Source organism: Motacilla alba, chromosome 2 (genome assembly GCF_015832195.1).
Source record: "Motacilla alba alba isolate MOTALB_02 chromosome 2, Motacilla_alba_V1.0_pri, whole genome shotgun sequence".
Lineage (NCBI taxonomy): Eukaryota > Metazoa > Chordata > Aves > Passeriformes > Motacillidae > Motacilla > Motacilla alba.
The window spans coordinates 138,691,841-139,258,881 of record NC_052017.1 but is presented as its reverse complement, the minus strand read 5'-3'; the positions used below and the strand labels follow the sequence as shown (position 1 = coordinate 139,258,881).

Sequence of the window (567,041 nt, the reverse complement as noted above, 5' to 3'; positions counted from 1 at the left end):
AGGTTTTGTGTTAACTCAGTGAATGCTCAAGGCCATGCTCACTTGCATAAATAGCTTTTTCAGCACAGTCTTTCCTTTTAGGCCAGACTGTAGATATTGAGTAGGAGTCAACAGAAGGCACATGAGGCTGGACTACCTCCAGTCCTATCAACTGTGCCCTCTGCTCCTTGCCCTGAGGTAGTTCCCAAACTATAGTCCAGGGTCACCACCAATATTCAGGCAAACACAAGCACCACAACCATGTTAAAAAATATGGAGGCGAATAATGAGTTTGAGGCTTTCTCCATCTGTTCTCTTAAACCCCAACCAAACTTAATCTTCTCTTCCACATTTATTGTGGCAATCAAATCTTTAATTTCACTTCTTCTCCCTGACAAGTCTATCTTACTTCACTTGCTTGAGCTACCAGAACAAGCAGGTGGTTGCTAAAACATGTTTGGGAGTGGTTCAGAGCACTTTACATACATCCTCTATCTAAATGTACTGTGCAATGATGACAATTTGAGTCTGTGCTGTTCTTAAACCTTTAATCAGTTCTATCTGTAAGCTAGAAGAGGATTCCCTTCATTTTCTTTCCTAGACCAACACAGCACTTAATGAATTCAAGATGTGTATATTCTAAGTCAGTAGGGACACTAGGATAATGGGAATTACCTAATTGACACATACCACCACCCACACACTTCATAAAATCCAGTCTCAAATTTACTAGTATTCAATTCAGAAGCAGGCTTTTCCCAGTGCAGCTCCATGTAAAACTGCTACACATTTCTGGTCCAGTGTTGCATAGCTACGGGTCTAGTCTTGTGAGGTACAAAGACCATACATATAGTGCAGGAGGCAGTGATCTCTGCTTGCATCTACAGGTCTAAATTCAATGTGCATTTTGCCTGAGGAAAGACTATTATATTTTATTTTACTTGTTTTAATAAAAATTCTTTGAAGTGCTAATTATCCTTCTGCTGCCACTTGTTGGTATATGCAGCATATACTGCTCTATGATATTTCTATCTTATCTGTTTACTATTTTCTAGCGAATGGCTTACTATAAGCAATTCATTCTTTCATTTGCTCTTTTACCTCCTTGTAACAACATTGGAGTTCAGGGTGGAAACTTCCACTTCTCTGCTGGAAGAGATCAGACAGTTGACAGAATTTTTGCCAAGGTATACAGAATTTCTACACAGGCTTTTTCTACCTACTTGGCTATTTGTAGCCCATTTGGTCCTCTCATACTTTTGTCAAGGTATGATTGGTGCCTTCAGAAATGTTGGGGTTTTTTTAGATTTGGTGTTGAGACCAGGTTTCAAACCCCCCTACACAAATTCTGTTAGCTGAGCTACATGCCAGAGTGCAGCATATTTTAGCAACTGTCTTTTATGAACTTCATTAAGCGTAAATGTAACAAGCATCTCAGTGTTCTCCATAATGAAAGGATTCTTTGAGTGTTAAATACTCCTTTGGTTGTTTTTAATCAAGCTTAATATGTGTGAAATTTGTGGGAAGGACAGTCCCATAGACTAACAACAACAACAGGTACAGCCAGAAATCCCAACATGCATAACATATGCATAACATACCACCACTTCCCTCACCCCCTGGCCTACTCAGAAAACCTTGTTGATCAATTTTGCTCTCATGGACATTCAGTTGGAGTTCCCTGTTGTCTTTCAGCAATGATATCCACAGGTGGCTTTTTGATATCAGAACTTAAGGAGAAGGTGTAAATACCACTTGGTTCCTTAAGCAATTTAATTCACTGTGGAACTTTATGCATTTTAATCCACTGTGCTTTCACAGTTGCAAAAATGGGCAAGACCTTTTCACAGTCGGACAGTGCCATGTTAGCCATCTGCAAGTATTGTGGGGGGCTAACTGGTCACTTAGATAATCAGATTTTAGCAAAAATCTCCCAGCTGGGGTTATCTTGAAGCAAAGACCCAGAGCAAGTGGGATAGGTTTATAGGTTTGTTTCAACTTCACTTAAAACAATAGGCTTGAGGTGTTATTTGCCTGTTCATTTCAAAGGGTTGTTAACTAGATGGCCAGTGCTGATAAATGTCATCACACTATGTCCTTTTTACAGTATGTTCCAGATCAAAAACCTGGACTGAGCACATGTACCCTTCTTGTGTTGCCTGCTTACAGAGCAATTATGTCCTGGGCACATTTTAGCCACTGCAGAGCCAGGCAAACCCATCTTAAGTTGCCTGTCCCAGAAGAATTTTTTTCAGGTTGACTTGGGAGCACTCAAAAAGCATGGCAAAGGTGAAGAAAAGGAGAGATGGGGAATCCTAGGGAACTCCGGCAGAGAGGATTACAGGCAGGAACATCCAGCAGTGGATGTCACAGTTTTCCTATGATGTAACCCAGGCTGAGTGTTCACCTCCCCAAGGGCTGCACTCAGCTGTGCAGGAGAAAGAGTATTAAGCAAGTTATATTTACAGCCTATTCAATGGCATAGCTGGTCTTATAAAACTGCCTACAGATATAATGGGCTGATAGATATATTCCAAAGATTATACTACAACATAGCTTAAAATGAATCATGACTGCCATGTAAATCAAATGCAAAATCCATTTTAATGCCCTGAACTGTATTTCCCCCTTCTTCTTTTTTAAATTCTTTCCCATTTCTTCTTCACTTTTTACTCTTTTCACATCTTGCCAGAGCAGTCTCCTAGACACAGGGACATCTTTGGTTGTTTACTCACTCAGTAGCAGTGAAACATTTTCTTTTATCTCCTTCCCTGGTGATATAGATAGATAGATAGATAGATAGATAGATAGATAGATAGATAGATAGATAGAAATATATTTAAATATAGATATATATGTTTGTCTTTTTTTTGTATAGAGTTTGTATATACATTTGAATTGAAGGGGAAGAAAAGGTATCACTTTTCTAGACATAATTCAATCATGAACTGAACATCAATAGCTTTCACAACTTGAAATGAACTAAAATCTGCAATTTTTTTTTTTTCTGGTCATGCCCTATCTCATCCATCCCAGCGGTTTCCAGTCTTTCCCATCTGTGCTGTCTCTCCCCTGACAGCTCCAGGTCTGTCCATTCCCTCTCTCACCACACAGATGCTTTAGTAAAACTCGAGGTTTTGCCACACACCTGACAAACTTTTGCTTAGGTTTTAGAAAGAAAAGGGAAAAAAAAAAGCTCAGGAAGTTGTTTTCATTCCCAAATTCTCTGAATTCAAGGAGTGGGAAGGAGATATGGTCGTAGAACAAAACACACGTCCTGAGGGACAAGGCCTGGACCCCTGAAATAGCTTTTTTTTTTCACTGCAAAGATGGATCTACTCTTCCTTGTCTGCTGCACTGTGAAAGGGAGGTTGAAGTGAATTTGCACTGTGCCAGTGCAAAAGCAAAGCGAAGCAGCCATGCCCCACATATTCTTATTTCTAACCCATTTGAGCAAAATCTACATCGAGCTTCACTAAGTCAGAGTCCTTCTCTTTTGTTCCTCAGCTCCAGCTTGAACGATCTCAGATTTTCTCCAGATCTTGAAAGGCATCCCCGGCACTCCCCGGCCTTCCCAGAGACGGGAAAGCCGCGACTCCAAGAGCAGCGGCCGCTGCTCCGCGCCCGGAGCCCGCGGCCCGTCCCGGCTTTGATGTGGCCGAGCTGGCGGAGCCGGAGCGGGCTGCTGCCCTCGGGCCGCCTTCCCCGGGGCCATCGGTGATCCCGACACCCGACTCTGACAGCGACACCTCCCCGAGGGCTCGGTCCCGCTGTGGGAACCGGCCCGGCGGGCAGCCCCCAATGGAAGTGAGGCGCTTGTGCTGAATGAATGTTTCCATTCTGTGAGGGACAACCTCGGGCCCGAGGGTCCGAGCGGGAGCCGGGAAGATTGAAAGTGTTTCGATGTGGGGACTCAGCTGGTCCTGGGACAAAACAGAAGCCAATTGTGAAATCTGGAGACATTTCCAAATTTCCCCAGTTTCTAAATGGGCATTAAGATCCGTTCAGTGTATAATTTCAACAGGAAGCCGCCATGGGTCATTGGTTTGTGACTCCCTTTTCTTCCTCTTTTGTGCCATCCTTCCCCTGCATGTATCCTCCTCCTTCCACTTTAAAGAAATAAGAATTTATGAAATTATTTTTATTCTTTACCAAACTCTGTCCACAAAAGAATTGCAGGAATGAAAAGTCTAAACAAGCAGTGGCCATAGTTATTTATAAAATAAATAAATTTTTAGTACCTATATTTTTGTCCTGGGGAATAAAAAAATCAAACTGCATAACGAAAATTGGAATTTTAAAATTTTTTTTAATTGACATGCTAAATTCACTCACTTTCTGTCCCAGCTGCAAGCTTACACATGGACAACACTGTAACACATTCAAAAGATCATGCATAATATGTGATTTAGGGCTGGGCCATTCTATGAATTAGGGTTTTAGGTAAAGAGCCCTTTATTTTTTTGTTCTGGTGTTTTATACTAGGAAACTTGCAGCTGAAGAAACCCACTCGGATAATTAATCATAGCCCATAATCACAAGTCTATATAGTACATGTAACTTGACAGACCAGTCAACCAACCCCAGCCTTAAATAGTTCCTCTAGAAAGAAAAGGAGACTAAAAAGACATCACCAGTGTCCTGTATTAGTTTGGTTAACACACAAGGTGTTCTTGAAGATTTGAGCACCAATACATAAAACCAATATACCTCCTTATTTGCCAGTGTGGCCTTGGACATGCTCCTTCTAGCCTGGATTCAGTAGCAAGTTTTATTTTGAGCAGGTGAAGTAGAGCAAAAGACCTGAGAGTAGAAATATTTTGGAGAGCCTTTGGGAACAGCCTGTCTATCAGGTGTACTAGGACTAATTCACCGATTTCAGACATTTTTTCATGAAGAAGTATAAAGAAACATTAAATACAACATATGAAAATCTACTTTCTCAATTGGAATAAATCAGTCTTAATTGGCAGATTTATGCTGACTTACACCAGTTAAACTCGTAATGAGTTTTGGATTGCATTCTACACAGTACTCACATAAATTAGGATATTTTACTACATTTTTACCAACACTTTTTCCAGCAAACCAAAATGGGCTTAAGCTGTCCTTTTAAAACAATATAAATACTTCTGCATGTCTCAGCTTTGAGAATGTCCTCTTCTTCTTGGCTGCTGCTGGGTAGCAAGTGATTTCTGCTGATAGTTATCTGCTTGCCAGAGGATATGAATGTGCTAATCTTACTTCCAATATAAACAACAGTTGGGGCAACTTTTTGCAATGTAAATGGTTTGTTGGGTGCATTTTATGACACAGCTTGTGTCATCACAAGCACTGGTCATTGTTTGCTTTTCTTTAAAATTAAGTCAAAGTATTTCACAGCATTGTTTGGCACCAAAATAAATTAGGTCCATTTTTGTATGGTCGAGGTGCAGTTGTGCACGTAGGCATTTGTACTCCATATTTAAAAGGGATGCAGTTATCAAGAATTCAGAAGACCTGAACTGCATGTAAGGACTTAGAGGGTTTTGTCAACAATGAAGAGGATTAAATACACAGAAAAAAAATATGTAGGGCTTATGTTTTTCCTTCCTGGTTACTGAGATGTGCACTAACATTGTATTTTCGGGCAGTTGTTCATGTCAAGAAAAGATAGACATTTACCCTGGCTGGTTACTGTTTGCTTAAAAATTGCACTTCATTTTTTTCATATGAATTTGAGACCTTTGAAGCTGCCCAAAACCTACAAGTCAGAAAAACTGAATTTGAGTCTTTCTGTTTGTTTATCCAGAGTAATTTTAAAAGACATTTAAAAAACTGCTATTAACTGAAGTGAACTTCACATTTCCAGTCACTGAGCTCACTGGGAGATGAAAGGATCCTCCTGGCCATTGCTCAGCACTTTCCTTTCACACTGTTCTGTCCCACCATGGAGGTTATTAACTTTTTACAAGCGCTGCTCACATCCTCTCTTTGATGGATGGTGCTAAGGTTGTACTTAGATTACAGGATTTCCTAGCAAGGCCATTTCGCTATTGAGAGGGAGGAAATTTTAACACAAGGTGGTTTTTCATATCAACTGCTCCACTCCCCCCATAAAAATTTGCATGGGGGAATTGTTTCAAGGAGTTTCACACCACACCAGCCTGAGGCTTTAATGGATGGTCATGGGTGTCCCAAGCACAGGGTGCAGTGACAGGTTTTGGGCGAGTCCTCCCTTGCTTTTCATGTCCAACTGCAAGTTACAAGGGGGCTTTGCCCTGGCACTTCAGTGCTGCTCTCTTGCAGTTCCCACTGGGACACAGGAAATCTGGGGTGACCCCTGGGAAGACTGAATGAGAATAGAGAGGAAAGATGGCAGAAAGAGGGGAGAGAAAGCACCCTTTTTCCTTTCTGAAATTGTTGTCCCATTTCAAAGTGGAAAAAAAAAAAAAAAAGAGAGAAGGTGGAGAGGGAGGCCATAGGGAAAGAAATTTTCCTGCTACCTCATTACTCTCTGTAAACTCCCAGCTGTGGCCAGCCTAGCTCCTGCCCTTCTTGCCCCTCTGGCCTCTGCACCTAAATTTATCACAATCTTCTTCCCAGCTGGAAATGTAAATCAAGACACATTCAGAATTTTAAAACAAACAAACCAAAAAACAAAAAACCAAAAATGAAACAAACATGAGTAAGAAAGCCCCCTTCTCCTTTATGGATTATGTAAAAGCAAATATAGATGGTTTTCACCATCTCTAACTTTCTGTGATTTCTAACTGAAGTCTCATGACTCATGAACTTACTTTTCTATCTAAAAAACTTACTGGCTTTGTTTTTTTTCCTTAGTGGAAAAAAAAGCTGACACCAGATGTTTCTTTAGACCCTTCCCTGTCCTGGGTGAGTAAACACCAGAGACAAACAGGCTGTTCTGTCATCTTGCTCCTCTCTAGAACAGCAACAGTTTTAACACTTATTTAAGAAAAAGAAATTTAAACTGCTACCTACTACATTTCCAGCTAAAGATATGTAAGTCTTCACTCTAAAAGTTAAATAAAAGTTTTTGCTCATGAATAATCTGGCTGTTTATAAGCAGTGTGGTATGATACACAGATACAATAAAGCTCTTGTGCTGTCCGAGCCCTTGGCTCAAATGAGTGTGTCTCCTGGCCCAGGAAAGCAACAGCCTTTTCTAACAGCCGCCTGTCAGTATTTTTAAACCTTCTCTCCTAAAATAACATGTCGATGTTTGCCTACCTGAACTTACAGGAAGACTGAATGAAAATTTGTGGGCACACCACTGTAAATGGATTTTGTCACGGTTTTTATGATGTCATCAGATTATTTATCCTGCTGTGCTGAGAAACTGAGAATTGCATTTCCCATTTCAGCCCCCTCATCTCTGAAGGCATTTTTGAACCTTTTTTTTTTTTTTTTAACACCTCTGAAAGTAAGGGGTTGAAATTGTGGAGAGCAGACTGCCCCTCCTGGGGTGAAGGTGAACGCATTGGATCCGTTCTGACAACTGGCATTCAAGCTTGCCATGTTGCTTACAAATATATCCCAAAGCAAACCTCAAAAAACCCCACCACACAGACAATTTTAATTCCTTCCCTGTCAGTAACACCACTACATTTGTTTAGCAACTAAGCATGGGATTATGGTGCTAGCTAGTATTTTATCTTCTACTTATTTTATACCAAGACATTTGAGAGAGATGAAAGAGTAAAGAAGCTCTCAGGTCCCAAGATATTTTTGTACTGAGACCATCTGCAAATTACAGGTATTTTAAACTTTTTTTCAATTACACACACATAAAATATTAGATCACTGCATGGTTAGCTAATATTATTTTAACATCACCTTTCATGTAGAAAAATGTTACTTCTACCTCAGTCTTTGCTTAACAAGTAATTCAAAGAACAAATCTTGGGTGTAGGTGTTTTCTCAGCTTACCAAAATTAGCTAAAATTAAGTTTCACTCTATCCTTGTTAAGTAGTCAGAAGATAGAGTTATGTATCTTCTGGGATCGACTCATCCATTCAAAAATAGATGCCTACTTTCACATGGACACAGGTGGGGCTTTTTCCACTAGGATCCTGGTGTGCCCCAGGGCAAGACCTAATCTGTGTAAGTCATTGTTTTCACTATAGGTAGTAAAACAGATTTATGCATATGTGCATTTTGCAGCACGAATTGTACCCGGTGATTTGCATCATAATTCCCGGAGCAGCTCTTCTGCACAACCCCAGGGGTTTGGGTTTCGGCACTGGGATGGGTGGAATGTGTTTGTGGATGGTGAGGAGGGATTTCAGACTGCAAAAGCTGTCTGATACAGGTCTGGGGGACATCTGGCAGTGAGGAAAGTACTGACTCCTACTGTCAGTGGAAAGCAGAGCCTGGAGCAAACCCTCTGTAGCTGGGAAGCCAGTTGCTTCATGCTGGGAAAGGGCCTGAGTGAGAGCTAAAGCACAAAAACTGTGGGTTATGTGTGGAGGGGAAGCTGGGACAAGGGAGGGAGCAGGGTCACTAAAATAGTCAGGAAGTCTGTCTGGAAACTGCTGTTTCAGTAGTGCCAATGTCTTCAACTTAATCTAAAATCTGATTTCTCCTTTGGTTCCCAGCAGTGTGCAATGCAGCCTTTCCTGTGGAAGCCATGTGCCTGAGTTTGTACTTAAATAACTTGTAGAACTGAGGGGCAGCCATGGGGAGGACTCCTTAGAAAATGATATTTATGAAACATTAAGATAGAACATGGTAATTTTTGGGGCTGCATCAGAGATGGGGATTTGTGGCAGGGTGTCAAAAGCTTTTCCTCGTATTGTTTTGGTTTCTTCTGAATTTGCAGAGTAGTCCCACTTCCTTCAGTATTACAGCCATCCAGATGGAGCAGGGTGATAAATGGTGAGAAATTGCTCTGCAATTTAGCTACATATGGAAAACATGCTTTGAAAAATGTGTTGTTGTCTTTTTAGAGGTGAATGTGGAGTTTTACTAATTTTAGACGTATTGTATTTTTGTGTCTTTAGTTCAGTTTCCGAGTATACATTTATGTCTTGATTCCACCAGAGTCAAATTTAAGATTATATTCGTTTTGCAGTCTGGAAGAAAATTATTTATCCTTGCTTGTTTCACATTTCTGCACCATTAATTCATGGTAAGATGAATTTTTAAGATATAAGGTGCTTTTTTGCTGTCCTTTCCCAGGTAGGACTTTATGACAATGGCAGATTGAGAAATGAAGACTAATTTCTGTCCACTTAGACAGAATTAGATTCATCTGTGCTTCAATTTACACATCCAGACCACATTACTGCAGCTGGCACTGAATCACCTGTTGCTTCTTCTTTACTTCTGAAGGAACCAAGGTCAGACACACTGGAAAACTTCACAGTCTGAAATGGTCTTTTAACTTTTGAAGGATGACAGCATTTTTGTGGATGATCTGGATGTGGCCTACATCTCTGATAATAGAATTACTCTCTAAACAGAGAGCCATTAAACACTAGTTTTACTTTGGATAGATATGCAAGTTCTTTGAATATTAGTTCCTTGAGTGTTTAGAAAAAGCATATTAGCACTTAAGAGCATAATTTGATGTCATAAAAACGTGTGGCAGCCAAGTTCATAGGCAACATGAATAAGGATAAATGAATGGAATGGAGAGACTTTTGTACTATGCAGCAAAACACTTAGTCAGATGCAAGCCATTCACTTTCTCCAGTATCCAACAAAATGCCCATGCACTGAGTAATGTCACACAGTATGAGGAACCTGCTGCTGTTTTCTTGTATCACTGCATGCTAGCAAAAAAAAAAAAAAAAAGAAAAAAAGAATTGTGACAAAATGTTGATTTCCTTATTGACCCAAATTCTGGAATGAGTTTCAGAGTGCCAGAGAAATGGCAATATTCTCTCATGAAGTGTTAACAAGGTTGAAGTGTTGTCCGGGCATAGTTGCTGTGGAAACTCATGCTGTTGCTTCATTCTTTGCTCAAAAAGACCACACAGCCTTCAACAAGAATGAAACTCCCTCTCCCCACACAGTAAGAACCAGCATCCCCTGAAAGGGCAATCTTGGATGTCCACCCTAGCATTCAGTGCAATGTCACATGCAATTAATGCATCCATGCAAAACATGGCCACAGGCCATAAAGAACTGGGGGGAATACCCAGCCATGGGCTGTAGGAACCCTATTTTGCATGTGCAAACCTTACAATCTGAGGATCATCTAAGGCACTTTGTGGGGCGTTCTATATGGAAACGGGGTGTCTCAGGAAGTGAATACACTGAAGAGCATTCTGGATAAATTTACTTGTCTCTGGCATTATCAGTCTAATGTTAGTAGTTTCTAGAGAAGATTTAGTTTACATATACAAAATAAGAGACTATAAATCAGCTTTATGATGTTTATATGTTTTCCTTGTGAGATTGATAACTTCTGTTTGTTTCTTGCTTCATCTTCTCTTAGTTACTCTTTAATTTTTGAGATGTAGTTGACACCCATTTAATCCAAACACTTCAGATTCCTGTTATGAAGACATTACCCTACAGAATTTCTAACTGCAGAGCTGACTGTATTTAACTAATTTCAAGGTTTCAGATTTTGGGGGTTATGAGAAGTATGGTCCACACATGCAATATCTTCCTTCAGGATGTCTGAGGTTACATTAATTATCAAGCTTCCAGGAGAGGAAACATTAATCATTTGTCTCTGTACATTGCTGGGATTATTCCAAAACCTCCTTTCTTTTCTCTGTCAATATAAATCCAATTAGGAGAGTAGAGGAAAGTTTAACATATGGTCAGAGATGGAGAGCATGTCCTTTTCTCCAGAAGCATACATCAAAGATTTGCAGAGATGGGACTGATTCATCAGCAATGCTCTTAGGCCAGTATAGGGCCAAGAATGTGAGTTAGTCACAAGCAATGTGACTTTTGACTTCCATAAGCAATTTTTACAAATGATACAATAAATTTATATTTTCCTTGCTCTGCTCCCCCATTCAATAGTCTGCTGTACTCCCTTTATGGCATTTCCTTTTGCCCTTATCTCCAAGACAGTAGAAAGAGCCATGGATGTAAGACCTGAAAATCTCCATTCTTGAGCAGAGTCCAGGAATCAAACTCAAAAAGTCATATCATGAACCAGGATGCAAGCAAATGTTTTGTCAAATCAGCTTTGTCCTTAGGGTTTTCAGTGTTTGTGGTATTGATAACATGAGGGAACTGGTAACATTACGATGTTCTTGAGGCACATTGTCTGTTCATGTCAGACACAGATGAAGTTTTCCAGAACAAACACAGCTAGCTAAGAATAAGATTGGCAGTTCATAGAAAGATCAAGCTGAATGCCATCTGCATGGAGAATTTTTCATCTAAAACTAACAGTCATACTCTGTTCTCAGCTACATGAGAGAAGCCCAGGTTACTACAGCTAAACCAGTGGAGCTGCTCAAAATTGTTAATGCTGCAGATGTACTTGATTTTCAGAAATGTGCTGGGAGCCTTCATCTTGATATGCTTTTATTCTCTTGATATGCTCAATTTCCAACTAATTCTTTTTAGTTCACCTTTTCAAACTATAGATAGTAATCCAGGCTTTCCATGCTTTAGAGAATTTACAATACCACAAGAATCTAAGCCATCTGATCTCCTTTTCTTAAATCTGAGTAACACCATCCATGTGAGTTTGTTTTCTACTACTGTTTCAAGAGCTAAGGTATCCTGAAATTATCTCGGTGTCTAGAATTGCAGGATCTAAGTTAGACATAGGCCAAAAAGATCAAAGTCACACTGGAGACATTCAATGTGTATCACAGTTCTATAGCTTTCTTACATTAGGCTTCTTTCCCAGAAATGCAAAGAAAGGCGGGTAACAGAAACTTAGGGACAAAAGATTTTCTCCTGCTCTCTGTGGAACTACAATGAATTAGAATAATAAATATTATATAATTAAAAGGAACAACAGGCTTTGAAGGAACAATGTCCTTATGATCAAAAGGCTGCATCATACACTAAGCTAAAGAGTTTTTATATTTACACTGTTTAACCATTTGGATTTGCTTTTGTAAAAAAACAAACTCTATGACCCTGAAGGATAAAACCATGTGGGAAAAGAGCAGCTGCCTGAGATTTTTGTCCTGCTCTGGAACTGTTGCACTCTTGTGCAAGAGAATGAACCTTTCCTCAAGCGTGTTCCATAATCACTGGGCCACTCTCTTGGTTTCAGTGTTCCCTGAGGCATCCAGTCCACATCAGCAGTCAGTGTGCTTTTGCAAATGAAAAAAAGGTGATTCCATTAGTCAAGACCTCAAATCCACACTGAAGCAGCAGCATGCCAAAGTGCACAGATGCTAGTAAATATATGCATAGTTTGAGTATTGCTTCAGAAAAATGTAGTGTATCTCATTACCTTTCCTTCCCACAAAAGAAGCTGCTTTGAAAAATAGGAAACAAACACATGGCTTCAAATGGAACTGCTGATTTTGATGTTACTTATAAGGGAAAAGTCAGATCACACTGGAAACAACATGGATTTTTTCTTAATTTGATCTACAGGAGAAAGGAAGAGTTTATCACCTCCCATTAAAAAAAAATTTGGAGCTTTTTAAAAAAAATACAAATCTCCATTTAATTTTTTTTTGTGTTAGTGAATTCTTTTCAGTATGACATACAGATAGAGAGGACTTTTTAGTTCACTTTGGAACAAAAAAATAGCCATTTTTTAAATAAGTAATTTTGGAAATAGCTCCACTTTTGCATAAATCTCTGTCCTGCCTCATCCTGTTTTACAGAGTTCCCTTTCTGTGCAGATTCTGGCAGAAGTCAGCTTGTTAATTCCCAAAGACTTGAATTAGGCACATGATGGTTTTCATAGAGCTGCTAAAACATTTGACTCCATTAATTGGCCAATAATATGTTTACATTTACAAATGGCTTGCTTAGGAAATTCCCAAGGAATAACTAATGCATTGAAATAATTTTTCCAATAGATCCAGGCTCTTTTGCTTCAGTTTTGGTAAGCTTCATGTAAAGGCAGTGCCTGCATGCGTGTGTCTGCATGCTTAGATGTAGGGGACCACACCAACAGATGCTTTCAGGGAGAAGGAGGCAGAATTGCAATGTCTAAGTCTAAAACTACAATCCACAAAAACTTGCCTAGCCTTGCAGGAGATAAAAAGAGCCAGAAGTGATCATTTTCCCTGTGAAGTTCACTAGGTACTTCCAGTGTTTGACAGCCTGGTTTGCTGCTATCCCTCCAGAGCTGAACATTTTGGTACCTTTCTCATGATTGCGGTCCTTTGAGACTTGCAAACTGGCTAATCCCACACTCATATCCCCAGAGGTCTGGTCCAGCCAATGTTTCCTGGAAAAGTTGGATGTGTACTGGCAGCACTCACTTCTGCACAAAGCACAGCCAGCCTTGGATGAATCCTGCATCTGGAAGGGAAGTAGAACTGTTGCTTTTATCTGACAATTTAGAGGTTTAAAGCATTTACCCAGGAAGCTGAAGCTCAAGGCTTTACTCCCCCTCAGCCAAAGGCAGTTCCAGCTCAAATCTGCAAGGTCCCTCAGGAGCACTGGGAGGGAACATCCTCCTCTAAGTTTGTCAGAACTGGTGTGGCTGAAAAACACTGAGTCAAAGGGGCAGGAAGAGACTAAGCCACAAATGGGTGAAGTTGTCCTTGTGTCTAGGAAGCAGAGACTTCAGGCTGCACAGCACAGTAAAGATCTCAAAGAATGTTAATATTTTTAGGCTAAAACCCCAGGGAGGGAAGTTACCCCCAACACATAACTACTGTCCTGCTGCTGTCTCAGCTGCTGATCAACACCCTTCATCTTAGCAGTCTTCAAGTAAACACTTCTCAGTTTGTAGAATACTTGCTACAATTTCAGTTAAAAAATTAGAAACAAATTCTTGGAAATAAATTTTCTCATGAGCTCTAAGAACAAAAGTGAAATAACAGAGCCATGTAACCCAACATTTTCTCATCTTTAAAGCAGAACTATATAACCTGCATTTTCTTTTTGTTAAACTCAGATATGTATTAATTCTTTCCTTATTTATTAAAAATGTATTAAAAATGGTTACACTGGAATATCTTAAGGAGTGCAGTGACTTAATTCCATTCTTCCATATGAGGGACAGAAATTAATTGTTTTTATATACAAGAGAAAGCAAAAATGTTTTTCATCATAAGGACTTCACTGATGGCTTCTAAATCACTAATTGTACTTGCAAATGAATTTCCTTCCACTACAATGGAAAGAGATTAGTTATTAAAATTTGGCATATTAATATAAATTATGTCTGTGGTGCTTTCTAAAGTAAATTGAATATACTTTTGATGTTGTATGTAGAGTGGGAAGAGTGTTTCAACCTGCCCATTTCTCTAATAGACTGAGAAAGACATTAAAATACCTGTATACTCGTGAAGCTAAGGGAACAGTGATAGGCACTAGGGAAGATTGTATAAAAAATGATGTTTCTGGTGTACATCTCTTTTTAACCAATGGAAGAATTATGTAAAAGCCAATTAGACTTCTAAAATTAACCAAACTACATTTGTATGAAGGCTTTCAAGCATTTTTGTCACTTCAGCTCTAAGTTAATTTTGTAAAATCATAGAATTGTTTAAATTGGAAAAGTCCCTTACTATCATCTACTCCAGCCCTTAACCCAGCACTGACTAATCCAAACAGTAAACCATGTCCCTAAGTGCCACAAATACACATCTTTTAAATACCTTCAAGGATAGTGACTCCACCACTGCCCTGGACAGCCTGTTCCAGAGTTTGATAACCCTTTCCATGAACAATCTTTTCCTAAGATCCAATCTAAACCTCCTGTGGTGCAACTTGAGGCTGTTCCTTCCTGTCTTATCACTGTGACTTGGCAGAAGAGCCAGACCCCTGCTCAGCTACAACCTCCTTTCAGGGAGTGCTTGAGAGTGATAAGATGCTCCTGTAGCCTCCTTTTCTCCAGGCTGAGCTCCCCCAGCTCCCTCAGCTGCTCTTCACAGGGCTTGTGCTCCAGACCCATCACCAGCTCTGTTGCTCTCCTTTGTGGATACATTTGCAATTTCAGAAATATTTCCCTTTTTTTACCCATCTGTTTCAGTTGAATAGTTCATTTCCCTAGAAGAAGTACCTTTTCTATGTATCCAGAAGCAGTTAGAGCAGTGTTTTTCCTCACAAAAAATATATTTTTTTACTTCCCAGGGAAATAGGTTTGTGCTAATGAGCTTTATGAGGTAAAAAATTACTCCAAAATACCTGAGGACCTTACTGCAGGTTGGAATTCTTTGAAGGAGGAAGTTCATAAATCATGCTGCCACATTATATGTCTATAATACATCTAATACATGTGGATTTAATTAGCAAGTATTAAAACTTACATTCAGTACTGTAGTACTTAGTCCTACAACAATCAGCCTGAAAAGCTGTTTTTAAATTCAATACTTAAAAAGTGTATAATCTGGATTTTCATCTCTACAATATAATTTCTACATGGACATCACAGGTAATCTGTGGAAAAAATAGCAATATTCAGAAACTGAGTAATGTTGTAGCAGATCCAATTTAGAATTAAACTTTTCCTAGAAACTAGAAGATGTTAACTATGCATTTGATAAAAACTTAAATCATATTTTCCAGAGAGGGAAACAGAGGGAAAAGAAGCATATGGAAGTCACTCTGGGTGTGACGTCCATTACCACATAGGTCTAAGTCCCATTAGTCATTTCAGTGTATATATTTTTTTTTTTTTACTTCTAACATGTTGACACTTTGAGGGCTTGTGTACATTGTGGGAAAAGAAAGAGAAGATAAAAAGGAAGATTAAAAGGATGAGAGAAGCAAAGAGGGAAGGGAAGAGGAAATGGAAGGAAAGGGTAGAGGAGGGACTGCAGGAATACACACTGTGTCTGGGAAGATGGCAAGATGGATGAACATGATACAACATGCAAATGAACTTACAGTTCATGGGCCCTCAGAGGCACAGTTCGTAACTGGGCAGGTCTTCTGACTCCTTGTTAGTTGCTCTCAGCTTATACAGCATTGTTGGCTACTTTTGAAATGTGATCTTTGTAGTGCTAATGTGATAACTAAGGGATGGCCATCTCTTATTCCCAGTTTCCCCCATTTTCCTAGTAGACAGGTGGAGCCCATTCCCAATCTAGGAAGAGAAACAATGCCTTCACTGAAAGATTTTGGAAGTATCCATGAAGAGAGGGTATCTGCTTTGCAGGACAGCTAGCAGAAGTCGCTCAAGGAACAAGAAAAATGACAGAAAGCACAGTGATGTGGCAGTGATGCTGTCACTGAAATGGGTGATGATATGGGAAAGAGCAGACTCACCAGAATCATCTGCAGGGGTGCACAATCTGTGATAAAAAGAACTGTGGGAGGATTTGAATAACCTTGTCAAGGTGCATGTGTGCACCCCTGCCTTCACGTCTAGATCTGTCAAGAAAAAATAAAAATATCTTTAAATTACATTCCACAAAAACAGCATGAGTCTATAGGGTGCTGTAGACAGACTGAACTTTGTCACCCCAGTGTGAGAGTCCTGGGCCTGGTCAGCACATCCAGAGATGAGCTGGGAGAGGCCTGGAAAGAAAGTCCTGCAGTTCCTCCTGCTTTGTTCCAATTCACGGGGAGGAGGACACAACCATGGGACTTAGTACTGGCACAAGCCACCCCAGGAACCTCCTTGTTCCTTACTTCAGTTTTAAATGAGGGAGTGCATTTGACACATGGAGGCTGATCACAACACTGACCTGAAATAATGCTTTTGACTTTGACCTTCCCTCTCCTGAATTTACTTTACCCATTTGTTGTGCTTTATCATTGATCTACAGCAAGAGCCTTTTGTAGCAGAACACCATCCTCTTCTTGCACCTTTGTGCACCACTAAGCAACTGTAATATTTATAATATCAGATTTTGGGTAGCCTGGGCACTCTTTTGGTTTTCATAAAAGGGGTAATTAAGCAACTTTTGTAGAGTCAAAACTTGGACACAACTAAAGTCACTGCCCAAGGCAAATGGGCCAGTCGTCATGAACAGTGTATTAACTGTGCTTCCCTACAGGAAAGCAGCAGAGTGTGAGTGTGGGTTTTCAGGGATCACAGAGCCATGAGAAGCAGCTGCAGGAGGTAGTCTGGCCAACAGGATAGGCAGAGATTTGCATCTGCCTGCTCACTGGAAGTAAACTAGATGACAGAAAAGATGATGCCTTGTTCGTGATACCAAAGTTTCCTCCTAAAGAGAAAAAAAACACAAAATAGCCCTGAAAGTTCCTGAAAGTTCTTGTAACACATTCTTGGCACAAGGGGTGGAAAGGCTCTCTGAGAGGGTCTGTAAGAGTTAATGGATTAATTTGTAAATGTTTTGAGACTTTGCCCTAATGTACAGAGGGAAGCTCAGAACACTTGCTCTGCATGTATTTGCAACTCCATAAATAAAGACCACAGTGCCAGGTCTTGAATTTCACACATTAATCCACAGGGACCTGCAACCCAGACAGATGGCTCTGAGGCAGCAAGGAAAATAGTTCTTGCTGTTTTTCAACTCTATTTGATTAGGTGGATTTCCACACTATGAGCAACCTTACAGCAAAAGAACAGGCACTTATTTAGACAATAGCTACAAGCAAAACATAGATATCCTCTCTGAGGAGAAAGGTAGTGTTTGTCTGTGACCACTAGGAGGAATAAATCTGGGCTGATTTGGGTTCTGTTTCCCACAGTGAAAGGGGAAAATGATCTTCCCTTGCTCTTGGGATAGAAATGGTATTGGATGAATCAGCCTGTTACAAGAAATTTTTGGACAGAATACAGGAAAATCTTCATATGATTTGAATTTGGTTAACTCACAAGCATTATTGTTTTAAATTGTTGGCAAAATTAGTATCATTAATAATAAGATCTGCCAAATGCTACTACTTTATGGGACCTATGACAGTTGAAACGATGCCTCAGTAGCTTAGAGAATCACAAACCTGAGTTAATAGGACTCATCCTGCCCAACAGCAGGGACCTTGCCCATGGGTACAGAGCCTCTTCAACTTCCACTACAGCCAGGCCAGCCAGGGCTCTCAGTATTTTGCAGGACTGATTTTTATATTTCTGTCCTTTCCAGCAGACCCCTGGGGTATTGAAAAGACCCAATAAAGAAAACAAAACAATACAAAAGCCAACAAGCAAAAAAGACCAGCATTTGCTGAAAATGCTGACCAACATTTGCACTGATTCTGTTAGTGTGCCCCCCTGAAATTTCCTGCATGTCCTGCTGTGTAAATGCAAAAAAAAAAAAAAAAAAAAAAAAAAAAAAAAAAAAAGCTTTATTTCTCCAAATATTTGCTTTGGCTTTACTCTATACACATCATCATTCCTCACATCCTACATTTCAGAGCAGGGTTTGAAAAGGACTTGCCTGGGGAATATTTCACTTACTTTGAGATTTCAGTTTTTATCAGACAGAATTATTTAGGTTGGAAAAATTCTCAAAGATTGTTGAGTCCAACCATCAACATAATACTGCCTAGATCCTAAGGATCAGGTGAATTTAGCAGGGTGTTTCCATTCTCTCTGTGAGCATGGTGTGCAACGTTGCTTACTGATCATTACCTGCTGCCAGCATCCTTCTTTTCTACTGACTCTGACAAAGAATCATGCGAAATTGTTTTTTCCAGTCTGTGGCAGGCTTTGAGGTTATGACAGAGTAGCTTGAATTTCAAACTATGGATTGAAATCGCTGCATCAGGCAGGGCTGAGAGCTTCTGGCCTCAGTAAGCTGTGATCCACCCCAACTGCAGGCCCTCTCCACCACCAAGGGATTGGATGTTCAGATCCCATTTGTAGGAGTAACTAAAGTCATTCCAGTGCTTAAATTGGAAAAGCAACTCATTACCATGCAGCCTGTGCCATGCATGCTGCTGCTGTTATAAGCCTTATTTTAAATTTGTCATTCTTGGCTATCAGCAAAAGAGCAGAAGTGCTGCACGCAGAGCAGAGTAAACTCTGTACTCCAAGTTCTGGGCAAAGCTGCTCCAGTATGTTAAAAGAATGTAAGAAGTACCATAGCCAGTCTAATCAAAAGCTTGTCTAGCCAAGTATCCTGTCTCTGACAGTGATTATTAGCAGATACTGAAACAAAAGTATGAGAATTAGGGTATATAGAGTCCTTTTACTGCCATCCAGCCTCTAAAATCAACTGTGTAGAGATTTCCTGAGACTGAAATTACATCCAGAGCGTAGTATCTAATAGTCAACAAAGCAGTCATCCTCCATCAATGTGTCAATCCCTTCTGGCATTTACTTATTTAATGTATTTTGCCACAATGTAACTGCAGGCCACACAAAAAGTTTTCCTTTTTTTGCCTATTTTCAGTTGTGCCTGACAATTTTATTGGGTGCCCCCAAAGATTTTATATTCTAAAAGACTGTGAACGATCAGTCCCTGTTTGTTTTCACTGCACCAGCCAGGGTTCATGGAACTGTGCTCCCTTCTGCCTCCATTATAATTTTTCCAAACTGAAAACCCCTATGATTTAGAAGAACAGAGACATGCCAAAAAGAAAAAGAGACTTGTGGTAGGAGCAGTTGTGGAGGAGTTTCTGGAGGCAGGACTTGCTCCAGACATCTTCTCACCCACACTGTAGACCTGTGAAGCTGAAGAACAGATACTGTGTCCTGACAGCAAGGAAGCATCAGGCTCAAGTGTCAGAGTAAGAAAAGCCAAGGACTGTCCCTGCTCTGCAACTCTGACACTTCTCCCCAGGGCCACTAAGATATGAAGGTGGATGGCAATTTTCACCTAAGGGTGGCATGAGAACCCATGCCACAAGGCAATAAGAAAAGAAAGATGTCACCATCTTCTCTGATGTATGTTACTGCCTCTGTTGGAGGTCTTAAGGAAGCTGGGCAGCTGAGTGGCTGGGGATGGGAGGAAATTTTCTGTGTGATTTCACAGGGAAGTCTTAAAACCCGTCTGAGCAGAAATATCAGGTTGATGATACTTTCTATGAGCAAAAAGGATGTTGATACTAATCACAGTATTTAGAGTTAGGGTGAGGTGAAGATTTTAATTGCTGGGCAGGAAAGGAAGTAGATCTTAGGTTGTGTGCAAATTTGAGAAGGAGCTGCAATGGGAGTGAAACGCAATGGGAGTACACAAAGGGAGTAAAAATTCACCTTGGTCTAATAGTAAGGCAAGAGAAAATAGAGGATGAGTCTCTGAAAAGAGAGAGTTCACAACTCTTAAAGAAATGAGGACAAAAATAGAAAATACCAAGTTTCAAAAAGAAGGTCCAGGAAACTCTGAGTCCATGACTGAAATTTCATGGTGCTACAGCCAGAGCAAAAGACAACGGGGAAAGGAGGGTTGTAGAAAGCTCCTGCATGCAAGCTGGGAGTTGTTCCCAGGAACAATAGTAATAATATGAGCACAGCCTGTCCCAAAGCAGAGAAAGGATAAGAAAGCAAGTATGAGATCAGCTTTCCTGACCCTTACCTTTACTGTCCTTAAGAGATTGCATTACTGCTACAGATAAAATTAGGTTTTTATAGGAAAACCTCTTTTCCCCTCTCAGTTCAAGTCTGGTTCTGAGTCATAAACTCATAAACTTACAACTTCAGCTTCAGTCCCTTTCACAAAGATCCATGTTATAATATAAACCTGTAAGGTTATTAAACCCAAGGGTACGTGGAAGAGATAAACAGCAACAAGCACATTGCCTGAAATAAAAGCCTGTACAGATATGTATAATCATGTTCTAACTTTGCAGAAAAGTAAGGTGCAAAAGGAAAAGATGTCCAAATGTAATTATTTAACACTTTGTATAGAAGATGAGAGATGGGTCTTTTTCACCTCATGGATAGGACAGGCTTTGGGAGGGGTGATGCCAGAGTTACATGTGCACATGAAAAATCCAAGGAAACAAGTCAGCCAGAGTGTGAGGCAGCCACCCTGGTGCCCCTTCCCGCTGTTGTCAGAGCTGCCTCCAGAATGAGCAGAGCCAGGGCATAACGCCCCAGGTCTGCTGGCTGGGAACAGCCTGTTCTGCAGTGTCACACTAAAAACCCTGCCTGCACAACAATCCATCACTGAGGATTTTCTGCCTGTTCGTGGAAATGTCTCCCTCACTCACAGATTTCAAACAAAAACCATCATCAATGTGGACTAGAGGCCAGAGCACATTTTCATTAATCAAGATGTTAATCATGGAATCACCAAGAGCTCTGCCAGACAAATAAACATACTCAAGACATCCAGGACTAGTAAACTTTGCCCTTTTTATGACTGCTTTTTCCATGATTCTTTGTCTAATTGCGTTCAACAGCAAGCTTCCCTATGATAACTTGCATCACTGGGTTGGTTTTTTTTACATAGAAAATAGTGCCTTGAGAGATGCTTGCCTTAACTTTAGGATAATGCCTGCTAAGAAATGAGTGCTTAATTTGACAAAAAATAATAGATGATACCCTAATCTGGAAATAGCATTACAGAAGGAGCTGCAGCATTGTGACCTTTAGCCCTAAATCCTGTAAGTTTGGCTAGGATGTTGTGTTAACAGAAGGAGAGTGAAAGCTACTTTCTCACTCACAAGTTTTCTCACTGCTCCTCTGCCCTACTCCTAGCCTGTGAACTCATCCCTATGAAAAAAAAAAAAGCTATCTCTTTTATTCAGTGACCCTCCTTGATCTGTGATTGGAAATGGCTTAAATAAAATTGCCAGTCTGGGTATTTCTCTTCTCAATACCATTTCAGGTTGCCCTGCCCACCTCTGCATGAGCAATGAAGATCTGTACAGCAATGTTAGCAGCTTTGAGATACGCTCTGTAAATCAATAAGTTTTGTAGAACATCGATTCTCCTGGTACGAGTAACTTGTGATCTGTATTCTTGATTTTTTGGAATAAGTTTTTTAGCATTTACCTCAAGGTCATGGTGCCTGAGACTGCTGGATGCTGCAATGTAGTTAGCCATTGTATTTACAAAGGTTATGGTTTCTTTGCTTTAGCCATTTTCTCTTCTAAAACCACCCTCTCTACAATTTTTATACCAGAATATTTGACTCCACTTTGCTATAGCAAGAAGAAGACAGAAGACCTGATCTCTTCTCCTATTGTTGCCCTCTGTTCAATACAGCTACTCAGCAAACATCTCTTGGCGTAGAGTTGCAGCTCTGATTTGCTTTCCTCTCCCTGACAAGCACCAGGGAGAGGAGAGCAAGACTTGGTCAGGGGCTGCCTGAGCCAGCCATAGATACTGTGCTAGCTCCTGATCCCTGCCTTTATTAGAGTGGTGTGTCCAGTGAAGGTACAGAAAGTATTTATAGATGGTGGAAGGACGTGATGAAAACAGTAATGCTTATTTGATTAAAAAGTATAAAGGCTTGGTTTCATTTCATCTTGTAAAGGAATTGAGATGTGGAAAGCACAAGAATTCAAACAGGCCCCCAGAATAGGTCCCAGCTCTGTCAGAAGAGTTCTCATGTGGATATTGTGATCTAACTCCTACCTAGAGCAGCAGTGTCCCAAAGACATTTAAAAAAATATTGAAAAAAATCTTCCTGTATCCCATCTGCTGTTTCCCACCTCAAAAGAGAGACCCTGAAGCTTAGGCCTCTTTTAGAGTTATCCTCTCTTTGTCCCCAGAGTTGCTTGTGAGCTGACTGCTTGTTCTCCCTTTCTCATCCATTTTTTGTCCACTATCTCACCCACAAATGTCAGCATTTCCTGCAGGTTCCAGAAGTTCTTATTTCTCGGATAAGAATTATTCCGTAGACAAATCCTGGCCAGCATTGCCCAGCATCAGGTTTTCATGTATTTGACCTGCTTCAGGGCTATATGAATGAACACTGAGCAAGTATTTGACTTACAGAAGAAATACACAAACCTGCTCAGATAAAGCAAGACTCACTCAGTGATGTCTGTGCTATTTTAAGTTCAAGATCTAAATTAATGGCCAGCTGAATATGACTGGTGTCAGCAGAACTGTCCCTGATGAACCAGCCTCATTTTTTGCCTGGGATGTAGCCAGTCCTCCCATCCAGGCATTTTCTCTCCAATGAGCAGTGTTTTGTATCATTCCTTTAAGGTTCTTCACAGATCTTCAAAGCAAAATACTGTCTTAGGAAGTTACCTAAGCTGTTGGGTCCTAAACCTCCAATAGTGGAGGGACACAAAAGTAGAATGTCCAAAGCTAATGTTATAGATTTGAAGAGCAGGTGTCCAACTCAGTTTTGTGGCCATGTGTTTGTGGGTTGCATGATTCAGATCTGGTTGGCTCTGGTGTCTTTAGGCCACTGAAATGGGTTGGGCAGGTCAATATTCCCCAAGCAGGGCACAGGGCACAAATAACAATGCATCACTGACTTGTCCAAATACCTGCAGACCCAAGAGACAAAACCTGATCATGCCAATACAGTGCTCATCAGCTTCCAGCTTCCAACTTTGCTGGCTCTCGTACTTGGAAACCAGTTAAGCATGAAGTTATGACAAAGTCCTGATTTAAGCTGTTGAAAATTAAGAAATGACAGAGTGGTTTTTTGGACTAACCACATTTGCCTGCTTTTGGTTTTTTCCCTTACAGTAAAATAAGAAAAAATGGTAGGCAATTTTTAATTTGACATGTTCCTCCTATCTTTGCAGCTACAAAACAAGAAATTAACTAAGCAGGAGATGGTACTTTGCAGCTGGAAATGATCTGATCACATTGATTAGGACAAGCAAGTCTAGTATCTAGCAAAGCATGCACATGTTTTTCCTCTGCCTAATTTCTCATGCCTGTTCACAAAGCAATTTGCTCCTAACTGTAGGCAATGCCCCCCACAAAATGTAGAATCAAACAAAAAAAGTAAACATCACCTCAAGCTGTTTCCAGAACAATTTACAATTTACTCATGTTCCTTTCTCAAATATTCTCCTTGTTTATTCCAGAGCTTTCTGGATTAAAAAAAAAAAAATCTGTAGAGAGAAACATTTTTCAAAGCTTAGTTTAAACAGGTCAACAAATGAACAGGAAGGAAATGTATGGTCTGTTTGTGCTCTCTGTTGCTGCATGTAAAACCATTCTGAAATGTTCAATTAACTGTCAAAACCACATTTAGCCAATTTCACTCTCCATCACTGCCCATATTCTTCACCTCTGCTGTACTGATTTAAGGCAGCACAAAAATTCCCCTGCCAAAGAGCCAAGACCTGTGGTCTCAATCCAGGGGAGTCTTTGTTTTAAATTGTGGTTTTAGAGGTGACCTTCAGCTGAGACTGTCTCTATAGAGTTTCCCTCTGGTACCCTGACAAGCCTATCCTCTAAGTTTGCTCACCTCATTTTTCTGCCAGTAATATGATAAGAACAATAAATAATAAGGCCATTATTATAGTTTGCTGAATTAGCTTTTTATCATTGAAATTAAAAGCTTAACTTATAGTCACAAATGGCTTAAATATTTAGCCAAAGTAATACTTCCAAATTGCTCCTTCCTTAAACCTATGAGGTAATTCATAAGATATTGTCTTTTGGGAGCTAGAGTAAATATTATGGAAGTCAAAAGATGTCAAATCTTCTAGGCAATGGAATAGCCTAAAATTAATTCAAGTGATGAATTTTGATACAATGATTTCTAACATGTCTCTTTGGAGTGATAAACAATCTGACTTTCAAAATCCAATATTCAATATATTTATGAGTAACCACATGGTAAAATGACAGCCAGTTTGTTTCAGTCCTGGAGTCTGCCTCAGCATAGCTGCTTGTGGTAAACTTTTCAGTTCTTTCTTAGCAGGCTTGCTGGAAAATTGCCAGTTACAGAAATCTCTGGCAGTTGTGAAGTGTAGCTGTGGTGATCTGCTTAATTTTCCATAAAATTAATTTGCATCAGGCAATATCCAGCATATTCTGAATAAAACACACACAGGTCCATATTTCAAAAGCACTATGGTGATCTCACCTGCACCATATGAATCATTTTCATACATTTTTATTGCCATGACAGATAACGTAAGGCCAGTGATTATGGTTTTTAACTGCTTCAGAGTTCACATGAACTTTTTGACCATGTAGCCAAAAAGAGAAAGAAAGAAAATTATTCTTATGTAATTTTTGTGCAGAGTCAAAGCCTGTAAGTCAAAATGGGTAACTGGCATGTATCAGCTTTTAGTGATATCAATCCACCTCACTCGGAACACACAAATAAAATATAAAAATATTTTTAAATTACTAATTCAGTGAAGTCTTTGAAGTTTACAAATATTCAGGAGAAAGGAAGAAATAGAAAAAAAATGCCTTTTTTGTAAACTCCCATATCTTCTGCCAATCTTGAGCTCATAGTATGAGTGTTAAATTAGCTACAGAAGAAATTGGCCACTTCCACCTGTACATTTATTTTAACTGATTTCAACATTTCATATGTTTCTCTCTTTATTTGATCATATATATATATATATATATATATATATATATGTACTTTGACCAGCATAGAGATTTAGCTAAAATTGCAATTTCTTATGTGACATACATATACCAGCAAAAACCCTAACACAAGCACAAACTGTATCAGCATTGAAGTGTCTTTGCCAATACTGTCAGCTCTCTGTTATCCAGTCTAATGGGAGGCTGAAAATAGCTCCCCATACAAGGGATCTCTGTCCCTGCACCTTCCTCTGGCTGGACATACATTACATGGCCCCACAGTTGTGCTTCTGGCAAGCTTCTACCTACTGGGAGTCAAACTGCACCTATCCTGCAACCAGGGCCAGCTGCTGCCCGCTCTGCACAGCCCTGTCCTTGTGGTGCAAAAGTTGCACCAAGTCCCACTGAACTCAAGCTCAAGCTGGCCCTGAGCGTGGCTGCTCACGTGCTTTTGCATCCATGATGTGGATGAGACCATTAATTAAAAATTTTGTTTACAAGAAGTTGGTTTATTTAGCCGGGGAGCTGTTACAACTTGCATCTACGCAAGGAAGGTGTGCTGATGCAGTAGAGCAGTGTGAAGACTGCAGTAAATAATTTGAAGTCCTGAATACTGGCTTTGTTTATTCTGTCTGGATGTGTTTTGTTGATCTGATTCACCTGTGAGTGTTTGATTCATCCTGTCTTCATCAGTTAAGGCTTTGATCTAGTCTATACTGCTTGTCCATGTATAAAAGAGTTTTAAAACGTTTACCCTGAACAAAAGGTTGCTCAGCTATGGCTTCTGAGAAAAGGGAATTCTAAATACTTGGTAGTTCACTTTGGCTTCCCCTTTACTGCTACTCAGCTGATCTTTCTATCCATCTCACTATCTCTACCTACAAATACAAAACAGTTGTTTTATAGTGTATGACTTTTTCAGACTTGGTAGATCTGGATTCACAACATCTGGTGTACATGTGATGGTGCTCATAGGAAGAGAAGCAAGATAGTTTGATGGGGTTGTGTTTCTGTCAATATGTTCTTTGCAAAAAGGATGAGTATTTCTTGTTCTAAAGAAATATTTTGATGACCTATGGTATCACAGAGGGAGTTCAAGGAAACTGTTAATACATATTTTTAATAGACAGCAGCTTTCCAGGACCTGCATCTGTTCAAACATTTAGTCTGTGGAGATGGGCTAACACAGACCACTGTGCACCAGCAGGGGCTGGGAGTCCTCAGTGAGATGTGTCTACTGTATTTGTTATCCATTGTTAAGGATAACAGGTGAGCTATGATATCAGAAGTTCAAGAGCTGGACTCACAAAGATTTAAGGTAACTAACTCCATCACTTTCTTACATATTTATATTCACTTTATATTAACAGGGGATTCATTCAGTTGCAAAAAGAAAAATGCTACAGGGTATTTTTCATGGGCCTCTGCTGCTGCTCCAGAAAGACACATCTTGCACTGGGTCTGTCATCTTTGTCTTGTACAACGTCTCACATAGCACTAGATGTTTAGGCATAGGAAATTGCACTTAGATATTAGCCCAGGTTCTACAGAAACTCAGAAATTCAGCATTGAAATAACAAGTTCCTGAAGGAAAAAAAAAGTTTTAGGAATTGCAATACTGAGCATAGCAACACTTCAAATTTAGGCACCCCTTTGAGGATTTATTCTATCCAGCTTTGGGAATGTAACTGAACCATGTAGATTTCAAGGCCATTTGCTGCAAATTCTCTCTGCAATTTATGAAAGAGGCCAGACACCTTCAGAGGTGGCAAAGACCTTACATGTAGATGACCCATGTCACCCCTCTGAGCTAAGCAACTAAGTTACAGTCCTTAGTTGCTTATTGTAAATGCCACTGTCAAAGGAGTAAAATTAGGTGGGATGGGCCTAGAGCCAGGTCATGCACTGTGACTCTCAACCACGAGAGAGGGACCTTGACTTCCTCTCATGGGGAAGGATGGTCTGTAGAAGCCAGCAAGCTGAGGGGAAACCTCTTTGAGCAAGGCAGGAGAAATTCAAGAAATGCAGAGGCAGTTTGCATGGTGCCATGGGAGCAGCACTCAGCCTCATACTCTTCTCTGAAGTCAGACATTTGCCTAAAGTTCTCAGGAGGTTTCACCTGTAGTTACCATCCCCTGCTGGGGTGGTAGAAACAGCTGGTTATTTGCCCAGGTTTATCATGGCCTAGAGAAGTTAAATACATTAAATATCTGATGAAAGTTAGTACCCAGAGTCAAGTGGGTTGAATAACAATGAGAGGAGAGACCTGGAGTGATCTCCCAGACCTTGTTTGGAGTGTTGTTATTGCTGTGGTTTGTTTTGTTATGATGGGAAAAAAATAAGACAAAGAGTACAAGGAGAGGTAATAAATTAATTCAGATATATAAAAATGGCCCATCCTTTTAAAAATAACATCGTCTACATTTCAAGTGCATGTCAATTATTTTCTATATAATGAAAAGAAATATATAGAAAAAATATTTTCTGTATAATGAAAAGCTCACCATCACTGAAATTTTAACTGATAATGTAGACAGTGAGAAAACAATACATTATCAGTGACATTAGCCACCAAGGTATCAGTATATCCATGGTGTCCCAAAAGGCCTTCTTTAACCCCTCTTCTGTAAGTACAGTACTGGTAGAGGTGAAATCTAGCATATTTCCTGGTTTTAGGTCAGGATTTGTGAATACAGTAGCTCTGACCAAACTCAGGCACCAGCTGTATCTCCTTTCTGAAAATCTGTGTGAAAACCAGGGTCTAAGCAGACCAAAATATTGTTTAACTTAACCACAGGATTAAATTATGTAGAGGAAAAAAAGCATGTTAAAACCCCAGCATGCATTCTACATCCCTTTGTGGCTGTCCCAGCCCTCTCAGACACCCAGTTATATGACCAAAAGGAGCGTTCTTCCCACAAACAACTTTACAGCTGCTCTTGTAGGAGTTCCCTTTTTAAGCTGCTGCACTTCTTTTGATCTCTGTTAGGCGTAGGCTTTTTTCTGTCTTGCCAATGTCTTTTAAAGTTCCCAGACACTTTGCAAAGAAGCAGTCTGGTGTCAGCTATTCAGTTTTCTCCTCCATATGTCTTCTGTCCCTTTTATAGCTTCTAGGACACTGTGACAAGAAATTTGTTGTGAACGTGCTACAGTAACCAGGTAGGCCCTCAGTACTCATATATCATCATAAAAGAACATCTTCCTTGCCTTCTCAGGGCTGATACATGAGAATTTTTCCCACAAAATGCATCTGTTCCAGATATCATATTCTCATGTGCATTTCTCTTTCAAATCTGGGCACATGAGGGCATAAGCTCATCCTTCATAGGCTCTGTCCAGGTGTCTCCTGAGTGAGAGGGTCACCAGCAGAAGCAAAGATGGGATCTGTGTCTGTGTCCAGCAGACACAGTAGCACTGCAGACAACTACACATCAGTCAGCAGATGATGAAGTGTTATTATGCAAATTTCTTCATTAAACTAACATTTCCTTTCTGCTCTGGCTCAAGTCTGTGTGTGTTCTACTCAATTATGTCTCAGCTTCCCAACCCATTTCACACATAATTAAGATAAATATTGTTGCACTTAATTAGTAAAGCATGGCATTTAATTTAAACAATCTCAAATTCAACTACCATACAAAACTGGCTAAAAGAACTGCTGTAAAGATGGTGACATTCAGACCTGAATTTCTTAATAATGCACGAGTTAGACATTTAGATGCTTCTTATTTTAAAATGGAGAACTTTGATGTGACAGACCTTTCCAAAATACACTCTTATTTTGCAAACTTACTATAATTTTTCTTATCAACAAATGCTAGTGGGGAAATTTATACTGCCATCAGCCACATGTAGTATACAAATTGTTGTTTAACCCCATTCATTTAACCATCAATGTTGCTCACTTTCTACTAAAGCATGCAAACTGGTTTTTTTAATAACAACACTCTGGATGGTGTGTAAAAGGTTAATATAATATGGTTAATATACTTATACTGATTAGAAACCGGTGGCAGGTTGGTGTTATGACCAGCAACTCCTAATCAAATGGAATATATATGCACGCAGTGTCCTCTGCACACGAATCCTGGTTTTCTTCCTTCAGTGCTAGTTATACTGTACTGTATTGCTGTCTCAGACAGCAATCCTTCATTTAACATTTTTGTTATACCATAATTACTTTTAGGAATTTAAATTTAAAGATGGAATTATTTTTTCAGGGGCATCTTTACCTCCGTTTCCAGATTGTAATTGGCAAATCCTTATCATAGTTTCTACAGCCTTGATCAGTTTGGGAGTCACATTAATGGTCTGTAGTTGGAGCTATTTGTAGCAGGATTTCATAAAGGAACACAATCTGGATAATTATACAGTGTGTTTATGGCTTGGGGAGAGTGATGATTATCTGGGTGATCTTCCAAATATGTGTTCCACTTGTAAACCAATTCAGTCTTATCTGCAACAGGAGAGAGGATTAAAGTTCTCTGAGCTCTTGTGGACTGAAAAACCCTGATATCTGCATAGGGGAGAGAGACTTATCAATATTGCAGTGGGAGCCTCCTGTTTGGTATCAGAGAATTTACATTATGAATTTTTATGAATACTCCAGACCTTAAGGCATTATAAAACAGGTAAAAACTGTAGTCATAAGACACAAATTCAGTGGATGTGAAGCTTCATTGGTTTCACTGATCATGGAACAAGTTCTTGCATTGCCAATAAAACACTTGGTTCAAGTCTGTGAATTAATGCCAGGTACCTCTTTACAGGATGGAATATCCTGATTTACGAAGTTTTTCCATTTCTCTGATTTCTCTTATTTTAAGCACTCCTGTCAATACAATTACTTGTGAATCAGTCAGTTACCACTGAAAAAAGTGCCTCTGGTTGGTCAATCTAGATGTACTTAATAATGTCATTTTGGATTATTGCACCATACCAAAAAAAATAGATAGAGGCAAAACTACAAACCATTTTGCATACTAAGGTAACATCAAAGCAAATTTGTCTGCAAATGTCAGACTTCAAAAAGGCTACACCTACAATAGTGAAGGTTTTCCATTTACACAGAATACCCTGTTAGAGATCAATTCCAATCTACAGAAATCTGATTAAGGCTTCTTGTTTTACAGTTTACTCAGCCCCAATTCTCATCCAAAGAATACACTTGAATGAGAGCTGCAAGACTGAGCTGGACATTCAGATGTTTAGTTTGACTGTATTTGACTTCATTCCAAGTGTTTCCCCATTCCTGGCTCCTACACACAACTTTTATATTATGTCATAAATACTGTCAGCAAACTAAATATGCTGTGCTGTAGATAGGTCAGCTGGAAAAAGATTATCACCAAATGGCAGAATTTTGCATGAGGAACTGGAGCACGGAAAAATCAGTAGCAAATATGGCTGATCATCTACTTAGTAGAATATTTTTCAGTTTTTTGTGTAGAGTCTCATCAGAGGCCACTTCAACCCCGAAGGAAAATAAAGCAATTTCAGCAAGAATTAGGCAACAAATGATTTAGCATAGCTGAAGGCACTCATTCTTTTTCGATAACAGAGAAGGCATGACAAAGAGATGCGAGCATCCCTTGAACAGATTTATCTCTTTGTGTCTATATATTTTCCCCAAGATAACCTCAATTAGCTTGAGTCCAAATTCATTCCTTTTTTTGATGAGTGCCCGAGATTGGGTGAAGCTCTCAATAGAAGCAGTTCTGCTCAGCAAAACAAAGGAGTCTGAATTGCTGTAATCTGCCTGCCAGTGAGGACAATGGCCAGGAAAATGCAGCGCCTGAATGTTATCATCTGCTAGTAAGAGGGTTCACATGTTTTAGAAACACTGGCAATACACTTTACTTAAATGCCTCTTCTAAAGCTTGTATAGTGTCATTTTTACTGCTCTTGCCACCTTGGCTTGCCAGTGCAGGGATGCCAGACCTTGATAAAATCATAGAGTGATTCTGCTGTGCAGACAAAGCCTTTATAATGCATCATCTGAGAAGAGCTGAGGGGTGATGCTAACCTTCAAAAAAACCCGTGATTGTAATGTACCATTTCAGTCCCATCGAAACCCAAAAGAGTAGTCTCTTGTCCCAGAAGAAATTTAATACCCTGTGCTGTTTAACCTTGTTCTTCTTCCCATGGAGGGTTGTAAATGGACTCTTTATTCCACCTACAAGCCTTAGAAAACTTTTTCACAAGGCTATCTCTGCCCAAGACATAGTGATCTCATTGTTGTGGCTAACTGAACAGATCATTCTTGCAAGGCACTTCCACTTCAGAGCCCTACAGTAACCATAGAACCAGCTTTAGCAGAAGACACTTCAGTTTGTATATCCTTATTTAATTTGTTTATTTTACCAATAGGCAGCAAAGACATTTTCCGTATGAAGCGGTGATGATTTGTCGGCAGCAGCTTGGTCCACATGGTTTTTTACAATGACAGTCATTGTGTTCATATATTTTAAAGAGAAACTGTGGAACCATCACTGAGATTTGTGTACTATGGGAAAAGAAGTTCCCTGAGCTTGCAAGTTCCTAACCCAGATCAGGAAGCCTGAAAGCCACAATGTCCCCAAGCTGAAGGCTGAAATCCCATATCATAGTACTAGCCCAAGCCTGTATTTTGAGGAAGCCCAGTCTGTGCATAAAGTTGCACTCCAGTCATGCACCCTGACCATGAGCCAAGTGAGTTGTCAAGAAACCAAGTAATTTTCTGATGGCAGCTGATTTCCTGGCAGGAAGGGTTTCCTCAGAACCCTGCATGCGTCCTGTCTGTTTGCCAAGACCCACCCATGTCACAAAACATTTTGATTTCAACAAATCAGTGGTTTCCAAAAAGCCAGGAAAAAAAAAAAAAAAGAAAAACATCAAGAATAAGGAGTTGTTTAAAGACAAAGTTCTTAACCAATTCAAATTATTTCACTTAGTTTTCCCAAAGCTATAAATCATTGCAATTGCTGTGTTTCAAAACAGGACCCTCCGGTTGTGTTAGCTAGTTTGGAAGAGTCTTACACACTGAGTCCTGAGGTGGCTGAGAGCACTGCATTGTACAAATGTCCTGATTAAACCATAGCAGTGTACCTCCATATAACCTCCTGCTCCCCTGTGAAGATCCTCCCACAGACCCCAGCATAAAGTCCATGTGCCTGTTCCCCAGGAGGATGAATGGCTACAAAATTGTGCTTACCTCAGGGCCCTTCATTCAGAATAGAAATTTCAGTCTCTGGTATGTGGAACATGTTCACTGCCTTGTTGTTCCCTGCCACTTTAGAGTGTAATTTAAACAGGACAGGTAACAACCAGGAAAGGCTTCCTGGTATGTCTGGCAGTCACTAACCAGCAGAAGACAAACTGTCCAGCCAGGGTCACTGGGTAGCTCATCTGGCTCCTTGCCTGAGCTAGATTACTGTCATAACAACTTAATTGGGTAAAAATAATCCCAGTTTAAAGCACTGGTAGAGCTAGCCTAGAGGATTATTTACCAGCTTTTGGCCTATTGCCTTTCCCAGTGATTCCTCACATTTATTCTCAAAATGAGCCTCTTGGGATTGATACTCCTGCTGAGTGATTGACACTCCTGCTGAGTGATTGACCAAAAGGTCTTATGCAGAGTAAAGGAGAGACCCTGGCACCTGACAAGATACATGCCACAAATGATCATGCAAACTTCAATCTCCAAAAGCATTTGTGTGTCTGTGAGTCAGAGACAGCAGGGTTGCTGTGCAAGATTTGTACCAAAATGACCTTCTGCGGTGTGATTGCTTTACACTGGCATGCTTTGCCTGTGTCCAGAAGCATAGTTGGCTGTTCCTTCAGAGCAAGTCCCTGCTTCCATGTGGTATGGATTTCCACCAGCTTCAGGCCCAAGGGCAGGTGATTCCCTCCTCTGCACCATGCATGTTATCCTCCCTGTGCTCTGCCAAAAGATATGTAGCAGAAAACAGGTGGAAGTCCCAGAGTTTCACTTTGAATAGTTAAATCAGATTGTCCGTGACAAAATACCAGGAACATACAGTTCCTTTACTCAGGCAAGACAAGTCCTACAGCCAGTCCTTTCTCATCTGCACTGCCCCACCCTGGAGCCCATGCCAGGGTATCCCCCTGATGCTCCTTGTATGCCGGTATGCTGGCACCTCAGGAGCAATGAGGAGGGTGAAATTAGGGGAGCTTTGGAGATCAAAGAAGGGCAGCAGTATTTCAGGAGGGAACAAGAAATTGATAATTAAAGCAACTGGCTGGGGCAGGGTATAAAGTAAGAGAAAGGCAGGAAGTGGACCACCAAAATACATGGGAATGGAGATGTGACAACATATGTATTACTGTACTATACTGTATTATAAGTCTCCAACAGTTCACCAGTCATATTTTTATAGCAAAACAACAGTTTGTAGACTTATAAACTGCCCATGCAGACAGGTCTTTAATGTTTCAATGAGAAAAGCAGGAACTGGAGTTGCTCAAACAAAGGCAGAGCTTTGTGTATCAGTATTTTGCTGCTTCTGGAAGTCTCAGCAGCATTAAACTGCTCAATTTAAATAGGTTTCCTCCATATAATAGAACTAGACCTGCAGTTTCTGCAAAATTCCTGAGTGCTCAGATTTGGGCTGGGAGAAGTATCTCTTCATTCAGTATAATTCAACAGAATGCTCTAAGAATACCAGGGAAGCCTGGCAGCACTACCTTACCACTAACAAGTACAGTTATCCTGAGTAACCACCCTGAAACAAGAAAAGACGCTTTTTATGATGACTGTTTGTAATAATGTCCAAGCCCCTTTGTTCAGATCTTTTCCATCTTTCACAATCAGTGGGACACTTAGACTGTGCGAGACACTGGAATTGCAAGCAGTCAGGCACTGCACAAACACCAGGTAGCAAAGCCCTGGAACAGCAGAGGTAATCCACGAGCTGGTTTGAAGACAAGCTCCCTGCTGTATCTCTAGCCTACTTTCAACCTCAAAAGAATGTGGGGATGTTTACAGACTCAGCGTGCCGAAAGCCAGCGCAGCTGGAATTTCAGTTCAGCTGGCAGAGCGCTCCCACCAAGAGCCAAAGTGGCCAACGTGCTGCTCCCATCAGCCAGCCTGTCCCTTACCGTGGTTTATTAGCTTCTTGTGTGCAGCAGTTACGTGGGCACAGCAGAACAAGCATGTCTCAGGGGGAAGCCAAAGATGGAAGGAGAAGCTGGGACAACCAAAGTCTGGACGTGCAGCTGGAGAGAAATGCCTGGTTGTGCCTGGATGGATCTTTTGGGAGTTTCCTGAGGAGATGAGGTCAGCCCAAGCCCTGAGCTTCTGTGCCCTCTGGTGGCAAACAAAGGAGTGGAGACAGAAGAGGTCACTCCTGTCCCACCTGCATCATCAGCACAGGACTGGCACAGCCGTGCACAGTCCTCTGCAGAAGAGGCCCCATGGGACTCACAGTGGGTAGCAAAGTTGGCCTCGCAGGGGAAATGCCTTCACTCCCTCCTCTGGCAGAGAGTGTGTGACAGCGTTCTCTCCAAACAACATATGTCCCCAGTGGAACTGATGAGGGAGGGAAAAAATCCACTTGGGAGACTTGGAGGCCCCTTCTCCACAGTCCATTCTCCCGCCAAAAGCATAACACTGAGGTAATGCCCTGTAACTTTGTTTTGATTTCCCAAGCAGTCTTAAGTTACCTAATATCTGGCTGGCTTCCCTTAATGGCTTTCCAGCAAAGTAATTCTTAAACAGTTTTCATCAGATACCAACTATCATGAAGTTAGTTATCATGAAACTCCATATTATCAAATGCCTTGATGACAACCTTGCCTTTCTTTCTGTTTTTTTCTTTTCCCTCCCTGCCTGCATTGATTACACTCTTTAATTTATATAGACAGGACACACACACACACAAGTTTTTGTTTACAAATACACATGTACATGTATACAGAATCATAGAGTGGTTTAGGTTGGAATAGACCTTTAAGACATCAAGTCCAACCATTGTGTAGATGTAGATGTAGATGTAGATATATAGATGTCTTGGAGGAATCAAGTACCACAAACCTCTGAGCCAGCCCCTCTTTCCTAGACTGCTTCTCAGCCACCTCTAAAGGTGACAGATAAGCTCAAGAATCTCAGAAACCATCCACTTTACTCCTTTCAGAGAGAGCATAAGACTGTCTTAATGCTTATTCAGCAGTAGTCTTGTAGTAATGATGTTGTGGCTAAGTCACAGCTGCTCCCAGAACTCTTTGGCAAGCAGAAAAAATGTGAGGAACCTGTCCTTAAGCTGGTGTCATGCCCACTGCTGCATGCATCCAGCCAACACAAACCTGAGAGGACTGGGACAGGCAGTTCATCTATTGTTTCACCATCCTCCTTGTCCTCTTAATTATTTGAATCTCTATGGGAACTAGGAAGAATGATGTTTATGCTTAAGCTATGAAAGAACAAGGGACTTCTTAAAATCTAATATTCCTGTATTTCCTTGTGCTGACTATATAAGTTGTGATGACAACTCATAATAAAGATTTCAGTGCATTTCCCCAAGCTACCTTTTCAGGTGCCAGAATTAAATCAGTGCCCCACTCTCTGAATTTATTTCAGAAGGCATCAGTAGTTTCAGTGATTGCTTTTTATCAGAGGATTTTAGAGCAACAGTGCTACAGGGCAGCTCTGGATCAGCATGGCTCACCAAAGTTCCTTGTTCTCCACTCAAATCTGAAACACACATTTAGAGCTCAGATTGGAATGAGATGCTTCCAGCCTACCCAACTGCACCTGAGCAGAGACCATGTCAGTCAAAGCTTGTCCTCTCCGGGCAGTCTCTTTTCTGTTTCATTAGGAACTACAGTGATAGGACAAGGAGTAAGGGGTACAAACTGAAAGAGAGAAAACATAGGTTAGATATTAGGAAGAAATTTTTTACTGTGAGGCTGGTGAGGCACTGGAACAGGTTGCCCAGAGATGCTGTGGATGCCCCAGCCCTGTCAGTGTTCAAAACCAGGTTGGATGGGGCTCAGAGCCACCTGGCCTAGTGGGAGCTGTCCCTGCCCATGGTAGGGGCTTGGGTCTGGATGACCTATTAGTTCCATTCCAACCCTGAAAATTCTATCATTCTAAGACAAAACGGTTGTCTGACAAGCATTCTGGCATCAATCTCATAAAACTCTGCAATAGATTAGGTGGAGGAAAAAATCTGTCTCAAGGATGCTTCGCTACCTCATTTACAGGTATACATACCCTTTTATTTCAGTGGGGCATAAAAAGTAGAAAGAAAACTGTATTTTTATAAGACAATACCAGTTTTCCTGTGACTGTGTGAAGAGAAATGAGCCATTAATAAAATTTTGGTCAACACATCTAAAGAATTTTATCTCAGCAAACTTTGAAAAAAACTGATCACTTGCTATTGTTTTTTGTAACAAGGATGTCTCAAGCAGAGATATGCCTCTTTCAAGGAACTGCTTATATTGTAAATATGATTAAATCAGGGGATTATATTTCAAGCAGTGATGTCCAGATTATGGTGCAAATTCTTTTGATCTTGTTGTTGTAGTATATTTATGCATTAAAGCCACATTAGATATGTCAGGAGCTCCTATCCAAATAGGGAAACCAGTCCCTCTGCAGACATGCAAATTATTGTCAGATTGTCATACAATGAGAAAAACATACTAGCTGTTTTGATATGGTATAAACAAGGCATTAGATTTACCTGCAAGCATGACATCCCCCAAGCATGCGTAAGACAAGTTTATGAATCAGATGAATTTTCGTAAGTTTTAACATGAGTAAGAACTTGCTCAAACGTTAATATCACTGAGTATTTTGGCATCTGTTAACTTTCTTTTGCTGTTTTAAAAACCCTGCAAGAAGTGGAAGCCGAGCTTGCTGTCTGGAGAAGCAATTAGCCTGTCCTGTGAGCAGTATAGCAGAATGAAACCGTAAATGAGATGGCTCCAGGGCCTGAGGAAAAACAAAGGCCATGGACAGCCAGTGATCAGCTGCCTATGGAAAAAGAATTGGATTTAATACCACCTTAATCACGGCATTTATCTGTCAGGCAGATAATACTGGATAAGCATCTTGTAGTAGGATTCATCCAATCTGTCATACATTGGGAGCTGGCAGACTATAAAGTTCTAAATAATCACATAAAGAAATGTACTGTTTTACTGATGGAATTCTGTCAGCAGAAGGACCAGACCTTTTTTTAGCTGAAAGACTTCATCCCCTGCTTCTAAAGCAGTTGTGACTCAGGCTGTCCTCAGGCTGTGTTCAGAGCAGCATGGTCTCCCCACTCTGCCAACTGCTTACTCAAGCAGGATCCCCTTGAGCTGGGCCTGCCACCAGGGTTCAAGGACATTTAGTTGACTGAAAATGCAGTTGACTGCTGTCTGGGGCACAACCAGCTAAAAGCTCCCAGAAATCTCTTGGCTTTTGGATCTAGTTTGTTTTGCTATATAGAAAGAATATGGCCAGCAGGAGCAAGGCAGTGATTGTACTTGGCACTGGTGAGGTCGCACCTCAAACCTTGGGTTCAGTTCAGGGCCCCTACAAAAAGGACATTGAGGTGCTGGAGCAGGTCCAGAGAAGGGCAGTGCAGCTGGTGAAGAGTCTGGAGCACAAGTCAGATGAGGAGCAGCTGAGGGAGCTGGGAGTGTTTAGCCTGGAGAAAAGGAGGCTCCCTTATTGGTCTCTATGACTCCCTGAAAGGAGGCTGTAGCCAGGTGGAGGTCAGCTCTTCTTCCAGGGAAAAAGAAGAAACAGTCTCATGTTGTGTCAGGAGAGGTTTAGGTTGGATACTAGGAAAAGTTTCATCATGTAAAGGGTTGTCAATCTTTGGGACATGTTGCATGGGGAAGTGGTGAAGCCACTGTTCCAGGAGGTGTTTGAAAGACATGTAGATGTGGCACTTGGGGACCTGGTTTAGTGGTGGACTTGGCAGTGGTGGGTAATGGTGAGATCTGCTGGTCTTAAAGTGTTTTCCAAAAACGTAAATGATTTTGTGATCCTATGATTCCAAATGTCTTCTAGATGTGTATTTGAATCTTCTCTGGCTTATCTGCCTACTTTTTTCTGCTCCTGGATCAGCAGTAGAACCGGTCTGTTTTAGTGGAAAAGTGAGAAAAAGGCAATAGTCACTGGTGAAAGTGTTCATGTGTACTTTCATTGTTGAACGAATGGGTGAAATGAACAATTAATGCAGATAGCCACTCCCTGTCCTTTGCAGACCTGTAATCACAGCCTTTTCTCACTGTCAACTTCAAAAGGATGGAAACGCTCCTGATAATACTCCCCATTACTCCTGATGGACCTTTGTGGGATCTCAGTGAAGCTCATAATCCACAATTAAAAAAACATACTATATCACATATAAATGATGTATACAGAGTGATTTAACTATAGAAATGGAGAAGTAGCACAGCAGTCACCCTACACTCCAACATCATCCAGAAAATATCAGACTTTTGCATCTTGGGCTTAGTAGTGAATTCAAATATCAAGGTCTAATTCTTCTTTCATGTGTCTGTAATTCAGAAGTAACATGAGAGGAGAATTTTACCACTGAAGCTAAGATGAAAGTTGGATATTAATTGCTACTACTTTCAGTTTTAAAAGAAAATATTTTAATTATGATGCAATGTAGTGGGTATTAAAGAAGCTAACATTACTGTTTATTTGACATCATGCTCAGTCTTTTTCAATTCCAAGGCAAAGCCCCCATTGACTTCATCATGAGCACAGTGTGATGATATGCCTCAGATAACATGGGAAAGTGACACGGATCTCTGAGTGGTGGATATCAAGATATACACAAAGATAAAACCTAACTCTGGGATCACATAGAGGTAAAGGAGGGCAGCTTCCAGTTCAATCCAGGATACTTCACTGGGAGACTATCAGTGCAACTCCATGTATTCCTTTAAAAAGGGAGTTCATCACCATTATTTTACACTCACTAATCTGTAGCTTATCATAACTTTAAGACATTTAGCAGAATAATTTCCTGTAAAACACACACCCCCATGCCTAATGGCACAGCACAAACCCACTGGGGTCCAAAAGCCATTTGCATCAACACCTACACCAACACTGCACTACACCTACACTAAATCCTGACTCTAGGTGGCCTTGCTGCCAGAGGCCAAGTCCTGGAATAGCAATAGTTTCAGTGCTCCAAAACCATCCATTATGGTTAGCCTGGAACTTTCCCGGGTCTCACAGTATTCTGATAAGAACGAAGCCCATATTAACCTTCTTGACTATGCAAAGGACGTGATGTATTTCTTCATTCTGCATTACAATTTTTATTGTATTTTATATATTTTTTTTTATTCAGCAAGGAAAGTATTATAAATATGAGAAACGTGGTTAATTTGAACATCTGTAAACCGAGACTTCATGAGTCAGATTCTCCAGAAAATGGGATATAATTTTCAGCAGGGGTGAAATTATTTAAAAGTCAAAGATCTGTTTTCAAAGAGACAGGTGCTTAAATATCATTGAAAGTCAAATGAAAATAAATTCGCGAGTCCAATTCAAAAACAGCATTTCAGTCTGTGTGAAAGCATTACATACTCATCCTTGAGAACATATTTTATTGTCAATTTAATGAATCCAGCCTCTGGATTTTGGTCTGAACATGTTCACATATTAAAAAACCAGAGGAGAGCAAATTCTCCCTCTCATGGGAATTAGTGGTGACATGGTATGTTTCAGACTGTGCAGGTATTCAGAGCAGATAACACAGTGTTTCATCCTGGGCTGAAGCTATTGCACAGGTCTTTCACTCACATGAATAGGGAGAGTTCCTCTGCACTATGGAGTGGGTGAGGCCTGGCACTATTGCTGTGCAAGGTCCATACCTCTGCCATCAGTTCAGGGTTTGTGGGAGGAGGAGGAGGAGGTCTGATGACACTCCCCCTGAAGATCAAAGCACCCACAGCACAAAAGCAATCAAACCACAAAAACGTTCTCAAGGAGAGCTGTGCTGAAGGGTTCTGCCTTCTGGTGTCTGTGGTTTCCCCTGAATCAGCACAGCCCTCAGATGGGGCACTTTGGAAGAGACCATCACACAGAATCACTGGAGATCTCTGGAATAGATCTTTAAGATCATCGAGTCCAACCCATGCCCCAACACCTCAACTGCATATCCTGCATGAGAAGGGACATGTAGTAACCTCCTGCCACCACCCCACTGGGTGGAATTAAATCCCCAATGACTACAGGATTGTTCACTCCTCTGCCAGCTGCTACCCATACCCATGAAGAGGCACCCACCTCTCAGCCAGTGCTGGCTGTGCTGCTCTGGGAGGAGCTGGAGGGAGCTGATTACCAGGGCGGCATCGGAGCAGGTGTGCTGGGAAATGAGCCGGGAGGGATTAAACCCAAGCTTAGATCACTGTGACTGCATTTGTTTTAATTTCCTGGAAAGACATTGTTCAGCCTTAGGGAGGCACTGGGAAGGATGGACAACTACTGTGCTTGTCAAAGGAACACAAAGACCAAAAAAAGCAGGAACTTTTTGAGACATAGAACAAATAATGCTTCATTTGATAAAGATTTCTGTCTTGTTGGTGATCTTTCTCACTGTATGACAAAGGGTGACCCATTTTGGGTTATTCTTCTATTTACACCTAAGCCTCTGAAGGACTCAGAAGTCCTGAAGGTGCCAATTTCCCTAATTTGGGACTTTCCCTTCCTCTACTAGAAGAGATCAAAGGAGACCATGTGGCTGTTTACTGGTGTCCTGCTTTCACTATTTGACCTGAAGCTGGGTACAGCCTTTATCCCTCTCAAACTGGAGTTTGTTCTGATTAGATGTCACTACATTTATTTCTTTAACTTGGCAACATCAGTATGTGACCGTGGGGAGCTTACTTCCAATGTGTTAACAGCTCTGTAATGCTTAGATTAAAGGCTATAAAACACACAAATTACTTTCCCTTTGTTTGCATTCATGTGAGCAAGTTTTGAAACAATTGCATGAATTTTTGCATTTTTCCCTTCCCTCACGGTGGCACCAGCCCTTGAATTCTCATCATCCCTTCTCAGCTTCAAGGAAGAGATTTCAATGCTGAAGAACCCCAAAAATCCTGCAGTCAGTGCTGCCTCCCCCAGCGCCACCATGGAGCCTTTTCAGGGGCGCCGGTGCCGCAGGTCTGGCACAGCCAGTGCCACAGGTCTGGCACAGCCGGCTGCCTGTGCAGTGTGACCGACACTGCACGGACACTGTGGGGACACTGTGGGGACACTGCGGGGACACTGCGGGGACGCTGTGTGGACACTGTGTGGACGCTGCGGGGACACTGCGGGGACGCTGTGTGGACACTGTGTGGACACTGCGGGGACACTGCGGGGATGCTGTGTGGACACTGCGGAGACACTGTGTGGACACTGCGGGGACACTGTGGGGACACTGCCGGGACACTGCGGGGTCGCTGTGCCCGCTGCGCCGCCCGCGCCGGGGCTGGCGGTGCCCAGACACGCACGGGAGGGGCACGGGCCCTCGGAGGGTGGCAGGTGGCCGCCTGCCAGGCGAGGCACAATCTGGTGGCTACTGCCAAGCCAGCTGGGTTCTCGCTCTTCCAGCTGGTACAAAAGTTGCCAGGCAGCCTCCACTCCAAGAATTTAAAAGCATTTGGGGCTGTAATCTATGCCATGTGTTTCTCTGTTTTTACTACATAGTAGAAAATAATTTATTCAGATATGCTAAATTATACTTTTAATGTTCCACAAACACTTCATTGTGAAACTCAGTTTTGGCATTAACTAGAAAATGCGGTACTTTGCTCATTGTGTATATTATTATAATGGTTCTCCTTTGTTTAATCTAAATATTGTAGCTCATTTATCTTCTGGGATGTCACAATTGGCTCTAGACTGCATAGTTCTGCTGCTGTCTATCACCTAAATGATTAATACTTAAACATTTTATAAATAATTAGTTGATAGCTAATTTTTTGATGTGTGACATCTACACTATTTTGTCCAAAAGTATCCCTAATATTCTTTCCTTTTTAGTGCCTATTGAGAATCTATAGAATGCTGATCATTGCCTTTCTAAAAAAGAAATGCCGAAGAAAGATTCTTCTGAGTAATTCAGTATCACTCAGTTCTTGAAAGAATTTAAAATGGCTCCTTTTTCATAAATGAGACATTGTCAGCAAATTAAAAGTGGGAATAGAGCCCAGGATATTCAGTTAGAGATTCAGAGATCTCTACTACTTGAGCTCAATGAGAATTTTCTACTGTTAGAACTGCTATCGAGCTTCTAAGCTTTTTTTAGTTCATATTCAGACATGACATGGTAACTGGATATGTCAATACATGCCTTTATATCTAAGCCTCTGCTTGAAGAAAAGAAACTGCTTCAGTTTGCACGATTCAAAAGGTATCATTTTCATTTCCCTCTGCATCTTTAAGCTGCACTTTGCTCTCTATGAGTTTTTGGTGCAAGTTCAGAAAACAAAAGTGAGTGAGCAAATGCAGTTTTCTTTTCTGTTGTGCATTATTTTCTAGGAATGCCTTTCCTCCATTAGATCTACCACACGGCCACCTAAGTATCTTTCTTCTTTCTGGGAGAAAAAAACAACCAACCAGCCAATAAAAAGAAAAAAAACACAGCCAAAAACAACAACAACAACAACAAAAACCCAACCCAAAAAGCCCCAAACACATAACCAAAAAAGCCAACAACAACAAAAAAACTAAAGCACTTAATTTTCTTGTCCTTTTCTGTCTTATGTCACATTCTGCAACCAGTCCACAACAGAAATAATTCTTACGAAAGTCCACACAGTCACAAATAAATAATCTCAGAAAATCTTTTTACACTCCAGTGGAATATGATTTCCAAAAATCTGGTTTTATCTTTCCTGTCATTTTATTTTAATAGAAGTTTATCACGTTCTTTATATTGGCTTCCAAATGCCTCACCCTTTTTCCATCAGGGGGGCAGTTCCTAGAAATGTGTGAAATTTTTCATTTGAACTACAAAAGCCTGGAAGCAGACTTGCTGTGAATTCATCCTACATTTTTGCAAATTGTCAGGAATTGTTAAACTCGTGTCTGCTGGGCTGTCTGCAAGGCTGTGTCTGCTGTCACTGTGCAGGTGTTGCTGGCTCTTGTCCTCGGGGACTTCCACGACTGTTGTTCTGGGACCTTTCCAGGGAAATTTGGTGCACCTCTTAAGAGGCCATTCACAGGCTTGTGGTTTTCAGGCACCTGTGCATTGTGCTGGAAGAGAAACCTCATGCAAACCTTCGTGATTCCCCGTGAAACTGTAATGTGTTTCCTTTCCTGGCAGCTTAAGCAGTACCCAGATGTGGGTTATGTCCCAGCCTCCTGGGGTCTGTGTACACAAGTGTCTGACATTGCAAAGCTACTTCAAAGCAAAAGCAATTTTGGAACCGTGTTAAAGCTGACTTGACATACCAAAGTGTGACCCGAAGGAGTGAGGTCCAAGCATAGATTCTCCTCTGCAGGTACAGGGATATCCACCCAGCAGACATCCCAGACTGGAGACGATAACGTCTGAAACCACCGCAGCAGGGTTTGGCCACCAACGCTGCAGGAGCCACCTTGCCCCTGCAGTGAAGCTGTGAAGTGGTGTGGAAGTGGAAGGCAACAGGGAAAACTAATTGGGTTTGTGGATAATGTGGGAAATACTCTATGTAGAAAAAAACTTGACATATCTTATAAAGGCTTGTGAGCCTTCAGACATGATCATGGCAGTGGTCACCATCCCATAGCAATGAGCTGAGGCAGCAGCAGCTACTCCACTGTCTGCATTATTCATGTGACCTGTCAGCAATCCTTGGAATTTCATACTTATTAAATAGTTGAAATAATAAAAATTCTCTAATATTAATAAAGAATAGAATAATATTATTCCTGTAATTCTTACCATAGTCTGTGTTTACAACTTCCAATCATCTGTTGAGACATCTAAGAGATTTGACACATGAATTCCAGCAGATCTTGCTGAGGCAGTAGGAAGCAATACCTCTGTCAGGGTAGGATTCAGCCAGGGATCAGAACATCTAGATATCTAAATCAAAGCATCTACACTCCCATTGTCATCAACAGACATGGAGGGCTTCATTCAGTTGCTTGGGCACAAGCACCAGATGCCATTTGAGAAGTCCCAAGAGCACCCACCTCACCTCTGGCTGCTGCCCTGAAGAGCGTGAGGCTTGTAGGCCCTGGTTCCATCTGCTGGTCTCTGAGTTGTGTCTGTGACCCTGTGGCTTTTTCTGGCATCTCAGATGCCTGATACTTGCATGTGGGTGGCTGAATGAACACCAGCCAATACACCAGAGAGCCTGGAGAGCAGATGGGAAGTATTAAGTGGATTTATTGACAAAGCTATGACACAAGGAGGAGATGGGACACACGTCACTGACAGCAGCTCCTCTGACCAGAGCAAGCATCATCCCAGGAAGCCTCATCTCCTCTGTCCACCTCTACCCCTAGTAATCCTAGAGTGTTATTTTTGAGTTTAATGTTTCTTGAGTTAGTTTAGCTGGAGCAAAAGAAGCCATGGCTGTGAAGAGACACCATAAATTGTGAATGGATTAACAGCATCCCTGCTTGAGCTGTAGCCTACACCTCCTGATGGGCCAGTTAACTTGTGTGCAAGAATATTACCACATTGAATGGGAGGGCTTGGAGATGGAATTCAAATCAAGAGCAATACATTTGTTATTTTGCAGCAAAGACAAGTTCTTAATATATAAAGGATGATTTAATTTTAAACTAGATTTGAAAATGCTTCAATGAAAGGAGTTAATTCTCTCTTTAGGTAAAATTCACATAAGCTTTTAATTCCATTCTCTAAACAGCAATAGTTTTGTTATTATTCACTATTCACTTACTCTTCTCAATAGCAGCTTTATAGCTGGTAAATTCAAGCAGATGTTTCTGTTTCAGTCTCATGCCACTGAAAATGGCTACAGATCAGAGAGCTTCTTTAGAACATGCATTTGCTTTAAAATGATTTTGCTCTTACACTGACTTACATTTGTGTTCTTGTTCTGAAAATGCTTTATTTCAGATTTTGTGCCAATCTACCCCAGATAATCAAGTAACTTTTAAACACGCAGATCACAATTCAGTTGTCCCTCACAGCTCTGCAGATTTTCTGTCTTTGGAAGTAAGCAATGTCCACAGGTATAAGGCAAAACAGTCCCTGAACACAGGAACTCATGTGTTTTACGGTGAAATCACAGTCCTGATCTAACATACATTCCGGAAACTGCATCCTAACAGTCCAGTCATTTTGATTAAGACCTGATCTTGCAAAACTCATGGACAGGATTTTTTTCCTAAGTCCATTTCCCATAACTGCTTCAAAGCTTTGTTTCAGAAATACCTGTGAGTTCCTGCTACATCAAGGCTGCAGTGATAAAGTGGCCACGCTGTGGTTTTTATTAAATGCTAAGATGTGACATTTTATTTACAGCTCTCTGACCCAGTGAAAGGTCCATGCAAACACTGGGCTGCTTGATATAGAGAGAACTTGCAGTACATTTGAGCTGTAGCATTATTAAAAGCATTTCTCTAGACATTCCCTTTCCTTCTTGAATTGTTCTTGGCATTTCTGGAATATTTATGAATATTTATGAAGGCAGTTACTTGTGTACTAAATGCAGTCTATGAGTAAGTCACCGATTTCTCTGGAAATATTTGCCTTTTGTGAAAACTTTGCTAGCTTTTCCACACAAGTGCCCCTGAGGGACTGGGAAGTTTGAGCACAGCATTGTAAAGACATCCCATAGAATGTATGTAAGCCTTTAATCGGCCCAGCTGCAGTGCAGCAGATTGAGTAAGCACCTGAAGAAACTCAGGGAGCACTGTGCTTATGTCAAGGGAGCACTGTGCTGTAGCCAAGGAAAGCTAGTCAGGAGGCTTTGTAAGACCTTTGCAGATGTGTTCTCAGCCACCAAACCTGTGCTAAATCAGCTGCTGAACAGACTTATACCACTTAATAGATGACTCTTTTTTTGATTAAGTAAACGATCTTAATAAATTCAAGGCTACATGGAGAAAATACACTGATTTATTGGTCCAATACAGCTTACTCTGAAAGCAAAAGGAGTTTCATATTTGACTTCAAAGGAAGAAAATCTGTACTCTAAAACTTTAAACAGTGTAATAAACGCTAGTAAAACATAAAACTTACTAAAGCAGTGTGAATTGTGCTCCCAAAAGGTGCACATTTACTTTCTTTTATACTATTTGTTCAACTTAATACTGATGAAAATGAAGTGTGATTGGTCACCAAGGTCACACCTGAGTACTGAGAATTAAACAATCTACCAGAAATAATACCATGAAATAGATTTGCAATAAATACTAATAGAATTAACCTGATTACTCAGTTGCAAATTGGTGAAAATCAAATCCACCAACATGCTTCCCAATAAAATAAAAGGTTGCATACTGAGTTCTAAGTTTTAATATTTGTGTACACTACAGAGCCATACATGCATTTACAGATTCTGTGAAATTGACATTAATATCAGTTGAAGTGGAAATAGGTCAAGATTGCTTTGTTGGACTGAATGCTTCACAAATCGCCTATTTACAATAGCTCACTTAGCTCTGCTAAGTGGTTTCACAACAGAAGACCATTTTTTCTTTCTCTTGCCTTTGTGTTCTTAGTTATTCATGGTTGGTGTGGCATAGAACAATGGAAGTCTATCACAGCAAAGACTAAATGAAGCCTAAGTTGAAGGTGTCCTGATTTATCTCTGTAGGAGTCAAATCACATTCCTCTTTTTAAGACCAACTGGAGACAGATCTTGCATGTTCACAATGCACTTTCCCAGTGAAGTCTGGCACATCAACACCATTCTTTTGCTGTTTGCGAGGAAATTGAGCAAAGGAAAATGATTTTCATTTCAGTCTCCAGCCAGCTGTGCTGCCAGACAATGAAGCATGATGCTGAGTGCAGAACAGCAGCTTGTCTGATAGACGGTAAGTAATTAAGTGTTTTCGGTCTGGAAAAGGTTTTATGTTGTCCTTGGGCTTTAGACAATTATATTTCTTTTCCTAAGCTGCATTCCTGTGAGAAAAAAACTAAACCAGACCAAAACCCAATATTCACCCTATTCATATTTGCTGTGAAAAGATGATGCTCTCCCAGATCTGTAGAGCAGTGACCCTCCAGGTGTAGACCAGATAATGGATGTTTCATTTCATTTCTTTCTCTCGTGCTTTTGTGAAAGAAAATCCAGACATCGCCTTTAGCAATGCTGCAGGATGTTGACCTTGAAAGCATATCCCAAATTACAGGAGTGGATTATTCCTGTGTAATTCTTGAATACAAACAGGAAGAATGGACTTTGCCTTTCATTTCTTATTAATAAGTCAGAAATATCACACCTTTACAGAGCCTCAGCAAAGACCTTAAAATATATAAAGATACAACTACAACAAATTGTTGAAGAGGTATTATTTCCTTTTATTTCCACAGTTTTAGCTAACAATGAGAATAAAGCAAATAATACAATTAGAATACTGAGCACAGCACTTGCAGAAGGCTATATATAAAAGATACTTCATTTACATAAAGCAATTTTTAATGTATAAATATAATAAAAATTCCTTGGGAAAGAGAAATTTCTGATACTGAAATCTAAGTACACTAACTTGAAACTACTTTATGACCTCCTAATACACTGTCATTTGAGATACTTGCACAGTCCTATCACCAAGGAATCCCTGTGTCTCACTGATTCTGGTTTTACTACCCCTTCTAAATGGGACATCACTCATTTCCTCATTTTGCAGATTCAGAAATGAAGGTCAGATGTGACCCTTGCAGGTCATTGAAAATCTGGGACAGTGGAGAACTCAGAACTCATGTTTGGACTGAAGTCAAAATATCCATCCTTTACGAAGTCTTCCTTTTTTTTGAAAAAAAAAAAAAAAAAACCAAAAAAAACCAAGCAGCACTATGAAGAAAATGTTTAGAAATTATCACTCATGAGACTATACTGACACGGAACCAAAAGAAACCTTGAGACTTCTCTTGAGGCTGGAGTCCTTGTTGAAAGAATATGGGAAGTACTAGTGAAGGAAAGAAATGGATGGAATGCTAAATTACCATGGAGGCTTTCATGTGGTATGACTGTGCCTCTGCACATGTGTGGATGAAAACAAATTCAAGTTATAGTTATAGAAAAAAGGATCAAATGTTTATTCTATTGCAATTTGACCAAGAGGTGTAATTAAAACAGCTGTATCATTGGATTTATTGCAAAAAAAATGTAGGAAAAACTCAAATTATAAATTGTCTTGGTTTGTGTCTTACATTGCTTTTATATTATGCACATCCTGTTCTCTGCTTAATCCTACAATCCTGCTTACCAGAAATGCCATTATTTGAGTCAGGGTCATGTTCAACTCCAAGTGATGTTTGTATAACAGAACCATCTGGCTTCCCCAAGGCCACACAGCTCAGCAGGACTAAGGTGGTTGGGACATATTCACTAGGAGTGATTTGTTCTGTTTTGTCCAACTGAACCCTGTGGCCTTGCACAATCTCCAGGAATTTGGGTCCTGTACAACTCAGTGGCCATATCACACTTTTAGTAATTTGTGTTTCAGAACAAATGTACTATTATTCTTCATATTAATATATGTGACAAATATTTGTTTCCATGGCACCTTATCCAGAATTAAATCTTCAGTGTATGTAGCACTGCATATGTATAGACTGCACTTTATAATCTGAGTGCTCCTAAGATTACTTGCTTTGGCCATATTGTCTTGAGCAATATCAAAGCTGAAAGAAATTGTGAGCAAATTGGATGAAGGCAGAAAGAAAGAAGACAAAGATGCCATGACAGATTTTTTTTTTCTTTTTTTTTGGAGGAAACTGAAAGAGAAAACAGGAAACCCGCAGAAACTTTTCTCAGGTGAGGTAGACTGGATGGAAAAGCCCAACTGAGGCCAAAGGAAAGAAGTGCTAAAACAGATTTAAAGGCCTGATAGCAGGGCAACAGGAAAAGGTGTTACTAAATAATGGTGATAAAGAAAGAAGATAGAACTGAAGACTCAATGAAGAGTAATCTACAGGATGAAAAACAGGGGGAACATGAGCATTTTAATCCTCAAAATAATAGTATTTTCAGCCAGTTTTTATCCAAAGGTCATACACCCTTAGCCCTGGGAAAAAACTAAGACATCTTAGAGATAATCAAGGAGGAAACTGATAGGAAGAAAGTGTTGAAGGTAGAGGAAAATAATGTATTCATGAGTGGCAACAGTAATAAAAATGACAGTCTGGTTTGAAACAGCTGATGGGATACCTGAACAGCAAGAAGTGAGAAAAGAGGGTCCCATGAGAAACATAAAAGATATAGCTGAGACAGATCAATATTGCTACCAGATCCCAGATGTAATGCTGAGAAAAAGAAGTTAAAGAATAAGGAAAAGTTGAAGTCAAGGACATGGAGTTGAATTATATTTTCCTTTTGTCAGCATTCCCTTATTCATTAGGGGAATAAACCAGCTGAAGGAGAGCTACACACAACCTAATATCTGTGAGTTTTACTGTCCAAGCATTTAAATCCAGGGGACAAATACCAGTGAAAAATACAGATGAATCAAAAAAAAAATGCAAATCTGCCGATATCAGAGAGGTAGTCATAGCTGTGTGGGGGTTTCAGAGATGAATCGGAGAGAAGAGGGATGATGTATGGGTGGGTGGGAAACAGCCAGAAGAAAGTCCAGAGGGTAGTGAGGGAAGCAGTGGGCACAGACAGGCAAGGGAAAGAAGCATTGCTGAGATGGGGCCAGCTTCAGAGCCATAAAGGAACACTGTTCGGTAAAGACAGGGGCAAGAGCAAGAACTGGAGCATCATGGAACAGTGGATTGGAAAGGACATCAAAGGAGGTAAGTGATCAGTAGAGAACTGGATTATGCAGTGAGTGTACGGGATGAGATGAGGGGAATAAAGGGAAATGAGCATCCAGAATTAACACTGGTACAGTGGAAAGGAAGAAGTGAGGCCAGAAGAATGGTAGAAAGACAGATGGACACCTCTCCATGGTAAATGAAGGAAAGAAAGTGATTCAGACAGCAGATAAGGGAAGTTAAATGTTTCTACTGCAGAGTTTGATCTTGGACATGTCTATGAGAGCAGAAACAGTTACTAGCTGGACTTTGAAGACTGGAAGCTGTTACACACATGAAGGAGGGGAAGCAAATGAGAAGTTCATAATCAGGGTAAACTAAATTCCTCAGAGAAGGATTAAAAAAGTTGTGGAGAGCTGTAGTTGAGAAAAAAGGGAATATATGAGCCAAAGCAAACCACAGGTCAGGAATAAAACTCATCCATCTGAAGACTATAAGAGCAGTCAGAAGAAACGACCATAGACTTTCAAATCTGCAAAACCATTCTTCCATTTTTTTTGTTTTCTGAATTGCCAGTGTCTGGAATGATCAAGATCGTTATTTATTGTTGCAGTGAATCTTGTAAAATGAAACTTGAATGTATAAATTATTGAAACACTGCTTGCTCAGAATGACTCATTAACATCACAAAACAAATAAGTAGATAACATTGCTAATTTGATTCAAAGCCTTTGAATATACATCATCCATAAACTCTGACTTCAGTGAGTATAAACAACTCTGTGAGTGTCCCCATAGGACTGATATTAATTCACAACAAAAAAGCTTTTATGACTCCTACACTTGGGAACTACACATTTTTACTTCTTCATCATGACTGTTCATGAGCTGAAATTCAAATGTTAACCCATGAATTATTTATTGAAAAATATTCTGAAGTACTCATTAAAATCTTAGATGGCATTAAAGCTAACTCCACACTTCTTTCTGTTTGCTTCATAACGCCAACCAAACGGATTTACTGAAGAGAAGCTGTATCAGGAAATACACTGAGTGTTACATGAATAACAAAAGAAATCACAAAAAGCAAATTCTGAAACTGGAATTTCAAACCTCAACCAATATCCTTCCAGGTAACCTCCAAGTCCATCCCAAATGACTTAGAGCTTGAAAAGACATCCATAGTATCAGGTGATAGGTTTTAAAACTTTGTTGAATCAGGATCTTAAATCATTCCTGATGATGAACTCGTGATTTTTTTTTCTCCAAGAAAAAAAACAAAGCATGCTTTTGGTCCTCATTTCTTTATTCTGTTCATATCTTTTGAATTTGGGTGGAGGGTACAATCTGTTTATTGGGAGGAAAGGTGTGAAAGCAATAGCATGATAGCAGGGAATTTCTTGGAAGACATGGGAATGAATAAAACATAAGGACAGAGAAGGGGAATTTATTTTTTTTTTTTTTCACAACAAAGTCAACAGCTGTTATGTCATGAGTCTGTACTTGTCCACACTTTGTGTGCTGTCTTTTTGCACCACCTCACATTTGTCTTTCTCTGTGTATGCTGTACATTTTCTGGGCAAATCACTGCCTTTCCCTTTGTCTGGAGAGAAACACATCCTTTTTTGGCACCAGAGCAACCTCAATAATGAAGAACGTGATTATAAGTGAAGAAAGTGATGAAGGATATGCATTCATCTTTCAACGTCACAAATTATTTACTATGATTCAGAGTCACGAATTCCTTTCATCCAAGGCTTTCTCTCTGAAGCTGCTGCAACAGTTACCATATACTGTTGATATGACTGAAATTTAGGGTTGGGAGGAAACTGGGGCCAAGATTTTGAAGGACTAGGCAACTTCCCTAAAGCCAAATCCTTTAAAATATCACATGTTGGACATCTAAAACTGGGTATTTGTCAATTTTTAATATTATTTAAGTTTTTAATGATAATAATGATAAATGTTGCAAGAGTATCTAATACTTATACATTATCTATAAACCTAAAGTTTTTCCCAAATGATGTTTCCCAAATGGGTCATCAGAGTCGGAGCTGGTTAGATTCTGATATTCTGTAGTCAGTTCTGATGTTGTTGAATAAGAAGCTTTTCATAAACAGTTACAGTTTTTGTAACACTTGAAATGTTTGAATGTTCAAGTAGCTATAGCTGTCTGATGTTTGTTAGCCACAAATGCAGAAGGCAATGTTGCTTCAATATTTAACTCAAAAAGCTACACTGAGTTTGAGATGATTGTTGTGATGGTGTGTTCAAACCCACTGCAGCAGGAACCCATGACAGCCAGCAAGTATCTGGTCCACGGCTTCCTGAGGAGTGCCAGCTCCAAGCCCAAAGACAACAGTCATGTCTTAGAAATGTGCAGTACAATGATGCCCACGAAGGAGGGGCAGTTCTACCAGCTTCCCCTCAATATTGCATGCTGTACTGCAAGTTTCCTGAAAATATTACTTATCCAGAGCACTTGATGCCTTAAACCTTTTTCATGTGCTTGACTGAAGACAGGGTTAAATCATTTCCTGGGGAAATTTGTTCCACACCCAAAACTATTCTTCAATCAGGAGTTCTTTCTATGTGCTCAAATCAGCATAGAAGTACTGGTCGGATCAGGGCCACCATGTAGAGTGAAAGGAAATACCTGAATAACCTTTAAAACACACCCTCCCTCAGGATGTGCAGAACTGAAAGCAACTTACTTCATTAAGTAAAAGAAGGAGATTATCAAGGGCTCCATAGCACAGAATGCATTTATTTTTGGGGTCTTTCTTGTAGTCTTTGGAGAAATGTTGAAAGGTGACATTTAAAATGTATCTGACAATTGTCATCAGGAAAATTATTTTCTTTCCATATTCTTACATTGCTGAAAAGACTTGAACCTCAATAAAATTGGAAGATATTTTTCTTTATGCTGTCACATTTCCAAATGTCTGGAATCTAGACTGACTTCTTCTGCCTGAGTGTTGCAGTCAAGGGTTTACACAACACCAAGTAAACTGCTGTTCTGATCCTAAGCTTGCAGGATGCACAATAATGGAAGCAATGGATTTTTTCTGGGATAGCTTTGCCAGCATACGCAAAATTCTTTCTTAGTCTCCCTCACTCTTTCGGTGTTTAGTTGTAGCAGGCTCCCAGTCAGTGCCTTTTTGCAGTTTTCTGTCAGAAGCTCTAAGAGCTATAATAACTTATATCCAAAAGAGTATTCAACATTACCAGATCTTCGGTCCCGGCTGGAAACTGAAGTTTTCACTATGAGCTGCATATGTCAGTGGCATCTATCTTAAAGATTTTCACACCAATAGGACATGCATGCTGAGGTTTAAATGCCAGATCTATGAAGAATCAAAAGAAAAATCTCAAAACCTAAATAATTTGTTGCTATTTATCAATCAAAATGGCAGACGAGTTACATTGAGGGGACCAAGATCAATCACACAAATAGCAAAAAAATAGTTATTCTACCCTCATACCAGCTACACTACACTTCTCTGGTAAAAAAAAATGTGTTGTTATATAGTATTGCCTCCCTCACTTAAACATTTACAAAATGTTTATAATATAAACTGTTATTTTCAAACAAGCTGGAGGGGCAGAGGCCCTCTTTTCTTGTGCTAAAAGTGTTTCATTCATATTTTCCTTCAGAAGGAAGCCGTCATGGAATTTGTTCATCAAGCATCGGTTTTTCTTCAGTATTGTCCCCACAGTAGGTTTAAATCAAGTGTTGATTGATTTATCTGCTCTTCACCTTGCAAGCTAGGAGATATCAACACCAGTGGAAAGTATCATACCATGGTGGTGTTTGTATATCATTTGTCTGTGTCATGACATTTATTTCTCCTGGTGACTTCAACTGAATTTCAAACATTACAAATTAATTTAAGTAAAACCATGTATATCTCCCCTGTGTATTCCAGAACTTATTAGGTACAAGACTGAAACATTAGCATTCTCTGCTAGTGAAATATTAGGAGCCTTAAAGAACCAGCTGGAAAACAAACTGGGGGGACTTTCAGTTTCATGGCAATGGCAGACGCTGATACAGGGGAACAAAATCTCCGTGCAGCGGTGAGATGAAACAGAAACAAGACTGTTCTTCCTTCTCTCAGACCCCATCCCAATTTCTGACCAAACTGTAATTCCAGAGACAGGCAGACCTGTCTATACCTGGACAATTGTGCTTCAGCTCTCCATCTCTCCTCTGTTCCAAGCCTAAGTGAGTCAATGGAAAAAGTTCCGGGAGAGTTGTGTCAGCCTCACAGAGGGGAGCACCAAACTGAGGACAAGGGAGATTTTCCTACAGCGCTCCCACAGTCTGAAAAGGACAGAGATGCCCAGTCCTGGAGCACTATTCAGAAAGGAGGGCTCATTTCTTCTTCTGCAGATGACTCTACCAACAAAAGAACATTTGTGAAGCTTTCCCAATAGTCAGGTAAATAATGTACCAAAAACAAGACAAAAGAAACAAAAAATTTCTTTGTTTTATGCAATGGCAGCAAGGCTGCTTTTTTAAAATCCATGAGCTAGAGTGATTCAAAGTCCATCTGTGACTGAGTGTACCATGCAGTGTGATGTGGGGGCTTTTCCACAGAGACTGTAAATCTAGGAGCTGGAAGGGGTGTGCAGGAGTGGGTGTGAGTGAGCCTTGGCAGGGCAGGTCAGCCCCACAGCAGCCCCAGTGAACGCCCACCCCCGGCCTTCCCAGAGCTTTTATTGCTCACCAAGGGCCAAACCTCACCTTCCTTACAGTCAGTGGGAGCTTTGCTGTCACCTTCCTTGAAATAAGCCTTGACATGAGCAGAGCAAACAATGGGAAAACAGAAGCCAAGCCCCAGGCTGCAGAGCCCATGGCAAGTTTCCATATCTTTAACTGGCACCCAGTGCTGGTCTCCTGAAAGAAAGTCACTGTACCTGCTCTTTGTATGCAAAGCACAGCTTTTACACTTGTAAGCATATATAGAAAGAAATATATTTATGCATATTATGGTTTCTCTTTGTAGTGAGGATAAAAATCTGTGCATGATAACAGTGTCTACACATTTTCTGAAATCTAATGCCTATCCTAAATGTCAAATCTTTATTATCATTGCCTGTTTTAAGTGGGGCATAAAATTTCTTGACTGGTCTGTCACCTTCAAAGAGCCTATGTTAAAAATACAAAAAAAAAAAGAAAGAAAGAACATTTAAAAAAACCCAAAATACAAAAAAAAAACCCAAAAAACCAAAAAAACAAAATCCACAAACAAACGAACAAAAAAAAAACCCAAAACAAAACAAAACAAAACAAAAACCAAAAAAACAACAACAACCAAAAAAACCAAACGACAAAACCCAGGAAGGAAGAAAGCTAAAAGAAAAAAAATTACAGAAATACTGATTTATGCCACATGTTACCCAAACCTCAGACATTAGGACTTTTTAAGGTGTCAGGATAGCTTTGAACACCAAGATTTATATAAAATTAACTAAACATATTACCTAAAATATTAAGAGCAAGAAAACTGTTCCACAAGTTCCATTCCAACCACTAATCTTCTATTTTCTAAAATGTTTAATGTACTCAGTGCATACAGTTTATAAATATAGTATACAAATATATGTCAATGCTTTATCAAAGACTAAAGCTAAATTCTGTGTATTTAGGACCTCATGATTCAATTCTAGATGAACATGAGAAACGGAGTCAGTCAGATCAACATGAAAAATGAGCTCAGTACTATCACACTTAATCAAGTGGTAGATGATATAACTTTGTGGAGAAGGAAAAATTGCTGGAGAGTTATCCTTTATAATGGCTTTCTTATATTTTAATAGAAACTAATTGAGAAATCTACAGGAAACTAATTTACACTTTGATTAAGAATTCAAATTGAGGTAGGGAGAAGTGCACATCTAGCGGTTTGTCGTCATCTTTTGGGCAGCATTCAAGTCCAACCTGCCTGCAGCATCAGGTCTTTGGCTATGGCTGCACTACAAACCAATGTTACCCTCTGGGGTGTGCACAACTCCATGTGCTGGGCATATGTGGGGGCTCCACTGAGTGCCAGGTGCTGCTGGGTGAGGGCTGCCCCATCCAAGGGCAGCTCTGAGGACATGCGGTGGATGCCATTCATTTCTAGCTGGCTGCTCCCAGCTGCTGAGGCTGGGCTAACTCAGGCCACTCACGGAGGACAGGATTACTCACTGCCTTAGGCAAATCTGCCTTGTAAACTCTTTCCACCTCGGCTGTTTCTGCAAGCATGACTTCGTGGTTATAAATGTTATGATGGCCTCCATCCACATACTCACTTTACATGATTCTTACAACATGTTGGCATTACTTCACAGCTTACCTTTTTTGGCTGCAGTATTTTAAGAAAGCCAGAGCACCTCTTTGTTTAGAGGTGCATTTATTATGCATTTATTATAATGTGGTCAGGACAGAAAGCCTGCCATTCCTCTCTGCAGCAGAGCTGTATGCTTTAGACCTGAGGTCATGGAGCTATTTGCACTTCCAACAATTGGTTGCATCAAGCTGTGTTGCAATACATGAAACATGCCACATCAGGGATTTTTCTTTTTTCATTCTGCCCTCAATCTCTCTCTTCAGTCCTTCCCTACTTCTCCCAGAGAGCAGCAAGTCATTTGGCAAGATATGAAGATAGTTTTCAATCTTTGGCTTTCATGGTTTATGAAGAAATTCTCTGCCTAGAGTCATTCACAGAAAGGGTGTATTCACTGTGAATTTGAGATTTCTCTCATCAGTGAATAATCAGCCTTGATAAGTCTTCTGACCTTGCACATGCAACCTTACCTCAGGTAATAAAACACTTGACCCATTTTTCTGGACAGCACAATAGTAGATGTAACCCATGTGCCTTCGGGTACTGTATTCCATCTGTAACTTAGGTCTTGTTATGGCTCCCTAGTCATTTAGTTATTCTATACTCTAGGAACACAGCTAATTAAAGGAAGGGAAGGTGATAATGAAATTCCCCATGCTGACAATACCACTTTGAACTGTGAGTGCCTGTTTGCTTTGCTTCATGGTTTCCAGCAGTAGTGTTTAAGCAGACTACTTATAGGGCATGGCATTTCAAATTATGGAAAAGAGAAAGCAAATTCTCTAGAGCTGAATCATCGTATCTGGAAATGCAGCAATGTCCAATTTACACATACTGCATTCATAAATCTGAATTACACACTGTGTAAAGAGACACTCATCCAGTATGTACTGGTAGAAGCAGATGAATGGAGCAAGGCGGGGTTCCAAATGGAAAGCTGGAACCTAGAGGAAAAGAAGCGGTGCATTTGTTGTTTCTATTTCATTTCTTTTCTTTTTGTAGCAGAAATGAACACAAGACCTTTATGTGCAATGATTATTTTAGAGAGTGAATTGCCAGAGGGACAGATCACACAGACTTTGCCCACACAAGAATTCCCACTAAAGAGAAATGTTGAATCAGACAAAAATCATGCCTTGGTTGCACAAGGCACTGTACCTGTCAGGTGACTTAAAATACATAGTAACCACAGGGGGTTTGTTTGTGGAGCACTGAATGCTAACCAGAAGTCAGCTGCTGGGAATGATAGGTGTCCTCTGCTGCTCCTTTCCTCTTACAGGAAAATGTAGTCACTAAGCCTGGCTTCTTCCAAGAAAATGTAATTATGAATCCAGCCTTTTTTCTTTTTGTTTGCATAAAGACTTAAATCCCATGTATTCCATTTTTCTGTACTTCAGAGTACCATGTTGGATGACACAATGGAGCACGTGTACAGATTGCCTAACGCTCCCACAGAATCCATTCTTCTGGTAACATCTCTGTGCCCAGGAAAGTGACAATTTAAACAATTTACAACAGAAAGAGAAAAGCCATCCTGAATGAACATCCATGTGTACCATCTAGGATAAAAGTGTTTCCCACAGTCCCTGATAGTCACAGTTTACCAAGGCCATCTCTTTTATAACTCCTCTGAAAAGCTGATGCCCTGATCCAACAAGCTCAAAGCCCATCAGCACACACTGAAGATTTAGTTCTGTTGAGGTTTGTATGGTAACCAAGAATTTAGCTTTCCATTAAATCAGGTGCTAGAAGCCCAAACAGGAGTTGGAAACCTGAATGCTTGTCTGGATCTGAGCCAAGAACCTTCCAGTATTACGTTAAATAACACGATTAACATCTGTCCTCCACGGAAGGCAACAGCACACAGCACTTTTCTGAATGTTGGCCTAAAATAGCAGTAATTGTCAGAGATTTCTCTTCATCAGGTTTCCATTGGTGGTAGCCAGTTTATTTTTAAGGTGAAAGGCTATAAGCCCATTTCTTCTATGCAACCATATAGAAGAATCAGAATGATAGAGAGAGCAGCAAAACCTATTGCATTTTATGATTTTTAGGGTATTTTCAGATCTAAATGATATTGTTCTAAAAAGAAGGATCAAAGACACCAAACATTTTTGATAGGATGAGCAGCTGTAGATTTAAGGAATCCTCAATCTTGGAAAACTTACTAAAAAGTGTCGTGACAGAAGACTGAAAAATCAATTAGAAGTAGAATGGAAAAGGTGAATAGGAAATAAGGAATTACATATCACTGTTCCTCCCAATAGAAGATTGAGAAGGAGGGGATTCGCTGCTTATAATAGGTCAAAAATTCAAAGCAAACATGAGCAGGTACTATGTTGTTTTGTTTTTTTGGTTTTTTTTTCCACAGCTATCTGTTAAACTGTGAAACCTCCTGCCACAAGAGAGAGACTGTGGTAGATACAAGGTCAAAACACAGCTGGATATATGCCTGGAAGAACTGAAAAGATGTTGCTGGCCCAGGCAGTGCTGCTGTTGCCAGCCACTGGAAATGTGAGCCCATGCCAGGGAGGTATCACTGCATTCCTACTCTATTCAGACACTCTTCCAAAAATGACCACTACTAGCAGTGTTGGAGGCAGAATATTTAGGTACATGGACAATTTTGCTGTTTGATGTAGTACAGCTGGTCTTCTTTCTCATAATATGTATGTATGAAAATCACCAGAAATGTTGATGGAAACTTCCTAATCTCATCACAAGATTATATCTGGCATATTTGTACCTCTCGTTTCTCTTTCCCTAAGTGTCTGCTCAAAGCCATCATTTATTTCTCCAACAGACTTTACAAGTGTCTCAGTTTTAATGTCTCTTTGTGCAAAACTTTTGCCCTTTTCTTTATGAATAGGTCATTAATGTTTACAAAAAGCTGGAAAAGGCTTCTTTTCAAGGGCCAGATCTGCCCACTTTTTCATTTCTGAGGTGCAAAGCTGTGACTGGTGTATTGTGGAAAACAGCTTGCAAAGGCTTTGAAAATGCAAATGAAATAAAGTAAATCTGTCCCTTTTTTTGTTGATGGGGTAGAGGAACAATATGAATCTGCAATTTTAAAAATTAAAAGGGTTATTTGATAATTTTTATGGCCAGGGCAGCTTCCAGAGGGAAATAGAGCCAAAGGAGAAATTTTAAAACATAATATAACTAAATCAAGGAAACAAAAAAGTTCCTTTTCAGTTACACAGAAGCCTTGTTGAAAGAGAAATACTTATGGGACATGAGGAATGAAAAAAGTCAGCATGCAACTGCCCAGGCTTGCCCAATTTGTAGCTCCCACCTCATGGCAATTGCTAAGAGTGTTGTAAAAGAGCTTCTTTGTCTCTGGAGAAAGTATTGCTTTCAAAGACAAGAAAAATCCACAAGCAACCTCTCACTTTGACACACAGGTCATGACATTAAAAGAATAATGTGAAGAATCACAAACCACCGGTTTCAGTTAGGAAAGCAAATGGCTTGGTAGGAGGGAGGGAGAGATATTTATGTTATGATCTGCTAACTTTCTGTTTATATGTACCTAGTTCCTTCCTAAAAAAAAAAAAAAATCCCCCAAAACAGGCACCTAGAAAAGTCCTTCAGAATGACCCAAATGAGGTAAAATTCTTTAACTTTGTGAACAGTGTCACCAGTTTGCAAAGGGAGAGGCTGGGACATATAACTTCTAAAAAGATGTGGGGTTATTTTGCCATCTCTTTGCAACATTTTGGTGCAGAAGGGAATGCCAGCAGGACGAGTCAGTGCCGCGGCAGCCCAGACACTGGAATGAGAACATTTCCTGGCGGGCACTGGGGAAGCTGGAGATGTGCAAAGAGCCTGCCAGGGGAAGGGGCAGAGGCAGGAGGACACCGTGCCAGCAGGGCTGGCACACGGTCCCACCTCTGACACGGGGAGAGCTGACAGCTTTATGGATTTCATCATTTTGCCAGAATCAACTTTAGCAACCGGTTTTGCTTGAAACACTGAGAAAATTGTGGTTCTGGCAAGACAAAAGATTGCAGTATTTCCTTGTAGCAGAGCAAAGAGGTGGCAAACTTACCATGATGGGCACATCCTTTAAGAGAACTTTCTGAGCTACATCCCTTCCCTCTGCTGACCCTGGAGATGGCAGCAATAATACCAGGCTTGTTTCCCCTATTCCCAGTTTACTACACTGCAATTAGAAAACACTGAGTGTGATGATCAGCAGCAACTTCACTCCAAAAGAAACTAAGGAAGCAGAAGTGAAGCCCTTAACCCAGTAATGCCCTCTATGCAAACCAGAAGTGATTTTCTTTCTTTTTTTTAAGGAAAGGGGGAACCTGGCTTTTTCAAAGTCCTTGAACATATGAATTTCTCAGTTTAGCTTGTGAACTGTGTCTGAGACTCACACTCATAAGTAAATGCACAGGTGTGGATCTACAGTTATGGCTAAAATACACCCTTGGAGGCACTTCTCTCTGGAACTCCCCTATTACATGGGAACCCTGGCTCCCATGGTTCTGGGACATGGTTCCCAAGTGACTGTAGCATTAAAAAGACAGGAAGGTATCTTAGGAGTGATGAGCAACTGGGTATTTCCAGAGCAGAAACCCCAAATGCAGCCAAACTTGCAAAAGTTTGGTAAACTCTCAAGTTCTGTCAGGAAAAGCAGAAGGGGTGACACTGACCAAAGAGGACTAGAGGAAACAGTTGAAAAGCAGCTGTTCTGAGATATTTTGGGAGCAGCAGTAGCATATGACATTGACATAATGCAAAGATTTTCTTATTGTTGTTGTTGCTGTCATTATGATTTGTAGGAATTAAATTCACCTCCTGACAGGTAGCCTGTAAGAAAAGGCTACGAAACCACTTTGTCTGAGTCCTGGCCCCTTTTAAAGACACAATCCAAGAGCTCCATCCTGCAGACCAAACTCACCATATGCAGCTAGAGCTCCAATAGCTGGCTTCAGCCAACAGATATTTCTCAGTCAGTGCTGATTTTTCCACTGTGGATCTGAAGCATGAGAAGAAAAAGAAGTGCTGTTGTTCTTGGTGCCCACTGTAAAATTAATGAAAAATGTCAGCAAGGACTGTCAGAATCTCCAGGCAATCAGCAGAAGACCTCTGGACGTGTCAAATTTAATGTAAGGGGAAATTATTTGATTGATCACCTATTAAATGGGTACCTAATTTGTATGGCTGCCTGGAATGGAAATTAGGTTCTCTGTTTCAGAAAATGATACAATAAAAGTTTGATAAGTAGATATATTTGAAGATTATGGAATCTTCAGATCAATCTGAAATCCAGATTTGATGCCAAACCAGATATCTGTGCATTCCTGGAAGTATTGTAGGAAAGGAAGTGAGGTGGAATCAGGAAGCCATAGATTAGTGAATCTGATCTTTGCAGCAGGAAAGAACTTTCTGAAGTTTATAAGGAGTGATATCACAAAAGATCTGGAGAATTTTTTGAGTATTTTTTTGGTTGGTTAGGGGGATTTTGTCTTTATTTTAAAAAAGAAAAAGAGTAAGTGGCAAAGAAAAAAAGGAACTTGGTTACCATGGCTTCAGAAAAGGGAATGGCTGAAAAAATTGGTGTGAATTTTTGAGTGACAAGAAAGGACTCAAAAGGGAAAATTTAAAATATTCTACTCATCTTTCTACAAATAACTCAAACCTCCCAGTAGAGCTGCCTGGGAGTTCCAGCAGAAAAGCAAGTATGCAGTAAACACAACGTTATCTAAGTATACTATAAAACCCAGAACATTTTTGAGAGCAAAGAGAGATTTCCAGCCTTCAATCAAGGAGACCAAACCTTACTCACTGAAGCTGGAGTCTGTGAAGTATCTTAGCCAGTACACAGGGTCTCTCATGGTGCGACAAGGAGGCAAAAGTAAAATATAAAATATTGCTATAAATTTCCATTGAATAAAAAAAGAAGCAGTCCCAGATTTCTTGCTAACCCATAGTAAAGGCCATCTCCCTTTCATAGTGACATACTTCTCAGGAAAGCCAGATGGTATCATTCAGCTGTTTCCCACTTCTTCCTCATAGTAAACTAATAAATAGAAATGCAATAATGATTTTAGAGAACTAAAGAGACTTCCAGCTGGAAACTCTAAACACATCCAGCTAAAACCTGATTTGTTTGTTAGTTTTATGAGTACAGCAGTATGGCCTGGCCATAGCATCAAGACCTGGTTGCTCTCCATGCTCATCTTTATGTTTGCTAATCACTGCCATTTTTCAGCATTTCTGTTTTCCCATATGTATTGCAGTGTTGGATGCTTACTCCCCAAATCAATCTGAAAACTACAGGTGACAAACAGCACTCAGCTCCCCCAGGGATGTAGTGAAGTGCTCAGCCCTTGAGTTTTTGAAGTTATGGGTGTGCAGGCTGCTACATAATCTCCTCTAGGCTCCCTTTCTCACAACAGCTTGGACCAGATTGTCCTTCCAAGTCCCTTCCAGCCTGAGCTGCTGTATGATTCTATGACAGCCGCTGGAAACTGAAAGTAGAATCTTGCAGAAAAGGTCTGAAAGGAGAATTTAAAAAAAAAAAAAAAAAAAGTTTATACCTTCTGTCGTGTAAGGAAAAATATCCAGTTTTGTTATGTTATCTCTGGTAGCTCATGTATTTCATCCATTTGTCTTCAATGTTGCTGCATATTATTTATTGTTACCTGCTGGGAGTGTGTCTCCATCACAGTTGTAGTCAGGGTTATAGGTGCCCTCAAAGCAAATTACCCAATAGTTCCCATTTTCTGTGCTTTGGTTCACAGTGGAGCAGTCTGGATGACCTGAACCCCTTTTGGATGAAACTGAATCCTATTCATCCTGTAAATGGGGTGCAACTGAATCATATAAATCAGTGAAAAAGAAGGAAATCAAAGGGAGGTTGACACACCAGGCTGTGAAGCACAGCAGTTCAGCTGAAGCACAGAGTTAACTGCTGCTGCTTAGCCAAAGGGGCCGGCAACATCTGGCAAAGTGATGGGGCAGTAACCCTGACTCATAACATCCAAAATCACTTCAGCACAATTCCCACAGTTTTCTTGTCAGCACCCATAATTCCCTTGTTCTTTGTAAATCAAAATAAATGATCGATGTCAAACATAAACAGAGTATTGGAGTCTTTCAGCTGGCTAAAGAAGTGATGTTTGCTGGGGGGAGAGAGTCAGCATGATTTATCCTGCTCTTCGTATGCTCTCTTTAAAGTTGCACCACTGTATTAAATCCTGTTTTCTGAAAATGGAAAACAATGAGAAGAGACTTGCAAGAACACCACCAGCTTCCATCTGTGAACAATTTGATACTTGCTTTCGGCAAATTTCTAAGCATTCCAGTTTTAAATAGACTTTGCACCAGTATTCCCTTTTGCCTGCTTGTCACTGCAATGCTGCAGTGTTGAAATATTCACAGAACTGAGTACAAAATATCACAAATACACTTGGACTGAGAAGTGGGGTTTTATGTGTGATTTTTATATGTGGTTATGCCCACTGTTCTCCTGCTTACAAGAAGGTTGCTGGAAATACAAAACTCTTAACAAAAAATTCTGGCAAAGCCAGGTGGTTTATTGCTTTGACAACTCAAAGTCAGTAGTCAGAAAAGCTTTTCTTAATCTAAGTTACTCAAGGAAACATCAGTTGCTCTCAGCTGCAGTGGGGGCTGACTCCAATAGGTCTGGATTCAGTCTACCATGATAGAAATAACATTAAAAATACTGTCTTCACTTGCTTCTTACTTTCTCATATATAAAGTTTATTATAATTTTATATATGATATAAAGGTCCTTCTAATAGGCCAGCGAGTCCAGTATGAATTTTGATAGCAAAGCTTTGGATATCTTTCTTTGCAACAATAAAAGAAGACACAAATTTCTCTACAGTTTTAAACAAAAATCAAAGGTGAGCAGTAACTCAGAGCAGGAGCTAGGAGTTATTGAATATTCTTAGATAAAGCACGTCCTTCAATCCTCTGCAACACATTTTTCTGGCTTGGACACGTCAAGCTCTTTCTGTCTTGTTTCATAAAAGATAAAAATAAGTTAAATGTATTAAAACAGCCAAATAATCAACTATTTCCAGTGCAGATATGGATTTTATCCAAAGGGAATACATTTCAGAAGCAAGGCTACACCAGCTGATGATATTCAAACAACAATGAAGCAGCTAAGTCTGCCTCCAACTTGCTAACAAGGCTGCTCTGAGTTATGCTCTGTGCCTAAGCAACTGTCAGATAAATAATCTTGCTCCTTTGTAAGAAAATGAACAGGCTGGTTAACTTTAATCCCCTGCCATCCAAATATATTTAAACAATAAAATGATTAGGATAAGAATACACTGCAATATGAGTAGGAAAAGTGCTAAGGCTCCGGAAGCATGCACTATAAATCAAGCATTTAATGATTTAAATCAAAGACTTCAAGCAGCTGTCCCTGGGAAACATCGGGAGAACAGACTGTGCAATGAAGCCTGATGAAAATTAATTTAGTAGGCAGACATTTTTATATCATGGACTTTATGGGAATTATAAAAATAAGGTGCTAAATTGTGTAATGTATTTTTATGTTATTATGCTAAGAATGATTTTTACTAGCCCTACTTTCATTTAATATGTGGAATACAAATCTTATTATCGTAGGCAAAACTTAATTTGGGATTTTTTTTCTAAGTTGGGTGATTAAGTTATGCCTTTCTGTCATTGCCATAGATCTGTGGAAAAGGTCCTGACACCTGCTGGAGCCACGAGCCTATGCATCACCCAAGGCTGCTCTGCAGAAAAATCAGCCTGTTTTAGGAAAGGAAGCAGCACTCCACTCCAGCTGAGGAGCTGTCCCCTTAAAATTCTTCTTGAGCGCCACAGAAGCACAAGCAGTGTAAACCCATGGAGGCAGACACTGCCAGCCAGATTCTCTCTCCTGCCATCCTGCAGCTCCCTGTGCCACTCCCTTCATGTCCCAGCACAAAAACGGAGTTAGCAGCATGGGGAGGATCAGAGGAATAATCCCTGTTATAAACTCACCATTTATTTGCCAGTTTAATGTTAACCTGGGTCAGCTTCCTATAGAGTTGGGGCAGGAACAGGACAAGGCAATTGGGGCTGGTAGAGCAGCATGGCTGAGTTATAGTGAATTAAAATGCTCATGACACTACAGCCTTAGTCTGGAAAGTTGAATGACTCAACAAAACGTTTTAAACTGATTTCTAGTTCTCTGCATGTATAGTGGTATAATGCACACATTACCCCAAAAACCCCAGTAAAAAGCAGCAAACAGGGATTAAACATATACTTTCCCACCAGATCTTGGAATCTGGTGGTAAGAGGAATCTCTTGACAACCTGAGTTCATATAGGGCAGTGATTTGCCCTATATGAAATGGATCTCAGATTGTATTATGGCCTGGGGAGGGCAAGGAGGTGCACCACCAAAATCCATCCTGAGACTAAAATTAGCTTCTCTGGGCCTCTCCACTGGGATTGATAAACCAGCTAAAACTCCTTAAAACTCTCTTAAAACATACCATATTGAGGAAAACAAAACCCCAAAAACCAAAACCCACAGATTAGAAAGCAGGTACATTACGTGTTTCTGTGTTTACTGCGCATCAGACATTATCAAACCACAACAGTTTCACCAGACAAGAATTATCTGATAATACACTTTATTTTACTTGTAGAATTAGGATTTAGAAGTGGGTTAATTTGATCACTGAAAGATATATGGTGATTACTTTCTGGTTTAACAGTAAATAAGTCTACTTTCCTGTAAGTTTTCTTATAATGGCAGATATTCTGCAGCTTACATTTGTATTTGTAGTCAGGATAAGTGCTGTCTTGCATCCATTAAAAAGAGAGGAAAGAAAATTAAAAAGGAGTGATTGTGGTTATGCAGATCTGTAACGGAAGGGAGGGAGGGAGGGAGGGAGGGAGGGAGGAAGGAAGGAAGGAAGGAAGGAAGGAAGGAAGGAAGGAAGGAAGGAAGGAAGGAAGGAAGGAAGGAAGGAAGGAAGGAAGGGGGGTGGGTCTTTAAAGAAGAGGTAAATAGCCCAGTCTGCACATGGGTAGGATATTAGTATAGCTATTTTTACTCTGCCTTTACAAAGAGCTTCCTATATAACAAAATGTTGTTGTGTTTCAAGCACCTAGAGGTGTTATTCTATTATACTTGTGTGCATACTCAGAAGGGGGAAGTAGAACCTGGGTTCATCCACCTGCAACCTTCACTGACTCCTGGAGCTCAGAGATGTCGGTAGATGCTGACTTCCACACTGAGAATATAAGTGCTGTAGGCAGTGATTGAGACTGTAGTTAGAAAGTTCCTGTCTTAAGTGAAAATAGTCCTGCATCACTTTAAACAAATTTCTTAAGCACTTGTATGTAAATTAATCCTTGGGTGATTGCATCCTCTTACAGACTTATATTTATATAAATCAAGTAATTTCCTTTTTGTTACTACATTTTAAGTGTTCCACTCAAATTTTTTTGCTGTGAATGCTGAAAGCTTTGTAGTTGTGCAAACAAGAATCATCAAGAATGAGAGGAAAGTGATAAAAGATCCAAAACCTAAAGCTTAGGAACCTTTGTTCTAATTGAGCCTTTTTGTTTTTCCTCCAAAGCTATGGAGAAGCATAAAGATTATAGCTTTCATAATTTACGTAATACAACTGTTATATCCTAAATGTTATAGAACAATAGCAGAATCTAATTTATGTTAAAAGAATTTAGAGGTTAAATTACAGCCAGTAAAGCTCCCTAAGATGTCTGTAACACCAACAGAAAATATTTTACTGACTCATTTTTCACAAAAACATGTATTCTACATTTGTGTGACTCACAGTCATGCTATCAGAGATTCAAGGCCAAAGTTCTAAACAAAAGTGCATTTTGCTGTTTTTTTGTTTATCTGATATGAACATTTCAAGAATATTTAAAGAAAAAGCAGAAGGTGAAGGGAATTACTGAACTGCAGAGACTAGTATCCCTGCATTTGCCTGGATACACATTGTCAAAGAGCAGCATAAATCAAGCAGAAGTAATGGCAGCTTTGTTAACATTGCCTTACAAGATTCTACATTTTGATTATGACAATGTCAAGCTTAAACCCTTAATTAATTTAAATTTTCTATGACACTAATCCAGTGAAGATCAGGTTGAGCAGTTTTAGGAAAATTTCGGCCAAGAAAAGCGGACTTTTTTCCTGAGCTGGAAGCTGAGGATACAGATACACAATCTGCTGTCTTTAGATGAGTTTCTGTGCATCAGCTGCAGCTTCATGGCTGGGTGAAGCCAAAGCATTTTACTTCTCTTTTTGAGGGGTTAAGCAATCCAGCATGCTTAACACCACTGCTCTGTAAACACATGATATTGCTGAACACAGTAAATTGTGGCAACTCAGGCAGGACCTCTTCCATTAATGAGACATTTGTGGTAACTGTGATGTTTTGCAATATAGAAGACATTTGTGAAAAGGGAGGAATTTTCCTCCATGCCTGCTAGGGACAGATTCAAAGTTGTGGACTGAAATAATGCAACGGAAGTTTAGGTTAGATGCTAGAAAAATATTTTCAATAGTAGTGATGTTAGAGCCTGGAGCAGGTTCTTCTGAAAGCCTCATTTACTGGAGGATTGTAGGAAGGGATTACACAAACATTTCCCATGAGTGATTCAAGACTGGCTGCATCTGCCTGGAGGAGGGTTATGAACTACAAGATCAACCAAAGTCTGTTCCAATCCTGCTCTCCAATTCCATATCAATCTTGATAGAAGTTTCTGCTGAATTTGGTAAAAGTACTTCTATCTCTCTCCTGAGACTGAAATTGACTTTTTGATAGAACTTAGTGCTTCTTGACACCATTGAAATAGCTACTGGGCACCTTTCTCCCCTCTTAGTAATATTTCAATTACACAGGTTTTGTAAACCTTTAACAGTGAACTCCTGACAGAGCTTAAGGTGATAAAAAAAGAGCAAAAATCACAAAAATCTCATTAGGAAAGTCATATAGGCCAAGGACATATTTAGCCAACAGCCTCATAAGTGGTTCACCTGAAAGAATACTGGGTTCTTCAGATATTTAATAGTTTTGATTTTTTCATGATGATATAATTTTAATTGCTCAGATTCTCAATGTGTTAGTTGGGATAATTTGGTTGGATATACCAGGTAGATGGACACCTTCTAAAGCACTCTGCCTTACACAGTGGCATGATGCAGACTGATCCAAAGATACAATTTCAAAACAATTTTTCTCAATTAAATTGGAAGCGCAAAGATACTGAAACACCTGCTCTGCCTTGGAACTTGTTTGGTAAGAATTTGTGCTTCAGAGCATGGAACAAGGTGTTCTCCCCAGATATTCTGCTGCAAATATTGAGGGGATTGCTGCCAACAGGAGCAAGTGAGGTCTCAAAAGGGTGACAGGAGTGCCAGAGTTGCCAGCCAGTCTAAAAGAAGAATCCACTGGACAAGGAAACTCACTCAGGAAGAACATAATCTCTAAGGGAAACTAATATTTCAGATATTAAGGACCAAGTATTGTTCACATTATAGCCAGCTCACATCAAACCCTTTAAAAATAGAGTAATTCTGAGAAATGCACAGACATTTAGGGCAAATGCTCAGAATTTAGAACATTTATAGAATTGCACAAAGTTTCATACAAGTGAAGTTATTATCTGGCTCTTTAGTCTCCACTTCCTGAGCAGATGAGGAACTGGCTTCCTTTCCTCTCCCAGGATCTACAAGAGCACTCTTAGTCCCCCTCTAAGTATCAATAATCCTATTTTAATGATGGAAGGCTAGAGGACAGGAAGAGGAAGAGATCATAGCCACATTTCATGTGGCAAATCTGTGGCACACCAAGAGACAGGTGTAAGGTAGGGTTAAAGTGACAAGATTTTTCAAGAATGAAATCACTTTCTAAATTATTTTCTGTGGGGTTTTTTTTTCTTCAAATGCTCAGTTCTTTCTCAACTGCAATGCTTCATTTCCAGTTACAGTTATTGACTAAAACTATCAGCAATTAGCAACAGCACTCATTGCCTGGATTTTATTTCACCTGAAGGGACAGTCAGGTGAGATGCAGTACATACACCCACAGGGAGAGCTAATTCCTGAGAGTTCTCCCGTGAGAACTTGAATATCTAATTACACAGAAATGATGAAAGATTAATCATCTTGAGCAGGGTCCCACAGGTAATCTCCAGCAGAGTGAGGAATCCATTAAAGACCCACTGGATCCCCACCCAGTGCTCTCATCACCAGCCCATTTCTCCCTCCATGTTTACCTTCTGCTAAGCAAAGCTAAGGATCACATGGACTGACAATGAATTTTTGGCTGCTTGAGATGTTGCAACACAATTCAAATATATGCTGTGCAATCTTACCTTGAGAAGTAAGTCTTGAGAGAAGTCAAGAAGTCTTGAGAGTCAGTCTTCATTTTTCAGCAATCTCCACAGAAGACTTGAAGAAGGAGCAAAGTCTCTGTGTGATCTGTGGAGGTACAAAACAGCCTGGCACAATTTGGACTTCAAAAAACCTTTGCCTTTAGGAAAAAAAAGAAGAAAAGAAAAAAGAGAGAGAGGACAATAAGTTTTACTGAACAGTTATTTACCTACTTTTAGAAGGTATGTTCAATGACACTGGAGGGAAGAATTGCATTGCACCCACTTTTGAAGCTCCTCTCAGAGCAAGGTGGTGTGAGGGATAAAGCTAAACTGTCACATGAAGACAAGCAAAGTGAATTTAGGTGGAGTGGTGATGATTCACGTTGCTACAAAAACTGTCAGTAGGAGACAGATTTTTCTTATTCTGCAGATTATCTGTAAGATTTTTGTATAGAGGCTGTTAAAAATGTAACAGCTTCCAGCTCTTAATACCTGCGGTGTAAGGCTTATTTATTAAGAAATCTGAAATAGAGGGAAATTTGTGAAACTGCCTTTCTGCAATCAGTGACAGTTAAGGTAAGACTGGGCCTGTTTCTGTTTTTAGAGTTCTCATGAAATCTCATTGAAGGGGGAAAGGAAAAAGTACCTCAAGATTGAGTTCCAAAATTCTGGCCAGTTCTGATTCAGTCCTTTCCTTTCATTTTTTGGCCTGGATACATCCCCAAGCACAAATGTTATGATATGAGCAGAAATGCTCCAGTTCTTGTACATAGCATTTTCAATAGATTTAAAAACAAAACAAAACAAAACAAAAAGCCAAACCAAATAATTTTCCATTTAACTGAAGAGTCAAGTTATCCTTAATAGTCTACATAGAAAATAAAACAGAAATTTAGCTCTTTGAAACTGATAATACTGACTTTTGCTCCATCACAGTCAGGAATGCCATGCTCAGCAATTAAATTCTGCCTCTCCCAGCCCAGAGCTCAGAGAAGGGAGAACAGATGTGCTCCACTTGCCCTGTGGTGGCAACAGGGTGCTGCTGCTGAGAGGAGCAGGAAGGGCAGGACTTCTCACCTGGGCTACTCTTCCCAGTGCTTTCTGTGCAGCCATTAAAATAACACTGGGATGCATGCAGCTCTGTGCACTCTTTATTGACATTGTATCATCCACGCAGAAAGAGTCAGTTCCTGACTCACGCCAGCTCTCCACAATATTTTTGGCCTCACATGAATTTCTTTCAGTGACAAAAATGGCTTAGTCAGCTCTGTTTCCTCCTGCTCCTTCGTCCCATTGCCAAAGCCTGACTGCTCGTCCTTCTTCCCATGGCTCCCTTAGCAGAGCCCATTCAATCATTTATTTGGCCACTCATGGAACAAGATCAGGGAGCTGATCACCAAAAAATACAAAACCTGCTGGCTTCTTTTTTGCCCAGATCAATTGCCCAGTGACTTCACAGTGCAGCACCAAATACCAGAATGTCTGTGCTGGATCAGAGCACCGGTCCATTTGGTTTGGTGTCCTGCCCCAGCAGCAGAGCAGACACAGCAGATGTTATCAGGGCTAGCATCCAGGAGTGCTCTCCCAGCCTCGTGTGACTAGTGACTCAGGGATGTCTTGAGTGAAAGTTAATGTTTCTGTATTTAATGTTCATTGATGGATTTTTCTTTCATGTATGTTTCTGATTGTTTAAGATTTTTTCCTTTAATCAAAGGAAATTTTTGCAACCCATATTGACTGTGGAGCATAGTAGAACTGTATTCCATGTAGTCAATGAAGTGCTTCTTGTTGTTTGCCCTGAGAGCAGTACCCAGTAGTTTAATTTTGTGTTCTTTGATTTTTATACTGGAAGAAGCAAAGAACAGCTGTATACCCTGTTGGCCTTTTTTGTTCCACTACTTATTTTTTAGATGAATTTGTGTAGCTATCTCATTCAGCTCTTTCCCAGCCTGCAGAGGTTTTAAAATACCCTTAAGGGTGTTGCTTCATATCAATAGATAGCAGAGACAGTAATGTAATACAGGTATAGATGTGCACAGCCAGGGATTCTGGTAGCTTAAACTGGGGACAGAAATGGTCATGTAATAAGCCTTTAGTTAATGAGAAATGTGCATCTGGATAGACAGTCTTGTCTGGTGAACATAATTTCTGCTTCCTCTACCACTGCTTGCCAACGTCAACTAATGCCTTCAGCAGCTTTCCAGTTTTGTAAGTAAATAAAGAATTCAAATGAATGATTTAATACATTTCCTTTCATTCTCCCATTGCTCAGTCCTCAATTGCCTTCTCTTTAATCTTCCCTCATTTGCAAAATGCAAATATTTTTGAAGACTCTATTGTGGCTGGTTGAAATGTTTACTAAAATTCAATGTTCAGTGTTGTTTTTTGTTGCTCTGAATATAAAATCTCCTCCACCTTCCTTTGTCTTGTTTTCTGTAGATCTCCCAGTACTTCTCGCTTCCCAGTTGTTTATATTTCTTAAAAGCCTCAAAGCTGCTCTTTATGATCTAACATGCCCTTTGTCATTCTTTGCCTCTGCTTACAATAGGATTTAGCCTGCAGGCTCTTGCCAAATGTGTTTCTTGGACATATTTTCCCATGTTAGGGAGTCAAAGTCAAAATTATGCTACTCATTACCTGCTGTCTTAAATACATGTCCTGCAATACCGAGATACCTGTATTTTCTTGAGTGCTTCACCTGACAAACTCCAAAATCCATGGGAAAGCCAACATTTCTTGCTGCCCTGCCTGCGCCATGCTCACCTGTGTGTGGGCTGAGCTGAGCCCTGCTTGGTTTCAGCTCCAGCGGCTGCTCAGGCCAGGGCCCAGCACTGCCCAGAGGAGCAGGAACAGCTCTTGGTGCTCGGCTGTTCAGCAGTCCCTTCACAGACCATCCTCACGGTGTGCTGTGCTTTTAGGCTGAGTCATTTCCAGAGATCCAGGCAGAATTCAGGCTTTCAAGGATTGTCTCATTTCATGTCTCACCAGGCTGGAATTTACCTGAGCATCAGTCTGGGAAACACCAAACACAGGGTTGTGTGTTAGGAGCAAGCACAATCATACAAGATTCTGCAGCTTCTCAGAGCGCTTTTGAGGCAGGGAAAGCAATGCTGTCTCCCAGGGAAAATGCTCCCAGTGGGGCTTTTCTGCTGCACAACATCACAAAGGGTCAGGACTGACATGGATTGACTTGAAATACATCTTCTCTTCCCTGAGTGAAGAAGAAACATAGAAGATGTTTCTTAAAATGGCCTTTCCTGCTCTCTTTAGGAGATCCTTGCCTTATTCAAACTGTTAGTGGGAGAAAGAAGGATAAGAATCTTTCTAAACAATTCTCTGAACAAGCTGATTTCTATTTAGTGCCATTGTGTCAGATGCAAGCACTATGCAAGCATGGATCACTTATGGAGTATGGCACAGAAATAGTTTCCAGCTTCATGCAGCTGTCCCTGTACTTAACACCAGATGGTAGAGGAATACACAGAGAGAAATTTTCAATGTGGAAAAAAAGGAAAAGGGGTTTTTTATTAGTATTTTTGATAACAATTACTCTCCTTTTTTTTTTTTTTTTTTGTTTTTTTTCAAGCTCCATTTTGGAATGGTTTGTAGAAACAATCACAAGTTTGTGTGCAAATTAGGGTTTTATCACAGTGCATTGGGATAGGGAGCATGCAGGCAGAGCATGCAGCCTAGGCTCTCTCCGCTTTGGAAGGGTTGTGAATGCAGCTTGCCTTTGAGATGTTTTTCTTTTGCAGGATTGCTTTTTTCATCTTCCTTGGATTATGTACTGTGATCACATCACATCATCAGTTTAAATTATGATACATTGTGACACCAAATGAAGGCCAGAAGAGCCCTGAACCAGGCCTCACTGGAAGGGAAGCTTCAGTGGCATCTCACTCCATCCCCTTCCCCCCACCACCTAGAGCCCATCTTCTTTCTTTCTTTATTGTGAAAAGGGGGAAGAGTGCTCTTTTCCTGCATGAAAATAGGGGATCTAAATGCATTTTCCCACACATGCATGGCAACTTCCAATAGGTGGGACAAATACATCCTGTCTTCATTTCTCCAAGAGTCTGTGTAAACATCTCACAGTCACCTGAGCCACCCACATTCCTTTTGTTGCCCTTAGCTTCTATTAAATGGCCTTTACTGTAGCAGGCAAAATATTTACACTATTTCTTTCTGCCGACTCAATTGGTGCCTTTCTCCTGGTCTGTCCCCAGGACCCGGAGCCCTGCATGACAGCGCTGCCTCCTGCTTCCCTTACTTTGAGCACTACCAGCTGAGCTTTAAAAGTGGGCAATTCAAATTATCAGTCAGACAAAACAGGCTCCTTTTAGTTCTTTTAAAAGCTTTTTAGCTCTTGTCTCAGAGCTTTTCTTGCTTTTCCCTCACATTGCCTTTAAAAGCAAGACTGACAGAAAAGATTAAGTTGCTTCTGGCTGCACAGGATAGAAGCAGATTAACGCAGCTGGATCCAGCCCTGGGAAGCCCAGCCTGGGTATGTATGTTAGCACAACCCCAGCAATGTATAAGCAAGAGTCGTTCGTGTTGATCTTTTGCAGGATGATGAGTTTGTGATTAACTCTTTTGTGTGGAGCTTGCCTGTGTAGGAAGCTGGAACGCAGCAGGATGCTGATGGAAAAATCTCCCGAGGTGTCAGCCCTCCCTCTCACCATGCAGATCTTTGCAGCCACTCCACTGGCTACAGCAGGGATTTTGTTTGCCCTCTATCACCTTTGAGGATTTTTGTTTTGTTTTTTCCTGGGAGCAGACAAGGAAATCTTCCATCTGAGCAAAGTTCAGTACAGCCTGCTCAGCTGATGCTAAGGAGCAGGTCCAATCCTGCATGGTGGATGTGCTCATCCAAGCTGCAGGAAAGTAATTAAACTCTACAACAAATGCAAAAGACATGTTTTACTGGGCAAATGGTAGGCTGTTTTCTTGTTCATTTATTTGTCTTTAGGGCTGAAGATTTGGGTTTTCAGCATGAGTTTATTAATCTAAAGTGACTGAATAAATAGATAAATATCAAATAAAAATGCATTCTTTCTGGGGGGCAGCAATAAATTCCAATGTTCAAGAGGAATCCGGGAGACTCCAAATGCAGCAAAATATCTTAGTCAAGCTGGTAGCATCTTTCATGCTTTAATAAAGAAAAGCCCAGCGCATCCTGCACTATGCCCATTCTCCCTCACAAGGGGCTGGCTGCAGGAACTGCAGCAAAGGGCAGGAGAGGGCAGCAGATGCATCAGTTCCACGTGTGCTACGTGTGGTCCCTGCTTGTGTTCCTGTTCAAGATTCCCGAGGGTGGAAGGACTGACCCTCCAACCCTTCCATGCCCCCAGTCCGCTGTTAGCTGACTTGAGATAACATTATTTGCCAGCCTCAAAGCAGTGTGGTGAGGATAAAAGCCCTTGAAGAGGCTCTACACAGCACTGCTGAGAGCAGTGAAAAGTTTCCTTCCTGCTTAGAATGGGGCATTCAGAGCAAATCTTTGCCAACGAGGTGTATCTGCTGGATGAGCTCCAAGGCAGAGAGAAATAACATCAATGTAGCTATTCCAGGGTCACATCTGAATCCTAAACAATATATTAGGATGCCCTTTTAAAATTTTTTCCTTTTACATGGCATTAATCCAGGACATATTTACACATAACACTTTTGAAATCACACACACCCCTAGGCTGCATGAAATATTTCTATACAGCATAATTTTTCAGAAACAGTAAATCAGACCATCTCAGATATATACCTATAAATTTTAATGAATGCACAATATCCCTGTCACTTCTGCCTCCCTTGTCTAATGACACATTTTCACTATTTCCATCACATCTCCGTCCATATCAAGGTGAAGGAATGAAACTAAACAGTGCTGACTTAACAGTAAATTGAGCAGGAAAGAGTCTACCCTGGACTGGGGAAAACAATCATTCATCTTGCAGGCTTAGTGCCAACAGCACTACCTTGCAGCTCCAATTATCTGATATTTTAGTGATTACACTCAGTTAAGCAGGGATAATTGAAGCAATTTTCAGCATCTTCACCAGACAAGCCAGAGGCATGACCTTATCTTAGATAACAGAAATTGAGATTCAAATGAGCTTTTTTTTCTTTCCCCCCAACAGTGAGCAGGCTTAATTACAGGAGAAAAATTAGCAAAGGCAGTGGTGTCTCTTCCAACCTTCAGATGGTGTCTGGTGACTGACTGGGGGACATAGCTTAGCTAAGCACAAATTTAGGGACTTCATACAATTGTCTTGGACCTCTGTGGTTGTATAATGGATTTTGAATGAGGGAATTCTGGAACTTAAGGAAAACTGTAAATATCTGATTATAATTGTTATTTTTTTAACTTTTGCTGACTATAGAATGTTCCACTTAGTATCATCACCATGAACTAAATGTCCATACAAATGCTGAGGCTGATTTCATCAGATCACCTGCAGGGGAATGGGGGAACCCATGGCGTTTATCTACCTGAACCCGAGAAGCCCCAGGGTGAACTGCTGGCACCATCAGCTGTTCCAGGGCAACTGAATGTGCTGTAGCTGCTGCTCTGCAGCTCTGAAAAACAGAGTGTTTCATATGACCCCAGAGATCTACAGTCTGTCATCCAAATCAGGGGTCTGAATGGTGCTCAGAGAAACTTATGCATTCCTGGCTCAAAAGACAGGCAGGAAAACATCAGTGGTGTTCCTCCTTTGCAATAGACACTGTCTTATTTCTGCTCAGCACAGGAGCTGTGAAGAGATCACTCCAGGACTGCTCAAGATTTTGGCTGTTGCCACAATAATCACACTTAGGAGATAAGCTACACTGTGAGTTTACCCCCTACCTCTGGAAAACCAGCAACTTGCACTGTTGGTTATATTTTCTATTGCTTTGACCATTTGGCTCACACACAGCAGTTACTAGGTCTGGGCTTTTTTCCTGAAGTCCATAATACCACAAAGAAAGCCACTAGGATACAAAAGATTTTTTTGGTTTTGTTTTGGGGTGGTTTTTTTGGTTTTTTGGGGGGGTTCTTTTGTTGTTCCATGAGAACAAGCCCTAGGAAAATGAGCAATTCACAGAAACACTATTTTTACTTGTGTTACACGTACCTGCACATGCAGAAAAAGAGGTCTGTTAGTTGATTCCTTTTAGACTAATGCATCACTTTTTTATTTTCAGTCTGAAGCACAGAACAGCAGTTCATAAAATATAGCAAAGAATATACATGTATTAATTTAGAAATAGTTTTGGCCTTGAGAGGTTTCGTTTTCTGGGACCAGAGGAAAAATAATTAGTTTTTTGCATCTATTTTCTCACTTTAAATGAAACCTTCAGCATTTTACTGTCAGCATTTGAAAACACTATTGTTTTGGTAGAATGTCACATATCTAATCGTTCTATGGGGAGAAGCAATAGACTGCTTTAGTTAAAAATATGCATGAAATAAAATTACAAAGGCATAAATGAGGACTTCCAGCCCAAAGGAATGCAATGTTGGGCATATAGTGTCAGACTGGTCTGTGTGGGTAGGATAGCTTGGCTGTGTATTTCCTGACAGTTCACAAATCTTTTCCCATGCACGGAGGCTGCACAGGCAGCTCAGCCCACGAGAGGCAGTGGGTGCACAGCCCAGCCTAATGCCAGTGGGAAACGGGGCAAGGGAAGAGGATTTCCTCAACAGACAAGGAAACAAACCCAGATGAAGCCGTAGTTATCCCTGGCAGAAGTCAGGAGATTGGTGCCACTGTTCATAAATCCCAGAGGAAATGTTCCCAGAGCTACAATTCAAGAATTCCTGTGCCAGATCCTTGTGGGTTCATCTTCCCTTTATATAGACTCAAGGTGTTCAAACCACTGAGTGGGAGTTGGATGACAGAGGTCTTGTAGGCATCCCTCTCTTTAACCACCAAACATGAAACCTCCATGGCCATGTGTCCCCACAGAAGCAAAGCAATTTTTTTGAGGAAAAAGCTGAAGGGACTAAATGTAAAACATCTTAGGTCATGAAGAGAAATCAGGAGAGCCCAATCACGTGCAGGGTGTCCATGTGAGAGCAGAGAGCCTCCAGTTCTTGCTGTAATGCCTGTGGCTTGATTTTTGCCTTGAGCTCTGATATATTGCCTTGAGCTCTGATATATTGCATCACTCCCCAGTATGATGGCCTGTCTGGTTTCCTCTTTGATCCAGATTCACACGTGTCTCCTTCTGTAAACAAGGGGTGATCCCCATATTGTTTGGTATGAGCAACATGAGAATCTGGTCCTTAAGACTCCTCATCATGCAGAGTTAATGAAAAAAACATGTGTCTCATAGGTTTTAAATGCCAGCTATTTTAAATGTGGCAACCTTTTAATCTCTGCTGATTTCTGCTTATCAACACCTTTCCCACCTCTTCTCGCTGCACTGAACTGGAGGAGACAAAACATCCTTTTGGACCCATCCCAGCTACAGACCTCATTTAAAGTTCAAGTCTAGCCACAGCTGAAGGTGTTTCAGGAAAATAGCACAGGCCGCTAATCTTAGTCTGGAAGCCTCTCCAGATTTACTTTCTCTGAAACCCCAAGAGGATTCCCAATTTACTTATATTAACCTCCCCTCTAAATTTCCCAAAACAGAATCTCAAATACTCTTTGTCGCTTGTCTCCACATAGAGATCAAACTGTAAACCAGCAAAGACTGGGACAAAGATATTTTTCATGGTCAGCATACAGTAAGACTCTCACAGCAAAAGATATTTGCTCATTTCCAAGACTGTCTTTTTAATGGCATTTATTTAGAAGCCCTTATTTACTGAGAAGCTTTGAGGCCTTATTTAATTTATAGATATTGCATAGGACAATAGCAGTGGCTCAGGCTGTGAAATGCCACTTTGTTGCTTTTTCCCACTTCTGCCCAGAGCACGAATGCTCCTGATGGTGCCTGTTTGGCTTGAGCATGTCAGACGCGGAGCAGACAGGATGCTGAAGAAAGAAACTGGTGTCCTTCATTTTCAAGGCCTGGCTCATTACACAGGGTGATGAATTGGCCCTGTTTATAAATTCTGCAGTTACCACTTACAGCCATACCTGACATGAGCTTGAGGGGATGTGAGCAGAGCTAAAGTGATCTTCCAGGGAGTTGATGATTCAGGAAAAATATTGTACGGATATCTTAGAAGCCCAGATTATGCATACAGAGTAAATGGCACAAGTGCAAACAGCATCCTGCTTGTTAAGCTCTTTTACACCCTGGAGCCACTTGGACCAGCTAAAATATCAGGCAAAGACTGTGCCAAGGAAAGAGCAGGTCAGATGTGAGTATTGATCTGTGTCTGAGGCAGCACATTCCCCAGCGTGGCGCTGTGCAGCCTCTGTGATGGGTTCCAGTGCACAGCATGGACTGATTTCTGCCAGAGCAGCTTCTCTGAAAGCCTCGTCTGCAGCTGGTGGGAGACAGAGATGTGGTACAAGCAGCAGCCCAGATATTCACAGGTAAAACTGGAAACACTTCTGACACCAATTAGGCACTTCATTACTTGCACATCTGTAAGTACCTCTGTTGGAAATGCGTCACTGACTCACCTGTTTTCATAATTGACCACCTAGAGGTCATTAAAGCAAGAACACCTTCAGAAAGGCAGTTCTCTTTCCAGGGCTCAAGTCAATGCCTGAAATGGCTGAAAGCTGGCTAGGACCAAGCCACACAGCAGAATGTTGACACTAGTGATCACTGTGATGGCTGGCCCTCTGCAGAGAGCAATGAGGCTCTTCAGAGCTAGCAGAGATAAGGCACAACTCACCGGTATTCACAGTAACTGGATTAAGAATCAAGCATGACTGAACTTTTGTATCAGAGAGCTAGCCTGGTGAAAGCCAAGAAAAGCCAGGTTGCTCATTAGCAGGGTTTACTACCTCATGGGAAAGCATTTACATGCAGCAAGGGCAGCTTTGCCCTCCTAGGTTTTGCCAAATGCCAGAGACAGCTGCCTGTGCTGGCCCCACAGCACCCCACGGTGCTGCATCTGGAGCCACTCAGGGCTTCCAGGCAAACACCACCCTCGGGTTCAGCTCCAGTGCAGCACATGATCCCACTTCTCCAGGAGGGTGTCTGGGCAGAGGGGCCTCCCTGCTCCCTCCTCCCCTCACAGCCACAGGAAGCACGTGTGCTTTGCAGACCCTGAGGGAACATAACAAGAATTGCTTAGGAAATGTTGGCCACTGCGCTTTCTGTCCTCATACCTTCATCAACTGGATGCCATGGTTAAACCTTTGGGTCTGGACAAGCTGAACCCCTCACCTTTGAACTCCTCTGATATTCAGATTGTGGGCCCAGATTCACTCCCACCGAGAATTACAAAAATCTTATTTCCCTTATCTAATGGCAGGCTTCTGCTGTAGGGTTGCAAGGAGAAACAAGCTCCACCTACACCTTCCCAGACACTGGACGGTGTGTGCTACTGAGGAGTGGTACACAGACTTTCAGATTCTGCAGAATGTAAAGGCTGGATGTCCCATATGAACTATCCTGTTTTCCATTTCTTCTGCCTTTCTGCACTGACGCCCTTTGCAGCTGTCCTGCAGAGCTTGACTAGACTAACCTTCAAAAGAATTACTACTGCTACTAAAGAAAGAGCATCTCAGAAAATACAGGTCAAGGTTTAAACCACAGACAGACATTGCCTGTGGATTTCCCCAGTACTCAGGTGGAGGCCCCAAACCGGAATAGATTATACATGTATCCAGACAGCAGCAGCTCTTAGTTGGTCTCTGGCTTCTGGCACTACAGACCTCAGCTGAGTTCAGCAGTGCTTTTCTCCCTCTGATATGTACTGCCTGTTTTAAACACAACTCTGTAGATGTTTTATTTCCTTCCCTTGCACCTCACAAATGAAGTGTTTTCTTTCAGTTGGTGGAGAGAAAATTCTGCTGTGTGAAGCCACGTGGGACCCTCGAGTCTGCTTTGGACATGGCGGCCAAATGCCATTTACATTATTTCACATAACTTTTTAAAGAGTTTTCCAGATATATTCTTTCAGTAAGGTAAATAAAACAGGATATTTTGTGTTGCTAGCTATTGTCCTGTAATATTAGGGGTTTTTCTCTGTGCTCCTGATCTGCTGTCTGCATTGGTCTACTATCATACACCAAAATTAGGATTTGAGTCTACAGCTTATCTTTTCCATACAAAAGTCTATTCCTTACATTGGGTTGTGTATCTCTAATGGGTTGCCTCTCTCCCAGCCTGGAATATCATACAGGTAATGCCATTTCTGCTGCCTTTAGTGGTTCATCTTTCTGCTCCTCTTGGCCATCAAAGTGACCCAGCCTTCTGAAGCTAGGAGGCAGATTCCAGTCTCAGGGCATATATTCCCTTGTGATAGAGACACCTACAAATGTAATCAACTCTATAAGGGATCATTGCAATCTCCTCTCAGAAGAGACAACTTCTCACTGACAGGAATGGGCTCCACTGCAGCCAGCCAGCATCATCATCACCATCAGGGGCTGGGTCCCTGCCTGTGCCTGCCAGAGTCAGCACAAACACTGAACACCACTTGACAATAAATCACAGGGCTGGTTAAGCACATAGACTGCGCATGCACCCACTTCATCTTCCCCTGGCTGATGATGTTCACTCACATGAGGAGCTGCTGGAGGTTCCATGGGAGTCTGAGACCATGTCCTCTATGCTGATGGTCTAACATCCAACAGCAGACTTCACCAAACCAAATTTTCCTGCAACTTTTGCAGCTAGATTTTCCTAGATTGTAGATGAAGAAGCCCCTCAGATATCATAGTTTGGAGATAAGGAAAGAAGAGTGGGAAGCTGAGCTGCCATCACAGGAAATACTCCCAACTGGGCTCAAAGAATTCATCTAGCCCACTCTTCTGTGCGAATGTAACTTCAAAGATGCACTTTCTCACATATATTCCTCCTCTTTTCCCCCAAGCATTCTCTTCCAATTCTTCATTATTCTCACTGCTAGAAAACCACTGCTGCTGTCAAGTTGAATGTTTGGTTTCATTGCTTCCTGTCAGCTGACATGTTTCTGGAAAAAAGATCATTTCTTTAGTTCATATCTTTAGTAGGTACACTGCCATTATGTCTGTACCAAGAACTTCACTCAACATGGTTATTCATACTTCACATGAACAGTGCAAGTTGCTGCATATTATTATGTAGCAAAATAACTAGATAAGCACATTATATTGACTGTCTATGACATTTTTAATCATTCTGATAAAAATTAATTTGTTTTGCAATTCAGGCTTTCTCTGTGATTATTATTTGTTATTGAATAGAGGTTTTTATTATTATTAAATCATCACCTGTACCCACTTTACTAGTTCTTCACCTGGAAACTAATAGTTTAATGGAAAAACCCTGAAAAAATTTCAGGGACTGTCTGGAAGAACCCTAACTCTCGGGGAAGCGTTCCTTTGATTCTACCTTCATTTCTCATAAGCGCTGAAAAGTCATAACAGGAAATAAATGTAAAGGCATCTCAGGAAGCCCTTTAATCCATCCTTCTGCTCCAGGGCTGAATTTGAACTGAGAATTTATAAGAAATAATGGAAGGCAGCCTAGGGAATTACTTTCTTCCTGAGTCACCTAAATTTCCATTTTCTAAAGGATTTCAGTGCTTTGGTCTAGTTTACCTTACAAAAGCCATTTTTCTGTGTAGAAACACTAAAATTATGCTCTTCCTTCTATTGAAGGAGTTCTTTGTTACTGTAAACCTCATTGTACAACTAATATTCTGTCAAGACTATGAAAACATGCAGATCTTGCACAGCAACATTCTAAATTGTGAGCGACACCACCATGTTGTTAGGAGACCAGAGATCTTCAGAAAATTTCATGTAAGGGGTCTTCAGCTCATGTTGATGAATTTACACATTTAACAATTCCATCCAATACAACTGATAGGAATTATTATACACTTTCCCTGCATTGATGTATTGACCTAAAAAAAGAAGAAGGGAGCTAGGCAGACATAAGAATGTCATCTGAAGTAAGATAATAATAAGAGTCACTGAAACCCAGTATCCAGGAATAATCTGGAAAAAAATGGAAAAGATACAGTGAGGTCAAGAAACATGATCAAGGATGTGATTTGACTCTCTGTGAGGAAAGGTGATGTACAGTAAAAAGCTTGACCAGTGAAAGAGATGATTTAGGGTGTCAGCCTTCATAGCCACAGTGAAGCATCTTCTTTAGGATGTGTCAAGTAACTCTCTACATCTCCTGACTATACTGACTGGATGTGCTGGGGCTGAGTGTGATCCTGTGAGGTACAGGTGTTCAAACTGTAGTCACAGGAAACTCAGTCATGTTCACAAACAGAACTGTACCTAGAAACAATAGGTTTCCTTAGGTTTCATTTCTGTGAAATGGCCATGTGAAATAGTGAGAGTAACAAATCCCCCTGGAGAAAACCAAACTTATGCCTACAACAGATTTTGCAACCTAGGAGAGATTGGCTGATCGCCAGGAGGCTCAAAGCACTCATTGTAGACAGGGAAAAAGTTCCTTCTGTTTTCAGTCCTTGACCACAGATTGTCATGGCTGATTTCCTTAGGGCCCTCTGTGGCTCTCAGGGTCCCTGTCCCCAGCCACTTTCCACCAAACCTCTCACACACAGAGCAGAGGGAACATACCCAATTCTGGGATGCACACAGGATCCTACAAGGACTTCAGTCTTTTTCCTGATCATTTCATGTCCCTGTTTGAGATTTTAGAGAGAACAAAGAAAAGGTTCTGTGCTTCCAGCAGAAGGGAAAGGGACAAGATATGGTACAAAGGTGTGAGACAGAAAACTTCTCTGTTGTTTGCAAGTGTACCATTTAATCTGGTAAAAAATTGTTTCTCCTTACTAACCTTATCTCTCATCACAAACAATTGACCTGTCATTATTACTCTACTGTAATTTATAACACCCTTTAAATTTTTTTAATCCATCTGTTCCTGTAGGGATTATAAGGCAGGCAAACTGATTATCACCTTGCCAACACTTATCATCAGGTGGCTGTGACTGTTTACATTGCTGTCCAAAGACAACAAGAAGTACATTAACAGAGAACAAAAGGTACTGTTTTAAAAAACAACAGTTACCATTAAGCCCTCATGATATAGATCAGATAAACCCAGTGATAATGTAGAGATCATGACCTCTGGGTTTCCCACCAGGCTCATTGCAATTTTATCTTATCATCACTGTATAACCTAATAAATCAGTGTGTGCACAGAAACACACCAGTTAGCACTGCCTTTGCAAAGGCTGCTTTACAGTGTTGATTGCTTTAACTGCACATTCTCTAATTGTTTTTGATTGGTTTAATTGGACATTCAGAGGCTGGGATTTTAAAGAACCCTGGGATGAAGTGGGCTCCTGCATATGGGTTTCACCAGCTGTGTTAACAAACAGGAGGCAAAACAGATGGGTGGCAAAAACATAGAGGGCTCGAAGCACTGCAGGCTATCAATTAACACCTCAAAACTTACGAATGCTTAAATAAAGTGAACTTTAACATCTCCCTAAGAGCAGAAGGAGATCATGACCATCACGACACATCAAGCTGTACAAGAGAAAATCTGTATTGCAGGGCATAGATTTGTGTGTCCACTCTCTCTGGGTTTTGCAGGATATTTTGCCTGCATGGCTATTGGCCCCAAACTCAGGCATTTGATGCTGATTTGCCAGACACTGATCTTTGTTGGTTGGTCTCAGCATCCACTGAGGAGGCAAGTAAAGAGACACAGGGGAAGCTTTCTAACTGGAGCTAAACAAAGCTAAGATCAGACAGATTTGCAGGGCTTTTTGGGAAGAAGATAAATGTTTTTAAGTCCTCTCCTAGCATTTCAAGTAATTTAGAGATGGTGCTTATCTTGTTTTCTGCGTTAGTGGAAAATTTTGGTGATGACATATCAGGGAGTACATTTGGGGTTATCTGATCTTGCTGTAAGCAGTAGCAAAGTAGAAACTACAATATTAAATTTAGGCACAAGGCTGTCAGAGACTAAACTTGAAGAGACCTTGGAAGAGGTAAGGAACAGGTTAACAAATCTGTCTACTGCAATTTGAGTCCTCCGCTCTACTCCATTCCTGGAATTAACAACCCATTCCTGTGACAGAAAGGTATATTCAAATAAATAAAACAGTTCTCACTGAAATGGCGGAGGCCTGAGAAGACATTTTTTTTCCAGCTTTGCTTTGATCATTAAACAGTGCCTTAGAGGAGGAGCAGTAGTGACAGAGACCCATAACACCTTAAACCATTTCCCTTGAACACATCTTCAGTGGCCTCCAGTAGAGAGACACTTCAGCAGAGTGAGGTTCAACCAGCATCTCTATGCATCAAGTCTGAAACACGATGCAAAAAGCAGAATTGAGTTCTCAACCCTTTCTAGAAATCAAGGATGTCCTCTGAACCGGCTCAAGGTGGTTCTCTCACCAAGTCTCAAGAGTTGTGGCAAGGAAATTTCCAACCTTGGCCTTACATCACTTTTGTATCTCAGTTGTGTCAACGGGCCACTGACACATTAAGTAGCTTAGGTTGAAGGGACTCATATTCATGGCTTTGCCTATAAGAAAGTACCCAAAACATCTGGCTAGGTCAGGTCCCCTATGCTTTTCAGTGGGATCTGTGCCCTGATGCAAACAAAATCACAGAACCTGGGGGCCTACAAAGAGAGGAAGCTCTTTCGCAGAGTGTTTGGAATGGAATATTCCAAATTCAAACTGAACATTCCAAGTTCTTGGCGAGTCTTAAGCGTTGCCATGCATTAAGTGACCACTGAAATGTACATTCTCACACTTGGCTTCTTAAGAACTTTCTCAGATCTAATCCTTCTGACCTTTTTGCTTTCCCAAAAATTATCAAGAACCCCGGGGGTTTCTTACTCTAATTAAATTATCAACAAATATTTATTTTATTTGCTTAAATCAAGTTCCTGAAATATACAGTGTGGGCAGAATATCAGCAAGAAAGCTTAGACTAAATAAATGTGAAGGCAATGAATAACAGGGTTATTAAAAGAAGCAGATGGTTAGGAATTGAATTTATTTGAATGACTTATCTAAAAATAGTAATAAAATAAATAAATAGAAGTCTCTACAGGACTGGATTTTTTTGTGAGTTTTGACATCCCATATTCCCAGTCAGGCAGCTGGCAGACCAGTGGGTGCTTTTCTCACAATGTTCTGGATTGTCTTCTTCCATCTGAGTGGGAAAAACATTACTTGTGGATCCTACAGAAAGGATGTCAATGCCTTTGCAGATCCTTTGGCTGCAGTGTTTCAAGGTTTTAGACTAATTTGGTTCAATCAGATTATATGAGGGGATGGTTAGCTGATGTTTATCAGTGCATTTGGTCCCCCAGTAATTCTGTTAACACATCCACCCAGTGCTCACTCTCACCAGTAAGATCAGAAAACAGCTGTGTGCTGTGACTGAAGATCCATAATCTGAATACTCCTATGTCAGACATTTTTATTACCCACTTCTTTCTAGGCTTGATGAAAAGTCTCACCTACTTCCGCATGTTCCTGTGCCCAATAGTGTGTCATCTTTGCTGTTTTCTTGAATTTAACACAACAGAAGACCTGACTTCTGGATAAATGAGGGCAAATTAGTGCTGTGAACAGGGAAAAAGGAAGGGAAATAATGGGAGAATGTTGGAATTGGATCGAGAGAAGAGCTGCAGTCCTAGACTTAAAATAGTCAGCTTATTTTTGCTTCCTCCTTAGCACAGTGATTTTCTTTGGATTTCTTCTGAATTCAAGGTCTAGATAAATTCATTTAGTGAACAGATCATGTAGCTCAAGATATTATTCCACTCTCCCCAGAGCTCATTCAACCCTTAGAGCTCAGTTTGAACTCCTGCAGGAGGTGGTTTGGAGCTAAGCCATCAGATCCTCTGCTGAAGTAGCTGAGGACTCTCCTCAAGGCAGCAGCATCTGACAGGAGAGCAGAGCTGAACAAAAAGGAGCTACAATGGCCTGACCTAATGGAAGCTAATGGAAAATTTGTGTCCAAGTATTTTCTCTTACAATTCTTTTCTACTTGATTGTTTGGAGGAAAGGAGACCTCTATTATTAGTGAAAACTGCCTGCAGAAATACACCTGGCCCTAATTTAGTGCATTCGCCTATGTCAAGAGGCACTAAGAGCCCCGTGTGGACAAGCTGAGCTATAAATATCCAGTCACACATCCAGTTTAAATTTAGATATCTACTTGTACAACATCCCAGAATCCAACCAAATTCAGCTCAGTTGCACCCAAGCTGGAAGCATTCTGAAGGCAGGGCAGAACTCAGGAGTATTCCCAGACACTAGTGCATCAACAGGAATGTGAGGACTGTATTTTAAAAGAGTAACACAAAGAGAAGTATTTGCAGATATTATTCATGTACTTAACAGCTGTAAGCAAAAAGCTCCCATAAAACCTACTAATATTGCTAAGTTTGGGAATTTCCCTTTAGAGATGATGGATACAGCCTTAGCTGATGGATTAAGCCTCAGAGTCCTGAACCAGAAATGCTGAGGCTGGAGGTATTGCTTCCAGGCATTGTGGAAGGGGCTGGCCCTGCTGTTTGCAAAGGTTAGACACACGTGCCTCCTCTTGCAGAGATGTGAGCACAGGGCAGGTTGGATTCCCTCACCTGGGTGCGGGGACAGCAGCAGTCTGAAGGTGCTGCAGTCAGAGGCACTGAAGGACTGTTCAGAGCCAGGTGATGCATTGAGAGATTCTGGCATCAGTTTCTTTACAGCTCCTCCTTTACACATCAAAACAAACTTGCCAGATACAGTTCTGCATATCTGAGTGACTAAAAATGCAGATGTATGATTTACAGTGCTTTCAATACAGTCTTGTAAGTAAATTCATGCTCATGATTAGCTTTCCTACAGATGGCTAAAGACTGGCTACTAGTCAGGAGACAAAAGTGAGATCAGCATCACTGAGACCAGTTTCCCTTGTACAATCAGTGTGTTTTATCTCTGCACAGGAGGAACCAGTTCATCACCAGCCCATCTGTGGGGGCTGCCGACAAAGAGGCTAATCAGTCCCAAATCCTGTGGCTTCCTGGAGCAGACACATGACACTGAGGCTCAGACCACCAGCTCTCTTCTCACAAGCCACAAAATGTGCATCAGAGGGGTATGATGTTCAGTTCATAAGACAGAGGTGAAAGGCTCTATATCCTATTACACATCCCCTGGGCCAGACAGTCTCCTTGTTTACATTTTTGTCAGAAAAAATCAAGGATGTTTTTACATTTGTGAATGGAAAGGCAGCAACAGGAGTGCATGTGAAGTGGTATTTCTTAGTCCCCCATCTGACTCAGTGTTGGATAGCAGCCAAGGAAAGAAGGCAATTGCCAACTCTCCAGCTGTGAGAACGGGGACATGCTAAACCAGGGATTTCTCTGGCACCCGATAGAAACGACGAGGAATCTCTGTGTTCCTGAAGCCACCTTCTAAGATGATTGCTGATCCTGGTGACTGTGCAGGTCTAGGCTACCACACACAGATCTAGAAGCATGTGCCTCCTGGTGGCTTCAATAAAGAACATGTCTGTGAGCTCTACAACCTTGGGTCCTGCAAAGTGGTCCAGGTTTGGAGAACTGGACTCATCAAATTCCCTCCATGGCATTTGGAAATACTCTTGTTTTTCACACTGTGGTGTGGCATCACTACATCCTGAGGTGCAAAAAGATGCCCAGACTCCCATTGCTACTGAAGTGACAAATACTTAAAATAACTTGTGAACGATCATTGTCAGAGTAATCAATATGAGTAACTCGCAGAAAAACATCATTATTCTATAATGCTGAGTTAAATACACCAAACAGTATTCTCAGTCGTAGTGATTCACCCATCTGTGCTGTTCAGCCAGTAGACTAGTTTCTGGCAAGATTTTGACCTAATTAGCTTTTTCCAAGATGAGAAACAATCAGAGGAGCTAGCACATGTCTGGGAGCACTGCTGACCAAGTCTGGGTGCAGGTTTGTCTTTGCTTTGGGAGTCAGGAGAATCTCTTTGTCCCCCTTTCGCAAGCTCGTCTGTAGTTTTGGAAGATAGAAAAGTACATGTGCAAGTCACTGCACACCAGCTGGCCTCAAAGCCCAAGGAGAGTCCCAAGTGTGTGTCGCTCAATGGGACAGTCACAACCTAAATGTCTGACTTCAAAGACCAGTGCAGTGCTGTGGTGTTCGTTGCTGCTGCAGGAAGCTTCACAGCAGCATGCAGAGAACCACGTCTTCTCTCATATGGTGAGAGATCATCTATTCCACACACTGCATGCATGTGTTCTTTCTTACAGACATTTGGGCCCTCAGTTCCACTCTTCTCTCACCTCTTTATATGTGAAGCCAACATTTTGGTACAGGACATGATGGACCATGTGTCTAGGCTGTGGTGTCTGAAGGAAAGAGGCCCTCAGACACTGTCCTATGGATTGTACTTTTCTGTTCAATTGCCTCATGGTACAACCCCAGTCCATCTGTAAGAGTTATGAAGGAAAAAGTTCCTTGGAAACAAGCCAGAGGTGGGATGGACTGTTCTGGCAGGGCTGATTTGGACCTAAAGGCAATGTAAGGTCTTTTATGCCTGTTGTCTGTCTGCAGACAAGGCTTTTAACCCTCTGAGTTCACCCATCACACCACAGTCATCTGAAAAGCAGCTCCACTTATTTCAGTTCTATTCTCAATTTTCCACAACTTTGCCTCTTCTCACAACTGTCCTGTTGCCTCTGCTCCATGTTCTGCCTCTTCCCTTTCTTTAGCTCTTTTGCCTCCTCATCTTCTTTGCTGTCATTGTCTTCCACCACCCTACAGAAATCTTCTCCAGCTCCTTCCTCTCCATGTCTCAATAACCAAAGCATTTTTCTGTTTCGTTGTAACTGTCTGTGAGCAGCATCACAGCACAAAGACTTCACTCTGCTGAAGCATGCAGGAGTTTTGCCACTGACTGCTGACTTTCCAAGTAGAGCCAGACTTCTCCTGAAGTTTTAATGATTTCTTTACTTTTCTGCAAGCAAGAAAGGCATGCATGTGAACCAGCTCCTCCATAGGATTCATCAAAAGCCAGCAGGAGCTGATAAGTGAAATGTAATTTAGATGTGATTATAGAATGAAAGTTACAATTTAGTCCATTTCCTCTAAATCTTTCTGAGTTCTCAAGTTAACTTTGTTAATGTGTAAATATTTTGATGTGGATCCCAGTCCACCTCAGCTGTTTCAGTTAGCTCATGTGAATTTTTGGGAAAGGTACTAGAAAGGAGGGCTGCAATCTGCTCCTTTGACACAAACATAATCTGCACCAGATTGCCCAAGTTTCTGAACTTCACAGCATCATAAATCTGTGCAATTATAAATGTAGAGGCAAAAAGTATGTAGGTTCAATGAAAACATTTGAATTAACATCATGTAATGATAAATAGATTCCCATAAAACTACAAGAGGTCTCTAGAGAATAGCTCTTAAACAATGTCCAGAAAAAAATATACCCCATACCGCTAAAAGCTTTCTATGCTGTATCAGGATGATTTTCCCTTTTAAATTAAATACATTGGATTATGACTGTGATGTCTTGAGGTCTTAGGAAAATTGTGAGTGGAACTGTTTAATGCAAAGTGTTCAAAGTCCACCTGAGAACAAATGAAGCCCTGAGGCTCCTTAAAATGAGGACTGTAAGGTCTCTTTCTCAATATTGGCACTGGAAGACATAGTTAAATCAACTAGAAAAAAAGCTGAGCTATTAAAATATCTTTTTGCTTATAGAAAACATTCATCTCCCTGGCTCTTTAGCCACTGCTAGGTTAAGAACTTCATCTGCTCCAGTTTAAGTGGATGGCTAGGTTCTGATTGACTTAAATGGGGAAATGGCTGGGCCACAAATGCAGAACAGGAGGAAGCTGATTGAAAATGGCTTCATATTTCTGTCAAAGCAAAGGAAAATATCTGTAAACAATTTCCTTCTAAGGCCTTTCAGAACTAAAGTCATTAATGGAAAGCAACTGGCAGAAAAGCAGCAACCAAACCCACTGACTGGAGAAAAATAAACAGAATATTTACACAACCATCTTCCAGGGCAGCCAGTATCTTTCTCATACCTATATTTACTTTTTATTACTATCTAAATCTGAATACATTGAACAAATGTAATTTTTTGCTTATTTATATACCATCACCTTTTCTACCTTCTTTTCCAGCATTACTAAGGTTGCACAACATATAATAAGGCACTTAGTAAGCCTTGACTGTTTTGACAGTTTTTAAATCCTGTATCGATCTGTTGTTTCTGTTAAAGAATTGAGGCACCATGAGTGTGTAAACATAAATATTAATTGCAAACACATTCTGTTTTTTCCTGCAATGTGTAAATGAATGAAGAAAAGATAGTGTTTAAAAGCAAAGAAATCCTTTCTTCTGCAAAAAAAAAATCCTAATGTTCTTATCTTTCCTGTTCTTATCTGGTACAGAGCACTTTCAATCCATCAAGACAGTACTCTTCTTGTCTAATCGAACTGCTGAGAGATAAGAGGTTTTAGGGCTTCCTGACCATTGTTTGAACCTTTTTCTTCCTTGCTCAAAGAGGAAAGTCTTGAAAGTCTCTAAAGCTCCAACTGTAACTAATTAGGGAATCTGAGGAATATTCAGTTCAATGCAGAGGTTAACTGAAAAAGAAAACTTCAAACCATACAGAGATGACCTTAATGGGAGATTCAGATTTGAATTAAAGCTATAGTAGCTAGTCACTAGAGATTCAAGCTTCTTTTCTTCTTACTTCGAAAAGTTCAAAAGCCCACTCTTAAGCATGTAAAGAAAAAACCTCCAAACCTTAAAAGGGTTGCCCATTTGTTATCTATTTTTATCTAAGTATTGAGCCATTTTAATGGAGATGAGCAAATGGCTGGGCAATTAGCTGAGTTAGTTGTGTAGACTTATAGCTTCGACCAAAATGGGGAAAGACTCTAGTGCAAAGGAAAAATTAATTCTGTTTTTAAATAACTGTAACTAGCTCTTAAAATTTAAATTAAATGTCTCTTACAGCATAATATGACATTCCAAAAAGAGAACATTACATTTGCTGACTTTATTCCTTTCTGTTATAATATTATTTGGTTATGTGAGAAGTAATTTTAAGCAAAAGCATGCTTGGCAAAGACCAAAAGACAGTGAACAACAGATTCCAGAGAGTTGCATGGTTTTATTTTATCCCTGACTGACTCTCAGTTCCTTGTAGTATTGACTCAATAGACTAACATTTAATTAGGGAACCTTTTAAAATTATCACTTCTCCCTGGATTTAATGACAAATTAAAGAGGAAATGCCTCTCAGAATTTAGTTTCCTACTTTTAAAATTAAATTTTTTCTTGTCCTGTAGAATTTAAAAATGTCATCAGGCTTTTACTGTCTGCAGTTTGTTATGAATCACATAAAACTCATTAAATAGGGCATTTTTCATCATGTCGTGTATATTAGTGAAATCATTACAAATGTGTTTCAATAAATCACCAGATCAACTGCCATAGAAAAGCCAAGAGGAAAGTTAAAAATAACCCTTCTTTCATGGTTTCCCACAGTAATGCGACTGTCTCAAACTCTAGGCAATTTATTTATAGTCCTTTTTTAATAGTAGCTACTTAGTTGAATTTCCGCCTTCATATTTGGGTTGTTTCATCTAGACATGAGTATCAGTCCCAGCCTGATTGTTTGGACTCAACTCTAATTTCTCCCAGATTCTCCAAGGAGAGTGTACATTACAGAACTTTGTAGCTAAAAAGAAACACTCACCAAGAACTGCAGCCCAATAACCTGCACTGAGGCAGGATCAAGCACACTAAATCCTCCTCAGTAGAGGGTCATCTGTCTGTTCTTGAAAACATTCAGTGAAAAGTTTTTCACACATAACTTGCCAGCCAGTGTTTCAGAGCCCTTATATAGGTAAAGGGTTTTTCTTTTCCAATATAAAGCCTTTGATCATGAACAGATTTATTCTCTCCCCTAGTGAACATGGGACACAGTGGTTTCCTGTCCTCCCTGTGGCAATATCAACATAAAAGAAGCATGCCATATTCTCCTCAATCTTCTTTTTTTAGGTACCCAGTTCCTTCAGACTTTCCATATATGTGCTTTTCATCCCTTATCACTGAGGCACCAGGCTTGACCTTCACCAGCTTAGCTACATTATCTGAATATTGCTTCGACACTCCTAACTCTCCTGAAATACCTCGCTGATGAAGAAATGCTGAGGGATGTGGGTTGCTCAGCCTGGAGAAGAGAGGGCTCTGGGGAGACCTCATTGCAAACTTTCAATATATAAAGGGGAAGATTTAAATGTAGAGAGAACATTTTCCAAGGCCTGTTGTGACATCACAAAGAGTAATGGTTTTAAACTGAAAGGGGGTAGGTTTAGGTTGGACATGAAGAAATTCTTTGCTGTGAGGTTAGTGAGGCACTGAAAGAGGTTGTTTGGGGAAGGTGTGGATACCCTGTCCTTGGAAGTGTTCTAGATTAGGCTGCATGGGCCTCTGAGCAACCTGGGCTAGTGTGAGAGGTCCCTGCCCATGGCAGGGTAGAGGTACACCTTTGAAGGTCTCTTCCAACTCAAAACATCCTGTGATTCTAATGAAAACTAGGCATCAAACAGAAAGAAATATCTAGAAAAGAATGGTGTTGGTTCACAAGCAAATGACATTTTATATTTTTATTTTATTTTAGACCTGTCATAATCTCCAAATTCACTTTGCTGTTCTGCTTTCACTGCCAGTTACTCCATCCCTGCATTTGTGGGTTTGATCTTCAACTCAAATTGTTCCTATCACACTTGTTCTTGGAGAATTTCCACCCATCTCTTTTGAGTCACCTACCCAATCTGACAGACTTTGTATTCCCACAAAGGGGTCCACTCATGCTGACCAACCATGGTTCAAAGTCACTGGTGCATCCCACTGTGACTGCAGGAGTTCAGCTTGTTGCAGTATTGGTCACTTATTTATGTGCTGTTCCCTTTTACCTGTATCAGGAGGAGTATGCAGGAGCTTCTTTCTTCTACAGCAGGGGAAACACTGCATAGCCTCAATTTTGCTCATCCAGTATAACACATACAAGCTGATGCTAAATATTTTAAGGGTCAGGAAATTAGGACCTTACTGCATTAAGTGTACAAGGCTTCTAGACCTTTAGAAAATATTTAGAGAAGCATTTTGACTGCAGAAGCTGATCATAGGCACTAAAGGACTTCTTTAGTTGGAAAAAGATTGAGACATAAAAGGAAAAAGACTTAGTTTTACTAAGTGCATTTAAACTGTCCTTTTAATAATAAAAAACAGTTGTCTTCAAGATGGGATAACTTTTAAATATAAAAAAATAACACACCACAGGGAGCTGAAAGGAAAAACAAATTGAATTATGTATTCAAGACCATCCAAACCACCCACCCACATAATAAGTGTTTGCTGGCTACACAGACACTCTCGTTGCCATGGCTTAGCCAATGGTCTTTGTTTGAAAAGTAAACACCTTTGTTAAAAAATAAAAATATTACTTGAAATGAATAATCAAACTACTTTGGCAACATCCTGCTCCCTCTGAAATCAGTGGGCTACTTTCAGCAGGATGGGTGTTAAGTTTTTGCTTCTCTGATTAACAAAAGCTGGGGTAGCTGCAGGGAGGATGTGGGGATCTGGGCTGAGCCGACAGCTGGGCGCTGATGAAGAGCAGCCACGGCTGAGGAAGGGGCTGAGGGAGGAACAGGCAGGACCCTCTGACAGGGGTGGGCTGTCAGAGCCACTGTATTCCTCTTGGTGACTTAAATGTTGAATTTAGTTTTAGAGACTGTCAGCCTCAGTGCCTGGGAGTTTTCACTGGCATTACTTGGTTTTATTTTAATATAGATGTAGCTCTTAAGAGCCAATTGTCATTGTCATTGTCATAAGCCATTTTATCAATGGGCTTAAAAGCAAACTGCCTCCAGTGCAGTGTGGCAGATGCACATGGCAAAACAGCCATAAATCACTGTGGCCTGAGCAAAATGCTGATTAATATTCAGTCTGTGTGTCATCATACATGGCTGAGCCTGCTGGTACTTCAAAATTACAGAACTGAGAGGCTTAAGATTTCAATGAGCAGAAGAATGAATCTAACAGGGCTGTCCATAAAAAGCCTTTCCAAATACCCTAAAGTGAGGGTTCTCACCCTTCTGCAGTGAGCAAAGTTTGCGAATGATAAGGGAGAGGTCTGCTAAATGGGAAAAGACGGGTCAATGCTGCAAGAGAGAGGAAATATTGCCTTTTTATCTATATATGATTTAACTGTTAAGGCATATATTTTTGGTAGCATGTTTTTAATAACTGAAAACTAGAGCTGATGGCAACTGATAAGAGTTTGGTTGTCAAAAAGTTGGGTGTTTTGTTATGGAACATGCAGACTAAAGCTTTTTGGAGCAGGCAGTCGAAGGGACCAACGCCAAGGGCCAATATCTGCAACAATTTCTGAGAGAATGCTGATTTCAATTTGTCATAGACATGCCTTGGTCGTTGATATATTCCTGTAGACAAGAAAATATCAAAGGTGACAAAAGCCATCTTGGAAACTGCCATTTATAGAACCTTGATTTGCAAAAGCAAGAAACACAAGAGTGTTGGGATTTGGGGAGTGCGAGATTTTGGAGGCTTGTGAGGATGCTGCACAAGATGAAAGGCAAAAGTAGCAACAACAACAACAACAACAACAACAAAAATCTTGCAATGGCAGGCATTCAAAAGCCCTCATGCTGAGAGAAAGAGACATCAAGTCCATCTGAAAACTAGTGAAGGGAGATGGATGCCAGCAAAAATAATTACTTTGTAGAGATAGAGACAAATTTCTAGAAACAAACTGACAGGCTACTGGAGGAATCATCCATTTTAACTTGCCATGGCAACAGAGTCCAAAATAAATGTCAATGCAAACAAAATGAATAAATTAAAAATGAAAAGCTCTTTACAAATCTAATTGCTTGGGAGGAGCCAGGGAAAAGGAAAGCATGTACTAGGAACAGCACCCTTGAAGCCCTGCATTCCTAAAGATGCAGGGGGCAAACTCCAGATCAACACAGCAGTGCCATTCTGAAAATGCATGGTAATTCATCAGGATGCATTGATTTCAGTGAGAAAGAAACATTGAGAAATATGGAATGGAGTAGAACTAGGGTGAACTGGGAGCTCCATATGCCTGTCTTGAGAAATCATTCAAATGGCTGCTTCAGAAGAGCCTAGAAGAATTAAGGGTGTTGAAAAATATCTTGAAATAAGTGAAAGCCATTAGGCACTGCAGCACAGCTTTGCAAACTACACAATACCATGCTGGTATAGCAATGACTGAACTAAGAGAAATACTGCACAATCAACGTGTCCACGACAGTCAAATGTGTTCCAGAAGCCTAAGCCAAGTCAAATGGAAGGATTTGCCTTCTTTTCTTTTTATTTTCCATTCAGGCACATGCGCTCTGTTTTCAGCAGATTTAAGTTTCCATGTTGCCACAGCTCCATGATAAAAGTAAGGAACTGAAGAGTGAGGAGCACTTTCAAGGAAAGACCTTTTTGCCTTGGCCTGAATGAATTTGCAGAGGTCTTGGGAGCACTGCTCAAGCCCTCTCCTACAGGAAGCCCCAGTTCTACTGACCTCCAGAGAGCTCAGTTTACATTACCAAGGGATTTTGCTCAATTCAGTTGCTTGTTTGAAAGATTTCAATTACTTGCCAAAATCCTTCTGAGGTTTACGCATGGTTTGTTTTACCAGGAAGCCAGGGTTTAATCTACAGACATATATTTTTTATGCCCTAAAATCAGAGATTTACTTGTTTGAGAGAAAGAGGGACATTTCATATGGGAGATCTAAACAAATACCTTAAGAGCCTGCTGTCATGGTCCATACACAATTAGACAAAGACTCCCTGAGGGATCAGGAAACATCAGTCTGACCCTGTTAAACTCAACTTTTGCATTCATTCAGTATATGCAATGAAGATGTGAGTATCTTGGTGAAAAGTGAATTAAAGTGCTTTGAAACAGCTGGGCTCATCTGGTATTTTACCAGGCATTCAACCTTGTATAGAACCAGGAGAGCAATGCTAATTTTTAATTTTTTTTTTTTTTAATTCTTGTAAATACTGTTCTACAATTTTCTGGGAAAATAAACCCAACACAAACAAAAGCTCATACAACAGACTATCATAAAAATTTCTGGTTCTATACTGAGGTATTAAAATCAACTGTTATTAATATTAATTGTAAACATAGTTCCTGGATATTCTCCTAAAATATTTGTGAACATGGAGAGAAATTTTTATGCCTTGATAACATAAAAATTTGCTCAGGATTATCCTTTTATTTTTTCTTGTAATTCATAAGTGAGTCTGAGTAGGAAAAAATGCCATCTCACAACCCAGCACTGGAGAACTGATCAGGTCGTTTAATCCACAGACTATTTTTGCAGTAATTTTCCATATGATTTTTCCTTCTGGGAACATCTGATAGGAACTGTATGCTTTTCATACCAGGAAACCATAAATGAAGAAGGCACTTGGCCAGACTGTCACGTATTATGATAAGTAATAGTCAGAATGTGCCTCACATTCATATGAATATGGTGTATCAGGGATGTTGACACAAAGCATGAGATTTGGTCCCTGTGTATCTAAAATGGGCCCTCGCAAATGAACGCAGAGCCATAAGGTTTTGAAGGCAAAAAGACTCCTCAAACATTCCAGTTTCTTTCCATGCTAATACAGGATTGCTTTTCTACATACACTCACATGTGGGTCATTGGTTTTTCCCTCCCTCCTTTTGTTTTACTTCACATGTATGTTAAATATTTAATTAGCAGCAAGAAGCCTGTGTAACACAGCACTGTGGTGCTGGAATGCAGCAGAAGCGACTCTGAATTTCCTGACTGCACTGAAAGGAGCCCAGCTGGTCAGTCCCTCCTGTCCTCTTCCTCCCCCTTCTCAAATCCAACCAGAAGATTCAGCCTTCAGATGCCAAGATTTCTGTCTGTGAGCACACACAGGTTTCCAAGTAAAGCGGTGCCAAGCAGAGACTGCTGCAATTAGTACAATTAACAGAAATCCAGCAGAATGCTGACTCCCAGCCTGACTCAAAGCCAATCTGTCCTTTCAGGAAAGGTCACCCCAGCTCCAGATGCAGCCGAGCAGTCCACGTGCTCCTGGGGTTTGCCCTGTCACAGACAGCGTGGCTCACATTTCTGGATGCTGAGTGTGTCATGAGCAGGCTCACGCTGGGAAATTGCACTGAGCAATCAATATCTTCCAAGCGCCTGAGCAGAGCTCTTCTAGCAACTCCAGTGGCAACGCCAGCAATGATCCTGTGTGTGAATGGGGAGTTTGGTCTTGCCGGGAAGCAGGAACCACCATGGGAATTACAAGGAGGGGCAGCATATCTCAACAGGAAAGTCATCCAGGAAGTCTCATTTCCAAGAACCAGCTGGTAAACAGTTTAGAGCACCCTGTTCACATCTGTAACACTCAGCAATTAATGAGGCACTCATGTACCTATAAAATAACCAATTCAGTCCTGCTTATTTATATCACTGATTGAGCACTTTGTCACTGGTTTTGAAGAGGGAAAACTAGACTGAGCCCCAGATACAAAACTGGGGAGTGCTGGCACCGTAAAGTGGCCTATCTCTCCTGTTTAACAAGCTGTGGTTATGGTTTTAATTTAATGTCAAAGGTGTTGGAAGTGGCCATTAACAGGTAATTAATAGCCTGAAGTACCCTAATCTTTAAGACTGCTCAGGATTATGCTGCAAAGCTAGTTTAGAGCTGCCAAAATATTTGTCAGACAAGCAATACAGAACCTCAGAAACCTTCCCCACCAGCTCTCCCGAGCCACGAGCCACGTGCACAGAGGTGAGCGCAGCTCCCCCTCAAAGCACAGCCCTGCACTGGGAAATCCTGCTCAGACTTGGCTTCATTTCGACTGAAATGCCGTTTGCTTTTCCGCGCTGACTCGAAACTCTTGCAGTGTAGAGACAGGCAACTTTCGGAGGGGTCCACGTAAGAAGAATACAGCTGCTCTTTTCTAACGGGAGGAAGAAGGAGGCTTTTATGGCTGTCCCTGAAGAGAGCCCTCTTACAATGCTTCGCAGTGTCTAAACAGACCTACGTGCTCTGATCCCACTTGGCAATAATGAAGGACTTGTATTCCTCCGGCTTCGGGAACCCGCTCGCCCGCCGGGCTGCAGATGCCGGCTCCGGTTACAGCGGCAGCGCGCTAAAAACCTGTGACATTTAAGCGAGGATGAAAATTAAAATTGTCTTTAGCCATTGTCCGTATATTTACCCTTTGCTTTGCTCTGTTTCTATAGCGATGAACAAAAAAGGATCACATGCGTTCCTCTCGGAGGGGGCGGGCGGGAGAGGGACGAGCCGCCGTTCTGCGGGCAACCGCGCCCCGCCGTGGCTCCGCACAGAGCGCGGCCCCGCGCCCCGCACGCCGCTCCCCCATCCCGCACACGGTTCCCCCGTTCCCCCATCCCCGCACACGGCTCCCTCTGTTCCCCCATCCCCGCACGCCGCTCTCTCTCTCCTCTCCTCTCCTCTCCTCTCCTCTCCTCTCCTCTCCTCTCCTCTCCTCTCCTCTCCTCTCCTCTCCTCTCCTCTCCTCTCCTCTCCTCTCCTCTCCTCTCCTCTCCTCTCCTCTCCTCTCCTCTCCTCTCCTCTCCTCTCCTCTCCTCTCCTCTCCTCTCCTCTCCTCTCCTCTCCTCTCCTCTCCTCTCCTCTCCTCTCCCTCCGCACCCCCGCACTCCCCAGCCGGGCCCCGAGAGCGGCCCCGCGCCGTGCCGGGCACAGACGATACACCCTGAGCAAAGGGGTCAAAGGAATTTGTTCCTAGTACTGCCAGACAGCGAGGGGGTTTGTGTTGCACCATCAAGTCACAGAATCATGGAATGGTTTGGGTTGGAAGGCACCTTCAAAGGTCATCCAGTTCCAATCTCCCCTGCCACAGGCAAAGACATCTCCCACTAGACCAGGCTGCTCATATCTCTGTCACACCTGACTGTGAACACTTCAGGGATGGGACATCCACAACTTCTCTGGCAACCTGTTGCACTGTATCATCACCCTCTGAGTCAAGAATTTCTTCATATTATCTAATCTAAACTTATCCTCTTTCTGTTTAAAGTCATTACCTTTTGTCCTATTACCACATGCCCTTGGTACTTGGTACCTGTGCTACATAATCTCCCTGGAGCCATGTTCCAGCCCTCTGAACATCTTTGTAGTCCTCCTCTGCCCTCGCTCCAACAGGTCCTTGCATTCCTTATGCTGGGAGCCCCAGAGCTGGGTGTGGTACCCCAGTAGGGTCTCACAAGAGAGAGCAGAGGGGTAGAAATCCCCTCTCTCATCCTGCTGGCCACAAGGTTTTTGATGCAGCCCAAGACACAGTTGGCTTTCTGGGCTTTCAAGAGCACATTGCCAGGTCATGTTGAGCTTCATCCACCAGCACCCCCAAGTCCTTCTCAGGGCTGCTCTCACTCTGTTCTCTGCCCAGCCTGTATTTGTTCTTGGGATTGCCCAGACCCAGGTGCAGCACCTTGCACTTGGCCATTTTAACTTCATGGGGTTCCCACAGGCCCACCTCTCAAGGGTTTCTCTTTTCCCTGGGGGGTTTCCGTGAGATTTAGCAATTTTGTACCTAGTGATTATTTACTGTTATTTTTCATCTGTGGCTCTTTTGCTTGTTAGTAAACAGGTTGTTTTGTTTTGTTTTGTTTTGTTTTGTTTATTTTTTACTTACATCTACCCGTATTTAATTTCTCCTTCTTGGTGGAAAGGAATTGGTTAAAACTGTAAGAGGAGGCAACTCATTTCATAGTGTCTACCTCTTGAATTGTTTTAAACAAAGACAGTCCAGTGGGCCAAATTAAAGAAAAACTCTTTCCTGACTATTAGATCTGTCATCAGCCTTTGCCCTGAATATTTGATGATCTCCAGGGAATTTCCACCTGTCTGAGGACAAACACAGCAGCTAGTCAAGACCAACAGAGCATGGCAGCTGCTCCCCCATTACCTGTCTACATCACATCAAGTATTTTATTGTAGCATCATCAAGGATAATATGTGGTTCCTATGACTTAGAAGTTAAACTTAATAGGGGTGTTAGAGAAAGGACTGTGAAACAAAGAGAAAACCTCCCCTCAAAATAGGAATTGCAATTTTCAGAACATTTTAGCATTAGTACTTTTTAAATTACTAATTAAGCTAATTTTACAACTTTGTTATTAGAGATTCTTAGCAAAATTTGGCTGGAAGAGATCTCAGGAGATCATTGAGGCCAGTACCCTCTCCAAAGCAGAACTAACTTCCAGGCTCTGTCACATTGTCCAGGACATGATATCCAGGCCACGTCTACAAACTCCAAGGGTGGGACTCCCAGGGCACCTGCTCCAGTGATGAACCAAGCCCTGTTGAGGGCCTTGCTGGGTAGAGAGTAATCTAGGTTTGGAGCATGTTTAAGAAATTTTCTGGTTTAGGAGATGTTCTTTGATACAAATATAAAAGTACTCTTCAAGAGCATTGTTCCCTGGTTTCAGGTGCATTTCAAATGAACATCTTGTCAGCATGTATTTTAGTGGAGGGATATAGTGTAAGGGTATGAGGAACAGGGTATTTTTCACTATTATTTTTCAAGTGGGGATCTAATAGAGGTATATTTGATTGTTGTGAATAGATCCAGAGCCCTCTATTAGCCAGAAGTCTTGCACAACATAGAAGTGCCAGCAGTCATTTATTATGTCTACATTTAAACCATAAGAGATTCAAGTTGCGTATAAAGCCTTTGACCTTCCTTTGAATAAACCCATTTTCTTTTTTTCTCAAACAGCAAGAAATTTTGCTGCAGGACATGGTAAAGGAGGGAGTAAAGTTTATTGCATCTAAAAATAAGTTTTATTACTTGATCCAGTATGTTTTTCTAAGGATTGAGGAAGAAAAAGCACATGGCATTCATAGCTCTGTGATTTATATGGTCACACATGAATGTAGACATCCTGAGGACCACACAGACTTTTGCCAAATCAGGATCCCATTTTGCTTCTGTAGTTATATCTGATGCATGTGCTGGTATCTCACATCAAGCTTATTTACTTGCTGTGCATGTCCTTTCAGGGAAATTGTTCTGGTGACAGTATTAGAGATCTATATTTAGGTCTTCTAGACCTAAAGAAAGGGATGAGGGAAAACCCTTGAATTTCATAAAACATCAACCCGACATCCAGAGCTCAAAGAGAGATTGATGAAAAAAGCAATACAGCTTCAGAAAAAAACCAATGCAGGACCAAGGTATGATTGTCCCCCTGTACTGAGCACTGTGAAGCCATGCCTTGAATCCCATTGCCCAGTTCTGGGTCCCTCACTAGAAGAAGGACATTGAGGGGCTGGGGCAAGTCCAGAGAATGGCAACAAAACTGGTGAAGGGTCTGGAGCACAAGTCCTACAAGGAGTGGCTGATGGAGCTGGGAGTGTTTGTCCTGGAGAAAGGGAGGCTCGAGGGAGACCTTATCACTCTCTACAACTCCCTGAAAGGAGGCTGTTGCCAGGTGGGGGTCAGTGTCTTCTGACAGGTAACAAAGGGCAGGACAAGAGAAAATGGTTTCAAGTTGTGCCAGGGGAGGTTTAGATTAGATATTGGGAATAATGTCTTCACTGTTATGATGGCCAGGCACTGGGACAGGCTGCCCAGGGCAGTGGCAGAATCAACATCCTGGGAGCTGTGTGAAAGACACGTAGATGTGGCACTAGTGGACGTGGTTTTGTGGTGGACTTGGCAGTGCTGCATTAGGAGTTGGAATGATCTTGAAGGTCTTTTGAACCCTAAGAATGCTATGATTCTATATTTTGAAGATGGTCTGTAAATATTAGTTTTGGGACAGGATAACCCCCACAACTGTCATGCGTACACTGTGAAAATTTATTTTGGGAAGAAAAGACAGATAGACACACCAGGATAGTCCAAAAAGTCTTTTGGCTCTCATGTTCAGAAGAAGGGAGAAGAACCTCAGCATTTTCTGCCACTTTTCCAGTCAGGAAATATCTAGCCAAGCTATTTCTGATCCATGCCAGACTGCACTGCCCATGACTGTAAACATACCTCTGTTCAGACGCTGCTGGCAATCACAGGCCAGGGCACTGTGAGAACAGGTTGCCAGGAGTATTTAAGGGTAGAATTCCCTAGAGAAAAGGTGATTCCTCACTGAACAAAGCAGAAAGAGACCAAGACAACTAAGCCAGCACATCCAGCCTTGTGGCCCATAGGAGCACCCTGCAGACATGCAGCCAAATGCACTTTGATAATGTGACCTGTCTGTGTTCCTCCAGACCAAAGCACCCGCTTCTGAAGAGGGTCTCAAATTTTTTTCTTCTTTTGACATTTTTGTTCCTTAGGCCTCCTGCCATTTGTCTGAGGCTGAAAGACTCCTGTGCCTTGTCTGTATATGAGATGGAAACAGATGAGTCCCAAGGGAGAGCAGAGTGACCTTTGCACTTTGGCAACTTGGCAGAAGTGCAGCAGAGCCCTTCAGATCCTCATCCAGAGTCTGGAGGACCCCTAGGATGTTGACAAGGTTCACAGGGGTTTCCTTTCCAGTTCTGCTTTCTGCAAAAAGGAAGTGCTGGTGATCAAATTAAAAAAAAATAAATTATACTTTCCATTCACCAGCAACATGCAATAGACAGATTAATAACTCACTGGCACATTTTTCTTTATTTATTTTCTTCCTTTCTTGTTCCTCAAACTTTGACACAATAGTAGAATGGAAGAAAGATGAAAAAATTGTCTGACTGTATTTCTTTACAAATGACTTGTTAAAAAGCAAGATGTTTCTTGAAAAATCCCAAAGATGATGCAAAAGTCCACAGCTGGTTAGGAAATTGGAGGGAAGTTGCAGTAAATTCATTATAATTTTATTCCACATGGAGTTCTTTTCTCCTTGGGTTTCAAATATATATATACACACTTCTGAAAAACTCCTGTTTCTTTAAGCTTGTGGTCATTCCCGCAAATTCAGGGCCATGTCTTTAAAACTGAAGACCAAAATATCAGAAATATATCAGTAGTGTTAACAAAAGTAACCCCAAAAGCTCACTGTTCACACCCTATTTATTCTGTCATGGAGCATAATAAGTGCACTAACTTATACATGGAATAATTTTGGAAGAGTTGTTGAGAGACTTGATTCAATGGACATAGTCATGACTTTCATGGAGAGTTGATCACATCTCTTCCTCAAATGTTCAATGAAAAAAACTAAAGCAGAGGGTTTAGGAGAGTTCTGGGCTATCAGGAGGTGGCCTATGTAACAAAAAGTGTTGAGGGGAAGATAGAACAGAGCTCAGATTATTCCTTAATTGGAAGAAGTCATGGCTGAACCCAAGACACTCCTGTATAGCTCCTCAAATATTTGTGGAGACTGGAAGAAGTCAGTCATACAAATAGGAGAATGTGTTTAAACATCTTTGAATCTCTTGGAGTTAAGTTCTCCTAAAACAGATCCTCCAATCTTGATCCTCACATTAGAGACCCCTATGACAAGAAGCCTTGAAATAACATATAAAGCTGAACTTTATGGACATTCATTGATGAATTACCAGCAGGGTGATGAATGGTGATGGAGAAAGTGCTCACATTAGTGATAATGCAGGTCAGGATTATCTTCTGTATTTGCAGCTTCTCTTTAATTCCTTTGTGAACCAACAGGATATTTATTCAATGCATTGAAGTCTGGCTACTGTATCATGCACTAGACAAACATTTATCCACATAGTCCAGTTTTTCCTCCTCTTGATCTTCTGCACTAGAGGAGGAGGGGAAGGGGACAGGCTCTGAGTGAATATGAGCAAAGGAGCAAAGTCTTTGGCAGGTAAGAATCCAAGAGCACAGCAGGAAACAACACAGAAGTAGCAACTGCAATGAAGAATTACCATGTGAAGCCTCAAACTGTACTGATTCTAGCTGGCATCCAGGCCACACAGACACAGACAGCTCAGAGAAGCCCTTCAGCTCCCCCAGAAATTACAGTGGGCAGATCTTGTCAACAGCTTCATAGGAAATCCTGCCTGGAGTGGAAATTCACTTTGCATTTGTTGGGAAGTCTGACAGAGCAGAGATAAGATGTTTTTACCATGAGGCAGCAGCTGGGACAAGGCTGGACAAAAGAAATGTTCCTGTTTCTACAACAAAGAGATCTTCGGGACACTTTGGAGGACACTTCCTATGATATCAATGAAAGTCAATACAACTTTTCTCATTTAAAAACCAGACATCTCCATTGAGCTCTAGGAAGCCCAAAGCAGCTGTTACAACCAGGGTCACAAAGAGAAGGTCCTTTTTTTTCCTGTTGCTAAGCAGTTATGGGCTTTGTCTCAGCATCACCCATCTCTTTGTCCTGCTCCACCTGAATTCATGCCAAAAAAAGAACCAAAAATAACTATCTGGTGAGAACTTACTGTACCGAAAAGAGGTCAAAGGGACTTGGATTTCTGCATTTCTAATCCAATTTCTGCTAAGCCACACAATGGAGTTGCCCTTCAGTTGCAGCTGTGGGCCAAGTGATGACAGATGCTGTACAAATGGTTTGAAAAGGACAATCCCTAACCAGTGCCACCACTACCCTTCCCAAAGTAAAACTGAATAAAGGGCAAGAGGGACACCTGGGTATAGGCAAATTGCAATGACAGCAAGACTTTCACGCCACTCTGCTGAGTGTGACACAGCCACCTTCTCCTATCTGTGCAGCTACATTCAGGATTTAGGGAGTTTGCTGGTTTGGGTTTACAGAAAGGCTGCCTGATTTGCAAGGATGAGATTGAGACCAAGCTGTCTGCAATTTATAAATACCAAGCTAATCAAATATAGTATGGGGATTTTTTGGAAACAGGAGGAATATTAAGTAATTTTAGAAACTTAGACTTCAACAGCTTTGCTGGCAATTCTTTTCACCTTATTTTGGACAAAAAGCACAACATTATGAGAGAGAGAAAATTATAACCTTACAGGTGGGCAGTGAAAGATGTTTGTTTTCACTTATGCAATGAATAAAGAGAAGTAAAAATGTCCTGTGAGAGGAGAGATGAAGTGATGTGCTAGAAAGCTCAGTCTCTCTTTTGTCTAGTCCTGGGTGGTAGAAAAGTGATTTGCAAAGGTACAAACCATTGGTTTATTCTAGAAAATTGGTTTATTCTGTGTTTATTTTAGCTGTCTAGATAGGCAGCTGGTTTACTCTTGAGGAACAGCTGTTCCCTATAAAATGTTATGAATTATGTCCTCTGGAAAAGGTCGGCAACCTTTGGAAAAGGCAGACAAGTGGCATCGAGAGACCTCTGAGGTTGTGGCAGAGAGCTACTGGGGTACCACATGGAACAAAAGAGGGTAGATAGTGAAGGGAAGGGAAATGAGAAAGTGTGGGGAACACAGAGACGTGAACTGTAATTTTGATAAACCGAACACAGTAATAAATTATCCCACTGACAGGAGCTGGGACCTTTAGTCTGTGCTTCTGGGAGGGTTTGGAAATTTCTCACAGTGTCTCAGAACACAACAGATATCAGATCACAAAACTGTATATAACAGATCCAGTTGAAGCTTGAGGGAAAAGAAACAGACTCTTCAGAAAAAAAAAAATCTAAACCATTACAGTAGTTTGAAAGTATTTGGAACAAATGAACCACTGGACCAGAGCTGAGGTATTAAAATGTGCATGGTAAATACATTCAAAAGACACTATGCTGGTGCTGCCTTGTATCAAACATATCTAATATCTGGCATATCTTTAAGACACTACACAGCTATGACAGAGAATTGCTCTGATGAGCAGCTGAAAAACTGAGAACTCCAACATGGGGTGCTGTTACAGCAACATAGCAGAAAGATCTGGTGAAACTTAACACTGGCCTTTTTTTACACTTTCTTACACTGAAGAATCCAACATAAAATACCACAAAATGTTAAAAGATTGTTTGGCAAGTTGGCTTCAAGATGAATATAACAGCTTGGTTTGACTGAAGCTTGTCAAATATTTCAGCAGTCCTTTTCAGAGAAGGTGGAGATTGTGTTTTCTGTGCAGTTTGTCACTCGTCAGTGCATAGCAACATACGGAGTGTTAAGGCAAGATCAGTTTTGACACACTAATTCCTGCTTTTAAGATGATGTTATTGGCCTACCTCTGGTGGTGGTTTGGAGAGAGGCAATGATGCAGCACCAAGGCAATACCATAAACCCCCTGATTTTCCTACAAGGAGAGAAAGGACTACACCACATGAAAAAACGTGCTCAGTTTCTATCTCTTTTAAACCCCCTCACAAACAGAAAGGAATTTTTCATGGCCATAAGATGGTCCCTACTGGCCATGTATCTGCATTACACAATCAGCAAGGAGTTCAACATGTGGACTTTGTTGCCTGAGGACAGCTCTTCACCTCCAGAGGCTGTGAGCGATTCCCAGTGAAGCCAAGAGGTGCAGATTTCCTCTCAACACATACCTGCCCATCTCCAGCCATCGGAGAGACACAGATGAGTCTGACTGGTCTGAAAATGTACCACTGCCTGCTCTTCACACTACTTCTTTCTCTCAGAATAAGTGACTCTCCTGGAAGTATTTATTTACTGACTGTAGAATGAACAATGGTTACGTTTGATTAGAAGCCTAACTTTTAAACAGAATTGAAAAAGGTGATGTAATTTCTAAGACTCATTTAATCTTCAGGGTGTGAAATGGCCTGGAGACTTCTCGTGACAAGTTTGAGTGAGAATTGCCTAGCTTTTGACCACAGAGACTTGAAACTGGTAGAATGGATCTATTGCACAGACAAACAGCAACAAGACCAAACATTATTGGGAAATTCCACATTGTATTGCATAAAATGTTCGTTCCCTCCGTGTGGCTTTGTTGCTAACGGCTGTGTGCACGTATCTTGAATGGTCCTGGCTCAGGATAGCTGATCCCATGCAGGAAGAAGGATGAGTGCGTAGCATAGTGAGATGTCATTTTAGTCCAGTCTTCCAAGGCAACAAGTCTTGTTTGATCATACTCTGTGTGTGTCTGTCCCCACAGCTAATTTTTGAATGACCGGCCAATTTTAAGAAAACATGGCAGAGGAGTACTAGTTCCAAGAAAATAGACAGGTTGGTAGGGTAATTCCAGATGAAGAAAGGCTTCAGCAGCACTTCAGCCCTCATTAGTGATCAGCAGATCCAGAGGAGAAAGCACACATTTTGTAGCACACATGAACAGCTCAGCTGTGAGAAAAAAATCTGTAAAATATTTCCACTTCACCGGAGGAACGGAATAAACCAGGCATGAAACCTGTGTCTTGTATGTGGACTAAGTGGACAGGAATATAGGGCTCACTATGAAAATATTCATGCCTTGAAGCTTGAAGGCATAGATAGCTCTTTAATACATTGACAGTTGTGGTGGGAGTACAAAAGAAGAGGCTTTCATTGGACTTGTGAAGAGGAAGATGTTAAGGCTGATAGCTGCCAAGTGCTTGCTGATCATGCAGAGCCTGCAACACACATCCTACATGATGCACACACGTGCTTGCCTGCACATAGTGGCTTCTCACAACTCTACTGCAAAATCAACAAGGGAATTAAATGAGTGGTTATTTGAGATAAAGCACTTCCACCACCAGGCCTGAAAATTGCACTGGGTTTGGAAGTCAGAGTGTATACTTGTATTATCCCAGGTTCCCGCTGATGTACCACTTCCAGCAGTGAAAAATAAAAGATGGTTGGAGACAAATTCTAACTTCTGCAAGTCTTGCTTTGCTTGTGTTTTGATCTGATCCCAAGAAAATTTCTGTCCTTGCAGGGGGCCAAGTCAGAAAAGTATTTGGCCTTGCATCTACAACTCGCTTAACAGTTATTTGAACAACAAATGAGCCAAACCCACAATTTTGGTTTCTATAGTGTTATAAAGAGAGCTCTGAGGAGTTCACTCATGAGTACTGATTTCATAAGCAGAGCTGAGGAAAAGCACATGCAGAGGAATACACATTTTACATGGAAGGGTAACATTTCAAGCCACATTTTCCTTTAAACTCCATTGTGTCCACAAAGAACTTCAAGAATCTGCAGAAAGCAAGGCTGAACAGTAAAACTACAGTTTTCCCTACTTTACAGTAACAAAGGGAAAAGTCATTATTACCTTTGTCTTATTTCTTATTTTACTCCTAAGTCTAATTGTTCATCTTGGCCAACACTCAGAAAATTACAAATTATCCAGGAGTCATATTCTTAACCAGAATATGACATATTTTCATTCAAGCATTCTCTCAGATTGTTTTCTGTAACTTCATCACTGTTAAACATTTTTACAAGGGACCAAGACAGTATTTTGCAGAAATACTATTGCAATTTTTTGGACAGGTTTTCTGAGCTGCTCTGAGATTTTTTTATTACATCGGATGAATTGTCTCTAGATTCAGCTCTTTGATATTTAAATATTTCAATTCTAATGAGTTTGTCAGCCATGAAGGTCATAAAATAAAAGCAAAATCAGGAAAACCACAGACATTTCTACCAATATAGTCAGAAAATTGTTTCTGATACTGTGGTTCTAGCTATCTACTTCAAGATAACTGTCCTCTCCTCAGTCCTTTTTCTTCTGTGGAAAATTATTTTAAAATTAAATTCACTGTTTTTGCTGCTATTTACATACTGACATTTAACAGGTGACACAGATTACCAGAACCTTTTACCTTTGGTGGAATGTTATCTGGTATACACACAAGTTTTCCTTTGGAGGCAAGTTTTACAACATGTTCCCAGCATTTCTAAGTATTTAGTGAGCCCAACAACAAAGGGTGTGATTCTCTCCTAAAACATCACCTTCCCAAAACAGGAGATTAAACTGGAATTCCAGTATTCATTTACAAAAGAAATAAAAATCCATTTACATATAGATATACAGTCACAGAAGAAAGCTGAAAATCTTGGCTCAAGGCAAGAAGTCAAGCACAAGCACAACTGCTTGCTAATTAGTTCTTTTGTGTTGGCAATGCATTGGAGAACAAACTCATAATTTTTAAGTAGCTGGGGCTGACAATACCCGTTTTGGGATACAGTATAAATACAGCAAGTGTAAGGGCTGCCTGCACCATCATGTTCTGGTTATGTTCATAGCAGCATAGGCAAAGGAAGGGGAAAGTATTTCAGTGTTGAGAGTTTTTGTGTCGTAGACTGAAACACAGTTTGGGTGTGAATAATTGCAGTTGGAGGCACGAGCAGGCAGGGTAATAACCCAGAGCCCTGCTGGGTTAAACCAGGGACATGCACAAGCCATCTGCTGTGCAGATGGGAACAAGGATGGGCCCATGCCCCGATCTTCCACAAATTTAAGACTATCTCTGGTCATTGAAAAGCAGATGAAAGGATGTGCCTGTAGGCCTGAAACCCTCTGCTTTCATAACCCACAATAAATCTTATACATAAAGCACAGGTAAGTTATGCTTCCCAAAGACACCTGTCTCCAAAAAGTGTAGAAGGGGGAGAGAGCAATCCAGCACAAGGTCATATGCCCATTAGCCCAAAGATCTGCACTTCTAGCTCTAGTTTACACCAGCAGAGAATCCAAGATGCCATTCCTAAGCCTTCTGTACCCACTCTGAAGCAAGCAGCAGATTTCTCCAACCCAGCAGACCTGAGTTTCCTGGTCTAAAATGAAGACTGTGATAGTGATATAACTTTTTGAACCTCTTCTTTGGAACAAAGGTGCTAAACACATGCATAAGGAAATCTAAGTAACAGGGAAAACACTGATGAGGGAGCATGGCTGAAAGCAAGGCAGAAGTTACAAATGAGGATAATGCAGTAGGGAAGTCTACAGCTGTGAGGGGGAGGGGTGGGTGAAGAGAAGATAGCTTTTATTTGAAACATATGTGTGCTGCTTAATCTGGCTGGAACCTGGGATGGGGTGTGACTCTGTAGTGGAGAGAGGGTGGCAGACACAGGGAAATTATTTTTTATTTCAAACAGATGTATTAACAATGGCCTTATGCTGATGAAACTCAATAAAGAAGAGATTTAAAATGGGGTATACCGTGATGGGAATTTGTAGCTGGGAGGCAGAAGGGAAGATGATCATTTGCAATAGATGTGTGTCATCACTGTGTGCTCTCGGGCCGGGAGGAGAGTGGGACTGCAGCTGCCAGAGCAAGTGAAAGGAAAAGCCTGACTGCTGTAACAGCAGAAAATGGCAAGCAGGGATAGGCTGGTCCAGCAGGAAGGGAGGAGGAAACATGTAGTAGAGGATGTACATATGCATTTACAAATGATTCCTCACAAAGCTAAAATTTTTACTTTAATTTGCCATGTTAAAGAAATGTTCTGCTCACTCCTGTAACTGTTTTCTCTCTAATTATGGGATGTCTTATGCCTTAGCATTTATAGATTGATGCCTGAAGATGATGCTTTTGTTTTCATAAATTCAGGATCTTTGTCACTCAACATGAAGTTAGAATTTCACTTCCTCTTCACATTCTTTTTATTTGCTTCCTTTTTTTTTCCTTTTTTTTTTTAACACTGTGTTAGAAACTTATGCTCCTAATTTGGTTTCAGATGAAAGCTGTTATCAATTTTACCTCCCTGGGGAATCTCCAATCACAAGCAGCAAGAGATTTTACTTAAAAACATAAACACATATTACCATGAGCAAATGAAAACCAAGTTTAGTACAGGTAAGACCTGAATAATATGCCTATGACTGCAGAAGAGAATTGGTAAAAACCACAGTTATATAGGTATCACATTGGAAACTAAATAAATACCTACATCTAATTTAAATTTTAACTTTGAGAACGCCAGCAGAGAAAATGAAGGTGAAAAAATCTTCCCCAAGTTCAGAGAATACCCAGAAGTAAATGTCCAGATAAGTGCAAGGAGTCTCAGCCTTCATGACCATCAGTGAAGATCTCCTCAGCAATGTCACTGCAGACTAGGCTGGGATGCCATGCCTTCAGTAGGTGTTTAGATTAGGATGAAATGAATCCCACTACATCCCCTTGGCCGCATCAGCTTTAGCTTTCTCACAAAGCTGTATTTTATAGGGTAGGAAGACACACAACACTAGGCACCCAAGGTCTCAGTACACAGTCAAGTTTCAATAACAAAGATCACATGCTCAGCTACTGTGGCTTGATGCATATGATGACTTTTTAGACCTAAAAAAGTCATTGCATCCCCAACTCTGTCATAAAAATAGTTGAATTTTCAAAAACCTTTGGATAGGCCTCAGCCATAGAGCTGCACAAGAATAAACTCATGATCCAATTAATGCTGTTTTATTCTCATCTGGGGGTGAAAAGTGCATTTTTTTCCTAAGACTCACCACTGACACTGTTTATTAACAGAAGGAACTAGAGGTGCATGATGCTGGGCTGCCCTGGTACAGGAAATAGCTGCTCTGGCCCTCCAGGGTGCAGACTCCTACTTTGGGAGCCCTCTGTTTTGCTCCATGCTCTAAAGAAAGCTCTCTGAAGACTTTTTTAAAGAATATTTTTTCCCCGTGCTTTTGGATATCAGAGAGAAAGTACAGCTTACAAAAAGAAATTAGTATTTAAAGGAGATTTCTGAGTTTGATTGTTTTCCTGTCTTAAATAGTGCTGCCAGCTCACAGCAGAAGGCAAAGTAGAGATCCATGGGAAAGCAAACCAAAATTATATTTGAGAAAAACTGTTTGCTATCAGCTTCTGCTGGTTTGAATCCACTGCACGACCAGAACAAGGCCATTTTATGCTCTAGGTTTTCCTTTCAAAATCCAGACACAAGGGAAGTGCTTGTCAAAAATTATTAACATCTTAAACAGGGTTTACTATAGACAAAGACATTAAGATAGATTTGAAAATGCCCATATATGTTACAAAAGCTGGTGAAATGTGCTTTTCCCAGTGTTCTTTTAGGACAGAAATGAGAAGTGTGTATTGCATGTTTCTCTTGGGACAGATTCACCAGCAGTGATTTGAACCAAAAGAAATCTCCTTCACTTCTGCAATCTATAATGAAGGAAAACTGAGCTGTTAGTTAAAGATGAAGGTGAAAACCTGACCCCAGTGAAATTAATGGGAATTCTGCCATTGATTTCAAAGTGGCCAGTGTTTCAACCAAGATATAAACTTTGGTTTTGTTCTGCCTCGTTCTGGGAATTACTCAGGAGCAGTGCTATGTAGGAAATTAATGATTTTTTTTTTGATGCTCTGCCCAAACTGAAAAAAATAAAAAGAAAATAATCTTCAGTCAACCAAAACCCATTGTTTATTTTGCTAAACCAACAGAAACTCAGAATACATTTTTTGTCAGCAGAGGTATTTCTTCAAACACAAAATGTATTGTTTGTGCAACTCAAATCTCTCAATCTTCTGTCTTCATTTATTATCAAAAACAGTTTTTCAAGCAAAACCAAATAAATGTCTTTGTTTAAAGATGTCAAAACAAATTGTTCAGGATTTTCTCAATCTTTTATCACCCAATGCTTTTCTCCAAAACCACTCACTAATATCAAAAGAGACTCCTTTGAGTTCTTCAGGAACGTCACATTTTTTGAATAAACCCCTTTTCTGGAAAAAAACCAAAATAAAACAAAAAAAAAATCTCTTCAGGATTACAACATAGTCAGGTCTGCAAAGAGAATTAAAATCAACTTTGAAAGAATGATCATATTAAAACTACTTACTAGATAATTAATTGCAAATAATATTTTCAATGTTAAAAGTTAGCATTTATTTTTCATATGAGTCCCAAATAAAATAGGAGTGTGATGCAAACAACAGAATCAAGTACATTTGAGATCCTGGTGCTTCTGGTTCTGAAAATATACTTATTTCTAATTGCATCAAAAACTTCCACAAAAAATCTCCCATTTCATTCAGCTATGGACTTGAAGGAGCAATGTCACAGTAGAAGATGGACAGGCACAGTGTCACAGCATCACTACATAACCCAGCTGCAGATATGTGAACTGGCATGGGTTCAGAGTTTGGGACTGACAGGGATTTTTGACCTTTTTTCTTTTTTTTTTTTCTTTTTTTTTTTTTTTTTTGGTTTGTGTCAGTATAATGTAAGTTTGAGCAGTTCAGACTTTACACAGCTCTAGTAGAAATGGAAAGTCCTAGCCACAGATTAAATCATCTGTATTGTATTATGAACAGTCAGCTCTGTTGAGAAAGGACATTTGACTTTGCAATGTGGTAGATATTAGCAAACACTTAAGAGAAACCACAAAACTTCATGTATTTGCCTGGAGTAAGCCTGCAACATCTGCTTGAACCCTTCTGAGTCTACACTGCTAAGAACATAAGTCAGCTTGTTGGTCATTCCTCTGAACTTGAAGCCAGATGAGCAAATCCAAGCCATTTCATGGTACAATCACTCTAATCATTTCAGCATGGTAACTAAGGTTTTCTGCAGAGGACATGAGCTTCAGAAAAATATTAGGCAGCATTTGCAACACTTCCCTCCCTTACAAAGATTAAGTTGTGTGATTTGCAGAGCTCTGAGAAAAAAAGCCCTTCTTATCTGTCTGTCTGGTTTATGATTCGTTTATTAGGTCACATTCCCAGGCCTCACAGCTCAGTTTAGCACCACTGACTTTCTCCTTCATGACCTGAAATTGCCCATTTTGCATTTTCACTCTAAGGACTCGCTATTATACATACATATGAATTACAACTTATAAGGATGCTTTTTTATTGTATAATATTTTCATAGCTGCTCTGGGTCTACAAACATCTCTGCCGGGTGGAACTGGATTTGTCCAGCAGGCAAGGTCACTCCTGACAGGTGAATGAGAAATGTTTTCCTCGACTGTTGGTGTTTGTTGGATGTTGTTTCTAAAGTCACAAGGTAGACACAGAAACCAGAGACCTCCACCCATCACAACTGTGAATGCAGAGGCAGCCAAAACCACATGGCCATATTTGTACAGAATTACTGATATCCATGTCAGCCTGCAGTTCTACACACCTCACAATCCAAAGGGGACACAGGGTGGTAAGGGATGATCATAGCCAATGATGTATGGCATGAATGAGAGAGATTTACAGGAGATAAAAACTGGATTTGTTTTATATGGTTTCAGCTGTCTTTTTAGCTATTGTTCAAAGCCCCGCTTTTATTCTGCTTTGTTTTGGAACATTTATGTTTCTTCCTCACACAGGAACAAATTAATGGTAATGGGAACAAAATTTGTTGTCCACTAAAGACAAAAAAATAAATTCTCTGAGTAAATAATGATAAGTTTTTCCACTTCTACATCATTTTGGAAATAATATTTTCCCTGTGTCTGCACACAACTTTCTGGTTTGAAATAAGGTAGGCAAAGTGATGTTATGTTTCTTGAAACCTGAGTATTGATGAATTAAAGATATATTCTTGGAGGAAATTTTAAAATCTGATCCAGACACTATATCGGAATTTGGTCAAGGTTTTTACAGATGCTGAAGTCAAATTAAAATTTGATTTGTCAAAAAAAATCTTTCTGTATGAATAAAAATTCCTAACCCTCCCTAAGTTTTCTTCTAGTATAGAAAAATTGAGAAAATTGAAACAATTAAAAATGCCTTTATTTCTTCCAAAAAGGAAAAACTGAGAGAGGAAAAAGGAAGGAAAAAACCCTGGAAACTCTGATATGTTTTAAATATTCTCTTATAACTAAAAGAATTAAGTTATGTTTCAAAAATTCCTCACAATGACCTCTTTTGGAGTTCAGCAAGCAAGTGTCTCATGCAAACAAGAGCAATGACTGGATATGAATGAAGCTGAATAAAAATTGTCTCTTCAATGTTCATCAAAACCAAAAGGAGTTCCTAAAAAGAGTTGGATACCTTTCAGTAAGTAAGAAATCTTATATCTTCCAATTATCCTTTGTCAGAAGGAGGCAGCGAGGACCATTCCTTTCAACGCTTTTCAGAAAAAAATAGTTTGGGCCCAAGTCTAAATAAAGGGATTTTGCTAAAAAGAAATTCAGAGAAGCTGTGGTTAAATGAATATAAATTTGAGTTAAAACAAAAGAGATCTGGCAAACAATTATATCATTATACCACTTCAATTAGTGATGAAAGTTGAAAATCTCAACAAGTACAAACTGATGATCAGTGTGATCAAAAGGGAAGGTACAGAAAGACAGCAAAGCTCCAAATGCTGGCAGCGTTCGCTTGTGCTGTAAAGAAAGAGCAGCAGAACCATGTGCTGAAACCAAGGTGCTGAGTGACATTCTGCAAAGCACAAACCTCCAAGAGAATTGTGGAGATTGAAATGAAGTGCACTGGTGCCTTCTGTGCTGCAGCTGCCCTGGGGATGCTTGAGGGCACCTCGGGAGAGAAGCCCTGAGGAGCTGAGGGGTACAGGCTGTCCTTCAGTGCCATTGATGGAGAGCTCCCGCCAGGCAGTGCCCAGCTGTGCCAGAGACACCCAGGATGGATCACCTCCTCCCTTGGGCATTCATGAAATGGCAGGAATGAAGAGAACTTGGACCTAATCTGTCAATCCTGTTGGTTTTGCAAGAGTCTTGCATGATTTTTCTAGAGGAACATCTGAAGAACTGAACACAAACACAAACACACAGTTTTGAGTTTGGTTGGATGTCCCCTTTTTTCACATCTTGTGCCCCATTTCTGCCAACTGAGGGAGCATATTCCAGCTATTTTACAATTGCTCCTTGACTTTTCACAACTACTGGAGGAGAAGGCCATTTGATCCCCACATCATTCCCTGAAGAAGGTAATTCACCTGGAACATGCAGAAAAGTCTATTCCAGATCCTTTTGACAGTTTCAGGAGACCTACACTGTTAACTTGTTTTTCTTCTGCACAGGAAAAAGATACAAAAATATAAGTGCAGTGAATCTAGTGAGCAGCTGTTTACCCTCCAGTTCTGAAGGCACCTCCCTGTTTATTGCTCATTGTTTCTGGACCACTTTTATCTGTTCTTATCACCCCTTCAACACCCCAAGGGAATCATTGCAGACAGCATCCACAACCCATACTCTCCATATTCCTCTCACAGCTTCAAATAAAGCCAATTCCTCATAGCTTATAAAGAAACCTTACAAAGAAACATCTTCCTCTGGTGAAATGATCCTAAATGAAAATATTAGAGCTGAAGGTCTAAAACAGAAAGAAATGAAAATTTCCCCCAGGAGAAAATGCAGAACCAATGCTTGGTGATAAAACAGGGTGGATGAGTAGTCTCAAAATGAGTGATTGGATCTGCTCATTGATTTCGGATAGCTACAATATGATGTGATGTTGTGCTTGAGTGAGCAGCCCACAGCACAGCAGGTTATGAGGGAACATTGTGCACGTGTGTTTCATGCTGCAGGAGTGAGTTACAGGCCATCTAAGCATCACACAATTGCTCTAAAATTAATGGCCCTCCTGGTCTCCTAAGGGCTCCTCCGCTTTGGTTGCCAGCCATCACCTCAATCAAGAGCAGCTCCTTTAGCTGCAGGAGGGGTTTTAAGGGTACAGTCCCCTTGCAGTTCAGTGTGATTATCTCAGCAGGTCTCAGTTTAATTTGGCAGATCTGCTCTTTTTCAAAGAAAATAAGAAAGTTAACCACCAATGAACCGATTTTCACAAAGCAGCCTATTCACTCACAAAAAGACTGGCAATAGAGCTTACATGCATGAGGATCAGGCACCACCCTCTGCACAGGTCTCTCTCAAATATAGGACAAAATTTTGTAAGCACTCAGAGTCAATATAAGACATTACAGAAGTCTTTAATGCATGTTCAGTTTTTCTTTTTGTTATTTTTCATTAAAAAAAGAGCCGATCAAAATCAATCATTCAAACAACCAAACAAAAACCTAAACAAAAACAAAACCACAATTTTGTTCTTCTTCTACTCCTTCAGAATGAAGTTTTCAATGCCTGGTTACTAATCACATGAGGCTGCCGACCTATGAGGCCAGGAATACAAATCCCCAGTTAAGGTTTTTACCATTGACACATTAACTTACAAATGCTCTCTTTTAGAGTTGGAATTGTCTGTTACAGGAAATGTGCCTTTAGACAGAACATGCTTTCTTCCATGGATATTTCTATATACTTTTCTTTGTTTGTATAACAAAACATAATTGGGAAGTCATAAAGATGTTAAGCTAAAGAAAGGTTTCAAGGCCTATTGCTGTAAATTAGCCAGAAATCTGCTTCTCTTGGATATTTGAGAGTCTGAAGTTAGTGCCTGTGTGCCCTTCATAGCCAGCAGAGGAGGAATGGCCTGCCAGTCCCCAGAGGGAGGACAATTGCCAAACTTTGGGCAGTTGCCAACTTATAGATTAAGGCCAGATCCCACCCTAAATTTGGAGTTTCATACAGAGAGTTCATACATTTTTAGGATACAAATAAAGTCAGAATTTATCCCTTTTTTGGCTTCATGACCCATGTATTTTACCTTGCTGTAAAAGACCATTAACAAACGCATCAGCTTCCATTTATACAGCATTAAAAGCCACCAGATTCTCAAAAAACATAATGAACTTAAGCTTTAAAAGAAAAGGAAAAAACTTGTCTGGGGGACACCGAGAAATTGTAAGCACTGAAAGTCTCTGTAACTTCATCCCTAAAGTTACATGTCTTAGAGAAAAGAATCAGAATCTCCTTAATAGTCCACTTCCATGAATAATTCATGATAAGAAACTTGTCTGAACCCAAACTACTGTTTTCAACACACCCAAACTTTGGCTGATTTTGCAGCCCAGCTGATCTCAATATCTTCTGTCCTAATTCCAGTGGAATAAATCCAAACTTCCTTTTCCAAAAGGTTCTAGGTTACATTCTGAGGTTTAGGCTGCCTTTTACTTCTAATGCCTATGGCAGACTGAAAAACACCAGAGTACAAATCAGATTTCTTTAGGGGCAGACACGATGTAACCAAACACTTAAAGAAATTGTTACCTGAGCCAGCAACGTGGGTTTCACTTAGGCACTGCATTTTGCTTCCAAACATAAAAGAAATGTAGGAGAAGGTCTGAAGTGAGATTAGGGTGTCTAAAGCAGAAGCCAGGTAGATTTTTTTAGGTGCAAAAGGCCAAACTGTTTAAAATGCCCTTCCCAGTTGGTTCTGTGTTAGCTACTGCCTTTGGCTGACCTGAGAGCATCAGCTCTGTGCTGCTCTGCTCCTCCTCATTCTCTGAGTCCTCTCTGAGGGCTGTCCCCAGACTGGGGGAGGCAGAGGGATGAGCATCTAAAAACCAGGTTCCTCCAAGCCAGCCATCACACAGGTTTAGTCCCTCTCCAACTGAAGACTGCAGAGAGGCAGAAAAAGCAGTAAGTAGGAATTTTTGCAATCAAGGCAGTCCTCTTCATTTGGCCAGGAAAATTGGGGATTCTCTCATCTGCAATGTAGTGCAGTGAGCAGGCAAAGCATTTCAATCCTTTACACGTGTCCTGATCATAAGCACTGTCTGTGAGTGCTGGTGCTCCTCAGGGCTGAGACTCAGCTTTTGAGATACTATTCATCTCCCAAGTACAAAAGTCTCCAACCATTATTAGTAAGTCCTGTGCCAGCTATTGAATTGGAGACACCTCTGTGCACTGGGAACTGCAGCCAAAGGGGCAGCCAAGCCAGGCCTTTGTACCTGAAAAGATTTTCATTAGGAATTGAATTACACTTGGACCCATTTAGTTGCTTTGACTAAACAGTCATGTTGTGCAATTTCCCCTTTCCAAATGCAGTTTCCACGCACAGCCTGTTATCAGAGAAGGGCTGACACAATTTCTGTTATCACAGAGTCGGAGGAGGATTCAGTGTTGCCTATGCATAAAAGCAGTAAGCAAATTTCCAGCTGGATTGGTTGGACTTTCATACGGTTTGTAACAGTTAATATTTAAAAAGTGGTTCTCTTTACCCAGGCACTTGTAAATATCATAAGGGTCCTCTTGATGAGTTTCATTGTTTTAGATAGCCCTTTTCAGAAAGTAATTGGGTTACATATATAAGCCCTGGGAGAATGGCAAGTACTTGGCATGTGCTTGCTTCAGAAGAACCAAGAGAATATCCACACATAAACTTCCTTGAGAAGGTTACATTTCCACCCCCGCCAGGCTAATGAAAATCTACAAGTGTTCAGACATGTTTTTTGTGTGAGAGATTATTTGTTGAGATCCAGGCAAAGATAAAACATTTATTTACTGGGTCCAGTACCTGCAGTTTTGATAACCATAATGATCATTACAAGGCTTAAAAAACCTTCTGCTTTCGGGCTTAAATTAATTGGCTCAGTGAAACCATATTTTAATTAATTGAAAATATTTCCAGTAGCTTCAGGTGGAGTTGTTTAAGCTCCAAGACTGGCAAAGACTTTTCTCCCAAACTGAATGATTGCTGAGAGAGCAGCTTTACCACAAGATAATGTTTCTTCATTTACAATTACCACTACTGATTACTTGGTAAGTCTCACAGGATGAGACAATGGCCTTATCCAATAAAATATGTTTCCTAAATCAGAATAAAAAGATTTTGTCTAAGTTAAGCTATGAAAATGTGTCATGAAATAAAGCCATGTTCTATTTAATGGCTTAATTTTTTTGGTAAAATATTTGTTTCCCATATATTAAGAAGAAATAATGAGTAAACAAGAAAATTGCAACAAATTTTGAATAATTTCTAGGGAAATCCAAAATTATAACCTTGTAAAAAAATCAACTACATTTTTTCACAGTATTTGGATAGTATCATTGAAATAACAAATAACAGTATTTGCTAGTCAAATGAGATCAAATAATTTCATTAGTGGTCTGTATTTTTTCCAGCTACACTCTGAGCTCTGTTAATGGCAATGGACCATACAAAGATGCCAAAAGTGTTGTTCATGGGAATCCAGGAGTTGCTGTGGATAAACTGTGAGGTTACAGAAGAAATAAGAGCTCTTCAACACAGAGTTGGGTTCTGGCAGTGTCAGTGTCTGCTTATCTCTGTTTCAATCTGATTTAAAATTTCTGTGATTGTAGCACATGTTAATAATCCAAGCAGAGCCGATGTGTTTCCTGCCAAAATAGGAAAATGCTGCCTCTGCCAGGTGTCAGAAGACCAGATCTTACCAGAACACAGGAGGCAGGACCCAGGCCACCAGCCCCAGGCAGCTCATGCTTCTTATCAACTTCTACATAGCCCTGGAATACTAAAACTAAGCTTTGGAAGACATTAAAAATGGCTTTTTCCCTGGTTTTTCTTCTACATTCAATACAGCAATTTTTTTGTCTTTGCCAGATTAGAATCTGAATTCTTGATCAGCTTCAACAGACATTCAATTTCCTTACAGGCCACAGCATGTTAAAAAAAAGCAAAACCGAAGGAAATAGAAAATGAAAGCTGCAGATAAAACTTTTCACATTAATTAAGATTCATGTTCAATTGCCCTTAAATATAAGTTAATCATCATGGAATCGTAGATTTGTCAAAGTTGGAAGAGACCTATAAGACCATCCAATCCAACCATTCACTCAGCACTACCTCTGTAACCCCTGAACCACTAAACCATCATCCAGCACCAGATCCAGACACCTTTTAAACACCTCCAGGCATGGCACCTCAACCACCTCCCTGGGCAACCTATTCTAATGCTTGATCATGTTATATTATCTATAGGATGACAGAGTATGCTGCAGGGGCTGTAAAGTCCTCCTGATAGAGTAGGGTTTGTCATTGATGCTTGACCATCTTTTTTTTTCTGGATTCTTTCAAGCAGAATGTAAGATGAAATGAGTAGCATAAACTATAGGAAGCAATTTATATTGTAAAGTTTTTCTCCATAACTTGAGACAGAGTAGCAAAAGAAATTCAGGATTTCCTATGATAGTGTTTCCAGGAGCATCAGAAGCCAAAATAATCCAGGTGAATCTGTGCACGTATACAACTGATAAACCAGGATGACTTCTAAAATTACAATTTTTACAATCCCACAGTTTCTACCACAATGGTATGTTAGCACCTCTTAAAGTAGTTTTATATCCAGAGAGGTGGAAAAAGGCAATCTTCTTTCCCTGTGGGGGAAACTGCAGAACAAACAGCTACTTTCTGAAAGATTCGCCAAGCTGATATGCCCTTTTAAAATGTATGTCATTTTAGGGCAATCACCTGAATATTTCCAAGAATACAGTGTGGGTAACATGGACCAGGAATCATATTTTTAAATTCTTGACCCTTTCCCTAGAAATTATCATATGATGTGAGTGTAAGCCATGCTATATTAATATTTCCTAACTCTCTGTTACGCAAAGTTACTGATTCAACATGATATTTTAAAATTATAAAATTATTCATTACATTTATGATCCCAGATGATGGTATTTCCAGCCCAAACAAGTAAGATTTCTATCAGCATTTGTACCTTAAGAAGCTCATGCCTGAACAAGATGAGCAGGACCCAGGCATGTTCTCAGGAAGTGCTGTTCCAAACAACCTTCACCAACACAGACCCTGCTGCCTCCAGAATGGCTTCTTCTCCCTTCAGCCAGAAGGACACTTACAAGAATTCTGAGATCCTAAATATAAAGAATATAACATTATTAAGAATTTCAGTGCTATTGAAATTACTGACATCTTAAATATTAAATATTAAGAATAATTCATAGGAAATCTTTAGTATTAAAATTGAAATTTAAGTCAATGATGCTGATGCACTGGGGACATTGGTCTCTGCATTTGAGTGCCCTGGACAGTTTGAGAAGAAACATCTCCAAATAGGTACATGACTATATTTCAGGGCCTGACAGAGGTTTGTGGTGCTGCTGCCCAGTCAAGGGTCAGACTCAGAGCAAAGCATTCACTTACACAGAATCTGAATTTGGTCCCAAGGCTCTCTCAAGCACACTTAAAAAAAATTGTACAGCAGTTTACTAAAACAGAATAAAAAACCAAACAAACAAAAACCAAACAAAAACCAAACAAACCCAGAAAACCACAACTCTCAACCCTGTAACAAATAGAAATTCAAGAAGATTAATTACTTTCAGATTTAAAGAAAACGCAGGCAGACCAAAATCCAGACTCTATAGCCTGAAGGCAGGGGGTTATTCATCCTCTGCATAGTAATGATAATTTCAATGAAAAGCTAAGGAAATTATTGGTTTTTTCATTGGTACTTTTGTAGTACTTTGCAAAATTAGTATAGGTTTTAGAAATCTTTCAATAAAAAACCTGCCTGCCACAGGCGCAGTAAGAGCCACTTTAACAGACTCACAGTTAGCCTGGTTCCTGTCAATTTAACCACTTGGAAAAACAGTCATCTAGTATTAACTATGAATCACCCTCAAATCTTTGTGGTGTGAAAACAGAAACACACTTATAGTCTGTACTTGCTAATATCTGATTTTATGTTCAGAGAAAAAAGAGTCAAGGGACTTCCCCTTGTCCCTACTCTCAAAAAGGCAATAAACTGCACCACAGCAGAACAATTAAGCAATTGTTTTTCACTCTTAATTGAACTGTGACATTTACCTGGATAGCGTCCGTGAAGATATTTTTGCAAAGGAAGTATCTCACCTGGTAAGAGTTTTCAAAAGGGAAATCTTCTGTGCTGTTCTGCTTCTGTTGCACTTGTCTGTGTTAAAATTCTAATTTTGTTTCAATTTTATACCATGGTGTAAACCCTCATCAGTTTCCTGCTGGAGTAGAAAACCCAGTGATTTGGGGTTTTACAGAAATTATTATTAATTATCCACAGAGAGGATTGCTCAGACATTCTAAGAGTCACACCCTGAAAAATTTTGGAGAAAACCTTTCCTTTTACATCTTTGCTATTACAGTTTCCAAGCAGTGGTGTTGCAACCTGTGGATACCATGGGGAAAGAAAATTTTGTCAGACCAGATGGAAGTGATATTTATCTGATTTAATATAACGTGGACTCTCTCCATCACCTTAAAATGATTAGATAATAATTTCTTACTACAGACAATGTCTCTCAGTTGAGCTTTTCCCTTCTCCTTCCAAGCTGCCTATTATAACTCCATTATTTGGAGTAATTAAAATGTGTTTTCATCCCCCTTAGCCCCTAGGATTCATTCCTACTCATTTTAGGTGCTAAGGAGATCTTGGAACACCACTGCAAAGAGGTGGAGATGATGGAGATGACAAAATGGAAGCAGTAGGGAGCTCCTCAGATCACTGAAGAGGAAATCTTGACAAACCAAAGTGTGTAGAGAAAGTGCAGCACAGGGAACTTTCAGAGATACCAAATGCAAGTATTAAAACCTTGGATTTAACTACTTTAACTGCTTAAGAACCACAATTTCCTCTAGCAGGAATGGCCAAGTTAGATCAACTTGAGCTCAGGTGTTTCTGCATTACAGTTTTCATTGTGCCACGTAGATTCAGCCAAAAAAAAAGGCTCAGAGATGGATTTTGAAACAGGGCCAAAGCAAAGGTAAGTCTTAATTTCATGATTCACAGTAAAACTTCAGCATGAATTTGTCCAAGATTGGTGCTGGACTTGAGGAAATAAGCACTGCCTAACTTTTAGCACTAGTAAGCTGCTCTGTAGGCACTGGCTATTGCTCCTTCTGGTTGTAGCTGTAACTTAGGGAGCCTTTACAAGGCCCAAGACATTCCCATATTTGATAGCACTCAGAAGAGAAGTGCCTTTACCCAGCTACACTGTGGGAACTGTCCTGAAGTTCAGGGAAACCATTTTCACTGCTTTTTGAAGGTTTTGAGCACTCTGATAACATATATTTTCTTTTTCAAGTGAGATGTAACTTCTCTGCTCCAGTATTTTGTTTTTTATTTTTCAGCTTTGATCATCCCTCCCACTATTCAGTCCTTTTTTCCACAGGTTCAGCTAGTGAACTACATTAGACATAAAACTTTTTATTCTTCTTTCAGTAGATCAGTTCAGGTTTTTGTCCTTTCCTGGGTCCTCAGTCATAGAAGCAGTAAGTCTTATTTTTGAGCCATGTTAACATAAAAAAAAACAAAACAACAAAACCAGGTGCCTTTAAACCATCATGGTTCTGAGAATTGCAGAAAAAGTAGCTGCTTTCCATAGAAAGTAGGCAATTGACATAAAAATAATAATAAAACAGAACATGTTAAATCTTGCTTGTTTTACACAAGTATTGGTATTGAACAGCCAAGAGTATCTGTAAGAAACCTTTCCAAACATGCTGAGGCAGCTGAATACTGAGAACATTGCACAATGCTCTTTACTTGTCAGTGAACCCAACAAATGTGTAACATTCAATATGGAAAGGCAGGTCTCATCTTAACCAGCTGGCAAGCCAAAGCAGCAAAAAAGTCTGTTATTGCCCCAGGACATAAGCTCAGCTTTCCCCCAAAACCATGTTGAAGTCAGGGAAACATTTGAGAAAACCCCTACACCCACCCACAGTCAGTGTACTGCAATCTCTTCAACCCATGACATATCTGAGATCTCTTTTAATACCCTGTTATGTAGAAGCCATGGACTTTCTTTCCAACAGAGAGAAAATACAGTCATCAAAACATTAAGCTCACATGAAATTTCCATTTCCTTACAGGAAAGACTGTATGGGATCTGTCCAAACCATGCAGCCATTCTGGAGTCACACTTGAACATTTGAGCTCAGACCTTTCTGTCCTTGTTGAATATTTTATGTTGACACAAACCACATATGTTATGTATCTGCCTCCTTTTTCCCTTTCAAACTGGTTTCTCTGATCAGTGGAACAAAGATACAAAAGGAAATTAATCTGCTGTACATGAATGTCCTTCATGGTATTTAAAGTCTTTTCCAGATCTTACTCTGAAAGGGCATGAAGATAAGCCCAACATGAATTGCAGCATACAGATTTGGGAGGATAAATTTTGAGAAAAGGAAAACATTAATTTTTTTACCTTATTTGCTGAAAATGAAGGTTTTCACCTCAGTTTGTGAATATTAGGACATATTCTTCACAATATCATTTATAGTCACAAATTTCAAATTAGAGGTAACATTTCTTTTGATTGGGAAATAAAAAATTCTGAACAGTCTTTTATTTACAATGTTAGTTTGGTTAATATTGCTTTATTCATTTCATATTTGTTAGACTTTGAAACTTTTTTGCTTGAGGTCTATTTTCACAATAATTTTCAATTCCAAATCCAGAATGAAAAAGAAATTCTGCTTTTCCCCAGGTTTTTGTGAAACTATGGGTCAAAATAATTATTAAAAAATGGAATTATTAGACAGAAATTACTAAAAATACCAGATATTTATTATAATCAATTTTTAAAGCATAGATTAGGAATGACAGATGAAGAGTTTCAAGAACAGTTTTGATGATTCTTTGCTTAGAGGAAACATGGAGTTAAACCCAGGAATGTGTGTACATGATATAGTCACTGGTTTGAGCAATTATTGAAGGACTTGTTAAAATGTCTGCAGGTAACACCTAAAATGCTTAGATGGAAGTTGTTGCAGAGATCTTATAAATATGTGGAGTCATTAAAAAAGCCAAAACAACGTTCCATAATTACAGATACACATCAGTGACTGGAAAGAAGTGCTTTTCCTGGAGTTTCTGAAGCAATAATTTATTTGGAGACATTTCTCTTGGGGCAGTCTGCAACTGCTTTGCTGCTAATTCGTCTTTCCCGTTTGTGAAAAGTGAAGGATAAAATCAGATAATAAAGGTACAAAAGCATCACGTGTGTGATGAAATACCTGTTCTGTAATTTTCCACTGTTGTGGGAAAAAGCAAAGCCCTAATCTTTGGGAGGTACAAATCACAGCACATAACTTTTATTCTAATGTATTAATTGTAGAATCATAGAATCATTATATTTGAAAAAGATCATCAGGATCATCAAGTCCAGGATCATCAAGTCCAACCTTTGAACACCACCATGCCAACTAAACTTAAGTGCCATGCCCCGTCATTTCTAGAACACTTCCAGGGATGGTGGCTCTGCTGCCTCCCTGGGCAGCTGTTTGAATGCTTCATAACCGTTTCAGTGAAGAAATTGTTCCTGATGTCCAACCTGATCATCCGCTGTCACAGTTTTGAGGCCATTTCCTCTTGACCTGTTGCTAGTTGCCTGGAAGAGGCTATTTGCCTGGGAGAAGACTTGGAGAATGCAGGGTGTGCTTTTATTTATTTATTTGTTTATTATACACGTGCTGATGCTCATTGCACCCTGTATTTGCCAATTTCCCCATGTAGACAATAATTCAGTATCTGTACACAAGTCTCTAGCTCCTGACTATCATGAGTGGATTTATGGAGATCCTGACACTTTGGTCAGGTTACAGAAACAGGTTTTCAGGTAAACCACAAACCTGGAAAATGTCTTCCAGCTTCTGATTTGTGACTACTAGATAATGAAGGCTGTAGCCCTTGCTGAAACATCGTGGTTCTTTTTGACCAAGGTGGGGAAGTATCCTTGAGGCAAACCACGCATCTTGTCCAGAAAATGGACGTGATGGCATTTGCTAACACATTATCTGAAACGTCTTCAGAAAATGATATAGAATATTCTAAAGAAAGCATAAAGGTTGTTCCAAAGCTGACTTCATGGGCCATGCAATAATGAGCAAAGGGTGTTAGAAGAACATAAATAGGCAGATAAAGACCCATCTGAGGTGAGAATGACAAGTATAGAGGCCTCAAAAATGTGGACTGATAGACCTGTAAATGTAACTGCTCTCTGTGGTTGGTTTTCTTGGCACATCTTCTAGAATCTGGGTTTTTCACATTTATTACTTAACACATTGCAGATAATTCATCAGCATCAGCTATTTCTCCCCTTCAGAGGCCCTACTAAATGAGCATGTTTGAAGTCAATAAAAAGCTGTGTTCCGTGTTCTCTAGAACACAGAAAAATCAGTTTCTTGCTTATAAGGAACGAAACTATTTTCTTCATTCCAAGTAGTCTGTTTTCCATTTTCAAATTGGCATGCATGAAGTTGAAATCATATCTACATAGGTTATGTTCAACTGCAGGAGTTTGGAGGTATTTTCTCAGGGAAAAGAAGACCAAAACCAATTAAAAATTTATCAAATAGACATTGTCCTTGTCTACAACAGTTAAATTTGAGACAAGTGTGAAATAAATATCTGATTTGTAAATAAGCTCATGGTAATACAGTGGGTTAAAAGAACACATGATAGCTCAGGCTATGAGCTTTGTTATATTCAGCTTTTCTTATTCTTGCCTTACAAGTAGGTACAAGCTCTACTCACCTTTGTACTGAAAAAAAAAAGTATCTGTATTAAAACTAAAGGAAGGAGTAGCCCTGCAAAAAATAACTTTGCATCACTTCTTAAAGGAAGGGTTTTTACAGTTTTATACACTAAGAATGGTGAACTCAATCACTGTGGCTAGAACACAGGGTACACAGAATTATTTATATTGGAAAATACCAGCAAGATCTTCCAGTCTGATCCTTAGCCCATCACTGCCAAATCCAGCACTAAACGATGTCCCTAAGTGCACATCTACATGTCTTGTGGACATTTGAAGGAAGAGTGACCCTTCTGCTTCCTAGGGTGGCCTGTTCCAGTGCCTGACCACCCTAACATTATTTTTCCTAATACTGAAACTAAACCATCCTGGCACAACTGGAGGCCATTTCCTCTTGCCCCATCAGTTGTTACGGGAGAAGAGACCAACCCCAACTTGGCTTCAGCCTCCTTTTGGGGAGTCATAGAGTGCAAGAGGGTCCCTCTGAGCCTCCTTTTCTCCAGGCTAAACACCCCAGCTCCCTCAGCTGCTCCTCATCTGCACCAGCCTCACTGCCTTTCTCTGGATTCACTCCAGCACCTTTCCTTTAGTGAGGGGCCCAGAAAAGAGCACAGGATTTGAGGTGTGACCTCACCAGTGCAGAGTACAGGGGGTGGTCCCTGTCCTGATCTGCTGGTCACACTATTGCTGGTACAGACCAGGATGCCACTGGCCTTCTTGGCCACCTGGGCACGCAGCCAGCTTATTCCCAGGTCCTTTTCTGCCAGGAAGCTTTCCTGCCACTGGGAAACTGCGTTTGTAGATGCTGCATAGTTGAGTACATTTGCATGTTATATAGGCAAATAGTGACAGGACAAGGGTTAATGGTTTTAAACTGAAAGAGAGCAGGTTTATATTAACTGTTAGAAAGAAATTCTTTACTCCATGAGTGATGAAGCTCTGGACCAAGTTCCCCAGGGAGGTTGTGAATGCTTCCAGCCTTGGAAGTGTTCAAGGCCAGGTTGGATGGGACTCTGAATAACCTGATACCATGGAAGGTGCCCCTGCCCATGGGGTTGAAAACAGATGATCTTCAAGGTCCCTTTCAACCCAAACCATTCTATGACTCTATGTGGTTATTGTAACCCAGTTGCAGGACCTGGAATTAGCCCCATAAAACTGACCTCAGCCCATCAATCCAGACTGTCCAGATTCCTCCATGGAGCCTTTCTACCCTCCAGCTGATCAGCTTGGTGCTGGCTGCAAATTCACTGAGGGTGCCCTTCATATCCTCATGCAGACTGTCCCCAATACTGAGCCCTGGGGGACACCACTTGTGACCAGTTGCCAACTGGATTTAACTCCACTCACCACCATTCTCTGGGCTGGGCCATCCAGACAGGTTTTTGCCCGGAAAACAGTGCACCCATGCAAGCTGTGAGCAGCCAGTTTCTCCAGGAAAATACTATGGGAAACAATGAAACACTACCAAGCAACATAAGCAGCTAAAACAGCCTCTGCAGATCTTGGGTTAGATGAATATCATGTCCTTTATCTGATTATTTGTATACAGCAATTAATTTTCTTATTATTCCTCCAACATATTCATGTTCTCTTTGACATTTACAATCTTTTGTGTGTACAGGAAATGCCCATAAAGTATGCATTTATAGATGCTGGATAGATGAGTATATTTCTGTGCTATGCAGCTTCCCTGCAATGTGAACAATTGCCATCAAGTAGAAGAACAATTGTTAAACATTAACAGTAGGATTTGTCTGATCAAAAATTGATGGTTTACATTTGCATTACTCTTCCAGATTGATATTATTTAATACCAATATTATCCAATCTTAAGTAAGTGATAGTGGTTTTAAACTTAAAGACAGTTGATTGAGGCTAGATATAAGGATGAATTTTTTACTGTGAGAATGGTGAAACATTGCAACAGGTTTCCCAGAGAGGTGGTAAATGCCTCACCCCTGGAAACATTCATGGTCAGGCAGGACAGGGCTCTGAGCAATCTAATCTTGTTGAAGATTTCCCTGCCCTTGCAAGATTTCCCTTGCAGGGTGTTGGACTAGATGAATTTTAAAGGTCCTTTTCAAACCAAATTCTTATTTGAGTCTGTAGTTCTAAAGCAGACACTACAGTAGGTCAGAAGAAGTGTTCCCTAGGAGAGTGTTGTCCCTATATGGACAGCACAGATCCAACCAGTGACAAGCCAAATGCAGAAAGGTGCTTTGTGGGTATAACCAAAATAAAGTGAGATTAATTCTGTACTGATGAAAGTAGTGCATCTCAAGCCAAGATTTGCATTAACAGAACTATAAAATTAAAATTTTGGACAAATATAGCTTCTAGAAGATCCAGTCTGTGTGTTCCTGAGAAATCCAGCCAGTATTACTAGACACTCTTTAACTTATCAAGGGTTTAATACAGCCAGTTCCTCCTATAAACAGTACAATGGGTTCTAAATCTCTTGTGCACCAAAAAAAAAAAAAAAAAAAAAAAAAAAAAAAAAAAAAAAAAAAAAAAAGGGACAAAAACCTCTGTTAAACCTGGACATGTTTTTTGCTCAAGGTTTTTCAGGAAGTGATCCAGAGGACAACTCAAAATGTGGCAATATGACAATTACCTGTTCCCTACCAGTGTCCATGTGCAGAAATTCACAGTGGCACCAGACTGATGTGCTGGTAAAGATCAGCATGCAGGACTGAGACAGAATTAAAAACTGTGTGAATATGGTTGAGACTGCAAAATAAGATAAATGCTTATATGCTTACTTAGAAGTAGATCTTTTGCAGTTTACAGTTCTGACTGAAGAGCAAAATCAGCAATTATGGCAGTGATACAATTTTCCAGGAGCAGAGAGGCCAAAGACCAGAGACCATTTGTCTTAGCAGGGAAAAGGACTTCCCACAACTACATTCTCCATTATCCATTTTTTACGCATGTCAGTGGACAGAAGTTGGCCCTTGGGTACTGAAAAACTGTCATGAGGCAAAATTTATTCATGTTCTCTCAAGGAAGAAACCCCAGAGGTGGCTGGTCCTGCCCCAGGAAAGGGACCATACGTAGGAGAGTCCTAGGGGGAACAGCTTGCCCTTCTGGGGAGGGTGAAGACAACAACTGGTACTTCATGGACATGTCCCCTTCCACTGCAAAATTCAGATATAAGACAAAATGAGCTAAAGAGCACAGAGGACTGACATAACTTTACTGATGCATTTTAGTGCTGCATGGTTTTGTTCTGCCCCACTGAACTTGCCAGCTCATGTTCCTCCAGTTTAAAACAGTTCACGGTTATTTTGTACAGTACTTTTCATCAAAGTATCATGAGTTACTCTGCAAACACTAATTACTCCTTTCAGCCTTAATGAAGAATAATCCTAGTCCAAAGTCACAAATTAGTCAATAAGAGAGAGAGAAATGTTGCCTTGGTTCCCAGCTTAATGCATTAGACACTAATTAAGATCATAATTTTGCATATTCATCATTTAGACCTGAAGGAGGTGATAAGAAAAAGCACTCTTGAATACAGCAAAGACTAATCAATGCTGACACTGGATAAGAGGAAAATGTTTTTTAAAAATAACAAAAGCTGACTTATTTGAAGTCAAAATAATACCCTATTGCAACACATAAAATAAAGACAAATGAAACAAAGAAATGCATCTTAATGCTTTTGTTATGGTAGCCATAGACTCATTACATATCAGAAGCTGAAAGGAACAAGTATGATTTGGAAAAGTAGCTTAAAGATTAGGGGTTTTGCCAATATGCCACAGGAATAATTGGTACTATCAATATAGCTGAAACAATTTAGATCTCAATGCATACCAACAATCTTCCAATATACCCTGTTTTTGAAATGAAAGTTATGTATAAATTAATGTATTTGAAACATGTTTGTGTACTATTTAAGATTTTTATTCTAAAAAGAATTATGAGCAGGCCTATTTGGTGTGAATTGTATTCTACTTTTCTAGAAGAAAAGATCTGTTACATATTGCCTTGAGCGTGTGTCATTTTTCCCATTAAAAAATTAGAGGAAAATAGGCCATCGTTAGAAAATGTAAAGATTTCCATCTGAACCCCAGTAGACTTTTCATTCCTTGACTTCTGCTCCATAAATGAATCAAGTGTAATATGTACCATGTCTCTAATCCCTCAATTTTAGCTTCTTACATTCACAGGGCAGTCGTTCTCCTTCAACTTACAACAAAACAACTTCTCATCACCATCAGGACTGCCTCTTGCAAGAAGTGGAATGGAGTTATTCATAAAACTAAAACTGAATTTTGCCCATCTTTCTATCAAAAATGTCACTTCCTTATCACATGACACACAATGAGCCCAATCTTTTGGGTGAGCAGTTCCCACACTGCCCAAACTCTGTCAAAATTTGCAATCATGATGCCAGTAGGGCAGATTCCAGCTGTATGTGCCTCATGGCCAGATGTGGACTTTTGCATGTCCCCTTTTGCATGTCCATGGTTATCTGAGAAGATGTCCTCTGAATGCCCTTGGAACACAGTTGAGGTGGGACAACTGATGAAGCAGCATGTTTGTGTTTTCACACTGTGTTGCTAAGGAATGTCAGAACTAGGACTGTTATCTAAGCAGCCACTATGTTTACAAGGAGAAGAACAAAATGATTGAGGTCTTTCTCCCAGGTACCCTAAAAAGACACGATAAGAAATAACAATGTCGTTGTTTGCTTTCGGTACATTAATCTCTCTAATGTTATGTAGACATTAAAAAGTTTATCTTTGCTGAAATTTACCATTTCAGTTCCAACATTATGGACTTGGTGAAAATTTGGTCATGAAATTGCCATTTTCTTTCAGTTACAGTTACTAATTTAAAGCAAATTAAATTTGTAACACATCTTTTTCAAATGCAGATCACTTCAAAAAGATATATTGATTTGCAACCTGAAACATGATGGTCTGACGTCAGTATTCAGGCACTTTGCATTCCATAGCACTCCCTTTTGTGTTTAGAGACCTCATGATGTTATCCCAAGCCACAGACTAAACACCCAATTTGAGATTTAAAAAAAAAAAAAATAGCACATCAATTAATTTGGCAATTTTAACATATAAATCTACACATACAATCTGTAGTCCATAATGGAACAATAATCTTGTGATCTTTTGGCCTAATTCCTAGAGGCAAAGGTTTTAGTTACGGATGAGAACAATAGAGGACACAGTTCAGAGGGATTAATGAAGTTATTGTTTTGTACAGATGTGAAATCTATGAAAATCTTCGTTACATGCCAAAATATCAATTAGAGACTTTCCTTTTCACTGGCTCCTCTTTTCCTTCCCTTCATTGTACATAATGCTTTCCCATGTTCTCACCAAGTTTTTGTCCTGGCAGAGGTAGAGAGAGGGTGGAGCACCCTCTGCAATGAAACATCCAAACTGTAATATTGTGTGTACAACTCACTAACCAGCTGGTAGCACAGAAACATTTGAGGTCACGTCCAGTCCACGCATACATGACCTCAGAGCATTATCCAAAGCCTTCTCACTGGCCCCAGGGCACTGGCTGGTGAACTAAAGCATAATATGAGTACATAAACTTCTGCCACCCACCCTTTGGCCAGATTTGACTCCTCAAGGCATATTCTCTCACCCAAAAGTCTGTAAACCAAATGAAGAAATAATGTAATTAAATTCACATCATGAAAAGCTGGTTTAGGTAATTTTCACTTGGATTTTCAGGAGGGAAAAATCAAGAGTTGTATTTGCTATCTAACTTGTTCTGTGTACTTTACAAACAAAACCTCAATCAAAGTGGTCGTTTCATAGAACAATAGATAACACTGGCCAGCAGGGCTCCCCTCCTGAGAAAAGAAGCACTGACTAGATGAATCTTTTCTTACACAGTGGAGACACAGGGTAGAGAGGGAACACGTGAGATCTTTAACCTTCCCTCCTGGACAACCACCGAAAAAAGGCACCAGGGACCTCAATTTATAATAAACAACTCCTCCATCTTACGCTGCATCTAACAATACCCCACACACACACTGCTGCTGCTGCTGCTGCTCTGAAATGTCATTATTGGTTACAAGCCCAAATCCCTCTGTGGGACCTGACCATCTGTTATGGAGAGCAGGACACAGTTTGATGCACAGTGTTACCTACAGACAGGAAACCAAAACCAGTAACAGCAGGATGAGGTGGTGCATAAACCATGCAGTGCCTACAAAGCAGGGATCTGGCATCTTGTTTGTTCATTTAATCACCTTTTAACTGCAAAGGGGAGATTCTTGCCCATATCCTCAAAAGGAGCCTGTGACATTGTTCAACATTTGCACCCAAGTAATGTCAGATATTCATATGTCCAAGTTTTCCACTTTCCCAGGCTGTTTTCCAAATCTTCTGATGTGCAACTTTGAGAGGGCTTATCCTCTTCCAGAGTTATCATAAACTTATGAAGCCGAGCGAGGCAGAAAAACATCTACTCAAGTTTCAGGCAAAATTCATAACTACTTTCTTCGGATCTTTGGAGAGGATGGAAAGGAGGCAATGGGTGCAGCTAAGCTTGTTGAGTTACTGAGTTACTTTCTATAGCTTAAATTGTGAATTTTAGAAGTGACTTTTGAACAGGTATCTGTAACAGACTGGCAGCTTTTGAAGACAAATAGGTAACATTAGAATGATGTTAGGATAATTGCCAATAAAATTGCTCTCTTGGAAGAAGAAATGTTGACTTAACACAGTTTCTTCATGGAAGAAACGAGAAATCAAATTTCCTTGATCACATTTTCAAGGATATCTCTATACAATTTTTCCAGTTCATCTAAAGCCAAAATTACAAAACCAGAAAAGTGTTATCCAGTGCAAAGCCAAGATAATGGAATTGCACCCAAATTTTGTGATGATTATGACACAGTAAATGTCAAATATCATGAAGTTTTACCATCCCTAATTTGCATCACACAACATGAAAATAAAATTTACAGCTGACTCATATGGAATAAAGAAACACCATTTACCCCTCATTTTTATTTCATCAGGTTTGAAATAATTCAGCTTTGTTCTTGGTCCATAACCGGCTGAACTCTGTTTTCAGCTGATTTGGGTTTTTTAATTCATTCTTTTAATTGGACATTAACATGTTACAGTTCATTTCTCAGCTATATATGTATGTAAAAGCCATCACAGACTCTCTGATGGTGTATTTCTGAATGGATCTTCCCTAGGCAGGCTGAAAATGTTTATCAACCCTCCAAAGGCTATCTACTAGAAAACAAAATTCATTGGCCTGCTTTAGACATGCTGTACATGGGTTTTGAAATATCTTTATTTCCTCTGTTTCAAATTTGCCCTTTATAATCTTGCCCTTTCCTATAGTAAATGGCAAGAAGTGTTCAGAGTCCCGCCGGCCAAGGAACCTGCCCTGGCTTCCACTACTGCTGCAGGACTCCAGCCTGTCACCCACCCCAGGAAATGCTTGTGGCGCTTAAAAACACAATCCACGTCCCTCTGGCCATGTCACAGGATTCATTCACAGTCTGTCAGGGAAAAGGGGGGTGGGGTTGAGCTGATAGAAACAGCAAAGTATTGCTCACACCCAGTGTGCACTTTATTCATACAGCTGTCACAGAAGGGAAAGAGTCTTTGCTTGATCGCAGTTCTGCTTACCTTACATTTTTTTCTTTATTCTGTTTCTTTCTTCACATCCACTCAATCAAATTATTGAAATATAAAATTGCAGAAAAATGAGGCAACAGTGCTGGGTGAATGCTTTTCTTCCTACATGATGTATGCAACTCAAATAGCAGACATCAGAGGGGAATGACAAGTTTACTATCATGGCATTACCTTGCTGAACACTTCAGAGTCTCCAAATTTATTTAGAGTCATCTGATGTCTGTCACCTGTGTGATACCCACCTTCTATTCAAGTAGGTCAGCTCTTATCAATCTTCATTTTTAATTCATAGAATCACAGAATCATAGAATCATTTATATTGGAAAAGGCTTCTAAGATCACCAAGTCGAAACATAAACCTAGCACTGCTCCACTAAACCATGTCACTAAGTGCCACATCTATATAAGTTTTAAATGCTTTCAGGGCTGGAGACTCCATCACTTTCCTGGGCAGCCTATTCTAATGCCTGACCACCCATTCAGCAAAGAATTTTTTCCTAATATCCAACTTAAACTTCCCCTGGAGCAACTTGAGGCAATTTCCTCTGGTCCTGTTGCATACTACTTGGAGGAAGTGTTTTAAAAGCAGCTCAAGATCAAAATAAACTATTGATATATTAATGGCAGAACTCAGCAATCCTTTGAGAGAAATATAGATTAAGACTCAAGAGAGAAATCACAGCCCTGGTTCACCCCAGCTGTTAACAACCTGTACACTGCTAAGCACGAGCAGCAGTCAGTAGCACAGACACACACCCACCTCTGCACACACCCCCTCTGGCCATGGGGCAGCAGGAGGAGTGAGTGCTCCTGCTCTGTGTGCCCACACTGACCCCACAACCTGGCAGGAGAGCCCCAAGAGGTCATGCACATGGGTCCCCATGTGCAGCCCCATGCCACCATCCCATCAGCCAGGCACACATAGACCTGGCAGTGTCTCACAGGAGGGTGCTGTGTCTGGGCAGGGCAGCACTGTGACACTGGTACCCCATGGCAGCATCAAACCCAGTGCTGCTGCTGTTTCCTTTATGAGGACAATCTCCATACAAAAAAAAAAAAAAAAAAATCATCTTTCTTTCTTTTTGCACTGACTTATCCTTTGTTTAAAAAATCCCCAAACCTAAAAAACCTTTCTGTATTTTCCTGGTTAATATTTTGTAGACCAGACAATCAGCTTCCTCTTGAACACTCTTGGGTTTGCAAGTTAAGGTTTTGGTAACAGGAGGCTACAGGGGAGACTTACATGAGGAGCTGCTAGAAGCTTCACACAAGTCCCATAGAGCACATGCCAGCTGGCTCCAACATGGATCTGCCACTGGCCAAGGCCAAGTCCATCAGCAGCAGTGGTAGCACCTCTGGGATGAGTTATTTAAGAAGGGGGGGAAAATCCCTGCACAATTGCAGCCAAAGAGTGGAGAACATGTGAGAGGAACAATTCTGCAGACACCAAGGTCAGGGAGAAAGGAGCAGGAGGAGGTGCTCTAGATGCCAGAGCAGAGATTCCCCTGCAGCCCATGGTGCAGCCCATGGCAAGGCAGCTGTGCCCCTGCAGCCCGTAAAGGTCCACAGGGGAGCAGAGATCCACCTGCACCCCATGGAGAACCCACACTGCAGGCGGATGCCCAAAGGAGGCTCTGATCCACTGGAAACCTGTGCTGAATCAGGCTCCTGGCAGGAGCTGTGGTGCTGTGGAGAGAGGAGTCATGTTGGAGCAGGTTTGCTGGCAGGACTTGTGACCCTGTGGAGGTACCCATGCTGGAACAGTTTGTGGAGACCTGCTGCCCAAGGGAAGGACTCACATTGGAGAAGTTTGTGGAGAGCTGTCTCCTGTGGGGGAGACTCCAAACTGGAACAAGGAAAGAAATGACAAGTCCTTCCACTGAGGAGGAAGGAGCTGCACTGCAGAGACAACATGTGATAAATTGACCATTGTTCCCATTGCCCATCCCTCTATACCACTGGTGAGAAGATAGAGAAAATCATAAGCAAAGTGGAGCCCAGGAAGAAGGGAGGTGGGGAGAAGGGGTTTTTAAGATCTGATTTTATTTTCTCAATACCCTACTCTTTTTTGCGTTGCAAAAATTCAGTCAAATTCCCCAAGTCAAGTCTGTTTTGCCCATGATAGTTGCTGAGTGATCTGTCCCTGCCCTTATGTCAACTCATGAGCCCTTTGTTGTATTTCCTGTCCCCTGTGCAGGGGAGGAGAGGGGAGATAGAGGAGCTTCAGTGGCACTGAGCATCCAGCCAGGGTCAATCCACCACGTCAGCTTGGACAGTTGTGGGTGTCCCATTCACCTGTCACATCTGCAAGCCCTTCCGCCTTGACGGCCACTGTTTTCCAGGCTGTTTTGCCAATGGCAGACCATAAGGCCATCCCTACAAGACCTAAATTCAGGAGGAGCATATTGTATTACTCACACTCTTCCCAGGGCACTGCTCAGGCTAAGAACATTGCTGTCATCCTCTAAAACAGTCAGAAAGCATTTTCTGTCACTTGGTCTCCAACATAAGCTCTGCTAGCAGGAACAAAAGACAATTACCATGAGATTTAATGCAACAGATGCAGGTTTTGAAGTATAGGAATATTTTTAACAAGAATAACCATTGAAACAACTTACAAACTGGTTGCTCATTTTCCATCTGTTCATATCAAGACAAGCTGCTATTCTTAGAAGACACACTGTAGGTCAAACCGAAATTATAATGTAGGAAACTGAATTTTTTTGATCTTTGCTGCAGAAGCCAAATTAAAGGAGACTAAATACAATTGTCATATGTTTACATTTTTCAAATATGTGCTATTTTCCACCTGTAATTGAAGTTAAATAATATTTGTAATGAAAGGATCTGTGCCTTTTTTTCTACCCTGCTGCACATGTAGAGGACTGATAACTTGAGTATGTAACATAAACCCAAAAGACCCCATTGAAGTCTGACTACACAGCCCCAGGTCAGCAATACTTTTTTAATACAGCCCTTCCCAGATGTGTCATGTTCACATGTGTGTAGGATGCATATTTCTGCCTAGGAAATTCCAGCTGAAATTTTGGGAATGCTTATCATAACAGCTACTTCCACCCTTGGATAACTGAAATTTTTTAATTCAGTCCTAGCCTTTTAAGAGAAACTTCCCCAAGACTTCAGAAAGTGCTGTCAGCCATAGATGAGGGACTCAAAAGAAGTTCTCTGTGAACTAATTAGAAATTTTGAGGACAGTATGATGTCATTTATATAAGCATAAACCTGAGAAGTAAGATAGCATTCAACAGTTTAAAAAAAAAAAAAGGGAGCCACCTTCCTTTCCAACCCCTTGCTCAGCAGACTACATTTCTCTTAATCTGCATATTGATGAATCTTTAACCTGTTTCCATCTCCTCCTGGCTGTCCTGGTCAGGAGAGTGCAGAGCTCAGAAGAATAGGTGAGGGTACTCAGACAACTCTGTTTCTCCAGAATAAGTAGACATAGCTGCCTGAGTGGGACTTCTTGTTTGCTTTTTGTGGGTTTTATTTATACTTTCAAGTTCTTCATTCCAGATGTGCCTGAAAGTGGAGGGGACAGTTTAGTCACATTTAAGCCAAGTTCATGTGTGGTATCCGCTCCTACTTTCTCTTCTCAAAATGGGAAGACAGCCAAGGGACATCCAATCAGTAGGAAAACGATCTTCAGGGATGCTTGAGTGAGGACCCATCAAAGCAGAGAGCCAACACAGCTGGAAAAAATAGGAGACAGCAAGACCTCACTGAAAGCCAGATGTTCAGTGCACATTTTCCTCTCTAATTTTTTTAATCAGAAGTTTTAAACAACAGAAACACATCCTACTTTTTCTTAAAATACAATCAGGAAAGGAGACTGCTTGTGAGTTTAAGTTCATATGTTTTATTGCTCTAATTCCTTTGAAAAAAAATTTAGACATAAAATTAATTGGAGAAGAAACATATGCTTCTTGGCTCGGCAATGCTCAGTGCAGTCAGTGTTGGATTTTTTTCTTTCTGTGTACTTTCACAAGATGTCTGTTGGTTTTGAATTAGTTGCATTGTAGAGTTAAATTTATATGATGGGATTTAGCAGACAAAACAAAGACTCTTTACAAAAAATGTTTTCAGGGAGATTTTGATGGAAGAAGAGATATAAAATAATGGGAGTGTAGCTGAAGAATAAGAAGTCTATAGGGAATGTTTCCCTGCACAGCTTAAAAGCTTGGTAAATCCAGCACTGAACTAATTTACAAGGGACTGTGACTGAAGCAATGCCAAGAGAAAGAAGAAGGGAGGATCAAATGTCAAAAATCCCCAAGTCCTATTGAAGAAGTCAGTTTAGGGGTAGAGTGGTAAAAGAACTTGGAATCAGAGATGCCTCGTTTGGGCCAGATGTCTCAGTGTCTCATACAGGTGTGACTAATAACTCCCCTGATGCACAACAAACTTGAGAAGAAAGACCACTCAGCAGGGATTTGAGAGTTCAACTCTTGGCTTTGTTATTAACCTTTTCTGTGTGTACATCAAGTTCTGATCCTCCCTCTTTGTATGAGCTCTCCTGGAAAGAGTCTATGTCCTGTCATGTTTTCAGCTACTCGACCATTGTGTTAATAAGAAATGTTTTCAGGAACACGGCTAAACAGTTCTATTCAGAAAAAAAAAAGAGAAATTTCACAGTTTTTCAGTCAAGATGCAGATACATATTGGCACAACACTGGACATTTCTCATCTACTTGCATGCCAGTAACCGGCTTTTAATGAAAAATTACTAGTGGCCATAGTAACTGGGATTGTAGAAGAAAGAGGTGAGGAAGAGTAAGAGACAGTTTTGAAAGCTGGGAAATATAATCTGAGATGAGCATATTTTGAATTCAGCTACAAATTTGCTTAATCACAGAATGATTTTTAAAAAAATTTTTAAAATGCCAATTTGGAATTTTTAATAAAATCTGCTGATGCGGCCTCAAAATTTTGTATAAACACAGTCATAACAAACATCACACAAAAAAGCTGGTTGAGAGTAAGAATCACAGGTAAGGACTGAAATCAAATTAGGCAGCACAAACTGCATCATTTAGAAAGAATTGAAGACGAGGAAATATGTACAATTTTTTATCAGTGGATGACAGTGAGATGGAGGGCCACTGCTGTGGGAAAGCAAATGCAGCCCTAGAATGAATGGAGGAACTATTTCATTCACACATAAGGGGATATTAATAAAACTAAACTGCTGAAGATGTCACCATTAGGAGACTAGAGGTATGGAATCATCAAGGTTGGAAGAGACTTTTGAAATCATCCAGTCCAACCATCAGCCCAGCAGCACCACTAAAACCCCTAACTACTAAACCACATCACCCAGAACCAGATCCAGATTCCTCTTAAACACCTGCAGGGATGGTCACTCCACCATGCGCCTGGGCAATATTCCAGTGCCTGACCACCCTAACAATGAACCTTTCTTTTATAATATCTAATCTGAACCTCCCCCGTCCCCTCTCTTGGTCCTCTCACTGCAGGCACAGCAGAAGTGACCAGCTCCCATCTCACTGCAATCTCCTTCCAGGTTGTAGAGAGCAATGAGGTTCCCCCTGAGCCTCCTCAAGACTTCTCAAGCCCAGCTCCCTCAGCCCTAAGACACATTTTCTGAATCTTTCACAAACCTCATTCCCCTTTGTTGGACATGTTCCTACACTATCACCCACCTATTTAGAGAGAGATTTAGTGAAAAACAAAAGGAAGCAGGAAATTTAGGTGTGTAAGGAATATACAACTTGGACACCAAATGGCAGCTAAAGAGTTCAAGAAGTTTGCTCTTGTAAATGAAAAGCCCAATTAACCAAATAACCCAATTAACACACACCACACACACATAATGGCTGAAAAGACCTACTGTATTAAAAGCAGTGTCATTTTAAGAACAATGGCGTAAAGACTAGTGGAGAACTGGCAGCCAGAACAGAAGAAATAAAAGTTAGAAAGTTCCCAACTGTTAAAAGGAATTTCTAACAAGCAATTAGGTCATGGTAAAAATGAAAATTAAAAGTTCTGATAAATACATAATCTGATTTTAAGATAGAATTCATTGCATTTATCAAATGGAATTAAGATGACGGGGCCCAGAGAAGAGGACTGAGGAGATCCCGCCCCAGACTATCTTTCAGCTTCCTGCCACAGCTTCTTTTGTCTTTGAGGAAATGTTCCACTATCTTTTTATCTTCAAATCATATCCAGCTCTTAAATTATCATTGGCTTCCTTTCAGCATTTTTATAGCCCTTTCCTCAAGCTATACCATTTACCAATTACCATTCCAGTTTGTCCACTTTTAGATCCTCATAGTCCTCCTACTCTGGCTGAACATTTCCAACTTTAAACCCACCACCCTTTAACCCCTTTGCCAATGAGAAGGAGCCTCTCAGCCCTTGCCCTGAGATCTGTGTCCTGGCTGAGGTTTTTTCCCCCTCAGCAATACTCAGACTAAGCTCAGATTTCCCTGAAGAATCACTCACCCATTCAACACTTCCAATCTGTCTTAGGTGATTTAGATCCTCCAAAAGTCTTTTAGTCTTTTTTTTTCTGTGAGGAGGGAGAACTTTTTAAAAGCTTTAAGTCCTGAAGCCTTGAAGGTTTCTTCTACTTCTAAAACCTATCTTTTCTTTAGGAATAAATTCTTCTTTCCCAAGACTGCAATTTTTTTCTCTCCAAAGACACTCTCAAAATAAGCAATTTTGTATTTTCATTCATCCTTCCATAACACAGGGAATGGGAATCACTGGTGTGGGACACCTCCACTAACTTCAGAGAATCAGTATCTTTTTATGGTACATTAACTAGTTCATTTTATCTGAATGTTTGATTTCATGTTTACTGAACAATATTTTTCTTGTTTCAGCCTCTGAAAATGAAAATTTGAGGTATATTTGATACAGAATGACAAAAAATATTTTATCCCTCATCTCTTGATAAACACTTCTGGCAGATTATAAGTGGTAATCCTGCTAGAAAGAGCGATATGGTTATACTTAGAGTTTGGATTGTAATTATTTTGATTAAGTTATTTGTAGTAACTGGAGTTATGTTTTCTAGGGTAACACAAGTTTAGAGAGCTTCTTTTAGACATGCACTAAGCTGTGTGCAGTGTTACAAGAGTTCTGAGATTATTCTGAACCAAATAGTCCATTTTATCCCCCAAAAAGCATTGTGCATGGTGGGTACAGGCAAAAAAAAAAAAAAAAAAGCATGAAAAAATTAAAATTATGGTGGAAAAAATCCGGGGAAGAGCAATGGTTCTGCTGTGTCCTGCCTTGAGAAATAACCAGACTGTCCAAGGACTGACTGCAGATCCAACAGCAATGGAGAGTTTGCACAGATCATGGTTTTACACACTCTGTACCACACATGCAGTTTTGTAGATATTTGTCAGAAGTCGTCAGCATCTCCTTGCATAGCTCAGCCCTCTAGACAGACATTTTATGATATGAAAAGAATTGCCATCTTTACAAAGACTGATTTTGGTCTCAGAACCAACATTTCCAGCCAATTTCTCCAAACCTTGTTTCTTGAAAACCTCGTAATCTTTTTAGTGCTACTGTCTTTTCATTACACTTGGGTCACCAGAGCTGTGATTTCATTTAGTGCTGTTATTTCTCTGTGCTGTTTTTAAAATTTGTGTTTTAGTGAATAGCATGTGCCTCACTCAGTGAAAAGCTAAGTATTCCCTGGAGTAAGAGAAAGGATAGAAAAGAAAGAGCAAGATAAAAGCATCAGGTCCACACCAAAAGGTAGGGCACGGCACGGGGACCCTTTGTGTCATCCCAGGTACGTTGGAACTTTGGGAAAGCCACCTCATCTGTCTGGAGTTCAGTGTTTCTAGGCCAGAAAACAAACATAATATTACTCATAATGAAACTACATTTTCATGACCCATTAGAGGAAAAGAAGTGTTGGATAAGAGATTATGTTGTACAGGTGTAAAAACTGAAAAAAATGTTAATATTCTATTGGTATAACCAATGTAAAACCAACCATCCTTACACTACTCTGAAAAATATGGGACACAAAGGACTTTATCAGGGACTTTATCTCTTCCTTATGTAGCAGGTATAAGGCCTAGACTTGCTGCTTTAAGGAGAAAATAAATCTTGCCCTCAAGGGGATAGGATGAAAAGGGGAATGAGGAGGGAAGAGAATCAGTGGAGCCTTTAGCAAATATGACAGCTTTTCTAGAGATAAGTAGATTATGCAGGTGAAAGAGAGATAAACAAACCATCTGCCCAACCTAGCATAAGTGTTCTCTAGAGTGCCTGCCATTTTCCTTCACTGTAAGAGATGCAAAATGATAAATCTCTGCTGATAAATCCCTCTTGTGCAGAGTGGGCTCCAACCCTTGCAGGATTTGAAATTTCAGGATTGTGTAATTCAAGCACTTTACCAGACAGAGTCTAAACTATATAGCTCATGTAAATTATTGTCAAATGTAAGGCCCCATGGAGGATATCAATATTTCTGTGCAATAAATGCACACACCTGACTTACTTGTGTAATATCATTTTTCATGACTAGGGCAGTCCTAGCACCTCCAACTATCCTGTGTAACTCTGAAAGCTCAGACTGGCTTTTCCTACACCTCAGTTAGCTTCTAAACCTGTTTCACTTTTTTTCTTTTTTTCTTAATTAAAAAACAAGCAAACAAGCAAACAAACAAACCAAAACAAAACAAACAAAAAAATAAAAAACAACCAACCAAAAAAAACCCACCAAAACCAAAAAACAGCAACCAACAAAAAAACCCCCCATAAACCCAAACAAAAAAAAAACCAACAACCAAAACTCACACACAAACAGATTTTTAATATGTTTTTACAAATCTCAATGCTCTGTGTGATTTCTGAGATGACTGATGGTTTCCCACATGAACAGGTTTCTTCAATAATCCAGTATATTCATACATTAGCATTCTAATAATCAGGCCAGCTGGGCACTAAAGGATCACAAGATAGCTCCAAATAGATTTCAAATGGTATAGAGATTTTTTACTGTGGAAAATATGTTGGTGGTGTCCTTTCAATGACAAAATATTTAAGTGTAGACAGGATAAATATTTTCATCCTTCTAAAGCTACATGTAGTGCAATGCAGCATATGTGGGTAGTGCAATATTTCCAAAGTGCAAAATCCTGAGTCACTGCACGGAGCACATCCCCATATTTTGGCTTACTCATCCTGCTATAAAAGTCTCCCTTCCAGCACTGAAAGTTGTCACTTACCATACAGATTTGGCTCTCTTCAGTGTGATCACACAAATGTCATATGAATCATCACTTGATTGCCTGGAATCTCTGGCAAGAACTGCTGGTGATTCCCTTAGAAACCTCTCAGAGATGGGTAAGTGACCACAAATGGTGAAAGAGAGGGCAAATACGAATTTTCCTTTAAACAGCAGTGCTTCCTGGCCCATGTCTGAGGACATGATAACAGTGTAAGCAGAGGCTGCACTGCTCTGCTGAAGCTGGGACTTAAAGGAATGGGAAAAAATTGCCCAGGCAAACAGCATGCTTAGCACTTGAATATCAGTTTCTTCCATAACCTGAGTTCAGCAAACGTCTACAAGACCCAAGGTGCTTTGCTGCCCATGATGGAGCTGAGACAAAACTTAACTGCAAGGACCATTTCACAGAATTCCTGCCCAACAGCCAGGATCTTAAACCTTCCCTGGAAAGCTTTATTGTGCTGAAAGTTATACTGTGGCACATTCCCAGAAATGCCATTATCTTGGTGAAGAGGTCACACAAACGCACCAGACTCCCAAATCCCTGTATTTTTCAGACTGTGCATCCTGCCCACCAGGATATTCATCTTTGCACACAAGAGGTGTCAGGAAATCCTACACAATGTTTTACCACATTGCCACATGGATCTGTGTTCCTATTCTTGTGAGACAGCAGCAGTTCTTTCACCATAAGGGTGTAAAAATCAACAATTATTGTCTGCAAATTCTCATGCTGCCAAGAAGTGACTAATTAGCTTTAACTGCCAGCAGCAGCTCAGCTGAGGCTGGGGGTGTCACCAAAATTTATATTAAGAGCTAATCATTGTAGCTGAGTTTTGCCCTCTGCTACCCTGGAGGAGCCAAGGCCTTCCAGTAATTATACTTGACCTGAGCCATTTTTTAATTCAAACATGCAGATGTGGGGAAAATTGTATGAAGATACATGAACCAAAAGAGGGTAACACTTTCAAAATCTGGAAAGAAAACTTATGCCTTTGGCGCAGGACTGTAAAGTCCATTGCCAAAGCAACAGTGATGAAGCAGTGCTGAGGCTGTCATATGAAAATCACTTTAGGAATCTGGATTTTTGTGCCTAAGAATTGTCCATAAGCTACAAAACAGGATATTCCTCTGTAAAAGGTAGAGAAGTCTGAGATTTCACCTTACTCTATGCAAATTATGCTCTAGTCCTCGCAAAGAGGGCAGTTCTTTCAAGCAATCTGGTGTCAATGACCAAAATGTTTCATCATCCAAAGAAGAAAACCATATGTGGATCATAATTAGGTAAAAATAGTCATTTACTGCATTAGATCAATTCAGAGCTTACCACTTATAATTTTAAACTACAATTATCAATTTATAATGGACAGTGAAGTATGTCTAAGTTACCACATGGGAGTATCTCTTTCACAAAGGACCCATTTTTATAATTATTTTAATGTGCAATAATGAAACATGACTATAGTAAAAGATTCACATAATAGAATATATATGCACAGAACTTTACAAATGGCATTTTAACTCCATAACTTTCCTTGTTCTTCTTCATGTTCATTGTATCATTTGCAGGGAACAATTTTGAATAAAATTAATAATGAGGAAATAAAGATGTACTGGAAGTTATTTTTGGCTAATATTTGAACAGAGCCATAAGGATATGTTTGCCTTTATTTCCTAAGGAAAGTGTTAGTGGGTCATAATAATGAGGTTGATTACTACAGGATTCATTTGGGCACAGGGGGTCTCACACGCCCCAAATCTAGCTGAGATCCTAATTGGACTACGTGCACATATCAAGTTTCAGAAATCTCCACAAAAAAGGGAATTTTCTTTACCCTTGAATCTTCTTTCCTCTATAACCTGCTCAGACTTCCAATCCTCCAGGCTACTTGACTTTTGGCCTGGACTCACTTAACTCCCTGTCTGCCTCTGTTTCCAAATTTAAAAGCTGTAGGTATGATTTTCAGTTACTGCCTGTGTTTAATATCACTATCCTTTTCCCCACCCCTTGTCTGTAAAAGATTCTATACTTTCTGGGTTTGATCTCTACATTTTCTCTCAGGAGAGTTTCTATCCCATCAGGAGTCCTGGTGCAGAAATAACCTAATATTGCTAACACCGGTGTTTAGCTCTGTGTTTGACCAAACAGCTCAGTGATGATTATTTCCATCAGCATGAAATCACTTTGGAAAAGCCCATTAATACCAATAAAGACTTCCTGTAGATTCAGCAGCCCATGATATAATTACTGCAATTAAAGGGCATGAAATCTCTTATTCAGACTTAAAGCTAAACTAGAAACCAGGAAATGTTCTAAATGATCACTTTTTCTCCCTCAAATCTTGCCCCCCTCAAATCTGATGGGGGCAAGGGGGATTTATCAAGTATTCATTGATATCATTGATAGATATTTTTCCTGTATTTGGAGTCTAACTGCAGGTTCTCTTGAATTTTTTTTCTGGAATACTGTGCAATTAACTAGTCTTGACATAGAATGAAGCATTGAATTCCACTGTGCTATGAAACATGCCAGTGATAATTGCACTCCATGTTGTGTTTTCAATGAAATTCACCCTTTCAAATGCTTTCCTGAAAAAACACCCAAAAAACCAAAAACACAATAAAGACTCATTTGAAAAAGGGATGCAAATAAATGTGGTCATTTAAGTTTCTTTATTATCCCAAGCTAATTCCCCAGAGGCATTTTCACAAAAGAGCCAACAGACACAATTCTCAAATGCTCAACCACAGGACCACAACTGTATCAGAACTTTGAGAGCATCAATCTCTGTGAGTCGGGACCAAGCAGGCCTGGAGAAGCACCAAGAATACAACCTTTAATCATGACTACAGATCACTTTTCTCCTCTTTCCTTGATTTTTCTTCTTTCAATGAAAAAAGCTGTAAAAACTCCACACTTTAGCAGAATTTGGGGAAAAGCTGCTTTTACCTGCTTTCTTATTGTTGTTCCTGGTGCTTATTCTTCCACTATTAAAGGTAAAACAAATAAATAAATCAGTTAAAAAATAAAGTAATTTTAAACCAGTCTTACAAATTTGGAAATCTTTTGTCCTTCAGAATATAGCTCTCTCCATCAAGCAAGAATACTGATTAGCTATTTATACCTATCTAGGCCGAAGAAAATATAACAGTAGGTACTTTTACCATTATTTTGCAACATATACAGAAACTATGTCATATTTGCCACTTCTCAAACAATTATGTTTTCTGCTTTTTGTCAATAATTCTATTATTATTTCTGGTTTTCTAAGGCTTTATGCTTAGCCAATGCTCTCAGAAACAGGCAGCTAAACATAACTTGCCATATTGTTTCTTCCCATGAAGCAGCTGACCTTGAGGGGCATCAGTAATTCCCTATTGCAGAACACATAATATTATGATGCATCTTTAGGAAGCATCTGGTATTTAAACTTGAGTAACTTTTTTTTAAATATTATGTCTTTAAAAAAATCAACTTTTGTCACACATCATGATAGGGTAAGTTTGTGTCATGGTTACAGGGCTAATAAATAACAGTAGCACATGACATGGATATAGATACAATAAATACATGACGTGGATATATGTGCTTAAAAGTCTGTAGTTTCCAGTTTAGGGACTCTCTTCCTGCTTGTTACTGCTTTCCTTTCCGAAGGTTTGTAGGGATCATTATTAACCCTGCAAATGCCTGATGGTTCAACTGCTGCACTGAACTTCCCCACTTGATATTGTGTAGCCCCCCTGAGCGCCTTTGGTGGGTTTGGAGACATATTAATAAGATTAATTTGGCTCAGATAATTTGGCTCACTTCCGTGCTGTTGTGTTAAAGAGCTATCTCAAAAGCATGTCATGTGTGTTGTTAAACTCATATATATAATATGCAAGGAAATGTTAAAATTTGTGCACTTTCTGAGGAATCTACTTTTGTCAACCAGCCAACACCCAAATAATCGAAGAATAAAGTTTAATAGAAATGAATGTGTATATACAGCAGCTTAAACACATTGTTAGGTTTTTTCCTTCTGAAATGATTAATCAAGGGCCAGTTCATTAAATGCAATTTAGTGCTAGTCATAATTTTGGTTAGCCATAACAGCTGAAATATTTTCCTCTCAAAACTTTGAAACAAACATATCAAAATCCCTGCTCTTGCCTTATTAAAACAATTTTTGTCTGGAAAACTGAGGAGGCAAGTAAAAATGAACACACAGACCAAATGGTTGCATCATGCTGAGTTATGATGGGGCACCTTGGGTTATTAACACAGCCAAAGGAAAATCTACCTCCTGAAGAGCATGAAGTGTGTTATAAAGAGGATCTGGGCACCAACACCTACAAGCATAATGCACAAAGGCCTCACTTATAGGTAATTCAAAAAGGAAGATGCATCTGAAATTTTGCCTCAAAATTTGCTTTTAGTAATTCAGCATGTTGTAAGAAAACTCTGTGCCTAACTATGGATGCAGCAGCTTGAAATTTGTATTGGAAGCTTAACAGTGATGGCTTGAGCAAGGAGTGTCTGCTGATCAGTGATAAGATAGAGCAAACAGTGTCTGCTCTTCTTAGTGTTGAAGAATGCTGTGACCAACTTGACCAAACTGCCAGACCCTGCTATGAGGAATGCAAGACACTCTCCCTGACTGGGGCTGGGAGCAGCAAGGGTGTGCTGGCCCTGACACAGTACTGAGAGCCAGGAGTGTTGAGCAAAATAAGCTAAAGAGCTCCTTTAGCACAAAAAAGAACACCTTTTTCAGCACAAAGCATGATTTTCTTATTAAGTCTGATATCACATAATCTAAAAAAAACAATTGACTGACTGTCAATTACTTTATACCCCAAAAGGCCTGTCCCACTTTTGCACAGGGAGGATTTCTAAAATATCACCCCTAGTAGTGGTGAGTCACCTGAGTGGGAACACCCCTCAAGGTTACTCCTCAAGGCTGAGCAAAAAGTGTTTGCCCATTGTGTTGGCATGAGGGTGAGTTACATCAAGATCTCCTTAACAATTTTCTTGCTAGCTTTAATACAATTTCTTCAATATAGTTCAAAAATAGTGCATTATACTAGTAGTTATAGCTATGCATACTGTGTAACAAATAATTCTGATTAAGCTCTTTTTTTTCTCCAGTCTTTATAATTATTGCTATCAATTAAAATAAATAATATATTTATATAAATAGATAAAGTTTGATGTCCTTAATCCTGTGGACAACATTGTATAAAGGTTCAATTACACCTGTATAATCCTTTAGACATAAACCATTGACAAAGTCTGGGGCTAAGACTGGGTCCAGCTGCACCCAGACTCCTCTCTGAGAAGGAGTTTAGAAAGCAAGGGGGTCCTTTCTGCCTCCTGACTCAAGAGGAGAGTTTCTCTAATAACTTTTGTATGAAGCTCCCACTCTGCCCTCAGCACTTGTTCAGCACAGCCACAGACAACTCTGTGCCATGAAGACAGATTTTGCTGGCCTCTCTAGGTAGCAATCTCACTCAGGCACCATTCCAGCTCAGCAATATATTATTTTGGGTTTCAGAATTCACTGCTTCTGTCTCCTAAAAAAGGTGCAGTAACCCCTGGGCTGAATGCAAGCCTGGAGAAAGGTGAATCCCATCCCCTCCCTTGAAGCTGTGCCTGTCCAAAAAAGAGATTGGGTCCTTTGCCCAGGAATAGAATTTTTTAAAAATTAATTGTTTGAAATATTGCACTTCACTGACAGATGGAAAATTTAAGTTATATCTTCCTGATAAAGCCTGAAAAAGCCACAGACATTAAACATTATTCAACAAACTTTGAAGTAATGACAGTGGGTGTTGGGTGAATTATGGAGATTACAGTTGGTTTCCTGTATCTTCTCTGTGCTCACGATGCTCAGTGCAAATACTTTGGAAAAATTCCCCATGATGTTTGTGGATCTTGTCAGAAGGGATTTTACCTAGATAGCTCCATTTCTATTAATTAATCTTTGATATGTTTTCCCGTCTGTGACCCTGCAGGCAGCCTGTACAGCCATGCCAGGCACAGAGGAAACCGTCTGTCTCAGGGCCACAGGCACTTATTTGTGGAACAGTGTAGACAAAAGGGAGGGGGAAGGAATTCTTTGAGGACATTCTGCCATTGAAAGTAGTAGTTGAAGAAACAGGACAGAAAACAAACCTGTCCCAGACAGGGCTAAAGAACAATTATACCTAAATTATCATTGACTCAAATTGGTCTTCTTGACATGAAAGCTGGTCTGAAACAAGAGGCAATAAAATTCTGCATTCTGCCATCACAATTATATCATTTCACAAAGCATGATTCGCGAATTCTGCTTTTATATGCAATCTACACTTTGCTCTGCCCTGAAAGAAATCTACCTTGGGATTTTTAAATTGCCCCACCTAAGAGAGGTTGACCTCACAACTAATAGACGAGCAGTTTAGATTGTAGCCAAAGAAGCAAAGCTTAGCCAAAAGGACATTGCATTTCCAATACTGAAGGTGGGATACACAGTGTTTCAGGCCATTGTTAATATGAGCTGGTAATAAATAGAGGCTGAATAAGGAGGAGGAAATAAATTCTGATTCTGAAGAGGTGTGCAAACACGATACTTAAAGGAAAGCATGATTCCAAGGTGATATCGTCTTCTAAGAAAGCAAAGATGAAGGAGCTAGCTGAAAGGTAACTCCATGTACAGAAAGCTAAATAATATCTTAATGCTTTTCAGCTGCAAAGAGACTTCTAAGGTACTCAAGGTGTTAGGGTGTGTAGGATACATAGTTTTCTCTTCATTCACTTTCACTCCTCCCAAGACATTCACAACAATGTAATTTCTATTTCAATTTGTAAATACTTTCCTTATTTTATTTTACTCCAAGTTGCTTTGGGTTAAGGGTGCTTTTATAGTAATAGAGAAGTTGGAATAATGGAAATTCCTCACAGCTAGTCAGAAAAAAAAATCCCCTTAGGCAGCATGTTAAAAAGAAAGGGGCAAAACATGAAACAGAAATGGCAAGGTGGGTCTGATAAAATCTAAGGAAGAATTAGGATTTCTGGAATTAAATAGACAAATTCAATGAATCTCATTCTAGCAGTCAATTAGTTAAAATGAAATAAGAACATTAGGAATGTTAATGCAATTAGAGAATTAATTAAAAATTAATGACAATAAGAATTATCAGCAATTATCAGGATACAGTCAGCTAGATATTCACCTATCTCTACTCTGGTTCTTTTACTTGTGAGCAACTCTTTTTTTCTTGCACATATTCTTTTCCCATTTGTGGATTTCTGTCATTTTGACTGAAAAGCCTTTGGGACAGAAGCCATCTTCCTTCACATTTTGACTGAAAACCCTGGGCTATGTTAGAGTAATGTACTGAATAATCCCACAAAATTAAATCCCCCTGTTCCTTCTGTAAAAACAGTATTTAAAAGGGCAGTACAATTATAAAAGAGCAGAAATTATTTTATTCTGATTCCTTAGCTGTCAAGACTAAAAGTGCTTTGTCTTTCAGTAAAACCAGAAATTCACTTCATTTACCTGAGAAGTAACTAGCTCTGGATTCTCACCTTTTAATAAAATAATACAACTGGGAAGTCTAGAAATAAGATCACAAATCTCCTGTGTTTGTTTTCTGCAGGCAGAAGGGCTGGACAAGGTTGCAGAGACCCTGCACTGTATCCTTGCAGAAATGTGGAAGGTGTTGGGGCAAGGGGCTGGGATCACTGAGCAGAGCACTATTGGAGTCTTGCATCTGCCACGTTTCCAGGCTCCCAAATGAGAGTGAACTGGCCAGGAAGTTTCACAAGGGAGGCAATAGAAGTAGGATAATTTGGCCAATATAACTGTGATCTTTCTGTATTCATGTTCTAAATTACATTTTTAAGTGCATGAAAAGACATAAAAGAATTACTCCTCCAGCTGTAAAAGTAACCTAGCTGGGTAACTTTTGCAACCCAATCTTTTCCATTAAAGATTTTACAAAAGTTGCTCAAAATTTTTGAAAAAAAAAAAAGTCAAAGTCCTAAAGAATTGGAGAACAATAAAGACTAAAATATTAAAAGTAACAAACCCTAGCATTATCTCCTCCACCAGTTCATGTCTGCTTTGCTGGCAGTCACCAATGCAGCAGGCACTGGTTGCAGAATGGTGATTTTCCAGCTATCTGAACAAGTTCCATTTGACACAACAGTCAATTGTGAGCCATGAACACATTCAAAAAAATCAGGAAAATTTTTCTTCATTACTAAATTGGTCATGATTTTTTCCTTGTTCTCAATGCTCAGCCAGTTTCCAGATCTATAAAACAAAAGGACATCATCAGTGAATTTCCAAATTTACCTGTAGCTTGACTGTGGAAGGTATCCCAACAGGCCATTTTGCTCATTCCTCACTGGAATAAATGCATCAGTCGTCTCTTTGACTTTCCTGACACATCTGTCTAAGAATACTTAAAATCCTTGCATGATGGAAACTCCACTATCTGTTTTGGCAAGTAATCTCAGTGTGTATCTCAGAAGTTGGAACTTTCCTTTCCTTGCTCCTCCTTAATCCTTTTTTCTTCATGCTTAATAGTGGTTTTTTCCAATTTCTCTCGTAAATTATAATTTTTAGAACATTAATATCTCTGAACTTACTAAAGTGAGGAGCTTCAAACTGAGCACAACATTCCAGCTGAGGTCTTACCAGTGCTGAGTACAGCTGAAGGATTACTTCATGAGTCAACAGGCTCATGCTCTTTGTACAGCCCAAGGTAGTGTTCAACGTGCTTTGCAACAGCACGCAAATTTTTGATTGTAGAAGGTATGTGACCTTCTATAGCTTCAGATCCTTTTCCTAAGAGCTACCAGCTAATGGGTTATTCCCATCAGCTTTTTATAGGCAGTAGACAATTTCAACAGAAATATACCATGTGGAAATTGCCCTTCAGTTTTTCATTATTTGGAGTCTTTTTGATCATTGAAGCATCATATCCTCTGCAGATTTATTAAGTTTAATTTTTGTTTTGTCACCTCTGTCATTAATGAAAATATCAAATTGAAATAGACACAGAACAGACTCCTACAGGTACCATTTCATAGCAGCCTTGCATCCTAAAAGTGAACAATTTGCAACATTTTCTATGGTGCCATTTCATAACCAGTTTGCCATCCACTCTATAGCTGTTTCACAAAGAACACATTTTTACGTGGCTTTTGAAATAGTCAAAACTTTACTGAAGCCAACTAGGCCTGTCTGTTGAGGAAACAAAAGTGAAATACTGTGTTTAAAATCTCCAGTTCCCATTGAATTGGTGTAGTTGCCAATCATTCTTATTTAATATTTTTAAGTTTTTACAAATTATTGGATCATTTTTTCCCAGAATTTTTCGAGGGCATCAACTTCAGTTAAATGGTCCACAATTTCTTGGTCTATTTTCTTTTCTGTTTTAAAGATAAGTTCTGTATTTGGCTACATGGTTTGGGATTTTTTGTGTGTTTTCCCTACCACTGTGATACAATTTCCAATCATCTCCAGGCCTAGAATTTTCTCTTCTCCTCCTGCTTTTCTACAGGCTACGACATTTGCTATTATTTGCTGTTCTATTTCAGCTCTCCTCTCAGTGGTGACCATGTTTGTACCTCCCATTGTAGGGTAGTGGAATTACTGTTGCTTTTCTTTCCTCTGCTCCCAATGGGCATGTAGAATGATTCTTTATGCCCCTTGCCAGTTAAGTTTGTGCCTTTCTGGTTTTGACCCGCCTTTCCCTTTTTTTTTTTTAATTTTGTATCTTTTGCCTGATAAAGTTTTTAGGTTTTATATGCTTCTATTTTGTAACTGAGGTCAACAAAGCACTCAAGAGTTAGCAAAACTGGTCACATAAGATGATTTTGGTCCTCCCTTAAATTTGGGAGGATTTCTGTTAATATCCTTCACTTGGGGGATTACTGCCAATAATGGGAAAAGATTAACAGTCTATTGCTTCTATTTAACTTTCATGTTTGATCCAGTTTCTCTTACAAATGCAGCCTCTCCTCCTAAACCCTCATTATGGCAGATCCAGTTAGTTTTATTCTTATAATGTGTCCCTTTCCATACATGTATTTCTGCAAGGGTTGGTTAACTAGGGAACTGTCAGCCTGTTGATTTCCCCTTTCCCATTTCTCCTTTAATTTCTTGAGGAAACATTTCAATTGTATCTTTTTTAATCAAGCAGTTAAATACCCAGTGTCCCTCCTCCCTCTGAAAAGTTGGTTTCAAGATACAGAAATGCATCCTGCTGGTATCTGGTGGTGTCTTTGAACACTCAGCAAGGCAGGCACAAACCACAGTAATATTTTTAGATGTTTATAGGCTGTGACTCTGGTTCACTGTGACAGACTTGCTAATAATTTGGTTTCCCATGATCCAAGGGCACCAGCAAGGTGCAGTCACCCACAGCCTGCCAAGCTGCACACAACTCCAAAGGCTTTGGGTGGCACACGCAGTGGAACAACCTCACCATAGCTATTAGGTGGCTGAAACCACCCAAAATTCAGTATCAGCCTTTTCCACACTGGTCTTCTGAACTTCTCAGGAATAGAATGTCATCCTGCTTTGCTAAGGGAGAGACATGGAGCCTCCTTCCTGTGACAAGCTGAGTACTTGAAATGGGCACAGATCTGGGTACAAGATCAAGAACCTAGAAAGTATGGAGGAAAACCATCTAGAAGACATGGGGATATAAAATTAGCAAATTCTGTGAGACACAAACACACTATTTATAAAAGAGAAAACTTACAGGGCTCAGGAATTTGTAGGTGTATTTCTAGCTGTAGATTAAAAAACAGGTTTTACTAAAACAGTAAGTATAGAAATAAATACAACAATCTGGACATTTTTGTAATTAGGATAAAACCAGTGGAATTGACAATACATTTCATTTGGATTCAAGAACAATATTGGACCCTTATGTCCCAAGAAAGGGCACCAAGCACATAAAAAGTCCAGCCATCTTCTCCTTTCTTTGCTTTTACAGTTTTTAAAGAGTGATCAATTCCCACAGTCTTGAACTGTCTGTTTCAGGACTCTCCCACAAAAATTCTTATTGGTATAGTCATAACAAATGAGATCATTGATGGCAGTTATACACTGGTCAGCAAAGACTTTAGGGGGAGTTTTCAGTATTTCAATATCTTCTCACAGACAATTTCTGTAAGACGAATTACCATAGGAATATGCTTTTAAAACTGTTGAGGGAGCTCTGCTAATCCTATCTAAACATCTAGTCCTTAAAACCCCTACCTTTGTGCTGCTATCAGCTTTATCAGCTTTATTACCATCAATGCCGTAGAACTGTCTTTCCTGTATGAGATAGTCTTTTCTGGTCAGGCATTTTTAGAGTGCCTCTTACTTTATTTAGGTGTTACTTACATGGCAAGCTGTGAAACCACAGAATTTGTGAGTTAGGTTTTCATTGCCATCTTCTGCATTTGTGTCTTAATCAATGCACAGCCTGCTCATATTTGCCCATTAATACTCTGTCTATTGAACATATAAAAAACTCCTGCCATGTCCATATTGAGTTCAATATGAAATTTGACATTCTTCCTTGTATTTTCATGAGTTAAACTACTCCCATACTGCCTTTTAAAAACAATAGCTAAAATGGAGAATTTTCACTTTTTTTTTCCCCAAGCAGTTAACCAAAAAACATTTCCCAGCTAGTGAGAGTGCAGTATTTGCAAAGTTAAAATGCAGCTGTTTCTCATATGGGTGAGCTCCAGAGATGTTATGAGGGATTCAAACCCTGGGAGGAGTCAGGCACAGAAGGAGAAAGCTCTATCTCAAGTAATTTCCTGCCTTCCTAATTATTATAAAATCATATGAAAATTATAAAAAAAATTCAAGATTTCTTTGAGGTTTTTATCTGTGCTGTCATATTTTTAATTGAAGAATTTTAAATACATGCTATTTTTTGGATTTTAAAATAGAGGACAGAAATTGTCAGAGAAATACGTTACCACATAATTTTGTTTACCACATAAATGATATGTACTTTGTAAAATAAGAGACTTTTCAAACAATATGCAGCAATTGCCATTGGTTTGCAACATAACAAGTACTAGGGAAAAAAAAATTAGATTACTTCTTTCTTGTTCCACTGATTATGTTTTTCTAAGTGCAGATTCCCGAGAGAAAAAGGCTGATATTGTAATACTCCTTACCTCTCTCCTCAATTTTGAACTCATTGCCAACTTCAAATAAATTTAATAGAAATGTGATACGTTTCAAAGGTATCTAAGCTCCTCCAGGTTGAACTGAAGACTACAGTGAAAGAAACAATGAAATGTGTATAAAAAATATTAAGAACTTTACCACTAACATAGATTCCACTTTTCCTTCAATTGCACACAGTGAGGAAATTTGCAAATCTGAGCTCAGAGGAGTGAAAAACAGTGAGAAGCTGGAGTGTCAAGGGCAGCCCTTATTCCTTGGGTTATAGGGAGGAAGGAAAAAGTATCCAGGCAGGGAGATGGGGTGAGAGTTGTCCCTCTTGGCTTATGCCTTATTTCCCAGCATGGAAAGGAAATATCCCTGGGTGACACATCCAGCTTTCATTCTATAGCAACGAAACATTGGTTGAACTCTTAACACAAAGCAATCAAGAACAGGACCGAGAGATCACCCCTTTGAGAGTGCATCACTTAGAATAATTTGCTTTGTGAATTTTTGCTGTAAAATATTTGTCATCATAGAAAGCAATGATGGAAAAAAGGTCTTTTCCACCTTCTCCCTCTCCCATGACAGAACGTAGAATTTTTTAATGAACACTTTACACACTTTGTAACAGGAACAAAAAGCTGATCTTGCTGAAGTATGCTAATGGCCAGTGACACCACTCACCCCTACTGAAGCACATGTTGCACTGCTTTCAGCTTTCTTTCCTTATTTATCCCCATGTATGTATGACAAATGTCTCTTTTCCCATAACTTCAATGTACCAAGGAATTAGGAATTAATTTGAGGACAATAGTGGGGAATAAGTGTTAATGAACTCAGAATCAGATTTTTAAAAAAAAATTATTTAATATAGAACATAATTTATGCATGGAAGACTCATAGGTGACTGTCAGAACCTGGAGATTACTGATATGTGAGACATCCCAGCAGAGCCCTGTTGAGGTCTATATTCTCTCAGTACTTGCTGACCTATGAGGTTATGCTTTGTTGTTGCTAAAACCGACTTGATGCTTATCTCATATGTAAGCCCAAAGAACATCAGAAGAATAATAATTCTTTTACTAGGCTTAGAGTGGAGACAAATCAGATCCATGACCCATGGATTCAGCAGTTCATGCCCTCATCCAGAATATAGGAATCAGAAAAGCAAAAATATTTGCTCTGATGAAAAAAATAAATTTGATGTAAATGGCTGCAGGAAGTTCACGTAGCACTTTCCTCTGCCCAGGCTATTCCACTTGAACGTTCATTTGCTGGGGACTAAATATGCATCTAGGAGTAAGTTCATGTACTGTTGCATTTGGCTCATTTACCAGGTGCTGTGGAAATAGTTTAGTTCCTGCTCCAGTGACTGGTATAATATCACAAGATTTGAGCATGAACGGTCACCTTCCGGATGACTAGTCAGAAAAAATAAGCAGATTTTAAAAGAAAAATACAAAATCACAAAACCTCACCTTCTGGTTTCCAAAATAGCTAAATAAGCCATACAAGGCTGGAACAACTGTACCAGTATTATATGAGTGTCTGTAATCTCATATTTATGGAGTATTTCAGAAAGACAGGAGAAAGTTGGTTGGACAAAAGAAGGGGGTGGGAGACATTTCTGCATCCAATAATTATTTAAGAAACCTGATCCTCTTCCTAGTTGTCTGCATGCTTACAGAAGCAGAGATTACCTTAATAAATCAGGTGGTCTACTTCCAGACATGAAGGGATATCAGTGTTTTCCTTCCTGGAAGAAAGGATTGTTTGAGCTGATGGTGTATGGCAGGACTTGGCTGCTCATTTTGTACTCCCTGTACATAAGAGGCCCCAGGGCTGGACTGAGAAGGCAGTGGAGAGCAAGCAAGGTTGAATTATGTCAATCAGCTCAATGTGTTACATGCTAGTCATTCTAACATTTTTCCAAAATCAATTAGGCTTCTACACTCTCAGTTTTGGTCTTGGAATTTTTCCCATGCATATGTGGAAATCCCTGAAATTGCTTTTACTGTGTGTTGCTCACGTTAAGTACATTGGGGTACCTAAAATGAAATGCTATTGAGTTGCAATGCTTAAATCCTCTTTAGAGTCCAGGCCTATCTCTTTGAAACTTCTGCTCCCAAATAATGAAGACACAAAACTGCACCTCCTAAGGCAGACTGGTGCTCCGTTGATTTTTCAGCCTTTTGCCAGCATGAAAAACCCACAGGGAGAAGGTTTTTTGTCAACTATTTCAGAAGCCTGAACAAAAAGCAACACAAATTAGCAAAAAGTTTTTAAAAAGGAAAAAAAAAAAAAAGAGAAACCAAGCCAAAATACCTATGTAATTTAGATATTATTTAGGACAAGAGTGACAAAGTCGAAGAAAACAGATATTATGAGGGAAGAGAATAATACATGATGGGACCAGAGAGACAAAGGAGGGTGTCTTTGGGAGGGCAGAATTTTCCAGGATGCAAAGTTGAATGGCACTGGATTACTGGACAACCACTGTCATTCCTGCCAACCGTATAAAGTATCCTTGGAAGAGAAAAATAAAATAGGAGCAGTAACAGAGTGCAGGATTGAGAAGGTTCCATCATCAATGAATTTGTAACCCATTTTCTTAAAGTTTGTTACTGCCACACTCTCCTGGAGAGAGTTTGTACCTCTGAGTTCATGGCAGCACATGGAGGGACACAGCAGAATCCCCCACAGCAGAATTGCCTCCCAGCCAGCAGTGCAGCTGTTTGCTGGTTAACAGCTGTCTGTGCAACAATATGGTTGTTATTATTAATTAACTACAAATTCAGTAGATGGCTTCCAAACAGATTACAATAGTCTATGAAAATGCTGAATAATCCCCGATCCACAACAGACAAAAGTCTGGAGCCTCACTGATGCACATTGACAGCAAGCTGTTGCCAATAGTTTTCTGAGCACAGATTTTTATCTAAAGCATAGTATGGTTTTGCCCAGACTAAATTTCTGCAGCTTGCTTGGCAGTATAAAATACAGGGGAGCTGTCTTTAAAAAACAAAATGCTTAATATTAATTTCTTGGTTTTTCCCATCAAGCCTGATATCAAACCAATCTTAATTCATGTAGAACAGTTTGACAAATCCGTATGGAAAGAAAGTATCTCTTCCCTTCTTCTTTCAGATAAGCACTGTGTTTCAGACAGCTTGGAATAGACAGCTTGGAACAGATGTGTACATGGTACTCAGAATTATTTGTGCTATCAACCATTGCTGAAAATGCTGTATTTTAGGCCGTGGTGGGGCTGTTTTGAGATAAGTGCCTTACACTCACCTTCACCTTGACAATGGCTCAGCTCTTTGAACTAAGGAAGGTTTTTGGAAACAAAAATCACTTTTGCACTTGAGATAACTTTTTAACCTAGACAATGAAAAAAACAGATGACAAATTTCCCAGTAAATTAGAGCCCATAGAGCTTCAGTGCAGAAGTGCAGGAAGATTTGAGTTGGGTACAACTAACAAAATAATTATTCCTTCATCTTTGGAGTACTTGCTTTGTGACAGATCAAAAGAAGAAGTAATCTCATAAGGTTGCCACATTTGAAAGGGCTCTGCCAGGGACACTTTAGGCATCTTCACTCTGAGAACTCTTCACATAGAAGAACCCTTGGGAGTTATTCAGCCCCTTAGATAGGAACAAATATAAATAAGTAGCTGGAGACATCAGTCAGTTTATTCCCCCAACTGTCCTGTGCAGGCATATGTGTCTTACAGGGAGTAGAAGTTCCCAGTGAAAAATTAAACCAGTACCACTTCCATTGAACCAGGTGGACAAAGAAAGAGAAAAGAGCCCAATTGGCTGATTTCTTACATGCTTTGGGACCATTTGGTCAATTTGCAGTTTCAGAAGTGTTTAAATTCAACTTGGCATTTTTCTCAAGTATCCCTTTATGGCTATGTGCATACACCTACAGGTCAAAAATAATTGCAAGTGGTTTAGAGGACACTTCAAAATTTAAAGATCCATCTAGCAAACCCATCTATTTCTTCCATTAGGTGATACTGCCCCTGTGATTCTGATCTTTGAAAGTTGCATTTCTTGGCTGGCTAGGATGAAACCCCCATGCCATAAGCCCTGCACATACAATAGAGAGCATTGTACGGCCTAAATTATCTTAGAAATTTTGCTCCTGAGACCTGCAGGGAATATAGAAGATGTGATATTTATCTGTGCCTGGGCAGAGAGAAAGAATCAATAAGATTTTGCCATGCCTCATCATTTTTCCATGTCACAATTTTGTACATCCTTGTAGCTGCAATTTGGAGCAGCCCCCTCTTCCTTGTGTAGTGTCAGCTTCTGCTGCATCCTCTGGAAGAAAAAGTGTTATTCATAGAGAAATACAGTCCAAATCAGGGGAGGCAGAGACACCATAACTTCTGTTCTGATTTGATTCATGATGAGTTACTACTTCATGTTACAAAACAGATTTTTTGGCAGGAGCTTTGTAAGGGAGCAGGTGGGAGGATGTAAAGGGTCAAATGTGATCATTATAATTCTCTGTCCTAAAAGGGGAAAAAAAGGAAAGAAAAAGGGCAGAAGAAAATTAACAGGAAATAGAAAAGTTCCTCTTCTTGAGGTAGTTTAATTTACTTCTTCTAAAAGAAGAGGGGGAACAAAAAGAAAAGAGCCCAAAGCAAATAGCCTACCATAGACTTGAAATGACAGCAAATAACCTCCATATGGATATAATATCACGTAATTGCTGGGGCAACAATTAATGATTCTTTGTGCAATACTTCAAAACCTAATTTTAATTAAAAACTTTTTTTTTTGCAAGTTATTTTGCTATTTTGCTTTCCCCTTTCGAATGATTTGGCTTCTATGTGGCTCTTAGTGAGAGACATGAATCCAGTTTGTTTTTAACTGGCAACAAAGAAGAGCTAAAAAAAAGAAATCCTTTCTTCTGTGAGGAGATAGGAAGGTTGCTCCTGGATAAGTGTTGACACAGAGGAGTGAACCAAATGCTTTAAAAACCTCAAATTACAGCAAAGACTACCATTTATTCCAATGGGGTTTAGTTCAGCATCCTAATGCTGTTGAAGTCTGCTAACCTGGGGTTTGGAGCTCCTACCCAAACCCCAACAAGGTCTCCATTCACATGTTCTGTGAATGCTCTGAATGTGAATTCCTATCACTGCTTTCTCCTATCTGCGACGTGTTCCTGCCTCCTGGGGCCACACCAGCCTGCCTTCAGGAGCTGTAGCAGGTCAGTTGGCAATCAGAGATATTCCCCAGCACCAGTTACAAAGCCTTCCAAGATCTAAACTCCTACTGATACAGGGAGATCTGCAAGCTGGGAAAAGTGTGTTAGAGAGGTCCAGAAGGATATGTTTTCCCATACAGTCTGGATTGTGCTTTGACCTGCTCAAGAGCAGCATTATATTCACAGCTGGAATGGGCATGAAGTGAAACTGCTCTCAGCTGGTCAGGACAGTGTCCGTATGGGAATATGGGGGTTTCAGCATCAGAGAGCAGTGTCCTGGTCATGATCAGCACTGTGCAGTCCTCCCATTCGGGTAAGGATGAATCCACAGTTTGTGATTCCAAAAGTGCCAGTTACAGAAGAAAGAGAAAAGACAGTACATCCAGTTGACCCAAACACTGCAGCACTGGGACACATTACTAAGAGACCTGCAGATGGCTGCTTACCTGGGTACCTGTGGTCTCAAATCTGAGTACCCAAAATCTTCCTGCTTTTGAAGATCTCCTGCCCTTTCCAAGGTGTAGAGAAAGACAATTATTATATTCCTCATTGTGAAAAGACTTCAATAAATAAAAAATTGTCTTAGCTCATCCTTACATTGCTTTTCCTTGATTATCCTATGTTTATTTCAGTGGTAAAGAGCATGGCAAGGTGAGGTGTTGGAGCCTTGCAAACACCAGCAAACCACCCATGGACTATATGAGAACATTTGGAACAGCCTGCCAGCTGCTCTGAATTGTATTTAGGCACAAATATCACTAGAAAAAAAAAGAGTAATCTCCTTTGCTGACCTTAGAGAGGTGTTAAAGATGGGAAAGAATATGGCTTTTAATTCTTAGCATAACTTAATAGTATGTAGGATATGAACAAGCATGTAGCTACAAGGTGTAGCGTATTTCACTACCCTGAAATACAGTGCTAAGACATGTCAGCTGTTTTCCTGGTGTATGGTCAACAGGCCAAGACAGTTTTCATTTAAACTGTGTCGGAATGCAGCTTTGTGGAAAAGGACCCCGGGATCCTGGTGGACAGTAAGATGTCCATGAGCTAGCATTGTGCTCAGGAAGGCCAACGGTATCCTGGGGTGAATCAGGAAAAATATTACCAGCAGATTGAGGCTGCCCCTCTACTCTGCCCTGGCAAGGCCACATCTAGAGTGCAGCATCCACTTGTGGGCTCTTCAGTACAAGAGAGACATGGAGCTCCTGGAGCAGAGGTTATGGAGATTATTAAGGGAAAGGAGCATCTCTTTTACAGGGGTAGGCTGAGGGAGGTGGGCCTGTTCAGCCTCAAGAAGAGACAGCCAAAAGAGGACCTTATCAATGTCTGTCAGTATCTGAAGGGAGGGTATGAAGTGGACAGAGCCAGGCTCTGCTTGGTGGTGTCAAGCAATAGGACAAGAGGAACAGACAGAAACTGATGCACAGAAAGTTCCACCTGAACATGTGGAAGAATTCTCCATTGTGCAGGTCACCACACACTGGAACAGATTGCCCACAGAGGTTGCAGTCTCTCTCTCACCAGAGATATTCAAGAGTTATGACCATAGCTGAAGTGTGGCTCTCAATAGCTGCAGGCTGCTCAGGAAAGACAGAAGAAGAAGTGGGGGGAGGGAACACCTACATCAAGAGGTGGATTGAGTGTGAAGAGTTGTCTCTGAAGAACAGCCAAAAGTCAAAATCCTGTGGGTAAGAATCAGAAACCAAAGCAGCAAAGGGAATCTAGTGGTTGGTGTCTGCTGCAGGCCACCTGATCAAGGGGAGCCAACTGACTAATCCTTCTTGCTCCATCTACAGGGTTGCAGTGATCCTGCATTTGTGGGGTTTGCATCCTGAGGGATGTGGGTCAGGTAAGGAGTAAGGGAAGCCACTTAACTTTAGGAAAGGAAACTTCCAGCTCTTCAAGGACATAGTCAATGGGATCCCCTGGGAGACTGCCCTCAGGGACAAGGGGGTGGAACAGAGCTGGAAGATCTGTTGCTTTCCATCACAAGAACCGGCAATCCCCTGGAGCAAGAAATCAGGCAAGAAAGGCAAGAGATGGAATGTCTGAATAGGGAACTGCTGGTCAGACTAAAGGGAAAGAAGCAAATGCACAGGCAGTAACAACATGGACAGGTAACCTGGGAAGCATACAGGGATGAAATTCCATTGTGTAGGGATACAGCCATGAAGGTGAAGGAAAAGCTGGAACTGAACTTGGCAAGGGATGCTGAAGAAGGCCTTACACAGGCATGTAAACCAGAAAAGGAAGGTCAAAGAAGGTGCATCCCCTCTGACAAAAAAATGCTGGAAAACTTGTAGCAACCCAAGAGGAGAAGGCTTAACAACCTTTTTGCCTCAGTCTTCAATGGCAACCTCTCTTCGAGGATGGACAACAGGATAGACATTAGGGGAGAAAAGTGCTTCCCACTGTAAGAAAAGATCAGTTTTGTGACCACTCGAGGAACCTGAACATACAGAAGTCTATGGGACCCAACTAGATGCATGCCAGAGTCCTGAGGGAATTAGCTGATATAGTTTCCAAGCCACTCTCCGTGATATCCAAAAAGTCATGGCAGTCAGGTGAAGTCGCATATGGCTGGAAAAGGGGAAAAATTGTAACCATCTTAAAAAATGGTGGAAAGGAGGACCCTGGGAGCCACCAACCTGTCAGTCTCACCTCTGCTCCTGGGAATATCATGGAGCAGATCTTTCTAGAAACTGTGCTAAAGCACATGGAGAACAGGGAGGTGATTCAGGACAGCCAGAATGGCTTCACCAAGGGCAAGTCCTGCCTGACCAACCCAGTGGCCAGAAGGTAGAGGGAGGTCATTCTGCCCCTCTACTTCATCCTGGTGGGACCACATCTGAAGTCCTGCGTCCAACTCCGGGGTCCCCAGCACAGAAGGACGTGGCTCTGTTAGAGTGAATCCAGAGGAGCCCACCAAGTTGGTCAGAGGGACAGAGCAGCTCTCCTATGAGTAAAGGTTGAGAGAATTGGGATTGTTCCATCTGGAAAAAAGAAGGCACTGGGATGACCTAATTGTGGCTTTCCAGTACCTGAAAGGAGCTTGCAAGAAAGATGGAAAGAGGCTTTTTACAAGAGTTTGTGGTGACTGGACAATAGGGGATGAGTTTAAACTGAAAAAGAGTGAGTTTAATTAGATATTAGGGAGAAAATCTTTCCTGGAGGTGTTCAAGGTCAGGTTGGATGGGGGTCTGAGCAACCTAATCTAGTGGAAGGTGTCCTTGCCTATGGCCTAGGGGCTGGAACTAGGTGGTCTTTAAGGTCCCTTCCAACCCAAACCATTCCATGATTACCCACCGTGGTCCCTTCCAACTTTACCCAATTTGTGGTTGTGTATTTTAATCCCTTTGGATTCTGTATCATTGTGTACCAAAGACATTTTTCTCTAACTTGGGAAAAGCACAGCATTTTCTGACAGAGGTAAGAGGATTTCTGGTACTATTGCACGGTAGCTAGTGTCTTTGAAAGTATAAAAAAGACAGACATAATTTTAAAAAATGAGTGGAAAGATACCACATTGAATATCCACAAGGTTACGGTAATTAAAGCAAGACTTTTAAATCATGCCAGGTGTTCAGTCACACCTGTGTATTCAGAGCTTTGAGAGAGAGCAATAGGGAGTTAAGCACAACACATATAAATGGAATCCCTTATGTGGATATACTCCAGGTTTAGATATTTTGGAAGCACAAAGAAGAGAATTGAGATTAAAGAGTATATGCAGAAGAGTCACATTGAAACTCAGCAGCCTCCTTATAAATTTTAGATCAGAAATACAAACTTGTGTCGAGAGAAATGTTTGTCTGAGGTGTTGTTTGGACAGGATCTGAAGAATCACAGGCTGTGATGTATGAACAAAGAAACAGATTACAGAGTCGCAACACTAATTGCCAAGGCCTCCGGTTACCATTCCCCATGTTTTGATGTATTCTGTAGATTTATAATGGCCAAGGGCCTGATTCCCATTTGCATCACCCAACAGTATAAAGTGAAATAACAACGGAATAAAAGGATGTGAACACAAGTGAGAATCTGGCCAAATACCTATATCTTTTGAAGTTTTGGCTGGCACCCAGAAATAATCTGGAGACTGAATCTTCCTGGTTATTCTCCAGTTGTTGTAACCCAGATGTGCTCAAAGAAGGGCACAAGTCTCCAGCTGAGGGAAGGACAGTCTTCAAAGGGGTGACAAACCTGTCAGGAATATATTGATTATGCTGGTGTTCAGCTGGTGAGATGGGGGTGATCAGAAACAGCTTGGTGCTCTGCACTTTGGGTGGGTCTGCATCTCCCTTGCAAGAAATCAGAGGTGATTTGAAAAACTGATCACCACATTTTCCCCGAGGATGACTGGCCATCTGAAAGCACTGGAATGAAGCTGTATCACATAACAAATTTATCAAAATCACAAAATCCAGTCTACAAAGTACAGTGAAGCTTTCTCCACATTTGTGCAATGCTTCCAAGCCAAATTGCTGCATACTATCCTATGCAACAGTCTTTACAATAATTGTCTGTTCAAAAGTTGCTTTTTTTCCCCGACTCTCCTGATTAATTCAAAAATTGAATCTTCCAATCTCCAATAGTAGCTGCTATATTAGCTGTAGCTAATACATAGTCCTGACTACTTATCTCAGGAAAGCAGAATATTTTCTTCAAGGAAAAGTTTAATGAGTTGAAACCAAGTCCGAGCTCATAGCTCTAATTGATAAGATTCTTATTACTCTTCTGCATGACCAGACAAATGCAGAAGATGTATATGCTCTACCTGGCTTGTATTTTATATCTGAAGAAGGGCACACATATAGAAAAAAATATTTTTGAGTTATACCCAATGTGGTGATAAAAGATCCTAGCTCTTTGTATGAACTTTAATTTGAATTCTTAGATCACCACAGCCAAGTGGGGATTGAGGGCACCCTCAGTAAACTCTGGCTGATGAAGCATTTGTTTGCTCTTCTTGCATCCACTCCTGCAAGTGTTTACTTCTGTATCATTTGCCATGGTGACACGTGCTGTAATGTGAAGCACTTCTTGTTGAGAACTGTGTTTCCAATTTGTCTATTTACTCATTTCCCAACTTTGGGCCTGGATGACCCTACGAATGATGAATCAATCTCAGTAGTCCCTGTAGGGAAGCAAGTATATAAATGTCTATGGACTGTCTCAATCCTATTTGAATAAAAAAAAGTGTCAGAACCTTCATGCAGTGCCAGTGATGATAAAATTCTTTAATCTCATGTGGTAGGAGAGCATATGGTGGCCACAATGCTTAGCTTTGTTTAAACTAAGGGAAAAAATTAATATGTGTTTCTGGGAGATAATAAGAAATTGATAGGATTTCCCAGCACTAGTGGTAGTGACTCCTAATGCTCAGAAAAACTAAGTCATAGCTTTTGATCAGCAAAAGGCAGCTGTTATCCCTTAAAGTGGTAAGTTTCTGACACACTTTCCATAGGCTGCACTGAAAGAACACTCTTGAAGGAAATGCTGCCATATTTTTAGGAAACTAGCCTGACACACAGTAGACCTAACATAATGGAAGACCAGGAAAGAAATCCTCTTGTAGTTCAGCAGGAGAAGGTATCTTGGTAGTATCTCGTGATTGCTGTTAGAGCATGGCACGTAATGCCAAATGTTTCCGAATACCCTACAGCAGGATGGCTGTGATTTCAAGTGTGCTACCCTGCAGAGGGGGAACTGCGTGGGATCCTACAGACCATACTACACCTGCTCCAGAGGAGAAGAAACATATTTGGTTATTGCTGCACTCGTCCTAGTAAAAATCCATAAAGAGAAAGCAGATGACAATTGTATTGACAGTTCAACAGTTTCTTGTACAACTAAACGAAGATTAATAAGGTAAATATGCATAGATGTTATTTTCAAAAACTATTTATTCATTTACATTAAAAATTATTCTTTGTATGGAAACAGATGAAATTATGGAACATGGAATATATGAAACAGGACTTCCTTTTTGAAAATCCTGAGGATCTGAATGAAAGCCTTCTTAATCTGTGACAATCTCCTGACTGCCGTGTTTACTCAAACAGATTTTATTTTGGAGATTGTTTTTGCATGGATTTCTGGTTTGAGCAACTATACCTTATAAAAGATGATGAATTGATTGAATATCATTGGAGTAGTAGACAAGTTAGTGTATACTCATATTTTTATGAGTCAGGAACCTTTTGCAAAATTCAAACATTCATAAATAAAAGAGAAGTTCAGATCTTGGGTTTTGACCACAGCCCAAGTGTTATTTTACACGGAGCTATCACATGCAGAGATCTGCACTCTGATCTCATGATCAGAGGGGAAAAAAAGCAGGAGTCATTTTTGCTCTAAGGTAAGATCCATATTCCCAACAAGAATTGCAGCTTAGCCTTGACAGGAAGTGGGGCACCTTGAGAACTGTTCCCAGTTCTGGGTCCCTCCATTCAGGAAGGATGTTGAGATCTGGAGCACGTCCAGAGAAGGGCAAAAAGACTGGTGAAGGGTCTGGAACATAAGTCCTATGAGAAGTGGCAGAGGGAACTGGAGTTGTTTAGCCTGGAGAAAAGGAGGCTCAGGGGAGACCTCATCACTCTCCACAACTCCCTGAAAGGAGACTGTAGCCAGTTGAGGACTGGTCTCTTTTCCCAGGCAACAGTCACAGGACAAGAAGACAGAGTCTTAAGCTGCACCAGGGGAGGTTTAGGTTTGACATTAGGAAGTTCTTCACAGAAAGGATGATTGGGTGTTGGATTGGGCTGCCCACGGAGGTGGTGGAGTTATTGTCTCTGGAGGTGTTTAAGAAAGGCTGGATGTGGCACTCAGTGCCATGGTCTGGTTGACAAGGTGGTGTTGGGTTGGGCTCGATGACCTCACAGGTCATTTCCAACCTGGCTGATTCTGTGATTCTGTGAACAGCAGTCAGCGCGCTGTCACTGAAGAAAGATCTCCCTTGTCACAGCTGAATATCCCAATGTCAGAACACTATCACCACATATTTTTTTTGTCCTTTATTAAAAGTGAGGTCTCCCCATCTATCCATAAGTAGTTTTGAACAAAAAAATGTGGGCTAGGATGTACAGATAGGGAGAAGCATGAGCTATTCAGGGGGCTCCAAATCCAGCAAAAAGGAGGAATTAGGTCCTTATCCTTGCCCTTTGTCTTCCTGTAACCAGCAGGTCTTAGTACAGGCTGCACCATGTTTTGTGGGTCACACTCAGAGGCCCCCCATGCACAATATCCAGACATAGGTCCAGATTTTCCCATTACAAATAGATGGTTAAAATTTGGTGTAATCAGACTCAGAGAAGAAGCATGTTCATAACACAACACCAAAAAAATGCTTTCAGCCTGGAGGTCAGCATTTCACTTTTCATTTTGACTTCTCTGGTTCCCTCTGTTTCTGTCTTGAAATAAACTTTTACTTATGGTTAACCTGGCTCTCAGTTCTGCTGCAGCATCCATCTCATTTTTTTTCTCCATAACAAAAAGTAAAATCATGTTCAGTGTTCTGTGTTTATTAGCAGACCTCCCAGTGCTGTCTTTGACTCACATCCCTGACAGAAAAGCTTTTCCTAGCAGCCTTGCCCTGCACACATAGCACTATTTTATTATTCCTGATGGGTTTGCTCTTTTCTTTCTCCTTATAAATGTCATAACATCCCTGTGCTCATTTCTTTCATGTGTGGACTGGGGCCAAGGCTGGCTCAGGTGCAGCTCTCTCACAGGGCTTGCCCTTCCTCCTCCTCCAGCCTGATTCATTCAGATGTCACAATCCAATGTTTGTGAAACATTGCCATGGCAGTGAGTCAAACGTCACTGACACTGCATCATGGAGTGAATCAGGCAGAAGGATATAAAAAGGGAGAGCTGCTATTTATATACAGGCATTATAGGAATCAGCAAAGATGAGAACGCACATGGAAAGTGCTCACTAGATGTCTTATACATCACCTTTGGGTATTCTCCAGTGGGTACTGAGAGCAGCAGGAGAGCTGCCCTCCTGCTCACCAGATTCCCCCCACAGCCTTTTTTTAGGGAATTTGTGAAAAAGTGAAAAAACAACTGACTCAAATAAACACAAAAGCCACCAAGCGTGACTGAGCCCAGGGAGCAGCTCAGATGGAGGCAGGCTGTGGGAGCAGGAGGGAAGTGTCCTGCTGGACTCATGGCTACCTTCTCTCGTGGTATCTGGCTCTGAGAGGTTTGTTTCAATTTGGAGTGCTCACTGATTGTGACAGAGGGACTTTCCTCTCTTTTGTCATCAACATTGATGGTTAAAACACATAAGTCTGTGGGGGAAGAGGGAAACAGACACCCCTTTCAGAATTTGCTTTTCTCACTTTAACAGGTATCATACTGGAGAAATGCCACCTGAGTCCATGAAATCATTACTGAATTATACCAGGACAAGCCAGAACCAGGCCAGCTGCCAGTAAAAAGAGTTGTTTCAAATTTCATCCTTCATCTGTGATGCAAAATATGTTTCTCTCACAGTGTTTGTATGGATGGGATGTGACAACCCAGAGGTCCACTCTAGTTCCAGGTTCCCACACTTGTTACCAGGATTATTGATAAAGGAAAGGAGAAAAGTAAAGAGAAGAATCAACAGTCAGCATCACATGTAGCCAGTCTGATGTGCTCCTTTTGGGAACATCTTTAAGCTCAGAACAGTCTCTCCTCCAAAGCAACTTTGAAAGGGGTGATGAGTCATGCTTATCAAACAAGAGTTGCCACTAGTAAAAATATCAGTTAAACAGATAAAAGTTAACATTTGTAAAAAATTTAAATAGAAGGAGATTAAGACAGCCTTTTTTTTTATGATTTTCCTGATACAGACACCAAAGGAACCAGATTAAAATTAACTTTTGACCTGATAATATCCTAGATCAGAAAAGAATATACTATGAAATTGTTCTTTGATTTAAAAAAATAAACCACACGTGACCACAAACAAACAAGAATAGTTTAGAGCTTGAAAGGAAATAATATTTTGACTCTTACATGTGCCAGTGAGCATAGGAGTGGTCTGTTCCAAATTCAAATCTTGTCTTTATTTAAACAAAATCATTTTTGGATAAGTAATGCAACATTCATGTGTTCAGGCAAACAACCTTTGTACTGAATTCCAGGCAGAAGACCTCATTGAGATACAGCACAAGCTGGGATTTTCTTGAATGGAGTTTTCTTTGTTCAGAATAGGACTATAAGGTCTGTTCACTCAGAATTTCTCAGAATTATATTAAATTATTTTAGGAAAAATAAGTCAGTAGGAATAAAAAGTCCTTCCTCATCAAAGATGATAGAATTTGGCCTGCTGTCTTTAATGTCATTGGTTTCCTCCTTGCCCAGTCCCAACTGTAATAAACTTATGTTGTTCATCCCAAAGTGGTACAGCAGGATGGATGCCAAATAGAAAGAAATCTGCCAGCAGGCAATTAAGTGCAAATGAAAGCACCATAGATAGCTCCAAATACCCAGCTACACCTCCTGCTGTGAGCAGAGCAGGAACAAAGCCATGCTGGTTACCTTTGAAAGTGCAGCACTAAGAAAGCCACAAGGCACAGGCCAAACCAGCTCTGGCCCCTCTGCAGAGGATGTGGGACATTCCCACCTGCACTGCCCACGCACCCCAGACTGCATCAGCCAGCGGCACTCTGCAGGGAGGGATCCTGAGGAGCCAAACAGGTTCCTGCCCATGGGCAGGGTCTGAACTTTCAACTTCACAGCTACCCAGTGGAGCTGCAGAGGTTCCTGCCAAGGTGTGCTCTGCCAGAGGGCAGTAACTGCATGAAAGCAGATCTCATGCTGCTTTTCATTCCGTTGCCTGACTCATGGGAGGCAGAGTGATGCTTCTATGAGCAGGTTCAGAATATGTCCAATGTCAATTTGCTCTGTAGGTGAGTGTGAGCTCTGACACGGAAGCCATGGGGCACAGCACTAAGCCAGGCCAGCCCTACACACACATGAGCTGAGGACGATCACTGCTCTGCTGCTGTTGGTAAAGCTGCCACAGCATGGCAGGGCATGGGAACTCTACCTGTGCTGTTGGTGGGACTGCTTTTTGTCTCAGTTATTTAGGTTTTTTAGCCCTAACCCAGGACAGCCTTGCAAGGACAAGTGGATAGGCTGCCAGAGAGAGTGAACCTGAGTCCATCCAGATATGGTTGAACACCCCCCTACAGTGAGTCCTTTTACCATCAGTATGCATCAGCCAGGTCTCCAAGCCAAAAAGGAACATCGGTGGAATTCATGTCCCCCCCTTCCGCCACTGCAGCCGGGGGGTGTTTCATGTACACACGAGAGCTTTCCTGTTTGCTGGGCAGCACAAGGAATGCGTCTGGGAGAGACATCCTTCCTGGGACACTTCAGTGAAGGACATCCTACTTGACAACAGAGGGTTGCAAACACTGGCAGAGATCTTGATGTTGAAGGAGGACTTGCAAGGTCAGCTCTGGAGAAGGAAATGAACTAACTAACTCTCAAGCACTCAGGAGATAAGGGACTTCAGAGTACTCAAAAAAAAAAAGTGAAAAGTGCACTCCAAAATAAGTAGATATGGATATTTAGATGTGTTCAGTTCTTGTTCAATGTTTGCCCAAATAAGGAAATTCCTACTGATATCAAACAACCAGAGACCAGAAATTTGATCAGTAAAAATAAATCTATATTTAAAATATTTGCATGGGGGTTTCAGCTTTCTACAATAAAACATCAAATGTTTCAGTAGGAAATGAATACCATTAATACCTCTCAGAAGCTGACTACAAAGTGTGAAAGTTTTTTACAACTTCTGAGACTTGGTCACAGCTGCAGAGTATCTTCTGCAGCACCTCTGTCTTTCCACAAATTAGCTTGCTCCACAAATAGAAACCCAATCTGTCATTTAGATCTCTGAAAGAAGATAACAATGAAGATTTTACTCAGAGTTGTATTATTATTTTACCTGGGTGCTTTCTACAGTGTTGATCTCAATTTTCCAGGCTTTTTTCTCCACCACATTCTGGGATTTTATACATTGTTCAGTTCCACCAGTTCAGAGACTGTTCAGGTATATCAGCTGAATCACCAGCACTTCCTCTGGTACTGGCTTTCTACTTTTCAGCATCCAGACAGATGGAGTCCCCTGGAAACTACTGTTTTTCACTATGTGTTTGCATTTCAAGAGATCAGTTTCAAGACTCACTTGATTTTCTCTAGCTTTCCTACCCCTGATTCTAGAGTGAATCCTCCAAGTTACCAGAAAGTCTTACTTCTTCTACATCTGTTTCAAACCTAAGCTTTTTGGGTTTGGTACTTTATATATCATTTTAGTGTTATATTTATTTATAATTTAGTGTCATCTAATACAATGCTTTATATATAATTTTAGTGTCATCTTCCTTTTATTTAACCTGGAGTAGTTTTTCTCAGATATTGAAGAGAGATGCAACTCTAAACCATTTAAGCTAATTGTATAGGTTTTCCCCTTTTTTTCTCATGTAATAAATACTGTGATGGTTTCAATGAGAAACCATTAAAGTCTTCATCACCAAGTTAGTGACTAAGTTATTATAATACAAAGACAGTGAATATTTTGCCTTACTTAATTTCTCACTAAAATTCAGAATTTTTAAAGATTTTAATGAGAACCAGAGCCATTATCACTTTTCTAAGCTGAAGATTCCAACTGCTTCCTATTTTAATTCTAGCAGTGTAGAAAACAATCTGCACATCTGAATGTCTGTTGCTACTTTTCTTAGTACCTTTTCAACATCTATGTCTTTCCTGGGGACAGAATAATTACAACCATTCTCTGAATCCCAAATTCTGATCTATTTTAGACTTGCAAACAATTTCAGGGGTTTTTGCCATCCAATCTTTAATGCTTTTGAAGCCTATTTGTCTTTATAATTGCTTATGCTTACATAAAATGATCAACAATCCCTTTTTAAGTTCTTTGCCAAGCAGTATTTGATGATCGCATGTTTGAATATCACTGATGTCTTTCTAAATATGGCTTACTTTGTTTTGACATTTCCTCTGCTTGCAGACACTTATAATTGTAAGATTATTCTGCATCTTTTGACACTTTGCTTGGACTGTCCAAACCCCCTTCCCAAAGTGTTTGTGTAATCATAAAACTGAAAATTAGTGGAACGACCTGCCATACTGCTTGAGACAAGAAGGTCTTAGAATTCACAGAGACTGAGCACAAGTGAGACATAAAAGTCACCTAAAAGGTAAACCATCAGCTTAAATTGCTACATAATAGCTATTATTTAGATCTATTTTGCTGCATCTCATGTTTCCTAATTTGTTTATTTTATATAGTTGCTCTTCCTTTCTCTTTCACATTTTACTTTTGAATGCTTTTTGTTATTAAATGCTTAACAGGTGTTATGTTATTATGAATATTATTTTCTGTTAAAGATTTAATTGTAACTGTTCCTCTGAAATAGTAGTGCATACAAGGAATGGAAAGGAAGTTTACATTTAAGGAAACCAAACAAAAGTATTATATTCTCCTCATATGTAGCAGATCATAGCTGTACCCATGCAGCCTAATGTTTCAGGCAGAAGATGTTTATGCACATGGAGCATTATATTCTCCTGAGAGTATTTTCACATAAACACAGTTCAGTGGATATCCACTGCCAAATTGCACACAGATAAGCACAGTATGTAAAATATTGTCACCATAATTTGGTGATCAGATAGACTCAGAATTTCTCCCACAGAGAAGCTCAGAAAAACAACAGCTGTAACAGCACAAAGCATCTCTGTCTGTCCTAAAGCATCAGAGATTCTCCTGAAATTTGTTCATTTACACGTTTTTCTCATTCTAAGGAACAGATGTAAAAAGCAAACTATGGGAATCTTCTGTCCATGATCAAGGGAGGTGATCTTTGGCTCCCTGCATTGCAACTTCAGTTTAGTCCAGTGACAAAAATTTTCTGAGAACTGCAGGTTCAGAGTCAATTGGTGAAGCTGGTATAATCTGTGGTGCTTAATTCTTGCAAGATTGGAGACATTTTCCAGACTACCAACCTTTTCTTTACTTGTTCACTGAGCAATCACTCCTTTCAGTGCTGAAGGATCCAGAATAGGCTGAATTTTTCTCAGTGCAGATCTGCACACAAATTGTATCCCTACAGGATCGGGGTGGGGATATCCAGCACACAGAGTATGCTTCACAATGAACATGGACTGGCATGCACTTTTCTTGAACCCCACTTGGAGAAAGGAAGAATTTCAAAGCTCAGTTAACAACTCAGAGGAGGTGATGTAATTTGTTTTGGTGATATTTCTCAGTTACCACCTATTTAAGGCTGGCAGTTTTAGATGATTTGTGGTGAACAAATGGGCTTTAATCAAACTTCCTTTTTAAAAAATAACAGAATCAGGTACAGCAACTTGACAGGGAAAATATATAAGTTTAATTCTCTGTGTATAATGCTGGCTGGAACACTAATTCACTTCTAAGCAAAAGACTATCATTTGTGCACAATGGTTCAGCACATAGAAAAGCTGCCAGAAAAAGCACATTTGAAAACATTCATTTTGGGGAAAAAAGACATACATGTCCAAGTCATTCAGCATTTACAAAACATAACTGATTTTTTTTTAAAGTTCAGAACCCGCAAGGAACACCAGCTGGTGGACTCAGAGCCTCCGCTGTGCCATCTCCATATTTTAGTCAACTGTGAGGAAGACAAGCTTATGAAAAACTGGTTGGTGAAGTCAACATCATTCCTGAACCAGCTGTTGAAAATCAGGGGGATGGTCTGGAACTCTCTGCCATCTCTCCAAGGAGCTGCACTGCTGGGTTCAGCTCAAAGGAAAGCCCCTTGCACACTTCCTCACCTGCCCCCACCTTGCACTCTGTTGGCCATTGCTCTCCATGCTTGCCTGGGGTCAGGTCATTGTGGGACGTCACTATTGCCTTGTCCCCACACTGTCACTAGCCACCCTCCACTCCTGGCCCCTCCTTGGGACAGCTTCTTGGTCTTTTGACAGAACACATCTGATCACAGAAGAGGAATGTTTTCAAATTGAAGAACTCATGACCTCCTCACGACTTTTCAAGTCTCTGAAGAGGTGTATTCACCTCACAAAAGGACCTCTGTGTTCTATTATTTAAGACACAGTTGTGCAACGTTTAGGTCTTCAGCCTCCCACTTTCCTTCCTCAACAGCTCCTCAATTCTGGAATTGCCTAAAATTTCAGAAGATTCCCCCAGTAAAATTCCCCAGATACTAAACTGTCTCTTGCCAGTCACACCCAGAATTGCTTAATTCTTGACAGTGCTGAGAAGCCAGGCACTGAATTCAAGCCTGAATTTTCTCAGGATTTATAATCTAAGCTTATCCCCCATGTGTAGCAGCAGAGCACTGCATTTTCTGGGTGCACACTGCCAGACAGGGCCTAACACAACACAGCCAGGTAGGAAGGTTCTCCATCTCTTCCTCTGCTTGACCCCAGCAGTAAGGTCACTCAGCTAAGACAGGGGAAGATTTCCCAGCTGTGGTTTCTCCTACTCTGCACAAAAATCCCCAGTGTTGCAGCACCACCCAGCACAGCACAACAGCTTCTGTAATAGGTGACGCTGCCAGGGCCAGCCACGCAGGCAGCCTCTGACTCAGGGGTGCAATGGGAATCCTTAACCCCAGCGAAGTCACAAACTTTCCAAGTAACTGCACAGGGAATTCTCCCACTGGCTGGCCTCAGCCTTTCTTGCCAAGACACTAGTACAGCTCCCTGTCCTTATGCCTGATGGCCACAAGTTCTGGACCACTTGTCACACTTGTGCTCTTCTTCTGTCCCAATACATATTTCATGGTTTTCCCTAAAATTAAAACTGTGCAGTTATACTCTGACTTTAACAGGGCAAGAGGTGCCTGGGAGCTAGGTTCTCCAAAGAATGTCCCCTTTCATGGATCTAGGCCTCCATTGCAGTGTATTAGTGCATTTTGAAAAGGATGTTCCTGTCTACACAGCTGCAGTTTAGAATTGGAAAATGGGGATTCATCTCCTTAGCTCTTTTTGGAAACCTGACTAGGCAGTCATTTGGACTTCTTGCTTTTCGTTTTCACTCAGATTCTTTCAGGATCTGGCTAAGGGGCATTTTTGAACATATTATCCATGCAATTTTTCATCCTGTAGACCAATTCCCAAGCATAGTGTGCCAGTAAAAAGGTACTTTTGTCTACCTAAGTGATTTAAAGTGCATAGAGATTGCACTGGCTGGCTTTAGCAAGAAACCTCTGCTTTCTGACACCATTATCTTACCAAGAAAGATACCCCACAGACAGTTTCCTGTCTATTTCAGACAGATGTGAGGTTTAGACTTTAAGCCTCAAAAGCAGTAAGTCTTCCACTCTGTTATGCAGATTTATGAGAAGACAAATGCATTAAATGCCAAATTAACACACGGAGTTTTAGACGCAAAGGGATGAAAATGGAGGTGTTCAACTTTCACTTCCAGGGCTGCTGTGCAAGCTAACATGCGGACCTTCACAAGAGAAACATTTCCTGCAATGATACCGATGTTCTTAATTAACTGATTTATTGGAATGTAAATTCTTCCTCTGCCCTGTGTTTTATATTTTTTTATCTGGGTTTCTCAAGATTTCTCTTCAGCAGCCAGAGGGTATATTTGTTTGCAGTATGAATGAAATTCCAGTGTTAGATTTATCTGTCTCTACTGCTGTGTGTTTGGTCTGATTGTTTCTGGGTTTTAATATGTTTTTAGTTTGGTCTTACTATCCAGTGTTTTATTATCCAGTGCTATGATATCTGTAGTCACCACATAATCATAGGAATGTTGTTTAGAAGAAATGTCTGAAGTTCATAGTCCGACTTTCCACTTGCAGCAGGAGTATCACCAATCTGATGAGATTGTAGCTTTGCCTAACACAGCATCGAAGCACTCCTAGCACAGACTTCACAACCTCCCTGGGTATCCTGTTCCACCTGTGCTTTACCCACACAGCAGAAGAGGACAGTAACTCTCCTTGATCTGCCAACCTAGGTCCTCATCTTGTGTCTCAATATGAAGTTTGCTCTGTCTGCAATGACAGTGCAGCCATGGCTCATGTTCAACCTGGCACCTGCCTCCTCAACCTGTCACTGAGCCAGAACCGCAGCTGAGCCAGAGCTACAGCTGAGCAGGGGTTGCTCCTCTGTGCTGAGCCTCACAGGGGCTTTGCTGGTGCAGCCAGCTCTACTGAGGGGGCCGTGTTCATCAGCCCCTCAGCTGCGTGCCAGTGCAGGTGTGCTGTGGGTGTGCTGCTGCCCCGGCTGCTGGGGACACTGAACACCCACGTGCCTCGGTAGCACCCCTGGCATGCTCTCCCCTTTCTGACACAAGATATGCTGTGAGACTTCACCACGGTAACCCAATGAATGATCCAAAGCCCAGCAAAGCAAGAGGGAATATTTTCAATGGTTCTGACAACTTTCCAGCATTTGGGATCCCCAGATATAATTAGGCTTTGTCTTGTAGTTCCAAGCTTCCTGAGCACTAGCAGAAGCAGTTTCAAGCAATTATTCTCATGACTGAGCCACAGACAACAGTGTATAACATGTTGGGCCAGAAATTTTACTTCTCTGGGCTAAGGGCCAGGTATTTAGTGACTAGAGGCACCTTGTGCCAAAACACATCTCCACCTATTATTGAAGGTGATAGAATGAATGTTACACTAGAGCTTTGCTATTCCTGACTGAAGTGTGGAATACTGAAAGATTACATTTTGTTCATTACCAGATAAAGTTACAATCACCAGCATCCGTAACAGTTTTTTCTACTCAATTAAGAGAGAGCAAGATCACATCATAAATTAATAAAGCAACAGTTAATGCATCATATTCTAAACTGTCCTACTTTATTTTCTATAACAAGTTCATTTTGATTCTTCATATGTATACATAAATCTAAACTAGTGTATTTTGCTTGAAGTGATAAAATTTTGCTATGAGGACATCATTTAGACATTCCTTTACTTTCTCCTGAAAATAAAATGTTTTTGTGTTGTGCAAAACTTCATGCAGTAGGGACAGCTCTGTGCTGTGCTAGGGATTGTGAGTTAGTTGCTCCACTTCAATATTCTCTACACTTAAGCTCATATGCTTTGACAAGATGTCTAAGTGTAAAAGACCAGGGACCTGCCATTCTGTACATTAAATAAATACTCACCTGTTACTCATTTGCCATTAAACAGAGCACAAGGCAGAGTGCAACAACTCAGCACAAAACTGTACCTGCCTGCTTGCATTGTGAAGCCCATTTCTGTGGCAATTGCTTGATCTCAGTAATAACTTTTCCTGTTCCCCTACAGGAGAAAAGAGGGGCACAGATAATAGCGGATTCACAACATGAGCCCTATCAGGGCCACCATGAAACCAGGCCAGTTCTGAGGACAGTGATTTGTTGGGATGGGTCCATCTGGTGGCTGAAATTCAGCTGTTTGAAAGTTCTGGAAAAAGATCAGCAAAACAGAGTTAAATTCAACAAGGGAATCTGCCTGATAAAGGAGAGCAACCAGGCCACATGCCAGAGGACCAACCTGGAGGAAGAAAAAAGAGAAGCAAACCTGCCAAGCCTAGGATGGTCTCCAAGGAAAGACTCACAGGAAGAATGAGGTCAGAATTGGAGCAGGGTGTGCAGAGTCTAGGAAAGGGGGTCTGCAACTTTTCTAGCCCTTTTTGAAAAAGATATTAATGAAAGTAAATGTGTTTCAGTAACTATTCTGGTAGTATTGTCTGCCTCATATATCTGGCACACAACCACTGCTGATCAAGAACCAGGAGATAAAGAACAAATCCCTGGCCTCAGGGTTTTAGAGCTACATTCCAAAAACACCTTAGAAACCTGGACTAAGCAAAACTGACCTGGCTTTTCCCAGGCCCGCTTGGCTTACAAGTACGTGGGATTCAGCAATGATTCAGAGCACTAATATTCATCCAGAGCCAAGCTGCAACTTCTGCACATCATGTTCCTTGGATGGATACGCAATCTACTCCAGTCAGTTAACAAACTGAAAGCATCATTCAGCTCATTGTAACACTACAGCAAAGCTGGGTGAGGCTGCATGGACCCATGCCAGCTCACAGCCAAGGCATTCTGGCCCCTCTACATTCACAAGGGTGGAAAATTTTATTCTATTGCTTCAAATCAGCTAGATTTTGATTATTTTCCTTTTAGAAATACTAATTACTGTGAACACGGGACTGAAGTTAAAAAATCTTAAAAATATAACTAAATATTTCAAATATGACTATATACATATAAACATATAAAAACATATATATATATATATATATAACCAGAATATTTCAAACTGCTACATCAGCATCACAGACAAGACTGTATGCAAAGGGGAAGAAGAATATTTTCTTCAAGTTAAATATAATTTTCTTTTTTTTCAGGTACTTAATTTCTCTTTGCTTTTATCAGAAAAAGAACTGTTAATGTCTTTGCAAGATCCTATACAGTCCATTTAGAGCTTACCAGAGATAGGCAGTGGTGAAACCAAGCAGAGCAACACCAACTTTAATGCGTAGTTGCTCAGGGTCTGACACCTCTCTGGCCCATTGTTGCAACCTGGCAGGAGGTCCAGGAATCCCTGAAAGCCCCAAGCCCCAGATGATGGAGATGATGGAGACAGGGCCAGAAATTCAGGCACTGATGAGACCTGAGAAGCAGCTGGCAGAAATCAGACCCCTAGGGGAACCCTGATCTGGAAACAGTTCTTCACATGCCATATTTTGGGTTTGACAAATGCAAAAACCTCCAGGGAGAAAAAATGGGTTTGTTTCCCTGGACCTATTACAACTGAACAGCACTTTAAAAAGTGTTTTTTTGCTATGGCAAAGACACTTCTGCCACAAGCAGAGAAGCAAAGACAAGTCTGCTGCCTCTCTTCTGCTGCATTTTTGTGCTATGGTTTTCAATGTTCACGGCTTTTATTACTAGGAGGTTGCCCCTGCCCTGATGAGAATGTATAATATTTATTTAAATACTGAATGCAAATAAAACAGAAGATGACACTCATCAGTGATGTTCAAAACAAATTGAAAATTCATATCTGGTACTTATGGATGAACAATATTTTCTGTGAATCCTCAGAATAATTTAAAAAGAGAAGACTCCTGACAAGGTTTTATTGCTGAAAGGATTCAGCAGCAATGCCAGCTGAAGGAATTTCATTTTGCCTCTTACGAAGTTTCTCCCAAATCTTCTGATTTCAAAATAATTTTGGAAGACATGGAAAAGTCAGAAATAGATTTCTTTGCTAATTGCACCCCAAATATCTGTTAAAAGGGATGAACTTAATGTGGAATTGCCTGCCATATGCAGTGCTGGATACTTTTCCATTATATATTCATGCATGGACCCAATTTCATTTTGGAAAACAATTTTTCTCACAGTACTAACTGGTCAGTCAGCCACAGGGCTTGGGTAAGGAGCTCTTTAACGTCTTTAAAAATTTAAACAAAATTAAATATAGACTAACTCAGTTCAAAAAAGAAAAGAGAAGAAAGAAGAATAGAAATTTGCCACCAATGCCAGAAAGCTTTTGTTTTGTGCAACCTTGTTATAGTTATTGTTACTCTATTTTTATCACATTGCCTGACAGGGCTCTCTCTGCAGTGTGGAGCTGGCTTTTAAACAGGCCACGTGATGCAGTTTGCCAAAATTCTAAATGCCATGGCTATCATGAGTGCCATTGTGAGTGGGTGAGGTGGTGGTTATGACCTCACAGCCCTTTCACCCTCTAAATACAATTCAGATTTTTTTTTTATCAAGGGGATTCATTTCACCCTCTTGCAACTTTATACCTATCTGAGCAGACAGAAGTAAGGTCCTCTTTTTTTTAGCTTTTTAATGCTATTATACTGGCCAAAACATAAGGTATCTTTTTGTTTTTAAAAGAGAATAAAAAAATGGACAAAATATAAATAAAATAAACTTTGCATGACAGTACTCAGACTGTTTCCATCCCCTCATAATTTCTGGGCCACAGAACCACACTGATTTCTTCCAGTCCAAATGTTCACACGCAGAAATCTGCAGAGCTCAGTGAGGCTTGAGGTAGGAGTGATTGTGACACCTCCAACTGCTCCAGGAGAGCCCAAGGTGACTCTGACCACTGAAGATCAAAACAAAGTTAACCTATGCCTTGGAATTAAAAGGAAATTTGTAGTTTCCCCGTTGTTTTGTTTGGGGGGGGGTGGGGGGGTGGTTTGGGTTTTTTTGTGGGGTTTTTTTTGGGGGGGGGGTTGGTTTTTTTGGGTTTTTTCTAGGATTTAGGGTCTACAGAAAAAAAAAAAAAAAGCCTGCATTTAGGAATGTATGGGAGGTAATTCAATGGCTGTTTCCTACTGAGAACTTAATCTGATTGAAAAAGTGAAGCAATAAAAAATAACATGCATCTATGGAAAAATGACAGAATCATGGAATTCATGACTTTTCTGCTCGTCTGGTTGCGGCCATTGAAAGGCAATGGTACAAAAAATGTCTTACTAGAAAAACATGACTGTGACCTCAGTGTTCTAACAGAACATGAAATCATTTAATTTGGAAAAGACCCTGAATCTCATCAAGTATAACTGTTAACCCAGCATTGCCAAATCCACCACTAAACCACGTCCACAAGTGTCACATCTGCATCCTTTTTAAACTCCCCCAGGGATGTGATTCCACTACTTGCCTGAGCAGCCTGTTCCACTGCTTGACAATGCCTTCATTGAAGAAATTTTCCCTAATATCCCATCTAAACCTCGCCTGGTGCAACTTGAAGATATTTCCTCTGATCCTGTCACTTGTTATTTGGGAGAAGAGACCAACCCCCACCTGGCTGCAGCCTCCTTTCAGGGAGCTGCAGAGAGTGACCAGGTCTCCCCTGAGCCTCCTGTTCTCCGGGATGAAAAATCCCAGCTCCCTCAGGCACTCCTCATCAGACTTGTGCTCCAGACCCTTCCCCAGCTCTGCTGCCCTTCTCTGGACACACTCCAACCTCTCAAAATAGCTGAGGCAGCCAAGTCAGCTGGGCAGTTCCCCTCAGGCACAACAGTGCTCTTTCCTCCCAAGGAGCCTTTGCACCTATGCTTGTAGAGGTTCAAATATATTTCAAATTTCAATATGAGATGCTAAAATTTGATGTGTTGTGACTTAGGAGCACAAAAAAAAAAAAAAAGCAAAAAAATTTACATTGTAAGGGCATTTAAAAAAAAATGTAACAGGAAGAAAGAACTACCAGAAAATCTGCACCAAGGAAGCTTGTGTTCTCTAGTCCTGAGAGCTCTGGGGGGATGCCAGAAATTGTGAGCACATTTATGAGTTCTATTCTTGCATAATTTGGTTACATCTCACCTCTGCTTGCAAAGTCTTGACTCACTCTATCCCCCACACTGTGCTCTTACCCCTCCTGCAGCATCTGTGTGCTGAGGAGCCCTTTCTACCCTGGGGTCATGCACTGAGGCAGAGCTGTGCTGTCTCACACTGCCATGCACAGTCACCCTCAGAGCAGTCTGCTCCCTGCTCCTGAGTCAGCTACATGGACACAAAATGGATGAGGCAGGTAGACAAAACGGTGCTCACAGCTGCTCCAGGGTCACCATCTGTGCAGGTGGTGGTTGACTGCCATAAAACAGTGTGTTCCACAAGCACAGGAGAAAATATTGGTGAAACTCTCTAGCATGATATTGCTTATACACACATGAGGAGACAGGGTCACAAGCATCTTCTGACTTTTCAATGGCATCTGAGAGCCTTTTGGGTTAAATTTGCAGTAATTTCATGTGCTTAATGGACTTCCTGTAGCTGTAGAAATGTTTAGATTATCTAAGGTAGTAAAAAAAAACTTCCATCTGCATGAACTTGATGCTCACTATCTTTCTTTCACTGGTGGGATACACTTTGGAATTTCAAGGTGTGATTTATGCTCTGCAAAAGTTGTAGGGGTATTCACTAGTCAACAACAATTTATTGTACTCCCATATGGAAAAACAAAATTTGGAAAGAGAAAAGAGAAGGATGATCTCAGAATGGAGCTTATTAGAAGATAAGGATCATGATTCTCCATCGTCCTCCTGAGAGATTTCATTTAGACCTGCATTTTGTGCATAACTCACAGAATAAGTGTGAAATTAGGGCCAATCTCATTGAGGAGAGGAAGAGGGAATTGGACTTATATCCCTGGAGTAAAATTCAGTCACTCTGGGCTTATATAGCTGCATTGTACATAGCAGTCCCAGCCATCATTGATCCCAGCAGGAAGGGGAGGATGAGTATTTCAGAGCAAAAGGGAAAAGAAATCAAATCCAGATAGAACAAGATCACACATTTCAATTTGCATCTGTATCATCTTTGAAGTTGTGGTTGCAATTATTGAACGGAGATGACTGGAAATGTCTTTCATACCAAAATGTCTTGGTTGCACTGGTTTTCTCTTTTAGCATGTCAAATCAATTAGCTGGTGTTTGGACAACGCTTTGAAAAGAGGAAGTGAGATATTACATACACACACACATGCACATGTGTAGCCCCACAACCTTCTGTGCAATTAGTATTTGTAAGAAATGGAAATTGATGTTTTAACTAGAAGAAGAAAGATAAAAACCAGATATTTAAATCTTAAGTTACTTTGCAGGTCTTATTAAAGTTAACATGACAAAGAAATCATGTCACTTGGGAAAAAAAAGAAAAAACAACAAAAGGAATGAGAGCAATATTCTGAAAAGTAAAGGATTTTAGAAGTTTTCATTTTAAGCCAAGTTTAAGACTGTATAGATACCAAACTAAATCTGCAGCTCACTACAGCATTACAGGCATTGGAAAGTAATGTTTCTGTACATTATTTCATCACTCCATTGTGTTCTACCAATTTACTAGTCTGGTAGTACTAAGGTAAATGTAGTATTTTCCTTCAATTACTGTATCATAATTAAAAAGTTATTGGCAATGTGAATAGCTATTAATCCATATGCCAGCACCAGTCAAATAACAAAATAAGGAATATGTAACAGTTCTTGATGATACCTATATAGGTACCTCTTTTTTTCCCTTTCTGTTCTCCCCAGTTTCATTACCATTCATGACTGGCTATGTAAGTATCAGAAGTTAGCTAGGTGAAAACTACGGTGAAATTTGAGAGAATTAGCTGTTGTAGTTCCAGATTGCTACAAAATACCCTGTGACTCAAGAAGACTAGGCAAATCTTTGAAATCTGTTGCATTCAAGGTGTTCTTGGTTGGTACATTTTAATGCCTTCTACTGTAGGTTTAAACTAAACCTCTGACCCGAGTGTTATTCTATCAGTTTTCCATAATGCTCCATTCACTGGACTTTACAAAGCTACCCCCTGTCAGTGGGGTGTACAAAAGGAAATAATTTGTCTCTTCCGACAAATCTCTCTAGACTGATAAACATAAATTTATAATTCACATCTCAATCAGAAAAAAATGTTACCTTGGAGTAATATTTCTGGATTTTGATAATTTGATGTCATAATGACAAAAATCATGCTAAAGCTACTCTGACAATGAAGGTGTGCCTACAGAAGCACTTTGGTTTAGCTCAGGGGCACATGTCTGGTGTTAACATACCAATGCCCCCCCAGCATCACTTGTGTTTCACCTCACAGAGCAGTCTCGGAGCACACACTGTGTTCCCCAAATGAAACAAGACCAGACTGTGAGCTCCAGCTGCTAATGAGCTTCCAGACAGTGGGAGACCAGAGCTATCTGGAACTGCCCCCCCAGCTGGTACACACCTCATGCAGCAGATCCACAGCACCAGTTCTCTGCTTATCAGCTCCTGCTAGGCATCACTAACAGTTAATTTGGAAAGTCCCAGGGTATTGCCTTGATTCCTCTCACTTCCTCATCCTTCTGCATAAGACTTTATTTCCTAATTCATATTTTATTAATTTATATTTTCAAAGAGCCTGGGATCCAGTACATAACTGCATTGACTGCCAACAGAGAAACAAGAGCTTCTCCCTGGAGAGCTTCTAATAAGCTAAATAAATACAGGACATGGGATTAGATGGAGATGGATAGACCAGTGACTGTGAAGTGACATTGCAAGAACATGAGTCAAACTGGGCTGATCAGAGAAAGAAGACACCTTCTCAGCACTGAAAATCAGATGAGTGATGAGGATTAGGCCAAGAAAAATTCTGAGAACAAAGAAAAAATTGCATTTGATGTGACAGACAAGTTGCAGCAGAGAGAACAGAAAGAGGGGTCAAAGCTATGCTTTAGAAAAATCTGTTACACAGCACTAGTCCACATGGATATAAATGGTCCAAAGCTAAAAAAATTCCAGCACTGTACCCAAAATGCTATCCAAGTTCTGCATGACCTGAACTAAAGCACCAACCTTCAGCACATGATAACAATTCTTTCTTCTATCCAGAATCACTTCAGAGATGGAAACATCCCCTTTAACACTTCCATTACCACATATATTCCATGTCAACAGCGGAAACATAATCTTGAAATAAAAATAGAAATTTCCCTTTTCACTTGAAATACTTGGACAGTGATGCTTTCAGCTGGAGAAATCTTGTGACAAAAAGGGACCTGTGAGTACTAAAACAAAAAAGACTATGTAGCAGACAAGTGAAAGAGGATATTGATAGTGCCGTTATCACCACAGTGAAGTGATTTAGAAGGCATGAATTTAAAGTACCAGCTGTTCCATTTACTCTTCCTGCTTTCAACACAGCACACATTAGTAAGGACACTGGGGAGCTGTCTTCTCCTGCCCAGAACAGGAACATGTCCTGATCTATGGGCAAAGGAAAACAAGAACTCTGAAGACACTGAGCTAGCTTGGGGTTCTTCTGGTGACTGAGCCTCCTTTAAACTCACAGCTATTCAGCTAAGGAGATCTTCAGCAGAATGAGCACTTGCTTCAAGTGCTCAGTATACTTCGAGGTTCACACAAAAGAGCTTTAGTAAAAACAAGAATCAGGACTGTAAGTGTAAAGCACTTCACTTTGTAGAGTATTCCTTATTTTCAGTGCACATCAATGAAGAACCATATTATACTATCCACATTCAGCACAGGAAACATTTTTCAGCTGGCCAGACAGCTGCCAAAAGGAAGTCACATCATTTCCCATTTTGAATCCAGACAATATATATGGTCTATCTTTTACATCTGCAGAAAAAGTTCAGCAGGTTTATCAAATTGGATTTATTGCTTTGGTTTTTTGATTAGCACTTTGTGGCAAGAACTATTGAATTTAATTCATGAGTTCAGGATGAAATTCAAGTTTGTCCTGTAGTGACAGTTGTGCTGCAGCTGTTTTCAGGATGCACACTTGGGCATTAGTTCCCTGCATGGTCCCAAAACTAGTTTCTGCAGAGGTGGCATAAGGGACTGAACTGAAACACAATGATTGATCTCTCTGCTAGCCTCAAAGCAAAGCCTTTGCCTGGTTTCTGCAGGAGGTGTCCAGGTGGAAATTTTGTACACTCACAGAGATTCCACCAGACAGTCCCTTCTGGTTTTAGACCATTTGACATGTACTATTCATGTGCTGCAATGTGTTAGCATCCAGGATGGAGAACCTCACCAGGCTGAGGGACTTCTCCAGGCAAATCCTACTGCAGAATTAAGAAAAGCGTACACAGATATTTGTAAATAGTCAATAGAAACCATTTCTGTAGGTGCAGAAAAACTCCACAGGGAAGTGGTCACAGCATCAAGCCTGACAGAGTTCAAGAAAAGTTTGGGCAGTGCTCTCAGACATGTGTGGTAGGATCCTTGGGGCTGTCCTCTACGGGGCTGGGATTTGGGCTTCAATTATCCTTGTCAGGATATCCAACTGAGGATGTTCTATGTTCCTCTGTAGCCCAGCATGGTCACATGAGTGGAGCAAAAGAGGATCAGAGAATCTCACTGTCTAGCTGAAGATACCCTTCCAAGGACCCTCCCAGCAGAGACTTTCATCATCATCTTGGCAGGGACTGGCCTCCCTGTTCAACAGATTTGACTTTTTCGGTACATGTTACCCTGTGCAAAGATCCCAATAAACCAGTTTAGCAAATGCTTTGCTCATGGGTGTCTGTGCAGCAACTTAGTCTCACTGGCTGTGCCCCCTCTCATCCTGGCAGCTCCAGTGGTTCACAGGAATGATTGCTTTCCCTGGCCTTCGACTTTACACAGCCAGGCTCTACAAGATATCTCTGGAACATGGCAAAAATATCAGATATCTTTCTTTTGTTACCCAGGTACCCAGAGGAATTTTTAATTCTTTTATATGTACACAAAGTGTGCTACCCAATCAACTTGCTGACCCTAAATTCACATTGATAACCACAGAAAGACATACATAGCATGAAATGGAACTTTTAGCTCTAGTTCTGTGTTTTGTACAAAGATAATTATTGCTTTTACTGATATTTGATGAAGGTGTTTATCTACTTTTTGTTGTCATGCTGAATGAACATGTACAGGACTACTAAGCAAGTTTCACCCAGTTCCATCACACAAATTCAATGAAAAATCCAATAGAGAATTTCTTGGCCGAGGTCTAATCAACATTATGCTGGTTTACATCACTGTATTATTATAATTGACAAAGGATAATGGATCAAGTTTAAAAATTAATGAGTAATCCTGACTTTCTTTGGCAGCTTTAGCCGGAACATACCAAAGGTGTTTGCTGTAAACACTGGAATCACTAAGGATTGTTTCTCAGGTTAGATACAGATTAATTCATTGACTCTGTTTTACATGATATGATTGTCCAAACCAATATTTTAGCTAAACTGATGCAGTAAGAGCCAGTTTGCCTGTGGGGTTTGCTGTAAAGCAATAGAGTAAAAGGAATTCTTTTGTGAAGTTGTATGGCAGGATTATGTTCACTGCACCCATCTCTGCCACAAAGTGAAGGTTTTCTGTACAAAAATCTATCCCTTTCCAAAGCTCCTGCCAGCCTTCAGAGTCTGAAGAACATGAAGCTTTCCCAGAAATGTCTTTTTGCTGTCACCCTTGTTAATTGCAGCAGTAGCATCACAGTAGCAGTTTCTCAGTTAATAGCTGCGTGTCCATTGTCCTGGCAGCTCTCACCACTAAAAGAGGTTCTGGTTTCATGTTACACTGTCCAGCATGAGAAATCATCAATTTTAAATGCCAGTGTCATTAAAAACAAATCAAAAGAACAATTCACAAGTTTCTCTAATATGAAGTCTTAAGCACAGGTATTTGAAAACACAGTACACAAACATGATGCAAGAAGCACAGAAATTCCACTCCAATGGCTGAATTTCTTCTGAAATGAGTTTCACAGAAACTTTATTTACCATCTGATATAAAAATGACAGGCTTAATTTTTCTTTTGGAAGACATCTAATTTGCTATTGTGTTACTTTACATTTTAGAGGGTATTCACACAAAAAACCTGTCAATTAATAAGATGTAAAAACTTTTCCTCATATCTCTATACAGCATATGTATCTCATCATTCTGAGCACTGTGCATTTATTATAGGAGGTGCAAATCCATATGCCTGCAGAAGATCCATTCCTATGTCAGTGTAAAGTTGCAATCTATTCCAAAAGGAATGGAAAAAGAATGGAGATCTGGTAGAAAAGCAAGAACCCAACCAGACCTTAAGCTCTGTCCCGTGAAAAAGACAGGATTGATATCAGCACAACGGCCACCACCACCCACGTACTAAGGGAGTGTACATACTTTTGTAACAATACCACTAATCACTGAAACAGCCAGTTGATCAACAATACTGTAATTAATAACAGATGATCACACAAAACAGCTATCACAAACAAACAAAAACTCCAGGGTGCTTGATACATGTAGCTTGAAAAAAAAAAAAAAAGGTTTAGAACAACTACTAATATGTCACAGTTTGTTTACCATTGAATTTTTAACCCTTAAGAGACACCAAGCAAAATAAAATCTAGGAGTCATCTGATTTTTATTGTTACATTTCTGTAGGAAGTAATTTTAAAACTTTGGAAAACTAGTGAAATTTTTAATAAAAAATGTATGCATTCTGCAATGTGATAAACCTAGGATATTCTACAGTGATTAATGAGAACATAAATATCTGCCTAAATAGCAGTTTACAAAGGAATTCACATTGGATTTAAATTAGCAACAAATTCAAAACATGAACTTTCTTCAATTTCTCGTATTTTCCCCAAGGGTCCTATCTTCACTGGTCCATGCTCTGTCCTATTGTCCTCATGTTACAGTCATCTCTGGTTTGGACCAGAAATTTCATCCTGAAAACAAGCACCTTTTCTCCCAAAATCACATCTACATATTGGTCTATTCCCACACACAGAGGGGAAAAAAAGGAAAAGAGTATTGACTTTATTGATTTCACATTGCAAAGCAATTTCCTCAGAAAAATCTGACTAGTTCCTAGAATTAGTTCACAGCAGGTGATAAAATAGCGTCATCATCATTAACTCAGGGTCTTCCTCTGGGCTTAGCAAGCAGTCTGGCAGAAGTACACCCTTTTATAACTAAGCTATAAATCATCAAGGCAGGCAGCTTAGTAATTGTTTACAGCTGGTCATAGAAACTAGCTGTTGCTCTGAAGAAATAGTATTTTGTATTACTAGAGAAATGAGGAAAATGGACTTTTTTCTACATGTAAGACACATGATGTGATCCTCTGTGACTTTACAACAGTTTCATATTGGCCTAACTGTTTATGTCAGCTAGCTGACAGTGGTATAAAACTGATGTGCTCAGACAAGGAATGGCTTGATGGAAAAGTCAACGCTAAATATGGGAGAAATTATATTTCTGATAATATAAGTCAGCAAGATAAACAGTGGCACACAATAGGTAAGGGAGCTGATGTGGGCCCGTTACTAGTTTCCAACCAGAAATCACATGATTATATATTACAGTCAGATTTTATTATGGATACAGAGGGAGAAGGAGGGAAATGAGAACCTCTTTCACTTTGTGCACCAGGGTACAATGTGTTCTTGTCACTGATGGTCACTTCCAGGCTAGAGTGTTGGTGTTGTCATTCTGCCCATTGTAACAGAGAATGACAGCCCACTAACGAGCTTGAAGCACAGGCAACCCGGCTTATGGTGCAATTCCAAGCCTCACTCAGGCCCTAGTGGCCAGGTGCCCCTGCATGGTCCTCATCTTCCTGTTTCTCCAGGCCAGAGGTATGCATCTCCTCTTTAAAGGTGCTTTCCACACCTTCATGCTCCACCACTGTTTTTTGCAAGTGAAGGTTCTGAAGTGTCAGTCTGGGAAGTGCTCAGTCAGATGTGCCTGAGTGTGTGTCCTTGGAGTTCATTTCTCAGCTATCACATTCCTTCACTGCATGGGAAGTACAAAACGAACAGCTCTCAGGAGACAAACAATAAACTTTAAGGAGCTCATCAGCCACTCCACCAACTCTTACCTTCTTTCCAATACAGGTCAAGATGCCAAAAGGTGCCTTTGTTTTCAGTGTAATCTCATTTAAGCAAGAGGGAGCACAGGGATATCTGCACTATGAATGTATGTTGCTGAAGAAAAGGTGTTAGATTAACTCACTGAAGATTCAAACACTCCCAGTCTCCAGTATGAGGTATTGCTAGTACAAATAAAATTTAAATTGGAAAGGCTCAGAAGTTCTAGATAATTTGTTAAGTAAAGAATGTGAAAGACAATCTTTCTTGCTCATCATGTCCCTGCAGGGTAGAACCTTTACCCGTCTTTTCTCTGCACCCCATCATTTTTTGGTGTTATTTTGGCTTGGATAAGAGTCGCACAATCCTCTCCATGCCCCTAAGAAAATTTCCTCCTCACAGTCCATTTGCCTTGGAAGGCTCTTTTCCTGAAGGGCTTCCACTGCTCTAGGCAGTCTAAGCAAACAGGTAAAAGAAAACCCCACCAATGCATCTTTATTAGAGCATCCAGAACTGGGTACCTGCACAGCAGGCTGCAAAACAACACATAAAACAGTACAGCAAACCTTCTGTCCAATGGCTCATTCATGTCATTTAGACTACAGCCAAATACTTCAGCGGACCTACTTTCCTGAGTCCAGTCCAGAAACTGAGATAATCTTACATTTTACACAAAGATGAAGCTCAGGTATGTTGCCCATTTGCAGTGATTTAGAGATCACCAATGGAAACCACTTTGATGTGCATGTCCAGGCATGTCGTATATGAGATAATTTGATTAAATCTTTTATCTAAATCACGTAACTTCATAGTAATTTGTGCTACACATGCAAGAATTTTGACTCCTCAGCTGACCTGTAGTAACTTGTTTAGACCTGGTAACTTGATCATGTGTCTAGGTTCCTACACAGCATAAGAAGAATGCAGAGGCTTGATAAAAATGTGAGGAAAAACTACAGAAGTCACTAATATAAACATTCAGGAGACATACTGAAATTTCACTCACTCTCCCATTGTTCTCCAAGCAGAAGCATTGCAATGACTACATCAGGATGAAATTAGGAATTTGGAATTCATACAGTAAGTTTTCAGGGTAAAAATGAGATGACGAGAGAGATGGATAAGATCCAGTGCTATTAAACAGTAAAATAAGAACTGCAAACATATAGCTCTGTAAAATAAACATTAAGAGTGTCTGCAAATATATGTAGCCAAATTAGACCCGTTGGCTAAGCACTGGAGGAAGTTTAATACACATAAATTATTCTTTTAGAAGACAGGCTTTAGTAAACATATATTTACAATGAGTTCAAAATTCATTCATTTCTCACACAAGAGAAAAAAACAAATTAAGGCCTCCCCACACACACACTATTCACTAAGGCAGGATTTGCAGTGCTGAGATGTCCATTTTGGAGACTATCTGGATGCTGTCAGTGTAAGCAGTGTAAGCAGTGTCTGAGATCCTATTGCTCCTCAGTTCTTCCTGCTTTCCAGATGTTTTCCTGACTGCTCCTTCTTTGCTCCCCAGCAGACTCCAGGGCAACATCCACTCTCTGCACTCTGTCTTGTGTGCAGCACCCCGGGTACCCCTGCACAGCTTCCTGCCCAGCTCCCCCCCTGACCCAGCCAGGGGGCAGGGGGCTGTAAGGTCACCTTACCTAGAGGAAACTCTGTGCAGGACGCTCAGGTGAAGGAGCACTGTGTTATAATAATATTGCTCCTGGTAAATAGGCTGGTAGGTAATTCAGAGTTGTCTGGAGTATTTATGTGTGATATTGCACTCAGGGGTCACAGCAGGCCTCTGGGCACAGGTTCATCCCCATCTCTAAAGAGCACTTTTCCTGAGCAAGGCTAAATGAAACTGGTAATGTCCAAGCAGAAAAGCTGACATGGATGTAGAAGTGGCTACCTTTAGTTTACTCTTTTCTTCAGCTTTGAAACAAAAATGAAAGCATGTACTTATGGCAGGTTGGAAACCACTTACAAACAAGTTTTCAAATAGAATGGATATGTTTTAACAGCAGGGAGAACTAACACCTGCTACAACATACCAAGGCTGCTGGTGTAATGTGTAATTACGCCACATGTGTAATCGTTTTAAATCTAGCTTTTGGTGAAGGCAGACAAAAATTCAAAGGATTCATTCAGAACAGCCTAGCCCCTACTGTCCTTCCTGGTCTTTGTGGGGTGTCCTGGCCATCAAATCCAAGATGCTGATTACCATACTATGGGCAGAAGCTTGAAGACTGTGGCTTGAGTGTGGTGCCAGGGGAGAGGGAGAGCAGTTTAATAAAGGACAATGTGGAGTTTTCAAGACACGCTCTGTAGAAAGGCAGGTGGGTTCAGGATGACAGGGGGAGTGGCATGAAGAAATAGTTCTTTGACCCCCAAAACTCCACACAAAAGTTCAAGCCTTTAATCCACTCCTTCCAGCAACTCACATCACTCTGGCATTTGATACATAGCTTTTTCGTTTCTTGGGATGTTATGAAGTTAGCCTTCTCCCCTCATTTCCTTGTTTTCACTCTCTTTTTTTAAATTAAAAGTTCAATTTTAATATTTTCTTTTCTCCAGGACAACAGTCCACTCCATCTGGCTGTGCCTTTAGACTACACTTCAAAATGAAACATAGTAGCTTGAAAATTACTTCCAGGCTCTCCAAGAATCAGGTGGCCTGAGCATTCAGGGGACTCTGGCTAGGACTGAGTCAGCAGAAGCACCCACATGTCTTCCTGGGGGAAATGCAGCTGCAAAGCAGAACACAAAAACAAAAACACCAACAAATGAGAGCTTCCATGTCAGCCAGCTGAGTAATAGGAACATTTCCATAGCACACAGGACACTCTGCTCTTATTCACGGTGTCCAAGAAACACAATATTCAGCAGGTCTCCATAATTACCATGTAGTATTTCTGCTGCTTGATGCCATTTTAAAGACAAAGTATAAAGTTTCTGCTATTAGAATTAAAATAAGTTCCTTGAAAGTATGGGGGAAATGTTAAGCATCTTAAGACCCTGAAAGCCAACCTCTGAAAGTTACACGCAGCTCCTTTTTTAGTTAACTCAGATACCTTGGTAAGTCTTCAAGGAATTTCTCAGCCTCTGAGGGGAATAACGTGATGAAGAACACTAGTGAGCAGCATTTGGGCCTGATGCCTCAAGTTTGGGAAGCTGATGTAAGAGTTCTTCTTTCTTCCCCCTGAGCCCTGCCACTCTTGCCAGCAGAAGCATTGCTTCCAGACTTGCCACAGGACAGCTCCTCCCTCCAGAGACATCAGATGACACCTAGAAGTTCCTCCAAACTAAATCCATACTGATGTGTGAATAGACTGATTTTTTTTTTGACAAAGACCAACCTTGCTTCTTTGTCCTCATTTTATTTTTTGCTTGTCATCTTGCTTCCCTTTTCCTTTCTTGAGGAATTTTGGGGGAAATGTGTATGGTCAGCTATTTGTTTCTTTCCAGAAGCAGAGTAAGGCATCCCCATTTCCTTCCCCATCCCCTAAGGCATCCCCATTTCCTTCCTCTTTCTTCATCGTCACAAACCTGGCCAGACTGCCAATCTCCAAGTACACAGATTCACCTGAGACCACCACGCCGGCCAGTATACCACTCTCCAATGACAGTAGTCAGTAAATACTTATATAAATCCAATTATTTTTCTTCTAAAGCATCTGAAAGTCCCATGACTTATTCATTAAACTAAAATTTCATATCTATTTCATTATTTCTACCATGAGAAAAAAAAAAATTGCTGTCATAATTTCTTTAAATCCCAGTGAAGATCATCAGCAAGTCAGTGAAACTTTGGAAAAATTACCTAATTAATAAAATAATTTTTATAACCAAGCTGTCAGGTCTTTCTGCTTAGATAAAAAGAGATTTCTGTGTCTGTCTTCTCGCAAAAGAAGTTTGGTTCATCTGCTAACATAAAGCACAAAGTAAAGACACTACAGTGATGAGAATAAAATCCATTACATCCAAAGGACTTGTGATTGCAAACATTTTGACTGCCCTGTGTATTGCTAAAAACAAAGGAATTTCTGAAAGTGTCAGTTCTTTTACTGTGTCATTATCAAAACTAACATTCATTGACTGTCATAGGAGCATCTGCTATTCTGCACATTCTGTGCAATAGAACTGAAAATCATTAAAAATAAATTTATGTGGATTATATTCCTTGTAAAGTATTTCAACAAGAATATCAAAACATTTACTGTTTGTTCTAGATTCTTTATGTTGCTGGCAGAATAATGGCACACATTCAGGCTCCTGGGAGCTACATGCATCCCTAAACGCCACTGATATCCCTGTGTGTTCTCTGGTGACAGAATAAATTGCTCGGTTGTAGAAATGAAGCAAGATAGCCTTTAGTGTAAGTTTGAAGTGCCTGAGAAAAAACAAGACTGCAGCACAAATGTTTGTTCAGCTCCCATGGTTTTCAAAAACATTGACCTAAAAATGAGGCGTTTGCGCTGGGAACAGCAGCCAAGCCCCACAGCAGAGCACAGCATACGCAGCGGTCGGGCTGTGCGCTGCCTTTTGCATAACTCCAGCCTGGGGAAGCCAACATCTGTGATGCAAGACAGATCCCTGGAAACACAGACGGTTTCGGCATATTTTAGGAAGAGGGAGACATCTCCTGGACGAACCGTGAACTTGCTACTCAGTCTATACTTAATAATACATGAAAAAATATTAGAACTATGTGCAATATAGTTATATAGCTGGTAAGAGGAGTTCTCATGGTTCCATATTTTAAGATTTCAAATGGATTTCAGAATACTTGTATTTGATACCAAGGGGAAAATAACAGCATGTCCACAAAGAAAAGGTAACTGGGTTTTAGACTCCCACATGGATCCTGGGAAAGAAACACTAAGTCCATGCCTGAATTACCTGGTCTCGTGGCCAGCATTACTGCAGAACATGAGGCAAAGGTTCATTTTGGGTCTGGAGTCAACTAAGAAGCAAACGTGAGAAGTTATGCTGCTGCATCTGGCAATTCCTGCAGAATTTCCAGAGTTTTCCAGTGAAAAAATGAGCAGGCCAAGACCATGAACAATGAACTCAGAGTCATTGCTGATCGATTGTGGATACCAAGGACCTGCACCCACATCCCTCCCATCAGGGATTAACAGAATTAAGTTACTGCACTTTAAGGACCCTCAAAATTCAAGCTATCAAGGGAGACAGAGAGGCACATCAGCCTACCTCTGTACCAGCGTGTTTCCCTGAGGTGCACCAGCATCCTCCACTGACACCATCTCATCTTCACCATGACTGTGGCCTGGGAATCCTCCCCCGGCATTAAGATATTTAATTGTTAAGCATTTAAATAATAGTGTGAAAAATCTCAGCTTTTGCTGTCAGTCCAGAAACAAAAGCATACAAAATGGCTGCAGACAGCAAGTTATTGCACTTTCTTTGATATTTAGGTTTGTAATAATGTTTATTTACACTCCCTAAATCCAATGATTAGATAAAAATACGGCAAGACTAATGCAGTGGTATTCATACCACTCATCTGACCCAACTGAATCTGGAGTGTAGATGAAATTGTTTGCAGTAAGTTCAGAATATTAGAGTGGGAATAATTTATCAAGTAACAGCTTATTTTTCTAAGGGCTTTCAAATTCATGTGCACTCTCAAGATTGCTTTGTAATTCTCTGTCCCTTATCAAACTTCCAAACAGGTGTCACAGCCTTGCTTTATTGCAATGTTTTTCAACGAGTTTCCAAGATACATTATGGGGTCAGTGCATTGGATATCAGTTGTCTACTTGTGGCTCAAATCTCTCCAGTTTAGTCACCCACGATGCTTTGATCTTGGCACACACTGACACTTGTCAAAATACTATTAGAAAGTCACACATATATTAGCTGCAGAAGATGCCTTTCTGCTATCTCTTGCCTCAAAATGACATGACAGCATCAAGGCAACTTATGAGGGACTGATCTCAAGGTGGTGTGCTGCAGCCTCTGAAAATTATATCTGTGTGTTGTCAGGATATAACCCCATCTGTATCAGCAGCCTTGAAAATTCTGCTCCTGGATACACCTAAGTTGGTGCACTCAGGCAGGGGGCTCTGGCCAGACCCTGTTGCCTGGTTGTGACCCAGACTCATGAAAATCCCAATTCTCACAGCCTCATATGCAGAACCATGCTATGCTGGGGAACACAATTGAAACATTCTTTATAAGAATCAGTCTCAGTATGGAATACTGGAACAATTTCCCCAGGGAACAGGTCACAGCACCAAGCCTGACAAAGTTCAATAAGTATTTGGACAATATTCTTGGACACGTAGTGTGTCTCTTGGGGATGGTCCTGTACAAAGCCAGGAGTAGAACTTGATGATCCTTGTGGATCCTTTCCAACTCAGCATATTCTACAATTCTGTGACAGATAGTGAGGGACAGCTTTTTGTAGGCAGAGGCGAAAAAAAAAGAAAGGGCACTACCTACTACCAGAACTTCTTGCCTTCCACTTTAGCATACCTCCAAGCCTTCCCAAAGCCAAGATTCATAGCCCTGCAGAGCTCATTTTCCTCCTGAAATAGAGGTCCCCATTCCTAATACTGGTTGCACAAATCTTCCTGGACCTTTCTTGTTGCTGTTATTTATGAGTCAACAAAGAAAAATAAAGGTCTCACTCCTCATCCCTGTCCCTAGGACTTCAGTCCTTTTAGATCTGTTTAATAGCAAAAGTACTAACAGCAGTTTTGCTAACTGAAGTAATTTTCAGTTTGGGGTTCTTCTGCTAGAAGAATAGAAGGATATTGTAGTGATGCCTGTGGTTTGCTTTCTTGCATAACCATTTATCATTTGCATTTTATGATCTTTTTGATTAGTGATTTATTCTATTTTGCTCATAAAAAGTCACAGCAGTTTCCAGATTTCATTCTCTATGTGCTATTAAATGTCATTCTGGCTTTCCATTTCTCTGCCTGATAATGATGGATTATTGTAGCAAAGCCTCACAGTGAATTGATGCATTGGCCATATTGGCATGTAATTCTTAACAGGCCTGTAAATGGAACAATCTTGGGTTTCAAGATTTTATGAGTGACAGGATATTTTGAAACATCGTGTAGTCTATGAGATCGTACGTATGGGATTTTAATAAAGACGTTATACTGGACTGCAACATTTTCCTGATGGGTCCTTTCCAACTCAGCAAATTCTGTAATTCTATGATCCTGATTCTGACTAGTCAATTCCTTTTCTTCTCTCTGGGAACATACAATAAAAACTCATGTTTCTGAAGATTTCAGTCCTCAATAGCAAAGGAACTGTTGCTTTTGGTGATCAAGAACAATATTTGTTATTGCACAGAATGGAAAGAAGAAGCAGATCTCTTTCCTCAAAGTGCTGTCAGATCTCAGCCAGATGTGATAAAGTTCAGTTATCTGGAAGCCACCTATGAACAGTAATGGCCTCATAACATTTTTCTGCAAGGAAATACATTAATCTCGCTGTGTGGCTGTGACCCCAGTCTTTCACTCAGGTCTGCACACTGGGCTGACTGGTTTCCTGTGTGCAGCTCAGCTCACCAGGTAGAGCACCAAGCACCAGGGTCAGGCATTCTCAATGCTTTCGTGTTTTAATCCATTTCCCACGCAAACCTTTTTATCCTCGTGTCCTCTTGGAGAGCAGGTAGAGTGCTAACTGCCTTTAAACTCAGAGTTTTGGGTTCCCACTAGCTCTCTCATTGTATGTCACTTGGAGCCATCTGTCACTAGGTCTGGCAGACCAGGACAAGAGCAGGCCCACCAAGAGCAACAGGCTGCACAGGGTGGTGGCTGGGTTTGCACCTGCAGGAGGTGACACTCCAGAGGCACTGCTGTAATTCCTGTCATCCACACAGCAGCAGCAGCACCAGCAATGCTGTCGGACCCTCCTGTCTCCCTGACTGGAGAGGCTGCCCCCAGCCCCTCATCCTTGTTAAACTCAGGAGTCTGAAGCCAGCTTCATTCTCCCCATAGGCAAGCCATGACTCATTATGTATAATTTAAACCATTCTAAGAACTATAATGTTGCCATGAGAAGTAGCCTGAACTATTTTACCAGTCACAGTAAATGCACTTTTTTGAAGTGGTCCACCCAGTAATTTTGAAATGGTGTTTGCTGTAACCGAACTGATTCTTGCAGACAGGTTGTTCTCAAGGCTCGGCTCGTTAATTTAATTTCATGGGAAAAAATGGCATATCACCTTTCATACAAAGAGAAAATCGCTTTCAAATCTACTTTTGAACCTATTACTTAACTAAGGAAATATTTGTGGGAAAGTATTTCTTGAGATCTGGCACTTTCCCTCTAGGCCCAGCAAAATCCTATCAGAGCTGATGTCACTCTGAATTGATAAGTGCATGTTCAGTCATGCAACTGCATGACCCATCACTGAAGCGTTCTTGTCGCTGGGTAGAACCATCTTCTTTAATCCTGCCTCACTGGAGTGAAATCTGCTTTCCAGGGAGCACTTCATGTCTAATGGCTCTTTTTTGCTTGGTGTTAAATACAAAGGATAAAGAACAAGGGACACAGTGAAGGAATACTGCCCAAATCCTGCTCTGGCCAAGCACGAACTGAGAATTTGACAGGTTTTCTCGCAGATGTTGACTACTCCTATTCCTTGCAAACTCAGAGAAACTGAAATAACAGTCTTCTACTTTTAAAATGCTCTCATGGGACAGCGAAGAACAGTGTCCATATCTGTGGGTCAGTCAGTGGCTCTCTGTAATGCCTCCCCAATGTCACAATCAATGGGCTATTTCAGAGCTGCAGAGCCACGCTCATGCAACAGCCCAGATGTGGGCTCACATTTCACCAGCTACTGTGCCAAGGCAATCTTGAATTTCAGGCACAATGTATCAAGAGATTATTTCTGGAGTTGAAAATTCTTAGTTATTTTTTATAACTTAACATCACCTTGGAGCAGGAGTTTCTGAATACCCTTGACAAAACCTAAATAAAACCATGTGATGAAATATAGAGGAACAAATGTGATAGAAAGAAAAAGAGAAATTACTGCAACCTTGAATTTGATACACAGAAAAAATGCCAGATAATACTTACTAAATCACCAGGAGTAGAAAATAAGATATTTATTTATGTATTTGACATGTTTCCATATGTATTTATCTCTATGTTATACATAAAAGGTTCCAAGGTGACCAAGTCATGGAATAAGCAAGCATACAGCAGTTACAAAAACATACACGGAGAATTATATTGCAGAGCTGTATTTGTTTCTGTGCTGTGCTCCCCAGTGCTCCTGGCTTTTGACTGCGTTCTAGTTCAGTTGAATGCTATATCCACACACAGCCAAAGCAAATAAATCAAGCTGGACCCAAGCTGCCTGGAAGGACCATCTGGAAGTCTCCTGAAGGTGCTCCCTTGTGGTCCTTTTCTGCTCTGGCTGTGTGCCAGGATGTAAAGGATTACTGGGCAGCTCACCTGCACTTCATGACATGGCACCTGAGTACATTCCTCCTGCAGACCACACATGACCCTGCACAAAGCCAATTTATGTTTTCTCATCTGCAGAAAATTGAGCTGAAGACTGGATAAACTGTCTGTTAGTAATCATATCTGAACTGTATGACAAAATACAATTACATCTTCTCTATTGATAGCCACCAGAGGCAGAGATGGAGCTATTTGGAGGGCTTAGGTTTCAAAAATGTTGGTACTTGCTAATAACAATTTTACTGCTTGCTTTCCCATGCTTGCCTCTGTCAACACGAAAGTCAAAAAATAACCCTGAACTCCTGGTAGCCTGTCTTTTTCAAGGATATTGAATATAAAGAAGCACATACTAAATATCAGATGTAATGTAGCTCTAGCCCAGGTCCTAATCTTCTGAAGAATCAAATAGTTTTGAGATGAGAAATGCCACTTTCTAACTGAGCATGAAACTGCAGGTTTGAGTCCTTGATAAAATGTGACTATCCAGGTGTGTCAACATTTCTCCTGTGCCTGAGGCAGGACCTATCAGTTCACAGTATCACAGCTGCCTGACTCACTTGCCTAGACAATAATATGTGTCATATCTGATTTAGTTGACATTCACAGTCACGTTTCTGCTTCACTGCTTTGGACAGGAAACAGGATACCTTTGAATAGAAATTATGACTTGTAGTAATACATTTTTGCAGTTATTTGGCAATTTTAATGCACAGTGTCAACAAAATTCTGTAGTGTACGGGACAGAAAAATAATTTCTTGTTTTCTCAAAGTTTGAACTACATGAAATGAATCTTTCATGAGAGTTTCTAAGGTATCTCTCACCGTGGTGTGTCAGCATAATTTAAGAATTATGGCATAGGAATGAACTAAACTAAAATCATCTCACAGACTGACAACTAATGCCTTCACATTGGCAATACCAGCACCATCAGACATGTCAGACATTTAATATCACCAGAACAGTCTCAACCAAGTTTACCAGAAACATTGCAAACTCTCCATCCTGCCATCTGGAGTTTCTCAAATAGGAAAAAAAAAAAATAAAACCCACAAAAAAAATTAAAAAAAAAAAAAGAAAAGAAGAAAAAAAAAAAAAACAAACTCAAGAAAACCTGAGCATGCAATAATTCAATAGGGTGAATTTACATTTCATTATAAGTCAAATCTGGGTGTATTTTAGCAGTTTTCTTTACAGGGGGCACTAGTATTAATGCCCACACCATGAAAGACTTGCTCCCTCTATCTCTTATAGAAAGAATGATGTCCACAGGATATTAGGAGCTCTGACCACTACAGAAACCTGTTAAATAATCCTATTTATAAAATTATAAAGAAGACAGCAAAAACTTTCTATTTCTTTTCCAGGTGAACACAAATCTGGGAGCACAGGAATTGTCAGATAAGATTGATCTCAAGACACCTCAGAGCACTTGGTTTAGAAATTTTATTTATCATAGAATGGTTTGGATTGGAGAGGGCCTTAAGGAGCACCTAGCTCCAACTCCCCTGCCGTGAGCAGGGACACCTTCCACTAGACCAGGTTGCTCAAAGGCCCATCCAACCTGTCTTGAACAGTGACAGGGATGGGACATTCACAACTTCACTGGGTAACTTGTTCCAGGGATTTATCACCCTCAACATAAAGAATTTCTTCCTAATATCTAATGTAAACCTATTTTCTTTCAGTGTGAAGGCATTACTCCTTAACACTATCCCTTAAGAAAGTCCCTCTCCATCTTCCTTGTTGGCCTCTTTAGGTACTGGACAGTGCTTAAAGGAGTCCCTGGAGCCTTCTCTTCTCCAGGCTGAACTGTCCCAAGTTTCTCAGCCTGTCCATCTGTCCTCACAGGAGAGGTGCTCCAGCCTTCTGATCATCTTCAGGACTCCCTCTGGACTCACTCCAACAGGTCCATGTCCCTCCTGTGCTGGGGATTCCACAGCTGGACACAGCACGGCAGGTGGGGACTCACAGGGGCAGAGCAGAGGGGCAGAATCCCCTCCTTGACCTGCTGCTCATGCTGCTTTGATGCAGCCAGGACAGGTCTGGCTGCCAGGACTGCAGGAGCATGCTGCCAGCTCATGTTGTGCTTCTAATCCACCAACACTCCAAGTCCTTCTCCTCAGGGCTGCTTTCAATCCATGCTCCACCCCACCTGTATTCATACTTGGGGCTGCCCCAACCCCGGTGCAGGACCCTGCACTTGGCCTTTTAGAACTTCATGGAGTTTGCACAGCTTCTCAGGTGGTGGTGGCTTGCTGTCAAAGGCAAACTTGCTGCAGATGCACTGCGTCCCACTGTCCAAGCCACCCACAAAGATGTTGAACAGCGCCTGTCCCAATACCAACTGCTGAGAATGCACTTGCCACTACCTCTACTTGGACATCTAGCAGCTTCTATTTTGTTTTTAATGTTAAGTGGAAAAAAAAACGACCTGAGGAGAAAGGATTGTAATGAAGGTCTCCTTGGCATGAACCTGATGCTGTTGGCAGCATTTCAGCATGACTTAAGCATGACTGAATATCTAAGATGCATATTTGAATTTAGATGATATCTGCATAGTTAAACTTCTAAAGGTTGAACAAAGAATAGAAGACCAGTCTTCCTCCTCTGGGGTGTGTACCACTAGGTCAGTGTATCAGTGTCAGGCACAACCCAGCATTTTAGAAACAGTGAGTCATTCATCTAAATCCAAACCCGATTTAGACCTCAAAGTGCAGGAAATGCATTGGACTTAGCAGTGACAGTCTCATTGAGACACTTAATCCATAATCCAGGGGACAGATGGACAACCTCTTTCCTGTCTGTTGGTCAGTTAAGATATCTGCCCACCAACTGAATCTGCTGAGACTATTTTAGACAATTAATTTCCCAGCTAAGATATCAACATAGATGCTTGGCACTGGAAAATTCTGCTGTGAAAGCAGGACAGATACAATTCAGGGAGATCTTAGTGAAGCCAACAAAAAAAATGAAAGCTGAAAAAAAAATTAGCAGAAAAAAAAATGAAAGCTGCTCGGCTACTATGCAGATTTTAATGCTCAGGTTCCTTCAACCAGAAGTCACACTTAGGCCCCTGGAATACACCTCTCAAACTTACTGTCAAGACATATGTGGGCTTTTTTATTCTCCCTATACTTCTGCTCAGCATCCACACTTGGATGCAGATGTGTTTTCATTATGTTGGACTCCTTTCTATTTGCTTTTCAGCCTTTGTCTTCTTTTCTGCATTGAGTTCAGCCAAAATCCACCATAAGTTAAAGTGTTATCAGCTGGGGAAGAGTTGTATGGTGTAAATGTGTTGATGGTTCTGGTGACTGTATCACATTACAAATCAATTTGCTTCACTCATGGAGTTGAAAAATTATAGCATCAAGTCTAAAACCACTACTGTCAAACACCTCCTTGAGAGGCACATAAATTTCCTATGCACTTTTACAATGTTCTTAGCCACAAAATTATTTCAAACAATGGTAAGCACATTTTGCATCTTAAATGGCACTTCAGTAAGATGCTAATATTTGTCACAAACTCAGCCTTCAGACTTTTGTGCCATTTTTTGTTCACAACAGCAAACCTGGTCACAGTCCACCAGCAGTGGGGCTGTGGCAGAGAATGCCACTGCAGTAAATTAATTATTTTGTATTTTCCTTCAGTCTCTGTGAGGTACTTACCTATCATCTCACACTGTAATCCATACCCTGTCTACAAAAGCAAGGAACTCTGCTTCGGGATCATCCTTTTGGTTTTATTACTTTGTATTTCTTCACAGTGCCGAAATTTGCTCTGGGTTGTAGACTAGGTCCTTCTCATTTTCCCACATTCTACCCAAGTTTCAGCATCAGAAACAAATGCATACAGTGCTCTTTCTGTTTCTTTGAATTTAAGCATGTTCTGAAGAAAAATATTCATACTGTGCCTTAGAAAGTTTTGTACCTGGAATTTACAGCTGGCTTCCTCTACAAATTTCAGTGGCACCAAGGGCTGCTGGGGCTGCAGAACCAGGAAAGGGCAACATGCAATTCAGCCTGGTGTGGCTACAGTGCTAAGTAGGAGAGCTAAACAAGCTGTTTAAGATAGCTGCCACTGCACTTGACACTAATACATGAAACCTCCTGAAGGCAATTATCTTTGCTAAAACTGTGCCTCTGTTTCCCTACCACCATACTGTAAAGGAACATGAACCTTCTGAAATATCAACAATGAAAGTTTCTAGGTCTCTCCTTGCGCCCCCATGGTAAATGAGGGACATGAAACTATTATAACAGATTTCCAGTTAATTGTTCTACCAAAATCTCTTACATGCTTTAGAAATTCTCTTTCCACCATGGACAATAAGACGAATTGACTGAAGTTTACTTCTCCCTGTTCCTATTTCTCTGCCAAATGTAAGCTGTGTGATATACACTAAGGACATCTGAGAAATGCTTAGCAGTATTATCATATGTTTGCATGATCCCTTAGGAAAAAAACTGAAATGTATGTTATAATATAGTCCTTTACCATTCAGCACGTTCTTCGGGGAAAATACAAATCAGTATGTTCACTCATTTCACTTTTTTTTTGTTCCTATACCATTTAACACAGTTAAAAGCACCACTGTGTTTTGCAGCCACTCCATTAGGATATATGTACAAACTTCTCCCCAGTGTTTCCCCACAAGTGGTGAAACAGCCCTAACAAAACTTTGTTCCCTTTCCAGCTATGTCTATAAAAGTTCTCTACAGGCAGGATTACCAGAACTGACTCAAGTTCTCCCACTTAAATCTGCCCTTTGTGCTTTGGCATACACTTGCAGTTTGGGTCTGGGTTTGTCAGACAAAGGGGTTGTACATATTCTGGCCCCTTATGTGAGTCTGGTATGCCCAGACAGAAAAGGAAAACGGGAATTTTTGGGAAAATAATGTCTATATCCTTATGAAGAAATTGTGAAATTCTGGGCAAAGTTTTTCTCCCTTCCTGTCTTGTCAGTTTATCTGTAGAACCAAATGAAGAACAACTGCATAAAGAAGATTGTAAAACTTTCCAAATGAGGGGGCAAAAATCTCAAACTCCAGGATGAATTTGGAACATCTGCAACAATCCAAACAGGCTAGGCATAAACTGAAAGGAAGGCCATGGAATGATTTACACTGTCACATTGCTGCTGCAGAGGGCAAAGGAAGCATGTCCCAGCAGCTGGCATTGTGAAGATACAAGGTCACAGATTTCTGCTGGCATTTGGGTGGACTCCATGTCAAACAGCAGATCCCAGGCAGGTCACAGAGCCTGAAATGGAAGCTTAGCAGCATGCCTTCACTATCAGGAATCACAATAAAAGCACAGCTTTTTATAAAAGCTCTGCCCCAGCCTGGCAGTGAGCAGGCTGGACTCAGAGTTTGTTGCTCCTGCTGATAGCAGCCACTCTCCAAGCAGCAGTGGGTAGCCTGTGGGAGCTCACTCATGCTTCCCAGGTGGCCTCTGAGCTGTCTGTGGTGCAGTGGTGAAGCATCAGATAATCTTCAAGCTATGGCACTTCCCAGTGGTGGAAGGTCAGGTGGGGATTGTTTTGGGGGATTCAGAAAGCCATTTGCTAACTACATTTGTCAGGAATTTCTAGGGCGTAAATTTCCCCTAAGACACACTTTTTAAAAATGCCACAACTTTACCAGAAGTGGTAAAGTTATCATCAATCAGAATCCAGCTGCAACAGTATCCCCAGAGATGTAGCACAGCATGGGCTGCAGGCACCAAACACAAGCAAAATACTTGGACCTGTGTACCATTATGGCAGTTTAGTCAAGAGTATAAATTAATTTAAATTAACAGCTGCAGCCATTTGTCCTAAACAAATGGATATTCCACTGAATTATTAGCTGTTCAAGTGGAAAAGCTACAGCAGCTACAAGGACAAGATGAGAGTGATGTGAAAAAAATAGGCTGGAAGAAGAAAACTACCAGGATTTTACCCTTTTCTTTACAAACATAGGTGTGATGGAGCACGAAAAGTGAGAATGGCACCTTCACACACAGAGTCCCACTTAGTACATGTGAGATAGGAGTGATGTTTTTAATAGCAGTACTGCAAGGCAAAAATTTAATTTTGTGAAGAAATTACAGGAAATTACTAAAAGTTTTCATTCTTTATAGGTAATTATGTTTTAGTTCTAACTTCGTGATTTGGCGTAGATTTTACTTTTCACTGGAAACTCTGCGGTTCATGTTCCCACTCTGATCAAAAAAAATTACATTGGAAAGTAAATAAATAAGTGGAGGCTTGTTTAACTATACACTGAAGTATCACAGGGAGACTGTTCCCTGTGATTAATGAGTTTTGGCCTGCTGAATAATTCCATTAAACCACTTATCAGCACAATTCGCTGTCACTTTTCTCAGCACTGGTTTCAGATGCACATTTAAACTAATTGCCATGTAGAACAACAGCTTGCGGTGCAGAAACTGAGACTGTCAGAAATTTCCATCTAGTTTTTACATCTAATTTTTAAAAGAAAATCTCACTGTCATGAAAACCCTTCAGGTCCTATGGAAAATGTGTTCAGAAAACTAAAAGGAACTTCTTAACCCATTTTTTGCACAAGAAATAAAAAAAAAGTTTAAAAAGTATCCTGTACCCACTATATGGAAAACAGGAAATTAAATATTGGCCACAAGATATTTTTTACAGTTTTATTGAAGTAAGAGTTTTAACAATGTGTTTAACTATGTAACACATTCAGCAATTGTTAGCACAAAGCTCCTGCTTTTCTGCAGAGCATTTGCTACCCCCACTTTAGAAGTCTCCACATCACAGGGGGTGTAAATGTCCTTTTTAAATTTAAATTATGCTTATTAAAAGCTCCAGAATTGCCAGGAGAGCCACTGTGATGAAAACCCTCTTATATATTTTTCCAAGAAGATTTACAACCTGCATTAGACACAGCACTCAGCCATAAAATCAAGAGAAATGTGCAGACCTGACACACTTCCTCTGTGCAACAGAAATTAAAATATATATCCCATGGATGTTGTCATAGTAACATGTGGGAAACATTAAAAGAAGTTAACATGATGAACAGGTATAATTTATATTTCTCTAAAATCTTACCCCACACATCGCTCATAAATCATCCTGTTTGAGTCTGTATTACAGAGTGTTCAACTTTCCATCCTCTAGTCAGATTGTTCCAACTCACAAAATAAGTGCTGGAAAAAATGGCTCAGCATCAACTGCATATTACAATCTGCTCAGTAATAGAGATACACAAAAGCAAAACCAAAAAAGGTTGATACCAGTTTTATGGTATTCACATGTATCTGCAAGGGAGTTCCTGCAAGAGGGAAACTCAAAACCTGCAGGTCTTGAAGCCTAGGTGAGCTGATATTTCCCAAATTACTTAGCTAAATGATTGGTTCCTTTAGAAAGCCTTGGTCTAATTAGCTGTTCAAGACTTTCCTATTTTATGAAAGCCCTGTGGTTTATCCACCTGGAAAATGAAAATAAAAAATTAGTGAAATGACCTGTAACCTCACCTTATACGGAGTTCCATATGGTCCTATAAGTTCAAAATCAGTACACTGACAGGATCAAGCTGGGGTCTGTAATGGTCCCCCTTGAAAATAAAAGTCTACTTCCTATTTTTGTGCCCAAAATCATTTAGTCCAATTTAATTTCAATGTATGTTATAGTCTATATCAATAGTAAAATAACTTTATACAGGTATTTTACATTAAAACGACTTCCTAGATAATCAAGTGAATAAAATATTTAAAAACACCCAGCCATTATTTCCCAGGGTGTAACAGTTCTAAAAAACAGTCAAGCACTTCACACATATACAGAAGAATTTAAACTACTTTGTAGCGGATACTTTGCATGTTATGTGAGGTGTAATAATAGCTATGAATTTTTTTTTCAGTTTTTAAATCACTATGGGGCTAAAAAAAAGAAGAAAATAATACTACCAGAGATACACAGAAGTATTATAAAAGGTCTTCCTTAATCCAGCTGAAGTCTGGCTGTTCAAAGCTGAGCATGAGAATCAAAATTCAACTCAACCAGTTGAAGTTAAGGTCATTTTTCAGAAACAGAATGGATGTGGGCAGTGGGAAAGGCTCTGGGCCAACCTCCGTTGGAGGGAGTGGCACAGCTGTGGAATATCTGCAACAGGGAAACGTTTTGGAACTGCTGACCAGGCACCAGCCCAAGGGAAGGTGAGGACAGCCCAGGCAGATATGGGGTCAGGAGAGGTTGGTAGTGGAGTCATACCAGTTTTGGCTCAGTGGTATTTGGGGGATTTACAGCAAGCTCTGCAGGGAGCTCAGATATGATTTTGCAAGGAAAGGAGACACCCCTGAATTTTATTTTTTTTAATGGGAGAGGACAGGGCAGTCCTACAAATTCATCCAGAGCAACACAGGTCATGCTGCTTCTTGCTTGTGGTGCCTGTGGCATGCAGTGTGTCCTGAATGCACAGACACCCAAAAAGCCACCCCAGGGTTTTCTGAGGGTTCTTCTGAATTGGGGGGGAATATAAACACTGACCAGTTGTGCAGAAATCCACAGTGGTCAGATCAAGACCTGTTCTATGTAATGTCCTTTCTACAATAGTGGCCACCAGCAAATATTAAGAAATGCTTATGGATGTAGGAGTTTAGGAGTATAAGAAGGATACTCATAAAGATACTCCTTATATTGCAGTGATCAATTTTCTGAGTAAAACCTTAGTATTCTTGAAGACATTTTAGCTTAAAGTTGTAATATTTAATGTGACTGAATATCTTCAGATTACCTTAAAAGCCATTTTTTTTCATAGAATATAAGGATTGCAAGTAGAAGTCAAGGAATATTTTTGAAAAAATCCTGAGCAAGGTATCTCAAGCTTTTAAACTTAAGTTTAACATAACTTTGGTCTTTCCAAACACAGTCTATACTAAAATAATCTTAAAGTAATTTTGTCATTAAATTGCTACACTTCTCAACAGAGAGTCCTGTATTTCTCTTCCCTATATTCTTTTGAAGTTTACAATATAAATTACTTCTACTGGCCCAGTGTATTAAAAAAAAATAAAATTAAAGTAACTATGAGTCTTCCTTATGATTTCAGTAGCACCTAATTACGACTTTAATTTTGTGGAAAGCCTTTCATAAAGGATTATTTTTGCTGTGGAAGCACACAGTTCTGCTGAGTTTTTGTCTTTTCGTTTTTAATGAGCTCTTTATGCAAATACCTCTGAAGAATATAGCACTTCACACGGTGTTTCATACAAAAATATGAAGGCTTTAAATGTGCTGCTTGACCTATGTTCTCCAAAAGACCCATTTTTTCCTGGCAATACATACCGAGATAAAATTATTTCCTGTGAATTTAATTACATTGAAAGCAATTAGCCACAGCACTTTTCTACTCATAAAGACGAAAATCCTAGAAGACCACATCACATGTACATGATGCAAACCATTAAGATAATTTATATCATCTAAACTGCTTTGCTCTGTTTTGAATGCTTGTGTCCATTTTCAACAGATTTACAGTTCTCTTTTGTTTTTCCATCAGAAAGAAACAGAATTATGAAATTCTCATTTTCATTCAACTGGATATGTTAGGAAAAAATAGTGAAATGTAAGCCATCTAATCACTGGGATCATACTCCTTGTTGCAAAGAAACCACAGAGTTTGGAGAATGTCCAGCCTTAAAATTAATGACTGAGTGTGATCCACAGAGAAATAAATTTAACCACAATTTGGCTAGACCTTAAAGTCTGCATTTTTATTGGTTTTGGCATCTGGAACCTTATTTCTAATGGATTCACATCCCTTGAGATAAGCAGTGAAAGAAAGGTGGCTAGTCCTAAACTTGAATGTTTTGTGCTTTCTCTGCTTTCTTTTCTGAGATTTCAATAGCATTAATTACAGTGTAAGCAGAAAAGTCAATTGTCTTACAGTCTGACAGGACTTGGGTTTGTTCCCAAGATGTGAGTCCTTATGCTAAGAAGAAATCATATTCAAATGGGACTTGTTCCAAAACTGACAGCAGCCATGGGATCGACACTGTAATGGCTTTTGGCTCTCCTTTCCCTTGAATGTGGCTTGTGTAAGCTCAAAGGTTCTGCTGAACACAAGACAATCAGTACCTTCAGCAGCCATGGAAATTAATCAGATGCAAATTAAGAAATCAGACTAGTATAGAACAAGTAATCTGGTGAAGCCTTGACCTTCTCTTCCAGATGGACAGCAATGCTGAGGTGAAAACTGCAGGTAACCACCATGCTTTGCTTTCTACATCATTTTACATAGCAACATGACCATGAAAAGGTCAAGGAGACCTTTGAGACCAGTACCTGACCCATGAGAAATGGACTGCAACCACTGAAACAACACACAGGGAGATCAGTGGACCTCTTCAGCAAACCTGGAACTGGATGGATGAAGTTTTTTTCTTTCTCTACAGAAAACAGAGACATGCAAAACACAAGGCTTGGTGCTAAAGGGACACTTCCCCCAGACATATGTGTGTCATTCCCACTCATAAGGTGGAATTCCTAAGATTCCTAGAAGCTTTCAAATTTTTATTAATAATTATATACTTGGCATGGAAATTGGTAGGTTAGTCCCTTATCTCCTAAAATAAGGAAATAATATAATGAACTAGCAACACATGGCTTGCCTTGTACTTTCTGGTGAGAAACGGGCACTTTTAGGGCATCATTCATTGATTCAGATGCCAGTTTAGGATGGGATGCAGAAAAACCACAACTATTTACAAGTGCTGCTTACTATAAATTCCTATTTAATACATAAATACATAAAGAAAATCAGACCGTGATCTGTACTTACATTCATCTCACATACTCACATACATCTCTGTTGGGTTTGAAGAATCTCCTCCAGATTTCCCAGCAGTTGTTGTGGGTAAATTTTAGAAAATACATCTGGAAAACAGGCTCTTTTAGATCTGCTTTTCACCAGCAGGGAAGTCATGAAAGCTGTAGGCAGGGGTTAGAGTAACAGAAAGGGTTAGGGGGATCTCATGTACAAGATACATAGAATAAAATCCTTCAAGAAAAATCAGCAGAATAAATTCAGGAAGCTGGAAGTTAACATTCTATAGGAATAGCTGTAAAGGAAAGAAAAAATTAGAAGCATTGGAATAAAGTATCCTGAAGCAAAGACAAAAGCAGAAAAAGCAAAGGAAACAAAAGAGACACTCAGCTGAATCAGTTCTCAATAACTTCAAGTATAAAGAGAACCAAACAGCAAAGCATAGTTCAAACAGCTAAAGACAAGGACAAAGCACAAGCACACAAAGACATGAAAACAACAGAGATGTAATAAGGGTAAGAAGCAATATGTACCTATTAGATAGTCCGAGGAAGGTCATGGAAATCGTATTTCTACCCTCAGTAAAAAGAAAAAGCCAGAAACAGAAGGCATAAAGAAACAATATCTGTATGGCCTGACCTGCAGCTGGCTCTCAACAGACTGTGAACCCATGGTAAACCACTGCAATCCACCTGGTGACAGATTAAAGAGAGCAAATCAGAAAGAACTCAGGTAACTGAGGATTACCTAAATGAATTAGGTTCACATAAGTTATGAATGACTAGGGAGGAACACACCTGTGCCTCTGAGCTGACCCATCACAAGAACCTGCAGCCTCAGAGGCATGGGTTGATCAGCTTGAGCTGTGAGCCCAAAACTTCAGAGACCTAATCTGAGAAACACATCAACTCTCCTGATTCTTCCTACCAAATATCCAAGAGGAAAAGTAAGTTAGTTTTGGTTTTTCTGGTTAGTTTTACCTTGGTTCAAAAATTCAAAGTCAAGTAGTGCTTAGAAATACAAAACATCTCTAAATACCTTTAATTTCTAGAAAGCTAATTGTAAATTTCTAGAAAGCTAATGTATATTTATACCATCATATACATTCTAAGAAAGCTGTCTTCAAGACATTTGTGTTATCAATTTCAGTATTGTTTATTGTTCAGAAATGCTTGATCCTTGTGAATGTTGTCTTTAAACAGGAAGCACCTTGTTGCCTTAACCAGTTCCTACTAAAACAAACCCGCAAAACAAATACTTCACCCATGCTAACTTGATACAGTGGGGTTTTTAATAATCATATTATTTTCTTTTTTCTAGAATGTATTTTCTGAGTCTGCACTAGCCTTCTATCACATGCCCTTGCTAGAACAGGTCAAAAAAGTTGTGTAGAAATTCCTCTAAAAAGCTGATGTTTGCCTGAAATCCTTCAACTGAAACACCTCAAGTTTCTTACGCTCTTGGCAGGACTCAGGCACCTCTCCCACAGAAACTTACATGGCTTCAGAAAGGAATGGCAAGGACTCAAGGATTCTGCAGAAAGCTGGAGAGACTCGGGCAGGTGCATCTCCCCAGCCCTGCCCTCCAGATCCAAGGCATGGGACTGTTTGCCCTTGGAGACCTTGGGGCTCCCTTGGGTCTCCAGGGCAGGTGGGAGCCCCTTGGCCACGGCTCCTGGAGAGGTTCCCCCAGGATGAGACCGGGCAGAGCTGTGAATTTGGCTGCCTGAGAACCAGGGAGTCCTGGCTCCAGCCACAGGTCTCCATGTTCCACGTTCAGATTGCAGAACCAGGGTGTAGGAACTGGAAGTAGCTGCATAAGCTCTGCTGGTCCGTTCCAGGAAAGAAAATCAATTTCTTGATCTTTAAAGCTTCACAGTCTACTACACCAGCCCAAAAATCAGAAGCTGGTGATCCAGGAACCAAGGAGTTTTTTATCCTGCTCAGGGAATTTGGAGGATAGTCAATCTGGAGACCTCTGGAGCCTGTGCATTCAACCAACACTCCTCTCTTGGCAGTTGGAAAAGAAGCAGAAACGCCACTTTCTTTCACACCACACGACCTCTGTGAGCAATTTTTGGTTTCAAAGTTCCAGCTCATTTGATACTTTTGAGCAGTGATTATTATTTTCTGCCAACTTGAAATTCTGTAATTTGTCCAACTCTGAATAAACCCAAATACCTGATCACTGAGGATATGTAAGTGCCAAAATATATCTAGACTGGCAATGTTGGAGTCATTGTGAAGGCAATGGATGGTGTGTATGGTGACAATCATGGCTATTAATTTTCTTAAAGCAATGGATGGCTGGTAACAATAAATTGGGGTCTTCAAAGGGCACTGAAATTATTTAGATGCCTTTTTTCCACCCCTCTTTTACTTTTAACATATTTTCACAATATTAAGTGTCTAAATGGAAGCAGAAACCAAATTATGTGCCAGAGTTCATCTACAGCGCAAGCAGCAGGCAATTTAGATTACTAGTTTGGTTATTACTAACAGTGCAAAATTCCTGTAAATGAGGCAAAATAAAAAAATACTCTCCCAAAGTTTTCCATTTTATTCCATTTCCTACGTTTATTTTGGAGATGAATTCTGCTGTGTTTATAGCTGAATCTTATGGATAATTGTACACTGCCAGCATTTAGTTTCATTATTTAGGCACAAATCCTTCTAGCACTTATGCATAAGCATAACTTTATTCATTTTGAAGTTCTGTGGGATAATCCATTGTACATGAAAGCAAGCATATGAATAAATCTTCATAGATCAGAGCCTTAAGTTGTACAAGAAGAATTAGATATTAGAATAATCTGTTGCTGGTTCAGTGAATGCTAAGTTCTTCCCAAAATACCAGATGTGAGGAAGAATGCCCAAAGAACAAAGCAGACATGACATCACCTAATTGTCATTGTAGAAATAACAGCATGCATGGAACATAATCCAAAATGTGGGAGATATGGACAATTTGTTTTAATCTTTTTGCAAAACCAAAGTAAAACGAATGTAAACTGTAGCTAAACAGACAACTCATTAGCCAGTGCACCAAGTCCATTCTTAAACAATGGCAGATTATTTAAAATCAAAATCTGTTCTCTAAAAAGTGAGTTTCAATTTTCCAAGTAAAGCCAGTTTATTTCAAACTAGAATGCTGACCTTGTCCAGAGAAGGTCACACATGTTTTAGTGAACCAGCAGCCCAATTGCCCCCAGACAGCACCACTTCACCCTCCTGACTAGGAGCAAAGGAAAATGTTCTTATTTAGAAGTCATAGGGCCACCTTGATTCCCTCTACAACCAACCTCAAGTTTGTCTTTCTAATTTTTCCCCATCTAGTAATCACTGTAAGCATCAACATTTCCAGAAGACCAAGCTCAGCCCACCATAGGGGCTGAGCCCTGGATGCCTAAGAGAGTTAGCCATGCTGCAAGTCTCTCTGAACAAACAGTACTGGAAAATGCTTCATCTTTTTCTAAATCCTAATTGAAATGAAAATATTTTTATTTTACATTAGCCTTATCTGAGGATTTCAGAGGAGCCTGAGCAGGTTTCATCCTACTTGCTCTGAACAAATGGCAAAGTTGCCACTGAATTCGTGAGTGCAAGATCTGGCCTGAGGAACTTCTGTGCTGCGAATTACAAAGGAACAATGTAGCTATTACTACATATTTTTTTTCAAATGCTTCTTTTTTTCCTATTTTAGTTAGGGAGTTGACCAACCTGTCTGGTGCACTTTTCTTAAATCCATTATTTAGTCACTGGATTATATAGTAAAAAGGTGAATAGTGAAACTGGTATTTCCCAGTTGAGATTTCAGCTCAACTTTCTTCTTTTTAAATTTTGCGTAATTTGGCAATATTTCAGAGCATTTTAGAGTTGAGAAATAAAAAAGACTGTATTGTTGTGATAAGAAAAATATCTGTTGAAGACAGAGGGATCCAAAGTTGTTTGTAGCTCTTTTAAGTTTTTAATAACAGGCCACAGTTAAAGGAGAGATTTAAATTATTAATATTATTAAGGCACCAAGGGTTTAGCAATAGTCAGAATAAATTTCTCCAATAAATTGTGAGCAATGCAAAAGAGGTTTAAAGCTTTTATTTAAAAGATGTATTTAACAAGATTTATTTATAACTGAAAATTTAACCTCTATCAAATTGATGTTGTTCATTTTTTTCACTTTGGAAAAACATTTATTCACTGCAATAAAGAGTTAGGGTTCATATGTGATTACACTGAGGGCAAAGCAAAGGTGGCTGGAGCTGGAATTACAGTTCCAGCCTATAACCTGCTGGGCAGATCTGCAGTGAGTCTGTGATGGAAGCTTACTGTAATTCTGGCTGGGGGACTGGACCTGTATTAAGAGAAATATTTCTTCCCAGAGGTAGAGATAAACCACAGACACCATCCCAAAACCTGTCCCCACTCTGCACCCTTCTTGGACACCTGGCTGTCGGAATCCTCAGTCCTGATGGTCTTTCCTGCAAAACCACAACTGAGTCTCAAGGAAACTTCTTCTCAGAGAAAGTCAGATTTTGTCCATTATTTTCATTCTTTAACTTTATGTCCTCCTAGATGAATATTTTGCTGTCCCTCCTCTGAGCACACACCTGGCCATAGGCGAGAGGGTGCAGTGCACACATCTGAGAGCTCACATCCCCACAAAAAAGTGTTGCAGTAAACAGCTCTCACAGAGTTCCTGTGCTGTCTGTCCAAGTCAAGGGCTGTCTAAAATAGCAGCCTCCCATTGTGAGAATCATCTTCATTTCTTTTTGACTTGTTTTTTAATTTCCAAAAGTTTGCAGAGGTATTCTTGTTCTTTGGGGAGGAGGCCTGTGCACATGCAGCTGCTGTGAACCCATCACACCTGTAAAGGATTTGCTGCCTCTGTTTAAATGAGCAATTTGGTTCTTTTGGGGATTCTCTAAAGTTAATGGGTGATTTATCAGTTACTTCAACAGCCACAGGATCAGGCTCTTGTCTTCATCAGGTATGTCATCCATCTTCACATGAATGGGCTGACAGGAGAGGAATTGAAATTTCACAGTCTGTGATATATTTAGAGATTGTTTAGATTGCATTAGGCTATGGAAAATACCATGCTGACCAAGATAATCATCCTTCAGATATTGATCTAACCCCTGTCTGTTCAAATTTGTTCTTCCAAATCACACTGCCTGCAGCTCCCTACCACCATCTTAAAGTAATACTGCAGAGACACTGCTGGGATCCTTGGTTTTTCCCCAGTGGAAATCAAGACTGAAACACTAGCTAATTTCAACAGTGAAGGGTTGCATGTTCTAAGATGACATGCTGAAAATCAGACAGAAATATCCCACCTTAGTCCAGTAATACATAGTTTGGGGTGTAGGAAGGAGAATACATCCACAGAAATCATACCTACAAGGCTATATAACACTACCTAGACTAGCTCTGAACAAATCAGTGGGAATGATTAGGGAATGTGCCGGATTCCAAAAACATTGTAAGAAGGATAACATACATATCCTCAACAGAGCTAAGATGTCCCCAGGAAACACTGTTCTATCCTGGCCATCCTGCTTCCAGCACAGCATTCACTTGTTCCAAGACAGCTCCAGAACCTCTGGGTGGTGCTGCCTTGCCATATTTTGATTTAGACACACTTTTAGACTTTTGCTGCACTGGCTCTAAATATATACAAATATATGGAACAGCTCCATAACTTGGATCTTCATTACAACCACAGATTTGGAATGCAACTCTAAACACTTGGGATGGCTGAAAAGGGCACAAAGTGAATGACTAGCAGCAGCCTGGAAAACTGGGGATTTTGCCAGCAAGGCATAAGGTGGAAGAAGACCAACAGGACTCTAAAAGCTTTGCCTTTTAGGTGTAAAACAGGCCTAGCAAAGAACTAATTGCAGAAAGAAATAACAAAATATTTTGTCAGCTCTGTAAGTGCAATTCCTTCAGCAAAGGAGATACAGATCACAAGACATGGAACTAAAACAGGACCTCAGTGAGGTTCAAAGGATGCTTCAAAAATTGCATTCCGTTTGATTTCCACAAATGTGCTTTGACTAAAATGTTATGAATTCAAATCACCCTTTGTCCTGAATTGAGAGAACGGAATTAAGGTGAACTGAGTTTTTTTCTTCTCATACCTTACACATTGCACAAAATAGATGTAAGACTCTATGAAAACGATACAGATTTGGGATTTGCCAGGCAGCAACAGGTTTTGGTGTAATATTACGAAGTTTTTACTGAGGTCTTGTGCTAGCTCCAGATCTTGTGATCCGTATTTCTTTGTTGCTGGGGGTGATGCAGCCTTTGCTGTCTTTTGGCCTCTTATTCCAGTTTGTGAAATTCAGTGTTCACATCAGCAGCATACACAGTGCAGTTTAGTGCTCCAGGTTCAACTGGCTTCATCAATAGAACATCAGTACCTTTTGTTCCAAAAGCAGCAATATTCCCCCAAAACTCTCAGCATACTTTATATATACCCAGCATAACTTTAAACTCTAAAACCTTGCATTCACAGTTTCTGTTTTCATGGATTCCATGGCAAGGATAACATATTCTGCCAAAACACAGGGTTTTCTCCTTAAAGCCTTGTAAATCCATACAAAGCCACCAAATTTTCTTGTAATAAATAACCTCCTCTCTCAAACCATTCCTCTCCAAATTATCAATGGCTAGCCAATTTTCATCAATTCTTTTAAGAGACATCTGTTTAGCTTCTACATGGCCACAAAACAGGGGCAAGGAGGGAATATTCAGACAATCCTTTATCTAGAAAACCAGCAAACTGTCTGTGTTAGTGTGAAGTAGATTTTAGAACACATTAATAACATTTTTAATAAACCAAAAAAAAAAGATCTAACAACAACACTGGCCCACATTAATTTTTGACTATTTATGCATGAAAAATTAATCCAAATCATTCATTTTGACATCAGAAAAAAATTAAAATGGAAGCCCAGAAAGTAATCTTAGAAGGATAAAACCTCGTATCAGTGATTCTGAAATTGGGGTTTAATTATATGCTATATTTTCCAAGTACACTCATAGTATCTCATTTCTGATATTTTTTGTTCTTGGATTTTGCAGTAATGTAACTAATTCCAAGAATTTTCTTGATTGATTTATGTATTATTAAGTTACATATTTGAGATAACTGTATCATAAAGTTTTAATTGCATGTATTAAAGAAAGTGTGTTATTGGAATGTAATTTAGGAGTTTGCTGCTGCTAGATAGATGGGATGCCTGAGGTCATCAAGCTATGACAGGAGAGACAGATACAGACTGAGATGAGAAGAGAAGCTGAAAATATGCAAACTCCTACCAATTTAGCAAGAAAGATGACATAACAATGGCAATGATCTTTCTCCTAACTTGAGCTGTAGATGGGTTGGTTGTTGTTTTGCTTTGTTCTTGTACCGTTCAGCTGTCAGAGTGCTGAATAGCATACAGGTACCATCCTTCCTCAAAGACTGTTTGGTATCAGAAATGGATCTTGGTCTGTAGGAAAAGGTCCAGAGCTTCTGGATGTGACTAAGAGAGTCAGAGTATACTCAAATACTCTTGGGATGATCAGCATGAAAGTTTTTTGCTGGGGAGCTCTGCAAGGCTTGGGTCAAAGATTTTGGAATTGCTGTCACGCCTTGCCTGTCCCCACTCCACTGGTCACCTTCATGTGGTTTTGTACAAAGGATCCAACATCCAGCTCCTGCCACTGCCTGCCCAGAGTAAAACCAGACTCCTTTCACTGACTCTTCAGGCATGCTCAAGAGCTAAAATCTTTCATCTCCTGTCCCCAGATCTGACAGAAAGCAGGTGCCTGCCTAATTCTGCCTCCCCGTGCGCCCCAGCTGCAGCATCCTTCACTGCTCACAGCCAGCTCCCAGCTCCTCTAAAGACACAGATAACACTCCGGGCCATGGTGAGGCCTCCCTTCCCTTGAAGCAAGCACAAAGATGCAAAAAGCGTGTAAAGCCTCCAGGAAGTCATGCCAGTGTCTTTCTGAGCCATGACCTAAGTGGCAGAGAGGACAGGGCATTCCAAGTAGGTGAGGCACAGGGCCACACTTGTCCTTGGTGGGAGCACAGCTGGGTTGGGGGTTGAGGAACTATGAGCAGAAGCTGGAAGATGTGAGATACAAAGCTGTGTTTCGTGTCAGGTACATACAGGCAGCGTGTGTGCTTGTGATTGTGATATGTGTGGAAACTGATCATGGACAATTAAAGGATGAATTCTAAAAAATAACTGAGGGAGTAAAGCATGGAAGAAGGCCTTTGAACTTATCCTTGTTTGCAATTAACTTTTACAGCATCTGAATTAAAACTTTAAGGATGTTGCTGCTGGACAGGAACTTTCTGGACATAGCTAGGCATTAAACAGCTTTTCAATAATAACCTTTTGAAGTATAATTTTAGAATATTGCTTGTAGTAAGGAGCTTTGAAAATATAAGTTTGGAATATATGTAAAGGAAATATGCTTATCTCAACACCTTAGGAAAACAGTAAAAAGCAGCTTGAGAAAGGAAGATGAACATCAACCCAAGGATTGATAGTTTTGACCAAGGGAAGCTGGACATCACTGCTATGAGATTTATAGTCTTTGCAATTAAAAGGTGGACCCACATCTGGAGTCTGGACCGCACCAGCTGGAAGACCTCTTTCTTCTTTCGGAAGTCGGACCCCACCATCTGGGAATACTCCTTTCTGGGGTACATCCTGAGAAAAACTAACTCACAATAGTGTATAGAATTGTGACGTAAAAATTTGGAATAGAAACTGCTGAGAAACGCTTATGTGTACCCCTATAAATATCTGTACATCCCAACAATCGCTGTGCAGCTGGAGGGAAAACTTCCCCCACTGTACCCAGCGCTGTTTTGGTTTACCACATTAATTGATAAATTGATTGCTGCTTGAATATTGGCCTAGTCAAGCTTCTTATTTATAACAAAGAGAGAAGGGGATGTGGCAGGTCCCCAGATCATGGCATGACCCTGTCATAGACTCAACCCATGCACACATGGGTAAAGTGCCACCCCACAAGGCCTAGCCGAATGCAGAAAAGAGCTTGCGTTTCGGAGGTGGCATCCTTGGCTAGAGTAAAGAAAAAAGTACTCTGAAAAATCAGGGACAGAGCTGAAGAGGTCAGCAGCCGCGGGCTGAAGTTTATAAATGCAACATTATCTCTACCCAGGCTCGCAGGCAGGAGGCACATTCGAGCCCAGGCGAAGCTGGCCGTGCTGCCCCTCAAGGCGCGGCCCAGCCCCGCTCAGGGAAGGCGGCGGCGGACGGGACCGCGGGCACGGCCCAGCCGCGTCCCAAAGCAGCGCGACTGCTGCTCGCTTCCCACAAGAGGGCCCTGCAGCCTTGCTGTCCGGACTATGGACTCCGGGATGGCTGAGGCGGGTGCGTAACTGCTCCCACTCTGCCCGTGAGAGGCCACCACGGCTATGGATTGTCATATACTCAGCACGAAACCAGTCCTGCCTGCTATGAATGTGTAAGTCACCTCCGTGGCTCCTTCTAAGACATAGGAGCAGCATTTAAGCCACAGCAGGGAAGTAAGCGTCGAGTAAAGATACAGAATTGTTTTCAGGGACCCCCATTATCGTTGCAGAGTGCAATTGCACAGCACCCGTTCCCCCGGTGTGAGAGGGATCTGTCCCAGCTTGTTTTGTAGAGTTACAAACACAAGCAACCACAAGCTGGAGATAAAACACACAGTGTGAGCAGCATTAATTTCAGCAAGGTGTGTTGCAGAAATGCCTCCCCTGGTGGGATGAGAAGCAGCAATGTCAGCCGTGTGGACAGATGGTGGCAGCCAGGCTGGGGGCCAGGTTTCCTCAGCCAGCAGTGAATGAAAGCGACTGGAAGAAGCTCAGAGTCGCTGGTCCCGCAGCCTCACAGGGCTCCCTTCTCACAGGGACACCTTGGTGGTGAGGACTCCTGACAAGGTTAACAGAGAAGAGCAGCCAGGCAGGGTCACACACCCAGAAGAGACACCAGCCCCCTGGGAAAATTCTGTCCCGGGTCCTTGCATATTACAGACACAAAACCTGGCTGCTGTGCAGATCCTAGGGAGACCACATGGGAGCAATGTCTTAAGCATGCTGCTAAAAGCTTTCCATTTCCCCAAGAGTTTCTTTAAACCAAGAGCTGGGTCCAGGCCTTCCCACAGTGAGCTGTAAGTGAAAAAACAGCACAGTGTATTTTTACCCTGACACTTCTTCTAATTGGGGTGTTCTGGTCTTGGTTTATCTATAAGGAAGCAGGATCAAACTTCAAAAATAAGTTCCAAACCATGTAAACGCACTTATTTTTTTTCCTCCCCAAGTGCACTGTTTGTACTGCTTTTAATACCAACTAAGTGATTCTCCTACAACTACTTTTTTCTCTGCTGCGCAGAAACAATTTTTTTACAGAAAATGTGTCCAAAACATATTTTGTACTTTTTATGTCAGATTTTTCAGCTACATTCTTACTTTTTTTCCTCCCTTAACTTCAGTAAATCATTAAAAATCATTTAAAGGATGACTGCCACAACTGGAGTCATATGCAATCACCTGACATAAACCACCAAACACAGTCACACCACTAAGTCCCCGAGCCCTCTTGAACCTCAGTTACTCCTTTTCAGAAAACCAATGGGATGGCACAGCCTCAGTCACGCTATTAAATTTCTTTTGTTGCCTAACATTTACAAAGAAGATATAAAGGGAGCAACAACTGTGCAATGGAGAGCTTTGGGGAGTTGCAGCAACTCTTAGGAGCACAGATCAGAACAGATACTTAACAGTGTTTGCACAACAGATGAACAAGAGACTCTTGAGGAGTAAAACAAGCAAGAGAGCAGAACAGTAAGCCACGTTCAATACACATCAGTCCCTGGAAAAATAAATGTTTGTACAAAGCTGCATAACCAGCATGGTCAGTGAGAGGTTTTTTCATCAAGTGTTTCGATTATTGACTAATTCCAAACAGATTTTTCTTGAGTTCACTTCCAGGTGCAAGGATGAACATTAACTCACCTCAAAAACAACCAAGGGCTCACCTAGGCATGGTTGAAAATAGTTCAAATTATTAGCTTGTTCAAAGCTCGCAGAAGTAATATTGTTGCCAGACTATTTGTGTGGTGCATTTGCCAATCATCTTCTGCTGCATTGCTGCATATCAAGTATTTATTTTGATTCTAAATATTTTTTTGTTTATCAATCACTGAAATGTTATTGTGGACACACACTCTGGAAAGAAGTAGGCTAACGACAGCTCACAATGAAGCTATTTTAATGCAATATTTGCTTCAGACTCAGGTTCCTGTTTCTATATAGTTCCTTTTACATCAGCTACCCTCTCTTTGCCAAAGGCAAATGAAAAAAATAGTTGCAGCTTCCTCTTCGCATTGTAGTCCAAATTTAGGAAGCCATGTCTGAACTACTTCTAGCCAGCAATGAATTTAAGACAGCATTTGATTCTAAATGCTTGTTAATGTCCCAGTGAAAGAAAAAACATAACATATTCTTATGAACTGAAGTGGATTATCTCTATGGCTATGGAGGGATTTGGCCATTTAAAATATAATATTGACTTTAAATTAGAGATTTCCTCAGCCATGAGGGGAGAGACATTAAACAGCTCCCTTGACCACTCATCTGATCCACCTGCATCAGGCAGACTGAGGGAGGGCTCCCTGGGTGTCCCTGCATATCCCTGGGAGACAGACAAGCCAAGGCTGTCCCCTCTCCCAGCTGCTGTCTCCAGTGTGGGGTTATGCAGTGGCACACGTCTCTGCCCAATGCCTGCACATGTCTGCTCAAGACACTCCTCTTAAAAACCAGAGCAGCCACAGGAGAAGAACAGAAGTAGCAGCTTGTTCACTGACATTGTCAAAGTGATTGCTATGCCAAGTTGTTCCACCCTTAGTGTCCTCTAGAATTTGGGCATGGGGTCATTCCCACATAGGCAGTGCCTGACACAGCCCTTCCAGCTCTCCTCCATTAGTTTCTCATAGAAATAACACGGTGCAAATGATACTACATTTGCAAGTACCAAACTGAACATATAACAGCTCAGTTTGAGGCCACAATTTTACTTCAGAATTTTCTTCCACTTCCAATTTTGTGTTCAGCTCCCACTACTTTGACTGAGATTCACAATCCTACTGGAATAAATGTGTTGTAAAGAGAGATTTCCCTGGCCCATGGTGATAGAGTAAGAAGGTTATTAGAAGAGGTAGAATTGATTGGTATTTAGAATAAGTTTGCAAGCATTTCTGCCTACTTTGCTACCCCTAGACACTTCCTGTCTGCTTTAAGGTTCACTGTTGGTTATTTAGGTCTTTAGCTACTCTCATTTCATGCTTATCTTAAGCATCCTGTGAATTCTGTGCAGGATTCAATTTGTTAAAGATTTATAGGTCCTTCCCATTCCAGAGTCATATACATCATATGGAAATATTGTGCAATGGAGAGCTTTGAGGAAGTCTCTCCCTGGCTGTCTCCAGAAAGGTGTTCCAAACTAATAGCTTTTGAAAAGAACCAGCATAACAGTACCATAGTCTTTTTTCTTGTGACTTTTTAAAAAAATTAATTTAGGCCCATTTTGTCTTTGTATCTGAATGTTTTCTAACCCAGCCCTTGAATATTAACAGGGAAGAAGGAGAGGGAAAAAAATAGAAACTGTTCCTTGGCTTCAGCACTGGCTCCCAGTTAGAGTAAATGGACTGAAATGTCCAGAAATTGAACCTCCTCAGGTGGCAGTCAGAACACTGGGATGTGTGTATTCTAGCACATTGTGTCTTTGAACAGGCACAGCACAAACATGGCTTTTCAATTATCTAACTTCTTCTAACCAAGTTGTTGCTTGTCTGTAAAGAATATAGAGTGCAAAGAAAGCAGCAGATGAATTGTATTCGATTGGAGTTTGTCCAGCACACAGGTACAAATACACAGTAGTGGGACACCCCTGTACTCAGACAGCAGACCCACCTGGTTCAGCAGCCAGCAGTGGTCCCAAGCAGAAAGCACATTGGAAAACAGGACAATATAAACTGGTTATTGCCTGCTCTGCATTACAGCTTAAAGCATTCAAAAGGGGGATACCCGAACCATTCTTTTTAGTAACTGCAGACTAGTGTTTAATAACAGTGTTTAATCCTCCTTTAATTTGTCTTCACCCATCTTCAGCTTATATAAACATCTGACCTAAAGAAATGCATTTTCAAAACACAGTAAAATGTACATAAAATTCTGTAGTAAGTTACATTAAAAAGGCTGAAATGTTGATTTTTCACAAGACCTGAGTTATTTTGTGTATTAGAGTTCAAGTATGATTCGTGTAGGGTTTGGGGGTTTTTTTGAAGCACAACAATATCTCCTCACAATATTTTACTAGAATATTTCAGAACCTATTTTAAAAGCAGAATTAAACCTTGTGAAATCACTGCAATTTTTTATGTAGATAAAATTGTTTTTTCTCATTGCTATCTCATTCAAAGGTAAAGCAATGACTCATGCAAGAGCACAAGAGTCAGTGTCAGAGCCAGGAATAAATATAGACATCCCATCACTCAGGACCTTGCACTAGACATTAGGCTGTATTTACGTTCCCAATTTATTACACTGCAAGATTGAAAAAAAATAGAAAGTCTTTAAATGCATCCCTGTTTTACAACACAATGTCTTATGAACCCTTCCTTCTATTAATGGCTGTGATTATGCTAACTACACAAAGAAAAAACAAACCAACTACTTTGATTTCTTGTGCACAAGACAGTCTTAATGAAATAAGCCCCCATCTAGGAATTGCTTTCTTTCCTAATACCTAACACTTTTTAGTTAGGCTGACCAAAGTTTACCTCCAGTGGTATCCTGACATATGGTTAATACTTTCAGTAAAGTTGCTTTTTGACTGAGACAGGGTATGAGCTTTTTTTGTCCCAGACAAAAGAAGATATGTACCTAACTTGAAAAGTCTGGGACAAAATGGGAGACTCCCTGAGAATTAATAAAAGGACTAGCAGCTCTGATTCTAATCTTGGTGCAAGAAGAGTTCTGATTAATCTCTCTCTTAACCTGGTGAGAAATGTGTTCTTACATGTGTTCGACGTACAAAGCTTATAACAAGAATTCTGTATTTGCTGAACAAGGATATTTGGCATTCTCTTGGTAATGGTGCAGAACACGTGGAACAACAAGTAAATTAGTTTGTGCATTTCTTCTTGGATTCTTTTCAATTTGAATCACTGAACTATTTACAAAATTTCCTTTGGCTTTCTTCATTTGTAATTTACCCTGGAATTTCCAGATGCCCACTCTTTTGTGACAGAAAGCTACAGGTGCTCTGCCGAGTGCTTGGTTCTTTTTGCCAAGCAGCAGGTATTTACAACCATAGTCAAAAAGGATGTATCATGGTAACTTCATACCAGCGTTTCCAATTTAACATGCTGGCCCTTTGCCAAATGGTGCAGCAGAACAAATAAATTTCATATCAGATTTATGGTTTGCCCACTCTTTACAACTGTCAAAATATTTTTGCCAGGAATAAGAGACTGCAAGTAGCACTTGCGCAAGATTTCACATGCGATAACTTGATCCACACAGTACTCTGCATGGGTTTGGGTATTTTCTTAGTGTTCAGAGTATCAGAGGAGCTACTGCTTTCCTAATTATTGCTACAGAAAGCCTTTATCACCAAGAGAAGTGAGGCAAAGGTGGGCAAGAGCACAAAAAGTGAAATTATTATTAAAATAGCTCTGCCTGTGTACATGCTGTACCCTGCTCCTAAAGGCTCATATTTGAAGGTCAAGAGCTGGCATATCAAAACCTCTTGGCTTTTTCAATACTTGTAAACACTGCTCTGGTATCCTTGTAATATATACAAGCAAAAGTTGCCAGCTTTTGCAATTCTATATCCAGTCTCATCATATTTCTGTAATTTCCTGCCCAAAGGCCCCAGTGGTAAAACAAGAGATCTTCCCCAAAGCTTCAGTTTCTATTTCTAAGGTAGATTTCCATCCTCCATGACTTGAGAAAAAAGCTTTAAATGGAGAAAGAAGAGCCACCAAAGAATGGGGACAGATTGGCACCTAAACTAAAGAATTCTGAATATGCTATTGTAAAATAATTGTATGATTCTGCCAGGTTGGGTTTGCTCATGCCCATGTGCAGAGCTCACTTAGTATCTGATAGTCAGAGAGTGTGCCTCAAAATGTGAACAAGTCCAGAGGTGTCCATATTCTCCTCTTCACCAAAGAATATCTATCTCTACATTTATGGGGAGAGAAACGGATTATCTAAAATACCATATAAGTTCAGTCAAAATTTGAAGAGCATTCAAGTTACTGGAGATAGGTAAGGAGCTATCTTCAAATGCCCCATCTCAATTTAGGATATTGGTTCATGCCTATCATGTAGTTGTAAAGCAAACTTTTCAGTCACTCTTATTTACTGCCTGTTGGCTCAGTTGTTTTGGAGCACATGAGTTAGACTTCTTCCAGGACAGAATAAACCACACATGCACCAGAGCTCTCTAGCCCCTCATGGAGGTGGGAGGAGTGACCAGCTCTGCAGACAGACCAGCTCTGCTCTCCAGTCAGGCCAGACCACAAGACTGAGCCCAGTTCCAAACAAAAGCCCAGAACTACAGGAAGTGCAGATGAAAACCCTCAGCATCCACTGCTTTATACACTGAACGTCTCTCACTGCTCTCAATTATTCTCCACCACTAAGAATTACTGATTTAAAAATCCATCATGTTTTTCGTATGACCATTTAACTCAAGGAAGGCAAATAAGCTAACCAATAAACCCACAGAACCACACTGATCCCAGTCAAGCTTGTGTTCTTGCCCACCTTCTCCAGACCTGGGGTCAGCAGCCTAGCAAGGGCAGCACTGGGGCACTCTCAGAAAATTATCCAAGAAACACAAATTCATCACTTGGAACCTCCAACTACTTTAGACATCTGTCTTTAGATAGCTAAGTCCAGCCCTACCTGACTACTCTGACATTACAGCCATCTGGAAAGAAATACAGCTGAGTTCTTTCTTCCTCACTTGGGACTATTAAAAGAGTGATTAATATTTTACTACAAAGCTCTTACAGCATGAGGAGTCATCTGTCCCTCTGTGCTGTGTGTCCCCACAGTCCCACTCTGCTGTCCTGCTGCTTTATCCCTGCTCTGTGCAGATGCACCTGGTGCAAGGTGGGGGATATTAGAGAACCAGGCAGGAGAGCATCTGAGCCATTAACTCAGATTTTCTCTTCCAACATCAGAAGATTCAGCCAAATAATTACACCACACAGCTGGTGCCTGCTAATACACTTTAAATTTGATAATCTGTCCAGAAGCAAAAAACATTTTCATTCGGCGCAGGTTGAAAAGACAAGGCAAGAGAATTGAATGAGACAAGGTGTTTTCAACAGGATCTTTTTCATTACTGTGCTTCAGCTCTTTTCACTTTAAAACTAGAGCACCAACTAGGTGAACAAAAGACTTCTCTTTCTTCTTCAGAAGTTACATAATTTAGCAATACTTTTTTTTTTTTTTTCCCAGACTGGTAGAGTCTTAGCAACTCTTCTTTGTCAAAACAGTGTCTGCTCTCAACACCAAATTTTCTTAATTGCCCCACCTGAAGCAGAAATGTGCCAATTACATTCTTGTTCTGATTATCAGACAACTCACTGGAATATGTTGTACCAAGAGAAACTAATTTCTGAAGACAAGCCTATGTGATGAACATTTAAAAGATATATAGATATAGGTAGATATACAGATATAAGAAAAAGTGTAAAATCAACATTCATAGGAGAAGGTGGGAAAGAGGAGACAAAGCAGCTCTGTTCTGGCATGGAGCTTGGTGCTCAAGGAGGATGATATGGGCCTCCCTGCCCTTCTGGAACCTCACCAGATCCATACCCTGCCCTCACAGCCACCAAAGACTTCAGCCATTAGAGAGAACACATGAACTAGAGATCCAAAAAGCCTTTTTACAAACGTTTATCCAGTGTCCTGGCATTGCTGAGAGATACAAATGGGTGCCCCATTGCCCACTGTACTGATGGGCAAGCAGCAGTCAGAGAAACAGAACCAAGAAACAGAAAAGGCACCATTTTCCATGAAAGAAAAGACTCACACCTGCACATTGAGTCCCTTTTCCTGTGTGACACACCCCACAGGGTGGAGGTGCCCAGTGCTGAGAATCTCTGGTGGTGCTGAGAGGGATCTCCTCATCCTGAGTTTTCACACTTTCACTGTTTCAATCAAGGCTGCAAAGGGAGTTTTGAAATCAGTTGGCAAGCTTTAAAATTTTTGGTAAACTGTGTGAATAAACCTTTGGGGACGCTTTTCCCTATAAAATCAGCCATCATCTAGCTGTAATTACGTGCATAGAGAGTGAACTATGTGTAGAGGGAACAGAAAATACTATCCCATTATTAAGGCAGTGCTGTTAAACAACATAGTCCATATGAGAACACTGGTCTAAAACTATGGAGAAGAACTAATCTTTATTTGGATATCCAGATGCAAATTAAATGTATTAATATCTCCACTTTATATGAAGTGTCATGGGGTCATGTAGGGAACAGCCCAGTACAAAGTCAGTCTCATGGGAGGAACATTATCTGATAACAAACCGATACTTCCTGATGCTGATCCTCTCCAGACTGACCTGCCATGTCTTCAGCTGCTCCTGCTCAAAATGCTACAGGGTGAGATGAGGCTGGGGGTGAAGGCATCCCCAGAAGGCTGGGCAGGAAGTGCCAGAATGGCATCTGAGGCAGCCTCTGACAGTGAGGCAGAGGATCTGGTGATTCTGAGCATTGCCTGGAGCATTGCCTTGCTTGCCTGGCAAGATGTTCATTCGCTGGGAACAGTGTAAGAGCGTTGTAAAGTATTAGCCTTTGTGCTCAGGCTTAGGAAATGTTTTAAAATAGATCAACAGGATATTAAATGAAAGTAGAAAAGCCTACTAAAATACATATAATAAAATCGAATCTTTGCATGAGAAAAAGATTTGCCAAGTTGCAGCTATTTAAAAATAGGCAATTTTATAGCTGCATGAAAATGCTTAAATCTACTAAGGAAAATAAAATATTTTACTTCATTATATGATATATTTAAAGGTTGATTATTAAACAGTTATTTTAACTAGACATGCAAAAGCACAGGATGCCAGATTTCACCAGGTACAGACAATCTGTAGAGGGGTGAAAGACATCTGGAAGCTCCCTGGTTTTTGTTGTAATTGTTCAAGCCTCAGAACTGCTCCCAGCTCAAGAGAACTGCTAACCCAGTGTTTCCCATTGTTGGAAGGTGGACTCCTCCTTAGATGAGACAATTTTTTTCCAAACACTTTTTGTAATTCTTCTCTGCAGTACCTATATTCTAAAGCCCATTTGCCAGAGACAGCCCAGGTAAGGCGGCACAAACCAGCTGAGACTGTTTGTAGCACAAACCAGCTGAGATGTGAAGCAGTTCAAGCTTCTATTGCTCTGATCAGGGATAGAAAGCTCAGTGCAGCACAAACACTCCCTGTCCTTCCTATGGCATTTCTGTACTCCAGCCCAGAACCTGCCTTGCACCTTGCCATTTATCTCCCCCACCACAGGAGCCCCCAGGCACACACATAGAGTCCTCATTCCTCTTGCACTACAGAACTTTGATTAACAGCAGGAGCCTACAGAAAAACAAACAAAAAAAAAAAAAGAGAAAACTTACAATAGCAAACACATATACACAAAAAAGGGACGAGCAGATGATGGCACGGAAAAATATTTTCCACAAAGGAGTGGTGGGACCACTTGAAACCTGAGGTAATAAAGTAGTCAAAAAACGTGAAGCAAAACTGGGGAAGTCATCTTCACAAGGAAGGAGAAGTCAGGCTAACTTCTCTGATCCTACATGGCATGCAGAGACTAGCAAACCCCAGAAGGAATAAATATATTATATTTTAAAACCAACTTATTTCAGATCACTTTTTCCTTTGCTTATCTGTCATGATCAGAGAATGGACCTAAGGCTATCTATCATAGAACATAATATCTTTGTTAGTGTCTGAAGTAGCTCCACAGGCTCTGGAAGAATGTGCTGCACTGCTTTAAGTGTTAGTGGTGGGCATGACACAGATCTTGGCAACTAACAAAAATTTTCGTTTGCTTTCAAGACATGCTTAGAAGTGAAGTCAAATGCCATTTATCCAGCTAAACAGGCTGCAGCTCTCTTGATGATTTCTCTGCTCCACTTTCATTATTTATTAGTGCATATTACTGGGATATAGGAATGCTTAAAAGCTTGAACCAAGAAGGAATTCTCATTATAAGAGTTGTTGTACAAGCACACAGCAACAGACAGCTCCTGCTCAGAGAGTTCCTGATCTGACCAGAAAAAACTGGCATGTGCTGGGAAAGGCAAATTGACACAGGGGTGGAAAGAAGTTTGTTTTGCAGCAAAGCCAGGACAGGTCACTGAAGAGTAAACATTATTTTTACATTTAGGAACAGGGTTTTCAAGTATTTTCTGCCTTTCTGAGGCAATTTTCATGCAAAAGATCCCACCTTTGTTTTCCCACCTGAGACCAACCATGATTATGAAGATCATTAGTAAGTTGGCTAAATGTTTCAGCATTCCTCAGCACATTTTTCGGCCAATATCCAGCTGAATTATGTCATTAATTTGTGTTTGTTGAACAGTCAGCTCCTCCCAAATATTTTCTGAATCTTTTGGCTCACAGCAGTCAAATTTAGTAGAGGGATAAAGGTCTCAACATTGCTAAAGTTCTGATGAGTTCTGTAAAAGTACTAAGTAATCAGATAGAGGGGAGAGACCTCATTAATACCCCCACCAAGACAAAGAAAATACTGTGACCTCAGCTACTTTCAGAAACTGTGTAATTTCTTAAGAAATTCAGCCTCAGAAACCCTTAAAAATGTTTTGCCATTAGTTCTGCTGGTCTTGGGGCAATCTGGCTGTGCAAATGCTGATATTTGGATGATTCGGCTGACAAAGCATAAGAAACACAAAAAAACATGTCATGCTTGTTGCAAAGATGTCATTTTGCCTTCTCTTCTAAGGGTCCCACCCTTTCTCAAAGAAGATACCATAACAAATCCTTCTTCTGGCTACACAGGGACAATCAGAGCTGTCTAAAGGCTTTCCAGCCATGTATCAATAGTTGATTTTTTCCCTGCCATAAGAATACAGTCTATATATCCTCAAGAAAGCCCTCTAATTCCCAGGCTGTGAAGGGAAAGGGAGACTGTGGAGAAGGGTATTGCAGAGCTGGAGTGGTCGATGGATTCCATCCTTCCCTGCTCCCCAGTAAGCTCTTCCTGATCCAGCTCCTCCATCTGGAGCCAGCCCCCACTGCCCCACATGCCTCCCACCAAAGCTGGCCCTCTTTGCCTGCTCTGTAGAGGTGGTGGTGGGACAGCTGTGCCTTCCCACGTTCCTTGTCTCATGCCTGCCACCATTTCCCTCAGCAGGGCTTGCTTTGCTGAAGACTGAATTGGTCCTGGGTGCAACCCCTGTAGGAATGAATCAAAGTATTTCAAAGTATAATTCAGCCTGATGTGGAATACCTGCTCATATGGAGTTATGGCCTGAATTTTCATTATTCAATGCCATGCCTTGCTGCCTTACAGAGCACCCCGAAACACATCCTCTGGAGTGGCAGTGGATGCATCCATCCAAAGAATGATGTAAACACCACGTGCACGTGCAAACCACCTGCCTCCTCCTCCACAGCCAGAAGCACTGGATGCTGGAATCAAGGCTGATGAACATCTGTTCAGTGCTTCCACTATTTTCTCAGATGCTTCATGTGCAGTGGTGAAACAGAAGAGGAATGTTTTAAAGATGAGCCAGCTCCAGATGGGAACTCCTGAGGGTCACAGAATTTTCAGCATTTCTTCTCATGGATGATTGCAGAAAGCATTTGGTGTAGGAAAGCAACAGCTCATCTTAGCCAGAAAAAGTCATGCCTTGTGGGTGAGGTACAGAAAAACTTTTATATGGGAGACTTTGGGAGGGAAACAACGGTTGGTGTGGCTCAGCAGAGCAGCAGAGACAAACAACATGATTAAAATATGCTGATTTGTTTAAAGCTATAGCCTTAAGGATCAATGAAACTTCACAATAAAGGCACCTTCTTGTTTCATCGCTGTCCTACAATTCTCATTCCTCTCCCATCTGTGCAACTGGGAATCTGAAGTCTCTGTGACACCAGGAAGATTTTGTGCCTCTGTTTCAGGAGAGTGGGATGTATTCTGCACACTTCTGAGAGCAAAATTCAGTACACAGCATCACCTTTTCAGCTCAGTTGACCTTCCTCAGCAAAGTCTTGTCCTCAGCAAGCAAACAACCAGTTTCATTTCTGAGGAATAATGGATTACACATAGGGAAAGGATTATGAAAAAATGAAAGGTAGATGGATTTGCTTGTACAAAGGCTGCTCAGATAGGTATTATTTTTGTGGGGTTTTTTGTTTTGTTTTGTTTTGTTTTTTTGACAGTGTTTACTTTAGCTCTGGCATTTGGCCCAATCCGAGGGGCACTTGGTAACCGAGGGATTTCAAGTGAGAAGTTCCAGCACTGACCTTTCTTCCAAAGGCAGCCAACAGCAAGTGAATCAGCCACTATACCAACAAAAATGACCAAGAATAGAAAGTAGATTTCCAGCCTTCCTGCTTTGCAGCAGTTTTGTTTTTTCTTCCAGTGGCAGTGGTGATTACCTTATCTCTACATACCAGCCAGCCGCACAATACAGGAAAGCCACCATCCAAGAAATACCCATTTAATAAGCCTTGGCATCTTACATGCAGACCTGGGAAGGCAGGATGCTGCACAAGAGTATCTCCCTTCAGACAGGCTCCACAGTGACAAATACAAATCTGCAGATATGAGGTAAACCACGTTACCAGGAAGGGAACATAGTGTGGGAAATCTATCCTCTCTGGGAGAGCTCTTCAAAAGTCCTCATTTCTCTAGTGGTGGAAGTTTCTTTCCAGTCACTGTCATTTTTGTCTCCAAAACCACATCCCAAGGTTGTGGCATATTTTTGAGTACCCATGAAGGCTCAGTAGATGGGTGTGTGAGCTGTATCCTCCTTTCCAGGTCCCAGCTCATCAGGTGTTCCCATGGTAGGCTATAAGAGCGCTGAGAGATGTCTTCCCCTATAGGACCTTCAACTATTTTATGTATTTGGTAACCAAAATTTAACAGTAGCAAGGGACCTAGAAAAGCTTGCCCAAATAGAGACAGATGTTACATATTTGTGCAGTATAAATACATCAGCAAATTAATTGCCAGTGGAGGAAAAAACCTATTTAATGAAAATAATATTGGTAGGAGGGGAAAAGGTTATGAACATTAATAGATTTAGGCTGGAAATTAGATGAAGGATTCCACTGATTAAGGAAATAGAGATCTGAAACAACTCCAAAAAGGGAAGACCAAGATGAAAATCCCAAGACAGTAATCCATTGATGAGGGGATTACCTAAAATTGAAATCCTGAAAAGGACTTGACCCAGAAGCACACAAGGTCCCTCCCTTTCCTATGCTATTATGTTCTTGATTCCATTTTGGAGGGAAAAACATACTCTCCTAACTTTCTAATCTCAGTGCCATGGACATTCCCTGAAATGCACAGACTGGATTTGCATTTCAACAAGGAAAGCAGAGAAACACAGAAGAGTGCTGTCACAATCTAAGGATGTGCTGAACCTTCTCCTCTTGCTGGTTGCATCCCAAATGCACTCTGTAGTGGTCCAAGACCACTGTAAAAACTCAATAGAATGAGCACTCTGATTCCTGACTACTCTGTTGTACAAGTGACTACCTATTTATTGAGCTACAATGCCTGTATTTCACAAGGGGCTATTATCATATCATTGAAGTAACCATTTTCCTTCATTATTATTAATTTTGGTAGGACATTCCACTTCTATTACTTACCATTTATATTGCAGTAGTATCTAAATATCCCCATTATGTCAGAATCCCCCGTGCTGAGCTCTATATAAACACGAGTAACAATTTTCCCTCTCCCCACAAATGTCTAAAGCCTCTAGGATTTCCCATTCCTAACATTGTGCCATTTAAAGCTCAACCCTTGCAAACAGCTCTGCATCTGTCAAAACAGAAATATATCTACTACTATTTTACAGAACAGTAGAATGGCTTGGGTTGGCAGGGACCTTAACCTAATGCATTTCATTGTGGTATGGCCAAGCAGTCACTCCTGCTCAGACAGTACAGTGCTGAACAACTCTTGGGTTTCCCAGCTTTGGAGCTGCTGGTCCCAGCAAAGCCTTCAGCAAAGACACTTTATTCTATGGTGGCTTAGTAGTATCATGTTGTCTCTCAGCAGAGCACAGCTCTCAGGCAGGACTATCACATGTTTCCAAGCTGTTCATCTGACCTCACCACTGGAGCTGGAGCCTTCCTGAACTAAGGCACCGTGTACCTGAGAGCTCAGTGCATGCACAGGGCTCCCATCTGTGCATTTATATGTTTGCATTAATTAGAGCTGAACAAGCACAACTTTAATTTCTGGTTAGATCAGAACAGACAGAATCAACAAATGCAGAAATGCTGAGAGAACAGTGTAAAGGTACTGCTGGAAGTGAGAGTCTCTGTCACCTTGTATCTTGCTGGGTGTCTCAGGTGAAGACTGTCCGTTTCCCATTAGGCAGTGTAATGTACAGAACTCTGCCCTGAAGAAAATGTCTGCATGAGCAGAGATCTGAACCCACAATGCTATGGCCCAGTACAGTGTGCCTGGAGCCTTTAATAAAGCCACTTAATGGCACCTGCTATCTCCCAGCAGCAGGTTTCCTCCCCACTTACTGCAGAGGTGAACTTTAAATCCAAGCTGAAGCTTTACTGTATTTTTACCAATGGTGATTATACCAGGAGCCATTGTCATCAGAAATTGGCTGCCTAAAGAGAGCATCTTTGAGGAACAGTGTCTGGGACTGAAACAAAAAGCACAGATTTCTTAGTGAGAAAAAACCTTAATGCAGCTCATCAGGGAGACAGATGGCAGCTTCCCTCCCGACAGGCACCGTGGGGGCTGAGTTTGCTCAACTCCCTCTTGCTGCACTTTGATGTATTCCAGCAGCTGTATGAAATTAATTCCAATAAATTAAACCTCTTTCAGGAACAAATGATCTGGATAAAAACTATAGTGCTAGGGGCAATCAGCCATTTGAAACTTGGTGATCTCAGAGACAGGGAAGCAGCACCCTTGTCTCTATCATAGGCATTTGCTGAGGCAGCCACAAAAGGCTCTTTCAACATAAGAAACCAAATCAGGATCCAAAGCTCCTTCTCTAAAACCACAGTAGTGCCAAGCCAGTTGTTTATGGTGATAAAAAATTAGCCCAGCACATGCAGACTCTGAGAGCTGACCTTCCCTAAGCACCTTGGGAAGGCTCCATGCCATAAGCCCAGTCCTTCAAAAGCCACTACAAGACAAACCTCAGCAGAAGGAAGAGGACCTCAGCCTATTGGAAACACACATGTCTAAGGCTGATATTCAGCTTAGTTATTGCTAATTTAACTTGAAGCCCACCATTATCTTTCCGGGGCTTATCCAGCTGGTAATGTTAGCTGTTTACTTTAGTTTAAGACCACTCCAATGAACAGGACAATGTACAAAGGCTCTGGGTATTGAACAAGGAACGAAGAGCACTGGAGCAGGTCCCCATGTACTGCAATTTCTGTGCTATCAGCAGCAATCTTTCCTAAGCCATGCAGCAGGCCAGACTCTACAGGGATATTGCTGGATAGCTTTTCTCCTAAATTTCAGGAGTAGGACAATTTTAAAAGAAGCTTGTGCTCACTAATTCCAAACTTTTTTTTGTGTGAACATCACAGTAATATGCCCAAGGATACCAAATCTTCAAAACAAGCAAGAATTTCTATAGAATTTTTCCTGGTATTACTTAATATCAATCTGCATATTTAAACATCCCTTCATTTTTTCACCTGGATGACCCTTTACAACTATAGAATTTTTTATATTCTATTGCATGAAATGCCTCAAATGAAGAATATAATAATTTCTCAGAGCAAAGACACTAATATAGTGATAGAACACAAGGATTGGAAAACTTGGGTACTGGTTGTGTTTCACCCCAGCTCTGCTTCAGTTTGCCTGGCTATTAACTGGGACCAAAACCTTAAGCATCTGCTGATGGTATGTTCTGTTCCTGGTTACATGATATCCTAAGGCTCCTGGACTGGTACTGAGAACTTATCACTCTTTCCTGTTCCTTTCCAGGAAGAGTGAGTCAAATATGCAAATTACTTCTCCTTATATCGTCTTCTATACTGAGGGGATTTTAACTCTTTCCTTTCCTGTAAGAACTAAAGCACACTGTTGCTGGGAAAGCATGAGGGAGGGTGCTTGTGTATGTTAGTGTGAGACAGCATTTGAACCCACTGATGATTGATGGGATCTATCTCTGCTTATGGTACCATGGCCCACACTTTTCCAAAAGTCTAGACTGAAAATTACCAAAGTTTAAAATGGGTCATAATTTTAAGCACTGAAGTCTAGATTTTCTATATAGGTAGGAATTTTGGGGTTTTAATCATCTGTTTCTGTAACTCACTCACCTACTGATGGAAGATTTTATTTATTGGTATAAAGTGGACATAACAGTCTTGTTCTCATTCAAGTGGTCAGCGATGTCACCCTGAAATGATCATCTGAACAAGTATCAGAATAGTCTAACTGTGTGAGAAATGAGGCCCCTGGGTTTTGAAGCTTGATTATAATCTATTTGAAGCTCTCCAGGCCAATAATTCAGCCTGGCTGCTCACTGGAGTGGATTCCTCTGATACCAAAGGAAATGACCACTCTTGGTGTAGCAGAGTCACACAGTGGATGCAGCCACAGCAGAAGAAATGTGAGTCAGAGGAACAGCAAAGATGACATGTGATGGGAAATAGTCCCATCCAATGACCCTCATCAACAAATAAGTGTGCAGAGACCAGTGGGTAGAGTATACTTGTGCAAACAGCCACAAATTACACAACTAATTGCCAGACAGGAAAGCTCTTGGCAGCACCAAGTCCTGTTCTGCAACTTGTCCCCTGCCCAGCAGGGAAGTGGTATCGAGCTGCAAGGGATCACACGCCTGTGTCCCAAGAGCAATGAGCTGTGGGCAAGTCTTCCTTTCAAACCTTACCTGTCACCTCACCATTCCTCTCCAAAAAGGAGAGGAAAGATTTAACTCTCCTTTTTTTCTTTCCGTTCTGTTTCTTTATTTTATCCTAGGAGCCACTAGAAAGGCACCACCCCAGTAGTAGGAGATTTGCTTACTGTGTTTTGGTACCCAAATTTACCAAACTCTAAGCAGTGACACTGGGTGGGATTTAGGGCTAAGCAAGCCCCAGTGAGGGAGGCAGAGGCAGAGAGTGAGACAGAATAAGTACAGAAAAGTGGAGTCCAGTGATCTTTAAAAGGCAAGTGAAGTACAAACTGGAAACTTTAGTCAAATATTTGATAACAAGATATTTGATACAAGATTCCAGGATCTATCATTGAGATGCAGGGGAAAAATACAGAATTCATTAAATTCAGCACTAAAAAAAAATTAATAATAACCCTTAGGATTTTGGAACAAAAAGTGCGGTCAAGAGTTTATAAATGAACCCAAATTCAAGATTCTTTTATTTCTAACAGTTCATCATTGACCCTGTGAAAATTGAAAAATATGACTCAATTTATCAGCCTCTCAAATAATTTTTTACTTATGCCTTATTTCTATACCTATATTATTTTGCAACCCCCTCCCCCTGCTAGAAATACTACCACATTCAACTTACTGATGCAATCACAGAAAATATAGTGCAAATTCTACTGGAATAAAATCCTCAGGATTTAGCCATTTTGACAGCCTTTGACTATGGCATGCCTTTGACTATGGCATTATAAGTTTGACATAAAATCTAAAATTATGTGGATGTAATCCATATAAATGATGTAATAACAGATGCAGTGAAAATAAAGGCAGAAGAAGAAACAGAAAAATCTCTGGGCTGTTCTCCAAGAGAATTCACTGTGGATGAAGCTATTACAGGAAAATAAAATTATATGTGACAAATACATACTTTAAAACACTAGGAGAAACAGGAAGAACAGAAATGTCAAGAAAAATAACCATGAAAAGAAAACATAGAGAAGGACCTGATAAAACTGCCTTTGTTTTGCTGCAAGACCTCTTTGGTCTTCCTACACCTATTGCAACACGGAAGATAATGTTTGCTCCCTGGATGGGAGTTGCAGAAGACAGGCATGACAGGAATTCCCAGGCCATCCTCGGGGCATTGGCCTGCTTCACTGCTGCTTTTTATTTTTTATAGACAAAGTGTGGATTAGTAACTTTGCATGCTTGAAATTGCCAAATTTAATCCACAGGGCCCTAAATCCATACATATTACACAGCATCACAAAGCCCTTCTTCTTTACAAGAGTATCATGGTGTTTTCATTCCAGATGACTTACAGCAAGTAATTAAAGGGATCATTAGCAAGAAGTGTACAAAAATCCTTAAGCCTCTCATGAGCAGTCTGCTTTCTCTATAAGTGGAATTGATGCTTCAACTGCCCCCTTTAATGTAGATTGTTTTGAGCACGTGCCATATTTTCTTCCTAGACTCAAAACCAAAACATCTGATTAGATCTTAGTGTCTCCACCTTACTTGAGTAATGATTCTGTCCTTAAAAAAATTGACAGCTCCATCAAGGACTTTCTGAGTTACAACTTTGGGTAAACTACGCTTTTTGTCATTGTTGCAGTGAAGTATGATCAGCTTTTTGTCATTGTTGCAGTGAAGTATGATCAGCTTTGTCTGTTTAGAAGCTCTTCCAGGCAGGGACAGTCTCCCAGAAAGTATGTCCTGTACATAACAAATAGGAGTTTTGACACAGTTTGGGCCTCAGGATGCTTCTGCAGTGCAAACAGTAATAACTGAATGATCTGCTGATGTGATAATAACAGCATCTGCCATTTGCCTTAAAATAGAAAATTACAGCCTTGTCCTGTGTTGGTGAGAAAGGAATGGATACTCACACCATCCTTGTCCAGCAACAGTGCTGCCATGAGTCCCCATGCAACATTTCTCAGCAGCTTCCCTGGCTTCTAAGGAGCTCAAAATGAATAACCTGAGTCTACTGAAGCAATAAACACCCTACTATTTTAGTACTTTCTTCAGGCTAGTCTCTTCCAAGTGGTTGAACTGGGAAGCAGCCCTACAACATCTCTCTACCATTCTTCACCCCCTCAGCTGGTGACAATCACATTGTCACCAAAGTCACCAAGGAGAGGCCATGGTCAGGCATGATTAAGAACTAGGCTCTTGAAGGCATTCTGGGCACAGTCCTGACCATAGCAAGGTGCCTGTTCAGGATTTATCCCTATCTTTGAGCCAGAGCATCCCTAGCCTTGCTTTTGTTCCTTCCCTCTGCTCTAGGATCACCTCTAGTGTGCCTGTCTCATCCCCTCCACCCTTTAAACCTAATTTAAAACCTCTCAACCAGCCATGTCAAGCCATGGGGCTGGAATAATTTTGCCCCAATTAGGCAGGTAGGTGAACCTCATCTGTCTCCAGCATGCCTGATGCCACATAAACCACCCCATGATTGAAAACCCCAAAATTCCACAATGGCACCATTTGGGTTTTCCAGTTCCTTTTGGCATTCATCCCCGGTTACCAAAGGAATCAAGAACACCATCTATCCAAGCAGGCCTTGCAAGTGCCTGCAAGTTCCTTTTGGCTATCCTGGTATTTCTCTTATCAGCCTCATCACTGCCAACCTGGACAACACGTAGTGGGTAATAAACAGAACAGGGGAGCTGAAAGACCTTTTCCAAGCTGGACTCTCCTACACAGAGGGGATCTTCACTGAAGAGGGTGAAAAGACAGGAAGGTCTGTTGCTGACTGCACGAGAGAAGGGACATTTTACCCACGGAAATTGCCCTGTATGGTTAAAATCCAGTGCTCTTTTGCACAATTTCAATGGCCACACTGCAAAATCTCCCTGCAGCAGCAAGGCCTGACCGATGGGATTTCATACAGAGTTGAGGAGAGGTGGAAACTCTAAACCATGACAAAATGCACTTACTTCTTAACTCAGGCAAAACACCCACCTGCTTCCACTTGACCCTATCTGGCAAAGTCCATGTTGTCCTCGCTGAGGGTTTCAGCTGAGTAAAGACTCCCTGTAAGTTTTAGCTCACAAACAGAGAGGAATTAATGACAGGCACTTTTCAATTATTAACTCACACAGTTAATACAGTTGATAGTCATCTCCCATTCCTGTAATTAAAGAGATTAAGGTGATATGGTTAATGAGTGCTTTAGCATGAGCTTAATTGCAAATCCTCTCATCAATGAAGTGATTTATTGAAACACTTATGGAGCAGTGAATAACTTGTCTTCACTTTGGAGGTGAGAACTGTGAGACATAAAAGAGTTTGGAAAATTCAGAACCACTGTCAATATGCAGCTACTCCACATCGTAGATCTTGCACGGCTACCCACTGACTACTAAATATATTTCTGCAATTATCAGACTTTGCATAATGAGATGAAGGAAAAAAATAAAACTACTAATATTAAATTACTGGTGTTGTTTCATTCCTATTACTGTCTTTCTACTCTTCAGTCTGAAAAAACATGGTTCAAACAAATTCAGAACAAACCTTTGAAAAATCAGTATCTGCTGTTTATAAGCCTTTGGGAGAAAAACTAATTTTTTTCCCCAGTTTTTACAGAACACATAAGCTTCCTTAGCTGTCATATTATATCTTCAGACTATCTTCTAGAAGCCTTAAAAGGTCATTTGGATGATCTCCAGTCTGATGTACATTTGAAGTAACCAATAAAGTATACATTTTTCATAAAGAAAATCTGAAAATGAAGGAAAAGTCTCCTGGTGACCACCTCACAATAAAAAACTAAGCAGGAAAGTTTAGACACATTTCTTTTCTGCAAAAAGGCAGCAGTGTTTATATTTGTTGTCTAGCAAAGGCTATTTAAATAGCTTGTCTAAGAAAATATGTTTGAAACATTCAAGCCTGTGAGCTGCTTGCAGACTGAACATTTATTTCTGGTATTCAAGCTCTGTCTTTGGTCACCTAAGATACATGATATTGATTCCTTTCCTGACTAGAAAACGTAAAATCTATGAACTCTTACTATTTCTATTCAAAACAGATTTGATTTTTGTCAGCAGAGTGAATAAGTACCATGATTAAACAAGTCCTGTCTGTGAGCTTAGGCTGCAGGCTTTCTCATGCACCCATCCACACAAAAGCCTCTTCACAGAAATGGCCATGAAAAGTACATGGTCTGAGTGATAACAGCCACCTGGAGCCTCCCATTAATCCTGGCCAAAGACAGGCTTCCAAAGGCCTGCTGAGAAATCACAAAAATGCCAGTGATTAAACTTGTATCCCCCGTATGAGAAATCAGGATGGCACTTACACAGAGGAATTCAACTTGGTGCAGACTGGAATTTCTGAGAAAAAACTGAGAATATATTCAGCACAGACACTGGAGCAGTTTAAAGCTGTTGCAGCATAAACTGCAATACAAAACTCTGTACAAAACTCCAACTGAGCCAATATCCTTAACCCCGTGAAATCATTAGAGAAGGTATATATGCCCAATGCCTTTTTTTTTCTAAAGAGAAAGAGAATGGAATATGACTGAACTGAGCAGCAGATGCTGATCTGGATTGGAAGAAAAAAAAAGGGAAAAGTTTTAAAACAAAGCAAGGGGAAGTTTCACCAAAAAGTTTCCTCTATTGCAAACAGCAGAAGCAGAGCTTACTGCCTTCAGCATCAGGAGGTGGGGTTGGCCTTGACCAGACTTAACACTGAGCACAGTGCACCAGCTGCAAACCAAGGCTCAGAGCTGGGGAGCACATCACCAGCACCAGCCCAGCACCTCCATATTCCCTCAGGACATTTGCCTGCAGAGGACCACCAGCAAATGATGGGATCAACCTTCCCTGTCCCATCTTTGTCTGTCTCTTCTCCTCAACTTCTTGTGAAAGTTAGAGCCTCTCCTGGTTTAATGGAAGAAACAATCACTCCAAAACATTTAATTAAATGTTTTCAATCACTTAGAGGTTGCAGGATTTTCTGGCCTGTAAAAGTATGAAAAAGGGGGAAAGAAGCATGTGACTGTCCTTCGACTAACATACACAGTGGTCTGGGATAGATGTCTCAGCAAAAGGTCAAGGAATGATACTCCTTTCACTTCATTAAAAGGCATTTCACTAACCAAGGCATCCACCACTGAAAAATGTCATCAGCCACTGCCCAGGGCTGAGCTGCTAGGTACAGCACAATCTGTAAGAATAACCAGAAAATAATAAGCCAGGGGAAAAAAGCCCTCTGCATTTTTTTTCCTCTGGAGCCCATGGTTCCAGCCAGAAGCTGCTTGCTATAGAAACAGCAGCTGGCAGCTCCTACTTCTTGATCCTGCCTCCACAGATGCTTCACTGCACAGACCTTAGCAAGCTGCTCAGCCTTTCTGCACCTGCCATTTTTCTTCATCTCTTAAATTATAATTTTATTTTGTGCCCACGCTTCCCACTGCAGAAGCCCTGCACTACCCTGCTCATCCTCATCAGAATGCCCCTCCGTGGCAGATGAATATCCTGTGTTCCTGTTTCAATATGATGGAGAAATTGAAGCATGGAAATTAAATTACTACTCCACGGTCTCAGATCTCTCTGAATCAAAGCAATATCTTTTTGGTTTGTAGAGGTGTCCTCTCCCGACAAGATCATTTCTTTCCATCTAGTTCAGAGATAATAATATCTCTGTAACTAATCCTTATGGTTGTTGTGAAAATCTTCTGTTCATTGTGTTGAAAATGCAAAGCAGTATAAATACATTACTGATTAAAGATATATTACTGATTAAAGTCACAGTGAAGGTGGAAAATGAGAATTATTCCTCTTAATTTTTAGGTTTTCATCTGCAGCAACATGACCTGCATCCTGGAGTCTTGCTCTCCATTCTGTTATTGCTATAATGCTTTTCCAGAGGAATTCCACAGGTGGACACTGCTCAAGGAGAGGACATTAAAAAACAAAGTGTTATTCAGAACTGGAGTGGACCATCATAATGAGGAAAGGTTTTCAGATAGAGACAGAAGAAATGCATGTCAGCAACTGGAAGGGATGGTTGTAAGTTTTCATTGATTTGAAGTGGTTCCAGAACAGTGTTTCCATAGTCAAGAAAATCCATTTTAAACTTTTCTGTCCTTCCCTGCTGAGTCCTTCAAAGGTTAAACCACCAGAAGAACTCGGCCAACAGGACCAAATTCCAGGGAGCTTATGTAAAACTCTGGGGACCCAAAATATTAGAGGCAATGGTTTCAAACCAAGGAGGGCTGGGCTGTACCAAAATGAAGGGGTGAGAGAAGAGATTGGAGCTCTGGCTGCTAATTTTTAGATCCCAGACTAGAAATGACCCAGAGTTTCTCCAGATGTCAGCCAGCACCTGGACCTGCTTACAGCAGCATGCTCTCCCCATTGGCCAGGGAGGGGCCAATTTTTAGCACAAAATGTGCAGAAAATCAATCAGGCAGCTTGGTGTACAGACAGCAAGCAAACAAACACACAGGATCCACAGAAGTGAATTTGCTTTTCTAGCCAAATGGTGTAAAAATTGGCCTTTAAGACAGACAGGTGGTGTTAAACTTGGCTCAGAGTTCAAGACAGAGGTTTGTGCTGTTTATGGCTAAAGATTTTGCTGGCAAGAACTATGTTGTTTAAAAGAATGAAGAATTCATACCCCTAAACAGCACATATTTGTATAAAAGTCTTTTAATAACACAAGTAATAAGTTATTTCACAGGAGATTGGAATTTTTTTTTCTTTTCCTCCTCACTCCCTTCCCTTCTTTCCCAAGTAGTTCATTGTGGCCAATTACTTTCCTAGCATAAGAAAGTGTACAGGGACCTTGTATGCACCAGGGGAATTTTGCCAATCAGTTGAACCATGTAGACATGCAAATCCTCTTAGTGGAGACACAGTTTATAAAGGCAAAGGAGACGTGTATCTAAATGGCCTGCTCAAAAAGGCAAACTCCTTCTAATGTAGACAAAAATACTGTTTATTTTGTTATTCTGATAAGCACTAGTGATAAAATACTGAAGTATTAAACATCAAGGTAATAAAGTTTGGCCTCTAGTTGCTCTGCCACTTGAGAGAGCAAATCTAAGAGATGCCAATTAGGTGGAAAAAAATCAGGCACCAAAATGAGTTAGATTCCAAACAGTTCCATCATGGATGAGATATAGCCTTTCATCATTTTTGGAAACTTCTCTTCCCAATTAGAGAATACAGCTGCTCAAATAGTGTCATGTCTGTTCAGCAAGTAGCAGGCACAATGTGTAAGCACTTGTAGCATCAATAGGGACCATTGTTCAGAAAATATTGCCATTGAAATCTTGTAAATGTGAATAGAATTAACGTCCCATTCATCTCTTGCTGTCACACTCTGTTTATTTTACTGCATTGTCTGAATGAACGTGCAGCCTCTCGTGTGCTCATAGGTCCCATTTCACCTAACAAACGTCTGATTGTATTCGCTGCTCTTCGCTTCCTCCCCGCTGGGTTTCCTGCAGAGATCAGGGCATTAATGAAACCCCTCCCCAAATTGTCCTTTTCCTGCTGAGAATGTTATATAAGGCCTAATTCTTCTTTATGTTATTCTGTGCAAAGCCCTTTGTATTACTCTTCTACTCAAGGAACAAAAGGCAATTGTTCATCCACAGCAGAGGAGAATCAAAAGATCATATACTTTCAGGTAATGGCGCATTTCTGCTGATTGGTTACCTGGTTCTTGCTACAAAAGAAAGTAACATGTCAGATCCCAGAAGCAGTTAATCACACCTGACTAACTACACTCTGCTCTGAATTAGGACTATCATGAAAAAACACAGGTTAATCAAACAAATATTCTTTGCTCACTTCATATCTTTTATAGCCTCAACCTTCCAGTTTTCCTATAGTGTTCTTGAAGGTTTAAAACATTTTTATGTGTAATGAACAGTCTCATTCTCTTTTTGAGAGTAGATAGGCATCTCTCTTTTAATTAATTTTAGCGCTGTAGGATTTACAGTTCAGAACTGCAGATACCACAGAGGAGGTTGCATGTGTGTGGGAATGAGTGTGTGTGTATCTCACAGGGCACTGGGAAAGGCCAGGGGAGAGTTCTGTATGACTTCTGCCTCTAATGCTGCAGCTCTTTTAAATCCTACTGTTTTTATGGGACTTTTATCAAATCCCATTATATGGGTGGGAATCTTACAATGCACTTCAGTGGGAGGTCAATTAGATTCACGTCACTAAACAATGTTGATGGACAGTCAGTGTGGTCAGATCCCTTACTCATTTTCCAGCATTTGCTAAAAATAGGAGAGACACAGCTGATGTGCAGTGGAGTGTGCTCTGCTGCCCTGCAGTCTGCAGAGAACAAGCTGACATGGCTAGGAAAGCACAGGTCTTTCCTGGCTCTATCTTCCCTTCAGCTCACTCAGTCACAAAATGACAGAACTGCTGGAGGTTCTGTTCAGAGCAGGGTTAGGGCCAGTGCAGCTCGCTCAGGGCTCTGTCCAGTTGATACCTGCAATATCTGCTAGGATGGAGATTCAAGATCTTTCTGGGTCACTGCTTAAATATTTGACCATCCTTGCTGGGTTTCCACCCTTCCCCTTAGAGGAGTCCTTACATAAATTTCCCACATTTCAAGCTGTGCCCATCACTTCCCTGGGCACCCCAAGAAGAGCCTGTATGTGTCTGCTCCATACCCTGCTGTCATGGGGGCTGCAAATGGCAGGAAGAACCCCCTGAGCCTCCTGCAGGCTGAACAAGCCCAACTCTCTCATTCTCTCCTTTATACCATATGCTTCAGTCCCTGAATCTTAGTGACTCTCTGTGGGACTTACTCTGGTTTGTTAATGTTTTGCTTGCTCCAGGGAGCCCAAAACTGGTCACACTGCTCCAGATGCTGTCTAAAAGATGCTAATTAAAGGGGCTAGAAATCACTTCCCTCCTCCTAGCTACTGTTTTGGTAACACAGCCCATGATGACATTGTTACAAGGACACATTCCACACTCCAACTAGACTCCCTGGTCTTTTCTGCAAAGCTGCTTCCATGTCAGTCAGCCCCAGCCTGTGCTGGTGCACTGGGTTATTCTGGTCCAAGTGCAGGAAAGTGCCCTGACATTTGCTGAACTTCACAAGTACCTGTCAGCTCACCTTTCCAGCCTGTCCAGGGCCCTCTGAATAGCAGCCCTGCCTTCCAGGTTATTGATTGCTTGTCCACAAACTCACTGAGAGTGCACTTTATCACCACGTGCCATTGATAAAGACACTAAACAACATTGGCTCCAACCTCCATCCCTGAGATACACTACTAGTAACTGGCTGACAGTTATTCCAGGTCATGGATCACTAACAATCTAATTTTCCACCCCCCTTTCATCTTCTCATCCAGTCTGTATCTCAGCACTTGGGTAATTTTAGTAATAACCTGGTCATGGGCAACACAGGGAAACCTGCTGGATGCAAAGATGTATAGCGGAAAAAATTATGAGTGTTGTAGGCCAGGAAAGCACAGAAAGGGAATTTGCTTTATTTATGATTTTATACTCCCTTCTGCAACACTCATCTCTTGAACAGCAGTGTTCCCTTCAAAGCCCCTCAGAAGTCAAAAGTTGTGTTTCAAAAAAATTAATATGAACCTTGAATTTTTTTTTCTGCTGGGGAAAGCCTTCTGAGAATAATTCCAAGGATCAGAAGAGACACATAAATCCTCCATGTTTCTCAATAAGTGAGTTTCAACAAAAGCTGACACATTTCTTATCCAAATGTTTCAATGCACTGGGCCCAGATGCAATGGCAGTTCACCACAACCAAAGCTGGATTTCAAACACAATTGAAAAGTGCTACAATGACCACGACAGATACATTTATAGTCTTCCTGCTTTTCCTAACTCATTTTTAAACACACTAAATTGGTTGTCTTAAAAACAATTCCCAAGAAATTCTTGCAGCAACATGATGGAAACAGAAATTTTTGTCATGAGTTTGCCACTAAAACTGATGTAAAAGAGTGCAGAGACAGAGTCCCACTTCCAGAACCTTTGGTTCTTGTCCCAGGGTTTAATCTGGGACTTGAAAGCAGTTTAAAATGCCAAGATTTCCAGACCTCCTGCTGTTGAGCCAGAAGCCTTGTGTGCTTGTGAGCAATGGAATTTAAGTTACAGACATTCAGATGTGTACTATAGTTGCATCCAGGGTGTTCCTGGTGTCAGGGCTGCACCTGGGTGCACACCCTGCACATTTAGACATTGGTTCCCTGGGTGGTCCCAGAGCTTTCAGCTGGTCCCTGCAGGGGTGACACAAGGGACTGATCTCAGACAAGGTGATTGCCTGAGCTCACAGTAAAGTCTTCATCTAATTCCCTCAGGAGGAATTAGGCAGGAATTCATATGGGAATTTTGAACAGACCCAGAGATTCTCCCAGGCAGTTCCTGCTGTACCTAGATCATTTTTTAGACAGTATTGTATGTGTCAATGTGCTTGCATATGGGATGGTAAATCTGGCTGTGCTGGGGACATCCCCAAGCCATATCTTCTGCAGAACTGAGAAACTTACACATTGATGAGCTACTTCTAACTCTTCAGTAGAAATTGTTCCTGTAGTAGCAAAAATGATCATGCAGAACAGCCTTCTGCACAGAGTAAAGATAAATAGGGGATGTTTTGCTCACGGTTTAAAAAAAATCTACAGCAGATCATGTAGGACTGCAATACAGCTGGACTACAGGAACTCAGCAGGATGGTGGTTCAGCAAGTGTCACCTGATCCAGCAGAAGACACTGTTTCAGGGACCCTGACAACAGCCACTTCATTTGCCATGTGGGTAGTGAGCCAGACATCCCATCCAAGAGACGTGATTTCCCACGCGAGCATTACCCCAAGCCAAGACCCCAAGAAGTTAGGGATTTTCTTAAGGAAACAAACACTCTCCATAAGACAACAGATGTTTCACATTTGTTGTGCAGATGTGCAAGGCTTGAAGCCTTAGAGCTCTGCAGTTAGTCCCCATCTAGACATTCTCCATCACTGCCCCAGGGGTCGTGGGAGCCCTGCAAATGTCAGTGAGGCATGAAGGCTCAGAGCTGCTGGACTGTCTGCAGAAGGGCACACAAAATTCTGTGAGTGTCGGGTCTTTGGGGGCTGGAGGTGTCTGGTTTGTAAGAGGACATTGACAGCTGTTTACATCTAGAAATGTTCGCACTGATTTCACAACTACTGCCACAACAGTGGGACCAGAGATTTTCCTGGTAGTGAATGGAACTGGAATGCAGTATTGTGTGAACAAAATGTTAAAAAGGAAAAAAAGATTCCGCCAACAAATAATGTTGGTTTCCAGTAAGCTGCAGCTGCTACCCTCAGATAGGTCAGAAGAGAGCTGTGAAAGACCAGCAGGAGTCAGACATTTGACTGCTGACCAACAAGTGGATCTTCATTCTGTAGCGTGTGGTGCATGGCCCCATTCAAGCCCTTCTCCTGGCCTTCACACCGTATTCAGGGCTCACCCTCCCCTGCCTTGGATTGCTGATTGGTACTGATCACCACACGGGCTCTTCCATGAGGCTGGAGTTGTTTTTCTACACTGCTCCTAGCTCTGCTGGTTGCACTTCCCAACATTAATTCAAACCCAGCCTTAAAACAACATTAAAGAGTCTGGATTAAAAAAATAAATTCATTCCCATAGGCTCAAAACAGCACTATCTTCAGGAATTTTGTGTTCTCTGGCCAAGTATACACTACAATTATACAAGCTTATCACTGTTATCACGAATGCATTTTTACTTTTATAGTAAATGTACAATGATCTTTCTTTTATTGTTAGGTTTTAATAATGGATTGCCACCCAGAAAAAATCAGAGTTGCTGTAGGCAACTGGGAAGCAGTCCAGGGTTACCCTCCTGTGTGTTCTTGGTGCTGGATTTCAGAGGCTCATGCTTATTTGTCTCAGTTCAAATCTAGTGAGAAAGTTATTCTGTATTTGCATTAGCATAAAAAAGCATATTTTGCTAAAATCACCTCCTCCCCACGGTTTTTTGTCTAATTATATGTGGTAGAACCAGATTCCCAGAGGAATACTTGGGAAGAGTACACTTGGCTAAAAAACTGTGCTGACTATCTAACCAATTGTTAAATGCATTGTGCAATTTCTATTACTACCTTCAACAAGCTATTTTTAATTTATACTATATAAATACTAAATAAAACCCCAATATTTCAGAAATCACCCAATCTTTGAAATTATGTTTTCCATTAAGTGTGTTTCAGCATAGTCTAACTTAAATTACCTATCAAAAGCCCAAACTTCTTATAAAAAGATGCAAAAAATCCACTTTCACTATAATACAAATTTTAAAAAGGATTCAGTCTATTCCACTCAGCCAGAAGGTTAGTTAATATGTTTCAAACTAAACATGGTTTTTAATTCTGGAGTAGATATTAGTTCTGGGTTAAATATACAAAAATAAATCTGTTTAATGTCACATCTATTAGTCATGTACCAAAAAGCTCCAACCACCAAGAGCTTTCCATCTAGGTAGCATCTTTGGGCAGAAGCAGTGACAGTGGCCACATCGACAGGAACATAGAATGGATAGGGTAGGGTAGGGTAGGGTAGGGTAGGGTAGGGCAGGGTAGGGTAGGGCAGGGTAGGGTAGGGCAGCCTCTTCACTTATCACACAGCCAAGAGTGTGCACAGTGTGGAAGAGCTCAAGGGGATGTGGTTTGGCAGTACTGGGTGGTGAAGAAGAGATTACATCTAGAGGTTCCTGCATCCTCTGTGACTTTTTCACCTTTTAATTTCATCTTGAATACTGAGAAATGTCATTGTGCAGCTCACATGATAATTTCCATTTTAGAAGGTTAAGGTACTTAAAAAAAATGAAGTATTATTGTATCCCTGAAGGAACAGAGAAGTAGGACACAAAATAAGGGTTTGTCCATCAACAGTGGCTGTCAGAGCTTGCAGGCCAGGCCTTATGCACAGAAGAACACTGACATAAAGGCAATCCACAGCCAAACAACCAAAACTGTACTTGATGAATCTGTCAGACAGATGGGAAAAGGACTTAAATATCTGTCCTAGAATGCATTGTGCAACAGGTGGGATTAACAAAGAATGCTTAAATGTCACATAACCAGTGCCCTTTAGATGTCAGTGTCAAATACCTTCACAGTTTCTTAAAATGAAGAAATTCTTCCTTAATTAATGAATTAATTAATTTCTTCATGAATTAATGAATTTCTTAAAACTCTTAAAGAAATTTGAAGAAATTTTGTCTGTCATTTGTATATATGGTAGGTTTACCTCCAACAGGAGTATCTGATTTAACAAAAAACTGTGTCCATTTGACAGTCATAGCAGTGCATGGATCTATTGTGTGTAAAGGACCTGCTCCTGCCCTGCCTTACTTGAGTCTGCCCCTACATTTCTTTCAGATGATTACTGACAATGGAAAACTAACTCAGAGAGATTACCCTAAAATAAGAACACACTTTCAACATTTCCCTCCCAGACCTGCCTCATAATTTGGTCTGTCATTAGTCCCCCAAATGTGATGGTTCCCATCTGAATTAATTGTAGACCCTTTGTGTCTTATTCTAGACCACAAGAGAACCACCCAAGAATAAAAAATATAGTGAGGCTGATTCTCATTTCTCTGACATCAGTGTTCCCTTGCCCTCCCTCGATTTACACCTGATTTACAAAGCTGTCAAAAGACAACCAGCACAGATACCACCTGAAGCAAGAGATGCAACTCAGCCATTGCAGAGCTCAAAAGTGAAACAAAGGCAATGCCACATGCACATGCAAAATAACATAAGAGTGTTATGGAAGACCTGGAGGTGAGCGTTCCAGTGACAGCTCCATACTCTGTCATTGCTTGGTGGAGCAGGCTTTCTATGCAGCACAAGGAGTTTCTCCGGAAATCCACTTCTTCCCCTCTGAACAGATCCTGCCCTGCCATGGGAGGGAGCAAATCTCAGTTTGTGGTTTGCAGCTCACATTCACTGCCATGGTGCAGAGCTCAAAGGGGCTGCCTGAGCTCCTTGCCCTCTCTGGTGATGGCAGTGAGAAAGGAAGGTGCTTCTGAAGCACTGAGAACCTCTCCTACTTGGAGTATCAAGCTGCTACTCCAAGCAAGGACAGGCAGGTAGGGGAGCCTTGCTCAAGTCCTGGAGGGCTCCTAGAGAGCTCTTCTTTGATAACCAGGAGGGCCATGGCACTTTCCTCTCTTGGGCTTGGGGATGCTTCTAGGAGACAAACTTGTGCTTAAGTCACAGTATGAGCTCAGGATCATCTTTGCAGGACCAGTCTTGGAGAACAGCCTGTCTCCAGATTGCAGACTCCTCTCTTCATTTCCCTTCTGTCCAAACAAACAATCTCTGTTTCTCACCACTGTAATAGGTTGATTTACAGCCTTGGAAGTTGCATGGAAAGAGGGACAATGACCTTATTTCACCTGTGAGAGGGTACAGCTGGAGAAAACTAGCTTTTCTAGCTGAACTACTTTGCACAAAGGAAACAAACACTTCTGGCACCTGCACAGCAGCCAACTTCTCTCCTTCTGTGGGCAGCAGGCTGCAGGCACAGATGTCTGGTGAATACCGCAGGAGAAGTGAATACCATAGGGGATTCCAGGGCAGGAAAAGTCCAGGGACCTTCTGGACAATGTGTTTTACAGACACCAAGGCAGAACAGGAGTGGAAGGTGGGGCACCTCCAAATGAAACGTGCCAGAATGTAAAGGATTTGACAGGTAGATGAAATGGGCATGAAGCCACTGGGTTGTCGGGTCAGAGTCACATGGTTGCAACATACGACACATTTCACCTCTACAACATTAAAAAAAGGTTTAGACCAAGGTTAAGACCAAGAGGAAAGAAAAAGATGGTAAAAAATGCCTTTGTTGTTTTGACACCCAACCAGATTAACGTGTTTCTGATGAAAATGAAAACCAGAGCTGAAAAATGTTGGATGATATCTGGAGTCCCACTACCTTTTTCATTATTTATTATATGTTCAAGAATTACTGCAATGCAAACCTCTGATCTTGGCATTTAAAACATGCTGGGCTTAGCTTACAGAGTAGAGGGAGATCGGTATGCAAGAGATAAAAAAATAATTCAAGAAACTGCAGGATCAAAGTAACTTGGAATGAAAAAGTTAAGAAGCTAATGCACTGAGAGAGATCTACAAAGCAAGTGAAGGACACAAATCCAGGAAAAACTCTTCTATAGTGTAAACAGTGTAGCTATGAACTTTGTTTTCAGAGTCTTTTGAATTTGGTTCTTTCATAAAATTTCTTGAAATCAAGGCAAACATTTCTAGAGTCCTGAGCTTGATCCTGTCCATTTTAAAGTAATTTTAGTGGTAGAAAGTCTTTTAGCTAGACTCAGATCTGTGTGCACAAGAAACCAGAACACTTCTGGCACCTGCTTCTACATTAACTTGTGCCAGAGTTGTATTTGCAGCAGGGAGATGTTCATTTGCATCCCGGCCCATAACTCCATGGCTGTGGGAATATTTTCTCAGTTTGCCTAGTTAACACGTGACTCAGGTAGGTGCACATACGGATTTCACACACATACTTCTTTCATGTACACACAAGTAGGTTCCTGCTTTGAAAAACTGAATACATAAAACATCTGCTGGCAAGCAGTTATGCATTCATTTTATTTTTAAATGCCATGATGTGTGGAAAAACCTGGATAGCTTCAAACTAGGAAAAGAAAAACAAATGCTTTCGTAATTTGGAAAACAAACCATAATGCAACCTCCAGGTTATGAAGATCTTTAGCCGTTCTTGACATCTTCATAAACCCCACAGCACCAACGGGCAATGATTACTGAATGCTGACTTTAAAGCCAACAGGCTCCTTTAGCACTGAGGAGGGGAGGATTACTCCTGGGGATTTGGTGGGCTGCCTGCCCTGCACGAGCAATGCCTGTTGGAAGGCATGACACAGGACACGTGTGACATCCCCCCACAGTGCAACAGGGACATCTGCATCAGCACTGGAGCTTGCCCTGCTGCATCCCATCAGGCATAGAGATAGGAGGAGCTGCCATGGGGGAACGAGTAGTTCAGGCATGTTCCTCAGAAAGGAACTTACACTTGGCTGCAGCAGTGTTTGGGATCACTGAAGGAGTTGAACTCCCTTCCAGCTTTCTCATTACTTGTCATGCTTCCAGCACTGTCCTTCCAACACTGGACTTCCTTCCCATCCAGATCCGTCTGCTGAGCTGGTCGGTGTCAAGGTAACAAGATGGGAACGTCATTATCCAGACCTGATTTTGTCCAACCTCCGTCATCTGAAACATGTTCAAGGATCACAAGCCTGTTTTTCCCAGTTTAAAGCAGTTTTGGCTGAGCTGGCTTTGAGCTGTTGTAACACTGATAATGCAAGAAGAAAGAAAAATAAGGTACGAGAAGGCTTTGAGCATGTCCCAGAAGTCCTTCAAAAATTACACCTCTGCTATAGAAAAGCACAGACAGTCATAAAGAAGCCACAGCTATAGAAAGGCTCTCTTGTGTCCTTACCTTCTCTGCCTGTGAGGGGAATGGGAGCTATGTTCCCTGCATCACTGAGTGGTGAGCTTGCATATGTGGCCTTGCAGTGATTTTGCTATCAGAAGACAGTTTATGTACACAAGATGTGAACACTGACCTCTTTGCCTGAAAAGAGAGGGAAAAGCCCCCATTAACAGGCAGTGTCCTCATTCTGTCCCCAGCAGCCTCTATAGCAAAGCTGAGTGCCATACCCACAACCCTTTCTGCACAGTTTTCCTTGTGTTTTTGTTCTTGCACGCACGCACAGACCCCAAATCCCTTGATCTTGCTTGGACACCCAGGCAGTTCCTCAGACATCACTGCTGCGCTTTATGACCTGGACATGCTTCGGTGCTCCTTGTCCTGGGAAGCAGCTTCTGTGTTTTTCAATGCCATGACTTCTTCCAGTTCACTGAACTGCTTCTTCCATTTAGACCCTTGACTTTAGCAGAGCCCATAGGCCCCTGCAGGTCAACAGCAGCTATTAGCATTATCATCTTGCCTAAAAATTTGTTTATTCAGCAGGAGTGAAAGGGACACTAATCTAGGTCAAGCATTTAAGCACTGCTAAAATACAAAAAAAAAAAATATTATTTGGCTTCGTTGAAAGACTCCATTCTTCACAGCAGGCCCTTTCAGAAGGAAAACTGATGGAGAGTTTTGCTAAGCCTTGTCTGTGCTGAACAGCTTTCTAGTGATTAGAGATGGAAGTTTGGAAGCATCGAGTGCTTTGCCCATCCCACCACACATCCCAACTTCCTTGCAGAGAGTCACGCTGAACACTGCAATTGTGGTGTGAGTAATTACAGATGCTGCCAGAAACAACACTGTCAGGAAAAGTTTGTAGTTGAAATTAGGAATTTGCTTTCTGCTACGCCCTGGAAAACATTAGGGACCAGCAGCTGACTTCGGAATTTTATAACAACTTTATCTGTGGCAAACCTGGGCATCCAATAGCTGAACACCCAATTAAACACCTGGTTTTATCTTCTGTTTCTGCTCCTGCTGCATAAACCTGAATTTCAGAAATCACACTGCAGGTGTGACTGGCAGACCTGAGGAAGGACTGAGGTCAGTAATGTTGGCAGGGGTACCAGCAGAGAAGTCTCAAGACACCTTTTCTTTCTTACTCTCAGTTCTGCAGCCCAAAGTTGCTCTTGGGGTACACGAAGACTCAGGGTACACAAACACAATTACGAGCCTGCACTCCCAGGACAGGGAACACACACATCAGGTATCAATTGCAGTGTCTCCAGGAGGGAAGACAATCTGGGACACTGTTTGCCTTGAGCCTGTGCCTTAGCATCTCTTACACCATCTTTATTTTCAAGACTAAAACATCACCTCTGTTTTCTTTACAGATCCAAGGTGGGCAGAAAGGGGGAAGAGGAAGCAGTGAAGGTTGCTTATAAAGTCTTTTTTGTGCCGGGGATCCATATCTCAGATGATGGCTTTGGGAAACTTTATTATTTACCTCTGTTGGAATGGGGAAGGGAAGTAACTGGAATAAGCACAGCTCAGATACATGCAGTGCAATTGTCTACAAGAGTGAGTTCCATGGGAATCCCACTGGAGCACCAGACATACTCAGCAGACACAGCCCAAACATGCAGTGTGCCGAAGAAGTGTGAGGCATTAAACATTTACTTTCCTTTCTCTATTACCTTTGCACAATAGGACAGAAACCCCCTAAATATCTCTTCATTGTAAAATTTCTGAAACTACTTTAAAAATACACTTTTCCATTGGCAGCAGCACTGATCTTTTATTGATTAATGAAGAAGAAACATAAAATAAGTGGTAAGAGCTGATCACTTGGAAGCAGATGTCTGATTTTATAACTTGGCCTGGACACTTGGGCTTGAAGCTACACAGGAATGTGAGTGCTACGACAACTGGCACTGTAACACCTGATTTTTGCAAGCCTGTCCTTTCCCTCCCTCATTTACCTACCTAAAGCTGCTGGAACCAAAGGAGCACATTCATTAACTATGCTTTGCACCTGGGAATGGGATCTATGAAAACCCACCAACCCAAACATTCAGGGTATTGTACATGAGCTACCTAACTGAGCAAGGGAGGACTCAGCTGGAGAAAAGGGTGTGTTGCAGCCTCCTCCTGCACAGGGATTAGGTGCCTTGTTCAGGTTTAGCGGGACATGCTTCTTTTCACTCTGGATTCACAGCCCTGAAAACTTAATTACAGCTTTTCACCTTGCATTGATTAACATGAGAAATGAAGAGACCTCTCTTCCATCGGCTTTTTCTCCACCCACTCATTATCCTTGAACAACACATCCCTGTGGATTCTCACTCTCCATGGGTGCAGGGTTGCATTCCTGCTGGGGAGAAGGGACCTGAGTGTAACCTGGATGAGGCTGTAGATGAACTAGGGTAGAGGCCTCCTTTTGGAGGGAAGGGAATGTGTAGCTTAGTGTGAGCAGCATGGTCTGAGAGACCCTACTAAACCAAGACAAGCTTGTCTGAGGATGATCCCATCTATAAATCCCACCACACATTGAGGAGTGAGTCCCAAGTTGCCCAGCCACATTACCCTAGGGCACGTGTGTGTACCTGGAAGCAAACCCCCAGTGTCAGAAATTAATGGCATCACTTCAAAAAAGGGCAAGATGCAGCACTTAGGGAGCCACACGACTCCCATGGCTGAAATGATTTGGACTAATAACTTCTCTGGCTATCCCAACCTCCTCAAAGTGTTGTCCACACATACACCAAACAGTTCAGAACCACTGGAGTTTTCATTCCAGCTTAGGAAGAAGGCAGAGCTGCTCTGCAAGGAGCAGAAACAAAGGCAGTCCTGGAGGTGCTTCCTGTCTGTAGCTGCTGCGGGGAGCACCTCCAGGCCTGCTGGGGACATTTCCGAAAAGCAACGTGAAAGCGTTGCTTTCTCTGATGCCTGAGCCGGAGCTTCAAGCCCCTTGTCAGGGACCTATTGTTTCCTAGGAGGGAAGGGAGTATGAGAAAAACTGCAAAACGGGACACGAGTCTTTAACATTTGTTATCAAAGGGCATATAAACAACTACTAAACGTGCAAAAGTATCCGTCACAAGCACTTACTACCTCCATCCTACAAAGCCGCGAAATAACTCGTATTCTACTTCCACAGAGCTGAAATTTAAGTATCTTGGGGCTACCCGTTAGTTTTAATTCACTTTCTACAAAAATCCCTGGGAATAAAACAGAGTTGGGTTTTCCTTATCTCTTCCCTGCCGTTGGTTTCCTTCAGCTCCCCGCTACACCCCACTGCAGACGGCAGCTGCCTAGGCTGGCACGGCCAGATGCCATCACAGCCCGGGCTCGGAGGGAGCCGCGGCTCACCGCAGGGTGTCCCAGCCGTGTCCCCGCGGGAGGGGCGGCTCGTCCCCGTCCCACTCCGCCCGCGGGCGGTGCCGCCAGGTGCGCCCGCCCCGGCGCGGCCCCGGGGGGGCGGCGGCGGCTGCTCGCCCCACCCCGCCGCGCCGGGAGCTGCCGCCCCCCGGCTGAAGTCCGGTGCCGCCGCGCCGTGCCGTGCCGTGCCGGGGGTGCCGTCACTCGGCGCTTCCAGCATGCTCCTAAGATGGCGGTAGCGGCGGCGGGCGGCGGCGGGGGCGGCCGGGCGCAGCGCAGCGGCTGGCTGGAAGTTTTGGTGCGGGAGCGCTGGCACAAAGTGCTGGCCAACTTGGGCGGCGAGGCGCTGGTGCTGAGCGGCGAGGAGCGCCCCGACGGCGCGGCCCACAACGGGCTGGGCGGCGATGGGACGGCGTGCCGCGGGGCCGAGGGCGGCGGGGGGCCGGCGGCGGTGCGCACCGCCTTCACCGACCCCCCCGAGCAGGTGCCCGAGGCCATCTCCAACAAGAAGCGGTGCGTGAAGGTGCTGAAGCAGGAGATGGGCGGACTGGGCATCAGCATCAAGGGGGGCAAGGAGAACAAGATGCCCATCCTCATCAGCAAGATCTTCAAGGGGCTGGCGGCCGACCAGACCCAGGCTCTCTACGTGGGCGATGCCATCCTGGCCGTGAACGGCACCGACCTGCGGGATGCCACTCACGACGAGGCGGTGCAGGCGCTCAAACGGGCCGGCAAGGAGGTGCTGCTGGAAGGTAGGGGAGCGGGGCGGTCCGGCCATGCGCCCGGCAGCGGGGGGCTGTGGGGCGGGGCGGCTCGGCTGCCCGAGAGGCGGCGGAGCCGAGCCGGGGCCGAGGGGGTGACCCCGCGCGTCCCGTGCTGCTCCTCCGGGCGACTTTGCAGCGCGGAGAGCTCACACCCTGTGCCCCGCGGCGGGACCCTCGACGGCGCGTGTTATAGACACAGCCCCTCGGCAAGGGACCAGCGGGATGCCGGGGAGCCGGGCTTCAACTTTCCGCGCTCGTATCCGTGCGCAGTCGGTGGAAGGTTCCGCATCCCCGTCTGGTCGCGGCGACGGGGCTGCTCTTGGGCTGAGGCTCCCGGTGGGAGCCTGACCGAGCCTCCTGCAGGGTGAGGGATCTTCTGGACCTGCCGTCAGGACGTTTTCACATCTTTTCAGCCCAAGAAAGGTGGGGAGAGTTGGGTACTGTGAGAGGAGCGGTTAAAGAAGTAAAGGAACCCCCCTCCTCCCCTGCCATTAAGGGAATGGCTTGGGTGACTTTGCCCTAGTCATCTCGAAACGCCCGGCACCACCCTCCTTCCAGTTCCTCCTTCCACCTCCCTACTCCCCATCAGGAATGGGGGGTAGGGGCAAAGCGGTTCAAATGAAGCTGGCGGTGCCTCACGGACTCGTCAGCCATCCCTGCAAAGCAGCGCCTTTTCCCTTCTCAAGGGTGACTGAAACAGTTTTGTAAAACGTAGCCTTAGAAATTGATCTCGGAGAAAGGAGCAGACGCTGGAGTGCGTGGAGGACACGTGGAGGGAGGGTGTCTCCCCAGAACGGGACGGATGTTGGGGGGGAGCAAGTAGAAAAGCAGAGCCAGGTTCCCTCCGACCACGAGTCCATGAGGAGAGAGGCATGCACAAACGCCTAATCCCTGTCTTTTCACAAGGACTAATTTACTTGCTCCACCTGAGAGAATGAACAGCTTCAGAACTGCCCTTGGCGTGTGTGTGATAAAGTGATTACATATTTGCCCACAAGTTCATTTAACCGGAGGTCAATGGCATTTGAGGCATGCTGCAGCGCTGCCTTCCCCTGTGCCATCTCTTTCCTGCGGGCACTCCCACCCCGCTGTACCTGTAGCCCTTTCGCTACCGACTATTTCTTCGTATGTGTTTTGTGGTGGTTATTTTGAGGAGCAAAGGAGGGGCTGCTGCTGGCTGGGAGGTGCAGCTGAACACCAACCTTGAGCAGCCAACTATGGCATAAAGTTACAGAAAAAGTTTGAAAGGGAGAGAAGGTGAGAAATGTATTCCATAGTAGTGTGTGCTGAGAAACTCTTTTGTTGTCCCTGTGACAGTGAAAACTGGAGGGCTTCGTGCTCCATGAGGATTTAAGGATTTAAGAAGCTGAGGACAACTGTGTCTCCTCTCCCTCTTTGCCCTGCAATACCTGCAGACCAAAGCGCAGCTTGTCTTCCCTTGCTGCAGCTGAATTGATTACAGATACACCTCTGAAGTATTAATACCAACTTCTCTGGGCGCTCTGAAGTGGGGCTGTTGCATCTAAATTTTATCACTGATTTGTTTATGCAGTGTAAGGGCTTTCTGGGGTGCAGCCAGGTAGTGGCTGAGCTTTGCTGTGGCCTAATGAGTAATGTATATGTATATGGTGCTTGCAAGTCTCCCTCCCTCTGTGTGGTGCGTGCAGCAGCAGCACCTGAGCACGGTGCTGCTGAGTGAGCCTTAAAAACCCCTCAGTTTTCTTCTGGGCTAGGAGTGGAGATGAAGCTGTTTCAGTAGGGACTCTAAGCACCCTCCTTCACTCCTTTTGACATCACAGCTATCTTGTATTTCTTTGCTCCATGCTGAGGTGTCTCAATAGTTGTTTCTGCAATTGAATTTGTAATTTGCAAAATGAGAATCCATTTCAGTAGTGATCTCTATGTAGAGTTAAAATATTCTGACACTGCACTCATATTTTGTCCTGCCTTTCTCTTGCTATTTCAGCAGAGTAGCAAACCAAACGTTGGCTCCAGCATTGCCTGGGAGGGCTTCTCCCTTCAGTGGGGACCCACTCCACATGAATGGCTTATGAAAACAGGCAGCTTAGAACAATTCTCTGCGATTCTATTGCCCACTTTGAAGCTCTTTCTTCAGCAGCAGAGTCTAAAATAGTATTTTTATTACTAAAGGAAGGAAAATGCGAAAGTTCTTTTTACTCTTTAAAGTATTGAAGGGCAACACTTGATTTTCCTTTCCTTACAGACAATAGGATTTTGCCATTTCCTGACTTCTTAGAGAGTTACGTATGGCAAAAAGCAGTCTGTGATGGGGCAGGGCAGGACCCTTGTGCAGCTCCTCTCTAGACTCTTTCTCCAATTCACAGAGCAAAGCCAGTATGTGTTTCCAGGGTCAAAATGTAAGATTTACATTTTAGGGAGATTCTGAGATTTGTTTGTTACTTCCAGCCCAGGAAAGCCAAATTTGCAAAGGCAGAGCAAGGTGTAAAGCACAAGAAGCACATTTCACGGTGTGGCAGGGCTCTGAGTATTGCCCAATGCATTGTGCATTCCTGGAAAGGGTCTTACCATTGAATATTTCCTAGAGGTTATGGCAGGGAGGATGTGTCTCAATACACCCAACATCAGAGTGCTGGAGCCTGCCTGTTATATAGTGTCCTGCCTAAAACTGCTTGCTCAGTGGAATGAGGCATTTACCAGCTCAGCACTAAACTGTAGTCTCTCCTGCATTCCTGTGCAGGGAGGAAGGGAGTGGAAAATCCCTCCCCAGGCCTCTGCACCCTGTGTGGGAGGCAGGGCTGGCACCCGGGTGGGTGGCAGGAGGAGGAAGGTCTGTGAAGAGAAGGAAAGGCTTCATTTTAGCACTTGCCCCTTTTCCTGCATTGATCACTGTCTCTGAGCAAAGAGAGATTTGCTGAAGGGTCAGGGGTGGTGTAGCTGCAGCAGCTGTGCTGGTGGGGGGGGCACAGCTGTAAAGCCCAGTAGGAGAGGCCCTACTCCAACAAATTCAATATCCATGCTGGGTTGTTCTGTCTTCTCATTTTCCATCCCTGACACTTGTATAATTCACCTACTAAGCTAAAGTTCCTTCTTATAGGTGTGGTCTGTGTAGTTGGCTAGGGTGCCTTAAATCCAGTAGGATTTGGTAAACGGAAGGGAAATAAGGCAACAGGTGATACTGCCTTAAGAGGAGCTGTAATGCAGAAGGTTCAAGAGGAGAGGGAGGTGATGAGGAGGAAGGATTTGAGCCCTTAGAAATCACTCTGCCTCCTCATCTGCAGGGATGGACGGCTTCTGCCTGCAGGGTTTAATTTCCTGTGAGCTTTTCATCACAGCCCGGGTGTGGGGAGCAAAGCAGGCAGAGGGAGTAGGGGTGGGGGTAGCCCTGATGTTGGGCTTGTAAGCCCTGGGTGGCTTCCCAGGTGTTCAGAACAGCAGGATGGAGCTTCTCACCAGAATTCAGGAGCAGAGAAAATTTCCCTACATGAGAGACAAGGCATCTTCATTGTACAATACGTATTTGCAGGTGTGGAAGGACAGCTTTGCACATATAATTTGTACAAATAATTCTATGTACAGTTTGTACATATAATTTCCTTGTGATTCTGTTAAATTTGGATTTCTTTGGAAAATCAAGCAGCCCCTCTCGTGATGTGTGAAGCACATTACATTCAAGTGACTCTCAAGACACCAAAGGTGTTTGTTTTTATCAAAGCATCCTGTAAGAGCGGTCCCTTGGCATGCTCTGTAACCAAGCTGGTTGTGCTTCACTTGTATTCTCTATGTGTTCAGTGAAAAAAACGAAAACTTCAAGTAGCCTATGCTAATGTCAAACAGGACCCCCCCCTGCATGATGCTGCAGAAAGAAAAAGAAGGAAAAAACCCTGCATTAGTGAATTTTGCTATCTTTCTGCAGGGTACTTTTCCCCCAACTTGTTTAATGTGTGTGGGTGAGCTAGTAGTGATGGTGGTGGAAGGTATGTATTGGGAAAAGGAGCATCTTCTTAGTGTTGTTAGAATTTCAGTGGTTTTGAATTTTTTCCCAATTAACTCGATTGCAAGGTCCGTGGAGAAGTGGTTTGGCAGCCTCCTTGGGTTTGCATAAATGTCCCACAGAGAGGCATCCCCCTGCACAGTGAATTTTATCATATGGATGGTAGCCTGTAGTCATCTTCTGTGGCATTCTTGGGACTAAGGCACAGCTTTGAAGCAAAGTAAGAATAAGCACGGTGCAGTTTGTACTGTAGCAACATGTATTATTTTCCAAACAATATTTCTGTAAGAATTGTAAGGTTTCTCCTCTTCCTACCTTTTTAATTTTCTCTGGGTGAAGCAAAGCAATCGTATCTGTGTGAATTACATGCTGAAATAGTGTAAAATAGGTATGAGCTTCTTGTTGGATGTAGTTTTCAATCTTGTCTGGTTTTGTGTTTCTCTCGGTAATGACAACAGGAGATTTCTGAGGGATAACAAAATACGGTATTTATCCAGAAGGTGAGTCTCCTGCAAGTATAGAGGAAAAATGAGGCACAGGGCACTTAATAAATGCATGTGTGATGTAACTAGCTACTACAGTCAGGTCAGGGAAGTAAATCTCAGTGACTGCAAATTGTATGCATAGTTATTCTTTATACTTCTAGTATAAGTATGGACAAAACACTTTATCTTTTTTTTTTTGGGGGGGGGAGGGGTGTTTGTACCAGCAAATATGCACTTAGGGAAATGCCTAATATTTAGAAGCTGTACATTGCACGACTCATGTAGCTACCCTTGGCACACATCAGTTTGAAAGTGAAATTGAAAGGGAAAGGAGCAGGTAATCTTATTCTAAGAGTCCCAGCTCTAAGCTGTTCCTGAGAATCTCAGTTTTGATTGTTTCAGCTGCCTGCAGCTGATGGGGAAGGTTGAGTGGCAACACTTGATGTGTTTTTCATTGATTAGATTAGATTACAGGCTAATTTAGCAGTCCAGACAGCCTGTATCACCTTTCACAGATAAAAATCAGTACATCCTCTTTGCAGTAATTCTTGTATGAGTCCTCTGTCTTGGTTACTCTAAAGAAAATAAGGCAGTTGTGGGCAACACATTCCTGGATTTATTTGGACCAGATGCAGGGTGCCCTGTCAGCCCACCCCGGGAATCCTATACCAAGCCCTGTAGAAGCAACTTACTACCATCTCCTTAAGGGTGCTTAGAAGATTAAGTATTGTCTAGAGACCTGGGATTCAATTGCACATACAGATTAAACATGTTAAGTATCATTAGAAAAGAGCAAAACATGTTTTAAAATCCCAGTAGTAATTCGTTCATGAAAATGAAATTTAAATCTTGGTACAACTCTTTAAATAATCTTTAAACCATGAGAGTAAAATTGAAAGCTGAAGGCTTCTGCTATGGTTAATAAAACAATGTTTGTGTCTTAGTTTTGCTAGGGCAGGTGCCTTTTCCCCGAAGGCCATTTCCACCCTCTCAGGACAGCATTTTCACACAGGTGATGCCAGGGGCACTGGCCTCTTCCCACCCATGCTGCCCACTGGGTTTCAGTCAGAGATGCTCACTGCATGTCTGTCCTGAGGGAGCTGATGTGGAGTGTCCAGAATTCAAACCAGTTTGGATTTGGAACACCCCAGCTCAGGTGCTGATCCCAAATAGATTGATGGTTTCAGGTGTAAACTGGGAACGAGTTTTAACTTTCTTTTATTCTCTTAATCTCACTGTTTCTATAATACATGGTATGGAACTTGCCCTGCTGGTAATGTATCTGTAAATTTGGCTGTAAGTATAGCATCTGTTTGTGTTCATTCAGAGTTCATAAGTATTGGAGAGTTTGCTCCATTTGTAACCTGTACCAGTAGTCAGTCTGTTTCCAGGCTTTAAAAACACATTATTTCCATTTCATTTTTCTAATTTAGATTTCTGATCATAGGATTATTTTGTACTTTATTCTGCAAGATTATGTTGCCATGGCTACTTGTTAGAATTGGTACAGCTACTTCAGTAGACAGGAAATTGGAGGAAACAGTAGTTCAAGAGAGCAATAGCATAAGTGAACAGAATGTGATGAGAACAAAGCTGTCCCAGTACAGCATGGAAGACTCTGGCTTTCCAAGTCTGAAACAGATCCACAAGCATCTCAGAAAAATAGTTGGCGAAGAAGGGATGGTAGCAGTATTTCTAGAATAAGCAGAAAATCCTTTAGCTACTTATCATATAGAGTTTGTGAGTAGCCCATAGAGCACAGCATTGCCTTGACATGGTGGGTGGAGGTGAGCCAGGTTCTTCTTTTAGCCCTTCCCAGCCCCACATTGGTGTCACTACTGCAGCTGTAGCTGGTGTGAAGTGGGCTTCACTTGGCTCAACTATATCATCTCTCCAAACCTTAAACTCTCGAGCAGAGAAAAATACTTCTGCCAGCATAAGGTGTGTCTGTGCTAAGGTCTTTAGCAGGACATCTGTTCTTAGAGCAATCAGGGAGAACACTGCATTGATACGGCAGATTGGGAAAGAGTTAAGACTTGGAAAAGTAGGAATAAATTGACTTGTTTTGGCAGGGGCACATTGTTGTAAAGATAAGAAGGAACATCAGGGGAGTTGGCAGCATTTGGTACATGCCTTGAGGAGTCACTGCAAGCAAGGAGGCAGTTTGAAGATGTTCAAGGTGAAGCTGATTTGGGCCAGAGAAGTCTGTGAGAAACTACAAAGGATGTAGAAAACATGGAGTGCTACTTGTCATTGATGCTACATGTTGGAAGGTGTGTTGTGAGCCTCCTTCATGCTCTTAAATAAATGTGTCAGCTTCTATTTTGCAGGACTAGGAAAGCTGCTCTAAGAGACCATATCTCTGTGCTTTAAAAGATGGTTAATAGCTCAGCCTTCTTTACCTTGAACTTCTGGGAGAGAGGATTAATTGAAATTATGACATCCAGCATCTTGCAACATCTCAGAGTCCACCAACACTGAGTAATGAACAGGAACACAAAAGTTTGCTTGTGGGGGAAGTTGGGAAAAGACAGAATTGGTTTGTTCATCATCTCATTAACAATCAAAACATAATTTTTTCCAGAACATAAGTTAATAAACTTGTTTAAAAAAGGTTTAATCAGCTGTGACTAATTCATCAGATTGCTTCAACACTAGATATTGCCTCGCAGTTAGGTTAAGTTTGTTCCTTAACATAAATTCAATTAAGGAACATAATTTCCACATAACTCTTTGACAGATTTCTGACTGCTGCTTCTGCACACTTCTGCTACAGTCTGGCTTTAATTTTGTCTGTCTAGAACTTGAACTACTGAACTGGTTACAGCTCTGTTGCACATATGCTAAGGGCACAACAAAGTAGGTCACTGCCAAAGAGGCACATCTGTACTGTACTGTTGGGTAAAATTGAGTTTTTAATTGTAAGGAAATGAGCCAGAAAAGTGGATGTGGAAAAACTGTCTCTGATTAGAAATGACTAACATACAGCACATTCCTTCAAAAAATGATACACAGGTTTTTGCTAAACTGTTGGAAGTTGTGCTTGTTGGCACAGCTCTAGAAGTCAGCAGAACTAAAGCTGTGGCTGTTTATTCCTCTCTGCTCTGGGATATTTCCTTCTGAAGATGACATGTATTTGAGCAGTGAGGGAGCTTCAAGGCAGCACACAGGTGAGTAACCAGTGTGTGTGCATCTATATGAACAGCTTCTGTTCACTTTAGAGGCAGACTGAAAATTGGTAAGTTCCTGGTATGGTGTAAAGTTGGTAAGTGCCTGGTATGTACCTGAGAAACAGAATTTTTTTTCCCCCAAGTATGAGAAAGCTAGAAATATAACATAAAAATAAAATATAAAAAGCCGATATCAGAATAGAAATTCTTTTCTGGCAAAGGAGACACAAGTTACCTGATTTGCTTCAACAGGTAATATGACCTCTTGGGAGAATTTGTCAGCCTCATGTGCCTTTTCAGGGAAATGGGACCATTAGTTAAACTTTATGTTCCATTTGCCATAGGCATGTACAGCTGGTGCAGTACCTATTTTGGCTTTTAACATAATCAAGAAGTTATGAGAGAGCATGGAAAAGCTACACCATGGAAATAACGTATCTCCACTTTAGTTTGAATTATTTCAATAGTAGCTATTTCCAGGATTATTTACTATACTGACATGTATTTAAAAAGCCATTGGCTCTGATTCTGTAAGGAGAGGCAAGAGACAGCTGTGTGAAGGTGCTGGAGAGGTTTAGAGTTATCCAGCTTGTATCTTATGAGGCTGCTTTAAGCTAATAGTTTTAACTCAGACAGTGAAAGTTTAATCTATTTATCCTGGGCTTTGGGCTTTAGTCCCCATAAAACAGCCTGGAAAGACAAAGCTAACAGAGGGACTTGCAGGTTTGTTGTGGCAGATGTGATTTCCCTTATAGCAGGCAGCTTCTTCCATTTGGTCTTACTCTTCCCAGGTAGAAGCCAGAAGGATCCTTCTCTTGCTGATGTAAAACCAAAGGAGGTATTTAAATATTGGATGTTCAGAAGTATTTTCCAGGAATAGGGTGAGCAGGATTTGCCTTCAGTGCTTGTGGCTTGATTTCTTGGTGAGGGTTTTTGTTTGATTTTTTTTTTTCTGGTTTGAGGCTTACTTATTTGGATTTTTTGTCTATTTGTGTGGGATTTTTGGGTTTTTGTTTTATTTGTTTGGGGCTTTTTTTTTTTTGTGGAGAATGCTGTGAACAGAAAAAAAGGTCTCCAAATTACAATTGTTTTCCCAAGAACACATTATTCTTGGTAACTACCTGTCCCTTTTAACCTACTTGTCCTGTCTCATTCAGTGATAGACTTTCCTGGTGCCATCGGTGATAGGTGGCTGGGATGAAGAAGTGTCTGCAGAGACCCAGCAGGATTCCTACCACATAAATATATACTTGGGCACAGAGACACAGACCATAAGATGTGTTTACATTATACATACTTCTCTAATGAACAGTGCCTTCCACAGGTATTCCTTGTTTGGTGCTTGGCCTTCATACGTGCTTAGGGCCAGCGTGGCAGCTTTAGGCTGCTGGGGCTTTTCCAGGTGTGGAGAAGCTGAGCTGATGCCTGTTACCCATTGGGTCTCTCTGCTTTTAGACTGTTGTGGTGGGCTGTTCTAGCTCAACTCTGCAGAGGTTGTGGAGTCTCCCTCACTGGAGATACTCAGGAACAGTCTGGATGTAACCCTGTGCAATGTGCTCTAGGGAGATCCTGCTTAAGGAGGAAGGTTGGACCAGATACCCAACCCATGATCCCTTCCAGTCTTAACTGTTCTGTGATTCTTTCTCTGTATCTCGACTCTGGGAAGACTTTTCCAGAGCTGGGGATGTGGCTGTTTGTGAGCTCTGTCATATTAGAGTCAGGAAATGTGCTTATGTGAGAGAAGGGAAGCAAGCTTCAAGATGGAATGGCTTAGATGATGACAACAGGCTCTTATTTAAGAGCTCCAGGTCTTATTATTGTGTTTTGCCCAAATTTAACTCTTCTAGATTTTAGAAGTTTAGGTAAATTGCCAGTTAAACAGTTAACATAGCCCAAATTTTTGAAGTCCTGAGCGCAATGGTGGGGAGTGACGCAAGCAACGCTTAAAACAGACGAAAGACCTAAAGGTGCTGCAGATGTCTCAGCTAATAAGCTTGAAGCCACTTGCTCTCACGGCTTTTGTTACCTTTTTGTTGCAGGAATAGTGGCTGGGTTGCAGGCTGATGCTCTTGGGATGTTTGTAAGACAGAGCTCTCATCTAGCTCTGGGGGCTAAATCGTTATTCCTGCCTTGAAAGAGGAAAAAAACCTCACGGTAACTTCAGTCTTCTTTATGGTTGTGAAATGCTGGAGAAGTGTCAGCCAAAAGCAGCCATAAAAGCAAATACCATTTCAATATGGGAAGAATGCAAATGAAAGCAACTAGTTTTAAGAAGCTCCCTGTTGTTCAGTGAACAGCTGTCTGTATAAATAAGCCAGACCTAGGTGATGTGTGAGAACAGGTCATAAAGAAAGCATTGAAGTAACAAACTAGTGGAATTTCCACTTAACACGTTAAAATCAACCCTGAAAGTCTCCATTAAGGAGAGTCATAAATTGAAGTTCTAAGAGATGGCATATAAAATATCCCTGAAACTAAAAATGATAATCTGACAGTTTTATGTTTCCCTTTCACTCTGTTATATCTATTTTAATAAACATGTGGGATAGATTATCAAAAGAGCAGCACTTTTTATGAAGTCTTGAGGAAATAGTGAGTATGAGCATATTATAAATTACACCCAATAAAAGTAAACTGAAATTGATTCTGGGCTTTGCCCGTGTTTGGACTGCACTGCTAGAATCATTCTGTGTTGATCTTGGTTTATATATGTATTGAACTTTTCTGCTAGACATACTGTGAAATGTTAGTATTTAATGCTTGAGTTTTTGTTCGAGTACTGCCAGAGCTTTGTCTATGTACATAAATATAGTAAGACCTTAGAGAGGTTTCAGAGTTCACTCTCTTTACTAAAGACTGGGGAACAAATATCTTTTGGTTTTTGAGGGAGGAAAGGAAGGGCTAACTTGAAAATGCACAGGTTTCTGCAGGAATTTTTATGATGTTTTGATTTGAGATGGCATTTTGTATCTAAAAGTTAATTGATTTTCTTTGAAAATGCTGATTTGAACTTGCATTTAAAACCTTTTATAAGTAGAATTTTCTGTGTAGAAGAGCAGAGAATTACCCAGTGTACCATCTCCTCATAGAAAATCTTTGCAGTCATGTCACATTTATCACAGGAAATTCTCCTAGCCAAAAAGTTTTGACCAACTCAATGTAGTACTTTGTTCCCATTTTGTTAAAATACAATTAGTTTCAATAAGTGCAGGTATTTATTCAGTTCTTGGAAAAATTAGATATGCTGTTCTCCTTAATCCCTTTGTTTTGTTACTCTTCTATCAATATGCAGACTGTATGAAGTGTGGATAAGGGTCTATATTTGGTATGAGCAAAGAGAAATACACTTCCAGTAGAGAAGTAAAAAGTGATACATTATATGGATTCCTGTAAGACATTTACATTTGATCTTTTCAGTTAGTCATACTTTTGGGGGAATGCGTCCTTGTTTCTCTGAAACTCACAGGGGAAACCTTGAATAGAGGAGGAAATGAGGAAGAGACTTCTCAGGTTTCTAAAACTTGCATAAAATGGCTCTTTTAGGAGTAATTTTAATATCTTCTCAATGCAGCTGTAAGTTAAGTTGGCCTCACTACCTTTTTAGCTTTTGCTGTGTTAAAGACTTAATGTAGAACTCTGTATGTGAAGGAATCCCATTCATGAAACCATAAAGGCTGGGAAATTATTTCTATAGGAGGAATATGCAATATATTATTTAGTTTATTTTTTCTTTTTGCTTTCCTTCTCTTCACTATTGCATTGGCTGTTGTTGGTTTAGGAATGCCTTGAAGTGTAGCTGTTAAAGTCCAGAGCTGACCTAGCTCTGGTGTGGGCACAGTTATAAATGTCTGTCAGCAGTATTGCATGGGCAGGGGGTGCAGGTGGGCACACACAGCTTGCATGCATCGTGTACATGCAGTTGCTCATATCCAAGACAGAGTTTGTTTGTTGTCAGAGCAATGTAGATTAAGTTAATTGTTCTTTGAAAACAGAAATAAATAGTCTTGAGTATACCTGCACTGAAGGAGTCTCGGGGTTGATTCCTTTGCTGAAATGCTTTCCAGAAGGCTGCACCTGCAGTTGTGGTTTTTCTCAGGATCTGTGTTCCCCAGCCAGATTCTACTGTCCCTGTCCAGTTGTCTGTGGCCGAGCCTCTGGTGGGGAGACAGTGATGGCCAGGCTGGTGGGGACAACCTGCCCTCTGCTAGAGAGTGCCGGGAAGGGGAGTGAACGTGGGGCAGAAGGTGGGAGAGAGAAAGCCACCTTGTCTTCAAGCTGGCATGAACTTTCCCATTAATTTCCATGGGATTAGCATTTTTTTAGCAAGCAATAATGACATAAATCACTGATGGGGAAAAAAAGATGCTGATACAATTTTATCTTTTCCCCAATACCTACTGTATTAATTCCCTTTTTAAATAGTATGGACAGCTCTTTGGTCCTGACTGGGTGGCTCACCTGGCTGGCTTTCTGCTCCGAGCTGTCCATGGAGCCTCTGTTACCCTGGTGCTTTACTGTGCCCAGCAAACCTGGCTCCATACTCTGCCTCCCTGACCTTGTCAGGCTGTCCCTCCTCCTTTCCCACTTCTTCAAACACTGATGAGCAAAAGCTTTGTAAAATACATGTGGCAGCAGTTCAGTCTCCCAATTCAGCCGTTTTGTGCAATAATAATTGATTAAACAATTGTTGTTTCTTTATTTACAGCTCTGTGCTAATCACAAAGGTTGAATAGCTCTGCAGAGTCACATACGTGCTTAAGTTGTGGGGACTTGTATCAAAATGTTTCTTCTACAAACCTCCTTGCTTTCCCTTAAATTCCAGGGTGACAGATCAACAGCTTTTCAAAGGATGTTTCAAGTCTTCTTTCTTGTTCAGAGCTAAGCCCTGACCTCTTCAAGAGCAGGAACACACTAAAAATAATGTTTCACTGGAGCAGAAAGTGGTCACTGTTTTTGGAGACAACAAAACTGTAGTTTCAGGTGGAGGCTGGTTTATGAGGGTTTTTTTTTCCTAAAAAGCTGCACCCAGCAGAGATTTGACCCATTTCCCTTTGAACAGGAGGTTTGTAAGTGCCCTCATGCCATCTCTATAGAACTGTCCTTGCATAGATGATTTTCCAGGAGAAATTTGAGTTTTTAATTGCCTTGGTGCCATTTCAGTATATAGTGCCAGACTGTGACAGTCATCAGGGGTGTTCTGGGTTTGCAGAGTACACCAAGCCCAAAGTCTCTGCATGGCTTGCCCCTAACCCAACAACACAATGCCCCTCTCCCCACTGGGTTTTCTGGATTTCATTTGCCTTCATTCTGACTTCTTACTGCATCATTTAGGATGCGAGGCAACACCAGAAAAAAATTGATATTTATCGGCCTGATTATACAGGAAAACCTGCAGTTGTAGCTGAACCAGTAATTGCATAATCAAAACCTTGGCTTGCTGACTTTTTCCAGGCTGCTGCTTTGTGTGTCTGAGTGCTGGCAGAGCCCTGCTGGGGATGAGCAGTGCTTCCGGGCAGGTTCCATCAGCTGCTGGTGGCCACCTGGCTAACAGCCAGACCTGATGGTTTTCCTTGTCTCTAAAGAGGTGCAAATTTGTGACCACGGTTTAAGAGTGACTGGTGAGTGACAGAATTGGTATCATCACAGGAAAGTTGAAGCTGCAAATCTGTATTTTGTTCCTGAGGTCTCAGGGGAATTTGGGTTAGCTCAGAAGCACTGAGGTCTCCAGGCCTGGACTGAAACACGATTACCTTGTGGGTTTTTTCCTTTTAAATACAGGCATCATTAGAAAACATGGAGATTTGAAGCTAAGCTGTAATGTTAAACCTGTAATCATAGCTTTGGAGGGTGCTGCAAAGAAATCTTTTACAGTATTACATGAAGAATACCAGGTTAAAAAATAGTAACTGATTCTGAAAAGTCAAATGAGGCGCAGCTCTGCAATAATAATGCCATGTATTTTGAATGTTATTTCCTTTATAAATGATAGAATAACAAAAAGTAAATCTGATTCAACAGCACTTCAGCTGCAATGCCCCTGGCATTGACTCCTCTGGGGATCAGTTCTGGTGGAAGGACCCCAGTGGTACAGCTTGAGCCCTGCTGAAGGACATTTGTGTGGGAGCCATGGTGGCCAAGGAGGCTGGAGAAAGTTAGTCTGCTTGCTCTGGGGATGGGAGTGGTTTACAGAGTCACAGAACTGTTTAGGTTAGAAAAGATTCTAATTGAGTCCTACTGTTAACCCAGTGATGCCAAATTCACCACTAACCCATCCCTACATTTCACATCCACACATCCTGAATATATTCAGGGATGGTGACTCCACCACTTGCCTGGCCCAGTGCTTGATAACCCCCTTTCTGTGAAGAAACTTTCCATACTATTCAATCTCAACCTCTCCTGGCACAACCTCAAGCCATCTCTTCTTGTCCTGTTACTTGGCATAAGAGAGTGGACCCCATCTTGCTACAAACTCCTTTTAAGGAGTTGTAGAGAGAAATAAGATCTCCCTTGAACCTCCTTTTCTCCAGGCCAAGTACCCCCAGCACCCTCAGTCACTCATCATAAGACTCCTGCTCCAGACCCTTTCCCAGCTCCTTTGCCTTTTTTTGGACGTGCTTCTGTCCCAGAACCACCTTCCACCATGTCTCTGTTCATTATAGTAGGTAGTGAAGGGGATGGAGCCTGGGAGGCATTGTCAGCTCCCCTCAGACCAGCTTTCCTTCCAGCTGCCTTGTGCTGTGGCTGGATCCATGGTTTCTTTGCACAGGTACTTCCTGCAAGTAAGGGAGGCCCTACAAACAAAGCTACTCCCCTCTGTAGGCTGAAGCAGGGTGGGCAGGCAGCAAGGCCAGGCAGAATGCCCCAGCCTGCTCTGCAGTGTGTGTGTGTGTGTAGGCTGAGGTTTAGTGTGTACAGGTTCCTCTGTCCATGTCCTGGTCCTGTAACTACAGGGATGAGGATGGCCTTTGTATAGATAATGTCTTTCATGTTGATTTCATTAAGGCTAAGTTTGGGTAAGGCTATGCAAGAAGAAGAGCCATGACTTTGTTTTCTTTCTCCTGTGGGCACGCGATTGTACTATATAAAGCTGCTTGCTGTTGAGCCTGTCCTCGTTCAAGGTGAGGAGAAAAAGTGTTCATGTTTTTATTATCATTCCTCACTCCCTCCCTATGCTGCACCAAAGCAAACAAGCAAATGGTAGAAATAGCTAAGGAGAGAAGCAGCGTTTTGCAGATCATAGCTTTTTCTGCTAGGAAACACACAGCCACGTTTAACTTCTTTTTAAAGAGTGGAAATGTTGAATATACAAATTAAAATCCAATTTACACAGTTGAGATTTCCATGAGCACTTCACACAAGTATTCTCAAAGTGCAGTGTTTGAAATAATGACGTTTGCTAGGAACAGTCTTTGGGGAAGTGGGACAGGCCTTGTGTTTGTACCCTTCCCCCTTTGACGCCAGCCTGTGTCAGCCAGTGCTGCGGCCAGCTCTGAACAGATCAGCCTTTGTGTCCCCAGCACAAATATCCCTCTTCTTTCTGAGGGAACGGGCAAAATGGGTTCTGACCAGCACAACCAGCTGTTTGCAGCTTGTTGGGCAGCAGAAGAGAGACAAGTGGCTCCTCTGTGTCTCTGTTAAAATGCTGCTACAGAGCGAACTGTCGGGCAGGCAGTGAAACAGCTTAAGTCTTTACAAGCCAAAGTTTAATATCGGCTCTGAGGTGCTTCAGCTGTGTCACAAGACTCCCCAGCTTGCTCTGCACAAGTTTTCTGCTCTAGTTGGAGGCTTGGAGCTGCTTCACTGCCCTTAGTGCTCTGAGTGGTGCAGAGGTGCATTAGTGCCCAGCGACGCTGCTACTGGTCATTTCTTTCCTGTGTAACTTAAATCTTCAAGTGTTTAGTGGGAATGCCTCTTGGAGGAACAATTTAAAACTTAAAAAAGCCAGTAATAACGCCTACCATTGTTACTTCAGAAGGTGTGGCCTTGTGAAATTTTGGAAGAGATCTGGAATGATGTAAAAAGTCTAATTCTGCTCTTTTCATTTATGTGATGCCTTACACTGATACTATTCAAGTGCTTGGTATTTCTACAATTCTTAAGTAAACTCAGACTTGAGTTACTTTCCCTGGCCCAAGACTATTCACCATTCTTCCTGAGTGTGGTGTACCTTGCAGCGCATTTTGCCATCAGCAGCAGAGAGGTGGGATGTCTGGAACTGCAGTTCCACTTTTGCCAGTGTTATTTGCATGGGTCCTTTGACTTTATCTTAATAATGCATCAGAGGAAGAGTAGGAAGAGGAAGGTGCTTAAAAACCATGGCTATGTAGAGCACTGCTCAAATGCTGCACAGGTTGGGATCCCTGCTGCCTGTCCTTGCCACTGAGCCTGGCACTTGGAAAGCTGCTGAGGTTGATGGGGCTGAACCTCTGCAGCCAAGTGTGGAGTGCTCCCATCACCAGGGCAAATGCTTTTCACACCCTACCTGTCATGCAGGGAGCGTGGTCTGATTTCTGTGCACACTAGTTGTGCTCCAGTTCCTTCTAATGCAGTTAGTGATGTGCAGCCAGGCCTAGGATGTGGGCAGCTATGAAGCTGGATCCTACAGAAAATGTGTACATCACCTCCAAATGCCTGTCTCTATTTGCAGCGGTGGGGATGGACTGTGAGAGGTGGGCCCAAGCATTTGGCTCCCAGGGTAGGCAGTATTATTAATGTCCAGTAAGACTAATTAAAGACTGAGTGCTGAAAAAGCTTTGTTCTGGAGCCAAAGTCCATTCTTTGTTCCTCTAGCTCCCTTATGCTGATCCTTCTCTGCTTCTTTGTGGTTTTGGGCTGGGCTGGGCTTCAGCAAATAAAACCAAGTGAAACTTGTCTTTTTAGGCCTGGTGTGGCACGTTTGCTTTTGGGTCATGGTTTATATTGTTCATGCTGTAGAGGTAAAAACAGATCTTGATGCCTGCCTTGGTGTGCGGGGTCCTGCCATGGTCTTCCCTCTGGGTAGCTTCTGTCCTTGTTGGGGAGCCAGACTGCAGCCCAGGCTTCTGGGTAGACTTTAATTTGAGGGATAATGTCTGGAATACAGCCTTTTGCTCCTAAAGTAATGTTAAGTAGTTGCTTTAGGCTTTTGGTTGAAAGGATAAATAATTCTCCCTTTTTCCTCTTTTTTATTATCCCTTTTATTGATAAAGTATTTTATAAATAAATTGTTTGTATCTTTGAGTGTTGCCTTTATACTGTAATTTTTACCTCATTGTGTATTGACTTTTGTGACCTCCCCAAAGTCTTAATTTCTAACTCTGAGCATTAGAGGTTACAGGCAGAGAAAGGTGCTTGTGATTTTGGTTTTGTTTTCCCCTTTCTCAGGTGTGTTCAGATCTTTAGAGAGGATTCTTCTTACTGGAGGCATTTAGGCTATGCTGGGCATCTCTTCTCTCAGGATCAGCAGCAGACAGAAGCAGACTGAGTGATTTTTGGGAGGTGCCACTCTCCGTCATTACTATGGGGATACTAACTTGGTGTCCAGTTACACATTTTAGGTGATTATAGCTATGTGACATATATTCCCTCCCTTATAGCATTTTTTGAGTTTTTTCCTTTGCAACCCAAGGACAGTTCTGTATCTGTCCTCATTCAGTTACATGGTTCTCCAGAAGTGGAATTTTGTGTCAGGCAGGATATAGTCCAAAGAGCAGAAAATGCTATATATCTTTATAATAATAATAATAATATGAAAAAAATCTATATTCTGTTTGAGAATATTAGCATGTAATTGTGTTGTGTGGTGGCCTTGGCAAGAGACTTGCATGAGCAAAGCCTATCCCTGTGCTGCACTGCATCTCTTTGGGGTTGCACTGAATTGTGTGATGCCGTGCCAGAAGCAGATAATTTAAACTTACAGGGGTTAAATGTGTGCTCCAGAAAAGATGTCGTCTCAAATGCTCCCTTTCTCCATGATGGAGCTTACAGAGCAGACTGGAAAGCAGTTGTGTCTGCAGGAGGAGTCGTGGACTCCAGCACAAGGCAGAAGTGCTGAGGCTGGAGGAAGAGCCCAGCAGGATGGTTTTGTCACTGAAGCCAGTGTGTTGTGAAACTGCAGCTGAGCTGATCAGAACTTTTCCTGCCATCCTCCTGGCCTTGCCAGCTCATTCCTGCTCTTCCACCTGAGCTCTGCCAACGCTTCCCTGTGGCCATGCTCTGTGTTGTGTGTTCCAGGTCTCCAGGTCAGCTCTGTGGGTGGCAGCAAGGCCATGAGAAGCTTGAGTCATTGGAGGTCCCTTTTGTGGGACAGTTCATATTTAAATCCATGTAAAGCCACTGTGAAACTGCACCCATCATGCTGAGGCTTGTCTTGTTACTGTCAACATGCAGTGGATGAAATCTGGCCCTGGTGAAACCAACTTCAAACACTCATTGATGGAGCAGGGCCAGGATCTCTCTTAGTGTTGCAAGTTGTGCCACAGTTGAGAAAAAAGCCATCTTTTCTCTTTCTGTTTTTTTTCTTTCCCCAAGTGCTAGACTTCTGAGTGATAATCTTGAATTTTCAGTGTTAATTGTGTCACCTACAAGTTAAAGTGTGCTTCTCACCTGCTTTGTATTCTGCATATCCCAGCTTTTATATAACCTTGTGTTGCTGTACAAAGGATGGATATAAATCTTTTATACAGAACGTCGCCTGGATTGTGTGGAGGAGTGGGAAATTCTGCAGAAGTTAAAAGTACCTGTCCTGAACAAAGGCCGGGTTGATTTGGCAGCAAGAGCAATGACCTTACAGTTGAAGTGAGGAGTAAGATCTAGAAAATTAGACACTCCCCAGGACCTTCAGTAGGCAAGAAGAGAGAGAACTGAGCCTTGTGCCAAAGAACAAAGCACAGACTCAACTGAGCCTCTGGAGCTGGACATGTTTAGGTGGTGATTTGTATCAACACAGGGAGGGAGACTGAAGTGCAGCAGCTTTGCTTGTATACACCTTTCTTAGAGAAAAAATACCTCTTATTCATGGATGGTTTCTATGCTAATAGTGCCCTAGTTTCTTGCTAGCCAGACATAAGGTCTGAAGGTCTGAAAACCTTCAAATTCACTGTTCCTGGGCATGCCAAATTTGGTCCACACTTTGCAATGGCCACACTTTTCAGTGTGGGAATCCTGTGATTTTTTTTTTTTTTTTTTTTTTTTTTTTTAGTATTTTCATGGCTTTCAGTTTTGGATGACTTATTTCTGAGTTTTGGTGACTCCAGCCTGAATGTTACAATTCTTTGCACCTTCACCAGTAGTTTGTTCAACTGCATGCTCTTCATACTAAATTAATCTAGCAACGCTATCCAGAATACCAGGTGCTTGAATATTTACAGGTTTCCTTTCTTGAAAAAATATTTTTTTAAAAAACAAACAAAAAAAAAATCAGGAATCACCTCCAGATTTGTAAGAAGCTTTTCTTCAGTAGCTAAATTAGAAAATTGTAAAGGTTCCAAAGTTCTGCAAGAAAAACCCCACAAAACACAAAAAAACCCAAACCAAAACCCCAAAAACAACAATCCAACAAAAAAAAAAAAAAAGGGATTAGTAGGTTTGGAAGCTCTGAAATGATCCTGAGAACTTGCCTCACTTCTTGGACTGTGTTAAAGGCGGTGACCCTTAGGTTTGGTTGCAAGACTGACTGCTTCATGCCTGCTGGATAGCTTTGCATTTCCTTATTCAGACAAAAACTTACTTCTTTCTGTTACAACTTATTTCTTTGCACGAGGCTTTTTTCCAGGTCCTTGGCATGACTCTTATGGAAGATTGAGTGCTGCTATGTGGAAATACAATTTTGCATGATCCAACAACTTTAGTGTATTGATCTGGTGTGAGTTAATGCACATGGGAGAACTTGGGGTGCTGGTTGCATTGCACTTACAACTTCTCCCGTGTTTGTCGCTGTGGCACTGATCTCCTTCCCCCCCAGCTGTGTGTTCCTGACTCTTCTTCACATTGCTCAGGCCTTTATCTGAGTTTCTAGGGGCCTGGCTCAGAGAGTTAAACCACCAATAGTTTGGGGCTGTTGCACTGGCCATGCAGACCTGAGCTGTCCCTCATGTGGTGTTTTTGCAATCAGGCAGGGAGTTGGTTCACACAGCTGAACATGAGTGTGTTGTTTCATCAACAGGGTGAAATGATTCCCTACCTGCATATCTTTTTTTGGCCCTGCTGTAATTTTTCACCCAGGGTATTGTCTTCAGTACCCCAGTAAAGGGGTGGCAGTTTGTGGATAGGACCAAGCAGTTTGTGCATAGGACCAAGAATTTGGCATGGCACTTCTTGAACCTGCTGCAGAAATCACTATTACATGCTGACTGGTTTCAGTTTTCAGGAGAGCATGTTTTTTGAGCAGTTGCTAAATGCAGTGCTTTTTGAGGTAGCAGCCTTCTTCACATCCTTATACATTGCTGTTATTTGGTGGGGTTTTTATTTCCCCTTAACTGATAAGTTTTAGCATAATATCAGTTTATCTGAAAGTTCTAAATTCTGTGAAAGTATGAGAATAAGAACCAGTCTGAAACAGGGATTATCTCCTTTTTGGAGGGTTATTTGAATTAATCAACCTGACTAAAAAGCACTAGAATGGGGAGGCCATGGAAGCCCCTTGCTGTGAATAGCCCAGATGACATCTCTCCAAACTCACAACTTGGGCATACAGACTGCAAGACCTCACATGTCCCCTCTTCATGCTGTTTTATGTTGGGTTTTGAGAAGTATGCACAATGTTTACCCTTTGGAAGAGGAGTGGACTACATCAGCCTTTAACTGAGGTTTGTGTGAAGGCATGGTCAGCAGTGAAGGCTGGAGATCAACACGGCTACACGAGTTCCTGGGTTCAGATAACCTTTAAATATCCCTAAGCAGTGTTAGGTCCAGTGCTCACTAGTAAGTACACAGTGGAGGCAGTCAGAAAATCCTCAGGGACTTTTGGCTGTAGAGCAGATGAATAGTGGTACTGTGTCAGTTTATCTTAACAATTGATATGGTAGACTCACCTGGTTTTCCCCTCCTTTCCTTGTCTTCTCTTCCCCTCCTGGGTCGCTGTTGTGAACTGCCAGTGTCCCTTTTGTTCAGAAATGCTGTGGGGTGGTGGCAGTGACACATGGCACAGGGTGAAGGTAGAGGACCAGACTATATAGCTCTGCTTGATGCACCTGTGCACCTTTCCTTTTCTTCTGTGTATGAGCATCAGATCTTACACACCACATCTCTACATGTATTCCTGTAGTTGTTTTTTGCTCTTTCAGGCTCTTTCACATGGCTCTGCAGGTTAATTTTTCTAGACCTCACAAGGTGTCTCTCTCTCATCTCTCCTTCTCCCTTTACCTTTTTCTTTCTTTTATTTTTCCCTTTATGCTACCACCAAGGTGCCTAAGCAGCAATTTTCAATAAAAATAATTGTATCTCTGCTTTCCTGAAGTTGCAGCCTTCCTGTGGTTTGGGTTGATGGAGGTCTCTGCCCTTTTCTGGAGGGGATAAACACAACTCTCAGCTTTAGTGAAGGTAAACCCAGGCCCAGCTGCACATTTCTCACCTCCTTGGAGAGAATAAAGCTATTGAAAGTTCAGTGGTTCAGAGCCTGTCAATTTTGCACAGGACATAGGAGATAGGAGGATTTGGTATCTTTCTTGCAACAACAACGGCAGCAAGAGGTGCAAGATGTGAGGTTGACTCAAATTTTTTTACTTTATATTAAAATTAAGCATGCTGAATCTGGAAAGGAGCTAAAATATTAGTCTGCCTTAAGTTATTTTGTCAAAAGTGTGAGACATCTTTGCACCAGTAATGGTCCTTGAGGAGCAGGATGGACATTAGAAAGTATGGTTTCATGTGCTGTAACAATTTGAACATTTTAAATTTTGGGTGAGCAAACTTAGCTAAGAAATGCTAATAAATGTGCTCCATACTGAAATCTTTGTAGGGTTAGTACTTCCTTCAAAGGAAGTACTGATATTGACTTCTGCTGATAAGGCTACAAATCTCCTGAAATGGAGGTGCTAAGTAGAGAGCTGCTAAATGCATCCTTCATATAATGAAGCATTTATGTGAAAGTAACAGCACATCTCCAAATCCAATAAAAATTAGAGATGAAAAGTCATCTGTCATCTAATCTCAAGGACCTGCCACAGCAGTGAAGCCAACAGCCCTCACTCCACTTCAGGATTCCTGATGATGTTCCTTGAAAATGCCATCCTTAATTTCCATGACAGAAGACTACTGAGTTTCACATATGTTTCAACTTCACACATAAAAATAGATAAATGGAAATTTTTACCATCTATTAAAGTTTCAGAGGAAGTAGTTATGTTTAGTTAATTAGCTTTGTTGTTTGAATATCTACAATCCATCCTTTACTGGCATGTAGATTTAGTAAAGAATCTGTTACAGAAATGATAGCCCAGGGGGAGTGTGTCTGTCCTGTAAACCCGTTTAGCTGATGGGAATTATGAATGTGTGTGAAATGTCAGCTTTGTTTGAATGCAGGAATAAAGAATGCTTTTGTAATGTGCCTTTTTTTTTCATCTGATGCTTGATCTGAGGTTTTGGCTTCACAAGCCAAAGCAGTAGAGAGAGCGAAGAGGAAATGCTGTAGAAAACAAAGAGGAACCAAAGCATTTGCAAATCTTTGCAAAATGTTCTAGGCTGATGCCTGGAGAATTTGGCGGTGAGGGCATGCGGTCAGCCTAGCACACTGTTGCGTTCATGTGGTCTGTCTGCACCTGAAGTATAGAACACATACACATATTCTATGAAGTGAACCTTCATCCATGTCAACAAGGAGCCCAACAATTCTCTGTTTGCCTTTTCTCTCTACTTTTGTGTCTTCTGGGTCACCATTCCTTGTATATTGTTTTTCTGGTTCCCGCTGCTGCGCGTCTCCTGGTGGAGCGTCCTCACTGCCGCAAGCCCCCGTCGCCTCTTCCATGCTCAGGTGGGATTCCACAGCCACTGGAGCGTGGGGAAGCTGCAGGACAAAGGCACTGGAGCTCTTGGCTTTGGGTTTTTTACTCAATTTGTTATGAATCTTCTTGCTATTCAATTTAAGGCCTTTTAATTTAAGTTATGAGTCTTCTTGCTATTTCTGTTCTATGTTTGCTTCCAAGTAAATATGTACTTATCTCTGCCTTTCTCAAACCTACAGAATGTGCAATTTCCAGTCTGTGTTTAAGGACTGGGTCTTTTACAGGCTGGCTAAGAAAATTGTCCTTTTATGCAAAGCAATGGTATGTTTCTTCTTCCAACTGTCTCAGCTGCTGAAAAAAATGGGGGGAATGCCTCCATCAAAGCAGTGTATGACAAAGTCAGTAATGATTGAAGGCTGAAATTGTGCATACAGGTGTTTGTGCATTTCTGTGCATAGTTTAATGTCTTTGAAGCTGAGTAACAGAAATTTTCCCACTTTTAAGATCAGCAGTCACTTTCCAAAATGTCCAATTTTAATGGAATGAAAGCGCATTGGGGAGAACAAATAATGAAAAATGAAAGCAAGAAAAAAAGCCTGCAGAAGTTGTTATGGCAAAGCCCTGCATCCACTGTGTTTTTAATAATGAAACTATTCTTTCTTAAATGGTAACAGAACAAATATTATGGTTCATTTCAGTGGGATCTTTAAATATAGTTAGTGTTAATGTACTTTATTTGCTGTAAGAATGATTTTTTTTATTGCATCGTTAGCAGATCAATTAGATTCCTTTGAATGTGCTATGTTTGTAGGAGATTAAAAATGAAAGAGACCATTTCTTGAGTCTCAATCACATAGTGGAACCTAATCCAAGGCCTTCTTAAGTTGCTAAGTAGAAAGGAATCCTTTCATTGACTTCAAGTTTCTTTGGACAAGTCTTCAGAAGAAAAATTCATTTGGACAATTTCATTCTTATTACAAATATGAAAACATAAGTACTAGATGAAATTGGATTTGTGCCAAGACGTTTTTAAAAAAATTTGGTTGTTGTTTGGATGATTAGGAGACAAATAAGATTTTCCATGAGTAAAACATGTGTGTTCATCAGGTAGGTGCCTTTACTGGTGAATAGGATTTTGCACATTTATTTTTGTGGCCACCTAATAGACTGTTGGAATGGGACGCCCCATTTCCTTGGCAGGTTCAGAGCTGTGAACTTTAACTCAAAGACCTAGTGAGACTGTTCCCTTGTTTGTGCAGCTCTTAAACTGAAGCAAGTTTTGAACAGTTGCAAACTTTCTCTATTTACTCAAGAGAATGTTGTTTGAAAGTAGCCCATCTTTATGTGGGACTACTAAGGGTATTGGTATTTCAATCACAATTATGGTGGCCTGGAGAATACTACTAGCAGGGCAAATTTGATTGATTTTGTCAGTACTTTTTTACTACTTGAAGTAACAGAGGCTTATTTAGAGCTGTAGGGGAACTGAGAGAAAAATGTTCTGCCTTGCAGTAGTTTCCAATGCTTCTGGGAGATGCAAAGTGTTTTGTTGACCCCCTCCAGCAGACAGACCAGAGATGTATTTTGTCTTGATCTTATTACTGTGAAGGTATGAGATTACCTCCGAGAGGAGGAGAGCTAGAGAGAAAATTAGTCTTGGGGCTTACTCAGAGTCATTTATATTTGTCAGTACAGTGTTGCCTTGGGGATTTTTTTTGCACTTGTTAAAATAAAGACAAACCTCAGGGGGGTGGGGAGTCCGGACAGCATCTGATCAGGGTGTGGGAACAGCGTGGGCATTTGACTCCTTGCGACATCCTGTTTCCCTAAGTTATCGCAGCAAGTCTTTACTCTTTTTCCAGCCAGGCTTCATGAGTCCCTCCTCTCACCCTGCCCTCCCATCTTTAACTCTTTTTCTTCCTGCCTTTGCTCGGAAGGAGGAGGAATTGACTGCTGTGTGCAAGGATGTTTTTGCTGCTATTCTTTATGGAGCTGGATGATGGAGGTGGAGGAACTTTCCTGGTGTGAATCCAGAAAATGGTGACTGGGTGAGGCCACTACTAAAGTGTGGGTCATTGGGAGAAGAGAGATCTGCAACTTTGCTGGCTGTTGGAATCACATCTTTCTATAGGGACAGAGCTGGTGAGCATCCCTGGAGTGCCCCTGAGTGAAGACTTCACTACTAGCCTGGAATGGAGTGGTGAGCACACCTCCAGCTGCCAGAATGCTCTCTCAAGGGTTTGTATTGTCAATGTGTAGGAAGCACAGAGGGCTGCTGCTCTCATGAGCAAGGTACTGTCCAAAGCTGTGGTGAAGATGTCCTCATCCCACAGCTCCCTCTGGGCTGGGACCACCCTTAGATATGAAGCTTTGATCCTGTGCGTGTACATAAACACCCATACAGATATGGCTGGATGCCTGCCACCCCAGGATTCTCTCTTATACTGGCCAGTAACTTGGTATTTGGGGGTGTCATGGTTTAATCCCAGCCAGCAACTCATCCTCACACAGTGCTCACTCACTTATCCCTATGGGATGGGGGAGAGAATCAGAAAAAGAAAACTGAGTGAACTCATGGGTTGACAGAAGGACAGTTTAATAGGTAAAGCAAAAGCCACACATGCAAACAAAGCAAAACAAATCGAGGAATAATTCACCACTTTTCATGGACAGGTGTTCCTCCATCCCAAGGAAAGCAAGTCTCCATCATGCAGTGTGGTGACTTGGGAAGACAAATGCCATCACTTTGAATGTCTCCCTGTTCCTCCTTCTCCCCGCAGCTGTATATACAGGGTGTGATGCTACATGGTACAGAATGTCACTTGGGTTGGTTGGGGTCAGCTGTCCTGACTGTGTCCCCTCCCCTCCTTGTGCACTCCCAGCCTCCTCACTGGTGGAGAGGTGTGCAGGGCAGAAAAGGTCTTGGCTCTGTGTTAGCCCTGCTCAGCAATGACAAAGACATCCCTGTGTCATCAACACTGTTTTCAGCAAAAACCTAATATACAGCCCTCACATCTCCTCTGGAGAAAATTGACTCTATCCCACACAAAACCACCATGGTGGGGAATGTATAAAAATCTGCCTGAGCTTGAGGTGGGCTGTTCCTTCTCTTTGGATCCTCTTCTGCTCTGGACTGCTGGGTCCAGGTATTGTGCTCCAGCCCCTGCACATCACAGCCACCACTGGCATAACCTCCATGAATCTGTTTGAAGTTTTTTTTTAAGCTCTGGAATACCTGAAGCTATGCCTGCAGTATCATGCAGCAAGCAAATGCAGAAGAAGAAATAGTTTTCTTTTAAGCTGTCTAGCTGATAATTTCACAGCATGATCATTAGTTCTCTGGCAGGAAAAAAATGATGAATAGTTGTTGTTTTCTCTGTAATTTCTATCATCAAACACATTTTTTGAACATGTTCTGATATCCTCAGTCTACTGATATGTCTGGAAACTGGCACTTACAGCCATCCTTTTAATCCTCACTGCCTTTTCTTGTTTTTCTAAATCCTTTTTAAGATGGGGTGACCAGCAGAGAAGGCTGTGTTGGAGATGTGAGTGTATTGTCAATGTATTTCTCTTTCTTGCAGTCCCTCATTCTGATGTTCCCTGAGCCTTTTCCACTGTCACCTTTAGATTTCTTCACTGATTTATAATAGCTAGTGTTAATCTCATCAGTAATGCCTTATGGGAGTATCCTGATGACTGTCCAGATTGGCTTAAAGTAACCTTGGAACACTTCTTGTCTGGCATAGGATTGGGAGACAGATAGAATCTCCACAAAGAACTGAAACCCCGGAGTCCCCAGTAGAGTGAAGGCAGAGGGATTAAGGTTGATGAGTGAACTTAACTGCCTTGTGAAGAATTGCTGCCAGGTCTGTTTGATAGGCAGGCTACAAAAAATACATTTTGTCACTTCAACCCTGGAATAACTTCAGTGAGCATGGCATCAGGCACATGGGGAGGTTTTATGAGTTCCCTGGGACTCCCTGATGTACTCAAGTGCCAGTGATTGCCCAGCTCAGCCCTTTTGCCTCTGACCAGATCCTTAAATCGTGACATGGACCCTTTCCCTGGTGATGAGGCAACACATTTGTCCTTCAGCTGTATTTGAGCACCTAAATTGCAACAAGAAGGAACTGGTCTTGGATTTGTTGAGTTGCATGGCACAATTTCACCTTCTGGGTCAGAATTTCTTTGGGAACAAGGATGGAGTTGGATCTGAGATGAAGTGAAATCCTTCAGCAGACAAATGGAAGCCCTCTGAGCTGGAGGCCAGGTTGTGAGGGCTGCTGTCTGCTTTAACCTTGCAGCTGATTTCCAGCTACCACCCCAAGTCCAGTGGGGTTGAGTGTTTTTAGGAGTATTTGCTTCAAACCTCCAATAACTTAAGTTTTTTAATTAATCAATTAATCTGACTGGAGGGAGTTGTAGGGGCGAAGCAGGACGGCCTCTGGAGGCCCAGGTAAAAGTGCTGTTTAATTGGAATAGGAGTTTTTTCTTGTCTCTGGATCTTTAGTGTCATCCAAGCCAAGAGTAATATTACAAATAATAATTTTAGTAATTAGAATATTTATGCTGTATCTGTTTATCTGCTGACAAGAGGAATGCACCAAATGTCACAGTATATAGCTGCATGTCAATATATTTTGATAATTCAATGCTCAGTTAGATAACTTTCTTTTAAGAAAGAAATTTATAAATTTAGGATTTAACTTTATAAAAGAATGCAAACTAGGATAAAAAAAGTTATGTTTATTTAAATCAAGGCTTCCCACTGCCTTCATTGCACCAGCTAACCTCTTCCTATCTTTTTAGCCAGTTGAGTGTAATAATCTTTAAGCTTGTGAACAAACTGTACTTCTTATTTATTTGCAAGCTCTCACTGGCTTGTACTGGTTTGTTTTGTAATATCTCTTAATTAATGAGTAAACCCTTTGGAGAGTCTCACTAGCTTATCCATTGACAAATCCTGACCCTGTTTAACAGCACAGCCTGCCCTGGTTGGGTTATGGTGCATGGTGAAATTTGGGGTGTCAGCATCCAAATATAGGGAGAAGTGTCCCTTCTTCATGGTGCCCATGGTCTAAATAAACAATACCAATGAGGCAGAGGGGGAAGGGGAACTGAATCCGTATGTGCTAACATGCTGTGTGTTAGCTCCCCAGTTTTTATTTTTTATTTTTAAATCCTCATTTTATGGCTTTGCCCTTGAAGTAACACACATGGGGAACCCACGTAGCAGCCGATGCTCCAGCTGCAGCTTTTCCTGGAGCAGGTAAGGCCACAGATGGTGCAGTGCCTGCAAGCTGAGAGGCAGTCACTCTTCTCTTCAGGCTGATGCATGCAGCACATCTCTGCTTGCAGTGCCTCTGCTTGCAGAAGAACCAGATACTTCCTTTTCTGTTCAAGGCATGTGAGTTTATTACTGGGCAGACTGAATCCTAGTGATGGAATTATCGTTGGTTTATTTTTTTCTCCCTCCTTTTTCCTTTCTAGTGATTTCAAAGTCATGGTTTGAAAATTGGATCTCCTTAAAACAGCCCTTTTCCTTGTAGCAATGCAATTGAGAAAAAACTTGAAAATAAGCACTCAAATCCTTGCTCCCAGACATTCTGCAGTTGCAGCAGGTAAATACATTCTTTAGATGCATCTTAGGCACTGTGTAAGGTAAAACTCACATTTCCATTCCACTTGCATTTCTGTCTATACTAATCCATCTAATATTGCTTTTACTCACAACTGGCAATCAGTTTTTTCTTCATGAGCGTTCTGCTGTGCTGGTTGGTGATCATGGCTGTTTTGGGATGGTCTGCCAAAATAAAGGTATTTGGGTGTTCTGAAGATGGTGCATTTCCTCAGCCTCATTCCCAGAAGACTTTTGAGGATGCACGCAAAGCTTTGTTGAGCAGAGGACTTGGACTAAAAGGTTCTTGAGTGTCTGTGCTGGCAAACAGTGCTGATTTGGCTGTCCAAGAAGGTGAAGACTTTCACCCCAAAAACATTCACCCTGATATGGTACAGTCTTTAGATTTTTCCCTTCAGTGTACTGCAGATTTCTTGTTCCCTAACCTGAGCTGTATCCCTGTTCAGTTCCTGGTGCACCAGCAGCCTCGATAGCATTTGGAGGTTTGTTCACGAAATTGAGAACACAAAACTAAGGCCTTCCACGGCTGTTTGAAATTCAGTTCATGTCAGTAGTGATTGAATCCTGTTATCTGATAGTTGTTCAGTGACCTTTGCAAATTAATAGCTTGTTTGCTCTCCTTGTAGTTCTCAGCAGATAAATACTTACGTTACAGGACATGCTCATTGGTGATACTTTTCTGATTTGTCTTGGGGTTTGGGGTTTTCTTTCTTCTCCCTGAAGGATTTCTTCTCTTTTGTGCTTCTAGAGAGAAATGATGATTGAATCCAGTTTTAGGAATGGCTTCTCTGTGTGTGCTGAGCCATGGGGAGGGCTTGCTGAAGTGCTGGTTGCCGTAGTAGGGAGAGGTGGGTATTTATTAAGTATGTGAAAGCTAATGCAAAAATATCATCCTGCTAAGCACAGAAGGGATGTGGGACAGTACCAAAACTCAAGTTTTTGACTATGGAGTGTTCAAAGTTATGGTCAAATATGCTGTGCTGGTTTAGAGGCAGCTGTGGACTGTGTCACACATTGGGATTTTTTTGTTTCTTGGGCTTTTTTGGAGAGGATTGTACTGTGCGTTTGAATCTCATGCCTTTATTTCCTGCCAGTTGCAGATGTGCAGCTTTTCTTCCTGTCTTTTGAATCCAGGAGGCAGCCAGATACTGAGTTCTTCTTCCAGTCCTGTTTGCAGCCTATCTCCTGCTTGTACCAGCTCCTAGGCTGCTTGCTGGACTATTTAGAGCAGAAAAAAGCCCTGTTGTCAAAGTGTAACAGGTTACATAAGCATTGGAAAGCATACCCTCTAGCACTTAAAGTCTTTCAAGTGTTTTAGAAAAAAAAAAATTACAGGCTTGCTGCGTTTTCTGCCCTGGCCTTTTGTACGTGCAAAGGTAGGATCCTTGGTAACATTTTGTTCTGCCCTCCCAAAAGGTAAGTGGCCATGCTCTTTCTGCTGCATTCATCAGTGACTTTATATATGAAAAAACGAGATCAGGTGAACCACTTGGAATTGGAGTGGGTTGATATATCCTAGGCTTTTTAGCATTTCCTTTTTGAAGACAGAACTGAAAATATGAAAATTAATAAGAACTAAGTATTCTTTCCTTTTGCCTGTGAAGTTTTGTAGGAAGTTTTTGCCTGAATAGATTTTAGAGGATAGAATTTAAAATGCAGTTTAACTCAGCCTTGCGGCACAAAAACTGCACGTTGTATTTCCAACTGAGGGACACAAGTTTAGGAGCAGACAGAGAACTTTGGTACCACCTGCCAAAAATAATACTACTACTAATAGTAATAAAGCCCTTCAAAACTGCTTTAGTCATTTGATTACTTGCTGTGTATTAATGTTTTATTCATTTTTTATGCACAGTTCTCCTGTCTCAAGTACCAGACAATTCTGCTCATGCCTTGGCTGCAGATAAAACTGTGTTGGATTTTGGAGTCTTTATCAGGGTTTTTCATGAGCTGTTATTATTAAGAGAGCATAAAGCTATCTGGTGTCATTCCTGCAAGCTGCATTACAGGAATTGTTTTGTTAGCAGTGTGAGGCCAGAAGGGCATGATGAACAGTAATCATAAAGTCAAAGTGTCTGTGGTGGCCATAGGTTTTCAAAATCCCAAATGCCCTGCTAATTTTGTAGATCTCAGTGGATGACAAAATGCAGTTGTTAATGGGACTGAGAAACAAAGAAATGTCACATGGAGGTCATGTTTTGCCTGTATCACTTGGGCATGCTTACTTCTCCCACTTTCTTGCTTTTCTGTTCCTGTTAATGAAATGTAGGTTCACAGAAGAACCTTATCTGAATAGATTCACCACATGTTCTGGCAATTTAATCCTTATTCAATTTAGTACTTTTGTCATACTACCACCTAATGGTTGTTCTAGACCTACTGTAACTTTTTTGTACCTTGAGTACCTCAATGATCTGAATCCCAAGATTATTTCTCGTAGAATTAGAACAACAAGTCCTAAATCCATGGTTCCTGTCCCCTAACAGTCTTGACCCCAAAATATTCGATTATCCTCCTTGTAATCTACTTTGTGAATTTGTCTTGAGGTAAATTCATCAAGATGACTGTAATTAAGTTGATATCAGGAAGAACAGTTAGGAAGATGTCAAGAATTAGACCACCAAAAGCCAACATTTTGCATGCTTTTCATCCTAAAGAATGTATCTTTCTGTTCATATTTGCCTTATATCAAAAACCTAAGAAGTTGTATGGAAGACTTTTATGTCACTTTCATGTCTTGGTTGTAAAAGTTTCAAGAGAGGTCTTTAGTGTGTCAATTTTTTTTGCACATTCTTCTGTCCTTCTGTTTCACCTTGGAGGTGAACTTGTTGACTTGTTGGCATTTAAAATTACATTTTTTTTACAGACACATCTTTACCAGAAGAAGAATCTAGACTTCCAGTGATACCTTTGAGTGATACCTTTGTAGGCCAAATCCAGCTTGGTAGTGTTGTGCTAGAATTGTTGGAGTCTCCTGATGAAACAAATGGCAGGATGTGCATAAACCAGCAGGTGACTTCCTGTGGAAGAGGAAGCATCCCTATGCTGTAATAGAAAGGAGACTGTGGCCACCACTGAACTAAGAACTGGATTGGCAGCTTTTGGCTTTTCATTTTCTGGTTTGTAGGTGAATGTAGTTGTCATTTTTGTTTCAGTAGGCAAATGGGATGACAGATCTTACTGATCAATTTAAAGGTTATTCTTAAAATGACTCTCTGGTGTGACTGAACTCTAACAGAGACAACTGAAAGAGAAAAATAGGATCCTGTCATGTGCAACCTAAATGCATGATACACAGTTTGTGCTAGAACTTCCTGATGAAAATTAGGAAAAGAACCAACTATCTACATCTGATTTATACAAATATGTATATATATATACTGACATTTTCTGCTTTGGAATATAGCTTCTAATATTGTCTCTTAATATTGTTTTCTTGCTTATTTTTGTGCTTATTGCAATAAAGACAAAATCCTCTTTTTTTTTGTTGGAAATACTGTTGTCAACTGGCACTGTCTTGAGATGAAAATGTACTGACATATTTTACTTGGGTCAATATTAAATCAGAAATTACCATCAAGCTGTACTTTCTGATATACGCGTTTGCAGCCTGCATAATTCAACAAAACTTTTGAACATGTTCAGATCCTCAAACATTTGTTCCGTCTGTTGTACTCTTGACCAGAGTTTATTTGCTTTCTTTTTAAGTCTGACTTTAAAAAAAAAAAGAAATAGTTCTGCAGATGGAAAGAGAAACATCAGGGACAAATTTAATGGTGCCAGCAATTCAGAAGCATTTCCTGAGCTATTTCACTGTGTCTGGTAATTCTTTGCATAATCTTCTCTTCAGAAATCTTATCTAACCAACTGTATTCAGGTGACATATTTTGAGCCTTTAATCTCCAAAATCCACAGTGTGTGAAACTTTAAAATTTCCTAAAGAGTTGATTGGTGGTAGATTTGGATACAAATACAAACAAAACAGATGCTCCTCATGGCACTGACCCAGGGTCCAGCTTGGAGCCACAATCAAAAGCACCTTGGGCCCTTGGTCAAAATACCTGGAAGAGCTCTGGGAAGAGAGAGAATTGACCATGTGTGTGTCTCTACTAAACTTAGTTGATGTAGACTTTTTCCTTCCACTTTCCCATCTCAGTGCTGAAGAGTTGGGATTTGCCAACACTTGCAGTTCTTAAGGCTTCAAATAGCCATAGTTGATATTTTTTTTAATCTTGCAGGTTGAAACAAGGGAAATTCCAGTTCAATATAAAGCAGAAATTCTTCAGAATGTGAGGTCAAACACTGGGACAAGTTGCCCTGAAAGTCTGTGTAATCAGCGTCCCCAGAGGAATTCAGAGCTTGCCTGGGCAAGGCCCTGAGCAGCTGGCTCTTGGCTAGAGGTTGGTCCTGCTCTGAGCAGGGGCTGGACCAGGCAACCTCCAAAAGTCCCTTCCAACCTCTACAGCTCTGTAGCTTTTGTTCAGTGGTTAATTAAATTCTTCTGAAGGCTTTCAAAATGAGTCCAAGGTAAGGAAGGTAAACACAGATTCTTTGGATTCATTTATCATTACTTTCATCAAAAAATGAGCATCTGACTGCCAGTCAGAGAAGATGTTTGCAAAGAAATATGTATGAAACATGGAAAGGGCGGAAATTGGTACAAGGCAGAGTTTTTCTTTTGGTGATTTGCTGGTAACCACAGAATATTAGTGCAGATATTTAAAAGCAAAAAAGAGTACCTTGTCTTCCTGGAGGAAATTGTGTTTGCTGGTTTTATTCAGCCTTTTCTTGCAATTAGAAGCATTTCTGTACATAGATTGGGTATGTCCAGACTGTTCTTTATGTCTCTGATTTTGGTAAGCAAACCCGTGCCTGGCAGCAGCCTACCCACAGTATACATTTGCAAAGCCTGTATCAAGAGGATATTTGAAGTCTTTAATCTTGTAAAGAAGTAGCTTACAAATGTATGCCCAAGAATTCCTGCATGCAACAGCAGCATTTCCCTGCACGTTTGTTGATGGCAGCTAAGCTGAGTTCTCCTTTCAGCTCTGGCTATGACAGAGTTCTTCATATTAGAAATGTATATGGGTATTTTGTGACCTTCTCTGGGATTAGTGTTTTGTTTTTTTTTTTCCTCTGTATATACCAGTTTCATGTTACTGCCTTTCAGAATTACAGAATCATCAGGGTTGGCAGAGACTTTCAAGGTTTGTCTACTCCAGCCATCAACCCAGCACCACCTAATCACACCTAAACCTGGCTCTCCAAGTGCCACATCCAAATGCCTCTTGAAGAGTTCCAGAAATGGTTACTCCACCACCTCTCTCAGCAACGTTCCAATGCCTGACTCTTCTTTCAGTGGAAAAAAAATCATTCTAATATTTAATCTGAACCTCTCCAGGTGCAGCTTAAAGCCATTTCCAACTGACCCCCATCTCACTACAACCTCCTTATTAAATGACAGAGATTTTGATTCTTGCTGAAGTAAGGAAGGGGGTCAACAGTACCTGCGCCTTGGACTTCCAGAGGGTGGACTTTGGCCTGTCCAGGACACTGGTTCAGAGAGTCACTTGGGAAACAGTGCTAAATAACAAGGGAGTCCAGGAAGGCTGGACATCCTTTAAAAAGGAAATCTTAAAGGTATGGAAGCTGGCTGTCCCTATGTGCCAAAAGATGAGCTGGAAGGGAAGAACACCAGCCTGGCTGAATAGGGAGCTTTTACTAGAACTCAGGGAAAAGAAAGTGAGTTTATAGCCCTTTGAAGAAGGGTCAGTCAGTTCAGGAAGAGTACAAGGATGTCGTTAGGTCATGTAGAGAGAAAATAAGAAAGGTAAAACTCATGTAGAACTCAGTCTTGACACTGCTGTAGAAGATAATAAAGAGTGTTTTTATAAATACATTAGTAACAAAAGGAGGGCCAAAGAAAACTCCATTCTTTACTGAGCATGGGGTGGTAAACATGGTCACCAAGGATGAGAAAAAGACTGAGGTACTTAATGCTTTCTTTGCCTCAGTTATGCTCAGGGAAACCAACCCCCTGAGCTCCCCATAGATGGGGAGCACAACAGACTCCCTGCAATCCAGGAGGAAGTAGTTAGTGACCTTCTGTGCCACTTAGATACTCACAAATCTTGGGTTCACCTGAGGGAGTTGGTGGAAAAGCTTGCCAAGCAACTCTCCATCATTTATCTTTAGTCCTGGTTAACCAGGAAGGCTTTGGATGACTGAAGGTTGATGCCCATCTTCCAGGAAGGGTTGGAAGGAGGATCCAGGATCCAGGCCTGTCAGTCAGAGAAGGAACGGATCATCTTGAGTGCAATCACAGCACACATACAGGACAACCAGGGGATCAGGCCCATCCAACATAGATTTGGGAAAGAAAAATCCTGATCTTCTATTGCCTGATGACTTGCCTTCTGGATGAGGGAAAGGATGTGGATGTTGTCTACCCGGACTTTAGTAAAACTTTCAAAACTGTCTCCCAGAGGATTTTCCTGTAGAGGCTGGCAGCCCATGGCTTGGACAGGTGCACACTTTGCTGGGTTAAAATCTGGCCAAATAGCCAGGCCCAGAGCCAGGTGGTGAAGGCTCTAGAGAGTCAGTCATATGAGGAGCAGCTGAGGGAGCTGGGAGTGTTTAGCCTGAAGAAAAGGAGACTCAAGGGAGACCTTATCACTCTCTGCAACTACGAGATAGGAGTCTGTAGCCGGGTGGGATTGGTCCCTTCTCCCAGGTAATAAGCAATAGGACAAAAGAAAATGGCCTCAGGCTGTGCCAGAGAGATTAAGGTTGGAAATCAGGAAGAATTTCTTCACTGAAAGGTTGGCTAAGCCAACGGGTTCAAGAAATGACTGGATTGGCTCTTAGTGCCATGGTTTAGGTAACAGGATTGTGTTTGGTCAAAGCTTGGACTTGATGGTCTTGAAAGGTCTTTTCCAACCTTAATTATTCTATCTGATTTGCATCCATGAGCAAAAAGGTGGAAAAGCCCAGAGAGGATGAATTAGTTTTGATTGAAACTCAGCAGCCATATTGGGTCCTCCAAACTAATGCTTGGTCAGCTCTGATGTTGTCAGCAGGGCTTTTGGAGGGAGCACCAGGAAGGGCTACACATTGTGGTCCAGCCAAGGCATGCAGCTCTCTGCTGGAGATTAGCTGTGATCTTGTTTCTATTGTAACCGTAGACTGTCTCAATAGAAGGGCTGTCTGGGCACAGAGAGGATTTACTTCATTGTTGAAATAACTTTTGGCCCCTGAATGTCTCCGAATACAGCTACCAAATAAATTCCTTGGAGCTCTGTTTCTGACCATTATTTTTACCACCCATCCTTGACTGACATTGTGACAGAGAGAGATCAGTGTCCTGTTTTTACTGCCAGGAAATAAAAAATATTTTTTATGCAAACTAAAATATGTTTCTCCATGCTGTAGTCAGCTTAGTCCTCTATATATTTTTGGGTATGGACTTGGAAAACTTTGGATTTTCTTTTGGTTTTATTTCTACCTTGCCTGATTTGAGGTTGATTTCTTATGTGGTTTTTTTTTCCCCATAGCTTTGAATTTCTTACTTGTTATACACTCATGTAACTCTGACATTTCAAAGAGTCAAGTCCAGCGTTCTCTCCTTTCTATGTACACTTTTTAGCATTTTGAAATGAAGATCCCCAAAATAACTGTTGGTCAGCAATACATATTAATGTGCCTTCCATGCAGAAAACAAGTCCTGAAAGACCTCCATATCTAGCTTTACTTTTAACTTGTACCTTGAAATTGTGCATATGAGATTGGAAAGCATGCAGTAATGTGAGCCTGGAGAATTTATGTGATGAAAACCTTGGGCATTGGGGCCACTTGTTTAAAGTGGTTGTTCAGAACAAGGTTCCCATGTGGACAGTAGTTTTTCAGAGTGTGAGTGAGTGGACCATGATTTGAGGGTACTAGTCATTATGCTTCAATATAAATGCAGTCTAAGTTCCTAAATAATTGTGTTCCAGATTAGTGCTTGCATTAGAGAAAATTAATTTATGATTGCTGAAATATTTTGGAATATGGAATAAAGTGGTTTGTTTTCTTCTGTCCATTAAAGACTAATTATTGTAATTTTACCATAAAAAATGGAATAAGGTAGTAGTTGATTCAATGATGGAAGAGAGTTTAGAGTGCAATTCAGATTTTAGTTGTACAAATAAAATATCTTTATTCTTTTAAAAGAAGAAAACATCAATTAAAACATAGGCAATATGTTGTCTTATTCCTGCAACCTTTTTTCCCTTCGGTAATACTAGATTCTGAATTTAATTATTCCCTATAGACAGTCCTCACTGTTCATTGCAAATGCATGAGTTCATTGGTTTCAAAGTAAAAATCTTCACAATAAGTACTGGTGGTAATAGTAAGAGAAATTAACAGTCAGATTTGCAGGACTATGTGTAACTTCATCATGTTTTGACAGCTTGGCCTTCAGTTTTAATTCTTGTTAATGTCATTGGGAACCATCACTGAGCAGAGCAGTGGAGTGAATGCAGTCAGAGCCGGAAAGTCTGGCATCATCCCAGGGAGAATGCTTAGCAGCTGAGTTTTGCCTGTTCAGCTCAGATACTCTTAGGTGTAAATAGTACATTTTTGGTGCCTCACTTATGATCTTGGATTTATGAAGACAAAAAGCAGGACATTTGAGAACCCTCAGGCTTCCATGAGAGATTTCCAAGGAGAAGTGAGCAGCCCTGCAGGGGCTGTATGTGACAGGTGGTTCCAGAACTGTCAAGATGAATATTGAGTTGTGTAATGTATTTCTTGGTGACAGGGATGTGTAGTTGTGGGACTGTATGAAAAAGGACAGTACATTTATTTATTTATTCTTCGATTGTCATGGTCTTTTGAATTTATATTTCTACTTAGTTTTGCCTCACACAGATAGTTACTTTAAAAGATTATTCAATTTCACACCTGCAGAGAAAAGTCTGTTTTTATCATCCATTCCTCACTGTCTATGCAAGATGCCATCCAAATAAACCTGCCCAGAGGAATTCCTGAATGTCTGTTCTATCTCTGCCTATCTAAGCTTTGTATTGACCACAGGATATTCCATACCTTTGATTTAGAATAGATTTCAGAAGGAATGGGAAAAGGAGGGATGGATTGGTTTGAGCTTCCTTTTTTTTTTCGAGATCCATTAGTTGGGACTTGCAAGACTTAATAAACTGCCTTGCCACTTCTGATTATGGTGTGCAGTTAAAAGAATAATGTATATGCATGTGATTTGGGTATGGTAATGTAATCAAAAAAACCTTATGGAAACTCCAGAGCATTCAATTTACTCTTATTTTCTTGTCTCCCAAGTCTTTGCAGTACTGCTTCAGCATTCACAAATTATAATTGGATGATATGACCTTGGATTTAAAATACTGGATTTGATGCAAGATCAAATACAGGTTGATCAAGTGGAGTCTCTTGGTCTTCTGGGGGAAGTTCTTTGCTCTGAATTTTAGCTAAGTGCTTGACAGCCAGCTAAAATGAGATACTGACTCTTCATGCTTGTAAACAAAGAAAAGGAGAAAACCTGGCAGCTCCAAAAGCTGATTTCTTCCCACTTTACAATAACTGCTGCATGAATTGCCCTCTCGAGAGGACTGTTTATCTCTGTGAATTATAGAGATTGCCAGTTTCTAACATAGTAATTTTAACTCAGTGAATTCCTCCCATTATGCCACATTGTTGGCTGTCTTCATTTTAGATTTTAAGTTGTGTTAGATCACATTAAAGGCTTCCTTCTCTTCACAGACATTTTTAGTCATTTGATTTTGCTAACTTGATCACCAAGGGAATAGCAGCAGCATGTGTCTACCAAAAGCTAACTGTGCCAAAGCAGCAGAGACAATTAAATCATCTCCTGAAGTCTTGGGAGCTCAGCCAGGCCTGTTTTCTCTTCTACAAGATTTCCTGGCTTTTTTCATCTTAAAAGACCTATGTCACCATGCTTGGTTAAGCAGGTGGATTGGTGGCTTTGGTGACTGGAATCCTCAGAAGGGCCCGGCTGCTGCCCTGGATGCTGGTGGTGCCCAGCTAGTGCTGTGCCTCTGAGCTGAGGAGCATGTGTAGGAAAAAGAGGGTTTATGGCTCTTCAGGCCTCAGTTCTCGACTCAGCTTCCATCAAGGATTCCATCTGGCCCAGTATGGAGCATTGATAAGTGGGGATCACTCCTTGCTCATGGGTTCTTTTGGCAAGGACTTGACACAAGCTGAAGGCAGCTGCCTGTCTTCTATTCAGGCTCTTCCCATTGCAAGGCAACAAGTTCCTGCTCAGAGTGCTATTTTGGGCTTGGGCTCTCTGTAAATTCTTTGAGGAATCTAATGTTCCGGGTGTTTTGCTGTGCATGTAATTTGACTTCCTGGTTATTTGCAGAAAAACATGAAGTCTGACAGCCCCAGAATTAATAGAGCCTGGTTTTCAGTGAATCCTGTTTCATGGTTGATTTATTTCTTAATCTAATTAATCAACTAGAAATATTATAAGACTGTGGTGGGAACTGATGTCTTGTAAACATCAGAGTCCAGTGTCAAGAGTGAGAGTTGTAATGTCCTAATGCAGGAAACATTTTGCTGAGCCTTTATATCTCTTTATCAAAGAATCTGCAAGTGAAGAAAATATTTCATCCCACTTTCCTTCTGTAGATCTTCTGGTGTCTACAAAGGGTTTGCCTCTGGTTATTTCCTTTAGCAGGCTGCTGATAAAGTCTCTATTCTGATGTTTGATCAATGTTTCCAAGGAGGTACAGTGTATTGTCTAAGGTTTGAGGTGTGTTTTCCTTCCTCCTGCCTCTCCAGCTTTTGGCGGGACTGCTGGATGTCTGTAGTGGTAGCAACCCAAAAGCAAGACAAACTTTTTTTCATTCTAGTGAATCCCTGCAGTGCTGGGTAATGCAGAAGGAAGGCAGAGGAGACAGTGCATTAATTGAAAAGATCAGCATTTAAGGATAAGATGTGACAAGTGTGTGTAACTGCTGATGAGAATAAAATAGGGATGAAAGGTGAGAATAATAGTGAAAGATGATGAACTATTACATATTCTTAGTTTTATGGAATTACTCAGGCCTGACCTACCTAAATGATTGATTGTATGAAACAAATCAGATGGTAAAATAGAGCTGATCTCTTTTCTTTCCCGTAGTGGTTACCAGTTGGGACAGCCCTGTAGGTTTCTTTGTCAGAAACAAAGCACAAGCACAAAGGGGTATCCATAAAAAGGAATGTAGTGAGGATATCAAAAGCAGAGGATGGTAGGAAAAGGTAATTCAAAGTGAATGCCTGTTTGAGGCTGCAGAAGGACTGTAGAGAAGTAAACAGAGAGAATGTAAAAATATGTAAGAAACAGAGAATGTGTAAGAGAATATGTAGGGGAAAAATCAGTGTGTGTGCCTTTGCATCTGCTGGTATTTCTGTGTCTGATAGATGCCAGGAACAGGCAGGGTTGTGTGAGCAGCTGGGGCTTTGCTCCGTGCAGGATGGCCTGGCTGGCAGGCCTGTGCACACTTCCTTTCCTCCCACTGGAGGAGCAACTGTTGAGTTTAAAGAAAAAACAATGGTTCTTCTAAAAGTGATAGCCCTTGCAAAGGAGCCTGCTTTTCGTCACAGCACAAGTCAGAGGCTTGGTTTTAGACAGCTGTAATTACAGCAGAGCTCTGCTGCAGCACAGGGGTGAGGGCCAATGGACACAGAAGAAGGGACCACCTGCTCCCCGTGTGCTTGGACCTGCTTTCCTCACCTCTTCCCTGGGGAACAAAGAGGCCCTGCTGCTACATGGACACTGTAGGAGATTTGGGAAATGTTTTTTAGTAAGTGTTGGACCAAGGCAATGGCATAGCCCATCATCTTTTCCACAGCTATGTTGTTCAAGACATTCTCATCTACTACAAAAACTCTGATCACAAATTTTGAGGTAAATATATGAGGCTCCTTTTTGAGCCTCATGGGTACATGTCACCCACTCACTCCTGAGTGTGTATTTAAAAATATCATTATTTCTGTTCACAGGTAAGAAATAGGAAGATCTGGGGTGCATTAGGCACATCTGGGAGAGAAGGTGTTGGTAGCCCATTGGGTTAGTCTTGCTGGAAGGTGGAACATGACTTGATTGACTGAGAGTTTCTGTTGGTGTTTTACTTCTCCTGAAGAATTTTTTGAGCTCTCCATCTCCTGAGCACAGCAGGCATCTGCACAATTACTGCAGCATGATGCAAAGAGAAGGGGGAGAAAGTGTTGACTGTGGGATCCTGACAAACATTATTTAAACCATTGGAGAAGTGCAGCAGATTGACTCCCTGGCCGTCACTGCTGATAATGCTGCTCATAGAGCTTGTCAGCATTCCAGCTCCACATTTTTATAACCATTTAATTACTGCCTGTATTGAATGTAGCTGGAAAACGCCATTGCAGCTAATGCTCTGGAAATGCACTGTAGACTATAGGAAAGTGAAGCATTTCAAGGAGATAGACAGGCAGTAATGAGTTTGCTCATCCTGTTAGGTAACATCTCTTTAACAGCCCCAATAAACAGTCTGTTTGTTTTGTGTTTGCGTGGTTTGTGGTGTTTGGTTTTGTTGTGTTTTTTGGGGTTTTTTTGGGTTTTTTTTTTTTTTTTTTTTTTTTTTTTTTAGGATACAGTGTCCTTGATTTGATAAAGTTTTCTTTTCCTTAAAATCACAATCCCTTTCTCAAAGTTTAATTTGACTTTATATTTCTAAATATACTTTGTCTTTTAATTTCTTCTAACTCCCCATGCCTGCCAGAAGGTGGTGGTGGCCATGCCATGGTCCAGCATGGATACCTCGTTCCTGTTTTATCCAAGGCATCCATTTGCAGAGAGCATTAAAGCCCTACTGCCACAAATTGATCTGACTGGTGGGTGCTGGGCTGCTGTGAAGTGATCTGAAAATACTGGTTAGAGAGTGCTATGAATGTTATAAAGATATTTTGTCAGGGAGACAATATTTCTGTGTAATGGTAGATGGAATTCCTGACATGAGCACATTGTCATCATTCACCAGAGTACAACACGTAGCTCATGGCATGCCTCTGCCCTTGCTGCTGTGCTTTCCCACAGGGACAGCTCTGCAAGCTGCACAGCACAGCCTGGGAGCTTCTTGCAGCACCTGTCCCAGCACAGGGCGCTGCCAGGGTGGGAGAGGTGATGGGGTCCAGCTCCCTGTGTGCAGCCTCTGCACGGAGCAAAAGGGGAGAGGCAAGGGCAGCCTGGCTCAGCAGCACTGGTTATCCCTCTGCCCCCCTCTTTCCTCCTTCCCTTCCTTAGCAGAAGAGTTTAGAGGCTGTGGGAAGGAAAGGGTAAAAGGGAAGGTGAAGTGTTTTGGGCAGTGAGGGAAGAGACTGGCACTCAGTGGGGTGGGTGAGAGGGGTGTGCAGTGTGTGCCCATGGGAGGGAGGCAGCAAAGGGGCTGGGGCACACGCTGGCTGAAGGGGAGACTGCTGCTGCTGCTCAGTTCCTGACAGAGGAACACATGGAGGATTGGTCCCAGGGTAGAACCACTGTGATCAGGTAACAGCTGCTGGAGGAATGTGGAGCTAGAAATCTCTAACAGTACCCTAGGACATGGCATGTGCTGAAAAGATGCATGTACATCTGTGTACATTTATAAATGTCCATGTATTGCTGTATCAGCTTGTGTCTGTATAGTTGCTCTGTTGTGTATCTGTTGCTACTGAATTATCTCATTAGCACTTTTGTTGAAGAGGGCTTTCTTGTCATTGATCATTAGTGTCACTGCATGCCAAGTACAAATCCTATAAACCTCAGAGTGTGAGCCAGGTCTAGTGTTTGTGTTAGTGTTTGTAAGCTAAACTGAGATCCAGGGACTGTGCTGTCAATCTGCAAGAATCCTATGAGTCTCCGAGTCCTCCCTCTGAAGGCTTTGATGATTTGTCCCTTCAGTGGGCTAAGACACAGCAGTGCAATATAAACAGTGTGAAAAACAGTCTGGAGGAAGCTGGAGTGAGTTACAAGTACTCTATTTACTGGCACATACTTCAGAACTGGTCTTCCCTCTTTGCAATTGATAGGCTTGTGCATTCTCTAATCTATCATGCTTTTAATGAAAGAACTACAGAATAACCCTTGGTTGAACAAAGAGTGTATACAGCACTCCAGCTTTTAACTTAGGATAACTAGTGGGCCATTTTCTACCCACCAGAATAAGTTTCTAACACTCTCTGTGCTGGAAGAGATGTAAATGTCACAGACATACCTCTGCCACCAGCTAGCTTAAAATCCTCTCCCAGATCCTCATCTTTTTTTCTTAAATTCAACAACCAATTAGGCAGATTCCTCAAAGGTTTTGCTTTAGGCTCTGCATCTGCCACCAACGTTACTTCAGCCTCTTGCAGTCTCTAAAAGGGAGGCAGTTGCAGAATTGGTCTTTAAAGAGTTGTAGATGAGTATTAAATTATAGATAAATACTGAATTGTAGATAAATATTGAATTATCAGTTTCTGATAATTGCTGAAATCCGGAGTTTTGAACTTGTCCTTTAAAAACTGGAGCACAAACCTACAATAGCAATAAGTCCAAAGGTCAGCTTATTTATGTGAGTGATCTCTTTAGAAATATAAGTTGATATGATACTCGTGGTCTTTTGTGTGCAAGATGAGAGAAGAGTCACCCTGACTGTAGGGATACAGACAGGCTGGTTTTTGCAATCTGCACTGAGGTATGGTGTCAGCACTAAAGATGACCTCAAAGCTCTTTTTCAGTGGTTCCATTTGGGATATCTCTTGTTGAAGTGGAGTTCAACAGCTACTCATGCTGCTATATAACCTTGTCAGTGTTAGTTTTCCTCCCACTTCCCATTCTTTGCTTCTTTATAGACTATTCATATCTTCAGCTTTGACCATTTGACCTGAGCTAATTCCCTCTGATAATGAACCCAGTGACTTTGGCAGAAATTGTAAGTGACCTTGAGATCAGAAGCTCTTTGAGGCAGAAATTATTCTTGATACATTCTTTCCCCCTCTGTGCCCATCAGTGCTGCTGCTGTTAAAAAAAAAAAAAGGCAAAAAAAAAAAAAGCAGCAGCACTGATATAATCTGATTGTGCTCTCTGCAAGTAGCAGAGAGACCTGCCCTTGAGCTAAATAAAGCAAACAAGCCTCAAACAGATAGTTATCCCTGTTGTGTATCCCCAAGCCTCTGTAAAAGCACAGATGATGTGGCTGAGAAAGCTGTGCTTTCAGCTCATTTCAAAGGTGCTCCTACACCAGAGCATAAAGAAAACCAGTTACACTAATGAAACAAACACATCTACTATGCTTTGCTTTCAGTCTGCAAGCCTTGCAAGCTTATTTACTTTTGCTACAGGATTATCCCCAGGTCTCACAGGACAGACATACAAGCAGGGTATTTTTTTCCCCTTTTGTGTGCATTGGCCTGAGCGTGCGAGGCCAGGACAGAGACTGTGAGGTTCAGCAGAGCTGCTGTTAGTGTGCCCATGTATTGAGGACTTTTCATTCTATGTGCTCGAGGCCAGAGCCTGCCCATGCAGGCTCTGCTGGGCATCCTCCTCTGCCTAACTGCTCCCAGTCACTTCGGCCGTCCTTGCTCCAGACAAATGCTTTTATATCTATATTCATATCTAGCAGCAGAATTCAGGCTGCAGCTCCAGTGTGAAAACCTTTTTTGCCTGAGGTGGTGCTGCGAGTTTATGTCTTGACAGAATCCCTCCTTCGGAAGTAGCAGTGAGAACAACAGAAAATTCTTGCCACAATTAATTGTAAAAGCATCCTAGCAACTGTGTCACCCCACTCAGGTTTTTTCAGAGTTTTTACAAACAGCACCTGCTGCTGCTGTCTCCGTTACAGGGAATGCAGTGCAGCTGTAACAACACAATACATGCATGTTTTTTACTGTGGGCTCTTCTGCCTGCTTATTTTCTTGTCGTGTCCCTGTTGTCTTTTAACTTGTTCTTGATTTCTAAGATCTTTGGGAGGGGATCAGCTTTTTGTTCTGTGGTTGCACAGCATCTGAGGCTGTCATGCCCTGGTTCCTCACTAATGCTGGTAAGTGATCCAGTAGTACAAATGGCAAATAAATTTGAGATACAAACAAATTAGCATTCTTCTCACTAATTAAACAAATGGTTTTCTCCGTGATGATTTGAACCGATTTTATTACAGCCCTTTGAAGCTCAGTTTCTTTTCCAGCCTCTGTTATCAGCCTCTTGTACTAGTTGACCGAAAAGTACTTGGCAGGCAGTTTGCAGATTTTAAAAACAATAGGTTGTACTGTTTTAACCTGGCTTTGACCGAACCTGAAACAGTCAAAACCGGTATTTAGCAAATGTGTTCTGATGTGCCGAGTGGACTTCACTCGCTGAAAGCAGCTGCTGAGAGCAGCCTATTTTGCCCTACAGAGAGATGGGGGGACTTTGGTGGCCTCAGCATCAGCACAGGGCTAGGACAGATTCAGTAGCTCTCCATTGTAGGGCTTGAGTGAAGCAGGGAATTACTTTACCCTTAAAGTGAAGATTAATGTGATTTTTCTTTTCTGGGACAGAAAACACTGCTTGTTTTCTGAAAGGATAAAGTGCCCACTGAAACGGGATTATATTTACATTATTATTGCCGGGGGATCTGTGAAATAGGCTTTCTGTGCCTCAGTAAAGAGCCATGACCCCTCACAGAGTTATCTTTTAAGCTGTGTCCTAAACCCAGGGGGGCTTATGGCTCAAAGCTAATGGGGATTTAACTTCTCACTGAAAGGAATTTGCAGCCTAACCCTATTTAGATGCTCTTTGCTCTCATTGATTAAATGCCCGGTCCACTGCAAGAAACCTAATAGAATCATAACTGTATAAATTTTCCAGCTGACAAAATGGATGCTGGGAAACTCTATGCAATATTTATTAGAAGAGGAGTTTGATCTTAAAAAGTCATTTAAAATCAAAATGTCAATTCACAGTTCTGTTTTGTTTGTAGAGAAAGAAAAGAATTTGAATGAAGATGTATTTTTAAAGCACTTCACAAAACCATTTCATGGAAAAAAACCAGTTTCTGAAGTCAGTATTTTTGTGAGGATTTTCATTGCTTCCCTTGTTCACTGTGTTCACTAATTAGTTTTTGAGATCCTGTCTGTAGAATAGTTTTAGATGAGGCTATTTAAAAGTAACAAACCTGCCCTTCCTCCCAAGTATTTCTCACCCCAAATGGCATTATGCACTGAAGTTCCAGCAGGACCATATTCCATCACAGATCATTGGCATTTTTTAAGATACAGTAACTATAGCTCCTCAGGGATGAGAACAGAAGAGCTGTCATCTTGGTTAGAGACTTTGAGATGCAAGGAGCAGCACACGCTGCCATCCACAGTCCTGTGGCAGCACAGTTGGGTTTCAGTCTCAGTCTACTTCTGTGCATCAGTTCTGAGAATTTCCCATGCCTGCTCCAAGTGCAGGTGGTTTCTGAAAACCTTTTAGCTGATGCTAATGACTGGTGTGCTTATTCTTTAATTGTTGATTGTTGTAGTTTGTTGCTAAGATTTCAGTGGCTTATTCCTAGAGAAAACCATAATCCCTGGTAGAAAAGAGCTCCATTCAATTGGGAGCCAAAGAACTGAGGCACAAGGATGTGGTTTAATGTTTCATTGTCCAACTCTTTTCATCACCCTTCCTGCATATACAGTCCTGTTTCCTTTACCCCTTGAAATACAAGGGGTGGTGTCATCTGAGCTCTTCTCTCCCTTCCAGTGCCTCAGTGAGCAGTCTGTCTGCTTTAGGTAGTTTTCTTCTAGCCTGTAAATGAGGAAATAGGTACAGCCAAGCCTCATTCCAGGTCTGCCACTCTCCTGCTGGGTAATCTTGCAAATGACTTTTAAGTAGAGTGGAGGCAGTGTGAGGCTGTGCTTGGGCTTCGGAACCAGGCATTCTGGACATGGCCATTGGCCTGTCCCGTTGGTAAGGTTGCAAACTAAAGGATTCCCCAAACCAAAGACTTTCATGGTGGTCTGATGGCTTTTGGTGCACAGCCCAGCCACAGGAGTTACAGCAAGTTCTAAGCTGAATGCATGCCCTGAGTTTGTTCATTTTGAAAGCTCTTGGTGTTGTCCAGTGAAGAATGAAAAGGGTCAACTGAAACTTTGCAAGGGATTGCAGCTCTGCTCTTCAAAATAAATCCTGGAGATCTTAGAAGGTCCTCAAAGGTCTTCTCATTGGGAGAAGACAGTAGGCATTGCAGATCCAGTTTTCACTGCTGCTAGGATCTCTTTGAGTTGTTTAAAGAGGAAAAGAAATATAGGTAGAAATTGAGTGTAATGCTGAGAACTGTCTGTGACTTACTGCATGACTTTGAGGAAGGCATTTTAACTTGCCTGTGTCAGTTTAGCCATCTGTAAAAGAGGTACAATCATACACAGCATAATAATTTCCCTCTCAGTGAGTGCCATTTTCAGTCTACTCTGTACTACTTAATGATTTGTGTGCCTGCTGAAATAACAGCATCCTCTCAAACCGTAATACCCTTATGTATTTTTCACATAATCACTAGCGGCTGAAATATTTGTTCTGACACTTGAGATTACTCATGTAAATAGAAAAATTATAGCATGCTGGCAATGCCAGACACCTTGAATTCCATCTGAGTGTGTGGGTGATGGGAGAGGGATCTATAAATACTGACAGAGGCAGGGAAACAAGCATGAGCAGCACACAAGAACTTCTGAATCAACTTAGTCCTGACATTTAGGTAAAAGATTTTAAAACATAGTGTCAGTTTTGGGTAGGAGAAAGCCCTTAGAAATCTGAGTGCTACAGTTCCATTGAAGAAATGTATTTGGCTCCATTTTTCTGCTTTACATGAAGTTACATTTTTCTGTTGTATTTTTGAGTAGGGTTACCTACGCCATTTGACTAAACTACATAATTTTTCCTTTTTAAATTTTTTTCTTTCCTTTTTTTTTTTTTTTTTTTTTGCTTTGGGGACAAGCAGAAGCTCCATTTTGGTTATCAGTGAGTGACTCACAGGTCCTACAATGCTTTTTCTCAAAATGTGACTGCTAATTTCCATGTTCAGCTCCCAAATTGCCAGTTTCAGATGTTTTCCACTTCCATTATGAAAGATCTGCATAGTTCTAATTGCAGAGTTCAGTATCACATAACAATGTAGCAAATGAGTTGTGTCACATTTTACTCAAAAATGTAGTAGGTTAGATAGCTACAGTGTTCAGGTTTTGGCTGTAGTTTTTTCAATTTGTAGTTTATTTGATAAGAGACATTTTTGCAATTTAGCTGCTCCCTGTTCTCCACTGAGTCCTGTTTCTTCTGAGTACAAGCTCTTCAAGATAGCATCAGGGTCTCCTAGATCAAGCTATAAGCATCTCCTTTTTAGCCAAATATAGTACTTCGGGATTTACAAGCTAAAATTTGTTTTTCAGATTATGAAGAGATGTATATGGATTTATTTTGCTGCAGTGTGTAAAGTTTTGAAAGATAGATGAATAGCTTACGGGACCTTGACTCTAGAATTCATGCAGTTGCTGTTAGTGACTTATCAAAACTCTGAACTGAATGCATCCAATTGATTGAAACAGAAACTCTGAAATTTAAAATAAACTAAATTACTTGAAGGAAACTAGCACATTCAGTGTAGTAGGTATGAGTAATGGACATTATAATGGAAAATATTGAGAAACACCCAATGGAAACAGTCTGCCTTTAGTTTATTATTATTATTACTTTACCAGTTTGAAAATTTTGTGTACCAGGTTACTGACAGCCTGTCACTGCTTTTAATCACTTTATCAGCTTAAGTGCTGATGTCTTGCATTCAGCCTCCAGTTCCATTGTGATTCTGTGTGACATGCGTTTGTGTCTAATTAGTTTCTGTTAATCTGTTTTGAAGAGAAATACAGAAAATCTTACCCCAGCCCTGAAATTCATCCTGCTTCCTCGAGCATGCATGCTGTTAACTTTAAACGTGAACTTTATTATTAGACCATGGAAATGCGGCTCACAGAGGAGCTGAAGGGGGGTGTTAGCAGTGACCAGCTGCAAGTGAGCTCAGAGAGGAGTGGGTGGGGAGTGCTGGCTGGAGGTGAAGCTTTCAGGCTCTCTGCTGCAGGCTGGTTGGGCTGACTTGTGTGCTCTGCTCATGCTGCTCTGTGTGCAGCACAAAACCAGGGCTCTGTGGAGGAATGAAAATGAATTCATATTTAGAGGCTTTACAGCTGACAAAATTGATACACTGCATAAGATGAGAAGACGTATAAAGCCTTCCCTCCCTAGAAAACTTTTATACGGAGGAAACTCTGAAACTGTTGAAGAAGTGTTTGCTAAAGGGAGACATCAGGCCCAAGGAATCAGTGGCTGAATCAGCCCACGCCACAGGCAAAGTCTCAGGAAAAGAAAGTGAGGATAAGTAAGGGAAGAATTTTTGGTGTTACACAGAAGCATGGGATGGCCTGGGAATGTAATCTCCATAATGTGTGTAAGCTTCACAGTGGAGGCCCCTGGTGCAGATTGGAAGGAGGGTGTCCAAGGGGCTGTTCACTGCTCCAGCCAAGGCCTGTGCTGGGTTTTTCCCCTGCCATTCCTTAACTTCTAAGACCTTTTTAGTGGTGAGTTACGTTTTTTTGAGTCTGATGTAGATAACACAGTGTGGCTAATCACTGTGACCTATTCAAGTTGTCAAACACATGAGGTTTCACAAACTGCATGCTTGTGTGGCTTCCTGAGAAGAGCTTATTTAGTCCCATTTTCTCCTGTTTGATGGGGCCAGGACCGCAAATCTCTTCCCTTGTTGACAAAAAAAATTCTCTTAACTACATAGAATTGCTTATTGCAAGGTACTTTGAAGGTACTGCCTTCATTTGTTGAGGGCAAGTGTGTAATGGTGCTTATGTCCCTCTTTAATATAGCTTCACCTTTCCTATAAAAACAGCTGCAAATTTAAAAGCACACTGTGAAATATTCTTTGTATTTTTAAAATGCAGTTGTTGATCGTTTTAATCCAGCCTATTTGTACCCTACTGAAAACTCAAACTTGAAGCCTGATTGCTTACTAGCTACATTTTTGGGCCAATTGCTAAGGTGCTCCTTTCAGGTAAACTTTTATCTTAAAGATGTGTTGGTCTTCTGGGTATTTCTGTAGTTATTCTTTTGAAATATTCCTTCTTGTATTCCACATAAAAAGTATAATAAAAGTGCAATATATTTTAAAAAGGATTTAAAAACAGCCCCTTATGATTTAAATCCAAGCCTGTCTTTTTAAGAGATGAAGAGACAATTCACTGAATTCTGTGGAATTACTTTAAAACAGCAGAAAATGGGAAGCTGAGCGTAGTCTCACTACAGTGTGAGAAATGGTGAAAGCATTCAGGAGATTTTTATTCTCACAAGGTGTTTATTTTAACTAATTTCTTTCTTTCTTCTCCCAGAGGTGGAGACGTGATGCTTTTGGCAGATCAAGTGGTTTACTATTTCACATCCATTTCAGCATGGGGGAAAGCAGATGATGTTAATGGATAATACTTGTCCGAGCGTAGTAACAGATATTTCAGTACGAAATGTAGTGGAAACACTGACAAGCAGGATTGTTGACCGTTTTTTGGTTTATGCCCAGATTAAAGCTGCTGAAAGGATCATGTGACATGTCTTCATAGATGGTCTGATTCATAAATTCTTTTCTTTGGGTCGTAGTTTTGATGATGGCACCAGCAGCTCATCTCATTTTTATAGAGTACTTTACTGTAAGGCACGCACTTGGCTTGAGTTTAGAGGAAATTTGATCTCTCACATAAAGCCTAGCAGGCAAATTCTGGTATTATGGTAGAGGACACTCTGTGCTTTTCTCCTGCAAAGGGGAATTCCTTGATCAAGTGTCTTCAATGAGATTTGGGTATGTTGTTCCTTTTGCTTTCGTATTGTAAACCTACACATCCTGTCCTCATTCCTGTAGTAACAAAAGAGCTTTCCTCAGGCTTGCTGGCTTCCCCTCCATGGTCTTTGTCTTCCCTCCTAGGAAACAGTTTGAATGTGTCAGAAGAGTCCCAGTTCCTCAGAAAGGCGTCTGGCCAAGAACCTGACCAAGTTGGGTTGTAGTATTTCTCTCATTAAAAGCCTGCTTCTTCCCCCCAGAAAAGTCATCTGTGAAGAGTAACAAAACGTTCATTGTGGAGTCTTGGGACTTGGCAGAAGCACAAATAAATGAAGTGCTTTTTTGGAGGCTGCATTGCCTGTCTTGCAGATCAAAAAATAAATCCAAACTATTTCAATGTGTATCAGTGGATTAATTCATTTGATTGCCACTTCCCTTCCTCTTCTGTCTGTGGGGAGGGGCACTCCGGAGATTGGAATTTTAATTGCTTGACCACAGTTTCTTATTAGTGGTGCAGCAAAAGGGTATGGATCATTAATTAGTACTGAATATAAGGGTCTCTGAAGTTGAGCTATAGCATCAAACAAATGAGTTTAGACAAGTCCTGACTAAACTTACAGTCTATAAGTAAATTGAGTTAAAATAATGAAACCATTAGATTTTTTTTTCTGAGTCCCTGCATGTTGTTTTCTGTGTTTGCAGTATTCTGGTGGTCTTAAAGATTGTGGCATTTTTATATAAATACATATTTAATATTTGTATATATGTTAGACATATGTATATACTCCAAAGATATATATGTGTATACATGCCTATAAAATAGTTATTCATAATTCAAAGCTCTTATACAATGGCATACTTTATTTATTTTTATTAAATGTTTGGAGGTTTTAATTCATTAGGTAGTTTCATTGGCCATATATAAACCCACTGGTTTTGATAGTCGCTTTCTTTTTCAGTCAGTACTTGAATTTGTGCCACTGTATTGAAAGAAAATCCAGTTCTTGAGTGTAATGCTCTGAAATCAGACTATTATCAACTTTATTACTTTAATGTCCAATAGACTGTATCATCTTTTTTCTGGTTTTAAAACTTGATGATGGAAGTGAATTGTATAACTGCAGTTTAACTTTGCTGTATCCATGATTCTCAGATGGTGCAGTGTGGAATAGGAATATGCCTATAATAGATACTGGTATCAACTTGTTTTCTGCTATGTGGATTAAGAAGTGGTTAGTGAACAGGCTGCAGAATGTAAAAGTTTGGGGTCATCCTAAATTGCGATGTACCTAGTAGGGTTGCTGGTGCACTGTTATAAGACAGCATGTTCTGCAGTATTTGCACCCAGAATTTAGAGGTCAATAGGAAATAATTGCTGGTAAAACTTATGAGTCATCTGAACAATGTGTGCCTGATTTCAGCTAAATTCATAAACTGGGCTTTGGTTACGGACATATAATTACAGATGTTGGTGAAGTAAATGAAAAGCAGGGGCTCTGAAGTTTAAATAATAACAAAAAATTATATAAATTTATCAAGTTCTGCCACCTGTTTCACTCCCATATTATATTTGTGCTTTTATATGTATCCATTTGGGGGCTTTTAAAATATTAATCACAACTGAATATGCAACAGCCACAAAGTCTGGGCTGTAAACCCCAGCAGAATTCAGCCATGAATCCAGAGACCTGTGCTCGTGTTCGGTAGGAAGTGGGATATTATTAATAGAAGCTAGAAAAATGCGTTTGTTTTGGTTTTTTTCCTTTTTTTTTTTTTACAGAAAGCGTATATTTATTTAATTTTTCATTTTTTCATTCTACTGTGGAATTTCATATGAAGATGATGGTAGCAGTTTATCAGTGCATTAATAGCTCTTTATTCATATCCCTGGGGCTGAGCAACCATCTTCTGTTGAGATGTAGTAGAAACTAGATGTCTGTGAGTTCAGAAGTTGGAAGGAATTTTCATAGGATGTACTTCCTCAAGGTAGTTTTCTTGGCTTTTGCTGTGTTTGAGACTCAGTTTCTGGAAAGAGTGTTTCTGCTCTCCCCCTACTCCTGCTTCCTTTTTCATGGGATTTTGTGAAATACTGCAGCTGTCAGCCATGAATTCACCGGTACATCGCATGTAAACTTGGCTTTTGGGACATGGAAAGGCTGCCTCTTTTCTTCTGTCCCGTCTCTGGGGAATTAAATTCACGTTTTGTGTTCCTGCTTAGGTTTCCAGCCAAAGTTTTTACTTCAGCTTCCTTCCTCCCCCTGCCCCTCTCTCCTCCTCTTAATTAAAATATGCCAGGGTTGAATGGATATAACTGCGACTGGAAAAGGACAAAAATAGCACAGATGAAATGGCTACACTGTTGAGACCTGGACCTTTATTTGGAATCACGTTTGCTGGCATGTCATTGTACCAGTGTTCAAAAACTGACTGGATTACTTTTTTCAACAGAGCAATCATTAATCTCTAATTTTAAAGGGAACAAAATTTTGTTTGAAGTTGAACATGATTTTCACAGCTTCAGCTGTTCCGCCCATGGAAATTAATGACAAGGTCATGTTTGTTCAGTGTTAACAGGAATAGATTCAGCACATCTGTATCTGTTCTGTTCTTGGCTTCCCTAAGGCTGTGAGTACATCCAAACTGAGATGGCAGCTGCTGAAACCAGTATCTATGACGTGACACTAGCAGCAATTGCTTATTTTCAGCACCTCTGAAAATCATGTAGTTTTTGGAGTACACAAAGATGAGCACTGGTTTGGGAGTTAGGTGACACAAGATTTTAGATAATGGATTTTAGGTAGATATCTAAAAAAGTTTATAAAAATCAATCTCAACTCATTTTGCCTGAAATAGTTTCTGGAAGCCCGGTGGAATTCTGTGCCAACTCTTTTCTGAGAAGGGAACAAATTAATTTAAGAAAATACTCAGAATATGATCGGACAAGGAACTAAAAACATCAGTGTTCAGTGGACAGCCTTTCTGATAAATCACAAATGGTCCTTCCTAAAAAGGAATATCCCATAACATACCTAAAACCAGAGAAGTCCTTGTGATTGAAGTTAACAGATTTTTTTAAAAAGGATAAAATGAACAATGGCAAGTTGGGGGCACTAAGATGTTTTAGAGAAAAAGAGCAATAGGTGGTCACAGAGCCTGAACTCTAGATTTGTACTGGTTTCTCTCTTGGTAAAATTTTTATGAAGTACCTTGAAATAGTGCTGCTGAAGCTAATCACCTGATCTGCAGTTTTGATAGTAGGAACACTGTTGTTCTTCTCCACTCTTCTGAATACTTCTCTCACTTTCATTTTGAACTCAAAAACTTCAGTTGGCTTTCCCTAATTTAACATCCTTCACCACAATGCCGTTTTGTAATTTACCCACCTTTTTGTTACTCAGTCTTTCTGAGCTTCTTCAGCTGAGCTGACATGATGATCTGCACCATTTCCTTGAAATGTTCTCCACAGCATTTTAATAACTCCCCCAGGCAAGTTCACAGTGCCCAGGCCCTTTCAGGTCATGCCACTGCTGTTTGAGCTGTGGGTACAATCAAGTGGCAGCAGCCAGTGATGCAGCCACAGCTGTGTGCTGGCGGAATATTGGCTTAACCAGGGTACTTAAGTGGGATGTCTTGTCTTGTCTTGTCTGAACTCCATGAGGTTTGTGAAGGGGAAGGAGGTTGTGACTGGCAGAATTGCCAAGCACATCAGTTGCAAAAGCAGAAGTGAGCTTAAACTACCAAAAGAATTAAAAAACAAGAGAAAAATGTCGCAGTATTTGCCTGCCTAAAGAGGGGAATATGTATGCATACAAGTAAAAGAGGAAATGGGTTTTAGTATAGTAAGATAGTTTCTGAATCCTACATTCACTTTTCTTATCCATTCTGGAAAAAAACCCAGAAGAGGCTGAGATCTAATCTGACACCTTCATTCTCACAAAAGGCTCAAACTCAATTTTATTTCCCCAAGAGAAGGCTAAGAAGTGAATTGGTTTTTGTTTGCTCCGTATTTATATATGTACAAGTAGATCAGGTAGAACTGCTTCCCAGCAAGCAGAAATAGTTGTTGAGATTAGTGGTGGGACATTGACAAGTGTGAACCAGAAGCAAGATGTGAGTTGGAATCACTGGAAGTATTGCTGGAACATTTTAGATAGGGGAAAAACAGGTTCACTGTCAATTGGTTGAATGTCTTTCTTTAAACATCCCTGTACTTCAGACAGCTCATGGCTTCTGTGTGAAGCAATTGTTGCATGACTGCTTGCCCACTGTCACAGAAAAGTGGGATGTCTCTCCTGGCCCTACCCTGTATGGTTGTATGTTCTTACTTTGCCTGTTCTGTTCTTCTCCCTCATTTTACTCGTAGCACCATACTGACACTGGCAGCAGGCACATCTTCATCTTCTGTATTTGCACAGCTTCCCATGCTGGGATGCTTGGTGAGCAGAATTAATGGACAGCATCGGGGGTTAACACCAGCAGAGACCTCACATGGGCATGCAATTCCAGAATATTCATTCATTTATTGTTTTCCATTTCTTTTTCTCTCTTCCATAGTGAAATACATGAGAGAAGCAACCCCCTATGTGAAGAAAGGCTCTCCTGTGTCAGAGATCGGGTGGGAGACGCCTCCCCCCGAATCCCCGCGCCTGGGCTGCGCCTCTGCTGAGCCGATGTCGCAGCTTTCGCTCTCCATCCACAGGGACAGGAAGACAATTCCTCTGAAGATGTGCTACGTGACACGCAACCTGACGGTGTCAGACCCCGAAAACAGGTGAATGGGGACGTGCCTGGGGCTGGGATTTCACTTTCATGTTGAATGGTTGCTGTCATTTTCCTCACTGGGGTTGGTGAGCAGGAGCGGGGCTCTGGCCACATGCAGCCACTCAGCAAGGGGAGCCAGCACCGCTTTGGGAAGGGTGGGTGGTGGTGTCTGAGCCACATGAGGCGTGGCTCAGCTTCTGGGTTGTGCTAGAGGAACTTCGATGCAGTAATCCAGCACTTGTGTTGGAAATAAAATCTCAGGGGGTTGTTTTCATCATGATTAAGTGTCTTCTTTTGAAGGAAAAGACACTGTACACATTAATTGGTTACATCCTTCAGGCTGTCTAAATCTGATTCCACTAAATTGCATTTTCTTTCCTTTTTTAAATGAGTATTGTTTTAAGAATGGTCTGGTTTGAGTATTTAGTTCTGGACATTAAAGTCAAGAAGAGGAGAAAAGTTCCACTTAAAAGGCATTAATGGGGAGTTTTTGTGACTTTTTTTTTTTTTCTTAATGGTAAAAATAGGATGAGGTTTTACGAGCCCTTATTTATAACATATGTGGAACAGCTGCACTGCACCAGCACACTCCCTGATCCCTTCTCTAACAGTTGCTAATAAAAAGGGAGTCAAGTCAGTGATACAGACTAATTCTCCATCTAGATAATGGCCTTTTCATTTTTCTGCAGTGCTCAGAAGCTGAGTGTAATGTCTTTGAGTCTCAGCATTTACATATAGGCATAAACAAAAGTTACATTTTCATTTGCAGAAAAGGATAAGGAGAAGTGGGGAGAGAAGAAAGTGGCTTGGGAAGGATGTAATCTCTGTAATCTCTTGCACTGCAATTCAGAAACTCTATTAGAATCTGTATTGTTTTCCTTTTTATATTTGTCTGACCTTTTATTTTCCTCCTCCATGCTTTATTGTTTAGTGTGGCTTTACTTTGCCTTGGCTCTTCATCTCACGTAGTGGTTGCTGCCATAGTCAGTGTAACTGACTGCTACAGAAGTGCAATTGTAAACCAGAAATAACCTGAGCAGTCCTTCTCAGTTTAGATCAAGATGTTTATTGATATTGGCCACTTTCTTTTCCACGTACATCTGCACAGTTTAAGGTTTGACAGCTGTATCACTCGTCTGAGAGTTTGTATTTCTCTCTGCCATGGTGTGTATTTTAAAAATACTCGTACAGATCACATTTTTGGAATCAGTACAATATAATGATACTTTGCCTGCATTGACTTTATTATCTCATATTTTTTCCCCTTTCTTTTTTGATTTTATTGTAGTTTTCACCTCCTGTCACTCTCCTGGCCCTCAGTTGGTTTGAGAGCCAGGATTGACTCAGAGGATCACACACTCATTGTTCATGATACCTCTGCAATGGAACTGACTTTTTTGAAGTGTGCTACATGTGTGTGTTTTCTTCAGTTTTACTAGGAAGTAATGTGTGGGAGAGTCATATTGCTTGTTATCATGGTTTTCATTTTGTGTTGCTGTCATTTCCTGTGGAAAGAGTGACTTCTGATTTTATAGTTGTCCAGCACAGTGCAGTCTAAGATGGATTTTTCCATCCAAGCATGCAGTACCTCACCACTATGCTAGCTTCTGTGTCGTAGTAGCACCCCATGGATTAGCATCTTTACTGGTTTCAGTGTTTTTTTAACAATTCTGAACACTGGAACTCAGATTTCCCAGTATTAATGCTATTACAATGCAGTGACCCTTTCTTACTGGAATGCCTTCCAAGATAGTAATCCGATTCCAGAAAAATAATTTTGTCTTTGCTCACAGCAGAGCCTAAGCCATGTCCTTACATGCTTACAACACTTCTGTTTCATAACCCAGTGACCTGACACACATAGATTTTGTAACTGGTGGTGTCACTTTGCTGGATGGCCTTAAGAGAGCTCTGCTGGCAGGATGCCTCAGCATATGTTGGCCATTAAAGGGATCCTTTGGACTATAACTGAGCTAATTTTCATTTAAGAGCAAGTGTGGGCATGGAAAGCCTGAGTTTTCCAGTGCAGTGATTTCTTCAGTGCCAGGCTGGGGATAATTTTAGCAGGCTTCTGGGACCAGGATGAACTGATTTGATGTCCAGCAAGATACCTATGTTAAGGGACCCAAAAGGAAATACTTGCTTGTTGGCACTGAATTATCTCCAGTTCTTAGAAAACTGCAGTGAGAAGTGGATTTAATGGAGGGGTATTGTTTTTCCCATTAGAGCTGGTAGCCCTGAATAGCACTTTTTTCTTCTCATGGAAGACTGACCCCAGTTCAGAGATTCTCAAGTCTGTGTCTACTCTCAGATGGTTTGGTGAACTTGTTATTTTGGAGCAGAAGTGATGTCTGAGGCTTTTAGACCCAGCAGTTCTCAGATGTCTCCTTCACCTGATCTGCCTGTGGGTTCATTCTGGAGGAGATCTTTTCTGTTACCTGATAAAAAAGCTGTAAGATACCAAGGAGAAGATCCTTAGTACAAACCAATACCAAAATTAGTGTGTAGGATTTTTTTTTTGGTAATAAAAGCATGACAGCAGGAGAAAAGATGTAGAGATCTATGCCATTCTTCTCTAGGTGCAGGGCTTGTTATATTTTAGGCTGGAAGAAACTGGGTAAAATAATTGCTTAAATCAGTTGTTTGTTGTGCTTTCACTGATAAGTGACCTTTTTGGTGGCAGCAGTAAAGGTTAATGTCAGGCCTCACTGAGGAGCATCCCCTCCCAATGAAGGAACATGTGGAAATGACCATGGCTAGTAATGCCAATGAGCAGAAAATCTTGCTGCAGTGTAGAAAGCTTTTCATCAATTTCTGGTGATGATATTAAGGAACAGGAGGAAAAAAAAAGGTCTCTCAGGTGAAATTTTTTCTGTTGGTACTTTTAAAATCTTGGGATATAATACAGAGGTACTTCTGTAGACAGCACAGGAGACATGACATTCCCTGGAGAAATGAGACAATGCTATGTGGACAGAAAAGGTTTTCTCATCTGCTCTTGAAGTCACCCTAAAATTCTGCTTGCACATCTTTCAGCCAAACCCAGGAGGTGTGGGCCTGATCCTGTCCGCACTTGGTGTGCACACGTCATGTTCTTCCAGTGTCAGGAGTCCAGAGCAGTGTGATCCTCACAGGGAACTTCAGCAGGGTCCAGCCTTAATGACTGGGTTATTCATTGGCAGGATTTGGCCCTCTGATGGGAAAGGTTTGCTTTGGTCTGGAAGCTAGGAAAAATGGACCAAGATGGATTCCCAGCAGTGAACTTTTCCTATCACTGTCCATTTCAGGACTGGTCTAATTACAATCAGAAGATAAAACTGAGCAGGTACAGTCTATAGGTGTGTGTTGGGTTTGCATGGCCAGGTTCTGGTAGCAGAGGAGCTACAGAGGTGGCTTCTGTGAGAAGCTGTCAGAAACTTCCTCCATGTCCTACAGTGCCAATGCCAGCCAGCTCCAAGACGGACCCACTGCTGGTCAAAGCTGAGCCAGATGGGAATCATAAAAACACCTCTGTGATAACAGATTTAAAAAGGAAAATAAGAAAGTTACTTTGCAGATGTAATTGTGGCCAGATAAGATTGCAGTGAGAATATATGAGAGAAACAGCCCTGCAGTCCCCAAGGTCAGTGAGGAAGGAAGGACAGGAGGTGCTCCAGGGGCTGTAGCAGAGATTTCCCTGCAGCCCATGGTGAGGCAGCTGTGCCCCTGCAGCCCACGGAGGATCACAGGGATGCAGAGATCCACCTGCAGCTCATGAGGAGCCCATGCCAGAGCAGGTGGATGACCAAAATAGTCTGTGATTGTGCTGAGAGTCTGAATCTGTACTGAAGCAGGTTCCTGGCAGGGCCTGTGGACAGAGGAGCCCACGCTGGAGCAGGTTTGGTGGCAGGACTTGTGACCCTGTGGGGGATCCATTCAGGAGCAGCCTGTTCCTGATGGACTGCATCCTGTGGAAAGGGAGCCACACTGGAGCAGTTCATGAAGATCTGCAGCCCATGGGATGGATTCACATTGGAGTTCACTAAGAAGTGCATGAGAGGAACCCCACACTGGAGCAAGGCAAGGACTCCTCTCCCTGAGCAGCAGCAGAAACAACCTGTGATGAACTGTGTAACCCTCATTCCCTGTCTCCCTGTGCCACTGGAGGGGAGTAGGTAGAGCCTGGGAAGGAAGGGGGTGGGGGGGGGGGGAGAAGGTGTTTTTAAGATTTATTTTACTTCTTAGTAATCTCAGTGATTTTGTAAGTAATACATTCAATTAATTTCATGGAATTGGAGCCTGTTTTGCCTGTGATGGTATTTGGTGAGTGATTGCTCCTGGTCCTTATCTCAGCTTAGGAACCTGTTATGTTTTCTGTCCCCTCTCCACTAGTGAAGGGGAGTGACAGAGTAACTTTGGTGGGTGCCTGGAATTCAGGGTCAACCCACTACAAGGTAGCAGGGTAACTGGCTGGTATCCGTTCAGTCTGGACTCTGCACAGTGAGCTGCCTCTGGGAATTACCTGAGCTTCCCAAGACATCAAGGAGGTGCAGAACAGAACAGACTGAGACCTATTTACTCCAAAGACATCAATAGATTCAAGCAGCTTCATTACTTTGAGGTGTTTTTGTTTGTGTTTGTTTTTTTGGTTTTTTTGTTTGTTTTTTTTTTTGCATTGGGAAATACTGATTCATTGAATGAAGTATTCACAGTATCTGTTGCAAAGCCATTGCTCCCCAAACTTCCTTTTGCACACATTTTAAAATAATAATTTCTTCTTACATTATTTAATAACAGCAATGTCAGTAATGCACAGTGTCAGTGAGATTTAGCATTTTGAACTGTAGTTTGTGTGTAAGTAACTTATGCAGCATGAAACAGTAGTGTGATTCTAAAATGGCATTTCAACATCTTAAATATAAAACATTCTAGTGAATTTGCACGTATTTACTTTTGTTACAATAAGACATGAAAACAAAAGTTGAAGCTCTTGTAAGAAAAAAACCCTGAATTTCAAACAGATTTAATATGACATAGTAGAAACAAGTCCTTGCATCAAAAAACTTGAGTCATGAATGTTCACAACAAATATAAGGCATAAGCAGAAGATTGTAAAAATGCAATAAAAAGACAAACATCTTGAAGCAGATTGGGGAATGAAAGACCAGGCAGCTCCTGTACCTCTTCAAGTTCCTGCTTATGTAACTTGAGGGGAACTGAGGGGATAGGGAGGCAAGTATTAGGCAGTGGAGAAGGTTCTGGGTATCTCGTTGATGAAAACATGGTCTGGCTCATGCCCCCAGCCTGCCTCTCCCCTGTTTAGTGAGCAGGGCCATGCCTTGGCTCTGCCAGGTATCAGCAGGCCCTGGTGTGCAGAGCAGATGCTGAATCTCCTCCAAGAGCAGCGTGGCTTAGGGGTGCACCTTTGCAGCATGGGGTTTTTCTCTGCTCTTGGGGGAATGGTTTCCCTAAGTCACTTATGTTTGGGGCTCACAGAGGGCAGGGCTCTGCCACAGAGTGACCAGAGAACCAGGATGAGTTACAGCTGCTCTTGGACAGCATAGGTCACACTGACCTTGTTTTCTGCCTCCTAGGAGGCAGTTTGCCAGCACTGAGCATAGTCAATGACACTGGCATTGATGGGGTGAATGCTGGGCAAAGGCTGAGCCCTGCACCAAGGAGTAAGGAGGTGCTGGCACTGCTGACACGCTGGAGCTGTGTCACTCCTGGGTGGACATTCACAGCTCTGTGGGGCTTCCTGGGGAGGTGGGAATTTTTTTCCTTAGTGCACAGTACAGATTTAGCTGGATTGGGCTCTGGTTTAGGAAACTGGGGCCTTTTTTCTGTTCCTGTGTGTTGTAGGTAGGCAAGAAAAGACAAAGAACTTAAGTCTGCATGGGGGATAGAGCATGGATAAAGATACAGAATGGGTGCATTACCAGTATTAAAAGTCGCCCTCCACATCTCCTCAAGGAATTTGTGCTTTGCTACTTGTGTTGTTATTGAGCTGCTCTCTGGCTGTAGAACCTCTGTGAAATGCAGAGACCATACTTAATTCATAGTGTTGTTGTGAGCTACAGCTTGAGATCCTTGGATGAAAGGCACATAGCAGTTAATTATCATTATTGGTACAGACATGTTGTACTGTATGAATATCAATAAGTCCTTTGAAGAAGTCATTGAGCATGCTTGAGTCAGTCTGATTTATATCAAGAATTTTTGTTAGCATTTGGGTTTTTTTCCTGGTGGGCTGTGTTTATTATCTCCTTAGATTACTATATCAACAATCCAACATTAAAGTAAAGCAACTTGAAAGAGTATAATTCAAATCCAGAAAAGAACAAAAGTGCCGATAATCAGGGTGAAACTCTGGTTGACTCTCCCCTCATCCTTAAATCACCCTGTTGTGCTGTCACAGTGTGCTTGGTCTGTTACAGCCTTGCCCACAAAAGGCTATGAATTTAAAGTCATGATGAAAATGTGTTTTTAACCTTAGCTTCCAGCTATTTTACTGTAATGGATCCCAATCCAGCTTTTGTGTGAAGCTGGATGTCTCTTGTTGTGTTCCTGTTCTGTAACTGCTAATCTGCTTACAAATTCTGCTCTTTATGGGACGGGATGAACAAGTAGGCAGCACCTGGGGTTTATCTACTGTTGCCTCTTTCAAGCTGAGAGAACTTAGGTAATTTAGCTAAAAAGGCATTGGCTGCATCCCCTTCAGTACTCTGAGGGTAGGAGAGGGAAGAATTTGGAGTATGGGCAACAGGAGTGGAGCTGTGGGGTGGGTCATGGGGAAGGCCTCCTGTTGCTCCTCAGTGCATTGCATGGCTGTGGGACCCTTCTCAGTAGCCAGGGTCAGTACATTCAGGGCTAGGGTTGTCACATGAGGAACCTGTAACATTGCATTTTTTCTCTCATAACAGTGTTTAGGGTGCAAGTCATTAACTGCTACAATTAATTCATTAACTTATAGATTTAATAATTAATGGTTCTCTAATTGGTTGTCTGACAGTTCTCTGTCATCTACATCATCTGCTTTTTGGGCAGCCCTGCAATTGCTGGTGCATTTTGTAAGCTGCAGTCAACTATCTTGATAAGGGGAAATTTTCTAAACCTGTAGAAGCTGGAGCTCTGAAGCCTCTAGACAGAAATAGTGATTTTTAAATTTGTTTTTCATTATGTGAAATGGTTGTTTTCTGTCATTTTTGAAACTCCCCACAAGCCAAACAGTTTTAGTCTGGATCACACCAATTTTTCTCTTAGCCCCACTTTTTTCTATCTTTCTTGAAAGGCCACTGAGATCAGACACTTCTGTAGGACTATCCCTCCCCTAAAGATGAGCATTTTTGCCTTTTTTCAGACAAATCACCAAACTAGAGTGAACTTCATTACTTTGTTTTTTTCTCATGATTTAATTCTTGTTCTGTTAAATCATGGTAAAATAGGTTTCTAATGTCCTAAAGACTGATGTCGTCTCTGGGCAATAGTTTGAGAGCTGAATTACTGGGAGATGCACCAGGATCTGGGGACACAGTGGAAACCCTGAGTTTTCCTGCAGGGTGTTTGAGATACCAGTGCAGAACTGGATTGTTACAGCATGTTGTGACTGACCTTCAATCTCTGCAGGTCCTGGTGAATTTGAGAGTAGGTATGTCTCATTTTCTTGAAAAAAAAGATGAATCTTTTCTCCTGGTGTAATGGCATGGGGCTTTCTCCCTTCCCCATCCTTCTGGGCCATACAGGTGAGCTCCTGGGGTCCTTCCCATCTCCAGCATAAATCAAATAGGAATGGGTAAACCTCTTGCATGTGTAACTCAAAAGCAATGTGCATGCATGCATATGTGTGACCATAAATAAAACTTTATGGATATCTGTGTGTATGTGATGCTGGGCTGAACATGACCTGACAGGAATAAAATGTGTCACTGTGAGTTGGGTGGGGAGGAAGGATGCGAGTGAAGAGAAGGTGGCAGTAACTAAGACTGGAAGAAAGCTTTCAGCTGGATTTTTGATTAACAAGCTTTTAACCAAAGTCTTTATTACCCATGAAAGTGTTTAAATAATGAAAAAAAAAAAAATATGCTGGTGGGTTTTTGTGTTGCATTTTGGGTTTTTTTCAGCCATTGCTTCAGTTAGGGGAATTTTGAAAAAGTCAAAGAATTTTGATTTTTCCAATCAGCTTCATCTGTAGAGGGTTGAGCTGAGAAATGGAAATAAAAGCAAAGGAATTGTAAATTAATCAGGTGAAGGAAAACAAAAAAAAAAAGGAAATGCCTTGAGAAACAGATGGAGGGAAGAGAGGAGCACAAATTAAGAAAAAGTCATTAAAGAAGAAGCCAACCAGCAAGGAAGAGCAACAAACCCAGAGAGCAAAGACTGCAGCAGACTTTACTTAACAAACACTTATGTAAAAAAAGAAAAAAAAAAAACAAAGCTCTGAAAAGATGGAGAAAGAGAGATGCTCCAAGAAATGTGTCAAAAAATGAAGGGAAAGGAAGAGCAGTGGGAGTGCTGCAGGGAAGAGGAGAACAAATAGTTGATCATGTTTTTATGTGCATCTGTATGTAAAGGTATGTAAGTGCTGATACCCAGACTGCTGCAAAATAATGTTGAAGAGTAGTTTAAAGACCCCTGAGATCTCCCAAAGAAAGAAAGTTGATGTGCAAGGATTTCAGTTTCCTGCTATGCTCCCAGTTCCCACAGTCTTTGTGTTATGGCTTCGAGACAGTGACAACCTCAAGGCTCTTTTTCCTGCCTGGCTGTAGTCCTGTGCTCAGTGCTGGGCTTTCCCTCACCTACCAGCCCATCTGCAAACTGGATTTCAGTCTCGTAGCTCTGATCTGGCATTAATTAAGAAGCAGGATTTTCAGCTGTATTCAGGTGTATTTAAAGCTGCTCTCTCTTGCACCTCCTGTAGTCATGGGAATGGCAGCAAATGGCAATCACAGTGTGAGCCCTGGTGGTGGGCTGCCATCAGAGGTGCCCCAGCTCAGTGTTGGTAGATGCTGAGGCTGGTCCTTAATGCTTAGGTTGTGTGTGAATACTTTGCTATTTTAATACCCTCTGTTCACTTCTAGCTTGCTTTCTCCTGTGTTTCTCCTGATGGAAATTCCTGTTTTACCATAGTAAGTGTTTTGCTGAAGTTCCTATTTCTTCTCTTCACTTACATACAGCTTTTCCATCAGTCTCTGTGTCTATTCAATGGGAAGATGGGTCATCTGCCAGTTGTGAAAGTGTCAGGAGGTGACCCATGCACACTGTCCCCAAGGAAGCTGGCAGTATCTCTGAGTCTCAGAGATATCTCTGGGAGCTCAGACTGGCTCCCAGGTGGGGCCTCTTCCTACAGCACTCAGAGGCCAGTAATTGATCCAGCAGGAATTTGTGGTTTTGTAGTCATGGTTGTCTGGCTTTGGTTTTGCTTCACTTGGCAAGTAAACAGTGATCCCTGGGATTCTTGATCATGGAAGTCAAAAAGTAGATCTATAAATCTATAACATAAGGAGACATTGAGACATATCCTGCTAGATAAAGTAGACCTGCTATTTCTCTCTTCCAGCAAGACTTTCTTCTGTGACAGCTCATCCACAAGACTGAGCTGATCTGTCAGCAGCCCTACTAATTTTCCCTGTTTCCATATCAGTTTTCTCCCATGCTTGCAGATCATATCCTCTTCTTTCCCCTGAGTCCTACTACAGCACTTCCTAACAGCAAAAGTGGCATTCCTTTCATAAGACATCTAATTCATCTCCAAACCCATGATCCCTTACTTATGGAGCAGCATGAGACCCTCCACCCTCTTCTCAATTTGAAGGGGTCATTTTCCACTATTACCAGCTGCAGTTATATGCTCTTTGCCAAGCCCAGATGCAGTTCCAGCTGCAGAAGGTTTCTTTTGCTGCTGCTGCTGCTTTGAGTTTGGTTATGGGTTTGCTTCAGGGAAAGCAGGTGCTTCAGGGAGCTCTGGTCAGTGTACTGAATATACCAATCACATCTGTTCTTAAAATTTCAGCATCTTCTAAAGTTAAATCAAATTCCTGACATCTCTATGAAATAATGCTGTTTGGGGTTTTTTCCCAAATAATTTACCCCAACTGCTCCTTGAAGCAGTGCTTTTGCCATTGTTTTGTGCTGAATCTGCTGTGAAGAAGGCTGAACTCTATATTCCTGGATTACCAATATTCAGTACAATTACAACCAGAATATAAAAGAAAAAAAATAAGAGAGCAAAATACAAGAGGTCTTTTGAGCACAGTGGTATAAGAGTCCTGCTCCTTAATATCCACAGACATTTAAAAACTATTCAATTACTTTTGTGGTTGCTCTGGGTGGAGAAGGCAGTGTGTGATGTCTCTGCAGATTGGTCAGCATCTGCATGCAGTGGTATGAGCAAGTCTGTTGCAGAACCAGATCCTTTCTTTACTTGCACATGACACAACTCCTCTGATATCCTTTGTATTAAAGCCCAGCTGGTGGCAAATAGAAATGAAGTCAACTGTGACAGCTCATTAGTGATATATACACCCTCTGGTTGGACATCAGTCTAGTCCAGCTCCCAGGAAAGTATCTACATCATTTTTAGCACTGTAAGCTGAAAGTCACCAAATAACTGTTAATACAGCAAGTATTTCTCTGACAGCAAGGGGACCGAGAGCCTTTCACATAGAAAAATTCCACTTGATTACCAAGTAGTGATTGCTTGGTAAAATTGCTTTCACCTCCATTTAGGTTCATCAAATGAAGATGCTTCTTCAGAGAGTATGCTGGGGAATTCATTGCAAGCCTGACAGTCTCTCTCTGGAATATTTTCCTTGCAGACTAAGCCCCAAGTTTCCATTGCTTAATTTTAATGTATTCAGTTCCTGGTTCATCTCCTGATGCAGCATGTGGAATTCAAAAGAACCTGAACAGTTTTTTAAAATGTATTTTATAACAAAACCTACAACCTTTTAAATATAAATCAGGTTGTGTTCTTCTAAATCCCCCCTTTTCCTGGAAAGGCACCTATGTTTGTACACACAGAAAAAACCAAAATTATTTACTGTGGTTTCATGTGCAGACATTGATGGAGGAGACAGAGTGAACAGTTTGGCCTTTGATTCATCTTTAAGTTTGCAAAGTCAGTGACAGACTGTTTTGTTCCTTTCTGTGCCAGTGCAAAATCAAAGTAGTGTGATGGACTTGAATGATTCTGGCTCCAGCTTATCATTAACTTCAAGGGATTTACTCCACACTTTAATCAGTCACTGAATACATAATCTGACCCAGGAAGAGTCATGAAGTGTAACTCAGTGCCTGATTTGGTCCTGAGCCAATGCTGGTGGCAGAAGGACTTTCAAGAGTTTTGATAAAAGGTATTTCTTAGATAATAAACACTCCTACAGAAAGAAGCTTTATCAAAAGCAGAATGAGTATGGTCTACCAAACATTTGTTTTCAACTTCTTCTTATCCTCTGTGAAGTAGAAAATCTGATGAAGAGAGGAAGGGAGTTTTCCTCTTATGTGCCAGGTTCCAGCATTTGGAAGCACTGGGTTTTGTGTCACCCCCGTGTTCTGCGGGTGGAGAAGGGGGTGCTGGAAACACTCCTCAGCTCACTGAGGGTCTTTGAGAAGGAGAGAGGAAATTATTCTTTTGTTATAAGGTTTGCCAAATGATCTCTGAGAAAATGTGATATCATTCATATGCATTGCCAAGCTGGAGAGATGCCGCGCATCTTGGCAGTCATCTAGAGCTAACATATAATTCCTTTGGGTTGGTATGGGCTTTATCAGAAACAGCTCCATATGCAGTATTTACATAACTGTGGTGGAGTGTGAGAATAAACACAGCTGTGGCATTGCCCTAAATATTTCAATTCAGTGGGGAATTAAGGGAACTTTATCACTGAACTGCAGATAAACAGAAGTCAGTCAGAGGTGGTCAGTTTAGCCAAGGAACAAATCAAAACTATAATGGCTAGACTGCTGCAAACATTTAAGTGCCTTAGTCTTGGAGTTTACTAAGGCCACTGGTATTGTCTTCTTTTCAGAAAGTATAGAAATGCCATCAGTCAGCTTCTGTACAGAAAGCATCATCCAGTTGGACTGGTGAATCAAAGCAGCGTGGGCTGAAAGGCAGAAAAGGAAAGAGTTTATAGGGATGCAGCACTTTCAGCATCTGATTGCAGTCAGAGCCCGTGGGTTTCCGGGAAGATTTAAAGTTTATTTTAGTATCTCCATCCCAGTTGACTGTGGAGACAGGAGTCCTGGGTTTTTGGTGTAAATCTGCAAGCTCAGTTTCCTAAGGTATTCTAGTCCTGATCTTACAGTAATTCCCTGTGGCAGAATACAGGCAGTTGAGGATTTAGACTTTGGGGTATGTAAATAAAAGTTGGTCTATGTAGCAGCGTGCTAAGGAATGATGCTTGCAGATGTATTTCTGGGAGTGGACAAGTGCTGTGGATAAAAAGAATAATTTTCAGTGTGGTCAAAGCAGCATCCTGTTTTGAGCTAAGTTTTGAGAAGTGTCAGTAGTATTGTCCAGTCATCTCGTTACTTAGCTCATGGAACAAGGAAGACTTTCTGCAATTGTTAGTGCATCATCATCATCACATTTTGGTGACTGACAAGCAGTCCCAAACTAGCTCTATTACAAGTCACTGACGGATGAGTATTTTTGCAAACATGGTTCAGTATGTGTGTAGGCATATGTATACTAGAATTTAGACTTTGATATCACATTTGAATATGTAGCTATTAGAAAGAATATGCATGGTTTAGAACTCCTTAAATAGAACTGTTGACAACTGTCTAAATGTTCATTATTTTAGGGGATAGAGCTCTTGTAGAAATATTTAAATAGTCACCATCAAGGAAAACACACTTTGCTGAAGGCCCGAGTACTAAAATACCTGTTTGTATGTTATTCCACTTGTTTGAAGGAAGAATTTACAAACTGGAGGTAAACAAGTTGCCATTAAGAAGCTCTTTCAGCTCTCAATAATTTATTTCCAAGTCAAAACCTGCCATAACTCTAACTTATAAAGAAAACACACAAGTTTGCTGCTGCTCTTTTGCAACTGAAAAAGCAGCACTTTGTTCTGAGCCTTCAGAGCCTGTGTTCAGCACTTTGTTTATTGCATGATGTGCAGCAAGTTTGTAGGTGGAAGTCCCCATGTAGAAACCACAGGCTTTGTAAAGAGCATTGTTTCACACAATCTATATGGTGTGTTGACATTTTTCAAATGCAGCACAGTACTGCTGTGTTGTCCAAATAATTTTTGTTTTTAAAAGAAGTATTAAAATGGGAGACAGAGGTCTGAAAATCCTGATTGCTGCTCCTGGCCAGTTCCCTGCTTTGTCTGGGTTCTTCACTTTTCCGTTTTTTCGTTGGTGAAATGAGGATGCTGTCACTGACCTAATTTGTGAAAAGCTGTAAGATCTCTTGCCAAAAACTGTTCTGTAAGTAATAAGCAACATTTCACTGATTACCACAATGTATTTTGAAAATCCAAGCCTGTCTAGCTTGTTTTTGGTGGTGGCTGCCTACAAGAACACACTCCAGCTGCAGTTCAGAGTCACAGTGGGACTCAGCAGTGGGAGAGCTGTTTTTGTGATGGAAAGACAGACTGGAGTATGGTAGCTGTGCATGATTGTAATGATCTGTGGACACAAATGGCTAAATCCTAACCATGAAGGAGGTGGCTGTTTCTAGCAGTTCAGAAAAAGGGAGTGTGATTTGGAACGTGCCTGTCTATAAATACAGTTTTCTAGTTCACAAGACTGCCATCATGTATCAAGGAATTTTACTTTGGTACTTGAAACTGAAAATTTGGTGCATCCTGGAGTGGCTAAATAAGAACATTAATTTTAAGATAGTGCTGAACTGCAGCAGCTTTACTGAGGAAACATGCATTACTGTGTTGGCTCAGTGCTTCCTGAAAATCAAGCCACTTGTTAAGCTATCCAGTGATTTAAAACCCTGAATAGTTCAGCTGCTGAGTTTGGAAAATCATGACCTTTTCTATATTTAGAACAGTGTCTACGTGGAAACCTCCCCTTCTCCAAATGGACAGACATGAAACCAGGGATCCTTCCTCTCTGAGCCCCAGAGAGCTGTGCAGAACGAGTGACCACCCTCTGTTTTGGATTCTGCTCTGGTTTAACCAAATAATTAAAACTTCTTAATTGTCAGTTAAGCTCCAAATTGCTGGATTTTGTAATTGCACAACAAATATTTGCATTACAGTTGTGTTTTGAACTTCAACCTGAATAAATTCCACTGAACTAATTAATTTTCTGCTGCAGAAAGGAGTCATTGTGTGTCCCAGGGGCTGGGCAGCCATACACAGGACAGAAGTACATGCTTAGGCTCAGATCCCAGGTTGAATTTGGGAGGGTAACATTTGGGGCTGTCACTGTACTTTTATAATAAAAAAGCACAAATGTGATAGAGAGTTGAGTGATGGGCAATGACCAGGGCTTTGTTTTATAATTGCCACATAAAGATAAAACAGGCTATTACTTTGTGGGTTATTTACCAGATGTCCAAGTAAAATGGCCCACAAAGCTATAAAGAGCACACAAAGCCTCACTAATAACTAATAACTTCACTAAGAACAGAGCTGAAATAGCTGCAGCTGCCTGTCAAAGCACTTTTGTTGTTGTTGTTAGTGAAGGTGTTGGCACAGGTCCCATTACCACAATGAACAGGATTCATTTTCCTGAAAACTGTGTTCAGTTGTACTTTTCAAACCACAGTGGAAACCCACAAGATAGTCCACCAGGAATGTTTTCTTTGAAACAAAACTCATTTCCTTCTACAGGAGTTTGAAAATCTGTGAATGGTGCCTGCCAGCAGATTGTTGTTAGCACTTTCTTGTTGCCACTGTTAGCAGGATCTAAATGGAGCATTGAGGATGCTGGTCACTCCTGGAGAAGGCCAGTTGTGCTAGGTCTGTGTTAATGTGTAGTGGTATCAGTGAAACCATAGAACAATCCTAAGAAAATTCCTCTGTTTGGGATGAGGATGATTTTAATTTATCTCTGCGTGGATAAAATAAACACACTTAAAAACTCTGGTTGTGCCATGATAATCAGCTAAGGAAAGCAGCAGCTTATGCCTGGCTTCTCCACAGTCACCTTCCATGCAGTCTGTGGTTCTGGGCAGCGTCCATGTCAGTGCATGTTCCTCTTGCACTATTGCACATATTCTAAACTATTGACATGCTGTATGTAGGGTTGCATCAGCACTGGCAAATCCCCTTCTCAAGGATGTTATCACAGTGCCAGTAGAGACCTGGCTTCAGTTAAGATGATCCTACTCTGTTCAGGTGTTTTAAAGGTAAGTTTTTAGTGCTAGGTCTCAATATTAGTGTCCTTTTTAACTCATTGCATTCACTAAATGAGGTAATAAATTTAGCTGCCTATTAGTATATGAATGAACATAATGTTTTTCCCCCCATTTTTCTAGAATTATTGAAGTTCATTCACCTGATGCCAAGCACACCGTGGTGCTCAGGAGTAAGGATTCAGCTACAGCCCAGGCCTGGTTCAATGCCATCCACTCCAGTGTCAATGAGCTCATCCCCAGGGTGATTGCAGAGGTCAGAGACCAGCTGGGTAAAACAGGGATTGCTGGAAGTCGAGAGATTAGGCATCTAGGCTGGCTTGCAGAAAAGGTAATGAAAACACTCTTATTTTCATTTCTAAGCTCTCTATCTCTTATTCCCTGTCCCTAAATTCAGCCTTGTTTGGAAGTAGAGAGACTAAATGAGATTTTGGGGTTTGATTTACCTTTCCTTGAAGACCTTTCTTTTCTTAACAAGCCAATGTTTGTACTTTAAAAAATCAAGCAGAAAACTATAGCGTCCCCATAGTCTTTGCTTCTACGTGCCAATTAAAAAAGACTTTCCTGGGAGATCAAAAAGTCTCATATCAAGTTCAAGGATGGGACATGAGTCACAAAAACTGACACCAGCCCTTGAGTTCACCTGCTGTTACAGCTCCCATCATGTATATGAGTTGTCACCTTTGACTCCCAGCTTGGGAAGCACTTACTTGGTCCATGGGCCACCTCTCTGCTGTGCCTGGCCTCTGGAGCTGGGCGTGATCTGAAGCTTCCTATAAAGGCTGGGAGATTGTCCTTTAATTGTAACCCTGCATTTGAGCTGAACATCTTATCAGCCTCAGCTTGCAATTGCAACTCTTGGCCGTCTTTCAAAGTTTGAGTCTTAAAATGTTTCATGCACAGAGAAAAGCTGGTGTTCTGTTCGAGAGTAGTGTGGGATCTGTTGACCTGTGGAAAGACAATCCGTGAATGCTCAGGGGTGATATCTGTATTAGATGATCTGATTCTAAATCACTAGTCTCAGAATTCATTTTAAGCACTGATAACTGATAAGTGTGGATTTGCTATGGTAGCAGGGTTAGAATTGTGCCTAGAAATAATTCCCATCCATCTGCTGCCTGGGCAGCCATTCAGAGCATCTCTGCCCCTCCAGCTGGGTGGTGTGGGAAAATGGTCACTGTGTGCACACTGCCCTTTCAACCTGGGCATCCAGCACAGATGTGCAAAACTGACTTCAACTGCCCTGAAAAAAAAATACTGTATGTTTTATCTCTTTTGGGGATTTTGTAGATGAAAATATGGAATCCACAGGCACAGGTGCCTTATTTCTATCCTAGTGTCCTTTAAAAAGGCACACCATTAATTTTTAGCAAAAACATGGGTCACTCTGCACCACTTGCAGTGACACAAAGATTGCAAAGCCTTTCAGGCAGATTTTGTATCTTTTCCTGTCCCTCCCTCCAAGCTCACTGAGTGGGGACAACAGCACAACTCTTTGGCTTAGTGCTGTAGAAAATGTAGAAGTTTGGGGGAATAATTTGGGATTAAAACACCACAGGTTTGGTGAGTAAATTTTAGCAGTATTAAACTATACAGCCATGGGATCTTTAATCTTGTTTTCCTTTTTTTAATTTCTATACTTATAAGAGCATAAGGGGCTTTCCCTGTTGCAAAATGCTTTCCTCTGAAAGGGTAACTGTTCTGTAGTAGATCATAGAGATCTTGTAAGTATAATATTCACACATCATCTTAAGTGGACACATGGCTCCTGGTTTATGAATTTCCTCTTCTTACAGTGAATACACAATATCCCATTCAAATGCTTCTCTCTTTCTCCTTTTTTTTTTCTTTTTTTTTCTTTCTTCTTTTTTCTTTCCCCTTATGGGCTGAAATGTTATTTTGTATTACTCAATATGGACCATTTTGAGGTCTTTCTAAATTTAGTGATGAAACTTGTTTTGCCTTTGTTAGGGTCAGGCTGTGGCTCTGTGCACGTTCCAGTGTATTTATGGTGGCTGTTACCAAGAATTAGCCTTGAGAGATTGGCAGTGACATTGTTACTGAAAAGGCAACTTGTTTTTTTTCACTAAAAACCATCCAGAACTGTGCAGTAGTAACAGAGTGATGTCAAAAGTTCCCACCTTTCTCTCATCTTGGAGACCTGTTGAAAAGTTGAGAAAAATATGGCAAAATGTGAAGTTCTCTTTATTCTTACTGGACTGTGGGCTGTACAGCCTGGATGAAAGCGATAACCTGCACATGCTGTGTATATGCCAGCTGTTTGTGTATTGTTTCAGAGGAGGTGTTCAAGGCAGCTGAGGGACGTGCAGACCAGAGATGCTCCTTGTGAAAAAACCTGGGTTTGTTAGTAGGAAGAGATTAAATTCTGCAGTGATTTGTGGAAGTCCCTGTGAATATCAGTGTGGTTCTTTGACTCTGCCTGGATGCCAGGTGCCCACCAAAGCTGCTGTATCACTCCCCCTCTTCAGCTTGACGGGGAGAGAAAACAAAAGGCTTGTGACTTGAGATAAGAGTAAGGAAATATAATTCACCAAATACCATCATGGGCTAAACAGACTCGACTTGGAGAAAATTAATTGAATTTATTACCAAACAAACCAGAGTAGGGTAATGAGAAAATAAAACCAAATCTTAAAAAAACCTTTCCCCTGTCCCTACCTTCTTTCCTTGTGATTTTCTCTACCTTTCTCCCTTCCCTGTGGCACAAGTGCACTGGAATGGTGTTGTGGTCAGTTCATCACATCTTGTCTCTGCTGCTCCTTCCTCCTCAGGGGAGGACTCCTCACACTGCTCCCCTCTTCGAGGGTGGGGTCCCTCCCCCAGGAGCCCGTCCTCCAGGAACTTCTCCAACATGAGTCTTTCCCATGGGCAGCAGTTCCTCACAAACTGCTCCAGTGGGGGTCTCCAGCAGCATCACAGATCCTGCCTGCTCCAGGGTGGGCACCTCTCTCCACAGGGCCACCAGTCCTGCCAGGAGTCAGCTCGAGCATGGGCTTCCCACAGGGTCACAAAAGCATCTTAGACTGTAACTTTGAAGACAGCTTTTATTATGTTACCTACACAGAAAATCGTTAAAGTGAATTCTCAGCAAAATGGGAAGACTCTGAGCTGAATTCCTGTGCTTGTTTGGGGAATGCAAAATGTAATCCCATAGAAATTTCACTGTAATTTGCTGTGATTGCTCTGTGCTTCAATTAAGCTATTTCCTGGTTTGATATTTTTTATATGACTCTGCTCTAAACTTAGCTCTAAACTTCAACTTACATGACACTGCAAAAATAGATTCATTAGGGGAGCCTCCCTCAGGTGGATAACATTAAAATAAATAGTGGATTATCTAAGATACTAAGCCATTGCATGCTAACAGGATTCTACCACCTTAACTGAACTTCCATGAGAAGAAAGCACTGAACATGTGGTCTTCAACCTGAAACTTCCATTTTGCAATTCCACCTTCAGGTTCCTGATGGGCAGTGAGGGTCTGCCTGCTGGTAAATAGAGAGCTCTGCGTCACTTTAAGAAAGTAAATGTTCTCTATGGCCTTCTTACAGGCAAGGAGAAAAACAGCCAGAAGCAATCATTAGAGATGCCATCTTCCCTCTGTTATTAAGGAAGTAGCCTTGTCCTGACCTTGGCCTTATGAGGAAGGTTTCTAAAGCTGACCAAGGATTAGGGAGTTGTATTAGTCACCAGCGTCCTAAAACTTCTCTGTAACTAAGAGAAATACCAAGTGCTGGTTTGTAATGAGGTGTGTGCACTCCTCATCACTTTGTGTTTCCTGTATTTGTCTTTTCACTTCAGCAAGACCTGTGCATTTAACAGCTGTGCAAAGCATGAGGGAATAGTTACATGTGGGTTTTAATCTCTCCAGGTCTTGTCTTTTTATGATGTTCCCTGTAAAAATACTTTTAGCAACCAAATAAAATTTTAAAAAAGTAATGTCATCTAAATTGAGGAGCTTTTCCAAATGTGTATTGTTTCTGCTCTTTCAGAAACACTTTCAATCCTTGTAAAAATGTCTTCCCCAGCTTTGCCCCCACCTTTTTAATACTTCTGCACATCCCATGACTTACAGAAGAGCTGAAACAGGCATGGTTGCTCTTCTCCTTACCCATCTACTACTGAGTTCCTTCATGAGGAGCAAATTCTGCTCTGAACTGAAGAGCTAAAACACTGAGGAAATGGTGGTTTATTTTATCACTCTGTAACGTTTACTGCAATAGACCAAAATATTATTGGCAAAAGCTTTATCTAAACCTTTTCTTCTTTAATGCAAACACAAAAAGGTGTTCTGGCAAAAGGGGTTTTGTGAAGGTAGCTTTTGCCAATTCAGCAGTCCGCCACACAAGCAAAAGCATGACTGGCTTCAGGGGCAGCTGAAACTACAGCCAGGCGCCAGCATCAAGCTGGGTTGGTTAAGAAAAAAACCCAAAACTAAATAAAACCCTGAGCTGTGCATCTCCCTCTGTCCTCACTGTGCCAGTGATACTTTTCATGTAGGCTTGGAAGAAAGAAAAAGCACTTCTGCAGCCAGAGGCTGAGCTCTTTCCAGATGTCAAATGTCTCACAGGCAGTGGACTTCTTAAAATTATCTGAAAGCTCCTTTGAGAAACTTAAAAATAGGAATTCCTGCAAGTTGTCTTTTAGAATGTTAATTTTTGAAGCTGCAGAAAAAGTGACTTTATGGGCTTTTCTCACTAGGTCTTAACCCCAGCACTTGGTTCCTGTTCATGTTGCTCTGCCTGTGCAGGGTGAGGGTGTTGCTGCTTCCACAAATCTGGTGTGGGTTTCAGAGGGGAGAAAAGACCTGAGGGGAAATAACCAAAGTAGCACGGTGAACCAGAATTGTTTTTCAGCTCCTGACACTATCTCTGAAATGAAAAGTGTGTTAATATATTACAGGCTGTTCAGTCTCCTCAAACCTTAGATAACCATATCATTGTGTTAGTGCTGAAGTGCAAGGCATGTCACAGCAGAGTGATCTTCAGTATCAAGCTGTATATTGCAGTATTACATTTATCTCCCTGCTCTCACTCTGATTCAGAGGAGCTAGTGATAACAGGAAAATTGTGAGATGTGCAAGCTGTCCAAACAAGATTTAGGCAAATGACATGAGAGTGTATTTGAGGTTATTTCTCTTCCTCAGTATGAAATGAAAATGTTACCATTTCCTTAGGAAGCATGTTCACAGGTTAGCAAAATAAGTAGACAACAACAGAGCCATGTTGTTATTCTCATCACAGACAAACGAGTTTTCAAAGAAATGGAGATCTTTAGTTAAAAATTTTTATATGATTTCCAAATTATAAAAGTGAGCTTGGGATGTCTTTGCATGAGAAATCCACCAGCCCACCACGAAGTTAAAATATTTTGCCATTATTTAGCATTATGTGTCCAATGTTATCTGATTTTATTCATTTGTATCTGACTTTAACCACCTTCCTATGAAGCACAGCATCTTCTAGGCAGCATTTTAAAAAATGTGGCATGGCTGTGTCTGTGGTTGCAGCTGCCACTGTTCCCCTTAGCACTCCCAGCTCTTCCATCATGGTGGTGGCAGTTCTGGTAGAAAAGTCATTGCTTTTGGAGGGACGCCATTAATTTTCTGCAGGCTCTGTGACAGAGGCAAATTCCAGTGCAAGAGAAGTAATGAGAACCTGTGGCAAGGAGGAGGGGATTGGGAAGCTGCTGCTTCATTAGGCAGTGTGTCACTGTTTCACTAGTGTGGCTGCCTCACTGTCGGAACCCAGAATGTCCCTCAGACATTCTTGGATGTTCCAGACTCAGGTCAGAAGCATCTGAGACCCTGGCATGCAGCCAGAAACCCCTGTGGCTTTGCATCTGACCCATGGAAGAATTTACCAACTTTGCAGGAAGAACAAGAAGTCACAGAAGTTTAGGTATTGTAGTAGAAGTGAAGGAAGTGTAGTCATGAAGTGAAAGGAAGGATTTTAGAGTGCTCTACAAGGGGGTTTTAAGCCTTGTACGCAGGGGTCCAAGTTTTGTACATGGGGGTAAAGGGTTCTAAGATGGAGGGATTTGGGTGTGCCCTGTCCTCCTTCCTTCTCCTTCCTAACCTCTATGTCTTTCGTGATGTTGGCACTCACAGATTGGTTTAGAGTAGAAAGTCACCATTCAATATAGATAGTAGGCATTGGGGAAAAAGTATAAACATGTAGCATGTAATGTATGATATAAAAGATGGCACCAGCCCCTTGGGAGGGCAGTGTGCCTTTGTCTGACCTGCTGAACGGGCCACAGCAGCTCAGGAAAAGAATCTTTAGATAACCTACAATAAACTGCCTTGAGACCAGACAACAGAGATCTACTGAGTCTTTCTTTGAAGGCACGGGTTGGAGGAGAGACTTTTCCATCTTTCGGGGTCACCCCAATCAGGGGGTGAGTCCTGACACCTCATCTCTGAACCAGCAGCATTTTCAGGAATAAAATCCAGGTTGTACTAACCTCCAGGTCTCTCTTCTGTGCCTGGAAAGTACCTGTGCATATTTAGGCTGAACCTACAGTAAGCTTTGGGTTGTACTGTGAGTTAACCCAGTACAAATCAATATATGATTTAACCAGATAAATAAACTGCTAGAAAAATGGGTGGTTGCTAAAAATACTATTACTAACTTATTTGTAAGGAATTTACAGACAAGTTTGGAAATACTGCTCACCCATAATATCCAGGAAGAAGAGCAAGGCAATTTGGTCCTGCTTTCCTGTTTTTTTTTTGGTTGAACAAGGATGCAACTTCTCATATCGATTAATATATATCTGGTCATAATCTTAAAATTGATCTGACCTTTTAGAGATTACACATACCTCAAATGGAAAACCTTCTCTGTGTCCTAAATTAGAAATTGCACTTTTAAGTACCAGCTAATGACTTGCTGTGGAGCACTTATATCCAAATGAAGAATCCTGGTTTTGCCCTGTGTCACTTAACCTTGCAGCTTATTAATTCCGGAACTTATTTGTTTGCTTTGTAAAACACCAGAACAGAGTTCTTAATTACATTAACAGTCTTCATTATCTGGGGTAACGATCAGCCTGTTCTTAGGAAAGACGTAAACCTGAAATAGCATGAAGAGTAATTTCCTCTCCAAGCTTCAGTGAGGTTCTTCCACAGGCCATTTTTACCAGCAGTGACTTCGTTCTCTCCTTGCTTTCGGTGCCTTCAGTAAACGGCTGTATTAAGGAAAACTCAGGCTGAAAACAGCCTTTTCATTCACTGTACTGTTTTAAAGGCTTTGCCTTTATCTGTAACACACATGCTATTTCTTCCCATGTCAATGCAAATAATAAAATTAGGTGAAGTGCTCATTGCAAGGGGACTGGAAAGAAGAATAGGTATAAGTAAATAATGAAAAATTACAGGAATATGGTGGTAAATGCATGAGGGACCTGAAATCAAAAGTCTGTGTTTCTGCAGTACAGTCGGTTGCTGTAGTGAAGGAAAACCCCTCTATCAAATAATTATAGAGCACAGTTAAATAGTGAGTGAGCAGTGTTGTGCCTGTGGTAGCCTTCAGGTATTAAATTATTCTTGCAGAAATTGAGCTGCAGTGTGAACTGGGCCCTGCATATCCCCTTGCCCTTCCCATGAGGGCTGGATTAGTTCTGGTCAGATCCCAGCAGAGGTAATCACATCCTTCCTGCTCTGCCTCTGCCTCAGCTTTGATCTGACTGTCCTTGCAGATGACTTAGCTTTCTCCATAAAATACAGCATATGTCTATCAGTGTTCCTGTGAACCCCAGGAATGATGAGAAAGTTCCTTTTTGTAATCATTCCTCTCCACAGAGTTTAATTAACTTCTCCCTCCCTGCGTCAGGAAGAATTCTGAGCCTGAGGTGTGGCTGCTGCTCTGTCAGCTATGCCTGCACAGGCAGGGGACAGCAGCCCCAGGCAGGATCCACATGGCTCTGCTGTGACAGGGAGCTCTGCAGATGTCTGGTCAGCAAACCGGGTAGGCCTCGAGAGGGGAAATGCTGGGATGTAGCTTGAAAGGAGGGAGAGGATGCTGAAAGGAAATGGGGAATTCAGTGCCTTCCTGAGGTGTGGGAGCTGTTTCTCTTGGTTTCTCCAACAGAACAGGGTGGTAGCTGTGGGACCACATCCTAGTGTGGTCTGGAGCACATTCTGATGTGGTTCTGAGCACTGGCTTCTTTGCGCAGTGTGTCTGTCACAGCATGAACACTTAACTCTTTGTTCTAGATAACCCAAACTGGAACTCCTGTTTGGCTAGGCTGGATTTTGCTGGTCAAGGAGCTTTCTAGATTTTGGCAGTTGAGGTATTTTCTTCCTAGATTTTGCTAAATTTTCAGGTTGTTGGTCCTTTCCATCTTTTGCCTTGGCAGTTGCAGTTGATCTGTCCAAAAGGGTCCAGCTCCCCTTGTGCATGTGCTGGGTCATCTCACCTTTTGGGGCTGCACAGGTTTGAAAGCCTCTGTTTGAACATATTTGCAGTACAGTTCATTTGAAAAGAAAAACCCAGCAAAGATGCAGGTGTGATGTGAAGGAAGACTTTGATTCCTTTTATTCAGAAGCTGGGGAAAAGGTTCCTTTTTTCTCTCAGCCTCTGACAGAAAATATTGCAAGAAAGACAGTGAAGGAATTGGAGGCAGTGATGGTCTTTGGTATTCAAATGCGATTTCAATTCAACATGAGCCTCCTTTATAAAACATTGCATAGAGAGCAGACACCTCTACTGAACCCATAGCCAGCACTGCTTTCAGTGGGGAGTGGAGGGTGGCCCTCCTAATTGTTTTAAGTGCTTAAGTGCCAAAACAACTGATCTGCTTCTGCCCCGGTGTGTTTCTGCCTCCTCTCCCTGGTGCAAGTAGGGTGCCAGCAGTGGTGGGTTAGGAAAGAGGAACTCGTGTTCTAGCCCAGCTGTGGGATGCAGGGTGGGAGAAACCAGACCAGCACAACGGTTGAGGGAGGTGTGGAGCACATCCTGGGCATTTGGAAATGCTGTGGAGTGGTTTTTCAGGGTGAGGAAGCTGCCATAAAGGCAATAGATTGGGGCAAACTCAAACCAAGAGCAAGGCAAATGCAGTCTGAGCAATAGGAACCCCCTGAGCACTGACCCCGCTGACCACAGTCCCGAGCAGCGCTGGGGACACCCTTCAGCCCCTGGATCCCTCCTCACTTCCATGGGACAAGCAGACATGCTTACATCCCCAGGGCTGGTTCACCCTGAGTACACAGCCCTGCGGTGTGGGGGTGCTGGCAAACACTGTTTTGCAAGAGCTGTGCCCTTGCACTCTGTCTGTTTTCTCATTTCTCTGCATTTTTCTGCTTACAGGCTGCATGTTAGAAGTGTAAAAAGAAAAGGATTGTCTGTCTTAGAGAATCCTGGATTTTTCAGGCATTAAGTTCCCATCAAGCTGCATTTTCTCTGTTCAAAGTTACCTGGTTCTCATTTGCTGGTTTTGTCTCCTGAAGTTAAAAATCACCTTCAGGGGAATGGAGGGGCCCCTTAACGGGAGGGTTGACCTTCAGGTTTTGCCCAGTGTGAATTCCTCTCACCCCAGTCATCGTTTCTTTGGGGTTTTTTTCTAGCATAATAATACTCCTATTTCAGCTTTTTGATTAATGGCATGAATAAATAGATCAGAAAGCAGCAGAACTGGCCATAAAAAAGCTTCTTTGCTCTGCAGCCCTTCTTCTTCCCCCAGGCCCCTCAGCTGATCCCCAGAGAAAACTTCTGGCAAAAGTAGAGCTATTCTTAGTAAAAATACCCTAATTTAGAGGGAAACATTTGGATTTTTTCCCCCTCTTTTTGCTTATTATTGCCCCATCACACTCACCCACTCAGCTTGTAGTCAGAGGAGTGCTGTCTCCACCCACAAGTGCTTTCAGCACAGATGAGCTGGTTAATGTTGGAGGGCTGCTGAGGAAGAGCAGAGTGGCGCTGCTGGTACAAGCAGGAGCAATGTATGCCTTGATAGCTGCTTTGCCAAACAACTGTTAACAGAGAGAAATAAACACATTTTCTAACTATATCTTGAGGAGAAGTTGTGTTCTCTGTTGGAAAGAGGGATTGACCAATAGAAGGATGAGAGATTTTTGAAAGAACAGTGAAGAGGGAAAAGTTACATGTGTTACAATTTTCGGTGTGGCTAGACATTCACTCAGTACCTACTCTACAAATCCAGTTCAATTTTAATGCTCAACCTCTGGTTATGTAACAAATTCTTAAGACTATTAATACCAGCCTTTTACCTTATTATCAAATCCTGTAAAAATAAAATTATACTCCATAATACCAGGAGAACCCTTACAAAAATGTGCCATTAGATAATTATATTGCAACACAGCAACTCTGTAGACTGCAGGGAAGTATTTCTCATACAGTCTAATTGTTGTATCAATAGTATTTTCAACATCCTTTGTTACTGAGGAAGAAAGAACATGCTGATACCATATGTAAAATAGCTTATTTTGAAGTTCTGATTTCAGGGCTTGACTGTGGCAAAAGTGCTTGAGTATTGCTGAAATCCTTGTAGGAGCTGTACTTGAAACAAATCCACAATTGAAAGGGTTTCATCTATCATTCCTCTTCTCTCTTCCCCTCTTAAATTAATGATTGTTTTATTTTAGTTATTTTTAAGATGGGAAATGTTTTGACAATGGAGTTTTAACATTAAAAAAAATATTGGTGATTAAAAAAAATTCTTTTATTCCCTTTACTCCAGATTCTTCACTTCCAGAGATTTATTTCTGCCTGCAGAATTACCCTCTCTTCTTTAGTGGACAGTAATTGATAGTGCACATCACGATAATTAGTCTAACAAGTCTCCTAAACCCCAAGCCCCATAGCTATCTTTAAGCTCCACATTGTCTTTACTGTAACGTAAATAAAAGCTTTAGAAAAAGACTGAAAAGAAATTTGATATCGAGGGAACCTTGTCCTCTCCAAGGGGTTTCCTCTACTCATTTTTAATGAGGCCCATATTAGTTGTCATTTGTACCTTCCCTGATGAATAGTTTGGAAGAAAAGCTTTCTCCATGCACAGCGAAATTTGTGCCAAGTTGCTGACCTTTGCTTTTGGTGAGACCTCATTTGAGTCTGAGTCCCAAGCCCAAACATATTGTTGGATCAATCACGTTGATTTTTGGCTCAGATAGTAATGCAGGGTAATGAGTTGTGCTGTGTACACATTAACCTCAGACCCGGAGCGCCCACGGTAGGCTCTGAGCAGAACGCGCCGGGGCTGCCGGAAAGACATTCCGTGCTGGCATCTTAATGGAGGGAGACAATAAAAACAGTAGGGCAGTATCACAGGTTCACTGCTTGTGGGATGTAGGATTTAATCAAAGCTGGAAAAACAAACTGCCTTCTGTTCTGTTTGGGAAAAAAAAAATCACCTCAGTACCATAAAGGTGCTTTATGAAGTGTGAAATAGAGAGGAAAGCCTGAATGTTTAAACAGTAAGACAATGATTCTACTACCAAAAGGGAATCTGCTTCGGGGAACAGCCTCTGAATAACATCAGATTTAACCTTGTCAGAGCTTAGGATCCAGTGACTATAATGGCATTGCAAGGAATTTGGGAGCATTGGGGTATTTTTTTTTAAATTAGTAGATATCTTATTTAGCAACACTTTAGCAAAGTTCTCCTTTATTCATAAGTAAAATTCTTAAGACCGATTGTTGAATTACCACGAACAGCCAGCATCTCTTACTTAGAAGGAAGGTGTTTCTGTTCATTTCCAAAAGCAACACTTCCCTCAAAGGGCAAGATTTTGACCTCATTTTACAATTGTAAATCTAGGGAGAGACAGTATTTCACGAATCATCCTTATGGAGAGATAGACAAAAATCCCAACATGCACCTGGGACAACATATCCTTGTACTGACTGCTTTCCTCACTTGAAGGATTAGGAAAGGAAGGAAGGGTTACTCAATGACTACTACAAAAGCAACATTTTCAATTTTAATTTTAATGTAAGCTCCAAACAACCATATGTAAGGGACAGAGAAACAGAGACAGAATAAATTTCATTTCTGCAGATCACACACAGTTTTGTGTCCTCGTCTTTGTACAATGAAAACTGATCAGTAAGGCTGAAAGACCATTACTGCTTCAAATGGAAAATCCAGTGAAGACAAATGGAAAAACCCAAAGTTCATAGAGATCCAGTCTTTGGTGTTAGATTTTGGAAGCAAGACAGGACACAGCTGAAAGGAACAGGGTGAGAAGGGGGTAGAAGTATCAAAACAGGACCTGCTAGAAGAGCAAAGTTCTGTACAGGTGTGAGAAGCTGCCCCATCGTGCATTGCTGTGGCATTGCTGGAAGGGCATTCTGGCTTGTACAGTGAGCCTGTTCAATAGTCAGGGTGCAAAAGGGGGATCTGGAGCCTAAGTGCATGTATGTCTGAAGGACGTATGTCTGGGGGGTTGGACCTTCTGCTCTCAATGTAGTCACATTGAAGACAAATGGACTTGCCAAAGGTTTTCTCAGATGTTTCTTGATTCCCTGAGTTTCAGGTATTCCTGCAGTACCAGTAGCCCTACTGGAGGGAAGCACCTGGGTTTTAATTACTAATGACTATTAGTTGCGGTGAAGATTCCCGAAACTGTGTGAACACATCGTGTTATTCTTGGAGCGTTTTTTGTTTATACATTTCTGCTGAGCAAATGCTGCTGTGCAAACATTCATTTGTTGATCTTGTGCTGAAAATAGCTGCAGACATTGGCCAGAGTAGCTGCTGAAGTGTAGCATGGCTATAGCTGCTTTTTTGTACTTCATGCTGGAAATGCCAGTGATGTTTATGGAAATGGCTCTAAAAGGTTCACTTTGAGGAGAAGCCTGCTATGGGAATAGAAGCTTACCTATTTGTTTGTGGAATGAAAAGCTTGCACATTATTATGAAATAAATAGTTTATGGTGATGTCTCTGGCTGCTGTCACCCTGGGAAATTTAGTGCAGGGCTCTTCATGTTGGGGAATATGTTAAAACTTCATGTTTAAACATATACATATATTCATTCCACATAAGAAATGCTTATTATTGCTATGTTCTTTGGATCCCTGAATCACAGAGCTACAGCATACAGTAATACTCTCCCACATAAATTTTCAAAACAGAGGTTTAAATCTGCTTGCCCAAAACTGTAGGCATGTGTTAACAAGGCAAAAGCAACTGGAAGAAATGGAAGAAGCTGGAAGTGTTGCAAAGAGGAGCAGATTGGAAAGGGGTTGCACAGCTTAAATGGGGCAGTGTAAGAACCTTTTATGTGATGTTTTTGTCTGGTTTTGATGGTTTTGGGAAGGCTGGCTGTTGAGGATGAGCTGACTTGCTGTTGGATTCTTTCTTTGCTGTTGCAGGAGTTTGAAATGACAAAGAGAGCAGCACGGGTTCTGGGGGTGGTTGTTGTGGCTAATAACATAATATTAATAATTATATTAGTATGAAAGCGCCCAGGGTACAGCCAAAGCTGGAATGCCATGGTATGAGATTGCAGCAGAAGTAGTACCAATAGGAGCGGACTCTGCTCCAAACTCCAACCTTGTGAGTAGACAAGAAGAAGAAGAAAGAAACATGGGACAAAACATCTGATATGTCTCTGCTGTGATTTTTGTTCCTCCGGGACATAAGCCAAATGGATGCATGCAGAAAAACAGATAGAGTTGGGGGAAAGGGAGGAGTGGGACAGCACTGGAAGAGCTTGAAAGATTCTGAGCTAGGGGAGCCTGGAGGAAAGTGACAGTGGAAGGAGCAGATGATGAATAGATGAACTGCAGAGAGCTCTGGGTACAGACAGATGTACAAAATGTTGAATGGCTTGGAAGGTATTGAAATCTTCTCTACTGGCAAAAATAAGACCAGCCTTCTCTGAGCCTTTCATAGTCACATAAGATTAACTCTTCACAGCTGCAAGAAGACTTCAAAGAGGAATTTTAGCTCCTCTCTCTTACTTTCCTTCAGATTGGACTCAGTTTGCACTCAACAAAGGTCATGTACATCATCAGTTTCTGTTAGCCCAGATACATCAAGTAAAACTTCAGTCTCTACCCTCTTCAAATAACTTGAAACAGCTGCTTGGATATTTGCAAGTGCATGCAGAAGGAATGGGTTGTGGTTACAGGATCACATTCAAGTGAGTGAACAGTTCTGAAAAACAGTGACAAGGAGGCAACCACTAACTGATAATGGTTACACACCTGTAGCCCTGTGTGGACCTGCAAAGTGGTTCACAGTTTTGGAAACAATAGCATTACAGGCTGTTGTGCTAAAAAACGAATTATAAGAATACCAGTCTCAGAGGCAACAGAGATCTCAGACTACTTTTCTTCCAAGTAAGCATATAGCCACCATCTTGTCTTGTGTCAGCCCCAGACATTATCAGCTTAGTGCCCAGGATTCAGCAGCAGCAAAGGCTATGTGCATGTGCAGATAACAACAAATGAAGTTTGCTCCAGATCTCCTCTTTCTCTTCCCCTTCCATCACTCCTCAGCTCAGCCTCACCATCCCCATCACTGACTGCCCCTGCCTCTGATGGTGGCTGGGCTATCTGAGTACATCTCAGGATGTACTTTTGAATAAATGTTGCATTTAAAGGGGTACTAGTTATATGCATGAAAATGTTGTAACAGCTAGCCTGATTTCCATCTGGCATAATTTAGGAGTAAATCCATTGACGTCAGTAGAACTGGAAGGATATAAATATAATTGAAGTCAGACCCTATATTTTTAAGGTTAAGCCTAAAAAACACTGTAACTTACTCTCCCTCCTCCCCCCTCAAATCTTTTCTCTTTCAAGCTCTGTCACAAATTTAAATGTCTTAATTAGGATTTCATCTGTTTCTGCCCAGTTCAATCAAGGACCTGTCAGTAAAGAATTTTAGGAGATGCAGAGCAGAAGCTCTCCTGACCCCCTGCCTATCTTTAGAAAATCTCAGTGGCTGCTGGTTCTGAAAAACTGTGGCAGCAGTTGTTCTTTTCTGCCTTGGTCAGTTGTGTCAAGCTGTGTATCTGTAGCTATGTTTAGTTCAGAGCACAAACATGAGGCAGAAATGGAAGCTTTTTGGCAAGCAAAGAACATGCTTTTCAGCCCATTCACACAGAATCGTGTTAATTAATAGATTGTTTTCTGACAAATAGTTAATTGTGCCTGACTGTTTTCCATATGGCTAAGGAAATAAAAAAGCCAAAGAGGAGAGGGTATTTAAAAATCCAGAAAGTTTGGTATGAAACTGCTGATGTGATAGCCAGCACAATCCCATTTGCTCTACTTCTAAAATTGGTTATATGATTATTAGCATGTAACCAATTTAAAGAAACACATCATTCCCAATTTTCTTTTTTCAGTGTTACTCAACTAAGTTGTAGATCAACTAAATTACTTAAGATTTTTTCTACCAATATATGAAATGCTTAGGCCAGTACAGACTACAAAAGAAATCTCAACAAATAGACAAATATTTATCTCTATTGTAGTAATAAAAGCAAGATAAATAATTTGTAAAATTTCCTAGTGAAATTTTCCTTTAGGACAAGTATATTTCTAACACCAAGGGTGGAATTAGGTGTAGTCACTTGGTAATATCCACATGTTTGTCTTCTTGGAGTTTCCACTTTCTTCTCTTCTTCTTCTTTTCCACTTCTGTAGTTGCAGAAGTTATAGCAGCTCTGTGATGTTCAGGTTATCCTCAGCCAGCTCATACTGTAAATGGCTGGCACTTGCTGGCTGGGGTGATTTATTAGCCCACAGCAGGAAAGAAACTTCCATTGATCAAATCCTTTGGTTCATGAGATCGTATGTCTCTTGTGCCAAGAATAATTTCTCTTTGGATAGGTGATATGTTTGTTAAGAGATCTGAAAGTCTAATGCTGTTACCAGGAAGTTCTTTATTGTATTAAATTATGTATCCCAGGGTTATTTCTTAAATCTGAAACCTTAATTTCTCCTCCTGGCTGCACAGGTAGATAACCTGTAGCATGCAATCTGGTTATACTAACTTTGGAGATTAACTTTATTCATCCCAAGTTTTTCTTCTAGAAGGATGTTCAGTTCTCAGTACAATTTTCTGAAAGTAGTTAAATGCTGCATTTATTTTGAAAACATGAAACACTGACAATTAGAACAGATAGAGAGCATTAGCTTTAAAAATTACATAGCTTACAGTATGTAATTTGCTGATATTTGTGGGATTTAGTTTAGTAGATTGATAGCCCTAATTGTGTATTTTAAAGGAATCTAGATGAAATAACATGGCGCAGCACTAAAGCCATTTGTCCTGTGTGGCTAATTTAAAGCTCAGCATAGGTACCTGTCAAGTAGAATATTTTTTATTTGTCTTCCTTCTGTTGAATATTCATAATTTCTGTTAACACATGGCCTTCAATATTTCTTCTTTTTATTTTTTCTTTCTTTTTTTTTTTTTTTTTTTTTGGTAGATAGTAGATTAATTAATAGAGTTGCTGTAAACGCCTGGGCTGTGATCTTGCCTGGTCTTGTAATATAAACAGTATCATATCAGATCTGGGAAAGTCATGCCTCTTGGGAAGTGGCAAAGTGGCAGCTCACATCCTGACTATAGGTGGCAACCTCAAACTTCTACTTTAGGAATATTTCTTCAACTGCATCTTCTGAAATAAATAGGGTTTATGAAAGCTGAGCTCTTGTTTTTATTGTATGTTCCTAGCCACAGAGAAAAGCTTGAAACTATGGAATGTCAGCAAAGCAAAAAGGCTTGATGTATCAGCAAGAATTAAAAATGTATTTTAAATACCAGGCAAACCTCAGACTGATTTTCGAGCCCCAGTTGACATCCCCAAGGGAAATTTGGCTGACTACAGTTGGTATCAGTGGTTTCCTATTAAAGCTGCCTTGCCAGTTATTTTTGCATCATTAGGGATGTGTGTGTTTCTTCATGTGCCACACAGCTAGTGGTGACAGCTGTCCAGCAAATCAGATACTGGTGACAAACTGCAGTTATCCTCTGGCTCTGAACTTCCTCTCCTGCATTCTTCCCATTTACCCATTTCCTCTGCGACCATTGCTCTCCTGGAATTACTTTGGCAGGGTTACAGTAAAGACCGTCTTAAGACTACTTTTAGCTAAATAAGCAAATTAAAGTTTTCTGTTAGTCTCCCAAGCACGTAAAGATACCTGAACTCACAGTAACACCAGGACCACAGTGGCATGCGCTCCAGTATGGGCAAAGATTGCCTAATGGTGAAACTGGCCTGTGACTACAATAGAGTAGTTGAGGATGTCTGTCAGGGAAGTTTTTAAAGAGCAGGCTAGATACATCTTGGGAGCAAAGGCTGTCCTCCCCTGAGCAGTGTTCATTTTAAGTCATCTAGGAGGTTCCTGGAATGATACAGCTGATGAGGGAGCCAGTTCAGGAAGGCACCTGACTGGACCTGTTGTTTGGGAATGGAGGACTGGTGTGATGTGATGATGTGATGTGATGTGATGTGATGTGATGTGATGTGATGTGATGTGATGTGATGTGATGGCTGGAGGCTGTCTTTGGCACAGCGATCACAAAATGAGTTTTCAGTTTTTGGAGAAATAAGGAGAGGGGCCAGCAAAACCAATAGCGTGGGCTTTTGGAGGGCAGACTCTCATCTGTTTGGGAGACTGGTTCAGAGAATCCCTTGGAAAGCAGCCCTGACGGGCAGAGGAGTCCAGGAAGGCTGGACAGTGTTCAGGAAGGAAATCCTAAAGGCACAGGGGCAGACCCTCTCTGTGTGCTGGAAGATGAGCTGGTGGGGATGAAGATGAGCCTGGCTGAATGGGGAGCTTTGACTGGAACTCAGGACAAAAAATAGAGTTTATGACCTTTGGAAGATGGGATGAGGAACTCAGGAAGATTAAAGGATGTTGAGAGGTTATGCAGGGAGAAAACAACAAGAGTGAAAGCTCATGTAGAACCTAACCTGGCTGCTGTGGTAAAAGAAAATAAAAAATGTTCTTATAAATACATCAGCAAAAAAAGGAAGACTAAGGAGAGTCTCCAGCCCTTTTTGGAGGTGGGAGGGCACACAGTAACAAAGAATGAAGAAACAGCTGAGGTATTTAAAGCCTTCTTTGTTTCAGTCTTTAATATTAAGACCAGTTGTTATTTGAGTACCAAGCCCCCTGAACTGGGTTAACGGTTGGAATTGATGCTCTTATAGGTCTTTTCCAACTAAAACAATTCTATGTTTCTATGGTTCTGTCTTCAGCTGTCTTTCTATGAATCTAAGCATTCATATTTCTGAACCAGTGACTGGCTTGGATTGATTTCTGCCTTCTTTCTGGAGGACAGAAAAATTCCATGCTCAGTTTTTCAGTGGGGAAAGTGGCACTTTTGGTTAGATACCATTTGTCTTCTGTACAGATTCCTTAGAAAATGAACAAATCGCAAATCAAACAGAACTCTCTGAAAGGGCAAAGATTTTAAATTCAGTTTTGTCTTCATTAAGTAGTGAAAGAAAGTGAATTGGATATTAAATGGAATAGCTGTTCATTTCTTACTGGCACCCTGGAATCCACTCATGCCAAGATCCACCAGGAAGACCTGGTGGATCCTGATGTTCTCCCAGCTCTCCATACTGTCTGCCAAGGTGCAGCAAACTGAATACCTCTTTGGTGAACAGAGGTCTCTCAGAGTCAGTTCAGCTGGCTTTCTGGGAAAAAAACACTAGTCCTGCCCGTCAGAAAATGTTGGATACGATAAATCAAAAGGAAAAGCGCATGTTTAAGTTTCTCCCCCTCCCTCCCCCCCACAAAAAAACCCCAAAAGCAGGTATGTTGCTTGAGTTTTTTAGATAGCTTGTGAAGGTCTGTCCTGATGATGGAGGTACAGACTTTGTAACCATTTTTGAAAAAGGTTTCAAATAATCAAATGGCTTTGAAGCTGACAACTAAGTAAATAAACAGATCAGAAAAAAAGACAAGTAGAATTTTTTTTTCTGATAAATCTTAATAAGTAGATTTGGATTCCAAATTGTGACTAATTTTCACCAGTTTTTTCAGACATCTGTGGCTGCTTCACATTCTTCCAAAATTAAGTGAAATTTTTAAGAATTCTAATTCAATTTTTGCTTTTTTAATAGGGCTTCCAAATATTTTTCGGCATGCTCAAAATTCCAGTTGATGAAGCATAGCATACAGATTTTAATTGTTTTTTGAATTCACTCATTTACTTGAGGTTGTTAGTTGCATTGCAGCCTATCAGTATTTGAAGCTATTGATCAATGACCCCGACTGAAATGACACAGTATTCTGGATTGTCCTTCAGACAACATAATAACAATGAGAATGAAACATGTTGTTCTCTCTCTGTTGCTCCCCTACTATTTTTTCTTCCAGCACTTGTGATTTATTATGACCCTTGAGTAAAGTAGTCAAATCTGTCAGTCTTCAAAAGGTACCAATCATGATGGGCCATTATTTCTGAGACTGAATATTAGGGAAGACAATGTGGTAGACAAAGGCACAGAACATCTCCTGGGACAGATTTCAGTCACTATAGTTTTAATGTAGACATTGATGATTACCTGTCCTTCACCAAACAGACGCTGTAATAATTTCAAATTGCATTTTTCATGTTTCAGCCATCGTTAAAAACTGCAAGCTGCTTTCAAATCAAAAGTCCACCTCCAGCATTCACATTTGATTGGAGGCTGTTGAAAAGTGTGCTTGAGCTGATATTTAGAAATCCACACACTTGCACTGGATTGAAAGATGACATGCTTGTATCTTTTGAGGCAGTGGGTATTATTACTCATTTATCTTAATGTGGAACCCATTTGATCAGCAGAGGTCAGATTCAATTGCAAATTATAGACCCTTCAGGGACAGTGAGTTGAAACTATCGTGTCTGCACATGGATTCTGCTCTTGTACAATTACCATTATGCCCCACTGATGATGATGTACTCCCTCAAAAAGTGCTTCACCTTGGCTTGAACAGAACACTGCTCACAGCACAGCTCCAGCACACAGCAGGGCATGGCAGGGATCGGTGGCTGTTCCTGATATCCTGGAGCATACCTGTTTCCCCCACCACTAAATAACAATATCTCTTCTTGGGCGGTTGCGCAGGAGAGGTGGTAGAGCTTCCACAGCCTCCAACACAAAGTAGAATCCCTTTCTTTCTGTGGCTGACCCTGATGTGCAAAATAGTTCCATGGACTGAAGGAGAAGACACATGACTGTGCTGTGCTCCTTCTTGGCTTTTCACAGAGCAAGCCTGGCTTACTGGAGGGAGAAGACTCTGCTCCATTTTAAAGAGAAGTACAGGCTTTTCTCCTAACACTAGGTTTTTAGTGCTTAGGGGTCCAGTGGTTATTTTGGAGACAATACAGCTGCTCACTTCTCCCAAAACTAAGCTGCATCTTAGAGAAGTACAGTTTCTACCATATTTTAATTCTGTGATTTTTATTTAAATATTTATTAAACTTAACTTCAGAGAGTTGCTTCAGCAGCTTTTTGGTGATATGCTCGTGAGACATGTTTCAAAAAGTAAGTTTATAGCCACTCTCACGTGCAGTCTGAAGAGCCCAGACACCTCACAAGTAAGTTATGCATGCACACACAACAGATTCAAAGGTGTCTGCTAATAGCATCTTCACTTCTGTCCTGAATGTGTGGTTGTGAGCATGCTGGAAGAGAGACAGGTTGCTGTGTGAAACACTGGTGCTGGCAGATCAAACAGTTGCTGACAGGTCATGGAGGTAAGTACTTGTGATTGCATCCACTTTTACAGAGTTTCTTGCTTATAAATAGCAGGTTTGTGCTCACCCCCACTCTTCAGGCTTTCCATTCATTTGTTCAATCAGTATAACTGATTAGAAAAGCCTGGGATTAATGGTCTTTCCCTCCCTTTAGTCCTCCCTCTCCTGTGTCTCTTTTACAAGCAGTACTAATAATGTGACCTCTTCCCATCCAGGTTTGTTCCCAGTCAAGTTGTCTTTGAAGGGCAGTTGAACTTTAGCTGTCCACTATCTCCTGATGAGCCTCAGTGGCCAGTGGAGCTGTGCTGAGCTTCCTGTGTGTCTGTCCTTGTGACTTACAGGCTGGCCACTGCCCTTGAGCAATGAAATGTCCTCTTACCTTCCCTGCTCTCCCCTGGCAATTTCTGAGAAGCAATAAAAATGAAAACAAGAAAAGATAGCAAAGTGTAGGTTTTTCTACAGAAGTAATTTGGTTCAACACTATCGTTTCAGGAGTGGACCTTTGCTATTTGCAAAGCTTTGCTATCATAAATTACTGCTATTCTAATTTCACACAGTGCTGTCATGGTCTGAAGTCACTGCTGTAGAAGAAAATGTGTTTTACCCAGGAAGCACCAGCATATTTGTTAAATCACAATGGTCAGCTTAACTAAGATGAAAAGCAATCAGTGTCCTAACAAATGGTGTGGGACATTTGCCATCTCCTGTGCACACTGCCTGTTTGGCTTTCCCTGGAAAGATTCCTGACATTATCAGGAAGTTAGATCTCCTGTCTCACTGAAGAATAGCTCTTAACGTATGGATCTTCAAATCCCAAAATCATGCATAGCAGAAGGAGTGTGGGTCATAGTTGAGATTTCAAAAATAGATGAATTACCATTTTTTCCTTTTCTGAGTCCCCTGGACTTGGATTTCTGTGTATTTAGTTAATCAGTTTCTGTGGATGTCAAAACAACACATCAGGATTTTTAACTTTTCTTATGTTGTTGTGTAATATATTTTTACTTAAGGTAAAGTGAATAAAGTTTATGTGATGCTGGGATTTTAACTCCCTTGTGTTTCTTATCTTCAATCTGCTGCAATGGAAATGCAGAGTGTTAGACTCCATCAAGATAGAAGGATCGAGGATGCACTTCTTATACAGCTCTAGAGGATTTAAGGCTCAAGGCAAATCATCCTGCAAACCCTTTAGGAGTGATAACTATTTTGTATTACTACTGCATTCATATTGGTGTAACATTCATTGAACACATGCATGAAAAACTGTATGTGAACAGAATAATTATACAACCACCTTTAACTCATGGAAAATCTATATGATGACTCTCTGGTCCAAATCTGGACTTCTTCAGTTTTTTTCTGGTATTTCATATAGGTTGGAAGGATTTCAACCCCCATGCTCTAAGTAGACCCAACTGCACCAGCTTGCTCAGGCCCTTGCCTAGTCATGCTGTAACTTGAGGGTTGGCCATTCACAGTCTCTCCCAGTATTTGCCCACCATGACACACAGAAGAAGTTTTCCTGAGTATCAAATCAAAATTCACCTTACTCCAATTTGTATATATTGAATGCCATCCTCTTCCAGTGCACCTCCAGGAAGAATTTGGCACCATCTTCTCCGTAGTGTGGAAGACATGGAACCCTCCAGGCTTATTTCCCAAGGGCATGGTCTAAACAGTTATTAGGAAAATTCCAGCTGACTTCACCAAACTCTGGAACAAACTTCTATTGCAAAATTGGGATCAGGCATTCCTGTTTGGCTGTAGGAGAGGTCTCAGGTCACTTGCCATTCTTACATGGGTGAGTTCACAGCACTTAGGTACTTTTCTTGCCTTTAGAGGTCTTTGGATATGAGCCAGAGCTGTTTGAAAATCCCATTAGTCTAGAGAGCAAGGACATTGTTTGAAATATTGCTGTGTTGATGTGTTTGTGTTCATTTTGGCAAAAGTTGGCTTGTGTCCTTTCATTTTAAATGATAATGAGAAGGAGTTCAGACTTGAACAGACCTGTCTTGAGAATGAGTGTCTTGTCCATGCTCAGCAGTGCCTGTAACTGAGGCTGTCAGTGTACTCCTGGGCCCCGGGGTTGGATCAGTGCAAGGCCTGGATCAGTGAGGTCCCTGCTGTGGCTCCCACCTGACCCGTGTGGCTCTGGCTGCTTGCACTGCACTGGTGCCACCCGCACACATCGCTCGCGCGCTGCTCTCTGCTCTCAGGAGCCAATATGGTGCCCTTTGGGGGATTTTCATCTGTTCATTGACTTTAATCCAGATCTGATAACGGCACAAGCCACCACTGAGGTCAAAAAGAGAGAAAAACAAAACCAGACACGTTTTCATTAGCTTTTTTTAAAATCCTAAACAACGTGTTCATTATTTCCTGTTTAAAACTACAAAGTTTAGCTGCGAAAACACATCTCATCCGCATGCGGTATGGGAGGTGTTGATATCCCCTGCCTACGGCTGTCACTTACACCCACTCCTGCATAGCAATTTGCCTCCCATCAAATGAGCTCGTGCAAATATCAGCGTTGTTGCATATGCTGGGGTTTGCAGGATGTATTTCTGCATCCCTGCTGTTCATCTTGCAAAAACCCTTTCAGTCCCAGCTGTTATTTTCAGGAACTGACAAGTGGGTTTCTGTAAATTAATCAAATTTATTCTGAACATGGATGCAACCCTTCATCAAAAGACAATGAAAAGGCAAGAAATACGTAGCAGAACATATCCCAGCCTGTGTCAAATCTGGCTTGTCAGCACACAGAGGTTTTAAGGAAGAGGTAAAATAGCAAGAAAATTCTTTCTTGATTGCTCCTCCTTTGCTCAGTGTAAGAGGATAGTGTGGGTCTGGGATTTCGGAGGAGGTGTTGGAAAAAGGGGTTAAACAAACCACTTAGTGTAAACATAAACTTGCTAACTTCACAGTGGTCTCTGAAAAGACACATTTTGGATACTTGCTGCAGTGGAGTCTGCTGGCAGTTTATAATTTGTTTACTAAACAAGGAATGTAATTGAAATGTCCCTTTTGAGGTAACAAAAACATAAAACAGCTTCTCAGAGTAGACCAAGGCCTCTAATTTAATTATCTGTAAGCCTCACAGATTAAAAGTATTTTTTCATCCATTCCTGACAGCCTGGAGTGGATAAATAACTGAAAATCAAAGAAAAACCTTTTGGAAATGAGACCTGGCAGATGAAAGAGCAAAGGTCCAAACAGTTTGTAGAACGATATATCTCCACTGAGATTCCCCAGTGTCTTTTTGGCAACTAATTAGATGTGAAAACTGTTAAAGATTTGGAAGCTGTGACACCCATTGGAGGGGACAGGGGTCCCATCACTTCAGGCACAACAAGCTGGCTCTTTTGAAACACTGCTCTGTGCCAGAGGAGTTACTCCTTAAGGGTACATTGTGAGCAGTGGCCAGAGAAGCAGCAGGAGCAGAGCAGCCATACAGGTAATGCTGAGCTTGTGTCACCACTTGCAGTCAGTCCTTGACACCACAGGTCTGGTCCCAAAGCAAAGCCTGGCACTGCAAAGACACCCAAAGGCAGCCAGAGCTCAGGCATGTCCTGGGTGCATGGGGTCTGGCGTGCCCCAGCCCTGTGTGTGCCACCTGTGTCCTGCACTGGAGCGTGGTTGTGCCAGCCAAGGGCTGATGGCCAAGGCTAGCTACTGGTGTAGCTACTGGAATGCAGCAGCTGTTCTTGCACACCTTCTGTCTGCCCCCACATTCCTGTCTGTTCCCACCAAGTGTGCCAGGAGCACTTTGCCACCACAGCAGAGACTGCAGTGTCTGTGTGGGAACAGAGCTCTTAACCTGACTCTGCAGGGGAAGTCTGTGTCTGAGCAAGTCGTGAACACAGGTCTCCTCTGGTGTCATCCCAAGCCCAGCCATCATGTTATCATACACACACACACACAAAAAAAAAAAAAAGATTTCATCCCTGCAGCACATTAAATATTTCCTGAATTTGGAAAGGTAAACCAATGAAGTGCATAGGGGGAAAAGTGGCATTTCCACATAATGGGGTGAGTAAATGAGGAGCAAAGAGGTTTGGAGTAGCAAAAACTATTCTTCACAGCACTTATTTTCTCAGAAAATGTTCTCCCTTTTCAAGTTTGTGCTTTAAGACTTTGATCTAGGGGCATAGTATGTCTAGGACACAAAAAAAAATCAAGTTTGCTTCTGGTATAAACATTTACAGCTTCATTGACTTTAGGTGGAATTTCACCTGGGAATATAAGTGGTGACCCCAGGTGACACATAGAGGGAACGTTGGTACCTGTTGCTTGGACGTACTTGAGCAGTGGCCAGAACACCAGGAAAATATTTGCTGATTCATTTTGCTGTGGAATACTTATTTTTCTGTAGTTCATCTAGAGTTGATCTAACAGTTTTGACTTTGAAAAAGGGTTGAGTTTGAAAAGTTTTTTAGAGTGGATGGTGGTTTTATTTGTCTGCAACACAGATCAATGCACTTTGAATTGTACGTGTGCAAGTGGGAACTGGAGCGAAGAAACTGAAGTGCAAGTGCCAGAATTCTGCAAAATTCTGGCTAAGGAGCTAGCCCTAATCATTATCTAAAACCATGCCTCTAAAATGTATCTCAAATTATATTTAAATTTACTCTTACACAGGCATTTCATGTTATCTTTGTGGTATGTCAGATACTAAAACCCTTAAAACTTGAATAAATCCTTCACATAGCTGCCCATAAGGAGAAGGTTTTTTGCTTTTGTTTTGTAATTTGCTATTATACCAATGCTTGGTATGACACTTATAGATCTGGATTAATTTCCCATGCTGATTTGTGATTAATGTGCCCTGTAGGCTAATGGTATCTTTTCAGCCTCTCATCCTCCTTTGTAAAATTTGCTATTACCATTTACAGGACAGCATGTTCTCTTTGACACCTTCCAGAAGTGCCAACTGTCTGTTGAACAGCATGGCATCAGCTGTTACAGCCTGATCCAAACCCTACAAAATAAGGGAACAGTGATGGAATTCAAGGTTTTTAAGGAAAGGCCGGATCTTTTATTAGAGCAGCTGTTACAGTTGGGAAAAACAGACAGGCTTTCAGGCACACAAATCCTTCTTCAGGTCTGAAATAGCAGCAGTGTTGCTTACACCAGCATTCCTCATCAGTGAGGCAGCTATGGTCCTAGTAAGGTTTAAAAACTGTGTTAGAAGTGTGTGCATTGCATGGCCCTGCTCATGGGGAGGGCTTCAGAGCAGAACACAGGCAATCATCATTTGCCTCCACTCCTCTTCCCAGTACACACTCTACAAACCAGGGATACATCCTACAAGGAGAGGTAGTGTGAAGTCACTTGTTCTTGAGAAAAGTCTTCAATTCCTTATGACCAAGCCACATGTTCTCCACAGTCACCCTGCTGTTGGGAAGGACTGAGGCAAAGCTGTGGGCTCACAGTGCAGGTCATAAACTTCAGGATTCATGCTGGAGATTGCCTCCTAATATTTACAGCTGTCCAGCAAAGAGTTGTGAGACCAGCTGGCAAAATCAGTTTTATTCTCTTTCTTGTAATTCCTGTACAGGGAACAGTGTTTCCCAAAGTTTCTGACATCATTGTGGACTAACCAGCCACCTGATAGCAAAACATGTGATTGAAAATGTTACACAGGCAGGACGGTTCTACAGAAAAGCTGTGAATAGCTTCCCATAGTCTTTAGATTGCTTGTGGACACAGAGATTTCATATTTACCCTCCTTTTTATTTTCAGGAAATCTTCAAAAGTATGTACTAAAGTCTTTCTAGTTAAAGAACACAGGTGAGGTGGTCCAAAATTAAACATTAACATTAACACTAACATTTACTGAATGTTAACATAACCTGTGAATCATTTCTGTACTGCCACACTAGGACCTGGGATGTGAACTGTAGTCAATAGCTGTGGTATTAAGAAGCTGAGGATGTGAATATTTTCGTGGTATGTCGACTGTGAGAATGCTGGATTTTGCATTCCTTCCTGAGTGTAGTAATAGGTGTGTTAATTATGTGGTTTCTCTATTCGAAAATGAACGATAGCGTTTCAAGAAACTGTCACCACAAGAAAATTGTAAATAAGTATTAATGCTTCTGTAGAAATTGAAAAGATGAGCTGTTATGACTTCAAGAGACATGAAAAACCAGTGAGCAAGTAATGCTGTAAACAGGAATATGATTATTGGAAAAGGCTAGTTCAGAGGGAGAAATACATCTTAAAAATCTTAGTTTAAAATCTGGGTTTGGGCATTGTATTCTGAGGTAAAGGTGTGTTACATTGCTCTTGAAAGCCCTTAGAGGTTTAGAAATTTGTGGGAGCCTATCTTTGTATAAAATGCAAGTGTTTCAAATATGGTTCAGAATTATCATACCTGGGTGTGTCTTTCCCAGTCTGGCCAAACTTTGATCCCTTTTGTATGTTTCTCCATCCAACAATGTGCCCAGTGACACATGCCCATGGCAAGTAGGCTGGCATCAACCTCAGAACAGCACAGACAGCTGCTTCTTTATCCCAGAAGAGGTTTTAGTGGAGGAGTCATGAAGACAAGCAGATTCTCTGGTGAATTTCAGAATTTATTTCATTCCTTTTAGTACCCAGCCAAGATGTTTGTGTTTGAAAGCATGGCTGTGAGTATTACTGGGGACCAGTGTTTCTTTTTCTTTATGTGCACCAAAACGAAAATGATTCGTTTGTCCATGAAAGAGCTTCATTCTTACTTGAAATAAAAGTCCTTTCATATTCCCAGCTATTTTAAGACACTTCTATGCTGCCAGAGTAGAAGAAGTAAAAACCAGGATCCATACTTAATAATTGTCTTGCCATGTGGACATCACATATCTAACCTGCAAAATACAATTCCACATCTGGATTCTGCAGCCAGCAAAAGGCTCTGATGCTCTGGTCTTAGGACATCTTTGAGAGAAAGGTTTGAAATGTGAAGGCAGATCCATTACCAAGTCAATGCCTGAGATGAACACCACATTTAGGTTGGATCTCTTTATAAAGGCATTTCTAAAACTGGAAGAATAGTATGAAGGAAGGAGAAGCAAAGAAAAAAGTGAACTGCTGAGGAAAAAAGCATCTACTCCCAAACCACTAGTTTTTTCTATCTGTCACTCTTCTTTAATAGTGATGATGTTGCAGCTTTTTTAAACAGAAACAGCAGCAGCAGTGTCCAGGACTCAGGTTAACATGCCAGCTACACATGAATGGTGCACATTATAAATATACATTTAAGGTCTTTTCATGCATACCACAGCTAACTAACAGCCAGCTCCACCTCAGTGTTCTTCCAATACTGCATTTATGGAGTAGCCTGTAGTAAAGGAAGGCTGGAAATGGCAGTGCTAACGGTAGCAGCAGATGGCTTTGCACGTTATTCTATTTCTGTTGCATCTGATTATAAATTCAGATGGAGATGTCAAAAAGCCAGAGAAGTAAATCTCTCTTGTGTTCATTTTCTCACCCAGGACTCAACATGTTTCTCTCATCTGGCTTTGCATGCTGGTAGCTTTGTCTCTTGTTGTTTCACTGAAACTTTGCTCTTTTTCAGGTGCCAGGAGACAACGAGAAGCACTGGAAGCCAGTGTTAGTGGTTTTGACAGAGAAAGACCTCTTAATCTATGAGAGCATGCCACGGATAAAGGAAGCCTGGTTCAGCCCTGTGCATACCTACCCCCTGCTTGCTACCAGGTACCCTTGCTTTTCAATCATGACAGCTTTCAGGAGCAGCTGAATCAGCCAGGAGCAGGTGTAGCTGATACACAGCTGTAGTCACACTTGAACTGTTGTGGTTGTAGAAGCAGGTTCTTCTTCATTGGGCTGATGTGCCAAGCTTAACTCCTCAATTCTCCTCCATTTCAAGTTCTGGCTGAAGCTGATGACCAGAAACTCACTGGGATTTTGGATGTGACAACTTAGCTTGGATACAGAGGCAGGAGTGATGAAAACTCTGAGATCTCAATCTCAATCTCTCAATCTCCTGAGATTTCTATCTCAGTGTGCAGACCTGTGAGCTAGGCAGAAACACCCTGACTTCCAGCTGCTCCTCCAGGCTGAAAAAAGTGAACTTGTTGCCCTGAGTTGAATGTTCTGTTGTGGCAGTTCTGCACCACCAGTATGGGCCTTTTGGAGGGTTCCACATGTGATGGAGACACTTTCAGCACAGCTTCTGTTCCTGCTTTAGCAAATTAACTCCTGCCTCTTTTTAGCTTAAAATGGTAAGTTTGGAAGACACATTCTTGAATCTAGGTTAGCAATAAGCATTTGCATTATTTTGAAGTATCCATTAACACTAATTCAAAGAGAGCTTTCCCATGGTTGCCTTTATGCAGTGGAAACTGTTTGTGCTTCTTGATGTGAATCTTAATCATGTTTCTCTGCCAGTATTGTCAAAGGGCTTGAGAAAGAGCTGTTGTTCCTTGTTTCAGCCTTGCTACAGGCCTCTATTATACCATTTTCAATGAGTTCTCATTCAGAAGGGCTGGTTGCCCTGGCCAGAAGCAGTGGGGCTCTTACTGCACTGTCATTAGTTAATTTTTGTCCTCTGTGTCTCCCCGGATGAACTGACGCTTTGCTGCTAAGTCATTATGTTAAAAAAATAAAAATTGAACTCACTGATTTACTCTGATGGTGTGTTCCATCAGTAGGAAGCCACCTTCTGACTCCCCCTTTGTTACCCTAACATGGGTGAGAGACACCAGCTTTGCAGCTGGAGCCCTGCTGCATGGTGTGGTGCTGGATGCAGTTGACAATTCTAGGTGACAAGTCCCAGTGAAAGCTGGGTAAAGTATTGCAGCTTGTGTCCAGCTAGGTCACCATGCCTTAGAGATTGAGAAGCAATAGCACCCCAGCAGAAGATGAATCATTTCCTCCCCTTTTTTTTCAGGGTTTCATTTTTACATGAGCTCAAATCCTCCCTAAAGTGACTGGGATATCTTGTAGTGCACCCTGCCCCTTCCCGGCCACACATCATCATGTGTAAAGACAACTCCTTGCTGAGTGTCACCAGCTCCCATCATCAGTGACACAAATTTACTGCATCACATAATCTAAGTCCACATCTTGGGCCCTGTTACTTAACTATTTTTTTCTCAAGAGGCCACATTGGATAGCAGACAGCCTTGCCTTGGGTGGGGATGGTCATCTCCCTGTCTGATGGGGTACTTTCCTGAGTGGAAAAACATTGGCCGTCATGCTGGAGGGGAATGAGAAGTTGCACAGCACACGTGTCAGGCTGCTGAAGGGTCTTTACAGACTGGGAGGAAAGAAAGCCAGGATGGTCTGTAAGAAAGCCAGGGTGCAGTTCAGAAAGGACAGGTGCAAAGTTGAGTGCTGGGAATAATGACCTCTGCTGTTTTGGGGTGGAATATGGGCAACAAAGTAGTTGATCTGCCAGGAAGCACCGCAGCACTGTGATAAAATTGCTTCAATTTAAGGTGGTGTGTTTTTGAGGGGGGAAACTGAAGACAGTCATCTTGGGTTATAGCAGAAGTGTTGCATTTTGGACAGATGTAATAATCATATGTAACTACAGAGAAGGAGTAAAGCCTCAGGTGATACTCCATGTTCATGAGAGGCATTGTACTTCCAAAAAGATGCCAGTTAACTGTGGAAGGTCTAGAAGAAAGCAATGCAAATATGTAACATAGAAACACTATCAGGAGGGGAATACTTAAGAAACCTTAGTAGCTTAATCTAGAGAAGTCCATGGAAAACATGTCAATAATTTTCAGATATGAAAATAAGACACAAGGAGGACAGAGAGTATCTTTTCCAGATCCCTCCTGAACACAACAGGGCATAGTTGACTGCACTTGTGGCAGGGAGTTGGTGAGGTACTGGTTTAGATTCTCTGGGAAAGGTGTGCAATCCTCATCACTGGGGGCATTGAAGGATGGGTGGCACGCAGCACAGTTAGCCTGCTCTGTGAAGGGGGATGTGCTGGGTGACCTCCTGACAACCATTCCAGCCCTGTTTCTGTGATTTCTTACCATCACTGAATGTAACACCCAGATAAAAAGACAGCAGCTATACAGAATGGAGTCATGTGATAAATACACGTATACACATATACGGCAGATTCCATAAATGGACAGATTCCCTAAATCATTGCACCTCCTGTTTTGGATGATTTTGATTAAAACTCTGCAGGGTCCTGCTTTTATGATCTGCCACACTGAGTACAGTTATAGCAAAAAACTAGAGCACAGGTTTTCTGTTGGTATTGACTGCTGTGTTCATTCTCGGTCAGTGATTCCCCTCCTCGTGACGAGTTTTTTAATCCCCTCTGTGCATTGATCAGTGCAATTTAGAACTTTTCACCTGGAAAGTTTGCAGAGCACATGTTGTAATCTTAGTTGCTCCCATCTTTCAGATTTTTATGAGTCCTTGGGAAAACATTTTTGCTTAGCTAATGCATATTTGAAAAGCTGCTGAAACTGGAAAACTGCAGTGCCAGATACTGTACAGAGTCATGCTTAATCTACCCAAGACATAATGAGCAGAGAAAATTGGAAAATGGTAGAAGGATTACAATCTTCTCACAGTCCTTTAACAGCAAAATTTCTACATGCCCTTCTTGTTTGTTGATAAGTTTGCCTACAACCTATGGATGCCATTAAGACCTAAAAATATTTTCCAGTCAGTCTTTTGTAGCTTTGCATGGAATATAAATAATAGCTCTAACAAAACCAAAATCAAATTTAAGTTGTTCCTTTAAATCTCTGCACAGGGTGGCTCGGCAGCTGGCACACAGCCCTGACTCCAAGGACCTTTTTGTCATAATCTCTGTTTCAGTGTTTCCTTATGCCTCAATAACAGTGCCTCCCTCTAGCATGGGAATGGGGCTTAAGTAATTACATCTTATATGTTTGCAATCAAATTCCATTATCTATCACAGCCAGATATGAAAGGAAAGGGAAAAAAAAAAAAAAAAAAGCAGTCCATGTTGGGCTCTGATTAAAGATCAGGTAAGAAGCTTTTGTGTACAGCTGAGGTCTGAAACCAGAAAGTATTAAAGCAGTTTGATAGCTAATGACATGGAAAAAATGGGAAAGGAGCTTGGGCACTGATTAACCATCTGGGCAGGTGGGCAGAGGGACAGGCAGCGAGCACTGGGTGCCCTGAGAGCCCCAAGGTATGGGGTGCTGGGCAAATTCTCTGCTGGTCTTCCCAAGGCAGTGAGGCGGGCTCTGGGTGCCTCCAAGCAGATGAGCTGAGACAAGGTGCTTAGGTTTCCAAGGAGTACAGCCACTCCAGGGCAGGTTTCAAATGCCAAGTCAGGGTGCCATAGGAAAGGTCAGATGGCAGTAGTGTTCTAACCACAGTGTTGATGCCCCTGTACGTGGTCTCTTCTGAGCTAAATCTCAAGCAAGCAGCTGAAGGCTTCCTTTGAATGTCAGTGCTGGTTTCACTGTCCTTTCTGCAGAGACCATTAGATCTGGCTGTTGCAGTAAATTGTTGAAACTCTTCCCATAGCATGAGGATGAGGTGCAGGTCCCAGTGCTTCTCACCCTACACCAGCACTCCATGTTAGAACACATTCATCTTGCTGTCAGACGTTTGCAAAGCATAAGGTTAAAAAGGTCCCGAAATAGCGAGAGAGAAGGGAGAAATGAGAGAAGATGAAGCGTCTCCCTATTCCCCGGCAGCGTGCCCAGGGTTCGTTTCCCGCCGCCGCGCTCCGTGAGGGGACACGCGGCCGTGCCCGGCCTTCTCCTGCCCTCTGCCGGGAGGAGCCTTCGGCGCTCGGGGCTCGGTTCTCGGGCGCTCACAGATTCCCCCAGAAAGCTCCACAGAGCACAGGAACCTCCACGGGCTTGGGTGAATATTACCAGAGCCGGGCCTGCGGTGCAGCGCACACCACACACACCCCCCCTCCCCTGCGGTCAGGATGATGGGAGGCAGGAGCGAGGGGTGAGGTTTCTAAGGCTGTTTTTTGCCTTTCAAGGTATCTCTGTGGGCTTTAGGATGACATGCCTTGTATGTAAATGAAATGGTCCACATTAATGCAACTTTATTAAAGCATCCTTTGACCTGTACCCAAATACATGAGCACCGACAGCTGGTGCATAAATACTATCAAATGTCTTCCCGCATGTTTGCCTAGTTCATGTTTAAGTGCATGACTTTCCAAAGCATGGTCTGGAGCTGCTTGATGGAAAAGCATTTTTAAATAGTGAGACTGGATTTTTAATAATGAGGAGATAATAAGAAAAGGCAGGCAAAAATCAGTGTTCATGTTGGATGTGTTCACATACTTTAATTTGTAAAGTACATCTACGTTCTATCCATATGCTGAAAAACCTACAATACAGTACTATGGGTACAGCTTGAAGGTGTGGGGGAGTGGGTGGTGGTGCTGTGTGTTTTGGAAGGAAATCAAACATTGGAACCATTTGTTTGTTATGTATTCATTAACATATGTAATAGAAAATGATTTTTAATACAGCTTATGAGCATTGCATAAAGGAGATGACCCAGGAAAAAGGTGGAATAGTTTTATTTCTAATGACAAACTTGATATTTTCCAGGCTGCTTTTCCACAGCCCAGTAGCCGAAGGCAGCCGGAGAGCAGTGGCCATGCCTGTGCCTGGGCGACCACCCAGGGACAGACAGCAGCAGATGTCACTGGAGATTTCAGCTCCCTGATTCCTGCCTTAATTATCAAGGTGTAGCTTCCCCTCAGAGTTTGCACCCTCTCACTCCAAATGAAAGGGAATTAAATTTTTTGGGCTGTTCGTTTTGCCACTCAGTCCCCAATTGCAAAATCTGCCTACAGTAGAGATAGGAGGCCCTGAGTATCAAAGCTGAGTGGGGCATTAACTGAGCCTTTCTAGAGGGGAAAAAGCCCTTCTTGTCCTGCTCAGACACAGGGCAGGGCATCTCTGACCAGGATATTCTGTGTCTTGCTTCCCAGGAGCTCTTGGGAACATAAAATCAAGGGGGATGCTCAAAATCGAAAGAAAGTTTCCATGAACTTGAGCATGAACAAACCTCGCAAACCTTCTAGCAGGGTATGAAAGAGGGCTGCATCTGTTTGCCACAATGTGCAAAATGTCCAATGCCCTGTGGCTGGTGTTTCAATAATTGAAAAGCTAAAGTTGTGCTTTTTCTTTCTTTTCTGCTTTTTTCTTTTCTACTGAAACATCCCTGTTCGGTGGCATACCCGTACAGTGTCAGCTAACAGCTAACTGTTCTTGCTGATGCCAAACAATAATTGAGGGTAAATTAGTATTCAGTAGATTACTTTATTCTGCTGTTTTCCCCTTTAGCACAAGTGTTCTACTACCATGCCACATACTTTATAGACTACTATGAAGTATATGTTTGCCTATAGAAAGAAAAACAGAAGGCACAAGACAGAAAGAAGCTTTTCAGACAAATTTCATTTTATGATTGCCTCTGAGGGTTGGTCTCTGAATCTCAAAGAGTGATGAGCTCCCCTGGATTATTCTTTTCAGATGTATCAGTGTTGTGTCCCTGAGTGAATCCTGTGTTGACTGTCCATTCTTTTAGAGGGAAAAAAAAACAACATAAAAGGCAGATTGAAGGAAGAATTAATTTTTATGAGGTATTGATTTTCTCACTCAAAAATATTCCCTGCTATTTTTGTTTGCCCAGATGAACAAACGTTTCCTGGCCACAGGAGATCAGCTGTTGATGCTGGGCAAAAAAAAAATGCTAATTGCAGACAAATGTGAGAGAATTTCAGATTACAAGTAGCTGCAACATTTTACATTTTACAGGTTCCGTATGGGAAAAATAAGTACAAGACAGTACTTTGGCATCTACATATTTTACAGAGCTTCATACTTTATTCAACAGTATTTATCATTGAATTTGATGGCAGATATTTAAGCTGTAGAGCAAATGCTGCTTCATTGTGGAAGTTGGATTCAGCTGCCTCATCTGAGCCAGCTCTTGTATCTGTGGACCAGATTCCATCACCACAGACCAGTCAGGGATTTCTCTCAGTTCCTCATCCAAAGGGATATTTTGTACAATTCATTAAGTAATTTTGGGACATCCATGTCATTACCTGTGTGTCCAGCTGCTTCTGTGCTCACTGCCTTGGACCTTCACTCTTCTGAGACAGAATATAGAGGAGATGTGAGTTTCCTGCTCCCAACCACGTATATTAGGAATGTGCAGAGCAGAGCTGTGCTCGGGTGGGGATTTTGGTGCAGTGCACTGTTGTTAGAATTTCCTGATGTGTTTTCAAATCCAATTGCAGGTTGGTTCATTCTGGCCCAGGAAAAGGCTCACCGAAGTCAGGGGTGGATTTGTCTTTTGCAACCCGTACCGGTACAAGACAAGGGATTGAAACTCATCTGTTCAGGACTGAGACCAGTCGAGACCTCTCTTTGTGGACGAGGAGTGTAGTGCAGGGCTGCCACAATTCTGCAGAGCTCATCACAGAAATCACCACATGTGAGTAACACCTGCAGCATTTCCACGCCTCCACACCCTTCCCGTGACACTCGTGGCAGTTCAAGTTCCTTCTGCTAGAGGTGATTTACTTAAAAAATGTGCATGTTTAGGATTCTACTTGTTTAAAATACTGTCAGGTTCTGAGCCAGTAACAGCTGCTGTGGTACCTGTGTCCAGTGACACACTCATTGTCACGCTGACTTTTGGGTTTGTTTTCAGCATGTTGTTTCAGAAAAGAGTCTGTAGTCAGCCGTGTAGGCCTGCATGTCACGGGGGAATGATTGTCAGAGGTTTGTCCAGAAACTCATAGAAAAGAGCATTTTTCTGAGATTCAGGAAACTCCTGCGAGCCTAGCAGGAGTTTCTCCTGCAGAGGGAGGAGACAGAAGAGGACTGGCACATTCACAAGAATGAATTGGTCATTTATTGACCCAGCTCTACACAAGAGAGGAGAGTAAAAAAAACCACAAACCAGTCTAATAACTACACTTTGATGGGTAGTAATTTCCTTCCCTGAACATCAGGGTGTCATTTCTCAGCACTTCTGTACATGCAAAATCAATTGGAATATAAGTACTTGGCTGCAGATGCTCTGGAGTGATGCCCTGTTTGGCCAGGTAGCTGCAAGCCTGGCGTGGCTCTGGGGTTTGAGGCTGGGCCTTTCTCTTGAGTGCCCCCAGGCTTTGCAGTTCTTCCCCTGCTAGTCCTACAGTTGACAGGGCTGTTAATGTTGAATTTTGTCTCCACTCATTTCCTAAAAATGTGAGAGCAGGAGCCAAAGCACAAATCCAGCCATGCCAAAGGGCAGTTCTTGTTTCTCAAAGCTCAGGTAGAGCCACGTGGCTGCTTGTCAGCTGCTGGGCCCCAGCTGCCACAGCGAGCTCAGGATGCTCTGTGAGGGCCTCTGATGTGCAAACCAGCCAGAGAGCTCAGGGGAACCAGCTCGAGAAAGGTCCATCTCCTCAGCACCATGACATAGATGCCATTCTGTCCAAAAGAAGAAGAGGATCAGCCCCTTCTTTTATCACAGTGCTTTTATCCCGCTGTCAAGGATCTTTCTTGGTAGAATTGCTCCAAGAAGGTGATGGAATGGTGAATTTGGATGTGAACTCCAAAGCTCTTCGTTCCTTAATTTGGATCATGGCCTCTGTTTCAGAGCTGAGGGGAAGATGCAGACTTTCTGCTGCACTAGCTATTATATACAATTATCTGGGCCCTTTTTCAATTACCATGACACTAATGAGGACTCACGAGTGTCTTCATCTTTGTCAAAATACTTTAGGGAAACCCTTTACAGCTCCTAATTTTCTCATGAATTGTGTGCTGTGTTTATTGATTCTGGCTGTGTCTGACAGATACAAGAAGAGTAGTTGTGACTTGTCAATGTTTGGAAGGAGGAAACACCAGTCTGAGCCTTCTTAAACTTCAGTACACTGTTTTTTGTCAGCATGTAGATGTATGATAGAACCTGAAGAACTGCTTTTAAGAATGTGAGACTAAATTTTCATTTCTTCTCCAGCTTGTACATACAAAAGCCAGGAGTGCCGCTTGACCATCCATTATGAACATGGATTCTCTCTTACAACCGAACCACAAGATGGTGCCTTCTCCAAGACAATTGCACAATATCCCTATGAAAAACTGAAAATGTCCTCAGATGATGGGATAAGGATGCTTTATTTAGACTTTGGAGAAAAAGATGGAGAAATTGTAAGTACTGCGTTGAGCAAAGGGATGATGCATGTTACCATCTCTTTAGTTGTCCTGCGGGCTATGGGGGTGGAGAAGCACTAATGGAAGTTGGACTAGATGAGCACTGTAGGCCCCTTCCAACTGAAATACTTTATCCCATTCTGTTCCATTCTAGCAGTTGGCCAATGCCAGTATTTAGACACTGTGTTTTCTAGCACAGCACGATGATCAGGCTTTAGAAGGAGATAAACTAAAAAGACAGTTAAAATTGTAAAACCATACAGAGATTAAAGATTTGTCATATTTTAGAACAATCTGTACTACTAAATAGCCAGATGTTAAAATTTTTGTATGTATCCATTTCACTTTTTTAAATTATTGAGGGTGAAGGAACTTAAGAATGAGGCTTTATTAATTCCTATGTACACATAGGGACTTCATGTTATGACAACAAGCTATGCTTTAGGTGTTTTTGAACATGCAGTTGCTGAAAAAAAAGCTACTAATGTTGTGCAAGCTGTCTGCATAGGCCTCTAAGCTGTCACAATGCCTAAAAATAAGGTGCATATTCCAATGAGCAGTTTAAATCCAATAATTATGAATGTAAACATAGTTTTTCCTCTCAGATTTTTTCAGCAGTTCCTAAACATGGTGAATACTTAATTCTAAACATCATCTTTGTTAACATATACTCTGCAAACTACTTATTGTCAGGCTTTGAAGGGAATTTCTTACTAGCTGTCAATAAAGTTGATTCATGACTGCTGCAAAGGTGTTACAAATGAGTGTTTGAGATTGCTTAAAAAATCACCAGCAAGGGTATGAGCAAAAACCATATTTAATATTTAGCGACAGCATGACAGATTTGTTGGCAAGATTCACGTTACTGCCTACAGGACAATTAAGGCACACCAAGGAAACAAAGCAGCAACAAAACCAGGCAATCAAAACAGAAATGAACTGAGAACTATCTGTGGGGCTTGTGTGTGTGTTAAGGTGTACATATCAGAAGGATAGTGAAGGCAAGGATAAAAAGGAACATGGTCTAAAAACTTAAGAGCGCTCAAACTTTACTTTACTTATACCTTAAACTTAACAATTTCACAAAAGAACCACACTTAACTTATACCTAACTTACAACAATTTAATAGAGGAATAACAGCATTTAACCCAACTTATGACTTCAAAGTTGAACTTGGCAACTCAATAGAAGAACAACATTCAGCAGCTTTTATCTTAGCTTACAGCTTATGACTTAACCTTACTTACAGGTCTAACTTATTGAGATATCTAAGGTTCTTAAACATCTGAGAAAACAGCATGTCTCCCAGATTTGCTAACACATCTACACAGGTGCATGCACACAGACAGAAAGAGTCAGTGCAAGCAAGGTACCTGTGAAAAATTCCCCTCAGCAGTCAGGGAAACACTTTGGATGCTTTTGCATCTCCCAACGGGAAAAGGGTCAGGCCTCGAGGAGTGAGGGTACCAGCCCAGGACTCATTGTTTGGTGATCCTCCAAGTACAGCAAACCTGAGAGTTCTCTGGCTCTGAGAAGCCCCACTCAGAGGGAAATGCTGGTAACAGCCTGCTGCAGTTCTGGAGAGCTCAGAGGTTCTCATTTTGGATAGCTGTTGTCACAAAAGAGTCGGCTTTAGTCATAACAATGTTTCATCCTGGCCACAGTTTGGGTCGGCACTTTCTTTGAAAGTGTGAGAACAGGAATGTTGTGCTGTCCAGGCAAGGACAACCATTTCCAAGGTTGTTCATAAGGAAAACAGGAACTCCTTAGACAGCAGTAGTTCCTGGGAGCAGACTGGTGTTTCTGATAAGCTCAAGAAGGGATGAGCCCAGGTTCTGCTTTTCAAGGTCAAGGCCTAAATTTCTCAAGATTGCTGTGCAGCCTGAAAAAAGGAGGAAGCAGGGCAGAATGCATCACCCCAAAAGGCAAATGTGGTTTGTTTTGATGTGACCCTGTTGTTGGGCCTCTGCACACTGACTAGCCTGTCACGCTTAGCAAATGCATGGTGAGATCATCCGAACCATGACTATGGAAAACAAAAGTCAGAGTTCAGTCTCACCGCTGGCTGGGGGAACAGAAGCAGGTGTGCAGCACTGGCTGAAGGTACTTCAGCTGCACCAACAGCAGATGCACTGGGCATCAGACAGAGCAGTCCTACCACCACCCCAGGCAGAAATGGCCAAAAAAGATGGGGTTGAGCCTCTTGAAAAAGTGCTTGCAGAATCTGACTCAGTTTTCTGCTGCTCACCCAAGTGATGCAAGGACAGAGGCACCAGGATCTCACCTACTTCCAAGATGCTTATTAGTTTTAGTAACCTAAATATTTGCAGCTGAATGCAAAGGAAAAACAATATGGTGTAGAGTCGTTATTAATAGAAGCCTGTTCATAATACCAGACAGCAGTTTGAGTACTCAGTAAATGATTTCTTGTTTGAGCTATAATTCTCAGCTTGATTTTTTTTCTGTACTTTCAGCAACTGGACCTTCATTCCTGCCCGAAACCAATTGTTTTCATCATTCATTCCTTCCTGTCAGCAAAGATCACAAGACTGGGCTTGGTGGCGTAAGTGGGATCCATCTGTTTCTTCGAAGAGAGACAGAGTAACCACACTGATCTGAAGTACAGTCAACAGCAGCAACCTGTCCTAGCTGGCAGCAGACACCAGCCTGGGACTCAGGAATGGGCATTGGTCATTTCTGCAGTCCTCCAAGGCCCAGGTTTCATTTTGACCAGCTAAAGAGATGGCATGACAAGGAAGACGGGGGATTTCATTGTAAATAATGGGATTTTAAAATCCCATGTGAGCCCATAAAAGTGTGTAGTACCATACATGTAAATGTTTCAGAATCATAAATTGTGCCTATTTCAATGTACTTGTCTATATAAAGTAAAGGGCTATGCAGACGAGCACTTGCTGGTTGTGATGCAAGCCAAGTTTGGTTGGGGAGAAATCCTCTAAAGATTGTCCCATCACCTAAAAGGAAAAGGTTTTTTCAGTCATAATCTGTGCACCTCTTACAGATTTTTCTTTTGGAGCACTGCCAGAACCTGTTGCATGAACACCCAGCAGAGCCTGCAAATGCACACTGTTGAGTTGGACACTCTGAACCAATCCAGCTGTGAGCAGCTAACAGCTGGAGTCCCCCCCACCAGGGCAGTTTCACACGAAGCAGTAACCACATGTCTGTCACCCACATTCCTAGTGATGGAGCCAAAGCACAGGAGCAGCCACAGGGATGGTACTGAGAGCCAGCTGTCAGGGGGGCACAGGCAGGAGGGTTCTTTGTTAATGAACACAGGATGCATTTTTATAGTGACTTCCCACAAGAGCTTAATGAGTTTCAGCTATCTGGGAGCCCCAGCTCAGGTAAAAGCTACCTGAATCCATTCTGAGGCATGATGATGCTTCTGCCAGCTTATCCCCATGGCAGTTTTCCAGTAGAAAGCCATGCTAAGATTCTGTCCTCCTACCCCTCCTAAGTCACCACCTTTGCTCAGACAAGGCTGGTTGTGTGGTCTTCACTGAAGAACAAACATAGGGAAGAGGAAGACTTGATTTTATGAGTTTGTGAAAAATTTATTGAAGCAGCTCCACAACAGTGGGAAACATACACCAGGGCAGGAACATGAGCTGCACTCCTTGACATGGAACTGCTCCTATGGGCATGATTTGGCAAGACCAGGTTTCTTGCTGGGGAAATACAAAGTGTTCACCTCCATGCCCACAACTTACTCGTGACTGTTTTGCACCACAGCTTACTGCTGTGACTCAAAATGTGATTCACTGAGTTCCAGCCTTGTTCACTGCTACTTGAGCAGCAAAAAGCAGGCAGGAACACTGACTTTCAGCACCAGAGATGATACACACAGGTCACACCTGGAAATAAGAAACTGGCATCACATGATCTGGTGGGAATAGGAAGAAGCAAAACAGGGATGCCACTTATGTTGTTCTTCCTTTTTAAAAAGAACAGCTTCACACATGGGTGGGGTTTTGTCTACTTTTAGAGTTTTGCCCTAAATTCACACTTGAAGGACAGGAAGTAATAGATTCAGTGTTTGTGGATGTTCAGTTTTCCTATTACAACATTTCTTTGATTCCTGAGAAAGCACATAGATTTCAATTTAGCATCACTTGGCTGGTAAAGGAGAAAATTAAAAACACATTTTGGTTCCACGTTGTTTTAGAGCTAAGTTTGAGAGTTAAGCATAAGTCATGCTGTCTATTCAAAGCACAAAAGATGGTGATTTCCATAGGTATCTTAATCACCAAAACCAATTAAAATATTGGGATGATGGGCTGAATTCATAAATACAGAAAATATTCACTGAAGAACAGCTCAGTGCCCCATTGGAAGAGCAGCCCCACTCCCAGGACCTCTCACCAGTCAAAGGCATGCCAGGGAGAGATCCACCCAGCTCTGCACTTTCATTTTATTGTCATGGTACTTGCACATAAAATTAAGTCCTCATGTAAATCAGCAAGGAGGTAACATGTTACCTAACTTACCAGTAATTTCCAGATGGACATTTCTCATTTAGTGACCACTGCCATTCACACAACTTTCTGTGGCAGTTACTTGGGACTCCTTGGGCTTGGAAGCTTCTGGAAGAGATCTGAGAAGCTGAGAGCAGTCGGTACGCAGGGGACAGGGCTCTGAGGAGGAGCTCATGTCACCTTACCAAGGAAACTCTTGTGTCAAGTCTTTAAAAACCAGTTCAGGACATTTTTATTGCTGTTCCAAAGTACAATTAAAAAATTTGGAGATAGGCTCCTATAAAAGTGCTGGGGGAGTAGGTAAAATACATATGTCAACTATACTGCACTATTTCCTTAATCCTTTTAACACAAATCACTGGAATGTTATACCTAACATGTATGTGCATTGTAAATATTACAAATTCCTATATTAGTGCCAACAATTAAATTACACAAAATGTAATCTAAGGTGCTCAGTACTATATGAAGTCTAAGTGAATAACTAAGCAGTTTGCAAAGAAAATTCATATTATATATATTTATAGAAAAAAATTAATGATGATTACAGATGCTATTTCTTCATTTTCAGATTTTGGACTGATTCATATTTGGATGGGATAGACAAATGAAATATGAACCTACTCCACATTTATAAGAGTATAGTGAATATTTATATTTTAGAGGAAAAGAATATATTTAATAAAGTCATTTATTGGATTTTTGTGACATGAGCTTACTTTGTATCCAGACAAACTATCTGGAAGGCTGTCCTATGGTTTTGGGTTGGGAGAAATACATTTAAACTTCAGCGTTTCTGTTAAGAATTCTGTTACTGGAGGGAAGTGTTGATTGCATTGGTGGAATGACTTAAAAACTTAAAATTAAAAAAAAAACAAACCCTGAAATCCCACAGGGATGTTTCAGGACAGATCACTCAGACAGCTCTGCTGAAGTTGCAATGCTTCCTCTGTCATTTACACTGGACTAGGTAGTAACAGAAGACTTACAAAAAATTAAGAAAAAGCAGAAATTTCTGCTCAAGCTTCTGCACTCAAGGACTGAGGCCAACATGTGCCTTTCTTCTCTTATGAATGGTTATAGGAAAACAAATTTTTTTTCTCCTTTGATTTAATTCTTAACTTAGTGGCCCAAATAGAAAAGCTTACTGTGGGAACTTAAGCCTTTTCTTTCAGTCTGACCCAAGTTATGATGGAACAGCCTCATGGAAAGCCTAAAGGATATATTCCAGAGTTTCACTCTTCTCACAAAATAATTACTATAAATGGAATGGTCTTATCAGAAAGTTTATATAGCAGCTTCATCATGAGAAAGACTGGGATACTTATTGGAGCAAAAATGTTATTGGTAAAATGTGATGTAAAGTGTTTGTTTAAAAAAAATAAAAATAAAGCTGATCTGATTGCGTTCAGGGAATCATACTGGTGTTTCTAATAGTCCTGGCCTTCAAATTAACCAGCATCTCTCTTAAGAAAGATTGGAAATGTTCTGACTTTGGAAGTCAGAACAAGACACTTGACATGCTACCAAGCAAATCACCACCACAAACACCATTAGAATTGATCCTTTCCAAGAAACAAAACAAGTGTTTGCTTTCTGCAGACTGTTAGAATTTCTTCCTCCCACAGGACAAGGCAGCACACTCCATCCAGCTCTTTGCATGGGGAAGCTCAGCTGATTCGAAGGGCAGATTCATCTGATTTCCACCTGAGAGCATTCCCAGTGTCCTCTTACCCATGCTTAAAAGCTAATTGGAGCTTCTTTGGTTTCAGTGGAAGCAGAATCAGAGCCTAAAGAAATTATGTGCTTCAGATCATTAGACTACCATTGATTTCTAAATTTATGTTATTTTCCATAAAAGTCAAACTGGCAGATTGATAACTAGCTATTTACTGAATCTATTTACTATATAGAGAGACCATTAATACACTATATAATACATATTTTTATATATATACATTGTGTATATTATGGACACTTTTGAATTCAGTGGTGACTTCAGTTTTAAAGAGCAGATATTAATAATATGCTCACAAAATTTTGATAAACTCAGTGAACCCTCCAGACAAAGCAGGGCAAAATTTTTATTTAAAAGAATGAGGGGAAAAACATTTTAAATATTTAACAGAGACGATAACCTCCTGTTAAACATGATCACCTGCTTTTCCCACATGGGATTAGCTATTCATTTTTTTAACTTCATCAAAATTTCCATGCTTGTGTAAATAATTAGAGGCATTAGGAAACAAATTTATAAAACAAATTCCATGGGAGAACTGTGAATTGGTACAAAGAAGTTTGTGGATTTGGAAAGTGTTAGTACCCAAGCTAAGTTCTGCGGTAGCCCAGTGATACTCATCATGTAATTAAAATTAATTGCTGTAATATTACAAGTAATCATATTGCCAAGTAATGGCAACCACATTAGTGCTGTTTTACCCCAGTCCTGTGGGGAATATAAGCACATAACATGGATGGACAATGTACTTCTACATATAATACACATATGTTATTATGCTATGTTATGTGCTTATTATACAGGATGGATGGATTATGGGCAAACCAGAAATGTGTACTGGTGAATAGGATTTATGTCCCGATTTGCAGAAACATGAAAGTAAGCACCCAAAATATGCATAAAGCAGACTGGATTTGGGGCTCAGCAGCCACAAACAAGAAAATAATTTGAAGTTCAGAGACAAAGGGTGATGTTACATTCTGCATAACCTAAGTTACAGCGTATCAGCCAAGCTGCAGGAGCTTTCAGTGTGGGGTTTTGGAACTACGATACACATAAAATAATTTGGTTTAGTGCTGTTGCAGTGGACCAGATCAAATTATTGTGCCTACTTTTTTGTAGGTTAAGAGTATGAACAGGGACAGTTATCACAGCTCAAATGGGGCACAGTGTTATTAAGCCACAATAATAAACCAGCTACCACTTGTCCTAAAAAGCCACCAACAGAAAGAGCAAATGAGACATGGGTAGCAGTGTATTAGTTCTGCACTGGGAATTGTGCAGAAAACCAATACATCAAAATGCTTATGCTTCCCTAACTGCTTTCCTGCTGATTATTTCAGGCCAGTCTTTGAGTCTACAGAATTAATTAAACCAATAACCATTGGGTTCTACTTGAAGTACAAGAAAAGCAGTTCAAAGTATTAATTACTTTCCTGAAGGTATTTTCTGTGCTCATGGCAGCTAGCCTCAAGGATTTATGAAATGTAGAGCTTCTGTACTTTTACTTATCAACTTATGTATTATTACTAACTACAAAGTTTTTTTAATTAAAAATACACAAACTTCCCAAAATTAAGTAGAAAACACAACTTTCAGTGGCTTGCTTTAGTATTCAGACAAAAGTATCAGCATTCAGGCTGAAGAGAGAAGGCTACAGCTTACAGCTTTTCTCTCTCTGGAAGTAGATACTTTCTTGATTCACTCTAAGATGTTAAGAAAGGTTAATGTCTTGATTACTTTCTTGTTTTTATGTTGAATGCAAAGAAATGTGAGCCATACACAGTAATCATTACATTGGAGCAATTTTGTGCACGCACTTATTAAATGATTATTTTAATAACGCTCTTCATTTCATTTCTATTTCACCAAATCCCTAAAACTGGGATGCTGTGGATGTGTGGCATTCTGCAGACAAATGTCATCCATTTTACAAGTAGTTATGTTTGTCCTGAGCTTGCACAGTACTCACTAGAGCCCACTGTCACAGCAGAACAACTTCAGAGCTCTCCTACTACAGCTCAGTTAAACCAAGTACACACCCACCCAGGAAAGGTCTAGTACAGTTCAGGACAACGGTAACTTGGGAACAAAGGAACAGAACAGTTTAACTCAAGATTCTGTTAGACATGAAAAACCTCCCTAGGGCTCAGCTTTACACCAAATAGAATTAAGCAAAGAATAACGTCACAAAATCAGGAAGGCTCTTTAGAGAAAGCCTAGATTTCACAGTATTAAGTCTAACCTCCACATGGTTTAGTTTGATTATTTTTTCACAACATTAAATTTCATTTATATTTGTATTGCTTAATCTATTTTCCTACTGGGATAATATAGGAAACAATAGCCTGCATCTCTGTCAGTTTTAATCCTGTTAGTTTATATGATAAATAGGAAATCCTTAATACAGAAAGCTTAGTAGGAACTCCTCATCACAACAAAATACTAACTGGAATAATTACATTAGTCCCAGCCAGGTATATGCCAGAGATTAAACAGAGGCCAAATTTAGTGTTTGCAACACACCTAGAAACTCTTTTTTCCCTCACATTTCAGCATAGCACACCAGCTCTTCTCCAGCTCTCACCATCCTCATTACCACTATTGCTTTGATTTTCTCCTCTTCCAGGAAAAGAAATCTCAGAGATCTCCTTAGATATTCTTCTAAGGAGTCTTACAAAGAGCATGCAGGAAATTATACCGAAAATTCAGCTCGTAAAATGAAGAAACTTTCTTTAATGGGACCTTGCACCATGTTTCAAGCCATGCTTTTTTTCTTCCTGATATTACAACACAGAGATAATTATGGTTCAAATTCTGATTGTGTTTTGTTTTCACCTGCAGAATAGGAACTATTCTTAATTAGGATATAAACTGTTAATGGCTGATGCTGTAAACAGCTGTTTATACAAGAGCAAGCTGAAGTAGAATAGAGATCTTCACACAAAAAGGTAAAACAAAGTAGTAGTTATCAAAATTAAATATGTGGGTTTTTTTATTAATATAAAAACCAAATACACTGGTTGACAAATATACAAAGCTTTATAATTCAAGTCAAGCTATATTCCTTTTAACAAACATAATAAATACACATATAAAATACAACCTCTTTTCATTTGAATAAAAAAAATTTAAAACTTTCAATATAAAAAGTTTCCAACCTTGCTGCTGTGCTTGAAGAATGAGTGTATATTAATACTACACTGACCAAAGTCCTCCCAGTGTGCAGATCTGTGTGTGCATTGGGCAGCATAATGCTTCTCAAGTCAGAAGTGCTCTGTCTCCACAGCTCCTGGGAAGGTGTGAATAGAATCCACACAGTGCCTCTACTTGCTAGTCTTTTCCAAAACCCATTCAATCACCTGGGCAAATAAATGAGAAAACAAACAATTTACATACCTCCTGGTTTTGAAAGCAAATTATCTCACAGTTATCAATTCTTTCTTTAGTCCTTTGTTACCATCCATGTAGTGCTTACTAAACAGGATTTAAAACCAAACTACTCAGGAGAAGAAAGTATTGTCAATAATCTGAGAGGAAACAGCATTACCCTATAATTGTATTTAATCTTACAGAATGCTTTGTCTTTAGCAAAAGGCATGTTTAGAACCCCTGAATTGAAATACTTCACCCCATTCTCTCCATACACCAGCAAGAAGGTGCACATAATACCAAACAGCTCATGCTTCCAGCAGTAAAAGTTCCTAATGCCAGAGAAGAAAGAATGAAGGATAATTTATGCACTGCTGTATCTACCTCCATTATTGCTGCTGCTTTCCAAGCAGGGCAGTTGTTCAGACCACTGACTAGTCCTTGGCAATTATATTTTTGTAAAATAATTTCAAAATACTCTCTAATACAGAGACTTAAGCAGTTTAGGAGAATACCAATTTTAATGCCTTTTGCCAACAGCAAATGAACAAAAAACAATCAATTTTCTGCCCAGACAAAGATGGAGGTGAGAAGCAGTGTATCAGCACAATAGCCCAGTTCAACACCAAACATCACAACCCATATAGTTTTTGAAACCTTATCATCCATACAAAGCAATCCACAAAGGAATACAAATTCTTCCATTTAATTTATGATTATAAAAATTGTACTGTAATTCTGCATTACACTTTTTTTCCTTTTTTTTCCCCAAATCATGGAGTCACTTCAGTGTATGTCTCAGAACTCAGTACCAGTTACTTAATTTCTGGAGGAATATTTACTTCTGTCATTCGCTCTGTGCTGCTGTGCATGTAAGTCCCACATTATGCACAAATAACCCCACCTGATATCCCTTGTGCTTACAGTTACTCACAAGCCTAAAATTACTCATTTTCATTGCTTCTTTAAAAAAAAATTATTTCCTTTCATAGAACTGCTTATGACTTCCTAACCTTTGAAATGTTATTTCCTTCAACACAAGAAAAGAACAACTCCCTAATGATCCTAATTAAAGAAAAATCTCATCTCCTATTTTCTTGATTTCCTCTTTGTTTGTTTCAGTGATGTAGAAACATTTATTGTCTTCATTTCCATTTCTCACTGTGGCACATCATCTTGGCAGCTGTAAGTAAAATACCATCCAAAACCTGGAAATTCTGCCTTGGAACTACTGACTGAGAGCGTTTGTGTGAGATCAGAGTGAAATGAGACCCACATGCACCTCTTCATCTCCTAAAGCTGTGGACTAAACCATCCTGTGGCTATGTACAGGAACAAATAAACACATGGTCTTACCTGTTTAGCATTGCTATTTGCTGTTTTCTTCATTTCATCAAGAAGTCCTCTAGAAGTTTTTAGGTCCTAAATATGAAACAAAAAGCCACAGAAGTCAGCATACAGTGATTCTAATTTGGATTATATGAGCCCTGACAACCAGGGCAGTGTTACATTTTATCACCTTGTTCAGTACAAACAAAAAAATATTCGCCTTTGCTTTTTTAATAAAAAAAAAGGAAAATAATTTAAATCTATTCCAATGGGTTTCAGGTTTCCTCACAGCAGTCCAAACCTAGTACTAAATTATGATTGAGTCTTCCTAAATTTCTGCATATTTCTGCACAATTTCCAGAAATTTTTTCTTCAATGATATTCAAAGTTCTCACAGTCTTGACTGAAATCCTGTTTCTATACAAACATGGAAATCAGCTGTGAGCTTACCCTGTAATACAGAGTTCTGGCAAAGAACAGAGTAGCAGACATCAGAAAAGAAAACCAGTGCAGAAAAGGGAAAAATCCAGAATGGCTTTTCTGTTTTGCAGTCCATTTAATGAGTCCAACCTCATCTACTCTTTTAAACAAAGCAAGAACAAAACCTTGCCTGGAGAGAAAGAAAATGTGTTTACTACTTGTCTCCAGAGGAAAATTACACCTATGTTACCATGCTTTTGAATTATGCAGCACACAAAAGGATTTAAAGGACTCAGACACAGACTTGGAGCTGCAAGACAGCTCAGGAGAACACAATCCTGTGACACCTCTCTCTAGAAAGGACAGGATCACTGCCATATTCTTCCTTTTCCTTTTCTACTTGAAATGGAACCACAAACCCTGATTTGCTCTACTCGCACATCCCTACCTGCAGCCCTTTCTGATTTTGGATTAGGAGATCTTCCTTCAGGGCATATTTCAGGGAGATTTTGGGAGCACTTACAGAACGACTGCACAACTGTGTTCCAATTATTTAAGAAATTGGTGCTTATCAGCAAGATGTTCTGATTGTGTAAGCATCCAGCCCTGTTTGACTTTTTTTAGCTTAAAGCACCATTACTGAAGTTGGCTAAACTGAGCTGGTTCACCCATAGTGGTAGGTGAAACACATGCAAATGAACAGAACAGCAGCTCAGCTGGTGAGCAACAGCTTTTAATCACTCCATACTGTAATTAGCTCGATTTTGTGCTCAGACCAAGTAACATGGGCTTCAGCATTGACTCACAGTCTCCTGGGTATTGTGGAAAGAATTCTCATCTCCCCCTAAACATGAGGTTGATGCAATTCTACAGGGTGCTGCTGAGGCAGTATGTGTTAGATAATAGAGAACATCATGTCAGGGAACTGCAATTTCTGAGTCAGTTCTGTAAGCTACTTATTGAGCCAACAATCTCAGAATGAGGGAGAAAGCTGAGCTGTCACAGCTACAGCTGGGAGATACTCTATTGCCTCCTTAGCTGTTGCAGCTCTTAAGAGTGACCTAACAGGCCCATGCTTTAGCATATTATTCCATTATGTATAAAAGGCTTTAGAAGGTTTTAAAACAAGCAAAACCCCACCAAGCTATATTGTAAAACTACCTTCTCCATTTGACAACAAGTCCAAAGTCTACTCACACAATCTACACATTACTAATACACCACTGGGAAATACTAGCTTAATAAACTCTGAATATCCCACATACTAGCTCAAGTTTTATTTAGGAGTGGCTTCACTTAACTAAGAATAAAGAACTGTAAGTGTGTCTTCTAGTTACCTTTAAGTAGAATTTTGATATCTCAAATAGACGCTGGCTGCACGATGCAAAGCACTTATGATCTTCTGCAATTCCATGTTTTTGAAGAGTCTTAGCAACCACTTCCTTCAGCATCTTGGAAACAGAAAAAACACACTCAGAAGTTTATCCCAACTATTGACACAAAAAATTGTCCATGGGAAGCAAAAAAGCCAAACACAGAAAACCTGATCTTTTGTGATCTTGCCTGCCTTTAATCTACTGCCCAACGTGATCAGCTCACTGCCTGCATTTGAGCAGAGTTATTTAACAATCTATTTCCATTTCCTTCATTTTAAAATATTAAGAAAATGCTTACACGTCAGGGATCGGTGAACAGTCACATGGAGCTTGGAAGATAAAGACGTCAATATTATATTGGGTTTTTTCTTTTTCAAAATAATATATATAAAATTATCACTTTTTGCTGTACTGATATTCCCTTGTTTGATGTATACATATTAAAAAAATTTAAAATCTGACACTAAAGTCTCATTAGATAATTTCCTCTGACATTCTTTACATCAGAGATGTTTAAACTGCTGTAGGTCTGAATGAGTCACACCAATTGATGCTTCCAACTTGCCTCTGACAGTACCTTAGCATTCTTGCAGTGTTCTCCTTGTACCCTGGGATTAATTAAAAATTTGTATCACCAAGTCAGAAACAGTTTTGTGTACTGTATTTTAGAAGAGGCATTCCTAATATATACAACTAATAATTAGATATTATTCCACCAAATTCTTTAACTGCTATCTCAATTAATGGATTTATAAAACTACAGGAATCTTTATTCTCAGACTAGTCTGTTCCTCCACGATGCCTTTGACCCTTCCAGAACATATATCTCTTCGGTGCCTTTAGGTTTTACATTAATAATCTATATTTCGTAACTCGTATTAATTGCTATTCATTTCCACCTTTTTTATTCCTCATTGTTATCTCTCTCAGCCCTAATTTTCTGGGCATGATAAAATTTTCTTTGCGCACTTTTTCATTCTTTGCTTCTGCAGCACTCTCCTCAGTGCCTTCAGGATTCACTTACACAAGTGAACAGAATGAAATTCACTAACAAACACAGATGAAGACAATTCCCCTTGAGTTAAAAGTTTTTACAGATCAAATTCCATGGAAAGAAGTTTAACAGCTCTTCTTCACTAAGAGAACAAGGTAGATTTTTACCCTCGTGTGTTTCTGGGATCTCGATTCCTTCTCTGGCTTGGCAGCCTCAGGCTGTGCAGCGGGGCCAGCCCTGGCGGCAGCTCCGAGGCCCTGGCCGGGCAGTTTCGATGGCGCTGCAGCCGCACCAGCGGATCTCTCCGAGCGCTTCCTCGGCACAGCCACGGCACAGTGACTCCTGCTGCTGCCGCTGGCCTGGGACAGCAGCGAGTCTGTGCTCTCAGATTTGGTTAGCCTACAAAGAACAGTAAAAAAAAACAATAAAAGTAACTTTCAGGTTTTATCCCGACTCTTTTAGTGCTGCTGTTTCTGCTAGAGAGGCTGCTGCTTTAGAGCAGTAAGTACTGAGCATTCCTGCAAACAACATCTGAAAACAGCAGTGAGGAAGACAGGATTCTACTCTGTAAAATTTTTTTGTATTAGAAAAGCACTTTGCTGACTGGATTGGGCTCTGATATGTAGACCCACTGCACCTCTGATTAAAAAGGTCTAGAAACAAATTGAAGAAATCAGGTAACTAAGAATATAAAACTCTTGGAAAGAGAATTGGCCTCCAGTCTTTGGATGAGACAAAACTTCTTGAAAATAGCTAATTTCTTTTGGCCCTATAGGAATGTCACAACTCATCTTTGACTACAAGAAGTTGGGCATTATAATTCTATGGGAACATTGTAATTCTTGATCCTTCAACTGTAAGAGCATCAGTAATTCCAAACTCCAATTTACAAAATGTTAAGTATAATCACATCTTCTTTTCTAACTATTCAGTAAGCTGCAAAAGATATACTTATTTCTAAAACCAGACCTCTGTTAAAGACTTATTGTGATTAGAATGCAAAGGGTATCAAACTGGAAATGAGGAAGAAGTGAAGTATTACAGTAAGAAAGTGAATTTGGAAATAGTGTTACCTAGCAGTTATTATTCAGTGACAGAGTTTGCATCTTCAGAGTGAGGACAAGATACAAAGGGAAATCTTAAAAACTAGACTTCCAAAAAAGACTTTAATAAACAAGGCTGACAATAAGATTGAATTTTGGTAGGTCATCTTATGCCAGCAGTCCTTTGGATTAGAAATTCAATTATTCTGTTTGTACAATCCTTGGCTTTCTAAACCTTTAGTTGTTTATTCATAGTACAGGAGCCCTGACTGTTTCAGTCCTAGATGAGGCTGTCATCTTTTCAAAGGCAATTGAGACTGCAGGATATAACCCCAAATCTGTTAAATAAAGTGTGCCTGTGCTGCACGGTTTTGATTAATCTAATGCCATCGATGAGATCGCACTTGAGGAAAAAAAATGAACCTACAGAAGAGGATTAAACAACTAGAACATTTGTCTAGATAGCTTCACTAAAACATTTTGAAATGAAAGAAAATATGCAGTTCACAAGAGACTACTGAAACATTTCATGCTAAAGATTAATTTTATTCAGTGCATTACCTTTTCTTGGGATAAAAGTAATCCAGGTCTTTTGATCTGCGTTTTAGCCTTGATGTCTCTGTTTTGAATTCACTTTGCAAAGTCTCTCCATCAGGGACACTTCCAGGCTCTGACAAGACTGCAGGAGATGGGAGAGGACTCAAGACAAGTGGCACAGGGCAGCACTCTTTGGTGCAAGTAGTCTGAGTTTCATAGCGAATAAGGCGAGTTTGAAGTTCAGCATATCCCACATCTCTCTCCAAGGCTCTTCTGTTATCAAGACAATATCTAAAATTGAAATTGGGTGAGAAACCTGTGAGAGAAAGTCTCTGTTTTATTAAAATCAGAAAAACTTATTTTGACAGTCATGTGAACTCCAAAACCTTTTTTTTTGTTTGAACTGGTATACTGTTCTGAAAGACAACTTTTAAGAGCCCAGTAAATTAATATTTGCCTGATGGATTTTGCTATACTTAAGTCCAACTCCAACAAAGAAGCTGATTTATATACTATTTGTAACACTTTACCCTGTTCTTATAAGATTTCCATGGACATGGAAAATAGCAGAATTTTTTCCTTGAACAAACTCTTTGAAATGCAACTTTTAGCTTTGTCTGAGATAAACACTGCTGTATGAGAGATTCACGTTTTTAAGTACTAAAAATACAAAAAAGTATCACTGAACAAGCACAAGCTTCCTATTGACTACTAATGAATAAGTGGTTTGATCAACCAAATCAACAGAACAAACTGTATTAACTACAGTGAGGCTGAAAGATAACAAATGAACAAATGATAACTCAGTGAAACATACATATGAGGTAACACAAAATACATCTTAACTAACTTTTTGCTGGTATAAATGATTTACAGGACTCCTTGCACAAGAACAGTGTTTCATCACCCAGTAATTACTGTAGTGCAGGGAAAGGTAACAGTAAACCCGGTCTTATTCCAGCCTCTTTGTTACAAATTGTTTTGAGCAGAGTGAGCTCTTGCTCAGCCCACCCTTCAAACTGCTCAGCAATGTTTCCTACTCTCAGGAATGCAAGACACATTCTTTACTTTTATCTCTTAACGCGGAGTGATGTTAAATTGCTAGTTCTGATGTTTCTATTTTCTTCAGAGTATTTTCATATTCAGGGAGAAATTAATTTTTCTAATAACTGGCTGATGAATCAATTTCTACAGTTGAGGAAGACTTTCCACTAGAAATAAATTCATTATCTGATAAGAGAGTAAGTTGTCTGAACTTAAAAGTTTCAAGGTATTTAATTTTTATTATTTATATTCTCAGTTCCCTGAGTAGTCACATACCCTAGAAAGATAAAAAAAATCCATTTAACTTTAGAAGTTAAATTGCCATTTTACTCACTGCTTTAATGGCAATTGCTTTCTCTTTGCAAAGCAGCATTCAAGTGTCTGGCACATGTTCATTACACCAAAAATTTGATTAAATAGGAACAGCCTCATGTTCACAAGTCCTGGTCTTCATGGGGGACTTCAGCCATCCCGATAATCTGTTGGAGGGCCAAAACGTAGGACAGAGGCAATCCAGGAGGCTCCTGGAATACACTGGTAACTTCCTTCTCTGAGTGAGGTGAGGTGCTATGCTAGACCTTGTGGCCACCAAGAAGGAGGGGGTGGTGGGGAATGTGAAGTTCAAGGGCAGCCTTGGCTGCAGTGACCATTGGGCAGCAAGGGAGCACACAGCAAGCTCACCCCTGGACTTCAGGAAAGCAGTTTGCCATTGACACTGAGCTCTGTGGCACGGTCAGCACTAGAGGGAAGAGATCCCACCCAGAGGCTTGAGAGGTGGCCCTGTGCAAACCTGATGAGGTTCAACAAGGCCAAGTGCAAGGTCCTGCAATTGGGTAAGGGCAATGCCAGCACAAATACAGGCTGAGTGAAAAATGAATTAAGATCAGCTCTGGGGAAAAAGATGTGGGATATTGGTGTCCCTGCCTATGGCATGGAGGCTGCAACTAAATGATCTTTAAGGTCCCTTCCAACTCAAACCATTCCATGATAACTGTTACTCCTCGGTTTTTTTTACAAGATCTTACCTCCAAATATAAATACAGCAGCTGGGCAGATGAAAACCGCATAGTACCAAACACATCTGCCCCAAAACCACAATATTCTTGTTACAATATGTTCTGGTCATACACCTCCTCCCACTCTACTGCTTCCCTCCCACACTGCTAAGCACATTGCCTCTGCAATGTTAATATGCCAGGATCTTCCTCCTCTCCCCAACACCCAGGCCTCCCTGTGGTCTGGATCTGTCCCATTTTGCTAGAAGAAGAGGCAGCACGAGCTGTGCTGTGCCTAGTTTGAAATCTCAGGCACACTCCTTGCTGAGGGCAGGCAGGGCAGCAAGATACCACATAACAGACAACTGGCTTCTTCCCACACCTACCCACAAGCATTTCTCTTTTCTACCCAGTTGCCTCTCTGTGCCACTTATTACAAACCTAAAAAGGCTAACAGGCTCATCAGTTACTGTTCAGAAAAAGAGATAACTAAAGAGATAGGAGTGCTTCATTGCCCTAGAGAACTTGGCTAAAATTACCAGATATTAAACACAGACTTAATCAAACTATTTGTAAAATCAATAGGGAAAAAATACCAGCAGCATTATTAGTCAATTCTGATAAACTGAAAATGTGATTTTAGGACGCAGCAGAAGCTTGCACAAAAACTGAACTAACTATGCTTGGTATCCACTGCATTTCTTAATATATACTGCAATAAGACTGTCTGTATGGAAGAATGATGCTTAATTATCTACTCCAGCATTTCTATAGCCTTTTTCCTTTTCTCCTCAATGTCAATATTTGTATTTTTCTAAACTATTTTTATACATCTAAATGATGTGACAATTTGCCCATTTGTTTGCTTTGACAAATACCTATGGCTGGCTGGCTGAAATTAACTAACAGTCCTAGCCATACGGATCCTTTTGGACATCCTTACCACTAACACTTGCCTGCTGATGTTTTCAGGCTCCCTGAACATAAAGGTAGCAGCATCACAGCAGATCTCATTAAACCTTTTGACTATCAGTCTTAAAAGTGTCTACAATTAAATATCAAAGCAGAAACTATGTATGTACTTAAAGCATGTGCTTCACTAGGAACTTGATATGTAGAATTCCCTTGCCATTTTTAGCTCTGAATTAAAATTTTCAGAGACACTGAGAAGAGACACAGCAGTACAACTGAGAAAAAAAGACCTTCAATTTTTCTACATTACCATCAAGGCAGCAATGTTGCAATTGAAACCAGTGACATTTAAACCATAATTAACATACCCTTAACATGTTGCTTGAAACATTTCTAATTATACTTAAACTGGAAACCAGAAAGTAAATCTGAGAAAAGAAGTCAGGAAACTTACTCAAGTCCATGATAATGGCATCCAGCTGCTTTTTCAAAAGGCAAACTTCTGAGTTTTCCAGGAGTAAGCTCTGGTGTCAAAAGAAATGCATTTTCACTGAAAGGAGAAAAATAAAGATCTATTTTAACCAGTTACCATCAGGATAAATTATATTTCCAAAAATGAGAAACAAATGCCTCCACACATGAAGAACAAAACAGCATGTCTTGCAGCTAAGCCCCGAGGACAAGGCATCAATGGAAAATTAAATCTGTACCTAAGTGAGAATTTAAGTTCAACGAATTCCTACTGAGCTGTTACTGTTACAGAAGCTCTTAGACATTTCTTAGATGGTTAAGGTCACTGCTCCAAACAAGTTACCAATAAAACTAGGCAAACATCACAATGTCACAACGGGACACATGAGTAGTAGAATGAACTGAAAGGAACTGGAAAATGACCTCCCATTTCTCAATCAGGCACTGTAAGTAATGAAATCCTTCCCTTCAGCTTCAAACTGTTGCCTCACCTAACACTCATCTTTCCTAGCCTTCAGAAATAATGGCTTGTTTCCTGGGATATTTCAATTCCAGCTAGTAACTCTCTACAGCTAAATCATGAGAGTGTATTTGTTCGAGGTTATTTCAAGGGAATAAGCCATAGCAAGGCAGATGGAAAGATCTTAACTTCAGTAACTATTTTACGGAAGTCTCAAAAATCCTACAGAAAATCCAAAATACTACAGAACCTGTCCCTCTCACAAGCACTCTTACTGCATACAATGAAGTCTGAAAAAGGATCACGGGCTGTACCAAATAAATGCATCATAGTTTCTAATAGTCAGTACTAAAAAGGTCAACAAATATAACTGTAGTGACTGCAAAGACTGTCTTGCCTACCTAGCACTCTGTGACACACTGCACAAATAGTACAGGTTCTGCTTCTACAAACACTATCTGACTCCTATAGAGTCTGGCCTTAACTCTAACTGATGTATAGATCCCGAAAATTATTCCAGTAACTCCATGTATCTATAAAAAGCATGACAGGAGACAAACACAGTTAAATAGGCTCAGATATTTTCTTATTTTGTCTTCCCACCTAGACTCCCCTCCAGTGAAAGAAATCACACCAGAAAAATTAAAGCTCTACCACAGTAGCTTCTGTTTTACTAGAACTACTCTTTTGGAAATGGACAGACAGGGCTCTACCAGTAACAAGTTTGTGCTTCAGGAGATGATTTTGTTATTTAAATGCCTAGGACCAATATCATCACCTCCAGCCATTTCAGATTCTGAAATAACTACATAGCCATACTGACTGGAGACCAAAACAGTTGATTTCACTGGCAGGCATGTGACGTAAGGACGTTGCAAGTTATAAACTCAAACGCAGTTAGGCCATTCTGTGACTCCCATTCCACCCTTATTTACATCCCCTACATCAGCTCTGAGTTTGGTCTTCAGTGGCTTTAACATGCTGATCATACCGCTTGGGAACTTGGAGTGGCTGCAGATCCCCCACAGGCAGCCCTTCTGGGGTGAAGTACTTGAGCAGCTCTTTAGCATCCAGCAATGTCAGGGACTCCCGCTGGCTGTCCTTGTGTCCCAGCAACTGCTCAGGTGAATGTGCAAACAGAGGAACTCTGGAAAAAAGGCAGAGAGCAAAGACCAATCGAAGATTTATTTTTCTTTAATAAACTCACAAACTCATTTAATATTTAAAGAAATCATTGCTACTCTGGAGCAATTAAACTACCATTTTACCAAAGTAAAATGAACAAAGTTGCTCCTTGGAACGTTCACACAAATGTTCATGATAAAGAACATGATAATTGGTGCAAATTCTCTAAAAATTCGACTGAAGAAAGTAGTTTCTTCAAGAATTTAGAGCTTGGTTATGAAATACAACATGGGAAGATGATTATTCACCCCTTTTTTCTATTCTTTGACCAAAAACTGGTTCCCATTAAAAAAAAACAAAACCAATATACAGGAAAGGAACAATAAAGCCACTACTGCATGCAACCCTCCACTCCTTTTTAGTGTCTTCAATCAAGTTCTTCTTTTTCTCCCTTTGTAAGCAATACATTGTATCCTGATGCAGGATAAGAAAGATACTCAGTTCAGATTATGAACAAAAAAATAAACACTGACTATGTAACAGAAAGGTCCTTCAGGAAGCTTTTTGACAGCTAACTAAAAGGAAGAACTTTGGCTGTTTGAGAAACAAAAGCCAATAATAATAATAACAATAATGATGATGATGATAATAATACCACGAGAAAGCTAAAGTGAGAATTTATCACATGCAGAACTCCAATCTAAGCCATGGCCACCTATGGTACTTGAAAGAGAGAAATGGGATAGAAGTGACTCAGAAAAGGACAGCTGGACACTTGCCTCTACAGGTCTGTCAGCAAGAACATTAACACCACCAAAGACCATTAAGCCACAGAACCACAGCATAGGCTGAGCTGGAAGGGACCACAAGGATCACTGAGTCCAACTCCTGGCCCTGCACAGCAACATCCCCAAGAGTCCCACCATGTGCCTGAGAGCATTGTCCAAACTCCTCTTGAGCTCTGTCAGGCTGGGGCTGAGACCACTGCCCTGGGAGCCTGTTCAGTGCCCAACCACACCCTGGGTAAAGAAACTTTTTCTAATATCCAACCTAAATTATCTGTATTAATTAGGGTATGTTGGGAGAAAGAAAAGGTTTTGTATGTTTTTCTACCATGGCTACTATTTTCTTTGGTAATTCAGTTTTAGAACTATTGGTAGAACTTTGGTAATTTAGTTTTAGAACTATTATACTTTTAGCTAGCTTCCAGTCACATTTAGTCAATAGAAATCAAAACAATACTTCTTTAAATACCAATAAATTACACCTTTGGAAATTGACAGAAAAATTGTTTTAACCTTAAACAATATTTTGTTTGAAAGATTATCAGTATGTGTTAACAGCTTACAGTACGGTTATCAACATAGAAAGTTCCTCTATAGTAAAGTTTAATGGCTACTCCAAAGAAAATCTCCAATATTTCATTATTACCTCATTTTTTGTTTGTTTTTTTCAAAGTTTTCCAAATTCTGAAGAACATCTCTTTCTGGCCACTCCAATGGATTTGGCTCTATTAAATAAGGCTCTGCAAGAAATACATGTTAGACAACCCTAAATAAAGAATCTTGTTTCCTAAAGAAATAGATATACAGCCCTTTATATATAGATCTTCCTCAATGCATCTCTCTAAAAGTATGTAAATAAAATGCAACATTGGTGATGCAATCAGAAGTGTTTTCTGGACATTTTTTTTTTTTTGTCAAGGAAGAAAAAGGAAATGCAAGGGTAATTTCAGTTTGCAAAACAAGCCTACAAAGCTACTTTGCTTTTCCTTCCATGTTTTCCTCTCTTAGTAAAAAGACTTTACTCCTTTCAGTAAAAGATTGACAACCAGTATGACAAAACATCCAAGGAAAATAAGCAGCCTATTTGTAAATAAAAATACTTACCACGAGTCTCGGTGCATGACTTGGTTTTATTGCAGACCTTCTGTGGAACAGGTTTAGGAAGACTAGTGCTGCACAGGTCCAAAAAACATTCCCTTGTGAGTTTTAATAAGCTTTTAAACTCATTGGTAGAAATAACTGCAGGCTGCTTGGTCAATTCCTTTCTCTCTATAAAAGAAAAAATAAAAGGTACTGCATCTGCTAAGTAACAAAGAACAACGGGAGCCTGCTGAAAAACAATTATGCAAGAGAATCCCCACCCAAATCCAGTAACACAAATTAACTTGACACTTACCATTGTACCAGTAAGACATGGGTGGTTTATTCCAAAGACAAGTGAAAAACAGCAGTGAGAATAGGTGAAGTCACACATGATTCATGTTTTTACAGTCCTTTAACTTCTGGATATATGCATTTCTGAGTACATCCATGTTTGAATCCCCCACAGACAAACACCTGGACTTGCTGAGTCACTGATAGCCTGTTCTGGTCTCTTTGGTCATAATATCAAGGGTCAGGTAATTCTGGTGTGATTTAGGACAATCAGTGAATCCCAACTGCTCCCACTCAGCCTCTTAATGGAAATGGGTGACCCACTCAAAAGAAACTAAAACACAAGCTCTAAAGCAAGCCCAGCTTCAGGGTTGAAGCAGACAGGAATCTGAGAATGACCAAGTTAGCAGGAGGTGTGGGGTGGGAGACAAGACTACTTACAGAAATCTTTTTTCCTTTAAGCTGCTATTCTGTTAATGATAATACACTTAAATTACCTCCACAGCACACCATTTTCAATAAGCCAGCCAATCTCTCTGAAGCATTTTTTTTCTTTTAATTGAGTCTCTTTAAGCAATGGACTTAAGATGGAAAAAAAATCAGGACACTCAAATGTACTTCTCTGCAAAGTCATAAAAATCTGAGGAGGACGATCCTTCAAGTTTTTATTATGAATGATGCATCATGATAAATCTAACAAATCTCCAATGCATGGTATTCCTCTGCTGCTTAAGACTTTTCAAAGAAAGAATAAAATTTTTAAAAGTTGAAAAACCCAAACCAGAATTATTATTTTTGTAGAAGGCATATCCAGCAGTAAAGGATTTTGGGGAAATCATCACAGAATTGCATAGAATTATTTCAACGCTATGCTCAAAAATTCAGAGTATTCATGTTACAACCACCAGCACCAATTCAGTGCTCTCTTTTCCATTTTCTGACAGATAATCATGGATTTACTTCAAAGTTTCTTTTTAAACTTCTGCTATTTCTTCACAAAGTAATCAACACACTTTGGTTGTCAAACAGCTTCAGTTTTGTAAGGTGAGCCATCGCATCCCATTTGAAATAAAGACCTTTTAAATACTAGTTTGAGAATTACCATAGCTTTCCCTTTACTTACTGAGATACTCCTCCAAGGCAAACACTTGGAGACGAGACAGTTTTGTTTCTCTCTGTACAATATCCTCACCACAATAGCATGGCAGAGACCTTATCAAGTCAGAAATATGAAAGCCTGTAAAGATCAGGACAAATTTTTATTACAAATCTCTCTTTTGGGTCATTACTTAATAGAAGATATAAACATAGGAAACATAAAAATCTCATATTCAAAAGAAACAACCAGACTTTCAAATACAGCTAACCATTGAAAACTCAAACTAATTAATTCCAATTGAACATCAAAGAGATGCCTGACTATTTTTGAATTTCTGTACAAAACCTGTATAATGACAACACAACATGACTAACATTTGAAGAAGGTAAAAAGATACTAAGTTTGATACCAGGGAAGAAAAGTTTTCTCCCAACATATGGTCAAGGACTTTCAGTCTTCTGACACTGCACTAATGGGATTTTAATTAGGATAAATGGCTGAGTAGTCAGTCATATCACACACAGATTTATTTCAATAATAAGGAATTAAGTAGATAAGATGCAGGTCACTGTGCTCCTTTTCCCTGCCAGTGTTACTGAAACAAATACAGGCGTTAGTAGAGTTATCTGGCAGGTGTAGCTGTAACATGACAACTACTCCATGATAAATGGCTGCATACCTGCTCTTCCCTAGTGGAGCAGTTAGGATAGGAGTGCCAGCTCATACCCTAAACACTCTGCAGTAGCATCAACATCAGCAAAAGGACTGAAGGTTATAACAAAACTCAACTTGTCTACTGGCCTTGCAGCTTATATTTCAAATCATCAGTGAAACAGGACTTTCAAGAGATATTTACACAGATTTCTGGCATGGGCTGGTCAGTCTTTACACCAACAACACACACTTTCTAAACTTTAAGCTTTCACAAATTTGTTTTGCAATAATATTACCTGTACGTGCCTTTACAATAAACAATTTTCAACTTATCTCAATTATGAGAAATAACTGACAATAACTTTGCATAGTCAATTTTAAAAATACGGTAGCAGTAAATTCTGTGAATAAATAAGCTCGTACCATATTTTCTTACGGGTCTGGAAAAATATTCTTAAAAGACACTTTCATAAAAAATATAATATTCCTCCTTGTTTTCCCTCCTTTAATACTGACTGGAGTGAATAAAAGGAAGTTACAAAATTTAGAACTTACCATTGGCCTGCATTCAGACACTCATTAATAAATAAGTAATTACTCTTACCTGACTCTGTTTCTTCTGCTTTTGCCTTCAGCTTTCCATTTACTGCAGCAAGAGTGGCCATCCCATTGATCTGACCAGCTGAATGAATCAAGGTTGCTTTACATCCTCCAGAGCCATTGCCTTGTAGCAAGAAATAGTATCGGCAAGATTCTCCTTTCAGTTCAATTTCTGGAACTTAACAAACATCAAGACTTAACTCTGAAACACTCTCAGGAAAACATCTTTAAAACAAACTATAATCCACCATCAAAATTCTTTCATTTGCTTTCTTCTGTACTGTGAGAAATCTTACTAATCACCAACGAAGAGCTCTTTAACTGGGCTAAGTAACATCATACCTTTAACTGGCAAAGTTACATTTTTACCATGAAACAACAAAGAGAAGTTTCTGTTCTGCTGGGTAAAAACAGGCCTTTTTGAATATGTGCATCGAAATAATGTAAGTGTTCAATGGACAAACATACAACCATAGAAGAAAAGGAAGTACGGTACACACTCTTCCCAAGGACGCTGCATTATTCATTAATAAAAGCTTCACTCCCTGCTTTACCCTTGTGCCTGGATGAAAGATAAAGACATTCTATTTTTGAACACTGCATATAGTATGCAGTTATGAAAGTAAATTAATGTGGGACCTGACAGTAACAGCGAAAGTATGCGTTTGCTATCTTTTCACACAGAAAACATTTTATAGCACCTTGGAAGACATAGCAATCAAGATAATGAATAAGTCTTGCTGTACTAAGTTTCAAAAGTCAAATATTTTAATTTCATAAGATATTTGCAGTACTGTCTCAATAATTAACTCTATGGGAACTTAACATTTATTAGTATCATAAATTTTTGTTAGCAACAAATAATATAATCCTGAGTTCGTTGAAAATTTATAACTGGACATGGGAAAAGAGGGAAAACCCCACTACCTCAATACATGAATTCAAAGAAAGAAAAAAGAACAATAAAGAAAAAATGTTCTAGAAACGTTGTCATATTGTCCTGTTTTCCATGTCATTTGAAATATATTCCTTTTCCAGTTTATCTTGGCATCTCAAAGAATACCAAGAATTATACCTTCCCACAGAGGGAAGAGATTAAGGATTCACAAATCCTTAGTACACTCAGATTAGTGGTACCCACTAAAAAATCAACAGTTTTCAACTAAACAGGTAAATACATTTAAAAAGCCATGTTTCTCCTTCTATTGTAAATTTTACTCAAGAGGCTTAATAAGAACCTATTGTGTATCACTGATCACACAATAACTAATTCTTGTACAACACCTTTCTACTGCACAGGAGAAATAGCCTGCAGGCACTGAGTCTCTCGTGCTCGTTTGGCTGCATCAGTAGTATCTCTCCAACAAATACAAATGCTGTTGCTGTGACCAGCTCTACACCCTCCATACTCTACCACTTCCAAACATGCAGAAGTAACTTTAAATCTGTATAATGCTGATGCTGTTTGGGTTTTTGCCTTTTTGCTTTTATATGTTCTCTGTATTCTTCACACATACATTTACAACTCTGTCAACTATTGTATTAGTAGCTCGTTTTCCCAATACTTTTCCACGGCCTTTCCCTAACTAGAAAGACAAAAAGCCAGAGTCCAAGCCCCAGGATGTACAAGGCTCTGTGCTATCTTGGCTCTTCCTGGGAACCAAGGCCCAGAACAACTCTTCAAGAACATTTTTATGGACAAAGTACAACTAGTGGTGAAGGGTGGGCTCCAAAGAAGGGGCTTGACCTGGGGGAAATTACATTACCACTTGTCCCCCTAAGTGGTTTTTATCAATTATGCTTATTTCCTTAAACCTATAAATGTATTCATCCCTGGGGACAGGGTGGGCTTTTGTGGACATCTTTCCATAACTGCCTCTGAAGGCCTTCATTAAAGATCCTCTTTTACATTACCTCCTTGCTAAAATTATCTCAAGTTTCATTTTCAGGTGGGGAAAAAGGCAACACTGCCAGCACCCATTCCATAATTAAGCTTCTGTCCTGTTACACAACTCTTCCTAATTCCACCCAATTTTTTCCTATCCCTAAACCTGAAAAAAATATCAGTCACAAATATGAGACATCCTGATCTGCATACTTGTTTAAAAAATTTGACTGAAGTTGGCAACAGAAATAGTCACTGTTCCTTGGAATCTACATTAATTACATATTAGACCATGTATAAATGATGACATAATGAAAGAAGGCAGAATCCAGCACTTCATTCTGTCCTAGGTAAGTACTTTAAGCACCAGGTTACCACCAAGTTCCTTTCAGCCTGATGTTTTCAAATGCCTGCAAACTCCAGTCACTGCTGGTACAATGCTTCCACTTGCAGGGCCATTTACTGGCCAGCTTTTTACTGAGAAATTTCCCCCAGCCTTGGTCTGCACCGATTCTCTTCTCCCACTTTCTGAATCAGATTTCTAAGCACTGACGCAGGGTGTGAGAGTCAGCTGCCATCACTGCAGCCCTACAGGGAGCACGTTCTCAACCACAGGTTTAGCACAATGGCTCCCAGGTGAATGGAGGCATTCAGCATTTCTTAATAGTCTGTATTTTCCCAGAAAGAGATTGAAATTAAATGCAAGTGCACTAAAGAACCTCTGGAAATGCCTAAGCAAGAAGGGAAGCACCTCAGTGAAGCAGACTGCAATTCCATCTGCAGAAGTAAGCCTCTCCACCATGGATTTTACATCACCTTAGAAAGATGTGTGGAAATTGGATCTGAACTGACAGACGGGACATAAAAATGGTTTAAAGGAGATGCCTTGTTTCCCCAAAGCTTGCCATGATGTTACCACTTTTCTTCCTACAAGTTTGTACAGCTGATTCACCAAATCTTCTTGTGTCAATGAAGATTACAATCACTGATTTGATTTCATTGAAGTTAGAGAGAGAACACAGAAAAAACTCAACATATATATATATATATATATACACACACACACACACACATATATATATATATATATATATACATACATACATACACAACCAAACAAAATACACGTACCAGAAATGACCTTGGGTTTCTTAGCCATATATTCCTTCCATTTCTTGGTGCCCAGCTGGGCAGGAGATGGGATCACTACACTGCTTACATTACATGGCAATGTAAATAAAGCTCCCACCTAATTAGAGAGAGCAAATATAACACATGCAATATTAGTGAAACCTGTTTTACACTTCATTCTTGAGCTACTGATTTGGCATTATTTCAAATCTAGTTGAACTGAAGAAAAACATCTCCACTTAACATACCTGTCATTCATATCAATCAAAATGGAACTGCATTTGACACAAAAGCTGTAAAAATTGTGTTTACTTTTTGGTCCAATTGAGAGATCATTAACTGCTGAATTTCCATTTCATACATAAAAAAGGTATTTATTATGTATTGCAAGTGTCTCCAAAGCCAGGCTACAAACGTTTTTGCAGAGCAGTATCCAGAATAAAACAATAATTTGAGGATAATAGATGGCATCCGTGACTCTGCCTTCCTAGGAAAATAATTTGGTTTTTTATTTTCCTTCCTACATATTACCCTTGTCTCTTAACCAGATACTGGACTATATCTATGTTTCTACACAGACTTCAGGCCAGTGAGCACTAACACAAAAGTTGCAGACATATTTGAATACTCAAGCAATTAAGCAATGCTATTACAGGTATTAGAAAAGCCTACACATGTGCAATATTTCCAGTAGCAGACTGAAAGAAATCCCTATGAAAAACTGTTATTTTCAAAATATATTCAATTCAACATATGCAGACTCTAAAAAGTAACCTGAGAATGCGTTTTCATTGTTTGGGTTCCTTCTTAGAAACACTAGTAGAATTGCAAGCCCTATACTCTGGCTATGAATAATCTCACTATCATTCCAAGGCACAGGAATGAGGTAAAAAGTAGGACTTTAAATGTTTCATGAACTCTTTTTATGAGAATATGCAGAATATGCACATATAAAATAAAAAAGCTTACAATTTCACAGTAGCAAGATACATTTTGTAGGCTGCACACATGCCTGCCTTTTGCTAAAAAAATCAATAGCTGAATTACAATAGCACAGAAATTATCTGTCATGATAGGATTAGAAAATGTTTTAGGAGATTGAAACTTAGCTGAGATAAAGAGAAAACTGTTCAGTCGGTATGTATAGCATGGACCTTTGATATCCACATTTGCTTCAGAACTAAATATTGAAAAAGTTTAGACAGAGACCAGGTTTAAAAATATTATTCCCATATCTTTTATAAGCAATATACATACCTTAATTTTTCTGCTATACATAAATAAAAAGGTTTTACCTTCCCAGAGAGAAAAGAAATCTGGTCCAAAAGCAGTGTAGATGCCTCCTTGGTACTCTTTCTTGACAGGCTCCTGAACAGAACAGTTTAAGGAACCTCATCTTCACAAAGAACTATGCACCTCTATTTTACAAATCACATTACCATCATATTTGAAAGAAGACTGCAGGCATCTAATTTTTGATACTACTGTATCACAAAACATAAAAAACTCACCTTTACAGGTAAAGTGATACTCTTGAAAATGTTATATGACAAAATACTCCACTGACATCTCTATTATAGGCTGACAGGAACAGATATTTAGATATTCAAAATCACAGGAGGCTTATACATCCTAAGGTATTATCGGTACACCAAGACTAGAACCAAAAGTACATACTTTTAAAAACCAATAATAATATATCTTGAGATCTCTGCAGCACACACATTCAAAAGAGAACTCCTCTGCTAAACCTTGCCACAGATTTTGCTGCTGCACAATAAAAACATGATTTGTAAACAAATGTCCCTATATTGTGAAGCATGCTACATTCATTCATTAGAAAGGCTTGAGGCTTTTTTAAAACTTACACAGAATAAACCTTTCTCTATTCTTTTCCCACAAAGAGCATGCACATCAACAGACAAATTATATGTGCAGTAGTATCAACAACACATGGTTACCACTGATGTAACTTAAATTTCAAAATTAAAAAATCCAGTTGTGAAGAATGACTGTGACTATTTTGGCAGGCTAGAATGGAATGAGCCCTTGCATATCCTCATCTCTCTGTTGCTTGCATGGGTAGATGATGATCTTTTTCTTTCTGCTATAGACAATTATCAGTAGTAGTTTAGATCCATAAAAAAAGGATACAGCTCAAACTCCAGATCTGATATAAAAATGGAAGGTAGATCAGAGAGCACCACCACCTGTAGAAACTCCAGCGCAGGGCCATAGTAATGAAAAACCTGAAAAGAGATCGAATAAAAACCTATATATATATATAACACTATTTATGATGTTATATCAGCAGAAGTTCAAGTGTTTTGCTGGAGGTATTAGCCTTGCAGATAATATCTGAAAGAGGTATAAAGGAATACAAAAACATTTCACATCATACTAAATTATATAAAAAAAGGAAGGTATTTAATTTTTTTTAGTAAATCTGACTTTGTAGAATGTCAACAATGTGCACCAAATGAGTTACCCAAAATAATAAGTTACTCTTAACCAAAATAAAATATGATCTACCAGGAAGAGACAAATGCAATACAAAATGCACGTTTTAACAATGAAAATAACAAACTCCAAACCAATACCAATTTTCATAATGCTCATTTTTGTTTTCATCAACACATATGATTCTGGAGTTACCATCAATAATATACTTCCAGTAGAAAACATGAAACATCAAGAGTATTAAAAAAAAAAAAAAACAACAAAAAACCCAAACTTTTAAAATCAAGTGGGAATGGTTAGATAAATACAGAATTCATAATTTAATTATTATGAGTATTAAACTGAACAAAGTCTCAATTTCTATTTGAAAAAAATCTACTGTTGTATTCATAAGAACAAACAGATTAAGTTTTAAGGACCTGTTTTGACAACACAGGTGTACAAAAGAAGTATGCCTCAATTTTATCCAATAATTACTTCTCTACTTAACTTTCAGTTCTGACTAAGATTTCCCCAATTACTAATTTTCTCCGGAAAGTAAAACAGATGAATTCTAAAACTCAAAGAAAGATCAAGAATAATACTTGCTTCTGGCAAAGTATCAGTATTCCTCAACTGGCACTCTTTTTTAGCAGCAAAGCAAGAACTTAAATTTGCAGTCCTGAATGTCTTGGGTGAAGTGCTCTTTATACAAAATTCTGGAAAATCTACTCCTGATCCAAACTGGAAAAAAAAAGAAGATAAATGTGTCAAAAAGAAATAAAAAATTATTTCTCTTCAGCCAGTTAGATGTGTTATTTTTAAAAATTAATTCTTTTTATCAGACCTGTAGAACTAAGAAAAAGACTATACTTAGATAACCAACTATTAAATCCAAAACCATAATACTGAAAATGTAAACAATGTCACAAAGCTCTCAGGTTTTGCAGAAACAGTAAACATATGCTTGCAACAATGACTTACAGTTACATGACAATGATTTGTGACAGACACAAAAAAATCTAATTGTGAACAGTAAGTTTTTAAAAAATATTTCAGTGGGGAGCATCTGAATTTCTGAAGTTCAGATCTTGATGCACTGATCTGATTTATCATTTCATCCTGCCACTCACCCAGACACATTACACATCACCTTTGAATTACACAGTTGAAACCAAATTTGGCTTAAAGCATAATGTGCACTGCATAATAAATGCTTTAAATGAGGTATACAGATGCTTTTAAAAAATAACCTCCACAATATAAAAGTTATTTTACCTTTCTTTCCCATATCTGAATCTTTCCTCTCCAGAGTTCATTTAAATCAATAATATTCATTATATCATCTGAAGATACGAAGTCTGCTGACAGATAGTCTGCAATCTTTTGCCAACTACTGTAAAAAATATCAAAGAATTAATCTTACTGAATTTAACATTACAAATAAACATGCAGAGCAGTTTGACTGAATTTACCTACGACCTCTTAGCATGGAGCAATCTTGTGTATGTCAAGACAGACAATAAAGTTTTATAAAAGCTCTACATTCCACAAAGTAAAAAAAAAAAAAAAAATTATAGAATTTCTCCTTCAGGGCCTGTAAAGGAAGTTTTTCATATGCTCCACCAAAGTGACAGCAAAGAACTTTGACATCAAATAGGACTGCCAAGAGCAAGCTGCAAGCACAATGTAGTAATTTTGGGTGCTAGAATCTGCAGCAAAGCCTGGCAGCCATCAGTGGGGCTATCACTGGTCTGTCCAGATGGTTTGTAGTTAACCCTCTAAATGGAGATATGACTGCAGCACAAGCATTATCCAAATTCAACAAGACAGAGAACAGCCAGTATTTTATGGGTTCTGCTGGAAGTCTGTCTTCTAAGGGAAATCAGCACCATCAACAGAATAGGAAGAATAAGTGAAATAACTTTCATCAGAGATCATCTATACCCAAATTATCTCACTTTACATAAAAGGCAGCAGAAAAATTTATTCAGTCAATGAGCACTGAGATCAAGCATTCATGGAAGTCACTGAGCAACTTTCTTGTCCTCCACATACCTCAGGAAAATACTGTATAGTAAGTATATTGCTTATTCTATCCAAGGACTGAACATTAACCTTTTTAAACAGTTTTATTATTTTAGGATTAAGTTTAACCATGTATTCTATGAAGCAAATTTCAATCTTTTGGGCATGGAGGGGAAGGAAAGTGGAGACCTTGCCAAGTTGTTCAGTATCCACACAATCATTCACTTCAAGAGATAAAAACCCCAAATCACTGTGGTTTATATGGTGAGATATATCATGGCCTTTACATGTCAATTAGAGGAGGACAGTAAGTAAATTACTGGAATTAATTTCAACTTGAATTGAAATTTGCTTTTTTGCCTGCTTCTCTGGTTAGGACATGCATTTACAATGAATCAGGTCGAGTAATTCCTCACCTCATACAATAAGAGACAACTAATTTAAGTATTTTCCAAGTATACACACAAAGTACCCAACAGGCTGTTTTTATTTCAACCCACTGATCTATGCTAACACAAAGCAGAAATGACCTTGTTTTAGCCCTGAAATAAATGCCATACCCTTTAGCATCACTTGCAGCAATAGTGATCTGTGCAGAGTGCCACTCTCTCAGGTGTTTCAGGGCACCAACAGCAGGTAAGCAGTCCTTTAACTTGGGTCCATCACACTCAACAGCCTGCAGGATTACATCAACCATTGCTCTGCCTATAAAATAGTTGTGTATGACTTAAAGTATCATGATTCAGTACATTTTTTAGTCATTTAAAGATAGAACAGTATTGGTTATCATTGACTGCACTAAAACCAGCAAAAAGATCAATTATCTTCAGGATTTAAAACACTTTTCACACATTTTAGCTCATCACTTGCTGCTCCTCTTTGATGAACACAAAATATTTCACCATTCCCTCTGTGACAGTGGTTGTGCCCTGTTCTCCTCTCTCACTCAGCACTGATAGATGAGTTTTGTCTCCTGTACAACTAAGCTATGTCCTTTTCCTACTTTTAACAATCTAAGCTGCTATTTTTCATTCTTCTTGAGTTCCTTTGTTGTCCCAAATCAACTCTACAACATTATATAACCCTAACATGCAAGGTGATATGTATCTCCAGTGTACAAAATCCCAATCCAACAGTTGTGATGTATTTTCCTCCTCATCTTTTTGGCTCACAAGCAAGCAGTTATCAAATCAGATGTCAGCCTGAGATCAACATCTTCCTTTTTTTACAAGAAATTTCTTGTGTTGAGTTTGGTATTGCTTACTGTCTATGATTACTTTGGTGCCATTTCAGATAGATAAATTTATTATATAAATAGCTATTTTAAACTCTTCTGAACTACAGCCCGCCAAAGAAACAAGCAGCAAACTAGTCCTCAAGCTGATCTGCAATGCCAACCATGCTCAAGTTCTAAACTACCTTCAAGAGCTGTATTAAGTTAATTTAGCTACTAAACTAAGGTTCTCTGAACTTTTCCATTCACTATCCTTTTACCAGATGAGTTTTAGATCATTAACTAACAAGATAAACTCTAATGAGATTGGTTTTTAAAGACAGATTACCTGGGGCAGGCAATTTATCAGCTAATTGATGCAGACTTTCAGCAGCTTCATCATAGATACTAAAAATGAAGAACAAAAAGTTACAACTAATGAATGGTACCTGATGTAAGTATCTTACATCTTTAAAACTCTGCACAAACATACCTAGGCTATGAGCAATCATCTCCTCTTTTACTAAGACAGAAGTAGGCCTAATGACAACAAAATAATCTGAAGTAAAACTGGAATTAGGATTCAAAAGGAATTAGCAAGAAATTTTTGTATATATAACATTGGCTGTTAGGAAACTATTCAGTTATCCTATAAAATGATCTCTAAACAAATTAAAGCTATGCTAAACAAAATAAAAGTGTTTTCAGTACTAGTAGGGGATTGTTCATAGTTAACTCTTGCTTTAGTACTAACTCTCACTTGTTAAACTTTCTTGATCCCCTTGGGTCATTGCTGATAGATGTCAGATCACTGTTCTTTAAATAAAAATAATAACACACATACTCAGTCAGAGACAGTGATTCCTGACTGTTACTGTCATCTTCCTCAAAATTTTGTGTGGTTCCCAGGTTCTCGTCAATGCTTGCTTGGTAAGAGTCTTCATTTTTCTGTGCATCAACATTTATTTCCTCCCAGTCAGAACTGCAGAACTAATCAAACAAAAAGACTTAAATAAGCAAAAAGAGTTTTGAACATCACAGTTTTAGCTTGTTCTACAGTCAGGCAGGCAGTTGAGGAACTTATACTCTATGAATTTGTCTTACCTGATAATAACCACAAATGATATGACTTGCAAAATACCATTTCTTTGCGCATGGAATACCAGCCACTGAGCAAGCTGCAAAGAGATGAAACGATTATTTTAATTAATCAATTCACTACAATCTAGTCTTCCCATTATAATGAACATCCCTGTTAAAAGACTCTGTAAGTCATCTAATGTGCAACAATTACTTGAGTTCTACTTTCCTTTGGCACTGTAATTAACCTCTAAACATACTGAAGTGTAGGTAAGTGTCTTGGCAAGTGTCTATTACTGACCCTCTGACTGTTAGTAAGTAAGAAAACATTTGACCTCTTCTCTGTTCTGGGTAATATTGTTTTCTCTTTGCATGATCTGTATCAGACCTGAACTAAGCAACACCTTTCATAAATATGATTTAGAGTTCACAAAACCAGATGCTCTGTCAACATTTCTATGCAATAAAAAGCACAGAAGTTGAAAACAGCTTAACATTCCCATCTCCATAAATTATAAGAGCTTATCGTGGTTTTCCCATATAAATCCCAATTATATGACATCTATGACATGATGAGCTTATAACAGTAGACATCCAAACCAAGTAAAGAAGAAAGCATTTTTTTAATTAAAAAACCCCAAAACAACAAAACACAAACACAGAGCCCCTATAAGTACTAAAGCAGACCTTAAGACATCTATTCTAAGGTAAAAAATGATTTAATATTCATGGATTAAGGTTCTGAATTGTTACCCAACAGACAAGTATTGTTTCTACTGTAAAAACTAGAAGACATTTTAAGAGTAACTATAATATCACACTTCCCACTGACTTGAGAATCAAGCCCTTTCCTACTCTTCCTTGCTCAACTGGACTGAAATCTGTCAACTGTTCAAAACCCTTCCCCTTTGTTTCTCACAACCAATCAATCTAATAATCTCCTAACACCTTAGCTGCTGAAATGATGTCAGTTTCTCTATAGAAACAGGAGAGCAGGAACAAGCCCACACCACAGCAATTGGGTATACCTAAATTTCTGACTTGTTTCCCCTGACAGAACATGCATAGGCCAAATTCCTCAATAGCACTTGCCCTACCTTGCTGTGCATTGCCATATTTACCTGGGAATATGCTCACATCTGCATTTATAGATGCATTACAACTTTTTTTCAGGAACTGATACATGTCTGCAGCAGTCCCAGCTGGAAAAAGAAAAAAAAAAAATCTTAAAACTATTGAATTATGGAAGTTAAATCTTACTTTCTTGCAAATGCAGTATAAAGTTCAGTGTGATATTAGAAAGTGAATTTAGGGAAGAAGGGGGAAAGCGGTTGGTTGGGGTTTTTAAAAGAACTATCACCCGCAGACATACAATTTAAAAAGACAAATTTTTCTATATTCTCCTTTAAGTCACGCTCAGGAAGGCATTACGGAGTTACATGGCATCGTCGCAATAAAGCAGAAACCCCCTGAAGTTTCTGCAGGTTAAAGGCACCAAAGACTCTCAGCCTGAAAGCAAAGGGGTGTTTAGGGAGGCAGGAGCCAGCAGAGCCCCGCGGACGCCAGAGCAGCGCCCGCCCGGGCCCAGCGCCGTCCCCTGCGGTACCTGCGGCGGTGGCTGCAGCGGGCCCGCCCTGGGCCCTGCGCTCGGCCCAGCTCAGGAGCAGCACGTAGCGGTCCATGGCCGGCCGGGGCCGCGGCGGGCGCCGCTCCGAAGCTCCCGCGCTGCCGCCCGGGCACCGCCCTCCGCAGGGCAGCGCTTCCGCTTCCCGCGGCCCCGGCGCGGCGCTCCCTGCGCGATGGCGAGTTACAGCCGGGCGGCCCAGGTGAGCGCCGCCTCCCCCGCGGGCCCTGCGGGGCCGCCGCTGCCTCCGGGACGGGGCCCCGGGGCCGTGAGGGAGCGGGCGGGCACCGAGGATCCGCAGGCCCCGGGGCCGCCCCCGGTGCCCGGCCTGAGGGCGCCGCTGGCAGGAGCCGCTGTGTGCGACGCGGCCGGGGGACGGGGACAGCCGCGGCTCGGGCTGTGCGCGGGCTGAAAGCTGCGTGTGAGGGAGCCCTGCACCGCGAGGGGAGGAGACCTTGGGCGTTCAGTATCCTGCAGCGGTGTTGCGGTTCATGTGGCGATAATGGAAGCTTGCAGCAGGAGACCTGCATTTTTGAAACAAAGCCCTCAGGGCCGGTCACCGATCAGTGGTGTCACCCTTGTACATCGCTCTGCAGTGGGTGTATCGCAGTGCTCCCTCCATTTAAAGGTTATTTGGAGGGGGTGGTGCTGCATATCAATATTTCTTCTAGTATTTTTTGAATGTAAAAGAAGTGTCGATTTAATTGAGGAAGATTCATTACGGTGGTGTGAGCTTTCCCTGTGATAAGTACTGACCCTCTTTCTTTTCAGCAATGGGCTACTTTTGGTAGAGCCTGGTACCTCCTCGATGCGAAGATGCAGCCCCCAGGAAAAATAGCAGCTGCCACTGTAATCAGGCTCGAAGGCAGACATAAACCTATTTATCATGCACTAAGTGAGTACTGCAGTGGATGAAAGCAAATTTGCTTTTCTTCAACATGCATGTTTCTTCCAATTTCAGTTTTAACATCAAGCCTGATACAAAAGATTTCATTTATCAATTGTTTATAAACTACTGATTAATTTGTTTTCTTTCTCATCTTTTTCCATCATATCCATCCACAACCTAATGTTGTTTCTTTACCAATACATATGAAGGATGTTACGAATTTGTAATTAATTTTGAGTAACTGAATTACAATAGGTTCTTCTTTCATTTTTTAAAAAACCTCAGAATATGTTTTGTTGATCTTAAATATAAAGATTTAGTTTATAGTGCATATAAATAAATATCTGAGTGCTTCCTTTCAGTACATGCCCAGGACCACAGTCTTGGAGTGCTTCATTCTAATAAGGTGCCAAGCAGTCCTGTTTTCATGAGGCAGTGGGCACAAACTGAAACACAGGGTGCTGTGAACATCAGATAAGATATTTTTTGCTGTGAGAGTAATGGGAAGTTATTGCCCAATAGGTGGTGAAGTCTCCATCTGTAGAGATTTTCAGAAGCTGGTCCTGCTTTGAGCAGTGGGTTGAGATGACATGACCTTCAAAGTCTCCTTCCTGCCTCACACATTCTGTGATGAGGAGACTGGGACCTGTCCTTAAATGGGTGACATTGTTGAAAGGTGTCTGGTTGAAACAAAACCATCATTTTGTTTTTCTGCAAATTAAAGATTCAGCTATAAAGATGCATCTGTAATCCTGTTCATTACCTGTAATGCTGTAGTGCGTGTCTCATGAGGATAAGCATTTTATAAATAATAAAAAGTTGATCTTTCACACCACTGGTACAATGTTTCCTGTAGTACCCATGCAGATTTTTCCTGAGGCATTACTGTAACATATTGGAAGCCTTGAAGTTGGCTCATACATGTTGAAGGGTATGTAGTAAAATTATATTCGCTCTATTTCACAATGGGAGTTAGGATTTTTAGGGTTGTCAAGACCTTTAAATGTCAGAGTTCTGCCGTTGCAAATTTTGTTGTATCCACAAGATGTCACTGGAGACTTAAGGCTGTCTTGAGAAATAAAGCAGATGCTGGGAGGAAAGTGCTTTGGTTACCCTGTGCCAAAGAACTTTGATACCTTTATGTCTGTGAAGTTACAAAGTCTTGGGAAGTATTTCAAGGATAACTTCATTTTGTTTAAAATGTTGTGTAAATCAGTACTAATTGCTTTGCACATGTTGACACCAATTGGTTGGTTAGTGCTTCTGAGACATTTAGGAGAGCAAAGTATGCAGGAACTTGTGCTTTATGTACTTGATGCTTCTTTAGCTTCTTTTTTTGAACTGACAAGTATTTTAGTATCTGTGAGATAACAACTCCCTGGACAGAGTTTTTATTGTTTTGTTTCTGATTTGGTATTTGTTAATCCAGTGTTCATGCAAGTGGAAAACTGTTGGCAGAAATTTCCTGAAGATGAATTTATTGTGTCTTTTTCCCAACCAAAACACTAAAAGGTCACAAAGTCTGGTGTCAGTTCCGTGATATTTATGAAGACATACAGTGTTTTTAGAACTGAACTGTCAGCCGTGAAAGGCTGCAGCAACAAAGATGTGTAAATTGCATTTGCACTTCAGTTATAATTGAAAGTGGAGCATTAAAAGAATGCAAGATTAAAAACTAATAAAAACCTTAAGGTGTGAAACTTGCTTTGATTAATTATGTGCTCCTATAAAAATGCATGGTCAATTTAAGCCTTGCTTTGTATAGCTGCTTTGTTACCTACTCAAAAATGTTTTCATCAAGTGAGCCTCCTCAAATCCTTGTGTTCTAATACGGTGATGCAAATGAGGCTGAACTTTGGAGAAATCATTTTCACTTTAGTTGAATGCCTGATTACGGCTTATATAGCTGATCAAGATCATTACTTCTGAAATTAAAAACTACATATTTTCTCCTATTTATGTGATATTTTTGAGATAATCAAGGTTCTGTTAGCACTTTATTACTACAGAACCAACTGTTTCTGGCAGGGTGTTGGGGATAGATTATAAACCTTGCACTTAAAGAACTTTTGATGTTAAAGTTGCTGGTATAACTCTAAATGTGTATATGCTGTAACATTTGCTTCTGTTGGATAGATGAAATTGTGGGGTTTTTCCCAACAGAGCTGTAGGGGGTGGTGGTTTTAGGGCTTTTTCCCCCTGCCACTTCCCTCAATGCAATATTTTTGTTTGTTTTACATATTTAGCCTGAGAGTGTAACTACTTAATAGAAGTATTTTTCGTACCCAAAATGTTCAGTCTTTGAGTAAACACAGATAATGTTTGATGAGAAAGTAAAATTAAAAAAATATTTAGGATCATCTGGAACTAACCTTTTTTCCCTGTTTTGTCAGTTGTTTGTTTGGGTTTTTTTTAATATAGATGTATATGCAGCATAATGTGTTGAATAGAGTAGAAATTTGCCTGGAGGCCAGATTTCCAAATCTTAGCTGAATATTTTAGGCATCTGGCCTGATGGTATTTTACCTGCTTAAATGCCTTCTGACCTGGTAGTACTAAAAATAGTAATTAAGGTTGGTATTTAAGTGCTGATTTGGATGGTGTGACTCAAAAAGCTGAGATCTTTAAATTTCAGTTTTATGGAAGGTGTATTTATATGCTGCTATGTATGTATTGCACACATAATAGTTGTTACTTTGATTGATTCCTTCTGGGGTTTTCTTTAATATCTTCCACTTACTTCCACCTTGCAGATGACTGTGGAGATCATGTTGTCATAATAAATACAAGACATATTGCTTTTTCTGGTAACAAATGGGAGCAGAAAGTATATTCTTCACATACTGGGTAAGCTTTATAGAAAACAAAGCTTGTGGTAATGAGCTTCTTTTAGGGCTTTTTGTTTGTTTGTTTGTTTGCATGTGTTATGATATTTTAAATGGCGTAAACCTTTTTTCCTTCTTTCTTTTTCTTTTCTTTTTGTTGTTTATTTTTTTATACTCAGTGTATGTTGCTAGGGAAATAATTGACTCAAAAGTAGTCAGAACAATTGAATAAGTTAACAGATTTGGTGAATGAGGTTGTGTCTTGTGTTAACCTCTGGAGCCAGTGATCTGGACTATTCTGTTTACTGTGTAATAGATGATGTTTCGATTGGCACATTTAAGATATATACACACACACATATATATATAGTCACCAACTTTAATTATTTCATCCTACCAAGACCTGTTTACCTAAGGGTAAATATTGAATCAGAGAATGAAATACAGTTGGAAGAACAATTTAAAAATTAAGTGCTCTCAAGCTGTAGTGATTTACAGTACATTGTTATACAGAGTAGTGTAAAATATGTTATTCTGGCAGACATAACTTGTTTACAGTGGAGTTGATGATCAGTGAAGTGCTCCTATTTTAAGCAGTGGTACTAATTCATAATAATCTCTGAGTGTCACAATGTATACAATTGAGGGATGAATAAATGAAAGCTAATTTTGTAGTGCTAGTGGTGCAATCCTGAAATTGCTGAATTGCTGAGAATTTCTTTTTCAGAGGTGATGGAAATTAGTGTGTGCTTTTTTTTGTCTCCATCTCCCCTATGACTTAAAATTTTCTCTAAAAACGTAACATGTATGTTAAAGCACTTGCTTAAGTACTTAAGTTGGTTTTGAATAAGTAAAAAGAACTGTACACTTAAAACTAATACTTAAGTCCATGCAGCTCAGTGGACGTGTCTTCATGATGCTGGGCCTATTTTCATTTCACTTAGGCTGATTCCTAGTAATGTAATTCAATCAAAAGGAAATGCAGCATTACCTTCCTTGTAATTTCTTACTCCATGCTATCATTCATTCAAAGCTTATGCAGAGATCTGAATTAGTGCAGCTTCAACATGTCATATAGGCTTTAGAAAGGTGGATCCATTGCAGTAAAATTAAAATTGTATTACTGTAGATATGCCAAGTCTTGCTAAGATTTTTTTAGAGTAGCAAGAAAATAATAAATACAGTTCAAAATGGATGTCTCTTATGTCAGCCACAGACTGGTTGTGAGTCTTGATCATCTGGAAATATTTCAGAGTTCTGCATATCTTATTTCTGTTGTATTCTATAGCTGTTATGGTATATTTAATAAGTAGTTTTAAAAACATATCCATCTGCTTGTGAAGCACGAAGTTTATCATACTCAAGTGAATAAACAAGAAAGCACAAATTGTGTTGAAATTAGATAGTTGACAAGGTAAATAAAATACAGATTTTGGGCTCATGAGAACAACTTCCTTTTTTGAGGGCCTGCAATACCATTACACCATTGTTCAAGAAGTAGTGATACTTTTGTTGACATCATGCTTGAGCATGTAGAATTAAGCTTGTACATTTGTTTTGTTTTTCTAGTTATCCTGGTGGTTTCAAGCAAGTGACAGCAACTCAGCTCCATTTGAAGGATCCAACTGCTGTAAGTGTTTTTCTCTTCTTCACTTTCATTTGTGAAACTAGTTAGTTTCCAGTTAATTAGTTCCCCTAAATGGGATCAATTACCTGCTTATCTAAAGTTAAATTACAAACATTCTACTAGTGGTTCGTAGAAGCTTGGCTTGTGACACCATTTTTGTAAACAATGTTTTCAGGGTTAGATTGTAAGTTGTGTATTTTTGTCATTCTTCCATGCTGTCCAAAGGAGCAAATCAAACTTGTTTACTTCACTAATTTTTCACTTATTTACTTCCTTTTAGTTTCAGGGGTCTGACCTTTCTCATAAGTGAACTGCCTCCAGTTTGACTGAGCTAAGCTGTATTTGAGCTTAATGACCCTACTGCTTTTTTAAGAGTCAGCAAGAATAATGCTAATCTTAAAAAAGTTAGAAAGTGCATCTGCCTCTTTTTCCCCGTGAAACTCAATGGTAGGTTTTAAGTGATGATTTTTTTAAAATCTTTTCTGAAATACTGTGTGTTCATGGTCTGTGAAAGAAATAGAAATGTTGATTATGTTGAACATAAACCCGTTTAGTGTGTTAGACTATTTTATATTCTGAAATACAGTGTTCATGTGTTTGTACTGATTAAAAAAATAGGGAGCCAGATATGAACATTTTGATGGACAGTATTGGAAGACTGCATTCTCTAAGTACTAATGTTTCAGAGCATGATACAAGACCCACAGAGATTAATAGACATTTATGTTTGGTTTTGACTTTGAAATGCTGTAGTTTGGGTCACTTTATATAAAAAAATATTCAAGTGTTTTTTCCTTTACCTAGAGAAATCTTTCTGCTGTAAAGTTCATGGGTTTTATCAATTATTTGGAAATCCTGGTTTGTCCCAAGTCTGCCTTATACAAGTGCAAGTACTCAATGAAAAAGTAATGATGAACTCGCTGGAAAAGTCCACCATATGAATTTGCCTGGTTTCTATTTTTACTGTCACAACTTCTTTAAATAAAATGAAACTAAATCCTACATTTCCATATAATGTTCTGTGTAGAATTTTTCAAAACAAATGCTTTTGCAAACAGCCTCTAAGATAGTTGTAATTCTTTTGGCAGTTACTGGTAGTTCCATGTCTAAAATGGATTCTTCAGTCTGTTTCATTTGAGCTTCAGGCAGATGCTGAGCACTGGGAGGCAGTGTAACACAACTTGTTAGGGCATGAGACTTGGATGTTCTCTAAATAACCTTCTGGCATTCGTTCTGAAATACCTCTTTTATTGCCAGACTCATAGATGAATTTTTCTGCAAACAGAAGAGGATTAAATGCATTGCCAAAAACCAAAGCATGTTGGACAAAGGTTCAGTAAATGGTGATGTGGCTCAAGCCTTGGTCTAATTTAGCAGCAGACACTATTTTTTTAACACAATGGTGGAGAATCTTCAGCAATTAACTCTGACATTCTATTGAAGATGAAGCATTCAGTTGCCTCTCTCATAAAAATATCTCAGACGTGTTTTTGTCATAATTAGTAGTAGTGGGTGGTAATTTGGCAAGATACATTCTGTATGTGTAGCTGTAATGGGTTTTTATGGCTAGAAAGATTTGTTTACTAGTTGAATTGTATTGGTGTGAAATGCATTGGGGTATGACAGAAATGGAAATTATGATGCTTTATTAGCAGGTTTTATTTTTAGAACTAGCTTTTAAAACCTTAAAAAGTAGTACTGTAAAGAGAACATCAGCCTAAGTAACATATATGCACCTTCAAATCATAATCTAAATGACACATAGTTATTATGGAGACTTTTAAAATCACTTTATTTCACTTCCTTTCTCTTTTAATCACATTAAATTCACTTCCTGTGAAGCCAGTGGAATCAGGAAGATTGTAGGAAGCAGGCTGTATTCTTCCTGTGGCATCCGAATCTTCATTTTGTGAAGTGTTACTTTCATTCTGGAGGCTACTGCTGTTTCTCTGCCCTTGGACTTACTGCCTCCTGCTAATTCATCCTGGTAGTGTTCATTAGGATGAGTCATCACTGCTTTTGGAAATAGTGCTGTTACAGAAATTAAGGCAGTAAATTAATGGAAGAGACTACTTCCAAGGCAGAGGATTTTGTAAACTTCCATGGTGCTGCATAGAGATTTTGCAATGGATTTGAGTATTTTCAGTTTATATAGGACTTCCTGAGTGTGTGTGTATATAGTAGGACTGCAGGAATGCTTAGCACTGTCTTTATTTACCTATGTCTCAATTCAAACATGCAAATCCCCAAGATAAATATTTTTCTATTAGTTTTGTTTCTAGTATACAGAGTCTTTGTAGGAAAAATCTGTTTTAGGAAAACCTGCTTCACAGCTAATGGCTAGTTAAAAAGATTGTAATGAATAATTTGATGCAAAATGTTATATTTATGCTTACATAGGAGGCTGAGAGCCGTAAGCATAGTTGTCAGAATCTAGACAATGTTACTGTAGTATCATCCCTGATCATTTCTAGCTCCTTCCTAAGGTGCCACCAAGGTTAAGTGATATTCCCACTTCATGGGGCCTGACCTCATTGTATCTATCTTACTAATTTTGGAGCTTTACATTCCTTGCAGGTGGTAGTTAGTGCTTCAGAGGGATTGTGCTGAATTTGAATTTACATGTGCCTTTTTTCAGAGGGCCATAGGATGATTCAGATTGAAGAGAACCTGAGGAAATCTCTAGTCCAACTTCCTACTCAAAGCAGTGTCAACTATTAGGTCAGATAAAGCTGCTGGGGATTTATCCAGACAGGTCTTGAAAGCTTCCTGTGGCAACTGTTTGTATCTATGACTTCTCTTCTTTGTTGAAAGGAATAAAAAACCTCACCTGACCAATCATATGTGTCTGATCTCTGATGTGTGATTTTGTACCTGAGATTAGAAGAAGACTATTTTTTTTTCCATTGCTAAGTATCTTTCATGTTAATATAGGGCAGTGAATGCAGAAAGAAGTCTGTGTAGTTGATGTTTCGTGTAGAGCTTAACTTAACACTCCTTGTTCATTTTGCCAAGGTTTTCAGCACTTCAGAAAAATTGGTGTTTATGCAAGGGTGAAAATTAGTATGTTAACAAAAAGATAGCAAAAATTCATAGTCCAGCACATTTTTACCTTAAATACTTGTGAGTTCATTTGGGAGACATGAGGAGGGGAGTGTCTCTGAATCTGTCTAAAATTTCTAGTGTTTTCAGTTGTCTGCTCTTCTTCAAAATAGCAGAGAATAGAACTCATATAATGAAGTTGGCTGGGCTTCTTTAAGAAGTGCTTATTGATGAAAAAAAACCAGCTTGTTCACATTTCTCTGACTAAGATTGAATGTAAATTCTTGGACCACCCATAAGCAAAACTATTAAATATGTTCTTCAGGTGCACCATGAAACTTTGTTGCTGTAGTTCAAAAGAGGCAGTCTGTTCTTCAGGTTAATATAATATTAATATTCTGTATGGCAGCAATAATCTCTTCAGATGTAAGTGGGCCCAGCATTAGTTTCCATTAGAGGTTGTTAAAAAAAAAACCAAAACTGAATGGTTTGGTGTATTTTCTTTGCCAGGGCAATCTTTTGAAAATAAAGGAAATGGGTAAACCTTTGGATTTGAGATGTAGGTGTTTGGAATGCATAGAGGTTTTGGATTTTCTTGACTTTCTTAATAAAATTTACAGAAGTTTTATTTAGCTGGAAAACTGCTGATTGAGACCATGCTGGCATGAGACCAGCACTTTCAAAATTAAACTTCTAGGTACTTGGTACAGAAAGACTAAAAGATGTAGTTTTAAGTCTGGGATTTGAGAGGGAGCAAAGATTACTTGAAATACATTCCTGGAAAAATCTTACTACTTTTCATTTAAATGGCTGCAAAATAATGTTGTCAGATCTAATCTGCAGAAGTAGCTAGTAATCCTGTGAGGACAAAGTTTTCAATCAATTTTTATTTGATTTGTGATTTGAAAGGTAGGCAAAACTCAGCTTTTTTTTTTTTTTTTCTGGCTGCATCAGAAACTTGACCCCAGAAAAGAAAAAGAAGGAACTACATTTGGTTAAGACCAAATGCTCAGTGAGAGGATTGACCTTTGCAGTATTCAGAGGCTGTATTGCCTGTGACAGAAAAACAATGGGCAATAATTTTTTAGAATGAATGTTACCTGCTAGGGAAGATTATTAAGTGAGGCAGGGTAGCTCAATGGAAATGTGCTGGGACGGAGCCTCCAGGGGTGTCCGGGTTTTGGTTTGTTCAGCTGCTGGCACTGATGTGAAGGGGTTTAAAATGTTCTAATTCTCCTTTTGAATGCCCTTTAGCAACTGCTTGCGCGTGTAGACTTGCCATTATATCTGCCTAATAATGGTCTTTTGAAGAAAAGCTCAGACAGAAAGCACAGTTAAATCTTGCTGTTGCTATTTTAGAATTTATTTTCTTTGCATTAGTAAGGGATAGTTGATAGAATAATATGTGCATGCTAGAAGTCAGTTACTGGAACACGAGAAGTAGTAGCATTTTCTTCTATTACAAGGAAGTAATGTTTTTCAATTAAGTAGAACCAAACTTTGAAGACTGGATTAGTAGGCACACAGGTTAGTTTTGCATGGGGAGGAGAACATGCTGTCTTGAAACTTAGTATCCTGAAACCTCTAGGTGACCTAGGTAAGAGTTAGAGCTGACTTAGTCATTCTGTTCATAGTACACAAAAATAAATGCTTGTATTAAAAAGTCTTAATCCATTCCTTATTTTTAATCAAGTTAATAATTTAAAGAAAACATTAAACTTCCACAGTTTTGTTAAGTGGAAAGCAGCAGTGGAAAGCCAAATGACATGCATGTGCATGGAAGTTTGCTTTGTCTGCGACCAAATGATTCTTATGGCAATATTGAGTAAATTCACTCTTGCTTGTACAAGTTGTACTACTTGTACAACTGTCAGAGGTAGAAAGTTCTTTGTGTTGTATTTTATAATGTGTGTGTGAAAAGAGCAGTATTGTATACGAATGGAAAACCATGGACTGGTAGAAGGAAGATGTGGTATCGAACTGTACCTCCAAGTAACTGCTGTATCTCTTGAAATTCTTCTAGTGTTATTTTGGTATGCCCTGTAATTAATCACTTTGTTTTCTCTGGAGCACTGCATCCTTCCCGAGTTCTAGAGTTGCTTCCTGTTGGATTATTGGACTTAATTCAGCTGTTAGGGTAGACTTTCTTCTGGAAATTCAGCCAATTATTTTGTGCTTCTCAGTACTAGGAGTGGTATTGCTCTGTTGATTTCCATCTTTAAAAGTATGTTTTGTCTGGCAAAGAATTTTTCTCAGAACTTTTCTCCACCAGACATAGTCTACAAGTTGCACATAAGCCAAAGTTTGTCACAAAAACTGAAATGTTTAGGACTCACAGTGTTTCAAATAAATGTATTTTAATTTATTTGTACCCATAAAATGTATTAATGTGATTTAAGTGCAAGAGTTTTAGTAGAGCCACCTTCAGATTCCTTTCCTTCTAATTAGCCCTTTAAATTGGAAACTAAAAGAATAATGAACATATAAAGAACATATAACTGTGTTATTAAGAATGTGTCTATGCTGTGAGTGTATAAATTAGCAAGCTAAAAAAAAAAGGTGTTGCAATATTCAAGATGACAATTGCAATTAGAGCCAATGGGAACTTTGTAATTCAAAAAAAAAAAAAAAAAAACCTGGGGCAAACAGCATCCCAGTAGTGTAAAATCTCCAAATACTAACCCTGGGGTGGCTGTGTATTTCTGATGGTGGATGTCTTTACCTGATGGAGAAAGTGTCATGGTCTTTAGGAGTAAGTATTTATGAGGATATGGAATTCTACACATTGCCAGTAAAAAAGATAAAGTAGTGGGGGAGGAGGAGGCAGTGAGAGCCCATGAATAACTGAATAAACTGTTAAGCTGTGCTAATCAATTTGAAAATGAGATCAAGGTTGCAGTGAGACCTGTGGGTTGCAGTGAGACTGGCAGACCTCTCTGCCAGTCTGAGATTCCACAGAAATCACTAGCTTTTTTAACTTTCATGTAAAATTAAACTCTTGCTATTTTAATAGCTTGAAGTAAACATAATGACATAGAAAGCAGTAAGGTTTATCTTATATTAGAAGTGTATTACTAGCATGTAAAAAAGGGGTTTTATTGTTAATTCCTGAAAGAAACAACATGTTCTGATGTGTGTTTTCAGGGAGCATTGAATCTGGGTTGAGTTTCACGTGAGTTCAGTAGCAGATTTGCAATTCCATACTTTTTTATTTAGGGTTGGTCTATATTTAGTACAACTTGAGCACCTTCAGGTAACAGAAGAGCCCTTGCTTACTTAACACCTTGCAAGTGTTGTTGGTTGGACCTGCCATTTCTGTGACACAATCTTATTCAAGGTGCAAAAGCAGTCTGTACAACTTCACCTAAGCCTGTGCTTTACTGATTTTTTTGACTTGACACCACAGCAGTGGGAGTGGAGTTGTGGCTGTAGGCAGAATTTTGGGCAAGAAGTTGGATGTAAACTTGGTCTTTCCAGTAGCTGGGTTTGGATTTATTTTGGCTTGTAGAAGAGTCTATGAGGCAGAAGTTAAAATGAAGGAATTTTTCCAGCACTGCCTTCTGTGTCCTGGCTCCCTGTTTAGCCTTCTGTTCCGTAGTTGGACTAATGACCTTGCAGTAAATCAGAATCCTGGGCTGCTTTCAAAGCAGTGTGGCCAGCAGGGTGAGGGAGGTGATTCTCCCCCTGTACTCCACTCTGCTGAGGCCCCACCTGGAGCACCATGCCCAGCTCTGGGGCCCCCAGCACGGGAAAGGCATGGACATGTTGGAGCAGGTCCAAGGAGGACCACAGAAGTGATGGGAGGGATGGAACACCCCTCCTACGAGGAGAGATTGAAAAAGTTGGAGTTGTTCAGCCTAGAGAGGAAAGGACTCTGGGCAGAGCTTATTGTGGGCCTTTCAAGTATATAAAGGGGGTTTACAAAAAAGATGAGGACAGACCTTTTATCAAGACCTGTAGTGACAGGACACATAGTATACTGACCTAAATAAATTATAGTTTGTTCTGCAAACATGAATAATTTTTATTCCTAAAAAGCATTAGTTTTCATCTTTGTTCTTTAATACATGCTTATTAATTTTTATTAGAAAAAGTATTAAAACTGTATATTAATCTGCATCACCTGCTATATTTCTTCTGTCATCTTGATTTATGGCATTTGTGCACAGATTTATGGTACTGGCTGCATAACACCTGAAAATCTTATCTTAATGTTCCGCCTGGGAACTTGGTGATTTTCTCTAAAATTTCAGTTGAATCCCTTTAGTTAATTTTATAAAAAGAAGTCATTTTGCTCAATACAGTTTGGAAGATATCCAAGTGCCTGTGAAATTCGTTTGTGCTTAGTGCCCTGCATTTCAATGTGGTTTATTGGCTTGAGCTTGATGCTGCCCTAAGCATGCTGCGTAGTTTCTGATTTGGAGCTAGTTTATATCCAGGTGTCCTGGAGAAAACATTTGACTTACAAAATTGCACGTAGGTCTAGCTCTAAGTGCTTTGCTGTCCTTTATGAAACCTTTTTTGTCTCCTACATTTGTGTGTATTGTTTTACATTTACAAATGTTCCCCTTCTGGATGAAGTCCATAGCAATGTGTTTTGTATTTATATAAAAGGCATCTTTACTAGAGTCCAAGAGAAATCCTGTTGAAATTTGTTTACTTTACAATGAGCATCATCTAGAGTAGATGTAAAAATTCTATTCGTTCCTCATGTTTAGAAGTGAGATTGTTCATCTGGAACTAATAGCAAGGGTTATAAATATAAATAGTAATTTTGTAATGCAGTGTTTTGGTATGTCAGCTTTGCCTAAGGTACAAAGCATTAATTATAAAAGTGTTTTAAACACATCAAATTACACTGTTAAACTAGTTACTGGGAGCACTTGGGAAATTTGTTTAAGCACTTTTTTTTTCCTAAACAATGTGTGTATGTAAATGTGCAATAAAATATACAGTTACTACAAGCTTCTCAATTCTTTGAAGATCATACGCAGTCATCCACAGAAAATGCTAAATATAGCTCTTAACTTTCTAAGCTGAAATTTTCTATATGAGTCTTAGAATAAGTGTTTATATGATGAGGAGTCAGTATTTCTTTTTTTTAAAATTTAAGTCTGGAGCCCCTTCTGAATGTGGTGCCAGAATTCCTCAGCTTGAAAGATAACTAAGTTTCAATGATGAACAAAGTGGACAGAGAGAAACACATTTAACCTATTTCATACTATGGGTAACCTCCCTGATCATTTGTTACTATGTCACCTTTCCTCAGATTGTTAAACTGGCTGTTTATAGAATGCTTCCAAAAAACCTTCAGAGAAGAACTCTGATGCAGAGGCTACACCTGTTCCCCGAAGATGTGAGTAGCCATGCAGTTATGTTTTCATCCTTGTGTTATATAGAGGTGAAGAGGGAGTGTTAGCAATAGCACCCTGTCATAAGCAAGTAAATTGAAACAAAAATCACACTGCTTTTTATATTTGTTTGTTTGTTTGTTTGTTTATATGAAGTTGGGGTGTTTTCCATATTATTTCACAGAGATTCAAGATGTATGAGATTGGTGTATTTAGGTCAAACACTTAGCATGAATAATGCAGTACTATTGACAAATTTTGGTCTGGCTTTGTGGGCAGGGGTGCTGTTTGTTAAACAGTCAAGTAGTTAAGACTATTCTCACCTGCCTCAGGTTATTCCAGAAGATATAGAGAAGAACCTTCTACAAGAGATTCCTCAGCCACGAGCAGTCCCCAAGAGGTTAGATGAATATACACCAGAAGAAATTGCTGCCTTTCCGAAGGTTTGGACTCCGTAAGTATCTTAAATTTTTTAAGAGGACACATTGACTGAATATGTATAATGTAGGCTCCCACATTATTAGTAAGAAAATAGTAGTCATTCTTCTTGTTATGTAATTTTTTTTTTTTTTGGAGATGAGGTCATTAAAGCAAAGAACAATGGTTGTTAAAATTTTCTATTTCTGGTTTGGTTTTTTTAATAAGAAAAGCTTTACTTAAAGTCTTATGTTTTCAACTCCCTGCTTAATCAAAATGAATAAAGTAAAAACTTTCATTACCTGGTTTGAGTTGGATGTGCTCTATAATGCATAACTGTTAGCCATTGCCACAGGAAGTGCCACTCAAGTCTGCAAACTTTCAAATGCTTATTAAAAATCACTTGTACTTAGGCTCCTCACCTTAGATAATGCTAAAACATGTCTGTACATCCGTTCTGTGTAATGGAAGCACCTCTGTGTTACATAGTTTGTTAAAGGAAACAGAATCCAGCAAATACATTACACCCTCTTCTGAGCTGAAACAGGAAGATTGGTTTTGACTTCTAACCTATGTCAGTTGTAAAACTTGGTATATATGCTTTTATCCTCAATACTGAATGGAGCTGAAATTTCTGAGACCTCCTGGTTTCTGTGAGATTTCAGTGGATTAGCCCTGAAGAAGTTTAGATTCTGCTCCATTGACCAGAATTCTGCAGTCCGTAACAGTACAGCTGATGAGCCTGTCCCTGTTGTATGATGTGCTCTAGTCTTCTGTAACGGTGTTTACTATTAGAACTGATGTAGGTTCTCCACAATAATTTAGCTTGAGTGATGAGCTGGCACTTAGTTTTAGCTCACTAATTGGGAGTATCTGTATTGTCAAAGGAAATAGTGTTGTGCTGACATAGCTTTTAAAATGCATTTCTTTGTCCCCACACGCTACCATAGTTCATCTCCTTGGGACTGGGCCACCTTGTTTTACTTGCAGGTGTGTGTGGCAGAGAACAAATAAACTTGATGCCATCTAATTTGGTAATTGCTGTCAAACTAAGTTTTGTAGTATCTTCCTGTCAGCATATTAACTTTGGGGAAAATCTGCAGGTACGAACACTACTGCAGTTAGAATTCCCCTCCCATAATTTCTTGGAGCATTCCCTCTGGAGGAATCCAAAGCACAGAGAAAATAAGTATCCCTTTTTTTTTTATATTTCTCTCCTCTCCAGTATCAGCTGGATTGATTGCTGGTAACTGCACTCTGTATACAGTCTTACTCCTTGCCAATTATGGGGGCTGGGGAGTGCAACTGCCTTAGAAATCACATAGCAGATTTGGAGGCTTTCAGCTCAGTGCTTCTCCTGTGGGAGAGCTAGGGAGCTCAAGTGAGTATTATGGTGAGGAAAAACAGGGAATAGGTGGGCCTGAGACGCACAGAATACTGGGTTTAAAATTAATGAAAGAATGTTAGAGAGAAGTGGAGGTAGTGGGCTCTGGGTGGAGTAAGGAAAAATAAATGGTAGTTTGGGAGTATTTTAATTCTCTGAACGTAGAGACTGGGGCAGAAGTTTCCCTTCAACCAGCTACTCCATCTAGAGCCACATTTAAAGGCTTGGAGACACACCTCACCCTTGCTGTGTCAGACTTTTGTCCCACCTGCTTTTATGCTCTCAGGAGCTAGTAAGATACAGCAGAGGGAGAAGAATGAAGATGGTTATCTTCCATCTCTCTGCTAACTGTAGGGCTCATCACTGTTGTAATTTTGGCTTCTTGTCCTGGCCTGCAACCAGACCATTGTTGGTGTCAGATACATTTTTTAATTTAACCTTCAGCTCTCTTTTTTACCAGTTTTGATCTTGGGAAGAGTTTCCAATATGAAGTAATGGGAAAAATAGTAATGTTTTTCCTGTCTGAATGAGAAACTGTATTTTGATTCTCTGGCATTCAGATTTCAGGGCTGGGGAGGAGGAGGGCTTAGTTGGCAAATAAAAAATGAAGAATTGAGCAAATTTGGTAAAATAACTTTCTGACGTGATAAGTAAAATACAGAGGTCTGTAAAAGGGGACTTAAAATGAACCACAGCCATGTACCCACACTGTTCTGATTAAAATGCCACCTGGAGTGTCTGAGAATAGACAGCTGTGCACCAAACACATTAAAAGAAAGGGTGTATGAATATGCAGAGGTAATAGAATCTCTGTTCTGAGTTTTTCAGTGTGTGAAGCCAGGGAAGAAGTAGTGTTGGCATTATTACAGTATTCTTGTGAAAGACTGGAGAAGGAACAAAAATATAAGTATTTACATAGTCTTCTTTTTAGAGGCATATAGCACAAATATTCTTTAAAAAAGAAGTCAGAAAATGGGTGCCTTTGTTCAAAAAACTAAAGAGAAGTTAGGTTAAAATATTGTTGTATAAATCTGATAATTTGAGATGTACTGAGAAAACAACTATGTGACATGAAAATTACTTCAGAAGAGAAAATGTAAAGGGTACATGAGTTGTTTTGTAGAAATCAAATACTGCAGAGATATACTTGTATCTCAGAATGCCAAACTGACTTTGTGTTTGGATTCCTTGTCATTTCATTCTTGTCAGCTGACAGGCGCCCAGGGAGGTTGTGGAATCTCAAGCCCTGGAGATGCTCAGAACTCACTGCACAGTTCCTGAGCAACCTGATGTAATGTTGAAGTTAGTTCTTCTTTGAGTGGAATCCTTTCAGATGCAAATTATTCTATGGTTCTTTATATATAGGGAAAGTAAACAAACATAGTGAAATAGATTAATATTTTAATAAACTGTGTTTAAAAAACCCAGTGCTTAGGTTGCTAATCTTATTAGTCCTGTTTGGCTTTTCCTTGAGCTGTTGTTTGTTACTCTGTACTAGGATATTAGAAATCAGGGTGAGAACACACAGTGCTAAAATGAGTGGCTTGTTCTTGTCCCCTACATTCTGCATTTGGGATGTAAAAAGCCTTATTGTGGACTTGGATCTGTGGGCTTCTGCAGAACCCATAGATACGGGGTTCCATGCAGTATGAGCAGTCCTTACAATGAAGCAGAAAATGAAGGACACAGAAGAGCTTTAAACCCTTTTTTTTCTTCTTCAGATGGTTTTAGTAATTCTTCCTGCCTTATGTGACTTCTGGTTTTAATCATTATTTGTCTTCCATGAAGTTTGGAGCCTGGTGACCAACCTGTTTACCCAAGAGTAGATGTTCAGAATGGAATGAAATATCTCTGAGAGTGATTAGAAAAGGGGGGAGTTAGAGGGACACAGTGTTAGTGGTTCATCATCTTTCTACAGAAAAAGAAAATAGTTGATATTAGCCCTTTAAGACATCTGTATGCTTTAAGGGAAAAGGTCAAATGAAAAGCAGAGCTTGATTGAAGTCTATAAATACCGATAAACACAATTAAGAGTAGAAAATTAATCTTTGAGGTTTTACATTAAAACTCAGTACTGCTAATGTTATTGAATATTTTGGCTATATTTTTTGTTAAAATGTCTTGCTATAGAGAGTTCTTTAAAGGCTGTTTTGCTGGTAGTTGGAGATTGACACACCACAGAGAAAGACACAGACAAATGGGACACTAAAATAGAGAAACAGTTTTTAAGGAAAGTACAAGTGTGGAAACCCAGTAAATTGTTTGGTTTTTAGGGTAGTGAGCCTTCCCATCACCTCTCTTTCCACCATGACAGAACAATAAGAGGAATCTTGCTCCGTGAAAGGGGAGAATTAAAAGTCAGAATATTCCTAGTCAGAGAAGCTTTCCTCGAGCTTTCTTTTCCTTTATTCCTAATCAGAGCCAACTGACTTTCCAACTTGTCCAGAGGTTCTGACTTAGATCCTCCATGGAGCGGTCTGAAGTAAGTGGGATGGAAAACCATGTAGATACACAAAAAGTAAATTATGTCTGTTCCAGACATATTTCAAGGTGAAAAAGATCAAAACCAAGTTCCTTTGACAGAGTTTGATCTTGTACTGTGAAAGCTTTATTTCAAGTGTGTTCGAAATTTCAGATTGTTTGTCTTTTAAATGAGTTTTAAACATAAATCATCACAGAATTCACCAGTTACATATGACTAAGCAAACAATTCTATTCCATGAAAGCAAGGATACATCAGATTCATGGGCAAATTTTCCTGTTATATACCATTTGAAAGTTGTTTAACTGTCTGGGTTTTATATGTGTTTTGAGACAATTTTAAAGGCAGGAAATTGTATTTCAAGAAGTATTTAAATAAGAATGTTACCAGATACAGCAGCCCTGTGTTGTGCCAGTGAGATGGATGCATTCCTGGGAGTTTCCCTTAAGAAAGCAGGGCTGTCTCATTGCATAGAGTGTGCTTGGGCTGGTGCTGGTGTGCAGACTGAGTGCCTGGTCCACTGCCAGCCCTCCTAGGAGCTCCCCTCGGGCCAGACAGCTGCTTGCTTGTCCTTGGGGGAACAAGTTCTTCTACACTTTTGAAGTTTTCAAAACTTGATATATTGTAAACTCTGCAATTTGGTTTTCAAAAACCAAACACCTTCTTAATGTTTATATTTCTGAGTAGCTTTCCTGATTTCTGCCCCCATCTGTACATCCTGCTTTGAGGCAGGGGGTTGCAGAGCCTGGTCTGAAGCCATGATTTTGTTCCAGCCTAGCAGCATGAGTTAGGCAGGGTCCCAGTACTGGCACTGCTTGTCATCTCCATGCCATGGCACACAGATTCCTGGAAGTTCGTCAGCAATGCTCTGTGGCTTTGAAAGCAGAAAATCACAATGTTCTCAGACAGAAGTGTGTAGGTGATGAAACACAAGTATACTGGATGCCTGTGAACTGCAGATGGCTCTGATAATCCTGTTATATATTCTGTGTCACTCCAGTTCCTCCCCAGTTTTGTGCCCTTCAAGCCAGCCTTGCCAGACCCAGGCAACCAGAAGCCAGCTGTGATGTTCCCAACAGACAAATTTGTGGGCACTGGTAAACAGAAAAGCTTTTGGGTTAAAAAAGCCTTTCAGCCACCGCTTCCTTTTCTTTTTTCGTAGAAGAACTGCAGCAGTACTTATCTTCTACAATTCTACAATTTCTAGTGCAAGTTTCTGGTTTTAGTTACACGGATTATTTCTGGAATGTAGCAATTGAGCAGAAGAAGAAGCCAGAGATATCCTGATTGTGTGCCTGAAAGGATGTTCTAAACATTACTTTTATATGTGCAAGATGCTCACAGGTTTTATTAGGTTTTTTATCTGTTAATTTCTTCAAATAACTTCAAGAGGAGCCAACACCAAAAGACACTTCACATTATATTTACATTATATTTCTCTATATATTATATAGAGAAATTACATTCAGAGTATTTCCAGTGATTTGCTGTGTTACAAAGTATAACTTGCAGTTCTTACTAAGTTTATAAGATTTTTTTTTTCTCCGTACAATGAAATATGGGGTAAAATAAAGGGGAAAGTTTTGGAGAGGTCACTCTAGTTACCTTGAGAAGAGCAGAGGGAAAGCCATAAAGCCATCTGTAAAATTGGTGAGGTCTTGAGCCATTTTTGTAAGGACCATCTCAAGTTTATTTATTAGCCTTTAAAAATTTGGTACCAAATGAAATTTCTCCAGTTTTTTTCTTAGTTCTTGTTCAGTTGTAGAGTGTGTCTGCAGCTTCTTAGGATTTGTATTGTGTTTTATATTATGCCTCACTAGGTAATATTTGGTTTTTATCTTGGGCTAAGTATTGCCCCTTCAACTTGAGTGCTCATCTTCTCTCACGGAGCAGGGCTAGCATGTAGCAGTGTTAAGAGAAGACTTTGCCAACACAAACTTCTGTAAAAGACTGCAGCCAGTCTTACTTTTTCCTAAAAAACAACCTGTATAAACCAGGAAAAAGCTATCCTGCCAAAATCCAGCCCAGTTCTGTTCCAATGTACTCTTTGAGGAATCCCTCTGGCAGTTCATTTTCTGTGGCCTTTTTGCCTCTTGGTAGAAATTACATTAACTAACTGGAGATCATTAATCCCCAATCAAATCTAGTAACTATCACTGGTAACTTTCGGGGTTTTTTATTCGTAAGGGCATAAAATGTCTCAGAATTTTGTGTGGCAGATTCGTGTTCATTTAAGGGGAGATTTGGAGGTAACCAAGTCCCACATTTCAGATTACCAGAGCTGGATCTAAATTCCTGTGCAAAAAGCCACACAGATACTTTAAGAAGAAAATTGCTGTCCTCTACATCAGGTTTTAGCCACAGGCAACAACTGGACCCTAATCAAGAAGGGTCAGTAACTCAGTCATCTTAGAAGTCCAACACATCCATGTTCAGATTGTTTAGCCTACTGAATTCAATTACTGGCTTTTCTCTGGCATGCCAGATCAGTGCTACTGATTCTCATACCCTTTACCTGGGGGCAGCTTAGGTTGTCTCTAAAATGAGTGTTGAAGAAGAAGAAGTGTTGAAGGAGATAATAAATGGGTAACTGGGCCCTTTTACTTGAACTTTCTGAAGAGGCTCCCAAAAAAAAAGTTTCAAAGCTACTTTCCCCTTCCCTTAAAACCTGTTTATCCCATATGTGAGAATAGAAACTAAATGAATGGAAATTTGACAAGGAATAGGAGAATGGTTGTATATGATACTGTTGAACTACTTGCCCAGATGAAATTAGAGTTAGATTAATTTTTAATCACTCTTTTATAAATGTCTAGATTTCCTTTTTTCACTTCTGTGGCTGACAGTAAGTCTGGAAAATATTTCACCATTCCTTCACCCACTTCTCTGTTTATTTGAAGAATAACGTAATTCTTTGTCCAAAGCCAGGTGTACAGTGCTGCTCTGTATACAGTCCTTTAGTTTTTAGCAGAATATATCACTAAAAAAGTAACCTTCTATTTTCAAAAAGCATCATCTTAACAAGATGAAGCTTATTAGTATATTCCATTGATTTATCTTAAATATTTTTCCAGACAGAATTCATATAAGCAAGGTCAAAATCAGGGAATTAAAGTAGGTTTAAAGAAGCTTGGATCAATTTTGCTTGATTTGTTTTTACAGAAACTGAGGTTGTAACCACTGTATCTTAAATTTTAATAAGCCATTCTTCATTTCACTAAGAGTACCTAAATGCATATCAGATAACTTGATTTAAGGACACTTTTTAAAAATTACAACAAGTGGTAGTTTTATATAGAAAAAAGCAAACAAGTTGCAGCTGAGGACCACAAAATACACATCTTAAGTTTTGTTTCTGCTTAAGAGGATTAGTCACTATAGTTGTACTGTCATAGCAGTATCACCTTTCTTACTCTTGTTACAAAATGCAGCTTCTGTTACTGTGGTTTGTTCTCCAAGCAAAGTAAGTTATACCTGTGGAAGTGCCTTTTAGGCAAGACAGCAGTCTGCATGAGAACACTGACATGGAAATGGTTCTTGTGCTCCAAGCAGAGGAATTGAGGGTTTAGAAAAGGCCACAGTGTGAACTGGAAATTCAGTGATAATTGAAATATCATTAGCTATTTCACTGATTATTTTACCATAGGCGTGGGGCTACCATGGGATAATAGGTACACCTTGAGTAGAAGAATGATTCTTCTCCCCCTGCCCCACCCCAGCACCAAACTGTTGATGTTTGAGTGTAACCACATAATTTGGTTTTCCAGGGAATGATAGCAATGTCTGATCCTTGGGTTTTGATTTACTAGTGTGGTTAGTGAAAAAGATTAAATGTGTTCACAAATCCCCTTTAGCTATAGTCCCCTTACGTAATAGCTATTGACTTTGGCACAACTTGCTAAGTGTTCCTGAAAAATACATACATTCCTCTTGTTTCAGAATTTACAGTAAATTTTTTCTGTATGTTGAAGTTTTTCTATAAAAACAAATCTCAAATGCTCAAAATTTCATAGTTTATTCATAAAATAACGTTAAAATGTGTGCCAGATAGACAACAAATTTCATGTTGTGTGTATTGTGTGCTAATTTTAGACAAAACCAAATTAGTTGGAACCTTTTGTTATATGAAAAGGCTAAAAGCCACCTATTGCCCTTAATAAGCAGATATGAAAGATGAGCCATAGAACCATTCTGTGTAAGCAGACAACTGTCATCAGTTAGCAATAATTCCACATTCCTGTGATGGTAATTTCCAGAATTATGGAGAAGAGCATCACAGTAATACAGATCGAGTGTGCCTGCCAGCACAGAATAATGGGATCAGAGTGGCTGAGGGCTAGTAACTAAGTGGTATGGTCAGCCAACAAAATCTTTTCACTAATTGGTTTTCCCCAGTCTGTCATTTGTTCAAAACAGTGTTGTTTATAAACTCCCCTAAATGAGACCTTTATGAGCTACTGGATATCACTTGTTAAGTACTTTAAAAATTAGGGGTAGGTTAGAAGTACTTTAATACCAATTATTTCTTTGTTCTAGTTTTTCAGCCAAGTTTGGAGAGATTTTATCCTTGTTTCTTAAAATTCTTGAAACTTCTCTCCCTTGAAAGTCAGGGAGAGCTTCTGTAGTCATGCTGAAGTCTCCTTCAGCCTTTTGGGGAACACTACACTGTTCAGGAAACAGGAGGGGGAAAAGTGGGAAAAAAGGCTGCTGGATAAAAAGCTAACATAGCAGCCACAGACCTAAAACCTTTTGGGGTAAGTTACTCTTAAAACATATTGATAACTGTGAGTTAAGACCAGTACTTTTTTGGTTTTGTTTTTGATTAATAACCTATGCAAATGGGAATCCTACCAGACGTTAAATTTTTCAGGTAATACAAAGTGTTGTACAGACTGTGAATGGAAGAGATGGATGTGCCTTTCCTACATGATGGTTACTAATTTTAAGGGGGTTTTCATGCATCTGAAGTGCTTTCTCTCATTCATGGAAGCAGTAAAATCTTAACAGAATTCTATGCCTATACTCTTCAAATTTTATTCTTGTACCATGTCTCTCATCTCAGTCACTGTATTAGCCTGTGGCATTAGGTAGCCTTAAGGCACCAACCTTTTGCAGTGCTGATGCAGAAGTAAATCCTTTCTGAACAGTCCTTGTTACTGCTGCTGAGAGTGCAGAAATTCCAGGGAGCTCTGGCTCTCTGGGTCATGTGCTCCAATGGTGAGATGGTTGCCTGCAGGTGAAGAGAAGATTGCAATTTGAGACAGAGCTTCCACACCAGGTGTGCATTGCTGAGTCAAGAGCAGGTATTGGCAGGTCACTGACTGTGCAGCACTGACTGTCTGACTCCTCAGCAGAGGCAGGTTTGAAACCATTAGCAGTCATTAGCCCAGGCTTGCAAGCACACAAATGACTGTAACAGTTCCATGAGATTTGACTGCATAAAACTCGTTTTGAAAAGTCTCAGACAATGCAATGTAACAGGAAAACTGTGTGAGTAGGGATTGTTTGTGGAGAGATGGCTATCCAGAGTTTTTGAGCTTGAAAGAAGATAAGGTCGTGTTATCAAATGCTGGTTTATCAGCAGCATGCAATAGAAGAATCTAGGGAGGTGTGTCATTTTCGGAAGAAGGAAGGGCAATGTTGACTACAAATTTTATTGTTATAGCTAATCCCAGTGCATTTAGAAGTTCTAAGAACCAAAGTAATTTGGATTAAAATCCATGGTTTTGAAGAGGTATTCTGAGTCATTAAAAATGAAGAGAAATTTTTTTAAAATATTGTCTGGATTGTAAAACAACTGCTGTACATATAGTGTACATATAGAATAGACAGTGTCAATAAAGGTAAGACTCTACAGTCTTACATTTATTATTTCTTTGAGGTTAGTAATGCTAACCCATCTGCTCTAAGATGCTGCAAGGTTTTAGCTTGTTTGCCTAGAAATAAGATGGTGAAGTTGTCCTGCATATTTTTGAAATCAAGTTAGTTGCACTATAACACAGACCAGTGATTACTTAGATTTGGCCTTCATAGAGTAACACACACCCCCCTTATTTTTTCTAAGGCCGTTTTACCTCTACAAAGCATTGCTAGGCAAAGGGAAACATCATTGCTGGAATGTGCTGACAAGAATTTAATAAAGATGGAGGTGTTCAGCAAGTCTATTCAGAATTGATTGAAATAAATATTCACTCCAGGAGTTGAGAGTTGAACACATTTAACTATTGCAGAGGGTCTCTGTCCTGTCCTTCCTCACAGGAAAAATACCCTTGAAACAGGATATTTCACATCACACTGAAAAAGAATATTGAATATACTGTAAAGTGGGGGGTCCCATCATAGTTGCAGATATGCAAGTAGGTCTTTTTGTGCTGTTAGTTTCTGTTTGCCATCTGAGATGTTCAGAGGCTGAGGTCATAGCTTAGTGAGCATTTTTTTCTGGCAATAAGGCTCAGTTTTAAGAATCATCCATCAATTTTCCTGCCTCTCCATTCTGCTTGTGTGGCAACAGAATGGAGAATCAGATAACTGACCTAGGGTAAAGACAGCCTTGTTTTATACAGCTGCACAAAGGGCTGTGTGTGCTGGAGTTGGTTGAGGTTGCTAGGGAAGCACATGTATGCTCACCAAATTTCACTATTAATTAATGATACAGATGCTGGCACTACACTCTGCAGTGCTTTTCAAAACATAACTGTAACTCCAAAATCTGCAGAGACACTGAGAATTTACAATGGCAAGCTTTAGCCCAAGGACATGTGCCTCTTCAAGTCATCCTTTAAGTCCATAAAGAAAGGCAGGACTTCTTCATGTTCTAGGGTTTAGTTTGACCTCAGTCTTATTTCATGAAGTGGAGTACGGAGCAAAGAAGTTCCTGTTTTCCTGTAGATGAGAAAACTCTCACACTGTTTTTTTTTCCAACACTTCAGAGGGTAGGGCTGGCATCATTATCAAAAGACAACATTTATATGAAATACATTAATTCTGCAGAGTTTTGGGAAGCTCTCTACCAATTACAGTGGGGACCACTAAGACCCTTTTGTTTTCCATCACAAAAGCTGATCCAAGAGCTGTACATATGTGCAGGTTTATATGTTCTGTAAGTTTCAGTGGCTGTGAATTGTTAGCATTTTACATCAGCTGTATTTCTCTTCTGATAGCTGTGAGTATGGATACAAATTGGGAGAATTTATAGAATCACAAAATTGTGAGGGTTTGGAAGGGATCTGTGGAGATCATCCAGTCCAACCCCCCTGCCAAGGTAGGGTCCCCTAGAGCAGATTACAAAGGAATGCATCCAGGTGGGTTTTGAGTATCTTCATAGAGAATCCATGACCTCCCTGGGCAGCTTTAACAGATTTAAAAGCTGTAATCAGAGTTTAGGACCAGCTCTTCAGTGCCTTTTACTCAGTGGTAAAGTATTTGTTAAGAGAGAACCACTGAGAGGCCTCCTGCAACAAATGGGTTACTGATTTAATCTGCTGAGTATTTTGCCTAGAACTCTGAGAACTGTCTTAATACTTTTTTATGTGGAGTATAAAAATGTTGGTGAGACAAATATTTTTTACATATTTTGGTAGCAGGCATCTGCTGCACAGACTAATGTTGCATATTTTGAGTGAACCCATAATAGTTAGCGCTTCAGCACAGATTGCAGAGACATTGGTTCCCACATTCCCCCATTTCCCTTTGTCTTGGAGTCTCCTGTCACTCTACAGCAAAGTTTTTTTTACCCAAGAATGTTACTTTAAAAAGAAGAGGAGAAGCAGCTATGTGAAGTCTTGCCTTCGGGTGAATTTCTGAACTGTCTGTTCTAGGAGGTAGCATTTCCTTTGTTCCAAGAGCATAAACTCAGGCCTTTGCTGAGGAAAGGCAAAAGCACTGCCATCAAAGAAGAAGACTCTCACATGGATTTGTGTCACTGATCAATGAGCAGTTACCCATTGATGCTTACAAGTGGTTCATAATTCTCTCTGAGTAGACAGCATTTTTGTGGGTTCATATTCTTAGTCTGACAAACTGCCTATAACACTTTTGCCAAAGGCAGTGTTTTCCAAGGCTTAGCTTTCCTGGTGCCAAGAATTCTTCAAAAGCAGTCCAAAAGCCAAGTACTAGTGGGCATAAAAAGCCTACTGTGGCAATAGAAAAGGCTTTAAAAACTTTTGTGTTTGTTCACACAAGTGTTTCAGTGTGGAAAATCCTGTCTTTAAGCTTCATTAACTTCATAAGACTGCAAACTAAGAGTCTAGTGTTTGATGCATTTTTATGCATTTAAATTTTAAGGCAATGAGCATTAAAGTTGAAATGCAGATTACAAGCAAGCAAGGGGGGAAAAAAAGATTTTCACTCCAGAACAAAGTGTTGTGAGACCTGCAGCTCTGCAGCACTCCAGCATAAGCCTAGATGGAAGTTTTAAGGGAGCCATGCATAGAAAAATGCAAAATCCTTTGAGCAGTGTACAAGAGAATGGATTGGTCTCTAAAAAGGGACCAATATAAGCTGCAAGACAAGGATATCTTTGCCATGCTGCATTGTCTAAAATCTTCCAGCACTGTCCACCTGTCTAGGCTGGATGTAGTGATAAAACTTATAAGTCACTGAGAATTTTTCAAAATTCCATACTTTTCTCACTGCTGAGAATTTTTCAAAATCCCATACTTTTACTACTTTACAGTTTGATGTAATGAAATGCCTATTCTGGCATGCAGGTTGAGATTTGAGTAACAAAATGGGGAATGGCAGAGAGGCTAGAGCCAGAGGATATTTAAGGTCCCTTCTGACCCAAACCATTCTCTGATTCTACAAATATCTCCAAGTACTGAAGTCTGGGATTCTAGGAAATGTGACTTGACTTCCCAGCACACACCAGCCATCAAACATTGAGAACATTCAAGTTCATTAAGCAAATATGTAAACAACATATATGGTGCTTGCAGCAGTTCTGTCGTGCACAAAAGATACAAGTCCAAATCTTAATACAGAATATGCTGTTTAAATGGGGAACAGAGCAGCTTTGTGATTCATGGCAGCATGAACACTAGCTCTTCTTTATAGTTGTTCTGTAAAATTCACACAATTTTATATGCTACTCTTGAAATAACACAAACTGAATTCCAGACTTGCTTTCGTGTGAGAACCTATAGGCTCCTACAAGAGTTGTGTGGATGATTTCACTTTGCAGTGCTATTGCTTGGCAAATTCTAAAACTGCAACACAGGACTAAACAAGTGTAGGATTTCTGTGTGGCATCTTTGTAGCCATCTAAACTCTCAGTCTTTGAAGTAAGCTGTCTGCTTCCATTGCTGTCTGCCTTTCATTTCCGTTATTGAGTTGAATTACAGATAAAATGTACCACCTTTGGAAATTTAACTTGGTTACTGTAGTGGTTTGCAGGTGTTCCTGTGTGCCTGAATTTTTCATTCAACTTCATGGCAAATCTGGCCCTGTATTCCTTCAGATATCTCTGAAACCTTTGTTAATACCTGTCTTGTTGAGTCCTGGTGAGTTCCTCAAGCTGCTTTGATTCTCAGATGAGAGGAGCAGTGAGGAGCATTGTGTTCCTGCAGGCTGCAGCTGTGTGTGGGGCGGGGGCTGTGAGGGGTGGCCGCTCAAACACCAGGCGTGTCCTGGGCACCTCAGAGACCCTAGCCTGCACTGGGGGTTTGGGAGTGACTGGGCAGAATCCAGGATATGCAGCTTCTCTGCAGGACATGGTAGGGAGGTACATGTGCATCTAGTCTGCAAACTCAGCATTCTAAAAGCCATAAGCTGGTCTGAGCTGTGTAGTTTCAGGAAGAATGTAGTTCCTGCAGCCGTTGGATGTGTGGCAGGCAGGCAGGGAGATAGATGTGCCTGAACAGGAGATCACAGAGGGTTGCAAACAGCAATCTGCTTCTGTCTGAAAGTTTTCCACATCTGTCATCCAAGCAAAGGGGATTGCAGAACTTTTAAGATTCATTTTAGAGGGTTTTTTAAATCATCAGTTTTAACTATTTTAGTAGTGTTGTGGCGGACTGTGCTGTTAACTAAAACTTACCATCTTATGCATGGACTATACCGTTTTTAAAAGTGGAGCCAAATCAATGCCTGTGTTTAAAGCCCTGTGAGACTGCGTTCAGTTCAAGATGGTTTTTTGTTTTGCTTAGGAAAGTAGGAGTGACTAACTAGTCATGATGTCTGTAAATTCTTAGAGATCTTAGTAGATTTCTTTTATTTGCTCTGTGTTGTTTGTGTAATCCAGAAAAATATTCTTCTGTGTCAAAAAAAAATTCACCAGAGTAAGGAAATAAAACTAGATGAGGCTGCTGCTGCAGCCTAAAAGCAAAACCACTGTAGTGCACATGTATTTCTTAAAATACTTTTTTTTTCCCCCACAGACCTAAAGATTTTCGAAGGAAGTAATAAGAATGAAAGAAGTGCCATGAGGAGTGTCTCTCCTCCTTCGAAGAAAATTCTTCTAATATGGAAGCATCTGTGCAGCTCAGTCAGACCTTCTATACTGAATATTTCTGACAGCTGTTAGCAGATTTGACTTGGTAAGGTTATAGAAATCACTGTATTTGGAACAGCTAAGACTAGGTATTATCTTGTCAATGCCATCTGTACTCTGCATTGTATGGTCTGGTATTTTTAATGACATTTGATTTGATACTGTTATTAAAGAATTAATACCTTTGTAATGAGTATTTGCATCTCATAGAAACAATACATTGACTACTGCTATGAAGTAGCTCACTGCTGACAAGCCAGTGTAGAACAGATTTCCTAAAGTGCTTGTTGAAACAACAGGCATTAAAGGCAGATCAACAGAGAGATACTTTTCCTTTTTCCCCCCTTCAGCCTCAATCTTATTTTCATTCAAGTCACAGGAACATGCCTTACCTACTTTAAGGAACATATTGCAGAACAAAGAAGCATTTTTATTATGAAAACCAAATGAGGAAACCAAACTTAAGTGTTGAATGATGCAAAAAAAGTCTCAAAATTCACTTCACTTTTGCAAGCTCCTTGCGTGAAATTCCTGTCTGCTTTCCTGCTCTGAAAACCCTCAAGCCAAAGCTGTTCTGTGGATAAGTAAAGCACCTGTTGTTTTTTGTGTTGTAGGAAATGCTGGTATGTTATTTGCCAAATTTTACAATGTCTGATGAGGAGAATTTGAGTGTTCTACATCTGTTTCATACAAGCATCATACAGGAAGAAAAACAGTTGTTTATTTATAACTGTCTTTCATTACATGAAATAATGGTTTGGTATTGGGCCTTTTTTTGACATTAGATGGGCTTATCCCAGGAAAAATTCCTATCTAGTGAACGTGCAGCCTTCACTTCCAAGTTAGTTAGTACACTGCATTAACTAGTGAAAGTATTTTTGAAAGGCCTAGGCTGCAGTAAATGCTCTTTTCTGTGTAAAGACACAGTACACAGTTTATTGGTAAGATCTCTGTGGCATCAACTGTTCATCATGTGCTGAATACTTCAGTCAGCAGCTTCACTTTCTTAGGTGGTCTGGAAAAAATATGAGACGCTCTTGATTAGTCAGAGACTGGATTTTGGAGAAAATCTTGACTGAATGGGTCTTACTTCTTGTGGCAAACATACAATTCCTGAATAGTATTTTTATAATTGGGTAGAGCAGAGAGTAACTAGCTATTTACTCTTTATTACTAACTAGTTACTCTAATAAAGAGTAAATAGTTACTCTTTATAACCAAGATAGGTCCAGCAAGTGACTATATATGATTATTGATACCAGAAGCATTCTGGTCAGCATCATTCCAGTAAATGGCACAGTAAATAGAAAGTTAAAATAAATTACCTACTGCAGTTGAAGCTTGTGCTTTAGTATATAAATTGTTACAAAATTTGAATGAGTATGGCCACTTTATTTTCCCCAAGTCCTTTGTTTAATTCACTCCATGTACATCATGTGATGTGAGGAGGAGGTGGCAGTGGCAGCCAGTTGTGCAGGTGTCCCACAAGGGGGATCCCTCAGGCCCAGAGCACCCAAATTCCCTGTGAGCAGGGGGTAGCTGTGCTGCTTCCAGCTGCTCCCCCAGACCAGGAGACTGGTGTGGGAGCTGTTGGACTGGCATAGCACAAGTGACATCAACTGCACACCACAAGCACCCTCAGGGATTTGGTCAGGCTGTTCCATGGAGCAGATAATACCAATTGCCTTATTTTGATCAGTTTGATTATGCTGTGTCCCAACATCCCTGGTGTTGCCCTGTCACTCTCTGGGGTCCCAAAAGAGCCTGAGATTTGGATATAGTGTTGCAGGCCAGCCAGTCCTGACTAATATATTGTGCACTGTTAGCAGGAGACTCAAAAGTCTTCCAAAGACCAAGCAGGCAGAATGTCTTGAAAGCTGATTTTTTTCCATCAGTAACCTTCTCAGTCACTTCACAGGACCTGCAGGTCAGCATATCTCAAGCAGGACTCTGGGCTGTGTCAGTAGAACATGGATGAGAGTGGGCTAACCAGGGAGGGGCAGAGGGAGTTTGCAGTTGGGGTAAATTAACATGGGTGTTGACAGCCAGTGCCAGCAGGGAAATTAACCCTGTGACCCCAGGTATTATTGTATTTAGTTTTAATAATACCTGTGAGTATCAGTTCCATGTGCCAGGTTGTGGTACCTGCTTGTGGCCGAGAGAGCCATGCTCACGTGGAGCCTCAACGTTCTGTCAAGCGGGGTAAAGCTGCTAAAAAATAAAGTCCATAAACTAAATTATACTTTTCTGCCTTCTATTTTAAATGCAAGTGCAGGTAACGAAATGACATTCAGCTCACATTCTGTCAACTTTTATCGCCTTTCCCCAAGAAAATGGGGGGAATCAGAGGTGAAAGAAGTAATGGGAAAAGAGAAAGCACCTAGGGGGGTATCCAGCCCCTAGCCAGAGCCTGCTAGTCACATGTGCAAATCATGTGTGCTAGTAATGAGGCTGAATTCTAGGTGAGATAATTGGAGATTCCACAGTAAAGGTACCCACTCATTTTCTTCCTGATGAGCTAAGGGAGCTGCTGGCAGTGGTCAGAGGCCAAACCTGTCAGGCTTTTCTTTACTGTAGAAAATGACTAGACCCGCTCCCAGTCAGGGATGAACAGGAGGATGGTCCTGAGATGTGCAGGACAGCCTCTCCATGTCTGTATAGGGCTGAAGAAAAAGTCTTCCAAACCTATGCTTTCAACTTAATGGCTTAATTCTTGAGCTAAATCTTGCTCAGTCTCCGGTGCTGTTCAAAGCTGTTTATTGAGTCTGTTTTTAACTTACCTTGTTTGTAGATGATGAATTGCTCTGTGCTCAAGTTGGGTTGGTGTTTTGCCTTCCTCTCCTCATTAGCTGATCCAAGTTGCCATCCCAGCTACACCTCCCAGTGTTTTGACTTGGGCATGCTGACGTGAGGAATCTCACATCTGCAGTTGGTACAACTACCTCAGCTCAGTTACTCTCTATTGTAAATCAAGGGCAACCCCAATGAGGGGAGAGAAAATGACGCATCTGACTCCGTTATCAGAAGGCTAATGAAATACTTTATTACACTATATTATTCTATACATCTAAAACTGAATCTGCCGTGCACTCACTCTTGCTCACACCTGCACAAAACTGCACTCATCTCTGACTCTTCCGTGACTGCCTCGAGACTGTCAGCAGACAGTCCTGAACACAGACACACTCTTGGCCCTGATTGGCCAAGGGAACAAAACATCCTCACTTTGGGCAAACAATCTCCACATTCCATTCTACTTTGGCACAACACAGGCACAGCAAGTGATAAGAATTGTGTTTTCTTTCTCTGATGTTCAGAGAATGTGAATCCCAGAAATATTCTTGGGAAAAACTGTGCCCTGCTTTTCTCCATGAGGAGAAATGTGGCAACAACTCTCTACATTTGTCCATATACAATTTTAAAAATAAGCCTAAATAATGTTTATGCTACATCCTTTAAAATAAAACTGTTGCCCCAAAGTGTTGAAAACAGGAAGTGTATTTCCTTCTCATTACATTCTTTCCCCTGAAGATCTAATGCAACTGTTTTGAGTTAAAAATCAAATGAATACAGAATTACCATACAAAAGCTTGCCACTTTTTTTATTTGCGTACAAAACAGAAATTAAAGAGGTTCACAATAAATTATCAGTGTGCTCCCACGGAACATTCTTATGTATTTATGTTAGGTGAGTTAAGAAAACAGTGGTCTGTAATGTAAGAAATCTTTACAAAAGGATAGTAACTGGAGTGCAAGGGCACCTGATGCATTGTTCTCCAGTGGATTTAGTCAGGTTACTCTGCAAGTAAAGCAATTAATCCAAAACAAAGAGAAAGTAATCAACTGGTAAGAAATGGATAACAGAACATTAACTTTTGTGAATAGTTCTATGTATACCACCTAGCCAGATGCATTTTTCAGACACAGTTTGAAGAATGAATGGAACAGTGCTCCAGAGAAAGATCTACAAGTGACCTCTCATCATCAGCTAGCACCAGCCCACTAACATACTAAACTCCTGGCATGCAAGATAATTACCATTATTTGTTGTGTCAACTGGCCACGTACACTTTTTTCTCTTTTAACGTAAGAGCCTGTAAACATCTTCAGTGGCAGGTGAGGCACCGGGGTAAAAGGCCAAACACAGGTGTGCATAAAATGTTTCCCTTTTTAAAACAGTTCATCGAGAGGGGCTTTTTCCGTTCGCCTTTGTGCGTACTGGGGTCTTGGCACTCCTTTTGGCTATCCTCCTTGCGAAGCGACTGATTCCCGGGGATCTCAGCTCAACGGCTTCCATCTCTTCTTGGACAGGAGTAAACTCTGGTTGAGCAAGATGAAGTGATGGATAGGACTGGGAGTATGGGGATGGTAAGGGGTAGGACCCGTGAACTACGTACGGCTGTTGCTCACCATCATAAAGGTCCTCAGGGTCATAGATTTGGTAGGAGTTATGTGGCAACTGCACTACTGGGATGTCTTGATCAGTTGGCTCACCGTATCCACCTTAACCCACCACCACCAAGAGTATTCATACGGTTAACACAGGAGAAGGAGAGTAGAAAATTAAAGCATTCATTAGGAAATTGACATTTTATATATAGATATATTTCTGTATCATGTGTGTGAGTATATATATATATAATCTTTAAATACACATCTTTTATTCACAAAAAGGAACAATGAAAACATTTAACAAAATTAATAAGCTGGAGCAATTGGAAACCCACCAACAGACAGCCAAGTTAGTTGGAAACCACCACCACAATTTGTCAAATGTCTGGTTATAATACTGTGCTCATTATACACTACACACTCTGCCTGCTATAGCTTACTCCAATTATGAGCTAGAATACATGAGTAGCAGGCAAAAATGGGTGAGGCAATAATTTTTAGCAGTGCCAGGAAGCCAAGTGCATGTACAGCAGCTGTAAGTTCATTAGTGGTAGTCATTATCGTTGCTGGAAAGCACAGAGCAGTTCAGCATCCATCTCTGACCTTCAGCCCAATGAGACCTGAACCAGAATGAGCCTTTCACCTTCTGGATTGGTAGCCATTGTAAGGGATTGGGCCTTAAAACAGGAAATGAACAACAGGGAGGGGAAGTGAGGAGAAAAGGATAGGAAGAGACGACAACAAAAACATTCAGGTAAGTAAAACATACAAATCAGCTCAGGGGCAGATTAAACTGTCAACATCAAACAAATATGCCTTATGCATAACGTTTATAGTTTAGCACTTTAATTTTGATTTTAGGTTGGGTGATTTAATTTTTGGTAATTGTGTTAACTTCTTCCCATGGCCTCTCCGTGCTATAACAAGATGGGAAAGTAGGATACAGAGAAGATATAGAAGGAATCATTTTCTCCAGATGGCTTCACTGGTTAATGATGGACACGTGCATTCCTGTGCCAGGTTACACTACTACAGGTTTAGTAAGGGTCATGCTCTCATGCCACTCAGAGGCACATGGAAGGGGAGGTTGAGCAACACGTTTGAAAAACTACAAGTGTAAAAACTCTGCTGTCACAAACATGAGTTGGTTGGGCTTCAACACAGAATATTGAGATGGAGCAGGTTCATACAGCTACACAAACACATACAGGACAAAACCCACTAGGCAGGATCAGTTTTACAGGCTGGGATCAGGCGGTGGTCACTTTCCTTTGGTCACTATGCTGGGTCACCTTCTCTTCATGCTGCAGTCCCACAGAGTAGAGGCACACTGGACACGCAGGTTTTTAGGGAGCCACCAGATTTTAGTGCAAGTTTCATGGGTAGCCTCCATCTCACTTGGGCTGTTAGAAAATGCCACCCACACCTCTGCAAACGGCCGCTGTCCCGACTCCTCGCTACTCACCTCCCATGCCGTACCCAGCGCAGGAGGATGGGTCACAGTACCCTGGAGGCCCAGCAGGACCCGGTGAGCCCGGGGATCCCGTGTGACCAGCAGGACCTCGTGGGCCTGGAGATCCTGGTGGTCCCGGGCTGCCAGTTCGACTTTCTCCTGGAGGTCCTGCATAGAACACGGAGATGAAACATCTGCATAGTGTCTTTCATGAAAGCAGGGATATGAGGCATGGAAAACATGGCACTGAGTGTGTTACAAACACTTCCAGGAGACAGCTTGAGAGGAGGAGCAAGGCATCCTGGCTCTGACTCCCCTGGGTAAGCTGAGGGAAAGACTTTAGCCTCTGGCAAGGAAGACAGAGCAGCAGCCTGAGAGGAGACCCACTTCCAATGAGCTTCCTCTCTGGCTGCTGCTTCATTTTCCTTGCCAGAGACAGCTTCAAGGCAGAACTGGAGCAAACATTTCACCAAACATCAGACTTCTGGAAAGGGATTTTCATGGGGAAAGGACAGCCCTGGATCCCTGCACAGCTCTTGATTCCTCCCACTCCCTTTCAATACAGTTTCTGGGTAATGCTGTGACTTGACACCAGTGCCTAACAGCCAGGATATCCTCCTGAGGTCAGTGCAATTTTACTCCTGTTTCAACAGGACCTGGTTATCACTCTCTCTGCTTTTTCAGGAACTAAATATAAATCCATGTGATACAATGTGCTTAATTACTATACATTTCTCTATCAACTCACATTTAGGTATGACATTAGGTCAACAAGAAAACAAATGTAACTAGTCGAGATTAATTTTTTCCCCTTCTAGAACCCATGTCTGGAAAAAATACATAAAACATTTTAAAAAGATGGGCTTGGGGAAGCAGTTTATCATAGGGAAAATGAAAATACTTGTGTGATGGGTGACACCATCATGTGGCACATCCCAACATGATATTACATAGTAAGAACATTATGACAGCTAAGGTGCCTGAACTGCTACTCCTCTGCTACTGTCCTTAAGGAGAAAGACAGAGCTGCTGTAAGCTTCTTCACATGTGGGTCAGAATGGTCTAATCCAGGTGCCTCAAATGTAAGTTTACCTGTGGATCCTGGTGGGCCTCGGGGTCCTTGTGTTCCAACACCTGGATTGCCTTTCTCTCCTTTCTCACCTGGTAGACCTAAGGAAATAGTATTCAGTCACATTTTGATCAAAAGTGTGAGAAGTGTTTATTATTTAGCCAGGACTATAGTTCCATATGCTATTTTTTATCTAAACACAGATGGCAGAGAAGGAAGGTAAAATTAAAAATTATTTGGTTCTTTTTCCATTCCTCCTCTGACAGCCTCTGAAGGGAAATGTCATTCTTGGGGTCTTAAACATTCCTGCTGCCATGGTGGTTTCATCAGGATGGTATGCAGAGGCATCAGCCAGTTTCCAAGCTGCACTTCCTGTGGAAAGCTGCCTCTGGACTACACCAATGTGCAACTATTGTAATTCAGAAGAGTCTTCCAAGCCTCATAGCTATAAGTTACTGTGTGGCCCAAAAAAGTCAAATTTCAGTGCTACAGTAAATTTTCCTTCAAACATTCACTCACCAAAGAGTGGTACAGCACAAGATTGTTCATGGAGAGAGTTGTAACCAGCTATGGCAGATTCTTGCTAAAACATGAGAAAGGAGTTTCATCACAGTCAAAATCTGACCCCCAAGTAAAGCCCAATCCAAGTGTTTCCCAGTATTGAAACTCTGATATTCCAACAGGCAGACCCAGTGAGTTGTGCTCCTGCACTCACTCGTGGCACTGAATTTCCCTCTTTGTGTCTGATCTGTGGAGATCACAAATCCAGTAATTCAGGGAAAGCACTGCTTACTTCCAGCTTTCCATCTCCTTCTGCACTAGCACTATGGCATCCTATAAAAACACTTTCTATATGCAGCCATCACAATAAGCAGTGTTGAACTATAGTAGGTGTCAAAACTATAAATTCCAGACCCTGAGTTTCCACTGGTGACTTGGAAATTCTCGTAAAGTCTGTTTGATTTGGATGGTTGAAAGACACCAAATCCTGGCTGGTTTGTGGGACTTTCCCCCCATTTTCCAGACCTCCCTCCCAGCACTGGTAATTGCTCTCCCGGCTTCACAGTTTCCCTGCTTTCTGAATCAAAGTCTATACACAGCACCTTCATCAACACAGAGCAGAAAGAAAACAGCTGCTGCCCTGGATGGGGCAATAACTACAGTTCCAGCCACTGGGCTCCTTCCTTCAGGTAACTGCTGCCTCCTAGGGCAAAACAGCTGGAGAACACCTCATTTTTGCAAGGAATCATAGAATCACAGAATATGCTGAGTTGGAAGACGCCACAAAGATCATCAAGGCAGGCTCCCAGCCCTGTACAGGACCATCCCCAAGAGCCACACCATGTGCCTGAGAGCATTGTCCAAACTCTTCTTGAGCTCTGTCAGGCTTGGTGCTGTGACCACTCCCCTGGGGAGGAATTCCAGTGCCCAAACATCCTCTGGGTAGAGAACCTTTTCCTGATATCCAACTTAAACCTCTCCTGACACAGTTTCAGGCCATTCCCTTGGGTTCTGTCACTGTCACCACAGAGAAGAGATCAGTGCCTGCGCCTCCTCCTCACGAGGAAGTTGTAACTGCAGTGAGGTCTCTCCTCAGTCTCCTGGCTGAACAAACCAAGTGGCCTCAGCCTCTCCTCATCAGGTTTCCCCTCAGGGAGTCAGAGATCTTTTTTACCTTCTTAAGTTAATTTGTAATGGAAGCAAATAAGTAAATAAAGAGTCTAAGTGTGGAAAAAAATGTAATTAAAACCCATCAGTGGCAAGGAATTGCTCACATTAGGTTTATCAAATATGAGTCCACTGAACTGAAGTGGATTCAGTATCTGTGGAGGAGTTCTGGGTCTTCTGCAGGAACAAAAGGCTTCCAGGGCAACATATTGTCTGACCCAACCCCATGGAAAACAAAGGCCACACCTCTGTAACCAGTAAATCCACAGTCAGCACATAATTTTTAACCAAAGCATGGATGACCTCTTTACCTCTACAACGTTCTTTGCCACTGTCCTGATATAGTTAAGGCATTACCTGCTTCCCTTTTTTGCCTTTTATTTCCTTCAGTTGCATAATTTTGAGGGAAGGGTGGTGGTGGTGGTGGTTTTCTTCTACATGCCTGAAATTTGCTTAGCCCTGGCTTGCTTCAAACACATGCAGAAACTCAACTATTGCAATTCTCTACCTTGTAACAAGGTAAGTGTGTCCAAATTATCTCTTACCACACAGGACCTGCAGGAAAAGGTTTTACCTTTGCAAAAGGCAAAGTCTTTTTGTGTGAATTTCTTTTTTCCTGAGAAGATTGACCCATTACAACCATCTGCAATCTACACAGCTGTTTAGTACAAGGACCACTGCTTATCCTACTGCATGGTAACATTACTTGGTGACTTCAAAGGCAGCAGCCATGATGTTTTGAAATCACAGCCTGCCATGCACTCAATTATAATTATTAACACACACCAAACTACCAAACATATGTGATGTTCACAGGATAAAATGTCAGTAAGAAATGCTAAACATGGAACAAATCTACTCAGGCTAACAAAACATTCATTCTAGAATAAATGATGAATTTCTTGTGCAGGGCAAACCTTCTTTGAAAGCAAACACTGAAGGCCAAGATAAAAGCCTGTATCAGGTTTCTTTTAGTCTGATTTCCAGTAAAGTTTATCCAAGTTAAAGAGAACATAAACACTGATGCAAAAATACCCTACCCCTAAGGCAAAATGCTCATGAGTTAAAGCCATGGGCTTCCCTAAGGGACTTAAGAGACTCACAGACCTCTCAGCTCACTCCTAATAAATGACAGAATATTCAAAATTCACCCAAGTCATCTTTGGTGCCAGCAGAGCATGGCTTACAGAAAGCCAACCAGACAAGCCATCACTCTTGTGGGTTACTGCAATGGTTACTTGCCCTCAGAATGAAAGCGTGTATCAAAAGCTGCCATTTGAGTTAAGAATGCCTTCAGGTCCCAGGAACTGCTTTCATGTTTGTGCTCCGGACATGCTTCAGCAATACCATCAAACTGTCTCTCCCCTCCATGCTAACCATGGGTTTATGTCTTGTCCTCAGCCACAATAAGCAATGTTTTCATTTCAGCCCCATGGAGAACACAAGCAACTGACATCAATTCCAACCCTTCACTAAAGATAACTCTGATAGCACCAGTTATTGAAAACAACACCAAGCTCATGAACACATTCTCTAGCAAAGAAAAATAACTTTCCATGGTACCTGCATAAATGTAAATCTCAGGTGTTCCTTATGTAATTTTGTCTTTAAGAGAATACTGTTCTGTGAGGAGAACTATGTATTGCACTTAAGAAAAATTAAACTGCTACCAAAAATGTCCTCTTGTCAAGATGTTCAGCTGCGAGCATAGTGTGAAATAACACATGGTTGTGATTTTTTTCTTTTTTAATCCAGATGAAGCTAAAACTGGAAATAAAAATATTTAATTGACAAAACTGGCAAAAGTTCCATTTAATTCCACTGAAATTTTGCCATCACAGCTGTAAATGTGTCTTTTGATAACACATGTTTAACTGGCTCTTTCATATGAAGCCAGGAAGCAAATAAGGATGAAGCTGTGCTTGAGAACAGTAACTTTCCCAGTGACAGATTAGGTATTTATTGTACTTGAATCATAGTGGGATAGCCTGAGTAGCTGTAAGTTTTGTTCAGCACTTCAGACCACATAAGAGCTGAAGTCCATTCAGTAGTAGAACTGCACTTTCACAGCATCTGAAAGTTAGCAGTGCCTCAGAATAATTTTTACCATGGCTTTTCCACAAAGTTGAGAAAACAACCCATGTATTATAAAAATAACTGGAAACCAAAAAGAATAAAAGAATGTGTTGATTCTTTTGATTTCTATACCATTTTGCAGAGGTGCAACTATTTCCTGGGTACTCAGAAGCCAGACACTAGTTTTTTAAGTCCCAGATCATAAACAAAACCAAAACAAAATATGTTCAAACTAGCTGAAAGGAAAATAGAAACCAATGCTGTGAGCTAGTTAAAATTAAAATAGAGATGGGGGCTGTGAATAATCAGTGTTTGGTTTTTTTCCAAACTCCTATACTTATGCAAATAAGCAAAGAGCAAAATTCTAGTAATTTATCTGGGATTGTGTACTGTAGGGGCCTGGAAATGCAACGTGGCCTCTCAGCTGGCAACAGACACTGAGAACTGAATCTGTCAAGAGAATGACTCGTCCTTTCTCACTGAGGTGGTCTTTCTTGGAAGGACCAGCTCAGTGTGTAACTAGTGAGAGGAATCCCATCCAGGAATGGGACATCATGGAAGTTCAAGTGGAGGTTTCTAACAGAACTCCATACACTCAATCCATGTCTCTTTCCAAAGCCTCTGATTAATGCTTGGCTGAGTGACAACGTAAACAGGGGAAAAGGAGCTGTTGGCCAGGCAAGTTAGCAGGCAAGTTCACCGATGTCTCTCACTGCTGGTATTTCCAGTACAGCTCTCTTTGGTGCATCATTTCTAACCAGTTCCACACCTGCTTTCAGAAGTGCCCCCTTCTTACAGGCTGGGATTGAAGCGGTGGTAGGCAAGAGAAGTGAGAAGAAAGAAACATCTGGCCTCCCCCCACCTTTTTATTTTCCCACTCTACCAGAATCTTGTCACTCAGCTCAGAGCCAGTAACAGGCTCCTGCAGCAATTCCAACAGTTGGAGGAGGAAAAAGCAACACTACTAGATAAGCAAATAGGTGTTTTTTTCTTTCTAATGACTATTACTTCTTAGCACACTCAGCTGCAGGGCATTTTCTGAACTTAAATGTGGAATCTGACTTTCAGACTTGCTAATCTGGCACTGGGCTTGAACATTAAATTGGCTTCATATACAACCAAAATGCTGATGACATTAGGGAAAAGAAACAGATTTTACATAAAGACTTCCAGGTGGCTGGCTGGAGATCTTCAGGACAGGATGATACATTGGGTTTGCTGAACAATTCAAATGCAAGCAATGTTTCAGAACATAGCAAGAGATGGAGTCTGACTCCATTTACCCTCCTCTCTGTAGTCACTGGAAACTTAAAAGCCCTTCCTTCCATCCCGAAGCTGAGCACCTTTAGTCTGTTGCTTCCGTGTATATGTCATTAGGAATCAAGTGAGAATTGGGAATCCATGAAAAACTTCCAATCATTCTCCACAAGCATGAAGCCGGTGAAATAATTTTTAATTTTCATTTTTGCATTTTGGGGTTAGCTTAAAGCAATTCCTTAGAAATTCAGACTCCCAAGAGTCTGTAGCAAAAGGTATCTTCCTGCTCAGTAAAGTCCTAGTGCATCAAACACCAATCAGTCTGAAAGTTCAGTTGTTTCTGAAGAAATTAAATCCTCAAGGAGCAATAAATTATTCTATATTATTATTTTTGCCTAGTTTCTAAAGGAGCTCCTTCCTCTTTCTTCTAGATTTTGTTCAAGGCTCCAGTTATACAAATGTCCTAAAATCCATTTTAACTCCAAATAAACCAGCCGATTATTTAGTCCTAAAGTTTACACATGGATTCTTGATACTTGAAACAATCTCATTTTAAGCTGAAAATATTGTACAACACTCCCAACACTTGGTATCACATTTTTTGAAAATCTGACTGCAGTTCTGAAGGATGTTTGATTAGAGTTTTCTCTCTACCAAGTATAAAACTCCCCACAAGCACTACTGGGCAAAATTTATCCCTTCTAGCATCAGTTATCCATTTAGAGAGGAGAGGGTAATAGAGAGGGAAGGGGCAATATTCTTTTTAATGTCTTTTTACCCTTTCTGTACTCTGCTGCCAATGTTGCTTCCCAGACATTAATATTGTCTGCAATGGGCCAGCCCACATCGTGTTTCATTTAAATGACTGTATCTCATCATTCTGTGATCCCACAATGTGTGTCTGGACATCAGCACAGCAAATACCATGGAAAGTACAGAACATGTTGGACACATTCCTTTTTTTGTAGCCTGGTGTTTTGGTTGTCCCTTTTTCGAAGTCCTAGCTTGAAACACCTCTTCCCAAAAAGAAGGGAAACATTTACAATATACTAGTGTGGAATCAAATATCCTAAAATCAGCATTCAGTGTCTCCAGATCACCCTTTTTAAAGTCAGTTCCTCAATTCCTGTCTCTTCCAATCTTCTTTTCTACTTGTCTCACACTCCCTCATTCCTCCTCCTTTCTGGACAGTGCCTGGTTTTGCTCAGCTGAAGCAGGCAAAAGCAGGACTGAAGGGTCAGTACCTGAAACCTTGCCTCTTTTACCAAAATGGTAATGGAATTTACAGTCTTGAGGGCAAGACCCACAGGTTCACTCAAAGACTTTCTATTAAAAACAATGTTAAAATTATGATCATAATGGCTACTGTGAACTGGAACTATAAAGTTCCTGAACAGTCTTCACACAATTAATTTTTAAAATGCCATTTAGCAGATTTTGTAACAGCAACACCAATTCACTGCTTCTGAACATCACATTTGTCTCTTGGGTTTTTGGTCACCTCCTCATGTGCTGTTCTTCAAAGCACTTTCACAATTATAGCTCTACTCAGTATTATATCCTGAGGTTAGTGCTACTCTGGGACACAAAAGATAGCCAGGGCTGCACAGAAAGAGAGTAAATCAAACATGGAGCTTGTCCTGTTATTAGACAATGCTCATGGAGGAAAGGAGAATCAGATCTAGCCTTCATATGAGAATACAGAAGAGAATTCTTGTAAATGCTAAGTGTTATTACTTCCCTCTGACCTCGCCATTTCCTCTTTTTGATTCTCTCAATCTCTCACACTGGAATTTTTCTCTCTTTTTATCAATCTTGCTCCTTTCAGGTGGTCATGACTCAGAAATTCCTAGACTGACACATTTCAAGTTATCAGAAAAGCTCAGCATTTCCCCAACATACACGTCAGTTTTGCATCTGACTTTCTTCAATTGCTCTTTTGCTTATACATTTAGGGATTCTGCTCGCTTTGGAGTCTTACTAAGAAGAGACATGATATGATGGGATGTGCACAGTTAGATTCCACCAATCTTCAGCAGTTTAAACATTTAACCTCTGTCTGATCTTGCCAAAACACACTTGGCACAGCCTGCATGACTTTCATGACAGTCTCCAGAGCCTTCATTATGGTCTGTGTTAACCTCACCAGTTAATTAGTGAGAAAATGTTGCTTTCACATTTAGACAGGAGACAAAAGCTATTAGAATGTAACAGGAAAAGGAGGTATACTTTTGTATTTGTGAAGTATGAAGCCTACCTCTTTCTCCTGGTCTTCCTGGTTGACCAGGGCTTCCTGGAAACCCTTGCATGCCTGGTGATCCTTGCTCACCCTGTGGCCCTGGAGCCCCTGGCCGACCTGGCTCACCAGGAGGTCCCGCGATGGTTCGTGTTGAGACAGACTGGCTTGGAATCTGGTTCAGAATCGAGTTATATCTTGCCATATGACCTGTCAGGAAAAAAAAAGTCATTATTTTCAAGTAGCAGTGGAAAATCTGGTTCAGCAAAGTTTTTAGCAGAGTACTGGCAGGTTCTCAAGGCTGTGGTCTGTCATGCTTTGGTATTACGAAGTCGTGCACTGGTTGGGGGAGAAATAGTAGGTTAGGGAGTGCACAGAAAACGGAAGAACTATTGTGCAGGATTTTATTTTCTTACTTTGGTAAGGATTTGGGGGGCTTTTGTATTTTATGTCTATAAAAATTTAAAATTGGTGCAGCAGAAGCTTCTGTATACTGTAATAGCTTGGAGACAATTCCAGCTTTTTTTTTCAGAAGGCTGATGCTAATCAGCTCTAGTTGGACATAAATCTGGTTGAACATAAATCTAGTTGAAACATAAATCTCAACTCTCTAGTCTAAAACAAACAGATCCCCTTGGATATTTTGCAAAGTGTCATATTTGTAAGTAGCTGTGGCAGGAAAATATCCATTCCAGAGAGAAGCATATGGACTATCCGTGCACTTGCCTTGGATGAGCTGCTCACACACTTGACGAGCAACAGCCCGGACCATTGCTTGGGACTGGAGATCGCCCTGGATAACAACAGCAGCAGAGTCATGAAACAGTTTCCTGAGTCAGTTCTGTGTTCTGTGCTGACAGCACTTCGAGCAAAGAAGGATATTTATTATTGCTGAGACATTATATCCTCACAGATGAGAAAGGAAAGCCAAAGAAATTCTGTGATTTCACTGGTTCTCATCTCTCTTTTTGGCCAGCAATCAGAGGTCTGAGAAGATAACCCTAATGAGGGATTTGGAGGCATGCTTACTGCCACATACTTCCCACCTTCCAAACATTAATGTAGCTATATAAAAGACCATGTCTGGAAAAGAAGGAAAGTTTACTTAATTGCAAAGAGAAAACTACTCTGCCTGTAAACACAGAGAAACATAATTTTTTTTGGAAAAGCTCTTTATGAGACAGAAGGCCAGGCAGGAAAAAAACCCACAGCTAACATGAACATAGACTTACCCTTTCACCCCTTTCCCCCTTAGCTCCAGGAGGACCCTATGAAAAGATTTAATACAAAGTTAATTCTCATTTTGTTCTGTTCAAAAATTTTAACACCTGAACTTTGTCTGCCTTGCAGAGTCATAGTAAAGGGAGAAGAAATAAACAATAAACAAGTTTTCAGGAGGTTATGTGACAGTGACAAATACACTTCTATCATTTCAGTACTCAACAGAATGTTCACTTTTGGCAATTACACGGGGACAATGACTTTCACAAGCATTTGCCACACACTGAATTCACTTATTCAAAATGATAGCAAGGTCAGGCCAACACATGATGCATTTCACATGGCTGAAACAGGTCTCATTTTTGCACAATAGCACCCTGAAATTTGCTGTACTGAGATCTGCATCTACCATGAACAGAGCAAGCAATGGGATTAAACTGCACAGAAAATTCCATTTGATATTAAGGATGATGTAATACTGTAATGATGGTGAGGAGGATTATGGATTGAAACAAGTTGTCTAGGGCAGTTGCAACTTCACCAATGTCAGTTTTTGGGGTAGGCTACACTTTTCTCAGGACCTCCAGAAGCAAGGAAAGGTCTGTTGGTCAGAGCCTGGTGCTAACAACACCAAGGCCTTGGGTTTGATGCCTGTATGGGCCATCCACTCGAGAGCTGGACTTGATCCTTGTGGTTCCCTTCCAACTCAGACTGTTCTGTGCTTCTGTGTAGGTAACCAGCTGACAGATATATGCTTAAGCACAGTTTATTCTATCCTTGGAGAGTGGAAACTCCTACAAAGACTAAAAGACTGTTTCTAAGGACTCCATTCCATAACTCTACGTTTTGGAATAGAAAGCTCAGTAATTTTTCAGCCACCTGTTTCTTTTTCTGCACTAGAGTGCACTAGTTTCTTTTTCTACTAGAGTCTAACCATGAACAGCAGAGCTCTTGCATGACTCACAGGAATATCTACATTCTAGAAAATTTTGTTCAGTATCTGGAACATGTGTTTGGACAGGAACTGCATAGTCAAAGTGTTATATATTGATAGTAAAAGTTCCATAGTTCATCAAATCTACTTTGTAGATTCCATGATTACACTTAGAAACTATGCAGAACTGGGCATTAGATTATTATCTTTGCTTATATAGTATCAGTCAGTTTAATTTCATTTCCACTTAACCAAATGAAAATGCTTGCATTGGCCTAAATCTCCAAACCGAAGTGGATTTTGGAAAAAAATTTCTATTCTACAAATATAGTCAAAAATACACACTGTCCCATTCTGATGTCTTTAAAAGTTATATGGGATGTTTACTGTAATAGATGGAAAACAGCTGAGCAGGCTTTATAATTAAACTAGTCAAATGTTAAAATATTAATACATAATATTGTCTGAACTCTTACAGAGACAAAAAAGTCCACTTTAAATACTCTCTTTTGCATAAAATACACATTGATTTCATATTTGTATTCCTTTCTTCCAGTCAAAATGCTTTTTTTTCTGGGTTTTTTAAAATAATTTATAAAAAAACAACATCTGAGAGATAAACTTAATATTGGAGGTTTCTAATAGTAATTTTAGATATTGAGGATATAATTTCCCAAAAATTACATAAATTATATAAAAAGCCCTAGTCATTAGTCATTTGTTTTGATTTAAACACAGAGGAGCCTCAAAAGCCAGGTTTTATTCATATATTATTTTCACAGTTTGGAAATCAGAATAATATTTTGGAAATATTCAGGTCAACAAATGCTTGAATTTCCAGAGAGTTGCTGGAAGGGCAAAGGGAAATAAAAGAAGAATGTAGTTACACACAGACTACAAATTCACATAGTTGTGTTTTTAACTTCTGTGTTTTAATCTTGTGTTTTGACTCTAATCCCTATATTCCAAACACTGTATGTAAGATCAACAAATATATTTAATTACAAAGAATGAACAAAGAAAGGTCAATATGATGTTTAACTTAGCCACTAACTGCAAACAGATCATAGGCAATAAATATTGAGGAGTTCTGTCAAACAGTGAACCAGGCTCAGAAACCAACAATGCACAACAGCAGACAGTGAAATATTAGTTAGTTTTACTTACAGGAGCTCCAACATCACCTTGTGGTCCCTGACTTCCAGTAACACCTGGAACACCTGGAGCACCAGGTATGCCCTATGCAGGAAAAGAAGAAAATAGTGGTGATGGCAATCAACATCCCTGAGTCCTGATGAGAAGTGCACAGACAGTTCTGTCAGTCAAAGAAGGAGATTCCCAGAAAGAAAACTAAGGAATACAATTTGAAGGAAAAAGAGCACCATAAGCACAGCCCTGAGAAAAGCACTTGAGAAAAAACTTGGGTTGCCTTCCGGAACAGGCAGAAATTGCTGAACCACTGGACTAGATCCTGTGTTCAGGAGGAATGACTCAGTATGTTCTTTGTAAAAATGAACAAGATGGCTTGGAGAATACTCAGTACAACCAGCAGCTTCATCTAATCTTTTAAATCTATTAAGAAGGCATTAACTTTGCCTAGCTGCCCTAGAAGGCTGAGACTGATTCTGAAGGCAACATGTATCCTGCATTAGAGGCTGGATGTAGCCTCTGCTGTCTTCCTTGATTACTCTATGGGAGCACCTGTGCTCAACTCCATCCTCTAAACCAAGTAAAACTTGGTGGTTCACTTCAGCTAACAGTCCTAATTGAAAATTTTGACAAAAAGCAAGTCTTGTTTCAAGTATTAAAGGCAGTAATTCCCTCTTTATAGTGCAGTTGCTTGACAAAGAACAAGCTATCAATCTATTGACGGAACAACTCTCTCCCCTTCCCATGGGAGACATTTTCTTCTTGAGCTAAGTAGGAGTGGAAAGAAATAATACTGGACAAGCAGCTCTCTGCCAACTCTGTGCATCATGAGAATTCTGACTCCCCCTGGCCTTGCTCTATCCTCTGTAGCATAGATAACAGTGTGACCTGTAATCCCCCCAAATCCTGCTGACTTTTGCAGTAAATTCCATGGGCAGTACTCACCATTGGGCCAGGAGGTCCTTGTGGGCCTGTGGGTCCATCCTTGCCAGGAAAGCCCTAGAAAAGGTAAATAAATGCAACTTCATCAGCTTTTTATATGTCCTTCATGAATCTGTTCCGTTTAATCTAGAAGAAATTTTTTACTTTTGTTCTTTGGTTTTGTTTTGCTTTGCTGTTGTTTGTTTTTGTTCTAAATTAATACCTGTTGGTAGTGGTCTCTTACAAAAAAATTTCCTTCTCTGCCCTGGAGAGGGTTTATTTCTCAAAAAGAATCTATAGTGTGACCAAGATTTAAAAAAAAAAAAAAAAACCAAAAAACAAACCAGCTAGTCACACAATTTTTTTGAAGAAAAACCACCAAACTCTTCATACTGGCAATTTTCACCTCTGAGTGAATTTCACTTAGAACACTTCTGCAGGGAAATAAATGAGAGGGTTTGCTGTCAAACCTCTCTACCACAAGGTCACATTTCTACATCTGTTCTCACTGGTTGCAAGCATTCCCAGTGCCACTGATGAGGTGCTGAAAGATGGCAACAGAGAGTGGATCTCTCTGCCCAGCAGTGCTGCTCATGTGCTCCAGCCAGCACCGAGGTCCTGCCTCGGGAAGCAGCGGGAATGCTCATGTGCTTTCCATTAGGAACGTGCCTCAGAGCTTCCAGAAACGAGAGCCAAAAACTAAAGATAACTTGGAAACTGGAAAACAAGTACATCACAGAAAAAAAGATTGACCAGATGTAGAAGAAAATACACTCTTAATAAAGTATTTAAGTATCTTTACATAAGATAATTTGGCTAATACAAATTGACCAATATGTGCATTTTGTATTGACATGCTATAAAGCTTGGGTTTCTGACCAGCCTGGTGATGAGACAATTTTTTAATTACTACACAACCTGAACAGGTTTCACCTCTGGCTCAAGACCAGTTTGAAAGGTGGTTTATGCTGGAAAGTGTTTGGTTTATTGCTGAAATGTTTAAAAATGTTTATGGTGACACACACAGTAAAGAACTTTCCAGACCTCAGTATCTCATGGAGCTTCAGAAGAAAAATTTACAACTTTTTTGGTTTGTATTTCTTTTCCAAATCTTTGTTTCTGACATGGTTTTAGTAATGAATATAACATATACTACTAGTTTTATGCTTTGTACAATTTGGAAACTATTATTCAAATCTGCAATCATATGGCATAAAAAATGGCTGGGGAATAATATTATCTGCCATACACCTGGAAAAGTTTTTTAAAAAATCTCTAGTGGACGGGTGTTTTGATGATAAAATAAGCCACATAGTCAACTCACATTATGTTATCTAGGTATCCTTAGACTTGATAAGAAAATACCTTCATATTCCACAGTGTAGCCATATGAAGCTGACACCTTCATATTTATGTTTCACTTTTTAAAGCAAAGGTGTAAAACCTCTATTTATTTTTGCTCAGTTCCAAAGCAAGATGAAAACTCATTTGACCCTTTCAAAGGTTTAAATTAACTAGGAGGAGGGAAATACTGTGCTTTCCACTGACTTCTAGGATCTAGTGTAGATTCACAGAAGCTTCTAAAGAAAAAGAAAACTGTATGTCTTTCTCTTCTCCCACCCCAGGCAAAGACTAGAGTTAACAGTACAATCAGCAATATATTTTCTTGGAATATATTTCAGTTTCTTTCTTCTGAGAAGTGCTCTTACTCCTGGCTGCTCAGTAATCACCTCCTGTCTATTCTCCTAGGGTTTATTTCTCTTGGCATTATGTCTGTATTGCCCACAAAAGATCATCTACTTAATTTGCTAGATGTGAAAATTGCTATATATAAATCAAATAAATCAAATAGAAGCCTGGTTCAAGAAAGAGTATGGCAATAGCTATTCTCTCATGCTGGTAAAAGACTACAGGTATTTGTTTGTGCTGCCAGCAGCATTTGAAGATGATGTTACTCAGACTACCTGATAGCCAGAATGGATCTGACACTCATTCTGAACTTTTGAGCTGAGAGCAGAGATTAGCAAGTACCAGGAAACTGGCAGGAAGAGTGGGAATTTATTTCTTCTGGCTCCTTCTCCCATAATTTTTGGTGTGTGTAATGTAGAAGAAAATAGAACACAGTGAGAATTCACAAAGTTGTATTCTGAGTACTGAAGCCTTGTAGATGCTATTTAATCTCCCATTTATTGAATTCTCCTCTTTGCCTAACCACCTCTGATCCAAGGGGGATGACTGGAGGAATTACATAGCACACTGGAGGAATTACACAGCTCTGTCACATCCAGGATAGAAATGACTCTGCACAAAGCCACTGAATCTCTCCCATGGAACTGCACGTCCAAGAGCAGGGTAGGACAGATTTTGATGTGTGACCTCGGATGTAGGTCTTAGAATCAAGGTTTATATCACTTTGGAAAGTGAACTTAAATGAAGACATATTTTGCTAATGCCATGGAAAAAAAAGTTCTAGAGAAAGAGTGTAGCTCTGACACAATTTTTGGAAGGGATTTTATTTGCCAAAATACAAATGGCATCACTGGTAAAATCTCAAGGGTGCTGAAATCAGTACTGCTGCTGACCTCATTATAAACTCTTGAGCTTTCTGTAGCCTGCAATTTGTTTGAGGCAACTTGTGGAGAGGTGACTTTTCAAGTAGGACTAGATACCAGCAAAAACTGAACTGAAGCTACTGAGCCAGGCTTGAAACACTTTCATATAGAACATTTTAAAAAAAAACCCTGCAGCCTGGGACACATGACTGCCAAGTCAAGATCTGTCTTTCAACATGAAATGCTTGTTGGTGGAGAAACACGATCTGTTCTCTTTACTAAAACTCCCCTATACTGCTAGCTGCAAATATGGGGCAGCAAGAAAGGACACCAAGCAACCACAGCTACATAAAAATAAGTTGTTTTACATTTATAAAATTTTTCCTGACACTCTGCAAGCTGATGAAAGAGGAGGGGACTGTTCCTCATGCAGAGTCTAAGATGTAGATTTAAACAGGTTCGCAGACAGGTACAAAATATTGTCATGCCTATTCTGAATATTTGCTTTATTACCAGAAAAACTTTTTTTTACTCTGATTCAACCTTCCCAAAGTATTTTTATTACATCCCATTCTTCTTCATAGGGAGGGTATGTTATTATGGAAATGACCTTTTTATGAATTCACATAACTGACAGGGAAGATATTCTATTTCTTTCTAAAACCCAAGAAAAAGCAAATGAGTCAGGGACTAAAAACCAAGTTCAGAAATACAAAAAAGAAATTTTACAGGTTAGGTGCTGAATTACAACATTAAGAAAGGAAAATCAAACCCTCTCCCCAACTGATTTCATAAAGAAAATCAGAAAGTATGAACACTAGAAATCAAAACAAAAAGAAGGGAAAACAAACTGTAAAAGTGAAGTGACTCCAATTATCAGGAACTGAAGGAAAAAGAATCTCCATTTCAGCTCTTCATGAGTCTAATATCACATTATACCCAGTTCAAAGTTCTCAGAGATCTCCCAATAAATATCAGCCCTATGCTTACCACCCATTAAAATCAGTGTGATTTAGCAACCTGCCTAAGTACCCTACAGCACTACTACCACTATAATTAAAATATTTAAAGATCAATAAATACTAAAGAGGAAGAGATAACTAAGCCAAGAAAAACACAAAAAATCTCAGTTCTAGTAGTGTAATACTTGCAAAACAGTTTGGCACCTTGGCTAACAGGAGGAAACTCAATAAAAGGAACATTATACAAAAAGGCAATGTACTTCTCAGGAATTTTCCAGTTCCCCTTTGCTGCTGCAGTTATGCCCTTCAGAATTATCTCTTTTTTAACTGCTGGGTCTTCAAAGAGACTGTGGTGAAATAATTGGTTTGGATCTTTGCCCATTAAAAGCAATTTCATGTTGTCATAACTTCACAGGAATCAAATGAGTTACAACACCATAAAATCAGTACAGCATAATTATTTGTTGCCATAGAAATAATTACAGCTGGACAACATTGCATAAGGGTTGCACAGAGACAATACCAGGCTAACAGAACTAATTTTATGAGCTCTGGGCTGTTTATTCAGCTCCCATGATTAATAGCAGAGAAGAAAGAGAACACACAAACAAAGCATTATTACTGTATCTATAAAAAACAGGCAATTTATGTAATTGCCCTACCTTTTTATAGACAACAGTGGGGTATTCTACAGAATAAACACCATATGACTTTTCCAGGCTGTATCAAAAGCCTTTGCTGCACTAGTCCTCCTCAGCTTTTCTCTAGAATACCATCTGTGCAAGAACCTGGTAACTCCCACATGTGGGAGAACCAGACCACTTCTGAACTGCTGGCTGGCATCAAGGCATGGCTGAGGGCATCCTCTGCTAAATATGAAGTCAGCTACAGAATAACATCAAAGCACAGAGTTCTTTTCTCCTTGAACTGCAGGCACCTCGGCGTCCCTCACGATCAGCAGTGTAGGGGGAGGAGGCACGTAGCACTCACTTGGACAATGTTTAGCACCATCTCAATTTGTTCAGGACCAAGACCAGACAGAACATGCCAAAAACCCAAATGTTCATCAGGGTCCAGGTCTCTGTTAACCTGGAGATGAACAGGTGGCATGAAAGTTGGGCAATTTAGAGGGAAATATTCCAATGCAGTCAAAAAGAAGACATAAAACCATGCAGAACCATAATACATCACAGTATTATAAAGTAGGGGAAAATGCATTTACTTACATATTTCAATATCATTTAATTGAAAATTAGAAGGCTATTCCTCCAATTAGATTATTCATCTGACAATGATATTGCATAAATCTTTATCTTAATAAAATGCCTTTCTTTTCTTGATTTTTAGAGAAAAAAAAACCAATATTTCTCTATTTCCCAAATTATACAGTAACTTCAGTGGAATTACTTCTAGACATAAAGATATGCCAATGTTTCAATTCATAATAGTGAGTTCAAATACATGCTTTGCTACAGGGTTTGGGTTTTTTTAATAACAAGGTCAGAAAATCAAAGAATTCCCAGATTTCTCTGAAGTTCAAGTTACATTAATATTTCAAAAAAAACCCCCATGAATATGTAAATCTTGCTTAAATGAAATTGACAAGTTATATTTCACAATGAACTTCTGCTGTAGACAGAAATCTAGTACTATGCTAACAATAACTTTCCAGAGTCTGACTAATAATGAAACAGAAGTCTCCCAAAGGAGACAAAGAAGAGGACTTTTAGGCTTAACTGCACAAATCAAAATGATTTTTTTTTTACTGGCTCCTAGACAGACTGTAAGTACCTGCAGTTGTTTCATCAGGAGCAGAATAAAGTTGACTAAATTTTGGTATTACTCTTCTCCTTTTCTTCATGTCAATTGTTTCTGCAGGTATCATTCTATATTTAATGTTAAATTTCCTTGTATTGTCTCTGTTTCATTACTTAACTAGAAAGCAAATTTAGATCATTGCCTTGTATTGCATACTAATTATATAGCATTTGACAACCATTTAGGTTTAAATATGTAAGCCAAGAGATAAATTGGCAATGCTGAACACAAGTGACATCTATTTCTACCAAATGCACAAAGCACAGGCATCGTGCAGGGTTCCCATTACACAGCTCAACCCTCCTCAGCAGACAGAAGGATCTCCACCCTCCTGTGCCTGTTGGCACAGAGAGATGATCTCCGGAAAGGACTGAGGTGGCATAAATTATAATAAATCAACCATGTTGGGAAACATTTCCATTAGGGAATGGGAACAAAACACAAGTAAAACATACTCATTTTAGCTTACCCTTTGACCTTGAGCTCCATCTCTTCCTGGTGAACCTGATGCTCCTGGGACGCCCTAAGCATTATAAAAGGAGAGAAAATTATGAGATCAAATTAACAGAATCCAACTAAATTTCGAGTGAAACTGTATGACGTGTTTTGGATAAATGGAACTAGGAAGCTCAATAATGGGTGGCACCTTAGAAGGAATTCAGTAAAGAAGGTATTTCTGTGAAATGAGAGATAGGTAAACACGCATCATTAAAATGCAGAGGTGTTGAGTCTACAGAGACACAATTTCAGCATTAAAAAAGAAAGTAACCAGCTCTTCAGGCCCAAGTGAATCAGCTGCTGCACACCAGCATACCCTGGATTCCTCCTGTTTCCAAACCCCTACTCAAATTCACCCCAACAATACATTTCTCAGCAGTTTGTAAAATGTGCTTTAAACTCACAATGATGTCAATTCAACATTCAAACTTAGTAAGTGACAGGGTATACAACAGGGAATACCTGCAGGCCCGGAAAACCAAGATCTCCCTTCTCTCCCTTTTCACCTGGTGGCCCCTGCAAATAAACAATCACACATAGTAAACCAAATATATGGTTACTTTTCTATTTTTAATTGTTCCCTTAATAGTGTCTTAAAAAAAAAAAAAAAAACAAAAACGAAACCAGTAAGAAAAACTATGTTTCTTTCTGAAAGCAAACATACAGACTCTTATTTGCAAAAATGCAAATGTAGAAGTTATAAACATAAAAAATAAAACTACTTTTAAAAGGATTCATATGTAATGGATTAAAAGGATTAATAAGTAACCTGATGAAACTATAGCCATTTTGTTACCAAAAAAAAGGCAGCAATTTTCTTTTTCCCTTTAAAGGAATTGGTTTCACTTCAGGCCTTAGCAGTATTTCCAATAACGGTGAAAAAAAAAGGGTTTTCTGTGGAAACTAGGCATGTTTCTATGGTACATATGCATGAGAAGAACATAATTTTCTAAATAATAAATAAATGTTAACTGTTATAAAAAACCAATTTCTCTATGAAATAACTGCTCTTATAATTAAAGCATTCTTATTATTTTCTATGACAACATAATCAAGAATATACAGCTTTGGCAAACCATTATATTTTTCATTAGTATCATATAGGCTGGAAAAGGATGAAATTTTATTTTAATGTAGTAAATTAGGAAAAAAACCTAGCAGAAAGTAATATGTGTATTACTACTTTTCTAGGCTTGTCTGCACCCATCTACTGGAGAGGTGTATGAAACAAGATAAGTGCTACTGGTTCATTATTCTAACAATGTTTATTTATGATGAAATTCTGTGACTTATTTCACAACAGCCTTGCAAATCCAGGCCTGATCATTTCCTCTGATGATAGATTTTATGCTGTAATGAATATTATTGCCTAATTTTGGCAAGGAATATGGTGTTCTTGCTTGGGTACACCTTTCAAGTCAGAACTGATCTGTGATGAGCAGTACAGCCAGAAAAAGAGAAAATATTAACATTCTGGTCTAGTGCCATGTCACAACCCCCACTGCAATTTATTTTCATTTGACTCCAGGTTTGGATGCTAATACCCAGGTCATTTCAACCTGCAATCAAATACTTTCAGCTGACTAAAAATTCAGTTCAAAATAAAAAAAAACCAGAAATTCTGGCATAGAACCCACATTCACTAGAGGTCAGACCCACATCTGTAATTTCACCTCAAATACTGAAATTCAGATTCTGATCACAACACCAAAAGCTATTTGCTGTTTAAAAGATCATAGAAAAATGCCTATTGATTTTTTTAGGTCTCACTGGAAGGCCTTGAATAGAAAGTCCACTGGGTCCTTGTGGTCCGGGAGGTCCCTGTGGTCCAGGAACCCCAATTTCACCTCGAGGTCCATCTGGTCCCTAAAGTAGCACAGGACATAAGTTAAACTCTTATCATATGGACAAAGGCAGCTTCTGTTTGAAGAATTAAATACCAATAGAGTCAAAAACATCTGAAATATGAGTTAACATGATTAAGCAGTTAGGGTTCAATTTAAAACTGTCTGGTTTCTTTATAAACACTAAAAAAAAAAGGATGATTTATTCTGTGAAAGCAGCATTCTGAATTTTATATCTTTTATCAAGGAACAAATAGGACAAGTAATTGTTTTGGAAAGAGTCGCAGTAAATGCCAGTGACATTTCACTGTGCTTTTTCCTCAAAAATGCCAGAAACAACCTGGAATTAATTTAAAGATTTCCATGCAGCAGAGATAAACCAAAAACCCATGCATCTGTCAAATGTAGAGTGCTATAAAAAGTACCTTTGGACCTGGATCACCACGATGACCTTTGGCACCTCTGACACCTGGACCACCCTGTAAAGCACAAGCACGAGACTCACTGAAAACCAAAACTCTCAAACAGAAATGAAATCCAGAGAAGCCCAAACAGATTCTTCCTGTTCCTGAAACAGCGTTCAAGAATCAGTAAATATCCTGTCAATATCCTTCCACTGGAGTAATTAAACCGGGAGCATACTGAAGTGTGGCCATGCACAGGAACAGATTTAAACACAGATGTGACTTCTCAGAGCCAAGAATGCACACTACGTAAGAATCAAAACAACACTGAAAGCTATGATACGGATGGAAATGTGGCCATGGGTTCCCTTCCAGTTGCTGAAACCTCCTGCACATCTGTCTGTTCTCACCAAAATCACATTGTTAGAGGCTGAGTTCCCAGAAAGGCCAAGAGCATTCTGGCCTGTATCAGATACAGTGTGGCCGGCAGGACCAGGGCAGTGACCATTCACTCAGCATTGATGAGGCCACATCTCAGATCCCGTTCTGGGCCCCTCAGTACAAGAAGGACATTGAGGGGCTGGAGTGTGTCCAGGGAAGGGCAACAGAGCTGGGGAAGGGTCTGGAGCACAAGTCTGATGGGGAGCAGCTGAGGGAGCTGGGGGTGTTTAGCCTGGAGAACAGGAGGCTCAGGGGAGACCTTGTCACTCTCTCAACTCCCTGAAAGGAGGCTGCGGCCAGGTGGGGGTCAGGCTTTTCTGCCAGGTAACAGTGACAGCATGAGAGAAACAACTGTGGGAGGTTTCCATTGGACATTATGAAAAATTTCTTCACAGAAAGGGTTGTCAAGCTTTCGAACAGGCTGCCCAGGGACATGGTGGAGTCAACATTCCCAGAGGTGTTTAAAAAACGTGTAGATGTGGCACTTGGGGACATGGTTTAGTGGCAGACTTGGCAGTATTGGGTTAATGGCTGGACTCAATCATCTTGAATGTCTTTTCCAACATAAACAGTTCTATAATTCCGTGATTCTAATGACTTAGTGATAGTTTTCAGCAAGGACAACTCCAGAGCTTACTAGACCTACACCATGGTTTAGTTTAGAGCTGTTCTTAGGTTAAATGCTCTTTTGGAGATTTTTCTCTTTTTTGCTTTCTTCAGCAATGCCTACATCTGCTCATCATTTATTAACCAACTTCTGCCTTTTTTATTAGTATCATCTGAGACACTGGAGTACCATATATCTGTGGATGGCTGCCATGAATGTGTTTTGCAATAGCATCTACATGTGCTTTCTGTTCTAGGACAGCATAAATAAATTTTTTTTCACATAAATTTCCCTCTTCCCCCATCTGAGTATATTGCCTAATCTCTTGGAATATGAGCTTTACAGGTATTCTGCCTACCACTGTACTCAGAAAGGACCTTGTACAACTGGACGCCATAACTGAATAGAACTCTTTAGGGGCTACAATAAGTACTTACAAAAATAACAGCGGTCAAATTAAAGCAGTAAGAATAGAAAATGTGCTTATATGCAATATCTATGAGACTTTAAATAGGAGAAATAACAGAAATGTCGGGAAACCCCAGAGTACTGTGGCCCTTCACTGAAGGTGTCATGACATGGTCTTCACATGTGTGATCACAGAACAATTTTCCACTACCTCTCCCAGCTCTCTCAAGCTTCTCTCTTCCATCCCACATCTCTATGGCCACAACTCATTCCACCATGGCCAGTTCTGACTCTCAAATCTCATCCCATGCTCTCCATGGAACCAAGTTCCAATTGCCAGTTGCAAAATTCCAGATACTCGTATTTCTGCATTCCAATCTGCTGTCCTTTCTCCTTCCTCAGCCTTACTCCTAACTCTGAGAACAAAAAATTCCTCAGCACAATAATTGCAACTTTTTAACATAAACATAATCACAGTTTTCTCCCATTTTGTTCTCATAAATGGATCGCATTTTTACAAATAATATATGCTTAAAAATAGCCTCATGTCGAGCCATTAAATGATATGCTTTGGGATTCATGCTGAAGTTGGCACACTTGTTCATGTTGAACAAGCGTTGTACATTGTTCATGTCCAACCCAGTAACCTTGCTTGGTAAAAGCACAATTTCTAAAAGAGCATTTATTTAAGATAAAAACATCAGAACAGGCCCACTCATTTTTTTTTATAAACTTGATTTGGTGGTTATTCCCCAGCACTACTAAGCCTCTGTGATTAATTTCAATTTTTTTTTTGTGCTTCTTTTTCTGCCCAAAAATTCTTGTTATGCCTTCCCTTATTTTGAATAACTTTTTAGTAGCCAGTGCTTTCTCCCAGAAATTGGTCTTAATCTACTGTTATGAAGACACATATTCATTTTTTTAATAGTCAAAACCTTTGAAGCACTAAAAGCTTTTTTGTTTGGCAATTAAACTTGTCCAATCCTTCAATAATTTTGTCTCCTTCATCTTGTTCAATTCTGCAGCATTCCTTTCAAATGCAGGCATTAGTTTTACATGTATCTCATTTATACTTTGTGTGGGGAACTTCAGAGAGCAGGATCAAATTCTGCCAAAAATGAAGCCATGAAAACAATATCCCATGATGAAAATTGCCAGATAATCTTAACTCTAAACAACACTTTGTCTTACCTGAAATGATGCATTTTCTAAAAGGTCAAAAATTCTTTCTAGAGTCACTGTCCCAAAGAAATGGAAGCATTTTATTTGGAGGGTTTTTAGCTTAATGTCTAAAACTGGCTACATGGTAGGATCCTGATCTCTTAAACAGAAGAATCCTTGGCTTGGAGAAAAGTCACATGACATATTAATGACTTGGAGCTCTCCTGACCAGACATAGCACATATGACTTTCTGACTTTTGGTTGGCTCAGAGATGAACAGTGACTTTATTCTTTTTTGGTCTGCTTTTTTCATAGGCCTTGAACTTCTTTGTTTTTGGGGTTTTTTTGGGTTGTTTTTGTTTGTTTGTTTTTGTTTTGGGCTTTTGTTTCGTTTTCTTTTTATTTTTGTGGGTTTTTTTGTTTGTTTTGTTTTCAGAGCTCTACCATGTAACTCTGGCAAAAAAGCATCACTTATACCAGGCTGAGTTCCAGAATCACATATTTCCCTGCCTTGGCAGTGATTTTTCTGCTTGATTTTAAGCTTCCTCTTGCCTGGCACTATGCTATTCAAAATATGGTTAATCCTAAATGTAATATATAGAAGTACATTATTTTACTACTGGGTTAAGCCTTAGCAATTCCTGATCCATATATCTTTTGAACTATAACAATAGTCAAATAATTTTCAAACATTTTTCATTTTACTGTGAAATGTGGTCAAACTACTCAATTTAAGTGACATTTTAATGTGAATTATCCCATTTTTCACAGAACAGAAACTGGATGCTAAAATGTGGGAATTAAAACTTTCATCCACACTTGTTTAATAGCCTATATTCAAATAGGAGAACAGAATAATTTCTCCTTGTTCAAGATGCAGCTCTTAAGAGAATTTCCTCTTGAATTTATTTCCAGCTTTTTGTACCAGAGCTTGAATAACAGTTCTAGCAGAAAGATTTCCCTCTGAGTTGTCAGGAGGATTAATGTCTGCTAGGACCTACGCTCTGAAGGCCTTATGTGCAAGTCAATTTTGTTGTTAAACATGCATCTCATGTAATTGGTGCACTTTAACACCAAAAACATTTTCCTTCACTTTCTTCCCTGGCTCCTTCATTTAAAAACACGCCCTTGGAACATCCAGGACACAGTATGAGCCAAGAAATGCTCAGCTCAAACTTTTCACAAGAGAGCCTCATCTCAAACTCACTGAGCAAGCAGCCCTAAGATACCAATCATATTTGTCTAGTTGTAACAGAAAAAAACCATGACCATTCAACAAATCTCCCAGTCAGGATTCTTGTTAAACCAAATCAGTAATGGACCATCACAGAGCCTTTCTAAACTGATAAAAATCAGCCTTGGGATGCAAGATTGAGTTCTCAAAATTTAGTGGGCCTATATCTCCAAAGTCTGGGCTAATTCATTGTTCGAGTTTTCACAAGTCAATGAAGAGAAAGGAGATTTATTCCATCTAAGATACTACTTTGACACAGAGGGACAGTTAAATAACTGTCTTCTACAAGAGACTATCTAGTTCCACACAAGGAACTTAGACACACACTTACTTAACACCTACACAACAAACTCTTCATGAGTGCCATCAAAATGACACCACTAAGCATATGTAAAAGTGTAACAGTTGTAACAGTGTACATTTCATCATTACATGCATACATACATTTCATTCACTGGAAAATGTAAAAAAAATTAAATTCAACTTTCTACAAAGGCAGATTATTTCATTATTTCTTCCCTTCACGGCTCTTGGGTACCTCTCTGCCTTTAGGAACTTTCAGAAGAACCTGTACTTCCAGTTCTACTTTCCAATAAATATTTTACTTAGGTAGTAAAATATTTTACTTAGGCTTTTAAGACAAAAAAGTCTTCTTTCATCACATACTACACAAGTGGCATTGTCATGTTCCATATCTTTAATTGATAAGAATTCTGTAAACTGAGCATTTCAGAAATCTAAACTCCAAGCTATATTTAATACACATCTGCTAGAGTAGACAGAGAGAGGTGATTAAAAATTTGAAAATAAATGGCACTACCTATGAGGTATCTAATGCTACAGACAGATAAAAAGGGTTCCGGGTCTAAAGAATACCCCCACTGCTTCAGCATAATCCTTCTTTACTAATTCACAGCATCTTCATTATAAACTGAATATGATTTTATCTCTTTACCAGCACTTGAAAGTGTAATTTAACGTTATTAGTCATACAATGGCAGTATATTCACAGCATTGAAATAAAGGTGGCCAGTGGACTATTTGGTACAGTTCACTACAAAGCTGAATAAAACCTTACCGGTGGTCCAGGAGGGCCAAGGGGACCCTTATTGGCTTCTGAACAGGAACAAGCATGAGGAAGGGCAGGGCAATTTTCCTCATCTCTCTATGGAAAGGATAAGATAGGAGAAGAATGATGTGCAGAACTTCAAATGCTAGGTATTTTATCAATCTAAGATATAGTATTTAGTACAGTCTAAGATAGTACTCAAAAGCACCCTCTTGATTTAGAAAATTACCTCTAATTGACTTTCAACAGGACAAGTAATCCAAGCAGAGATGGGCTTTTTCGAAAACTTTTAAGCATCCATTTCCAATAAAACATTTGTATCAACAAAGTAGAAAATAAAAGGTAAATTCTGCAGTTATTGAAAGAGGTTTCTTACCAAGCCAGGAAGTTCACAGCATTTGTCTCGATTGGCCCATGAGGTAGCACAAATAATGTCAAACATCTGTAGCTGCAGCTGTTTCAAAACAAGGGTGATGTACAATACGACTGTTAGATGTAAGATCAGTGCAAAATGGAGCCATCAGCAAGCAAAGCCAACTTGATTCAAGCACTCAAGACAAAGGCTTCTGACTTCGAGCAGCTAGCCACAAAAACAACACTTAAATGGTTAATCCACTGCTTCTACCAAATGTATGTCCAACCAACTCATCTGAACTATCAGACATTACATGAACTGAGCAAAGCTGTTCAAGGTTAAATGGTGCATTTGTTGAATTTTCCCCCACTCCTTGCTTAAATTCCTTATTTTGCCCAATGGAGTCTTCAATTATCTCTTTATAGAAAAAAGGACATCAAGAGTCAGGCTAAAGAGAGTTTAGCTTCTCCAAATAACTCCTCTTAACCCTCTGGTCTGCTGTTCAGATTTTATCCGGGACAAGGTCTTCTGTAGACTATTACTTACACTGGAGCTGAGCCACAAATAATATTTCTCATGATTTCCAGTTTAATTTTACTTTAGAATATGCCCTCTCTTATCCATATTATCCCCAGGCAATGATAGCTTAAGAATGGGGAAAAGCTTGTTCACCATGTGACAATATCGGGCAGAAGAGAAAATTCCCATCACAGATCTGGGAACATGGTTTGGACAAGACTTTAATCTGCAAGAACACACACATACGCTAAAAATAGTGGCTGCTAGAACTCAGAAGCAATATAACAAATAGGACTCAATGGTAAAACCAATTATCTCCTTTACAGCCCTCACTGAACAAAGGGGTCTACAGAGATGAAGATTTCTTCTGTTACTATTTCTATTCTTTTTCCATGCCTTGTTTGTGTGCATACTGAATAGAGAATGGTATGGAACAGAACATCCCATTAAATTAACCCCACATGTTAAAAAATTCGAGGAACTGCTAGAGACAGAATGCTGGGTTTGTTCCCAATATTTTCAGTGGCATTATTTTAAGATCAGAACAGAGGAATAAATTTTAAAATTTTCTTATAACTGCATTGCTTCTAAAGCTGTTAAAATGAACTACATATGTGCACCTTTGGTTTTGCCTCATTTTTTTTCCTTATAAAATTCAAATATTATATTTTAAATAAAGGCATACTTTCATATAAATAGACATTCTCCTCACCTGCCAGCAGATTAGCTCGTTTGTGGATTTGCTGTACTACAGATGCAGACAGAGTGAGCTGGCACCACACAAAACACCTCAGACAGTTGAAGTGCAGCATGAAGGCAGCATTTGGACTCTAAGTTTGGCTCCATGGAGACCCACCCTGAGTCCAACAAGTCCGTGCCAGTGTCAAATGGAAGCTGGCTGCATGGAGAGCCACTTTGTGTCCCTCTGCTGCACATCCTTAAGCTCCTAATTCCAGGAGGCCTCACTAGCGCAGCGGCAGATAGAAGTGCAGGCACACACTGCTCTGGGACACAGAATACCTGGGCATTTGCATGGTACTGCTCTTAAGAAAATCAGACATCCCAGAAATGGGATGCAGCAGCACCAGAGCTGGTTCTGTAGAGAGCACCTTAGGTTCAGAAGTTAAGTTGTATTGCCATTTTTTTCATAACCCAGTCCATCCCCAGCTATTCTGTTATCCTGATCAATGGTAGGACAAAATTTATAGATAGGTGTGTAGATGCAATCATTTTGTCTGGACTAGGCAATCTGGGCATCCATAGGAATAAAGTATGTTGGTAAATTAAAGAGCAAACAGACATTTTCTGAAATGCTGTATTCACCAACCAAATGTTGGATGATTCAGTATTCTTTTTAAAAAAACATTATGTGGGTTGCTCTGACTCAAGCTAAAACCCGAAACAAAACTTTCTTTGCTACTCTGAAACATTTATTCATAAGTCTATGCATTCACAATGATTTTGCTTTCTAAATATCCAGCCCCACAAGCAGAATCAGTAAGGTGGAAAAGTCCTCATCTAACCAGGCTACAGCTCTGCAAATGTTTCTCAACAGACCACCTTAGACAATACTATTAACAGTATATATACATGCAAGCAAACAAGGTTCAAAGAGGAAGAAACATCACCAAAGAGAAGGTCTGTGAATTGTAGGTAATGTTTTAAAGCTGGACTTTTCATTAAATCCCACTGAAGGAATAGAAAACATTACTTGCTGCAGGTCTCAGTCAGGTTTCATTGCTCTGGCTACAATACAATCCTGAGATGACTCATTCAGGAGTGTTAAAAGGGTTAGGCACCTTGAGCCTAATCCCCTTTTTCATCCATCCATCCATCCATCCATCCATCCATCCATCCATCCATCCATCCATCCATCCATCCATCCATCCCTGCCTGTTCATTTTACCATTGCACACTGTATATACTGATGGGAAAGACAACTCTGATACAATTCTATTTCCTCAAAATTGAAATGTCTGGCAAAACTCAAATGACTGCTCTGTACTGATTTATTTTTAAAATACACTAAAAACATTCCAAGAATGTTAAACTGCTCCATGTGAATATAATTAGAACAAAACATCCACAATTTTGTTCCAAAGTAAGTGCCCGCTTACTTTTATTTTATGTAAAAAGCATCTCTAAAACAAAGGGATCTACTAATCTAGTAGCTGTTCTGTGAACCTCTATTCTGCCTCCTACTAGATTCCTTTGATGTCCTCCAAATTTTGGAGTAGGAAACCAACTCATCTGTGTCTTAAATGTGACTATTTAAAGAAGTACTGCTCAATAAAGATAAATTGTGCAGAATGGGGACTTCAGAGGATGGTGTTTGGGCGCTTTCTTGATTTGTTTCTAATTTGGTATATATGGTAATACCACAAGACAGCTTAACCCTACTAAAGGATTTTCATCTTCATCTACACATTTCTAATCTTACATCAGCTTTACAGTTCATTTGAACAAAATCAAATTTTTCAGTGAGTGGGCAGTCTGAATTTTTTTTTTATAGATTCCTAGGTTCTAACAAAAGACACATTTCTTTCCACTTCTTTACAAAGGCTTCTCTAATTCCAAGATTTCCTAAGTCTGCCTCTTTCTGTTTCTATTGGAATGTGACTACAAAGGTTTCTCTGTGTAATTGTCTTTCCAGGCTTCATATAATTATTATCCATCAATTTGGGCCCTAAAAGCTCTTTCATTTCATACAGAGACATATTCTGAGGGCTTATTTTTTACTAAACAAGAGTATTTTCATATATTAACAAGTAAATACATATTTGAAACCTCATTCCTATTCAAGTCAATCTTTAGTTCAAGGTTCACATTCTCTGCTAAACTCATTCCAGGGTCAAGAAAGTTTAAGGAAAATTAGCAAACACTACTACGCACAAAAAAAGCCAAAACCCCCCAGACAAAACAAAACTGAAAGACATGCATTGGTTGTCAAGCAGAAAGAATAATCAATTACTGCTTCTAGGAGAATAATTTCAGAGGAATGAATGAGCACTTAAACTGGGGGACAGAGGAGACCTCTCACACTTAAAATATACTATAAAAGAGCTAGGTATACTAAGAGGGGAGGTTTTGGGGACAGCCTGTGCCAAACCAGTTCAATTTTTTAGTGAACAAACAGTGAATTAAGGGGCAGACAAAGAATCAGAGGGAATAACAGACATGGGGAATAGTTACCAAAAAAATTTTAAAAACCAAAGTTTAAATAATTGCAGGCAAAGGAGTTATATATTATATTACTCTACGTAATTATTTTTGGAACACAAGTAATATCTGAATGTATTGACTGCGTTTACATATGTATTTGAGAATAAAATTTCAAAAATAATGATCTTATTATTTCATTCATTAAAACAATAAAAAACAGATTTTGCCTAAGTTGACAACTACTACAGGCTTTAGTAGAATTTCTGAAATGCTGGGTCTTTACTACTTAAAATGAATTCACTTGGCTTCAAGTTAAAAACTAACTGCAAAGTTCCCAAACATTTGATTTTTAGGATATTTTAAGTGTTAGACAGGGTTTTTCCTGTTCCACTCACCGGTGCAGAATTGTCTCTTGGTCCCCTGGATCTCACCATCCTTCCCAGCACTTCTATGCCATCAGAACTAATATTCCCTGCTGCATTAATGGTCTTCTCACCCACTTCCTTGCAGTCAATAATTATCTTGGCCGTGGTCTTGCTGATAACAACATGCAACTGAGCAAAAGAGAAAATGCTTCAACATACAAAGGAGCATATGAGATAAATGAGTTCTTTCCGTGGGAAAAGGGGGGCATTTTCTGACATGAGCTCCTAACTCCATGTTTGCTAATGAAACTCAAAGAACACTCCAAAGGAAATAACCTAGATGACCTCTAGAGGTCCCTTGCAACCTGGATTATTCCATGATTGCAATCTGTTTCATGAATTTGGTTTATTTTTCTGCTTTTGGAACATCTGCAAAGAAATTGGCAACTTACATAATTTATTCAATAAATAATTTGTCCCAACAGAAGATCTGCACAGTGTTCATTTACCACTCAGATCCCACAGAACCTTTGATTTATGTGGTCATTCCTTGTACAAAGCATTGGATTTCACCATTACAGCCATTATAGCCAGCCACTTGCAGAAGCCAAAACTAAGCAGTAAAATTTAGTTTGTAAAGTATACATGGACAGAAAATACTGCCATAGGGAAGTTTTTACACTGGAAAAATCAAATCACATCAAATGCAGTACAGAAAGCAGAGCACAACTACTAAATTCTTTCCTCTGCCTTGATCACACTCTGTTGTCCCTCATTGTCCCTCACTGAAGAGACACTCCCAGTAGGGAGGACTAACTACAACTGTCCTGTCATGAGCAAACTCTCAGGGATTTGTTTGTTTGTTTGTTTTGTTTAGGAAAGATCCAAACATCAGGAAAAAAAGTCAATGACAAAATTACCCTCTACAACAAATAGGTGCTACAATCCCAGCGCTGCTTCACCTGCTTTCAGAAAGAATGTTAAAAGTTCTCAAATAGCAAAAGAAAGTTCAATGTGGCATAACCCTTAAAATATATTTTAAAATTACAACTGATAAAAAAAAAGATTTTTTTTCTGAACATTTTATTTGGAACGACACTGCCAATCCAAATCTTAAAAGAAAAAGCTGATTTATCTCTCAATTACTTTTCAAGATATGTATTTTTAAATGAACTCTAAAACATAGGCAAAAAGTATGAGACAAAAATTTAACACATCAGCTTTGTGATAAAAACTATGATTTGTTTAATGTCAATCTAATACTGCAAAGAGACATATGACAGTAAGGTAGGTGATGCAAAATACACTATTTTTGGCAGTAATTGATCTCATGAAACACGATTTTGAAACATGAAAAACTGACAAGTTTTTGTTCAGAGTGCTTCTTTTTCCCTATTGTCATTACTAACCTTATGAAAACTCCCATAAAATATCTTCCTTATTTCAGGACCTTCAAAAGTTACTGTTTGAAAATCTCCTTTGTAGTCATAGTTAAAGAAAGTCAGAGTTTTTCCACCATCTGTGTGAGATCAAAATTGAGGTCTCTGTGTTAAAGAAAAGTCCTGATACAATATTTGAAAGAGTCAATTTGCATTTAACTAAGCAGACCAAAGATGACAGCTCAAATGTTAGTAAAACACATTCATAAACAACACATTGACCTGCAAGTAACAAGTCATATCAGAGAAGTGCCCTTTCCTGGTTTGACAGGCAGGATGGACCAGCAGTTCTGAGTCTACCTCACCCATATCTACCTGGTTCCACTCTCTCATTTGTCCTCTGTCAGAGGTGGACAAGAAAAACCCTTCCTCAAGCTGGCTAAATACCTAATTCCCACCTATTTCAAGGTGACAAACTGGCAGCTATCAAGAACAGGTGTCACAGTAGCTTCATCTTCTCAACAGTAAAACCTTGTAAACTATAGTCCCTGTTGCACAATTGTGAAAGTAAAACCAAGCAGAAATGAAGAGCCACCGAGTTCCTGTCTATGGTCCTAACTCTGCTTTTCACCAGACTGCATTTCCTCTACATATTCTCCCAGTACCACTGGCTTATATCGAGATAGATCTGATTGGACTCAGATTCCAAGCACTGGAAATCTTAAAAGCACAAAAGTACCTCACATCAAATTGCATCTAGTATAGATCTTTGGAATCCAGTTTAAAGCAGTTAACTCAAAATTTGACTTCAACTCCAAATAAAACTCAGTTAAATTGAATCTAAAAACCATCCATTAGAGATTACTCCCTACCAGATTCAGGTGGTTGTTCTGGCAGCAGATTGAAACACTGGCAATAATAAAACTAGACACAGAATGAATCATTTGTACAGTTAAAATGACTGATAAAACACAAAACACATACTATCTAAAATCACTCCAACCAATGGTTCATATGCTTCGTTTAAAATCTCCCACAGAGCAAACGGCTCCTGCGGTGTGTCTGGCAGTATCCGAAAGAGAAACGTGATGGTGTAATCAGAAGGGAGACCTTCAGGATGCAAATACCTGTGAGAGAAATGATGTCTTTGAAACTGAAACGACACTAAATCTGGTGATTTACTCATCATGCTTTCACTCAACATGCTTTCTATTACTCAGTATATTTTCTTATAAATCAAGACTGAGAAGCATTATAAGTGTCTATAAAATCTACTCGACTTCATAACTCTAAAAGAATGCTTATGAAGAAAGTAAAAGTTATTGTCTCCCTTGAAATTTATAAAATTAACCTTAAAATTTTAACTTTTTATTTGTAGATCAAATCAGAGGTCAGGAAATAAAGCTGAAATTAATTATATTTAAAGCTTTTAAAAAACAATAGCCACTCTCAAGACCTTTGAAATTGTCTGATTTAGGAGACAATGGAAATTGCTTGGAAGACCATTCTTAATAGATAGGTCCTTTGTCATTAAACCATTATAAATGGATTAAAATTAGGAGTGACAGACTATTATAGGAAGCTTTATAAAATATGGAGAATGGAGTTTATACATTTCAAAGCCAATACAAAAGAAAGTGAAGTCAGAACAGATCACATACTGAAATACAATCTGGTTTCCTAGAATTTATGCAGAAGAGAGAGGAAGTTTATGATATAGAAGTACTTTATTTTATGTCATTTCCAAAAAATTCATTATTTCTTACTTCAAGTTGAATTTAACGTTTTGTTGTCAAATCCCAAAGTGAAATATTTGGACAACTGTCTGAGACAACTGACTGTATGTTAAATGTCAATTAGTCTGATTCCTTAAAATCATAGGAAGGGGATCTGAAAGAAGTCTCAAGAGTTATTAAAACAATTTATTTTCCCCAAATAGGACCCATTCTTTTTTAAGTGTTTCTGGCACATAGTATGAATCATGCTGAAAAGAGATTTAACATGATATCAATATATTCTGCACAGTGTCAGCAGATGATCAGATGTGATGTTACACTGCCCATTTCCCATAGAGAAAGAGGGGGAACTCAATAGACAAAAGAAAAAGCCTTTACAGTGTGTCCATTGTACAAGAATGAAAGCAAATTCAATAAGCAGGGTGGGTTAAACACAAGGTTTGGGGATACAAAACTCAAAAAGGAGAATAAAATCAATGGCATTCAGTGCACAGATGAAGTGACAAAGCCAAGTGGTATTTTTCAGACATACCTGTGGATCATCAAGAGAAAGGTGTTCTCTGAACCATGAAAAGGAGTGAAAGTCTAATGAAGCAGTAAGACTGGGTATGCTAGAGAATAGCATATAAAAGCAGCAGATCAAATTAGAAAGAAGCAGAAAGGAAAAAAAGTGAGAAATGTTAATCCCTCAACATTTCAGTCCATCAAGGCGCAGGAGAAAACAAAACAAGGACAATGTGAAACAGCATCAAGAAGTACAGCTCCAACTGGGACACAACAGAACAATCACACACTCTGATGACACCTAATATAAACCTTCAATTTCCTACTGTTTTTCTTTCTTATTTATCTTAGTTGAACAATATTTTTCATTAATCTTCCCACGTGTAATCCATCAGAGCCACTGCTTCTCTCTGGTGCCACTTAAAACAGAGTGGGGGTCTGGACTGAGAGGAACCCAACACAGACACTGTTTATACAAGAAACAGGGTTTCCATCACTTCCTCTCTGAGGACTGACTGTAAAAGTTCAGTCAGGGGATTCTTCATGGCCTCCTTCATAACCCTCCCAAGATACAGTTCTTGTGACTGAAAGATGCCCTGCCTCCCGGGAAGGTACTAGATGGGGCTCACACAGACTCACTTCAACGCAAGGGTGTTAATTTTCTTTTGTAACACAGACTGGCTGGACACAGACTGCAGTAGAAGTGACTGAGGACAGCTGAAGCAGGTTCTCATTCTGACCCTTGTTTCCAGGATATGCTGAACTCTCTGAGACTTCAGCCTGCATTCCAGAGTCACCCTTCACAAAGTGCTGCGGACTGGAATCTGCCCAGACATGGGCCTGCTTGAAATTGCCAGGTGTTACACAGACACAAGCCTGAAACAGGCTCGTGAGAAAACCAAAACAGCCAATGGGCTTACCTACTTTTACCAACAATTGTCATTTTTTAATTAAACTGATTGAAGGGTCAGAGCACTAAACAGTTTTCCTATTCATCAGTGTATCACAGATCTACACGAGCACCTCTGCTCTTCTGACTTAAAAATACTAGTCCCTGAAATGAATAATTGCCTGCACTAGAAAATTATTTTTGCATGGTTTTTGGGTATTTATATGTGAATACATACTTGGTAGGCTGGGATACCAGAGCATCCTTGTGCAGTCTGTAACATGGGAAAACATTAAATGTACCAGGTTCCATGGAAACCCCTTCCACAGCTGAAAACTCCTTTTCAACCAAACCAAACATTTCCATCATTTTAAATCCTGGAAGATTTCAAAAGGCATATTTTATTAATTTAAATTAATACTGCATCAGAAGATACAAAAAAAAAAAATAACACCAATGGTATCTAAGAGTTTCATTGCCTGTTAGCATGAAGGGAAATGTATTGCCTAATACTCTGAAAATAATGTAAGGAAAATGATTCCACAAATCAGAAGCAAAAATGAACACAAAAATACTGTACCTGCAAAGTTATTGCCATCTTTAACTACCAATGGGCAGGCTGTAAAGGAAAAAAAGATATATTTAAGAATACAAGAGATGTCCCACTGACTTAGAACAATCATGCACTTTGACTTAAACTCAGCACTCTACCCCCAAGAGCAGCAAAAGGAGATGTTGGGTAGGAAAGACAGGCAAATCTGGGCACTTTCTACTCCATGCTGTCAATGTTTTTCAGGATCCCCAAAGGCTGTAGCAAAGATATTAAGAGGTGCTCCATATAATATATTTTTATGGATTTCTTGTCCATTAATTTGTCAAATCCTCCCTATAAACCTGCCTTCACAACCTCTTCAACAATTTCAAATTTGTTGAAAAACAGCCACAAATTCATTGCCTGTTGCATAAAATAAAGTATGTCTTATATGGGAATTTAACCAAGTGTTCCCTAATTCTCTGAGAGCTTTTCCAGCCTAACCCATCTCCAGTTCAAGTACTGCAGCTGACATTCTCTGTACCTTTTTTCTCTGTACCACAAGAGGTTCCATGAGCAAGAGAAACCAGAACAATCCCTAAGATGTGTGCTCATATTTTAAACAGCTGTAAATCTGAGTTATAGATTTATTTTGGCAGGGAAGAAAAGTCACTAATACATTTCAGGAAAGGTGCCCTGGGAAATCAACAAGCCTAAAGCAGCATATCAACCAAATATGGCACCCCAGGATACTCACATTTGAAGATCACTTTTAGAAACCAAGCACAAGTGACCAATAAATGATACTGTTGAGAATTGTCAATGTTTACCATTCTCTCTACCATTGAAAGTAGAGCTCATGGTCAAAATCTCAGAACTGGTGGCTCACAAGCAACATCCTTTTACCAGCTCTGACAATTCAGAGTCTCTTGATAACTCACAGCCCTGTGCACAAGGACTCCTTGCAATCACAAATGGTTCACAGTGCCTGCTTCCTGGCTGATACATAAGGAAATACATTGTGGGCACACACCTAAAAGCATGTTAATTACTGACCAAAAATCATTAAGTGTTGCTCTGGAATGTCCATTCCTTAATTTTCATAAAGAGACGGAAGTGTGGCTTTCTCACAGATTTCAGAATTTGAGTGTGTTTTATGTTTTGCCTAGGCTACAACTCATCTACTTTCATAACAAAAATGTTAATGATTGGATGTCTATTAATACATTAACCATGTGACTTGAATAAGAATGAATGTAGTTAGCAGTACTCTTACAGAGGGTTAAAGTAGCCTAGAAAATAAAATATAATTATCTTTTATGATTCTGAAATGTCAACAATATCTGAAATGAGCTTTTGACAACCAGTGCTTGTATTCTGGCTTTATAGAAACAACCATTAATTATTTTGAAGTCACAAAACCTTCATTTCCTTCATCTTCTGTGGAAATAACATTAGAATTATAAAGTCAGCAGTAAATTATATTAAAAATACAAAGAATTTATCTTAATAGAAAAATAATAGTTACAATCTCCCCAGTATTTAGCAGTTATTTTAGAAACAACATAAATCAAAATGGCTAACTTGCTGATGCAGTTTCACAAACAAAAGTGATCAGCTCATCTTCAATCTTTGTAAAGGCATCAAAGTCATCCACGAAGAAGACATGTCTTTCACTGGGCTTGCTGCCAATATTAACTAACTCTGAATAGTCAGCATCAGCCACTCCAATAGCAAAAAAGGTAAAACCTGTAAAACAAAACAGAACTCCTGTGCATCATTCCTTGTGAGAGTGGAAATACACTATGAACACAACTGTATTTGCATTGACTCCTTTCCTGATTAAACACCAACTTGGACATTTAATTATTACCCTATAGCATGAGAAAATTCACTTATGTTATGTAAAATAGAAGTAAAACATTCTCTGTGAAATATTTGTTCTGGCTATTTATGCTTAATTAGTTAAAATTAAACCTTAAGTGTTTTCTTGAAGATACATGACTACTCAGTAGTTTAAAGTTTTAGCATACATTTAAATACTTTTTAAATTTAATGCTATACTGTATTACACAAAAATATCCATGCATCAAGTACAGAATAAATACAAAGTAGAGAAATTAATTTCCTGAAGGTTCTTTACAGATTTTTTCTGTGCCATGTGTTAGTACAGATATTATTTCAAGGCACTTCTGCCTCATGAGTGAACACTGAAATAAATGCATTCTCATTTCATCAGCAATTTAACTGCACTGGTTCCATCTGTTCTATATATTTAGCATGAATATTTTTCAAAATATGAGCCTGACTTAAAGGATTTAAATCAAATGGAAACTGTACCCTACATGTTTCAGGAGCAACAAAAGAGCCATAAGTTTTTCAAAATTTTCCTTTCCATAAGAGATGAAGGGGAAAACCTCTCTACATCAGGCTGAATATAGTTAATGGATATACTGTTCTAGCATGGCTCAGTCACAAATTTATTCCAGTCAAGCAATATTATCTTTAACTTTGAATGAAGACCAGGGGCATTCATCACCTTCTGCAGAGATTTAAGCATAACGAAACTTTGACTTAATACAATATAAAAATATCTTCATGGCTCATCCAAGATCAGCACCTCTTTGTGCCAGCCTCCATCACAGATGCCCATCAGTACCTGCTCCAACCTATCTGCAGCCTCACTGTGCAGCACACTCCAGGGGAAATGGGAGAGGGGAATTCATGTGCCACATCCCAGCAACTGAACCCTCACAGAGTGCCATCTTCTCTGGAGGCCATTCCCAGTCCAGGAGCTAATAATGCAACTGCAAGACTTACCTGAGAGATGAATATTTTCTGTTCAGCTTAGACACAAACTCCAATTTATTCACAAATACGCAGTTTTCTTAACTGCTACTTAAAATAGGTCATGCAAGCCCACTATTTTGTCATCTGCTTTATTGATGAAGCCCCTACACTCAGCATCTAGCAACAAAACAAGGAGGCAGCCAAGGTGGATTATTGTGGCATTGGCATTTGGTTTCAGAAATCAGTGAACTACACTGGGAACTTCACAGCTGTCAAAGCTAAAAGCAAATAAAAGGCACAAATGTAATTTCTCTTCAGGTCACCTCACATTAAAAGGAAGATAGTTTTTGTTCTTCCATCCTTTAGTTTTATGCCAGGTGGAACACTGTGCCCTTTTGGTTTTGGTACAAACTTCTACAACAATTAATCCACTTCTTACACTTAGACTCACAACATGGTGTGTGTGGCTGCTTAAATCTCTAAAATTGAAGCTTTAAAAAAAATTCCTAGAGGTAATTAGTGTAACATGAGAGCAGGTCAGAAACAGTATAAGAATTTTCAATGGATCTTTTGTGTAGAAAACAAAATAGTTTAATTTGCTCATAACCACTAGACTACACTTTATAGATGATGATCCAGATTCTCAGGATCATGTTCCCCAACTTCTTAATTCTGGGGGCAATTCCATTAATACATTATTTTAGCACTGCTGCTAAAAGGAAAAATAATTCCATTAATCACCACAAATACCCAAAATCTAATTATATCCTAGTGATATTCTGTGTTTCTGAGCAATTGCTGTTTTCTTTGAAACTGAAAATCTGGAGCAAAGGCTATCCTTACCTCATGCCCACACTTACTTAGATGAAATTAATGAGAAAAAAGATCATGTGAGTTGTTTTTAAAAGCACACAATTTACCGTCTAGTTGCATTTCTCTGGACACTTTGTTCACATCATCTTGTGATCGCCCATCAGTGATGACAACCAAAACCTTTGGAATGCCCCTTCTCATGCCTGCCTCTCCTGTAAATAAGATTTCTCGCGCATGTTTAATGGCTTTGCCTGCAACACAAAAATTGACATCGACTGTGATACAAATCTGATTTGTATTGGCTTCTCATATCACATGTCCCACATACATAAAAAGAGAAATCTGTTGTGTCCTCAGTAGTCTGTCAATTTATTCATTCTGTATTTGTTAAAATCAAGATTCAGAAAAGTTTGATTTTGACAATTACATTTCAAGTTCTGACAGCTTTGGCCCTCCATTTTCCAATCCAGAAGGGGAAGATCACAAACATGACTTGTGAGGGTGTCCTGGGTTCAGCTGTGCTAGTCTTAATTTCCCTCTTTATTGCTGGTACAGCACTGAGTTTTGGACTCCATATGAAGCTAATGTTGATAATGATGTTTTGGTTGTTGCTAAGCTGTGCTTACCCTGAGTCAAGGACTTTTCAGTGTCTCATTCTCTGCCCCTGAGCAGCTGCACAAGAGGACTGGAGGAGAGTGTACACAGAACAGCTGACCCAAACTGGCCAAAGGGATGCTCCATACTACAGAACATCCTGCCCAGTGTATAAACTTGAGGAGTTGGCCAGGAGGGGCCAATCCCTGCTCTGGAATGGGCTGGGCATCAGGTGGTGAACAACTGTACTGAGCATAATCTCTTTTTCTTGGCGTTTCTCTCCCTCTATTTGTTATACTCCTTTTAATTACTATTACTATAATTGTATTGTACTTTATTTCAATCATGAAACTGTTGTCTCAGCCCACAGGCTTTACCCTCTTCTGATTCTCTCCATCCCACCCAGGCTATGGGTAGGCAGTCAGTGAGCACTGTGTAGTATTTCGCTGCTGGCTGGGTTAGAGATAACAAAACTTTCCTTTTCTGGATTGTAGGGCACTGTCTGCATTAACAACTGAGAATGTCATTGTAGTAAATGGAAAATTATTTTCATAATGCTGAAAACTGGATGCAATGCAACAGCTGCAAGAAATTTCTGTGAAGTTTGAAAATAATAAAACATACAGTTTCCAACTAAAACAAATTTTAACCCTTTCAACACTCATCTATAATTTCTTTATATCAGCAGCAAGTTATTTTAAGGGATTAATTAAAATGCAACCTTAACAAACATCTTTTCCCATCCCAATCTTAAACATCCCACAGAGGCTTAACTGTCCTGGCTGATACCCAAACAGACACTCCACTCTCTGCAGTTTCCTACATGCTTTGCAAGCTCCCTCCCACCCTCTCCCCTTTATCACTTTTCTGCTCACTTGCCAAGCTTATTTCATATTAGTCCCGATTCCACCTTCCATTACCCCCAAATTAATTTGCTGTAGCCCTCCTGTCCCTCTCCCTGCCTCCCTGATCCTTGTTTTAGCGGGGTGAATATGCAGCAGTAGGGGCCGAAGTGTGTAAACTACAGATTACAAAGACTTTCTAATTTCAGAGCCCAACCCTTCATCTCCAGTGTGGAGACAGCATATTATTACTGGTTGTGCAGTGATTAATTGAACCATTTAGCAAATGGGAAAGAAATACTGCTTAGAGAAGCAGGGGGAAAAATCTGCATCACAATCTCATCCTTTCTCACCTGTTTTTGTATTTCCTCCTTTGTAGGCTATTTGCTGAATAGCTTCAAGAAGAGTCTCTTTTGTTTTGTATGCATTCAATTTAAACTCCGTCCTGGGATCATCACTAAACTGAATTATTGCCACCTGTGCACATAGAAGATGTTCATTACAAAAGCACCACCCACTGTGTAAGCAAAAAGTAAGTGAATCTTACTTAAAACAAGGATTTATCTTGTAACTTTGCTTCATCTTTAAATTGAAGCCAGACCTTTTTCTCTTTAGTAAATAGAGTTCAATTTTACTCTCTGCAACTTTGGCAACCATCTAACACTTTCTGGTTTCATTTTGCAGCAAACAGGATGAGAACAGTAATACCCACTTTGGCAGAAGCTCTCTCAGTCGAGCCCAAAAGCAAAATCCTGAGTACAGCTGCTCACATGTGTACAGTTATTCATACTCAGAACTGCTGGGACTTAATTCAGGTTCCATGAATTAGTAACTGCACATAAGTAACTTAAGCTAGGGAGCAAGAATGAAGCAAGTAATAGAAAGATTCAAGAATATATTTTGAAATATTGCCTCTGTCAAATATGACACTACTGAGTTAAGGCCCTGTATTACAATATTGTACACTAAGCCCCTACAACTCACAAAGCATATATGAATCTTCATATTCCATAAGTGGTGCCCCTGATTTAAAAGGAGCTATTGTGTTTAAACTTGTAAAAAAGTTTCTGTATCACCATTAACTATATTCTGGAAAAATAGGTGTATGGCAAGAAGCAGTAAAAACTAACTATTCTTCAGGGTTTGGACAAGTTAAAATTAATTTCCAGTGAGATCCCAAACCACATATTATACAGGTAACACTTAAAACAGTAACATATTTACCAATAATATGTTCTGGAGCACCTCTCTAGACAAATACATAAATGGAACAATTGTTGCAAATTTTATGTCAAGCACTGTAGATTCTGTAGAGTGTGTGATCCAAAATAACAGAACCTTTAATTTTCCTTATCAATGCCATTTTTAGCTTATTTATAAATAAACACTACAGTGAGTGCCAAAAGCATTAACAAACTTAAATTTCATTTGAATTAGAGGAGACTGAAATGATACTTAGCCCTCATGCTACCAAAATTTATATTGAGAATTTTAACATACGGTGTGCATAAAAAGATATTGAAAAAAGATACTGACCTAGAGCAGTTTATACTTTCACTGAACTGTGAAACGGTGTCAGTTACTTCTTGATTCATTTCACTTCTGGTCTAGTCTAAAATACCCTGTCAAGTCCATGCACCCTCCATCTCTGCACACGTTGATTACCTGTGTTCCATCAGGACCAATCTTATCCAAAGCTCCAACAGTGCTATAAAGGAAGTTAATTATCTTATTGAAATTGTCATCTCCAATACTCCATGACCCATCTACCAGGAATGCCAGATCAGCTTTGGCTGCTTTGCACACTGAGGAAGAAAGCAAGAATTTTGGAATTAGAGCAATGCCTCAACTCCTCATGAAATCTCAAAAATCACTTAAGAAGATACAACCATCATGAAAAGCCCTTGATTAATGTTAGCTAATACATGTTAGCTCAATGTTAGCTTCAGTCAACAGACCTGCTGGCATTGACTTCAGTGCAGGTGTAGAACCAGCTGAGCTCTGCAAGGGAGAATTGTCTGCACCAATAGATCCTATCACAGAACACACTTCAATGGTTCTTCAAAGTCTAGCTTATCATTTCTGGTTTTATTTAGGTTTTTGGGTAAAGTCACACAAGAACAATCCCAACTCCTAGCACGCATGACACAGTAAGCAAGATGACAGAATTTCAACTGTGGATGTTCCCACTGGGAAAATATTCCATTCATAAAGTTACCCTAAGGTCTGCAGTGTCTAATGCACTTCAACTGCACTGTGTAGGAGCAATGCAGGTTTCACCCATCTCATCTGATTCCAGCACGTTCTTATGCAAAATGGCTTGCAAGAGCTGCACATTTGCTCACACAAGTTGCTCACTCTTTCATGGGAACGGGGAACCTTCAACCTTTCACTTCACAGAAATCCAAGTCTATTGCTTGGGGTCAGAAGTAAACTGTCTCAAACCAAAGTTATGTTTTTCAACATATTTCATCTTCATATTTCATCTAAATCCAGAGAATAGGACAAGAAGATACAAATCTGTAGTTTTCATTTTCTGTTGATTACTCCTTGGATAACAAAAAACCTTCATTTTCTGCTCCTATGCAGTTCTAAACACACACACATACAAGGTCTTTTTTCCCTGTGCTTGTGGGTTAAATTCTCAATTTATACATGTCACTTTCGTCCACAGGCTTCGTGCTGATGTACTCGATCCTCAGTCTCCACCAATAATGCTCCTCTCACAGAAATATTATAAGCCTCTGTACAAAATACAACGTGTTCAAGTAATAATGAAAGAAAGTCTGCATTTAAAGAGGAGAGTCTGAGTCTATACTTTTCACATTACCTAAAACAGACATATTTAAAAATAATGCTGTTTTTCAAGTTTATTTATCCTAGGATGTCTGCTTCAGTTGCAAAATGTGTATGGTTTAAGAGTTGTGGAAAAAGGAAGTGTCACATGTATTAACCACTCTTTCAGCAAATTTTAACAGTACAACAATGAGGTCAGATTTTTGGCTCATTAAATTTAAGCCAGCTGCCTTAACAGTGTTTCTACAGCAAATGCCTTGTGAGATCTGCTCCCCACAGGTCTAAAATACCATCAGAAGTAGAAAAACATTGCATCAACACTTTAAAATTACTATAAACTCACATATGTAGCACTTACCCTCTTTTGCAGGTGGGATTGTAGGTGGTGGAGGTGGTGTTGAAGGTGTTGTTGGTGGTTGAGTAGGAAATGGTACTGCAGAATAAAACAAGAAATAGTCAAACATGCTTAAAAGCCCAATATCTTTAATAAACAGCATTTTCTACTCATCTCCACATGAAAAAAATTCATTATCCCTAATCTATTAGTTATGCAATTGGAGATAAATGTAGGTGAGTGCACACAAGAAATGTCACCTGAAAGACAATATTACTAATGCAAAACAATTAATGGCTGTATGTGAAGTATGAATGATACAAGAATACAACTGAACTACTACTGGAACTGCCCCTTTTTGAGATTGTCCAGAGTAGCAGACCGTGTCCCAGCACTATTCTTGACCGAGAATCCATAATTCATTTTGAAGAAGGTCTGTGTCCTTTCCTTTTCTCAACAAAAGTCCTCATTAACAGAAAGTAGGTCTTTATTCACCCTGGAAGGAAGAAGATCTTAGTCCAAAACGCAAAGACAGAGAGGAAAAACAAGCCAGTGCCTGCACTCAAAGCAGATCACAGTCTGCCCAGATGAAGACTTTTCTGAACTTGTCAAAGACCTTGTTATGCTTGCAGACAGAAACGCAGCTCTGACCCCAACTCTAACAGGACTGTGGCTCTGTTGCCTGCAGCAACTTCTACTAAAGTTGCTTTATAGTTTCTGAAAGTGTCCCTCACTCTTCTCCTGAAAATCGACATCGGAATTTCAGCCTTGCAGAGACCTAGGTGAATATCCAATTACTGATTGATGGCTTTTCTGAATGCAACAGCTTTATTTAGCACCTTCCAATATAGCCTAGCTGCCCTCTCAGAGATAAAATGCACATGCGCTGACTTCCACAACTCTACAAGAGGAAAAGCTTCCACATTCATTCAAGGGATTTTTTTCCCCCATTTTAATTCAATGCATTTAGCATAAGAAACCACAGGTGACAGAACATCAGTCCTCCAAGACTAAACTGATTTGCTGTAACATCTAAGTTACATTTATAGGCAATGGAGAGAGTTAGATATGGCAACCTGAGAAAAGAAGCCTACATTTGGGAAAGATCAGTGCAAACAGGATTCATTACATGTCCACATCCCACTGTAGCTGATGGAGGTTTTCCTAGTGGGTTCAGCAACAGAAAGGGCTAGGACTCTGAAAAACCTACACAGAAGTAGTGCCCAGGACCTCCATGGCCACAGCAACCCAGGACCAGACCCATTAAGAAAGGGTGACAACTGCTGTAAGGTGACTTGAAAGGCTGCTCTCAGCACCAAAGAGATGCAGGGCACCCTGAAGACTGTTTCCCCTTAAGGTGAGACAATAGTTTAGACAAATTATCACAAACCATCATTCTCAAATGGACATACAGGCCAAGGTGTGCTCATCCTCATGTCTTCTAGCTCTCTGACCTGCAGAGCACACTAAACACAATTCCCCAAAAAGCAGGAGAAGCTTGGCTTTATGCTAACTGCTCAGAGAATGAGCCCTGGGCTAGGAAGAATTGGAGTCATACACCTGTGCAAATTTTTCCTATGTCAAACCATAAATGTGGGAGGAAAAGAAGAAAAGTACAAACACTTTCTACCCTGAGAGAAAGGGACTAGTGTTGTGGTGTATAGCAATATACTACGAGAAGACAGGTAGTGCTGAGATTGGAAATGGGCTCAAAGAAAGATAAAATATTCATTCTAGTAGTCCCATGTTTTATTTTGCAGTATTTTGAATTCATGACAGCAGGACCTTGCCTTCATAAACAGCTGTGAGTTTGTTGGTTGTTCTTTTTTTTTTTTTTTGTCTTGTATTACTAATAATAATAATTTAAAAGTCTAGTTGGTTGTTTTGTTTCAAAATACTTAAATAAATTGGGTTTTGAGGTCCCATTTAACTGTAAATTATTCAAACACTAGTTAATTTTACTAAATAACAAGAGCTGCAGGAACAAAACTTTTTCTGCTTGCTCATTTTTCTGTACTTTTTCCCCCAAGGTCATAGATATTCAGAGTATCCCATACTGGGACTTTGTATGAAGAAAACTAAACCATCCTCCCTGTGTCATTCTCAGTAGAAGTCCAATCGAGTTGCTGAACATGACTTAACAATTACTTCACAGCAGTGGTGCAAGAATCCTGCACATCTGTGGAGGAGTCACAATGTACTTGAAAAGTCAATAGGTGAGCTAAAGAAAACTGTGTAGAAACAGCACATGTGTGGGCAAAGGGCAGAACACAAGAAGCAATCGAGCATTACTGCTGCTGGCTGAGCCCTGTCTCCTCTGCTTTACTCACACGTTGTCTCCATGATGCTCACAGCAGGGCCCTCCAGCTCCTGAAGCTGTGTATGAACACTGATTTTATATTTGCTTCCAGGCATCAGCTCAAAGAAACAATGTCTAGGTGTCCCTCCACCAAGATTTACTTCTTGCTTTTTTCCACCTGGAATTACAAAAGAAACCATGAAAACTTTTTTTTTTTTTACTGTTTTATTGAATAATGCAATTTAATTAATAAATAAGAAGTGTAAATGACAGCACATGAAGGGTAAGAGGTTGGCATAAGTTAAGAAACTACGTGCTGCCTTACTTTTGGAAACTGACCTCAGTGCAGAGGTCTCTAACATTTCATTATTCATACTAAGTAGGAGCTGAGGAATGTGTCAAACATCTTCAGGAAAAAAAGATGAATTTTGCCCCATGCACTGAAGGCAATAAAAATCACTAACACTGTCATGAACAGGCTTTGGATCTACTCCTAAATTATGAGAGTCTCACTAGGAATTGTTGCATTATGTAATCCTATGGCATCCTTTGTCTATGCCTCTGGTTCTCAGCATACGTAATGTGCTTGGCCACAACAAAAGAGACTGAGCTAGATACCATATTCCAGCTTTCACTAGTAGCCACTTTGCAAGATGGTTAAGGAATAGCATTTACAGGGTTCCAAAACTGATTCTGCTAAATTCTGAACTGGAAGATACATTGACAATAGAAAATGGCTGGGTACTGGAAATAGCATAAGGCATGTTTTAATAACAAGAAAAACCTTATCACCATTTAAAATCTGCATCAGGAAGAAGTGAAATACAAGCAACTGATCTCACATTTTACAGAGTGCATAAAAAATGACAAACAATCCTTCAATGCTTATCAGATGTTACACTAGTCTGAAAACATTTGATCACTGCCTGAACCAGACGCACACCCGATTTGACAATCAAATCTCTTCAGGATAAAAATTAATATGAAACATTTGTTCACACTCTGGGTTGTTCTGCTTGCACTTAGGTGCTTTCAGCTCAGCTAAAACAATTCTGGCAGTTCTATATGAAGAAAGTAGAATGTTGGCTAGCTCCCAGATGAGAGGGATGTCTGTGCTGTTTCATGCAAGCCAAGATCTCTGCTATCTGAATGGCTTGTCTGTATTTCAGGGCTTCAAAAAAACCTTATCACCATCCATTTGCCATTCCACAGAAAGGTCATGTCTTTTTTGCCACATGATCAGTGTTACTGCCCATGACACCTTTAACACAGCCCATTAACTGCACTCCTCTCGAGTTATCCAAGGTTTTCATTTGCCGCCAGTCAGAAGACCACTGATGTCTGCTTGGGGTAACAGAGTTGGTCTGCACAAACAGTGACAAAATGTCTTCTGGCCACACCTGAGAATCAGTGAGGCTGAAGAGGCTGTAATTTGTCCTCTATATACACTGTGCTAAAAGCACCAAGATTCCTTGTGTGACTGCCTAGAACTGTGTCATGTTTACCCACACGAATAACATTACTACTATAAGCTACAAAGAAGCATCAACAGAATGAGAACAAGCAAAACTGGACATTGTTCTGATTCTGTGGGCATGGCCTGGATTCATTCAGAGCTTTTCTGCCTTTCTGCCCTCTTCTGTCTATCCTAATGATACAGAGCTACTGCTGGTGGTGTATTTACACACTTGGATGTATTCAGTTTATCCTTATCCATCTTCTGTTCCTCACAGCAGTGAAAAACTCAGGTAATCACCTTTTTTCTACTGATAGATCAAAGTGCCTGACATAAAATGCACAAGCTATCAATGTGTTTGACATAAAAGAAAAGGGATGCTACTCCATTCTGAAACTGTCAGGGTGTACACACCTCTCTTCTGTCCATCATTTCCAGTATTTCAGGAGCCAGTCTACAGGTATAACTGTATGCAATTTCTGTGCAATTCAATTCTCTGGATGGGGCTGTAGCTGCATATCAAATTATTTAGTAACTTACCCTCAAGTGACTCTAGAACTACCCTGTAAGCAGTAGCATGCCTGTGGAGCTGCCACTGAGCACACAGGCTCGTCATGCGGACTTGGTAGGAATCCAAATTCGTCACACCCAAATACACTGAAAATTAAAAATTAAAAAATTCTTTTTATACCTCTAATAAGACATAGAAGAAAAAAATGACAACATTATTACAGTGAAACCTGTGCCAATTCATTTTTAACAAATAGCATCCATAGCTGCTTTAAAAAATCAAGAAAATCTAAAAGAAGAATTTTAAAAAGCAGTGAACCTTGAAAACAGAAGTTTAGAACTTAAGGCAATTTACTTTAAACTAAAAAATGAACACTGCTAAAAAAGTTCAGTTATTACAAATAAGTATAAAAGTATCATAATAAGCAGAATTTCTGTCAAAATCTAATTTAAAATTGAGCTTTAGCTATATATAAAGGAAATAATCTTATATATGGAGACAGAAAAAATAAATAGACTTTCCATTAAGGAAATTTATATTTACTACTAGGCAAATATATTTTTTGCTGATAAATGATATCTGCTTTATGATTCCTGTCTTGTTAACATCCAGCAGAGCACTTAAAAGCCTGGTATAATCTCATAGAAAGAGAGACTTTCATTTCAGGAAAACAAAGTAAAGTCTTCCACATGAAAATTTATTCAGGGAGCTGCAGAAAGCCATAGTTGTAAGGAAAACCAGCTTGTAGAGATCTGAGCAGCATGAAATCATTCTTACAGGTTTTGGCCACTCCTGTTAGGGCATCACTGAAGCCTGTTGAGTATGAAGCAAATACTTTAACGCTGTACTCCGTTCCACTGAAGAGATTTAGAATGAGAATAGTATTAATATCATCCCCTACAAAGGTCTCAAGTGCAGGACCAGGAGCTGCAAAAAATGAAATAAATTAAAAAATCATTTTCTCATCCACTAAATCAGAAAAAAATTACAAGTGTTCATAAATCAATTAATTATTTATAAATCAAATAGTGTTACTATTTTTTGCCTTTTTTTTTTTTTAACCATACACAAATACAAAGACATTCTCCTCAATCCTTGCATGGAAAGAAGACACAACAAACACATTTGGGAATTTGGAATCCAGCAGTGGGATTCATTCAGGCAGAGCTAGACACTGGCATCTGTTAAAACCCGTTTGTTCTGCTTCAGAAGAGGCAGCCAAATATCTCCCCAGATTGATTGTGGGCCAGGACCAACAGGGGGGACAGCAGATGCCAGCCAGCACTACAGTCACTCAGGGCTTCTTATACAACAGCATCATTTAATACCATGCAAAAATGATAATGAAAATAGAAAAGAATGAAACTTTCCCAAATGAGAATCGCAAACAGCTCCTTCATCACCTCCCCTAGTTGTTCTGGATGCACTTCAGAAACCAGGCAGCAGTATTGTCTTTGGACAGTATTTTAGCCCCTTAATGCTCACAGATCTGTGATTTGCTGTCAGTAGAGGACCCTGTTTTTCTAAAGAAATTTGAAGGATTCTGGATGTTTTGTCAAGCTGCAAGGTACAGGCAGGCAAAGGATGCAGCACACACAGAATGGACAATGAATAAAATGTTAAGTGTCTGAGAAGAAATGAAAACCTTTTATTGTGAAGGGAGGGAAGTTGAAGAACAGGAGAATACAGAAGAGAAGGACAGGAAGAAACAGACATAGTCTCTGAAAGAGAGTCATGATAAAATGAAAAAACACAGACATAAAGAGCTGGGATTAATCAGCCTTAGGATGGGAAGTTTAAGGGGAAATCTACTGCTGCCAACACCTCCCTTACGCAAGGTGGTGGAGAAGCTACAGACAGAATGTCTTCAGAGGCAAACAGGAAAATGTAGGAGAAAAAAGACAAATTTTGCAACCTGGGAAATTTTTATCATATATTAGCAAAGACACTGCCAGTGACAGTAGTCAAAAACTTGGAGAGATGCTTAAAGCAGTTTTAAAATCTCCATCCTGGGAGATAAAAATTCAACTGGCCAGGGTCCACTGAAACCTGTTCCAAGCTGGCCCTGTTTTGTTCAGGGAAGAAGACCAGATGATCTCCAGAGATCCTCTCCAACCTGCATCATTCTGTGATTACTAAACTTTCATATTCAAAAAATATGAGGCACCAAAGTTAATAACACTTTCAAGGATGTAGCTGCAACTGATAGATTTAAGAACAAACCTGAACAAAAGATGATGTTCAGTCAGAAATAACCCCCAAAAAAATCAGTTTAAAAACTCACTGTTGACAGGTTTGTAGACAACTCTGTAACCCATTGTGGCTGAAGGTGGGGCATCCCAGCTGATCCGCAATCTGTTGTACCACTCGTCTGAGACACGTAAATTCCTAGGAGCAGACAGGGGCACTGAAAAGAAACCAAACTGGGATTTTAGAGTTTATCTCATACAAGCTTATACAGCAAAATCAAGATATTCAAATAAAAAGAGTGTGGTACCCATCACTCTCAGATTTACAAGTAAAATTATCAGGATGAAACTCCTAATCAAATTCATCCTTTGTATTACTCAGTGGATTAACCACAAACTTTGACCAACAAACAATGACTTTTTGAATTAATTCCAAAATTTGTCCATACATTTCTTTAAAAAAAAATCTTACTTTTGTTTCCTAAAAATGTAAGGTAATTTAGAGATAATTATACATTATATAGTTTCTTCCAATCCAAGTGCACTAATGTAAAAATCATGCTCTTTTGAACACTTCATTCTGTAGAATGGAATCAAAGGACTTATTTAAAAGTGATTTAAGTCTCTGCATAAATAGCACTTCAATTAAGACAAATTATGTAAATTAGGAGAACACTTCAATAAAATTATACTATCATGACTACAAGTGCACAATGAAAAGATTTTTTACAATATACAGTAGAGAGGAAGCTTAAGCTACAGCTGAGTAATCTTTTGGTACTTGGTCAGAACTCTGGAGATAATGCAATCACTTTTTATAAAAAGTTCAGCAGCATTTCTAATGACCCTTAGAAAGCAATGATCTCACACAAAAGAAAATCTAACAGTACAATGGTTGGTTTGATAACATCTCAGCAGCCTTTGTTTACTTTTTTTCTGTATTAGTAGGCTTGCCCTTAGTGGGCTGGTTATCAAGCATTTGCCAGTTCTATTACTGAACAAGTTTCTGCAAACTCAGAGTATTTGAATATAAAATACAGCTTGTCTTTTAAAAGAAACCCATTGTTTATAAATCAATCAACTGAGATTAATTTAAAGTTCAAGTCATATAAGTCATGAAAAATAAATAAGCCCACATTTATACTAAAATACATTCCTACAGCCAAGGAAAAAAGGCCACAAAGAGTAAGTCTTAATTCATTCACATCCTGGCCAAAGACAGGCGGAAAGTTTGTACTTACAAGTTTTGCCAGGAGCTGAGACACTGACTCCCTCCCCATCAGCATAGACCGGCGTTACAGTAACTTTGTATTCTGTATCAGACAGCAGAGGGTGAAGCAGAAGAGTGTTTTGCCTGCCGGGCACCATTACCTGCAGGGTCAGAAAATGCAGAAACATTCAAGCTTAATGACTAGAGCCAAACCACTTTATCTTACATAGTCTCAGACAGCACATTCCACCAGCATTGCTATATAGCTCACACTGTCAAATGTTATTGATGCTCTACAGTAAAATAAAATCACTACATTATCCACCCTTTTAACAGATCTACCATTATACCAAAACAAAATAAAGAAAATGTTCCTATGAGATAACACTGTCTTATATTAAACCTATGAGCCACTACAGGTCCATAAGCCACAGATATTTTTTGGATCATAACTACTTAAATTATTTCACTGTGTAGACAAAATATATCCTCTTCATGTATTTATTCTGAACACATTTAGATTTTCTGAACTTCCGTAAAAAAGACTGATTGCTTTGTTCTCTGGAGACAAAAAATCTTCCTTCCCTGGGAGGAATGAAAATCAAGTTATGAGATCTGGAAGCATTGAACTGAGCAAGTAGGAATAAAAAATGTTTTTCTTGTCTGCATCTAGTCTGGAGACAAGCAACTGAAGGTAGCTATTTAGGAGAGGAAGGAGGATGGTATTGCACAAATACCACAGGACCCCAAACTTCCATGAAACACGGAAGATCTGCCAGAAAAATCCAACCAGGCAACCTGGTAGCAGACAAGTTGTAGAAATTCCTCCAGACAGTTTTTGGTTCCAGAGTACATGTTTCAGCCTGCTGAATTAAGCACGGTGAAAGGCTTCCCTATAAGCAGCTAGTTCTAAAACTCTTCAATTGATTATTGTATTTTAGCCAGAGCCTCAAAAACCAGTATCACAATAGTGGTGGTAGGAGTGCCAAGCAAAGCCTTGCAATCGCTAAACTTACCAGTAAAATTTAATCTCTTTAATCTCAAAGAGCCTCCAAAGCCTGTATGAGAGCCACTTATGTCACATGGTATGGGCATGGTAAAAAAGAAAAACTAGTCCTATGTTTCCTGTGCAGAGACCTATGCCCTGAAGTGATGCTGTTGGAAGCAAGTCCCAAGGTCCAACGTCACGTTTTGGACATTCCCTGGCCCATGTCCATTGTGTGAATCTGTCACCTGAGCCAGCAACTACAGGGATTTGGCACGAAGTTGAGAGAAGCATAAGCCCTTTAAACTCACAGGGGAAAAGCAGAAAATAGGTCTATAAAAGGGTTTTGTTGTCTCAAAGAAGACTGATGCATGTGATGATGGCAAAGGTTTGAAGCATATGCTCAAGAAAGGTCTCACCAGTTTAACACTCCGGGATACATTCAAACTACTTCTAGCTTTGGCAAGTGATACAAAGAAGGAAATTTATCTAGTGCACCCAGGTGTTGAGACTTGTCAAAGTGCTTCATTCTTTGATCAAAACTGAACTTAAATCATTAATAAATGTTCTTGAAAGATTTCCACGTTCTTCTTCCACACATATGCATTCAAAACATACAAACTAAGTTTCTGAAAAAATCCAATCCAACGAATTTTTTGAGTTTTTAAAACAGTGGATGCAAGCATTGAGAACTCTCCTCTCCACATGTGCATAATCTTCCACAGATCAATATAGCTTTCAGCAGTAAGAAACATTTTTGGCTTTAAAGAAGAGAAAAAATTTGATCTTTCCAGTATGTACAGCACACCCAAGAACACACATGCAATTTAGAGCTTGACCCCTGTGTATTCTATTACATTTTCTAGTCCCTGATTTTCAGCCAATTGCATCAAGAATTATAAAGCTTATTAATATTTTTATGGAAAGGGAGGAGTAATTGAAACTTATATCACTGAAATCAGAGCCAAAACCCTTAAGTACTCACCACAGAACTGTCACGCTATAGTATATGTAAGCCCAAATTCCACAAAACTTTTGGTTTCTGCCTAAAAAATGTACTAAGCATATAAACACTCCCCTAAAATTGAACATCTGTGTTGTTTTATTGACATCTGTTGTGCACCTCTCAGGTGCTTGAAGCCACATGGTAAAATACACTCCTTTAATTAAAATGTGCCTAATTCTAAGTATAATCTTACATAAATCCTTTTTCAGTAAAGTATTTATGCACATGGTTAAATTCAAAGATGAATTGTGGTTAATCTGTTTGCTGAATTGTGACCAAAGATAATAAGGCTTGAGAGTGTACTTAAAATTAAATAATTTGTGAGAAGAGAGCCAAGATACCTACCTAATCATACAGTTTTATAATTTTATTTAATGAAATTTTGAGTCAGTGGTAATGTCATTCTAATAGCCACAATTTTTAATACCTTTCCTACAGTTTTAATTTCATATTAACATAAAAGTCATTGAATGCTAAAGCAGAATGATATTTACACCATCCAACTGAACTAGAAAGGTGAAACAGTCAATCTGGGATCTGAATTTCAGAAAATCCGGGTTATTCTCAGAAGAACAGTACAATTTGTGTCATTATACTGTGCAAGTTTTTCACTTTATCATATGGTATACTACCATACAGTTGAGGTAAGATCATAGAGCATGTTTCCTAGTCCAAAAGGACACCACTACATTGAAAATTCATTTTCAGGTCATAGTTGAAATAGGTGGTTAAAAAGTACATTTCCAGCAGGGTCACATAAAAGATGAATAATACTGAAAGGGAAAAAGACAGATTCATATTTTCCTAGAAAAAAAATCTATTCTATTCCTTTTAATATTTTATTGAAATATCCTGATGTAGGGCTAAAAATGTCATCTGCTAAATATCAAAAAGAATAACCCATATTTTTAAACTGCCTTATTAAAAGAAGTGACTCAAGTGGCAGACACAGAGGGAGAATGACAGGGAATGTTTTTTGTATTCTGAGCTGACTAAGGAAATAACCCTGAAATACACAACTTAATCTTTTAAATGTACTTACTTGGAGCCATCCCAAAATTTTATAAAAGATTTTGTGGAACACCAATAATACTACACTACAATACTGCACTACTATACTGCACTACAACACTAAGTTTTCCCCAATTTAAAAATTAATTTTTAAAAAGGCACTTAGCCTAGCTGAATTCTGAAAGGATCTCAAAAAATTGTGCAATGTTAAAATAATGGAACTCAGGCTTCTTTTTTTGTGGGGGAGGGTGTGTGTTTTGGTTTGTTTGCTATATGCTCCAAAGAGTACGTGCAGTGCTCTTCATTCTTTCAAATATTTTCCAAAGTCTTAATGACCAGAAATTTTTCTGTATAGGACAATTTTAATCTTGATCCTCACGTGGCATTGTAAAAATAACAAATATTCTCAAACACTTAGATTAAAAAGATTAAAAAGTGCCGTCCTTATTGTGACATGTTCAGGTTTATGAGAAATATGAAAACTCTGCACTTGAACTTTAATTTCATTGCGAGAAGAAGAGAGGAGAGAGGAGAGAGAAGGGAGAAGGGAAAGTAGAGAAGAGAGAAGAGAAGAGAAGAGAAGAGAAGAGAAGAGAAGAGAAGAGAAGAGGTAAAATTTCTGAAGGAAAACAAAAATTGCTTAAGACTGTACAAACATTTAAGTGTCATTAAAACACAATCTCAGGATAGAAGAATGCCTAGGAGTAAAAACAAAATTTAAAAACTCAACTTGGATGAATTAAAAAATACAGAAAAAAAAAAAAAAGACAGCCAGCTCCTCTTTTAACTGTGAGCTCATTAAACATTTGTGTGACTGGGCCTTGATGCAACATTCGATTGCTGTTGCCTGCAGTGCAACCCGTGTTGTACAATTAGAACTTTGAGGTTCAAGCTCACAGTAATATCAAACACAGATCCTTTACTAATTGCAACAAAATTGTCATATAAGAAGACATCATTTCTTAGCAATTATTAAAGAAGCTTGTGAAGCCAATAGCAAAACTCATACAGACCATTCTTACTGCTTCCTCAGCACGGTCCCCTTCTGCAGTGAGATAGGTCACTCTGAACTGCTGAACACTGTAGTCGGAAATGTCCCATGTCACCCTCAGACTTGAGGTTGTTTCATCATCTATAACAAGGTTTCTGACTCCTGTCCTAAAAACTAAATCCAATAAATATTTAATTAATATTTTCTCAATTATATTTTTAGATTTAATATAATTTCTACATTGTGCTGATTATCACCAAATAGTGCAAGCTCTACTGAAGTCATGGTGCTCTGAAGATCCACAGTGGGGCAAAACCATGTAGCTCAGTCATATTTGGGCTTAATAACATAAGCACTTATTATAAAACATTTAATAACTGTAAGCACTTATTAAAATCATAGCTATCCTATACTTCTATTAAAATATAATATCCCATCTGCTTTGTTTGTCTTATTCAGTTTATAGAACTTTAAAATAATCCAAGCTAGAATGCTACAGAAGAAAAATAACCCAGAAATGTTGCTCCTTAAAAGTAAATTGTCTAATCACAGGGAAAAGAAAGAGAACACTCAAAACTAAACAAAATTCTGAAGAGTTCCCAAGCTCATATTTACAAAGGGAAGAAGAAATTCTAGGTGGATTTTCCAAATCAGTCTCTGTACTCCTACCACAGGTATCATTCAGAGTCCCCACCCTGAGTAAGGGGTTGGCTCCTCATCCGAGCATGGCCTGTGCAGGAGGTTGGCCACACAGAAGGGGGTGCAGAGCATCACAGTGTGCACCTCTCAGCAGTGACCTGCCTTCCCTTCAGGAGCCTCCTCAGCAGTACCCCAGCCCTAGGGGTGCCTGTGGGCAGCCTCAGTGCTTTGCCCTCAGCATTTGAACTGTCGGCATTGCTCTGCTCACCTGCTGTGCTGGGCTCAGGGGTGGTGGCACTGGGGGTGGTCACAGTGCTGGGCACTGTGGTAGCACTTGCAGCTGAAAGACAGGACTCAGTCACTAACAGCTCAACAAAACATGGAAGTCACAGAATTCTTCTTGTGTGTCCAACTGTGACAATGAAACTGTGTGCTCACACCTACAAGGATCCCACACACTTCAGACATTTCCCAGACTACAAGGGAATTATTCATTTAGTTTACTTTAGGCACATATTTGCAGGATTAGCATTTAGATCTGCAGATAAGACATAACCATAAACTGCATAATCAAATAAGAATGCATATATTTTCACAAATTTCTGGCTGAACTATGCACAATAGACTTCCACTTTGACCATTTGTTAAGATTGTCAAATTAATTAAACTGTAAGTTTTTTAAGGTGTTTTACTTCTATCCCAAGTAAAAAACAAAAAGTACACTCAGCAACACTGGCAAGTACAGCATCATTTAGATGGGTATGGGCTTCTGGTCTTAACAGAAGATTTAGAATTAAGCCTGCAGTTAAATTACTAAAAACAAATAAATTTTAGAATTTACACCTAAGAAATATAGTTGTTTACTTATTCAAGTAATTATTGATAAAAAGAGAATAGAGCAATCTTCTGAAATACAGGCCACTGTTTTGATAATAAACTATAAAATAAGCTGGACATGATTATCGAGTTTTATCTTTGTTACTTTCATGTCACTGCCACAGGAGGCCTATGTAAGCTTTGGACCATTATTTCAGCCAAGAATGAATTCACCTTTAGTGACTATAAATCACATCAATAAGAAAAGAGTATATTGAAAATGCCAAACAGCTTAAATGAAATTACTGTAAATTATTTACTTTAAAACATTTAACACACATCCCTTCCAAAATCTGATGTACCTTCTCATAAGGAACCCCGTTCAAAGACTAAATATTAAAATGTAGGATGGAAGAATATCTACCCAGATCCAAAGGTTATTCATACCACAGCTCAGAAAAGGAGCCAAACCACTATTTTGATTCAATGCCATCTGTCACATAATATTAAATAGGAAAAGCAAAAACTAGTCAGCAAAGCCCTGGTGCTAAACCACCTCATTCTTCAATATTATAGCTACCCAAGATGAACTAGGTTTTATATATAAGGTAGATACCACAAATTTAAATCATTTAAACACTTTTTAAAATTACAATCAAGAGTTTGTCTTACTTGTAGCTCCAAGAATAGCAACAACTTCGCTTTCACTTTGGTCATCAAAAACTGCCAGCAGAGAAACTTCATATTCTGTGTCAGGCAAGAGACCCTCTATAACATGACTGTCTGCATCTCCATTTATGACCACCTAAGTTACACAGCAAGATTGAAGAGTTTCAGTTTGGCATCTGATTATTTTACATTAATTGACTGAAATGAAAGAAGTAAAATTGATTTTCCTTTAAAATAAATGAAATCTACTCTCAGATCTGCCCAAAAATGTATTAATACCACAGCATACATCTGGAAAAAACACTTAAGAATATTTAAAGTGTATAGTACTATGCTTTCACCAACAGCTATTTAGTTGCTAAAGCTGACCAAATGCTTTTTATCACTACAATTCAAAACATTTATCAATAAAAACAACATAACAGGATAGATTAACTTCCATTCATACTTCCACTATTCAAACATTGTTATGACAAATGCATTCAGTATCTGCCCTGCCTTAAAAAAGGCTGTTTCAATACCAGAGCTGTAATCTCAGTCATGGTTCCACACTTCTGAATGGAATTTGAAAGAACACATGCTTCAGATTTGAGGATTAGGTGGGATGTGCTGATGATTAATTTGCTATATGGTGTGAAGTTTCAAATAGTAATTTTCCTCATTTCTAGTTGTGACAGCAGCAGAAGATTGACATGCAATGTAAACTGTAAGCAGGTTTCACTTCAGATTTTTGTGTGTTTCATTTATTTTATTGGAAGGGATCACGAGATGGGGAGGAGCTAGAACAAAAGGGACTATAAAACAGAAGGTACAGGAGCCTGAGCAGTAATTCTGGTGAAATGGGCTGGCCAGTTTTGGGAATAGTTTTCAGGTTACACAAACAGACACTACAATAAAACAACCTTTCTCTGGGTTAACACTGACAAGTTTTTAAAGGTGGTCCCTTTATAGTCAACATCAAAGTATAACTTATAATGGAAATCAAACAATAGACATGTCCTGTGTAAAATCTGCCACAAAGCTTTGCAGAAACTGTGAATCACACTTCCTTCTTTTACTACCACAGGAGATTTCCTGAGTTGGCCCTGGGGAAAAAGGACCCATAACACAATCACAGACCTTCTGAACTCAAATACAGAAAGAAAACCAGAAAGAAATAAATTGGGGCCATGCCTTCTACTACTATCAAGTAATGAATCAGGCATCCCATGCTGCACACTTTCTGGCACAGATTTTCTTGGGAAAATTTCAGGAATAAGCTTTGAGTCAATCTAGCTGTATACTGAGTAGGTGCATGTAATGCCTTCCTTTTCAACTCCCCAGTGCCTCTAGTTGTGTATCAAATCATTACAAAATATTTATACGTGATTACTCTCTCACAAGTAACTTTGGCACACTTTCTGAAGCATCACTTCCTTCACCCTCCCCTCCTAGCTACAAAAAACAACACGAAGTGCTGAACTTTCAAGTGGGCAGGACAAATAGCAGCAACAAGCACGCAAGTACAACAGCATGCATTCTCTACTGTAAGCTAGAAATAAAAGGTTCCCCCTTAAATTTATTCTGGGTTTTTAGTGCTAACACCCGACTGCACACTCCTCACCCTTCAGCAGAGTGGGATGAGAGGTGTGTGATTAACCACTGTCCCCTGACCCCTCTCAGCTAATTGGCAAGTTGGGGCTTGGGAGAAAGAAGGAGGGGGTGCATGTCCTTTGTCTGCATGACTGATCACTCAGCTGGGAAAGAAGCTTAAAGAGGCAGCAGCCTGGAGGTATTGTGCTATCCTGGGCCTGACCCCATTAGAGAGGTCATGCAAGGAGAATGAGAAAGCAGCTCGGGCATCTTTAATATTTCAACATTCTAAAATATTAGAGCCTCCAGCATTTCTTTGTGAATACAGTGAACAAGTAGAACCTCAGAAGTTCAAATGTTTCTTGATAATTCATTCTCACACTGAAAGAATAGAAATACCTCAAATCTCACTTAAAAATGTGACTTGAGGGCTTTCACTGGCAGCTACTCACTGGAACTGAAATAGAAACAAATGAGTTCATCTACTGCAGAAGAAACTGCTAGTGGATGACCTGTGTCCACTCACTCATCTGCCAACTCCTTCTTTTCCCTGCTCACTCCTCTAATTTCTCTCTTTCTTGCATGACTACCTCCAACTAGGTGAAAGAGAGGAAAAGAATCAGGCTAAGCTAAATTTACAGAAAAAATGACACATAACCTAAGCTATAATGACTGCTTTCTGTCCTAATGGATGACAAAATAATGCATGAAACCTAGGGCCAGGTGGGAAATGTCATTTTTCTGCCTGAGTTCTGTACCCAGATAAACAGTTTGCAGATGTGGCCTCCCCACACACTGTTGATGCCAAGAGAGAAAGATGTTTGAGAGTCACTAAAGACTGAGAAGTACAAAAGAAGCCAAAATAATGAGTTAATAAATAAAGAAAAACAGGAAATGAGACAGACTATGAAAATTTGGGAGAGAAAGTGTCTTTCTACTTCAAAAAAGAAAATTAAAAAGGAAAAGCTAAAGGGATGAAAATAATTTAAAAATTTAGACTGATGGAAAGGGTACTATGGAAAAGGGGTACAAGGGCTTAATGCAAAAAATACAGCATGATAGGGAAAAAAGAGAACACATAAAGAGGAATAGATGAACAATCTAATAAATTAACTATGTATACACTTTTCCCTTTGTAATGTTACCTAACAAGGCTTCAGAGGCAATTTTACTGTGGCCAACACATTAGACAAACTTGGAGCTTTATGTGAGGATATCACTACTCTGGCTCAGCTACCATCATCATCTTCACATCAAAGTGAAGAATATGAACCTCTAAAAACTGAAGTGGCCCCAAACAACAATGCTAGTTCTAAGACTGTTGGCACATTACAGATTAGAATGATTATTCACAAAATATCTCTTTTTTCCCTACTTCCTCTTCAAAACAAAACTGGAATATTGGTTTGATTTTTGTTTAGAGAGCCTTGCAGTGGGGCAGATTTTTCTCTAAGTCAATGGGCCATAATTAACTAGTAAATGTTGCTGCATAGTTGTCCTCAGAATGGAATTCTCCCTCCTTTTCACCCTCAGGATGTCAAGGCAACTTACCTCCTCGGACTCCCCCCCATTCAAAGGAATCCATGCCAATCTGTAAAAAGCAATATCTGATGAGGTGGGCTTCCAGCTGACCCTGAAACTATCTGTGGATACTTCATCAATTTCCAAATGCTGGGGAGCTGGAACTCTTTCTGGAAAATATTACAAACGAGAAAAGTGAAAGAAGAGTGAATTATGCTCTGCTACTTCCATAGATGGCAGCATCAGGCACACACCATTTTACTTGCAGTTTCTTAAAAGAGTATAACATGGAAGGTAGATATCAAAGGCACTGCAAAATTCTTTGTCCACTTATTTGCTCTTAGAGAAGTAGTTCTGTAGTTCAAGGAGGGGAATAGACTCTTCATTCTAACTGGACAGGCCTCCTTGTCCTCCCTCCACTGAAGGAGCTGCATGAAACCCTAAGTCCATCTCCTCTGCTCAGAGCTCTGTGCACCAGGCTCTTTTCTTGTACTCAAATCCAAGTCCCAGGCTCTGCCCTTTCCAGACTCTGTGCACATTTCCATTTGCACTTTGCATGTGTCAACATCAACATCTTGCTCCATACATGTATGTTCTCCCTTCCTGTTCCACCTCATCTTTCTCCTTCCTCCTTGCTCTTCCCATTGTTGTTGGAAAGCATTGATATGTGTCATCAGCCATTTCTTTAATGCAGAACTACAGTTACAGAAACTATAACTGTGTTAAACAAACTGCAGGAACTTTGAATGTCTTGTATATTCTCCTTTTGATGTAGTCCCCTAGTGCCTGGAGAGTTCAGTGGTTAAATGTATGATTCAAAACTCATCACACTTCATCTGGAGGTACAAATGCCATCACACTGAATAATGCTTCACAAAGCTGTGGAGATGTTTTCATGATGTCAAGAGATTACTCATGTGAGTAAAGAGGCAACTGGCCCCATAGTAAGGGAGCAAAGAAGCCAAGAGCAGCAACGAAAATAACAGAAAGCATTCCATATATTTGAATTCACAGCCAGAGACCTTTGCTGTAACTAATCTTACTTTCCAGTAACATAAGAAAGTATAAAATTTCTTCTTGGAAAGCCTTCAGAAGTTCAGCAATACTTACTTGTGGTAAAGCTGCCAGTAAGTGGCTCAGATTGTCCCTCATCATACTGGGAGAAAAGAGCAACAGTATATTCTGTAAGGGGTGCCAAATTTTTCAGAGTATGGCTTGAAACACGACCAACTTCCACCTAGAGAAAGCGTAATTTTCAGTAGATATTGACCATACAATACATTATCAGTGTGTGACATTCTTCTGGGTAATGATACAGAAGGAGAATGTCATGCAATTAGTAGAGAAATTCAGTGAAACTATGAACAAAGTTAAACTCAGGTCCATCAAAGCTGACAAAACCAGCTATAATAGAAAAATTACAAAAAAATGAGAATTTTGCATTTATGGCAAACCATGAAAAAGGAGAATTCAGCCTTGGTATGCCCAGCTGTTCAGCTAACATCAGCACTGCATGTTCAGGAACCCAGAAGGGGAAGAAGCTTTTTGGGCTACTAAACCTAACCTCTAATCATGGACAATCACTGCATAAAACCCTTATGTTTAACATTTGTCAAGAGACAGATGAGAGTTTTGTCTGGTCTCTTTCCAGGCTGCAGTTAAGTGACTTTGCCAGGGTCATAAAACTCAAAGCTGTATAAACAGTTTATCAGTCCAACTATTCAGTGTCACATTAGCTCAGCACCACAGGGAAAATGCTACCAGTGCAGAGCAAACAAGAACATGCCACCTGTTCTTTGAGCAAAGGAAAAGTGAACTGAACATTCACTCACATTACAAAGTATACTACGATGAGCCTGAGATGCTCAAATACCACTGTGACCACTACAGTCAGGTATTATCTATATTAAGGGTAATCAATAGGAAGAGGTCAAATGATTTCTAATTTAAATTTTAAGGGACCTAGCAGAGAGAAAAGAAACAAAACATTACATAGGTATCTCCCCTCTAAAGCTGAGAGCAGTTTCTTCAGGTTCAATACAAATATTCCACTTTACACAGATGAAAGGCCAGATATGTCCCAGAAGAAACATAATTACAGATAACTACCATTAAAGACTTCTTTTTCTTGAGGGGCAAGTTATCCATGACAACTTATTTCCTAAGGGACCTGGACTGTTTTAATAATCAAATCCACTTACTGCAATTTTTTGATGTGTATTTTTTAATTATTAATATTTCAATATGAATCATTCCATCCCATTTTGCATTCTATCACAGAATTCATGCTGATAAAAGGTATTATAAAGCACCCTTGGTAACAAGGCAGAAGTAAATATTGCAAATTATTAAATATAAGTTAGAACATCTTGGTATTGCCTTAGCACTCTGTTAAAGCCAATTCCTGTTTCTAGAGAGTCTCAATACATAATTAAAGCAATAAATTTTGAGAATATATGGCAAAGCCTTCAGATGGTCTTTTTGAATGAGCTTGAGTCCATGATATGTGATACATCAAAAGTCTTATTATCTGAACTGAATCAAGAATAAATATTTCTATACTATACATTTAGTCAAGATCCTGCTCCTAGCAAACCACTCTTCCCTGGTCTCACTCAGTTTATGTGCCTCCAACTGCTCAGAGTACTCTCCTCCAGACATACGTACGTCCAACATCAAGCAAACTCTTATTTATACCAAGGTTCAGAATTCTCTTGCAAATCTTTTTTTAGAGCTCGCATGGTAGCTTTTGTTTATGAACATTAGCCCTAATAATTACAGAAGTTTGGGAAGGTTTGACACTGGTTAAGGGAAAAGTGTTGCTAAAATTTACCTCATTGGTTTCTGTTCCGTCTGTTTTAACGTACATGATGCGATAGCCATTAATGTTTTTGGAAGCAGGATCCCATGACAGCTTAGCACTATTGTGTCCAACATCAGAAAATTTCAAGTTTGCTGGTGGACTCAGAGGCACTTGAAAAGAAAAGAGGTAAAACCATGAAGGTGATCCAGGTTTTAGCTGTGAAATTTTTCATGTGTTAATAATAAATGGTATGTTTTCCATTCAGAATTTTATATCACCAGTATTTCTATTCAAAGGCCTACATCCATGGAGCTACAAAAGGCAAGTAAAAGGGCTTAGCTCTTTAATGAAACAGAACTTCCAGATTTGCTAAATGCATCTCAACTGATACTGAAAAAGTAAGATGTTGTTCACTGCAGATATCACAGCAAGATCTAGCCTACAGAACACTTGCAATAGATTTGGCGTTGTATTTGTGAATTAATTTAAGCCAGCTAGTACTTCATCCTATAGACATTTGGTTTTCATGTGTATCCCAGAAAAAAAATACTTCATGGCAGTAGAATTTGGGTAAAAAACCTTCTGAATCCTAAAACATCTCAATGTAAGGGAAAGTTTGTTGAAAAAGCATAACGAGGTGAGAAGATCTCCAAAGATGCTACTTTTTACCTCTGCCTATTCTTTCTGTTAGGAAACCTTAGCTGTTTCCCAACAGCAATCCCAGTTCCAGTCTTACTTGTATCCTATATATTCCTTGACTGTCAGGAGCTGAAGGAAAATGAGGTCATGCAAGAGACAGTCTCAGATTACACCCACTTCTCTGTCACACCACAGAAAGCAATTTGTGCTGTCTGTTACTCTCAGCAGTAGGTTCTGTATTAGTTCAACATCTGCTACTTTCCTCTGAATTATAAAACCTTTCTCCATCCATCCTGCCTTCACACACACGCTCCTCACCAGTCCACGTGGACAGATAAATATCAGCACTTCAGAAGCTGCTTCCCCCACACAATAGCACCTGGGAAAAAGCAAAGATTTTAAAGGCCTCATATATTCTGTGAGATCTCTAGCCAGGCCATTTATCAATCCTGAATCTGCAACCAGCTTAGGAGCAGTGAAGTCAGCTTGGCTCTGAGAAAAGAGAAGACGGGAACACACTGGAACTGTAGTATATGGGTTTGCCACACATTCTGGCATTCGACATATTCCACTGAGTCTGGTCAAGGGAGTATCACGTGCTGGCTTTCCTTTCTACTTTCTGTCAGTTGTGAAATGCACTTCATTCCACCATCCAGCTCACACTACAAAATGCGTCAGTCTCAGCTCCTTCCTCTTGGACCCAACCTCCTGACAGCGTTACTCTCAACCACACAGGCAGTCCTGGTGCCAGACTTACGTGATATTTACAGAGTCTTGGATGAATCCCGGCCCCAAAATGAAACTACACCCTAGAATGAGCTTGCTGAGCATGTCTCTGTTTGGCATAGGGAAGGTACAGTAACCAAGATGATACAATGAGTAGAATATTATTTATTAAACACAGATTATTAGATAATACACCTAATACTACAGCAAATTTGGCAGATCACTCTTCAGGCAGATATATGCTCTGGGAAGAAAATACCAGGTAGCCTATTCATTAATTGTAAGCCAGGAATAACCACACTGAAAGAAAAAAAAAAGAAAAAAAAAACCTGAAAGAAGCTTAAATCAGATTCTGGATGGGTAAGACATTACTGTTACACACCAACAATGTGAGACAGGCATGATCACCAGGAGCTTTCTCCCTCCCAGACTGCCCCACTGCCTGATTCATCTAAGCCTGTTAGCAGAGGGCTTATTTGAATAGCTGCATGACAGAATCCATCTTCTTTCAGTCCTATAGACCAGAGATGGCTGCTTTGTGTCATCCTAAAAAGAAATGAAAGTTGCAGAGAAGTGATGGTCTCTTTTTTATTCTGGTCTAGTAGCAGCAGTAGTGATGATGGGCTGACTCACACATGTTACAAGCTTCTGTGATCAACCAGTGGTCATGAAAGCTCAGCTTGTGCCAATGTATCTGGAATTTGTATGTGATCTTCCATCCAATGTGTTAGCCAGGTTTAGAGCTCTGCATTCTCCAAGATTCTCCATATGGTATGAAGTGAATAGAAGCTGGCATAGTCAAAAACCACATTAACTACTGTTTAGGAGAAATTAAAATCTGATACTGGGTAGATATTGGGCAAAGGCCGGGGTGAGAGATACAGGCGGGGGAGCTGTGCAAGATGAGGAGTGAGGCATAAAGAGACAGAGAAAGGTAGGGAGGGATAAGGAGCCAAAGATTTGATTCTCTTTGCTGGGAATCTTCCACACTCATTTCAAGTTGACAAACATGCCCACGTTGCAGTATTTTGCTATTGGAATTTGTGTGTCCACAACTGTCCTCCTAGAGGAGACCCAGCAAACACCATTCCTAGAGTTTTTTCCACTATTGCTTGCTGCCCTTACAAGGAATTGCTCTGGGGTTTATTTTTGCTAGCATTCACATGCCTGAACTTCTCTCTCTTATTAAATATAAGTCACTTTCACCCTGACCGGGCTACTCGTGCCAGGAGCACAAAATAAGAGGATTCACTCACTCCCCTGCTGGGAGCAATAGATATGTCACTGAATGCAGTCCCAGAAATGTCCCAGAAGCACAATTACTTATTTTCACTTCCTTTGTCTTCCAAAGGCTGGAGCTATTTAGAGAGCTGACATACAGTCGGTGTAGTTTGCAGAGGACAGAATTTAGCTGGCAAAATTCTTGCCGCTTATTAAAAACACACCATCTATCATGAGTGCACAGGCACTTTCCAACCCTCCATTTACCAGATGTTAGGCAGCAGGAGTTGGACAGAAATTTTCTCTTTGCTTCTCTTCTGTCTGTACTACTACTGAGCCAGAGGAATGACTTTCTCCATATGAGCAGGCTCACAGACACATCCACCTGGTTTTCTAGCTAGAGGAGGATAAACAGAGCATGTTTCTGTTTTCACCACGATGGTCTACGTGGTGACCTTCATTCACTTTCAGCAAGTTGAGAAACTGTCAGGAATTTAACCAAGATCAGTGGGGGCATCCATAGCACCACTACCAATGACAGAGACAAGTTCACAATCCTGTTGCAAAAACAAGCTGGTTTGTAGAAATCCTGTCTTTATAAATTGAGTATCCACAGAGAGAAACGTACATAAAGAGCTTGCCCAATTGTTCAAATCAGATAATCAGATGTTTGCTCTAATATGTGCAGAGACCATTCTGAAGTTTTGTTAACACTGAAGTGAATATAGATTGAGCTACCTACAGGTAGTTTCTTGTCCTGTGAGGGGATCACTAGCTTCTTCTCCAAACATGGCATAAACTGTGACTGTATATTCTGTATTTGGCAATAGTCCATCCAGTTCAAGATCTGTTGAGGTGTCCCCAATTTTTATCTAAAAACACCATGAATCAAAAAAGATACATTATTTCTGAATTAGTTTACAATGAGGAATAATACCAGTCAAACACTTGAAATTAGATACATGATCAAATTTTCTACTGAGCATTTGTCTGACACTGCCTGCAGTGCTTTGCCCAAGGTTTTGGGATTTTGCACAATAATTAAAAGACTAAAACTTTCAAAAAGCCATTAGCCAACACACAGGCAAAAGGACTTTAAAAGTGACTAATCACATTAGCAATGATAAAACATGCCTCTCCAGAATGAGCAGCTACTAAGGCCTTTTCCCAGCTACCTTTTCTTATTCCCACTCCCATCTACACTTTGGTTCATCTTCAGTCACAAATTCACAAATCTGAATATCACATGAACTCATTGGAAGAGTTGATTTCTCTGCACACTGAGGCTCAGATTTGTTGCTATTTGTATCATTTTCCTTTTCCACTTATTTGTGGAATAATATACCCACCTTAACGTGGCCTGCACTTATTTCTTTGGGGTAAAGCTCAGTCCTCCTGAAGCAGTCAGTTCTCAGGGAGGCCCCACTTTTAAAAGAATTACATGCTCACAGGCACTGCTTTGGCAGTGAGCACAAGTCTGTGCTGGCTTTCAGCAGCTTCATGCCCCCTTCACAAGCTCACATGCCCCTGCACGCTTTATAGAGTTCTTGCTTGAACACTGATACTGTACATAACCTTAATTATACACATATAAACTTGAGTGTAGAAATTTTTTATATTCTAGACCAGAAGTTCCATTAGTTTTACTATGTTAGTCACAGAACGCTAGACTTTATCTTGTCCCCCCTCCTTTTCCTTTGAAAGAATGTCTTCTAAAATCACTTGATGAAAGGTGTTATCTTTACATTTAAAGATAAATGTTGAACAGAGTGAAAAGAAAACCAATGACGGTTTTGTTTCAGACCTACAAATTTTACTTACATTTAAAGGTCCTGATGAGAGCAAAGACTAAACTTCATATTTTTCTGCTGGCACACTTAGGAGATATCTAAGTTTTGTTTGATTTTTAGTTTGGGTTTTAGTTCTATATGATGATACAATATCACTTTACATAAAATTTCAAAAGAGTCACTTAAATTCAGTTAAATTTGTTGCATTTTTATGACAATTACATAGAAATAACGAACTGGCACTTGCGTTTTATTCATAGCCTGTGACACATACAATGCTTAATCAAGTTAGGGAAAAAACCCAAGTATTTGCTGATCGCATTGGTTAAAAAACATGTACTAGTTTGTTCTTTAAAAGACTGATTTTTTTTTTTTTAATTAACTGCTATTCAAATGAAAGCACAATACATCACCTCCTTCTCATCCGCTGCCAATCCTTCTGTGAGGGGAGCATAGAGGATCATGTACCCTGTGGCACCCAGGACCCCATTCCACCTCACCCTCATGCTGCTCTGGGACACGTCGTACAGCTGCAGATCCGAGGCCATGGGCAAGGCAACTGCAGTGGAACAAGAGACAGACACTTCAGTTCTCTCACTTGAACAGCCAGCTATTCTTCAAACAGTTTGGTTTACCCCAGGAAACAGACAGGAATATAGCTGTCTCCAGGCATGGAAGTGCTGCCTGTATCCTATAAATAAGATCTAATTGGTGCATAAAAGAATTCAGAATCAGAGAAACATGGAAATGCTATCCCAAACCAATTCCAAGGCCAGGGCAGATTTGTGCCTCACAAAGCATTTCAGCACGGTTGCTATTAGGAACCAGCAGCAGTTTTAAGGGGTGGCTCTTTCAGGGACTAATTCCCAAACCAGAGTGTGGCTCTGACAGGCATGAGGTACAACACCTTGGAAAAACCCTGGATGACCACAATGCACACATCAAAATATTTTGGCTGTAAACTGCTGCCTGTTTAAGGCCTGGACTCTCCAAACTAGCACCTGTATCAGTGGGATTATGCAATTATGGGTAAGGTCATCCATTGCAAATCATGGCAAATGCTACCCAGGAGAGGGAGAGTAGATTGAGTGAAATTCAAACGATATTAGGAGATTTGCTTGGGGATTTAAGGCACTGATACCAGAACATATTACCAATATGGGTTTCCAAATGTTTCTTTGCATTTATGTAACTCTTCAGAGTAGTATTTTGCACTTTCCTGGTTGTCCTCACTGTATTCCTCTCACAAAATAACATCCTATGGCCTCTCCACTGCTGGTACACCACTGAAGAATCCCATCAAAATATTTAGGCATGAATATGGAGAGATGTGAAGGAACTTTGACATCTCCTTTGGAATTTATACATTGAGAATAGTCCCCAAAATGACTGGAATGGTATGAAAGAACAGAAGGCAATTGCTAACTGATGCAAAACCTTTGCTATTTGAAATTCTGAAGAATCTGACCTGCACACAAATATTCAGGAACAAATTCTAATTTCAGTCACAGAGCTTCTCTGGACTTCTTGTCCAAGCAAAAGCTGCACCCTGTTAGGTTGGTATCTCCAAGTACATCTCCTACACTGTGTTCAACACGCTCTGACAGAGCTCTTACAGAACCATGGCAGCCTCATCCCTTCCTGTTCATTGAGGCTGTTCACTCAGTTTGTCATTCGTGTTTCTAAACAGTGACAAAACTTCAACCCAGGTTTCTCTTGAGGTTTCCACTTCCAGGTTACCCCACCTACCCCTCCAAACCTTTTTCAACCTATCTCCATCCTACTTAAACCCTTGTTCTTGTATTGATTGATATTCCCATGTATTCTCACAATTTCTCTAATTACGGGGAGAAACTACCCATGAACATTTTCAAGTGCACTTCAGTCTCCTTGCTGAGAGCTCCACTCACATTTGTGATACCCACTGGAAGAAATTACATCTTGAGATATCCTGAAGCCACCTTGAACCACATTGTCTCATTCCTATTCAAACTGCCCCAGGGTCATAGAGTATCCATCACCTGTTCTTCCCCATATTTTGATTCTAAAATACTTTAGGAAAAGTGTCCTCCAACTGTAACTCATGACTTGCATTTTCACTCTCAACAGGAACTGGTAGATACTCTGACAATATACATAAAACCTGACAAAGTGGTGACTGGAAATAAATCATGGAGTTTTCTGGTGGAATTTTCAGCCAAAGAGCTCAGAATCTCAATTATAAATATCTAATATATAATGCTGGTTTGCATCTGGGACAGTTACCAGACTATCCTAATATTCAGGTAACAGGGATAAATTAAACCAACTAAAACCAGCTGGAATAAACTAAGGCAGCTGGAATACACTAAACCAGGTAAAAACATATTTTTAGCAAATTAATATGTGAATGAATTTCATATTTATTTCAATTTAGAAGTGACTATGAAATCACAAAACTCTCTACTTATCTGTACATTATGCATCTATCTGTTTGTATTTCACATACCTGTAAACTATTTTCAATGTTCTATACAAACAAATGCAATTGGTGACTATTTTAATCTGTCAGTATCTGTCACACAGGCAGGAACTACAATTTTCCATAATTCTCCATTAGAATAGTAAAAAAAAAAACTTCAAAATTGAAGGTATTTTTAGCATGTGGAATGATTAACACTTGCACATGTCAGACTATTACTTCCAACACACTATCAAAGACAGCTATATAAAATACTTGATGCTGCATGACCTTGGGGTGTGATCTGATCAAATCTCTGAAAGCCAGCAGGGCTGGGCTCCGTCAGAACTTGACTGGGTAACTTCAAAGGAATACCAGGGGCAATACAGAACAATCCTGTTGGCTCAGTATGTGACTGTTCTCTAAGCTTCAATAAATTAAACAGGTCCTAACACTGCCTCATGGGGTATAACATGGCAGGAGATGACATTTTGGGGGACCAAGACCAAAATAAAAGTCTAAAATAATTTTACATTATTCTATTTTGTTTTCAGATTGAGAAGATTAGCACTGAAACAGAATCAAAGAACCACTGAGGATGAAAGACATTTCTTGAGGTCATCTGGTCTAATTAACTTCCCTTTTCAGTCAGGTTCAGATAAAGCAGGTTGCTTAGAACCTTGTCCAGTTGGGCTTGAAATATTTCCAGAGATGCAGACTTCACAACCTCTCTGGACAACTTATTCCAGTGTTTGACCACCAGTACAATAAAAGTGTCTCTTCTTCAGTCCAAATTTAATTTCATGGGCTTTTAATTTGTGCCTGTTGGCTCTTGTCCTGCTGATAAACACCAGTGAGAAAATTCTGGCTCACTCCTCTTCTTCACTTCCTCGCATCAGGGATTTTGACACATTGACAAGATCACTTGAGCCTTCTCTTCTCCAGGCTGAGCAGTCCAGCTGTCTCAGTCTCTTAGGAAAGATGTGCCAAGTCCTTAATCATCTTTACAGCCCTTCACTGAAGTCACTACATTAAATTCACATTTCTCTTGTGTTGGGAGAACCCAGCACAAGACCAGGCCTTCAGGTGTGGCCTCACCAGGGCTGAGCAGAGGACAAGAATCATCAGCTCCCTAAATCTGCTGGCAATCATTTTCTAATGCAAGAAGGCTCTTGGCCTTTGTGACAAGGGTGCTCTGCTGGTTCACAGTCAGTTTGTTGTTTACCAGGACCCCCAGGTCCTTCTCTGCAGAGCTCCCTTCCAGCTGGGCACCCCTCAGTGTGTAGTGACACAAGGGGCTGTCACTCACAAAGGTCAGGACTTTGCACTTCCCCTCTTTGAAATGCATAAGGTTAAACTTTAAGGTTAAACTTGTTTTTCTCTTCACATTGCTTGCCAGATTCAGCTCCAGGTTGGTCTTGGCTTTTCTAAACTTACCCCTGCAAGATTAGACAGCAGCTTTATACTTCTCCTGGGTCTCTTCTTATACATCATTTACACATTTCTTTTTGATGTCTGAGTTCTGCTACAAGCTTGTTGATTATCCATGCAAGCCTCCAGCCAGCTGGTTACCAACGGGCCAGTAGGGACCCTTCCTGAGCTTGTAGGATGTGATCTCCTCCTCCACCATCATCTCTTCCTCGTTTCTATGTATGAGCTGCAGCAGAGCACCGGCTCCTTGATCACTTAGGTCAGGAAGGTGGTAAAGCACTACAGAAATCCTACAGTTTTCTTGAGCCCTGCTGTCTGGTCTTTCAGCAGATATCAGCTATTGATATACCACATATGGACTTGTCTCCTAATCTGAACTATAAAGTTACTCTTTACCTCTATTCCTAATGTTTTCATATTTACTAAAAAACCCTGCACTTTGTATACAAATACATTAAACTGTAAATGTATCAAGTTTTACAATATCCCAAGGCATCATTTTACTGACAGAAAAAAATTTAATCATTGAGAAGGAAAGTTACAGAGTTACCTTGCAATCTTTGGCACTGGTGGGAATCACATGCAGATATTTCAGGTCCCACCTAAAGCTCCACTCATCAGATCTTCTCCAGCTACAAATCTAGTTTGTAAAACTTGGCTCCACACCCAAAACATAGGAATGTTCTAATTTAGGGTTCAATACAACCGACTTCAAAGTTCAGCCCAGAAATAAAACTTATCTCAGTGTTTAAATATCCACAGAGCGTTCAGACTTAGGAGCTTCGACCAGAATTATTAAAACAAAATTTAATTTAAGGCAAATGCACTACAATAAGGTAAATTGAAAAAGACTCCCTTCTGTGTTTATTTCTCACAAAGACTAATGCCTGCACAGTCTGACTAATCAAATCTGACTAGTCAAATCTGCAACAATCACACTAAGGATACTCACGTGTGGTTTCTGTTCCACGGAGGCCCTCACTGGCAGCATTGGAGTAGATAGCAAATACAGCTATCTGGTACTCAGTTAAAGACATCAGGTTTTTCAGAACTGCTGTTGATTCACTTCCATCTACCACAATCTGTTTAAAAGAAAATTTACCTAAATATGCATAAAGCAAACAAACCATATTACCATAAAATTAATCAATTCCTCTTTCAAGCAATTTTTACACTGTACTAAAGTTCAGTTCATGCTGCATTTATATACAGTAAAGTGTCTGAAAGAACAGCAACCGTGTACATAGTCAAAATGATGTAAATCTGACATAAATAGCCATTCAGAACAAAGGAAGAGCTTAGCTGAATAAAGTGTGTATGGGATACAGTTTAAGGATGTGTACATGGCATTTTTTGATATAATATCATCATAAATATTCCTTTAATACTACATGTATACACACACAGAGAGTACTTCAAAATTCCATCAATAATCAATACATATCCCTCCTTAGCTAGTTTCTAGTGCAAAAGAAAACAAAATATAACCTTAGTTAAATCCTTTTGCTCTTCTACATTTCTATTCAATTTGCTAAGTTTTCAGTTTGAGTCAAAAGCTTGTTCCACTGCATTTTTTCCATCTCCAAAATGCTGAAGTCCCATCCAAATAAACAATTCCCTCCAAATTTTCAATGACCAATTGTAGATGTTCTACCATCTTTCTTTTATGAATATCTTTTTTTCTTTGAACTGAAAATGTGGCTTATCATCATCTCCTACCTCTTCTGTTCTTGTAAACAGAGTGATGCAGGGGGTGTTGGTAGAATTGTTTCAAGTAACCATATGTGGTAAGGAAAAATGCAGGCACTTCACCCCACCCCCTGAAAGTGATTATTATTATTATTATTATTATTATTATTATTATAGCACTTAATTTACTTTAAATTGTATGACCGACATGTAGCCTGGCTACTGCCTGACCTTTGTTACCATCCAGTGTGACCAACCTCCCTTCTGCAGCCCTCAGGGGGAATTTAAAGAGGACCACAGATTTCCTGTCTGGTTAGTTGCCCCTCCTGCATTAAAAACTTCTGGGCATCTCTTCCTCCCATTACCTCTTCTGGCTGCCCTCCTCGAGTGGGGTAGTACACCACCCTGTACTTTTCCACTTTGCCTGGTGCATGGGTCCAGCTGACCCGGAAGCCTCTCGCTGTTACCTCCGATGTGACCAAGTCCGAAGGAGTCCCAAGAGAAGCAATTGTTCCTGGGTTGGAGACAACACAAATTTTTATTCCCTTCTGCATAATAATTGCTAGGTTTTTTATATTTGCTGAAGCTCTCAATATTGTCCCTCATCAAAAAATCAAATCATTGGCTACTGCGCACTTATTTAGGTTATTTTCAGAGGAAACAAAGAAGTAATAATGAGTACTGCACAAGGAGTTTCTCTGGGACTAAACCTCCCTGGTCTTTCGTGAACCTTTATATGAAAAAGACAAAAATGTAACACTAAGCCTTCCTGACCTTCTTCCCATCACTATTTCCAGACCATTCTGCTTTCCTCCCAGTCATGAAAAACATACAAGTAGATATACAGCTGTGATCTCCTATGCTCCTCAGCAGGCTGGAAACTGATACTGCCTGTCAGCCCACTGAAGAGAACAGTGATCTTCTCTGGCAATTATTTTCCACAAAGATGTCTCATCTATCCATGGTTTTTCCATTTTCTTCTGCTCAAGAGAGTCTTCCTTATTGCTATATATTACATATATCTATATATTATATTGAATATATACATTATATTCAATGTATACATATACATATATATATAAATAAATATATAAAATATTCCATATATCCATATATATTATGAGAGAGAGAGAGAATAACTCAGCATTCCTGTGCTATTAAGGAATCACAACCCAATAAATTGAAACAAAATCCACTGAAACCTTTCTGAAAGAAAAGGCCTCAGAACTGTATTTCTGGCAAATTACAACATTTTTTCATAGCCATTTCTTTTCTTCAGAAACGCCAAAGTAATTGTAGTCAGAGGAGGCTTTTTCATAGAAGAACAATTTTCTTTGCTGCCATCTTGTCTTGCGAACCAAAATATATTTTTTGTGTATTAAATAAGAAAAAGAAAAAATCCATCAAGAGGAGGGACAAAGTAATCTAAATAGTTGAAACTCCTGAGTACTTATGAGACAGTAAAAACATTAAGTTCAGAGATGGAAGCACAGCATGAACACAACAATTCCATGTGCAGCTGTTAAACTAATTCATCCCCAAAACTCTGTATTACAGAAAGATTTCCTTACCCACCACTTGGAAATACTTACAGCTGAATGAATGTACTTTTTTTGTTTTGGTACTACCAAATACCATAATATTTACCTCTACTAAAAACAGAGAGCAAAAGATCAGAGATATCTAACAAGAATAAGACATAGCTAGGAAGATAACTTCCCTGACAGTGGAAGAAAAATAATATAGAGCATGAGTCTAGAGCCAGAAGCCAGCCTAGAACTGCAGGTATTTGATTTGCAGCTCTAAGTTCATCATAGGTTACATTAAATTTTGTTTCTGTTTACCTTTGATTTCCTTTTCCTGCTCCTCTACTCGTGAGCATACTGTTCTGGTAAGACCTTCCACAATGGTATGCATGAAGTTAAAGTCAGCCACATTGTAGACATGTGTGCTGTCAGGCTCAGAGGCAATCTCTTTGAGTTCATTGATATCTGCATTCTTTACGCCTTTTATTGGAAAGGAAAATGAAATATTTGAAATGAAAAAGAAAAAATCTTGTATACACAGGGATCGATAAAAAATTGCTGATATAAAACTCTATTTGTTTTAATGACCAACTACAAATTGCTCTGTTTTTAAGATGTCAATGCAAGATGTTAATTTCTGCCAGTGTAAGTGGCCTCTTTTCAGCTGTCTCAAGAAAATGTGGCATCCATGTATACTGATAAATTCCAATTATAGCAGCAATGTTATAAGCAATTCTTTTAAAAGATACAAATTAATGATGATACGATTAATGATGAATACAGGCAGAAAACAACACTTCCTTAGTACAGCCAGCAACAGATACAAATACACCAGAGTACAATGGGACATGTAAATGGATATGGCAGAATACACACCAATAGCAAACAGCTCAATGCCAGCATCTCGTAGGTTTTTAGCAGGAGGGATAACATCATCTTGGGACTTCCCATCAGTAATCAGTATCCCAATTTTAGATACTCCAGGTCTTGCACCTGCTTCAGGCTTAAAGCTGTTTTCCAAAATGTAAGTTAAGGCGAGACCTAAAAAAAGAAAACATTTTAAAAGATTTTTACAGATGAAAACATCCATTATCTTTGCCAATATCACAGTGTTTGTTTTTCTACTCAATGTAAAAATTCTGATAAAGAATAAGCAAAAAAGAAGAATTTATTTACTGAAAAATTCAATCCCAACAGCAGCCTAAACTACAGAGAAGCTGAAATTTATTTTTAGCAGCCTTTTGATCAATCAATGTATTTTAAACTGGCTATGAAAACCTAAACTGATATTTCTGCAAATACGTCATCTTTTTTCTTACTCTACCAAGTTAGAACAGGAAGTTCCCTCTCCCTATATTGCTCATATGAAAGCACATGCTCTGGATAGCTCAGTAAATCCTCATGCCACAGATAATTTTACTTTTGTTTGGTTTTTTTATTTTTTACAACTTACAAGCCAAAAATAAAAGCTTTATTTACTCTTAGGGAAAATCTTATTTTAATAAATGTTAATGATTTAAAAGGAAAGAAGAACAACAGCTCCAGGACAAACTTACACATCACAATGAGATCTTATCTCAAAACTCTTTTAAATCTTCCACAGCTAACATTTCTAACTCATTTTCCTCTAACATCCATATAAAATAATCATGATAATTTACTACTTCCTACCACCCAGTAATCTCACTCCTAGAATCACACCAGAGTTTTCTGTCCTTTGTCCCACTGCAATCACTCCTTCTACCAAAATAAAGACTGTTGCAAAAAAAAAGCAGTAATTTACCTAAAGCCATGTCTGTGCCTTTGGGTACACCATTTCAACATTACTAACTGTTGCTGTGATTACACTGGAATTGTATTCAGAGACTTTATTTTTCCCAGATTGTCAGGCAACTTCCCCTTTATCCATCACTAAGTGTCTCTGAGGCTTCAGGGCTTTAACTACTAAAAGGTCAATGGAAATCTAAAAGCCCTGGGTGGTCATTTGTAAAGTTAGTATTACCAGTGTTCAAATATTGAAACAACATTCTTTCCTTCTCCAGAATAAAGCCCTGTGCATGAACATTATAAATGGATTTTGCATTTTCTTCCCAGCAGGTAAAAGATTTTACTTCCAGCACAGAGAGTTAGGTAACTTTGTTTTATGAGACTCTGTCCTGATTCCCAGTGAAGCCAATGGACAAGTACTTCAGAAAAGACTTAACTGACCCTGGATAAAGCCCTCGGCAAGCTGCAAAACCCCTATCCTTTCTACCCTTCATAATGAGCACTGACACTTCCTGGCCTGTGCAGCAGAATATGATTTTAATAAAAGGCAAAACCTAAAGCAAGCACAGTACCTGTCAATGTATTCCCTCCCTTGTAGGGCAGATTACGGACTGCATCCAAAACAGCATCCTTTGTGCCATAGGCGTTCAAGTGCCACTCAATTCTGGGATCCCCACTGTACTGTGCGAGACCTACAGAACCAGAAAGGAAGGTAATGCATCAGGCAATAAAGCGGGTTTCTTCAAGTATATAGACTTCAGGTACTTGGTTTCCAGTACCTTACCGATTAGCTTACTGCAAGTAGCTTTGCTACCATACCAGAAAAACTCCATTGGTTGACAACAAAAAGTAGCATGAAGTTGTTCTGGGTGAAAACTCCTCAATTAACTTTCAAAGCCTTTTACTCAAGTGCTAATTAAATGAAAAGCAAAGAAATACAAAACTTTTTCAAAGTTATCAACATTGCAAGAATTCTTTTAAAGAGCAGCTCTACTTTATGTACTTTTGAACGGTAGCAGATCAGAAATATAACATTTCAGCCAGTTTAAAGCACAGGAAAGGCATCCATTGGCACATTCTGCCTGTAAAAATTAAACTGCAAGTGTTTGAGGCTAATGCTGACTGAAGTCAGTAAGACTGTTTCCACTGTTTTTATTTTTTCACTGACATTGCATTAGAGTTAACTAAGTTGAGGGTCACAGTAAACAGTGAAAAATTAATATTACAAACATTCCAGCAGCACTACTCTGATGATAGAAGTGCTAGTGCTAGATGAGGATGAATCTTGCAAAAAAGAGTAACATTAAGATGTTAACTATCCTGAAACAATAACATCTTTACATTGCTGGAGAAATATTACCAAAAAAATGTGGCACCTTACCTACTCTTGTTTTCTCAGATCCCACATTGAAAGCAGAAACCAGGTTTTCCAGGAACAGTCGAACAAGCCTGAAATTGAATCTGCCAATACTCCAAGAACCATCTACTAGTATCACAATATCTGCAATTGCTGGAGTTTTACAGGTAAACAGGCTTCCTGTAAATCATTAAAATTAAATCAATATTAATAATCCAACAATAAAATTGTGATCCAATAAATATATGCCTTCCTCATCCCACCAAGCTTGGTAATTAAAGCTTTCTTCCATAGAAAAAAGCAAAATTACTAAACGTGCCAGTTCTAATTTCAGTTATAGAATAGTCTGGCCATTATCTACTTCAGTTCTTTCATTAAAGTGTTCAAAATTACTTTTGGGAGGTCTATGTAAAGAAACCCTCCTTCTAAAAATACTTGAGAAAGAAAAAACTAACTGCCATATAGCACAACCAAACCAAGAGTTGGTTTTCATTCCCAAAGCATGTACACAGTTTCAGTCCCCATACACAGTGCATGACACATAGCCTTAGGCACAGACAGTGCAGAGAGAGCTACCTAGAGATGCAGACATATAAAACAATTATCAAGGCCCTTTTCACAGGCAATAGAGTAAACCAGGTGTTTCTATACATCTCAAAAGCCCCATAGAAAACCACTATGCACCACTGTAGACTTGTAAATCCAGAAGTGAATCTCACTCCTGCTCCTGGGAGTTGAGCAAAACTGAAGGCCAATTGAATATGCTGTATTAAACCTAAGTAGGAGGCACTCAATACAGCAGAGGTAAAATGCAAAGACCTCAGATTCAAATTCACAGTCTCTATGAGAACGGGCATGAGAATGAAGCTTTAGTCTTACAGATTTACAGAAAAATACAAGAGCATTAAAAGAAAACCAAACTAAACATCAGAGAAGATCTGATGACAATTAGCAGAAGTACATATTGATGGTCTCTAAGGTTTAACTAACCAGTGGGAAAATCAAAGGAAGGGAGGTAGAGATTAGACACAAACTGCACTACGAGCCAACTAAGAAGCCTAAACAAAAGTGGCACATTCAGTTTGAGAAAATGCCAGGAAGAGAAGAAAGCGAATGGAAAAGATTTTCAGAACCTCAGAGAGAATTGCCATATTCCATAGAAGTGGATATGTGACTGTAAAATTAAGGTGGCTGAAACAGTGGACTGGTATTATAGGGAAGGAAACAAAGGAATGATGTTACACAGGTATAAGAAATGAGAGCTTATGTTTGAGGTACAAAAACACAAACTCCACACCAGACTGGCTAATAGAATAAGAAGGGAAGTAGGAAAGACAAAGTAAAGCAGGTTTAGTAGAATATGATGCATCACAAACCATTTAGGGATTAAAATCATGACTCTCAATACAGTAAAAAACAAACACAGATTAGTGAATTAAGCTGCAGCCAGCTTTTATCATTTTTGTCAGGATCCACTGTACAAGTTACTTTACAAAGCATACTAACAGGTCAAGATGATGCTAACAGCAATCACCAAGTACACTGCCAGAAATAAACTGATTTGAGCAGAGATGTTCAGCAAATAAAAGAAGTCAGTGAGAAATGATTAAAAGGTGTTTGCATTAGCTCCCAAGAAATTCTCCTGATACACAGAGAAAATAAAACACATGGTTAGCAACTTTAAACTTTCACAATATATTATTAATGACAATCTTTTCATTAAATACAAAACTATAATCTCACAGGCAAAACCAATCTGATGTGCAGAACGAGTTCCATTGGTAATAATTAAGGGTTAGATTCATACTGTAGTGTAAATCCACTGAGCATTAAACCCAATCCATAAAGTTACAGTTAATGTCTTAAACGTGTACTACAAATATTTTTAGAAGAACAGGGAACATTTCCTACGTGCAGCTAGCAGTGCAAAATAAGTTCTAAACACATGACAAAAATTCCACTTACAATGATGCCAAAGCAAATATTTTATTTTAGCTTTTACAGTACAAGACAACACTATTTGAATTGGCAAGACATTTTAATGTATTGACACTGGGGGACATTTAGTAAGCATCAGAAAAATTATCTTAAATTGGAACATAAATCTAAAAGAGGTCCAAATCTTTATGTCACTGAAGTCAACAGAAAAACTTCCCTTGATTTCAGTGGGACTGGAATCTATTTTGTGATTTAATAGGAATCTACTAGTCATGGCAAAATTAATGTTTTAAATATCTTTGGCAAATAAACTTCCTGTTCATCAGGCTGCATTGCTAGCAGTATCTGTCTTCCATTAACACTCAGTTCAATTGTGCCATTCTCACACTGGCCATGACTAGAATTGCAAGCTTCAAAAGAGCTACTGGCTAAGTAAAATGCTACTCAACACCAGCAAGAATGAAAGCACAGGACTCCTGATTCACATCCAAGCAGCTGTACAATAGCACAGATGTACCTTTCAGTGCTATCCCAGAAGTTTAATCATACAGCCCAATGAGGATAACAGGATTTGTGTGGTTGTATTTTCCTTCTCCACTTCTAAAATCTTGTGCTGAGTATGAAACCCAGTTATTACCCTTGGTAATATTTCATATAATTTCGTATCAACAAGTTTTGCCTATAAGGCTTCTTTAATCCTGTAGTGCTGGCTTTGTAGTGAAAGATTTTATCAGTTTTAGTAAATCCATTCAGTGAAGCAAAATTCAAAGAATAAAGAAAACAATAACAACATTCCTTTCAATGTTTTATTTCCACATCATCAGATCAATGCAAATAGTATAATCCAACTATTTTTTGTTAAAGAAACTCGTGTGGTTTGATCCAAGATTGTACTGCAAGGTCACAGTGTGAAAATTTGTTTCATTCTTCGTAGGTAGGAGATACTTGTTGCATCTTTTCTGCATAAAACATTTAGGTTTTGTTACTTCTGTACACCCACTATTTTGCTTATGTTTTCTCCTTGTTGTACTTAATAGAATTGTAGAAAGTTCCCTAAAAGGGAATAAACAACAGTGAGATATTAAACAGAATAATGCGGTGATAGAATCTTTAAAACCTGATAGGAACACAAACACCATGACATCCCAGTTAATAAATTTAGTCTAAAAGACACAGTGTGTAGCAAATAATTTCTGCACCCCACTGTGCTCAGCCAGTTTCCATTGCCAGTTCTTGCAAATTTCTTTTTCAAAAATCTTTCCATACAGTCATACATGGTCATTAATTCCTGTAGGGTTTGAGGGTAATTTTGAACATTTCAAGCATACACACAACTTTAATTGGCAATTTTCCCAACAACCTTTCTTAAAGGAGGATGACAGCATATCATTCCATAGAATAAAGCTCTCAACACTCAGTGTTTTAGTCGACTACAAGGTTCAATAGTGTGATCAGGTTCAATAGTGTGCTTATTTCCCTTTTATTCAGTCATCAAGAAAAGAGTAGTGAGAGAGAAGGTCCCACTTCCCTCTGAAGTATACAATACTCACCACTTTCAAAAGCAGGACAGCAGGGAAGAGACCAGTTACCAAATTTTATATCATGTTTCCTAACGTCATATAGAAACCATAATTCTGATTCAAGTGCTGCATTCCACAACAAACAAAAACAACCTGTGATCTTTAGGTAAGCAAAAATAACAGAATTGCACAAATTGTAAAGTCAGAATAACAAACTGTATATTTTGCACCAGCAACTGTCTTCAGTTGCTTCACTTACAATTGGAGGAGAATTTTTATGGGGGAGAAAGTAAAATATTAATGCACTTTCTCTAACAAATTTACAATCTTACTAGCACTACTTGGCAGAAGGAACTTGCCACTCTGCCAGAAAGCTGAGGAGGAAGGGACTCTGCCTGCTCATTTCTGCTTTTCACAGAAGAAGGCACAGGCTCAAAATTTCACCTTCAAAGGCACCAACATACAGCGAATGTTTTAGGGTGAAGTATTTGCACAAAATACTTCAACGATGTTTTAGGGTGAAGTATTTGCACAAAACCTGCTTCAGTACCACCAAAAATTAAATCACCATGAAGAATTTCAGTTCCTTGGTTTCAGGGAAATTTTTCAAAGAGCCAGCATTGAAAGAAATTTGCATCTGCCAAATGAAGTTTTCTGATTTTGATTCCTCAAGCCTCCAGACACTGAAGGTGATTTGCTGGCACTTCTAATATGCAAGTGTTACACCACTCTCAAAACCGTGCCAAAACTGTCTGAGAGTGAAGCCAGTGATGGCAATGCTGAAAGAAAGATCCAGACAGAATTTTCTGGGATAGAGGGAGTGTTATTGGAGTCTGCAAAACAGGACCCTTGAGTCATCCCACGGAAGGGAATGGAGTGTACAGAGAGAAGCTCTGACAGTGTGGGGCTGCACAGAGCACAGCAGGCTTGACAAGCTCCTGGAAACACTGCCCACCTCTCCAGGGCTGCAGTCCCTACCTGCAGCTATTCTCACACACGCGCTGGAAGCAAGTGAGCAATGGTAAAAACAGAAGCTCAACCAAAAAACCTGCAAGTCTTACTCACATAGAAATACAAAACTATAATTTTTTATCTAGAGAAGGGTATTTTGACTTCTGGAGTTAATACTACTGCTCTTCAAAAGTTCCTTGAAAGGCAAAGGGAGAAGCTGCAAATACAGGCACTGTCACATGGGAGGACTCAATGCTTTAGACAAACCAGTTCAATTTGCATGCAGTTATGATATGTTTTACAGAAACACATTTGATATTTTGCCTCCCCCTGGTATGAAACCCTGTTCTCATTTTCAAGAGCCAAAACACACACTTCTTCTGCTAGAAGTTAAGACTATAATTCCTTCTGAGTCTGCAATACTTCGTTTCCTTTCTTACTCCCTGTCACAGTGGAAAGTCAAATAATATATGTGGAAGGAGAGGAAGAAAGTTCAAGTAGAGGTGAATAATAATAATACAGTATGAATAGAGGACTCATTCATGGGATAACAAAGCACAAAAGGCAAGAAGCTTGATGCCAGCAGTGAGTGAAAAATACCTTGTGAATAAAGAATGAATGACAGAGAACAGCCAGTCCTCCACAGCAATTGACAGCACCATGCTGAGCAGAAGCACCACTGAGGACAAGGGCAGGGTAAATCTGCATTAGCAAAATGTCACATCTTTTATTAAAAAGGGTTAAAAAATTAAGGGACATGAGGCAGGGTCCAGTTCCAAAATTCAGCAACTCACTAGTCCACACTTCTGACATTGATATTATTGTTCTGTGCTGGTGATATCATCCTTGCACTTGGACCTCAGTTTAACACATCCCATATGTCAGGCCTATGGACCAGACAAATGCATATAACATAACTGCTGTTCTTTAAACCAGATCCAACCACAGCTTGAATTTGAAGAACTCAAATGTTGGAACATTAGGTTTAATGAGCAACCCAGCAAGGTTAGAAGTTTGTCCCTGGTCCCTAGGAAAAAAAAGAAAAAGCAGCCAGACCTTTTCCATGTGCCCTATTCCTCTCCAGGAAACTAATACAGCCCAACTGGCAAGCCTACAAATTTGGTGGAGTTGGGATATTAAGATTTACTGAATGTGTTTTGTCTAATCACATCACATTTGCTTGTGAATACTGTAGTTTAAAAATTTTCTGCTTCCAAAACACAGCAGTTACAAAATACAATTTATAGCATACCTTCTGAATTTAATGCCACAAAACTAATCAAAGCACTAGTTGATAACACATTAATTGCCTATATATACTGGTGATAATTCTCAAGTGTGAGAAAAGGAAGCATAGAGCCATTTTCTATGCACTTTTCCATACACACGCAATGACAGTTGTACTTCTGCAGTAAGTAGTCACTAGTCTATAAAAACTTCTAGAACTTTCTTCCTAAATCTGACCTTTTGAGGGACAAAAAAATTAACTGAAAGCAAGTGCTGATGTCTCCTTACAGACCATTGTTGATTGATAGCACTGAAGGAAAAAATGTCTGCAGCAGCTTACCAAACAGCAATACTAAAACACTCCTGCTCTGTGTACCTAGATAGAAAAATATGGTTTTAAATCCCCCTGAATTTAAATTGAGAGTTTAACACATTTGTTATAATTTCTCTTCCAACAGACAGCATGTCAACACAGAACAAAGCATGCTGCTGAAGTCTTTCCTGAACCTGAAGCCCAGCCTGGCAATACACTGTGTCCATTTAGCCACAATTTTCACTGAAGATGATCTGTAATCCTCCTGTAAAGTACATGAAACCTAAGAAACTCTTCTGCAGATTATAGATATGATAACTCTCTACTTCTTTTTCCTCTCGGTTCTGCATCTGAGTGCACGAATATTTTAAATTAAACAGCTGCCTCAAGGTCTAAATTGCTTTTCAAGACAGAAAACTGTATATTTTATTAATATGGTCATACTTATCTACCATTCATATGTAACAAATATGCTAGAATTTAAAAGGCTTATTTCTCCTATTTCTTTAGGAAGGTATGAAATCCCTGACAGTTTTCTTTGGCTGTCTAGAAGACATTTAATCAGGACACTTCAGACAAAAGTGGTACTCAGCAATCCTCAACATTAATTAAGGTGTATGTCTAAATCCCTCTAAACCATGATAGGGAACTGGTCTGTGCCTGAGCTCGTAACACAACACGTGAAGTAATGGAGAAGAGCCTGCTGAGAGAACAGTCTGCATACCTATGAAAGTAGTTAACACAGAAATAATTAAAAATTAGTTGAAACAAACTGCTACAGCACAGTTAAATTACAGCTCAGCATTACAGACCTAAGTATATATGATATTATGGACAGTATGTCTAGAAACAAAAAGGATGATGAAACACAATTGGAGTGCAAAAGGCTTCCAAATTCAAGGACCTATATTAACTTCATGCAGTTCTTGAAATAGCATTTTCATGGTGTAACCAGTGTATATGCTTGTATAAATACAAATATGCAGTGATCTTTAGAAGCATCACTAATTTAGGATGTCATGTGTCAATCTAGAAAAACTCAGGACAAAATGTGTGCCCTCTTGAATGCAGCAATTCTTCCATTCTCTGGCTAGCAGAGATGTCTGAGTAAATACCTAACTCTGAGAAATCTCAACTCCCAAATTCACAGGGTACTGGAGGTGGGAAGGGACCTCTTGAGCTTAGTCAAACTGCCCTAATCAAAGCAGGGACAACAGCAGATTGCTCTGGGCCATATCCAGTCAGATTAGAGTCTCCAAGATAAAGATGCCGCAACTGAGTAACCTACTCCAGTGTTTTATCATCCTCATAGCAAAATAATTGTTTTCTTTGATTAAATATAATTTACAGTTACTTTAGTTTGTGTCCACTGGCTCTCGTCCTTTGACTGGACACCACTGAGAAGAATCTCTGCCTTCTTTACTCATTCCAGAGTGTATTTTTACACTGTGGAAAGATATCTCTCAAACCTGCTGTCCCCCAAGCTGAACACTCCAACTGTCTCAGCCTCTCCATTTATGAAAGATGCTCCAAACCTTCAATCATCTTCATGGCCTTTCAATGGACTCATTTCAGTAAGTCCATGTCTTTCTTCTACTGCGGAGCCCAGCAACAGACACAGTGGCTTTATTTCGCTTCACCAAGGCTGGGCTGAGGGGAAAAATCACCTCCTTCAATCTGCTAACAGCTTCCTTCCCAGTGTAGCCCGGAGGCTCCTTTGTGAAATGTGTGTTTGCCACCTTTGTGACATGTGTCTGTGCTGGCTCTGGGTCTCCCAACTCCCAGGGCTTTTTCTGCCAAGCTCCACGCCAGCCAATCGGCCACCAGCACGTGCTGCTGCCTGGGGTTATTCCTGCCTGGGGCAGGACTCTGCTTCCCCTTGCTGATCTGGCACTGTTTGACACCACCACCCTGCCTATGCACTGAGTGAAATTTGGATGTTGAGTTTGGAAGGTCTTGAGGGTATGGAGAGAAGAGATGAGATATGAGAGGTATTTCACAGGCCACAGGAGCCACCATCCCTGTGCTCAAAATTTACAGTTTTCCCTTCCTTTATCGTACTAGAGAGATCAGTGAGAAAGACCAGAAATTTTAGCCCCCACTTCAAACCACATAAACAAATCAAATCCAAGCAAAGACCTTGCTGACATGAATTTTATTTCTGAAATAGCTGTCTGCACACGTATGCAGCCGTAATTCTGCTAACTTTACTGCATAAATGGAAACTAAATATACTCAGGCACCAAGCTGGTGCTGGTGTTCCACAGAAGCTCCTTTGAGTATTCCAGAAGGGCAGAGTACAAGAATACCACAGCTCTGGAGAATAATGAGCCAAAGACACACATACCAAACTCAGCAGCAGATAGGGAAACAGGACTCCCTCATTACATGCAGAGTAGTATTTTCAGTACAGCCAACCAGACAGGTGAGAACACCTCTGAGGTAGAAAATGTGGTCCCCACGGCCAGGTAAGTTCCATTTTAGCTACAGTCTGGCACCTTTTAACTAAGGGACAACTCAGCTGGAACACCAAGGCTTACTCAGCACAGGGCACCAGGAAAAGGGTGCTGACCATGAGACAGCCCAGAACCAGAGTCCTGCACCAACAGACCCAGAATGGACATGAAGACCTCAGACCATGCAGTGAGGGTGGAAATGACCCTGAAATCATCTCTCCTCAGTTCAAGCTCATGCTTGCTGTATAACAGATGAATGAGACAGACTATGAAACAAGACTCTCCTCAAAGGGGGAACAGTAAAGAGCAGCCTTGAAAGAGAACTTGTATGACAGACAACTAAAACCCAAAAACTGGATATCTTACAGTTGTATTCAAGACAAGGCCATCTCACAGTCCCTGAAAACAGATACCAAAACTTTAGTTTTTCTCTCCCATTTTGCTGACTATAGCATAAAGCAAAGAGGATTCTTCAGGGTATGCAAATCGATGACGAGTTTGCTGATGAATGCATCAATCCTTTATGATTACACATTCCTACAAAAGGTTCTTGCTCTTGCATTCAGTCTTCAATAATATATCTGTCTGCTACTACCTCCACAAAGCTTTTTTCGGTTCTTCTTTCAAGGCTGCCACCCAAGTTTTAAAAAGTGGCCCAGAGTTTCAACTTGTTACTACGTGGCTTCCATGTTATATCAAAGACAAGCATCACTCATGACATAGAATATACATAGTCCTGAGCAAGCCTACAGACTTCAGACTGTGCAAATTCATGCTGCCAGAGGATGAAGAACTGTTAAGGAATGTCTCAGCAGGGTAGTAATGAAAGTGTTTCAATTATGAAACATGTCAACACGGACCCTGAATCTGACTTATGGGAACATCTCTTGCTGCCAGCAGAATCCAGCCATGCCAGTGATTGGATGGATATTCAAAAGCTAATGACTTGAAGAGATGAAAATCAGACTGAAGATAATGAAAGACCATTCATTCAGCTGAGCTTCTATTAATCCATCATTCAAGAATGTGAATAGCAGCCTCCCACTTCAACTAAGAATAAATTGCACAAAAAAAAGGTCAATGCCTGAGCAGAAAGCTACCAAAGGAAAATAAGAGGCCAGACAAGTTTTCAGTTGGTAATAGTTCAGATTTATGAAGCATTATACATATTTACTGTGCAGAGACATGAGGAGAAACATAACTCAGGGGTTATGGATATGAGGATAAGCATCTTTTAACCCAGGTTGTCAATCTGAGTGGCTCTAATATCAGGAGCTGGATCACTTTATGAAAAAAAATAAACTTCCATTTAGGTCCAAGATAGGCTAAGTCTCTTTTTGTACTCAGAGAGTAGAAAGACAGCTAGAAAGTTGTTCTTTTTCCAAACTGCAGATTCTCTAGAAATCAATGTCAACACAGCGTCCACACTTCAATAAAGAGGATGCATTCTAGAAGAGTTCCTAGGGAGGGACATTTTTGATGATAGGAAGGCAATATCTCCAATCTCCAGCTTCTACTTGACCAGGAACATTTATGAGAGATAATACTCAACCTTAACCAGATATTAATATACTGACAGGAAGAAATGCATTCCCTCCTACAGAAAAGCAGAGCCAGAAGTTAAGCAAGTGGAATCCCTGGGTAAAAATGAAGACAGGTCATCATTCCTAATGCCAAGTTCTCTATTTTCAGAATAAAGCAAGGGTTTGTCCTGGAATATACAAATTGAAGAAGACATCTAGCAACCTCCAAATTAATACTCACTCTCAACCTAGGCTAATGCAAATAAATAAAATTTTACACCTATCCAGAACTGACAAGGCCGTTACAAACGCATAAGAGAAACTTCTTTAGAATAAAATCAACCCCTTGCTCCCAATCTCTCTTTCTCTCTCTTCCCTGGTATTTCTCCTGTCAGGATCAAAGTGTACAACTCAACATGAACTCTTTCCCAGTTCCAGGCTTCACAGTAACTTCCAGGTGTACAGTTTCAAGCTTGCTGTCTCTCAGAAGTATATTTTTCTCTTATTCAGATCATGTGAACACACTTGTGTGCTATTTGACTTGGCCAGATGGCAGATGTAAATGCTGCAATCTATAAATGTAGCTTGCTTCATTTTCTCCAAAGCAACTACCAAATTATGGCAAAGGAAAAGCACTTAAGAATTCTGTCCATGTCAGTGCTGATACTTCCCATCACGTTTTTCAGTCATGAGAGCCAGGAAGGAGTCTTCCAAATTACCCTAGCCAGGTCCATTTCATACTGCCATTACAGAATGAAATCCAAGTTGCAAGTAGTACTCAAAGGACACAATAGCTGTTCCTCCAGAGGAATCCTTAGGATGAATTCCTGGAATAAGCATTGATCATCCACAGCACAATGAGCTAAACTTTCTCGACAGTAAAGAGGAGTTTACCCAAGAGTTTCCTTGCGTCAGAGTCCTCCTGTAAGTCCTCCAGTGTTTAACAAGGCATTTCTAATATACAAAGATCTGCATGGCAGCTCACAGGTTTATAGACTAGCTTGGAAACCTAATGGATTACTCTCATCAAATTCTACCTTCTGAAAAGTACAGAAACCAAGATGGCCTGGGCACAGCATCCAAAGTTCACATATTGAAGAGAGCAGTGGTATATTCTGACAAGTCTACTTCATCTCCGTATTGTAACAAATATTTTCATCACCTAAAGTTGACAGAGAAAATGAGGAGTTCCAGAGAAGAAGGAAAAGCCATGACATTTGGCACAAATTTTAAAAAAATCACTATCAAAAAGCCCTATGCTCGGATGACCTAACATGGAAGGGGACAGGATTGCTGTGCAGGTTCTACGTGGGATCCAGCGCAGACACCTTTTAGCACATAGGATGGTGATCTAACCACCACTGAAACCACTGAGACAACTGGCTGTAGGCATTTTAACGAGAGCCCTATTGGCAAAGTTCAGATGGTCAGGTGTTGCTTTCACTAGAGAAAGCTGAGATAGGAGACATCATGCATTCTCTGTTTGGGCTAAGGTTGGGCAAAAGAAAGCCAACTGAGTCCAAAGTCAAGGTGACTGAGTCTGAAACCAAAATCAGGTCTACAAAATAATGTCTGGGCTAAGCAACCTCAGAGGGATCAGAGTAGCATGGTGAGGGGAACATAATAATAAATGTTTGCCATAGCTTTGTGGTGGTAAAAAATGTTCTAATAAGGCTGAAGCATGGTCCAAGCATTACCCAGACTTCCCAAGGGAGGCGTAGAGATCTGGGGCCACTCCCCTCGAAGAAGCATAGAAAATAGATTCATTTCTATGTTCACATTACTTTTAGTTAATTAGTAAGTGCTAGAACAAGCAGGTATACACCACACACACAAGAGATATTGACAATCAGGTCAAAGGACTGCATGTCACTGCAAATGTCACTCAGTGACAAAAGGCAGCTTTCACTAAAGGCTACAAACGTATTTGCAAGATGGTAAGCACAGAACTGAAAGGTAAACAAAAAAATCCTGAAGTAAGAGCCTACACAGAGCACATGTCCTTAGAGGTGAGGCAGCTTATGACAGAAAATGTGCATCCTGCTTCATCCATGACAAGGTAATGCATCCCCATACTCCCTACAGACACCACAAAGGTGAAATATTAGCCTCAGTATTATGCATAGACATCTTTTAGGGAAATGTAAGCAGTAGCCTAGAATTTTGACAAATGCAATCAATAGTTCTGAACCTCACTATATTTTCTGACATAGACTTTTGTTTACAAATGTCCAAAAATGAAACCTATCATATAGCAGTACTCCACAATGTTTAAATAACCTATCTCCGAAGTAGGAAATGTTCCCATTTTGCAGCATCAAGAAACTGATGCTTAAGACTCGTGTCCAGGGTTATCTCTACACTTTGGAATGGCGTATAAGGTAGAAGATGTTGAGCTGGTTAGTTCTGAGCAGGGAAGTGCATTCACCAGGGAGTGTGTTGTACTGAACAGGATCACTGCGCTGCTATGAGTTCTGGAGTGAAATTGGTTGCATCTGGTTCAAGCAACCCTTCAATATTATATTGCACTGCACTGGAACAAAAGAAAACAAAAGGTGGGCAGAAAAAGAAAATAAAAGGTGTGCAGAAAATTCGTGTTTACTTTTTATGTAATTCCAGCACAGACCCAGAAACTAAAAAGTAAGTACAGAGGTTTCATCTTGCTTGTATCTTCTGAGATCAGCAACACATTTGGATAACTTGTTCTTACTTCATAACATGGCTCAGGCTGGTGGGTCACAGCTTAGGGGGCAATGAGACAGGGGATACAGGAACGAGTATCTGGGGACTATGCAAGACCTAATAGGATATGTTTAGGAGAGGAACCAAAAACATTGAAAGGTAGTTTGGGGAAGAACACATATGGGAAAATAGAACAATGAAGGCACCAGTTCCATCTGCACAAATGGCTGATTAGTGCTTGCTTGGCCAAGCCCCGTGATTGATCACCCCAGACCTATTAGGACTATGTGCTCAGTCCTGATACTGGCTGGAGCCTGGGGCACTGGACTAAAGGGTTCAGTTGTCCCCAAACCAAGACAAAAAATAGTATTTAAAGTGGAAAAGCTAATTACTTTCCAACAAACTTTGCTTTTACCCTCAGATTGCAGAAGCAGAAAAACCTGCAAGAGCTGAGAAAAGACAAGGATTGCTTCGGAAGAACACAGTGGCACTGTGTTATCATTTCATAGTTATCATTTCTTTCTTCTGCTGCTCATAATCAAGACCTAAAGTGTCCTCCAGAAAGCCCAAGGAAACCCTGGTAGTAAATCAAATAACCATTTGTGTAAAGACATAGTTAATGAGTTCCATAGCCCAGGAGTTCAGTAAGTAATAAAAAAGTCATGACTAAAACCAACATTTGCAGTTACATTAGCCAGGATGAAGTGAGTAAAACTATGAAATGCTGCCAATGAAGGAGAAGTTCAGAAGGTATTCATTCCTGTGGCTTAGTCAAATACCTCACAGCACTCATTTCACACTGTCTAGTAATACTTACTGAAGCATCTGACATTAACTAAACAGACAAGTTAATATATTAGATAATTAGTGTCTTCTGAATAGTACCTTAATATACCTCTCTGTGGATTTTTCCTACCCTACTTAAATAGTGCCATTCAACAGCTATAAAACTACAAATGTCAAAGCTCATTTGCATCAAATGTATAGGAATGTTGAAAGAAGAATGCAAATCAGTATATTTTCTAAGCTTACCACTCCTCTCATTTCTATCACTGTCAGAAGACTGATTCCACCTCTCTCCAAGAGATTTTGAAATAGAAACCTCAGACAAGTATACCATATCACTTTGAGGAAGGATATGCCTTTTGCATTGTCTAATAGAATAAAAAACACATTATGAAAAAAATTATTCGGAAATATTTACATTAAAATATTGTAGAAGTAATGTAAATAATAATATCACTAATAATGTAAAATACATTAGGAGGTTCAAAAAATTATCAAAAACTATTCCACCACAAAACATAACAACTTTGGATGTGTCTACACAGTTTTTACAGGCAACTGAGCACTGGCAGATTACACTCACCCGAAAGAAACTGCAGGCATACTTATTACTACTTAGCAGGTAGGCATCACATGACACATGGCTTCAGGTCTCTTTCCAGAACACTTTATGATACTAAACCCTGAAAGTACTAAAAACTCAAAATTTAGTACAATATAACCAAAATCTCTGTGCATCACCGAGTAGTGAAGAAAAAAAAAAGGAGAGTGGAAACAGCATGTGTCAGAGGCAGCTGTGACTAAATGAGCAGCTATTCTTCATTGTATTTACAACTTGTATATGTATATATCTGTGTAAATAACCACAATCACAATAATAATATCACTAAAAAGGTTAAATTCATTAAAGATCACTAATAATATTAAATTCTTTCAAATGAAAACTTTGTTTCTCCTTACAGGGAATTTTTACCTCTTCCCCATAAACTTTTTAATTTAAATTAATATACAGTGCAGGACTATTGATCAAGACACATGAAGTCACTATTTGCTGCTTTTAATATTAGTTCAGGTTATATTACCTACATACAGATAATGTAACCTGACATCTGCACCTAATGCCAAGGTATGGCATTACACAGCTCATTACACAGAGCTTCTGCTTTTCTATCTCTAAAGCCCAATATGATTTCTATGCTGTTTTTCACTCACCCACTACCTAAATTTTCCATTGCCAAGTTGTCCATTCTTTACTCATTGATAGATTAGTTATAAATTCTCTGTCCTAAATTTCTACCTGATTGTCCCATTCTTCCACAATGTGAAACTCAGATCTAGCTTTTATTGTCAACCAATTTCTCCTAGAACTTCCTCTATTTTTCATTTGGGCAGGGAACTGGGGGGCATCACCCACTTTCTCAGAGCTTTCAGTTGGGTCCCCACCAGCCCAGAGAGCTCAGCTAATGTTCCAGTTCCAGTTTTGCTCCTAGCATATGGTAAAGGTGACTCCCATCAGAAAGAGGCACTTCAGGGATTGAAAAGTTCCCCCAGGTATTTTAACTCAGCACCACATCACTGGATTTTCATAGAAATCAGTGAAAAAACTACTCCTGCCCCTAGTGGACTTGCTCTGGAGTGAAACACAATTTTGATTCTGGAAGGCTGAACAAACCTCTGTGTTCTGTGCTGTGCAGTGAAGATCCCTGACGTCCCTAACCAGTCATACTTACTGTATGACTCTATTCCATGCACTTTACAATGAGAAAGTAGTTAACCTTGTGATACACAAATCACAGTCTTTTATGGGAGCTTATTTCTCATTGTTTGAGCACCTACACACTGCGTAAGGCTTATCCTGCAACACCTGATTCAGAAGAGAAATCTGACCCATACATGCTCTCTGCATCTAAATCATCTTGATTTGAGATCTGCATAAGGGAATTTCCAAACAGGACAGGTTAAAGGCTGTGTAAATTCTTTACTCTAGTAAAGCACTAACGGAGCACCTTTGGTATTGGGTTTGTGGCCAGGTTTGGCAGGGGGAGGCTGCAGGGGTGGCCTTTTTGAAAAGAGCCCAAGTGTCCAGGGACAGATGGTGGAACTTCTGGGAAAACATATTTAAGAAAGGAAAAAAATGCCCAGCAAAGAGTGAAGGAAAGTTAGAAAGTGTGAGAAACAGTAGAGTGAGCCCCAAGGTCAGAGGAGAGTGTGCTCCATGGCAGAGCAGATATTCTCTGCAGCCTGCAGATGACATACGTGGAGAAGAAAGGTATGAGAAGAAAGGAATGGAAGAGGGAGACCACTACACCCTGATCACAATCTTTCAACACCCCTTTTGCACCACTTGCTTCCTCTCTGAAGGGACTTGGACCAAGTGTAACTTGCAGTGATAACAAGGGAGGAGGAGAGGAGTCTGGGAGGAGGTCAAGCTGAGCCTGGGAAAGTGGAAAGGAAAGCTGTTGTTTCAATGTTTGTCTCTTTTGTTTCCCACTACCTACATTAGCAATTTTTTTAACTGGCAATAAATTAAGTAAATCTTCCCCCACTTGACTCTGTTTGCCTACCATGGTAACTGGTAAGCAGTCTCCCTGTCTTTATCTCAGCCTATGAACTCTTTCACTCCCGTTCTTCCTTTTTTCTCTCCCATCCTGCGGGGGAGAGGAATGAGCAAGCAGCTAGGTGGGAGTTTGGCTGCTAGCCTACACTAAGGCACCACACCTCTCAACTAAAAATCTCCAATCAAATCAATAGGAATGCAGATAAAACTGGCCTCAGTGTTTTGTTGTTTATATTGAAATGGGTAGTTAAACCCAGTTCAGATCCATGGAGAAATATTCTACAGAAAAAGATACAGTCATATATTTGCCAGAGGATATAGTCAAAGCACTGATTCTCCCCTCCCCAAAGGGATTTGATTAGAGAATCAGCCATAGAAGCTGTCTGAGAAACTGTAAAACATCTGAGAAGGCACAGAATGTATTAACCCCTGTCACTGTACAGAAAAGAGCTTTGTACATGAGGGAGCTGGAGAGGAGCCAGGGTACAAGCACTCAAATATCAGTGCGTGCTGAAAGAAGCTGCATCAGTGAGCTTTTTCTCAACAGACAGAAAGAGAAAAGGCTTCTGACATTATTAATATGAGTGCACTGTGCACAGCTGTGATAAATCACTAAGCTGAAAAATGACAGGTTCTCAAAAATATGGAAGGGAGATTCAAGACTTGAAAGTGGTCATGCAGAAGAATTACTGAAAGTTTCTGGAAATCAAATTTAAAATGAACATTTGATGGAGGAGTGCTAGACATTAAGCCTGAATTAATTTGGCACCAAGACATTACTGGATATACACTGGAGGTTTGCTTGTGATAAGAGCACAGTACTTACAGCAGAAAAGGAGTAAATCTTTTTAAACTACTTGAATGAATAGGACAGAATAGAGGGAAAAATTTAATCTAGGTTGCTGAAGCTGCTTTACTAGCAAGACATACAAGCTGTTGACAGACTTCCATAGAGACAGAGGAAAATCCTCATAACAATTTAATTTAAGGACAGAAGAAGAAAGTAGATTTTGGAGTTCAGGAGAAGGCATTTATAACTCCCAGCACTGCTCAGAGCCTTAGACAATTGGTAATTAAACAGTGGAGAGTACTACATAAACAGTCCTCCAAACCACAGATGAAAATAAGAGTGAAATGCTCTGGAACCACCTAGAATCATGAGTACAGGTATTTACATGTTGCATTTCTTAGCAAAGAGCTGGCTTCTAGGAGCAGAAGGGTTATAGTGAAACCTTTGTCCCATTGAAATGGAAAGAGAAATTTCTGGGCTTTATTGTGTGATCCTGAAGAAGGTATATTAGCTAAATATTTATAAACAACAAGTTCATACAACTATGTAGTATGTTTCAGGAAAATCAGCAGGATAGATGACTTGTCATAACGCACAAACCAGAGCTTGCAATATTGAAAGAGTTCTCAGTCTTTTTTCATACTCACTGACACGTACATTGATGTGCTTTATTAGTTTTGTCTCAAAACAATGATTTCAGATTTTCTGGTTTACTAATGCCAGTAAGCATCGTTCTGTAACAAGCAGGGCAGATATTCACAGAAGGCACCTCTTTAAATCAAAACCTGACACTAATAACTGGGGAATTATGCTCCTCTTTCACTGAAGAGAAAAGCAGAAGACACTGGACAATAGTTGTTTTCAATTTGTGTTATACTCTTGTTCTCAGGTAAGATATTAGTATACCTAACCCAACCTAGCTGTCATCATAAAAGACTTTTAAAAGTTTATACAAACAGATTATTAATACCTTCAATAAGGTCACAGACATCACCAAGCTGGGCATAAGTGTTGATCTGCTGGGTAGGTGAGTTCTGCTGAGGGTTCTGGACAGGCTGGATCAGTGGCCCAAGGTCAGTGGTGTGAGGTTCAACAAGGCCAAGAGCTGTGTCCTGCACTTGGGTCACAGCAACCCCATGCAGTGCTACAGGCTGGGGAACAATGGCTGGAAAGCTGCCCTTGGGAAAGGACCTGGGGGTGCTGGTTGACAGTGACTGAACATGAGCCAGTGTGTGCCCAGGTGGCCAAGGAAGACCAGTGGCATCCTGGCCTGGAGCAGATACAGTGTGGCCAGCAGGACCAGGGCAGGGATTGTCCCCCCGTACTCAGCACTGGTGAGGCCACACCTCAAGCACTGTGTCCAGTTCTGGGCCCCTCACGACAAAAAGGACACTGAGGGGCTGAAGTGTGTCCAGAGGAGGGCAACAGAGCTGGGGAAGGCTCTGGAGCACAAGTCTGATGAGGAGCAGCTGAGGGAGCTGGGGGTGTTTAGCCTGGAGAAAAGCAGGCTTGGGGAGACCTTGTCACTCTCTACAACTCCCTGAAAGGAGGCTGCAGCCAGGTGGGGGTCGGTCTCTTCTGCCAGGTACCAAGGAACAGGACAAGGAGAAATGGCCTCAGGTTGAACCCGGGGAGATTCAGATTGGATAGTATGAAAAACTTCATCACATTGAGAGAGGATAAACATTGAAACAGGCTGCCCAGAGAATTAGTGCCATCACCATCCATGGAAGCATTCAACAACTGAATGGATGTGGCACTTCATGAGATGTTTTTCTGGACATGGTGGTATTAGGTCAAATCAATGATGCACATTTTTCCAACCTTAATGATTTTATGATGCTAATAATTTCTTCTGTAGTGTTAACTCCCAAGATATAGCCAACTTTACCAAAGATATAAATACAGACACAGAATTTATCAGGGTTGCTATTAAACCCATCAAATTTAGCCATACATTAAATGGTTATGAAACCAATTAACTCCTGGCCTGAATTCATTTGGTTGTACTCAAATAATTTCCTGTCAAACATCTGCAGAGGATCAAGCTATTATTCATGGGTTTGCTGTAAAATTTTGCACTTATTTCTTTAATCCATTTCTTTCAAACTTTTCCTTATTTCTTTGATTCTATTTCAATTTGAGGTGAAACAGTCTTTATATATTAAACTAGGAAAGTTTTGGTACCATTACTTTCTGTGTATCCGTTGTGAATTCATTTCTACCCCACAGCTACACATTTTTTGCTGATGCTGTTATTTTTGCCCAGTGTTTTCACTTGGAATCTCACCCTACTCCCACTGAAGTCATTCAGTTGTAATCTTCATCACTTTGAATAATCATTATACTGTGCAAAGCAAAGAAATATGCAACAGTTAGACTAGAGGAAAAAGTTCTGTTACTTTAGAATAATATATAGGTGAGCTGGAAACAGGGCTAAACAAATTCAAGAATTAGCATAATATTTTTTCTTTATGATCATGTTTGCTGATCAAGAAGTTCCCAAGTTTTGCCTTAGTTTTAAATGTGCACCCCAGTTTTCTAGTAAAACCCGCTACAGTAAGTATAAGGCAATATCTTTTCAGAAGTGATGGATGGAGATCTATTTTGTCTTGTTACAAACTGCCTTGATACAACTGAAGAAGTTCAGATGAGTAAAAAGTGGTGTAGGGATGAGGAAGGTGACTAAACTAAAGACTTCAAAAGTAAACATGAATCCTAAAAAGGGAGAGACTGCAGATCCAAGCTCCTCTCGCCAATTGTAGTTTTGCCCTTACTCCATGAAAAAAGCATAAATGCTCTCCCACAGTCTGGCAGAAACTTTCCTCTGTCTGTATTTAATCAACATTTTCCAAGTACAGGCCCAGTTTTCCCTCCTTCAACTTTTATCAACTGTCCTTCATTAAGAAAGCAAATCACATTTTCCTTCTCAGTTCTGTCATTTCTTCCAGCTCAGCCTTCCTCTAGACATGATGTAGGAAAGATCACCCATCCACTACTCTGTCATGCACTAGCAGGTACAACTTGTCTCTTCAGTGTTGCAAATACTAGCTAACATTCTTCCAATGTACCAAATGGAATTCAAGGGTGCTTTGGTTTGAAAAATGCTGTATGGAAACAAACTTGCATAGTGTTAATAAATACAACATGACATAAAAATGTGTGGTAAGAATAAAAACCCACCGAAGAAAAATTTGCGTGGGCTTCAAGGAGCTTTGGGTGAGGTCTTTGACACTTTCATTACTGGAGACAGATTTATATGGAAGGGGAAAATGGGGTCCTTGAAACTTGTCCAGTTTATTCACAGAGAGACTATTTAGGGTCATACCGAGCTCTTCTTGTTCTGTATACCATAAATAACCACTGAAGGGAATAATTACTGTTGCGCTTACTTCATAAAGAAGATGCTATTTGAAATTTAAAATAACAGGAAATAGAGCTGTATATGAAGCTTGAAATAGATTTTCATCCATACTAGACAAACTTCTCATGGCAAGAAGTATCACATTTCACCAGAAGATTGGCTCTTTGCAACAGGACAAGATTAACTCCTCTTTTTCCCCCTCCCTCAAAATGTTTCAGATGTTTTCATATATACAACCTACACTAAGACAGACTTATCAAGTTATTATGTGGCTAATTACACAATAGTAATAATTTGACTTTAGGTGGGAATTAATACTGCCAGTCTGTCTTACAGCCAAGATAACAAGTTATTACATGCACACACACCTGCATGATTCTTCCACTACTAAAAGTGCACCCAGTGGGGAAATACAAGCAGCTTTTAATAATTTTAATATAATCTAAAATTATTTTTAATATTTTATGTATTTATGATGGCATTTAGGGCTTTATAAAAAAGCAAAGCAAAACACAGACATAAAAGCAATACCTCTGTAACAACTCTCCAATATTTCTGAAAATACTGGTTTCTTTCTCCTCTATTTAATTTAACCCTGGGAACCAGATTGAAAGTACTGACTTAGAGAAAATCTCTGCAGTGGCCAAGTTAAATAAAGAAGCTGATTATATTCAAAATATCACATAAGTCATATGTGTTATGAGCTGACCTTCCGGAGCTGGTTTACTCGCATTTGTTTTTTCTGGATCCTTCACCTTGGATTTACTCGTGTCTTTTCTTCTCTCTATGTCTTTAACTGTAAAGTAAGGGGGAAAATTAATTAATCTAGAAACAAAGCAGTTAGAAGCACCTAATTTTCTTCTTCCTGGTAAAATAGGTGCACAGAACATCTGAAGATATGTTTAGGTAATGAGTTACTGTTTCTGTGTTTTCCCTCCCTCCCTTTGCATTTATTATTTTTACGGCTCTTTCCCCATTCTATCATCATTAAAGCTCTCAAAACTGACTCTCTTCACACAGGAGAGTCCAAATAGTGACATCAGCACCTAAGCCCATGCAGACAAGATCCCACACTGGAAATATAGTCCAGAAAATTGGCAAAGCTAGCTGGGGAAAGTCCAGCATTGCTAAGTTCCCCTCCAAGTCAGTCAACACAAAAGCACATAAGCCAGCTGTTACACTGTCCTCTTTACAGAATGAGCTTAGATCCCATGCCCAAATCTTTTGTCAGGGCACCAAATATTCCCAGGAGTGCAAGGTTGCTCCAGAGCTGAGACTTTGACAGTTTCGTGTTCCACAAGTGGGTGGGATACCTCCCTTACTATATCTCCAATCTCTCACAACAGCCAAGCAGAACCCAATTTGATTAGCAATTCCTAATATTACATTAGTAGCCCGTAGAGTTTTACTAAGAGTCTGAAAGGTTCTGACAAAGTCATTGCTAAAGTCACATACTGGGAAGAAAAACACCTTCCAGAATTTTCTTGGAATGCTAATTGGTATCCACACTCCAGCTGTCTGCAATAGCCAGGAAAAGCTTAAAACCATGAAGCTGAGAATATCTTCCACAGAAAAATAAAATTCTACTCCAGTTACACTTCTTAGTTTACATAAAATTGGATTATGACTGACATTAAACCAAGCAGGCACTGATCCTCAGCCAGGAGTAAAGTCTCTCTGTGCTACATCATTCAAAGAAACACTGTGAGGGCATGAAAGGAGCTTATCTGTCTCTTGGCTATGTAAGACAGACAGTGCAGATATTCTGTTGTACATTAGTGGAACCAAAGTCAAATGGACTTCACTAATTTACCCAACAGTATGTGGAATATCTGGATCAATCAGGAGTGCTCCAAGTTCCAATCCAAAATATAATCACAAGACTAAGTTCTAAGGAAGACAACGAGCTGACAAACATCTGAATATGATTTTCTCAGTATGACAACCCTTCGCAGAACGTACAGTGCTCACACTCCAGCTACAGAGGTGAGAACGAAAACCTGAAACTTTGACTCCTCTTCTTACCAAGATAGCACATGTGAAAGCGTATCACCTCTGTCTCTAGCAAACAATTCTGTAACTGATTTGGGAGCAAATTCAAGTTCACAAGCTTGCCAAGAGCCAGCTTTTACCAAGGCAGACCTTGGTTATTAGCTGGGTTACAGAATGCCACATCAACACCAGGTCTTATTCAGAAGTCTGAGTTTAATCCTTAACTGAACAAGACTGACTAAAACAAGAGGTGAAATACCAGAATAATATCAGCCAAACAGGATGCTGCTGCTCATCCCTATGGGAGCATTCCTTTGAAAAAAGCCCAAGAGCAAGGCCAACTAGCTGGCCTCCTCTAATGCTAGTGCTATTAAGGGGCAAGTCTCCAGAGAAAATGGTAAAAAAGTCTGAAATGTTCAAAGAAGACAAGTCAGTCACATCCTGACAGATTTCTGGATTTGGGAACCGTCAAAATTCTAAACACATAGGAAGAGGCAAAAAGCAGTTTTACTCCAATATTTACACAGACAAAGATTTTATCTAGCACATGATTTTACATCTGCATTTTCAAAGGGAAAAAAAAAAACCATTGATCTTAGTTCACTAGGTATTGATCTTAAACACTATGTATTAGAATAAGAATGTATACCTCACTATATAAAGAGAAATACTCTTTTGACAGTAAAATTTTATTGTAAGCTTGAGAATTCTTAGTACATCAGTAACAACTCCAGAGCAATAAAATCATACTTCAAATGCACTAAGCCAGATAATGTTCTCAAAACTCTATATATTTGACCTTTTTTCATCTCGAGAATTAGTGGCCATGTCAGAGTACAAGGGAAAAAAAACTATAATACAGGAGGTCAAAAAAAGGATTTGTATATATGCTGCATCTGCATTCTTTATTCATGAAAGGCATCATGGTTTTAAATGAAACTCCAGCCTTAAGTGCAGCAAAGAGAGTATACTAAATAGAACATAATTCCCATATTCTTAAATCGAGTTGCCAGCTCTACTTTTCCTAAATGCCATTTCAAAAACAGCTACACTTAATATTATAGAATTTGCTGTTGCCCTCTGTGGGCTTCTCTTTAATGCTAAAGTAATCTGTAGTTTTGTGGGTTTCCTAACCAGGACAGAACTTAAGGCAGCAAATACACAGTTGTAGTGGTGAAAAGCTAAAACGACTTGGATACACACCACATCAAGTACTCAGCATATTTTATCTTGTGCTGGTTTTAAGAGAAAGGTAGCCTGGCAAAGACAGTGAGGAAAATTTAGCGTCAGAAAATTCATTAGGCTTTCAAATATACTCCTACATTATAGGAGTATATTATACTCCTCCCACATTATTAACCAAATCTCCACTAATCATATTTAACACATTTAACCTGAAGATCAAGATAAATCAGATAAGGTGTGTACATACCACTATGATATAGACATTAAGAGCATGCCTTGATCATATAAAAAATTAAATTTGTAAACCTATTTGACTGCTGAAGACCATTAAGAAATCAGCCTTTCACACTACTAGACTAGCATCTAGTTGCCAGTTGGCACAGCTATAACATTGTTTTAATAAAAAGCAAATTATTAAAGTATCAGAATGTAGCACTTTATTTCTACTCACTGAAGATTCTTTCAATGAAATACCAGCTAATTTCCCAATGAAACAAGGAAGAAAGGGATGCCAATCCAATGGAAACAAAGAGCCCAATGCAAGAACATACTATGCAATTAATTCAGACCTCCACCTATAGTTACATCAGTTAAAATACATACTTTGATTTTCCTTCTATCACAGAAAAACTGTTTTTCCATCATGCCCCTTTGTGAAAGACTTGTTACCGTTTCAGAAGTCACATTGAATATCTGATACGTTCTGTACCTCAGCCAAAAAGAGACACTTACTTCTGAACTGGCCTTGTGCTGGCTTACTCTCCTTGTCTTCACTGAAGGCAATGATCTGAAGGGCATAATTTTGATCTGGAATGAGACCTTGAATAATTGCTTTGGTTGCAGTATTTTGAAGAATTAATTGATTAGTTTTTCCACCTATAAGAGAAAAGACAAAAAAAAATCCAACAAACACATAACTTTGTTTTCTTTTCTTATAGCACAGTAAAAGTAATGGCTTAAAAATACCTCAAGCTCTACCATGACCTAAGCATTCCCACTTTACCAACTTTTGGGACTATCCATACAGCCAGGCCAGAGAACACCCCGGAAAAGCAACAAGAAATGCAGTCTAACCAGTTTCCTTAAGCCAAAACACTCTTAAGATCAGCATTTATATCTGGGCCTCATGAAACGGCCACAGTGTTCAGCAAAATCATCAAGAAAAAAGAGAAACAATTTACAAAATCTGTCAAGTTTGGTAACATCACAGCAACAGGCTTTCCCTCTGTGATTGGCTGCCAGTTCGGACCCTGTCATACCCACATCATCTCTGAATAGTCACTTTGCCAGCTTTCTTTGGGCTAGGAAATTCTCACGTTTAAATACAAACATTGAACAAATAAATACTTGTTATTGAACAAGTAAATACAAATATTTATATGTCCATTTACATATAAAGATTGCATGCCAATATATACAAAGATGTATTTTAGCTGTATGTTAAAACTGTTTCTGTATCTAAATTTAATTTTAAATGTGCAGAAGTAGAGCCTTTATAGCTCTATACAGTCACTTTGTTATCTACCTTTTCAAGTTTTCATTCAAAAAACTTTTAAAGATTACTTGTTTTTTTAATTCTTTTCTAGACAGCTCACTAAGGGATAAGGGACCAGAAGATCCACCTTGAAGGTTGACTGAATTAGGATTCCAATACTTTCCCTTGAACAATTCCTAGAATTCCTTACACCCCACTGGAAGAAAGGTAAAGACAGATGCTCAGTGACAATTCCCAAAGACTACACATGAAGCATAACTAGCATTGACCCACCTCTGCTATCTCAAGCATTTGATTCCCATTTTCTGTGCCTGACCACCCTCTAGTGAAACCAATCTCTCTTCTGTTGACCAGCCAGTACTTCATTACCCAAAGCTTGCTCACAATTTCTTCATTGTGGAGGATGATACTAAACTCTGAAAAGATTTTATGCCTTAGGACGACAGTTCTTTCACCTTAAGAGAGAACATACAGACTTTTACCTGAACTTGGAGTGACAAGAAGTTTATATCCAGTGAATTGCCCTTTGGGGGCTTTCCAAGAGATCTGTACACTGTCAGGACTCACTACATTATATCTTAGTCTTGTTGGTGGGGACACTGCAAGTTCGGAAAGAAAACATTTTAAATTCAAATAAAGGCTAACCAATTTAAAACAAACAAAAATAAACACATATAGAAAGGCAACACAAAATTTTAATGGTAAAGGATGCAAGTTATTTTAAATGTCACATACATCAGTTTATTAGTTTGTAAAATGACATCCCCAAGTGCACTACTTCCCTCAGACAGACCTTTTACTTATCTTTTTACAAAACAAACTAAACAACCTAACAGCAGTGGACAGAAAGACAAACAATGTTAGATGTTAAGACACTAGTTTAGCAGGCAAAGCTGGTAATAAAAATGCTCTTTGTTAATATATGGGAATTAAAATTGCTCTCTTGCTTACTCTGGCAATATGCATAACCTACGCTCCTTTACCTCTCATTACTGTGGGCATTTCCCCACATTTAATGTCACCCAGGGCCAAATTTTCAAATCCTTTTGAGGAGAGAATAACCAAGAGAAAAAACAGGCATGCACAAGGCAAAGGGAACATCAGCTGCCCAATTTGCAAACCTGGCTAAAGCAGCAAAAAGCTTTGCAGCTGCAGACACTGCTTCAGTCTCATCAAGACTAGCAGGCTTGCACCGGCCAGCCAAGACTTACAGGCAATCTGGAGGGTAAGTAAAATTTGGCTTCTATTTATATTCTGATGTCACCCAGGTTTCAAACTGAAGCAGCAGGTAAAAGGAATAAAAGCATGAAATGATTGAAAAAGAGGCGATATATCAATGAAGCAACGCACACAAGAACAGATGGAGAAACTGCCCCATGTTGTTGCCATACTATCAGCAACTTTGTGTCTCTGCACATAAACCAGTTTTGCACAGTTTTACGTCCCACTGCTCAGTCAAACTCCACTGATGCTGGACCACACTCTACAAAGCCTTTCCACTCTGCTTCAGGGAGGCACATCCCTTTTTCACTGAAGAACTGCAGCAGAGCACCTGGCAGTACAGTACCTGACAGCCTGGCTGCCAACAATGGGAAACCTTCATACATGTGAACAGAATTTGGCTCACAGAGAACAAACTGATCTACAGGGAAAGGCAGCCAGGGAAGCTACTTACAGGCTGAATGACAGAAGGGCTAGAAAACCTTTAACAAATCCAACCTTATTCCTCCTCTTCCCATTGTCTCCACAGCCCCCTGAACAGTCTCCTTCATTTTCCAAACCCTTGGTGCCTTTGCCACTACATCTTAAGGTTTCTGTAAGTGTAAGAAATCAGGGAAATTAATCTGAAGCAGGCAAGTGGCAATTTCTTTTCTCCAGGGCTAAGATTGCTCTTAATTGACTAGGCTCATGCCCACAGTTTGTTGGTCCTTTAGATATAATAAACCAACAGTCTCATGATATTTCTGTGATTTAGGGATTACAGCACATGGAGTGTCTGAGTCAACAGGCAGAACGTGCTGGCCAACAATTTCTGGCCTCTCCATTTGACCTGCTACAGCCAATGCAGCTCTGGCACAGGCAGCAGCCAAAGACCTGTTCTGAAACAATAAGTTTTTCCTACATGCTACTTTTTCCAGGAGCCTGGGGGAAGAAAGAAGGAAAAAGGGCACGCTGTGGTTTTTTGATATTTGGGGGTGCATGTTTTTTCATGAGATCTACTCTTAAATACATTTTGGATCTCAGAAGTAAAAATTTGGAGGTTTAATACAAGAGATCTATTGCCTTGCATCCAGTCTTTCATTCCCTAAGTGGCACTTTTGTCAGACCAAGGGCAGGTCCTGCAGTTCTTTTCCTTGAGGGATTGACACCAGAACACAGAAAAGAGAGTAGATAAGTACCAAGAACAGCTTATCAACACCTTTGCATTCTCAAGGACCTCAGAGAACAAGCTCAAGAAGAGAGGCAAGGGGACAGAAACAGAGGCAGCACATCAGCTCCACACACTCAAAGCTGTTCTGATTGGCAGCACTGGGCTCACACCCAACCCAAGCATTTCCTTGGTTGCTGGGCACAATCTTGTCAGACCTCATCTTCAGTCTGCCTGTCATCTCCCTGAAGTTTAGAAAGAAAGAGGCTGCAAGCAAGATTGTGGGCAGGAATCACTGAAAATACAACATCAGTTCTTTGAAAATTTGGCCCTCATACTGCAAAATGTTTTGCTAGGCAGGTTTCTGCAAGAGCATTCAGCATGCTGTAATTGTAAAAACATGACAGAGACTATGGCAGAAAGTTTTCAAAGCCAAGCAGAATGTAATTATGGATTACAGCTTTTAATTCATTCTCAAGATTCATTGTGTCTTTGAGCTACACATAAATCACAATAAATTGGGGCTGAATGAACAAGAGTGACAAATCATACCTAGAAATTTGCAAAAATACAATTCCTTTAATTTTTTTTGCCTCAGGAATAGAAAATAAATTTTTAAGTAATGGCTGCATGCAAGTGTGAAAATGCTGCAGATTTTACTGGGATTAAGTGGTAAATTCTTATGGGGATTAAGAAGCAGAGCAGAGAGCAACAAAGTAACATGAAGGATTGACCAAAAAAAAACCCATGTCTTAGAATTTCAGAGTTCACTTTCTCTGCCATCTTTCTTTCCCATCATTTCTTTCCATCCTACTTTCAACTTTACAGTTTATTGAAAGCACCTTCTAACAAAGAAGCATAGTTCTGGCCTAACTGCTATTAGCCATCACCAAAACAGGTAAATGTATGAGCCCATAAAAAACAATCACAGACCTTACAAGCAAAGAAGGACACAATCACCAGTTTTTCTGTATACTACAGAGTTACAATGTGAAAGACTAGAAAAGTGGTGCCAGAAGAGTCTTTACATAACTGGTCAATTTTCACTAGGTTCTTTTTGTATCAAAGGCAGCAGTGCAGTGGAAGGAACATACCCACACAGCAATAAACCATAAGAAAGAAAATAATTATTCACTAGGCAGATAATCAACTGTGTCTTAGTTGTGCAAAGACTGACGTTCTGGCATAGAAAAGTACACATAGCTAAGGAAGTTAAAAATCTAGCACTCAAACAGACAACAAAATATTCATGGGAATTACTACGCATTCACCAACCTGAAGAGGATATCTTTATTTCTTTGGGCCTTTATTGTCTGTGGAACAAAATCTCACTTCTTGCAGAAAGGGAAAAAAATCAATCCAAGCTGAGTCAGTTAACTGATAAAAATCAGTGGCTAGATCTCGTTAAGTGGTTTTACAGGAATGCAAAAGAGAATGGCCGTCAGCAACATTAGAGCAGTCACCCAAAAGAAAACTGACAAGTTCAAGGCTTTGGTTTATGCCACCAGGTAAATTAGAACTCCAAACACATAACTCTTACAGACAACTAGGGGAAGAATATTTTCAACTCTTACTGGAAAGGAAAAATACAATAAATTGCTTATGGACAATTCTCTGAGACATCCAATAGTCTGAGTTTGGATACTAACTAAATATTGTGGCTTTCAATTTACTGTTGTCATAAGAATTAAGTTAACATGCACTGCAATTACTTAGCAGTTACAGTAGTAACACATGAAAATTATTGCTACACAAAGAAAATCCATCTTTAAATACAGAAAAACTCTCAAAGCAAGTTACTTTATGAATAAACGAAAAATTATCTACTGTTTTTCTTGCCCACCACTATTCATGTGCTATATAAGAACATAAGTAGACAAAATATGTTATTTATACATTATATTGAATGGGGAAGAAACAGCAGTGCTGAAAAAATAATTGTTGTTGAGTCAAAACCAAACAGTACTATGTGGTTTATAAGGCAATAAGTGAGATACAACCACATAGCTCCTCTGAAGGGATAATTTGTAGCTTCAGGCATGTTGGCTTCAGTCTCACAAACATATTCTCCTTTCCAAGAAGTCATATTGCACACCTTTACCTGAGCATCTTTGCCAAAGGAAGGAAACACAAGCTGCAACTTGTGCCAGCTCTTCCTACGTGTTGGCAGAGTGTACAGTTGATTAAAACAGACAAACAAATGGTATTAAATTGTAAATAGTTTGCCAGCTGCATGAAGGGCCTACTTCAAGAGGTGGCAACCTTGACAAAAAGAATTTGAGAAACGTCTTATTACTTTTAGTGTACCAAGAGATTTTTTTTCTGTAAACATGGAATAGAGACTTCATATCACCTAATTCAATAGAATAACAGTCATGTTGGGCTAAGACAATGGTCCACTTAGCTTAATATCACACTGCTGACAGCATTCCATAGCTGATGCTTGCTGAAAGAGTCTAAAAACAAGGGCAGTATTGTTCTTTATTCATCAAGTACACCAACTCTAGCTTCTGCTAGGGTGATCACTGAGGGGAAAAAAAAATATCTCTGACCTTCATTTCATTGTATTGGTACTATGTCACCCTGATTTTCTAAGACTTTTCTAAGCCTTCTGATGTTTGCATTCTTGTAACGAACTTTCTCACACACAGTTCTGTAAACAACTTATGTTTTGCATTCTTTCATGGAGGAGGAGAGAATTGATGGACTCTTGGTCTGTCCAGTGTCATTGGAGAGGTGGCACTGTCACCCTCCAATCCACTGTCACTTTTGGAAAACTATAAATGTTGGAGTCAGAAAATAAAGGTTCCTCTTTTTGTTCACCTGGAGAGCAGCAGTGTCCGTGTCGTCTTTTCGTGTCGTATTACGACAGTACTAAAGGGAGAACACTCTCCAACTATAACTGATGGAATCAAAGTTTTAAAAAAGCGAAGAAGAATATAGTTTTCCAAGATCAAGGAATTTGGCACAACTTTCTGGAGGTGGATCTCGACCCCCAGACCTGTTTTGCAAATCTTAACCATATGTATTAGGACTGAAATACAGAGAAAAGACTAACCATATGCTTTGCTTTATTGGCTCATTAAGTCACAAACATTCTGGACTTAATTTCTGACCAGAATGACGCACTGAACATTGGGAACATACATTTCTTGATTCACCTCACATCGCCGACATCATATATTACAGCTTACACGTGTCCCGAAGTTCTGGGAGGGGCTTGTAAAACGCTCACAGATTTCCAAACAGCCAAGAGTGCATGCTTGCCCCACACTCAAGTGCCACGCAGACTGGACAACACTGCTACTTGCATTATCAGGACTTCGAAAGCCTCACGTTGCCAATAGTTTCCAAATGTCCTCATGAATAATACATTATACAAATCGCTTTAAAAGACCCCAGGATCCAATTCTGCTCCTGGTTATGCCCATGCAATCTCATATCAAAGGGATTACATAAATCTAAAGTTGAGAGAAATGCCTTTCTTTAGAAGTCATAAAAACTCATTGGTATTCTTCGTCCCTCCTTCCCCAAGCAATAGGATAAATTTTCTCTAGCAGTCAAGCCACTGTCAATACAATCCAACAAGTATGTAAGCCTAACAATCCCAGCAGTATTCTTTAATATTCACAAAGGAGATTTTAATTTTAAAAGCTGCAGAAGTAGTCTGTGACATTTAACAGATCTGTGCAATATGGAATGATATAAGCACTACAACAGCTACTGTTCCAAAACATAAATATTCCATACAAGAGAAAAAAAAAATACATATTCCATACAAGCTTTACATCACAGCTGATCCTTCAAACTTGCTTGATTACATAGATGACAACAAGAGCAATTTCTGATAAGTACTTTCATGTAAATAGGAGTAAAAACATGTTGTGTATAATTCATTTTGAGACACATGAATTTGCACAAATATTTATGCTATTTGAGATACTAGGTTTAAAGAGCACACATGAAGATGTAATTCTACTCCCACCTGCTCCCTGAGCTCAGCAGCAAAATTCCTGCTTCATTTCAGTATTACTGCAGTCGCATCCTACTAAAGAGGAAGTAACACTTGCATTTGGAATAAAAAGTCCATTTCTGCACATCAGAGTGAAAAACTCCATCTTCTTATTTGTGACTTACCTTGACCCAGGACATCACTGATGAAAAAAGGTGCGACAGCTAGAAAAGCCAAGAGAAAACAGCTCGGTATCTCGTATCGACCCAGCATCTTCTTCCCCTCAATACACACAGTATCAGCAGGTCTGAAAACACATGGAACAAAAAGACTTACTAAACAGGCAAAGAGAAGGCATCCACTTAAATGAAAATTGTGGGGGAAATCTGGATTTGATTTAAAAAAAAACCTAAAAATAACCTCCAAGCAAACAAAACAAACAAACAACAAGGAATTTACCACAGACAGCAGTGGAGACAGATTTCCTGGCAGCAGTTTTATGATCAAAGCACATTTTACCTGAAAGGGACAAAGAACCCACTTGGGCTACTCAACAGTTTTGAAAACTTGGCCCACATAAAAAGGAACTGTATATTCTTTGCTAACCATACACAAGCATTGGAAATAGAGTAAGCTATAGATAATAACAAAGTACAACATATATTTCTATACAATCTAGTTTTGTAAGAACCTTATCAAGATATCTGTGGCAAAGAACACTGAAGCTTTTTTTAAAAGGCAGAACTTTGTTCTGAAGGAACTCACATCCTCCTCCCATTGTCCATTTTCCTTTTTTTACTTTATTCAGCTTATCCTGTGCTCTCTGTTGTACTGTCTGCACCTATAGTAGGTCATATCATGGTCAAAACCATTTAGACTAACTTGACTAGTTAGGAGAAATCAACACTTTAGAATGTAGTAGTATATGAACACTAAAGGTAGTTCTAGGTAAACTAGCTGGGCTAGAGGAAATAATTCTGGTTCCAAAGAGCAAGTTTCAGAATGAGCAATTTGCCTGACCACAGAAGTTAGCTTAAAAACAGTACCAATCTCAAGATACATCAACACGTGCCTAGCACCACACTTATAAAGATTTCTATTTCACTCAACTTTACTGCACTAGTTTTAGTCAATTTTCTGGGCCAAGAAGAAGATTTTTTTGCTCTCGTTGCCTGAAAAAAAATCTACAGGAAAAACATATCAAGATAATTAATAATAGATTCCTTGCAGTCAGCAAAGATGATTTGAGGGTTTACGTGGGTAAATTTTGGTTTATGTATTTCTGTTTTGCAGGTTTCTCATATTTATCTCCTCTTTCATTTTCTCTAATATTCCTGGCATACCATCACTGTATTTGCCTTCCATGTTTTCCTTGTCTTGAAGGCATATGGCAAGTGGTTCATCCACTAGCTAATATAAAAAGCAGAATGAAGTACCCTTAATCATTAGTAAACAGAAGAGGGTAATACCTACATCCCATTCTCTCTCTGAGTATTTGCAACCTGCTATAGCTGTCCCAGTAGGACAATTACAGTCCTAAAGTTGGTAGGTCTACTGTCACCAATACCAGTCATAAACGCCTGATACAACTCCTAGAAATATATAGGAGAAATGTATACATTGTATATTCCATCTCCAAAGGAGGTAATGAAAGTTTTAGCCATATTATCAACAAATTTCACATTACTTAAACATATATTTTGAATCCATCTCTCATAGTATAAATCTCTCAAAACAGAGGAAAATACCTGGAACCTACATCAAAGATGTGCCCCAGGAACTCATATATTGCTAATCAGAGGTCTTAGACCCATCCTCCAGATGGAATTCAGAAACCTGTGCAAAATTCCCAGGTTTCCTACTACATGGACCACAGTGTCAGACACCCAAAGACCACAGTCAGCAGACCGCTGCCTAGTGATGGGCAGTAGGAAGAACCAAGAGTATCTCAAAACAGACTGAAATCCATCCCTTGTGCATCTCATGTTGGGTACTGATGCTTCTCTCCTCACTCAGGAATACAGCCTGGATCAAGTAAATACAGGCTCTTCAAGCAACTCATTCTTCCAGGCAGTTACCACTGATGATGTGTGGATTGCCTCTCCTAATAACCCAGACATTAAAATACTCACTCACAGTGGTGGCTGAATTCCCCATCTGCTACATTTGATATAAACCCTCCTCCAAAGCAAGAGCTATAAATACTAACTGACCGATAATCCTGTGTTAGAAACATTCTGCTTTTATTGCTGCTTTTATAGAAAAGCCAGAGAAATGAGATTTATTGGAATAGACATAACTGGTGCTGGATCAACTTCACACAAGTTCATCTCTGCAATGATCCGCACCTCAGAGTTCAGTTAACCAGGAAAGGAAACCCCCATCTGCAGCCACCTTGTGGCTGACATTGTGTGGGACTAAAAATAAATATCCTATTCCTTCTGCTCTTTATAGATTTCACCTTTTAGTAAGTATGTGGTAAATGAGTTATGTGCCAGAATAGCGCTAGGAGTAGACATCCAGCAAGCCAAGAACCCTGCCATGAGGCGAGCCCCGCTCCCCGGAGCATCTCTCCCAGCTGGGCTCCAGGAGCACGGACCTGGCGACAGGACACTTCTCCTGAGGGAAGGACGCACCCTCGAGAGCCGCAGCGGGACAAACGCGGCACACACCTTCGTGCTCCGCCCCTGCTCCGCGCAGCCAGCCCAGGGGAGGAGGCTGAGCGCAGCCCCGGCACGGGCAGGTCGCTCGGGCTTTTCCCCCGTCTCGGGGTCTCGTCGCGGAGCGGCGCGGCCGCGCTGCCCGGGAACGCGCTCGCGTTCCACGCCCCGCCGGGCCAAGCCGGAGCGCGACCGGCCCCGGCCCCGCAGAGGGAGGCGGCGGAGGGGACCGGGACCGCGCTCTCCCGCTGGCCTCTCCACAGCCCCGCAGCGCCGCCCCAGCCCGGCCAGGGGGCCGCGGCTCACGGGCTCCGCTCCTGACCCCCGACTCCTCTCCGGGGGCTCCCCACCACCAGCACCCACCCGTGTGAAACCGAGCGCCCCCGCCCCGGGTTAAGGGAGGGACCGCGGGGAGCTCGCTGCCTCCGCCGAGCTGAGGCGGGGAACGGACCCCGTGAGAGCCGGGGGCTGCCGGCGGCGAGCGGGGACGAGGCGGGGACGCGCTCGCCAGCCCGGGCAGCTCCGCGGAGAAAGCGCCGTGCGGGGCCGGGGCGGAGCGACTGCCCCGACACAGCGCGGAGCGAGGGAGGCAGCGAGGGAGGGAGCAGGCAGCCGCGGCGGGACCCGGGCAGCAGCCAGGGCCTCCGCCACAGCGACAGTGAGACTGATGGGGTTTTAATTACTATCAGCTATCAAAGTAAGGCCTTGGCAGGGGGTTTCCTGAAGGGGTTTCCCCGTCCTAGCCTGAACTCGCCAGCTTCCATTCCTCCATCTCCTCCTCCCTCGCCCGAATCATTCTCCCTGCGGGGCTCCGGTCCTGCCGCCGCGGAGGTGGCCGGGCAGGTTGATGGGAAGCTCTCCGGTCCTGCCTCGACCCCCCGCCCGCCTGGCCCCTGCCCTGGAGGGGGCCGAAGCGCAGCGCACACCGACCTGTGCGGGCATCGGCCGGGGAGCGGCCGGCGGGCAGCGGCCGCTCCTTCTCACGCGTGGCTGCTGCGGGCGCTGAGCCGGCTGCGGGAGAGCCGCTTCCCTCCCCGCTGGCCGCTCCGCATCTGATAAGGGGAAAGGGTAGAGAAAGGAGGCGGGCAATTATAGAGCAGAAGGTGGAAAGAAGGGGGGAGGGAAGAGGCATAAGCGATGCCTGAGATCCCACCCTCCGCCCCCGAGCCCGACTCCCGCGGCGGGGGCGCGGCCAGGTGCGCGGGAGGCAGGGCCGGGGAGCGCGGGCAGCGTTCCACGGGCAGGTGCCGGGCTTGCCACTGTCCTCGGTATTCTGGGTTTGCTATCTGTTAACTCATTTTCCTCTCTTCAAAGTTCCTTATTCACTTAGTTTATAATTTATTTCGAAGCTGCCTACTTCGCAATACGGCTTGGAATGCAAGTGTTCCCCACGCCAGCTATTGAGATGTGTGGATTAGTGACTCATTGGGGAAATATTTACATGAAAGTGTTCCAACACTTTTCTGGCTTAGCATAAAACTTGATTAAAAGTGTTGTAGTACATACCTACATTTTTTTGCTATATGAATAGGCACTGCGATGGTACACAGAATTGCAGAATCTATATTCTATATTTCCATAGAAATATGAGTTGCCCTGAAGTTTATTCTACTGATTTACAATTAGGGCTACTATTCACAAAGTCTGTAAGTCCTGAGAATTTAAGATGTGAATGAAAATATTCATTACAACATGCCTGGTCATCTGTATAAAATTACAAATGAAATTACTGAAGAAGTTAAGAATCAGTCACAGGTGATACAGAGATGTGCATACCTTCTTAATGTAAGTAGGGGCCCCTTCTAGGGAAGGAGAAGGCAGTGAGTCACAGGGAGATGACTGTGACTAAGTGTAAAGCAGGACCTTCTGTTGCTGAGTAGGATGCCCAGTCCTGCAGATTCTTGTCCAAATTCATAGTGCATGGATGTCTTCCCAGTTAAATTGCAGAAGTGTTTGAACTTTAAGGGAACTCTTTAAATTTAGTAGTTTTCTATAGCAAAGGTTCAAAAGCATTCCTAGATCTAAAAAGCATCTACCAGATTCCTAGATCTTGTCACCTACAGTTATTCTACTGCACTGTCACCTGTGTGCAGCAGCAGACACACATACCAGTCAAGAAGAACAGCTTGCAAGATATCAATTCCTCTAAAGGGAAAAGGTGATCAGGTAATTGATGTTAAATATGATATAGTTTGTACCTCTTTCAGTCCCTAATTTATGTATTTAGCTAAATAGTAATACCCAGAAGAACAAGAAACTGCTCATAGAATTATAGAATATGCTGAGTTAAAAGGGGCCCATCAGGATCATCAAGTCCATCTCCTGGCCCTATGCAGGACTCCTCAAGACTCACACCATGTGCCCAGGAGCGTTGTCCAAATGCTTCTTGAAGTCTGTCAGACTTGATGCTGTGATGACTTCCTTGGGGAGCCTGTTCCAGTACCCAACCACCCTCCAGGTAAAAAAACCTTTTCCTGATATCCAACTTAAACCTCTCCTGACTCAATTCCAGGCCATTCCCTTGGGTCCTGTCACTGGTCACAAGAGTGAAAACATCATTACTTGATCCTCCACTTATCCTCACAAAGAAGTTGTAACTGCAATGAGGTCCCCCCTCAATCTCTTTTTCTCCAGACAGAACAAGCTAAGTGACCTCAGTTGCTCCTCATATGGCTTCCCCTCCAGACCCTTCACCATCCTCATGGCCCTCCTTTATTACACTCTCTAATGACTTAATATCTTTTTTACGTTGTGACGACCAAAACCACCCCCAGCACTGCAGGTGAGGCTGCCCCAGTGCAGAGCAGAGCAGGACAATCCCCTCCCTTGCCCGGCTGGTGATGCTGTGCCTGATGACCCCTGGGACAGGGTTGGCCCTCCTGACTGCCAGGGCACTGCTGACTTGTTCTCAACTTGCCACCAACCAGGACTCCCAGGTCCCTTTCTGTGGAACTGTTCTCCAGCCTCTCATTCCCCAGTCTGTACACACAGCCAGGGCTGCCCCATCCCAGGTGCAGAATCCAGCACTTGCGCTTGTTAAACTTCACAGTTGGTGATTGCCCAACCCTTTAATTTGTTGAGGTCTCTCTGCAGGGCCTCTCTGCCCTCTAGGGAGTCAACAGCTCCTCCCAATTCAGTGTCTTCAGCAAACTTATTTGGTATTCCCTCGAGTCCTGCATCCAGGTCGTTAATGAAGATGTTGAAGAGAACTGGGTGAAGTATGGAACCCCATGGAACCCCACTAGTGACAGTCACCAGTCTGATGTCACCCCATTCACTAGAACTCTTTTTGCCTGACCTGTGAGGCAGTAGCTGACCTAGCACATTCCTCAGTTATCCAGCTGTGTGCTGGACAGTCCAGAAGGATTCTGTGACAGACAGTATCAAAGCTTTGATGAAGTTCAAAAAGATTACATTTAGTGACTTCCCTTGATGGATCAGTCTATTTGCAGTGCCCCTGAAGATTCAGTAAATGTGGAGAAGTAAATCAACCCAATCCCTGATTGCTTGCTGGCTCACATATTTCAGGGTAGGACAAGGAAGAGCCTGCCAAGAGAGTCTGGCTCCCTCTCTTTGTCTTTTTTTTTTTCCTCTTTTCAGATTTGTAATGTAGTATTCAAAGCCCATGAGCACCATCCTGTGGCTGCAGCTAGTTGGAGTATTGTGATTCAAACAAGACAGGCCTTGAGGATCCCACTAATGGGTAAATAGATTCTGTAACTCCTTGTAGCCTTCAAATGTCTTTATACTTCAATTTTTGTCTGGTTGCATCAGAATTGAAATTAATATTTTAAGATTATACAAAGTGTGTGCTTTCAGGTGTAACTTGGTTGATTTTATTATTATCATATTCTTTTCCTCATTTATAACTAGATTTTCACATAATTTGACCACTTTTAGAGCTAATGATGCTTATTACCATTGAGTTTACTCAGCTTTCTCTGGAAGGCACAATTGATCTCTTTGTATTATTCCAAGGAAGAACTATTGTTCACAAGTTCAAGGTAAAAATTATAAGGTAAGATTCCTTGAAAGAGTTTGTATAATGTGCAGAGTAACAACACACTATGCTTAATATTAATGTACAAATGAGTTACCAATGTTTCCTTCTTATCTTCCATTATAAGCAAGCAAACAAACAAACAAAAAACCTTCGAATTTTAAGAATTAATTTGATGATTGTGAATATGCCACATAAATTTACTTTCCACTATTTTGAATTGGCCAAGCCTCAGTGATTTCAAAAGAACAACTATTTAAAGCCACCACATTTTAAAAGTATTCACATCAGCAAGATGTGGACCATCTTTTTGCTTGGCTAGTGTAGATTACACAAAATTTCTATAAATAGGATTACATGGCAAGGATGTTGGAAATACAGCTGGAAACAATTAATCCATTGCAAGAACAGAATTAGTGCAGGCTCACGACCTCAGAGTGAGCTGGCTGAATATCTCATGGTCTGATTAAACCAAGAAATGGATTACCAGCAGCAGTACTTGTGCAAACTGAACAGAAACCTAAATAATGGATGGTTTGGTCATTGTGGGGCAGAATTGCACTGTAATAATCAATCCTTTTTTTTCCCCATATCTCCTGCTTTTAGGATATACTTAGAATATTTCTCTTTTTTCATATACTAATGAATGCAATGTATACCATTTTTCACAAGATTTTAGAAACAAGAATATTAAGTTTGGGGGACATTTTCAAATGGCAAATAATAAAAAAACTAATCAGGTCTTGTATGCTTTATTAAAATGATTCTGGTATTCTTTTATTAAAATGGTGTTTTTAAAGCTAGCTAGTGTTTTTAACCCTAAACTAAAATATGGTTTCCTTTCCTTACAAAGAAATTTACAATTTTAAATGCCCTTTCTCCTCCAGCATCCAGAAGTTCCCATCATATTCAAAGATCTTGACTAAGACACATCTATTTGAATTACTCAAACTAGTCCCTAGGCCTAAAAACAATTCATAGATTTTTCTTTTTTTTTTTTTTTTTGCTATTAAAAGAACTCCCTAACAGAGACAGAGATAATACTTGAGGTGAAGTATAACTGACTTTTGTTTTGCATTTTGTTAAATATAATGGAACATGCAATACTCTCTGAAAAGTGGTTTGCCAAGATCAGTCTGTCAACACTTGCAGTCTTGCAGTAATTGGGTGATCTATGAAGTAAGCCATGCACTGAGAGAGTAGAGAAGGACTTAGGACTGTAGTCTGCCCAAATTAAAATAGAGAAAAATTATTTTAATTGTGATGCACCTTCACCTTCTTTAACATATTAGCTGTGCATGCTTACTTTTTAATTTTTCTCTTCATTAGTTAAGACGATTAGTTAAGGCAATTAGTTAAGACAATTATTTTGAGATATGAATATACAGTGAAATAACTTTTGAAAGGGGCAGCTTTCTTTTGTGAAGTATTTTTTTTAGTGGCTTTCTTTTACAACTATTTCTCTGCTATCAACACCACAAATGTGGCTTTCTACATTTCTGTTTTTAGGCAGGAACAGTCAAAGTAGTCCAGCTTTGCTTCTTTATTTGTTGACATGTCTCATGAGTCATTTTCATTTCCTTGATAGTTTTTTTTCCTTGATACTTTCAGTGCTGTCAGCACTTTATTGAGCTGCTAGGTCTATTCATCTGAAGCTTATTACACATAATGAGGGAAGTGAAAGGGATGCAGAAGAAACCAGATTGATGCCATGGCCATCAAAGTGTAAAAGTTCATGTTTAGAGTTGGTCCTGCTCCTCCAAACATGCAGGAAAGAGAGCAAAACTGGGCAAAAGGACCATAGGAAAATGGGGAAAAAAAACCCCAAATATTACTCAATCATGTATTTTTCTGTTCTTTTCTCAGTATGAAGAAGGTAATGGCAAGAATGACAAGTGTTTCATAAAGTTGGCTTTTCATTCTGCAGTCAAATTAGATCTCTTTGTATTTCAGAGGTGAGGTTATCTGCCGTGTGTTTACACTTCCACATCTCAGCCAGTTTCTGAGCCTTTCTCTGGCCGAGTCTGAGGAATAAATATAGCTGTATGAGCCTGGCAACATGGTCAGGAGCTACTTTCATCCTTCTGAGCCTCTGACAAGTGCAGCTTGTCAGATCCATTTAGGGAGGGAGCTCAGCCACTTATTGAGTCCATGAGCAGCAGGGAGGCTGAGTTCAGCTTGCTGAAATCCTGAAGGTGCAAATTCCTGTACCCACAGCCTCCTCATCGCTGCAGTGAAAGGGCAGAGCACTAGAGAAGTGATGTTATCCTGTCTGACATGCTCCCAGGGCAGGAGCCCATCTTGCCTCACTGGACAGGGAGGGCTCTTGTGCGCTCTTTCTCCCTCAGGCTACAACAAGGAGAGGTTTCCTCATCTGCTGCTGGCAATGTTCTAGACTCAGCAGCATTATACAGCATCACAGAGTCGTTGGAAGGCATCTGTGGAGAACATCAAGTCCAACTCCACCTAAGTGCGGGTCACCTAGAGTGGATTCCCAGGGCCATATCAAGTTAAATGATGAGTATCTCCAAGAATGGAGACTCCACATTTTCCCTGGGTGACCTACTGCAGTGTTTGACCACCTTCTCAATGAAGGGAAAAAAACTTGCCACAACACAAATATTTTATGGAATGGAATCAGCTTAGTGCCCACCACTCCAGGGCCTGTTCTGCAGTCAGTCACCGGTGTGTCCTGGTGTTTGAGGTTATTCCCCCTGAAGGGCAGGAGCTTGCACATCCTTTTGCTGAACTTCATAATGTTCCTATTTTGCATTTCTCCAGCCTGGTGAGGGTGCTGTAGATGGTAGCAGAACCGTCTTATGGTCAGTCGCTTTTCCCAATTTTTTTGCTATTTGTGGACTTGTTCAAGGTGCACTTTCCATCATTGACCAGTCCAGTTATGAAGAGTCAAAGCAGTATTGGCTCTGGTATCAACCCCTGAGGTACATCTATGGTGACTGAGCTCCAGCTGGACTTCACGCTCCTAATCAGAACCCCTTGAGCCCAGAAATTCAGCCAATTTTCAGTTCACCTCACTGTCCACTCATCTGGTCCATGCCCCAGCAGTGTGTCTATGAGGAAGTTATGGGAGAAAACATTATTAAAGTTAAGATAAATACCCTGCAGTCATAATGTGAGCACTGCTCCCATTTGCTCCCAGGCTACATGCTGAGACTTCATCTGGTGGGTAGGTCCTGGGACACTGCCAGCCTGGAGGAAGGCTGCCCTGAGTAAAGAGGAACAACCAGACTTTGTGAAGTTGGATCTACCAGCAGGTGGAAAGAGGTAGGTACGAATACATTAGCCAGGCAAAAGGTTTCACTGGATTAAGCTGCAGTGTGGATTGATTTGCAGCCCATCAATGGCACAGCTCAACACAGTGAGGGAAGGATTCCCCCATATTTTACTGAATAAGCATAAGAGTTTCAGATTTTGACTGTCTGTGCAAGAAATAATTTTCTTTGGAATGAAATCCTGGCTGAAATGTATATTTAAACCAGTAAGAGCTGGAAGCAAGACTGTGGTGGTCTCTGTAATAAATACCATAAGTAATGAATGCAAGGGATGTATGGAGCAAGAAAGAATTCCTTTCCAAACAGCACATATCTTAAGCTATTACCTAAAAGAAACAGAGCTTGTCTTTCTCCTACCGGCTTCTGCACTGAGTTCCTACACTGAACACCCTTGAGCACTGTAATTGTGCACCTCTGGTCTGCCTCAGTCTACTCTAAGCACTTTTCTAGGACAAGTTTTACATGAGGAACAAGATTTATTAAATGTTGTATACAGGATGGTCTGGTTTTGCATTTTGTAGATTACTGAAAAACTGAATTTTCAGTTTTTCCACTTTGCAATTTTAAGAAAAGCATCTGTTCATTAGACTCTAAAAATAATTATAGTTGTCTCCTAGAATAATATCACGTAGCATTTTTTATGCCACTGAATATACACACAGACCAAACTCGCCTTTAAAATAGTATTTTATATTTCTCAAAATTTTCATTCATTAAACTGTTTTATTTGTACAGTTTTCAATAGTCTGGTTCTCTTTGCTGCTTTTGTTTTAAGGGGTTTGAAGTGGATGATGAGAATCAGATGTGGGTACTTTGTTCCCCTACTCATTTTTAAGCATTACAGTTGGAATTTTCAGGAATAGACTTAGTTTTTCAATATGTGTTTAAGCATATGTTAGACATATAAAGTTATCTTTCATGAATAAATACTAGATTTACTTTAGCAGAAACTTTATGAAAGAGAAATGGTCCTGAGATTTGTATTTGCCAAAGAAAAAGCAAAAGAAAAATGTGTAAATTTTTTTTGTAAAAAATCCTACCTTGTATTTTAGAGTAATTTTATACAAAAATGTGAACAGAGAAAAATCAAGAGAAATATTAATTTTTTTAATTGCTGCAAACAGCTCAATAAAATCACCCCTACACAAACACTCACTGAAGAAATTTAGTATGCTTTCCATATTTATATTCCAGGAGATTTAACTTTTTATTTATGTTTTATTTTACTTGCGTTTTATTTTTCCATTAAATACTCATACTAAAAATCAGTATACTGGAAATCTCATTTCATCAGGTATGAGAAGAATTTAAGCAGTTAGAAATATTTTTCTTTTATTTAGCTGTGAAGCAATAACAGAGGGGGGCAGTCTTGGATAAACATCTCTTCTGTGTGTTCACAAACCTCTGTCTTTTGTGCTTCTGCAATCCAAATTCAAGTACTGTGTCTGTTAGAACACAACTCTTTGATCTACATTGTAAGAGTCAAGAAATTATCAGTTGTACAGACCTGGATTACTTCCCTTCTGTGCAGAAAGGTTCCACTGGGGCAAAGCCAGCCCATTGAAGCTCCTTGTGGAGGAAAAGCTGCTGCTGCGGGATGGACTGCAGTGCTGCTCAGGGTGACGGCTGAGGTCAGTGGTACCTGCACTGCAAGAGTTCCTGTGCCTGTGCTCTTTGAGCTCTCCCTGAGACTGAGATGATCATTTGGTTTACCAAGAAATGCTGTGATAAAGAGGAGGCTGTTTTGTTGTGTATGCACCCAGGAAGTGCATGCACTTCCCACTGAACGTGATTAAGCACCTAAAATATAAAGTCAAAAATAACAGGAAATTACACAGGAGGAAAGCAAGTGTATACTCTAGCCTTAAACAAACAGCCAGCAGAAACTGTGCTTCAAAGTGATCTGACGATTTAAAGAATTATAGGGTATTGTGACAAAGAATGAGAAAGCGGAAAAAAGGAGAGGCAAGAGTCTACAACCACAAAAAAGCAGATAACATCTCAAAACATCTCTTTTGGGTTAGCCTTTTTTTTCTTCTTAACACTCCACACTTAAAGACTGTATTTTATGCTCTTGTAAAAATTTTTTTCAGTATATGGTTCTTGCCCTTAACATAACCTCAATCCATGTTCTCCACAGAAATAGGCAAAAATAGGATATTTGACAACACTCCATCCATGACTCTACATCGTTTTCTAGTATTTGTTTGTTAAACTGTAGTGACTGACTTCTCATCTCAGGCTTCTTGGCCAAGTACCATAATCCCCATATCATCACTTTTTTGCTGTTTCACTTTCATTATCACTTTTTGGGCCCTTTTGTAATCTTTAATTTATTGGTAGCATCTTTCATAAAGGATAGTTTAAACGTTCTTGTAATATTGGCACTGGCCACAGTAATGTTCTTTGTCTTACAGTGCACAGAAAAGTTTATCTGTAGCCTGTTTAACACAATGTTTGAGGTCAGACAGGTTACAAAATACTAATAAAAATAATGTCTTGTTTCTTACACAGCGTTTCTTACACCATAATCTTCAGAGATAATGGTGGGATAGTAGATGTTCTTCTCTGTCTTACACAATCAAAATCTCTGTCCTGAGGTTTACAGTCTTGGAAGAACAGTCAAAACACCTACTTTAGGCCACTGAGCATTTCACAATTTCACAATGTTGTTTTTTGTAGCAGTAAAAATAGCAGTTAATCATAAATCTATTATTATTGTCCAGCACATGGAAAGGAGTTACTGCTGTTTGACCCATCAGCCAATTTGTCCCTTTAAACAGCAAGCTTTAACCTGACAAATTAGTCCTTAAAATCTGAAAACTCTGAATGCTTTTGCACTGGGAAGTGTGTGTATGAGTCCTTGTAGTAATAATTCCTCTCCAGGGAGGAATCAGATTGTTACTTGACTGATATTAACCTTTGGAGGACTCCCCCTCTTGTCTTCCCTGTCCTCTGTCAGTGTTTAGGCTGCCAGCCTGGAAAGTCTGGGAAGCTGAACAGGAGAATGTGGGTTTGGACAATGAGACCTCCTCAGTAAAATAATTATGCACTGGACCTAAAATATGCAAACTGTAGGAGTCTACAATAGGGATTTGAATCTGTGCACTGATAAAAGCAGCTTGGTTGGGGCTTGACTGTGTTCCATTAAAATGAAGAGCAAAACTCACTGGAAAGGGAAGAGGGAGGATAGGATCAGCTTATTTCAAAACAAGCTATAAGCACCTTTGAAATTCTGTAATCTTCAGGCTCAGCTCACACCCAGAAGCTCTCCTTGAGCAGGTCTCCTCCAGGTGATGCAGAACCATCCCAATGTCTGTCCTTTAGCTGCTTCTGTACTGTATCAGAGAAATGAACAGGCAGTATTAAAGCATTTTGTTACTGACATCTACTGTGACTGCATAAAGATTTCCTAAAATCATGTTTCTGCCCTTCTCTTCAGTCTGAACTTCATTTTCATTGCATTATATCTGCTGATATTTTTAAAAACTTGGGTATTTATTGCCTGCACACTAATGAAAAAAGAAATAACTGGAAAGAAGTGAAGAATAACTTTGTTTCTCCAGTGTAGTGCATTCCTACAGTATTATCTTTTTGTAAAAACTTCCACATGGCCATTTGCCATGTCCAGAAAGTATAATTATGAGACAAGTTCAGATTGCTATGTATATTCTGTTAATATTCCAAACTTTCCATCATAAAACTTAGAGCATGTGAAGTTTCCTCAGCAGAGGAACACAGTGAGAATGCAGTGCTGTGGGTTGTTTGTGTGTTCACAGGATTAGGAGAGAGCTCAGTGTGTCACACTGGAAGTGGCCCATTAAAACAAGAGCCTGAATGACACCCAGTGCCTTAGTGAGGCTGAATCAGTACCCTGAATATCAGTGGAACAGGTCAATTCTTTACTGGCACAAGGAGCATCCAGTCTCCTTTTGGTTGGCCTTTTTTTTTTTTTTTTTTTTTAAATGTTAGTTGAGAGTATCATCATAGTCAAATCTGTACTTCTCATGTTTAGTAGCATTTATTTTTTAAAACAAAGCTGCATTTGGTGGTCAAGTCCAGTGCAAATTTAAAAAATAACTTCCTAAATATGAGCTGTCTTATCTTTCTGCTGTTAAAATCAGCCTGTAAGAAGTCAGACTGTGAATCTTATAGTCAGGTAGCATTTTTGTACACTTTATGAAATTATTTCTGATTTTCCAGTAGGTAAATAAAACAGAAGGTCACCATAAATATCACTATTGTCATTTGCCTAACTGCCTTCTTGAAGAATTTTCAACACTATTTGTTAAACTAGCATTAATTTTCTTCACTTGCTTAGTGACTGTGTAAGATTTATAGGGCATTCAGTGTGTGATTATTGTCAGTAACAAAATCAGAATTATTAATGGAGGTAAAATTAAACATCTGAACTCTTCACAATCCTCCCTCTTTTTGCAAGAATGAAACTGACGCTTTACAGCTGTCATAGTTCAAAAGGTGTTAACCTGTCATATTTACTTACAAATCCCCACTTATGTTATTGTACTGAAAATACTGTGCGAAGCATCGCAATGCTCATTATTTGGCTATGAAGTTCTTCCTTTGGAAATCCCGTGGGCTTGCCTTTAGCAAGAGGAAGGAATGTGCTGGACAAGTCCTAAGCTGCACACGCTGCTGAGCGTTCTGTACTCAGCTTCTGCAGAGCGCAGCCTGTTCTGTGGCCTCGCCCGGGTAAACACGGCTCTGGTCGCGCAAGGGCCGCTTGGCCTCCGCGTCCTCCCACGCGCTGCACAGGGCCTGGGCCAGCCTCAGCAGCTCAGCCAGCGGGGCTGGCGCTGGGGCTGGCTGCAGACAGAGCCTCTCCCCGGGACAGCTTGCCAGGAAGAGGAGCTTGGCGAGCAGCTGGAAGGAGACTGTGGAGCTGAGGAGGTCGTAGGTTGACCGCGCGTGGCGGGTGCCTGGCACACTGGTGATAAGAGTCTGCCAAAACTGAAATACGAAGCTGCAAACAACACATTTATGGCTACAGAAGATTCAAAATACATAAAGGGAAATATTTTTCCACAGCCATGGAGCCTGTGGGGTGCAGTCAGTATGGGGCACTGCTGTCTTTGCAGTGTGTGCCTTGCTTGCTCACTGAACGCCGTTCTGCAGGCTGCACACTGGCCAAGGTTTTAATGAATTTCAGTCTTGCTCCTCTGCAGGCTTCCTTGATGGGCTTAGATATCCAGGACATGGATTTTACATTGTGTACATTGGATCTAAGAGCTCACGTGGTAACGCTTGGAGAGTGGTGGATGTGGGAGTGGGGAACTCTGAAGATGTCCTATAAAATCACGAAGAACATGAATATGATGAAGACGTAAAAGCCAGATAGTAATGCAACAGTCACAGCATGTTAGGTAGTTAGTGGTGAAATCTTCAGTCCCAATAGCCTTCTAAACACCTGTGTGAGTTAACAGGAGTTTTTGATTGATTTTTTTTATATGTCAGCACCTAAGTTCTCTATAAATTTCACTTTGATTTCCTCACGTGTGTTTGGACACTGCCTGTGCCCCCTTCTGCTACAGGGGTCAGTAGAAACTCCTCCTGTAGCAAAGGCTGAGATGTCAAACACTGAGATGTGACTGACTGTGGCGCAAGGGACACAGCAGAGAGAGAGCCATCACTGAAGTGTAGGGTAGTATATAAATACCTCAAGGCTCCCAGGAGCTACAATACCTGCCATATTGTAAGCAGTGCAATACAACTTGGGTTTATGTGGAAACACTCAGCTGCTGCTGCATCTGTTCTCATCTGCTGGGTCTGCAGTAGCTGCTGCTCCTTCTTATGATCCCATTTCTCTAATGGCAGTGACTCCTTGGGTGAAATTAGTACTTTTCAGGACAACTTAAAAACAGTAACACCCAAAAAGCAGAATTATCTGTTGAAACATGCAGGAAGTAATTATACATGATCATTTATATACACAGATTACAGCTCAGCTGACAAATGGCTCTAGTCCCCTTGACTGCCACTAGACAATTCAGAAGCAAAGGGATCTTCGGGTGAGAGGCCCCTTTGTAACTCACAATGTTAGTGACTAAAGCATGAGGAAAAGAAAAGGAGACATATTTCTTGAGACATTTAATAGCACCACGTCATCACAGCCAGTTCTGCATGATACAAGTGTGCAGCAGCTTCTCTGAGAATTGGCTGGATAGCCAGGATGTTCTTTTCCATGAACAGTGCTAATTGAATATACAGCTGGGTAACTCCAAAAAAATTACCAGCAGTGAGACAATTGAATCAGCAGATGTTAAGTGGTGATTATTAGGGATGTCATTCAGTTGTTCACACATAAATGTCTAACTCATTTTGAAGTATCCTACAATATTGAAGATGTCCTCTGGGACTTAATCTCTTGATGTGATTTTGAGGGGTCACAGACTTCCCTGAAGCTGCTCTCTGCTACAGAGGAATATCTCAAATACTCCAAAAGCATCTTCAATGGCACTTGACATTTATGTGAATGCAACAGAACCAAGCCCCTCATTTCTGAGCTCCAATTCCAATTAGGTAAGTAGAAGTAGATGCCATCACCCTGCTGTGATGTTTTTTCAGACTATCTGCAGTGCTGGGAAAAGAGCACTGCATTAACCTGTGTGCCAGAGGTCATCTTTGCAATCACAAGCCCATTGTTAGGAGTTAATCATGATAACTACTAGAAAAGGGTATCATCAAAGAGCCTTTAAAATGTGGACAATTTGATCCTAATCATGAAGTTTTTATTCCTGTATTACATGACTTCCCGGAGCTCTGCACATTAAGACAGCATTGTCTGTTTTCTGAGAAAGAAGCAGTAATCAGCAAGAGTTAAGGTAAATGTTTTTTGTGCCTTCATCTTCCAACTTAAAATTTCTGAACCAGAAGAGATTTTTTTTTTCTCTAACTATAGTAGATATGGTCCAGGGGATTTATATTTAAATGGAATGCTGAATATTATAAGGAATGTGAATCCATAACCCCCAGAAAATAATTTCTTAGGGGAATGAACAATGATACAATCATGTACAGTGGGAAATGAAACAAAAATGTAACACACAATAACACACATTTTATCACGAAAATCAAATATTAAGAGGGTAACTCAGCAGTCTTTTGTAAATGCATCTTTTAAGCATTTAATAGACAATTTTCCTGATGGAGTGTAATAGAAAATGAAATATTGAATATTTTAATATTCAAGAGGATCTTGTTCATTCTGGCAAAACAAACAAAACGCACATACTTCCCAGCTGCAGTAACAAACAAAGGGTGCATAACATTATCTCCAGAAAGCACTTGAGCTGAAAATGCTTATAAAACAAAACAGACATTGAGGAAATGTAACATTAAGATCTCAAACACTTTCATGTTTCTTCCTTTCCAAGTTCAGCCATAAAAGCTAGTACATCCCACCTACAATTTTTAAATGAGTTTTAAGAAAATCTTATCATGGTTCTAGAAATATTTTGCAGGCAAAGCAAGGGTGTTAGGGCGCTTCGAGAAATTAAATGGGTTCCTGATCCTGCAAACTACTGAGCACTTCTGAGTGTACTCACTTCATATTTCCCAAGCTTTGCTCAGCATCATGCTTAATTAAACTTTTGCTAATAAACCTGAAGCACTCAGTTTAGCCCCATAGCTCCATTGACAAAACAGTTGTTCATTCAAGCCTGCATTTCTTTTTAGTTGATGCATGCAGTGTTTGCATTCTATTTTATAAATAGAAGGTATGAAAAAATGTTTAAATTACTTCATAATGTAAAGGGAACTTATTTTGTTAAAGGGTATGTTTTGTTTGGATAGTTTGTTATATTTGAAAGGGAGATATTTCCCATCTAAATATATCTTTACTATATTCTTATGTACTGCATTTTAGGATTGAATGTTTATAAACGTAAAAGCATTAATTACATCTTTGTTCTTATTGAAAAGGCAGGGTCAGGATCATAAACTGTAAATTTAGCCATAGAAGAACAACATTTTTTTCTGTCTGTGATGTTATTAAGAAACTTAATAGGACATTCATTATAGGACTGTCTCTTCCCTGGCAGTGCTCAATGCTGGGTTCAATGGGGCTCTGAGCAACCTGGTCTAGTGGAAGGTGTCCCTGCCCATGGCAGGGGAATGGAACTAGATGATCTTTAAGGTCCCTTCCAACCCAAACCATTCTATCATTCTATGACAGAACCTTTCCACACTACATCCCTTCACTGCATCTGTCTGATAGATTCTTTTCTGTGGTCTGCATTCATTTTGCTTATACTTTAAAATCATCACCAAGAATTTTAAAACAAGTTAACTTATCTTCATTTTTCTTCTTTTTTTTTTTAATAATTTTTGAACACACTAAGTATTTTCCAGGTTTGATCTACTAATAGGCATCATATTGCGGGTTTTGCTAGGGTTTTTGTAAAATTTTCATTAAATTTTCCCAGAAGAGTTTTGCTTTGAGAAGTGCAGGTATTCTCTGGCAAATAAACAAGAACAAATATTCTCTGAGTCAGGCTTGAGTATAAACTGAAAAGTATTTCTGTTCATCACACATCCCACTGCAACATAAGGGGAGAAAATGCAACACATCTTTACCAGATAGATGGAGAAATTAATTGTTTTTCTGCTTAATAAGAGAAACTCTTAAACCTGAAGTGGAAAACAAAATGTAATTACAAAAATATGCAGTCATTTACAGCTAGCAGTGAAGATAAGCATTTATGTGGTTCCAAGCCCAGCTATGGATGGGAGGCTGTGCTCCAGCTGGTACGGGAGGGAGGGAAGTCATGGGTAGCTCACCCAGAGGCCCAAAGGAAACACCTCTCCTTGGAGATCTCCTCTTTTGTCTTCATAACCTGAAAAAATCCATGAAAGCTGTGGCCCATCTGTATTAGGAATCATACATAACTTTGTTAAGAGTAGATGTGGTGTCATTTTACAAAATGAATTTTATTCCATCATTTATGGTACTTTTTCTTATTTTGTTCTCTTGTCTTGAGGTTTTGTTTATTTGTGAACGAACATTTAATTGTAAAGCAGCATCCATTTCATCAGTCTCCCTGAAATATTAGGCTTGCTAAATAAGCACTGCTAATTTATGAAAACCTAGTGATGGTGATCATGGTAAAGAGGCTCTCAAAAATAGACCAATAAAAATACAAAGAAGCAGGACCATCAAGATCTTCCATAAATTATTTTTGAGCTTGAAGAATAAAGTAGGACCAATGTCAACTAAGCAGCAAAATAAGTAGAATAGGAAAGAAAATTAAACATATCCATAAATCACGGGTAAAGGCAAAACAGTCTGGTGGGTGTGGGCTGTCCTTTTGACCAGTGTTCCCCAGCCTGGCCTGTTTGGGTGCACACAGCAGCAGCAGGAGCTGCTGGATGGGATCATTTCCCTGGAGAGGAGGAGTTCAGCTGCTCAGGCACAATGGAATAACTAATTGTAGTGGTCAGAATAGCTGACTATGCACGGTAATCTAGGGAGCAGTTTGTAGATGTCTCTAGGTAGAAGCACCTTAGGAACAGAAGCAAGAGATTGCACACAAAAAGAGAGTTTTCCTCTGCAAATCACCTGCAAATTCTAAAAAGAAATTATGATTACTATTTGACAAGTCCATACAAAAGACAGTAGGAGACTGTTGTACTCAAAGTTCAAGTAGAGTTACAGTGACACAGGATGGGAAACCTAGGGGTATACGGCAGCATCTTTGTAGAACAGACAGTACAAAAATTTGTGCTACCTAAAGTACAGTGTCTGCTTCAACCCCTGCTCTTAAAGGTAAGCATTGCATTTTGAGTCTGTGCTTATAAAACTTGAGTTTCAACAGCACTGGAAATTCACAGCTCCCATGGCCAATATGGGAGTGGATACCTAAGTGCAAAACCACAGCCATTTTCCTAGAGGGCATTCAGTTTGACAGTTATAGCTACTCCCTTCTGAGTATTTCAGAATTTTCCTGAGGAATTGCAAGCACAAAGATTAGGTAGCTATACATGAAACATTGTCTTTATAGTATAAATTAATTGTATCATTGACTCCTGTGACATCCTTGACATTCTTAAATTGTCTCTTGCATTAGTGACTCCTTTTAAAAATTAAGCTATAGATATTTATTTATGTACACATTTGTAGAGAAATCTAATGGTTTAAAATCATTCAGTCTCTCTGGAATATTAATGATATTTTTATCTGCACTGTGAGTATACAAATGAATTATTGAATTGGTACTATTTCTGTTTTGGTAAGTAGCACATGAAAGTGAAAAATAAAAGCCACATCACTCACCAGTTAAAGACATTTTAAAAGGGTGATCTATGAAAACCTTTAATGACAATTTTATTGTAAAAGGTTAGTAGTTCGCTTTATTTGAAGAGTGGTGTGGTCTAACTGTATTTATGTATGTGACATATGCATGATTTTTCACTTACAGAAGTAGTCTAGCTCCAATTACACACTGGGAAGAAAATACTCATAATTGCAGCACTTGATTTCTCAGTCTGTCTTGCATTAAACACTTTCACAAAACATATTGTTTCCATTTCTTCTGTCTCTAAAATTAAAATAATACTTATCTAAAAAAATTAACATTAAAAATTAGTATTTGATTCCCAGAACTATCTGAAATTATTAGAGCATTACTCTATAATTTGATAAGAAAAAGGAAACCTCCATGCTTTACAGTTATAAAGACAGAAGAAGAAAGGAATCAATTGCTTCTTCTTCCTAAACCTCAGACTATTCTCATTTGTTTATGTCTACATTAGTACATCAAGGCAGTGCAGAGACTGTCTCTGCTCTGAAGGCCAAGAGGCACCAAATTCAGATCTCATGTTATTCTCTGAACTACACTGGGGCAATTTTCTCAGAGATCCAGACCACGCTAAGGGAACAAGCTGACCATTAAACCAGTAATTCTGGGACAGCATTTGACACATCCCTAGCACTCTAGTCATTAGTGAGAGTGTGATCAGAAAATGGAGAAAAAAATTAAGAAAAACACTTGGAAAAACAATCCTACTGCATGACCTTTTCATTCCAGACATCGTCCTGAATGCAATCTCATAGAAGGTACAGCAGGCCACACCCACTCATATTTCAGATGCTGCTATGACACAATGTCTTTTTAATTCTGAAAGTTTTATTTTCAGCTTCTATGCAGACCTAAAATGCAGACAATTAAGTTCTGATACACCTGAAGTGGATTATTGCATCATTGTGTGAATGAAATGCCTTCCATGGGACTAGTTATAGAACCAGTTGTGTTCAATACTATATACATGGTATATAGTACAAATATATGGTATTTGATCTTGAAAAAGATAATGAAAACAATTTATCTTGAGGGAAATATACCTAGAAAAAAATATGATAAATATTGCACTAATTTAATGCTCCAATTAGCTTAACTGCTACTTGAATTTAATTAAATATTACATTGCTTGAAGATGTCCATAAATTATTTGCAAATGTACATGTACAGAGGAATGGCACTAATTTGAGTGACTAAGGCTTAAAGATTTATTAGAGGATCTTGCAAGATCTACAGTAACCAAAATGAGATCAGAGAAGAGAGTAAGTCTTACAAAAACACCTGTCTTTTTAATGAAGCTATTACTGCTGATGCCAGAGTTCATTTTTTAATTTCTGGTTTCTTGCTTCATTCTACACTGTGATATTCATACATCTCTTGAAATGCCTCACTTCCATGAATAATCTTACATTTCCCCTGGCACTTTGCAGGAAGCAAGGTGCTCTGTTATATTTAAAATTCTGTGCCCTCTGAATGGCCTGATAGTTTGACGCTGACTGCTGTGGTATGTGTCAGAGCATATGCAGGACTGTGTGCAGAAAAACTGCAATCTAATTGGAAATTATACATTTCATAGCTTAATTGTTTACTTTTCATCCTTTCTTCTAAAATACAAAATTTCACTGCAGACACCATTTGAATACCTTTGTCATGCTGAAGAGGGAAAGAATTAATTAAATCCTGGGTTGTCAGTCAAGTTGAGAACACAATATGGAAATCCCTGTTAAACAGAAGGCAAGTAGCTGTGCTCAAATTGTGATAGAGACTAATGTATCTTGTGAATCAAGATGCCATCTCCAATCTGTAACATAATGAAATGCACAGATTTTTCCC

At 40.2% G+C, this 567,041-nt stretch overlaps 4 protein-coding genes across 12 annotated transcripts; 2 read left to right on the top strand and 2 right to left on the bottom strand.

Moving 5' to 3' along the window:
• Window positions 1-258,199: 258,199 nt before the first annotated feature.
• On the top strand, window positions 258,200-371,774 carry SNTB1 (syntrophin beta 1). Its single transcript, XM_038129169.1, has 7 exons — window positions 258,200-258,859; window positions 313,485-313,701; window positions 329,119-329,326; window positions 357,265-357,404; window positions 363,949-364,145; window positions 365,664-365,854; window positions 368,333-371,774. The coding sequence occupies exons 1-7, from the start codon at window positions 258,337-258,339 to the stop codon at window positions 368,423-368,425; spliced, it is 1,569 nt and encodes a 522-aa protein (XP_037985097.1). The 5' UTR covers window positions 258,200-258,336; the 3' UTR covers window positions 368,426-371,774.
• A 139-nt stretch (window positions 371,775-371,913) lies between these two features.
• On the bottom strand, window positions 371,914-402,191 carry LOC119697839 (MDM2 binding protein). Of its 4 annotated transcripts, none has more exons than XM_038129167.1 (22): window positions 402,068-402,191; window positions 401,583-401,663; window positions 400,486-400,559; window positions 400,226-400,371; window positions 399,731-399,789; window positions 398,729-398,873; window positions 397,419-397,536; window positions 396,750-396,884; window positions 395,856-395,950; window positions 394,997-395,069; window positions 393,702-393,819; window positions 390,690-390,863; window positions 389,456-389,569; window positions 388,063-388,227; window positions 387,605-387,698; window positions 386,040-386,195; window positions 384,572-384,667; window positions 381,191-381,457; window positions 379,754-379,985; window positions 378,554-378,667; window positions 376,824-376,889; window positions 371,914-375,457 (listed from the first exon to the last, which is right to left on the bottom strand). In XM_038129167.1, the coding sequence occupies exons 1-22, from the start codon at window positions 402,141-402,143 to the stop codon at window positions 375,422-375,424; spliced, it is 2,634 nt and encodes an 877-aa protein (XP_037985095.1). In that variant the 5' UTR covers window positions 402,144-402,191; the 3' UTR covers window positions 371,914-375,421. The 4 variants fall into 4 exon arrangements, with proteins under 4 accessions (XP_037985095.1, XP_037985096.1, XP_037985092.1 ...); XM_038129168.1 differs by having other exon boundaries at window positions 397,419-397,533; XM_038129164.1 differs by having other exon boundaries at window positions 371,914-376,889.
• MRPL13 (mitochondrial ribosomal protein L13) lies at window positions 402,137-430,785 on the top strand. 2 transcript variants are annotated; one of them, XM_038129171.1, is made up of 7 exons: window positions 402,137-402,287; window positions 402,857-402,980; window positions 405,728-405,821; window positions 407,369-407,429; window positions 415,738-415,824; window positions 416,152-416,273; window positions 430,479-430,785. In XM_038129171.1, exons 1-7 carry the CDS (start codon window positions 402,261-402,263, stop codon window positions 430,501-430,503), a joined length of 540 nt encoding a protein of 179 aa, XP_037985099.1. In that variant the 5' UTR covers window positions 402,137-402,260; the 3' UTR covers window positions 430,504-430,785. The 2 variants fall into 2 exon arrangements, with proteins under 2 accessions (XP_037985099.1, XP_037985098.1); XM_038129170.1 differs by lacking the exon at window positions 402,137-402,287 and adding an exon at window positions 402,330-402,713.
• A 3,391-nt stretch (window positions 430,786-434,176) lies between these two features.
• On the bottom strand, window positions 434,177-548,787 carry COL14A1 (collagen type XIV alpha 1 chain). Of its 5 annotated transcripts, none has more exons than XM_038129160.1 (49): window positions 548,530-548,786; window positions 545,125-545,246; window positions 539,102-539,218; window positions 537,857-538,000; window positions 534,657-534,743; window positions 513,865-514,020; window positions 513,056-513,175; window positions 511,593-511,757; window positions 511,035-511,196; window positions 509,556-509,704; window positions 508,454-508,583; window positions 504,044-504,189; window positions 502,583-502,712; window positions 499,285-499,424; window positions 497,562-497,688; window positions 496,482-496,621; window positions 493,362-493,494; window positions 492,142-492,213; window positions 491,257-491,408; window positions 487,273-487,402; window positions 486,127-486,249; window positions 484,620-484,769; window positions 483,872-483,988; window positions 481,907-482,053; window positions 479,601-479,675; window positions 478,112-478,251; window positions 476,800-476,923; window positions 475,118-475,261; window positions 472,992-473,156; window positions 471,456-471,494; window positions 471,114-471,252; window positions 468,731-468,873; window positions 467,777-467,886; window positions 466,398-466,556; window positions 462,343-462,420; window positions 461,976-462,062; window positions 457,067-457,120; window positions 456,568-456,663; window positions 455,260-455,313; window positions 454,769-454,822; window positions 448,992-449,045; window positions 448,065-448,136; window positions 445,975-446,010; window positions 445,469-445,535; window positions 444,764-444,952; window positions 437,529-437,606; window positions 436,449-436,604; window positions 435,002-435,094; window positions 434,177-434,911 (listed from the first exon to the last, which is right to left on the bottom strand). In XM_038129160.1, the coding sequence occupies exons 2-49, from the start codon at window positions 545,210-545,212 to the stop codon at window positions 434,772-434,774; spliced, it is 5,571 nt and encodes a 1,856-aa protein (XP_037985088.1). In that variant the 5' UTR covers window positions 545,213-545,246; window positions 548,530-548,786; the 3' UTR covers window positions 434,177-434,771. The 5 variants fall into 5 exon arrangements, with proteins under 5 accessions (XP_037985088.1, XP_037985087.1, XP_037985091.1 ...); XM_038129162.1 differs by lacking the exon at window positions 434,177-434,911 and adding an exon at window positions 435,587-435,660 and having other exon boundaries at window positions 435,007-435,094; window positions 548,530-548,785; XM_038129159.1 differs by having other exon boundaries at window positions 434,177-435,094.
• Window positions 548,788-567,041: the final 18,254 nt, after the last annotated feature.

Excerpts from the sequence above, each read along its gene's own strand:
- MRPL13 (XM_038129170.1), top strand. The coding sequence starts at position 402,588 with ATGGAAGCTTGCAGCAGGAGACCTGCATTTTTGAAACAAAGCCCTCAG. Across the intron at positions 415,825-416,151 it reads TACACCTGTTCCCCGAAGAT|GTTATTCCAGAAGATATAGA; the intron begins GTGAGTAGCCAT and ends CACCTGCCTCAG. Across the intron at positions 416,274-430,478 it reads TTTCCGAAGGTTTGGACTCC|ACCTAAAGATTTTCGAAGGA; the intron begins GTAAGTATCTTA and ends TTTCCCCCACAG.
- COL14A1 (XM_038129159.1), bottom strand. The coding sequence starts at position 545,212 with ATGCTGGGTCGATACGAGATACCGAGCTGTTTTCTCTTGGCTTTTCTA. Across the intron at positions 499,425-502,582 it reads CACAGGACAAGAAACTACCT|TGCCTCTGAGTCCACCAGCA; the intron begins GTAGGTAGCTCA and ends TTTCTTTTCAAG. Across the intron at positions 445,536-445,974 it reads AGGGGGAAAGGGGTGAAAGG|GGCGATCTCCAGTCCCAAGC; the intron begins GTAAGTCTATGT and ends GTTGTTATCCAG.
- SNTB1 (XM_038129169.1), top strand. The coding sequence starts at position 258,337 with ATGGCGGTAGCGGCGGCGGGCGGCGGCGGGGGCGGCCGGGCGCAGCGC. Across the intron at positions 357,405-363,948 it reads TACCCCCTGCTTGCTACCAG|GTTGGTTCATTCTGGCCCAG; the intron begins GTACCCTTGCTT and ends ATCCAATTGCAG. Across the intron at positions 365,855-368,332 it reads GAGAAAAAGATGGAGAAATT|CAACTGGACCTTCATTCCTG; the intron begins GTAAGTACTGCG and ends CTGTACTTTCAG.
- LOC119697839 (XM_038129164.1), bottom strand. The coding sequence starts at position 402,143 with ATGGACCGCTACGTGCTGCTCCTGAGCTGGGCCGAGCGCAGGGCCCAG. Across the intron at positions 398,874-399,730 it reads TGATAAATTGCCTGCCCCAG|GCAGAGCAATGGTTGATGTA; the intron begins GTAATCTGTCTT and ends ACTATTTTATAG. Across the intron at positions 384,668-386,039 it reads CCACTCCAAGTTCCCAAGCG|TGAAAATGCATTTCTTTTGA; the intron begins GTATGATCAGCA and ends TTCTCCTTTCAG.